The sequence below is a fragment of the Haematobia irritans genome, chromosome 5 (genome assembly GCF_050003625.1).
Source record: "Haematobia irritans isolate KBUSLIRL chromosome 5, ASM5000362v1, whole genome shotgun sequence".
Taxonomy (NCBI): domain Eukaryota; kingdom Metazoa; phylum Arthropoda; class Insecta; order Diptera; family Muscidae; genus Haematobia; species Haematobia irritans.
Window position 1 is genome coordinate 153441802 of NC_134401.1, and position 576716 is coordinate 154018517.

The 576716-nt window shown below is 29.0% G+C and overlaps 1 protein-coding gene across 1 annotated transcript; it reads right to left on the reverse strand.

Annotated features, from left to right (window-relative positions):
• Positions 1-138391: 138391 nt before the first annotated feature.
• LOC142240137 (uncharacterized) lies at positions 138392-466920 on the reverse strand. The gene is given in 14 exon segments (XM_075311847.1): positions 138392-140232; positions 157251-157413; positions 157768-157873; positions 164532-164670; positions 171110-171324; positions 181551-181660; positions 201297-201365; positions 209447-209545; positions 209547-209648; positions 226475-226618; positions 226933-227065; positions 353735-353909; positions 392032-392339; positions 463605-466920. Coding segments are annotated over 14 exon segments (6441 nt in total). The 5' UTR covers positions 466442-466920.
• Between the last annotated feature and the right edge of the window lie 109796 nt (positions 466921-576716).

The following is a 576716-nucleotide window of genomic DNA, read 5'->3' on the forward strand; positions in this document are numbered from 1 at the left end:
CCTCCTTTTGGCTCTAGGACGCATATTTAAGGAGATATGGCCAATTTAAGTTTTTCATATAAAAAATTTGATTTTTTGAGGATTTTCATCAAAATTTTGATTTTTGGGGGGTGGTCATGAATTAAGGTCCTTTTGGCTCTAGGACGCATATTTAAGGAGATATGGCCAATTGAAGTTTTTCATATAAAAAATTTGATTTTTTGAGGATTTTCATCAAAATTTTGATTTTTGGGGGGTGGTCACGAATTAACCTCCTTTTGGCGCATATTTAAGGAGATATGGCCAATTTAAGTTTAAGTTTGATTTTTTGGGGATTTTCATCAAAATTTTGATTTTTGAGGGGTGGTCACGAATTAACCTCCTTTTGGCTCTAGGACGCATATTTAAGGAGATATGGCCAATTTAAGTTTTTCATATAAAAATTTTGATTTCTTGAGGATTTTCATCAAAATTTAGATTTTTGAGGGGTGGTCATGAATTAAGGTCCTTTTGGCTCTAGGACGCATATTTAAGGAGATATGGCCAATTTAAGTTTTTCATATAAAAAATTTGATTTTTTGAGGATTTTCATCAAAATTTTTATTTTTGGGGGGTGGTCACGAATTAACCTCCTTTTGGCTCTAGGACGCATATTTAAGGAGATATGGCCAATTTAAGTTTTTCATATAAAAATTTTGATTTTTTGAGGATTTTCATCAAAATTTTGATTTTTGAGGGGTGGTCATGAATTAAGGTCCTTTTGGCTCTACGACGCATATTTAAGGAGATATGGCCAATTTAAGTTTTTCATATAAACAATTTGATTTAATTAAGGAGATATGGCCAATTTAAGTTTTTCATATAAAAATTTTAATTTTTTGAGGATTTTCATCAAAATTTTGATTTTTGAGGGGTGGTCATGAATTAAGGTCCTTTTGGCTCTAGGACGCATATTTAAGGAGATATGGCCAATTTAAGTTTTTCATATAAAAATTTTGATTTTTTGAGGATTTTCATCAAAATTTTGATTTTTGAGGGGTGGTCATGAATTAAGGTCCTTTTGGCTCTATGACGCATAGTTAAGGAGATATGGCCAATTTAAGTTTTTCATATAAAAAATTTGATTTTTTGGGGATTTTCATCAAAATTTTGATTTTCGAGGGGTGGTCACGAATTAACCTCCTTTTGGCTCTAGGACGCATATTTAAGGAGATATGGCCAATTTAAGTTTTTCATATAAAAAAATTGATTTTTTGAGGATTTTCATCAAAATTTTGATTTTTGGGGGGTGGTCACGAATTAACCTCCTTTTGGCTCTAGGACGCATATTTAAGGAGATATGGTCAATTTAAGTTTTTCATATAAAAAATTTGATTTTTTGAGGATTTTCATCAAAATTTTGATTTTTTAGGGGTGGTCATGAATTAACCTCCTTTTGGCTCTAGGACGCATATTTAAGGAGATATGGCCAATTTAAATTTTTCATATAAAAATTTTGATTTTTGAGGGGTGGTCACGAATTAACCTCCTTTTGGCTCTAGGACGCATATTTAAGGAGATATGGCCAATTTAAGTTTTTCATATAAAAAATTTGATTTTTTGAGGATTTTCATCAAAATTTTGATTTTTGGGGGGTGGTCACGAATTAACCTCCTTTTGGCGCATATTTAAGGAGATATGGCCAATTTAAGTTTAAGTTTGATTTTTTGGGGATTTTCATCAAAATTTTGATTTTTGAGGGGTGGTCACGAATTAACCTCCTTTTGGCTCTAGGACGCATATTTAAGGAGATATGGCCAATTTAAGTTTTTCATATAAAAATTTTGATTTCTTGAGGATTTTCATCAAAATTTAGATTTTTGAGGGGTGGTCATGAATTAAGGTCCTTTTGGCTCTAGGACGCATATTTAAGGAGATATGGCCAATTTAAGTTTTTCATATAAAAAATTTGATTTTTTGAGGATTTTCATCAAAATTTTTATTTTTGGGGGGTGGTCACGAATTAACCTCCTTTTGGCTCTAGGACGCATATTTAAGGAGATATGGCCAATTTAAGTTTTTCATATAAAAATTTTGATTTTTTGAGGATTTTCATCAAAATTTTGATTTTTGAGGGGTGGTCATGAATTAAGGTCCTTTTGGCTCTACGACGCATATTTAAGGAGATATGGCCAATTTAAGTTTTTCATATAAAAAATTTGATTTTTTGAGGATTTTCATCAAAATTTTTATTTTTGGGGGGTGGTCACGAATTAACCTCCTTTTGGCGCATATTTAAGGAGATATGGCCAATTTAAGTTTAAGTTTGATTTTTTGGGGATTTTCATCAAAATTTTGATTTTTGAGGGGTGGTCACGAATTAACCTCCTTTTGGCTCTAGGACGCATATTTAAGGAGATATGGCCAATTTAAGTTTTTCATATAAAAATTTTGATTTCTTGAGGATTTTCATCAAAATTTAGATTTTTGAGGGGTGGTCATGAATTAAGGTCCTTTTGGCTCTAGGACGCATATTTAAGGAGATATGGCCAATTTAAGTTTTTCATATAAAAAATTTGATTTTTTGAGGATTTTCATCAAAATTTTTATTTTTGGGGGGTGGTCACGAATTAACCTCCTTTTGGCTCTAGGACGCATATTTAAGGAGATATGGCCAATTTAAGTTTTTCATATAAAAATTTTGATTTCTTGAGGATCAAAATTTAGATTTTTGAGAGGTGGTCATGAATTAAGGTCCTTTTGGCTCTAGGACGCATAGTTAAGGAGATATGGCCAATTTAAGTTTTTCATATAAAAAATTTGATTTTTTGAGGATTTTCATCAAAATTTTGATTTTTGAGGGGTGGTCATGAATTAAGGTCCTTTTGGCTCTAGGACGCATATTTAAGGAGATATGGCCAATTTAAGTTTTTCATATAAAAAATTTGATTTTTTGAGGATTTTCATCAAAATTTTTATTTTTGGGGGGTGGTCACGAATTAACCTCCTTTTGGCGCATATTTAAGGAGATATGGCCAATTTAAGTTTAAGTTTGATTTTTTGGGGATTTTCATCAAAATTTTGATTTTTGAGGGGTGGTCACGAATTAACCTCCTTTTGGCTCTAGGACGCATATTTAAGGAGATATGGCCAATTTAAGTTTTTCATATAAAAATTTTGATTTCTTGAGGATTTTCATCAAAATTTAGATTTTTGAGAGGTGGTCATGAATTAAGGTCCTTTTGGCTCTAGGACGCATATTTAAGGAGATATGGCCAATTTAAGTTTTTCATATAAAAAATTTGATTTTTTGAGGATTTTCATCAAAATTTTTATTTTTGGGGGGTGGTCACGAATTAACCTCCTTTTGGCTCTAGGACGCATATTTAAGGAGATATGGCCAATTTAAGTTTTTCATATAAAAATTTTGATTTCTTGAGGATTTTCATCAAAATTTAGATTTTTGAGGGGTGGTCATGAATTAAGGTCCTTTTGGCTCTAGGACGCATATTTAAGGAGATATGGCCAATTTAAGTTTTTCATATAAAAAATTTGATTTTTTGAGGATTTTCATCAAAATTTTGATTTTTGGGGGGTGGTCATGAATTAAGGTCCTTTTGGCTCTAGGACGCATATTTAAGGAGATATGGCCAATTTAAGTTTTTCATATAAAAAATTTGATTTTTTGGGGATTTTCATCAAAATTTTGATTTTCGAGGGGTGGTCACGAATTAACCTCCTTTTGGCTCTAGGACGCATATTTAAGGAGATATGGCCAATTTAAGTTTTTCATATAAAAAATTTGATTTTTTGAGGATTTTCATCAAAATTTTGATTTTTGGGGGGTGGTCACGAATTAACCTCCTTTTGGCTCTTGGACGCATATTTAAGGAGATATGGTCAATTTAAGTTTTTCATATAAAAAATTTGATTTTTTGAGGATTTTCATCAAAATTTTGATTTTTTAGGGGTGGTCATGAATTAACCTCCTTTTGGCTCTAGGACGCATATTTAAGGAGATATGGCCAATTTAAATTTTTCATATAAAAATTTTGATTTTTGAGGGGTGGTCACGAATTAACCTCCTTTTGGCTCTAGGACGCATATTTAAGGAGATATGGCCAATTTAAGTTTTTCATATAAAAAATTTGATTTTTTGAGGATTTTCATCAAAATTTTGATTTTTGGGGGGTGGTCATGAATTAAGGTCCTTTTGGCTCTAGGACGCATATTTAAGGAGATATGGCCAATTGAAGTTTTTCATATAAAAAATTTGATTTTTTGAGGATTTTCATCAAAATTTTGATTTTTGGGGGGTGGTCACGAATTAACCTCCTTTTGGCGCATATTTAAGGAGATATGGCCAATTTAAGTTTAAGTTTGATTTTTTGGGGATTTTCATCAAAATTTTGATTTTTGAGGGGTGGTCACGAATTAACCTCCTTTTGGCTCTAGGACGCATATTTAAGGAGATATGGCCAATTTAAGTTTTTCATATAAAAATTTTGATTTCTTGAGGATTTTCATCGAAATTTAGATTTTTGAGGGGTGGTCATGAATTAAGGTCCTTTTGGCTCTAGGACGCATATTTAAGGAGATATGGCCAATTTAAGTTTTTCATATAAAAAATTTGATTTTTTGAGGATTTTCATCAAAATTTTTATTTTTGGGGGGTGGTCACGAATTAACCTCCTTTTGGCTCTAGGACGCATATTTAAGGAGATATGGCCAATTTAAATTTTTCATATAAAAATTTTGATTTTTTGAGGATTTTCATCAAAATTTTGATTTTTGAGGGGTGGTCATGAATTAAGGTCCTTTTGGCTCTACGACGCATATTTAAGGAGATATGGCCAATTTAAGTTTTTCATATAAACAATTTGATTTTTTGAGGATTTTCATCAAAATTTTGATTTTTGGGGGGTGGTCACGAATTAACCTCCTTTTGGCTCTAGGACGCATATTTAAGGAGATATGGCCAATTTAAGTTTTTTATATAAAAAATTTGGTTTTTTGAGGATTTTCATCAAAATTTTGATTTTTGGGGGGTGGTCACGAATTAACCTCCTTTTGGCTCTAGGACGCATATTTAAGGAGATATGGCCAATTTAAGTTTTTCATATAAAAATTTTGATTTCTTGAGGATCAAAATTTAGATTTTTGAGAGGTGGTCATGAATTAAGGTCCTTTTGGCTCTAGGACGCATAGTTAAGGAGATATGGCCAATTTAAGTTTTTCATATAAAAAATTTGATTTTTTGAGGATTTTCATCAAAATTTTGATTTTTGAGGGGTGGTCATGAATTAAGGTCCTTTTGGCTCTAGGACGCATATTTAAGGAGATATGGCCAATTTAAGTTTTTCATATAAAAATTTTAATTTTTTGAGGATTTTCATCAAAATTTTGATTTTTGAGGGGTGGTCATGAATTAATGTCCTTTTGGCTCTAGGACGCATATTTAAGGAGATATGGCCAATTTAAGTTTTTCATATAAAAAATTTGATTTTTTGAGGATTTTCATCAAAATTTTGATTTTTGGGGGGTGGTCATGAATTAAGGTCCTTTTGGCTCTAGGACGCATATTTAAGGAGATATGGCCAATTTAAGTTTTTCATATAAAAAATTTGATTTTTTGGGGATTTTCATCAAAATTTTGATTTTCGAGGGGTGGTCACGAATTAACCTCCTTTTGGCTCTAGGACGCATATTTAAGGAGATATGGCCAATTTAAGTTTTTCATGTAAAAAATTTGATTTTTTGAGGATTTTCATCAAAATTTTGATTTTTGGGGGGTGGTCACGAATTAACCTCCTTTTGGCGCATATTTAAGGAGATATGGCCAATTTAAGTTTAAGTTTGATTTTTTGGGGATTTTCATCAAAATTTTGATTTTTGAGGGGTGGTCACGAATTAACCTCCTTTTGGCTCTAGGACGCATATTTAAGGAGATATGGCCAATTTAAGTTTTTCATATAAAAATTTTGATTTTTTGAGGATTTTCATCAAAATTTAGGTTTTTGAGGGGTGGTCATGAATTAAGGTCCTTTTGGCTCTAGGACGCATAGTTAAGGAGATATGGCCAATTTAAGTTTTTCATATAAAAAATTTGATTTTTTGAGGCTTTTCATCAAAATTTTGATTTTTGAGGGGTGGTCATGAATTAAGGTCCTTTTGGCTCTAGGACGCATATTTAAGGAGATATGGCCAATTTAAGTTTTTCATATAAAAATTTTGATTTTTTGAGGATTTTCATCAAAATTTTGATTTTTGAGGGGTGGTCATGAATTAAGGTCCTTTTGGCTCTAGGACGCATATTTAAGGAGATATGGCCAATTTAAGTTTTTCATATAAAAAATTTGATTTTTTGAGGATTTTCATCAAAATTTTGATTTTTGGGGGGTGATCATGAATTAAGGTCCTTTTGGCTCTAGGACGCATATTTAAGGAGATATGGCCGATTTAAATTTTTCATATAAAAAATTTGATTTTTTATGGATTTTCATCAAAATTTTGATTTTTGAGGGTTGGTCACGAATTAAGATCCTTTTGGCTCTAGGACGCATTTAAGGAGATATGGTCAATTTAAGTTTTTCATATAAAAAATTTGATTTTTTGAGGATTTTCATCAAAATTTTGATTTTTGGGGGGGTGGTCACGAATTAACCTCCTTTTGGCTCTAGGACGCATATTTAAGGAGATATGGCTAATTTAAGTTTTTCATATAAAAAATTTGATTTTTTATGGATTTTCATCAAAATTTTGATTTTTGAGGGTTGGTCACGAATTAAGATCCTTTTGGCTCTAGGACGCATATTTAAGGAGAAATGGTCAATTTAAGTTTTTCATATAAAAAATTTGATTTTTTGAGGATTTTCATCAAAATTTTGATTTTTTAGGGGTGGTCATGAATTAACCTCCTTTTGGCTCTAGGACGCATATTTAAGGAGATATGGCCAATTAAAGTTTTTCATATAAAAATTTTGATTTTTTGAGGATTTTCATCAAAATTTTGATTTTTGGGGGGTGGTCACGAATTAACCTCCTTTTGGCTCTAGGACGCATATTTAAGGAGATATGGCCAATTTAAGTTTTTCATATAAAAAATTTGATTTTTTATGGATTTTCATCAAAATTTTGATTTTTGAGGGTTTGTCACGAATTAAGATCCTTTTGGCTCTAGGACGCATATTTAAGGAGATATGGTCAATTTAAGTTTTTCATATAAAAAATTTGATTTTTTGAGGATTTTCATCAAAATTTTGATTTTTTAGGGGTGGTCATGAATTAACCTCCTTTTGGCTCTAGGACGCATATTTAAGGAGATATGGCCAATTTAAGTTTTTCATATAAAAAATTTGATTTTTTGAGGATTTTCATCAAAATTTTGATTTTTGGGGGGTGGTCACGAATTAAGGTCCTTTTGGCTCTAGGACGCATATTTAAGGAGATATGGCCAATTTAAGTTTTTCATATAAAAAATTTGATTTTTTGAGGATTTTCATCAAAATTTTGATTTTTGGGGGGTGGTCACGAATTAACCTCCTTTTGGCGCATATTTAAAGAGATATGGCCAATTTAAGTTTAAGTTTGATTTTTTGGGGATTTTTAAAAAATTTGATTTTTTGAGGATTTTCATCAAAATTTTGATTTTTGGGGGTTGGTCACGAATTAAGATCCTTTTGGCTCTAGGACGCATATTTAAGGAGATATGGTCAATTTAAGTTTTTCATATAAAAAATTGTATTTTTTGAGGATTTTTATCAAAATTTTGATTTTTGAGGGGTGGTCATGAATTAAGGTCCTTTTGGCTCTAGGACGCATATTTAAGGAGATATGGCCAATTTAAGTTTTTCATATAAAAAATTTGATTTTTTGGGGATTTTCATCAAAATTTTGATTTTCGAGGGGTGGTCACGAATTAACCTCCTTTTGGCTCTAGGACGCATATTTAAGGAGATATGGCCAATTGAAGTTTTTCATATAAAAATTTTGATTTTTGAGGGGTGGTCACGAATTAACCTCCTTGTGGCTCTAGGACGCATATTTAAGGAGATATGGTCAATTTAAGTTTTTCATATAAAAAATTTGATTTTTTGAGGATTTTCATCAAAATTTTGATTTTTGGGGGGTGGTCACGAATTAACCTCCTTTTGGCGCATATTTAAAGAGATATGGCCAATTTAAGTTTAAGTTTGATTTTTTGGGGATTTTTAAAAAATTTGATTTTTTGAGGATTTTCATCAAAATTTTGATTTTTGGGGGGTGGTCATGAATTAAGGTCCTTTTGGCTCTAGGACGCATATTTAAGGAGATATGGCCAATTTAAGTTTTTCATATAAAAAATTTGATTTTTTGAGGATTTTCATCAAAATTTTGATTTTTGGGGGGTGGTCACGAATTAACCTCCTTTTGGCTCTAGGACGCATATTTAAGGAGATATGGCCAATTTAAGTTTTTCATATAAAAAATTTGATTTTTTGAGGATTTTCATCAAAATTTTGATTTTTGGGGGGTGGTCACGAATTAACCTCCTTTTGGCTCTAGGACGCATATTTAAGGAGATATGGCCAATTTAAGTTTTTCATATAAAAAATTTGATTTTTTGAGGATTTTCATCAAAATTTTGATTTGTGGGGGGTGGTCACGAATTAACCTCCTTTTGGCTCTAGGACGCATATTTAAGGAGATATGGCCAATTTAAGTTTTTCATATAAAAATTTTGATTTCTTGAGGATTTTCATCAAAATTTAGATTTTTGAGGGGTGGTCATGAATTAAGGTCCTTTTGGCTCTAGGACGCATATTTAAGGAGATATGGCCAATTTAAGTTTTTCATATAAAAATTTTAATTTTTTGAGGATTTTCATCAAAATTTTGATTTTTGAGGGGTGGTCATGAATTAAGGTCCTTTTGGCTCTAGGACGCATATTTAAGGAGATATGGCCAATTTAAGTTTTTCATATAAAAAATTTGATTTTTTGAGGATTTTCATCAAAATTTTGATTTTTTAGGGGTGGTCATGAATTAACCTCCTTTTGGCTCTAGGACGCATATTTAAGGAGATATGGCCAATTTAAATTTTTCATATAAAAATTTTGATTTTTGAGGGGTGGTCACGAATTAACCTCCTTTTGGCTCTAGGACGCATATTTAAGGAGATATGGCCAATTTAAGTTTTTCATATAAAAAATTTGATTTTTTGAGGATTTTCATCAAAATTTTGATTTTTGGGGGGTGGTCATGAATTAAGGTCCTTTTGGCTCTAGGACGCATATTTAAGGAGATATGGCCAATTTAAGTTTTTCATATAAAAAATTTGATTTTTTGAGGATTTTCATCAAAATTTTGATTTTTGGGGGGTGGTCACGAATTAACCTCCTTTTGGCGCATATTTAAAGAGATATGGCCAATTTAAGTTTAAGTTTGATTTTTTGGGGATTTTTAAAAAATTTGATTTTTTGAGGATTTTCATCAAAATTTTGATTTTTGGGGGGTGGTCACGAATTAAGATCCTTTTGGCTCTAGGACGCATATTTAAGGAGATATGGTCAATTTAAGTTTTTCATATAAAAAATTGTATTTTTTGAGGATTTTTATCAAAATTTTGATTTTTGAGGGGTGGTCATGAATTAAGGTCCTTTTGGCTCTAGGACGCATATTTAAGGAGATATGGCCAATTTAAGTTTTTCATATAAAAAATTTGATTTTTTGAGGATTTTCATCAAAATTTTGATTTTTGGGGGGTGGTCACGAATTAACCTCCTTTTGGCTCTAGGACGCATATTTAAGGAGATATGGCCAATTTAAGTTTTTCATATAAAAAATTTGACCAATTTAAGTTTTTCATATAAAAAATTTGATTTTTTGAGGATTTTCATCAAAATTTTGATTTTTGGGGGGTGGTCACGAATTAACCTCCTTTTGGCTCTAGGACGCATATTTAAGGAGATATGGCCAATTTAAGTTTTTCATATAAAAAATTTGATTTTTTGAGGATTTTCATCAAAATTTTGATTTTTGGGGGGTGGTCATGAATTAAGGTCCTTTTGGCTCTAGGACGCATATTTAAGGAGATATGGCCAATTTAAGTTTTTCATATAAAAAATTTGATTTTTTGAGGATTTTCATCAAAATTTTGATTTTTGGGGGGTGGTCACGAATTAACCTCCTTTTGGCTCTAGGACGCATATTTAAGGAGATATGGCCAATTTAAGTTTTTCATATAAAAAATTTGATTTTTTGGGGATTTTCATCAAAATTTTGATTTGTGGGGGGTGGTCACGAATTAACCTCCTTTTGGCTCTAGGACGCATATTTAAGGAGATATGGCCAATTTAAGTTTTTCATATAAAAATTTTGATTTCTTGAGGATTTTCATCAAAATTTAGATTTTTGAGGGGTGGTCATGAATTAAGGTCCTTTTGGCTCTAGGACGCATAGTTAACGAGATATGGCCAATTTAAGTTTTTCATATAAAAAATTTGATTTTTTGAGGATTTTCATCAAAATTTTGATTTTTGAGGGGTGGTCATGAATTAAGGTCCTTTTGGCTCTAGGACGCATATTTAAGGAGATATGGCCAATTTAAGTTTTTCATATAAAAAATTTGATTTTTTGAGGATTTTCATCAAAATTTTGATTTTTGGGGGGTGGTCACGAATTAACCTCCTTTTGGCTCTAGGACGCATATTTAAGGAGATATGGCCAATTTAAGTTTTTCATATAAAAAATTTGATTTTTTGGGGATTTTCATCAAAATTTTGATTTGTGGGGGGTGGTCACGAATTAACCTCCTTTTGGCTCTAGGACGCATATTTAAGGAGATATGGCCAATTTAAGTTTTTCATATAAAAATTTTGATTTCTTGAGGATTTTCATCAAAATTTAGATTTTTGAGGGGTGGTCATGAATTAAGGTCCTTTTGGCTCTAGGACGCATAGTTAAGGAGATATGGCCAATTTAAGTTTTTCATATAAAAAATTTGATTTTTTGAGGATTTTCATCAAAATTTTGATTTTTGAGGGGTGGTCATGAATTAAGGTCCTTTTGGCTCTAGGACGCATATTTAAGGAGATATGGCCAATTTAAGTTTTTCATATAAAAATTTTAATTTTTTGAGGATTTTCATCAAAATTTTGATTTTTGAGGGGTGGTCATGAATTAAGGTCCTTTTGGCTCTAGGACGCATATTTAAGGAGATATGGCCAATTTAAGTTTTTCATATAAAAAATTTGATTTTTTGAGGATTTTCATCAAAATTTTGATTTTTGGGGGGTGGTCACGAATTAAGATCCTTTTGGCTCTAGGACGCATATTTAAGGAGATATGGTCAATTTAAGTTTTTCATATAAAAAATTTGATTTTTTGAGGATTTTCATCAAAATTTTGATTTTTTAGGGGTGGTCATGAATTAACCTCCTTTTGGCTCTAGGACGCATATTTAAGGAGATATGGCCAATTTAAATTTTTCATATAAAAATTTTGATTTTTGAGGGGTGGTCACGAATTAACCTCCTTTTGGCTCTAGGACGCATATTTAAGGAGATATGGCCAATTTAAGTTTTTCATATAAAAAATTTGATTTTTTGAGGATTTTCATCAAAATTTTGATTCTTGGGGGGTGGTCATGAATTAAGGTCCTTTTGGCTCTAGGACGCATATTTAAGGAGATATGGCCAATTTAAGTTTTTCATATAAAAAATTTGATTTTTTGAGGATTTTCATCAAAATTTTGATTTTTGAGGGGTGGTCATGAATTAAGGTCCTTTTGGCTCTAGGACGTATATTTAAGGAGATATGGCCAATTTAAGTTTTTCATATAAAAAAATTTGATTTTTTGAGGATTTTCATCAAAATTTTGATTTTTGAGGGGTGGTCATGAATAAGGGTCCTTTTGGCTCTAGGACGCATATTTAAGGAGATATGGCCAATTTAAGTTTTTCATATAAAAAATTTGATTTTTTCTAGGACGCATATTTAAGGAGATATGGCCAATTTAAGTTTTTCATATAAAGAATTTGATTTTTTCTAGGACGCATATTTAAGGAGATATGGCCAATTTAAGTTTTTCATATAAGAAATTTGATTTTTTGAGGATTTTCATCAAAATTTTGATTTTTGAGGGGTGGTCACGAATTAACCTCCTTTTGGCTCTAGGACGCATATTTAAGGAGATATGGCCAATTTAAGTTTTTCATATAAAAAATTTGATTTTTTGAGGATTTTCATCAAAATTTTGATTTTTGGGGGGTGGTCACGAATTAACCTCCTTTTGGCTCTAGGACGCATGTTTAAGGAGATATGGCCAATTTAAGTTTTTCATATAAAAAATTTGATTTTTTTGGGATTTTCATCAAAATTTTGATTTTTGAGGGGTGGTCATGAATAAGGGTCCTTTTGGCTCTAGGACGCATATTTAAGGAGATATGGCCAATTTAAGTTTTTCATATAAAAAATTTGATTTTTTGAGGATTTTCATCAAAATTTTGATTTTTTAGGGGTGGTCACGAATTAACCTCCTTTTGGCTCTAGGACGCATATTTAAGGAGATATGGCCAATTTAAGTTTTTCATATAAAAAATTTGATTTTTTGAGGATTTTCATCAAAATTTTGATTTTTTAGGGGTGGTCACGAATTAACCTCCTTTTGGCTCTAGGACGCATATTTAAGGAGATATGGCCAATTTAAGTTTTTCATATAAAAAATTTGATTTTTTGAGGATTTTCACAAAATTTTGATTTTTGGGGGGTGGTCATGAATTAAGGTCCTTTTGGCTCTAGGACGCATATTTAAGGAGATATGGCCAATTTAAGTTTTTCATATAAAAAATTTAATTTTTTGAGGATTTTCATCAAAATTTTGATTTTTGAGGGGTGGTCATGAACTAAGGTCCTTTTGGCTCTAGGACGCATATTTAAGGAGATATGGCCAATTTAAGTTTTTCATATAAAGAATTTGATTTTTTGAGGATTTTCATCAAAATTTTGATTTTGGGGGGTGGTCACGAATTAACCTCCTTTTGGCTCTAGGACGCATATTTAAGGAGATATGGCCAATTTAAGTTTTTCATATAAAAAATTTGATTTTTTGAGGATTTTCATCAAAATTTTGATTTTTGAGGGGTGGTCATTAATTAAGGTCCTTTTGGCTCTAGGACGCATATTTAAGGAGATATGGCCAATTTAAGTTTTTCATATAAAAATTTTGATTTTTTGAGGATTTTCATCAAAATTTTGATTTTTGGGGGGTGGTCACGAATTAACCTCCTTTTGGCTCTAGGACGCATATTTAAGGAGATATGGCCAATTTAAGTTTTTCATATAAAAAATTTGATTTTTTGAGGATTTTCATCAAAATTTTGATTTTTGGGGGGTGGTCACGAATTAACCTCCTTTTGGCTCTAGGACGCATATTTAAGGAGATATGGCCAATTGAAGTTTTTCATATAAAAAATTTGATTTTTTGAGGATTTTCATCAAAATTTTGATTTTTGGGGGGTGGTCACGAATTAACCACCTTTTGGCTCTAGGACGCATATTTAAGGAGATATGGCCAATTTAAGTTTTTCATATAAAAAATTTTTTGGGGGGTGGTCACGAATTAACCTCCTTTTGGCTCTAGGACGCATATTTAAGGAGATATGGCCAATTGAAGTTTTTCATATAAAAAATTTGATTTTTTGAGGATTTTCATCAAAATTTTGATTTTTGGGGGGTGGTCACGAATTAACCACCTTTTGGCTCTAGGACGCATATTTAAGGAGATATGGCCAATTTAAGTTTTTCATATAAAAAATTTGATTTTTTGAGGATTTTCATCAAAATTTTAATTTTTGGGGGGTGGTCACGAATTAACCTCCTTTTGGCTCTAGGACGCATATTTAAGGAGATATGGCCAATTGAAGTTTTTCATATAAAAAATTTGATTTTTTGAGGATTTTCATCAAAATTTTGATTTTTGGGGGATGGTCACGAATTAACCTCCTTTTGGCTCTAGGACGCATTTTTAAGGAGATATGGCCAATTTAAGTTTTTCATATAAAAAATTCGATTTTTTGAGGATTTTCATCAAAATTTTGATTTTTGAGGGGTGGTCCTAAATTAATGTCCTTTTGGCTCATATTTAAGGAGATATGGCCAATTTAAGTTTTTCATATAAAAAATTTAATTTTTTTGGATTTTCATCAAAATTTTGATTTTTGAGGGGTGGTCATGAATTAAGGTCCTTTTTGGCTCTAGGACGCATATTTAAGGAGATATGGCCAATTTAAGTTTTTCATATAACAAATTTGATTTTTTGAGGATTTTCATCAAAATTTTGATTTTTGGGGGGGTGGTCACGAATTAACCTCCTTTTGGCTCTAGGACACATATTTAAGGAGATATGGCCAATTTAAGTTTTTCATATAAAAAATTTGATTTTTTGAGGATTTTCATCAAAATTTTGATTTTTGGGGGGTGGTCATGAATTAAGGTCCTTTTGGCTCTAGGACGCATATTTAAGGAGATATGGCCAATTGAAGTTTTTCATATAAAAAATTTGATTTTTTGAGGATTTTCATCAAAATTTTGATTTTTGGGGGGTGGTCATGAATTAAGGTCCTTTTGGCTCTAGGACGCATATTTAAGGAGATATGGCCAATTTAAGTTTTTCATATAAAAAATTAGATTTTTTGAGGATTTTCATCAAAATTTTGATTTTTGGGGGGTGGTCATGAATTAAGGTCCTTTTGGCTCTAGGACGCATATTTAAGGAGATATGGCCAATTGAAGTTTTTCATATAAAAAATTTGATTTTTTGAGGATTTTCATCAAAATTTTGATTTTTGGGGGGTGGTCACGAATTAAGGTCCTTTTGGCTCTAGGGCGCATATTTAAGGAGATATGGCCAATTTAAGTTTTTCATATAAAAAATTTGATTTTTTGGGGATTTTCATCAAAATTTTGATTTTTGGGGGGTGGTCATGAATTAAGGTCCTTTTGGCTCTAGGACGCATATTTAAGGAGATATGGCCAATTTAAGTTTTTCATATAAAAAATTAGATTTTTTGAGGATTTTCATCAAAATTTTGATTTTTGGGGGGTGGTCATGAATTAAGGTCCTTTTGGCTCTAGGACGCATATTTAAGGAGATATGGCCAATTGAAGTTTTTCATATAAAAAATTTGATTTTTTGAGGATTTTCATCAAAATTTTGATTTTTGGGGGGTGGTCACGAATTAACCTCCTTTTGGCTCTATGACGCATATTTAAGGAGATATGGCCAATTTAAGTTTTTCATATAAAAAAATTGATTTTTTGAGGATTTTCATCAAAATTTTTATTTTTGGGGGGTGGTCACGAATTAACCTCCTTTTGGCTCTAGGACGCATATTTAAGGAGATATGGCCAATTTAAGTTTTTCATATAAAATATTTGATTTTTTGAGGATTTTCATCAAAATTTTGATTTTTGAGGGGTGGTCATGAATTAAGGTCCTTTTGGCTCTACGACGCATATTTAAGGAGATATGGCCAATTTAAGTTTTTCATATAAAAAATTTGATTTTTTGAGGATTTTCATCAAAATTTTGATTTTTGGGGGGTGGTCATGAATTAACCTCCTTTTGGCTCTAGGACGCATATTTAAGGAGATATGGCCAATTTAAGTTTTTCATATAAAATATTTGATTTTTTGAGGATTTTCATCAAAATTTTGATTTTTGAGGGGTGGTCATGAATTAAGGTCCTTTTGGCTCTAGGACGCATATTTAAGGAGATATGGCCAATTGAAGTTTTTCATATAAAAAATTTGATTTTTTGAGGATTTTCATCAACATTTTGATTTTTGGGGGTGGTCACGAATTAACCTCCTTTTGGCTCTAGGACGCATATTTAAGGAGAAATGGCCAATTGAAGTTTTTCATATAAAAAATTTGATTTTTTGAGGATTTTCATCAAAATTTTGATTTTTGAGGGGTGGTCATGAATTAAGGTCCTTTTGGCTCTAGGACGCATATTTAAGGAGATATGGCCAATTTAAGTTTTTTATATAAAAAATTTGATTTTTTGAGGATTTTCATCAAAATTTTGATTTTTGGGGGGTGGTCACGAATTAACCTCCGTTTGGCTCTAGGACGCATATTTAAGGAGATATGGCCAATTGAAGTTTTTCGTATAAAAAATTTGATTTTTTGAGGATTTTCATCAAAATTTTGATTTTTGGGGGGTGGTCACGAATTAACCACCTTTTGGGTCTAGGACGCATATTTAAGGAGATATGGCCAATTTAAGTTTTTCATATAAAAAATTTGATTTTTTGAGGATTTTCATCAAAATTTTAATTTTTGGGGGGTGGTCACGAATTAACCTCCTTTTGGCTCTAGGACGCATATTTAAGGAGATATGGCCAATTGAAGTTTTTCATATAAAAAATTTGATTTTTTGAGGATTTTCATCAAAATTTTGATGAGGGGTTGTCCTAAATTAATGTCCTTTTGGCTCCTGAATTAATGTCCTTTTGGCTCATATTTAAGGAGATATGGCCAATTTAAATTTTTCATATAAGAAATTTAATTTTTTAGGATTTTCATCAAAATTTTGACTTTTGAGGGGTGGTCATGAATTAAGGTCCTTTTTGGCTCTAGGACGCATATTTAAGGAGATATGGCCAATTTAAGTTTTTCATATAAAAAATTTGATTTTTTGAGGATTTTCATCAAAATTTTGATTTTTGGGGGGTGGTCATGAATTAAGGTCCTTTTGGCTCTAGGACGCATATTTAAGGAGATATGGCCAATTTAAGTTTTTCATATAAAAAATTTGATTTTTTGAGGATTTTCATCAAAATTTTGATTTTTGGGGGGTGGTCACGAATTAACTTCCTTTTGGCTCTAGGACGTATATTTAAGGAGATATGGCCAATTTAAGTTTTTCATATAAAAATTTTGATTTTTTGAGGATCTTCATCAAAATTTTGATTTTTGAGGGGTGGTAATGAATTAAGGCCCTTTTGGCTCTAGGACGCATATTTAAGGAGATATGGCCAATTTAAGTTTTTCATATAAAAAATTTGATTTTTTGGGGATTTTCATCAAAATTTTGATTTTTGGGGGGTGGTCATGAATTAAGGTCCTTTTGGCTCTAGGACGCATATTTAAGGAGATATGGCCAATTTAAGTTTTTCATATAAAAAATTTGATTTTTTGAGGATTTTCATCAAAATTTTGATTTTTGGGGGGTGGTCATGAATTAAGGTCCTTTTGGCTCTAGGACGCATATTTAAGGAGATATGGCCAATTTAAGGTTTTTTCATATAAAAAATTTGATTTTTTGAGGATTTTCATCAAAATTTTGATTTTTGGGGGGTGGTCACGAATTAACCTCCTTTTGGCTCTAGGACGCATATTTAAGGAGATATGGCCAATTTAAGTTTTTCATATAAAAAATTTGATTTTTTGAGGATTTTCATCAAAATTTTTATTTTTGGGGGGTGGTCACGAATTAACCTCCTTTTGGCTCTAGGACGCATATTTAAGGAGATATGGCCAATTTAAGTTTTTCATATAAAAAATTTGATTTTTTGAGGATTTTCATCAAAATTTTGATTTTTGAGGGGTGGTCATGAATTAAGGTCCTTTTGGCTCTACGACGCATATTTAAGGAGATATGGCCAATTTAAGTTTTTCATATAAAAAATTTGATTTTTTGAGGATTTTCATCAAAATTTTGATTTTTGAGGGGTGGTCATGAATTAAGGTCCTTTTGGCTCTAGGACGCATATTTAAGGAGATATGGCCAATTTAAGTTTTTCATATAAAAAATTTGATTTTTTGAGGATTTTCATCAAAATTTTGATTTTTGGGGGGTGGTCACGAATTAACCTCCTTTTGGCTCTAGGACGCATATTTAAGGAGATATGGCCAATTGAAGTTTTTCATATAAAAAATTTGATTTTTTGAGGATTTTCATCAACATTTTGATTTTTGGGGGGTGGTCACGAATTAACCTCCTTTTGGCTCTAGGACGCATATTTAAGGAGAAATGGCCAATTTAAGTTTTTCATATAAAAAATTTGATTTTTTGAGGATTTTCATCAAAATTTTGATTTTTGAGGGGTGGTCATGAATTAAGGTCCTTTTGGCTCTAGGACGCATATTTAAGGAGATATGGCCAATTTAAGTTTTTCATATAAAAAATTTGATTTTTTGAGGATTTTCATCAAAATTTTGATTTTTGAGGGGTGGTCCTGAATTAATGTCCTTTTGGCTCTAGGACACATATTTAAGGAGATATGGCCAATTTAAGTTTTTCATATAAAAAATTTGATTTTTTGAGGATTTTCATCAAAATTTTGATTTTTGGGGGGTGGTCACGAATTAACCTCCTTTTGGCTCTAGGACGCATATTTAAGGAGAAATGGCCAATTTAAGTTTTTTATATAAAAAATTTGATTTTTTGAGGATTTTCATCAAAATTTTGATTTTTGGGGGGTGGTCACGAATTAACCTCCGTTTGGCTCTAGGACGCATATTTAAGGAGATATGGCCAATTGAAGTTTTTCATATAAAAAATTTGATTTTTTGAGGATTTTCATCAAAATTTTGATTTTTGGGGGGTGGTCACGAATTAACCACCTTTTGGGTCTAGGACGCATATTTAAGGAGATATGGCCAATTTAAGTTTTTCATATAAAAAATTTGATTTTTTGAGGATTTTCATCAAAATTTTAATTTTTGGGGGGTGGTCACGAATTAACCTCCTTTTGGCTCTAGGACGCATATTTAAGGAGATATGGCCAATTGAAGTTTTTCATATAAAAAATTTGATTTTTTGAGGATTTTCATCAAAATTTTGATTTTTGGGGGGTGGTCACGAATTAACCTCCTTTTGGCTCTAGGACGCATATTTAAGGAGAAATGGCCAATTTAAGTTTGTTATATAAAAAATTTGATTTTTTGAGGATTTTCATCAAAATTTTGATTTTTGGGGGGTGGTCACGAATTAACCTCCGTTTGGCTCTAGGACGCATATTTAAGGAGATATGGCCAATTGAAGTTTTTCGTATAAAAAATTTGATTTTTTGAGGATTTTCATCAAAATTTTGATTTTTGGGGGGTGGTCACGAATTAACCACCTTTTGGGTCTAGGACGCATATTTAAGGAGATATGGCCAATTTAAGTTTTTCATATAAAAAATTTGATTTTTTGAGGATTTTCATCAAAATTTTAATTTTTGGGGGGTGGTCACGAATTAACCTCCTTTTGGCTCTAGGACGCATATTTAAGGAGATATGGCCAATTGAAGTTTTTCATATAAAAAATTTGATTTTTTGAGGTTTTCATCAAAATTTTGATGAGGGGTTGTCCTAAATTAATGTCCTTTTGGCTCCTGAATTAATGTCCTTTTGGCTCATATTTAAGGAGATATGGCCAATTTAAATTTTTCATATAAAAAATTTAATTTTTTAGGATTTTCATCAAAATTTTGATTTTTGAGGGGTGGTCATGAATTAAGGTCCTTTTTGGCTCTAGGACGCATATTTAAGGAGATATGGCCAATTTAAGTTTTTCATATAAAAAAATTGATTTTTTGAGGATTTTCATCAAAATTTTGATTTTTGGGGGGTGGTCATGAATTAAGGTCCTTTTGGCTCTAGGACGCATATTTAAGGAGATATGGCCAATTTAAGTTTTTCATATAAAAAATTTGATTTTTTGAGGATTTTCATCAAAATTTTGATTTTTGGGGGGTGGTCACGAATTAACTTCCTTTTGGCTCTAGGACGCATATTTAAGGAGATATGGCCAATTTAAGTTTTTCATATAAAAATTTTGATTTTTTGAGGATCTTCATCAAAATTTTGATTTTTGAGGGGTGAATTAAGGCCCTTTTGGCTCTAGGACGCATATTTAAGGAGATATGGCCAATTTAAGTTTTTCATATAAAAAATTTGATTTTTTGGGGATTTTCATCAAAATTTTGATTTTTGGGGGGTGGTCACGAATTAACCTCCGTTTGGCTCTAGGACGCATATTTAAGGAGATATGGCCAATTAAGGTTTTTCATATAAAAAATTTGATTTTTTGAGGATTTTCATCAAAATTTTGATTTTTGGGGGGTGGTCACGAATTAACCACCTTTTGGGTCTAGGACGCATATTTAAGGAGATATGGCCAATTTAAGTTTTTCATATAAAAAATTTGATTTTTTGAGGATTTTCATCAAAATTTTAATTTTTGGGGGTTGGTCACGAATTAACCTCCTTTTGGCTCTAGGACGCATATTTAAGGAGATATGGCCAATTAAGTTTTTCATATAAAAAATTTGATTTTTTGAGAATTTTCATCAAAATTTTGATTTTTGGGGGATGGTCACGATTTAACCTCCTTTTGACTCTAGGACGCATATTTAAGGAGATATGGCCAATTTAAGTTTTTCATATAAAAAATTTGATTTTTTGCGGATTTTCATCAAAATTTTGATTTTTGGGGGGTGGTCACGAATTAACCTCCTTTTGGCCAATTTAAGTTTTTCATATAAAAAATTTGATTTTTTGAGGATTTTCATCAAAATTTTGATTTTTGAGGGGTGGTCATGAATTAAGGTCCTTTTGGCTCTAGGACGCATATTTAAGGAGATATGGCCAATTTAAGTTTTTCATATAAAAAATTTGATTTTTTGGGAATTTTCATCAAAATTTTGATTTTTGGGGGGTGGTCATGAATTAAGGTCCTTTTGGCTCTATAAAAAAATTTGATTTTTTGAGGATTTTCATCAAAATTTTGATTTTTGGGGGGTGGTCACGAATTAACCTCCTTTCGGCTCTAGGACGCATATTTAAGGAGATATGGCCAATTGAAGTTTTTCATATAAAAAATTTGATTTTTTGAGGATTTTCATCAAAATTTTGATTTTTGGGGGGTGGTCACGAATTAACCACCTTTTGGCTCTAGGACGCATATTTAAGGAGATATGGCCAATTTAAGTTTTTCATATAAAAAATTTGATTTTTTGAGGATTTTCATCAAAATTTTGATAAGGGGTGGTCCTAAATTAATGTCCTTTTGGCTCCTGAATTAATGTCCTTTTGGCTCATATTTAAGGAGATATGGCCAATTTAAGTTTTTCATATAAAAAATTTAATTTTTTAGGATTTTCATCAAAATTTTGATTTTTGAGGGGTGGTCATGAATTAAGGTCCTTTTTGGCTCTAGGACGCATATTTAAGGAGATATGGCCAATTTAAGTTTTTCATATAAAAAATTTGATTTTTTGAGGATTTTCATCAAAATTTTGATTTTTGGGGGGGTGGTCATGAATTAAGGTCCTTTTGGCTCTAGGACGCATATTTAAGGAGATATGGCCAATTTAAGTTTTTCATATAAAAAATTTGATTTTTTGAGGATTTTCATCAAAATTTTGATTTTTGGGGGGTGGTCACGAATTAACTTCCTTTTGGCTCTAGGACGCATATTTAAGGAGATATGGCCAATTTAAGTTTTTCATATAAAAATTTTGATTTTTTGAGGATCTTCATCAAAATTTTGATTTTTGAGGGGTGGTAATGAATTAAGGTCCTTTTGGCTCTAGGACGCATATTTAAGGAGATATGGCCAATTTAAGTTTTTCATATAAAAAATTTGATTTTTTGGGGATTTTCATCAAAATTTTGATTTTTGGGGGGTGGTCATGAATTAAGGTCCTTTTGGCTCTAGGACGCATATTTAAGGAGATATGGCCAATTTAAGTTTTTCATATAAAAAATTTGATTTTTTGAGGATTTTCATCAAAATTTTGATTTTTGGGGGGTGGTCACGAATTAACCTCCTTTTGGCTCTAGGACGCATATTTAAGGAGATATGGCCAATTTAAGTTTTTCATATAAAAAATTTGATTTTTTGAGGATTTTCATCAAAATTTTTATTTTTGGGGGGTGGTCGCGAATTAACCTCCTTTTGGCTCTAGGACGCATATTTAAGGAGATATGACCAATTTAAGTTTTTCATATAAAAAATTTGATTTTTTGAGGATTTTCATCAAAATTTTGATTTTTGAGGGGTGGTCATGAATTAAGGTTCTTTTGGCTCTACGACGCATATTTAAGGAGATATGGCTAATTTAAGTTTTTCATATAAAAAATTTGATTTTTTGAGGATTTTCATCAAAATTTTGATTCTTGGGGGGTGGTCATGAATTAAGGTCCTTTTGGCTCTAGGACGCATATTTAAGGAGATATGGCCAATTTAAGTTTTTCATATAAAAAATTTGATTTTTTGAGGATTTTCATCAAAATTTTGATTTTTGGGGGGTGGTCACGAATTAACCTCCTTTTGGCTCTAGGACGCATATTTAAGGAGATATGGCCAATTGAAGTTTTTCATATAAAAAATTTGATTTTTTGAGGATTTTCATCAACATTTTGATTTTTGGGGGGTGGTCACGAATTAACCTCCTTTTGGCTCTAGGACGCATATTTAAGGAGAAATGGCCAATTTAAGTTTTTCATATAAAAAATTTGATTTTTTGAGGATTTTCATCAAAATTTTGATTTTTGAGGGGTGGTCATGAATTAAGGTCCTTTTGGCTCTAGGACGCATATTTAAGGAGATATGGCCAATTTAAGTTTTTCATATAAAAAATTTGATTTTTTGAGGATTTTCATCAAAATTTTGATTTTTGAGGGGTGGTCCTGAATTAATGTCCTTTTGGCTCTAGGACACATATTTAAGGAGATATGGCCAATTTAAGTTTTTCATATAAAAAATTTGATTTTTTGAGGATTTTCATCAAAATTTTGATTTTTGAGGGGTTCTAGGACGCATATTTAAGGAGATATGGCCAATTGAAGTTTTTCATATAAAAAATTTGATTTTTTGAGGATTTTCATCAAAATTTTGATTTTTGGGGGGTGGTCACGAATTAACCTCCTTTTGGCTCTAGGACGCATATTTAAGGAGAAATAGCCAATTTAAGTTTTTTATATAAAAAATTTGATTTTTTGAGGATTTTCATCAAAATTTTGATTTTTGAGGGGTGGTCATGAATTAAGGTCCTTTTGGCTCTAGGACGCATATTTAAGGAGATATGGCCAATTTAAGTTTTTCATATAAAAAATTTGATTTTTTGAGGATTTTCATCAAAATTTTGATTTTTGGGGGGTGGTCACGAATTAACCTCCTTTTGGCTCTAGGACGCATATTTAAGGAGAAATGGCCAATTTAAGTTTTTTATATAAAAAATTTGATTTTTTGAGGATTTTCATCAAAATTTTGATTTTTGGGGGGTGGTCACGAATTAACCTCCGTTTGGCTCTAGGACGCATATTTAAGGAGATATGGCCAATTAAGGTTTTTCATATAAAAAATTTGATTTTTTGAGGATTTTCATCAAAATTTTGATTTTTGGGGGGTGGTCACGAATTAACCACCTTTTGGGTCTAGGACGCATATTTAAGGAGATATGGCCAATTTAAGTTTTTCATATAAAAAATTTGATTTTTTGAGGATTTTCATCAAAATTTTAATTTTTGGGGGTGGTCACGAATTAACCTCCTTTTGGCTCTAGGACGCATATTTAAGGAGATATGGCCAATTAAGTTTTTCATATAAAAAATTTGATTTTTTGAGAATTTTCATCAAAATTTTGATTTTTGGGGGATGGTCACGATTTAACCTCCTTTTGACTCTAGGACGCATATTTAAGGAGATATGGCCAATTTAAGTTTTTCATATAAAAAATTTGATTTTTTGCGGATTTTCATCAAAATTTTGATTTTTGGGGGGTGGTCACGAATTAACCTCCTTTTGGCCAATTTAAGTTTTTCATATAAAAAATTTGATTTTTTGAGGATTTTCATCAAAATTTTGATTTTTGAGGGGTGGTCATGAATTAAGGTCCTTTTGGCTCTAGGACGCATATTTAAGGAGATATGGCCAATTTAAGTTTTTCATATAAAAAATTTGATTTTTTGGGAATTTTCATCAAAATTTTGATTTTTGGGGGGTGGTCATGAATTAAGGTCCTTTTGGCTCTATAAAAAAATTTGATTTTTTGAGGATTTTCATCAAAATTTTGATTTTTGGGGGGTGGTCACGAATTAACCTCCTTTCGGCTCTAGGACGCATATTTAAGGAGATATGGCCAATTGAAGTTTTTCATATAAAAAATTTGATTTTTTGAGGATTTTCATCAAAATTTTGATTTTTGGGGGGTGGTCACGAATTAACCACCTTTTGGCTCTAGGACGCATATTTAAGGAGATATGGCCAATTTAAGTTTTTCATATAAAAAATTTGATTTTTTGAGGATTTTCATCAAAATTTTGATAAGGGGTGGTCCTAAATTAATGTCCTTTTGGCTCCTGAATTAATGTCCTTTTGGCTCATATTTAAGGAGATATGGCCAATTTAAGTTTTTCATATAAAAAATTTAATTTTTTAGGATTTTCATCAAAATTTTGATTTTTGAGGGGTGGTCATGAATTAAGGTCCTTTTTGGCTCTAGGACGCATATTTAAGGAGATATGGCCAATTTAAGTTTTTCATATAAAAAATTTGATTTTTTGAGGATTTTCATCAAAATTTTGATTTTTGGGGGGGTGGTCATGAATTAAGGTCCTTTTGGCTCTAGGACGCATATTTAAGGAGATATGGCCAATTTAAGTTTTTCATATAAAAAATTTGATTTTTTGAGGATTTTCATCAAAATTTTGATTTTTGGGGGGTGGTCACGAATTAACTTCCTTTTGGCTCTAGGACGCATATTTAAGGAGATATGGCCAATTTAAGTTTTTCATATAAAAATTTTGATTTTTTGAGGATCTTCATCAAAATTTTGATTTTTGAGGGGTGGTAATGAATTAAGGTCCTTTTGGCTCTAGGACGCATATTTAAGGAGATATGGCCAATTTAAGTTTTTCATATAAAAAATTTGATTTTTTGGGGATTTTCATCAAAATTTTGATTTTTGGGGGGTGGTCATGAATTAAGGTCCTTTTGGCTCTAGGACGCATATTTAAGGAGATATGGCCAATTTAAGTTTTTCATATAAAAAATTTGATTTTTTGAGGATTTTCATCAAAATTTTGATTTTTGGGGGGTGGTCACGAATTAACCTCCTTTTGGCTCTAGGACGCATATTTAAGGAGATATGGCCAATTTAAGTTTTTCATATAAAAAATTTGATTTTTTGAGGATTTTCATCAAAATTTTTATTTTTGGGGGGTGGTCGCGAATTAACCTCCTTTTGGCTCTAGGACGCATATTTAAGGAGATATGACCAATTTAAGTTTTTCATATAAAAAATTTGATTTTTTGAGGATTTTCATCAAAATTTTGATTTTTGAGGGGTGGTCATGAATTAAGGTTCTTTTGGCTCTACGACGCATATTTAAGGAGATATGGCTAATTTAAGTTTTTCATATAAAAAATTTGATTTTTTGAGGATTTTCATCAAAATTTTGATTCTTGGGGGGTGGTCATGAATTAAGGTCCTTTTGGCTCTAGGACGCATATTTAAGGAGATATGGCCAATTTAAGTTTTTCATATAAAAAATTTGATTTTTTGAGGATTTTCATCAAAATTTTGATTTTTGGGGGGTGGTCACGAATTAACCTCCTTTTGGCTCTAGGACGCATATTTAAGGAGATATGGCCAATTGAAGTTTTTCATATAAAAAATTTGATTTTTTGAGGATTTTCATCAACATTTTGATTTTTGGGGGGTGGTCACGAATTAACCTCCTTTTGGCTCTAGGACGCATATTTAAGGAGAAATGGCCAATTTAAGTTTTTCATATAAAAAATTTGATTTTTTGAGGATTTTCATCAAAATTTTGATTTTTGAGGGGTGGTCATGAATTAAGGTCCTTTTGGCTCTAGGACGCATATTTAAGGAGATATGGCCAATTTAAGTTTTTCATATAAAAAATTTGATTTTTTGAGGATTTTCATCAAAATTTTGATTTTTGAGGGGTGGTCCTGAATTAATGTCCTTTTGGCTCTAGGACACATATTTAAGGAGATATGGCCAATTTAAGTTTTTCATATAAAAAATTTGATTTTTTGAGGATTTTCATCAAAATTTTGATTTTTGAGGGGTTCTAGGACGCATATTTAAGGAGATATGGCCAATTGAAGTTTTTCATATAAAAAATTTGATTTTTTGAGGATTTTCATCAAAATTTTGATTTTTGGGGGGTGGTCACGAATTAACCTCCTTTTGGCTCTAGGACGCATATTTAAGGAGAAATAGCCAATTTAAGTTTTTTATATAAAAAATTTGATTGTTTGAGGATTTTCATCAAAATTTTGATTTTTGGGGGGTGGTCACGAATTAACCTCCGTTTGGCTCTAGGACGCATATTTAAGGAGATATGGCCAATTAAGGTTTTTCATATAAAAAATTTGATTTTTTGAGGATTTTCATCAAAATTTTGATTTTTGGGGGGTGGTCACGAATTAACCACCTTTTGGGTCTAGGACGCATATTTAAGGAGATATGGCCAATTTAAGTTTTTCATATAAAAAATTTGATTTTTTGAGGATTTTCATCAAAATTTTAATTTTTGGGGGTTGGTCACGAATTAACCTCCTTTTGGCTCTAGGACGCATATTTAAGGAGATATGGCCAATTAAGTTTTTCATATAAAAAATTTGATTTTTTGAGAATTTTCATCAAAATTTTGATTTTTGGGGGATGGTCACGATTTAACCTCCTTTTGACTCTAGGACGCATATTTAAGGAGATATGGCCAATTTAAGTTTTTCATATAAAAAATTTGATTTTTTGCGGATTTTCATCAAAATTTTGATTTTTGGGGGGTGGTCACGAATTAACCTCCTTTTGGCCAATTTAAGTTTTTCATATAAAAAATTTGATTTTTTGAGGATTTTCATCAAAATTTTGATTTTTGAGGGGTGGTCATGAATTAAGGTCCTTTTGGCTCTAGGACGCATATTTAAGGAGATATGGCCAATTTAAGTTTTTCATATAAAAAATTTGATTTTTTGGGGATTTTCATCAAAATTTTGATTTTTGGGGGGTGGTCATGAATTAAGGTCCTTTTGGCTCTATAAAAAAATTTGATTTTTTGAGGATTTTCATCAAAATTTTGATTTTTGGGGGGTGGTCACGAATTAACCTCCTTTCGGCTCTAGGACGCATATTTAAGGAGATATGGCCAATTGAAGTTTTTCATATAAAAAATTTGATTTTTTGAGGATTTTCATCAAAATTTTGATTTTTGGGGGGTGGTCACGAATTAACCACCTTTTGGCTCTAGGACGCATATTTAAGGAGATATGGCCAATTTAAGTTTTTCATATAAAAAATTTGATTTTTTGAGGATTTTCATCAAAATTTTGATAAGGGGTGGTCCTAAATTAATGTCCTTTTGGCTCCTGAATTAATGTCCTTTTGGCTCATATTTAAGGAGATATGGCCAATTTAAGTTTTTCATATAAAAAATTTAATTTTTTAGGATTTTCATCAAAATTTTGATTTTTGAGGGGTGGTCATGAATTAAGGTCCTTTTTGGCTCTAGGACGCATATTTAAGGAGATATGGCCAATTTAAGTTTTTCATATAAAAAATTTGATTTTTTGAGGATTTTCATCAAAATTTTGATTTTTGGGGGGGTGGTCATGAATTAAGGTCCTTTTGGCTCTAGGACGCATATTTAAGGAGATATGGCCAATTTAAGTTTTTCATATAAAAAATTTGATTTTTTGAGGATTTTCATCAAAATTTTGATTTTTGGGGGGTGGTCACGAATTAACTTCCTTTTGGCTCTAGGACGCATATTTAAGGAGATATGGCCAATTTAAGTTTTTCATATAAAAATTTTGATTTTTTGAGGATCTTCATCAAAATTTTGATTTTTGAGGGGTGGTAATGAATTAAGGTCCTTTTGGCTCTAGGACGCATATTTAAGGAGATATGGCCAATTTAAGTTTTTCATATAAAAAATTTGATTTTTTGGGGATTTTCATCAAAATTTTGATTTTTGGGGGGTGGTCATGAATTAAGGTCCTTTTGGCTCTAGGACGCATATTTAAGGAGATATGGCCAATTTAAGTTTTTCATATAAAAAATTTGATTTTTTGAGGATTTTCATCAAAATTTTGATTTTTGGGGGGTGGTCACGAATTAACCTCCTTTTGGCTCTAGGACGCATATTTAAGGAGATATGGCCAATTTAAGTTTTTCATATAAAAAATTTGATTTTTTGAGGATTTTCATCAAAATTTTTATTTTTGGGGGGTGGTCGCGAATTAACCTCCTTTTGGCTCTAGGACGCATATTTAAGGAGATATGACCAATTTAAGTTTTTCATATAAAAAATTTGATTTTTTGAGGATTTTCATCAAAATTTTGATTTTTGAGGGGTGGTCATGAATTAAGGTCCTTTTGGCTCTACGACGCATATTTAAGGAGATATGGCTAATTTAAGTTTTTCATATAAAAAATTTGATTTTTTGAGGATTTTCATCAAAATTTTGATTCTTGGGGGGTGGTCATGAATTAAGGTCCTTTTGGCTCTAGGACGCATATTTAAGGAGATATGGCCAATTTAAGTTTTTCATATAAAAAATTTGATTTTTTGAGGATTTTCATCAAAATTTTGATTTTTGGGGGGTGGTCACGAATTAACCTCCTTTTGGCTCTAGGACGCATATTTAAGGAGATATGGCCAATTGAAGTTTTTCATATAAAAAATTTGATTTTTTGAGGATTTTCATCAACATTTTGATTTTTGGGGGGTGGTCACGAATTAACCTCCTTTTGGCTCTAGGACGCATATTTAAGGAGAAATGGCCAATTTAAGTTTTTCATATAAAAAATTTGATTTTTTGAGGATTTTCATCAAAATTTTGATTTTTGAGGGGTGGTCATGAATTAAGGTCCTTTTGGCTCTAGGACGCATATTTAAGGAGATATGGCCAATTTAAGTTTTTCATATAAAAAATTTGATTTTTTGAGGATTTTCATCAAAATTTTGATTTTTGAGGGGTGGTCCTGAATTAATGTCCTTTTGGCTCTAGGACACATATTTAAGGAGATATGGCCAATTTAAGTTTTTCATATAAAAAATTTGATTTTTTGAGGATTTTCATCAAAATTTTGATTTTTGAGGGGTTCTAGGACGCATATTTAAGGAGATATGGCCAATTGAAGTTTTTCATATAAAAAATTTGATTTTTTGAGGATTTTCATCAAAATTTTGATTTTTGGGGGGTGGTCACGAATTAACCTCCGTTTGGCTCTAGGACGCATATTTAAGGAGATATGGCCAATTGAAGTTTTTCATATAAAAAATTTGATTTTTTGAGGATTTTCATCAAAATTTTGATTTTTGGGGGGTGGTCACGAATTAACCACCTTTTGGGTCTAGGACTCATATTTAAGGAGATATGGCCAATTTAAGTTTTTCATATAAAAAATTTGATTTTTTGAGGATTTTCATCAAAATTTTAATTTTTGGGGGGTGGTCACGAATTAACCTCCTTTTGGCTCTAGGACGCATATTTAAGGAGATATGGCCAATTGAAGTTTTTCATATAAAAAATTTGATTTTTTGAGGATTTTCATCAAAATTTTGATTTTAGGGGGATGGTCACGAATTAACCTCCTTTTGACTCTAGGACGCATATTTAAGGAGATATGGCCAATTTAAGTTTTTCATATAAAAATTTTGATTTATTGAGGATTTTCATCAAAATTTTGATGGGGGGTGGTCCTAAATTAATGTCCTTTTGGCTCATGAATTAATGTCCTTTTGGCTCATATTTAAGGAGATATGGCCAATTTAAGTTTTTCATATAAAAAATTTAATTTTTTAGGATTTTCATCAAAATTTTGATTTTTGAGGGGTGGTCATGAATTAAGGTCCTTTTTGGCTCTAGGACGCATATTTAAGGAGATATGGCCAATTTAAGTTTTTCATATATAAAATTTGATTTTTTTGAGGATTTTCATCAAAATTTTGATTTTTGGGGGGTGGTCATGAATTAAGGTCCTTTTGGCTCTAGGACGCATATTTAAGGAGATATGGCCAATTTAAGTTTTTCATATACAAATTTTGATTTTTTGAGGATCTTCATCAAAATTTTGATTTTTGAGGGGTGGTAATGAATTAAGGTCCTTTTGGCTCTAGGACGCATATTTGAGGAGATATGGCCAATTTAAGTTTTTCATATAAAAAATTTGATTTTTTGAGGATTTTCATCAAAATTTTGATTTTTGAGGGGTGGTCATGAATTAAGATCCTTTTGGCTCTAGGACGCATATTTAAGGAGATATGGCCAATTTAATTAAGGTCCTTTTGGCTCTAGGAGGCATATTTAAGGAGATATGGCCAATTTAAGTTTTTCATATAAAAAATTTGATTTTTTGGGGATTTTCATCAAAATTTTGATTTTTGGGGGGTGGTCATGAATTAAGGTCCTTTTGGCTCTATAAAAAAATTTGATTTTTTGAGGATTTTCATCAAAATTTTGATTTTTGGGGGGTGGTCATGAATTAAGGTCCTTTTGGCTCTATGACGCATATTTAAGGAGATATGGCCAATTTAAGTTTTTCATATAAAAAATTTGATTTTTTGAGGATCTTCATCAAAATTTTGATTTTTGGGGGGTGGTCACGAATTAACCTCCTTTTGGCTCTAGGACGCATATTTAAGGAGATATGGCCAATTTAAGTTTTTCATATAAAAATTTTGATTTTTTGGGGATTTTCATCAAAATTTTGATTTTTGGGGGGTGGTCATGAATTAAGGTCCTTTTGGCTCTAGGACGCATATTTAAGGAGATATGGCCAATTTAAGTTTTTCATATAAAAAATTTGATTTTTTGAGGATTTTCATCAAAATTTTGATATTTGGGGGGTGGTCATGAATTAAGGTCCTTTTGGCTCTAGGACGCATATTTACGGAGATATGGCCAATTTAAGTTTTTCATATAAAAAATTTGATTTTTTGAGGATTTTCATCAAAATTTTTATTTTTGGGGGGTGGTCACGAATTAACCTCCTTTTGGCTCTAGGACGCATATTTAAGGAGATATGGCCAATTTAAGTTTTTCATATAAAAAATTTGATTTTTTGAGGATTTTCATCAAAATTTTGATTTTTGAGGGGTGGTCACGAATTAACCTCCTTTTGGATCTAGGACGCATATTTAAGGAGATATGGCCAATTTAAGTTTTTCATATAAAAAATTTGATTTTTTGAGGATTTTCATCAAAATTTTTATTTTTGGGGGGTGGTCACGAATTAACCTCCTTTTGGCTCTAGGACGCATATTTAAGGAGATATGGCCAATTTAAGTTTTTCATATAAAAAATTTGATTTTTTGAGGATTTTCATCAAAATTTTGATTTTTGGGGGGTGGTCACGAATTAACCTCCTTTCGGCTCTAGGACGCATATTTAAGGAGATATGGCCAATTGAAGTTTTTCATATAAAAAATTTGATTTTTTGAGGATTTTCATCAAAATTTTGATTTTTGGGGGGTGGTCACGAATTAACCACCTTTTGGCTCTAGGACGCATATTTAAGGAGATATGGCCAATTTAAGTTTTTCATATAAAAAATTTGATTTTTTGAGGATTTTCATCAAAATTTTGATGAGTGGTGGTCCTAAATTAATGTCCTTTTGGCTCCTGAATTAATGTCCTTTTGGCTCATATTTAAGGAGATATGGCCAATTTAAGTTTTTCATATAAAAAATTTAATTTTTTAGGATTTTCATCAAAATTTTGATTTTTGAGGGGTGGTCATGAATTAAGGTCCTTTTTGGCTCTAGGACGCATATTTAAGGAGATATGGCCAATTTAAGTTTTTCATATAAAAAATTTGATTTTTTGAGGATTTTCATCAAATTTTGATTTTTGGGGGGTGGTCATGAATTAAGGTCCTTTTGGCTCTAGGACGCATATTTAAGGAGATATGGCCAATTTAAGTTTTTCATATAAAAAATTTGATTTTTTGAGGATTTTCATCAAAATTTTGATTTTTGGGGGGTGGTCACGAATTAACTTCCTTTTGGCTCTAGGACGCATATTTAAGGAGATATGGCCAATTTAAGTTTTTCATATTAAAAATTTGATATATTTAAGGAGAAATGGCCAATTTAAGTTTTTCATATAAAAAATTTGATTTTTTGAGGATTTTCATCAAAATTTTGATTTTTGAGGGGTGGTCATGAATTAAGGTCCTTTTGGCTCTAGGACGCATATTTAAGGAGATATGGCCAATTTAAGTTTTTCATATAAAAAATTTGATTTTTTGGGGATTTTCATCAAAATTTTGATTTTTGGGGGGTGGTCCTGAATTAATGTCCTTTTGGCTCCTGAATTAATGTCCTTTTGGCTCATATTTAAGGAGATATGGCCAATTTAAGTTTTTCATATAAAAAATTTATTTTTTTAGGATTTTCATCAAAATTTTGATTTTTGAGGGGTGGTCATGAATTAAGGTCCTTTTTGGCTCTAGGACGCATAATTAAGGAGATATGGCCAATTTAAGTTTTTCATATATAAAATTTGATTTTTTGAGGATTTTCATCAAAATTTTGATTTTTGGGGGGTGGTCATGAATTAAGGTCCTTTTGGCTCTAGGACGCATATTTAAGGAGATATGGCCAATTTAAGTTTTTCATATACAAATTTTGATTTTTTGAGGATCTTCATCAAAATTTTGATTTTTGAGGGGTGTTAATGAATTTTGGCTCTAGGACGCATATTTAAGGAGATATGGCCAATTTAAGTTTTTCATATAAAAAATTTGATTTTTTGAGGATTTTCATCAAAATTTTGATTTTTGAGGGGTGGTCATGAATTAAGGTCCTTTTGGCTCTAGGACGCATATTTAAGGAGATATGGCCAATTTAAGTTTTTCATATAAAAAATTTGATTTTTTGGGGATTTTCATCAAAATTTTGATTTTTGGGGGGTGGTCACGAATTAACCACCTTTTGGCTCTAGGACGCATATTTAAGGAGATATGGCCAATTTAAGTTTTTCATATAAAAAATTTATTTTTTTAGGATTTTCATCAAAATTTTGATTTTTGAGGGGTGGTCATGAATTAAGGTCCTTTTTGGCGCATATTTAAGGAGATATGGCCAATTTAAGTTTTTCATATAAAAAATTTGATTTTTTGAGGATTTTCATCAAAATTTTGATTTTTGGGGGGTGGTCACGAATTAACCTCCTTTTGGCTCTAGGACGCATATTTAAGGAGATATGGCCAATTTAAGTTTTTCATATAAAAAATTTGATTTTTTGAGGATTTTCATCAAAATTTTGATTTTTGAGGGGTGGTCATGAATTAAGGTCCTTTTGGCTCTAGGACGCATATTTAAGGAGATATGGCCAATTTAAGTTTTTCATATAAAAATTTTGATTTTTTGAGGATTTTCATCAAAATTTTGATTTTTGGGGGTGGTCATGAATTAAGGTCCTTTTGGCTCTACGACGCATATTTAAGGAGATATGGCCAATTTAAGTTTTTCATATAAAAAATTTGATTTTTTGAGGATTTTCATCAAAATTTTTATTTTTGGGGGGTGGTCACGAATTAACCTCCTTTTGGCTCTAGGACGCATATTTAAGGAGATATGGCCAATTTAAGTTTTTCATATAAAAAATTTGATTTTTTGAGGATTTTCATCAAAATTTTGATTTTTGGGGGGTGGTCACGAATTAACCTCCTTTTGGCTCTAGGACGCATATTTAAGGAGATATGGCCAATTTAAGTTTTTCATATAAAAAATTTGATTTTTTGAGGATTTTCATCAAAATTTTGATTTTTGGGGGGTGGTCACGAATTAACTTCCTTTTGGCTCTAGGACGCATATTTAAGGAGATATGGCCAATTTAAGTTTTTCATATTAAAAATTTGATATATTTAAGGAGAAATGGCCAATTTAAGTTTTTCATATAAAAAATTTGATTTTTTGAGGATTTTCATCAAAATTTTGATTTTTGAGGGGTGGTCATGAATTAAGGTCCTTTTGGCTCTAGGACGCATATTTAAGGAGATATGGCCAATTTAAGTTTTTCATATAAAAAATTTGATTTTTTGGGGATTTTCATCAAAATTTTGATTTTTGGGGGGTGGTCCTGAATTAATGTCCTTTTGGCTCCTGAATTAATGTCCTTTTGGCTCATATTTAAGGAGATATGGCCAATTTAAGTTTTTCATATAAAAAATTTATTTTTTTAGGATTTTCATCAAAATTTTGATTTTTGAGGGGTGGTCATGAATTAAGGTCCTTTTTGGCTCTAGGACGCATATTTAAGGAGATATGGCCAATTTAAGTTTTTCATATATAAAATTTGATTTTTTGAGGATTTTCATCAAAATTTTGATTTTTGGGGGGTGGTCATGAATTAAGGTCCTTTTGGCTCTAGGACGCATATTTAAGGAGATATGGCCAATTTAAGTTTTTCATATACAAATTTTGATTTTTTGAGGATCTTCATCAAAATTTTGATTTTTGAGGGGTGTTAATGAATTTTGGCTCTAGGACGCATATTTAAGGAGATATGGCCAATTTAAGTTTTTCATATAAAAAATTTGATTTTTTGAGGATTTTCATCAAAATTTTGATTTTTGAGGGGTGGTCATGAATTAAGGTCCTTTTGGCTCTAGGACGCATATTTAAGGAGATATGGCCAATTTAAGTTTTTCATATAAAAAATTTGATTTTTTGGGGATTTTCATCAAAATTTTGATTTTTGGGGGGTGGTCATGAATTAAGGTCCTTTTGGCTCTATAAAAAAATTTGATTTTTTGAGGATCATCAAAATTTTGATTTTTGAGGGGTGTTAATGAATTTTGGCTCTAGGACGCATATTTAAGGAGATATGGCCAATTTAAGTTTTTCATATAAAAAATTTGATTTTTTGAGGATTTTCATCAAAATTTTGATTTTTGAGGGGTGGTCATGAATTAAGGTCCTTTTGGCTCTAGGACGCATATTTAAGGAGATATGGCCAATTTAAGTTTTTCATATAAAAAATTTGATTTTTTGAGGATTTTCATCAAAATTTTGATTTTTGGGGGGTGGTCACGAATTAACCACCTTTTGGCTCTAGGACGCATATTTAAGGAGATATGGCCAATTTAAGTTTTTCATATAAAAAATTTGATTTTTTGAGGATTTTCATCAAAATTTTAATTTTTGGGGGGTGGTCACGAATTAACCTCCTTTTGGCTCTAGGACGCATATTTAAGGAGATATGGCCAATTGAAGTTTTTCATATAAAAAATTTGATTTTTTGAGGATTTTCATCAAAATTTTGATTTTTGGGGGATGGTCACGAATTAACCTCCTTTTGACTCTAGGACGCATATTTAAGGAGATATGGCCAATTTAAGTTTTTCATATAAAAAATTTGTTTTTTTGAGGATTTTCATCAAAATTTTGATGAGGGGTGGTCCTAAATTAATGTCCTTTTGGCTCATATTTAAGGAGATATGGCCAATTTAAGTTTTTCATATAAAAAATTTAATTTTTTAGGATTGTCATCAAAATTTTGATTTTTGGGGGGTGGTCATGAATTAAGGTCCTTTTGGCTCTAGGACGCATATTTAAGGAGATATGGCCAATTTAAGTTTTTCATATAAAAAATTTGATTTTTTGAGGATTTTCATCAAAATTTTGATTTTTGGGGGGTGGTCACGAATTAACCTCCTTTTGGCTCTAGGACGCATATTTAAGGAGATATGGCCAATTTAAGTTTTTCATATAAAAAATTTGATTTTTTGAGGATTTTCATCAAAATTTTGATTTTTGAGGGGTGGTCATGAATTAAGGTCCTTTTGGCTCTAGGACGCATATTTAAGGAGATATGGCCAATTTAAGTTTTTCATATAAAAATTTTGATTTTTTAAGAATCTTCATCAAAATTTTGATTTTTGAGGGGTGGTCATGAATTAAGGTCCTTTTGGCTCTAGGACGCATATTTAAGGAGATATGGCCAATTTAAGTTTTTCATATAAAAAATTTGATTTTTTGAGGATTTTCATCAAAATTTTGATTTTTGGGGGGTGGTCACGAATTAACCACCTTTTGGCTCTAGGACGCATATTTAAGGAGATATGGCCAATTTAAGTTTTTCATATAAAAAATTTGATTTTTTGAGGATTTTCATCAAAATTTTGATTTTTGGGGGGTGGTCACGAATTAACCTCCTTTTGGCTCTAGGACGCATATTTAAGGAGATATGGCCAATTGAAGTTTTTCATATAAAAAATTTGATTTTTTGGGGATTTTCATCAAAATTTTGATTTTTGGGGGGTGGTCATGAATTAAGGTCCTTTTGGCTCTAGGACGCATATTTAAGGAGATATGGCCAATTTAAGTTTTTCATATAAAAAATTTGATTTTTTGAGGATTTTCATCAAAATTTTGATTTTTGGGGGGTGGTCACGAATTAACCTCCTTTTGGCTCTAGGACGCATATTTAAGGAGATATGGCCAATTTAAGTTTTTCATATAAAAAATTTGATTTTTTGGGGATTTTCATCAAAATTTTGATTTTTGGGGGGTGGTCATGAATTAAGGTCCTTTTGGCTCTAGGACGCATATTTAAGGAGATATGGCCAATTTAAGTTTTTCATATAAAAATTTTGATTTTTTGAGAATCTTCATCAAAATTTTGATTTTTGAGGGGTGGTCATGAATTAAGGTCCTTTTGGCTCTAGGACGCATATTTAAGGAGATATGGCCAATTTAAGTTTTTCATATAAAAAATTTGATTTTTTGAGGATTTTCATCAAAATTTTGATTTTTGGGGGGTGGTCACGAATTAACCACCTTTTGGCTCTAGGACGCATATTTAAGGAGATATGGCCAATTTAAGTTTTTCATATAAAAAATTTGATTTTTTGAGGATTTTCATCAAAATTTTGATTTTTGGGGGGTGGTCATGAATTAAGGTCCTTTTGGCTCTAGGACGCATATTTAAGGAGATATGGCCAATTTAAGTTTTTCATATAAAAAATTTGATTTTTTGAGGATTTTCATCAAAATTTTGATTTTTGGGGGGTGGTCATGAATTAAGGTCCTTTTGGCTCTAGGACGCATATTTAAGGAGATATGGCCAATTTAAGTTTTTCATATAAAAAATTTGATTTTTTGAGGATTTTCATCAAAATTTTGATTTTTGGGGGGTGGTCACGAATTAACCTCCTTTTGGCTCTAGGACGCATATTTAAGGAGATATGGCCAATTTAAGTTTTTCATATAAAAAATTTGATTTTTTGGGGATTTTCATCAAAATTTTGATTTTTGGGGGGTGGTCATGAATTAAGGTCCTTTTGGCTCTAGGACGCATATTTAAGGAGATATGGCCAATTTAAGTTTTTCATATAAAAAAATTTGATTTTTTGAGGATTTTCATCAAAATTTTTATTTTTGGGGGGTGGTCACGAATTAACCTCCTTTTGGCTCTAGGACGCATATTTAAGGAGATATGGCCAATTTAAGTTTTTCATATAAAAAATTTGATTTTTTGAGGATTTTCATCAAAATTTTGATTTTTGGGGGTGGTCATGAATAAAGGTCCTTTTGGCTCTACGACGCATATTTAAGGAGATATGGCCAATTTAAGTTTTTCATATAAAAAATTTGATTTTTTGAGGATTTTCATCAAAATTTTGATTCTTGGGGGGTGGTCATGAATTAACCTCCTTTTGGCTCTAGGACGCATATTTAAGGAGATATGGCCAATTTAAGTTTTTCAAATAAAAAATTTGATTTTTTGAGGATTTTCATCAAAATTTTGATTTTTGAGGGGTGGTCATGAATTAAGGTCCTTTTGGCTCTAGGACGCATATTTAAGGAGATATGGCCAATTTAAGTTTTTCATATAAAAAATTTGATTTTTTGAGGATTTTCATCAAAATTTTGATTTTTGGGGGGGTGGTCATGAATTAAGGTCCTTTTGGCTCTAGGACGCATATTTAAGGAGATATGGCCAATTTAAGTTTTTCATATAAAAAATTTGATTTTTTGAGGATTTTCATCAAAATTTTGATTTTTGGGGGGTGGTCACGAATTAACCTCCTTTTGGCTCTAGGACGCATATTTAAGGAGATATGGCCAATTTAAGTTTTTCATATAAAAATTTTGATTTTTTGAGGATCTTCATCAAAATTTTGATTTTTGAGGGGTGGTAATGAATTAAGGTCCTTTTGGCTCTAGGACGCATATTTAAGGAGATATGGCCAATTTAAGTTTTTCATATAAAAAATTTGATTTTTTGAGGATTTTCATCAAAATTTTTATTTTTGGGGGGTGGTCACGAATTAACCTCCTTTTGGCTCTAGGACGCATATTTAAGGAGATATGGCCAATTTAAGTTTTTCATATAAAAAATTTGATTTTTTGAGGATTTTCATCAAAATTTTGATTTTTGGGGGTGGTCATGAATTAAGGTCCTTTTGGCTCTACGACGCATATTTAAGGAGATATGGCCAATTTAAGTTTTTCATATAAAAAATTTGATTTTTTGAGGATTTTCATCAAAATTTTTATTTTTGGGGGGTGGTCACGAATTAACCTCCTTTTGGCTCTAGGACGCATATTTAAGGAGATATGGCCAATTTTAGTTTTTCATATAAAAATTTTGATTTTTTGAGGATCTTCATCAAAATTTTGATTTTTGAGGGGTGGTAATGAATTAAGGTCCTTTTGGCTCTAGGACGCATATTTAAGGAGATATGGCCAATTTAAGTTTTTCATATAAAAAATTTGATTTTTTGAGGATTTTCATCAAAATTTTGATTTTTGGGGGGTGGTCACGAATTAACCTCCTTTTGGCTCTAGGACGCATATTTAAGGAGATATGGCCAATTTAAGTTTTTCATATAAAAAATTTGATTTTTTGGGGATTTTCATCAAAATTTTGATTTTTGGGGGTGGTCATGAATTAAGGTCCTTTTGGCTCTACGACGCATATTTAAGGAGATATGGCCAATTTAAGTTTTTCATATAAAAAATTTGATTTTTTGAGGATTTTCATCAAAATTTTTATTTTTGGGGGTGGTCACGAATTAACCTCCTTTTGGCTCTAGGACGCATATTTAAGGAGATATGGCCAATTTAAGTTTTTCATATAAAAAATTTGATTTTTTGAGGATTTTCATCAAAATTTTGATTTTTGGGGGGTGGTCATGAATTAAGGTCCTTTTGGCTCTAGGACGCATATTTAAGGAGATATGGCCAATTTAAGTTTTTCATATAAAAATTTTGATTTTTTGAGAATCTTCATCAAAATTTTGATTTTTGAGGGGTGGTCATGAATTAAGGTCCTTTTGGCTCTAGGACGCATATTTAAGGAGATATGGCCAATTTAAGTTTTTCATATAAAAAATTTGATTTTTGAGGATTTTCATCAAAATTTTGATTTTTGGGGGGTGGTCACGAATTAACCACCTTTTGGCTCTAGGACGCATATTTAAGGAGATATGGCCAATTTAAGTTTTTCATATAAAAAATTTGATTTTTTGAGGATTTTCATCAAAATTTTGATTTTTGGGGGGTGGTCACGAATTAACCTCCTTTTGGCTCTAGGACGCATATTTAAGGAGATATGGCCAATTTAAGTTTTTCATATAAAAAATTTGATTTTTTGGGGATTTTCATCAAAATTTTGATTTTTGGGGGGTGGTCATGAATTAAGGTCCTTTTGGCTCTAGGACGCATATTTAAGGAGATATGGCCAATTTAAGTTTTTCATATAAAAAAATTTGATTTTTTGAGGATTTTCATCAAAATTTTTACTTTTGGGGGGTGGTCACGAATTAACCTCCTTTTGGCTCTAGGACGCATATTTAAGGAGATATGGCCAATTTAAGTTTTTCATATAAAAAATTTGATTTTTTGAGGATTTTCATCAAAATTTTGATTTTTGGGGGTGGTCATGAATTAAGGTCCTTTTGGCTCTACGACGCATATTTAAGGAGATATGGCCAATTTAAGTTTTTCATATAAAAAATTTGATTTTTTGAGGATTTTCATCAAAATTTTGATTCTTGAGGGGTGGTCATGAATTAACCTCCTTTTGGCTCTAGGACGCATATTTAAGGAGATATGGCCAATTTAAGTTTTTCAAATAAAAAATTTGATTTTTTGAGGATTTTCATCAAAATTTTGATTTTTGAGGGGTGGTCATGAATTAAGGTCCTTTTGGCTCTAGGACGCATATTTAAGGAGATATGGCCAATTTAAGTTTTTCATATAAAAAATTTGATTTTTTGAGGATTTTCATCAAAATTTTGATTTTTTGGGGGGGGGGGGTGGTCATGAATTAAGGTCCTTTTGGCTCTAGGACGCATATTTAAGGAGATATGGCCAATTTAAGTTTTTCATATAAAAAAATTTGATTTTTTGAGGATTTTCATCAAAATTTTTATTTTTGGGGGGTGGTCACGAATTAACCTCCTTTTGGCTCTAGGACGCATATTTAAGGAGATATGGCCAATTTAAGTTTTTCATATAAAAAATTTGATTTTTTGAGGATTTTCATCAAAATTTTGATTTTTGGGGGTGGTCATGAATTAAGGTCCTTTTGGCTCTACGACGCATATTTAAGGAGATATGGCCAATTTAAGTTTTTCATATAAAAAATTTGATTTTTTGAGGATTTTCATCAAAATTTTGATTTTTGGGGGGGTGGTCACGAATTAACCTCCTTTTGGCTCTAGGACGCATATTTAAGGAGATATGGCCAATTTAAGTTTTTCATATAAAAAATTTGATTTTTTGAGGATTTTCATCAAAATTTTGATTTTTGGGGGGTGGTCACGAATTAACCTCCTTTCGGCTCTAGGACGCATATTTAAGGAGATATGGCCAATTGAAGTTTTTCATATAAAAAATTTGATTTTTTGAGGATTTTCATCTAAATTTTGATTTTTGGGGGGTGGTCACGAATTAACCTCCTTTTGGCTCTAGGACGCATATTTAAGGAGATATGGCCAATTTAAGTTTTTCATATAAAAATTTTGATTTTTTGAGAATCTTCATCAAAATTTTGATTTTTGAGGGGTGGTCATGAATTAAGGTCCTTTTGGCTCTAGGACGCATATTTAAGGAGATATGGCCAATTTAAGTTTTTCATATAAAAAATTTGATTTTTGAGGATTTTCATCAAAATTTTGATTTTTGGGGGGTGGTCACGAATTAACCACCTTTTGGCTCTAGGACGCATATTTAAGGAGATATGGCCAATTGAAGTTTTTCATATAAAAAATTTGATTTTTTGAGGATTTTCATCAAAATTTTGATTTTTGGGGGATGGTCACGAATTAACCTCCTTTTGACTCTAGGACGCATATTTAAGGAGATATGGCCAATTTAAGTTTTTCATATAAAAAATTTGATTTTTTGAGGATTTTCATCAAAATTTTGATGAGGGGTGGTCCTAAATTAATGTCCTTTTGGCTCCTGCATTAATGTCCTTTTGGCTCATATTTAAGGAGATATGGCCAATTTAAGTTTTTCATATAAAAAATTTAATTTTTTAGGATTTTCATCAAAATTTTGATTTTTGAGGGGTGGTCATGAATTAAGGTCCTTTTTGGCTCTAGGACGCATATTTAAGGAGATATGCCCAATTTAAGTTTTTCATATAAAAAATTTGATTTTTTGAGGATTTTCATCAAAATTTTGATTTTTGGGGGGTGGTCACGAATTAACCTCCTTTTGGCTCTAGGACGCATATTTAAGGAGATATGGCCAATTTAAGTTTTTCATATAAAAATTTTGATTTTTTGAGGATTTTCATCAAAATTTTGATTTTTGAGGGCTGGTCATGAATTAAGGTCCTTTTGGCTCTAGGACGCATATTTAAGGAGATATGGCCAATTTAAGTTTTTCATATAAAAAATTTGATTTTTTGGGGATTTTCATCAAAATTTTGATTTTTGGGGGGTGGTCATGAATTAAGGTCATTTTGGCTCCACGACGCATATTTAAGGAGATATGGCCAATTTAAGTTTTTCATATAAAAAAATTTGATTTTTTGAGGATTTTCATCAAAATTTTTATTTTTGGGGGTGGTCACGAATTAACCTCCTTTTGGCTCTAGGACGCATATTTAAGGAGATATGGCCAATTTAAGTTTTTCATATAAAAAATTTGATTTTTTGAGGATTTTCATCAAAATTTTGATTTTTGGGGGTGGTCATGAATTAAGGTCCTTTTGGCTCTACGACGCATATTTAAGGAGATATGGCCAATTTAAGTTTTTCATATAAAAAATTTGATTTTTTGAGGATTTTCATCAAAATTTTGATTTTTGGGGGGTGGTCATGAATTAAGGTCCTTTTGGCTCTAGGACGCATATTTAAGGAGATATGGCCAATTTAAGTTTTTCATATAAAAAATTTGATTTTTTGAGGATTTTCATCAAAATTTTGATTTTTGGGGGGTGGTCACGAATTGACCTCCTTTTGGCTCTAGGACGCATATTTAAGGAGATATGGCCAATTTAAGTTTTTCATATAAAAAATTTGATTTTTTGAGGATTTTCATCAAAATTTTTATTTTTGGGGGGTGGTCACGAATTAACCTCCTTTTGGCTCTAGGACGCATATTTAAAGAGATATGGCCAATTTAAGTTTTTCATATAAAAAATTTGATTTTTTGAGGATTTTCATCAAAATTTTGATTTTTGAGGGGTGGTCATGAATTAAGGTCCTTTTGGCTCTAGGACGCATATTTAAGGAGATATGGCCAATTTAAGTTTTTCATATAAAAAATTTGATTTTTTGAGGATTTTCATCAAAATTTTGATTTTTGGGGGTGGTCATGAATTAAGGTCCTTTTGGCTCTACGACGCATATTTAAGGAGATATGGCCAATTTAAGTTTTTCATATAAAAAATTTGATTTTTTGAGAATTTTCATCAAAATTTTGATTCTTGGGGGGTGGTCATGAATTAAGGTCCTTTTGGCTCTAGGACGCATATTTAAGGAGATATGGCCAATTTAAGTTTTTCATATAAAAAATGTGATTTTTTGAGGATTTTCATCAAAATTTTGATTTTTGAGGGGTGGTCACGAATTAACCTCCTTTTGGCTCTAGGACGCATATTTAAGGAGATATGGCCAATTGAAGTTTTTCATATAAAAAATTTGATTTTTTGAGGATTTTCATCAACATTTTGATTTTTGGGGGTGGTCACGAATTAACCTCCTTTTGGCTCTAGGACGCATATTTAAGGAGATATGGCCAATTGAAGTTTTTCATATAAAAAATTTGATTTTTTGAGGATTTTCATCAAAATTTTGATTTTTGGGGGTGGTCACGAATTAACCTCCTTTTGACTCTAGGACGCATATTTAAGGAGATATGGCCAATTTAAGTTTTTCATATAAAAAATTTGATTTTTTGAGGATTTTCATCAAAATTTTGATGAGGGGTGGTCCTAAATTAATGTCCTTTTGGCTCCTGAATTAATGTCCTTTTGGCTCATATTTAAGGAGATATGGCCAATTTAAGTTTTTCATATAAAAATTTTGATTTTTTGAAGATCTTCATCAAAATTTTGATTTTTGAGGGGTGGTCATGAATTAAGGTCCTTTTGGCTCTAGGACGCATATTTAAGGAGATATGGCCAATTGAAGTTTTTCATATAAAAAATTTATTTTTTTTGGATTTTCATCAAAATTTTGATTTTTGAGGGGTGGTCATGAATTAAGGTCCTTTTTGGCTCTAGGACGCATATTTAAGGAGATATGGCCAATTTAAGTTTTTCATATAAAAAATTTGATTTTTTGAGGATTTTCATCAAAATTTTGATTTTTGGGGGGTGGTCATGAATTAAGGTCCTTTTGGCTCTAGGACGCATATTTAAGGAGATATGGCCAATTTAAGTTTTTCATATAACAAATTTGATTTTTTGAGGATTTTCATCAAAATTTTGATTTTTGGGGGGGGTGGTCACGAATTAACCTCCTTTTGGCTCTAGGACGCATATTTAAGGAGATATGGCCAATTTGAGTTTTTCATATAAAAATTTAGATTTTTTGAGGATCTTCATCAAAATTTTGATTTTTGAGGGGTGGTCATGAATTAAGGTCCTTTTGGCTCTAGGACGCATATTTAAGGAGATATGGCCAATTTAAGTTTTTCATATAAAAAATTTGATTTTTTGAGGATTTTCATCAAAATTTTGATTTTTGAGGGGCGGTCATGAATTAAGGTTCTTTTGGCTCTAGGACGCATATTTAAGGAGATATGGCCAATTTAAGTATTTCATATAAAAAATTTGATTTTTTGAGGATTTTCATCAAAATTTTGATTTGGGGGTGGTTACGAATTAACCTCCGTTTGGCTCTAGGACGCATATTTAAGGAGATATGGCCAATTGAAGTTTTTCATATAAAAAATTTGATTTTTTGAGGATTTTCATCAAAATTTTGATTTTTGGGGGGTGGTCACGAATTAACCACCTTTTGGCTCTAGGACGCATATTTAAGGAGATATGGCCAATTTAAGTTTTTCATATAAAAAATTTGATTTTTTGAGGATTTTCATCAAAATTTTAATTTTTGGGGGGTGGTCACGAATTAACCTCCTTTTGGCTCTAGGACGCATATTTAAGGAGATATGGCCAATTGAAGTTTTTCATATAAAAAATTTGATTTTTTGAGGATTTTCATCAAAATTTTGATTTTTGAGGGGAGGTCATGAATTAAGGTCCTTTTGGCTCTAGGACGCATATTTAAGGAGAAATGGCCAATTTAATTTTTTCATATAAAAAATTTGATTTTTTGAGGATTTTCATCAAAATTTTGATTTTTGAGGGGTGGTCATGAATTAAGGTCCTTTTGGCTCTAGGACGCATATTTAAGGAGAAATGGCCAATTTAAGTTTTTTATATAAAAAATTTGATTTTTTGAGGATTTTCATCAAAATTTAGATTTTTGGGGGGGTGGTCACGAATTAACCTCCTTTTGGCTCTAGGACGCATATTTAAGGAGATATGGCCAATTTCAGTTTTTCATATAAAAATTTTGATTTTTTGAGAATCTTCATCAAAATTTTGATTTTTGAGGGGTGGTCATGAATTAAGGTCCTTTTGGCTCTAGGACGCATATTTAAGGAGATATGGCCAATTTAAGTTTTTCATATAAAAAATTTGATTTTTTGAGGATTTTCATCAAAATTTTGATTTTTGAGGGGTGGTCATGAATTAAGGTCCTTTTGGCTCTACGACGCATATTTAAGGAGATATGGCCAATTTAAGTTTTTCATATAAAAAATTTGATTTTTTGAGAATTTTCATCAAAATTTTGATTCTTGGGGGGTGGTCATGAATTAAGGTCCTTTTGGCTCTAGGACGCATATTTAAGGAGATATGGCCAATTTAAGTTTTTCATATAAAAAATGTGATTTTTTGAGGATTTTCATCAAAATTTTGATTTTTGAGGGGTGGTCACGAATTAACCTCCTTTTGGCTCTAGGACGCATATTTAAGGAGATATGGCCAATTGAAGTTTTTCATATAAAAAATTTGATTTTTTGAGGATTTTCATCAACATTTTGATTTTTGGGGGTGGTCACGAATTAACCTCCTTTTGGCTCTAGGACGCATATTTAAGGAGATATGGCCAATTGAAGTTTTTCATATAAAAAATTTGATTTTTTGAGGATTTTCATCAACATTTTGATTTTTGGGGGTGGTCACGAATTAACCTCCTTTTGACTCTAGGACGCATATTTAAGGAGATATGGCCAATTTAAGTTTTTCATATAAAAAATTTGATTTTTTGAGGATTTTCATCAAAATTTTGATGAGGGGTGGTCCTAAATTAATGTCCTTTTGGCTCCTGAATTAATGTCCTTTTGGCTCATATTTAAGGAGATATGGCCAATTTAAGTTTTTCATATAAAAATTTTGATTTTTTGAAGATCTTCATCAAAATTTTGATTTTTGAGGGGTGGTCATGAATTAAGGTCCTTTTGGCTCTAGGACGCATATTTAAGGAGATATGGCCAATTGAAGTTTTTCATATAAAAAATTTATTTTTTTTGGATTTTCATCAAAATTTTGATTTTTGGGGGGTGGTCATGAATTAAGGTCCTTTTGGCTCTAGGACGCATATTTAAGGAGATATGGCCAATTGAAGTTTTTCATATAAAAAATTTGATTTTTTGAGGATTTTCATCAAAATTTTGATTTTTGGGGGGTGGTCACGAATTAACCACCTTTTGGCTCTAGGACGCATATTTAAGGAGAAATGGCCAATTTAATTTTTTCATATAAAAAATTTGATTTTTTGAGGATTTTCATCAAAATTTTGATTTTTGGGGGGGTGGTCACGAATTAACCTCCTTTTGGCTCTAGGACGCATATTTAAGGAGATATGGCCAATTTAAGTTTTTCATATAAAAATTTTGATTTTTTGAGAATCTTCATCAAAATTTTGATTTTTGAGGGGTGGTCATGAATTAAGGTCCTTTTGGCTCTAGGACGCATATTTAAGGAGATTTGGCCAATTTAAGTTTTTCATATAAAAAATTTGATTTTTTGAGGATTTTCATCAAAATTGTGATTTTTGGGGGGTGGTCACGAATTAACCTCCTTTTGGCTCTAGGACGCATATTTAAGGAGATATGGCCAATTTAAGTTTTTCATATAAAAAATTTGATTTTTTGAGGATTTTCATCAAAATTTTGATTTTTGGGGGGTGGTCATGAATTAAGGTCCTTTTGGCTCTAGGACGCATATTTAAGGAGATATGGCCAATTTAAGTTTTTCATATAAAAAATTTGATTTTTTGAGGATTTTCATCAAAATTTTGATTTTTGAGGGGTGGTCATGAATTAAGGTCCTTTTGGCTCTAGGACGCATATTTAAGGAGATATGGCCACTTTAAGTTTTTCATATAAAAAATTTGATTTTTTGAGGATTTTCATCAAAATTTAGATTTTTGGGGGGTGGTCACGAATTAACCTCCTTTTGGCTCTAGGACGCATATTTAAGGAGATTTGGCCAATTTAAGTTTTTCATATAAAAAATTTGATTTTTTGAGGATTTTCATCAAAATTGTGATTTTTGGGGGGTGGTCACGAATTAACCTCCTTTTGGCTCTAGGACGCATATTTAAGGAGATATGGCCAATTTAAGTTTTTCATATAAAAAATTTGATTTTTTGAGGATTTTCATCAAAATTTTGATTTTTGGGGGGGTGGTCATAAATTAAGGTCCTTTTGGCTCTAGGACGCATATTTAAGGAGATATGGCCAATTTAAGTTTTTCATATAAAAAATTTGATTTTTTGAGGATTTTCATCAAAATTTTGATTTTTGGGGGGTGGTCACGAATTAAGGTCCTTTTGGCTCTAGGACGCATATTTAAGGAGATATGGCCAATTTAAGTTTTTCATATAAAAATTTTGATTTTTTGAAGATCTTCATCAAAATTTTGATTTTTGAGGGGTGGTCATGAATTAAGGTCCTTTTGGCTCTAGGACGCATATTTAAGGAGATATGGCCAATTTAAGTTTTTCATATAAAAAATTTATTTTTTTTGGATTTTCATCAAAATTTTGATTTTTGAGGGGTGGTCATGAATTAAGGTCCTTTTTGGCTCTAGGACGCATATTTAAGGAGATATGGCCAATTTAAGTTTTTCATATAAAAAATTTGATTTTTTGAGGATTTTCATCAAAATTTTGATTTTTGGGGGGTGGTCACGAATTAAGGTCCTTTTGGCTCTAGGACGCATATTTAAGGAGATATGGCCAATTTAAGTTTTTCATATAAAAAATTTGATTTTTTGAGGATTTTCATCAAAATTTTGATTTTTGGGGGGTGGTCACGAATTAACCTCCTTTTGGCTCTAGGACGCATATTTAAGGAGATATGGCCAATTTAAGTTTTTCATATAAAAAATTTGATTTTTTGAGGATTTTCATCAAAATTTTGATTTTTGGGGGGTGGTCACGAATTAACCTCCTTTTGGCTCTAGGACGCATATTTAAGGAGATATGGCCAATTTAAGTTTTTCATATAAAAAATTTGATTTTTTGAGGATTTTCATCAAAATTTTGATTTTTGAGGGGTGGTCATGAATTAAGGTCCTTTTGGCTCTAGGACGCATATTTAAGGAGATATGGCCAATTTAAGTTTTTCATATAAAAAATTTGATTTTTTGAGGATTTTCATAAAAATTTTGATTTTTGGGGGGTGGTCACGAATTAAGGTCCTTTTGGCTCTAGGACGCATATTTAAGGAGATATGGCCAATTTAAGTTTTTCATATAAAAAATTTGATTTTTTGAGGATTTTCATCAAAATTTTGATTTTTGGGGGGTGGTCATGAATTAAGGTCCTTTTGGCTCTAGGACGCATATTTAAGGAGATATGGCCACTTTAAGTTTTTCATATAAAAAATTTGATTTTTTGAGGATTTTCATCAAAATTTTTATTTTTGGGGGGTGGTCACGAATTAACCTCCTTTTGGCTCTAGGACGCATATTTAAGGAGATATGGCCAATTTAAGTTTTTCATATAAAAAATTTGATTTTTTGAGGATTTTCATCAAAATTTTGATTTTTGGGGGGTGGTCACGAATTAACCACCTTTTGGCTCTAGGACGCATATTTAAGGAGAAATGGCCAATTTAATTTTTTCATATAAAAAATTTGATTTTTTGAGGATTTTCATCAAAATTTTGATTTTTGGGGGGGTGGTCACGAATTAACCTCCTTTTGGCTCTAGGACGCATATTTAAGGAGATATGGCCAATTTAAGTTTTTCATATAAAAATTTTGATTTTTTGAGAATCTTCATCAAAATTTTGATTTTTGAGGGGTGGTCATGAATTAAGGTCCTTTTGGCTCTAGGACGCATATTTAAGGAGATTTGGCCAATTTAAGTTTTTCATATAAAAAATTTGATTTTTTGAGGATTTTCATCAAAATTGTGATTTTTGGGGGGTGGTCACGAATTAACCTCCTTTTGGCTCTAGGACGCATATTTAAGGAGATATGGCCAATTTAAGTTTTTCATATAAAAAATTTGATTTTTTGAGGATTTTCATCAAAATTTTGATTTTTGGGGGGTGGTCATGAATTAAGGTCCTTTTGGCTCTAGGACGCATATTTAAGGAGATATGGCCAATTTAAGTTTTTCATATAAAAAATTTGATTTTTTGAGGATTTTCATCAAAATTTTGATTTTTGAGGGGTGGTCATGAATTAAGGTCCTTTTGGCTCTAGGACGCATATTTAAGGAGATATGGCCACTTTAAGTTTTTCATATAAAAAATTTGATTTTTTGAGGATTTTCATCAAAATTTAGATTTTTGGGGGGTGGTCACGAATTAACCTCCTTTTGGCTCTAGGACGCATATTTAAGGAGATTTGGCCAATTTAAGTTTTTCATATAAAAAATTTGATTTTTTGAGGATTTTCATCAAAATTGTGATTTTTGGGGGGTGGTCACGAATTAACCTCCTTTTGGCTCTAGGACGCATATTTAAGGAGATATGGCCAATTTAAGTTTTTCATATAAAAAATTTGATTTTTTGAGGATTTTCATCAAAATTTTGATTTTTGGGGGGGTGGTCATAAATTAAGGTCCTTTTGGCTCTAGGACGCATATTTAAGGAGATATGGCCAATTTAAGTTTTTCATATAAAAAATTTGATTTTTTGAGGATTTTCATCAAAATTTTGATTTTTGGGGGGTGGTCACGAATTAAGGTCCTTTTGGCTCTAGGACGCATATTTAAGGAGATATGGCCAATTTAAGTTTTTCATATAAAAATTTGGATTTTTTGAAGATCTTCATCAAAATTTTGATTTTTGAGGGGTGGTCATGAATTAAGGTCCTTTTGGCTCTAGGACGCATATTTAAGGAGATATGGCCAATTTAAGTTTTTCATATAAAAAATTTATTTTTTTTGGATTTTCATCAAAATTTTGATTTTTGAGGGGTGGTCATGAATTAAGGTCCTTTTTGGCTCTAGGACGCATATTTAAGGAGATATGGCCAATTTAAGTTTTTCATATAAAAAATTTGATTTTTTGAGGATTTTCATCAAAATTTTGATTTTTGGGGGGTGGTCACGAATTAAGGTCCTTTTGGCTCTAGGACGCATATTTAAGGAGATATGGCCAATTTAAGTTTTTCATATAAAAAATTTGATTTTTTGAGGATTTTCATCAAAATTTTGATTTTTGGGGGGTGGTCACGAATTAACCTCCTTTTGGCTCTAGGACGCATATTTAAGGAGATATGGCCAATTTAAGTTTTTCATATAAAAAATTTGATTTTTTGAGGATTTTCATCAAAATTTTGATTTTTGGGGGGTGGTCACGAATTAACCTCCTTTTGGCTCTAGGACGCATATTTAAGGAGATATGGCCAATTTAAGTTTTTCATATAAAAAATTTGATTTTTTGAGGATTTTCATCAAAATTTTGATTTTTGAGGGGTGGTCATGAATTAAGGTCCTTTTGGCTCTAGGACGCATATTTAAGGAGATATGGCCAATTTAAGTTTTTCATATAAAAAATTTGATTTTTTGAGGATTTTCATAAAAATTTTGATTTTTGGGGGGTGGTCACGAATTAAGGTCCTTTTGGCTCTAGGACGCATATTTAAGGAGATATGGCCAATTTAAGTTTTTCATATAAAAAATTTGATTTTTTGAGGATTTTCATCAAAATTTTGATTTTTGGGGGGTGGTCATGAATTAAGGTCCTTTTGGCTCTAGGACGCATATTTAAGGAGATATGGCCACTTTAAGTTTTTCATATAAAAAATTTGATTTTTTGAGGATTTTCATCAAAATTTTTATTTTTGGGGGGTGGTCACGAATTAACCTCCTTTTGGCTCTAGGACGCATATTTAAGGAGATATGGCCAATTTAAGTTTTTCATATAAAAAATTTGATTTTTTGAGGATTTTCTCAAAATTTTGATTTTTGGGGGGTGGTCACGAATTAACCTCCTTTTGGCTCTAGGACGCATATTTAAGGAGATATGGCCAATTTAAGTTTTTCATATAAAAAATTTGATTTTTTGAGGATTTTCATCAAAATTTTTATTTTTGGGGGTGGTCACGAATTAACCTCCTTTTGGCTCTAGGACGCATATTTAAGGAGATATGGCCACTTTAAGTTTTTCATATAAAAAATTTGATTTTTTTGAGGATTTTCATCAAAATTTTTATTTTTGGGGGGTGGTCACGAATTAACCTCCTTTTGGCTCTAGGACGCATATTTAAGGAGATATGGCCAATTTAAGTTTTTCATATAAAAAATTTGATTTTTTGAGGATTTTCATCAAAATTTTTATTTTTGGGGGGTGGTCACGAATTAACCTCCTTTTGGCTCTAGGACGCATATTTAAGGAGATATGGCCAATTTAAGTTTTTCATATAAAAAATTTGATTTTTTGAGGATTTTCATCAAAATTTTGATTTTTGGGGGGTGGTCACGAATTAAGGTCCTTTTGGCTCTAGGACGCATATTTAAGGAGATATGGCCAATTTAAGTTTTTCATATAAAAAATTTGATTTTTTGAGGATTTTCATCAAAATTTTGATTTTTGGGGGGTGGTCACGAATTAAGGTCCTTTTGGCTCTAGGACGCATATTTAAGGAGATATGGCCAATTTAAGTTTTTCATATAAAAAATTTGATTTTTTGAGGATTTTCATCAAAATTTTGATTTTTGAGGGGTGGTCATGAATTAAGGTCCCTTTGGCTCTAGGACGCATATTTAAGGAGATATGGCCAATTTAAGTTTTTCATATAAAAAATTTGATTTTTTGAGGATTTTCATCAAAATTTTGATTTTTGGGGGGTGGTCATGAATGAAGGTCCTTTTGGCTCTAGGACGCATATTTAAGGAGATATGGCCAATTTAAGTTTTTCATATAAAAAATTTGATTTTTTGAGAATTTTCATCAAAATTTTGAATTTTGGGGGGTGGTCACGAATTAAGGTCCTTTTGGCTCTAGGACGCATATTTAAGGAGATATGGCCAATTTAAGTTTTTCATATAAATAATTTGATTTTTTGAGGATTTTCATCAAAATTTTGATTTTTGGGGGGTGGTCACGAATTAAGGTCCTTTTGGCTCTAGGACGCATATTTAAGGAGATATGGCCAATTTAAGTTTTTCATATAAAAAATTTGATTTTTTGAGGATTTTCTCAAAATTTTGATTTTTGGGGGGTGGTCATGAATTAAGGTCCTTTTGGCTCTAGGACGCATATTTAAGGAGATATGGCCAATTTAAGTTTTTCATATAAAAAATTTGATTTTTTGAGGATTTTAATCAAAATTTTTATTTTTGGGGGTGGTCACGAATTAACCTCCTTTTGGCTCTAGGACGCATATTTAAGGAGATATGGCCACTTTAAGTTTTTCATATAAAAAATTTGATTTTTTGAGGATTTTCATCAAAATTTTTATTTTTGGGGGGTGGTCACGAATTAACCTCCTTTTGGCTCTAGGACGCATATTTAAGGAGATATGATCAATTTAAGTTTTTCATATAAAAAATTTGATTTTTTGAGGATTTTCATCAAAATTTTTATTTTTGGGGGGTGGTCACGAATTAACCTCCTTTTGGCTCTAGGACGCATATTTAAGGAGATATGGCCAATTTAAGTTTTTCATATAAAAAATTTGATTTTTTGAGGATTTTCATCAAAATTTTTATTTTTGGGGGGTGGTCATGAATTAAGGTCCTTTTGGCTCTAGGACGCATATTTAAGGAGATATGGCCAATTTAAGTTTTTCATATAAAAAATTTGATTTTTTGAGGATTTTCTCAAAATTTTGATTTTTGGGGGGTGGTCACGAATTAACCTCCTTTTGGCTCTAGGACGCATATTTAAGGAGATATGGCCAATTTAAGTTTTTCATATAAAAAATTTGATTTTTTGAGGATTTTCATCAAAATTTTTATTTTTGGGGGTGGTCACGAATTAACCTCCTTTTGGCTCTAGGACGCATATTTAAGGAGATATGGCCAATTTAAGTTTTTCATATAAAAAATTTGATTTTTTGAGGATTTTCATCAAAATTTTTATTTTTGGGGGGTGGTCACGAATTAACCTCCTTTTGGCTCTAGGACGCATATTTAAGGAGATATGGCCAATTTAAGTTTTTCATATAAAAAATTTGATTTTTTGAGGATTTTCATCAAAATTTTTATTTTTGGGGGGTGGTCACGAATTAAGGTCCTTTTGGCTCTAGGACGCATATTTAAGGAGATATGGCCAATTTAAGTTTTTCATATAAAAAATTTGATTTTTTGAGGATTTTCATCAAAATTTTGATTTTTGGGGGGTGGTCACGAATTAAGGTCCTTTTGGCTCTAGGACGCATATTTAAGGAGATATGGCCAATTTAAGTTTTTCATATAAAAAATTTGATTTTTTGAGGATTTTCATCAAAATTTTGATTTTTGAGGGGTGGTCATGAATTAAGGTCCCTTTGGCTCTAGGACGCATATTTAAGGAGATATGGCCAATTTAAGTTTTTCATATAAAAAATTTGATTTTTTGAGGATTTTCATCAAAATTTTGATTTTTGGGGGGTGGTCATGAATGAAGGTCCTTTTGGCTCTAGTACGCATATTTAAGGAGATATGGCCAATTTAAGTTTTTCATATAAAAAATTTGATTTTTTGAGGATTTTCATCAAAATTTTGAATTTTGGGGGGTGGTCACGAATTAAGGTCCTTTTGGCTCTAGGACGCATATTTAAGGAGATATGGCCAATTTAAGTTTTTCATATAAAAAATTTGATTTTTTGAGGATTTTCATCAAAATTTTGATTTTTGGGGGGTGGTCACGAATTAACCTCCTTTTGGCTCTAGGACGCATATTTAAGGAGATATGGCCAATTTAAGTTTTTCATATAAAAAATTTGATTTTTTGAGGATTTTCATCAAAATTTTGATTTATGAGGGGTGGTCCTGAATTAATGTCCTTTTGGCTCTAGGACACATATTTAAGGAGATGTGGCCAATTTAAGTTTTTCATATAAAAAATTTGATTTTTTGGGGATTTTCATCAAAATTTTGATTTTTGAGGGGTGGTCATGAATTAAGGTCCTTTTGGCTCTAGGACGCATATTTAAGGAGATATGGCCAATTTAAGTTTTTCATATAAAAAATTTGATTTTTTGAGGATTTTCATCAAAATTTTGATTTTTGGGGGGTGGTCACGAATTAACCTCCTTTTGGCTCTAGGACGCATATTTAAGGAGATATGGCCAATTTAAGTTTTTCATATAAAAAATTTGATTTTTTGAGGATTTTCATCAAAATTTTGATTTTTGAGGGGTGGTCATGAATTAAGGTCCTTTTGGCTCTAGGACGCATATTTAAGGAGATATGGCCAATTTAAGTTTTTCATATAATTTGATTTTTTGAGGATTTTCATCAAAATTTTGATTTTTGGGGGGGTGGTCACGAATTAAGGTCCTTTTGGCTCTAGGACGCATATTTAAGGAGATATGACCATTTTAAGTTTTTCATATAAAAAATTTGATTTTTTGGGGATTTTCATCAAAATTTTGATTTTTGGGGGGTGGTCATGAATTAAGGTCCTTTTGGCTCTAGGACGCATATTTAAGGAGATATGGCCAATTGAAGTTTTTCATATAAAAAATTTGATTTTTTGGGGATTTTCATCAAAATTTTGATTTTTGAGGGGTGGTCATGAATGAAGGTCCTTTTGGCTCTAGGACGCATATTTAAGGAGATATGGCCAATTTAAGTTTTTCATATAAAAAATTTGATTTTTAGAGGATTTTCATCAAAATTTTGATTTTTGAGGGGTGGTCATGAATTAAGGTCCTTTTGGCTCTAGGACGCATATTTAAGGAGATATGGCCAATTTAAGTTTTTCATATAAAAAATTTGATTTTTTGAGGATTTTCATCAAAATTTTGATTTTTGAGGGGTGGTCATGAATTAAGGTCCTTTTGGCTCTAGGACGCATATTTAAGGAGATATGGCCAATTTAAGTTTTTCATATAAAAAATTTGATTTTTTGAGGATTTTCATCAAAATTTTGATTTTTGGGGGGTGGTCATGAATTAAGGTCCTTTTGGCTCTAGGACGCATATTTAAGGAGATATGGCCAATTTAAGTTTTTCATATAAAAACTTTGATTTTTTGAGGATTTTCATCAAAATTTTGATTTTTGGGGGGTGGTCATGAATTAAGGTCCTTTTGGCTCTAGGACGCATATTTAAGGAGATATGGCCAATAAGTTTTTCATATAAAAAATGTGATTTTTTGAGGATTTTCATCAAAATTTTGATTTTTGAGGGGTGGTCACGAATTAACCTCCTTTTGGCTCTAGGACGCATATTTAAGGAGATATGGCCAATTTAAGTTTTACATATAAAAAATTTCATTTTTTGAGGATTTTCATCAAAATTTTGATTTTTGGGCGGTGGTCATGAATTAAGGTCCTTTTGGCTCTAGGACGCATATTTAAGGAGATATGGCCACTTTAAGTTTTTCATATAAAAAATTTGATTTTTTGAGGATTTTCATCAAAATTTTGATTTTTGAGGGGTGGTCATGAATTAAGGTCCTTTTGGCTCTAGGACGCATATTTAAGGAGATATGGCCAATTTAAGTTTTTCATATAAAAAATTTGATTTTTTGAGGATTTTCATCAAAATTTTGATTTTTGAGGGGTGGTCATGAATGAAGGTCCTTTTGGCTCTAGGACGCATATTTAAGGAGATATGGCCAATTTAAGTTTTTCATATAAAAAATTTGATTTTTTGAGGATTTTCATCAAAATTTTGATTTTTGAGGGGTGGTCATGAATTTAGGTCCTTTTGGCTCTAGGACGCATATTGAAGGAGATATGGCCAATTTAAGTTTTTCATATAAAAAATTTGATTTTTTGAGGATTTTCATAAAAATTTTGATTTTTGGGGGGTGGTCACGAATTAAGGTCCTTTTGGCTCTAGGACGCATATTTAAGGAGATATGGCCAATTTAAGTTTTTCATATAAAAAAATTGATTTTTTGAGGATTTTCATCAAAATTTTGATTTTTGGGGGGTGGTCACGAATTAACCTCCTTTTGGCTCTAGGACGCATATTTAAGGAGATGTGGCCAATTTAAGTTTTTCATATAAAAATTTTGATTTTTTGAGGATTTTCATCAAAATTTTGATTTTTGAGGGGTGGTCATGAATTAAGGTCCTTTTGGCTCTAGGACGCATATTTAAGGAGATATGGCCAATTTAAGTTTTTCATATAAAAAATTTGATTTTTTGAGGATTTTCATCAAAATTTTGATTTTTGGGGGGTGGTCACGAATTAACCTCCTTTTGGCTCTAGGAAGCATATTTAAGGAGATATGGCCAATTTAAGTTTTTCATATAAAAAATTTGATTTTTTGAGGATTTTCATCAAAATTTTGATTTTTGAGGGGTGGTCCTGAATTAATGCCCTTTTGGCTCTATGACACGTATTTAAGGAGATGTGGCCAATTTAAGTTTTTCATATAAAAAATTTGATTTTTTGAGGATTTTCATCAAAATTTTGATTTTTGGGGGGTGGTCATGAATTAAGGTCCTTTTGGCTCTAGGACGCATATTTAAGGAGATATGGCCAATTTAAGTTTTCATATAAAAAATTTGATTTTTTGAAGATTTTCATCAAAATTTTGATTTTTGAGGGGTGGTCATGAATTAAGGTCCTTTTGGTCCAATTTAAGTTTTTCATATAAAAAATTTGATTTTTTGAGGATTTTCATCAAAATTTTGATTTTTGAGGGGTGGTCATGAATTAAGGTCCTTTTGACTCTGGGACGCATATTTAAGGAGATATGGCCAATTTAAGTTTTTCATATAAAAAATTTGATTTTTTGAGGATTTTCATCAAAATTTTGATTTTTGAGGGATGGTCACGAATTAACCTCCTTTTGGCTCTAGGACGCATATTTAAGGAGATGTGGCCAATTTAAGTTTTTCATATAAAAATTTTGATTTTTTGAGGATTTTCATAAACATTTTGATTTTTGAGGGGTGGTCATGAATTAAGGTCCTTTTGGCTCTAGGACGCATATTTAAGGAGATATGGCCAATTTAAGTTTTTCATATAAAAAATTTGATTTTTTGAGGATTTTCATCAAAATTTTTATTTTTGGGGGGTGGTCACGAATTAACCTCCTTTTAGCTCTAGGACGCATATTTAAGGAGATATGGCCAATTTAAGTTTTTCATATAAAAAATTTGATTTTTTGAGGATTTTCATCAAAATTTTGATTTTTGGGGGGTGGTCACGAATTAACCTCCTTTTGGCTCTAGGACGCATATTTAAGGAGATATGTCCAATTTAAGTTTTTCATATAAAAAATTTGATTTTTTGAGGATTTTCATCAAAATTTTGATTTTTGAGGGGTGGTCATGAATTAAGGTCCTTTTGGCTCTAGGACGCATATTTAAGGAGATATGTCCAATTTAAGTTTTTCATATAAAAAATTTGATTTTTTGAGGATTTTCATCAAAATTTTGATTTTTGGGGGGGGTCACGAATTAACCTCCTTTTGGCTCTAGGACGCATATTTAAGGAGATATGGCCAATTTAAGTTTTTCATATAAACAATTTGATTTTTTGAGGATTTTCATCAAAATGTTGATTTTTGGGGGGTGGTCACGAATTAACCTCCTTTTGGCGCATATTTAAGGAGATATGGCCAATTTAAGTTTTTCATATAAAAAATTTGATTTTTTGGGGATTTTCATCAAAATTTTGATTTTTGAGGGGTGGTCACGAATTAACCTCCTTTTGGCTCTAGGACGCATATTTAGGACGCATATTTCATATAAAAAATTTGATTTTTTGAGGATTTTCACAAAATTTTGATTTTTGGGGGGTGGTCACGAATTAACCTCCTTTTGGCTCTAGGACGCATATTTAAGGAGATATGGCCAATTGAAGTTTTTCATATAAAAATGTTGAGTTTTCGAGGATTTTCATCAAAATTTTGATTTTTGAGGGGTGGTCATGAATTAAGGTCCTTTCGGCTCTAGGACGCATATTTAAGGAGATATGGCCAATTTAAGTTTTTCATATAAAAAATTTGATTTTTTGAGGATTTTCATCAAAATTTTGATTTTTGAGGGGTGGTCACGAATTAACCTCCTTTTGGCTCTAGGACGCATATTTAAGGAGATATGGCCAATAAATTTGATTTTTTTGAGGATTTTCATCAAAATTTTGATTTTTGGGTGGTGGTCACGAATTAACCTCCTTTTGGCTCTAGGACGCATATTTAAGGAGATATTTATTCATCAAAATTTTGATTTTTGGGGGGTGGTCACGAATTAACCTCCTGTTGGCTCTAGGACGCATATTTAAGGAGATATGGCCACTTTAAGTTTTTCATATAAAAAATTTGATTTTTTGAGCATTTTCATCAAAATTTTGATTTTTGGGGGGTGGTCACGAATTAACCTCCTTTTGGCTCTAGGACGCATATTTAAGGAGATATGGCCAATTTAAGTTTTTCATATAAAAATTTTGATTTTTTGAGGATTTTCATCAAAATTTTGATTTTTGAGGGGTGGTCATGAATTAAGGTCCTTTTGGCTCTAGGACGCATATTTAAGGAGATATGGCCAATTTAAGTTTTTCATATAAAAATTTTGATTTTTTGAGGATTTTCATAAACATTTTGATTTTGGAGGGGTGGTCATGAATTAACGTCGTTTTGGATCTAGGACGCATATTTAAGGAGATATGTCCAATTTAAGTTTTTCATATAAAAAATTTGATTTTTTGAGGATTTTCATCAAAATTTTGATTTTTGGGGGGGGTCACGAATTAACCTCCTTTTGGCTCTAGGACGCATATTTAAGGAGATATGGCCAATTTAAGTTTTTCATATAAAAATTTTGATTTTTTGAGGATTTTCATCAAAATTTACACTGTTGGGCGGTGGTCATGAATTAAGGTCCTTTAGGCTCTAGGACGCATATTTAAGGAGATGTGGCCAATTTAAGTTTTTCATATAAAAAATTTGATTTTTTGAGGATTTTCATCAAAATTTACACTGTTGGGCGGTGGTCACGAATTAAGGTCCTTTTGGCTCTAGGACGCATATTTAAGGAGATATGGCCAATTTAAGTTTTTCATATAAAAAATGTGATTTTTTTAGGATTTTCATCAAAATTTTGATTTTTGGGGGGTGGCCATGAATAAGGGTCCTTTTGGCTCTAGGACGCATAGTTAAGGAGATATGGCCAATTTAAGTTTTTCAGTTATTTTATTTTGGCCATAACTTCTTAAATATTTGCCCGCCCCCAAAACATATAACCTAAATGACTTTTCAATAAAGTTGTAACCAGATTTTTTTCATATTTGGTGTCATAAAAGCATTTTAGCCTGTCTTTGTCTGTTGATCAATGAGTTGAAAATATTTGAAAATTTCCATGGTTGAAGACAATTGGTTCTTGATAAAATTCAATCTTCAAAAAAAAATATTCGCCAATGGTATCTAATATAAATACAAATTCTGTTCATTTTTTTGTTGTTGAGTTTCTTCATGGTATTTTGTCATTTTATGAATTTATCATTGGCAATGCAATCTGCAGGTCTTAGTTTGCAAATACTCCAGAAGCACTAAATTGTTTTCTCCCATTCAGGACATTATTCTATGACAATATTTCTGAGAACCTCTATTTGCAATGCATTTGCCATTATTTGATACTTCATGCTATTGTTTGTTTGCTTTGCATTATTTTTTTTTTTGTGGGTTGATAAATAAACTTTCAACATTTCGCCAACTGGGTTTGTTTCTTTCTCCACATTTATTTGTTGAAGTTATCATGTTCAAAATGTAAATTGAAATCATAGCCCCCCAAAGAATAAAAAAAGTGTAATTGAGAGCAGTATCATTGAATGTCACGTCAACTTCCATTTCAATAAGCGGGGTTATTTTGCAAATAACTAAGAACGAAAGACACATTGAGCATAGCCGTCGCATAAGTAAAGTATTCTGTATTGCATGGATGTGAAAGCTTCAAGAAAACTTGAATTTTTGTGAAATTTTCAACAAAAATTCCGCTAAAAATAAAATATTTTATGGAAATATGAAAATAAGAAACATATTTAAGTTTTTCAAAATAGATCGTATACATTTAAATTTTCTATAAAAATTTAAATAAATTTAAATTTTTTTGAAAATTAAAAAAATGAAAATTTAAATAGAGTTTTAATGAAAAAAAAAAAAAAATTCCATAACAATTCCAAAAAAAAAATATATTTTTTATAAATTGTATAAAATATTTATCTTTTTTTAATTAAGAAAAAAATTAAGTTTTCTAAAAAGGTTTGTATAAATTAAATTTTTCTACAAAAATTAAATTTTTTTTTTTTAAACTTCAAATACATTTGTAATGATGAATGCATTTTGAAAATTCAAATACACTGCGGACTTTTGGAATATCGGCCTCAGTTGAGAAATTAAATTTTTTTTGTTTTTGTCGAAACTGAAATTGAACGCATGACCTTTTGTATGCAAGACAAGGCCCTCATTCGACAGCTGACAAATTTATATCAATGGCAGTTCATTTTATTTTTTTGTTAGATTTAAAACCCATTTTGATCTCTTGCATTTACAAATAAAGTTATTCGTAATAGAATTCAGGCGTGATAGTGCGATTTCTTTATATTTTGCTGGAAAACCGTAAAGTTGCTATAATTAGAGCCCCACAGCATTTAAATGTAAATAAATCTTTTATTTCTCGTACAATGGCTCGTTACCGTGATACTGCCAGTGTTGCATCGCCTCCAAAAATGGGATGAAAAAAAAAGCTGTAGCAATATGAGAAACCATCCTAAAAGTATGAGTAATCATCCCAAAAAATAAGCCAGATTAGTGCTAGAAAATTTGATGATGACCTAAATTTATTAATTTTCATTTTCATTATTCATTAGATGACCTAAATATATTGCGAGAACAGATGTAACACATATTCACACATCCTATGGACGGCTCAAAGTAGGCTAACCCGATTCCCAAGACGTTCGTAATGAGTACAATTTACCTAAATTTTTCTTAAAACTTCATATTTTTGCCATCAGTTTGGGTTCATTTTCACAAGGTGTTGTAAATCAAAGGTGAAAATAATGCTTAATTTTATTTTGCGGTCGATTTTCATGGTTCAGTTACATTTTTCCAAGACATTCGTACTGACTAAAACTTATTTAACTTTTTCTTAAAATATCAATTTACTGCCATCAGGATTAATTTTCAAACGGTATTTTAAATCAAAAAAGCAAATGAGCCTTTATTTTATTTTGGTATCGATTTTCATGGTTCTGTTGAATTTGGTTTGGGCCCATTTTCATGGGGCTTTTATTCATTATGAAGCGTCGCCCCGAATTTGTGGCCCTGTGTCATTTGTGTATTGGGGTCACGGTTGCCACTCGGGTCCAAAAAAACTATCAAAATTTTAAGACAAAGCTTTGTATCAAATTTTTGTAGAATATGTATTTGCATAGAAAATTTTTATCAAAATTTTATTTCTATAGAAAACTTTGTCAACATTTTAATTCTATAGAAAATGTTGACAAAAATTTATTTCTGTAGAAAATTTTGACAACATTTTAATTCTATAGAAAATGTTCGCAAATTTTTATTTCTATCGAAAATTTTGGCTATATTTTATTTCTATGGAAAATTTTGGCTATATTTTATTTTTATGGAAAGGTTTGTCAAAATATTATTTCGGTAGAAAATATTGTCAACATTTTATTTTTATAGAAAATTTTGTCAACATTTTATTTCAAGAGAACTTTTTGTCATAATTTTATTTCTATAGAAAATTTTGAAAAAATTTTAATTTCATAGAAAAATGTGACAAAATTTTAATTTTATAGAAAATTTTTACGACATTTTAATTCCATAGAAAATGTTGTCGAAATTTCATTTCTATAGATTTTTGTAACAATTTTATTTCTATAGAAAATTTTGACAAAATTTTAATTCCATAGAACATTTTTCTATGAAAAGTTTTTCGAAATTTTATTTCGGTAGAAAATGTTGTCAAAATTTTATTTTTACAGAAAATTTTCTCAAGTTTTTATTTCAATCGAAATTTTTGTCATAATTTTAATTCCATAGAAAATTTTGACAAAATTTTTTATTTCTATAGAAAATTTTGTCAAAATTTTAATTCTATAAAAAATTTTGTCGAAATTTCATTTCTATAGAAAATTTTGTAAAAATTTTATTTTTTTTATAGAAATAAAATTTTGCGGAAATTTTCTATAGAAAAAACTTTTGACACAGTTTTCTACAGAAAATTTCCGCAAAATTTTATTTCTACAGAAAATTTCCGCAAAATTTTATTTCTATAGAAAATTTTGGCTAAATTTTATTTCTATGGAAAAGTTTTTCAAAATTTTATTTCGGTAGAAAATGTTGTCAAAGAAAATGTTTAAAATTTTATTACAACAGAAATTTTTGTGATAATTTTAATTCCATAGAAAAGTTTGACAAAATTTTTTATTTCTATAGAACATTTTGTCGAAATTTCATTTCTATAGAAAATTTTGTAAAAATTTTATTTATGTAGAAAATTGTGTCAAAAGTTTTTTGCCATAGAAAATTTTGACAATATTTTAACTCTATAGAAAATTTTGACAAACTTATATTCATATAGAACAGTTTGTCAAGATTTTGTTTCAATAGAAAATGTTGTCAAAATTTTATTTCAAAATGTTATATTTCTATAGAAAATTTTATTTCTATAGAAAATTTTGTCAAAATTTTTTTCCATTAAAAAATTTTGTCAAAATTTTATTTCTACAGAACTTTTTCTCAAAATTTTATTTCTATAGAAAAATTTCTAGATAGAACCATTTTTGTTTTGTAAATTTTGTTTAAATTTAACGAAAAATATTGTAACTAAAATTTTTTGATAATGTAGGGCAAAGTAGGGAACTTTCTTTGTCTTTGTAGGGTCAAAAAATAACTATCAGAATTTGAGGAAAAGGCTTTGTATCAAATTTTTGTAGAAAATGTATTTGCATAGTAAATTTTGTCAAAATTTTATTTCTATAGAAAACTTTGTCAAAATTTTATTTCCATAGAAAATTTTGTCAAAATTTTATTTCTATAGAAAATTTTGTCAAAATTTTATTTCTATAGAAAATTTTGTCAAAATTTTATTTCTATAGAAAAGTTTGTCAACATTTTAGTTCTAGAGAAAATATTGCCAACATTTTATTCCTTTAGGATTATATATAGGATATCAAAAAATTTTCGTTACAATATTTTTCGTTAAATTTAAGCAAAATTTACAAAACAAAAATGGTTCTATTTAGAAATTTTTGTATAGAAATAAAATTTTGAGAAAAAGTTCTGTAGAAATAAAATTTTGACAAAATTTTTTAATGGAAAAAAATTTTGACAAAATTTTTTTTTAAAAATAAAATTTTGACAAACTTTGCTATAGAAATAAAATTTTGACAAGCATTTCTATTGAAAAAAATTTTTACAAAATTTTCTATAGAAATAAAATTTTCTATAGAAATATAACTTTTTGAAATAAAATTTTGACAACATTTTCTATTGAAACAAAATCTTGACAAAGTGTTCTATATGAATATAAGTTTGTCAAAAATATCTATAGAGTTAAAATATTGTCAAAATTTTCTATGGCAAAAAACTTTTGACACAATTTTCTACATAAATAAAATTTTTACAAAATTTTCTATAGAAATGAAATTTCGACAAAATTTTCTACAGAAATTAAAAATTTTGTCAAACTTTTCTATGGAATTAAAATTATGACAAAAATCTCTGTTGAAATAAAATGTTAAGAAAATTTTAAACATTTTCTTTGACAACATTTTCTACCGAAATAAAATTTTGAAAAACTTTTCCATAGAAATAAAATTTAGCCAAAATTTTCTATAGAAATAAAATTTTGCGGAAATTTTCTGTAGAAAATTGTGTCAAAAGTTTTTTCTACAGAAAATTTCCGCAAAATTTTATTTCTATAAAAAAAAAATAAAACTTTTACAAAATTTTCTATAGAAATGAAATTTCGACAAAATTTTCTATAGAATTAAAATTTTGACAAAATTTTCTATAGAAATAAAAAATTTAGTCAAAATTTTCTATGGAATTAAAATTATGACAAAAATTTCTGTTGAAATAAAAATGTGAGACAATTTTCTATAAAATTGTCTCAAATTTATTTCTACCGAAATAAAATTTTGAAAAACTTTTCCATAGAAATAAAATTTTGACAAAACTATCTATAAAAATAAAATTTTTACAACATTTTCTATAAAAATAAAATTTTGACAACATTTTCTACCGAAATAAAATTTTTACAAAATTTTCTATAGAATTAAAATGTTGTCAAAATTTTCTATGGAATTAAAATTTTGTCAAAATTTACTATAGGAATAAATTTTTTACAAAAATCTATAGAAATGAAATTTCGAAAACATTTTCTATGGAATAAAATGTCATAAAAATTTTCTATAGAATTAAAATTTTGTCAAAATTTTCTATGAAATTAAAATTTTTTCAAAATTTTTTATAGAAATAAAATTATGACAAAAAGTTCTCTTGAAATAAAATGTTGACAAAATTTTCTATAAAAATAAAATGTTGACAACATTTTCTACCGAAATAATATTTTGACAAACCTTTCCATAAGAATAAAATATAGCCAAAATTTTCTATAGAAATAAAATATAGCCAAAATTTTCGATAGAAATAAATTATAGCCAAAATTTTCGATAGAAATAAAAATTTGTGAACATTTTCTATAGAATTAAAATGTTGTCAAAATTTTCTACAGAAATAAATTTTTGTCAACATTTTCTATAGAATTAAAATGTTGACAAAGTTTTCTATAGGAATAAAATTTTGACAAAATTTTCTATGCAAATACATATTCTACAAAAATTTGATACAAAGCTTTGTCTTAAAATTTTGATAGTTTTTTTTTTGGACCCGAGTGGCAACCGTGACCCCAATACCCAAATGACACAGGGCCACAAATTCGGGGCGACGCTTCATAATGAATAAAAGCCCCATGAAAATGGGCCCAAACCAAATTCAACTGAACCATGAAAATCGATACCAAAATAAAATAAAGGCTCATTTGCTTTTTTGATTTAAAATACCGTTTGAAAATTAATCCCGATGGCAATAAATTGAGATTTTAAGAAAAAGTTAAATAAGTTTTAGTCAGTACGAATGTCTTGGAAAAATGAGCTCCAACAAAATGTAACTGAACCATGAAAATCGACCCCAAAATAAAATTAAGCATAGAAAATTTTGACAAAATTTTTTATTTCTACAGAAAATTTTGACAAAATTTTTTATTTCTATAGAAAATTTTTTATTTATATAGAAAATTTTGACAAAATTTTTTATTTATATAGGAAATTTTGTAAAAATTATAATTCCATAGAAAATTTTGACAACATTTTAATTCTATAGAAAATTTTGATAACAGTTTAATTCTATGGAAAATTTTGACAACTTTTAATTATATAGAAAATTTTGTCGAAATTTCATTTCTATAGAAAATGTTGTAAAAATTTTATTTCTTTAGAAAATTGTGTCAAAAGTTTTTTGCTATGGAAAATTTTGACCACATTTTAATTCTATAGAAAATTTTGTTGAAATTTCATTTCTATAGAACATTTTGTAAAAATTTTATTTTTGTAGAAAATTGTGTCAAAAGTTTTTTGCTATGGAAAATTTTGACAAAATTTTATTTCTATAGAAAATGTTGTCAAAATTTTATTTCAAAATGTTTTATTTCTATAGAAAAATTTGTCAAAATTTTATTTCTATTGAAAATTTTGTCAACATATAAAATTTTTATTCATTATTTCATATCGCAATGTAAACGGACATTTAAAAAACTAAATTTGAAATCAAAAATCTTTATGTGAATAAACCATTTCTATTTGGTTGTTCCATTCCAGTCAGATGTGTGGTAGTTTTTTGGGGGCTCTTTATCAATATTTCCAATTAGTGTGCTTTTTTCTATTTTACAAACTACTCGATATGTGACCCAAAGAATTTCCTTTGAATATTCCATAGATCGGTGAACTGGTGCACTCACTTGATAGTCATGATGACGGCAAAAAGTGAATATGCCGCCTTGCATGTGGCAAAAAAGGTATCCAAATGTATGGGAAACATGCCACCGGCCAATGCTATGGTCTGACGCAACGAACGTTCCGTGAATATCATCATGTCACGTTTAAACTGTTTCGACTGGCCAATCCAGTTGCACGAGAACAAAGCATACGGCAGTTGTTCGAATACCAAAACAAAATCGCTGCCATAGTAGCAAGTGGGAAATAGTTGCATTGCAAGACCTACAATATACAGGACATAGTAGATACGCTCGAGTACATCCGTAACAAAAAATAGGAGGGCTACCATGGCCACACAGTTATTGGCTACAGACACGCAAATTTGCACAAACGTAGGCCATGATACAATCTCATGAATGATGTGGTAGAGTCTGAAATTAGAAATGGCAAATTGTAAATAAAAAAGAATTTTATTATTTTCTTGTTTACATTGAAATAGAATCAAGTTTATTTTACACAACGAAATAATTTATTTTGGATTCGAATTTTTAGGGGGAAAATATTGTATAAGTTAGCTTTTATCTATGACATATTCTCAAGAAATAATAGTGTGAAGTTTGTATTAGCATAACTTGCAAATAAACAAAATCGACTCGAGACGAATCGTTCGTCTAGATTGAAACTAAAATAACTTTAGATATATTTTCTAGAAAATTCTGAATTTTGTTCTGAACTCATTATATATGATTTACTATCGAACTCCGAAACAATTGGGATTCCACAGTCCCTGGTTTTCGAGATATCAATACATATTTTTGGCAAATCGTTCGTCTCGAGGCGAACGAAAATTCCATGAACAGGCAGCAAATAATTAATTACCAAATCCTATTTTGCAGTTTTTGATCAAATTTTTGTAGTTTTATGAAAAAAATGCGTCTTAGAAAGAATTGATTTATTTTTTTATTTTAGAAGTTTGTTTATTATTTTATAATCACTCCTAATAGCGACACTTTATATGGGTGTATATATATGTCCCTTGAATTAAAAATGTTGCAAAGTTTTAAATTTTTTACCTTGCATTTAATAGGGAAAGTTGCTACTTCTACAAAAAGGGAAAACTTGCCCGCAATGGACTTTAATAATTTGACCTAACACGAGACTTCAATTTTTAAAGATGTTGACTTAATATTGATTTTATAGAAAATTTTGAAAACATTTTATTTTTATAGAAAAATTGGTCAAAATTTCAATGCTATAGAGAATTTTCTTTTCTATAGAAAATTTTATCAAAATTTTATTTCCAAAGAAAATTTTTTCAAAATTTTATTTCTATAGAAAACTTTGTCAAAATTTTATTCTATAGAAAAATGTGTCAAAATTTTATTCTATAGGAAATTTTATCAAAATTTTATTCCAATAGAAAATTTTGTCAAAATTTTATTTCTATGGAAAATTTTGTCAACATTTTAGTTCTAGAGAAAATATGGCCAACATTTTATTCCTTTAGGATTTTTTTTTTTTTAAATTTTCATTCCTTTAGAAAATTTTATCAAAATTTTATTTTTATAGTAAATTTTGTTAAAATTTTATTTTTATAGAAAATTTTGTCAAAATTTTATTCCAATAGAAAATTTTGTCAAAATTTTATTTCTATAGAAAATTTTGTCAACATTTTAGTTCTAGAGAAAATATGGCCAACATTTTATTCCTTTAGGATTTTTTTTTAAATTTTCATTCCTTTAGAAAATTTTATCAAAATTTTATTTTTATAGAAAATTTTGCCAAAATTTTATTCCTATAGAAAATTTTGTCAAAATTTTATTTCTATAGAAAATATTGCCAAAATTTTATTCCTTTAGGATTTTTTTTTTTTAATTTTTATTCCTTTAGAAAATTTTATCAAAATTTTATTTGTATAGTAAATTTTGTTAAAATTTTATTGTTATTGAAAATTTTGTCAAAATTTTATGTTTATAGAAAATTTATTCAAATTTTGAGAAATTTATGTTTTTCAAATTTTGTTTCGCCGGGTTCGGAGTCGAGCAAAATTTCTACGTCTCCGGCTCCGACTGCAGCAAATTTTTCAGACTGCGACTCCGGCTCCGACTCCACAGCCCTGATTGTCACATCAACTTATCACTCAAATATATACCTGTATAAATTTACATGATCGTTAACACATTTCTGCAGCTCATTTTCATGCTCCATGGCTTCGATTTGTCTTAATCCCACATTATTTGGGCCAGAGGATAACTTCGTTGACCATCTCTGTGTACCAATACGGGCTACTCTCATATACAACAATTTAATATGACCCGAGAGGACACAAAAAGCCTTGGGCGAAAAACTATCATTGACAAAATTTTGTGAAATTTGTACAACAATACAAAATAGTTGAAACCCCAAGGCCACGAAATAATGCGCAGTTGATGTCTCCCAATCGAAAGGTAACCATCCGGGATAGAAAAGCTTACGGTCTTGACCAAAGATAAAAACCATCATAGCACTGGCTCCTATGGTAAAATAAACAACCACATACAGCCTTTGAATATTGAGAACGCTTAGGCGTATTGTTCTATTAAAACATAAACGATCTTCAGGATGTGTAATACGCACATCAAGATCTGCGATTATATTTTCCATTTCCCAAATTTTTTTAACTTGATAAGCCATTATAAACAATTTGATGGTAGCACCTATACTCGTCAAGGTTATGGAGATACTATCGAAAAGATTCGATTGGGTATCACTTAAAAATATGGCCAGCAAAAGATGAATGGGAAATAGACAAGTTGCCATTATATTTATTCCTATGGACCAAATTAGATATGCAATTTTAAGAAGCTTATGTTTTTTCGACTCAGTTTCGGGAAAAGGAGTTTCAAGACCTAGTAATTGCCATCCTTTATGATTTAATTTGAAAAATTCCAAAGTTGAGATATTTTCAGTGGATTTCATTTCGAAAGATTGTGAAAAGTATATTCACAACGCGGCGAGAAGTTTAAGACTAACATATTGAACGATTATGCGTATCATATCACGGTATGGACTCAAAATTTAATTTTGTAATTGACTCACCATCCCATTTAGCTACTATCAAATATAATTTTTGTTAATTACGTATGGGTCACTCCATAATGTTTGGTATTTTTTATACCCTTCACCATAGGATGGGGGTATATTAACTTTGTCATTCCGTTTGTAACACATCAAAATATTGCTCCAAGGCCCCATAAAAAATATATATATTCTGGGTCGTGGCGAAATTCTGAGTCGATCTGAGCATGTCCGTCCGTCCGTCTGTTGAAATCACGCTAACTTCCGAACGAAACAAGCTGTCGGCTTGAAACTTGGCACAAGTAGTTGTTATTGATGTAGGTCGGATGGTATTGCAAATGGGCCATATCGGTCCACTTTTACGTATAGCCCCCATATAAACGGACCCTCAGATTTGGCTTGCGGAGCTTCTAAGAGAAGCCTATTTCATCCGATCTGGCTGAAATTTGGTACATGGTGTTAGTATAAGGTCTCTAAAACCATGCAAAAATTGGTCCACATCGGTCCATAATTATATATAGCCCCCATATAAACCGATCCCCAGATTTGGCTTGCGGAGCCTCTAAGAGAAGCAAATTACATCTGATCCGGCTGAAATTTGGTACATGGTGTTAGTATATGGTCTCTAACAACTATGCAAAAATTGGTCCACATCGGTCAATAATTATATATAGCCCCCATATAAACCGATCCCCCGATTTGGCTTGCGGAGCCTCTAAGAGAAGCAAATTTCATCCGATCCGGCTGAAATTTTGTACGTGGTGTTTGTATGTATGTATGTATGTATGTATATGATTTATTTAAGTTAATTCAATTAAGGTAAATAAAAATAAAAAATAAAAATAAAAAAAAAATAAAATTAATTAAATCATAATAAGACATAACAATATATGTTGTGTGTCTGATTGGCTCGAATAGAAAGAAGACTTATAATATATTCAAAATGGATATTTGTTAAAAGGGTACAATACCAAACTTTATGTGAATAGATGGGATGGAAATTATAAATATTCTGAGATTAGAAGTGATCTATATTTCATACAACTGGTTATATATTTGTAAACGTGCAAGTGATCGGAGCTGTTCAGTAGTTCGAGAACTTCTTCAAGTGAGAGTGATCTTTTGCTAAGGAAGTGCTGCCGGTACCCTCCAAAAATGGGGCATAACCCTAGAAAATGAAATGTATTCTCTGCTTCACCAAGATTACAAATTGTACAACGGTCATTTGAATCAGTTTGAAAAGTACGTGCGTTCAAGTCTAATAGTCCACCTCTGGCCTTCATAATAGTGCTCATAAGGCGTATTGACCTGTCATTCGAAAAATAGGGACTAATACCATATTGCAATAGAGGATATATATCGTGGGATCTAGAGTTCCTGCTCACAAAACCATCGTATTCCCTTGATCTCACATAGTCTATCACATACGAATGAAGGTTTGCTAAATGAGATCTCCACTGCCCAAAATTCAAAGAGATACCAATTTGTTGACACAGAGTAGACCAGTGAGAGTACCAGTATGTGCCACACCGAACCGTTTCCTCCGCAAGCACTCGCGGTAATCTGTCCATACTAAGGCTAAATACTTTCCTGATATAATCAAAATGTAGTTGGAGTGTACTTATATAAAGGGTAGGCCACCCTGTCTCCAAGTGCAGAATGTAATTGGGAGTATTCGTGGGTAAATATAGAATCTTCTTGAGGAAGAAGCGTAGTAACTTTTCAACCTGTTCATAGCATTGAAAACTCCAAAATTGTGCGCCATAGAATAATATTGACCTCGCAGTTGAGTTGAAGACTTTCAATTTATTGTCAAGATTAATTTTAGGGTTATAGAGATATCCCAGCCAGTTTGCATTTATAGCAGTCTTCGCCGAAACAAGTTTAAGTTCAAGATGTTTAGAGTTTGAGAGGTTAAAAGTCAAATTAAAACCTAAATATTTGTATTCATTTACTTGCTGAATAATACGCTCCCCGTAATGCCAACACAAATTACTACTTATCCTTGAACCTTTCCTAAAAACCATAACCTTCGACTTATCAAGGTTAAACTCCAACCCCCAAACGCAACAATAAGAGTAAAGTGCATCGAACATGCACTGTAAATCTTCCTGTGAATCAGATAAAAGGACGATATCATCTGCATACATCAAAACTTTTACGTTAACTTAAACGTTAATGTATGGCGTCAAACACCCATGCAGGAATTGGTTCAGATCAGTCCATAATTATATATAACCCCCATATAAACCGATACCCAGATTTGACCTCCGGTGCCTTTTGGAGAAGCAAAATTCCGATCCGATCTGGTTGAAATTTGGTACGTGGTGGTAGTATATGATATTTAACAACCATGCCAAAAGTGGACCATATCAGTCCATAATCATACATAGCCCCCATATAAATCGATCCCGAGATTTGGTTTTGAAACCTCTTGGTACATTGTGCTAGTATATGGTCGTTAATAACCATGCCTAATTAGGTCCATATCGGTCTATAGTTATATATAGATAAATCGATCTCCAATCACACAAAAATTGGTCCATATGAAGTTCATAATTGTTTATAGCCCCCATATAAGCGACCCCCATATTTCAATTCGGGCTCCCTACGTACCGTCCATATCGATTCGTAATTATTTGTAGACTTACCTACACATACCTTTTTTCTCTAAAGTATACCACGTATGGACTAAATCACAATTTAGAAAACAAATTAAAATACCACAACCCAAGCAATTCGATTGTGGATGATAGTCTTTCGTAGAAGTTTCTACGCTATACGTGGTGGAGGGTACATAAAATTCGGCCTGGCCGAACTTACAGCCGTATATACTTGTTGACGAATAGCCTCATTTAGAAGGTTCATATGGGAAATGCAAAACTCCTTATTGACAATGGTGTTTCGTTCGACTGCATTGCAGTGCACAATACCTTCCCATTAGGTGAATATCGTGATTGACTCTTGGCTTCAGCACCCGTCCTGGAGTCACCCACTCCTTTCTTTTTTCACATTGACGTAGATCAGATGATAGAGGGGGACAGATGATAGATAGAGAAAATTGTGGATACTTAAGAACCCCCCATTTGGAATCCTGTCTTGCTGTTTTGACGACATGGGCAAAAGAGGTCTGGCGTTGTGGCCGTTTTTATTGGGTCCGTTTAGTCAAAAAGTCTCACTTACACAAGATCCAATTGGGCAATGAAGACCACTCATCTCCCCTGAAGATTCGATCCAAAAAAACGATGTCCTCGTGTTGCTCGGTGGTAGGCGAAATGTTGATCAGCAATTTTGAAGGCGTTTTCCTTTCTTTACTTCGTTGAGCGCTGTGAAACTCCCATTTTGGCCGTTTTTATTGGGTCCGTTTAATCAAAAAGCCTCACTTACACAAGTTCCAATTGGGCAATGCAGACCACTCATCTCCTCTGAAGATTCGATGAAAAAATCGATCGCCAATCACACAAAAATTGGTCCATATATGGCTTGTGTGATTGGGGATCGATTTATCTGAGGGCTATATATAACTATAGACCGATATGGACCTAGTTGGGCATGGTTTTTAACGGCCATATAATAGCACAATGTACCAAATTTCAACTGACTCGGATGAAATTTGCTCCTCCAAGAGGCTCCAAAACCAAATCTCGGGATCGGTTTATATGGGGGCTATATATGATTATGGACTGATATGGACCACTTTTGGCATGGCTGTTAAATATCATACACTACCACCACGTACCAAATTTCAACCAGATCGGATGAATTTTGCTTCTCCAAAAGGCACCGGAGGTAAAATCTGAGGATCGGTTTATATGGGGGCTATATATAATTGTGGACTTATATGAACCAATTCCTGCATGGTTGTTGGATATCATGTACTAACATCACGTACCAAATTTCAACCGATTCGGATGAATTTGGCTCTTCCAAGGGGCTCCGGAGGTCAAATCTGGGGACCGGTTTATATGGGGGCTACATATAATTATGGAACTATTTCGACCAATTTTTGCATGGATGAGGCCATATATTAACACCACGTACCAAATTTCAACTGAATCAGATGAATGTTGGTCTACCAAGAGGCTCCGGAGTTCAAATCTGGATCATTATGGATCGATGTGGACCATTTTTTGCATGGTCATTAGAGACCATATACTAACACCATGTACCAAATTTCAGCCGGATTGGACCAAATTTGCTTCTCTTAGAGGCTCCGCAAGCCAAATCGGGGGATCAGTTTATATGGGGGCTATATATAATTATTGACCGATGTAGACCAATTTTTGCATAGTTGTTAGAGACCATACACTTACACCATGTACCAAATTTCATCCGGATCGGATGAAATTTGCTTCTCTTAGAGGCTCCGAAAGCCAAATCGGGGGATCGGTTTATATGGGCGCTATATATAATTATGGACCGATGTTGACCGATTTTTGCATGGTTGTTAGAAATCATATGCTGACACTATGTACCAAATTTCAGCCGGATCGGATGAAATTTGCTTCTCGTAGAGTCCCCGTAAGCCAAATTTGGGGGTCAGATTATATGGGGGCTATACGTAAAAGTGAACCGATATGGCCCATTTGCGTCGGTTCTCGGACTTTGTTGAGCGGTGTTGAGTAGGCGGCACACAGAATGCTGGACTGGGAAATGGCTGTTGGTTGGAGGAACAACGGGCCTAGAGTGATCACACACACCTCTAGCTGAGGACTGGGTAAGATGGAGCACTTTGACTAGAGTGGTTACACACCTCTGGTCGTGGTTTAGGAGCAGATGAGGAAAGGTAGGATCGCGTGGTCGCACACCTCTAGCTATGGGATAGGGAAGGATGGTTAGTAAGAGGGAACACGTGGCTAGAGTGGTCGCACACCTCCAGCTTTGGAGAGGAGGAAACGTAGGAACGCGTGGCTAGAGTGGTCTCACACCCCTAGCTATGGGGTAAAGGGGAGGAGGAAATGTAGGAACGCGTGGCTAGAGTGGTCGCACACTACTAGCTATGGGATAGGGAAGGAGTAGGGGGAAGTAGGAACACGTGATTAGAGTGGTCGCATATCCTTAGCTATAGGGAAGGAAATGTAGAAGCGCATGGCTAGAGCGATCGCACACCTCTAGCTATGGGATAGGGAAGGAGTAGGGAAAAGTAGGAACACGTGACTAGAGTGATCGCACACCTCTAACTTAATTATTTATCTTCGTTTTCATCTCCAATATTCTACAATTCCAACTATTTACTAAGATAATCACTTACCTAGATGATGTTACCTCTTTGACTGCTGCTGATCGACTGCCCCCGATCTCACACACTGCCTGCCTTTTATACTTTTCCCCAGCATGTGTAATCGGTGATGGTCACCTGTTATGTTGTTGGTTTATAACGGTTGGTTACTCTAATTACTTATGCTTGGTGTTAGGGAATTAGCTTATAAAATAATATTTAAAATTCACTTTTATAACAAAAAATTATTATTATTACATTTTGATTATTCTTATGTTATATACGAGGGGCACCGACTTCAAGCGTGACAGACTTCACTGCCAACAAAGGCCTCTGCATTGCCCAAAGGGATCTTATGCTTGGTGTTAGGGAATTTGCTTATAAAATAATATTTAAAATTCACTTTTATAACAAAAAATGTAATTTATTATTATTACATTTTAATTATTCTTATGTTATGTACGAGGGGCACCGACTTCAAGCGTCACAGACTTCACTGCCAACAAAGGCCTCTGCATTGCACAAAGGGATCTTATACATGGGGCTATTTCACTAAAAAGACTTAACAGACACGACTATGATATCTTGCTCTAGTACAACGCCAGACCCCCTGCCAATGTTGAAGTCGCCAAATCAGAAGTGCAAGAGCGCAAATAGGAGGTGTTCAGCTTCTGCCTTATTCTCCGGATCTTGCACCAATCGACTATCATATTTTTTCCTCTCTGATCAGGCGTAGGTCAATGTGACACACAGGAGGTTGTTCAGCTTCTGCCATATTCTCCGGAGCACCAATCGACTATCATATTTTTTCCTCTCTGATCAGGCGTAGGTCAATGTGACACAAAGCGAGGAGTGGGTGACCCCAGGTCAGACGAAGCTCCACTGTCAACAACGACCCCTGCACTACCCAAATGTACCTTATAAATGGGGATCAAAATACTCGCACGACACGACCAAGATATCTTGCTGTACAAAATCCCCAGATCCTTTGCTCATGTAGCCAAAACAGCTGTCCAAGAGCCCAAATGGAAGGTTCTTCAGCATCCACCATATTCTCCTAATCTTGCACCTATCGTCTATCATAATTTCCCTTCATAAAGGTAGGAGTGGATGACCTTAGAGGGACGCCCAAGCTAAGAGTCAAGCGAGATCTACACCTAAGAAAAGGGCATGATCTGCGTTTGAAGGGACTGAGAAGGACTCTTTTTTGACTTCATTGTCAACAATGAACTCCGCATTGCCCAAATGGACTTTGTAAATGATGCTGTTCGCCAAAAAAGACCCAATAAACACGATCAAGATATCTTGCTCTACCACAATGCCAGACCCCCTTCCCCTGCTCAAGTTGTGAAAACAGCAATCCAAGAGCTCAAATGGGAAGTTCTTCAGCATCCACCATATTCTTCTGATAGTGAACCTTTCGCTTATCATCTTTTCCCTTCAATGGCACAAAGGTAGGAGTGGGTGACCTTAGGAGAGACGCCGAATACAAGAGTCAAACAAGATCTGCAGCCAAAAACTGTTATGATCTGAGACTGGGAAGACATGGTGAATTGAAAAGGACTCGAACGAGACTCCATTGTCAACAAAAAACTCTGTATTGCCCAGATAAAGCCTGTAAATGAGGCTATTCGACTAAAACCCCCCAAAAGATAGGCCAAGAAATATTGCTCTTACACAACGCCAGACCCCTGTTACCGAAATCACCAAAACAGTAGTCCAAGAACGCAAATGGGAGGTTCAGACCATGATCTGCGTTTGTAGGAAGTCGGAAGGCATGGTGTACGGGAAATGCTAGAACGAAGCTCCGCATTGTCCAAATGGATCTTGTACATGAGGATATTCAACTAAAAGGGCCCAATAGGCACGACCAAGGTATGTTGCCACCGTGGTGCAATGGTTAGCATGGCCGCCTTGCATACACAAGGTCGTGGGTTCGATTCCTGCTTCGAGCGAACAACAAAAAGTTTTTCAGCGGTGGATTCTCCCACCTCAGTAATGCTGGTGACAATTCTGAAGTTTCTTGCTTTCTTCCGTTGTCAAAATGCCGTCCAAGCAAGAAGAGCAGCGTATCAAAATTTTGGTCGCGCATCGCGAAAATCCGAGCTACTCGCACGCAAAGCTGGCAAAATCGCTAAAAGTTGCCAAATCAACCGTTACAAACGTAATTAAAGTGTTTGGGGAACGTTTGTCGACAGCCAGGAAGTCTGGATCGGGGGGAAATCGAAAACCGGAAGCCGCTGAGACGACAAAGAGAGTTGCCGGTAGTTTCAAGCGAAACCCTAACCTCTCTTTCCGAGATGCCGCAAATAAGCTGGGTGTATCGTCTACAACCGTGCATCGAGCCAAAAAACGAGCCGGACTATCGACTTACAAGAAGGTAGTGACTCCAAATCGCGATGATAAACAAAATACGACGGCCAAAGCGCGATCCCGGAGGCTGTACACGACGATGCTGACGAAGTTTGACTGCGTGGTAATGGACGACGAAACCTATGTCAAAGCCGACTGCAAGAAGCTTCCGGGACAGGAGTTTTATACGGCAAAAGGAAGGGGAGAGGTAGCAGATATTTTCAAGCACATAAAACTGTCAAAGTTCGCAAAGAAATATCTGGTTTGCCTTTCCTGAAGAAACACGGTTGTTCCGTACTGTTTTGGCCGGATTTGGCATCTTGCCATTACGGTAAAAAGGCCATGGAGTGGTACGCCGCCAACAACGTGCAGGTGGTTCCCAAGGACAAGAACCCTCCCAACACGCCAGAGCTCCGCCCAATTGAGAAATACTGGGCTATCGTCAAGGTGGACAAGATGGCTGTACAAAATCTGATGGCAGGTGTCAAGCGTGAGGCCCGGCAATTCGGATTTGGAAAAGCGAAAGCCTAACTGAATATTTTTCCTGAATTTTATACTAATTGAACTTGAAAAAGAAATGTAATTTGATTTTTTAAATAAACGATTTCACCGATTTACACGCGTTTTCCCTTGACCAAATTTTAACCGTATCACCCTTTAGTCTGTAAAGCGCATAAGAGCCCAAATGGTGGTTCTTCAGCATCCACCATATTCTCCGAATTTTGCAGCTATCGTCTATCATCTTTTTCCCTCTAAACACATAATTGTAGGAGTGGGTGACCTTAGGAGAGACGTCGAAGACAAGAATCAAGCGAGATGTTCACTCATAAATGGCAATGATAAGCGTTTGCAAGGACTGGCTTCACTGTTAACAATGAACTCTGCATTGCCCAAATGGATTTCCTAAATGATGCTGTTCGTCTATCATCATTTCACTTCAATGATACAAATTTGGAAGAGGGTGACATTAGAATAGAGGCAGAATCCAGGAGTCAAGTAAGATCTTCACCCAAGAAAAGGTCATGATCTGCGTTTGAAGGAACTGGTAAGGCATTGTGCACTGGAAAATTCCCGAACGAAACACCACTGTTAATAAGAATCCTTGCATAGCCCAAATGGACCTTGTCAATGAGGCTATTCGATTAATAGGACCCAATAGACACGGACATGAGATCTCTTGCTCTACTACAACGCCGGGCCTCCTGTAGCCCAAGTCGTCAAATCAGCAGTACAAAGGCTGTAATATGAGTCCAAGTCCAAATAGTGAATAATTTTATTTGATTTGTAAAAAATCATAGTTATTTATTTTATTAACGGAAAGCCATATACACAAAATATTTAATTGCATTTATATAATGAGGATATGATGATATGATTACAATAATAACTTTATTAAATGTTAACCACAAGACACACACACACACTCGATTTTGGTAATTGTTTATTACAAATTGATATAATTAAGTTTATAATAAATTCAATTTAAATGTATAGCCAATTAAAAATAATTACTATATTAAATCTATGGTCAATAAGTAATAATTGAGCTATTCACACTATCGGATATTTTATTAATGGGCTGGAATTGCTTTGGAACTGTTGATTTTTCGTCATTTTCACTTTGTTGCAAAGAAAGAAGTATTTTTATACCCACCACCATAGAATGGTGATGGTGATATAATAAGTTTATATAGTCGATTTCCGACTATATAAAGTATATATATATATTCTTGATCGAGAGAAATTCTAAGACGATATAAGTATGTCCGTCTGTCCATTTGTCTGTTGTAATCACGCTACAGCCTTCAATAATGGCGCTATCGTCCTGAAATTTGGCACAGATTCCTTTTTATACCCTGCGCCACACTGTGGAACAGGGTATTATAAGTTAGTTCATATGTTTGCAACACCCAGAAGGAGACGAGATAGACACATGGTGTCTTTGGCACAAATGCTCAGGGTGGGCTCCTGAGTCGATATAGCCATGTCCGTGAACACATTTTTGTAATCAAAGTCTAGGTCGCAGTTTTAGTCCAATCGACTTAAAATTTGGCACAAGTATGCGTTTTGGTTCAGAATAGAACCCTATTGATTTTGGAAGAAATCTGTTCAGATTTAGATATAGCTCCCATATATATCTTTCGCCCGATATGGACTAATACCGTCCCAGAAGCCAGAGTTTTACCCTAATTTGTTTAAAATTTTGTACAAAAAGAACAATTAGTACTATAGTCAAGTGTGACAAATTTTATTGAAATCGGTTCAGATTTAGATATAGCTCCCATATATATCGTTCGCCCGATTTACACTCATATGACCACAGTGGCCAATCTTTTACTCCGATTTAATTGAAATTTTGCACAGGGAGTAAAATTAGTATTGTGTCTATGCGTGCCAAATTTGGTTGAAATCGGTTCAGATTTAGATATAGCTCCCATATATATCGTTCGCCCGATTTACACTCATATGACCACAGAGGCCAATTTTTTTGCTCCGATTAAGTTGAAATTTTGCACAGAGAGTAGAATTAGCATTGTAGCTATGCGTGCCAAATTTGGTTGAAATCGGTTCAGATTTAGATATAGCTCCCATATATAGCTTTCGCCCGATTTACACTCGTATGACCACAGAGGCCAATTTTTAACTCCGATTTAGTTGAAATTTTGCTTCAGAATTAAATTTTTCCCATATTATACCCTCCACCATAGGATGGGGGTATATTAACTTTGTCATTCCGTTTGTAACACATCGAAATATTGCTCTAAGACCCCATAAAGTATATATATTCTGGGTCGTGGTGAAATTCTGAGTCGATCTGAGCATATCCGTCCGTCCGTCCGTCTGTTGAAATCACGCTAACTTCCGAACGAAACAAGCTATCGAGTAGTTGTTATTAATGTATTGCAAATGGGCCATATCGGTCCACTTTTACGTATAGCCCCCATATAAGCGGACCCCCAAATTTGGCTTGCGATTGCTCTAAGAGAAGCAAATTTCATCTGATCCTGCTGAAATTTGGTACATGGTGTTATTATATGGTCTCTAACAACCATGCAAAAATTGGTCTATATCGGTCCACTTTTACGTATAGCCCCCATATAAACGGACCCCCAAATTTGGCTTGCGATCGCTCTAAGAGAAGCAAATTTCATCCGATCCGGCTGAAATTTGGTACATGATGTTGGTATATGGTCTCTAACAACCATGCAAAAATTGGTCCATATCGGTCCATAATTACATATAGCCCCCATATAAACCGATTCCCCGATTTGGCTTGCGGAGCCACTAAGAGAAGCAAATTTCATCCGATCCGGCTGAAATTTGGTACATGGTGTCAGTATATGGTCTCTAACAACCATGCAAAAACTGGTCCACATCGGTCCATAATTATATATAGCCCCCATATAAACCGATCCCCCGATTTGGCTTACGAGGCCCCTAAGAGAAGCAAATTTCATCCGATCCGGCTGATATTTGGTACATGGTGTCAGTATATGGTCTCTAACAACCATGCAAAAACTGGTCCACATCGGTCCATAATTATATATAGCCCCCATATAAACCGATCCCCCGATTTGGCTTGCGAGGCCTCTAAGAGAAGCAAATTTCATCCGATCCGGCTGAAATTTGGTACATGGTGTTAGTATAGGGTCTCTAACAACCATGCAAAAATTGGTCGACATCGGTCCATAATTATATATAGCCCCCATATAAACCGATCCCCCGATTTGGCTTGCGAGGCCTCTAAGAGAAGAAAATTTCATCCGATTCGGCTGAAATTTGGTACATGGTGTTAGTATATGGTCTCTAGCAACCATGCAAAAATTGGTCCACATCGGTCCATAATTATATATAGCCCCCATATAAACCGATCACCAGATTTGACCTCCGCAACCTCTTGGAAGACCAAAATTCATCTGATTGAGTTGAAATTTGGTACGTGGTGTTAATATATGGCCTCAAACTCCCATGCAAAAATTGGTCGATATCGGTCCATAATTATATATAGGCCCCATATAAACCGATCCCCAGATTTGACCTCCAGAGAAGAGCAATATTCTTCCCATTCGGTTGGAATTTGGTACGTGATGTTAGTATATGGTATCCAACAACCATGCAGGAATTGGTTCCTATCAGTCCATAATTATACATAGCTCCCATATAAATCGATCCCCAGATTTGACCTCCGGTGCCTTTTGGAGAAGCAAAATTCATCCGATCTGCTTGAAATTTGGTACGTGGTGGTAGTATATGATATTTAACAACCATGCCAAAAGTGGTCCATATCAGTCCATAATCGTACATAGCCCCATATAAACCGATCCCGAGATTTGGTTTTGGAACCTCTTGGAGGAGCAAATTTCATCCGAGAGAGTTGAAATTTGGTACATTGTGCTAGTAACAACCATGCCTAACTAGGTCCATATCGGTCTATAGTTATATATGGCCCTCAGATAAATCGATTCCCAATCACACAAAAATTGGTCAATATCAAGTTCATAATTGTTTATAGCCCCCATATAAGCGATCCCCATATTTCAATTCTGGCTCTCTACGTACAAAAAGTCCGTATCGATTGTAGACTTAACTATACATAACTTTTTTTGTCTAATATATACCATGTATGGACTAAATCACAATTTAGAAAACGATGTTAAGAAGTTTTAAGAGTAATTCAAGTAATTCGATTGTCGATGATAGTCTTTCGTAGAAGTTTCTACGCAATCCATGGTGGTGGGTATATAAGATTCGGCCTGGCCGAACTTGCGGCCGTATATACTTGTTTTTTACTAACATTGTGCTCCACCCTAGTGAATTAGCCGACTTAAATTTTGAGTCTATAGATTTTGTAGAAGTCTATCAAATTCTGTCCAGATCGAGAGATATTTAAATGTATGTATTTGGGATAAACCTTTATATATACCCCCCAACATATTTGACGGATGTGATATGGTATCGAAAATTTAGATCTACAAAGCGGTGCAGGGTATAATATAGTCGGCCCCGCCCGACTTTAGACTTTCCTTACTTGTTTTTCTATAGAAAATTTTGTCAAAATTTTGTTTGTATAGAAAATTTATGAAGTACCTCTTAAGTGAAGAGGAATACCAAAACATCACGAATTCTACCAAACTACCAAACAGTAACAAATCTACCGTTTTTGGTAAAATTCTACCAACTGTGGCAACCGTGTTGCTTAGTCGATAAATTGCATAAAAGTGGCTTTAAATATTGAACGGAGCACTGGGACATTAGCCAATATATAAATTTTAAGTCTAGTTATTTTGCAGATGGCCAAAAAAATGTTGTTCACATTGCTTCAGATTTAAATATACGTACCAAAATAGTTGTAGAATTTGAGATGGTATCGAAAATGTAGATCTACATATTAGTGCAGGGTGTAATATAGTCGGTCCCCACCCCCATCCATATTCTATGGTGGTGGGTATAAACATATAGAGCTTCGTTGCATTACCATTCACCCCGCATTTTACGATTTTTATATACTTTTTATGTCGAATGTAATCGAAGTGATGTAAAATATAATAATTTAAAATGCTAGTAGTTGATGTGATATATTTTAATAAAGATTTTTCTTTTATAACTGTCACAATTTTTTTTTTTTTTGGTTTTATTCCTTTCCTCTAGTCAATATTTTATTTCATTGTTATGATGAGGGCAAAAAGTGAATATGTTGCTTTACATGTTGCAAAAAATGTATCCAAATGTATTGGAAATATTCCACCAGCAAAAGCCATAGTTTCACGCAATGAACGTTCAGTGAATATCATCATGTGTCGTTTGAAACTCTTTGATTGACCAATCCAGTTGCAGGAAAAAACAGCATAGTGAAGTTGCTCGAACAGTAGCACAAAATCACTGCCATAGTAACATGAGGGAAATAATTGCATCGAAAGACCAAAGATATACATGACGTAGTAGAGTCTTTCAAAGGGTTCCGTTACAAAAAAGAGCAAAGCAACTATGGCCACACAATTGTTCAATATGGATACCAGTAATTGTACCACCATAGCCCATGATATGATGTCCTGTATGGTATTGTAGAGTCTGAAATAAGAGAAAATTAAATTCATGTGTTTTTTGTTCCAATGGAAATTCATTAAAACATGTTTAATCTGATAGATTTTATTTTATTTTATATATATACATATTATATAATTTAAATAAAACTTCAATATAACCTTAATTTTAATGTTCGTATCAAATTTAATTTTAATGATATTTATTTATTTTTAATTATCTTTGCTTTTAGTAATTTGTAATGTGTAATTTGTAATGTCGTTATTATATAATTGATTAATTTTAATTTTTGTTTAAATTTTAGTTCTATTATTAAATTTGGTTTGTAATAATATTTTTAGTTTTAATTATTTTTGCTTGGTAATTTGTAATAGTCGTTATTATTTAAGTATTTAATTAATTAATTTTAATATTTATTTAATTATTTTATTTATTCAAAATGTTTAATTTTTAATGTAATAGTTATTGGCATAGCTCCATTAAATTTTATTTTTGTAATTTTTAATTTATATTTTCTAATTTTGATTTTTATATAAATTTTATTTATGTTATAATTTTTATACCCTTCACCACTACTGTGGTACAGGGTATAATAAGTTTGTGCATTTGTATGTTACGCCACGAAGGAAAAGTCTGAGACCCATCGTTTAGTATACCAATCGTCTTAGAATTAAATTCTGAGTCGATTTAGCGATGTCCGTCTGTCTGTCTGGCTGTCTGTCTGGCTGTCTGTCCGTCCGTCGGTCTGTCTGTCTGTTCATGTATTTTTGTGCGCAAAGTACAGGTCGCAGTTTAAGTCCGATCGTCCTCAAATTTGGCATAGGGTCGTTTTTTGGGACAAAGACAATCGCTATTGATTTTGAAAAAAATCGGTTCAGATTTAGATATAGCTGCCATATATATTTATCCCCGATCTGGTCATAATTGGCGTATATATCAACCGATGTTCTTCAAATTCAGTACATCCGAATATGTTATGAGTCTCGAAAAACTTGCCAAATATCAGCTAAATCGGTTCAGATTTAGATATAGCTCCCATATATATCTTTCGTCCGATTTAGACTCATATGACCACAGAGGCCAAAGGTTACTACCGATTTTCCTGAAATTTTGCATAAAGAGTAGAATTAACAGTCTACCATTGCTTGGTAAATTTGATTCAAATCGGTTCAGATTTAGATATAGCTCCCATATATATCTCTCGTCCGATTTAGACTCATATGACCACAGAGGCCAAAGTTTACTACCGATTTACGTGAAATTTTGCATAAAGAGTAGAATTGACATTCTACAAATGCTTGGTAAATTTGATTGAAATCGGTTCAGATTTTGATATAGCTTCCATATATATCGTTCTTCCGATTTGCACTTATATGGCCTCAAAAGCCAGAGTTTTGCCGTGATTTAGTTCAAATTTTGCACAAGGAGTACGTTTAATAGTATCGATAAGTGTACCAAATTTGGTTGACATCGGTTCAAATTTAGATATAGCTCCCATATATATCTTTCGTCCGATTTGAACTTATATGGTCTCAAAAGCCAGAGTTTTGCCGTGATTTGGTTCAAATTTTGCACAAGGAGTACGTTTAATAGTATCGGTAAGTGTGCCAAATTTGGTTGAAATCGGTTCAGATTTAGATATAGCTCCCATATATATCTTTCGCCCGATTTATACTCAAATGACTACGGGGGCCAAAGTTAAACTCCCATTTACGTGAAATTTTGCAGAGATAACAGAATTATTATTCTAACTATGCATGTCAAATTTAGTCGAAATCGGTTCAGATTATATATAGCTCCCGTTATATGTACACCAGAGTTGGGAAAATATGGTAGACTATTTCATATTTTAGACCCATTTTCAATGGGATTTTCCTCAAATTGACTGCATAGTTTCCACGGAGAATGTATTTAATATGATATTTAAGTGTGTCAAGTTTGATCTAATTTGGTTCAGAATTAGATAAAGCGTCCATATATTCATTTTTCCGGTTTATACAAATATGGCCAAAATTCCCACACTTTACACAAAATTATGTGATAATTTCCCCATATCTTATTCATATCCTAAACACTGTAATGCCAGACTTTCCACAGAACGGTTGAGTTTTAAATGAGGCTCCAAGTCGCCCGACTTGACCAAATAATATATCACAACCCACACTTGACCACATATCTTGGCAAGATTTAACCAATATCCTTGTAAAATCGTCACTGCTAAGTAGCAAAAATTGTAAATGTTACTCAAATTGTCCTATATCTCGAATACATAAGTATCGCCTGATAAATCGCAAATGCTCTTTTGTACAATTGCCTCAAAATTTCTCTCGCTTCATATTTCCCATATTTATACCCTTCACCACTACTGTGGTACAGGGTATAATAAGTTTGTGCATTTGTATGTAACGCCAAGAAGGAAAAGTCTGAGACCCATTGTTTAGTATACCGATCGTCTTAGAATTAAATTCTGAGTCGATTTAGCGATGTCCGTCTGTCTGTTGATGTATTTTTGTGTGCAAAGTACAGCTCGCAGTTTTAGTCCGATTGTCCTAAAATTTGGTATAGGGTCCTGTTTCGACTCAAAGACGATCCCTATTGATTTTGGAAAAATCGGTTCAGATTTAGATATAGCTGCCATATATATTTTTCACCGATCTGGTCATAATTGGCGTGTATATCAACCGATCTTCCTCAAATTCCGTACATCCGAATATTTTATGAGTCTCGAAAAACTTGCAAAATATCATCCAAATCGGTTCACATTTAGATATAGCTCCCATATATAGCTTTCGCCCGATTTACACTCATATGACCACAGAGGCCAATTTTTTGCTCCGATTTAGTTGAAATTTTGCACAGGGAGTAGAATTAGCATTGTTGCTATGCGTGCCAAATTAGGTTGAAATCGGTTCAGATTTAGATATAGCTCCCATATATATGTTCTTCTGATTTCGACAAAAATGGTCAAAATACCAACATTTTCCTTGTAAAATCGCCACTGCTTAGTCGAAAAGTTGAAAAAATTACTCTAATTTTCTTAAACTTCTAATACATATATATCGAGCGATAAATCATAAATAAACTTTTGAGAAGTTTCCTTAAAATTGCTTCAGATTTAAATGTTTCCCATATTTATACCCTTCACCACTACTGTGGTACAGGGTATAATAAGTTTGTGCATTTGTATGTAACGCCAAGAAGGAAAAGTCTGAGACTCATCGTTTAGTATAGCGATCGTCTTAGAATTAAATTCTGAGTCGATTTAGCGATGTCCGTCTGTCTGTCTGTCTGTCCGTCTGTCTGTCTGTTGATGTATTTTTGTGTGCAAAGTACAGCTCGCAGTTTTAGTCCGATTGTCCTAAAATTTGGTATAGGGTCCTGTTTCGACTCAAAGACGATCCCTATTGATTTTGGAAAAATCGGTTCAGATTTAGATATAGCTGCCATATATATTTTTTACCGATCTGGTCATAATTGGCGTGTATATCAACCGATCTTCCTCAAATTCCGTACATCCGAATATTTTATGAGTCTCGAAATACTTGCAGAATATTATCCAAATCGGTTCAGATTTAGATATAGCTCCCATATATAGCTTTCGCCCGATTTACACTCCCTTGTCCACAGAGGCCAATTTTTTGCTCCGATTTAGTTGAAATTTTGCACAGGGAGTAGAATTAGCATTATAGCTATGCGTGTCAAATTTGGTGGAAATCGGTTCAGATTTAGATATAGCTTCCATATATAGCTTTCGCCCGATTTACACTCATATGACCACAGAGGCCAATCTTTTACTCCGATTTAATTGAAATTTTGCACAGGGAGTAGAATAAGCATTGTAGCTATGCGTGCCAAATTTGGTTGAAATCGGTTCAGATTTAGATATAGCTCCCATATATAGCTTTCGCCCGATTTACACTCATGTGACCACAGAGGCTATTTTTTTGCTCCGATTTAGTTGAAATTTTGCACAGGGAGTGGAATTAGCATTGTTGCTATGCGTGCCAAATTAGGTTGAAATCGGTTCAGATTTAGATATAGCTCCCATATATATGTTTTTCTGATTTCGACAAAAATGGTCAAAATACCAACATTTTCCTTGTAAAATCGCCACTGCTTAGTCGAATAGTTGAAAAAATTACTCTAATTTTCTTAAACTTCTAATACATATATATCGAGCGATAAATCATAAATAAACTTTTGCGAAGTTTCCTTAAGATTGCTTCAGATTTAAATGTTTCCCATATTTTTTTACTAACATTGTGTTCCACCCTAGTGCATTAGCCGACTTAAATTTTGAGATTTTGTAGAAGTCTATCACATTCTGCCCAGATCGAGTGATATTTAAATGTATGTATTTGGCACAAACCTTTATATATAGCACCCAACACATTTGACGGATTTGATATGGTATCGAAAATTTAGATCTACAAAGTGGTGCAGGGTATAATATAGTCGGCCCCGCCCGACTTTAGACTTTCCTTACTTGTTTTTTTTTTTTTTGTATTGGTAATTATTATTTATTTTACGAATTTTAATTTTATATTAATTTAAATTTTATTTTTAATTTTTACCACTTTAATTTACTTTAATATGAGTTTAAAGAAAATAGTTTCTTATTTTTTTTTTTGGGCTAGTTTGTTTTGTTATTGTCGAATTAACTTACTCATACAAATTTATCTGATCCAAAATGCAACGATTTAATTCATTCTCTTGTTCTTGCAAAGCTACCTTACTTGTCTCCTTCCTGGGAGATCCCTCAAAACCTATGCGTGACACACGCATATACAGAAGCTTAATATGAGCCGATAGGAGACAAAGGGCTTTTGGCGAAAAGCTGTCATTGGAAAATGTCTCACACATTTGTATGAAAATACCAAAAATTTGATAGAGCATTGCAAGACAATAACGCCATAGCGATTCACTCCAATCGAATGGTAACCATCCAGTATAGAAGAGGCGTTGCACTCCACCGAATACCAAAGATCCTAACACAGCCATACCAATTCCGCAATATATAACCAAATACATTCGCTGAATGTTTAAGATGCTTAGGCGTATACGTTTTTCATAGTGTTGCATTTCTTCGGGATGTGTAACTCGTGCATCTAATGTTCGCAAAAGATTTTCCATTTTAAGAATTTGTTTCATTTTAGCGGCCATTATGAATAGTTTCAAAGATGCCCCGATACTTGTGATGGATATGGCCACACCATCGAATAGAACCGATTTCTCTTTAGCCTGAAGAATACCAAATGAAAGATGTAGCGGAAATGAGATGGTAGCTATTAAATTTGCTGTAATGGCCCAAATGAAATACGCATCGAAACGAAAGGTATTTGCAGTATACTGCTTAAGGACATTTACACCGAGAATTTTCCATACACTCCAGTTAATATCGAAAAATTCCATACTATTAATGGTTATGACTTTCGGGATCATTTGTACGATATGTTCAAGATTTCGTACAATTTAATTCTTTATTTATTGTTCCTCCTTCAATCAATGCGATTTATTGCTTCACTTTTATCGAATTCACTTTGTGAAGATTTCTTAGTTTGTTGAAGCTTTTTATAATATTTCTTTGGTAGTTATTATATGAGGCAGTCCACTTTATATTGACTTGATTTTTATACCATTCACCATTACTGTGATATAGGCAATAATAAGTTTGTGCAATTTTAAGTAACGTCCAACAAAGAGCAGTCGCTGACCCATCGTCTAATAAACCGATTGTCTTAGAATAAAATTCTGTCTGTCTGTCTGTTCATGTATTTTTATGTGCAAAGTATAGCTCGCAGTTTATGTCTGATCGTCTTCAAATTTGGCATTGGGTCTTACTTCAACTCAAAGACAATCGCTATTTATTTCTCGGTTCAGGTTGAGATATAGCTACCATATATATTTTTAACCACTCTGGTCAGAGTAAACGTCTTTATCAACCGATCTTTTTAAAATTTTGGACATCCGAATATTTTGTACCGTAAAACTGGCAAAATGTCATCTAAATTTGTTCAGGTTCCCATATATATTTTTCGTGTTGTTAATAGCGCCAAATTTGGTTGAAATCGGTTCAGATACATCCCTGGAACACTTTACTACCTGATATACAATGCATCACCAACGAATCCTTTTTTCAAAATAATATTCAAAGTTTATTTCACAATTAGTGGCAGGGTTGATAAAGTTGACACATTTAAGATCTTTTTGATACATTTCGACTGCCAAAAGCACTGTGGCACAACCGCGAGCCATTTGGTACGTTTTCATCACAATTACCCTATATATAGAGTTAGTCTTCCTTAAATGTGAACGTTTCTCAGATATCAACTCAAATGTGAACGTTTCTCAGATATCAACTAAAATCTAAAACTTATAAATGGCGGACATTTAAGAAATTAACATATTCAAAATGAGGATTTTTTTAGTTTTATTACAGGACCTCAAGGCACTTTGTGAAAGGCATATTGTCTATGTCTATATACACATGGCTTCTTTAGCAAGAAATAAAAATTTTCTATAGAAATAAAAATTTTTACCAAATTTTCTATAGAAATAAAATTTTGACAAAATTTTCTATAGAAATAAAATAAAATTTTCAAAAAATATAGGAATAAAATTTTGACAAAATTTTCTATATAAATACAATTTTGACAAAATTTTCTATATAAATAAAATTTTGACCAAATTTTCTATATAAATCAACTTTTGACAAAAATAAATTGAGAAATAAAATATTGACAAAATTTTCTATAGAAATAAAATTTTGACAAAATTTTCTATAAAAATAAAATTTTAACATTTTCTATAGGAATAAAATTTTGACAAAATTTCAATGGAAATAAAATTGTGACAAAATAAACAATAAATCTTTGACAAAATTTTCTAAAGAAATACAATTTTGTCAAAAATGTCTATAGAAATAAAATTTTATCAAAAATGTCTATAGAAATAAAATTTTGACAAAATTTTCTATAGAAATAAAATTTTGACAAAATTTCCTATAAGAATAAAATTTTCCCTATAGAAATAAAATTTTGACAAAATTTCTTATAGAATACGAATTGGACAACATTTGGCAAAATTTCGTATAGAAAAAATAAATTAAAAAATATTTCTATAGAAATAAAATTTTGACAAAATTAAATAAAGTGTTGACAAAATTTTCTATATAAATGCAATTTCGACAAAATTTTCTATAGAAATAAAATTTTGACAAAATTTTCTATAGAAATAAAAATTTCAAAAAATACAGAAATAATATCTTTACAAAATTTTCTATATAAATAAAATTGACAAAATTTTCTATATAAATAAAATTATCAAAAAATTTTCTATAGAAATAAAATTTTGCCAAAATTATTTTAGAAATAAAATTTTGACAAAATTTTTTATAGAAACAAAATGTTGACAAAACTTTCTATAAAAATAAAAGTTTGACAAAATTTTCTGTAGAAATAAAGGTTTGACAAAATTTTCTATAGAAATAAAATTTTGACAAAATTGTCTATATAAATAAAATTTTCAAAAAATTTTCTATATAAATAAAATTATCAAAAATTTTACATATAAATAAAATTGTGACAAAATTTATTTAGAAATAAAATTTTGACAAAATTTTCTATATAAATAACATTTTGACAAAATTTTCTGTATAAATCAACTTTTGACAAAAATAAATTTAGAAAAAAAAAAAATTTTTCTATGTAAATAAAATTTTCAAAAAAATTCTATAAAAGTAAAATTTTGTCAAAATTTAGTTAGAAATAAAATTTTGACAAAATTTTCTATAGAAACAAAATGTTAACAAAATTATCTATAAAAATAAAATTTTGTCAAAATTTCCTATAGAAATAAAATTTTGACAAAATTTTCTATATGAATACAACTTTGACAAAATGTTTTATACAAATAAAATTTTAACAAAATTTCCTATAGAAATAAAATTTTGACAAAATTTTATATATAAATACAATTTTGACAAAATTTTCTATAGAATAAAAATTTCGACAAAGTTTTCTATAGAAAAAAATTTTTTTTCAAAAATTATAGAAATAAAATTTTGACTAAGTTTTCTATATAAATAAAATTGACAAAATTTTCTATATAAATAAAATTGACAAAATTTTCTATACAAATAAAATTTTCAAACAATTTTCTTTAGAAATAAAATTTTGCAAAAATTATTTTAGAAATAAAATTTTGACAAAATTTTTTATAGAAACAAAATATTGACAAAATTTTCTATATAAATAAAATTTTGACAAAATTTTCTTTATGAATCAACTTTTGACAAAAATTAATTTAGAAAAAAATTTTTTTCTATATAAATAAAATTTTCAAAAAATTTCTATAAAAGTAAAATTTTGACAAAATTTATTTAGAAATAAAATTTTGACAAAATTTTCTATAGAAACAAAATGTTAACAAAATTATCTATAAAAATAAAATTTTGTCAAAATTTCCTATAGAAATAAAATTTTGACAAAATTGTCTATATAAATACAATTTTGACAAAATTTTCTATAGAAATAAAATTTCGACAAAGTTTTCTATAGAAAAAAATTTTCAAAAAATATAGAAATAAAATTTTGACAGAATTTTCTATATAAATAAAATTGACAAAATTCTATATAAATAAAATTTTCAAAAAATTTTCTATAGAAATAAAATTTTGCCAAAATTTTTTTAGAAATACAATTTTGACAAAATTTTCTATAAAAACAAAATGCTGACAAAATTTTTTATAAAAATAAAAGTTTTTAAAAAAAGTTTGTATAAAAATACAATTTTGACAACATTTTCTATATAAATAAATTTTTGACAAAATTTTCTATATAAATGAAATTTTGACAAAATTCTCTCTATAAATAAAATTTTGACAAACGTTTCTATAGAAATAAAAGTTTGACAAAATTTTTTATAGAAATAAAATTTTGACAAAATTATCTATAGAAATAAAATTTTTCTAAAATTTTTTATATAAATAAAATTGACAAAAAATTCTATATAAATAAATTTTTCAAAAAATGTCTATAAAAATTAAATTTTGACAAAATTTATTTAGAAATAAAATTTTGACAAAATTTTCTATAGAAACAAAATGTTGAAAAATTTTTCTATAAAAATAAAAGTTTGACAACATTTTCTATAAGAATAAAAGTTTGACAAAATGTTCTATATAAATACGAAAATGTTCTATATAAATAAAATTTTGACAAAATTTTGTATAGAAATAAAAATTTTGACAAAATTTTCTATAGAAGTAAAAGTTTGACAAAATTTTCTATAAAAATACAATTTTGACAAAATTTTCTATAGAAATAAAATAAAAAAACTAAAGAAATAAAATATTACAAACTGATATTTTTTTAGAAAATCAAAAAATTTTCCAAATCGGTCTTGATTTATATATACCTATACCTTTTCAAAAGTCTTTAAACTTTATGTCATGTTATTTTAGCTCATTTTGGCGTTGAAAATTATATTTTTAATAAATTTTTAGTACTCTTACGTCAACATCATCTCTGATTAGAGGATCAAATATTAAAACTCTGCTTGTAGATATAATATTGACTCACATTTATTTAAGTTCAATCATCAATAATTCAAAGTATTTAAATATTAAAATTAGTTTTCTATAGCTTTATTTTCTTTTAATTTTTTCTTTATTTTCTTCTTATTTTTTAAAATTTTATTGTTGTATGTATTTATCAGAAGTCGAAGATGTTTTAGCATTTATATTTCTGCACTGTTATTATAAGATTTTAATCTTGTTGTGAAGGTACTCAATAAAATGGAATGATTTATATATAACTTATTGAATTTATGTTAAACATTTGGTTTTCAATTTTTAATACAGATTACTCATTATTATGCTATTTTTTAAAATAGCACCAGGATGTTTTGAATGCAATAAACTTGATGTCATACAATTCGGTCAAAATTGTGAAACGTAGGAATTTTTTTCTGATTGAATCTTAAAAGATACAGTGCGCATATAAGGGTTAATATTATTGCTATGCATGTCTAATTTGCTTGAAATAGGTTGAGATTTAGATATAGCTCTCGCATATAGAGCTCTCATCTCAGAGGCCAGAGTTTCGACTTGATGTGCTGTAAATTTATCTCTGAATCTAAGCTTTTCAAAAGATTCCAAAGGGAATTACCCTTATATACAACTACAATAGATACAATTCTAATAAATGTATTAAACGTTGACAATAACGCCCTGCATGTGCAGACCCCAATTAAAATTTCAATTAATTCTAATTGGTGGGAAATGAGCTAGTGACAATCTATTGTCACTTATGAGTACATTAGAGCGACTGCTATTTAAGTAAAATAATATTTGAATGTATCTAAAGCAATGATTGTGGAAAATTCACAATGCAATATCAATTGGTCAAAGATTTCCGGAACAAGAAGAGATTTTTGACGAGCTTCACGAAATTTGTCTTGGAGTGAACTACCACCTCCATCGATAAATATTGATCCTTGTCAGAGCTTCATCGCCAAAAACTGAATTAGTTTCATCAATTAACTGATGTTAAGTACATCGTCGAATGTTGTAAAAAAAATAATCGCAAGATGGCGCTCGTATGTTTAAACGTTTTGAATACGTATAACCTAAAAAATGTCAAGTTTTATTAGGGTTACCTAACCCCAAAATATAAAAGGCAAACCTCGTATGGGAAATGTCGTTTTATGTAGTACAATATAGCCTGGTTCTAATTGAGTCTTTACATTTTGGAACCTCTGTATATGTCTTAGGGAAAATTGTTGCAAATTTTTATACCCTCCACCATAGGATGGATTAACTTGGCCATTCCGTTTGTAACACATCGAAATATTGCTCTAAGACCCCATCAAGTATATATATTCTGGGTATTGGTGAAATCCTGAGTCGATCTAGCCACGTCCGTCCGTCTGTGGAAATCATGCTAACTTCCGAACGAAACAAGCTATCGACTTGAAACTAAGCACAAGTACTTGTTATTAATGTAGGTCGAATGGTATGGCAAATGGGCCATATCGAACCACTTTTACGTATAGCCCCCATATAAACCTATCCCCAGATTTGGCTTGCGGAGAACCTTAGAGAAGCAAATTTCATCCGATACGGATGAATTTTGGTACGTGGTGTTAGTATGTGGTCTATATATATATGTATATATATAGACCACATACTATATATATATTATATGGGGGCTATATATAATTATGGGCCGATGTGGAACAATTTTTGCATAATTGTTAGAGACCATATACTTACTCTATGTAGCAAATTTCAGCTGGATCGGATGAAATTTGCTTCTCTTAGAGGCGCCGCAAACCAAATCTGGGGATCGGTTTATATGGGAGCTATATATAATTATGGACCGATTTCGACCAAAATTTTCTATAGAAATAAAATTTTTCCAACATTTTTTTAGAAATAAAATTTTGACAAAATTTTTTAGAGAAACAAAATGTTGACAAAATTTTCTATAAAAATAAAAGTTTGACAAAAATAAATTTAGAAAAAAAATTTTTCTATATAAAAAAAATTTTCAAAAAATTTCTATAAAAGTAAAATTTTGACAAAATTTTCTATAGAAACAAAATGTTAACAAAATTTTCTATTGACAAAATTTTCTATAAAAACAAAATTTTGTCAAAATTTCCTATAGGAATAAAATTTTGACAAAACTTTCTATATGAATACAACTTTGACAAAATGTTCTATACAAATAAAATTTTGACAAAACTTCCTATAGAAATAAAATTTTGAAAAAATTTTCCATATAAATACAATTTTGACAAAATTTTCTATAGAAATAAAATTTTGACAAAATTTTCTATAGAAATAAATTTTTCAAAAAATATAGAAATAAAATTTTGACAAATTTTTCTATTGAAATAAAATTTTCCAAAAATATAGAAATAAAATTTTGACAAAATTTTCTATATAAATAAAATTGCCAAATTTTCTATATAAATAAAATTATCAAAAAATTTTCTATACAGATAAAATTTTGCCAAAATTTTTTTAGAAATAAAATTTTGACAAAATTTTCTATAGAAACAAAATATTGACAAAATTTTTTACAAAAATGAAAGTTTTTAAAAAAAATTTCTATATAAATACAATTTTGACAAAATTTTACATATAATAAAAATGTTGACAAAATTTTCTATATAAATGAAATTTTGACAAAATTCTCTATATAAATAAAATTTTGACAAAATTTTCTATAGAAATAAAAGTTTGACAAACTTTTATATAGAAATAAAATTTTGATAAAATTTTCTATATAAATAAAATTGACAAAAGATTTTCCATATAAATAAAATTGACAAAAAATTCTATATTATTTATAAATTTTCAAAAAAAAAAAAAATGTCTATAAAAATTAAATTTTGATAAAATTTATGTAGAAATAAAATTTTGACAAAATTTTCTATAGAAACAAACTGTTGACAAAATTTTCTATAAAAATAAAAGTTTGACAAAATTTTCTATAAAAATAAAAGTTTGACAAATATTCTAGATAATAAAAATGTTGACAAAATTTTGTATAGAAATAAAAATTTTGACAAAATTTTCTATAGAAATAAAAAATTTTGACAAAATTTTCTATAAAAATAAAATTTTCAAAAAATTTTCTATAGAAATAAAATTTTCAAAAAAATTTCTGCAGAAACAAAATGTTGACAAAATTTTCTATTGAAATAAAAGTTTGACAAAATTTTCTATAAAAATAAAAATTGCTCCACATCGGTCCATAATATATAGTCCCCATATAAACCGATCCCCAGATTTGACCTCCAGAACCTCTTGGAAGGCCAAAATTCATCTGATTCAGTTGAAATTCGGTACGTGGTGTTAATACATGGCCTCAAACACTCATGCAAAAATTGGTCCACATCGGTCCATAATTATATATAGCCCCCATATAAACCGATCCCCCGATTTGGTTTGCGGAACCTCTAAGAGAAGCAAATTTTATCCGATCCGGCTGAAATTTGGTACATGGTGTTAGTATATGGTCTCTAGTAACCATGCAAAAATCGGTCCATAATTATATATAGCCCCGATATAAACCGATCCCCAGATTTGACTTCTGGAACCCATAGGAAGAGCAAAATTCATCTGATTCAGTTGAAATTTGTTACGTGATGTTAATATATGGCCTAAAACACCGATGCAGGAATTGGTTCATATCAGTCCATAATTATATATAGCCCCCATATAAACCGATTCCCAGATTTGACCTCCGTTGCGTTTTAGAGAAGCAAAATTCATCTGGTTGAAATTTGGTACGTATTGTTAGTGGTCCATATCAGTCCATAATCATATGTAGCCCCCATATAAACCGAACCCGAGATTTGGTTTTGGAGCCTCTTGGAGGAGCAAATTTCATCCGAGTCAGTTGAAATTTGGTACATTGTGCTAGTATATGGCCGTTAACAACCATGCCTAACTAGGTCCATATCGGTCTATAGTTATATATAGCCCTCAGATAAATCGATCTCCAATCACACAAAAATTGGTCCATATCAAGTTCATAATTGTATATTGCCCCCACATAAGCGACCCTCATATTTCTATTCTGGCTCAAAAGTCCACATCGACTCGTAAGTATTTATAGACTTACCTATACATACTTTTTTCTATCTATTATATACCACGTATGTACTAACCCACAATTTAGAAAACGATGTTAAGAGGTTTTAAGATATCTTGTCATGGGTGAGTATTACCACAACCCAAGTAATTCGATTGTGGATGACAGTCTTTCGTAGAAGTTTCTACGCAATCCATAGTGGAGGGTACATAAGATTCGGCCTGCCCGAACTTGCGGCCCTATATACCTGTTTTCCTCAAACACTTAAACATTTTCATTGATTTTATTTCGCTGAATCATTGTATCGCACTATATTTTAACTAAATTGCCTTTTCATTAACTACTATGAAAAAAAAAGCAAGCAAAATAATATTACACCTGTAAGACATCATTATTTGCGCATTATTTTAAAGATGATATGCATATTTGCAATGGGAATATTGAAATTAATACGGAAAAATTAAAATCGTAGTATATGCAATGAGAATTATGACAGATTGTCACTCAACCATACCTGAGGAGCAATGCACCCCCCTTACCCAACAGAACCGTATGCAGTGTGAGATCGTAGAACACCTGTAAAATGAATAATTGACCATGTGATTTTGGTGAAGAATTAAGAGCATTTGGTCGGGAGATATGTGTCACCAGAAATGAGGATTTTATTTTACACAGATCAAGGACGTAAAAATCCAATTTAAGAGTTGTGTCTTAAACACATCTATTTGCTTCTTAGGCTCTGAATCAATACCCAAGGTCATTTATATAGAGACAAGTTTTTTTTTTTTAAATCGGATAAGTTCTTTTAGTGGACATACTAGACAGGTTCCAGATTTTACAACAAACATATTAACAGTGACCCACCTAAAAATTGAGCGTCTGAGAGGGAAGGTAACCATGACTTGCATCTTCCCGTATAATGTGTTCTTATCGAAATATTGTAAAATATTTAGAAATAAAATTATTCTCGGAATAATAAATTATTCAACGAATAATTTGTCTTTATCTCCTTTTGTATGGTCAATTCAGACACGTAAAAAAAAATAACATTTAATATATGTTTCCAATTGCGTTCTTCAATTGCGATTTAAATGGCAATGAATTTATGCTAATGGTTTCCAAAAACAGATACAAATTACCACAAAAAAACAAACTGAAAGTTAAAATGAATGAAGACAATGAATTATAGCAGTTCACCCATAAATTATGGTCATCAGAATGGATTTATGAGTTTTTAAGATGCTAGACATAACGATTTCACTACCAAACGTGGACAGTTGAATTGAACATCTAGCCAGTTGGAAAACATGTCTGTTTAATTTCAAAATGAATGTCAGTCAGACATTGGGTAGCTATAGTATGTGAAGAACAGAATTTTGCATAAAAAATATTGTAGTTTCTATTATATGGGGGAGGCAATATTTTTATTGTATTTTATTTCTATAGAAAATGTTGTCAACATTTTATTTCTACAGAAAATTTTATCAAAATTGTATTTTTATAAAAAAAATTGTCAACATTTTATTTCTATAGAAAATTTTGTCAAAATTTTATTTCTATAGAAAATTTTGTCAAAATTTTATTTCTATAGAAAATTTTGTCAACATTTTATTTCTATAGCGAAATATTTTCAAAATTTTATTTCTATAGAAAATTTTGTCAAAATTTTATTTCTATAGAAAATTTTGTCAAAATTTTATTTCTATAGAAAATTTTGTCAAAATTTTATTTCTATAGCGAAATATTTTCAAAATTTTATTTCTTTAGAAAATTTTGCCAACATTTTATTTCTATAGAAAATTTTTTCAAAATTTTATATCTATAGAGCCACCGTGGTGCAATGGTTAGCATGCCCGCCTTGCATACACAAGGTCCTGGGTTCGATTCCTGTTTCGACCGAACACCAAAAATTGTTCAGCGGTGGATTAGCCCACCTCAGTAATGCTGGTGACATTTCTGAGGGTTTCAAAGCTTCTCTAAGTGGTTTTACTGCAATGTGGAACGCCGTTATAATAGAAAATTTTGTGAATTTTTTTTTCTTATAGAAAATTTTGAAAAAAGTTTATTTATATCGAAAATTTTGAAACAAATTTATTTATATCGAAAATTTTGTCAAAATTTTGTTTCTATAGAAAATTTTGTTAAATTTTTATTTTTATTGAAAATTTTAATTTTATGGAAACGTTTTGTCAAAGCTAAATTTCTATAGAAAAATTTGTGAAAAATTAATTTCTATAGAAAATATTGTCAAAATTTTATTTCTACAGAAAATTTTGTTAAAATTTTATTTCAATAGAAAATTTTGTGAAAATTTTATTTCTATAAAAAATTTTGTCAAAATTTCTATAGAACGTTTTTGTTTCTATAGAAAATTTTGTTAAAATTTAATTTTTTTGAAAATTTTAATTTTATGGAAACGTTTTGTCAAAGCTAAATTTCTATAGAAAAATTTGTGAAAAATTAATTTCTATAGAAAATTTTGTCAAAATTTTATTTCTACAGAAAATTTTGTCAAAATTTTATTTCTATAGAAAATTTTGTCAAAATTTCTATAGAACGTTTTGTCAACATTTTATATCTATAGCAAATTTTGTCAAAATTTCATTTCTATAGAAAATTTTGTCGAAATTTAATTTATCTAGAAAATTTTATCAAAAAATTATTTCTATAGAAAATTTTGTGACATTTTTTTTTACTATAGAAAATTTTGAAAAATTTTATTTATATAGAAAATTTTGAAAAAATTTTGTTTCTATAGAAAATTTTGTTAAAATTTTATTTCTATTGAAAATTTTATTTTTATGGAAACGTTTTGTCAAAGTTTAATTTATACTGAAAAATTTGTCAAAAATAATTTTATTTCTATAGAAAATTTTGTCAAAATTTTATTTCTATACAAAATTTTGTCAAAATTTTATTACTATAGAAAATTTTGTCTAAATTTTATTTCTATAGAAAATTCTGCCAAGATTTTATTTCTATAGTAAACTTTGACAACATTTTATTACTATAGAAAATGTTGTCAAAATTTTATTTCTATAGGAAATTTTGTAAAGATTTTATTTTTAGAAAATATTGTCAAACTTTTATTTCTATAGCAAAATATTTTCAAAATTTTATTTCTATAGAAAATTTTCTAAAAATTTTGTTTTTATAGCAAAATTTTGTCAAAATTTTGTATCTATAGAAAATTTTGTCAAAATGTTATATCTACAGAAAATTTTGTCAAAATTTTTTTCTATAGAAAATTTTCTCAAAATTTTATATCATAGCAAATATTGTTAAAATTTTATTTCTATTGAAAACTTTGTAAAAATTTTATTTTTATAGAAAATTTTGTCAAAATTTTATTTCTATAGAAAATTTTGTCAAAATTTTAATTCTATAGAAAATTTTAAATTATGTCAATTTTTTTTTTATGGAAAATTTTTGCAACAATTTTTTTCCATAGAAAATTTTGTCCAAATTTTATTTTTATAGAAGATTTTATTTTTATAAAAAATTTTTTCAAAATTTTATTTATATAGAAAATTTTGCCAACATTTTATTTCTTTAGAAAAATTTGTCAAGATTTTGTTTCTGTAGAAAATTTTGTAAAAATTTTGTATCTATAGCAAATTTTGTCAAAATTTTAGTTTTATAGCGAAATTTTGTCAGAGTTTTATTTCCTTAGAAAATTTTGTCAAAATTTTATTTGTTGTGTTTGATATTATTGGTTTCTCTTCAAGCGTTATTGTTGTTCTTGATCTCAGCTTAAAACCATGCATTGACTAAACTACAAGTGTAGCTTAACCAACAGAGGAAAAGTTTGCTTGTCAAATTTATTTGGGCAAAGCCCTATAGACTGCAAGATGGTTGGATGTACAGCTGTTTCGGAATTACCACATTCCTCATCAGCATCCACTACTTGCAGCAAAACTATAAACCAATTATCAGAATAAATTCGGGTAATTCACTCAACCCAAAGTGAACTACACTTGAACCTTCCGACAAAAGGTTTGATAGTCGGCTACTGCCTAAACAAATTTGCAAGTATATCTCTTTTCCTTTGACAAACTCAAATAATCGATTTGAATGAAGTTGGCTTGGTTTGTTACCAATATAAATTTGACAAGCATACTTTTCCTCTGTTGGTTAAGCTACACTTTTAGTTTAGTCAATGCATGGTTTGAAGCTGAGATTAAGAGCAACAATAAAAATTGTATTTCTATAGAAAATTTGGTCAAAATTGTATTTCTATAGAATATGTTGTCATTATTTTATTTCTATAGAAAATTTTGTCAAAATTTTGTTTCTATAGAAAATTTTGTTAAAATTTTATTTCTATTGAAAATTTTGCCAAAATTTAATTTTTATGGAAAAGTTTTGTCATCGTTTCATTTCTATAGAAAAATTTGTCAAAAATTGATTTCTATAAAAAATTTTGTCAAAACTTTATTTGTATAGATAATTTTGTCAAAATTTTATTTCTATAGAAAATTCTGCCAAGATTTTATTTCTATAGTAAACTTTGACAACATTTTATTACTATTGAAAATGTTGTCAAAATTTTATTTTTATAAAAAATTTTGTCAAAATTATATTTATATAGAAAATTTTGTCAAAATTTTATTTCTATGGAAAATTTTGTCAAAATTTTATTTCTATAGAAAATTCTGCCAAGATTTTATTTCTATAGAAAATTTTGTCAAAATTTTTTCTTGAAGATATTGTTTCTTTCTTTTTTGTTTTTTGTTATTGTTGGATTGTACTTCAATCATATTTGTTGTTTTGATCTCAGCTTTAAAACCACTGCGTTGATTAAGCTACAAATGTAGCTTAACCAACAGAGGAAATTAATGTTTGTCAAATTTATTTGGGCAATGCCCTATAGGCTACAAGATGGTTGAATAGACGCACGTTTCGGAATTACCACATTCCTCAGCAGCATCCTCTACTTGCAGCAAAGCTATCAACCAATTATCATAATAAATTGGGGCACTTCACTAAACGCAAAGTGAAACTTCTTTAGAAAATTTTATCGAATTTTCATTTCCATAGGAAATTTTGTAAAATTTTTATTTCTAAAGAAAATTTTGTCAAAATTTTATTTCTATTGACAATTTTGTCAAAGTTTTATTTCTTTAGAACATTTTTGTAATAACTCTTATTTCTATAGAAAATATTGTCAAATTTTTTTTTTGCTGTAGCGAGATTTTATTTTTTATTATTACAGAAAATGTTGACAAAATTTTATTTCTATTGACAATTTTTGTCAAAATTTTATTTCTATAGAAAATTTTGCCAATTTTTTTTTCTATAGAAAATTTTGTCAAAATTTTTTCTTGAAGATATTGTTTCTTTCTTTTTTGTTTTTTGTTATTGTTGGATTGTACTTCAATCATATTTGTTGTTTTGATCTCAGCTTTAATACCATTGCGTTAATTAAGCTACAAATGTAGCTTAACCAACAGAGGAAAAGAATGTTTGTCAAATTTATTTGGGCAATGCCCTATAGGCTACAATATGGTTGAATAGACGCACGTTTCGGAATTACCACATTCCTCATCAGCATCCTCTATTTGCAGCAAAACTATCAACAGAATAAATTCGGGTAGTTCACTAAACCCAAAGTGAACCTTCTATAGAAAATTTTATCGAATTTTTATTTCCATAGAAATTTTTGTAAAATTTTTATTTCTAAAGAAAATTTTGTCAAAATTTTATTTCTATTGACAATTTTGTCAAAGTTTTATTTCTCTAGAACATTTTTGTAATAACTTTTATTTCTATAGAAAATATTGTCAAAATTTTTTTTGCTATAGCGAGATTTTATTTTTTATTATTACAGAAAATGTTGACAAAATTTTATTTCTATAGATTTTATTTAATTAGAGAATGCACAAAAACATATAAAAGTGTTTCAATGTCATTGCCTTATACTGTGTCTGTTTGATTTTTTCTTTAATTTATTTCCTTTCAAATGAAGTTATTTAAATGTGTGTGTTTTATATCTCCCTTATCAGCACGTGTAATTAATGTAGTAGTCAAATAAATTTAATTGCTTTAATATTAAAAAAAAAAACGAAAGAGAAAACAAAGAGGCTACCATTTACAGCTTTGCCGAGAAGCTATGTTTAATTGCTTTTATTACAAGGCAATTAAATGAATACATAAAAATTTAAATTCTCATAACCAATTTAATTTTGTAATGATGGAAAGGAAAATAAAAATTCCCCCAGTTTTATTCATGTATATGTCACTTTAAAATGTATTCGAAAATAATATAAACTGATGACTATTGTGGATTCTATAGTTTTCAGCAGAAATGTTGTTAGCCTGATCTCTATAATATTTCAACGAAATTTTTTGTAAGACAGGAATTGTTATCAGTAATTAAAGAAAAGCTAAAGAATAACAATGAAATCACATATCAATTAATAAATTGTAAGGTGCGAAGCCAACTCGAAAACTAAAACTACTGTGGAAAAATTAAAGTCGATTTGCGTTAGTAGAATTAACTGAATAAATATCGGAACATATATATGTATAGCGGACGATATTTAAATCTAATCTATTATAGACATCTGTCAGTGTGATTGATTTTTTGAGGAAAGTTTTTTTATTATTGTAGCAAATCAAAGTATCAAATAATTTTAAGAAAAATACATGAACAGACGAACATTGTGGAGTCCAGGCACTATTTTTTGGACTTTAAAATTTTTCAAAAGAAATTGAAAAAATGTGTTTTAAATATTTTTTTTTAAATTTCCTGAAAATTATAATGTAAAAAATCTAAACCAAGTAAGGAATGTCTAAAGTCGGGCGGATCCGACTATTTTGTTGCCTTCTTCACTATGTCGATTTACATTTTAGATACCATCTCAAATGCTTCAAATTTGTTGGTTGTTTCGCTGCGCCTTCCTAATTATTTTAAATCTGAGAGACAATTTGTTACAAAACCAAATATTCGATTTTAAGTAAGATGTTGGTACTTTTTTCGAAATTAGAACTGTCAGGTAAGGGGATATATATTCTGGGTTGTGATTAAATTATGAGTTGATCTAGCCTAGTCCGTCCGTCCGCCCGTCTTTTGAAATCACTCTAACATCCGAACGAAATTAGCTAACGACTTGAAACTTGGCACAAGTAGTTGGTATTGATGTAGGTCGGATGGTATTGCAAATAGGCCATATCGGACCCCCATATAAATCGACGCTCAGATTCAGCTTGCGAAGCCTCTGGGAGGAGCAAAATGTATCCTATCCGGCTGAAATTTGGTACTTGGTGTTAGTATATGGTCTCTAATAACCATGCAACAATTTGCCCACATCGGTCCAAAATTAAATATAGCCCCCATATAAACCGATCCCCAGATTTAGTTTGCGTAGCTTCTAAGAGAAGCAAATTTCATCTGATTCGGCTAGTATGTGGTATGTAGTGTTAGTATATGGTCTCTAATAACCATGCAAAAATTGGTCCATATCGGTCCATCATTATATATAGCCCCCATACAAACCGATCCCCAGATTTGACCTCCGGAGCCCCTTGCAAAGGCAAAATTCATTTGATTCGGTTGAAACTTAGTACGTGGAGTTAGTATATGGTCTCTAATAACCATGCAGGAATTGGTCCATATCGGTCCATAATTATATATAACCCCTATATAAATCTATCCCCAGATTAGACCTCCGGTGCATTTTGGAGAAGCAAAAATCATCCGATTTGATTGAAACTTAGTACGTGGAGTTAGTATATGGTCTCTAATAACCATGCAGGAATTGGTCCATATCAGTCCATAATTATATATAGCCAAGGCCGTATTCAGTGGGGTGGATGAGGGGATCAACCCCCCCCCCCCCGAAATGAATGAATATTTTTATATAAATAAATATATATTTTTAGCTGCATAGAAAAATCTTATCGAAGATGTTGAAGGAAAGCTGAAGGTTTTATTTTGAAAACGCTTACCTACATATAAAACTTGCACAAATCCTAGAATACTAGTTGAAAATCCCGTCAAACGACGGTCGAAAAAAAAAACAAATTGTTTTTCTTCTCGCACCACAAATTTCATTTTTAGAAAATATATTTCTGCTTTTTATGTGTGTTTGTTGTTCTTTTTGTTAACATGACTCGCTTTGTTTGGCCATAACAACAACAACGAAACAGCCAAACACACATGTGTAAATGAAATGGCGCAAAACCTGCGAAAAGAACCTGCCTAATTCAGCGATGGAAGCACTTGGAGAGTACAATAAAGAGATTTTTCTATATTTTTTTAAAAATTTTGGTCACTTTGCCAGATACTCAGGGATGGAAAATACAATTTTTAAGAAAGTACAAAAAAGGTATTTTTTGAGCGGAAAGGTACTTTTTACTAAATTTCAACAAAAATTTCACTGGAAGATTATTGTCAAGAGACTGAATTTTAAAGAAAATAAAATTTTGAAAAATTTTCTATATAAATAAAATTTTGCAAAAATTTTCTATAGCCGGCTATCATACAAAAACCTTTTTTTTCGGAAGGTTCAAGTGTGGTTTATTGTTGGGTTTAATGAACTGCCTGAATTTATTCTTATAATTGGTTGATAGTTTTGCTGCAAGTATGGGATGCTGATGAGGAATGTGGTAATTCCGAAACGTGCGTCCATCCAACCATCTTGCAGTCTATAGGGCTTTGCCAAAATAAATTTGACAAACGTTCTTTTCCTCTGTTGGTTAAGCTACACTTGTAGTTTAGTCAATGTATGGTTTTAAGCTGCAATAAAAAAACAATAACAATGCTTAAAGAACAAAACCAACAATAACAAAACAAAACGAAGGGAAATAAAATTTTGCAAAAAAATTCTATAGAAAAAAAATTTGCAAAATTTTTTCTATAGAAATAAAGTTTTGTAAAAATTTCCTATAGAAATAACATTTTTACAAAATTTTCAATTGAAATAAAATTTTGACAAAATTATCTATAAAAATAAAATTTTGCAAAAATTCTATATAGAAATAAAATTTAGACAACATTTTCTACCGAAATAAAAAATTGGTAATATAGAATCGCATTCTTTTTTCGACTAATTCGACTAAAACCCGAATTAAAATCCTGGCTACGGCCTTGTATATAGCCCCCATATAAACCGATCCCCAGATTTGACTTCCGGTGCCTTATGGAGAAGCAAATTTCATCCTATCTAGTTCAAATTTGGTACGTGGTGTAAGTATATAGTCTCTAACATTCATGCAAAAATTGGTTCATATCGGTAGATAATTATATATAGCCCCCATATAAACCGATCCCCTGATTTGACCTCCGGAGCCACTTAGAGGAGCAAAATTCATCCAATCCGTTTAAATTTTGGTACATTCTGCTAGTATATGGCCGATAACAACAATGCCAAACATGGTCCATATCGGTCTCTAGTTATATACAGCCCCCCAGATAAACCGATCCCCAATCACACAAAAATGGGTCCATATCGCTTCATAACCTAACCTGACCTAGCCATGTCGCTTCATAATTGTATATAGCCCCCATATAATGGGACTCTCTAATTACCGCGCAAAAGTTTGTTCGTAATTATTTGTGGACTTCCTTTATATAACGGTCAAGAACTGAATTATATAAGTATTAAATCTACCTTTTAATACCCACCACCATAGAATGGTGACGGGGGTATAATAAGTTTGTCATTGCGTTTGTAACTCATCGACATATCGATTTCCGACTATATAAAGTATATACATTCTTGATCAGGTAGAAATTCTAAGACGATATAAGCATGTCCGTGTGTCTGTCTGTCTGTCTATCTGTCTGTTGTAATCATGCTACAGCCTTTAATAATGGCGCTATCATCCTGAAATTTGGCACGGATGCGGTTTTTGTTTGCAGGCAGGTCAAGTTCGAAGATGGGCTATATCGGTCCAAGTTTTGATATAGCCCCCATATAAACCGACCTCCTGATTTGGGGTCTTGGGCTTACAAAAAGCGTAGTTTTTATCCAATTTGCCTGAAATTTAAAATCTAGAGGTATTTTAGCACCATCAAAATGGGTGTCGAAAATCGGTCCAGAGTCTAAAAACTGTATTTTCTATCTGATTTGCCCGAAATTAGAAATCTAGTGGTATTTTGGGACCATAAAGAGGTGTGTCGAAAATGGGGTGTATTTGTCCATGTTTTGGTATAGCCGCCATATAGACCGATCTCCCGATTTTTTTTTCTTGGGCGTCTAAAAACTGTATTTTCTATCTGATTTGCCTGAAATTAGAAATCTAGAGGTATTGTGGGACCATAAAGAGGTGTGTCGAAAATGGTCCGTATCGGTCCATTTTTCGGTATAGTCCCCATATAGACCTTTGTCCCGATTTTATTTCTTGGTCTTCTAGAAACTGTATTTACTATCCGATTTGCCTGAAATTTGAAATCTGGTGGTATTTTATGACCACAGATAGGTGTGTCGAAAATGGGGTGTATTTATCCATGTTTTGGTATAGCCCCCATATAGACCGATCTCCCAAATTTACTTGAAATTTAAAATCTATAGGCATTTTGAGACCACAAATAGGTGTGTCGGAAATGAGGTTAATGGGTCCATGTTTTAGTGTAGCCCCCATATAGAATCCGTAATTTTTACTCAATTTGTCTAAAATTGGAATTCCAAAGGTATTTGAGGACCATTAAGAGGTGTGTCGAAACGACTCACGCGTGAGTCACGACAATTTCGTGTCACGTGCACACCTCTAATACAGACTAACTTACAAGTTAGAAGACGATGTTAAGGAGTTTTAAGATACCTTGCCATCGGTAAGTATGACCACAACTCAAGTAATTCGATTATGGATGACAGTCTTTCGTAGAAGTTTCTACGCAATCCATCCTGGCAGGTACATAAGATTCGGCCTGGTCGAACTTACGGCCGTATATACGTGTTTAATCTCATCTCAAACTGCTTCAGAACGTAGGAAATTCCATTTCTTTACAGTTTTGTGTTGCAGTATGCAACTCCCCCTAATTATGTTAAGTGGGACAGTGGTGCGTATACTTTATGTGTGCATTGTTGATATACCTCATACGCACCCATGTCTAAAGGAAATCGACAAAAATCTAATGTTTAGCTGGCAGCAAAGCTTTTCTACATATGTGCTAACTTCGAAATTGCAAGTTAAAATAGTTGGTCTAGGTTCTTTCATATCAAAGATATATAGGAAATACAAAGAAGGACGATTTCATCACACGAGTAAAGAAATGGGATTTCAACTAAAAGTCCACTCAGTGTATAATAGTACAAAATTAACACAAAAAATTTACTCACTCTATCCCTGCTTGCAAGGGTATGGGGGGATTGAATGGTTATGCCTTTATGTGTTGCCTCATATAGAACATTAAAAATAATCGCACAGCTCTTTTATGGGGATACACAGATTTAATATGCCAGTAATTTGGGACACACTCGTGGGACAACAACATTGGTAAACACATCGTTGTTTTTTTTTTTTTTTAACAATTCTCACATACAGAAACACATAATCTAACAAAAACAACGAAAAAAAAAATAAAAATAAAAATGAAAACGAAAATCACCAACATTAGGAGAACGAACACCAACATTTTGTAAGTGACAATAAAAAATGATTGTTTGTTACTTGTCTTTGGATTATTTTTTGTTTTTTTTCTTTGTTGGTACGGAGAGCATAGAGTATGACAAATATGACGACAGCATTATATTAACACTCAAAGACATTGAAACATGCCATGCCATCCACTATATGAAAGAATATCTTTGAAAAGATTTCTTTTCTGCCATAGGAATATGGAATATGAGCACGTACAGACATCAGTGATCATAACCAAGAATGTCGCTTGAATGGTAAATTTCTCTTCCTACCACAATAAAAAAATCTGTACCACAATCAAAAGGCATTGCGTGGTTTGCATGAAGTTTTCTTCATTGTCAGCCACAAGAATTGGTTCCCCGCAATTCAATGTCGTTCAAGAGAAATTGTCATAAGCAACAAAAATCTAAATATCAACGAAATTTGTTGAAATTTTAAATTTCCGTAACGATTTGAATTTTTTGAAAAATTGTGATTTCTTTAAAAAAAATTGATTTTTTTTAAGTCAGTTCCGAACTTTGGAGAAACGATGTGATTTTGTTTTTGAAAATTGCAATTTTTACAATTTTTATACCCTCCACCATAGGATGGGGGGTATATTAACTTTGTCATTCCTTTTGTAACACATCGAAATATTGCTCTAAGACCCCATAAAGTATATATATTCTGGGTCGTGGTGAAATTCTGAGTCGATCTGAGCATGTCCGTCCGTCCGTCCGTCTGTTGAAATCACGCTAACTTCCGAACGAAACAAGCTATCGACTTGAAACTTGGCACAAGTAATTGTTATTGATGTAGGTCGGATGGTATTGCAAATGGGCCATATCGGTCCACTTTTACGTATAGGCCCCATATAAACGGACCCCCAAATTTGGCTTGCGAGGCCTCTAAGAGAGGCAAATTTCATCCGATCCGGCTGAAATTTAGTACATGTTGTTAGTATATGGTCTCTAACAACCATGCAAAAATTGGTTCACATCGGTCAATAATTATATATAGCCCCCATATAAACCGATCCCCCGATTTGGCTTGCGAGGCCTCTAAGTGACGCAAATTTCAACCGATCCGGCTGAAATTTGGTACATGGTGTTAGTATATGGTCTCTAAAAACCGTGCAAAAATTGGTCCACATCGGTCCATAATTATATATAGCCCCCATATAAACCGATCTCTCGATTTGGCTTGCGAGGCCTCTAAAAGAAGCAAATTTCATCCGATCCGGCTGAAATTTGGTACATGGTGTTAGTATATGGTCTCTAACAACCATGCAAAAAATGGTTCACATCGGTCCATAATTATATATAGCCCCCATATAAACCGATCCCCCGATTTGGCTTGCGAGGCCTCTAAGAGAAGCAAATTTCATCCGATCCGGCTGAAATTTGTTACATGGTGTAAGTACATGGTATCTAACAACCATGCAAAAATTGGTCCACATCGGTATATAATTTTATATAGCCCCATATAAACCGATCACCAGATTTGACCTCCGGAGCCTCTTGGAAGACCAAAATTCATCTGATTCAGTTGAAATTTGATACGTGGTGTTAATATATGGCCTCAAACTCCCATGCAAAAATTGGTCGAAATCGGTCCATAATTATATATAGCCCCCATATAAACCGATCCCCAGATTTGACCTCCGGAGCCCCTTGGAAGAGCAAAATTCATCCGATTTGGTTGAAATTTGGTACGTGATGTTAGTATATGGTATCCATCAACCATGCAAGAATTGGTTCATATCAGTCCATAATCACACAAAGCCCCCATATAAACCGATCCCGAGATTTGGTTTTGGAGCCTCTTGGAGGAGCAAATTTCATCCGAGTCAGTTGAAATTTGGTACATTGTGCTAGTATATGGCCTAACTAGCTCCATATCGGTCTATAGTTATATCCATGGTGGAGGGTACATAAGATTCGGCCTGGCCGAACTTACGGCCGTTTATACTTGTTTTTTTTTTTTAATTTGAAATGAGAGTTAAAGTAAACAAGTAAGGAAAGTCTAAAGTCGGGCGGGGCCGACTATATTATACCCTGCACCACTTTGTAGATCTAAATTTTCGATACCATATCACATTCGTCAATGTGTTGGGTGCCATATAAAGGGTGGTTAAATTGTAAGGGCCGATGTTAAATGTGAACCGCACCTACACACCAAGTTTTTTCCCAATTTTATTTGACATTTCTCTATTTCAGACTTATGTATTTATATGGCTCCAGAAGCCAGAGTTTTACCCTAATTTGCTAAAAATTTTGCGCAAGAAGAACAATTAGTACTATAGTCAAGCGTGCTAAATTTTATTGAGATCGGTTAAGAGACCCAGAAGACAGAGTTTTACTCTAATTTGCTTGAAATTTTGCATCAGGGGAGCAATAAGTACTATAGTCAGGTGTGCCAAATTTGATTGAAATCGGTTCAGACTGAGATATAGCTCTCATATACACCTTTCGCCCGATATTTACTTATATATCCCAGAAGCCAGAGTTTTAGCCCAATTTGGTTGAAATTTTGCACTAGGAGTACAATTAGTAGTGTAGTCCGATTTGCGTGAAATTTTGCACAGTGTGTAGAACTAAAATACTAAGTATTCATGTCAAATTTAGATGAAATCGTTTCAGATTTCAATAAAGCTTCCATATATATACTTTTCCGATTTGGCCAAAAGTTACCAAAAATTGTGATTTCTTAAAAAAACTGATTTTTTTTTAAATTTAGTCAGTTCAGAACTCTCAAGAGACGAGATTGAAAATTGCAATTTTTACAAAACTTTTTTTTTTAATTCGAAATGAGAGTTAAAGTAAACAAGTAAGGAAAGTCTAATTATATTATACCCTGCACCACTTTGTAGATCTAAATTTTCGATACCATATCACATTCGTCAAATGTGTTGGGGGCTATATAAAGGGTGGTTAAATTGTAAGGGCCGATGTTGAATGTGAACCACACCTAAACGCCAAGTTTTTTTCCGAATTTTATTTGACATTCCCCTATTTCAGACTTATTCAATTTGAACCATGGAGAGATACACAATCCAACAACGTGTTAAATGGTTCCAAGAAATGGCAACTGTGGATGATCAATCTTCGAAGAAAATCATCTTCAGTGATGAGGCACATTTTCACCTCAGTGGATTCGTCAATAAACGGAATTGCCGCATGTGCGCGACTGAGAATCCAAGAGTGATTGTCGAAAAAACAATGCACCAATAAAAAGTGACTGTTTGGTGCGGTTTATGGGCTGGCGGCATCATTGGACCGTATTTTTTCCAAAATGAGGCCGGTCAGGCGGTTACTGTGAATGGTGTTCGCTATCGTGAGATGATAACGAACTTGTTATGGCCCTAATTGGAAGATATGGAAGTGGACGATATGTGGTTTCAGCAGGACGGTGCCACTTGCCACACAGCTAACGAAACAATGGCTCTTTTGCGCAACAAATTCAATGGCCGTGATATCTCACGTAATGGCGATGTCAACTGGCAGCCAAGATCATGTGATTTGACACCGTGGGACTTTTTTCTTTGGAGTCATTTGAAAGAAAAGGTGTACGTCGATAAGCCAGCAACAATTCAAGAGCTAAATGATGAGATAATTCGGCACATTAACGGCATAGAACCTCCATTATGCATCAGCGTCATCGAAAATTTGGACCATCGGATGAAGGTGTGCCACCTTGTTAAATATCACTTTGTCAAAATTTTTAATACTATAGAAAATTTTGTCAAATTTTTTGTTTCTATAGAAAGTTTTGTTAAAATTTTTGTTTGTATAGAAAATTTTGTTAAAATTTTATTTCTATCAGAATAGATCCCTATTGATTTTGGAAGAAATCGGTTCAGATTTAGATATAGCTCCCATATATATATTTCGCCCGATATGGTCTTATATGGCCCCAGAAGCCAGAGTTTTACCCAAATTTGCTTAAAATTTTGCACAAGAAGAACAATTAGTACTATAGTCAAGTGCGCCAAATTTTATTAAAATCGGTTCAGATTTAGATATAGCTCCCATATATATCTTTCGCCCGATATGGACTAATACGGTCCCAGAAGCCAGAGTTTTCCAGAGAAGTCCAATCGACTTCAAATTTTGCACAAGTATGTCTTTTGGCTCAGAATAGATCCCTATTGATTTTGGAAGAAATCGGTTCAGATTTAGATATAGCTCCCATATATATATTTCGCCCGATATGGTCTTATATGGCCCCAGAAGCCAGAGTTTTACCCAAATTTGCTTAAAATTTTGCACAAGAAGAACAATTAGTACTATAGTCAAGTGCGCCAAATTTTATTAAAATCGGTTCAGATTTAGATATAGCTCCCATATATATCTTTCGCCCGATATGGACTAATACGGTCCCAGAAGCCAGAGTTTTACCCCAATTTGGTTGAAATTTTGCACAAGGAGTAGAATTAGCATTGTAGCTGTGCGTGCCAAATTTGGTTGAAATCGGTTCAGATTTAGATATAGCTCCCATATATAGCTTTCGCCCGATTTACACTCATATGACCACAGAGGCCAATTTTTTGCTCCGATTTAGTTGAAATTTTGCACAGGGAGTAGAATTAGCATTATAGCTATGCGTGCAAAATTTGGTTGAAATCGTTTCAGATTTAGATATATCTCCCATATATAGCTTTCGCCCGATTTAAACTCATATGACCACAGAGGCTAACTTTTTGGTCCTATTTAGTTGAAATTTTGCACAGGGAGTAGAATTAGCATTGTAGCTATGCATGCCAAATTTGGTTGAAATCGGTTCAGATTTAGATATATCTCCCATATACAGCTTTCGCCCGATTTACACTCATATGACCACAGAGGCCAATTTTTATCTCCGATTTAGTTAAAATTTTGCACAGGGAGTAGAATTAGCATTGTTGCTATGCGTGCCAAATTTGGTTGAAATCGGTTCAGATTTAGATATAGCTCCCATATATAGCTTTCGCCCGATTTACACTCATATGACCACAGTGGTCAATCTTTTACTCCAATTTAATTGAAATTTTGTGCAGGGATTAGAATTAGCATTGTAGCTATGCTATGTGCTAAATTTGGTTGAAATCGATTCAGATTTAGATATAGCTCCCATATATATGTTTTTCTGATTTCGACTAATATGGTCAAAATACCAACATTTTCCTTGTAACATCGCCAGTGCTTAGTCGAAAAGTTATAAAAATTACTCTAATTTTCCTAAATTTCCAATACATATATAACGAGCGATAAATCATAAATAAACTTTTTCGAAGTTTCCTTAAAATTGCTTCAGATTTAAACGTTTCCCATTTTTTTTACTAACATTGTGTTCCACCCTAGTGCATTAGCCGACTTAAATTTTGAGTCTATAGATTTTGTAGAAGTCTATCAAATTCTGTCCAGATCGACTGATATTTAAATATATGTATTTGGGACAAATCTTTATATATAGCCCCCAACACATTTGACGGATGTGATATGGTATCGAAAATTTAGATCTACAAAGTGGTGCAGGGTATGATATAGTCGGCCCCACCCGACTTTAGACTTTCCTTACTTGTTTTTTTTGATCTCAGCTTAAAGCCATGCATTGACTAAACTACAAGTGTAGCTTAACCAACAGAGGAAAAGTATGCTTGTCAAATTTCAAAGGGTTTGAAATTTCAAAAGGGTTTGATAGTCGACTGCTGCCTTTTTCGGGAGGTTCAAGTGTAGTTCACTTTGGGTTGAGTGAATTACCCGAATTTATTCTGATAATTGGTTGATAGTTTTGCTGCAAGTAGAGGATGCTGATGAGGAATGTGGTAATTCCGAAACAGCTGTACATCCAACCATCTTGCAGTCTATAGGGCTGTGCCCAAATAAATTTGACAAGCATACTTTTCCTCTGATAGTTAAGCTACACTTGTAGTTTAGTCAATGCATGGCTTTAAGCTGAGATAAAAAAAAAAAAACAACAATAACGATTGAAGAGAAGCCAACAATAACAAACAAAACGAATTCTGTGAAACTTATATTTCTATAGAAAATTCTGTGAACATTTTATTTCTATAGAAAATTTTGTCAAAATTTTTATTTTCATACAAAATGTTGCCAAAATTTTTGTTTCGACAGAAAATTTTATCAAAATTTTTGTTTCTATAGAAAATTTTGTCAAAATTTTTAATTCTATAGAAAATTTTGTCAAAATTTTATTTGTATAAAAAAATTTGTCAAAATTTTTGTTTCTATAGAGAATTTTGTCAAAATTTTTGTTTCTATAGAAAATTTTGTCAAAATTTTTTTTCTATAGAAAATTTTGTCAAAATTTTTAATTCTATAGAAAATTTTGTCACAATTTTATTTCTCTCGAAAATTTTGTCAAAATTTTATTTGTATAAAAAATTTTATCAAAATTATTAATTCTATAGAAAATTTTGTCAAAATTTTATTTCTATAAAAAATTTTGTCAAAATTTTATTTCTAAAGAAAATCTTGTCAAAATTTTATGTCTATAGAAAATTTTGTCAAAATATTATTTCTATAGAAAATTTTGTCAAAATTTTATTTCGATAGAAAATTTTGTCAACATTTTATTTCTCTTGAAAATTTTGTCAAAATTTTTAATTCTATAGAAAATTTTGTCAAATTTTTTAATTACATAGAAAATTTTGTCAAAATTTTTAATTCTATAGAGAATTGTGTCAAAATTTTATTTCTATATTAAATTATACCAAATTTTTACTACAAAATCTATAGACTCAAACTTTAAGTCGGCTAATGCACTAGGGTGGAACACAATGTTAGTAAAATAAGTATATATAGCAGTAAGTTCGGCTGGGCCAAATCTTAAATACACACCACCATGAATCAAATATAATAGTTTACTTTGAAAACAGTTCGTCGTAGCGGGTTACTTGATAATATATAGCATTTTGGGGGGTTTGATGACAAATCTTCTCCCAAGCAAATCAGTTAAACAAGTACGCTTCCCGAAGAAAAAAGTTAAAGATTCTACCTATGAAGACCAGATCGGATTTTGGATTTATGAGAACCAATTTTGTTTGAGTTTTAGAGAAATCATAGACATATTGTGCATATGATGAAACAAGGTCTTGATTTGAAATTTTAAATCTGTAGATTTTTTTCCGCCATTATTTAAATGAATACGATGGAAATTTTATTTTCAATTTCAAGCAATTCTCATGATCCCCCGAAAGAAGTGTTTTCTTTTCTAAGGAACGAAATTTTAGGCAAGCAAAGTTTTCTTTTGACACAAATTTTAGAGACAATCGTTGAATCGCTTATCAAAAATTCGTATTAGTTTGCTCTAAACGAAAATACTTTATACGAAAGGGGAATTTCGTTTGCCTAGAATTTCATTCCGGAGGAAAATAATTTTTCTTTATGTGTACCCTCAAGAAGTTAAATGGGTCTATATGCATGCCTTGGAACGGTAAAGGTAAAGGACCGGTAAAAATAAATTCGCTACAGATTTTTTATATGGATGGGGGTATATTAACTTTGTCATTCCGTTTGTAACACATCGAAATATTGCTCTAAGACCCCATAAAGTATATATATTCTAGGTCGTGGTGAAATTCTGAGTCGATCTGAGCATGTCCGTCCGTCCGTCCGTCTGTTGAAATCACGCTAACTTCCGAACGAAATAAGCTATCGACTTGAAACTTGGCACAAGTAGTTGTTATCGATGTAGGTCGGACGGTATTGCAAATGGACCATATCGGTCCACTTTTACGTATAGCCCCCATATAAACGGACCCCCAAATTTGGCTTGTGATTGCTCTAAGAGAAGCAAATTTCATCCGATCCGGCTGAAATTTGGTACATGGTGTTAATATATGGTCTCTACCAACCATGCAAAAATTGGTTCATATCGGTCCATAATTATATATAGCCCCCATATAAACCGATCCCCAGATTTGAACTCCGGAGCCTCTTAGAGGAGCAAAATTCATCCGATCCTGTTGAAATTTGGTACGTGGTGTTAGTATATGGTCTCTAAGAACCATTCAAAAATTGGTCCATATCGGTCTATAGTTATATATAGCTGATCCCCAATCACATAAAAATTGGTCCATATCGGTTCATAATCATGCTTGCCACTCGAGCAAAAATAATCTAGCAAAATTTGTCGAAATTTTATTCCTACAGAAAATTTTGTCAAATTTTATTTCTATAGAAAATTTTGGCAAAATTTTATTTCTGTAGAAAATGTTGTCAAAATTATATTCTATAGAGAATGTTATCAAAATTTTAAATCTTATGAAAATTTAGTAAAAATTTTATTTCTATAGAAAATTTTGTCAAAATTTTATTTCTATAGAAAATTTTGTTAAAATCATACTTCAATAGAAAATTTTGTCCAAATTTTACTTCTATAGAAAATGTTGTCAAAATTTTATTTCTATAGAAAATTTTGTCAAACTTAATTATTTACGTATTTAATCGGCCATTTTAAGTTTAATATATACCACGTATGGACTACGTGTTATATATTACGGTATTAGGAAGTTTTAAGATACCTTGTCATCGGCAAAAGTTACCGCAACCCATGTAATTCGATTGTGGATGACAGTCTTCAGTAGAAGTTTCTACGCAATCCATGGTGGAGGGTACATAAGCTTCGGCCTGGCCGAACTTACGGCCGTATATACTTGTTCAGGGTCTAAAATTCCATTATATTTACATATTTGTGCAAATTGGATAAAAACTAGAAGTTTCTAGAAGCCCAAGGAGTTAAATCTGGAGATCGGTCTATGCAGAGGCTATACTAAAACATAGGTCGACACACTATATTCGGCTGACCTATTTGTGGTCAGCCGGATTCGAGAAGTCCTAGCAATGAATTCGGGAGTTAGGTCTATATGGGGGCTATACCAAAACATGGACCAATACTCACCACCTCTTAATGTTATTCAAATACCTCTAGAATTCCACTTTCAGACGAATTGGGTGAATACTACGAATTCTAGAAGCCCAAGAAGTAAAAACAGGAGATCAGTCTATATAGAAGCTATATCAAAACATGGGAGCCACCGTGGTGCAATGGTTAGCATGCCCGACTTGCATACACAAGGTCGTGGGTTCGATTCCTGCTTCGACCGGACACCACAAAGTTTTTCAGCGGTCCCACCCACACACCTCCGTAATGCTGGTGACATTACTGAGGGTTTCAAAGCTTCTCTAAGTGGTTTCATTGCAATGTGGAACGCCGTTCGGACCCGGCTAAATGGTGATACGGTCAAAATTTGGTCAAGGGAAAACGCATGTAAATCGGTGAAATCGCTTATTTAAAAAATCAAATTAAATTTTTTTTTTCAAGTTCAATTAGTATAAAATTCAGGAAAAAAATTCAGTTAGGCTTTCGCTTTTCCAAATCCGAATTGCCGGGCCTCACGCTTAACACCTGCCATCAGATTTTGTACAGCCACCTTGTCCACCTTCTTCGCCGCAGAAAGCCAGTTTGTCTTGAACTGCTGCTCGTCCTTAGCACTTTTTTTTTTGTCTTCTTTAGGTTCCGCTTGACAATAGCCCAGTATTTCTCAATTGGGCGGAGCTCTGGCGTGTTGGGAGGGTTCTTGTCCTTGGGAACCACCTGCACGTTGTTGGCGGCGTACCACTCCATGGCCTTTTTACCGTAATGGCAAGATGCCAAATCCGGCCAAAACAGTACGGAACAACCGTGTATCTTCAGGAAAGGCAGCAGACGTTTATTCAAACACTCTTTCACGTAAATTTCTTGGTTGACAGTCCCGGAAGCTATGAAAATGCTGCTTTTCAAGCCACAGATACAGATGGCTTGCCAAACCAGATATTTCTTTGCGAACTTTGACAGTTTTATGTGCTTGAAAATATCTGCTACCTTTCCCCTTCCTTTTGCCGTATAAAACTCTTGTCCCGGAAGCTGCTTGTAGTAGGCTTTGACGTAGGTTTCGTCGTCCATTACCACGCAGTTAAACTTCGTCAGCATCGTCGTGTACAGCCTACGGGATCGCGCTTTGGCCGTCGTATTTTGTTTATCATCGCGATTTGGAGTCACTACCCTCTTAAGTCGATAGTCCGGCTCGTTTTTTGGCTCGATGCACGGTTGTAGACGATACACCCAGCTTATTTGCGGCATCTCGGAGAGAGAATGTGGTATCACAATGGACTGAATAGTCTAAGTGAGCCTGATACATCGGCCTGCCACCAACCTATGGTGGAGGGTATAAAAACTACGGTAAATTGATTCAAGTTAACACTATGACAGACTGGTATACTGCAGTTTATCGCAATAATGAAATTTTTATGTATTCCATCTTCTTGTTTCTATTTTTTGTTTTATTTTTTTTTTGGAACGGGGCAATGTGGTTTCCCCTTTTTACCCCATTTATTGGCCATTCTCATAATTTTTTTTCATTCTACAAAATGTTATTGCTATATTGTTTTTCTGATTAAGTCAAATAAATTTTGCAATATTTGTAAAGGACCAAACACTCGTAGCAGAATAAATTTAATGAAATGTTAAGCAAAATTATAATCAACATTTTCCGATCACGCAATTAAAGTTCCATTTATGTTGGCATTTTCCCAGGAATTCAAACAATTCAAATACACCCCCCCACACACACACACACACAAACAAACAAACGCAACGACCGTCACTCAACACCCAAGCAAGAGTGTTGCATGCAATGGACTGTGAGTGTCAATGAATTGTTACACATTTGACTTTAAATGAATGTTAAACACTTCATGGTATGACAAACAAAGTGACAAATGCCATTAATAAAACATTTATCTGGAATGACTTATTAACATGACATTGATGTACATCATATATAGCGAACTCTTAAATTTACATAAGTTAGGAAATAAATGTGAATGGAACATTTATATTTTATGTTTTAATTTAGAAATGGTAAAATATTTACATTGGCTTTCAATGAAGAAACTCCTATCAGCTCCCCATGGCTTAAAATCCAAAATTGTGGCTGTAGAAAATTTTGAAAAAATTTAAGGACAGCAAAAGAGTAATCTCAAAACTTAGGAATTGATATAAGTAACAGATATTTGAGCATACACGCAGAGAAGGAATATGATCACCACAACCATGTTTCAAGAGCAAAATGTTACTTTTTCACGGAAAACATGTAGCATGTTTCCAGCAAATTATGTATAGCAAGGAAACATACAAAAAAATTCCAACGGGCACAGTTTTACCCGGGTGCCACTTGAGCCAATAATAATCTACCAACATCAGGAGAAAATTTTACCAAAATACCAAACAAAATTTTTTTTTTTTTGTAAATATTTTCTTTGTATAGAAAATTTCGCCAAAATTTTATTCCAATAGATATTTTTCCAAAATTTTATTTCTATTGAAATTTTAGTTCTATAAGACATTTTGTCAAAATTTTATTGCTATAGAAAATTTTATCTAAATTTTACTTTTATCGAAAATTTTGTCAAAATTTTATGTCTAAAGAAAATTTTGGCAAAACGATATTTCTATAAAAAAAAAATTGTTAAAACTTTATTTCTGTAGAAAACTTTGTCAAAATTTTATAGAAATAAAATTGTGTTTAAATTTTATTTCGATGGAAAATTTTATTTAAATTTTATTTCTATAGAAGATTTTGCCAAAATTGAAAATTTACTCAAAATTTATTTCTATAGAAAATTATGTCAAAATTTTATTTCTATAGACAATTTTGTCAAAATTGTTGTTGTTGTTTTTTTTGATTTCAGCTTAAAACCATACATTAACTACACTACAAGAGTAGCTTAACCAACAGAGGAAAAGAATGTTTTGTCAAGTTTATTTGGGCAAAACCCTATAGACTGCAAGATGGTTGGATGGACACACGTTTCGGAATTACCACATTCCTCATCAGCATCCTCTACTTGCAGAATTTTTTCTATAGAAAATTTTGTTTATATTTCATTTCTATAGAATATTTTGTCAACATTTTTTTTTTCTATAGAACATTTTGCCAAAATTTTATTTTTATAGAAAATTTAGTCAAAATTTTATATTTATAGAAAAATGTGTCAACGTTTTTTTTTCTATAGAAAATTTTGTTAAAATTTTATTTCTATAGAAAAATTTTTCAAAATTTTATTTCCATAGAAAATTTTGTCAAAATTTTATATCTGTAAAATATTTCGCCAAAATGTTATTTCTATAGAAAATTTTGTCAATATTTTATATCTATAGAAAGTTTTGTTAAAATTTTATATCTATAGAAAATTTTGTAAAAATTTTATTTCTATAGAAAATTTTGTCAAAATTTTATTTCTATAGAAAATTTTGTCAACATTTTTTTTCCATAGCAAATTTTGTTTATATTTAATTTCTATGTTCTATAGTCAACATTCTATTTCTATAGAACATTTCAAAATTTTATTTTTTATAGAAAATGTAGTCAAAATTTTATATATATATAGAAAAATGTGTCAAAATTTTATTTCTATAGAAAATTTTGTTTATAATTCATTTCTATAGAACATTTTGTCAACATATTATTTCTATAGAAAATTTTGGTAAAAATTTATTTCGATAGAAAATTTTGTCAAAATTTTATTTCTGTAGAAAATTTTGTCAAAATTTTATATGTGTAAAAAATTTCGCCAAAATTTTATTTCTATAGCAAATTTTGTTAAAATTTTATTTCTATAAAAAATTTTGTTAAAATTTTATTTCTATAGAAAATTTTGTGAAATGTTTGTTACTATGGAAAATTGTGTCAAATTTTTATTTCTATAGAAAATTTTGTCAAAATTTTATTTCTGTAGAAAATTTTATCAACATTTTATTTCTATAGAAAATTTCGTAAAAATTTCATTTCTATAGAAAATTTTTTGAAAAGTTTATTACTATAGAAAATTGTGTCAAATTTTTATTTCTATAGAAAATTTTGTCAAAATTTTATTTCTGTAGAAAGTTTTATCAACATTTTATTGCTATAGAAAATTTCGTAAAAATTTCATTTCTATAGAAAATTTATTAAGTACCTCTTAGTTGGAGGGGAATATGTTGCGAAATCTATCATTTTTGTAAGAATTCTACCAACTAGCGTGCAACCGTGACCCTGAGTCGATAAAACCCTGTCCGTCAGTCTGTCTCTCTGTCTGTTAGCACATTGTTGTGATAAAAGTCTTTGTCGCAGTTTAGAATTCTATTGATTTGGAAATAAATCGATCCAAATTGAGATATAGCTCCCATGTATATCTAAATTGTGCACAAGATGTACAAGATGATAGTTGCCTAAAATGTGCCAAATTTGGTTCAGATTTCTACCGATTTACACTCATATAATCACAGAAGCCAAAGCTTCATTCCAATTTATGTGGAAATTTGTTCAGTGACTAGAGCTAATATTCGGTCCAGATTAAGATATAACTCCGATATCATTCGCCCGATTTACACTCATACGACTACAGAGGCCAAAGTTTAACTACGATGTACGTGATAATTTGTATAGGTAGTGGAATTAAGCGATTGGCAACAAAGCGGTTCAAATATAACTCCCATATATATCGTTCGTCCCATTTAGATTCATATGACAATGTAGACCAAAGTTTTACTCCAAAAATTCTCAAGGAAATTTACCTAAACCTCTATTTCATATGTGTCTTTCGATTAGGTTTAAATATTAACATTATGCTCCGAAATTTTCTAGAAAATTGTAACAATTTTTTTTCAAAACAATTCATATGTATTGAGAAAAAATTTTGCCATCACGTAGTTCAGTTTTTCAATAAAAAAATTCTACTTTTTTCTGTGTAAGCATATTTTCAAACAAATTAAAATCAAATCATTAAGATCTAGGATCTAATATTGTCTTGGAATTGCCCGTATATATTGTTTGACTCTTGACTTTCATTATAACTATCTGCTAAATAATAACGAAAGCAATTCTAAATATACTTACTTTAAATGCTCAGTAATTGGTTGGTGCAAAACAAAAAACTCAATTTTTTATTTTTATAATATTTACAAGATTTCTTTTTTTTTATTAGGACAATTTAATATCTTCATTCACTTTTTTACAATAGAAGTGGTTATATAGTTTGCTATAGTGTTTCAGTGTGGGTTCTATAGTTCTATAGAATTTCTTAAACTAGTTAAGTCTTCTATGAAGTAAATATATATAGAGCTTTGTATGCATGTATGTATGTATATGTTTTGTATAGATTTGAAGATAACAATTATTTTATTTCTTGTGTCTCGGTATTTATTATCAATTTTACTTAAAAAAAAATTTTTTTTTTTATTATATTAAAAAATAAAGAAATATTTTTCATATTTGTAAATGGCATAGGTTTTGTTTTAGTTTTTTTTACAAAGAGGAAGAAGAAGAATACATTTCATATTACTAAGGAAATTGTAAAGGTTATATAACTAATTATTTAAAAGGAAATGGCATTTCCATAAATTGGAAATAATAAAAAAAACATAAAATCCATAACAATAAAAGTTTTTTTTTTGTTTTCGTTAGAGTTTTGTACAAATATTTTGTTTGTTTTTTTTTCTTGTGTTTTATTTAAACTTAGAAACAATAGAAATGTTAACAATTTTTTTGTAATTATTTTTATTTACTTTTTTTTTTCTTGTATAAATAAATTTTTTCATATTATTCTAAAATTTTTTTAATAATAATAATATATTTTACAGTATATATTTCAAGTGTTTTGTTTTTATTTCCTTTATTATGAAAAAGAAGATATGTCAATTTTAATTTAATTATTTTATTATTTCATAAACTTTTTTTGTTTGATTATACTTTTTGTTTCATTCATTTACTATATTTGTTTTATTTTTTTTTCTTGCATTTATTTATATTATTGTTATTGTTGTAGTAGTAGTGTTACAAGTAATTAGAACTTAATTAAATTTGTTTGTTTTTTTTTTGGTTTGTTTTACTCACAATTGTATAAACATATTAATTACATACGTACCATACACATATACACACGTATTACGTATGATTATGTGTACGCTTGTGTGGATGGATGGTTGGTAATGGTTTCGCGAGTGAGAGCTTAATAATTTTCTCTCCCCTCTTGGGATGAATGAGTATTCGAGTTAACTTGTTGCCTGTGGCTATGTGAGTGCATGAGAGGAAATGTAATGTAATAGGGAGAGAGTGTGAGAGAGAGGGAAATCTGCCTGACAAATGAGTTTACATTATAATGGTTGTTATATCATAATAACTCAAAATCAAATTGTATTTCTATTTAAACTAATTAAATCAAATTGCAAACTATAAAACAATTTAAAAAATATATATAACAGTAGTGAATCGTCAATATTATGTTAATAGCATATACACAGTGTTTACATTTTGTAAATAATTATTCTGGTATTTGAAGTGTATGACATTAATATAACAGGGGCATTTTAAAATGCATAACAATTAGGAACTGAAATATGCCCAGTAGAAGAAGAGGTGGTTAATGGTTTGATTGCTTGCTTTTTATACAAAGGACCATGCCTTCCATCCCTGTTTCGATCGAACACCAAATTATGTTTCATCCAAAAAACCGATAACGGAATGAGGTAAAACGTGTGAATAAAGTAAATGGAAAAGTGGTGACAATGAAATCAATAGCAGACATTACAATGCAATCATCATCCACTGTGGTATCACAATGGACTGAATAGTCTAAGTGAGCCTGATACATCGGGCTGCCACATAACCTAATCAAACCTAACCTATCATCCGCAAACTGAAAGAGTATGATAAGCCGCTCAGTATTACTTTTGTTCAACTTTAGTGGCAAATTTGACACTTTTTTTAAGGCCGTGATACTTTTGTGCCATGTTTTTCTTCTGACACTAAATGTTATACCTCTTACAATTTGATGGCACCATTTCGTCATACTGTGTCACTTTTTAATAAAATATATTTATATTGTAATATTTTTTACAAATTGTCAACACGGTTGCCACAAGTGGTACAATACTACCAAAAATGGTAGATTTTTTACTGTTTGGTAGATTGGAAAAAATCCGTTCTAGTAGTTTTTACAAAAAATTCCTATAAAAATAAAACTTTGAGATATTTTTCTTTATAAATAAAATTGTGAAAACATTTTCCAAAGAAATAAAATTTAGAGAATATTTTCAAAAGAAATAAATTTTTGAAAAAATTTTCTATGGAAATAAAATTTTGAGAAAATTTTCTATATATATTTTTTGGGGAAAAAATCTAAAAATATAAAATTTTGACAAAATTTTCCATAGAAATCAATTTTTGACAAAATTTTCTATAGAAATCAATTTTTGACAAAATTTTCTATAGAAATACATTTTTGACAAAATTTTCTATAGAAATAAATTTTTGACAGAATTTTCTATAGAAATACATTTTTGATAAAATTTTATATAGAAATAAATTTTTGATAAAATTTTCTATAGAAATAAAATTTTGGCAAAATTTTCTAAGAAATAAAATTTTACCAAAATTTTCTATCGAAATAAATTTTTGATAAAATTTTCTATAGAAATAAACTTTTGATAAAATTTTTGTATAAATAAAATGTTTACAAAATGTTATATAGAAACAAATTTTTGATAACATTTTCTATTGAAATAATTTCTATATAAATAAAATTTTAGCAAAATTTTCTATATAAATAAAATTTAGCAAAATTTTCTATATAAATAAAATTTTGGCAAAATTTTTTAAGAACTAAAATTTTAACAAAATTTTCTATAGAAATAAATTTTTGATAACATTTTCTATATAAATAAATTTTTGATAAAATTTTCTATAGAAATAAAATGTTGACAAATTTTTAATAAAATTTTCTATAAAAATAAATTTTTGACAAAATTTTTTATAGAAATAAATTTTTGATAAAATTTTCTATAGAAATAAAATGTTGATAACATTTTCTATAGAAATAAATTTTTAATGAAATTTTCTATAGAAATGAAATTGTGGCAAAAGAAATTTCTATAGAAATGAATTTGTGGCAAATTTTCTATAGAAATATATTTTTGATAAAGTTTTTTATAGAAATACATTTTTGACAAAATTTTCCATAGAAATAAAATGTTGATAAAATGTTCTATAGAAATAAAATTTTGACAAAATTTTCTTAAAAAATACATTTTGACAGTATTTTCTATAGAAATAAAATGTTGACAAAATTTTCAATAGAACTAAATTTTTGATAAAATTATCTATAAAAATAAATTTTTGACAACATTTTGTATAGAACTAAATTTTTGACAAAATTTTCTATAGAAATAAATTTTTGATAAAATTTTCTATATAAATAAAATTTTGGCAAAATTTTATATATAAATAAAATTTTTGCAAAATTTTCTAAGAAATACAATTTTAACAAAAGTTTCTATAGAAATAAAATTTTAACAAAATTTTCTAAAGAAATAAATTTTTGGCAAAACTTTTCTATAGAATTACATTTTTAATGAAATTTTCTGTAGATATATATATATATTTTTGATAAAATTTTCTATAGAACTAAAATGTTGACAAAATGTTCTCTAGAAATAAAGTTTTGACAAAATTTTCTTGAGAAATAAATTTTTGACAACATTTTCTGTAGAAATAAATTTTTTACAAAATTTTCTATAGAAATAAATTTTTGACAAAATTTTTATATAGAAATACATTTTTGACCAAATTTTCTATAGAAATAATTTTTGACAAAATTTTCTATAGAAATAAATTTTTGATAAAATTTTCTAAAAAAATAAATTTTTAACAACATTTTCTATAGCAATAAATTTTTGATAAAATTTTCTATAAAAATAAATTTTTGACAAAATTTTCTATAGAAATAAAATGTTGATAACATTTTCTATAGAAATAAATTTTTTAATGAAATTTTCTATAGAAATAAAATTGTGACAAAATGTTAACAAATTTTCTATTGAAATATATTTTTGATAAAATTTTCTATAGAAATACAATGTTAAAAAATGTTCTATAGGAATAAAAATTTGACAAAATTTTCTTAACCCTTCTGTGCGTGATGAGGTCCCGCTGGATCTTTTTAATTTTTGTTCATACAAAACTTTATCTTTTATAAGATTTGCAACTTGATGGTTTATGACTTCTTGTACTGAAGTGTTTTGAGTTGAAAACTTTAAATTTTTATGTGATTGAATCATTAAATCGGTTTTTATAGGTAGTTGAAAAAGTTTAGTGCGATTCTGTGTGATGAGGTCCAATGGGACCTACCACTTATTACATTAGTGGGTTTAGCACAGTTTAAAAGTTCCAAATGCGATTTTCGTATTTGGAACAATTAATAACACTAACATCCTTTCAAAAAATACCGTTATTTGAAGGATTTCTCATTTTTGAAGTTTCCATTGGTTTCGTTGCTTGGTAGTACATAATTTGATGTCTTCCGTGGATATATCCACTATAGTGATGCTAAAAGTGCAAAAAAAGTTATTTGAACTTCATGGAAATCTTGGCCGATCTAAACTTTTATATTTGCACACATGTCCCAGACACATCGGCTCCTGGAATTTGGCAAGATGTGCCTCAATTTGGACCAAGTTTGAAACATCCACTATGCACATAATACAGCGAACAAAACGACCGCCACTAAAAAAATCTTATTGTTTTTCCTTCAAAAATCCAGTTTGTACAGAACATTCAACTACCAAAACGATATATTATTGCTTGGTACGTACAAGGATACTTATAGCTACCACGCCTGCGACAAACATCAGGGCCTCTAGTATACTTATCAAAAATTTAAACATTATCTGTATCCTATTAAAAGTTAAATAAAACTCTATATTTACAACCAAATATTTATATATGCAATTTGTGGATCATAGAAGAGTCCACCTACAGCAAATGATCGAAAAATATCGTAAGGATAACATATCTACCATCTTTTTTTATTGTAGGTCCCACGGGACCTCATCACGCTGGTATCGCTTCCAGTGTTATCACATACACAAGGGTTAAGAAATAAATTTTTGACAAAATTTTCTATAGAAATAAATTTTGATAAATATTTCTAAAGAAATAAAATGTTGACAAAATTTTCAAAGAACTAAATAATTGATAAAATTTTCTATAAAAATAAATTTTTGACAACATTTTCCATAGAAATAAATTTTTGATAAAATTTTCTATAGAAATAAAATTTTGGCAAAATTTTCTATAGAGCTAAATTTTTGATAAAATTTTCTAAGAAATAAAATTTTGACAAAATTTTCTATAGAAATGAATTTTTGATAAAATTTTCTATAGAAATTAAATTTTGCCAAAATTTTATTTCTATGGAAATAATATTCTGGTAAAATTTTCTATAGAAATAAACGTTTTATAACATTTTCTATAGAAATAAATTTTTGATTAAATTTTCTATAGAACTAAATTTTTTATAACATTTTCTATAGAAATACAATTTTGGCAAAATTTTCTATAGAAATAATATTTTGGAAAAATGTTAACAAAATTTTCTTTAGAAATATATTTTTGATAAAATTTTCTTTAGAAATAAAATTTTGACAAAATTTTCTTAAGAAATAAATTTTTGACAAAATTTTCTATAGAAATAAATTTGTGATAAAATTTTCTATAGAAATAAATTATTGACAAAATTTTTAATAGAACTAATTTTTGACAAAATTTCTATAGAAATAAAATTTTGATAGAATTTTCTATAGAAATAAAGTGTTGACAAAATTTTCTATAGAACTAAATTTTTGATAAAATTTTCTGTAGAAATAACATTTTGACAAAATTTTCTATAGAAATAAATTGTTGCCAAAACTTTTCTATAGAAATAAATTTTTGATAAAATTTTCTATAGAAATAAAATATTGACAAAATTTTTAATAAAACTAAATTTTTGACAAAATTTCTATAGAAATAATATTTTGATAAAATTTTCTATAGAAATAAAGTGTTGACAAAATTTTCTATAGAACTAAATTTTTGATAAAATTTTCTGAAGAAATAACATTTTGACAAAATTTTCTATAGAAATAAATTGTTGCCAAAACTTTTCTATAGAAATAAATTTTTGATAAAATTTTCTATAGAAATAAAATATTGACAAAATTTTTAATAAAACTAAATTTTTGACAAAATTTCTATAGAAATAATATTTTGATAGAATTTTCTATAGAAATAAAGTGTTGACAAAATTTTCTATAGAACTAAATTTTTGATAAAATTTTCTGTAGAAATAACATTTTGACAAAATTTTCTATAGAAATAAATTGTTGCCAAAACTTTTCTATAGAAATAAATTTTTGATAAAATTTTCTATAGAAATAAAATATTGACAAAATTTTTAATAAAACTAAATTTTTGACAAAATTTCTATAGAAATAATATTTTGGTAAAATTTTCTATAGAAATAAAGTGTTGACAAAATTTTCTATAGAACTAAATTTTTGATAAAATTTTCTGTAGAAATAACATTTTGACAAAATTTTCTATAGAAATAAATTGTTGCCAAAACTTTTCTATAGAAATAAATTTTTTATAACATTTTCTATAGAAATAAAATATTGACAAAATTTTTAATAAAACTAAATTTTTGACAAAATTTCTATAGAAATAATATTTTGATAAAATTTTCTATAGAAATAAAGTGTTGACAAAATTTTCTATAGAACTAAATTTTTGATAAAATTTTCTGCAGAAATAACATTTTGACAAAATTTTCTATAGAAATAAATTGTTGCCAAAACTTTTCTATAGAAATAAATTTTTTATAACATTTTCTATAGAAATAAAATTTTGGCAAAATTTTCTATAGAAATACATTTCTTAAAACATTTTCTAAAGAAATAAATCGATTGGACTAATGCACACTCTATTGGAAAAATAATGGATTTATGTTTTATTCGACTATATATATAGAAATAAAATTTTGACAAAATTTTCTTAAGAAATAAATTTTTGACAAAATTTTCTATAGAAATAAAGTGTTGACAAAATTTTCTATAGAACTAAATTTTTGATAAAATTTTCTGTAGAAATAACATTTTGACAAAATTTTCTATAGATATAAATTTTTGGCAAACCTTTTCTATAGAAATAAATTTTTGATAACATTTTCTATAGAAATAAAATATTGACAAAATTTTTAATAGAACTAAATTTTTGACAAAATTTCTATAGAAATAATATTTTGATAAAATTTTCTATAGAAATAAAGTGTTGACAAAATTTTCTATAGAACTAAATTTTTGATAAAATTTTCTGTAGAAATAACATTTTGACAAAATTTTCTATAGAAATAAATTGTTGCCAAAACTTTTCTATAGAAATAAATTTTTTATAACATTTTCTATAGAAATAAAATTTTGGCAAAATTTTCTATAGAAATACATTTCTTAAAACATTTTCTAAAGAAATAAATCGATTGGACTAATGCACACTCTATTGGAAAAATAATGGATTTATGTTATATTCGACTATATATATAGAAATAGAATTTTGACAAAATTTTCTTAAGAAATAAATTTTTGACAAAATTTTCTATAGAAATAAAGTGTTGACAAAATTTTCTATAGAACTAAATTTTTGATAAAATTTTCTGTAGAAATAACATTTTGACAAAATTTTCTATAGATATAAATTTTTGGCAAACCTTTTCTATAGAAATAAATTTTTGATAACTTTTTCTATAGAAATAAAATATTGACAAAATTTTTAATAGAACTAAATTTTTGACAAAATTTCTATAGAAATAATATTTTGATAAAATTTTCTATAGAAATAAAGTGTTGACAAAATTTTCTATAGAACTAAATTTTTGATAAAATTTTCTGTAGAAATAACATTTTGACAAAATTTTCGATAGAAATAAATTGTTGCCAAAACTTTTCTATAGAAATAAATTTTTTATAACATTTTCTGTAGAAATAAATTTTTTATAACATTTTCTATAGAAATAAAATAGGGCTAAATTTTTGATAAAATTTTCTAAGAAATAAAATTTTGACAAAATTTTCTATAGAAATGAATTTTTGATAAAATTTTCTATAGAAATAAAATTTTGGCAAAATTTTCTATAGAAATAATATTCTGGTAAAATTTTCTATAGAAATAAACTTTTTATAACATTTTCTATAGAAATAAATTTTTGATTAAATTTTCTATAGAACTAAATTTTTTATAAAATTTTCTATAGAAATACAATTTTGGCAAAATTTTCTATAGAAATAATATTTTGGAAAAATGTTAACAAAATTTTCTTTAGAAATATATTTTTGATAAAATTTTCTATAGAAATAAAATCTTGACAAAATTTTCTTAAGAAATAAATTTTTGACAAAATTTTCTGTAGAAATAAATTTTTGATAAAATTTTCTATAGAAATAAATTATTGACAAAATTTTTAATAGAACTAATTTTTGACAAAATTTCTATAGAAATAATATTTTGATAAAATTTTCTATAGAAATAAAGTGTTGACAAAATTTTCTATAGAACTAAATTTTTAATAAAATTTTCTGTAGAAATAACATTTTGACAAAATTTTCTATAGATATAAATTTTTGGCAAACCCTTTCTATAGAAATAAATTTTTGATAAAATTTTCTATAGAAATAAAGTGTTGACAAAATTTTCTATAGAACTAAATTTTTGATAAAATTTTCTATAGAACTAAATTTTTGATAAAATTTTCTGTAGAAATAAATTTCTGACAAAATTTTCTATAGAAATACATTTTTTATAACATTTTCTATAGAAATAAAATTTTGGCAAAATTTTCTATAGAAATACATTTCTTAAAACATTTTCTAAAGAAATAAATCGATTGGACTAATGCACACTCTATTGGAAAAATAATGGATTTATGTTTTATTCGACTGTATATATGCCCTTGCAATGCATATATATTTCTAAATACCAGATTAATTACACTGTTTAGCAAGCTGCGATAATTAAGTTGAATAACGATTTTCTATTATTCATTCTTGTTTACTAATTAACAAATTAATTCTTTATTTGTTAAAAAAAAATGCCTATAAAATAAAAAAATTGTATTATCACCATTTATACGTGTGTAAATTATCGATGAATTTTTTGTCCATAAGTCCTTATGTACGTGTGTAAATTATCCATGAATTTTGCAATTAAATTAAAAATAATTGTTTTGTTTTTTCTTTTTTGCTGTTGTGTTTAAATAAACACGCATTGAACAATGAAAACTACAGTTTATATTCCATTTTTATTTGTCCTTTAATAACAAATATTTGTTATTTATTGATCTATTACATAATGTTTATTATTTTACTGGTATTCAATGGATATTCTGTTGTAAGTGAAGTCAGTCTTTCTTGTTTTGTTGGTGTTTTGCATACTGATTTCCACTTAATATCTATACAACGTTGGGGCTCATATACAATTGCATAGATAAATTATTTATTGTTCATATAAATATCATTTCCATTGATAAAGACGTGTTTCTATATATTGCTTATAAATTATATAGTTTGTAAACTTTGGTAAACTCTAAAATTTGGAAAATTTTAGTTTGATGAAATTTTGATATATGAGAGAAATTATTTAAATACTATATGTAATATGGCTTTTTATGTTGTTGATACTGTGAGTTTTTTTAATTAAAAAAAAAACTAATATAAATAACTTAGAAAATGTCTTAGTCAATGTCTTTTAAATATTGTGTCCCAAAAAAAAAAAAAAATAATAATAATACGTCAGTGGGGTCAAATCTTAATTATGGAGGAAGCAAATTCTTCTAAATAAAACACCTTAATGAAGACCTCCGTTGGATACTTTAGGTTTTTACAATGGAGATTTATACAACGGTACTAAGATGATATTAAAATTGGGTTTTATGTAGACCAGATTAGACAATAGACAAAAAAAAAAAACAAGTAAGGAAAGTCTAAAGTCTGGCGGGACCGACTATATTATACCCTGCACCACCTTGTAGACCCACATTTTCCGATCTGGGGAAAATTTGCTAGACTTCTATAAAATCTATACACTTGGTTTATAAATTAGGCAATAAACATGAATTTCACTAATTAAGAATAAAATCAAACAATATTAACATTTTATTTCTATTTATTGTGTATGCTCTTAATTATTGATATTGGACTTATATTGCGACCTTGACTTTTATCACAAAAATGTGTTCACAGACAGACGGACATGGTTATATCGACTCAGGAAATCACCCTGTGCATTATTGCCAAAGACACCATATGTCTACCTCGTCTCCTTCTGGGTGCTACAAATATATGCACTAACTTATACCCTTAATACCCTGTTCCACAGTGTGGCGCTGGGTATAAATATGGGAACCATTTAAATCTGAAGCAATTTTAAGGAAACTTAAGACTAGAAGTGCCCATATATAATAGGTACTTTTAGTTAAATGTGGTATCACAATGGACTGAATAGTCTAAGTGAGCCTGAAATTTAATCGGACTGCCACTTTAACCTAACCTAAGGAAACTTCGCAAAAGTTTTTTTTTATGATTATCGCTCGATATATATGTATTTGATAATAAGGAAAATTACAGTCCTTTTTAGAAGTTTTCAAATAAGCAGAGGCGATTTTAAAAGGGAAAATGTTGGTATTTTGATTATTTTTGTCGAAATCAGAAAACCATATATATGGGAGCTATATCCAAATCTGAACCGATTTCAATCAAATTTTGCACACTTGACTTTACTACTAATTGTACTCCTAGTTCAAAATTTCAACCAAATTCATCCAAAAATCTGGCTTCTGGGGCCATATTAGTGCATATCGGGCGAAAGATATATATGGGAGCTATATCTAAATCTGAACCGATTTCAATAGGGTTCTATTCTGACCCAAATTAGGAACATGTGCCAAATTTGAAGGCGATTGGACTTAAATTGCGACCTAGACTTTGATCACAAAAATGTGTTCACAGACAGACGGATGGACGGACAGACGGACATGGTTATATCGACTCAGGGACCCACCCTGAGCATTATTGCCAAAGACACCATGTGTCTATCTCGTCTCCTTCTGGGTGTTACAAACATATGCACTAACTTATAATACCCTTTTCCACAGTGTGGCGCAGGGTATAAATATTATTAAAATTTTGTATTTGGCATAATATCACAAAATTTTCGAATCACACCTTAAGAAGTGATGCAAATTCAGTGCAACGGCTGTGTATATGGTGGACATCTGACCTATGAGAATCCAATGTTAAATTTATAGCTTATTCGTCAACATGGACTTGTCATAGGACGGATGCTCACAATTTCTACAGTCGTTGCGCCGAATTTGCATCATTTCTTAATAGAGAATGAATCCGCCAAGTCGCGCCGCCGACCATTTTTTGCCAGTCGACGCCGAGTGGCATCGAATTACTTGGGTTCCTGTAAAACTTGCCGATGGCACGGTATCTAAAACTTCCTAACACCGAATTCTAAATTGTAAGTTAGTCCATACGTGGTATATATTAAACTAAAAATAGTCCGTATATAATTCAGTTTGACAAAATTTAAAATTTTGACAAAATTTTCTATAGAAATAAAATTTTGACAACATTTTCTATAGAAATAAAATTTTGACAAAATTTTCTATCGAAATAAAATTTGGACACAATTTTCTTTAGAAATAAAATTTTGACAAAATTTTCTATAGAAATAAAATTTTGAAAACATTTTCTATAGAAATAAAATTTTGACAAAATTTTTTATAGAAATAAAATTTTGAAAAAATTTTCTAGAGAAATAAAATTTTGGAAAAATTTTCATAAAAATACAATTTTGACAAAATTTTCTATAGAAATAAAATTTTGACAAAATTTTCTATAGAAATAAAATTTTGACAAAATTTTCTATAGAAATAACATTTTGACAACATTTTCTATAGGAACAAAATTTTGACAAAATTTTGACAAAATTTAGAAATAAAATCTTGACAAAATTTTCTGTTAGGATTAACATAATTTTGTTTTGGTCTTATGTTACATCTATTTATCTATTTCAACTCATTCATACAAATTGATCTTTTTTACTCTTTATCTCAAGTAACGGTAATTCATTATTGTAATTTTGGTTTAATTGTAATTCACTGATTACTCTATACTTTGCATAGGATGATACGTTTAGTTCTAATAAAGAATTCAACCCGAATCAACGTGTCCGTCTTTTCATTGCGCTAACATTTTCTATAGAAATAAAATTTTGACAAAATTTCCTATAGAAATAAAATTTTAACAAAATTTTCTATAGAAATAAAATATTGAAACAATTTTCGATAGAAATAAAATTTGACAAAATTCTCGATAGAAATAAAATGTTGACAAAATTTTCTATTGAAATAAAATTTGACAAAATTTTCTTTAGAAATAAAATCTTGACAAAATTTTCTATAGAAATAAATTTTTGACAAAATTTTCTATCGAAATAAAATTTTACAAAATTTTCTATAGAAATAAAATTTTGATAAAATTTTTTATAGAAATAAAGTCTTGAAAAATTTTCTATAGAAATAAAATATTGAAAAAATTTTCGATGGAAATAAAATGTAGACAAAATTTTCGATAGAAATAATATTTGACAAAATTTTCGATAGAAATAAAATATTGAACAAATTTTCTATAGACAAATTTTTTTGACAAATGTTTCAATCGAAATAAAATTTTACAAAATTTTCTATAGAAATAAAATTTTGATAAAATTTTTTATAGAAATAAAGTTTTGAAAAAATTTTCTATAGAAATAAAATATTGAAAAAATTTTCGATAGAAATAAAATGTAGACAAAATTTTCGATAGAAAAAATATTTGACAAAATTTTCGATAGAAATAAAATATTGAACAAATTTTCTATAGACAAATTTTTTTGACAAATTTTTCTATCGAAAATAAAGATTTCGCAAAATTTTCTATAGAAATAGAATTTTCACAAAATTTTCTATTGGAAAAAAATTTTGACAAAATTTTCTATAGAAATAAAATTTTGAAAAAATTTTCGATAGAAATAACATTTTCACAAGATTTTCTATTGGAAAAAAATTTTGAAAAAATTTTCTATTGAAATAAAATTTTATAAAATTTTCTATAGAAATAAAATCTTGACAAAATTTTCTATAGAAGTAAAATTTTGACAAAATTTTCTATAAAAATAAAATTTTGAAAAAATTCTCTATAGAAATAAAATTTTGATACATCGGTTTATATGGTGTTAAGTGGGGGGATATATATAATTATGGGCTATATATAATTATGGACCGATACGGACCAATTTTTTCATGAATTTTTTCATGAGACCATATACTAACACCATGTACCAAATTTCAACTGGATCGGATGAATTTTGCTTCTCTAAGAGAAAAATCTGGTGGTTGGTTTATATGGGGGCTATACGTAAAAGTGGTCCGATATGGCCTAGGTACATTTTCTATAGAAATAAAATGCGCTAACATTTTCTATAGAAATAAAATTTTGACAAAATTTCCTATAGAAATAAAATTTTAACAAAATTTTCTATAGAAATAAAATATTGAAACAATTTTCGATAGAAATAAAATTTGACAAAATTCTCGATAGAAATAAAATGTTGACAAAATTTTCTATTGAAATAAAATTTGAAAAAAATTTTCTTTAGAAATAAAATCTTGACAAAATTTCTATAGAAATAAATTTTTGACAAAATTTTCTATCGAAATAAAATTTTGACAACATTTTCTATAGAAATAAAATTTTGATAAAACTTTTTATAGAAATAAAGTTTTGAAAACGTTTTCTATAGAAATAAAATATTGAAAAAATTTTCGATAGAAATAAAATGTAGACAAAATTTTCGATAGAAATAATATTTGACAAAATTTTCGATAGAAATAAAATGTTGAACAAATTTTCTATAGAAATAAAATTTTGACAAAATTTTCAATAGAAATAAAATTTTGACAAATTTTTCTATCGAAATAAAAGTTTAACAAAATTTTCTAGTTATAGAAATAAAATTTTCACAAAATTTTCTATCGAAATAGAAATTTCACAAAATTTTCTATCGAAATAAAATTTTCACAAAATTTTCTATCGAAATAAAAATTTCACAAAATTTTCTATCGAAATAAAATTTTCACAAAATTTTCTATCGAAATAAAAATTTCACAAAATTTTCTATCGAAATAAAATTTTCACAAAATTTTCTATCGAAATAAAAATTTCACAAAATTTTCTATAGAAATAAAATTTTGACAAAATTTTCTATTGGAAAAAAATTTTGACAAAATTTTCTATAGAAATAAAATTTTGAAAAAATTTTCGATAGAAATAACATTTTCACAAATTTTTCTATTGGAAAAAATTTTTGAAAAAAATTTCTATTGAAATAAAATTTTATAAAATTTTCTATAGAAATAAAATCTTGACAAAATTTTCTATAGAAGTAAAATTTTGACAAAATTTTCTATAAAAATAAAATTTTGAAAAAATTTTCGATAGAAATAAAATTTTGATACATCGGTTTATATGGTGTTAAGTGGGGGGATATATATAATTATGGGCTATATATAATTATGGACCGATACGGACCAATTTTTTCATGATTGTTGAGACCATATAGTAACACCATGTACCAAATATCAACTGGATCGGATGAAATTTGCTTCTCTAAGAGAAAAATCTGGTGGTTAGTTTATATGGGGGCTATACGTAAAAGTGGTCCGATATGGCCTATGTACAATACCACCCGACCTATATTAATAACAACTACTTATGGCAAGTTTCAAGTCGATAGCTTGTTTCGTTCGGAAGTTAGCGTGAAGACCGACGGACGGACATGCTGAGATCAACTCAGAATTTCACCACAACCCGGAATATATATACTTTAAGGGGTCTTAGAGCAATATTTCGATGTGTTAGAAACGGAATGGCAATTTTAATATATCCCCCATTCTACACTAATAGAAAAAGTTTCGTTATATTAACGAAATGTGTCTTTAAAACTCAGCCAATGAAACAAATTCGTTAATACAACGAATTTTTCGTTAATATATCAAATTTTCTGCCAATCAACGTAACGTTTCGTACTATTAACGAATATTTTCATTGTATTAGTGAAAATGTTTCGTTATGTCAATGAACATTTTTCGTTGGCTGACTTTTAATGAAATTTTCTTTGTGTGTATGGAGGGGGGGTGGGTATAAAAAAATATTATATCCAAAAAAAAGTGAAATATCTTTTGGGAATAGTCTAAGTGAGTCCGAAATATCGGACTGCCACTATACCTAAAATAACCTAATCTTGTGAATTTTGAATATTTAAATTCAAGACCAATTTAATACCCAAAAATATAAAAAAATGTATAAAAAATACACATTTCAATAAACATTGTTTTTTTTTAATATTCTTAAATTTTTTATAATAATTTCAAATAAATATTGTAAAAAAGGTGTTTCAAACTGAAACTTCTCTGCTGAATTTTGATAAATCATTTAAATTGGGGACAAATTTATCAAGATATTTATTTTCAAAAATTAACAAAAAAAAAAATATTTTGTTTCTTGTCCTCCGTCCTACGTTCACATTAAACAACCACACAAAAAGCAATGTATTGAAAACTGTGAAATCTTGGTGAGTATATAATATATTTAATTAGATATTTTGTAAGTATTCTAAAATTGAGAAATTAAATAAAAATAAAATACAAGTCTTTCAAATCTAAACTTTTTTGGTGAATTTTTGAGCGATAAATTATCTCAAATCTAAAAAATTTAAAAAAAAAATAAAAAAAAAAAAACTTTTCTCAATTTCTTGAATTTGAGATCGCCCAAAAATCTGAAAAAAAAATAATTAAAAATCTTTGTTTTATTAAATTAATTAAATAGTTTTATATATAAAACAACTAAACCAAATTCACAAATTCTTTCAACCTAAAACTTCTTTGATGAATTTTGGGCTATCATTTATTAAGGTTGAGACCAAACTATTAGGCCTTGTAGTTGTCAAAATATTTATTAAAAAAAAATATATATTTTTTTTAGTATTTCTTGCTCTCTGTTCTATGGCCGAATTAAAAAAATAACTTAACACTGTTGAATGTTGCTGATTATTAGACGTATTTAAATAAACAATTTTTAAATATTAAAAAAAATGAATAAAAATAAAATCTAATTTTTAACAACAATTTAAACCACATACAAAATTTTTTTTTTTATATTTCCTGTCCCCCTGTCTTTCGTCCGAATTAAAAACAAAAAAACAAAAAAAAACAATGAACTGAACAGTGAAATGTTCACGATTATAATATACATTTAAATAAATAATTTTATACCTTAAAATAGATAATTTTAAATATTTTTATACCTTAAAAATTTAATTAAAAAAAATTAAAAAAAAAAAAAAAACAATGAACTGAACAGTGAAATGTTCACGATTATAATATACATTTAAATAAAAAATTTTATACCTTAAAATAAATAATTTCAAATATTTGTATACCTTAAACATTTAATAAAAAAAAAAATTTACAACAATTTAAAGCAAATGCTGTAAGAAGATATCTTTCAAACTGAAACTTCTTTGGTGAATTTTGAGCGATCATTTAAATTCAAGACCAATTTATCAGGTCTTTTTGTCTTGCCGTTGCCATTAACGGTTTGCGACGATTGCTGAGACGATGTTGCTGGTGTTGGAGGTACCATTGTGGATATCGTCGTAGAGGTTGTCGAACCACCAGTAACCGATGTGGTTGATTTTGTTTTGGTATCTAATAAGGCATTATTGGAATTTCCTTGAGTTGTCGTCGAAGCACCAACACCAACACCAGCTACACCAGTAATGCTGGTAACACTGGCCACTGGTAATTTGGAGCTTGAAGTTTGGATATTAAGCAAGGATTTTGATATGCTGGTTGGCAGTTCGTCAATTCCTAAGTGTTTGGGTACTTTAGTTTCACTTTTACTTTGTGAGACACTCGAAGAGTCATCACCATGCCGATGATGGCATTTTCTTTGAACACCATTGTCTTCATCGATATCAGCCTCGGCTGCCTGATCACTTTCCTCATCCTCATCGTCATCATCCTCATTGCTATCATCATCATCATCGTCTTCATCATCCGAACTTGAATCGGTGGTGGTATAAAAAATTATATCATCGGTGGAATATTGTTTTTGCATGGAACTTCCTTCGATTGTTGTCTCCAAGGGGGGCCGTTGTTGATGCAGCAACGGCAACCCGGGACCCGAGTGTATGATTGCTGATGATGATGCTGATGCTGTTGTGGATGACATTGTGGCACTCTTTGGAATTCTTTGGGAATTCTCTATATCGCTAAGAAGTTTACTACATTTGGAACTTAATCTACTTAGTTTTCTATGATGCTTCGATGTGGAACAGGAGATGACCTTACCACCCCCCACCCCTACTCTTCGCCCAGCCTCTAGGCTTTTAAATTTATTTTTACAATTATCACAAATTAGTTGTTGCTGTTGTCTTTGGCCTATTAAACTGCCAGATTGATTGTTTAAAGTTCCATCGCCATTCCCGTCACCACCACCACCACCACATGGCAAACTCGAACTACTATGGGTTTTTGTTTGCCTCTCTTTGTGGCGATAATGGCGTGAGCTATGTTTTCGACTACGACCATGACCCGCCGGAGGTGGTGGTGTATTTGTGGCTGCCGTCCTTTTGGTTATTCTTTTTGTGGCCACCTGATCCAAATCATCGGACTGGGAACACATGCATTCCAATTTAATATCCTTAAAGGTTAAACCACCACTCTCGGGTGGAGGTGATCCCAAGAGTTGACATTTGGTCAAGGGGACTGATGGTGCAGCATGGCCATCGTCGTCGTTGGTCTTGCATCTCTTGTAGCATGCATCACAAATGATATGTTGATGTTTGAGCTCCTCTTCGGCCACACAATTTCCGGTTAACTCGGTATTGCATGCCTTCTCATCCTGTATCCTGGTGGCCCTTGTCACCCTGGTGGCTGGTGATACAGGGGTGGCCATGGTCACCGTAGTGGTGGTTAGTGCTGGTAGAGCTGTTGCCACAGACACGGATGACACTGGTGTTACATTATTGTTTGACGGCGCCACCAATGATTTCTGTTGCATTTGAGTGTATTTTTGCATCTCTGAGTTGAGTGAGAGCAATGGCAGGGCTTCCGGTTTATTGGGTCGTACACTTAATTGATTTCCTCCACTGTTGTTGGCCAATGCCTGGGAGGCAGCTGCTGCCACCATTACCATGCTGCCAGGTGTCTTTAGGCCATCCAAGAGACTGGATATTGTCATGACTGCCACGCCTTTGGGTGGAGCCATTTCCTGGATACGTTGCAATTGTACACTGAGTTGACGTATTTCCTCCAATGCTTCCTGGTCGGATAATTTGTTTTCTGCAAGAACAAAGAGCAGACAAAAGCTAAATTTAGTAGTAAGTTTAATATGAAAGGTAAGAATTTGTTTTGTATAGCTTGCATTTACATTTTAATGATTTATTGTTTTTATTGCCAACCATGAGAGTGACAAATGTCCTGTGGCTTATGTGATTCACACAAAAGTAAAAAAAACAAACTCAATTTCCGGTTTGTAAGTTTTTGAATTAATATCAGCAAAATGTAAACTAACGGAGATTACACTTCGTTTCTTTGGAAAAATGTGGAGACCGGAGATGGTCTATCGTAAACTGCAAGGTCCTTGCCTACAAAAATTCTGATTCAATCACGAAATTAATTGATCCAATTAATTTTTATACCCTCCACCATAGGATGGCGGGTATATAAACTTTGTCATTCCGTTTGTAACACATCGAAATATTGCTCTAAGACCCCATAAAGTAAATATATTTTGGGTCGTGGTGAAATTCTGAGTCGATCTAAGCATGTCCGTCCGTACGTCTGTTGAAATCACGTTAACTTTCAATCGAAACAATCTATCGACTTCAAACTTGTCATAAGAAGTTGTTAATGATGTAGGTCAGATGGTATTGCAAATGGGCCATATGGGGCTACTTTTACGTATAGCCCCATATAAACCGACCTCCAGTTATGGCTTGGGGAGCCTCTTGAAGGAGCAAAATTCATCCTATCCGGTTGAAATTTGGTACGCAATGGTAGTATACAGTCTCTAAGAACCATGCGATAATTGGTCCAAATTGGTCCATAAGTATATATAGCTCCCATATAAACCGATCCCCAGATTTGGCTTGCGGAGCTTCTTGAAGGAGCTAATTTCATCCGATCCGGTTGAAATTTGGTATGTGGTGTCCCTATATAGTCTCTAATAACCATGCAAAAATTGGTCCATATCGCTCGATAATTATATATAGCCCCCATATAAACCGATCCCCAGATTTGACCTCCGGAGCCACTTGGAGGAGCAAATTTCATCCGATCCGGTTGAAATTTGGTACGTGGTGTTCGTATATGGCCTCAAACAACCTTGCTTAAATTGGTCCACATCGGTTCATAATTATATATAGCCCCCATATAAACCGATCCCCAGGTTTGACCTCCGGAGCTTCTTGGAGAAGCAAAATTCATCCGATCCCGTTGAAATTCGGTACGTGGTGTTCGTATATGGCCTCAAACAATCATGCTTAAATTGGTCCATATCGGTCCATAATTATGTGTAGCCCACATATAAACCGCCTATAATTATATATAGCCCCCATATAAACCGATCCCCAGATTTGACCTCCGGAGCCACTTGGAGGAGCAAATTTCATCCGATCCGTTTGAACTTTGGTACGTGTTGTTGGTATATGGTCTTTAAAAATCATGCAAAAATTGGTCCAAATCGGTCCATAAGTATATATAGCTCCCATATAAACCGATCCCCAGATTTGGCTTGCGGAGCTTCTTGGAGAAGCTAAATTCATCCGATCCTGTTGAAATTTGGTACGTGGTGTTGGTATATGGTCTCTAATAACCATGCAAAAATTGGTCCGTATCGGTCGATAATTATATATAGCCCCCATATAAACCGATCCCCAGATTTGACCTCCAGAGTCTCTTTGAGGAGCAAATTCCATCCGACGCAGTTGAAATTTGGTGCGTGTTTTCAGTATATAGTCTCTAATAACCATGCAAAAATTGGTCCACATCGGTTCATAATTATATATAGCCCCCATATAAACCGATCCCCAGATTTGACCTCCGGAGCTTCTTGGAGAAGCAAAATTCATCCGATCCCGATGAAATTCGGTACGTGGTGTTCGTATATGGCCTCAAACAACCATGCTAAAATTGGTCCATATCGGTCCATAATTATGTGTAGCCCCCATATAAACCGCCTATAATTATATATAGCCCCCATATAAACCGATCCCCAGATTTGACCTCCGGAGCCACTTGGAGGAGCAAATTTCATCCGATTCGGTTGAAATTTGGTACGTGCTGTTGGTATATGGTCTTTAACAAGCATGTAAAAATTGGTCCATAATTATATATAGCTCCCATATAAACCGATCCCTAGATTTGGCTTGCGGAGCTTCTTGAAGGAGCAAATTTCATCCGATCCGGTTGAAATTTGGTATGTGGTGTTAGTATATAGTCTCTAATAACCATGCAAAAATTGGTCCATATCGGTCCATAATTATGTGTAGCCCCCATATAAACCGCCTATAATTATATATAGCCCCCATATAAACCGATCCCCAGATTTGACCTCCGGAGCCACTTGGAGGAGCAAATTTCATCCGATCCGTTTGAATTTTGGTACGTGTTGTTGGTATATGGTTTTTAACAAGCATGCAAAAATTGGTCCATATCGGTCCATAATTATATATAGCTCCCATATAAGCCGATCCCCAGTTTTGGCTTGCGGAGCTTCTTGAAGGAGCAAATTTCATCCGATCCGGTTTAAATTTGGTATGTGGTGTTAGTATATAGTCTCTAATAACCATGCAAAAATTGGTCCATATGTAAACCGATCCGCATATTTGACCTCCATATAAACCGATCCGCATATTTGACCTCCGGAGCTTCTTGAAGGAGCTAATTTCATCCGATTCGGTTGAAATTTGGTATGTGGTGTCCCTATATATAGTCTCCAATAACCGTGAAAAAATTGGTCTATATCGGTCGATAATTATATATAGCGCCCATATAAACCGATCCCCAGATTTGACCTTCGGAGCTTCTTGGAGAAGCAAAATTCATCCGATCCCGTTGAAATTCGGTACGTGGTATTCGTATATGGTCTCTGACAACCATGCAAAAATTGGTCCATATCGGTTCATAATTATATAAAGCCCCAATATAAATCGATCTCCAAATTTGAACTCCGGAACCTCTTGGAGTAGCAAACTTCATCCGATCCGGTTGAAATTTGGTACAATGTGCTACTATATGGCCGCTAACAACCATGCCAAACTAAGTTCATATCGGTCTAGAGTTATATATAGTCCTCAGATGAACCAATCCCCAATCACACAAAAATTGATCCATATCAAGTTCATAATTGTATATAGCCCCCATATAAGCGACCCCAATATTTCAATTCTTGCTCTCTACGGACCGTGCAAAAGTTCATATCGACTCGTAATTATTTGTAGACTTACCTATACATACCTTTTTGGACTAACTTACAATTTAGAAGACGATGTTATGAAGTTTTAAGATACCGTGCCATCGGTAAGTGTTACTACAACCCAAGTAATTCGATTGTGGATGGGAGCCACCGTGGTGTAATGGTTAGCATGCCCGTAGTGCATACACAAGGTCGTGGGTTCGATTCCTGCTTCAACCGAGCACCAAAAAATTCTTCAGCGGTGGATTATTCCACCTCAGTAATGCTGGTGACATTTCTGAGTATTTCAAAGCTTCTCTAAGTGGTTTCACTGCAATGTGGAACGCCGTTCGGACTCGGCTATAACAACGAGGTCCCTTATCATTGAGCTTAACATAGAACCGTGTAGCACACAGTGATAAGAGAGAAGTTCACCACTGTGGTATCACAACGGACTGAATAGTCTAAGTGAGTCTGAAATCTCAGGCTGCCACTGTACCTAACCTTACTCAGAGGCTTCTCAATCAGCTTCAGGCCAGCCGGTCAACAGGAAATAATAGCTGTTCCGACTTATTTAATATTTAATAAGTGGACCACCCATAGAGACCGAACAGACCAGAAAACAGCCGTTATATCTAATCAAAGCTAACCATGAGCATGTGGTGTGGTAAACTATATTGAAATATTTCCTAGAATTTTTTTGAATCTGTTTTTTAGACGGTATAATTGGTACCCAATTTCTTTACTCATCGTTCATATACATTTTTCTTCTGCATCCATTTATTGTACACGCCATGATTTAAGAGGGGGAAAAATCATTTTAATAAATTATATAATTTAAGAGATATATTAGCATACTTTTCATAATGGCTAAAAGCAAAAGTCAGCATGGTGTAACAAAATGCTTAGGTATTATGTTGATGGTCCAAATCCCATTTTCAAATATTGAAGCCAAAAATTTAATTTTATTTCAACCACAAAAATATATGAATGTATATGCTCGAGAATTCTTAAATGAATGAAAAAGAAAGTGCTAGAGGTTTCAATTCATGAATATTCAAATGGAATTTTTACTTCTTCTTTTTTGCTTCTACGAAAATATTTTTAGGGGGCGGGAGCCCCTCTTACAAAGAGTGAATATTAATGCTTATAAATGTTTCCGTTTATTTTCCTTTCTTTTTTTTTATTCACCAGAAATATGCTTTGTCTAAATGTTTCAGTTTATTGTAATGATTATTGCCAGCAAGCGAATAAATGAAAGTCTATGTCTATGCGGCCGTTATTCGTCTGGCCGCCTGCTCGCATGTCCGGTATTTTGTCGGTTCTATTGTTGGTCTGTTAGGAATTCAATTGTTTCAATGTCTAGCTTTGATTTATATACTTCTGCTATTGCGTGAATATTAGTGCAGCTATTGTATATTAGGGTAGGGTCTGAAGATTAGGCACGAGAAAGCCATGGGCGTGTCACAAATTAAGAAAATACAAGTAAGAAAAGTGTGAAGTAGGGCTGGGCCGTCTATATTATATGCTGAACCACTTTGTAGTTCTAAATATTCGATACATGTATATGGGAGCTAAATCTCAACCAATTCCAATCAACTTAAAAAACACTTTACAACACTATTAATTGTACTCCCTGTACAAACTTTAAAGCAAGTCATAGAAATACTCTTGCTTTTGGGACCATATAAGTGAATATTGGGCGAAAGGTATAGATAAGAGCTATATCGAAGTCTGAACCGATTTCTGACCCAAAGTCGTTTTCTGACCCAAAGTAGATACTTATGCTAAACGTCTATTTGGCTAAAACTACGATCTAGAATTGGATTACAAAAATTCGTTTACTGACAGGCATAAGGGCGGACCGACGGACATGGGTAGATCGATCCAGGAGTCGGCCCTGAGCATTATTTCCAAAGACTCTGTGCGTCTATCTCGTCTCCTTCTGGGTGTAGGACATAGTTATCCAAACATCAAAACTTTCTACAAGATTTAGGGTTGCCACAAGCCAAAGTTCAAGAGATTTGTCAGGATTACTTGATAATTCGGTATTTTCATAACAAGCAGGCAAACGCCTATAGCTTGCAAGTGTGACATTCTATCCTGGAGGAATGGGACCCGAGAATAGAAACCAAAAGAAAATAGCTGCTGCACCCAGAAAGGAATATGATCAGCTCAAATATGTTTTAAGAGCAAAATTTTATTTTTGGATAGCGTACATGCAACATGTTTGAAAAAATTTTGTATGGAAATAAAATTTTCTATAGAAATAAAACTTTGACAAAATTTTCTATAGAAATAAAATTTTGACAAAATTTCTATTAAAATAAAATTTTGATAAGATTTTAAATAAAAATAAAATTTTCTTTAGAAATAAAATTTAGACTAAATTTTCTATAGAAATAAAATTTTGACTAAATTTTCTATAGAAATAAAATTTTGACTAAATTTTCTATAGAAATAAAATGTTGACAAAAATTGCTATCAAATTTTCCATATAAATAAAATTTTGACAACATTTTCTATACAAATAAAATTTTGACAAAATTATCTATAGAAATGAAATGTTGACAAAATTTTCCATAGAAATAAAATGTTGACAAAATTTTCTATAGAAATAAAATTTTGAAAATCTTTTCTACAGAAAAAAAATGTCGACAAAATTTTCCATAGAAATAAAATTTTGACAAAATTTTCTACAAGAATAAAACGTTTTTGATAAAAATGTCTATGTTATTCCAACATTGTGATAAAATTTCCAATAAAACTAAACTTTTCTTTAGAAATAAAATTTTGACAACATTATCTATAGAAATAAAATTTTGACAAAATTTTCTATCGAAATAAAATTTTGACAAAATTTTCTATAGAAATAAAATTTTGACAATATTTTCTATACAAATAAAATTTTCACAAAATTTTCTATACAAATAAAATTTTCACAAAATTTTCTATAGAAATAAATTGTTGACAAAATTTTCTAAAGAAATAACATTTTGACAAAATTTTTTATAGAAATAAAATTTTCACAAAATTTTATATAGAAATAAAACGTTTTTGATAAAATTTCCAATAAAAATAAAATTTTCTTTAGAAATAAAATTTTGACAAAATTTTCTATAGAAGTAAAATTTTGACAACATTTTCCATAGAAATAAAATTTTGACAACATTTTCTATACAAATAAAATTTTGACAAAATTTTCCATAGAAATAAAGTGTTGACAAAATTTTGTATAGAAATAAAACGTTTTTGATAAAAATTTCTATTGGAATAACATTTTGATAAAATTTTCAATAAAAATAAAATTTTGACAAAATTTTCTAAAGAAATAAAATTTTGACAAAATTAGCTATAGAAATAAAATTTTAACAAAATTTTCTATTGAAGTAAAATTTTGACAAAATTTTCTATAGAAATAAAATTTTGACAAAATTTCTATGAAATAAAATTTTGGCAAAATTTTCGAAACAGACAAAATTTTCCTAATAAATAAAATTTTTACTAAATTTTCTACAGTAATAAAACTTTGACAAAATGTCCCAAAGAAAAATAACTTTGATAAAATTTTCTATAGAAATATAATTTTGACAAGATTTTCCATAGAAATAAACTTTTGACAAAATTTTCTATAGAAATAAAATTTTGACAAAATTTTCTACAGAAATAAAATTTTGACAAAATTTTCTACAGAAATAAAACGTTTTTGATAAAATTTCAAATAAAAACAAAATTTTCTTTAGATATAAAATTTTGACAAAATTTTCTATAAAAATAAAATTTTGACAAAATGTCCTAAAGAAATATAACTTTGATAAAATTTTCTATAGAAATATAATTTTGACAAAATTTTCCAAAGAAATAAACTTATGACAAAATTTTCTATAGAAATAAAATTTTGACAAATTTTTCTACAGAAATAAAACGTCTATGATAAAATTTCAAATAAAAACGAAATTTTCTTTAGAAATAAAGTTTTGATAAAATTTTCTACAGAAATAAAACTTTGACAAAATTTTTTATAGAAATAAAATTTTGACAAATTTCTATGAAATAAAATTTTGACAAAATTTTCGAAACAGACAAAATTTTCCTAAGAAATACAATTTTGACAAAATTTCCTACAGAAATATAACTTTGATAAAATTTCCTATAGAAATATAATTTTGACAAAATTTTCCATAGAAATAAACTTTTGACAAAATTTTCTTTAGAAATAAAATTTTGACAAAATTTTCTATAGAAATAAAATTTTTACAAAATTTTCTATGGTAATAAAATTTTAAAAAATTTTCTGTAGGAATAAAATTTTGAAATTTTCTATACAAGTAAAATTTTGACAAAAAAATTCTATGGGAATAAAATGTTGACAAAATTTTCTATAGAAATTACATTTTAACAAAATTTTCAATAGAAATAAAATTTTCCGAAAATTTTCTATAGAAATAAAATTTTGACAAAATTTTCAGAGAAATAAAGTATTGACAAAATTTTTTATAGAAATAAAATTTTGCCAAAATTTTCTATAGAAATATATTTTTATGCCCTCCACCATAGGATGGGGATGTTGAAATCACGCTAACTTCCGAACCAAACAAGCTATCGACTTGAAGCTTGGCACAAGTAGTTGTTATTAATGTAGGTCGGATGGTATTGCAAATGGGCCATATCGGTCCACTTTTACGTATAGCCCCCATATAAACGGACCCCCAAATTTGGCTTGCAGAGCCTATAAGAGAAACATATTTCATCCGATCTGGCTAAAATTTGGTACATGGTGTTAGTATATGGTCTCTAACACTCATGTAGAAATTGGTCCATATCGGTAAATAATTATATATAGCACCCATATAAACCGATCCTCCGATTTGGCTTGTTGAGCCTCAAAGAGAAGCAAATTTCATCCGATCCGCCCGAAATTTGGCACATGGTATAAGTATATAGTCCCTAACAATCATTCAAAAATTTGTCCATATCAGTCCATAATTATATATAGCCCCCATATAAACCGATCCCCAGATTTGAACTCCGGACCATCTTCGAGGAGCAAAATTCATCCGATCCGGTTCAAATTTGCAACGTGGTGTTAGTAATGGCCGCTAATAACCATGCCAGAATTGGTCCATATCGGTCTATAGTTATATATAGCCGATCCCCAATCACACAAAAATTGGTCCATATCGGTTCATAATCATGGTTGCCACTCGAGCCAAAAATAATCTAGCAACATTTTATTTCTATAGAAAATTTTGTCAAAATTTTATTCCTATAGAAAATTTTGTCAAATTTTATTTCTATAGAAAATTTTTGCAAAATTTTATTTCTATAGAAAATGTTGTCAAAATTTTAATTCTATAGATAATGTTGTCAAAATTTTAAATCTTTTGAAAATTTTTTCAAAATTTTATTTCTATAGAAAATTTTGTCAAAATGTTATTTCTATAAAATATTTTGTTAAAATCGTATTTCTATAGAAAATTTTGTCCAAATTTTACTTCTATAGAAAATGTTGTCAAAATTTTATTTCTATAGAAAATTTTGAAAAACTTAATTATATACGTATTTAATCGGACTTTTTAAGTATATACCACATATGGACTACGTGGTATATATTACGGTATTAGGAAGTTTTAAGATACCTTGCCATCGGCAAGTGTTACCGCAACCCAAGTAATTCGATTGTGGATGGCAGTGTTTAGAACAAGTTTCTATGCAGTCCATGGTGGAGGATACATAAGCTTCGGCCTGGCAGAACTTAAGGCCGTATATTCTTCTTTTTTTTGTGTTATTGTTGGTTTCTCTTCAATCATTATTGTTGTTTTTGATTTCAGCTTAAAACCATGCATTTACTGAACTACAAGTGCAGCTTAACCAACAGAGGAAAAGTATGCTTGTCAAATTTATTTGGGCAAAGCCCTATAGACTGCAAGATGGTTGGATGTACAGCTGTTGCGTTTAAGCAGTAGCCGACTATCATACCTTTTTTCGGAAGGTTCAAGTGTAGTTCACTTTGGGTTGAGTAAATTACCCGAATTTATTCTGATAATTGGTTGATAGTTTTGCTGCAAGTAGAGGATGCTGATGAGGAATGTGGTAATTCCGAAACAGCTGTACATCCAACCATCTTGCAGTCTAGAGGGCTTTTCCCAAAAAAAATTGACAAGCATACTTTCCCTCTGTTGGTTAAGCTGCACTTGTAGTGGTTAAGCTGAAATCAAAAACAACAATAATGATTGAAGAGAAACCAACAATAACAAACAAAACGAATGTATAAAATTTTGACAAATTTTTCTACAGAAATAAAACGTTTTTGATAAAAATTTCTATTGGAATAAATTTTTTACCAAATTTTCTATAGAAATAAAATTTTGTCAAAATTTTCTATAGAAATAAAATTTGGACAAAATTTTCTGTAGGAATAAAATTTGGACAAAATTTTCTATAGAAATAAAATTTTGACAAAATTTTCTATAGAAATAAAATTTTTATAAAATTTTCTATAGAAATAAAATTTTGACAAAATTTTCTATAGAAATAATATTTTGTCAAAATTTTCTATAGAAATAAAATCCTGACAAAAATTTCTATACAAATAACATTTTTACAAAATTATAGAAATAAAATTTTGAAAAAATTTTCTATATTTATATATTTTGATAAAAAATTCTGTGGGAATAAAATGTTGACTAAATTTTCTATAAAAATAACATTTTGAAAGACCTTTCTATAGAAATTTTGACAAAATTTCTATAGAAATAAAACTTTGACAACATTTTTTATAGAAATAAAATATTGACAAAATTTTATATAGAAATAAAATTGTAAATAAATTATCTACAGAAATAAAATTTTGACAAAATTTACCATAGAGATAAAATTTTTACAAAATTTTCCATAGAAATAAAATTTTGACAAAATTTTCTAAATAAATAAAATTTTGATAAAATTTTCTATAGAAATAAAATTTTGGCAAAGTTTGCAATAGAAATAAAATTTTGACAAAATTTTCTATAGAAATAAAATTTGGACAAAATTTTCTATAGAAATAAAATTTTCTGTAGAAATGAAATTTTGATAAAATTTTCTATAGAAATAAAATTTTAACAAAATTTTCTATAGAAATAAAATTTTTACAAAATTTTCTATAGAAATAAAATTTGGACAAAATTTTCTATAGAAATAAAATTTTGATAAAATTTTCTATAGAAATAAAATTTTGACAAAATTTTCTATAGAAATAAAATTTGGACAAAATTTTCTATAGAAATAAAATTTGGACAAAATTTTCTATAGAAATAAAATTTGGACAAAATTTTCTATAGAAATAAAATTTGGACAAAATTTTCTATAGAAATTAAATTTGGACAAAATTTTCTATAGAAATAAAATTTGGACAAAATTTTCTTTAGAAATAAAATTTGGACAAAATTTTCTATAGAAATAAAATTTTGACAAAATTTTCTATAGAAATAAAATTTTGACAAAATTTTCTATAGAAATAAAATTTGGGCAAAATTTTCTATAGAAAAAAAAATTGACATAATTTTCTATAAAAATAAAATTTTTACAAAATATCTATATAAATAAAATTTTGACACAATTTTCTATAGAAATAAAATTTTGACACAATTTTCTATAGAAACAAAATTTTGACAAAATTTTCTATAGAAATAATATTTTAAAAGAAATTTTTTGATGCAATATATCACAATACATATGTGAGCTTGCAAACAATAAACTGAACTATCCCTGAAAAAAATCTATCAGCTGTTGGAGAAGAAGTTTAGAAATTATAGCAATCTGCTATATGGTATAATTTCCGTTTCACCAAATGGAGACCAATGTGATGACTTTTACATTTTTATTCTTCCTCTCCACCCTATTACTCACTATGTCTGTATGCCGTTTTGTATAAATTTGATGGCATGGCATGTGGCATTTGATGTCCGTCACTGTATATGTTTTATTACTATCGTTTAATTGAATATTCAACACAGTCAGTCAGTCGTATGCCATGGTTTTTATTGCATTAAACCATAACGAATTCGATACCCCGCAGATCATAACAAGAATGTTAACATGAAATGAGCATAGTTCAACAAAAGAATGTTGCTAAAGTGTTGATTGGTTGTATGAAACATTAAATATTTGTAAGAACAAATTATGAATTTTATTATTACATTTTTTTTGCCTAAGGTATTGCTAAAAGTTTCTAAAGAAATATTTCATTGACTTTTTATAAGAAATTTCAAAAGTTTAAGGAAGTTGAAATATTATTTCTAAAATTTAAAAACAAAAAAAAAATGAATGAAAATTTTTCGAAAAAAAATTGATAATGGTTCCTAAGTTTATATTAAAGAGTAGATGAGGCTTACCTACGGGATCAATTGTATTACATTTTTTCTAAGAGACGTTTTTTTAATGTATCTTTTGTAAATGCAGACCTTGGAAATGTAATTTCACTGAGAAAGTGTATGAAAGTATGAACACCAGTTCTTATTATCTTAGCATTATTTTCGGTATGTTTCATAATTTTCTTTATTATATTTACCCCTATTGTCCTCATAAATGCCATAAGATGCTTTGTTTTTTGTTTATGATGGTACTTTGCTGTATATCCTGATTATCTTGTGATTTAATTGCCAGAAGAAAATGTACACTGAAACAAAAAGCATGCCCGGTTCCAAAGATTTTGTCTTCACTTTAACAATTTGGGTATTGATCAGAGATGGTCTGTATCAAACATTTTAAGGTTTGCGACTGTCGCAAAGTTGTAAACGTCGTAAACGTCACATACACGTCGTAAATGTAGAAAAAGTAGCAAACGTCGCAAACTCCAAATACTTCAGACCCTTCAGATAGGCAGCGAATGATATCCAAGATGATGATATATGAGAAGAAGTTTCAGTTCTCAGGAATGTTCATAAAATTATTAACGAGTTTAAAAAGACTTGAGAATAGTTAAACTTTCACAAATTACTGCAGAAACTGGAAGGAAGGAAAACTACTTAAGTCTTATATAAGTGAATTGCTGTTTAGAGAAAATTTTATAAAATCACTTTTTGACTTATTAGAGCCAATTTCCATACTAATTAAAAATTTCAAAATTGTAGCTAGTCATTCGTTGATGCAGCTAAAGCTTGGACCACGAAGACATTTTTTGCATACCTTTTATCGGGGAGCTTAACTAAATTGAATTAAAAAAAATATTCACAATTTATTTAATTCCAAATTAGGTTTTCTACACTAAGTTTACGACTTTTGCGACATACGTATTATACCGTCGTAAACGTATGTCGCAAAAGTCACAGTTTGCGACAGGCCAACCCTGGTATTGATGCGATACTTTAAAGACGCAATTCTCTTTTAAATTTGGGTTTTGTGTACTTGTTTCTAGGAAGCAAATGTTAATTTTTCATTTTTCAGACTTTTTTCGTCAGATGCTATCAAATTCCTCTAAAAACGAGTAAACGACAACCTTATTTTCCAAATTAAGACTCGACTTCCAGTAGAAATTATGCTATGTTTCAAGTAAAAAACGTCTTTAAAATAAGGTGTTGAAAAACATATCCTATTTTTTAACGAATTTTTGCTTTGTAGGCAAGATGCAAAATGGAAACAAATTAAAAGACAATTTTATTAATTTTAAAGTTTTTTTTTATGAATTATTAAAGTCACGTTAACCTTACACCAAAAATTTTATCTTTCATGTTATGATACACATTTTTAAGTAAAATCACTTAATTGTAAGGACAATACAACTTCATTGAAAAGTTTATTGACTTTTGGACAAGGAAAAAAACTTTATATTAGATAAATGCGTCTTACATACTAAACAAAATTTGCATTCGTATTCTAAAGACATGAAATCTTTGACCTCACGACAATATATTTTTACTGTAAGTGTTTGCTATCCTCCGGATTAAGGAAGTCTATGGCAATCCTACTGGGGTGTTAATTTGATTTTGAGTTGAAATTTTTCCTATGGTGTTTCTCATTATGAATGCATTTTGTCAAAATTTTATTTCTATACAAAATTTTGTCAAAATTTTATTTCTATAGAAAATGATGTCAAAATTTTATTTTTATAGAAAATTTTGTCAAAATTTTATTTCTATACAAAATTTTGTCAAATTTTATATTTATAGAAAATTTTGTCAAAATTTTATTTCTATACAAAATTTTGTCAAAATTTTATTTCTATAGAAAATGGTGTCAAAATTTTATTTTTATAGAAAATTTTGTCAAAATTTTATTTCTATAGAAAATTTTATTTCTATACAAAATTTTGTCAAAATTTTATATTTATAGAAAATTTTTTCAAAATTTTATTTCTATACAAAATTTTGTCAAAATTTTATTTATATAGAAAATGGTGTCAAAATTTTATTTTTATAGAAAATTTTGTCAAAATTTTATTTCTATAGAAAATTTTATTTCTATGCAAAATTCTATTTCTATACAAAATTTTGTCAAAATTTTATATTTATAGAAAATTTTGTCAAAATTTTATTTCTATACAAAATTTTGTCAAAATTTTATTTCTATAGAAAATGGTGTCAAAATTTTATTTTTATAGAAAATTTTGTCAAAATTTTATTTCTATAGAAATCTTTATTTCTATGCAAAATTTTATTTCTATACAAAATTTTGTCAAAATTTTATTTCTATTGAAAATTTTGTCAAAATTTTATTTCTATTGAAAATTTTGTCAAAATTTTATTTCTATAGAAAATGGTGTTAAAATTTTATTTCTATAGAAAATTTCGTCAAAATTTTATTTCTATAGAAAATTTTGTCGAAATTTTATTTCTATAGAAAATGGTGTCAAAATTTTATTTCTATAGAAAATTTTGTCCAAATTTTTATTTGTATATAAAATTTTATCAAAATTTTATTTCTATAGAAAATTTGGTCAAAATTTTATTTCTATAGAAAATGGTGTCAAAATTTTATTTCTATAGAAAATTTTGTCAAAATTTTTATTTGTATATAAAATTTTGTCAAAATTTTATTTCTATACAAAATTTTGTCACAATTTTATTTCTATAGAAAATGGTGTCAAAATTTTATTTTTATAGAAAATTTTGTCAAAATTTTATTTCTATAGAAAATTTTATTTCTATGCAAAATTTTATTTCTATACAAAATTTTGTCGAAATTTTATTTCTATAGAAAATGGTGTCAAAATTTTATTTCTATAGAAAATTTTGTCAAAATTTTTATTTGTATATAAAATTTTGTCAAAATTTTATTTCTATAGAAAATTTTGTCGAAATTTTATTTCTATAGAAAATGGTGTCAAAATTTTATTTCTATAAAAAATTTTGTCAAAATATTATTTCTATAGAAAATTTTGTCAAAATTTTTATTTCTATATAAAATTTTGTCAAAATTTTATTTCTATAGAAAATTTTGTCGAAATTTTATTTCTATAGAAAATAGTGTCAGAATTTTATTTCTATAGAAAATTTTGTCAAAATTTCATTTCTATAGAAAATTTTGTCAATATTTATCAAATTTTCTATAGAAATAAAATTTTATCAAAATTTTATTTCTATAAAAAATTTTGTCAAAATTTTATTAATATAGAAAATTTTTTTCAAAATTTTATTTCTATAGAATATTTTGTCAACATTTTATTTCTATAGAAAATGGTGTCAAAATTTTATTTATGGTGTCAGAATTTTATTTCTATAGAAAATTTTGTCAAAATTTCATTTCTATAGAAAATTTTGTCAATATTTATCAAATTTTCTATAGAAATAAAATTTTATCAAAATTTTATTTCTATAAAAAATTTTGTCAAAATTTTATTAATATAGAAATTTTTTTCAAAATTTTATTTCTATAGAATATTTTGTCAACATTTTATTTCTATAGAAAATGGTGTCAAAATTTTATTTCTATAGAAAATTTTGTCAAAATTTTATTTTTATAGAAAATTTTGTCAAAATTTTATTTCTATGCAAAATTTTGTCAAAATTTTATTTCTATACAAAATTTTGTCGAAATTGTTAGTTACTCCATACTTGGTATATATTAGTCAAAAACCGATATGGACCTAGTTAGGCATGGTTGTTAACGTCCATATACTAGCAAAATGTACCAAATTTCAACTGACTCGGATGAAATTTGCTCCTCCAAGTGGCTCGAAAACCAAATCACGGGATCGGTTTATATGGGGGCTATATATGATTATGGACTGATATGGACCACTTTTGGCATGGTTGTTAAATATCATACCACCACGTACCAAATTTCAACCAGATCGGATGAATTTTGCTTCTCCGAAAGGCACCCGGGGTCAAATCTGGGGATCGGTTTATATGGGGGCTATATATAATTATGGACTGATAGGAACCAATTGCATTGGTGTTTGAGTGCCATATATTAACACCACGTACCAAATTTCAACTGAATCAGATCAATTATGGTCTTCCAAGAGGTTCCGGAGGTCAAATCTGATGATCGGTTTATATGGGGCTATATATAATTATGAACCGATGTGCACCAATTTTTGCATGGTTGTTAGAGACCATATACCAACACCATGTACCAAATTTCAGCCGGTTCGGATGAAATTTGCTTCTCTTAGAGGCTCCGCAAGCCAAATCGGGGGATCTGTTTATATGGGGGCTATATATAATTATGGATCGAAGTGTACCAATTTTTGCATGGTTGTTAGAGACCATATACCAATACCATGTACCAAATTTCAGCCGGATCGGATAAAATTTGCTTCTCTTATAGGCTCCGCAAGACAAATCGGGGGATCGGTTTAAATGGGGACTATATATAATTATGGACCGATGGGGACCAATTTTTGCATGTTTGTTAGATGCCATATACCAACACCATGTACAAAATTTCAGCCTGATCGGAAGAAATTTGCTTCTCTTAGAGGATCGGCAAGCCAAATTTGGGTTCGTTTATATGGGTGGCGATACGTAAAAGTGGACCGATATGGTCCATTTGCAATACCATCCGACCTACATCAATAACAACTACTTGTGCCAAGATTCAAGTCGATAGCTTGTTTCGTTCGGAAGTTAGCGTGATTTCAACAGACGGACGGACATGGTCAGATCGACTCAGAAATTCACCACGACGCAGAATATATATACTTTATGGGGTCTTAGAGCAATATTTCGATGTGTTACAAACGGAATGACAAAGTTAATATAAAGGCACGGCCGCGACAAAGGTAATGTTCCAGGGTCTCAACATCCTCAAAACACGCCCTACATGCACCAGCCTCTACTGCTCTTAGTTCTAACGACCGCACGGTCATTCTTTCCATGGCCCTTGTGACTGTCATCCAAATCTCCTTGTGTAGTTTTCCAGTCTTTTTCTTATCTGGGTTACCCCATAGCATTTTTCGTCGCCCAAGCAAGTTGCATTGAGTCTTACGTGTCCATAAAGCCAGTGCTAATCCATGGCAGTGGGTTTTTAGGATTTGGCCTTGCCTTGTGTTTTTGCTAAAATTCTTCCCATTGTGTTTTCTGGCATCTTCACTAGTAATCCAAATAAATGTCAATTGTCAAAAAAAAAAGATAAAACTATTCCCCATTCCAAAGAAAAAACCAAGTCCAACCAACGGTAGTAAAAATCACCTGGTGCAAAAATTCCAATTTAATAGCTTTTAGCAAACAATGGCAATTGACATTAAATTTACAACTGATGTGATCATTCCCAGATTACTACGAAGTTAATATTGTCACTGGGTGGGACAATTGCTATTTTTCACCTGCAACTACAGGACGTTAGTACAACAGCATAGCTGAAATGTTATTGGTACTTGACTTTATCTTTATTTCCGTGCTATTCCATTGTTATTTCGCTTCATGTCCATTTTATTTTCACTTTATGCGAATGCTTTTTTTTCCATATTCTTTCTTACCTGCCGATGTAGTGGCTGCTACCGGGACTGTAGATGTTGTCACTGAACTGGGATTAGCAAATGTCCGCACTTGGGGACGAAAATTAAATTTGGCGCCCGACGATTTGGCACCCATGCCAATACTTTCTTGATGTGATTTACCGCTACGCAGGACAATATAAACCTGCAATTTAAAGACAAATCAAGGATATTAGAAAGAAGTGTGGAAGAGAAGAGAGAAAAAAAAGAGGAATTCAAACATCAATGTTATGGCACGGGGAATGCTTAAAAAAAAACAACAATCAAATATTGGCTCTGTTTTTGGCATTTGGTTGTCCCAACTTCATTTTTAAATTGGGCAACATTTATTTGGGTTGTTTTTTGGGTCTTCTTCCCCTTGCCATCTTTTGATGATTTTTAATGGTATGAAGGTTTATAGGTGGCGGGGGTGACTATAAAATTTCAGTCAGTTGTAAGAAATGTTGGGGAGAAATGAATTCATTTTGCTTTTTTTTGTTTCTATGATGATAGTCCTTACCTTACTTCCGAATATTAAGGCCAAAAGTAGTGTTATAGTTAATTGAGTATGACAGAAAAATATGATGTATAATAAATCTGGATTGGCAGGAGATTGCAGGAAGAGCCTGTAAAAATAGAAACCAATAAGAGATAACATGAGAAGGATAGGCCATAACGACGAGAAATAAATAAAGGTCTCTGTTGTGTAATCATTTATATGATTGATAAGGGGCATCACCCACCAATGAAATCGGGTGATGGATATTCCATAGATAGCCTGAAGATAATCTAATTTGAATAAAATAACAAAAATAAACTATGGGTTAAATGCCCTTCAGGCTAACCAAAATATTCACTGAATATTGAATCTATATATCTTTGTGATATAAATGGTGTTTTTTTTAGAAAAACAAAACACATAAAATTCCAAACAAGTAAGTAAAGTCGAAATTCTATAAAAAAAAAATTAATTTTTATAGAAAATTTTGTCAAAATTTTATTTTCTTAGAAAATTTCGTCAAAATTTTATTTTGTTAGAAAATTTTGTCAAAATTTTATTTCTATAGAAAATTTTATTTCTATAGAAAATTTTGTCAAAATTTTATTCCTATAAAAAAAAATGTCAAAATTGTATTTTTATATAAAATTTTGTATAAATTGTTTTTCTATAGAAATTTTGTCAAAATTTTATTTCTATAGAAAATTTTGTCAAAATTGTATTTCTAAGGAAATGTTCTCAATATTTTATGTCTATAGAAAATGTTGTCAAAATTTTCTTTCTATGGAAAATCTTATCAAAATTCTAATTTTATCGCAAATCTTGTCCATATTTTATTTGTATAGAAAATTTTTTCAAAATTTTATTTTTATAGCAAATCTTGCCCAAATTTTATTATTATAGAAAATATTGTAAAATTTTTAATTATGTAGAAAATTTTGCCAAAATTCTATTTCTATACAAAATTTTGTCAAAACTTTATTTCTAACGAAAATTTTTAAAAATTTTATTTTTAAAGAAAATCTTATCAAAATTTTATTTCTATAGAAAATTTTGTCAAGATTTTATTTCGTTGGAAAATTTTGTCACAGTTTTCATTCTATAGAAAATTGTGTCAAAATTTTATATCTATAAAAAATTTTTGTGAAAATTTTATTTCTATAAAAAATTGTGTCAAAATGTTATTTATATACAAAATTTTTGCAAAATTTTATTTCCATTGAAAATTTTTATTTTCTGTATTATATTTCTTTACGAAACATTTTATTTCTATAGAAAACTTCATAATTTTTTTGGATTAAAAATGTTCTCAAATTTTATTTCTAAAGAAAATTTTGTCAAAATTTTATTTCTATAGAAAATTTTGTCAAAATTGTATTTCTATAGAAAATTTTGTCAAAGTGTTATTCTACAGAAATTTTTTTCAAAATTTAATTTCTATGGAAAATTGTTTCAAAATTTTACTTCTAATGAAAATTTTGTAAAAATTTTATTTCTAAAGATGTTGAATTTTTTATTCACTTTGTACAATGAACACTTTCTATAAATAATAATTTTGTAACACTCATTTAAGTAGGCTATGATATCAAATAGTTTTTTTTCTTTTGTATGTATTCATAGTTTGCTTTGCATTTTTTTAAGTCTTTCAAATAAACTCAATTGTGTCACATCTAATTTCAATAAAGAAAGAAACACTAAATTGTGTTTTTCAATAGGTTATGAGCCCAGACAGGCAGAACTGTGAAATATTGTTTTTGTGAATTTTCTTCGCGTTTTCAAATCGTTTTGTATAAAAGAAAATTAACAATGAATTCCATGTTCAATATCAAGAAATTGGATGAAACCAATTATGACACATGGAGTGTGTTAATCAAGAATGTTCTCGTGTTTCAAGATTTGTGGAGTGTTATATCGGAAGATGTGCCTGGAACACAAGATGCCGGAATTGCAGCGCAACTGAAAATCAAGGATGAGAAGGCATTAGCTACGATTGTTTTGTGTGTGTCTTCTACAGAGGCCAATTTTTTGCTCCGATTTAGTTGAAATTTTGCACAGGGAGTAGAATTAGCATTGTAGCTATGCGTGTCAAATTTGGTTGAAATCGGTTCAGATTTAGATATAGCTCCCATATATAACTTTCGCCCGATTTACACTCAAATGACCACAGAGGCAAATTTTTAACTCCGATTTAGTCGAAATTTTACACAGGGAGTAGAATTAGCATTGTAGCTATGCGTGCCAAATTTGGTTGAAATCGGTTCAGATTTAGATATAGCTCCCATATATATGTTTTTCTGATTTCGACAAAAATGGTCAAAATACCAACATTTTCCTTGTAAAATCGCCACTGCTTAGTCGAAAAGTTGTAAAAATTACTCTAATTTTCCTAAACTTCGAATGCATATACACAGTCTTACACAAGTTTACATACCCCTGAGTTTTTAACCTACTAACCAAACATCTTTCTTGTTGTTTTTTATAAACCACACTAAAAAAATATTGTTAAAAATTAATAAATACTATGTTTTCAAATTATTTTACAAAAATTAAAGCATGTATATGCATAGTTTATAATATTTTATTATTTCAATAAAATACAAATTCTTTAATCGTATGTAAACTTGTGTGAGACTGTGTATATCGAGCGATAAATCATAAATAAACTTTTGCGAAGTTTTCTTAAAATTGCTCCAGATTTAAATGTTTCCCATATTTTTTTACTAAAATTGTGTTCCACCCTAGTGCATTAGCCGACTTAAATTTTGAGTCTATAGATTTTGTAGAAGTCTATCAAATTCTGTCCAGATCGAGTGATATTTAAATGTATGTATTTGGGACAAACCTTTATATATAGCCCCAACACATTTGAAGGATGTGATATGGTATCGAAAATTTAGATCTACAAAGTGGTGCAGGGTATAATATAGTCGGCCCCGCCCGACTTTAGACTTTCCTTACTTGTTTTGTATTAAAAATGTTCTCAAATTTTATTTCTAAAGAAAATTTTGTCAAAATTTTATTTCTAAAGAAAATTTTATTTCTATAAAAAATTTTGTCCAGATTTTATTTCTATAGAAAAATTTTATTTCTGTAGAAATAAAATCAAAATTTTATTTCTGTAGAAGATTTTGTCAAAATTGGTTTGTATTGTATTTCTATAGAAAACTTTGTCACAGTGTTATTCTACAGAATTTTTTTCAAAATTTAATTTCTATAGAAATTTTTTTTTAAGTTTATTTTTATAGAAAATTAGGTCAACCATTTTTTTGTGTCAAAATTTTATTTCTATAGTAAATTTTGTCACAATTTTATTTCTTTTTAAAAAATTTTTGCATAATTTTATTTCTATACAGAGTATTTTGTCAAAATTGTATTTCTACGGAAAATTTTGTTGTAATTTTATTTATATAGAAAATTTTATAATTTTTTTTTTTTGTATTAAAAAGGTTCTCATAATTTATTTCTAAGGAAAATCTTGTCAAAATTTTACTTCTATAGAAAATTTTGTCCAGATTTTATTTTTGTAGAAAATTTTGTCAAAATTTTATTTCTGTAGAATATTTTGTCAAAATTGAAATGGAAATTTTGTCACAATGTTATTGTACAGAATTTTTTTTTTCAAAATTAATTTCTGTGGAAAATGTTGTCAAAATTTTATTTCTATAGAAAATGTTGTCAACATTTTATTTCTCTCGAAAATTTTGTGAAAATTTTATTTCTAAAGAAAATTTTGTCACAATTCTATTTCTATAGTAAATTTTCTCAACATTTTATTTCCATAAAAATTGTGTCAAAATTTTATTTCAATAGATTTTTTTTGTCAAAATTTTCTATCGAAATAAAATTTTCTATCGAAATAAAATTTTGACAAAATGGTCTATTAAAATAAAATTACGACAAAATTTTCCATAGAAATAAAATTTTGACATAATTTTCTATAGAAATCAAATTGTTCTTTAGATATACATTATTGCAAAATTTTATTTTTGTAGAATATGTTGTAAAAATTTTATTTTTTTAGAAAATTTTGTCAAAATTTTATCCCTCATATGCAATAAAGTTAGAGAAAACTTTAAGCCTACTTTTGCCATATAAATTCATTCGATTAACTGTCACGAAATTTTTTTTGCATATGGGAATATTTCTATAGCAAAATTTTGTCTAAATTTTATTCCTAGAGAAAATTGTATTCCTAGAGAAAAATTTTTCGAAATTTTATTTCTATTGAAAATTTTGTTAAAATTGTATTTCTATAGAAAATTTTGTCAAAATTTTATTTCTATAGAAAATTTTGTCAAAATTTTATTTCTATAGAAAATGTAATCAAAATTTTATTTCTACAGAAAATTTTGTCAAAATTTTATTTCTGTAGAAAATTTTGTCAAAATTTTATTTCTATAGAAAATTGTGTCAAAATTGTATTTCTATAGCAAAATTTTGTCTAAAGGGTGATACGGTCAAAATTTGGTCAAGGGAAAACTCGTGTAAATCGGTGAAATCGTTTATTTAAAAAATCAAATTAAATTTCTTTTTCAAGTTCAATTAGTATAAAATTCAGGAAAAATATTCAGTTAGGCTCTCGCTTTTCCAAATTCGAATTGCCGGGCCTTACGCTTGACACCTGCCATCAGATTTTGTACAGCCACCTTGTCCACCTTCTTCGTCGCAGAAAGCCAGTTTGCCTTGAACTGCTGCTCGTCCTTAGAAGTTTTTTTGGTTTTCTTTAGGTTCCGCTTGACAATAGCCCAGTATTTCTCAATTGGGCGGAGCTCTGGCGTGTTGGGAGGGTTCTTGTCCTTGGGAACCACCTGCACGTTGTTGGCGGCGTACCACTCCATGGCCTTTTTACCGTAATGGCAAGATGCCAAATCCGGCCAAAACAGTACGGAACAACCGTGTTTCTTCAGGAAAGGCAGCAGACGTTTATTCAAACACTATTTCACGTAAATTTCTTGGTTGACAGTCCCGGAAGCTATGAAAATGCTGCTTTTCAAGCCACAGGTACAGATGGCTTGCCAAACCAGATATTTCTTTGCGAACTTTGACAGTTTTATGTGCTTGAAAATATCTGCTACCTTTCCTCTTCCTTTTGCCGTATAAAATTCCTGTCCCGGAAGCTGCTTGTAGTCGGCTTTGACGTAGGTTTCGTCGTCCATTACCACGCAGTCAAACTTCGTCAGCATCGTCGTGTACAGCCTCCGGGATCGCGCTTTGGCCGTCGTATTTTGTTTATTTATCATCGCGATTTGGAGTCACTACCTTCTTGTAAGTCGATAGTCCGGCTCGTTTTTTGGCTCGATGCACGTTTGTAGACGATACACCCAGCTTATTTGCGGCATCTCGGAGAGAGAGGTTAGGGTTTCCCTTGAAAATACCGGCAACTCTCTTTGTCGTCTCAGCGGCTTCCGGTTTTCGATTTTCCCCCGATCCACACTTCCTGGCTGTCGACAAACACTTAAATTACATTTGTAACGGTTGATTTGGCAACTTTTAGCGATTTTGCCAGCTTTGCATGCGAATAGCTCGGATTTTCGCGATGCGTGAGCAAAATTTTGATACGATGCTTTTTTGGTTGGACGGCATTTTGACAACTGAAGAATGAATTCCAAAATCAAAATAGGAGCAACATTCTACACACACCTTCAAAATGAGGGGTGTTCAGGTTTTTTAAATGCAAAATTGAAAGAATTACGTCAAGTTTATATTGACCAAATTTTGACCATATCACCCTTTAAATTTTATTTCTATAGCAAAATTTTGTCTAAATTTTTCAAAATTTTATTTTTTTGCAAATTTTTTTAATAGATTTTTTTTTTCAAAATTATATTTCTATGAAAAAGTTTGTCAACACTTTTTTTCTATAGAAAATGTTGTCAACATTTTATTTTTATAGAACATGTTATGAGAGTTTTATTTCCATAGAAAATTTTGTCAAAAGTTTTTTTCTATAGAAAAATTTTGTAAAAATTTTATTACCATAGAAAATTTTGTCAAAATTTTATTTCTACAGAAAATTTTGTCAATATTTTATTTCCATAGAAAATTTGTCAAAAGTTTATTTCTATAGAAAATTATATCAAAATTTTATTTCTATAGAAAATTGCGTCAAAAATTTATTTCTATAGAAAATCTTGTCCATATTTTATTTGTATAGAAAGTTTTTCAAAATTTTATTTCGATAGAAGATTTTGTCAAAATTTTATTATTGTAGAAAATATTGTCAAATTTTTATTTATCTAAAAAATTTTGTCGTAATTTTATTCCTATAGAAAATTTTGTCAAAATTTTATTTCTATGGAAAATTTTGTCGCAATTTTATTTCTATAGTAAATATTCTCAACATTTTATTCCCACAGAAAATTTTGTAAAAATATTATTTCAATAGAACATTTTGCCAGAATTTTGTTTCGATAAAAAATTTTGTCAAATTTTATACTTATAGAAAATTTTTGCAAAACTGTATTTCCATAGACAATTTTGCCAAAATTTTATTTTTCTAGAATATGTTGTAAACACTTTATTTCTGTAGAAAATTTTGTCACGACTTTATTTCTATAGAAAATTTACTCAAAATTTCAGTTTTTCATATTTTGTTTTTTAATTATATTTCCATAAAAAATTTTTGTAAAATTTTATTTCCATAAAAAATTTTTGTAAAATTTTATTTCTAAAAAATTTTGTCAAAATTTTATTTCTATAGAAAATTTTGTCAAATTGTATTGCTACAGAAAATTTTGCAGATTATAAAATGTAGGTATATTAATGCCTTCTCCTAGGATACTTACATGGAAACATTTAAGAAACAGGTCAATAGGAATTCATTATAGATTGCCATTGAGATGAAACGGCTTTCATTGAATTCAGATGGAGCTTTGCGTACCATAATGCATAGGCGAACACCCCAGGCCAGGAAGACCACCTCCACTGTTAAGATAAAAAATAGAATAGAATAATTAAATAAACACTCAAAAGACAACAGTAATAAAATTATTATGAATACAATTTAGTTTGTTATTTAAGAAAATAAAAAAAACCTAATTTAATTTGCTTGATTCCATTTTATATTTACCCTTGCAGTTCTATAGTAAAGAGTTTGCTCATTTGGAAAATTATAGTGTATTCTTAACTAATTGCTAGTTAGTTTCTTTCGTATTTATTTTAGTTTTTTTCTTCTCAATTTGCTGTTAAATTCCGGAGCTAAGTGTTAACTGCTCAAGCTTATGAAACTACAAAATTTTTGTATGAAATTTCTAAGGACGCAGTCTTGAGGAAACAAGGTGAAATAATGATTTGCAGTAAAAGTCAACAAGTTTTAATTACAATGAAAAGTAAAATTGATTAAGGAAAACATTAATTATTTTTTTAGGGAAAAGGAGAACTTGTAATAGTTGCAATTTGTATGGGAGAAATTAATTGCAGGAAAATTGGGATTTTTGCTAGACAGAAAATGAAACATTATTTTTTATTTGCCTTCCCGATAATGTTTTCTCTTTCCCTACATTTGTGCAGTTTAATATAATTTGATTTTCTGTTTTAACAAATTAATTGCAACTCCTAGAAACTGATGTAATGTCATAATGCTTTAATGGGATTAAATTCAAATGTTTACATTTATTGTTCTCTAAAGTCGACTTTATCTTTGCACTTCTTAACTTTCTCCAGCCAGCATGGTTTGTATCCAAGAAAACTTTTTCAAAGTTGCCTTGACCACAGTAACAAGACATGACCTGTACCAAGTGATTCACTTAGTCACCGGAACTAAAAACAGATGGCCTTGTAATGCAGTTAGAAGTTTTTGTTTGTAGTCAGTTTGCAATCTCCCCATGCCTCCTACCTCTTGTCGTCTGATTTGTTTTAGCATTAATCAAGATGAGTCTTCCAAACCAAAAGTGCTAGAAGGATGAGAGAGATCCAAAAACAAACTCTACCTTTGAAGAATTTTAATACCACCAACCTGACTACAAGCGTATATTTTTACCATTTTGGAAAAGTCGAATGGACTAACTATGGAATGTAATGCAAGTTGGCAATGAGCTAAAAGGTATTTACAATTTGATCTTCCTAGTTGTTGAAGGAACTTCATACAATGCTATGACAACATTCGCATAACAAACAGATAATCACCAACTTCTACTAACTTTGTCCTCAATGTGAAGTGGTTATTCGCAGGAGGTTTATATGCTGCAAGCAAGAAAAATTCTTCAAAGTTCCATGACAAATTGCAATTACTTTCAGCTCCATTCATTTTTCAAACCTAATGCCATTGAAAGGGAAGCCCTAAAATGCTCAATGCATTTTACCCTTGAACGAGCTATAGGTTAGGTTTCCTTCTCTATGGCAAGCAAATGGAAATTCTGGTCTCTGGCATAACTTTGTAGATGAAATGCTGTGCATGAAAACGGTGTGACATGATACTGTTTGAAGTTTTTTTTTTTTTTTGTAGACAATTATGTTGGCAGCGAAAAAGTGAAATTCTGACTCACTAATTCAAATGTAATTTAATTACCAAGTTTTTTTTTTTTTTTGTGACATCTGTTTTTGTAATTAGCACGGGATGGCGTTAAGGTGCTCCAAAATGAATTATGTCTAAAATGGGGTTGCTTGATAGCTATACTTTAAAAAAACAATGATGTTAAAAACAAACACATGGAAAATATATTTACTGTTCGTTATCGTTACGTTAAGTTGCTAAGCTATCTCATTGAGTGGTTTTCATACGTCAATGGTAATTTTTGCAGTGAGAATCATGTAGTCCAAGGATTCTATTAGAACTTGATTTCTCAAATATCAACTTCTCAGATATCAACATTTGTCGTAATATTAGATTTCAGCCAATCGTACACATCTGTTTCATTGACAGTTGTGATATTTAATTACAGGTCGATTTAATTTATATCCATTGGTATGGAAATTTAAGTGACATCTCTTTCCCAGAGATCTCTTTTTTAGTCCATAATTCACTACTGAGTAGAGTTGGGTATCTGCGGATAGAACTAGTTCATTGGAACTAATCAGGCGTAATACTATGCTTTCGTAAAAATTTTGCGAGCAATGTAAAATTTGCTTGTACAATTTTGAGGAACGAGCTTAAACAAGTACCCAATAAAAAAATTTTCCAAAGTTCTTCCAAAGGCACAACTTTAAAAGCTCTTCCAGAAGATGCACTCTTTATTTTAACTACCCAGGAAGTTCTTTTAATTCAATATTTCAATACCTTTGTGTCTATAACTCCCCCTCTGAGACCTTCGCGTCTATGTTAAAGTCCCCCATTGGGACCTAAAGGGTGATACGGTCAAAATTTGGTCAATATAAACTTGATGTATTTCTTTCAATTTTACATTTAAAAAACCTGAACACCCCTCATTTTGAAGGTGTGTGTGTAGAATGTTACTCCTATTTTGATTTTGGAATTCACTCTTCAGTTGTCAAAATGCCGTCCAAGCGAGAAGAGCAGCGTATCAAAATTTTGCTCGCGCATCGCGAAAATCCGAGCTACTCGCACGCAAAGCTGGCAAAATCGCTAAAAGTTGTCAAATCAACCGTTACAAATGTAATTAAAGTGTTTGGGGAACGTTTGCCGACAGCCAGGAAGTCTGGATCGGGGGGAAATCGAAAACCGGAAGCCGCTGAGACGACAAAGAGAGTTGCCGGTAGTTTCAAGCGAAACCCTAACCTCTCTCTCCGAGATGCCGCAAATAAGCTGGGTGTATCGTCTACAACCGTGCATCGAGCAAAAAAACGAGCCGGACTATCGACTTACAAGAAGGTAGTGACTCCAAATCGCGATGATAAACAAAATACGACGGCCAAAGCGCGATCCCGGAGGCTGTACACGACGATGCTGACGAAGATTGACTGCGTGGTATTGGACGACGAAACCTACGTCAAAGCCGACTACAAGCAGCTTCCGGGACAGGAGTTTTATACGGCAAAAGGAAGGGAAAGGTAGCAGATATTTTCAAGCACATAAAACTGTCAAAGTTCGCAAAGAAATATCTGATTTGGCAAGCCATCTGTACCTGCGGCTTGAAAAGCAGCATTTTCATAGCTTCCGGGACTGTCAACCAAAAAATTTACGTGAAAGAATGTTTGAATAAACGTCTGCTGCCTTTCCTGAAGAAACACGGTTGTCCCGTACTGTTTTGGCCGGATTTGGCATCTTGCCATTACGGTAAAAAGGCCATGGAGTGGTACGCCGCCAACAACGTGCAGGTGGTTCCCAAGGACAAAAACCCTCCCAACACGCCAGAGCTCCGCCCAATTGAGAAATACTGGACTATTGTCAAGCGGAACCTAAAGAAGACCAAAAAAACTGCCAAGGACGAGCAGCAGTTCAAGGCAAACTGGCTTTCTGCGGCGAAGAAGGTGGACAAGGTGGCTGCACAAAATCTGATGGCAGGTGTCAAGCGTGAGGCCCGGCAATTCGGATTTGGAAAAGCGAAAGCCTAACTGAATATTTTTCCTGAATTTTATACTAATTGAACTTGAAAAAGAAATTTAATTTGATTTTTAAAATAAACGATTTCACCGATTTACATGCGTTTTCCCTTGACCAAATTTTGACCGTATCACCCTTTAGAGGCCAATATTTCTCCTATTGAGTTCTCCGGACCTACAGATCCATCACTGTAACCTACAGTCCCTCACTGAGATTTGGGGCCTTTAAGTTCTCTCCTAGGACTTCTGCGCCAGCAATTTCCGGACTGTGATCGTCGGTTCTAAAATTTCCATTTTGAAACCTTCGTACCTACAATTTAACAATTGAATTCCTTGCAAAATTCCATCAAAGAAAACTTTTTAGTCTTCCGATCACCATATCCGGGCAGTAATGCTACGATATCCGGGGCTGTAATGCTTCTACTGAGACCTTGGGTTTTTTCTGTTTGCAAATTGGTGGCATAGTATCGCTTACATTGTTGCGCTTATAACTTTGGGCCTACAGTTCCTCTACTGAGCCTTTCGGGCCTATAAGTCCCGTGTCTACAGTTTCCATTTTGAGACCTTCATACCTGCAATTTCTCTAATGAATTCCTTGAACCGCGTTGCACATTGCTGTGAAACCACTTAGAGAAGTTTTGAAAATGTCTACAGCATAATCCACCGTTTAAAATACTTTCTGGTGTTTGATTGAAACTGAGTTTGAACCCGTGATCCTGTGTATGCAAAGCGAGCATGCTTACCATTGCACCACGGTAGCTCCCTCCACCCTGATACTTTCGTCATACAATTTCCCAATTGAGCTCCTTGATGTAAAGTCCCTTCACCTGCGAGTCTACAGCTCCCCCATTGGGATCTTCAGGACTATGGTTCGTCCATTAACACCATCGGGATTTTTCTGTTCGCAAGTTGGTGGCATCGTAACGATTACAAAGTTGCTCCCAGATCTTAGTATCTACATTTCTCCTTTTGAGACCCTTGAGCTTATAGTACCTTCAATGAGACGTTAGGCATATACCATAGTTCTCCGTCGCTGCAACCCTGGGACCTACAACTTCCCATTGAGACTTTTGGGGCACATAGGTCCTCTCAAAGGAACTTTGCGTCCAGTTTGCATACTGTGATCTTCGGGTCTATAGTTTCCACACAGAAACCTTCGTACCTACAATTACCCAACGGGATCCTTGAACCTAAAATTCCCTCACTAATACCTTCGAGTCTACAGCTTCCCCATTAGGATTTTCAGGGCTATAGTTCCCCCACTGACACCATTGAGATTTTTTGGTTTAGTGCCATTATCCCGCTTACATCGTGGTTCTTAGGCTTTCATACCTATAACTCCTCCATTGAGCTCTTCGAATCGAAATTACCCTTGCGGAGACCATGAAGCCTATAGTTACCCCATCCGGGGGCCACCGTAGTGCAATGGTTAGCATGCCCGCCTTTTATACACAAGGTCGTGGGTTCGATTCCTGCTTCGAACGAACACCAAAAAATTTTTCAGCGGTGGATTATCCCACCTCAGTAATGCTGGTGACGTTTCTGAGGATTTCAAAGCTTCTCTAAGTGGTTTCACTGCAATGTGGAAAGCCGTTCGGACTCGGCTATAAAAAGGATGTTCCTTGTCATTGAGCTTGACATGGAATCGGGCAGCACTCAGTGATAAGAGAGAAGTTCACCAATGTGGTATCACAATGGACTGAATAGTCTAAGTGAGCCTGATACATCGGGTTGCCACCTAACCTACCCCATTGAGATCTTGGGATCTACTATCCCTCATTGATATATTGGCGTCTAGAGTTTCTCCACTGAGGCCGCCGGTCCTACGATCTGTAGAGACTCTAGGGCGTACATTTCACTCACTAAAAACTTCGAATCTGTAGTTCCACTAATGATATATTGGGGACTAAAATTTATCCTCTGAGAGAATTCCACACTGTGACCCGCGGCCCTATAGTTCCCCCCATGAAATTTTGCCTTTATACAGTTCCCCCACACTGATTTCTTTTGGCCTACAGAGCTTGGACGGAGCCTAAGGGACTATAGTTCTTCTACTAAAACCCTCAGGCGACAGGACTTTTGAACTTACAGTTAGCTCACTGATACTATGGAGTCCACATTTTAAACGTAGCATAATTAACAAAATAGATTGCATGAATAGTCGTTCCGTAATTCTTACCTGAAGCTAATATCAAAGGAACCCCCAGTAACCAATTTCATCAAACCCGATTAATAATCGCGAGGGTAACCTTACTAACAACAAATATATCAACAGACGGACCGACGAACGGACACCAAGGGCTGGATTGAGACTGATTCTTAGTCAATCGGTATATATTTTATGAGTTGTAAAATCAATATTTCTGGCAAGCAAGTTTTTGTTTTATCGTTTTTTTTGTTGCAACCACTATGTGGTTAAGGGTGTAACACGATATCTATAGTATCCAGTCTAATTGTTAATTTATTTGGTTTTTTAAATAAAACTATAAAATTTTATATTCACTTCCTAATAAATTTAATGGCACCAATTTTCTTTAAATGCTTCTTGGTCATCAAATAAAATTTCCAAAAAAAAAACCACACTCCCTTTGACTAGTCAATGGTATAATAAAATTAATCCCAACGAACGGTTCAATTTCCCATGCAATGAATTCATTCAAAAAGTTGCCTTTTGCGTATAACAATCTTCAAATATATGTACGAAATTTATGGCGGGTCATTCTTTAAAGCATATGATGGCCATCAAAAAAACAAAAGAAAAAAAAAACACTCACTGTAGTACCCAAACATATATATGGTACTCGTACTATTTAAAGTTTATTTTTTCCTATGGGATTACTGGAATTTTATTGTGGTAGTTTTGTTTTTTTCAATCATTTTTACTCTTTTATTATTTTTACTTTTTGTTTGTTGTTATTGTACTCACTCGATGTGAACGTATAATCCCACCAATCGGTTTTACATAAAAATGCCTTCAGATCATCAGCTGTTCGACCAACAACCACATCGGGTGGTGAGACCAGGGTGCGAACTAATAGACATGTCCCAATGGCACCACATATACAGCCCAAACGTTTCAGTAGAGCAGCATCGGTTATTTTAACAGCTTTAGCTGAGCGTACACGAAATATCACCGATATCCTGTCGTTAGTATAGTGTTGTCAATATGTCATTAGGTTTATGGATATGTGTGTGTGTGTGTGTGTGAGAGAGTGTTGTTGTTTGTAGAAAAAAGAAAGAAAGAAAACAAGGAGAGTAGAACAAGAAAATACAATTTAATTTCTTTTCACCATCATTTGGTCACAATAAATTTACTCTATGTGGTTGAAACACTCTGTGCAAAAAGATACCAACATTCAAAATACACTGTGGATTTTTTTAATAAGGATGTAAAAACATATAGCAAATCTTCTTAGAATTATGGCAATATAATGTCTTCACTTATTTTTACTTCCGATATTCGGAAACTCAAGTGGCAAGAATTTATTTTTATTGTTTTTATACCATCCACCATAGGATGGGGGGGGTATATTAACTTTGTCATTCCGTTTGTAACACATCGAAATATTGCTCTAAGACCCCATAATCACGCTAACTGTTGAAATCACGCTAACTTCCGAACGAAACAAGCTATCGACTTGAAACTTGGCACAAGTAGTTGTTATTGATGTAGGTCGGATGGTATTGCAAATCGCCCATATCGGTCCACTTTTACGTATAGCCCCCATATAAACGGACCCCCAAATTTGGCTTGCGAGGCCTCTAAGAGAAACAAATTTCATCCGATCCGGCTGAAATTTGGTAATGGTGTTAGTATATGGTCTCTAATAACCATGCAAAAATTGGTCCACATCGGTCCATAATTATATATAGCCCCCATATAAACCGATCCCCCGATTTGGCTTGCAGAGCCTCTAAGAGAAACACATTTCATCCGATCCGGCTGAAATTTGGTACATGATGTTAGTATATGGTCTCTAATGACCATGCGAAAAATGGTCCATATCGGTCCATAAATATATATAGCCCCCATATAAACCGATCACCCGATTTGGCTTGCAGAGCCTCTAAGAGAAACAAATTTCATCCGATTCGGCTGAAATTTGGTACATGATGTTAGTATATGGTCTCTAACAACCATGCAAAAATTGGTCTACATCGGTCCATAATTACATATATAGCCCCCATATAAACCGATCCCCCGATTTGGCTTGCAGAGCCTCTAAGAGAAACAAATTTCATCCGATCCGGCTGAAATTTGGTACATGATGTTAGTATATGGTCTCTAATGACCATGCAAAAATTGGTCCATATCGGTCCATAATTATATATAGCCCCCGTATAAACCGATCACCAGATTTGGCTTGCAGAGCCTCTAAGAGAAACAAATTTCATTCGATCCGGCTGAAATTTGGTACGTGATGTTAGTATATGGTCTCCAATGACCATACAGAAATTGGTCCATATCGGTCCATAATTATATATTGCCCCCATATAAACCGATCACCAGATTTGACCTCCGGAGCCTCTTGGAAGACCAAAATTCATCTGATTCTGTTGAAATTTGGTACGTGATGTTAATATATGTCCTCAAATACCCATGCAAAAATTGGTCGATATCGGTCCATAATTATATGTAGGCCCCATATAAACCGATCCCCAGATTTGACCTCCGGAGCATCTTGGAAGAGCAAAATTCTTCCCATTCGGTTGAAATTTGGTACGTGATGTTGGTATATGGTATCCAACAACCATGCAGGAATTGGTTCCTATCAGTCCATAATTATATATAGCTCCCATATAAACCGATCGCCAGATTTGACCTCCGGTGCCTTTTGGAGAAGCAAAAATCATCCGATCTGGTTGAAATTTGGTACGTGGTGGTAGTATATATGATATTAAACAACCATGCCAAAAGTGGTCCATATCAGTCCATAATCATTTACAGCCCCATATAAACCGATCCCGAGATTTGGTTTTGAAGCCACTTGGAGGAGCAAATTTCATCCGAGTGAGTTGAAATTTGTGGATGACAGTCTTTCGTAGAAGTTTCTACGCAATCCATGGTGGAGGGTACATAAGATTCGGCCTGGCCGAACTTACGGCCGTATATACTTGTTTTTAATCTTACATACTTTAATTTTTTAGTTACTATTTGAAGACATTGCCCCGCTTAAATCGTTGCACCTAGGTTAGGTTAGGTGGCAGCCCGATGTATCAGGCTCACATTGGTGAACTTCTCTCTTACCACTGAGTGTTGCCCGATTCCATGTTAAGCTCAGTGACAAGCGACCTCCTTTTTATAGCCGAGTCCGAACGGCGTTCCACATTGCAGTGAAACCACTTAGAGAAGCTTTGAAACCATCAGAAATGTCACCAGCATTACTGAGGTGGGATAATCCACCGCTGAAAAACTTTTTGGTGTTCGGTCGAAGCAGGAATCGAACCCACGACCTTGTGTATGCAAGGCGGCCATGCTAACCATTGCACCACGGTGGCTCCCCGTTGCACCTATAATTCCTCTATTGTTGTCCTTCGGGCCAAAAGTTCCTTCAATGAAAATTTCGGACCTATAGTCCTCACACCTCCCTAACAGATACCTAGTATGACACTCCCCCGTTGGTACCTTTGGGACTATATATAGTTCCTCTACTGAGACCATAAGCCCTTTTTCTGAGTTCTTCGTATCGGAATTTCTCTCGCAGAGATTTTGAAGCTTTTAGTTCCCCCATTGAGATCTTGGGATCCATTTTTGTACCTATAATTCCTCTATTGTTGTCCTTCGGGCCAAAAGTTCCTTCAATGAAATTTTCGGACCTACAGTCCTCACACCTTCCTAACAGATACCTAGTCTGACACTCCTCCGTTGGAACCTTTGGGACTATATATAGTTCCTCTACTAAGTCCAAAGGCCCTTTTCTGAGTTCTTCGTATCGGAATTTCTCTCACGGAGATTTTGAAGCTTTTAGTTCCCCCTTGGAAATCTTGGAATCTACTTTTTCGCTATATGGAGTTCCTCCATTGAGGCCATCGGGTCTACAGATTCACCAATAAGACACTCGAGTGTACAGTTCACCCACTGAGACGTTCGAGTATACAATTCTGCCATTGTCCTGAGAGACCATCAGACCTAAAATTCTTACACTTGTCTGAACACTTCTATTGTATAACGCTCATACTCATATCTGAGGTTGGCTTTTGTTAGTTTAGGTAGAAAAAATAATTCAGGTTGCTTTGTCTCATGTCGCCTAACATACATCTAAGCCCGTATTCGGTTTGTTGTGTGCTCTAATTTCTTTTTTCCTTCGTTCCCTTTTCTATTCCAAGAAGTTGTGTCTTTAACGAAGTCCCCAACTTGTTTTCAGTCTCTGTTTCCAAGATTGGCCAGGCCAACTAGTATAGGCAAGACAGTGACAAAGGTTATGTTCCAAAGTCTCATCATCCTCAAAACACGCTCTATATACCCAATTGTCTTGGACCAACGTCTTCCCAAAATCGGACCAAAATTCGTACCAGGGGATCATTTTTCCAAATTAAATTAATATAATTTAATAGTTAAAAATTTTGCAAAAATTTACTTCGATAGTCCTTGTCATTGAGCTTGACATAGAATCGGGCAGCACTCAGTGATAAGAGAGAAGTTCACCACTGTGGTATTACAATGGACTGAATAGTCTATGTGAGCTTGAAATAACGGGCTGCCACTATAACTAAACTAACCTACTTCAATACAAAATTTTGTCAAATTTTTATTCATAATTATTTCTATAGAAACTTTTCCCAAATTTTAATTTCTATAGAAAATTTTGTCAAACTTTTATTTCTAAAGAAAAATTTATCAAAATTTTATTTCTATAATTTTATTTCTTAATTTTATTTCTTCAAAATTTTATTTCCGTAGAAAATTTTGTTAAAATTTAGGTCATAAGAAATTTTTGTTAAAATTTTAATTCATTAGAAAATTTTGTTAAGATTTTTCGTTTTGTCAAAATTTTATTTCTATAGAAAAATTTATCAAAATTTTATTTCTATAGAATATATCGTCAAAATTTTATTTCTGTAGAAAATTTTGTTAAAATTTTATTTCTGTAGAAAATTTTGTTAAAATTTTATTTCTGTAGAAAATTTTGTTAAAATTTTAGTTCATTAGAAAATTTTGTTAAAATTTTAGTTCATTAGAAAATTTTGTCCTAATTTTATTTCTATAGAAGATTTTATCGAAATTTCATTTCTATAGAAAATTTTGTCAAAAATTCATTTCTAGAGAAAATTTGGTCAAAACTCCATTTCCATAGATTTTTTTTTCAAAATTTCATTTCTTTAGGAAATTTTATCAAAATTTCATTTCTATAGAAAACTTAGTCTAAATTTTATTTCTATGGAAAATTTGGCCAAAATTGGATTTTCAAAAAAAATTTTTGTCAAACTTTTATTTCTATAAAAAGTTATCGCAAAATTGTAACCTAACCTACTTCTATTGAAAATTTTGTAAAATTTTTATTTCTATTTGATTATATTGAAACTTTTATCAACATTTTAGAAATTATTTCTTTAGGAAATTTTATCAAAATTTCATTTCTATAGAAAACTTAGCATAAATTTTATTTCTATGGAAAATTTGGCCAAAATTGGATTTCTATAAAAAATTTTGTCAAACTTTTATTTCTATAAAAAGTTATCGCAAAATTTTAACCTAACCTACTTCTTCAGAAAATTTTGTTATTGAAATTTTTATCAAAATTTTATTTCAATAGAAATTTTTGTCAAATTTTTATTTCAATAGAAATTTTTGTCAAATTTTTATTTCTATAGAAATTGTCGTCGAAAGTTTATTTCTATAGAAAAATTTATCAAAATATTATTTCTATAGAACATTTTGTCAAAATTTTACTTCTATAGAAAATGTTTTCAAAATTTTATATCTATAGAAAGTGTTGTCAAAATTGTATTTCTGTAGAAAATTTTGTTAAAATTTTAGTTAATTAGAAAATTTTGTACAAAATTTTATATAGATAATTTTGTTAAAATTTTAGTTAATGAGAAAATTTTGTCAAAATACCATTTCTATAGAAAATTTAGCCAAAATTTTATTTATTTGAATAATTTGGCCAAAATTTGATTCCTATAGCAAGTTTTTGCAAAATTGTGTCTCTATAGAAAATGTTTTCAAAATTTCATTTCTTTAGGAAATTTTGACAAAATTTAGTTTATATAGAAAATTTAACTCAAATTTTATTTATATGGAAAATTTGGCCAAAATTGGATTTCAAAATTTCTATAGAAAATTTTTTTCAAAATTTAATTTCTTTAGGAAATATGGTCAAGATTTAATTTCTATAATTTCATGAGAAAATTTTGTCAAAATACCATTTCTATAGAAAATTTAGCCAAAATTTTATTTATTTGAAGAATTTGGCCAAAATTTGATTCCTATAGCAAGTTTTTGCAAAATTTTATCTCTATAGAAAATGTTTTCAACATTTCATTTCTTTAGGAAATTTTGACAAAATTTAGTTTATATAGAAAATTTAACTCAAGTTTTATTTATATGGAAAATTTGGCCAAAATTGGATTTCAAAATTTCTATAGATATTTTTTTTCAAAATTTAATTTCTTTAGGAAATATGGTCAAGATTTAATTTCTATAGAAACTGTAGCCCAAATTTTATTTATATGGAAAATTTGGGCAAAATTGGATTTCTGTAGAAAATAGTTTATTTCCATGGAAAATTTAGACAATACCTTATTTTTATAGATTTTTTTGCGATAAACTTTTATTTCTATAAAAAATTGTCGCAAATTTTCGATTGAAAATTTTGTCAAATTGTTATTTCCATTTATTTCTATAGAATATTTGCTCAAAATTTTATTTGTGTATAAAATTTATTAAAATTTTGTTTCTATAGAAAATTTTGTCAAAATTTTATTTCTATAGAAAAATGTATCAAAATTTTATTTCTATAGAAATTGTCGTCGAAATTTTATTTCTATAGTACATTTTGACAAAATTTTATTTCTGTGGAAAATTTTGTCAAAATTTCATTTCTATAGAAAATTTTGTCAAAATTCCATTTCTATAGAAAATTTTGTCAAAATTCCATTTCTATAGATTTTTTTTCAAAATATCATTTCTTTAGAAAATTTTTTCAAAATTCCATTTCTATAGAATTTTTTTTTTTTAATTTCATTTCTTTAGGAAATTTAGCCAAAATTTTATTTATATGGAAAATTTGACCAAAATGTTATTTCTATAGAAAATTTTGTCAAAATTTCATTTCAATCGAAATTCTTTCAAAATTTCATTTCTTTAGGAAATTTTTGTCAAAATTTCATTTCTATAGAAAATTTAGCCTAAATTAAATTTTTATAGAAAATAGTTTGTTTCTATAGAAAATTTTTCAAACTTTTATTTCTATAAAAATTTATCGCAAATTTTCGATAGAAAATTTTGTCAAATTGTTATATCCATTTATTTCTATAGAATATTTTGTCAAAATTTTATTTATATTTTATCAAAATTTTGTTTCTATAAAAAATTTTATCAAAAGTTTGTTTCTATAGAAAATTTTGTCACAATTTTATTTCAACAGAAAATGTCGTCAACATTTTATTTCTGTAGAAAATATTTACATAATATTTATTTCTGTAGAATTTTTTTTTTTAAATTTTAGTCCATTAGAAAATTTTGTCAAAATTTCATTTCTATCGAAAATTTTGTCAAAATTTTATTTCTATAGAAAATTTTGTCAAAATTTTATTTCTACAGAAAATTTTGTCAAAATTTTATTTCTATAGAAAATTTTGTCAAAATTTCATTTCTATAAAAAATTTTGTCAAAATTCCATTTCTATAGATTTTTTTCAAAATATCATTTCTTTAGAAAATTTAGCCAAAATTTTATTTATATTAAAAATGTGACCAAAATTTGATTTCTATAGAAAGTTTTTGCAAAATTTTATTTCTATAGAAGATTTTGTAAAATGTCATTTCTAAAGAAAAAATTTTCAAAATTCTTTAAAAAATTTTTTCAAAATTTCATTTTTATAGAAAATTTTGTCAAAATTTCATTTCTATAGAGAAATTAACCAAAATTTTATTTCTATAGAAAATTTGTCTAACTTTCACTTCTATAAAAAGTTATCGCAAAATTTTATTTCTATACAAAATTTTTACAAAATTTGCTTCCTATTCAAAATTGTAGCATTATTTTGTATCTGTACTATTTTTCTTAAGTTTATTTCGGACCAAATTTAAAAATTTAAAAATTTTTGGACCAATTTTTGTCCGATTGAACCAAAATGGCAACCCTTACCACAGCTGAAAACCTTCTTGATTTTCGGTCGAATCTATAACCCACGACTCTTTGTATTGGGGATACATAGGTTGCAACATTTTTTTTAACGATTTGAGCTTTTTTTTCGAAAAATTACAAAAAGTCAAAATTAAATTTTTGTGTTATTTACCTCCATTTTTCATAAAGTTCCATTAGAGTTCAGTTAACTAACCAACTTTTAAATCGTATTATGAACGAAGCTGTCATCTTCCATATGCCAGAAACGAACACTTTTCAGTTAAAATGAGCAGGAGAGAAGATATTTGCAATTTACTTTCTGTTAACTTCCAGTTAAAGCCCAAAATAGCCGTTAATTGACAAAAATCGACTAATCAAAATTTAAGAAAAAAATATTAAAACTGAAAAGGGTAATGTTATGTAGAGCTAAGCCGTTTCACCTGAAAATTAATAAAAATGTTGATCTTTCTAACGTTAAAAATATATGTTTTAATAATCAAATAATCAAAAATCTAAAATCGAATTTTTTTAAATTTTTATACCCACCACCATAGAATGGTGACGGGGGTATAATAAGTTTGTCATTCCGTTTGTAACGCATCGAAATATCGATTTCCGACTATATAAAGTATATATATTCTTGATCAGGGAGAAATTCTAAGACGATATAACGATGTCCGTCTGTTCGTCTGTCTGTCTGTCTGTCTGTCTGTTGTAATCACGCTACAGTCTTCAATAATGAAGCAATCGTGCTGAAATTTTGCACAAACTCGTCTTTTGTCTGCAGGCAGGTCAAGTTCGAAGATGGGCTATATCGGTCCAGGTTTTGATATAGTCCCCATATAAACCGACCTCCCGATTTGGGGTCTTGGGCTTATAGAAATAGTAGTTTTTATCCAATTTGCATGCAATTTGAAATCTAGAGGTATTTTATGCCCGTAAAGAGGTGTGCCAAAAATGGTGAGTATCGGTCCATGTTTTGGTATAGCCCCCATATAGACCGATCTCCCGATTTTACTTCTTGGGCTTATAGAAACCGCAGTTTTTATTCAATTTACCTGAAATTGGAAATCAAGAGGTATTGTAGGACCACAAATACGTGTGCCAAAAATTGTGGGTATCGGTCCATGTTTTGGTATGGTCCCCATATAAAACGACCTCCCGATTTGGGGTCTTGGGCTTATAGAAACCGTAGTTTTTATCAAATTTGTCTGAAATTGGAAACCTAGAGGTATTTTAGGGCTATAAAGAGGTGTGCCGAAAATGGTGAGTATCGGTCCATATTTTGGTATAGCCCCCATATAGACCGATTTCCCGAGTTTACTTCTTGGGCTTCTAGAATCCGAAGTTTTTATTCAATTTACCTGAAATTGGAAATCTAGAGGTATTGTAGGACCACAAATACGTGTGCCGAAAACTGTGAGTATCGGTCCATATTTTGGTATAGCTCCCTTATAGACCGATCTCCCGATTTTACTTCTTGGGCTTATAGAACCCGCAGTTTTTATTCAATTTACCTGAAATTGTAAATCTAGAGGTATTATAGGACCACAAATACGTGTGCCAAAAATTGTGTGTATCGGTCCATATTTTGGTATAGCCCCCATATAGACCGATCTCCCGATTTTACTTCTTGGGCTTATAGAAACCGCAGTATTTATTCAATTTACCTGAAATTGGGAATCTAGAGGTATTGTAGGACCACAAATACGTGTGCCAAAAATTGTGAGTATCGGTCCATGTTTTGGTATGGCCCCCATATAAAACGACCTCCCGATTTTGGTCTTGGGTTTATAGAAACCGTAGTTTTTATCCAATTTGTCTCAAATTGGAAATCTAGAGGTATTTTAGGACCATAAAGAGGTGTGCCGAAAATGGTGAGTATCGGTCCATATTTTGGTATATCCCCCATATATACCGATTTCCCGATTTTACTTCTTGGGCTTCTAGAAACCGTAGTTTTTATCTGATTTGCCTGAAATTGTAAATATTCTGGTATTTTAGGCTCACAAAAACGTGCATCGGATTAAGTTTTTATCGGTCCATTTGGTAATGCCTCCATATAGACCGACTTCACTTCTTGAGGGTGTAGAAGGCGCACTGATCATGAAAATTGCTTGAAACTCAATGTAAAATTTCCAGATTTAAGATTTCAAATCAAGACGTTATTTTATAATTTTCTTGCACACTTACAAGAGATGTTAATGATTCCTCTAAAACTCAAACAAAAATGGTTCTTATAAATCCAGAATCTGATATAGTCCTCATAGTTGAAATCTTTAAATTTATCTTCGGGAAGTGTCCTCAAGTCCTCAAGCCCTCCTGAAATTTCAAAGGAAACCCTAATATTTGGTTCATGGTGGTGGGTATTTAAGATTCGGCCCGGCCGAACTTACTGCTGTATATACTTGTTTAAAAATAGGAAAGTCGTTTTTTCTAAATTTAAAGAACAAAAAATTTTTTAAAGTATAAAAAATATAATTGTATAATATGTCCCATCCATTATCAAACTCTACATTTGAAATGCTGTTTTAGATATGTTTTTCCAGAATTACCTTTCGAACTACTCTTAATATTAGACATGAGGAAAGTCGATTTTGTCAAATGTCAAATATACATTTTTTTTTTCAAATTAAAAAGTTTACTTTTTAAAAATTTTAAAACGTTTTAAAATTCAATCTTTTTATTGTCAATACAATCTTTAAATTTTTTGTAAGACAGACATACCACTCCAGAGTATTTAAAAAAATACAAGAATTTATAATTTTCCCCTACAAAGTCCATGATTAATTTATGTAAAATGCTTCAAATTCGTTCTTATTAAAATAATCCACAGTGTATACATATATGGACCATAGAAACCAAAGCCATATCCAAAGACTTTGTTTTATTTCATTTTCTTTCGGGGTTTTCCCATCCGATTGAATATTGGTTATAGTTACGCTTATAGGCTCAATAGGAGTGATAGCACAGTTAGTCGAATGTATGTATCATAGCCCAAGGTGTCATATACAAACACACCCAGAGTATAGGATGGAATTGACAGAAAAAATATGTTACACACAAATACACTTACCGCCATGTTTTCAACATTAATGCTCCATATGTTAAAGAAAATCCAATTTCTCTTAGCCATATACGTGCCGTGCACGTATATAAATTTGGATTGGGATACATTACAATGTTCTGTTTTAAAGCAATAACGTCAGTAGTAGCAGCAGCAGCAGTAGCAAGCAAAAACAACAGCATTACCCAATACCAATGATAACAATCGGTAACGGATATAGTGTCGTTGTCGTTATGTTGATATCCGAATAGGCAGCCATACCAGCATCCACATACACATACATGAAAGAAAACAGAAGAGAATTTTTTTCAGGCGATGAATTCAAAACACAAACAATAATCTTAGAAAATTAAATAAAAACAATGCAATTTTATATTTTAGTGAGGTCTTGCCAATGGGGAGACCTCACATGGTTTCAAATTCGATTTATCTCTCGTTTATATCGTAATTATCGCTATGGGGTGTGAGCTAAAATGAGAATTTGATAGGTGTGTGTGTGTGTTATTGTGTCTACAGTAGATGATATGTAGAGTTAAAGGCAATATGTTAGGGAGAGAGAGAGAGTGTGAGTGAGTAGACCCAAGATTGTATCCAACTGTCTCAATTTACAATATACAACTGTTACCAAAAGCCAGCAAAATATAGTCGCTCTTTTTGTTTTTGTTTTTGCCTCAACTTAATCCCATAAAGACAGACAACTTTGATTCGTTTTTATTGAGAAAGTGTGTTAATAAGACAGCTGTAAGAATACCAAAGACACATTTTCCCAAGGCGATTAAATCGACTTATATAGGATTGGATATAACGGAAACATTAAAAAGATTAAATTGGATATTATTTCATGGAATTCTTCTCATTTCATCTCAAAGAGAGGAATGTGCTAGGAATTTCTAGCTAAATGATTAAGCTTTGAATTAATATACTGAGGCCCCTAAGTTAGGGTTATGGTAGAAGAAACTCGAACTAAAAATATGCATAGCAGATAAATAGAAGATGTTTTACGAGGTTGGTCTGATAAGTGGCGATGTAATTTTCAATATAAATAATAAGACTGATCTGTTTTGGGCCTATAATTCGGGCCTCCTACAAAAGACTGCTGAGTGGGGTACAAAAGGTTTGCCATTAAGTGTATAACATATTGAATAATCGATTTCTGACTACATAAAGCAGGACTGTGAAGTTGCAATCAGATTTTTTTTTATTGAAAATGTTGTCAAAATCTTATTTGTAAAGAAAATTTTGTCAAAATTTTATTCCTATAGAAATTTTTGTCAAAATTGTATTTCTATAGAAAATTTTGTCAAAATTGTATTTCTATAGAATATCTTGTCAATATTTTATTTCTATAGAAAATTGTCAAAATTTTATTTATATGGAAAATTTTGCCAAATTCTATTTCTATGGAAAATTTTGTTAAGATTTTATTTCTATATAAATTTTGCCAAAATTTAATTGCTATAAAAAATTTTGTCAAAATTTTGTTTCTATAGAAAATTTTGTCAAAATTTTATTTCTGTAAAAAATGTTGTCAAAACTTTATTTCTGTAAAAAATGTTGTCAAAATTTTATGTTTATAGAAAATTATGTCAAAATTTTATTATTACAGAAAATTTTGTCAAAATTTTATTATTTTAGAAAATTTTGTTCAAGTTGTATTCTATAGAATTTTTTTTAAATTTTATATTTATAGATAATTTTGGAAAAATTTCATTTCTGTAGAAAATTTTGCAAAAATTTCATTTCTGTAGAAAAATTTGACAAAATTTTATTTCTTAAGAAGATTTCACCTAAATTTTATTTGTATAGAAAATTTTGTCAAATTTTTATTTCGATAGAAAATTTTGTCAAAATTTTATTTCTATAGAAGATTTTATCAAAATGTTATGTATGTAAAAGATTTTGTCAAAATCTTATTTCTATAGAAAATTTTGTCAAATTTAATTTCTATAGAAAATTTTGTAAAAATTTCATTTCTATAGAAAATTTTGTTAAAATTTCATTTCTATAGAATATTTTGGAAAAATTTCATTTCTGTAGAAAATTTCGTCAAAATTTTATTTCTTAAGAAGATTTCGGCAAAATTTTATTTGTATAGAAAATTTTGTAAAAATTTTACTTCTGTAGAACATTTTGTCAAAAGTTTATTTGTATAGAAAATTTTATCACAATTCTATTTTTATAGAAAATTTTGACAAAATTTTATTCCTATAGAAAATTTTGTCAAATTTTTATTTCGATAGAAAATTTTGCTAAAATTTTATTTCTATAGAAGATTTTATCAAAATTTTATTTATATAGAAAATTTTGTCAAAATTTTATTTTATTTCTATAGAAAATTTAGTCAAAATTTTATTTTATTTCTACAGAAAATTTTGTCAAAATTCTATTTTATTTCTATAGAAAATTTTGTCAAAATTTTATTTCTATAGAAAATTTTGTCAAAATTTTATTTTTATAGAAAATTTTGTCAAAATTTTATTCCTATAGAAAATTTTTCAAGATTTTATTTCTTTAGAAAATTTGGCAAAATCTTATTCCTATATAAAATTTTGTCAAAATTTTATTTTTATAGAAAATTTTATCAAAATTTTATAGAAAATGTTGTCGAAATTTTATTTTTATAGAAAATTTTATCAAAATTTTATTCCTATAGAAATTTTTGTCAAAATTGTATTTCTATAGAAAATTTTGTCAAAATTGTATTTCTATAGAATATGTTGTCAACATATTATTTTTATAGAAAATTGTCAAAATTTTATTTCTATAGGAAAATTTTGTCAAAATTCTATTTTTATGGAAAATTTTTTCAAAATTCTATATCTATAGAAAAATTTTTTAAGATTTTATTTCTATAGAAATTTTGCCAAAATTTTATTTCTATAAAAGATTTTATCAAAATTTTATTTTATTTCTATAGAAAATTTTGTCAAAATTTTATTTCTATAGAAAATTTTGTCAAAATTTTATTTCTATAGAAAATTTTATCAAAATTCTATTTCTTTAGAAAATTTTGTCAAAATTTTATTTTACTTCTATAGAAAATTTTGTCAAAATTTTATTTTTATAGACAATTTTGTCAAAATTTTATTTTTATAGAAAATTTTGTCAAAATTTTATTTTTATATAAAATTTTGTCAAAATTTTATTTTTATAGAAAACTTTTGTCAAAATTTTATTTCTATATAAAATTTTGTCAACATTTTATATTTGTAAAAAATTGTGTCAAAATTTTATTTCTATATAGAATATTGTCAAGATTTTATCTCTATCAAACATTTTGTCAAAATTTTATTTTTATAGAAAATTTTGTCAAAATTTCATTTCTATAGAATATTTTGGAAAAATTTCATTTCTGTAGAAAATTTCGTCAAAATTTTATTTCTTAAGAAGATTTCGCCAAAATTTTATTTGTATAGAAAATTTTGTCAAAATTTTACTTCTGTAGAACATTTTGTCAAAATTTTATTTCTATAGAAAATTTTGTCACAATTCTAGTTTTATAGAAAATTTTGACAAAATTTTATTCCTATAGAAAATTTTGTCAAATTTTTATTTCGATAGAAAATTTTGCCAAAAAAAAAATTTTATTTCTATAGAAGATTTTATCAAAATTTTATTTTATTTCTATAGAAAATTTTGTCAAAATTTTATTTTTATAGAAAATTTTGTCAAAATTTTATTTTTATAGAAAATTTTGTCAAAATTTTATTTCTATATAAAATTTTGTCAACATTTTGTATTTGTAAAAAATTGTGTCAAAATTTTATTTCGATATAGAATATTGTCAAGATTTTATCTCTATCAAAAATTTTCTCAAAATTTTATTTTTATAGAAAATTTTGTCGAAATTTTATTTTTATAGAAAATTTTGTCAAAATTTTATTCCTATAGAAAATTTTTCAAGATTTTATTTCTATAGAAAATTTTGTCAAAATCTTATTCCTATATAAAATTTTGTCAAAATTTTATTTTTATAGAAAATTTTGTCAAAATTTTATTTTTATAGAAAATTTTGTCAAAATTTTATTTTTATAGAAAATTTTGTCAAAATTTTATTTTTATAGAAAATTTTGTCAAAATTTTATTTCTATATAGAATATTGTCAAGATTTTATCTCTATCAAAAATGTTGTCAAAATTTTATTTCTATAGAAAATTTTGTCAAAATTTTTTTTCTGAAATTTGTATTTTTTTGTCAAAATTTTATTTTTATACAATATCTGATTTGGCTGTAATTGGAAATTTAAATCTAAAAAACCTGAGTCGAATTTGGTTCTTATCGGTCCATGTATGATTTAAGCCCCCATATAGACCAATCTATCGATTTGACTTCCTGGGCATCTAGATACAGCAGTTTTCTATATGATTCATAAAGAGATATGTGAAATATGGTGCCGCGAGTTAATATCTTAAGGGGTAAGAAGGCGCAGAAAACTGGAAGTAAATTCCCCCATTTGACTACTCGTGCTCATGCGAGTAATTTAGATTTTAAATCACATTAAAAACGTTATTTCATCGAGATGTTTAAGATTCTTCTAAAACTCAAGCAAATAGGGTTCTTTAAATCTTTGAAACTTACGTTGAAACTTTAAATTAGGAGAGTATCTGTCATCAAACCACAACCTGAAATTCTATAAACTTTGCCAATCAACTATTATATTTGATTCATGGTGGTGTGTATTTAAAATTCGGCTCGGCCGAACTTAAGGTCGTATATATTTGTTAGTGCTAATATTGGATGCCAAAAATCCCAAACATTTCAAATAACTCTTTCATTCATTAATACTCCTCACTTGAACTTATATGCTTATCTAGAACGATTTGTGGATGATAACACATATTCTTCTTCTCTATTTCCCTTTTAGGCCTATCTCGCTTGCTTTCTCCTAATGACTACATGGCATACATATCATCCCACCTATGTATTTGATTACATTTTGAATCTGTCATACTAGACATTGACAAACCACAAGGAGTTAGAGAATCTTTTGGTTTATTGTCCAGTACTATATTCATGATGACATGCTATGGAATAAATGTTTTGCCAGTATTTCATCTTAGTAATAATTTATAAGACATGGACATGACACATTCATCAACTTGGGCCATGAAGATTCATCTCGACAACAGGCAGCCTTGTTTTCTGGTTGTGATAAATATGAAATTAAGTCTCACATGTCAGAGTTAGAAATTTACAATAGATAAGAGACTGTGTGTGTGATTAAATTTTATGATGATAAGGATACGTGACATAATTAAATAAAAAGAGATTATCCCTGTGATGGAAAATTAATTACGCGTAAAGGAAGAACAAAAGAATGGAAATTAAGGAAATAAAACAAATCTAAAAACCTTTAGGACGATTCTAAAATACTTAATTTTTCTTCTTCTTAATACAGAAATTCTTCTGACTTTGATATCTTAGGGTTGATTATTGCATGTGTTGTATGTTTCTTTCAAAATAGGACATTTCTACTAAGACCAATGCCATTAAAATGAAAAATGTCTTTCTAGGCAAAGAAAAATGAGAAAACCTCACAGTTAAAAAGCCACATCACAAATGGATTTTCAAAAAGCTCTCACATGGGGTGATAAATCAAATATTAAACTTGTGTATTCCAGAGTCTTTCAATATACAGTGTGGCTGATATATATTGCAACCAAAAGCAGTTTGCAACCATTTCTCAAACGCTTATCTGAAAGCTGGCAGATTTGTTCCGGTGACAGTTTATTTTATTGGTTATAATCCTACAAAAGCATTTTGATCTACTGCATTCTGAATTTAAGATATCCGCGAATGTTATTACTTTATAGGTAGTTGGCTGAAAAAACTACAAATGGCTATCGTTAGACCTCCAGTATTTAAATATGAATAAATATTTTGTTTTTCCGCACCATTGCTCGTTACCGTGTGTATTGTATTCACGATTGCCACTAGCCTTAAAAATGTACCCAAATTTTAAGAAATTTTCAAAACTTTACTTCCGTAGAAAATTTTGTCAAAATTTTATCTCTATAGATAATTTTCTCAAAATTTTATCTCTAAAGAAAATTTCCTCAAAATTTTATCTCTAAAGAAAATTTTCTCAAAATTGTATCTCTATAGAAAATTTTCTCAAAACTGTATCTCTATAGAAAATTTTCTCAAAATTTTATCTCTATAGAAAATTTTCTCAAAATGTTATCTCTATAGAAAATTTTATCTCTATAAAAATTTATCCGAATTTTTTTATAGCCTCCACCATAGGGTGGTGGGGTATATGAACTTTGTCATTCCGTTTGTAGCACATCGAAATATTGCTCTAAGACCCCATAAAGTATATATATTCTGGGTCTTGGTAAAATTCTGAGTCGATCTAAGCATGTCCGCCCGTCTGTCCGGCTGTTCGTCCGTCTGTGGAAATCACGCTAACTTCCGAACCAAACAACCTATCGACTTGAAACTTGGCACAAGTAGTTGTTATTGATGTAGGTCGGATGGGCCATACGTATAGCCCCCATATAAACCGATCCCCCAGATTTGATCTCCGGGGCCTCTTGAAGGAGGAAGTTTCATCCGATCCGGTTGAAATTTGGCACGTGGTGTTAGTATATAGTCTTTAACAACCATATCGGTCCATATGTACATATATATATATAGCCCCCATATAAACCGATCCCCAGATTTGACTTCCACAGCCTCTTGGAGGAGCAAATTTCATCCGATCCGGTTGCAAGTTGGTACGTAATGTTAGTACATGGACCATGCAAAAATTGAATCATATCGGTCTATAATTATATATAGCCCCCATATAAACCGATCCCCAGATTTGATCTCCGGAGCCTCTTGGAGGAGCAAATTTCATCCGATCCGGTAGAAATTTGGTACGTGGTGCAAAAGTTGAAAAAATTATTCCATATCGGTACATAATTATATATAGCCCCCATATAAATCGATCCCCAGATTTGTCCTGCTGAGCCTCTTGGAGGAGCAAAATTCATGCGATCCGGTTGAAATTTGGTACGTGGTTTAGTATATGGTATCTAACAACCATGCAAAAATTGGACTATATCGGTCCATAATTATATAGAGTCCCCAAATAGTCCGATCCCCAGATTTAATCTCTCTCTTGGAGGAGCAAATTTCATTCGATTCGGTGGAAATTTGGTACGTGGTGCAAAAGTTGAAAATATTATTCCATATCGGTCCATAGTTATATATAGCCCTCACACCAACCGATACCCAGATTTAACCTCCGGACCCTCTTGGAGGAGGAACTTTCATCCGATTCGGTTGAAATTTGGTACATTCTGTTAGTATATGGCCGCTAACAACCATGCCAAACTTGGTCCAAATCGGTCTTTAGTTATATATAGCCCCCAGATAAACCGATACCCAAACACACACAAATTGATCCATATCGGTTCATTAGTGTTCAATTCTGGCTCTCTAATTACCGTGCAAAAGTTCATATCGGATTGTAATTATTTATAGACTTCCCTATATATACCGGTCAAGAATTGAATTAAATGCGTATTTAATCTGATTTTAATGGTCTAATATATACCACGTATGGACTTAAGATACTTTGCTATCGAAGATATTACCACAACCCAAGTAATTCGATTTTTGATGACAGTCTTTATTAGAAGTTTCTACGCAATCAATGGTGGAGGGTACATAAGATTCGGCCTGGCCGAACTAACGGCCGTATTTACTTGTTTTTCTATAAAAGTTTATCAGATTTTTTTTGTATAATTTTTTTTTTACAAAATTTTATTTCTATATAAAATTTTGCCAAAATATTATCTTTATAGAAAATTTTGTCAAAAATTTATCTCTATAGAAAATTTTATCAAAAATTTATCTCTATAGAAAATTTTGTAAAAATTTTATTTCTATAAAAAATTTTGTCAAAATTTTATTTCTTTAGAAAATTTGTCTATAAAAATATTGTCAAAATTCTGTTTTTATAGAAAATTTTGTCAAAATTATGTTCTATATAAAATTTTATCAAAATTTTATTTCTATAGGAAATTTTGTCAAAATTTTATTTCTATAGAAAAATTTGTCAAAGTTTTATTTCTATAGAAAATTTTGTCAAAATTTTATCTCTATAGAAAATTTTGTCAACATTTTTTTTCTATAGAAAATTTTGTTAAAATTTTATCTCTATAGAAAATTTTTTCAAAATTTTATTTCTATAGAAAATTTTGTCCAAATCTTATTTCTATAGAAAATTTTGTCAAAATTTTATTTCTATAGAAAATTTTCTCTTAATTTTATTTCTATAGAAAATTTTGTCAAAATTTTATTTCTATAAAAAACTTTGTCAAAATTTTATTTCTTTAGAAAATTTTGTCAAAATTTTATTTCTATAGAAAATTTTGTCAACATTTTATCTCTATAGAAAATTTTGTCAAAATTTTATCTCTATAGAAAATTTTGCCAATATTTTATTGCTGTAGAAAATTCTTTTAAAATTGTATTTCTATACAATTTTTTTAAATTTTATTTGTATAATAAATTCTTCCAAAATTTTATTTTTATAGAAAATTTTGTCAAAATGTTATTTCTATATAGAAAATTTTGTTTAAATTTTATTTATATATAAAATTTTATTTCTGTAGAAAATTTTGTCAAAATTTTATTTCTATAGAAAATTTTGTCAAAATTTTATTTCTGTAGAAAATTTTGTCAAAATTTTATTTCTATAGAAAATTTTGTCAAAATTTTATTTCTATAGAAAATTTTGTCAAAATTTTATTTCTATAGAAAATCTTGCCAATATTTTATTGCTGTAGAAAATTCTTTTAAAATTGTATTTCTATACAATTTTTTTTAAATTTTACTTGTATAATAAATTCTTCCAAAATTTTATTTTTATAGAAAATTTTGTCAAAATTTTATTTCTATATAGAAAATTTTGTTTAAGTTTTATCTCTATACAAAATTTTGTCAACATTTTATTTCTGTAAAAACTTTTGTCAAAATTTTATTTCTATAGAAAATTTTGTCAAAATTTTATTTCTATAGAAAATCTTGCCAATGTTTTATTGCTATGGTAAATACTTTTAATGTTGTATTTCCATACAATGTTTTTTTAAATTTTATTTCTATAGAAAATTCTGTCAAAATTTTATTTCTATATAGAAATTTTTGTCAAAATTTTATTTCGATAGAAAATCTTGCCAATATTTTATTGCTATAGCAAATTCTTTTAAAATTGTATTTCTATACAATTTTTTTAGAAATTTATGTTTATAGAAAATTTTGTCAAAAATTTATCTCTAAAGAAAATTTTGTCAAAATTTTATTTCTATAGGAAATTTTGTCAAAATGTTATTTCTATAGAAAATTGTGTCAAAATTTTATTTCTTTAGAAAATTTGTCAAAAGTTTATTTCTATAAAAATATTGTCAAAATTATGTCTTTATAGAAAATTTTGTCAAAATTTTATTTTTATAGGAAATTTTGTCAAAACTATGTTCTATATAAAATTTTATCAAAATTTTATTTCTATAGAAAATTTTGTCAAAATTTTATTTCTATAGAAAATTTTGTCAAGGTTTTATTTCTATAGGAAATTTTGTCAAAATTTTATTTCTATAGGAAATTTTGTCAACATTTTATTTCTATAGAAAAATTTGTCAAAGTTTTATTTCTATAGAAAATTTTGTCAAAATTTTATTTCTATAGAAAATTTTGTCAAAATTTTATTTCTATACAAAATTTTGTCAAAATTTTATTTCTATAGAAAATCTTCCCAATATTTTATAGCTGTAGAAAATTCTTTTAAAAATATTTCTATACAATTTTTTTTAAATTTTATTTGTATAATAAATTCTTCCAAAATTTTATTTCTAAATAGAAAATTTTGTTTAAATTTTATTTCTATATAGCAATTTTTGTTTAAATTTTATCTCTATAGAAAATTTTGTCAAAATTTTATTTCTATAGAAACTCTTGCCAATATTTTTTTGCTATAATAAATTCTTTTAAAATTGTATTTCTATACAATTTTTTTTTTTTTTTTAATTTTATTTCTATAGAAAATTCTGCCAAAATTTTATTACTATAGAAAATTTTATTTCTATAGATTCTGTCAAGATTTTATTTCTATAGAAAATTTTGTCAAAATTTTATTTCTATAGAAAATTTTGTCAAAATTTTATTTCTATATAATTTTTATAAAAATTTTATTTCTATAGAAAACTTTGTCAATATTTTATTTCGTTTTGTCATCATTTTATGTCTACAGAATTTTTTATCAAAATTTTATTTCCATAGAAAATTTTGTCAGAATTTTATTTCTATAGAAAATTTTGTTTAAATTATTATATATTATATTAAATACCCACATCCTTGAAATAGATATAATAATTCCTATATAGAGGCTATACCAAAACATGAACCTATGTATACAATATTCGGCAGTCCCTTTTGTATTCCGAAAATATCTTTAGATAGTGCTGCCAATATTTTAGGTGGCTATTCCACCCATATTAGAATGCTGTTGTCCCCAAAAATTCCAATTGAAATTAAAATTTCTCACAAAAATTCACCATACATTTTTTGGCCAGTTTTTTGTAAAAAAGGATCTTCTATAGAAAATCAGTAATAGTTTTAAGACTGAAAATTTTATATTTTTCTATCTAACCATTCAAAATAAAAAGCAATTCTTGTAAACAAAATGAAGAAAAAATAGCACTTTCCTTTTTTGCATTACATATCAGTCACCATGTACTTTCTTCAATTTCGATAGGTGATGTGGCTCTATTCTATTCTTTGGCAAAAGATATATTTACTTTTTCTTTTGTTGCTCTTCATCTACTTCATCATTAGTTTTGTTTACTTTTTGTTTTTCTAGTTGAGTTTTTGAGTCCACGTATCATCAATGCGTTTGTCTTAGAGCTAACCAGAATTTCTTTTGCCAAAATCTTGAGGGAGATAAATGTATTTTGGGGTTGTGCCATTGTCAAAGGATGAAAGCAACATCAACATCCTTATGATGAACATGATGACGACGATGATGATGATGATAATGAAGATGATTATTTTTATTATTTGTGTTTGGCTTCCTTTTGTGGGTTTGTCTGTCATCATCAACATCGTTGGCCATAGTTCAATAGGAAACGGAAGTGGTGCATGGTCTATGAATTGGCGTTTTAATATTTTCTTCTTTTCTCTCTTAAGACACAAAAATATTTTTCCCTATGGATTTGTTGTCTCTTGCTACATATATTTTCCAAAACAATTTTTATTTATATGGGGCAAACATTTGAGAATGAATCAAATTTAATTGACTTCAAATTGATTTAAATGGCCAATTGTGATTGTGATGTTTAAGCACCAAAATGGGCAAGGCAATGGCTTTGTGTTTATTGCGATTGTTCCATATCCGTTTCCTTTCGTTTGTTCTAACGTTTGATAGTCCGTCTTCTACCATTGATTATTTATAGCAATCATTAGTCTTCGAATTTTAAGTTTATGCCAGTGGGAATTTTATGTTTTTTTTTGTTTTTATTATTATTGTTGTGTGGGGGAAAATATTAATAAACTAAAAAGCCACATAATTTTTATTAACGACATTTTTCGTTTTAATTTTTTTTTGTCTTATCAATAAATGAGGACACATTTTTTAACAATGCCAAGAAACAGAAATGGGAACATGGTATTTTTATGGTAAAGAGAAAATCGATCATTTTGTGTATTTTATTGCTTTTTTAAAAAAATATTAAGAGCATTGAGCTTAGAATTAAATCCCAAATTAATCTTAAATCAATGGAGAATGGACCACTCTAAAAGTTATTGAAAGCGCAATATAAAAATGCGGTATTTTTTAAAAACTTTAACAATTTATAAGCAATCAAATTGTGACAAACTGATAAAGCAAAGTATTGTCCGTTTCTAGCTACGAGTTGCCTTTTATAATTTGGGATTACAGAACAAAAACAAATATTAACAAGTAAGGAAAGTCTAAAGTCGGTCGGGGCCGACTATATTATACCCAGCACCACTTTGTAGATCTAAATTTTCGATACCATATATAAAGGTTTGTCCCAAATACATACAGTTAAATATCACTCGATCTGGACAGAATTTGATAGACTTTTACAAAATCTTTAGACTCAAAATTTAAGTCAGCTAATGCACTAGGGTGGAACACAATGTTAGTAAAAAATATATGGGAAACATTTAAATCTGAAGCAATTTTAAGGAAACTTCGCAAAAGTTTATTTATGATTTATCGCTCGATATATATGTATTAGAAGTTTAGGAAAATTCGAGTCATTTTTACAACTTTTCGACTAAGCAGTGGCGATTTTACAAGGAAAATTTTGGTATTTTGACAATTTTTGTCGAAATCAGAAAAACATATATATGGGAGCTATATCTAAATCTTAACCGATTTCAACCAAATTTGGCACACAGAGCCACAATGCTAATTCTACTCCCTGTGCAAAATTCTAACTAAATCGGAGTTAAAAATTGGCCTCTGTGGTCATATGAGTGTAAATCGGGCGAAAGCTATATATGGGAGCTATATCTAAATCTGAACCGATTTCAACCAAATTTGGCACGCATAGTTATAATGCTAATTCTACTCCCTGTGCAAAATTTTAACTAATTCGGAGCGACAAATTGGCCTCTGTGGTCATATGAGTGTAAATCGGGCGAAAGCTATATATGGGAGATATATCGAAATCTGAACCGATTTCAACCAAATTTGGCACACATAGCTACAATGCTGATTCTACTTCCTGTGCAAAATTTCAACTAAATCGGAGCAAAAAATTGGCCTCTGTGGTCATATGAGTGTAAATCGGGCGAAAGCTATATATGGGAGATATATCTAAATCTGAACCGATTTCAACCAAATTTGGCACACATAGCTACAATGCTAATTCTACTCCCTGTGCAAAATTCCAACTAATTCGGAGCGACAAATCGGCCTCTGTGGTCATATGAGTGTAAATCGGGCGAAAGCTATATATGGGAGATATATCTAAATCTGAACCGATTTCAACCAAATTTGGCACGCATAGCTACAATGCTAATTCTACTCCCTGTGCAAAATTCCAACTAAATCGCAGTTAAAAATTGGCCTCTGTGGTCATATGAGTGTAAATCGGACGAAATCTATATATGGGAGATATATCTAAATCTGAACCGATTTCAATCAAATTTGGCACGCATAGCTATAATGGTAATTCTACTCCCTGTGCAAAATTTCAACTAAATCGGAGCAAACAATTGGCCTCTGTGGCCATATGAGTGTAAAACGGGCGAAAGCTATATATGGGAGATATATCTAAATCTGAACCGATTTCAACTATATTTAGCACGCATAGCTATAATGCTAATTCTACTCCCTGTGCAAAATTTCAACTAAATCGGAGCAAAAAATTGGCCTCTGTGGTCATATGAGTGTAAATCGGGCGAAAGCTATATATGGGAGCTATATCTAAATCTGAACCGATTTCAACCAAATTTGGCGCGCATACCTACAATGCTAATTCTACTCCCTATGCAAAATTTCAACGAAATTGGGGTAAAAGTCTGGCTTCTGGGACCGTATTAGTCCATATCGGGCGAAAGATATATATAGGAGCAATATCTAAATCTGAACCGATTTCAATAAAATTTAGCACACTTGACTATAGTACTAATTGTTCTTCTTGTGCCAAATTTTAAATTGGGGTAAAACTCTGGCTTCTGGGGCCATATAAGTCCATATCGGGCGAAATATATATATATATATATATATATATATATATATATATATATATATATATATATATATATATATATATATATATATATACACTGTTCCACAGTGTGGCGCAGGGTATAAACGTGCATTCTGAACGAAACAAACGCATCTTCAGGTGTTGAAAAGGGTCATACATAAATTCACGATTCATTACCTGTAACAATGCCATAGACGCGATGGTATTTGTGGAGCTCTCCGCTAGGGTAGTTTTGGAGCTTTTATTTCGAACAATCGACACTAGCCTTTTTTGTTGAGCAATTGACAAATTGTATTGTATCCAATCACAATTTCCACTCGTGCCAAAAATAATCTACCAAAGTTTAAAGAAAATTTTACCAAAAATTTCAAAACATCTTATCAAAATTTTTGGCTCAAACTTTGTGGTTAGTATAAAACAGTTTCCTCTTCCAAAAAAAAAAAAAAAAATTGTTTGTTTTTTTTTTGTAGTTCGTTCCAGTATTTGTTATATTAGTTGTGTTCCTTTACGTACTACTAGTTACTACTTTTACTAGTTTTTGCTAGAAACCGTTCCTCAACCCCAAAAAATAGTAAAAGTAGTAAACAATTTTAAGAGAACAATGTCAAAATGCATGTCTCTTTTAAAATTTTTTTACTACAAGTTACTCGACAAATTTTTTCGAGTAAAGGTTGTAGATATGTCATGACAAAAATAATTATTTGTTTTCAAATTTTCGAAACTAAAGTAGTTCCAAATCGCTTTTTTTTGGAAATAATTCTGTAACTTTTTAATGGATTAAGATATCATCATAATTTTTTCTTTGTGCCAAAGCTGAAATGTTTTTCTCTATATTTAGTGGATTCACGGGCTGGTCTATAGACGTTGGAAGTTGGACACCTCGGATGTATGAAATTTAGTGTTACTTGGCAAACGCGCAATTATGCACCGATTTTCATGATTTTTGCTTTGCTGGATAAAACTTATAAACTACCATAAAAATATTGTGTATGTGTGCGAATATATCTAATATTTGCTAGGGCCTTACAATTTATTTTTTTGCAAAATTTGAACAAAGTGGGGTCTGTATTTTGAGTCTAAAAGGACTACATTCCTTATAAAATTCTACGTATTCTGGAGGAAAATTTTGTGCATCTTTGTGCTTTAGATTTAACGTGTAGACTCCACAATTTGGAATTTCAAAACAATGCCGAACCAATACCACTTGTTTCGAAAAAAGTACCAAAACATTGACCGACTCACACCAAATTCGGCACACCCTTTAATGGACCAAAAGTACCTCTACGTTTTGAATTTCATGCAAATCGGATAAAAGTTTTAATGTCTATGTCATGAAGACCCCAATTGGGGGGCGGTTCATATGGAAGCAAAATCGAAACTTAGGCCGAAGTAGTCCCTTCTTCAAAATTGACCTGCATGTAGAAGAAAAACGTGTCTGGTAAAATTTCAGCACTATAGGTTCATTATTGAAGGAAGTAGCCTGATTACAACAGATAGCCAGACAGAGAGACATCGTCTTATAATTTCTCCCTGATCAAGGCTATATATACTTTCTATAGTCAGAATTCGTTATTTGTATGTGTTACAAACGGAATGAAAAACCCCACCTTATAAGATACTGATTATATGCGCTATTACTCTACTTTATGGCCCAGGAGCCAGAGTTTTACTTTGATTAAAAATTTTGCAAAAGGAGTACTTTTTATAACAAAGTGAAAACCATAGCTTCTTTCTATCGTAATAAGGATTTCAAAGTTTCCTGCAAAAAATCTGCCATTTGTCAAAAAAATTTCGATATAAAAGTATTTAATTTACCTACATGTTTTGAAAATATTTATTCAAATCACAATGCTTCTTTTGTTTTTTATTTGACATTTTTACAATTTTTACTATATTTTCGTTCCTGTACATTTAACAAATATAGAAATCTGAGAGGATTTTCAAAATTTCTCTCTTTTACTACTTTTTACTACGAGTAAAGTAAAGGAACACACCTATTATATATTATTATACTACTATCCCCCATTTTCATAAAGCTCCGTTAGTGTTCCGTAACTAACCAACTTTTAAACCGTATTATGGACGAAGCTGTCATCTTCCATATATATTCCATATGCCAGTTAGGAACTTAACTGACGAAAATTTTCCAGTTAAAGTTAACTGGAGAGAAGATATTTGCAATTTACTTTCTGTTAACTGACAGTTAAAGCGTAACGGAGCTACATGAAAATGGCCGTATAAGCGACAAATATTTCTTGAACTTTGAATGTTTAATACGATCTTACACGAAAATTTAAAATTTTGAAGACGTGGAAAATTTTGTCAAAATTTCATTTCTATAGAAAATTTTGTTAAAATTTTAATTCTATATCAAATTTTGCTTATATAGAGAAGAAATAATTACAAACCGATATGAACTTTTGTGCGGTAATTATAGAGCCAGAATTAAAATACGGGATTCGCTTTATATGGGAGCTATATACAATTATGAACACGAGTCCACCAAAAATGGCAGATTTTTTTACTGTTTGGTAGATTGGTAGAATTCTTGATGTTTTGGAAGATTTAGCAAAATATTCCTCACCAACTATGAAACTCTTCATAATATTTTGACAAAATTTTGTAAAGAAATAAATTTTTGACAAAATTTTGTATAGAAATAAATTTTTGACAAAATTTTGTATAGAAATAAGTTTTTGACAAAATTTTGTATAGAAATAAATTTTTGACAAAATTTTGTATAGAAATAAATTTTTGACAAAATTTTGTATAGAAATAAATTTTTGTCAAAATTTTGTATAGAAATAAATTTTTGACAACATTTTGTTTAGAAATAAATTTTTGACAAAATTTTGTATAGAAATTATATTTTAACAAAATTTCCTAAAGACATAAAATTTTGACAAAATTTTCTATAGAAATATAAAATTTTGACAAAATTTTTATAGAAATAAATTTTTCACAAAATTTTGTATAGAAATTATATTTTAACAAAATTTCCTAAAGACATAAAATGTTGACAACATTTTGTATAGAAATAAAATTTTGACAAAATTTTCTATAGAAATATAAAATGTTGATAAAATTTTCTATGGCAACAAAATTTTGGTAGATTTTTTTTGGCTCGAGTGGCAATCGTGATTTTTCTGTGCTTGGGGATTGGTTTATTTGGGGCTATATTTAATATGGATCAATACGGACCAAATTTTGGCAGAGACCATATACTAACACCACGTACCAAATTTCAACCGGATCGGGTGAATTTTTCTCCTCTAAGAGTCTCCGGAGTTCAAATCTGGGGATCGGTTTATATGGTGGCTATATAAAATTATGGACCGATGTGGACTAATTTTTGCATGGTTGTTAGAGACCATATAACAACACCATGTACCAAATTTCAGCCAGATCGGATGAAATATGCCAAATCTGGGGATCAGTTTATATGGGGGCTATATATAATTATAGACGGATATGGACCAATTCTGGCATGGTTGTTAGAGATCATATACTAACACCACGTACCAAATTTCAACCGGATCGGGTGAATTTTTCTCCTGTAAGAGGCTCCGGAGTTCAAATCTGGGGATCGGTTTATATGGTGGCTATATATAGTTATGGACCGATGTGGACTAATTTTTGCATGGTTGTTAGACACCATATAACAACACTATGTACCAAATTTCAACCAGACTGGATGAAATATGCTTCTCTTAGAGGCTCCGCAAGCCAAATCTGGGGATCAGTTTATATGGGGGCTATATATAATTATGGACCGATATGGACCAATTTTTGCATGGTTATTAGAGACCATATACTAACACCACGTACCAAATTTCAACCGGATCGGATGAATTTTTCTCCTCTAAGAGGATCCGGAGTTCAAATCTGGGGATCGGTTAATATGGTGGCTATATATAATTATGGACCGATATGAACCAATTTTTGCATGGTTGCTAAAAACCATATACTAACACCACGTACTAAATTTCAGCCGAATCGGATGATATATGCTTTTCTTAGAGGAACCGCAAGCCAAATCTGGGGATCAGTTTATATGGGGGCTATATATAATTATGGACCGATATGGACCAATTTTTGTATGGTTGTTAGAGACCATATACTTACACCATGTACCAAATTTCAGCCAGATCAGATGAAATGTGCTAATCTTAGAGACTCCGCAAGCCAAATCTGGGGATCAGTTTATATATAAATATATATATATATATATATATATATATATATATATATATATATATATATATATATATATATATATATATATATATATATATATATATATATATATATATATATATATATATATATATATATATATATATATATATATATATATATATATATATATATATATATATATATATATATATATATTTATATATAAACTGATCCCAGATTTGGCTTGCGGAGTCTCTAAGATTATATATATATATATATATATATATATATATATATATATATATATATATATATATATATATATATATATATATATATATATATATATATATATATATATATATATATATATATATATATATATATATATATATATATAAATATATATATATATATATATATATATATATATATATATATATATTTATATATATATATATATATATATATATATATATATATATATATATATATATATATATATATATATATATATATATATATATATATATATTGTTATGGGCCGATATGGACCAATTCTGGCATGGTTGTTAGAGACCATATACTAACACCACGTACCACATTTCAGCAACATCGGATGAAATATGCTACTCTTTGAGAAGCTCCGCAAGCCAAATCTGGGAGTCCGTTTATATGGGGGCTATACGTAAATGTGCACCGATATGACCCATTGGCAATACCATCCGACCTACATCAGTAATAACTACTTATGCCAAGTTTGAAGTCGATAGCTTGTTTCGTTCAGAAGTTTGCGTGATTTCAACAGACGGAAGGACCGACGGATGGACATGCTTAGATCGACTCAGAATTTCACGACGACCCAGAATATATATACTTTATGGGGTCTTAGAGCAATATTTCGATGTGTTACAAACGGAATGCCAAACTAAGGATGGGCGGTATATCCTATGGTGGAGGGTATAAAAATCACCTCTCGCGCTTTGATATAAAAAAACTGAAAAACTTTTTGGTTTTTGGTCGAAACTGTGATTGAACTCATGTTCAATTAAAAGATACAGTTTTGGGCCAACTCTCTAAAGATCTACATTTACGGAGTCCAAAATATAGCAAACAGGAGTCGATTTTGAATCTACCTAAATAAGTGGTTGGGTTAGGTATAGTTCGGCAGCCCGATATTTAGGGTCACTTAGACTATTCAGTCCATTGTAATAACACAGTGGTGAACTTCTATTTTATCATTGAGTGCTTCCCGATTTTTTTTTTGCAACCTCAATGACAAGGGACCTCCGTGTTATATAGTCGAATCCAAACGGCATTCCAAATTGCGGTGAAACCACTTAGAGAAGACTTAAAACACTCAGAAATGTCACAAGAGGCGATAATCGACCGATGTTTGTCGAAACTAGGATTGAACTCTGTAGATGCAAAGAGGGCAAGCTAACCATTACACCTCGCTGTCTTCCTATATAAATACATAAAGTGGCATCTAATTTTTTCTGGTATATTTATTAAATTTTATTTATGGTTTCTAACACTGAACCTATCTCCTTCAAAGTTTTAACCAAGTCTACATTGTTCGGAGAAATTTGTGTGGTTCTTAAAATTAAAATGCAAATTGCTTCATTAATTCAAACTGTGTTTATTTTTCGTAACTCATTTTCACCATCCACAAGAGTTATCAGCGAAATGATGGTTATTATTTCGATTTGTATGTTTCTAGCCATAGTAGGTTAGTTGGAGGGTGTAAACAGTCTCAACCTCAAATATTTTCCACATATATAGTGAGTTGTGGATGTATACTTCACCAGGTGAGTGTGTATAGGAGATAATAAGAACTTACCGTACAATAGATGAAAAATGCACCCAATGCAATAACACGCAAAAGTGCAGGACTGGCGGCACGAACAACCTGAAACGCAAGGATATTTAAAATTAATTTAATATGGAAATAATTTCAGAGTGTTGGAACCCAATAGAAATGGGTTCGAAAACAAGTTCGGCATATCTTGTTTTAATGTATTGATAAAACATTCATCTTTATCAATGTATTGATAAAACATTCATCTTTATCAACTTTCATCTAAACAGAAAATCCATTCATGGAATGGAATGGAATAAAGACCATGAATAGTGTCTAAGTACTACTCAGTTGGAAGTCAACTTCTGAAGGCTTTTAAATCAGAAGTCGTATAATCGAATTTGAAATTCGGAAAAGTGGCACTCCGATTTACCTCCTTTTTTCGATATCATTTTAATACGTTCTAGCCGAGGAGGAGAACTATACAGCTGTGCGAAATATCCAAACTGAGATGTTCCAGCAATTGTCAACACCGAGATACTAATGCTTAAATTTGTGCCACTAAAACTTTCCTAGTGATTTCCAACAGAGACCATCTTGTCTTTGATTCTGCCACTGAGAACTTCTAGGCCATAGGTTAGGTTAGGTTAGGTGGCAGCCCGATGTATCGGGCTCACTTAGACTATTCAGTCCATTATGATACCACATTGGTGAACTTCTCTCTTATCACTGAGTGCTGCCCGATTCCATGTTAAGCTCAATGACAAGGGACCTCCTTTTTATAGCCGAGTCCGAACGGCGTTCCACATTGCAGTGAAACCACTTAGAAAAGCTTTGAAACCCTCAGAAATGTCACCAGCATTACTGAGGTGGGATAATCCACCGCTGAAAAACTTTTTGGTGTTCGGTCGAAGCAGGAATCGAACCCACGACCTTGTGTATGCAAGGCGGGCATGGTAACCATTGCACCACGGTGGCTCCCTAGGCCATAAACCTTCTACTAAAACATTTCTGACTACAATTCTACAAAAGAAAAAATCGAGTTATAAGATCTACAATTGCGACCTTTTCTCTTGAAGTTCACGTGCTGAGACCTTCTGGCCTAAAATTCCTTATCTATCGATAATCTTTTCTAAATTCTTACATCTGAGATCTTCGGGCTTACATTTCCGCCATTTAGACTCCCTGGTGTAAATTTTTCCACAGAGACCTTCGACTCTACAGTTCCATCACAGGAACCATCGGGCCTCCAATTCGATCACTATAAAATTCTTGCCAACCGTTGCCCTGTGAGACATGCGGGCAATTTTCCACAGCCAATAGTTATGCTTCCCAGACGTTCCTACTCTTCCTACACAGAGATCTTCAAGTCTACAGTTCTTCCCCACAGAGATCTTCAAGTCTACAGTTCTAGCATTGAGTACTTCTAGCCTGTAGTACGTGCAATACGTTCTACCCAAGGATCAGAACCGAAGAGAGTCGGACGATCGTTTGAAACTACTTGGAGAAGCTTTGCGAAAAAGCCCCACTGAACTTCTGAAATTGAGACCTACGATCTCTACCCTACAGAGACCTTCGAGCCTAGAATTTCATCCTAGAGAAATTCAAGTCCAAGGGTCCACTTTCTTTTTCCTTCTTTTAAATTTTACATTTGATATCTTCGAGATTACGTACATTTCCCCTCAGATTTTCCTACCACTAAGACCTTCGAGTCCTAAGTTCTGTAACTGAAATCTTTCTACAGTTCTCTAAATAAGCCTATGAGCCTACAGTTCTCCCACTAAAATTTTCGGGTCTACAGTTCCATCACTCAGTAATTTGAGTCTGAATATTGACTACTGTAATCTTTTTGCCTACAGTTTCCCCTCTGCTGAGATCTTCGGGCAATTTTCAATAGCCCAAAGTTCGGCCACAAGAACCATCCTACTCTTGCCCCCAATGATCTTCGAGCTTAAAGTTCTAGCACTGAGTACCTCTAGCTTATAGAACGTACAATACGTTCTACCTGAAGACGAAACCCGTTAAGGACTGTCATTTAAAAAGCTTTCACTGACAATTTCTAGCCTATAGTTCCCCACACAAAGACCTTCGGGTTTACAATTGCACTATTGAGAAATTCGTGTCTATTTAAGGGCCTGCATTTCCACCACCTTTGAGTCTTGTGTTGTATAACTGAGACTTTCCTACAGTTCTCCCTAGGAAACATTCCCTCACTGAGACCTTCTGGGAGAAACGTTCTGAAGTCTTCGCGCTTACATTTCACCTCAGAGGTATTCGGGACTACATTTCTCCTCAGAAACTTTCTGGCATACAGTTCCGCCATTTACCCATCCTGACCATATTCGTCACCACTGAGACCTTTTAGCGTAAAGTTCTGTAACTGTGACTTTCCTTCAGTTCGCAGAGACCATCCACTGACACTTTCTTACAGTTCTCCCTTGGAAACGTTCCTTCACTGAGACCTTTTGGGAGAAACGTTCTGTAGTCTTCGCGCTTACATTTCACCTCAGAGATATTCGGGACTACATTTCTTCTCAGAATCTTTCTGGCATACAGTTCCGCCACTTACACATCCTGAACTAATTCGTCACCACTGAGACTTTTAGCATAAAGTTCTGTAACTGCGACTTTCCTTCAGTTCGCAGAGACCATCGAACTTACAGCTACTCCACTGAGGCCTTCGGACCATTAATTCAACCACTTTGAAATTCCAGTCTAGTCCTTGGACAATTTTACACATGTAAAGATCGAGCTTGCAATTCCAGCATTAGAAATTCTAGTATATACCTTTCTCACTGAAAACTTCGGGCCTATCGTTTCAAAACTGAAAAATCTAGTCTAAGAATCTACAACTGTGACCTTCGGAACTAAAATTACCTCACTGGGGACTTCTTTACTAAAATTTTACATCTGAGTTCTTCAGACTTATATTTCTCGTCAGAGATGTTCAAACCAACAATTGCTTTCACAAACTTTTTCAACCACTGACACTTTCTCTCAAAAATGATCAATTCACCTAAATGTTCATCACTGAGACCTTCAAGCCTAAAATTGCAGTCTACTGTTCCAGCACAGAGAAATTCTAGTGTACAGTTCTCCAACAAAGATCTTCGAACCTACAGTTCCGTCACAGAGAAATTCGAGTCTATAGATTCACAACAGAAACCATCAGGGCCACGATTCTCTCATTGAGACCTTTTGTTCTAAAATTTTAGAGCTGAGGTCTTAGGGTTATTTTCCGCTCGGCGATGTTTGAGCCTAAATTTTCTTTTAGAGGCTTTCCGGTTTACAATTGCAACCCTACGGCTTTCGAACCTAAAGTGTGGCTATTGAAACTTCTGACCTAAATTTTAATTGCTGCAACCATTGAGTCTAAAGTTGTGTCTTTTTAAACCTTCAGGCCTGCCACTGACATATTTGGGTTTAAAGATCTATAAGTGTGTCCCTCCATCCTACAGCCCCGCACTGAGACCTTCTGTCTTAAAGCTTTATATTTGAGATCTTCTGACCTACATTTTCCCTTAGAGACCTTAGTGCCTAAAGATCTACCAGTGAGAATTTCAATCCCAAAGTTCTGCCACATATTCTCTTTGGCCGAAATTTTCACCACTAAGACCTTCGAGTCTAAATTTCTTCAAATGAGACTGTTGTCCCAGAAGCTTTGCGACATACCCCCACTGAGATGTGAAGGTAATTGCAAACACTGAGACCTTCGAATCTGCAGTTTTTACACAGAGAAATTTGAGATAACAGTAGTACTTCCTTCAAATAGACTTTAGTGACTATAGATCGCACACTTATAGTGTTATTGGAAGTTTTTACAGATTAAGTGCTGGTGTTGTAGGTATGTAGTTCCACCACTGACATTTTGGGATAGCCCACTGCAATCTCCTGACCTACAGTTTTACCGCAAAGCTCACTGGAGTCTACAAGTCCATCACTGAACCCTTCAGGCCTTTAGTTCCCCTTCTGAGACTTTAGGTTCCCACTGAAATCTTTGGATGTACAGATTCACTACAGAGACATTCGTTCCGCTCCTTATTCACTTCTAGCCCGCATATTCCTTACTGACACCATCGAGATGAACTTGACAAACTAAGATTTTCGGGACTAGGGTTTCACCGCAAAACTCGATGGAGTCTACAAGTCCATCACTGAGTTCCACCATTGATATTTTGGGATCGCCCAGCAGTTTTACCGCAAAGCTCACTGGAGTCTACAAGTCCATCACTGAACCCTTCAGGCCTTTAGATCCCCTCTGAGAATTTCGGGTCCCATTCAAATAGTTGGATGTACAGATTCATCACAGAGACATTCGTTCCTTCTTTCCGCTCCTTATTCACTTCTAGCCCGCATATTCCTTACTGACACCTTCGAGATGAAGTTGACAAACTAAGATTTTCGGGTCTAGGGTTTTACCGCAAAACTCGATTGAGTCGACAAGTCCATCACTGAGTTCTTTAGGCCCCACACCCACTGAGAACTTCGGGTCCTACTCAAATCACCACTGACACCATAGAGATGAAGATCAACAACTAAATCGTTGAAGTCTAGAGTTTTACCGTAAAACTCGATGGAATCTACAAGTCCATCACTGAGTTTTTGAGGCCTCTAGTTCCACCTCTGACAACTTCGGGTCCCACTCATATCTTTGAGTTTACAGATTCATCACAGAGACCTTCGTTCGCCCCTTATTCAGTGAGATCTTCTAGCCCATAGTTTTGCCACTGACACCTTCGAGATGAAGCTCAACAAATAAGATTTTCAAGTCTAGAGTTTTACCGCAAAACTCGATGGAGTCTACAAGTCCATCACTGAGTTTTTGAAGCCTTTAGTTCCACCACTGACAACTTCGGGTCCCACTCATATCTTTGAGTTTACAGATTCATCACAGAGACCTTCGTTCCGCTCCTTATTCAGTGAGATCTTCTGGTCCACAGTTTTGCCATTGACACCTTCGAGATGATTTTGAACAACTTACATTTTCGAGTCTACAGTTTTACCGCAAAACTCGGTGGAGTCTACAAGTCCATCACTGAGTCCTTCAGACCTTTAGTTCCAGCTCTGAGAAGAGCTGATCCTACTCAAATCTTTGGGGTTTCACATTCACCACTGAGACGTTCGTTCCTTCGATCCGCCCTTTATTCACTAAGATCGTCTAGCCCACAGTTGCGCCACTGAGACCATCGATATGAAGTTCAACAATTAAAATTTTTGGGTCTAGAGTTTTGCCGCAAAAATCTATAGATACGTTTCAAACTACTTGGAGTTTTTCAGGCCTTTAGTTCAACCTCTGATAACTTCACTCAAATCTTTTGGTTTATAGATTCACCACATACAACATCGTTCCTTCGGCCCGCCCCTTATTCACTAAGACCTTCTAGCCCACAGTTTCGCCACTGACACCATAGAGATGAAGATCAACAACTAAATCGTTGCAGTCTAGAGTTTTACCGTAAAACTCGATGGAATCTACAAGTCCATCACTGAGTTTTTGAGGCCTCTAGTTCCACCTCTGACAACTTCGGGTCCCACTCATATCTTTGAATTTACAGACTCATCACAGAGACCTTCGTTCCGCCCCTTATTCAGTGAGATCTTCTAGCCCATAGTTTTGCCACTGACACCTTCGAGATGAAGCTCAACAACTAAGATTTTCAAGTCTAGAGTTTTACCGCAAAACTCGATGGAATCTACAAGTCCATCACTGAGATTTTGAGGCCTTTAGTTCCACCTCTGACAACTTCGGGTCCCACTCATATCTTTGAATTTACAGATTCATCACAGAGACCTTCGTTCCGCCCCTTATTCAGTGAGATCTTCTGGTCCACAGTCTTGCCATTGACACCTTCGAGATGATTTTGAACAACTAACATTTCCGAGTCTACAGTTTTACCGCAAAACTCGGTGGAGTCTACAAGTCCATCACTGAGTCCTTCAGACCTTTAGTTCCAGCTCTGAGAAGTGCTGATCCTACTCAAATCTTCGGGGTTTTACATTCACCACTGAGACGTTCGTTCCTTCGATCCGCCCTTTATTCACTAAGATCGTCTAGCCCACAGTTTCGCCACTGAGACCATCGATATGAAGTTCAACAATTAAAATTTTTGGGTCTATAGTTTTGCCGCAAAAATCGATAGATACATACGTTTCAAACTACTTGGAGTTCTTCAGGCCTTTAGTTCAACCTCTGATAACTTCACTCAAATCTTTGGGTTGGTGAATCTATAATTCACCACATACAACATCGTTCCTTCGGTCCGCCCCTTATTCATTAAGATCTTCTAGCCCACAGTTTCGCCACTGACACCATAGAGATGAAGATCAACAACTAAATCGTTGAAGTCTAGAGTTTTACCGTAAAACTCGATGGAGTCTACAAGTCCATCACTGAATTTTTGAGGCCTTTAGTTCCACCTCTGACAACTTCGGGTCCCACTCATATCTTTGAATTTACAGATTCATCACAGAGACCTTCGTTCTGCCCCTCATTCAGTGAGATCTTCTAGCCCAAAATTATGCCACTGACACCTGCGAGATGAAGCTCAACAACTAAGATTTTCAAGTCTAGAGTTTTACCGCAAAACTCGATGGAGTCTACAAGTTCATCACTGAGTTTTTGAAGCCTTTAGTTCCACCTCTGACAACTTCGGGTCACACTCATATCTTTGAGTTTACAGATCATCACAAAGACCTTCGTTCAATCACTTATTCAGTGATTGAAGATCAACAACTAAGATTTTCAAGTCTAGAGTTTTACCGCAAAACTCCATGGACCATTCCATTACCGAGTCCTTCGGGCTTTTAGTTCTACCTCTAAGAACTTTGTTCAGCTCCTTATTCACTGCTATCTTCTAGCCCACGATTTCGGCACTGACACCATCGACATGAAGTTCAACAACTAAAACTTTCGAGTGTAGTTTTACCGCAAAACTCGATGGAGTCCACAAGTCCAGCATTGAGTCCTGCAGGCCTTTAATTCCATCTCACCGCATCTCAGATTCCCCGCAGAAACCTTTGTTCCTTTAATACGCCCCTTATTAAGATCTTCTAGCTCATAGTTTCCCCATTAACACCTTCCAGATGAAGTTTAACAACTACAATTTTTGGATCTACAGTTTTACCGCAAAACTCTTTGGGATCTACAAGTGCATCACAGAGTTCTTTAGACGTTTAGTTCCACGTCTGAGAACGTCAGGTTCCACTCAAATCTTTCGGTTTATAGATTCACCATATTGATCTTCGTTCCACCCCTTATTCTCTAAGATCTACAGTTTCGCCACTGACGCCTTCGAGATTAAGTTCAACAACTAAAATGTTCGAATCTAGAGTTTTACCGCAAAACTCGAGTGACATCGCAAACACTGGACTCCTTTAAGTCTTTACTTCAGGTCCCACTCAAATCTTTCGGTTTATAGATTGACCACAGAGACCTTCGAGTTCACGTTCTTTACTGAAATACCCAGCCTTTGGACATACAGTTACCTACCTAGATTTTCGGGTCTATAGTTAAACGAAGAATAACGAACAAAGTTGATAACTTCTGAGAGTAATCGCTGAGTAACTTTAAGCTGAAATGAACGGATATAAACAAATTCAAGATGATTTTATTCCCGAAGGTTTAGCAGGACGATAATTAAAAATAGGTGTGAACCTTCCTCAACATTTGACTTCTTCAAAGACACATAGCTCAAAAAGCTGCAAGTTTTTATTCAATCCATAGCCGAGTATACAAAAAATTCTATCCTGGTCTACTTACTGTTTTTCTTTTCGAAATTGACCACCTACACTATGAAATCAACAGGCAGCCTTTTTAAATTTACTATGTCTTTAAAAACAAAATTTTCCCCAGTATTCTACTGCTATTACTCGAACTGTTTGAATTCCTTTGTCCATTCGATTTAAGGCAATTGAATGTAAAGTAGCTTAAATCCATTAGCTGTAACATTTAATTTCTCTTCCAAGTAATGCCTTTTGGCAGGGGAAGGAAATTCTTCCGGCCAACTTTTACTGCTCTGCACTAAGATATTCTCTTTCATTTTCAATTGTGCGAAATTTCTGACCAACATTAACTGGCTTACATGGACTTTTCGTAGATTTAGGATCTCTCCCATAAGTGTATGTATACGATGTGTTGGTCTTTGGATAGGTGGCAAGGGGGAAAGGGGCTTGGGTGTTATGGTGTTGCTTACCTTAACTTGTTGATAACGAAATGTAAACCAGGCAGCTGGTGGCAGTAATCCAATTACAATGCAAGCCAATACCAAAATGCTTGTCCGCATAGGCCAGTTTGAGTGCCGCTATGCATGGTGAACTATCCTCGCAAGAGTCACAACCTTCAGCACAGGGTAAACATTCGTATTCATTCATGATGTTGTATGTTGAATTTTTACCCTGAAAAAAAATCAAACAGAGAAAAGAAAAATATAAACATGGGAAAATATGAGTTCCAGAGAAATAGGCTGCATGGGGTATGAGTGTTGCGGTTTTCTGGATAGGGGAAAATTACAGTGCATGGCACATATTTATTAACAATAAGCATAATAAAACAAATATTTTTTTGTAAATCAGTAATTAAAAATAAATAGAAATTTCTAATCAATATAAAATAATATGAATTTATTGATTTTTTAAATAGATAAATAGAAATTTCTAACCAATATAAAATAATATGAATTTATTGCGAAAAAAAATATAAACATGGGAAAATATGAGTTCCAGAGCAATAGGCTGCATGGGGTATGAGTGTTGCGGTGTTCTGGGAAAATTACAGTGCATGGTACATATTTATTAACAATAAGCATAATAAAACAAATATTTTTTTGTAAATCAGTAATTAAAAATAAATAGAAAATTCTAACCAATATAAAATAATATGAATTTATCGATTTTTTAAATAGATAAAAAGAAATTTCTAACCAATATAAAATAAAAAGAATTTATTGATTTTTTGTATAGATTATTAAATAATAATAATAAATGTTGTCTCTTATATAGTTTTGATTCCACCACCACGAATCAAATATAAAAGCTTCATTTGAACATTTTTCATTGGCTCAGTTTAGTTGAGTTTCCAAGGAATTTAAATATCTTGTCTAAGCGTATATGAATATCTATTGAAGCAATGCCAATATTCTATAGAAATAAAATTTTTATAAAAATATCTATAGAAATAAAAATTTAACAAAATTTTCTATATAAATAAAATCTTGACAAAATTTTCTATAGAAATAAAGTTTTGACAAAATGTTCTATAGAAATAAAATTTTGACAAAATTTTCTATAGAAATAAAATTTTGACAAAATTTTCTATAGAAATAAAGTTTTGACAAAATTTTCTACTACAGTAAAATTAAAAAAAAAATTAAATAAAAATTTGACAAAATTTTCTATTAAAATACAATTTTGATAAAATTTTCTATAGAAATAAAATTTTGATAAAATTCTCTATAGAAATAAAATTTTGATAAAATTTTTTAAAGAAATAAAATTTTGGCGAAATTTTCTATAGAAATAAAATTTTGACATAATTTTCTATAAAAATAAAGTTTTGACAAAATTTTCTATAGAAATAAAAATTTGACGAAATTTTCTATTAAAATACAATTTTGATAAAATTTTCTATAAAAATAAAATTGCGATAAAATTCTCTATAGATATAAAATTTTGATAAAAATTTCTACAGAAATAAAATTTTGATAAAATATTCTATAGAAACAAAATTTTGACAAAATTTTTTATAGAAATAAGAAATTTTGATAAAATTTTCTATAGACACAAAATTTAGACAAAATTTTCTATAGAAATAAAATGTTGACAAAATTTTCTATAGAAATAAAATTTTGATAAAATTTTCTATAGAAACAAAATTTTGACAAAATTTTCTATACAAATAAAATTTTGACAAACTTTTCTATAGAAATAAACTTTTGACAAAATTATTTATTGAAATAAAAGTTTGACAAAATTTTCTATAAAAATACAATTTTGATAAAAATTTCTATAGAAATACGATTTTGATAAAATTTTTTATTGAAATAAAATTTTGATAAAATTTTCTATAGAAATAAAATTTTGACAAAATTTTCTATTGAAATACAGTTTTGATAAAATTTTCTATAGAAATAAAATTTTGATAAAATTTTCTATAGAAATAAAATTTTGATAAAGTTTTCTATAGCAATAAAATTTTGGCAAAATTTTCTATAGAAATAAAATTTTGGCAAAAGTTTCTATAGAAATAAAATTTTGACACAATTTTCTATAGAAATAAAATTTTGTCAAAATTTTCTATAGAAATAAAATTTTGACAACAATTTTCATAAAAACCATATTTTGGCAAAATTTTCTATAGAAATAAAATTTTGACAAAATTTTCTATAAAAATAAAATTTTGACAACATTTTCTAAAGAAATAAAATTTTAACAAAATTTCCTATAGAAATAATATTTAGACAAAATTTTCTATAGAAATAAAATTTTGACAACAGTTTTCATAAAAATCGTATTTTGGCACAATTTTCTATGGAAATAAAATGTTGACAAAATTTTCAATAGAAATAAAATTTTTATAAAATTTTCTATAGAAATAAAATTTTGACAAAATTTTCTATTAAAATAAACTTTTGAAAAAATTTTCTATAGGAACAAAATTTTGCATAATTTTCTATAGAAATAAAATTTTGACAAAATTTCTAATAGAAATAAAATTTTTACAAAATTTTCTGAAGAAATACAATTTTTATTGTTGTTTTTGATCTCAGCTTAAAGCCATGCATTGACTAAACTACAAGTGTAGCTTAACCAACAGAGGAAAAGTATGCTTGTCAAATTTATTTGCTCAGAGCCCTATAGACTGCAAGATGGTTGGATGTACAGCTGTTTCCGGAATTACCACATTCCTCAGCAGCATCCTCTACTTGCAGCAAAACTATCAACCAATTATCAGAATAAATTCGGGTAATTAACTCAATCCAAAGTGAACTACACTTGAACCTCCCGAAAAAGGGTTTGGTAGTCGGCTACTGCCTAAACAAATTTGCCAGCATATCTCTTTTCCTTTGCCACACTCAAATCATCGATTTGAATGTATATGGCTGGGTTTGTTTTTGAGCGTGCTTCCTCTATCTTCATTCGTTTTCTTTGTTATTGTTGGCTTCTCTTCAATCGTTATTGTTGTTTTTGATCTCAGCTTAAAGCTTTTTTTTTGCTGCAAGTAGAGGATGCTTATGAGGAATGTGGTAATTCCGAAACAGCTGTACATCCGACCATCTTGCAGTCTATAGGGCTTTGCCCAAATAAATTTGACAAGCATACCTTTCCTCTGTTGGTTAAGCTACACTTGTATTTTAGTCAATGCATGGCTTTAAGCTGAGATCAAAAACAACAATAACGATTGAAGAGAAGCCAACAATAACAAACAAAACGAAATACAATTTTGACAAAATTTTCTATTGAAAAAAACTTGTGACAAAATTTTCTATAAAAATAAATCTTTGATCAAGTTTCTCAAGAAAAAAATTGTTGACAAAATGTTTTCTAGAGACGTAAAATTTTGGCAAAAATTTCTATAGAAATAAAATTTTGACAAAATTTTCTATAGAAATAAAATTTTAACAAAATTTTATACAGAAATAAAATTTTGACAAAATTTTCTACAGAAATAAAATTTTGACAAATTTTTCTACAGAAATAAAATTTTGACAAAATCTTCTATAGATATAAAATTTTGACAAAATTTTCTACAGAATTAAAATTTTGACAAAATATTCTACAGAATTAAAATTTTGAAAAAATATTCTATTTAAGTAAAATTAAAAAAAAAATAGAAATAAAAATTTGACAAAATTTTCTATTGAAATACAGTTTTGATAAAATTTTCTGCAGAAATACAATTTTGACAAAATTTTCTATAGAAATAAAATTGTGACAAAATTTTCTATAGAAATTAAATTTTGTCAGAATTTTCTATTACAATAAAATTTTGACAAAATTTTATATAGAAATAAAATTGTGACAAAATTTTCTATAGAAATAAAATTTTGGAAGAATTTTCTATTGAAATAAAATTTTGGCAAAATTTTATATAGAAATAAAATTTTTATAAAATGTTCTATAGAAGTAAAATTTTATATAGAAATAAAATTTTGACAACATTTTTTATAAAAATCATATTTTGGCAAAATTTTCTATAGAAATAAAATTTTGACAAAATTTTCTATAGAAATAAAATTTTGACAAAATTTTCTATAGAAATAAAATTTTGTCAACATTTTCTATAGAAATAAAATTGTGACAAAATTTTCTATAGAAATTAAATTTTGGCAGAATTTTCTATTAAAATAAAATTTTGACAAAATTTTATATAGAAATAAAATTGTGACAAAATTTTCTATAGAAATAAAATTTTGGAAGAATTTTCTATTGAAATAAAATTTTGACAAAATTTTATATAGAAATAAAATTTTGATAAAATGTTCTATAGAAGTAAAATTTTATATAGAAATAAAATTTTGACAACATTTTTTATAAAAATCATATTTTGGCAAAATTTTCTATAGAAATAAATTTTGACAAAATTTTTTATAGAAATAAAATTTTGTTAACATTTTCTATAGAAATGAAATTGTGACAAATTTTCTATAGAAATAAAATTTTGGCAGAATTTTCTATTGAAATAAAATTTTGACAAAAATTTCTATACAAATAAAATTTTGAAAAATTTTCTATAGAAATAAAATTTGGATAAAATTTCCTAAAGAAAAAAAAAAATTGATAAAATTTTCTATAGAAATAAAATTTTAACAAAATTTTCTATAGAAATAAAATTTTAACAAAATTTTATATTGAAATAAAATTTTGACAAAAATTTTCTATAAAAATAAAATTTTGACAAAATTTTCTACAGAAATAAAATTTTGACAAAATCTTCTATAGATATAAAATTTTGACAAAATTTTCTAAGAAATAAAATTTTGACAAAAATTTTCTATAGGAATAAAATTTTGACAAAATTTTCTACTGAAATAAAATTTTGACAAAATTTTCTGTTGAAATAAATTTTTGATAAAATTTTGTATAGAAATAAAATTTTGACAAAATTTTCTATACAAATAAAGTTTTGACAATATTTTCTATACAAATAAAATTTTGACAAAATTTTCTATTGAAATAAAATTTTGACAAAATTTTCTATAAAAATAAAACTCTTATAAAATTTTTAAAGAAATACATTTTTGACAAAATTTTCTAAAGAAATAAAATTTTGACAAAAATTTTCTATAAAAATCATATTTTGACAAAATTTTCACAGCGAGTAGAACTAACGTTCTAACTGTCCTTTCCAAATGTGGTTTAAATCCGTTCATATTTAGATGCTTGTAAAGTCGCCAATGCTAAGTTAAGAACTTGTAAAAAGGAATCAAATTTTCCTATACCCCAAATGCAAATCTATCGAATGATAACTCAATTTCCAATTCCCAATTTTTTTATTAATATTGTGCTCTCCCCCAGGGGATTAGCCTTTTTAGAATTTGAGTCTCAGGACTTCGTAGAATTCTAAAAACTTCGCTTCAGGTTTTAATATTTATTTATGAGACCATAAACCTTTGTATATAGCACCAAAGAAATTTGAAAAAGTTGGGATGGTATACAAAGTGGTGCACGATATGATGTATTCGGCCTTTAAAGAAATTTCATTCCAATTTTCTCTAACTTTCGCACAGAGAGTAGAATATATATTTTTCTCACATGTATCGATTTTTGTTCAAATTGGCTTAGATTTGGTAATAGCCTCTATATATTAGTACGCACAATTTTGCTGAGATCGTTTCATATAAATACAGCTTTTAGCAAATTGGAAACGTTTTGGGTTGAAACGACTGTGGTCTATAGAAACGTCGAATTTTAAATAATTAAAAAAAGTCAAATCTTCATTAATTTCAAATTAAAGTTTTAAATTGATTTCAATTGCAATTGTTTATTTTCGTTAGACATTATTGTCTTGATTATCTTATACTAGAAATAATTTCCCTTGTTTTCTCCATACCCATATGATTATCACCATATATGGAAAACCCCACATGGATACATCATCAATTTGTGACCTTTCAGCGTAAACAAAGCATTTTGTCTGACATCGTTGGTTTGGCCACTGGGGTCTCTACCATTGCAGCACACTCATAATGCAGTTAGCCCTCCAGTGAAATATAATCGCAACGCTTAAGTCAACAGATATAGCCAGATACAAAGAAGATTGGCCAAGCGAAAAAAAAAAAACAAAATTTACGATCATTTGAGTCCATTATTAAAAAGTGCACGCGTACAACAGCATCAGCAAGTGAAACACCATTAACCATGCATGGAATATGGCAAAACCCTTCCGTCCTTATGCTCTTACATGGATTACACTTGGCCAAGTGCATAACTTTTACGAAAAATGTTACTACAATAGCCGGGAAGTTAATTAAAACGTTTCGTGTTATTTTTTATTTCTGTCTTTTTTTTTTATTATTATTAAACCGAGATATGCAAAAGATGTTGTATAGTTCATTTACTATTACAGGATAACTGAATGAGCGAAACAAAAATGAACAGTTGTTGCGGTTGTAATGTAATCGAAGCTTTCACAAATGAAAATTAATGATGGAAGAGGTTTAAGGCAATATCAGAGTATACACCTGAACATGCCAACCGGAACAGGAAACAGGTGAGTGCTGTCAATGCTATTGGGTATGTATGCACTGAAAAAAAAAAAAAATATTGGCCTGACATGAAAGCTTATGCTGATTAAATTTTAGGGAAAAATCTTGTTTCGCAAAATTTTATTCTTTAAAAAAATATTGTCAAAAATTGTATTTCTATAGAATTCGTTTTCAAAATTTTATTTCTGTCGAAATTTTTGTCTATCGAAAATTTTGTCAAAATTTTATGTCTATAGAATTTTTTTTTTCAAAATTTTATCCCTATAGAAATTATTGTCAAAATTTTATTTCTAAATTTACAATTAATTATTATTCGTGCTTTATGGACAAATTAGATTAAGGAACTTGAACCATCGAAAAAAAAAACGCCAGATACAAATCTATATATGCCTAGACTGTATATGTTTCAGTTCGGGCGAATAAACTTTTCCACAGCCTTTAATATATATAGCTGGTTGGGATAGATAACTCAATTTTGGACCCTTTATGCTATTGAGTTATCTATCCCAGCCAGATCTAAACGCTGTGGAAAAGTTCATTCGCCCGAAATGAAACATGTACAGTCTAGGCGTGTATATATTTGTATTTATATGACGTTTTTTTTCAATGGTTCTATTGATCAATTTTCTTAATTTAATTTGTCTATAAAGCTGGAATAATAATTAATTGTAAATTAAGATATCATGAATTTGGACGTTAGTCACCTGTTTCAGTATGAGGCTAACATGAAAAATAATTTTAATTCTATAGAAAATTTTGTCAAAATTTAATTTCTCTAGAAAATGTTGTGAACATTTTGTTTCTATAGAAAATTCTTTCAAAATTTTATTTTTGTAGAAAATTTTCTTAAAATTTCATTTCTATAGAGAATTTTTTTAAAATTTAATTTCTATAGAAAATTAACAAAAAAATATTTATATAGAAAATTTTTATAAAATTTTATTTCTGTAGAAAATTAAAAAAAAAAAAAATATTTGTATAGAAAATTTTATAAAAATATTTTTCTATAGAAAATTTTGTTAGAATTTTATTTCTTTAGAAAATTTTGTAAAATCTTCTATAGAAAATTTTGTAAACATTTTTTTCTATAGAATACTTTCTCAAAATTTTATTTCTATAGAAAATTTTTTTAAAATTTTATTCCTAGAGAAATTTTTGTCGAAATTTTACTTCTATAGAAAATTTTGGAAAAATTTGATGTGTGTATGAAATTTTGGAAAAAATTGTATTTCTGTATGAAATTTTGGCAACATTTTTTTCTATAGAAAATTTGTTCAAAATTTATTTCCAAGGAAAATTTCGTTAAAATTTTATTTCTATGGAAAATTTCTATGAAAAAATTTTGCCAAATTTTGCTTCTATAGAAAATTCTCTCAAAATTTTATTTTTGCAGAAAATTTTCTTAAAATTTAATTTCTATAGAAAATTTTCTTAAAATTTCATTTCTATGAAAAATTTTCTTAAAATTTAATTTTTATAAAAAATTAACAAAAAAAAAAAATATTTATATAGAAAATTTTAACAAAATTTTGTTTCTGTAGAAAATTAAAAAAAAAAAATATTTGTATAGAAAATTTTATAAAACCTTTTTTTTGTAGAAAATTTTGTTAGAATTTTATTTCTATAGAAAATTTTGTAAAATCTTCTATAGAAAATTTTGTTAACATTTTTTTCTATAGAATACTTTGTTAAAACTTTATTTCTATAGACAATTTTGTCAAAATTTTATTTCTATAGAAATTTTTGTCGAAATTGTATTTCTATAGGAAATTTTAGAAAAATTTTATTTCTGTATGAAATTTTGGCAACATTTTATTTCTTTAGAAAATTTTTTCAAATAAAATTTTCTTAAAATTTCATTTCTATAGAAAATTTTCTTAAAATTTCATTTCTATAGAAAATTAACAAAAAAAGTATTTATATAGAAAATTTTAACAAAAATGTATTTCTGTAGAAATTTAAAAAAAAGTATTTGTATAGAAAATTTTGCCAAAACTTTTTCTATAGAAAATTTTGTTAGAATTTTATTTCTTTAGCAAATTTTGTAAAATCTTCGATAGAAAATTTTGTTAACATTTTTTTTCTATAAAATACTTTGTCAAAATTGTATTTCTATAGAAATTTTTTCAAAATTTTATTCCTAGAGAAATTTTTGTCAAAATTATATTTCTATAGGAAATTTTGGAAAAATTTGATTTCTGTACGAAATTTTAGAAAAAAATTTATTTTTGTATGAAATTTTGGCAACAGTTTATTTCTATAGAAAATTTTTTCAAAGTTTATTTCTATAGAAAATTTCGTTAAAATTTTATTTCTATGGAAAATTTTGTTAGAATTTTATTTCTATAGAAAATTTTATCTAAATTGTATTTCTTCAGAAAACTTTGTAAACATTTCTACAGAAAACTTTGTTAAAATTTTATTTCTATAGGATACTTTGTCAAAAATGTATTCCCACAGAAAATTTTTACAGTATTTCTATAGAAAACTTTGTTTATTTCTATAAAAAATTTTTTCAAAATTTTATTTCTATAAAAAACTTTGTCAAAATTTTATTTCTATAAAAAACTTTGTCAAAATTTTATTTTTATAGAAAATTTTGTCAAAACATCATGTTTTCCAATTTTTTCCTTAAAAAATGTAATCAAAATTGTATTTCTATAGGAAATTTGTCAAAATTGTATTTCTATAGAAAATTTTGTCAACATTTTTTCTATAGAGTTTTTTTTTCTCAAAATTTTATCTCTATAGAAATTTTTGTCAAAAAAAAAAAAAATTATAAAAAGTAAATTTTATTTATATAGAAAAGTTTTTCAAAAAAAAAATTTATAGAAATTTCTTTTTAAATTCTATTTGTATAGAAAATTTTGTCACAGTTCTATTTCTATAAAAATTTTCTCACAATTTTATTTCTATACAAACTTCTCTCCAAATTTTATTTCCATAAAAAATTTTGTCAAAATTTTACTTCTGAAGAACATTTTATCAAAATTCTATTTCTATAGAAAAGTTGGTTACATTTTTTTTATAGAAAATATTGTTACAATTTTATTTCTATGAAAATTTTTGTCAAAATTTTATCTATAGAATTTTTTTTTTCAAAATTGTATCTCTATAGAAATATTTGTCAACAATTTTTTTTATAGAAAGTAAATGTTATTTATTTAAGTTTTTAAAAATTTTATTTCTATAGAAAAGTTTTTCAAAATTTTATTTCTATACAAAATTCTCTCAAAATTTTATTTCCATAAAAAATTTTGTCAAAATTTTACTTCTGAAGAAAATTTTTTCAAAATTTTATTTTTATAGAGAAATTTGTTAAAATTTTATTTTAGAAAATTTTGTTAAAATTTTATTTCTTTCTCAAAATTTTATTTCTACAGAAATTTTTGTCGAAATTTTATTTCTATAGGAAATTTTGGAAAAATTTGATTTCTGTATGAAATTTTGGCAACATTTTATTTCTATAGAAATTTTTTTCAAAATTTATTACTATAGAAAATTTCGTTAAAATTTTATTTCTATGGAAAATTTTGTTAGAATTTTGTTTCTATAGAAAATTTTATCTAAATTGCATTTCTTCAGAAAACTTTGTAAAAATTTCTATAGAAATTTTTTAAAAAATTTTATATCTATAGAATACTTTGTCAAAATTGTATTCCCACAGAAAATTTTTACAGTATTTCTATAGAAAACTTTTTTTATTTCTATAAAAAAAATTTTTCAAAATTTTATTTTTATAAAAAACTTTGTCAAAATTTTATTTCATAAAAAAGTTTTGTCAAAATTTTATTTTTATAGAAAATTTCTATAGAAAATTTTGTCAACATTTTTTCTATAGAGTTGTTTTTCTCAAAATTTTATCTCTATAGAAATTTTTGTCAAAAAAAAAAAAAATATAAAAAGTAAATTTTATTTATATAGAAAAGTTTTTCAAAAAAATTTTTGTATAGAAATTTCTTTTTAAATTCTATTTGTATAGAAAATTTTGTCACAGTTTTATTTCTATAAAATTTTTCTCACAATTTTATTTCTATACAAACTTCTCTCCAAATTTTATTTCCATAAAAAATTTTGTCAAAATTTTACTTCTGAAGAACATTTTATCAAAATTCTATTTCTATAGAAAAGTTGGTTACATTTTTTATTATAGAAAATATTGTTACAATTTTATTTCTATGAAAATTTTGTCAAAATTTTATCTATAGAAATTTTTTTTCAAAATTTTATCTCTATAGAAATATTTGTCAACAAATTTTTTTTTATAGAAAGTAAATGTTATTTATTTAAGTTTTTAAAAATTTTATTTCTATAGAAAAGTTTTTCAAAACTTTAGTTCTATAGAAAATTTTGTCAAAATTTTATTTTTTTAGAAAATTTTTTTCAAAATTTTATTTCTATACAAAATTCTCTCAAAATTTTATTTCCATAAAAAATTTTGTCAAAATTTTACTTCTGAAGAAAATTTTTTCAAAATTTTATTTTTATAGAAAAATTTGTTAAAATTTTATTTTAGAAAATTTTGTTAAAATTTTGTTTCTATAGAAAAGTGAAAAAAGAGAATGAATATTCAATAAATGATATTGGAATCCAATTTAAAATTTTTATATAGCCAATTAATTACAATTAAAGCTAATTGACTCTTTAAAACATATAATTATTTTAGAGAAGAGGAGTCAATACCAATACCATAGTCCCGAGGGTAATGTGAAACTCTTTGAATGCAAGTGAAATTTTTTTTAGTGTGGGTTTGCATGCTCTTGAGTCTGTCCCCATGGACACATGGACAAGTCTTTACTGGTCTGCTTTGGTTTTTTGTTTTGCCCATAGGGAATACCACCTGCCTACATTCAGCTTCACATTTTTGTCATTTGCTTCATTTCATTTCTTTCGTGTATGTTTGTTGTTCCTGGTAGATAATCAAGGAAATTGCTTTAAATTATTACCAAGATTAATTAAGAACTCTTGGCAAATATTTAATATCTTCATCATGAAAATATGCGATAAGTCTTCATGGCTTTGGAGAGCTTGAGTGCTATTACCAAGAAATTATTGTGCAGATTGATAATCTTAAGTTACTATTTGCTTAAGAATTCAGGCAAAAAAAAAAAAAAAACAGAAGATTGTGTTTGGGTATAATTATTTATTGCATATGGTTTAGCAGTTACGTGGGAGGGCCTGCAAGTAGTGTGCTTAAAAGATAGTCTCTGGGAAAGTTGTGTTTTGTTTTTCCAAATTCATTGGGTGCGCAAATAATACTGAAACTACATTCAGGTTATAACCTCATATAATAACTTTAGTTTTCAGCATGTGTCAATTGCCCGGACAACACCGGTTTTGGCATTCAAGAGTCCATTAGGAGATTTAGGCCAACTATCAAAAATGGCACTAGTCAATTAATCGGAAGTCTACTTTGATTTTTTGACAAATTATAGATTAGTCTCAAGTCAAGTTTCGACTTTTCTAACACAGAATTGAATTATTCACATTTCGATAAGTAAATTTTTCCCATTTTGTTTAAAATAATAAAATTTCGTGTTTCTTAAATTTAAATTTTTCTTATATCTGTTCACTAGCAAACTACTTGTTCCTTTATCGTAAATTCTATTGTTTTTTGTAGTTTTTTCGTTTTCTTAACAAATATAGAAAAATGTGTATATATTTCAGTGTCAATGAAAGTGATAAACGAAAGTAATAGCAGCCTGGCAATAAGGCACTGGTATTAAAATGAATGAATAGCTAAATGGTCCACCATGACGTATGAGTGTTATTTGTGAGAGCGCTTAATAGCATGAACACTTATACGCCACATTGTCTGCTGGACCTCCCATTGAAGAAACAATTGGCAGTAGCACCAGGTTACCACAGTTGGTAGAATTCTACCAAAAATTGTAGATTTTTTACTTTTTGGTAGATTGGTAGAATTCTTGATGTTTTGATAGGTTTTGCAAATACTACTTCTCCAAATAAGAGGTACATTAATTTTCTATAGAAATACAATTTTGACCAACTTTTTTAAAGGCGCACAATTTTGACCCACTTTTCAATAAAAATAAAATTTTGACAAAATTTTCTATAGAAATAAAATTTGAAAAAAATTTTCTCTAGAAATAAAATTTTGACAAAAATTTTCTATAGAAATAAAATTTTGACAAAATTTTCTATAGAAATAAAATTTTGACAACAATTTTTTTAAGAAATAAAATTTTGCCAAAATTTTCTGTAGCAATAAAATTTTGACAAAATTTTCTATAGAAATAAAATTTTGACAAAATTTTCTGTAGCAATAAAATGTTGACAAATTTTTCTATAGAAATAAAATTTTGACAAAATTTTCTATAGAAATAAAATTTTGACAAAATTTTCTATAAAAATAAAATTTTGACAAAATTTTCTATGGAAATAAAATTTTGACAAAATCTTCTATAGAAATAAAATTGTGAGTTTTTGGTAAATTATGACAAAATTATGACAAAACTTTATATAGAAATAAAATTTTGACGAAATTTTCTATAGAAATAAAATTATGACAAAATTATCTATAGAAATAAAGTTTTGACAAAATTTTCTATAGATATAAAATTTTGACAACATTTTCAATAAAAATAAAATTTTGACAAAATTTTCTATAGTAATAAAATTTTGACGAATTTTTCTATAAAAATAAAATTTTCTAGGGAAATAAAAATTTGGTAAAATTTTCCATAGAAATAAAATTTTTACAAAATTTCCTATAGAAATAAATCTTGGACAAAATTTTCTATAGAAATAAAATTTTGGAAAATTTTCTGTAGAAATAAAGTTTTGAGAATATTTTCTATGGAAATAAAATTTTGATTAAATTTCTGTAGAAATAAAATTTTGACAAAATTTTCTATAGAAATATAGTTTTGACAAAATTTTCTATAGAAATAAAATTTTTAAAAAATTTTCTATAGGAATAAAATTTTTAAAAAATTTTCTTTAGTAATAAAATTTTGACAAAATTTTCTGTAGAAATAAAATTTTGATTTCATTTTCTATATAAATAAAATTTTGTTTAAATTTTCTATAGAAATAAAGATTTGAGAAAATTTTCTATAGAAATAAAATTTTGACCAATTTTTTTAAAGGCGCACAATTTTGACCAACTTTTCAATAAAAATAAAATTTTGACAAAATTTTCTATAGAAATAAAATTTGACAAAATTTTCTATAGAAATAAAATTTTGACAACAATTTTTTTAAGCAATAAAATTTTGACAAAATTTTCTGTAGCAATAAAATGTTGACAAATTTTTCTATAGAAATAAAATTTTAACAAAATTTTCTATAAAAATAAAATTTTGACAAAATTTTCTATAGAAATAAAATTTTGACAAAATTTTCTATAGAAATAAAATTTTGACAAAAATTTTCTATAGAAGTAAAATTTTGACAAAATTTTCTATAGAAATAAAATTTTGACAACAATTTTTTTAAGAAATAAAATTTTGCCAAAATTTTCTGTAGCAATAAAATGTTGACAAATTTTTCTATAGAAATAAAATTTTGACAAAATTTTCTATAGAAATAAAATTTTGACAAAATTTTCTGTAACAATAAAATGTTGACAAACTTTTCTATAGAAATAAAATTTTGACAAAATTTTCTATAGAAATAAAATTTTGACAAAATTTTCTATAAAAATAAAATTTTGACAAAATTTTCTATGGAAATAAAATTTTGACAAAATCTTCTATAGAAATAAAATTGTGAGTATTTGGTAAATTATGACAAAATTATGACAAAACTTTATATAGAAAAAAAATTTTGACGAAATTTTCTATAGAAATAAAATTATGACAAAATTATCTATAGAAATAAAGTTTTGACAAAATTTTCTATAGAAATAAAATTTTGACAACATTTTCTATAAAAATAAAATTTTGACAAAATTTTCTATAGTAATAAAATTTTGACGAATTTTTCTATAAAAATAAAATTTTCTAGGGAAATAAAAATTTGGTAAAATTTTCCATAGAAATAAAATTTTTACAAAATTTCCTATAGAAATAAATCTTGGACAAAATTTTCTATAGAAATAAAATTTTGGAAAATTTTCTGTAGAAATAAAGTTTTGAGAATATTTTCTATGGAAATAAAATTTTGATTAAATTTCTGTAGAAATAAAATTTTGACAAAATTTTCTATAGAAATATAGTTTTGACAAAATTTTCTATAGAAATAAAATTTTTAAAAAATTTTCTATAGGAATAAAATTTTAAAAAAATTTTCTTTAGTAATAAAATTTTGACAAAATTTTCTACAGAAATAAAATTATGACAAAATTTTCTATAGAAATAAAATTTTGACAAAATTTTCTATGGAAATAAAATTTTGACAAAATTTTCTATAGAAATATAGTTTTGACAAAATTTTCTATAGAAATAAAATTTTTAAAAAATTTTCTATAGGAATAAAATTTTAAAAAAAATTTCTTTAGTAATAAAATTTTGACAAAATTTTCTACAGAAATAAAATTATGACAAAATTTTCTATAGAAATAAAATTTTGACGAAATTTTCTATAGAAATAAAATTATGACAAAATTATCTACAGAAATAAAGTTTTGACAAAATTTTCTATAGAAATAAAATTATGACAAAATTTTCTATAGAAATAAAATTTTGACAAAACTTTCTATGGAAATAAAATTTTGACAAAATTTTCTATAAAAATAACATTTTGACAAAATTTTCTATAGAAATAAAATTATGACAAATTTTTCTATAGAAATAAAATTTTGACAACATTTTCTATAGAAATAAAATTTTGACAAAATTTTCTATAAAAATAAAATTTTGACAAAATTTTCTATGGATATAAAATTTTGACAAAATCTTCTATAGAAATAAAATTGTGAGTTTTTGGTAAATTATGACAAAATTATGACAAAACTTTATATAGAAATAAAATTTTGACGAAATTTTCTATAGAAATAAAATTATGACAAAATTATCTATAGAAATAAAGTTTTGACAAAATTTTCTAAAGAAATAAAATTTTGACAAAATTTTCTATAGAAATAAAATTTTGACAAAATTTTCTATAGTAATAAAATTTTGACGAATTTTTCTATAAAAATAAAATTTTCTAGGGAAATAAAAATTTGGTTAAATTTTCCATAGAAATAAAATTTTTACAAATTTTCCTATAGAAATAAATCTTGGACAAAATTTTCTAAAGAAATAAAATTTTGGCAAAATTTTCTGTAGAAATAAAGTTTTGAGAATATTTTCTATGGAAATAAAATTTTGATTAAATTTCTGTAGAAATAAAATTTTGACAAAATTTTCTATAGAAATATAGTTTTGACAAAATTTTCTATAGAAATAAAATTTTTTAAAAATTTTCTATAGGAATAAAATTTTTAAAAAAATTTCTTTAGTAATAAAATTTTGACAAAATTTTCTATAGAAATAAAATTATGACAAAAGTTTCTATAAAAATAAAATTTTGACAAAACTTTCTATCGAAATAAAATTTTGACAAAATTATTTTAAGTAATAAAATTTTGACAAAATTTTCTATAGAAATAAAATTTTGACAAAATTTTCTGTAGAAATAAAATTTTGATTACATTTTCTATAGAAATAAAATTTTGATTAAATTTTCTATAGAAATAAAGTTTTGAGAAAATTTTCTATAGAAATAAAATTTTGATTAAATTTTCTATAGAAATAAAATTTTGGCAAAATTTTCTACAGAAATAAAAATTTGACAAAATTTTCTATAGAAATAACATTTTGACAAAATTTTCTATAGTAATAAATTTTTGACAAATTTTTCTATAAAAATAAAATATTGATAAAATTTTCTATGGGAATAAAAATTTGAAAAATTTTTCCATAGAAATAAAATTTTTTCAAAATTTTCTATAGAAATAAAATTATGACAAAAGTTTCTATAAAAATAAAATTTTGGCAAAATTTTCTATAGAAATAAATAAATGACCAAATTTTATATAGAAATAAAATTCTGACAAAATTTTCTATAGAAATATAATTTTAACAAAATTTTCTATACAAATAAAATTATGACACAATTTTCTATAGAAATACAGTTTTGACAAAAATTTCTATAGAAATAAAATTTTTAGAAAATTTTCTTTAGTAATAAAATATTGACAAAATTTTCTATAGAAATAAAATTTTGACCAAAATTTTTTATATATAGATAAAATTTTGTCAAAATCTTCTCTAGAAATAAAATTTTGATTTTTTGGTAATTTTTTTTCAAATTGTGGTTGATTATTTTTGGCACGGGTGGCAACCGTAAGTGCCAGGCAGAGCCAAAAAGGAGTAGAAGGGAGAGAGACATGCAAAAAAGCCATTCAAAACAGAAGACACCAAATAAATTCTATAGACTAGGAAAAAAGGTTCAAAAGAAAAAGGAAAACACTTAAGCAATATGTAAGGTTGACAGAGAAAAAACAAAATACAATTCATAGACAAACATTATTGGTTAACTGGCAGCCTTGCTAGCTTGGCTACTTACCAACATTAACTTTTCATATTCCTCCTCCAGTAAACTGCCATTGAAATATTTGTGATGACTTGTTGTATCCGGAAAATAATAACCTTTACGGCAAACACACTTATAAGAGCCTCGGCGAAAACCTAAACCCTGAATGGCCTCACACTTTAAAGGCATTATCAAGGGTCAAGGGGGGGATAAAAAAATACAAAGGAAGAAAAAAGATATATTAACAAAGGAACAAAAAAAATGAAAGTTATGGAAATCTAAATCCTATGCATATTTTCAAATATTTGTGGTAAGATGCCAAATTCCTAGCAAATACTGGTCTTAAAAGTCGTTGCTTTGCTTTAAAATGAGCTTCCGTTTTTTTTTTGTCTAGATATTTTGTTGGCCAATATTTCCACAAGTATTTGCCTTGGCATAAGACTATTGTCTAGTTTTTGTTTTTTGCTTTTTATTTCAAGTGTTATGCATACCATTGTTGTTCGTTGTTTACATTTGTCGGTACCAGCAAAAATGTTAAGTGGTTTTGTAGAACCCAGAATATTCCTTTGCGGACATTGATCAATATCCACCCGCCGCAAATCAATATCAATGCCCGAGGTGCCTCTGTAAAGAGAAAATTTTAAAAGAATAATTTATTAATTGAATGCTTTTATAAGTGTTTAATATTAATGGAAGGAATGTGGTAAAAAATTTACCAAAATTTAAATGAAAATAAGGAAAGGTTATTTTTTCAGTATTTTATACACGAAGAGGTATGTTAGCTTATCTTAAATGGCAGCCTGTTCCCAGACACAAGTTTGGAAGTTGTTCTAAAAACACAAATATAAAAGCAATTCCAAAAATTTCCACTTAAAGATGTTTTTTCTTATTTTTAATGGATAATATTTTCGTTTGTTCCAAGTAGGTTAAAAACAGAGTAAAAATTAATAAAATAATACAAATTATTTAAATTTTGTCAAAAATATGTTGAAATATTTGTGGTCAGTCGTTTCAGACAAACGTTTAAATGCATTAAAAATTGTACAAAATTACAAAAATTATTTTTTTGGCAAGGTGAAGGTTCCGGCCCCGTCCAAATACCCAAAATCTTCCCCTACGGCCTTTGTAAATTTGAAGTAAACTAAAAAAATTATTTTTTTTTTTAGTTTTAGTGGAGGTCCCCCTCCCGGAAGAAATATCGAAAACTGATGTAGCGTATGTTCTGTAGACGTGCCAGAGTATATCAAGCAAATTACAAGCCCAATTTTGAAAAAGTAAGGCAATGGGAGGACCCTCTTGCCCTTCAAATATTACAAGTCAGTTATCTCATATTAATTTCATAACTTCTCCAACGACCTCTGTAAATTTCAAGTAAATTAGAAAAGTTTAATTGTTTCACTGTATGTACTTAAGGAGAAGCGGATCTCTCCCTGTGCCCTTATACTTTTCCCCGATCAAATATTATCAAATCAGGTACCTCATATAAATTTCATAACCTCACCCAGGTTCTCCGTGAAATTTCAGTCAGTCGGAGAATTTTAGTTTTTTTTTAGCTTGTCATAGAACCGAAGTACTCAACTCTAGGATACTTTGAATTGCTTTAGAAGTTGTGCCTAAGAAGGTCATTTGGATGAAGAAATCTAAAAAATAAAATACATTTTTTTCCAATTTAACTTTTTATTGTTATGAGTATTTATACCCTGCGCCACCTATGGAACAGGGTATTATAAGTTAGTGCATATGTTTGCAACACCCAGAGGGAGACGAGATAGACACAGGGTGTCTTTGGCAAAAATTCTCGGGGTGGGCTCCTGAGTCGATATAGCCATGTCCGTCTGTACGTGAACACATTTTTGTAATCAAAGTCTAGGTCGCAGTTTTAGTCCAATCGACTTCAAATTTGGCACAAGTATATATTTTGTCTCAGAATAGAACCCTATTGATTTTGGAAGAAATCGGTTCAGATTTAGATATAGTTCCCATATATATATTTTGCCCGATATGGTTCCAGAAGCCAGAGTTTTACCCTAATTTGCTTAAAATTTTGCACAAGAAGGACAATTAATAATATAGTCATGTGTGTCAAATTTTATTGAAATCGGTTCATATTTAGATATAGCTCCCATATATATCTTTCGCCCGATATGGACTAATACGGTCCCAGAAGCCAGAGTTTTACCCCAATTTGGTTTAAATTTTGCACTGAGAGTACAATTAGTAGTGTAGTCAATTGTGCCAGATTTTATTGAAATCAGTTCAGATTTAGATATAGCTCCCATATATAGCTTTCGCCCGATTTACACTCATATTACCACAGAGGCCAATTTTTTGCTCCGATTTAGTTGAAATTTTGCACAAGGAGTAGAATTAGCATTGTAGCTATGCGTGCCGAATTTCGTTGAAATCGATTCAGATTTAGATATAGCTCCCATATATATCTTTCGCCCGATATGGACTAATATGGTCCTAAAAACCAGAGTTCTGGCCCAATTTGGTTGCAATTTTGCACAGGGAGTAGATTTAGCATTGTAGTTATGCGTGCCAAATTTGGTTGAAATCGATTCAGATTTAGATATAGCTTACATAAATATCTTTCGCCCGATATGCACTTATATGGACCCAGAAACCAGAGTTTATCCCGATTAGCTTGAAATTTTGCACAAGGAGTACAATTGGTAGTATAGTCATGTGTGTAAAATTTTATTGAAATCGGTTCATATTTAGATATAGCTCCCATATATATCTTTCGCCCGATATGGACTAATACGGTCCCAGAAGCCAGAGTTTTACCCCAATTTGGTTGAAATTTTGCACTAGGAGTACAATTAGTGGTGTAGTCAAGTGTGCCAAATTTGGTTGAAATCGGTTCAGATTTAGATATAGCTCCCATATATATATTTTTCTGATTTCGACAAAAATGGTCAAAATACCAACATTTTCCTCGTAAAATCGCCACTGCTTAGTCGAAAAGTTGTAAAAATGACTCTAATTTTCTTAAACTTTTAATACATCTATATCGAGTGATCATAAGTAAACTTTTGCGAAGTTTCGTTAAAATTGCTTCAGATTTTAATGTTTCCCATATTTCTTACTACCATTGTGTTCCACCCTAGTGCATTAGCCGACTTAAATTTTGAGTCTGAACGTCCAGATCGAGTGATATTTAAATGTATGTATTTTTATATGGCCCCCAACACATTTGACGGATGTGAAATGGTATAGAAAATTTAGATTTACAAATTGGTGCAGGGTATAATATAGTCGGCCCCGCCCGACTTTATACTTTCATTACTTGTTATGAAAATATTTTTATACCCTCCACCATAGGATGGGGGGTATATTAACTTTATCATTCCGTTTGTAACACATCGAAATGTTGCTCTAAGACCCCACGAAGTATATAATTCTGGGTTGTGGTGTAATTCTGAGTCGATCTAAGCATGTCCGTCCGACCGTCTGTTGAAATCGACATGAAACTTGGCACAAGTAGTTGTTATTGATGTAGGTTGGATGGTATTGCAAATGGGCCATATCGGTTTACTTTTAATAATATCCCCCATATAAACGGACCCCAAGATTTGACTTGCTTATCCTCTACGAGAAGCAAATTTCATCTGATCCAGCTGAAACTTGGTACCTGGTGTTAGTATATTGTCTCTAACAACCATACAAAAATTGGTCGAAATCGGTCCTTAATTATATATAGCCCCCATATAAACCGATCCCCAGATTTGACCTCCGGAGCCTCTTGAAAGAGCAAAATTCATCTGATCCAGTTGAAATTTGGTACATGGTGTTAATACATTGCCTTAAACACCCATGCAAAAATTGGTAGAAAACGGTCAATAATTATAAATAGCCCCAGATTTGACTTACGGAGCCCCTTCGAAGAGCAAAATTCATCCGATTCGGTTGAAATTTGGTACGTGATGTTAGTATATGATCTATAACAACTATACAGGAATTGTTTTAAATAAGTCCATAATTATATATAGCCCCCATATAAACCGATCCCAAGATTTGGAGCCTCTTGGAAGAGCAAAAAACATTTGAATCAGTTGAAATTTGGTACGTGGTGTTAATATATGGCCTCAAATGCCCATGCAAAAATTGGTGGAAATCGGTCCATAATTATATATAGCCCCATATAAACCGATCCCCAGATTTGACCTCCGTAGCCCCTTGGAAGAGCAAAATTCATCCGATTCGGTTGAAATTTCGTACGTGATGTTAGTATATGGTATTCAACAACCATGCAGGAATTGGTTCTTATCAGTCCATAATTATATATAGCCCCCATATAAACCGATCCCCAGATTTGACCCCCGCGGTGCCTTTCGGAGAAGCAAAATTCATCCGATCTAGTTGAAATTTGGTACGTGGTGGTAGTCTATGATATTTAACAGCCATGCCAAAAGCGGTCCATATCAGTCCATAATCATATATAGCCCCCCATATAAACCGATCCCGAGATTTGGTTTTGGTGCCACTTGAAGGAGCAAATTTTATCCGAGTCAGTTGAAATTTTGTACATTGTGCTAGTATATGGCCGTTAACAACCATCCTTAACTAAATCGGTCTATAGTTATATATAGCTATCAGATAAATCGATTCCCAATCACACAAAAATTGGTCCATATCAAGTTCATAGTTGTATATAGCCCCCATATAAGCGACCCCCATATTTCAATTCTGGCTCTCTACGTACCATGCAAAAGTCCATATCGATTCGTAATTATTTGTAGACTTGCCTATACATATCTTTTTTGTCTAATAAAGGGTGATACGGTCAAAATTTGGTCAAGGGAAAACGCGTGTAAATCGGTGAAATCGTTTATTTAAAAAATCAAATTAAATTTCTTTTTCAAGTTCAATTAGTATAAAATTCAGGAAAAATATTCAGTTAGGCTTTCGCTTTTCCAAATCCGAATTGCCCGGCCTCACGCTTGACACCTGCCACCAGATTTTGTACAGCCACCTTGTCCACCTTCTTCGCCGCAGAAAGCCAGTTTGCCTTGAACTGCTGCTCGTCCTTAGCAGTTTTTTTGGTCTTCTTTAGGTTCTGCTTGACAATAGCCCAGTATTTCTCAATTGGGCGGAGCTCTGGCGTGTTGGGAGGGTTCTTGCCCTTGGGAAGCACCTGCACGTTGTTGGCGGCGTACCACTCCATGGCCTTTTTACCGTAATGGCAAGATGCCAAATCCTGCCAAAACATTACGGAACAACCGTGTTTCTTCAGGAAAGGCAGCAGACGTTTATTCAAACACTCTTTCACGTAAATTTCTTGGTTGACAGTCACGGAAGCTGCTTTTCAAGCCACAGGTACAGGTGGCTTGCCAAACCAGATATTTCTTTGCGAACTTTGACAGTTTTATGTGCTTGAAAATATCTACTACCTTTCCCCTTCCTTTTGCCGTATAAAACTCCTGTCCCAGAAGCTGCTTGTAGTCGGCTTTGACGTAAGTTTCGTCGTCCATTACCACGCAGTCAAACTTCGTCAGCATAGTCGTGTACAGCCTCCGGGATCGCGCTTTGGCCGTCGTATTTTGTTTATCATCGCGATTTGGAGTCACTACCTTCTTGTAAGTCGATAGTCCGGCTCGTTTTTTGGCTCGATGCACGGTTGTAGAGATACACCCAGCTTATTTGCGGCATCTCGGAGAGAGAGGTTAGGGTTTCGCGTGAAACTACCGGCAACTCTCTTTGTCGTCTCAGCGGCTTCCGGTTTTCGATTTCCCCCCGATCCAGACTTCCTGGCTATCGACAAACGTTCCCCCAAACACTTTAATTACATTTGTAACGATTGATTTGGCAACTTTTAGCGATTTTGCCAGCTTTGCGTGCGAGTAGCTCGGATTTTCGCGATGCGCGAGTAAAATTTTGATACGCTGCTCTTCTTGCTTGGACGGCATTTTGACAACTGAAAAGTGAATTCCAAAATCAAAATAGGACCAACATTCTACACACACACACCTTCAAAATGAGGGGTGTTCAGGTTTTTAAAATGCAAAATTGAAAGAAATACGTCAAGTTTATATTGACCAAATTTTGACCGTATCACCCGTTATATATCACGTATGGACTAACTTACAATTTAGAAAACGATGTTAAGAAGTTTTAAAATACCACAACCCAATTAATTCGATTGTGGATGATAGTCTTTCGTACAAGTTTCTACGCAATCCATGATAAGATTCGGTCTGACCGAATTAACGGCCGTATTTACTTTTTTTTTCTATTTTTTACTACCAGCCGTATAGCAGTATCCAATGTTGATTGTCAAAGTTTCTTATAAAAAAATTTTAAGCTTAAAAAAATTGGTTTTAAATTAAAATCCCATATAATCTTTACAAATTTAGTTAGTATGAAATAACTATCTCAATTTTTTGTTATGTTTATCAAAAAAAGAAACAACATGGGTCCAAATTTTTGCAGGATTTTATTTTTCCAAAATTGTTCTTCGAAAATGGTTTCCTTTTTTCTTTCTTTCTTTTTCTGAGTCCAGTGAAATTTTTTAACACAAAATTTCACAAACTACAATTGATGGTTAGCCATAACGATTTGCCAGGATATATATATGCAATGCTTGTGACATTTTATTGATTGGTACCCGTCCAAAAATGCACACACACGCACACTCGTACACACACACATACGTCCCAATGAATACACTGGAAATACAAATCATGCAGTGAGCTCTAGGGGATTTCACATCAAAAGACCCAACTTTGTCAATGAATGTCCATATATAATGACTGAGTTTGTTGTAGAAGAGCAAGCATGCATGTGCGTGTGTGTGTGTGAATATCCTCTTCAAAACCATTGTCATATATGGATCTTTTCTTTGTCTATGGCTAAGTCTGATATCTTTGTTGTCTGTCTGTTGAACAGACTATCAACCAAAGGGTCGTACCCGTCATTCTATTTATTTATGTTTCTCATGTCCGAATGTTTCCTTGTTATTGTTATGGTTAGGATTTTATTGCTACACACACACACACACATACACGGATATAAACACATACAAATGCAATCATATCTAACAAAAGGACCAAAAGGATAACACACAAAAATCTTTTTCTTTTTTTTTTTAATTTTGAGTCTATTTGCCTTCACAACTAGACATCAATTGAGTTGAGCCAACTCTAGAAAATACCTACAAGGATACTTACAAGGCTATGTCAGGACATTTAAATAAAATGGTGAGAGTATATCCTACCAACTAATTGCGAAATGCTAAATCGTCCCTTATCCACATTCATGGATAATGTCTATGATAATTTTATTTATGTTGATCCTTTCGTTTTGTACGTTTTATTTGCCCAGACATCCTAATACTATGTTGAGAAATAAACTTAAGAGTCCTTTCGAAAAGGTTTCCCTCATGTGAATTCCTTCATTTAGATGGCTGATGTTAAGCCCATCGAATATTTCAACAAATAACAATTTCTAATTTGATTTGGGTTTGTTGCCCACAAATTACTGTGATGGATATGATGACATCGATGTTGAAGGATACTCGGCTATTTATGATATTTTGTTCGCCTAACATAATTAAATTTCAATAATAAGATGTTTGCCTTATCAACAAATATTTATTATTAAATTCATTGGGGTGTTCATTCCAACTACCTGGCCTATTTAAGGGTCAAGGTCAAGATTTTTATTATTTGACAAATGTATGGAATTTATTTGGAAATGTTTGTAAATATTTTTCGATTTGGGGATAACACAAAATTTACATGGTAAAGAAATTCACTTGAGTCATAATATTACTCAAGAATATATTAATAATTTTTCATATATTGACAGAAAATATTGGGACTTCCACGAAAACTAGGAAAATGTTAAATTCAATGAATGACATTTTACAAGCATAGGAATTTTCAATTAAAGACAATATTACAAGAAAAATTAGGCTAAGGGTTAGAAATAAGGGAAGAATGGCACGTTTACTATAGTTGGTTTATAATTCTAACAAAATTAGTAGAGTTTTTAGTATTTGGTAGATTGGTACAATTCTTGATATTTTGGAAGAACTTCCAAAATATTCCCCTGCAACGAGAGGTACTTCACAAATGTTCTACGGAAATAAATTTTGACAAAATTTCTTATAGAAATTATGACAAAATTTTCTACAGCAATAAAATTTTGACAAAATTTCATAGAGAAATAATAATTTTGGCAAAATTTACTACAGAAATAAAACTTTGACAAAATTGTCTACAGTAATAAAATTTTGGCAAAATTTTCTATAGCTATAAGAGTTTGACAAAATTTTCTATAGAAATAAAACTTTGACAAAACTTTCTATAGAATAAAATTTTGCCAAAATGTTCTGCAGAAACAAAATTTTGACAAAATTAATTATAGAAATAAAATTTTGACGAAATATTTTATAGAAATAAAATTTTGCCAAAATTTTCCTTAGAAATATAACGTTTGACAATTTTTTCTAAAGACATAAAAATTTTCACAAAATTATTTATAGAAATAACAGTTTGATAAAGTTTCCTATAGAAATAACATTTTGGCAAACTCTTCTATAGAAATAAAATTGTGGTAAAATTTTCGTAAGAAATAAAATCTTGACAAAATTTTCTATAGAAATAAAATATTCACGACATTTTTTATAGAAATAAAATATTGAAAAATTTTTCTATAGAAAAAAAATTTTCAAAAATTTTTCTATCAAAATATTCGAAATACGAAATATTCTATAGTAATAAAATTTTGTTTTTTTATACCCTCCACCATAGGATGGGGGTATATTAACTTTGTCATTCCGTTTGTAACACATCGAAATATTGCTCTAAGACCCCATAAAGTATATATATTCTGGGTCGTGGTGAAATTCTGAGTCGATCTGAGCATGTCCGTCCGTCCGTCCGCCTTTTGAAATCACGCTAACTTCCGAACGAAACAAGCTATCGACTTGAAACTTGGCACAAGTAGTTGCTATTGATGCAGGTCGGACAGTATTGCAAATGGGCCATATCGGTCCACTTTTACGTATAGCCCCCATATAAACGGACCCCCAAATTTGGCTTGCGATTGATCTAAGTGAAGCAAATTTCATCCGATCCGGTTGAAATTTGGTACATGGTGTTAGTATATGGTCTCTAACAACCATACAAAAATTGGTCCACATCGGTCCATAATTACATATAGCTCTCATATAAACCGATCCCCCCCATTTGGCTTGAGAAGCCTCTAAGAGAAGCAAATTTCATCCGATCCGGCTGAAATTTGGTACATAGTGTTAGTATATGTTCTCTAATAACCATGCAAAACTTGGTCCATATCGGTCCATAATTACATATAGCCCTCATATAAACCGATCCCCCCATTTGGCTTGAGGAGCCTCTAAGAGAAGCAAAATTTCATCCGATCCAGCTGAAATTTGCTACATGGTGTTAGTATATGGTCTCTAACAACCATACAAAAATTGGTCCATATCGGTCCACTTTTACGTATAGCCCCCATATAAACGGACCCCCAAATTTGGCATGCGATTGCTCTAAGAGAAGCAAATTGCATCCGATCCGGCTGAAATTTGGTACATGGTGTTAGTATGTGGTCTCTAACAACCATACAAAAATTGGTCCACATCGGTCCATAATTACATATAGCTCTCATATAAACCGATCCCCCCATTTGGCTTGAGAAGCCTCTAAGAGAAGCAAATTTCATCCGATCCGGCTGAAATTTGGTACATAGTGTTAGTATATGTTCTCTAATAACCATGCAAAACTTGGTCCATATCGGTCCATAATTACATATAGCCCTCATATAAACCGATCCCCCCATTTGGCTTGAGGAGCCTCTAAGAGAAGCAAAATTTCATCCGATCCAGCTGAAATTTGCTACATGGTGTTAGTATATGGTCTCTAACAACCATACAAAAATTGGTCCATATCGGTCCACTTTTACGTATAGCCCCCATATAAACGGACCCCCAAATTTGGCATGCGATTGCTCTAAGAGAAGCAAATTGCATCCGATCCGGCTGAAATTTGGTACATGGTGTTAGTATGTGGTCTCTAACAACCGTGCAAAAATTGGTCCACATCGGTCCATAATTATATATAGCCCCCATATAAACCGATCCCCCGATTTGGCTTGCGGAGCCTCTTGGAGGAGCAAAATTCATACGATCCGGCTGAAATTTGGAACATGGTGTTAGAATGTGCTCTCTAACAAACACGCAAGAATTGGTCGATATCGGTCTATAATTATATATAGCCCCCATATAAACCGTTCCCCAGATTTGATCTCCGGAGCCTCTTGGAGGAGCAAAAACCATCCGATCTGGTTGAAATTTGCAACGTGGTGTTAGAATAAGGCCGCTAATAACCATGCCAAAATTGGTCCATATCGGTCTATATTTATATATAGCCGATCCCCAATCACACAAAAATTGGTCCATATCGGCTCATAATCATGGTTGCCACTCGAGTCAAAAATAATCTACCAACATTTTATTTTTATAGAAAACATTGTCAAAATGTTATTTCTATAGAAAATTTTGTCACAATTTTATGTCTATAGAAAATTTTGTCAAAATTTTATTTCTATTGAAAATTTTGTCAACATTTTATTTCTAGAAAATTTTTTCCAAATTTTATTTCTATAGAAAATGTTTTGTCAAAATTTTATTTCTATAGAAAATGTTTTGTCAAAATTTTATTTCTTTAGAAAATTTTCTCAAAATTTTATTTCTGTAGAAAATTTTGCCAAAATTTTATTTCTATAGAAAATTTTATCAAAATTTTATTTCTATAGAAAATTTATTTCTATAGAATTTTTTTTTCCAAATTTTACTTCTATAGAAAATGTTGTCAAAATTTTATTTTGTCAAAATGTTATTTCTATAGAAACTTTAAACTCAATTATATACGTATTTAATCGGCCTTTTCTAGTTTAATATATACCACGTATGGACTATGTGGTATATATTACGGTATTAGAAAGTTTTAAGATACCTTGCCATCGGCTTCAGTAGAAGTTTATAGCAATCCATGGTGGAGGGTACATAAGCTTCGGCCTGGCCGAATTTACGGCTGTATATACTAGTTTTTTGTTTGATTTCAGCTTAAAACTAGGCATTGACTAAACTACAGGTGTAGCTTAACCAACAGAGGAAAAGAATGTTTGTCAAATTTATTTTGGCAGAGCCCAAATATGGACGTACGTTTCGGAATTACCACATTCCTCATCAGAATCCTCTACTTGCAGCAAAACTATCAACCAATTATCAGAATAAATTCAGGCAGTTCACTAAACCCAAAAGTAAACCACACTTGAACCTTCCGAATTTCGGAATAAGCCGGCTATCATGTAAAACCTTTTTTCAGAAGGTTTCACATGATAGTCGGTTCAAGTGTGGTTCACCATGGGTTTAGTGAACTGCCAGTAAATCGGGCGAAAGATATATATGGGAGCTATATCTAAATCTAAATCGATTTAAACCAAATTTGGCACGCATAGCTACAATTCTAAATCTACGCCCTGTGCAAAATTTCAACCAAATTGGCCCAAAACACTGGCTTTTAGGACCATATTAGTCCATATCGGGCGAAAGATATATATGGGAGCTATATCTAAATCTGAACCGCTTTCAATCAAATTTTGCACACTTGACTATACTACTAAATGTACCCCTAGTGAAAAATTTCAACCAAATTCGGCCAAAAATTTGGCTTCTGGGGCCATATAAGTCCATATCGGGCGAAAGATATATATGGGAGCTATATCTAAATCTGAAACGCTTTCAATCAAATTTTGCACACTTGACTATACGAAGTGTTATGTTTGTACAAAATTTCAAGCAAATCGGTATAAAACTCTGGCTGCTAGGTCTATATTAGTGCATATCAGGGGAAAGATATATATGGGACCTATATTTTAATCTGAACCGATTTCTTCCAAAATCAATAGGGTTCTATTTTGACCCAAATTAGGAACATGTGCCAAATTTGAAGGCGATTGGACTTAAATTGCGACCTAGACATTGATGACAAAAATGTGTTCACAGATAGACGGACGGACAGACGGACATGGTTATATCGACTTAGGGACCCACCCTGAGCATTATTGCCAAAGACACCATGTGTCTATCTTGTCTCCGTCTGGGTGTTACAAACATATGCGCTAACTTATAATATCCTGTTCCACAGTGTGGCGCAGGGTATAAAAATTTAACAAAATATTCTATAGAAAAAAAATTTTGGCAAAATGTTCTACATAAATAAAATTTTGACAAAATTTTCTATAGAAATTAAATTTTGGCAAAGTTTTCTACAGAAATAAAACTTTGACAAAATTTTCTATAGAAATAAAATTTTAACAAAAATTTCTATAGAAATAAAATTTTGACAAAATTTTCTATAGGAATAAAATTTTGCGAAAATTTTCTGTATAAATAAAATTTTGACTGAATTTTCTATAGAAATAAATTTATATATTTGTCTATTGAAATAAAATTTTGGCAAAATTTTCTACATAAATAAAATTTTGGCAAAATTTTCTATAGAAATTAGTTTTTGGCAAAATTTTCTTCAGAAATAAAATTTTGACGAAATTTTCTATAGGCAAAATTTCCATAGAAATAAAATTTTGACAAAATTTTCTATATAAATAAATTGTTTTACAAAACTTTCCATAGAAATAAAAATTTTGACAAAATGTTCTACAAAAATGAAATTTTGGCAAAATTTTCTATAGAAATTAAATTTTAACAAAATTTTCTATAGAAATAAAATTTTGTCAAAAATTTCTAAGAAATAAATTTATATATTTTTCTATTGAAATAAATTTTTTTACATAAATAAGATTTTGGAAAAATTTCTATAGAAATAAAATATTGGCAACATTTTCTATAGAAATAAAACTTTGACAAAATTTTCTATAGGAATAAAATTTTGCCAAAATTTTCTGTAGAAATAAAATTTTGACTGAATTGTCTATAGTTATAAAATTTTGCAAATTTTTTTATAGAAATAAATTTTTATATTTGTCTATTGAAATAAAATTTTCTACAGAAATAAAATTTGGCAACATTTGCTATAGAAATAAAAAAAAAATCTGTACAAATAAAATTTTAACAAAATTTTCTATAGAAATAAAATGTTGGGAAAATTTTCTATAGAAATAAATGTATATATATTTTTCTATTGAAATAAAATTTTCTACAGAAATAAAATTTTGGCAAAATTTACTATAGAAATAAAACTTTGACAAATTTTCTTATAGAAATAAAACTTTGACAAAATTTGCTATAGAAATAAAACATTGACACAATTTTCTATAGAAATGAAATTTTGAAAAAATTTTTAAAAAACATAAAATTTTAACAAAATTTTCTATAGAAATAAAATTCTGAAAAAATTTTTTATAGAAATAAATCTATATATTTTTCTATTGAAATAAAATTTTCTACAGAAATAAAATTTTGGCAATATTTTCTATACAAATAAAGCTTTGACAAAACTTTCTATAGAAATAAAATTTTGGCAAAATTTTCTTTACAAATAAAATTTTGACAAAATTTTCTATAGAAATAAAGTTTTGATAAAATTTTCTATAGAAATAAAGTTTTGATAAAATTTTCTATAGAAATAAAATTTTGACAAAATTTCTACAGGAAAAACGTTGACAATTTTTTTTTAGAAAAATAACATTTTGGCAAAATTTTCTATAGAAATAAAATTTTGACAAAATTTCTACAGGAAAAACGTTGACAACTTTTTTTAGAAAAATAACATTTTTTCAAAATTTTCTATAGAAATAAAATTTTGACAAAATATTCCAGAGATATACCCCCATATTTGTATTTCGCCCCATTAACGTGAAATTTTGCCCATGGAGTAAAATTAACATTGTAGCTTTGCGTGCCAAAATTGGTTGAAATGATTTCAGATTTAGATATAGCTCGGCTAGGAAACTTGTAAAAATCATTCGAGTTTTCCTGTATATATATATACAGGAAAACTCGAATGATTTTTACATCTATCGACCTGTAGATCAAAAAGGTCCTTGTGCAAAGTTGCTAAAAGTTTCGTCCAATTCGGTTCAGTCTTGAATATATGTATTTATTTATATTTAATTAAAGCACCCAGAAAAGACGAGTAATTTGAGATGGGATCGGCTTCGCAACACTTTAATTCCTTAATTGTTTAAATTTAATTTATTCAGAAAATGTGTATATTTTTTTTTTTTGCAATTTAAAAATCTCATCTACTTAATGAGTAGTTCTATTGTAATTTAGGCTGCATGGGCCTTACTGCTTCATATTACAAAAATAAGCAAATAGCTAAAGAATTTAAATGAAATAGAAATTTTTTCGTTTTCTAAAATAAGGAATAATAAGTGTAGACTTTCTGTATCGTATTAAATATATCAAGAGCTAAAAATAAATTTCCTTTCACATATTTTGCCCAACATAAATAAAATCTTTCATTTATACCTAAATAAAACCTAATTCCATAAAGAGTTTCTTTGTCCACATAATCCACAGACTTAGATATCGGGCAACGTATGCTGACCCAAGGTTTCGGGAGAATAAAAACAAAAAGGATTTTTTTTTATAAACATGGAAAAAGGGAAAGGATTAAGGGACTATACAAGGGGATTAAATTTGTGAAATATTAAATGGATTTTATGTGGGTGAGAGCATACACACGTGTGCGTGTGTGTGTGACAAAATTATTTGTGGATATGTTTATGAAGTGACTTTCTTATTATGATCCCTAATGCAAACACACAGACGCTCACATGTCTACCCTTTTGCTATGGCCAACATATGAATAAAACCACTTATAAATTCCATTCGAGAAACAAAATATTCAATTTACAAACTTGTGAATATTCCAATGATCAAATTGAATTTGAGATTAAAATTTCCTTGGGGGTCATATGACCTAAAGAGTGACTGACAAACTATATGACTAAGGCACAACAAAAGTTACTGTAACCAACCAAAAAACGAAGAAAAAGGCTGGAGGAAAAGCATAACTAAGCCTGGTAGTTTGATTATAGCGATCTGAGGAGCCAAAACAAATCCGGGTAGTCACAAAAGTTATGATATGAAAAAGAAATGAAGAAAAATTATCATCGAAATTGAATATGTAAATTTGTCATAAGGAAGCAAATATGCAAATCTGTTTCAAGTCATTTCAGATTATGCAAAATTCTTAACCTTCCATCCAACAAAAAAAAAAGTTCAAATTATCATTTGACACTGACATAGTAAGCAAATCCCATTTGGCGATGAATTTATGCCAAGGCAGAGAAAGTTTTCTCGGCTTTGGTTGTTTTTTTTTTTGTTTTTTGGGAAAGTCTAAAATAAACTTTGCCCATTCGTTTTCTTAAAGCTAAACACAATTATTGAGCAACTATAGTTTTGGAAATGGGACACATTTAGCATATGTTATAGTTGCGTGTGTCTGTTTTTTTTTTTTTTCTTACTTAGAATGTGAAGTCTTTCTAGGCAGTAGTAAATCGTTTAAATCATTTGAGTACATAAAGACATTTTTTGAATTGAAAATTATGCTAATATGAATCTAGGGAGGGCGTATAAGTTATGATAGAATTCATTTAATGGCAATCATACGTTATGGTGTACATTCAAAAATAAAAGTTGGAACAATGGCAAAACTTTAGGATCACGGTTGCCGTAGTTGGTCGAATTCTATAGAAATAAAATGTTCACACAATTTTCTATAGAACTAATATTTTTGACACAAATTTTCTATTAAAATAAGAATTTAACCAAATTGCCTGTAGGAATAAAATTTTGATACAATTTTCTACAGAAATATAATTTTGCTAAAATTGTCTATAGAAATAAAATTTTGACACAATTTTCAAATTACAAATTAAAAAAAAAAAAAAAAAAACAAAATTATAGCAATAAGATGTTGACAAAATGTTCTATAGAAATAAAATTTGACAAAATTTTCTAAAAAAATAAAGTTTTAACAAAATTCTCTATAGAAATACAATTTTTATAAAATTTTCTATAGAAATAAAATTTTAACACAAATTTCTATAGAAATAAAAATTTCTATTTAATTTGACAAATTTTGTATAGAAACAATTTTTTTTTTTGTAAATTTTATATAGGAATAAAATAAAAAAATCTATAGAAATAGAATTAAAAAAAATCCATAGAAATAAAATTTTAACAAAATTTTCTAAACAAAAAAAATGTTGACAAAATTTACTATAGAAATACAATTTTTTACAATTTTGTATAGAAATAAATATTTTGTAAAATTTTCTACAGAAATAAGATTTTGACAAATTTTGCATAGAAATAATTTTGTTTCTAAAAATTTTGTATAGGAATAAAATTTTGGCAAGATTTTCTATAGAATTACAGTTTTGGCAAAATTTTCTATAGAAATAAAATTACAAAAAAATCTATAGAAATAAAATTTTGACAAAATTTTCTATGGAAATAAAGTTTTGACAAAATTTTCTGTAGAAATAAAATTTTAACAAAATTTTCTATAGAAATAACATTTTGGCAAAATTTTCAATAGAAATACAACTCTGAATTGTGCTAAATTTTATATACAACTAAAATTCAGACCAAACTTTCTATAGATTTAAGATTTTGACAAAATTTTCTATAGAAATAAAATTTTGATAAAATTTATTTTGATAAAGTTTTATATAGAAAAAAATCTAGACAAACTTTTCTATAGATATAAAATTTTGACTAATCTCATCTATAGAAAATTTTGACTAAACTCTCTATAGAAATACAATTTTGACAAAATATTCTATAGAATTAAAATTTTGACAAAATTGTCCATAGAAATAAAATTTTGACAAAATTTTCTATGGAAATAAAATTTTGAAAAAATTTTCTATAGAAATAACATTTTGACAAAATTTTCAATAGAAATAACATTTTGGCAAAATTTTCTATAGAAATAAAATTTTGGCAAAATTTTCTATAAACTAAATTTTTGACAAAATTTTCTTTAGAAACAAAATTTGGACAAAAAGTTTATGTAGAAATAAGATGTTGACAAAACTTTCTGTAGAAATAACATTTTGACGAAATTTTATATAGAAGTAACATTTTGGCAAATTTTCTATAGAATTAAAATTTTGACAAAATTGTCCATAGAAATAAAATTTTGACAAAATCTTCTATGGAAATAAAATTTTGAAAAAATTTTCTATAGAAATAACATTTTGACAAAATTTTCTATAGAAATAACATTTTGGCAAAATTTTCTATAGAAATAAAATTTTGGCAAAATTTTCTATAAACTAAAATTTTGACAAAATTTTCTTTAGAAACAAAATTTGGACAAAAAGTTTATGTAGAAATAAGATGTTGACAAAACTTTCTGTAGAAATAACATTTTGACGAAATTTTCTATAGAAGTAACATTTTGGCAAAATTTTCTATAGAAATAAAATTTTGACAAGATTTTCTAAAGAAATAAAATTTTGACAAAAATTTCTATAGAAATGAAGTTTTGATAAAATTTTCTATGGAAATAAAATATTGAAAAAATTTTCTATAGAAATAACATTTTGACAAAATTTTCTATAGAAATACCACTTTAGCAAAATTTTCTATAGAAATAAAATTTTGGCAAAATTTTCTATAGAATTAAAATTTTGACAAAATTTCTAAAGAAATAAAAATTTTGACTTTTGTGTTGATATTTCGAAGGCAGTTCATATTGAGAGATAACCAGATTTCTGAAGAATTCGTTGTCAATATTGCTTCCTCTCTAACTATGAAGGTGTGATAAAATTTTCTATAGAAATACAATTTTAACAACATTTTCTATAGAAACAAATTTTTGACAAAATTTTCTATTGAAATAAAACTTTTACAAAATTTTCTATATAAATAAAATGTTGACCAAATTTTCTATAGAAATAAAATCTTGACAACATTTTCTATAGAAATAAAATTTTGACCAAATTTTCTATAGAAATAAAATTTTGATAAAATTTTCTATAAAAATAAAATTTCGAAAAAATTATCTATTGAAAGAAAATTTTGATAAAATTTTCTACATAAATAAATTTTTGACAAAAATTGCTATAAAAATAATATTCTGACAAAAATTTTTATAGAAATAAAATTCTGACAAAATTTTTGATAGAAATAAAATTTTGACCAAATTTTTAATAGAAATAAAATTTTTATAGAATTAAAATTTTGACAAAATTTCCTATAGAAATAAAATTTGGCAAAAATTTTCTATAGAAAGAAAATATTGACAAAATTTTTGAAGAAATAACATTTTCTAAAAAATAAAATTTTGACAAAATTTTCTTTTGAAATAAAATGTTGACAAACTTTTCTATAGAAATAAAATTTTTACAAAATTTTCTAAAGAAATAAAATTGTTTGACTCTTGTTTTGATATTTCGAAGGCAGTTCATATTTTGAGTTAACCAGATTTCTGAAAAATTCATGCTCAATATTAGTACCTCTTTAACTACGAAAGGAGATATCCTAAATTTAGTGTCAATGTTTGCCTCTTACGGCTGGTACTAAACTAGTGTTTTGAGTTTTATACCGGGCCCTAATGGGCAATACGACCTTACAAAAATTTTCAAGTTTTGCATATAATTAAAAGACTATTAAAATTTAATTTTATATAAATTAAATACCAATTTCCCCATAAAAATAATTAATTCATAAACTATCTTGTCCTAATAAATATTAAGGGAATTTTCAATTTCTCTTTTAACCCCAAAAATTCATAACATAAAATAAAGTGTATTTTTAGCCCCGTAGACATTATAATCCCTGGTGAATATTAATCTGTCTAGGCATTAAATGGCATGGTGACACTAGGCAAATATTTGGTTTAAGGCAGATACATTAAAATGCCAACGTTACCTTGTCTTGTCGACGAACATAACATGCAAAATGTGTTCAGTTTGTCTTCCAGTGCTTTGGTTACTGTTATAGAAAGTTGTCAGATTGTTGAAATTATTTTAAAACCTTTACCATTTCTCACTCTCCCTCTCTCTATCCCATGCTCTATCTCTTTGTATCTGTGTGTTATAAAGAATCTATGCCATTCTGTCAACAACATTGAAGCTAAGTAAAAACATGCAAAACGTATGGGATTTTTAATCCCAATCTCAATGGAAAATTTGTGATTCTCCCACCATAGCGGGTGTATAACATTTCAATTTAATTAGGTAACTTTTGCATGGAGATGTTAATGTGGCAACCATTTTTGGGTGAATGCATAACAAATCATTTTAAGAGACATTTTGGCGCGGCACGTAGATATCCATTTCGTTACGCTTCTATCATGGCAATGTGATGTGTATGTGTGTGTGTATGTGGTTTGGTGAGATTTAGGGGTTGGGGGAAATGTTAGAAAAGCAAACTTGTGTCTGCTTTGGAATTTTATTGAGATGACGAATTTGACTTGGCATCATAAAGAGGGACTTTAAGTGGCATCGCTGTTCACAAATATCCAAAAAGTTAATCAATTTAATAACGGCGCAATATTTAATATTCATCTAAAAATTTTTAAATGGGGTTAAATTTTGGGTCAACGCATTTATTATGATATTAATATATGATGAAAGTATTGTTACATTATAAGAGATGACTAAATATGATCAATTTGGAAATTCTTATTGAATATTTGCTAAAGTGGTGAGTCCTAAATTAGTCAGAGTCTAATTTTATTCCGACGACATTTGCAATGAAAAAAGTAATTAGGTATTGGGATTATTACAAACTCCCTGGAAACTTGGTATGTAGGCTTATGATTGCAGTAGGTTACTGGGTTTTGCAAATACGATACGATTGTGGAGGGTTCTTAAATACGGTCCTAGATACCTATTATCGAATGATTGTAATGAGAATCAATATACATATCTATCCAACGTTCTCCTTTCATGTCAATGGCCAACATCCAATTTCAATTTGGCAAGTTAACTAGCTTTTCAAAAAATCGATTAGGCTCACTAATAAAGGTTTGTCTCTACACTGCTGAATTTGATATTGATTCCGAGCCAAAGAAACTTTAATTTACATTTTGTGTAGGATACCCAAGTTTAAGGCGAATCACTTAACTATAAAGACAAATTGACTTCATTGAAAAGATTATGAACTTTTGGACTAGAAGAAAAACATTATAACAGAGAAGTGCGTCTTTTAACAAAAAAAAAAAAACTACCACAAAAAAAAAAAAACAATATTTTGTCAAAAGTTTATTTCTATAGAAAATTTTGTCAAACTTTCAGTTCTATGGAAAATTTTGTCAAAATTTTATTTCTATAGAAAATTTTGTAAAAAATTTATTTCTATGGAAAATTTTGTCAAAATTGTATTTCTATAGAAAATATTGTCAAAACTTTATTTCTATAGAAAACTAGCGTAACTTGGCCCGCTTCGCTGCGCCTTCCACAGCGTATTTGTCGGAACATTTTGCGTTAACTTTGTCGACAATATCTATCGTTCTGAAAACAAATAAGAAAAGATTTGAGATTTGAAATCGGACAACTTGCTTTTTCGTTTATATATAGAAATATATAAAACGGTCCGGCTTAACAAATGTCGGGGAGAGGGCGTTTCCTTTCCACAATTTTTTTTTAAATTATGTTCTGTATTCAAGTAGTTGGACAATCTTCTACATTTCCTGTGAATTTTAAGTGTCGTTTGGCAAATTTTCACTGTAATTTAAAAAAGTCGGGCAAAGATGAGGTCCTCCTCTACGACCACGATATCGAAAACTAAAGTAGCCCTCCTTTGTATAGACACCCCCTTCAACCTTCCCTGCAAATTTCAAGCAAATCGGATAATTTTGTTCTAAGTTTCAAAAAGTCGGGTCCACACGTAAACATATCAGGTACCCCATATTAAATTCATAACCTCACCGCATTCTCTCTCTTAATCTCAGGTAATTTAGAGAATTTTTTTTTTTTAGTCGGACAAAGGGGAGCCCCCCTCCGCGACCAAAAATCGAAAAATAAAGTAGCGGATTTTTATCAAGATGCCTACCACAAACTTCACTGAAAATTTCAAGCAAATCGGGCAACTTTGGTCCAATTTTCAAACAGCCAGACAAAGGTGAGGCCCCCCTCCACGACGAGGTGTCAAAAAAGTACCGTATTTTCACATCAAGAGCACCAACTACAATCTCTGAAAGTTTCAAGTAAATCGGTTCAGCCGTTACCGAGCTTACCCGGAACATACAAACAAACAAATAAAAAAACATACTTTGAATTTAATATATATAGATTTTGTAACTATTTTATTTCTATAGAAAATTTTGTAACTATTTTATTTTTATAGAAAATTTTGTCAAAATTTTATTTCTATAAAAAATTTTGTCAAAATTTAATTTCTATAGAGAGTTTTGTCAACATTTTATTTCTACAGATTTTTTTTAAATTTTATTTCTATAGATTTTTTTTAATTTTATTTCTATAGAAAATTTTCTCAAAATTTTATTTCTATAGAAAATTTTCTCAAATTTTATTTCTATAGAAAATCTTGCCAAAACTGTATTTTTATAGAAAATCTTGTCAAAATTTTATTTCTATATAAAATTTTTAGAAAAAAATATGTCTATACAAACTTGTCAAAATCCTATTTCTGTACAAAATTTTACAAAAAATTTATTTCTATAGAAATTGTAAAAAATCGTATTTCTATAGAAAATTGTGTCAAAATTTTATTTTTATGGACAATTTTGTTAAAATTTTATTTCTATGGAAATTTTTTTCAAAATTTTATTTTTGAACAATTTTTTTTTTTTTTAAATTCTATTTCCACAGGATATTTTTGATTTTATTTGTATATAAAATTTTGTCAAAATTTTATTTCTATAGTAAATTTTGTCAAAATTAAATTTCTATGGAGAGTTTTGTCAAAATTTTATTTCTATAGAGCATTTTGGACACATCCTATTTCTATAGATTTTTTTAATTCTATTTCTATAAATTTTTTTTTAATTTTATTTCTATAGAAAATTTTGCCAAAATTGAATTTTTATAGAAAATCTTTCTAAAATTTTATTTCTATATAAAATTTTTAGAAAAAAATATCTATTTCTATACAAAATTTGTCAAAATCTTATTTCTGTACAAATTTTACAAAAAAATTATTTCTATAGAAACTTGTAAAAAATTGTATTTCTGTAGAAAATTTTGTCAACATTTTATTTTTGTAGAGAATTTTGTTAAAATTTTTATTTCTATGGAATTTTTTTTAATTTTATTTTTTTTTACATTTTTTTGTTAATTATATTTTCAAAGGATTTTTTTAATTTTATTTCTATAGAAAATTTTGTCAAAATTTAATATCTATGGAGAGTTTTGTCAACATTTTATTACTATAGGAAATGTCAAAATTTTAATTTCTATAGATTTTTTTTAATTCTATTTTCTATAGATTTTTTTTTTAATTTTTATTTCTATATAAAATTTAAAAAAAAAATTGTTTCTATACAAAAATTTGTCAAAATTTTATTTCTGTGGAAAATTTTTCAAAAATCTATTTCCATAGAAATTTTTATTTCTATAGAAATTTGTGTCAAAATTGTATTTCTATAGAAAAATTGTGTCACAATTGTATTTCTATAGAGAATTTTGTTAAAATTTTATTTCTATAGAAAATTTTGTCAAAATTTTATTTCTATAGAATATTTTGTCAAAATTTTATTTCTATAGAACATGTTGTCAACATCTTATTTCTATAGATTTTTTTTAATATCTATAGAAAATTTTGTCCAAATTTTACTTCTATAGAGAATTTTGATAAAATTTTGTTTCTATAGAACATTTTGTCAAAATTTTATTTCTATAGAAATTTTGTCTACATTTTATTTCTATTTTTTATATCTATAAAAAATTTTATATCTATAGAAAATGTAGTCAAATTTTATTTCTATAGTAAATTTTGTTAAATTTTTTTTTCTATAGAGAATTTTGTGAACATTTAATTTCTATAGAAAATTTTGTCAAAATTTTATTTCTATAGAAAATTTGGTCAAATTTTATTTCTATAGAAAAATTTTGTCTCCTTTTTATTTCTATAGAAAATTTTGTCAATATTTTATTGTTATAGAAAAATTTGTCAAAACTGTATACGATGGTTGTATCGCATTCATGTTCAAAAGATATTTATTTTGAACAAACGAACAGAAAAACCATCCTAAATATTATGGATTTCTCCTTATTACACTTAAAATACTAAATAACATCATTTTTTTGTGGTCTTTAATATACAAATTTCCTTTTCAATCTCATCTTAAGCTGTAACTCAATTTCTCACATTTATTTACTTTATGTTACCCAAAAGTGAATTTTCATGCAATATTTTCTCATCTTTTTTTTTCGCTGCCATGCCATTTTTAGTGTATTTATTGCACTTCATAGCATTTTCAAAGGAAGTCGTATATGGTATTACTTTCAAGAAAAATAAAACGAAATGAAGAAAGCTCACAAAAGCATGGAGAACTGAAAGAATAATGCTTATTACACGCGACCTCAAAGACGTGTTAACATCGTTGTTATTACAAGCGTCATAATATTATATGACGTTGTCCCAAACAACGTCGAAATATCCATATTCAGATGAAGTCGAGAATCTCTTTTTCACTCTACTCCACTCTCTGCTAAAGTCTCTGCCAATGGCAGTGTAGCTGTAAAGCAAATTAACACCATCACTTTCATATACAGCTGAGATGGAGAACGATTTTGTTTTTTCATATTCTGTCATAACAATAAAGTCAGGTTAAACGTTGGCAACAAAATGGTAATGGTTGTAAGGCTTTAGTACAAGGAGAGCTATATAGAATTTGCAAAAAGGGGTTTTTCGTGGAAATTAACGACGGCAGTGATACCCTAAAGTGAATATATATATTTCTTCAAAATTTTTTATTATTATAATTTTTATATTTTTTATTCTGTTTTAGTTTGTTACTTCAAAATGTATCCCCTTCATGGTTTTTAAATTCGATTATAAATCCCTGTTATAAAAATGCAATTTAAGTTAAGCAAATTGGCAAGTGAGTCTACAGATTATTTAAATAATCCTCCCTGCTATAGGGTATAGCCATTTAGTGACAGGGCGGTATATAAATCTGTTACTGAATGTTTTACACTTGTGCTCTTACATGGCTGAGTTCGTTTCATGTTCATGTTCATTTTTTTGTGTTATTTGTTTTTCTCAAGAAAAAAATACAACTTCAACATTGCATTCATAAACATAAAGTACTTCCAGAGTACAGGAAAATTTGTTGTACATGTAAATGTGAATGTAGAGAGAAGAGGACGTGGACGAGAACGAGATTGTATTGCCAAACCAAAGATACAAAATATCCGCAATAAAAACAGCAAAATCCACCCATCTGCTAAGGATATCGGCTACTGAAAAAAGAGCATTTCGTGGCGGGGGAGGGAATACACTCAGCATTGCAACAAATGTTGCAGTACCACTTGTAATTGTATACAACTAAAAACCAGCACAAAACGACATAGTTTTTACTACTCTGCTTATTCTCTTACAAATTCAACCAAATTTTTTGAATTTTTGGCCTTCAGTAATTGCTGGTTTGAAAGTAGTAGGAAAGGAAATAGGTTTAAAGAATAAACAAAATGGTGCACGAATGTATGAAGTTGATTTTAAACATTTCTTTAGAAATATGAAAGGGTATGAAATATATGGCTGAAAATAGTTTTCTATAGATATTTTTGTTTTTTTTTTTTTTTTTGAAAAAAAGGATATAAGGTCGTACCTTTGGCCGAGACGAATTTTAAATATCCATTATAATATTTCAGATATAATAGTTTCCTTAAAAAATCCCTTGTCGAAGCGATTTACTTGCTAATATATATAATTTCAGCTTGAAATTTTATTACTATAGAAAATTTTGTCAAAATTTTATTTTTATAGGAAATTTCGTCAAAATTTTATTTCTATAGGAAATTTTTGCAAAATTTTTTCCCTATAGAAAATTTTGTCAAAATTTTAGTTCTATAAAAAATTTTGTCAATATTTTATTTCTATAGAAAATTTTGTTGCAATTTCATTTCTGTAGAAATTTTGTCAAAATTTTATTTCTATAGAAAAATTTAGGCAAAATTTTATTTCTATAAAAAATTTTGACAAAATTTTTGTTGTACAGAAAATTTTGTCAACATTACATTTCTATAGAAAATTTTGTCAACATTTTATTTCTATAGAAAATTTTGTCAACATTTTATTTCTATAGAAAATTTGTCAACATTTTATTTCTATAGAATATTTTGTCAACATTTTATTTCTATAGAAAATTTTATTTCCATAGAAAATTTATCAAAATTTTATTCCTATAGAAAATTTTGTCAAAATTTTATTTCTATAGAAAATTTTGCCAAAATTTTTTTTCTATAGACAATTTTTCAAGCTTTTATTTCTATAGAAAATCATGCCAATTTTATTTTCTATAGAAAATTTTGCAAAATTGTAGTTCTATAGACAATTTATCAAACTTTTATTTCTATAGAAAATTTTGCCAATTTTAATTTCTATAAAAAATTTTGTAAAAATTTTTGTTCTACAGAAAATTTTGTCCAAATTTAATTTCTACAAAATTTTTGCCAAAACTTTATTTCTATAGAAAATGTTGTCAAAATTTTATTTCTATAGTAAATTTTGTCTCAATTTTATTTCTATAGGAAATTTTTGTCAACATTTTATTTCTACAGAAAATTTCGTCAAAATTTTGTTTCTATAGAAAATTTTGTAAATATTTTATTTCCATAGAAAATTTTGTCAAAATTTTATTTCTATAGAAAATTTTTGTCCAAATTTAATTTCTACAAAATTTTGCCAATACTTTATTTCTATAGAAAATTTTGTCAAAAATTTAGTTCTATAGAAAATTTTGTCAAAATTTTATTTCTATAGGAAATATCGTCAAAATTTTATTTCTATAGATAATTTTGTCAAAATTTGATTTCTACAAAATTTTGCCAAAATTTTATTTCCATAGAAAATTTTGTCAAAATTTTAATTCTATAGAAAATTTTTCAAGCTTTTATTTCTATAGAAAATTTTGCCAAAAGTTTAGTTCTATAGACAATTTTATCAAACTTTCATTTCTATAGAAAATGTTGCCAATTTTATTTCTATAAAAAATTTTGTCAAAATTTTATTTCTATTTTAGAAAAATTTTGCAAAATTTTATTTCTAAGAAACTTTTTTTAAAATTTTATTTCTAAAGAATTTTTTTTCAAAATTTTATTCATAGAAAATTTTGTCAACATTTTATTTCCATAAAAAACGTTGTCAAAATTTTATTTCCATAAAAAATTTTGTCAAAATTTTATTTCTATTTTCTATTTTAGAAATTTTTGCAAAATTTTATTTCTAAGAAACTTTTTTTAAAATTTTATTTCTATAGAATTTTTTTTCAAAATTTTATTTCCATAGAAAATTTTGTCAACATTTTATTTCCATAAAAAATGTTGTCAAAATTTTATTTCCATAAAAAATTTTGTCAAAATTTTATTTCTATATTAGAAAATTTTTGCAAAATTTTATTTCTAAGAAACTTATTTTAAAATTTTTATTTCTATAGAATTTTTTTCAAAATTTTATTTCCATAGAAAATTTTGTCAAAATTTTATTTCCATAAAAAATTTTGTCAAAATTTTATTTCTATATAAAATTTCGTCAAATTTTATGACCTTAGCCCAAACATTTTTTCTTTCATTTTATGATACTTTTGGACAAGGAAAAAAACTTTATATTAGTCTTCTATGCTAAGCAAAATTTTGCATTCGTATCTTAAAGATATAAAATCTTTGACCTCACGACAATATTTTTTTTCAGTGCAGGTGTCCTTGTGTACCTAGATATAGAAGAAGTAAAATCGGGAAATTGGTTTATATGGGGGGATATACCAAAACATAGACAGATACACCCCATATTCGTCACACCACAAAATGACTAAGAATCACGTTGTGTAGAAGCCCAAAAATTCTAATCAGGGGATCGGTCCTTATGGGCTATATAAAACCTTAAACGAAACCCATTATATTCCGCATACATATTTTTTACCTTAAATTGTTGTAATTTGATTTTTAAATTGTCATTTGTTTGTACGTGAATAGTTTTTATTAATATACCGCGAATAGTGAATGAAAATTCGATAAATGAGATCTATATTCCAACTTAAATTATATTGATCCTAAATTTAAAGCCAGATAGGTAGCTAAAAAATGTCTTTATTTTAAAGAAGCCGCATCTTTGGCTCGGAATCAATACCAAATCAAAATCTTTGGAACCAAGAAAACCTTTTTTTTTTGAGTGTACTCTTTCGTATACACACTTTTCCATTACTCTCATAAGTAACATACTAATAGGCTATGTGACCATTTGTATACAAATTTTCCTTATGCTAAAAACTCTCTCTGGTAACAGAATTCATGAGTCTATCAGAATACCCAATGGGGGAATGTGCCATGAATCTTTCTGCTTCGTTTGCCTTGAAGCCTATCTAAGTTATTATACCCTCACCCCATAGCGTTTAGAATATCAGATAAATTCCCTTCTATTCCAAGTTTTTTGCGCGATGGTTAATAGATACACCATTGACATATGGATTCATGAACTTGCTAGTATTCATACTCGTAGTATTGAGAATTGGAATGTGCATGAAAAATCAAAGTTTATGCAGTGCGACATGAGGATTTCAATACAAATCCAAATACATCCTACGTGATCCCTTATAGAAACTCAGAGTACACACATTCCATCCAGTGAAGAGTGCTAAAGTGAAATGATGGTTTGAAATGTTGCTGTTGTTGTTGTGGCATGAACATACAACCGCTTAACCATACCCGTGTATATACTCTCCCTCTCTAAACGACTCTAACTCGAAGTGAATGTGAAATGCAATACCATCCTACACAGTGATGTGTGTGTGCATCAAATGAGCATTTGTCCACTGCTATTCCCATCCCGAGCACAAGTCACCCTGCAAGCATTTGGGTGATTGTTTTATCGTCTTTCGCTAAAATGTCACTACTTCGGATCGCCAGGAAGTTTTCTGGTTGTAATATCACAAGCACAACAATAACAAGTATATACGGCCGTAAGTTCGGTCAGGCCGAATCTTATGTACCCTCCACCATGGATTACGTAGAAACTTCTACGAAAGACTGTCATCCACAATCGAATTACTTGGGTTGTGGTATCTTTAAACTTCTTAACATTGTTTTCTAAATTGTGTGTTAGTCCATACGTGGTAGAGAGCCAGAATTGAAATATGGGGGTCGCTTATATGGGGGCTATATACAATTATGAACTTGATATGGACCAATTTTTGTGTGATTGGAGATCGATTTATCTGAGGGCTATATATAACTAAAGACCATATGGACCTAGTTAGGCATGGTTGTTAATGGCCATATACTAGCACAATGTACCAAATTTCACTGACTCGGATGAAATTTGCTCCTCCAAGAGGTTCCAAAACCAAATCTCAGGATCGGTTTATATGGGCGCTATATATGATTATGGAGTGATATGGACCACTTCTGGCATGGCTGTTAAATATCATATACTACCACCACGTTACCAAATTTCAACCAGATCGGATGAATGTTGCTTCTCCAAAAGGTCAATCTGGGGATCGGTTTATATGGGGGCTATATATGATTATGGACTGATATGAACCAATTCCTGCGTGGTTGTTGGATACCATATACCAACATCACGTACCAAATTTCAAGCGAATCGATGAATTTTGCTCTTCCAAGGGGAAGTCAAATCTGGGGATCCGTTTATATGGGTGCTATATATAATTATGACCGGTTTCGACCACTTTTTGCATGGTGCTTGAGGTCACATATTAATACCACGTACCAAATTTCAACTGAATTAAATGAATTTTAGACTTCCACGAGGCTCCGGAGATCAAATCGGGTGATCGGTTTTATATGGGGGCTATATATAATTATGGACCGATGTGGAGAATTTTTTGCATGGTCATTAGAGACCATATACTAACACCATGTACCAAATTGCAGCCGGATCGGATGAAATTTGCATCTCTTGAGGCTCCGCAAGCCAAAATCGGGGGATCGGTTATATTGGGGATCCTGTTATTGCATGGTTGTTAGAGACCAGATACTAACACATGTACCAAATTTCTGCCGGATCGGATGATTTTGCTTCTCCAAAAGGCACAGGAGGTCAAATCTCAGGATCGGTTTATATGGAATCTTAAACCAATTATTATATATTGGACCGGTTTCGACCACTTTTTTGCATGGGTGCTTGACGTCACATATTATATCACGTACCAAATTTCAACTGAATCAAATGAATTTTAGACTTCCACGAGGCTCCGGAGATACAAATCGGGTGATCGGTTTTATATGGGGGCTATATATAATTATGGACCGATGTGGAGAATTTTTTGCATGGTCATTTATAGACCATATACTAACACCATGTACCAAATTTCAGCCGGATCGGATTAAATTGTTTTCTCTTAGAGGCTCTGCAAGCCAAATCGGGGGATCGGTTTATATGGGGGCTATATATAATTATGGACCAATGTGGACAATTTTTTGCATGGTCATTAGAGACCATATACTAACACCATGTACCAAATTTCAGCCGGATCGGATTAAATTGTTTTCTCTTAGAGGCTCTGCAAGCCAAATCGGGGGATCGGTTTATATGGGGGCTATATATAATTATTGACCGATGTGGACCATTTTTTGCATAGTCATTAGAGACCACACACTAACACCATGTACCAAATTTCAGCCGGATCGGATGAAATTTGCTTCTCTTGAGGCTCCGCAAGCCAAACCGGGGATCGGTTTATATGGGGGCTTTATATAATTATTGACCGATGTGGACCATTTTTTGCATGGTCATTAGAGACCATATACTAACACCATGTACCAAATTTCAGCCGGATCGGATGTAATTTGCTTCTCTTAGAGGCCCCGCAAGCCTATCGGGGGATCGGTTTATATGGGGGCTATATATAATTATTGACCGATGTGGACCAATTTTTGCATGATTGTTAGAGACAATATACTAACACCATGTACAAAATTTCAGCCTGATCGGATGAATTTGCTTCTTTTAGAGCAATTTGCAAGCCAAATTTGGGGGTCTGTTTATATGGGGGCTATACGTAAAAGTGGACCGATATGGACCAATTTTTGCATGGTTATTAGAGAGACCATAAACCAAATTTCAGCAGGATCAGATGAAATTTGCTTCTCTTAGAGTCCCCGCAAACCAAATTTGGGGTCGTTTATATGGGGGCTATACGTAAAAGTGGACCGATTGCATACCATCCGACCTACATCAATAACAACTACTTGTGCCAAGTTTCAAGTCGATAGCTTGTTTCGTTCGGAAGTTAGCGTGATTCCAACAGACGGACGGACGGACATGCTCAGATCGACTCAGAATTTCACCACGACCGAGAATATATATACTTTATGGGGTCTTAGAGCAATATTTCGATGTGTTACAAACGGAATGACAAAGTTAATATACCCCCATCCTATGGTGGAGGGTATAAAAATCTAAATATAGACTCCATACATCGACATAGCGAATATAGCACCTCTTTGAGAGTACATGTGTGTGTAAAAAGCCACTATAAACCAACGAGTGTGGGTAGCATAGAGGGAGTGCCTCTGACTTGAAAACGAAAGGTTCCGAGTTCAACGCTCGCTGCGGCCGATCATCATTTTTATTTTTTAAAAAATAACTATCGCTTTTTTGACTTCTTTTAGTCACTGGTTCGATTTTCCCAAGAACACTATCGCGTAGTGGGACATTTGTTCCCGAACGGGGACACTACTCGATAAGAAAATGATATCGCCTATGAAAGTTTTATCTTCCAGGGCGAAACTACTTCGATACACTTTCGATAGAAAATGTTTGCAGGGATACCCAGTCTCGCTGATGTGTGCGTGTGCATGTGTGTTGGCTTCAACGTCAAGCTTTGTGGTTGCTCTAACTTGGCTCCCAACAACATCACGTGAAGGCTATCACATACGTGAGTTTTCATTGAATGATTCAAACGAAAGTCAATCAGTTAGTAAAGAGCTACTTGGCTATTAAAGCTACTGCTGTTGATAGAGTCGAAACATTTTCTGAAGAACTCATTTCACCCCCTCTAGCAACTCGCGTAGATATCGTTGAGCGTAGATGATGATGATTTTCACGATCTTTTTTTTTTTGCATTAATCTGAAAATTCCATTTACAGTTCTAATGTAATTGTGTAGTGGAGATTCTATATCGATAACTTAGTTGTATGAGTTTTTAAGACATAAATGGTGTTCAATTAAAGTAATGGTTTTATGACCATCACCATAAAATGGTAATGGGGTATATTTTATTTGCCATTTTTGTAATCAAAATCTAGGTAGCAGGTTAGTCCAATCTACTTCAAATTTGGCACTAGTTTCTGTTGGATCAGAATAGAACTCTATTAATTTTGGAAAAAAATCGGTTCATATTTTGACATAGCTCCATATATGTATATTTCGACCGATATACCCTTATTTGACTCCAGAAGCCAGGGGTTTGACCTTGATTTCCTTTAAAATTGCCCAAGAAGTAAACTAGTAATATCGTTAAATGTGGCAAATTTGATTAAAATCGGTTCAGGTTTAGATATACTCCATATTTATGTTTTTCCAAATTGGACTAATATAGTCAAAATACCAACATTTTCCTTGCAAACTCACCACTGCAAAGTCGATTGTACAAATGAATAAAATTTTCCTATACCTCTCTCTAATGCATATCTATCGACCGTAAATCACAAATTCACTTTTCTAAAAAAATGATTTAGATTCAAAATTTTAACATATTTTTTGTTTTTTTTTTTCAAACATTGTGCAAAATAAAATGTCAAAAGCCAAATGATTTAGTAGAAGTCTAAAAAAATTTTGGGACTATAAACCTTTATATATAGAATAGGTGTCGAAAATGTGGCTACTATAGTAAATCTCGCCCGACTTTAGATTTTCCTTACTTGCTTTTTCTTCGAAAGCATTGTTTCATTTTTATACCCTCCACCATAGGATGGGGGGTATATTAACTTTGTCATTCCGTTTGTAACACATAGAAATATTACTCTAAGACCCCATAAAGTATATATATTCTCGATCGTGGTGAGTCGATCTGAGCATGTCCGTCTGTTGAAATAACGCTAACCTCCGAACGAAACAAGCTATCGACTTGAAATTTGTCACAAGTAGTTTTTGTTGATGTAGGTCGGATGGTATTGCAAATGGGTCATATCGGTCCACTTTTACGTATATAAAAAGTGGACCGATATGACCCACGTATATAAAAGTGGGTCCATATAAACGGACCCCCAAATTTGGTTTGCGAGAAGAAGAGAAGCAAATTTCATCCGCTCGGGCTGAAATTTGGTACATGGTGTCAGCATATAATCTCTAACAACCATGCAAAAATTGGTCCACATCGGTTCATAACAGGTTGGCTGATAAGTCCCCGGTCTAACAAAGAAAAACACATATTCAACATAGTTCCCTTCATGAGCGATTTCATCCGATCCGGCTGAATTTTGGTACATGATTTAAGTATATGGCCTCTAACAACTGTGCAAAAATTGGTCAATAATTATATATAACCTCCATATAAACCGGTCCCCCGATTTGGCTTGCGAAGCCTCTAAGAGAAGCAATTTTCATCCGATCCGGCTGAAATTTAATACATGATTTAGGTATATGGCCTCTAACATGCATGCAAAAATTAGTCCACATCGGTCAATAATTATATATAGCCCCCTTATAAACCGGCCCCCCGATTTGGCTTGCGGAGCCTCTAAGATAAGCAAATTTCATCCGATCCGGCTGAAATTTGGTACATGGTGTAAGTATATGGTCTCAAACAACTTTGCAAAAATTGGTCCACATCGGTCAATAATTATATATAGCCCCCATATAAACCGATCTACCTATTTGGCTTACGGAGCCTCTAAGAGAAGCAAATTTCATCCCATCCGGCTGAAATTTGATACATGGTGTTAGTATACGGTCTCTAATGACCATGCAAAAATTGGTCCACATCGGTCCTTAATTATATATAGATCACCAGATTTGACCTCGGGAGCCTCTTGGAAGACTAAAATTCATCTGATTCAGTTGAAATTTTGAGCGTGGTGTTAATATATGGCCTCAAACACTCATGCAAAAATTGGTCGAACGGGTCTATAATTATATATAGCCCCCATATAAACCAATCCCCAGATTTGACCTCCGAAGCCCCTTGGAAGAGCAAAATCTATCCGATTCGGTTGAAATTTGGTACGTGATGTTAGTATCAGGTATCCAGCAACCATGAAAAAATTGGTCCACATCGGTCCTTAATTATATATAGCCCCCATATAAACCGATCACCAGATTTGACCTCGGGAACCTCTTGGAAGACCAAAATTCATCTGATTCAGTTGAAATTTGGAACGTGATGTTAGTATATGGCCTCAAACACCCATGAAAAAATTGGTCGAAATCGGTCCATAATTATATATAGCCCCCCCCCCCCCCCCCTATATAAACCTATCCCCAGATTTGACCTACGGAGCCCCTTGGAAGAGCAGAAACCATCCGATTTGGTTGAAATTTGGTACGTGATGTTAGTATCAGGTATCCAACAACCGTGCAGGAATTGGTTCATATCAGTCCATATTATATATAGTCCCCATATAAACCGATACCCAGATTTGACCTCCGGTGCCTTTTGGAGAAGCAAAATTCATCCGATCTGGTTGAAATTTGGTACGTGGTGGTAGTATATGATATTTAACAACCATACCAAAAGTGGTCCATATCAGTCCAAATTCATATAGAGGCCCCATATAAACCGATCCCGAGATTTGCTCTTGGAGGAGCAAATTTCATCCAAGTCAGTTGAAATTTGGTACATTGTGCTAGTATATGGGCGTTAACAACCATGCCTAACTAGGTCTATATCGGTCTATAGTTATATATAGCCCTCAGATAAATCGATCCCCAATCACACAAAAATTGGTCCATATAAAGTTCATAATTGTATATAGCCCCCATATAAGCGACCCCCATACTTCAATTCTGGCTCTCTACGTACCGTGCAAAAGTCCATATCGACTCGTAATTATTTCTAGACTTACCTATACATATCTCTTTGGTCTAATATATACCACGTATGGACTAACTCACAATTTAGAAAACGATGTTAAGAAGTTTTAAGATACCACAGCCCAAATAATTCGATTGTAGATGACAGTCTTTCGTAGAAGTTTCTACGCAATCCATGGTGGAGGGTACATAAGATTCGACCTGGCCGAACTTACGGCCGTATTTATTGGTTTGATAAGTTTGCTGCAAGTAGAGGATGCTGATGAGGAATGTGGTAATTCCGAAACAGCTGTACATCCAACCGTCTGGCAGTCTGTAGGGCTTTGCCCACATAAATTTGACAAGCAAACTTTTCCTCTTGGGGTTAAAAGAGAAATTTGAAATTCCCTTAACATTTAGTAGGACAAGATAGGACAAGATAGATAATTATTTTTTTTTATGGGGAAATTTGTATTTAATTTGTATAAAATTAAATTAAAATTAAATAGTTTGTTAATTATATACAAAAATAGGAAAATTTTGTAAGGTCATATTGCCCATCAGGTCCCGGTATTAAACTCAAAACACAAGCTTAGTACCAGACTTAACAGGCAAAAATTGACGCTGAATTTAGGATATCTCCCTTCATAGTTAAAGAGGAACCAATATTGATCATGAATTCTTCAGAAATCTGGTTTTCTCAAAATATGAACGGCCTTCGAAATATCAACACAAGAGTCAAACAATTTTATTTCTTTAGAAAATTTTGTCAAAATTTTATTTCAATAGGAAATTTTGTCAAAATTTTATTTCTATAGAAAATTTTGTCAAAATTTTATTTCTATAGAAAAGTTTGACAACATTTTATTCCGAAAGAAAATTTTGTCAAAATTTTATTTTTTAGAAAATGTTATTTCTTCGTAAATTTTGTCAGTATTTTCTTTCTGTAGAAAATTTTTGCCAATTTTTATTTCTATAGAAAATTTTGTCAAAATTTTATTTCTATAAAAATTTTATCAAAATTTTATTTCTATTAAAAGTTTAGTCAAAATTTTATTTCAATAGAAAACGTTGTCAAAATTTTATTTCTATAGAAAATTATGTCAGAATTTTATTTCTATAGAAAAATTTTATCAAAATTTTATTTCTATTAAAAATTTGGTCAAAATTTTATTTCTATAGAAAATTATGTCAGAATTTTATTTCTATAGAAAAATTTTATCAAAAATGTATTTCTATTAAAAATTTGGTCACAATTTTATTTCTATAGAAAATTTTGGCAAAAATTTATTTATATAGAAAATTTTATCAACATTTTCTTTCTATAGAAAATTTTGTCAAAATATTTTTTTATAGAAAATCTTGCCAAAACTTCATTCCCATAAAAAATTTTCTTAAAATTTTATTTCTATAGAAAATGTTTCCTAAATTTTATTTCTACAGAAAATTTTCTCAAAATTTATTTCTATAGAAAATTTTGTCAAAAATTTATTTTTATAAAAATTTTGGTTTAAATTTTATTTCTATAGATAATTTTGTCAATATTGTGCTCCAATAGGATTTTTTTCTTAATTTTATTTCTCTACAATTTTGTTTTTTTTTTTTTTCAAAATTTAATTTCTATAGAAGATTTTGTCTAAATTTTTATTTCTATAGAAAATTTAAATATATATAAATGGGAGCAAAATCCTTTATATATGACACCCAACATATTTGAAGGATTTGACATGGTATCGCAAATGAAAAGATCTACGAAATGGTGAAGGGTATTATATAGTCGGTCCCGCTCTACTTTAGACCTTCCTTACTTGTTTTAATTCGAAAAGCATACATCATAAATTAAATTTTCTCCGAAAAAATATACATTGTCTTCACAATTTTCCCATTTTATTATTGTCTTCTTACGAAACGATTCTGATGGATCCCCATCTACCCATCCATCCATTTTCTTATATTGTGTCACCATATGACTTCATTTTAATATCCTATTATGCAAGTGTATGCTTCAATATCTGTATTTAAATGTGTAATTTATTAACGAGGGCATGCACAAATTTAAAGACTTCGTCGTTATCATCCGTTTACAACGATGAATACAATGAGAACAACAACAAAAAAGAGAGTGTGTCTGTGTGAAGAATAAAAGGAAAATATTCAAAAGTTCATGAAGAGTTGAACAAATTTGGACTTATAAAAATGGCAGCAACCTCATGACCACTTTCTTTCACTGAATTCAACCGCCACAGCCAACCAAGGATATGGTAGAAAAAGCACAACCATATATTTTTTCACATTTTATGACGGTTCATACTTTGCTTTCCATGGACATGGGAACGATAAAGTACCCATTTTATCACTGCATTACTTGAAGGTCTCTAACTTGAATACATCATCAGTATGAGGTATCCAGACATTTTGAGTAAAGCTTGATTCTCATTGCGTACTTTATTATGTGGATGCTGTTACATTCTTTTTGTGTGCTTTTTTCATTTTCACCGTTTATTTGGTTTCATGTCTGTGTATATTTTACCGATGAAACCCTTCGATAACTAAGCCTTGGGTATGTTTTTTCTACACCAATGAAATGCTACAATTCATGACTTGCCATCATTTTTTTCCCCTTCACCATTTTAAAGCCTGGGAGTTTAATGCCAAATAACTGGGTGAATGTGATGTTATTGTAGTGGGTAGAAAAAAGGATATTATTAGAAGAGAAATAGGCCTCTAACTTAGCAGCTATAATTTGGGTAAAACATATGCTGAATACAAAAAAAAAAAAAAATATCACCAAAATTTTTTTCAAATTTTAATTGAATTTTATGGATTTTTATAAACAAATTTGTAACAATTTTCACAGAAATAAAATTTTGAAAAAATTATCTATAGAAATGAAATTAAAACAAAATTTTCGATAGAAATAAAATTTTGACAAAATTTCTAAAGAAAAAAATTTTTGACTAATTTTCTATAGAAATAAAAATTTGACAAAAATTTCCTATAGAAATAATATTTTAGCAAAATTTTGTATAGAAATAAAATTTTGACAAAATTTTCTAAGAAATGAAATTGTGCAAAATTTTCTATAGAAATAAAATTTTGCAAAAATTGTCTATAGAAATAAAATTTTGCAAAAATTGTCTATAGAAATAAAATTTTGCAAAAAATGTCTATAGAAATAAAATTTTGCAAAAATTGTCTATAGAAATAAAATGTTGACAAAACTTTTTATAGAAATAAGATTCTAACAAAATTTTCTATAAAAACAAAATTTTGACAAAATTTCCCTATATATAAAATGTTGATAAAATTTTCTATAGAAATAAAATGTTGACAAAATTTTCCATAGAAATGAAATTTTGACACAATTTTCTATAGAAAACAAAATTTGGCAAAATATTCTATAGACAAAAAAATTGACAAAATTTTCTATAGAATTAAAAGTTTGCAAAAATTTTTTATAGAAAACAAAAATTTACAAAATTTTCTGCAGAAATAAAATTTTGACAATATTTTCTATAGAAATAAAATTTTGACAAAATTTTCAATAGAAATAATATTTGAAAAAAAAATTTCAAAAAATTTTCTATAAAAATAAAATTTTGACAAAATTTTCTATAGAAATAAAATTTGGACAAAATTTTCTATAGAAAAAAAATAATGACAAAATTTTCTATAGAAAACAAAAATTTACAGAATTTTCTGCAGAAATAAAATTTTTACAAAATTTTTACAAAATTTTTTTATAGAAATAAATTTTTTGACAAAATTTCTAAAGAACTAAAATTTTGACAAAATTTTCTATAGAAATACAATTTAGACAAAATTTTCCATCGAAGTAAAATTTTGACAAAATTTTCTATAGAAATACAATTTAGACAAAATTTTCCATCGAAGTAAAATTTTGACCAAATTTTCTATAGAAATAAAATTTTGACAAAATTTTCTATAGAAATAAAATTTTGACCAAAATTTTCTATAGAAATAAAAATTTTGACAAAATTTTCTATAGAAATAATTTTTTTACAAAATTTTCTATAGAAATAAAATTTTTACAAATTTTTCTACAGAAAACAAAAATTTACAAATTTGTAAAAAAATTTTTATAGAAATAATTTTTTTGACAAAATTTCTATACAAATATAGAAATAAAATGTTGACAAAATTTTCTATACAAATAAAATTTTGACACAATTTTCTATACAAATAAAATGTTGACAAAATTTTCTATAGAAGTAAAATTGTTTACAAAATTTTCTACAGAAATAAAATTTTTACAAAATGTTCAATATAAAAAAAAAATTGACAAAATTTTTTATAGAAATAGAATTTTAACAAAATTTTCCATAGAGATAAAATTTTTACAAAATATTCTATAGAAATAAAATTTTGACAAAGTTTTCTATAGAAATAAAATTTTGACAAAATTTTCTATAGGAAACAATAATATGTGTACTTCGTACAGACAATCAGTCTAAATGCGCATCACAGATGATATATGCATTTAAAAACAAAACGACTGAACGAAAACAATAAAAACAATGGAAACAGGCAGCATACGGCCATCGAATGGCATTGCATGGCATTCAATCTCCAGTAAATTAGTTGCCGACGGCAACATACTGGAGTGGTGTAATTGGAAGGTGAAAATGTTTTCTACTGCATTTCATTTTTTGGACATGTTGGATTGGCTTAAGCTCTTTCTTTGCAATATAAGAATGACTTACCAACATAGTCTAATAATTGAGATGAGTAGATCGTCCAATAAAGGGAACTGATGAGGATGTGGAAATCAGAAACAGCTGTCTTCCCAACCATTTTGGACAACATTTTCACGTTTCCATACACCATAAAAATAACCGGTAATGATAGGCTAATAAATAATGCCATTATATCATTACATGTACTACGGTACACTATGTGTACTTCGTACAGACAATCAGTCTAAATGCGCATCACAGATGATATATGCATTTGGAAACAATAATTTACAAAATTTTCCATAGAAATAAAATTTTGACAAAATTTTCTTAAAGTTTTTTTTTTTTTCTATAGAATCAAAATTTTGGAAAGATTTTCTATAGAAATAAAATTTTGACAAAATTTTCTATAGAAATGAAATCTTAACAAAATTTTCGATAGAAATAAAATTTTGCATAAATTGTCTATAGAAATAAAATTTTGCAAAAATTGTCTATAGAAACTTTTTATAGAAATACGATTTTAACAAAATTTTTAATAGAAATAAAATGTTGACAAAATTTTCTATAGAAATAAAGTTTTTACAAAATTTTCTATAGAAATAAAAGTTTTACAAAATTTTCTATAGAAATAAAAATTTTCTATAGAAATAAAATTTTGACGAAATATTCTATAGAAATAAAATCTTGACATAATTTTCTATAGAAATACAATTTTGACAAAATTTTCTATTGATATAAAATTTTGACAAAATTTTCTATTGAAATAAAATGTTGACAAAATTTTCTATTGAAATAAAATTTGGACAAAATTTTCTAATGAAATAAAATTTTGACAAAACTTTTTATAGAATAAAATTTTTTGAAAAAATTTTCTATAAAAATAAAATTTTGACAAAATTTTCTCTACAAATAAAATTGTGAGAAAATTATCCTTAGAAATAAAATGTTGACAACATTTCCTATAAAAATAAAATTTTCATACAATTTTCTATACAAATAAAATGTTGACAAAATTTTTTACAAAATTTTCTATAGAAATAAAATTTTGACAAAAATTTTTATAGAAAACAAAAATTTACAAAATTTTCTGCAGAAATAAAATTTTGACCAAATTTTCTATACAAACAAAATTGTGACAAAATTTTCTATAGAAGTAAAATTGTGAAAAAATTTTCTATAGAAATAAAATTTTTACAAAATTTTTTATAGAAATAAATTTGTTGACAAAATTTCTATACAAATAAAATTTTTACAAAATTTTCTATAAAAAAATGTAGGCATTTTCTATTGAAATAAAATGTTGACAAAATTTTCTATATCAAATAAAATTTTGACACAATTTTCTATACAAATAAAATTTTGACAAAATTTTCTTTAGAAATAATTTTTTTTTACAAAATTTTCTATAGAAATAAAATTTTGACAAAATTTTCTATAGAAAAAAAATTTTCTACAGAAATAAAATTTTTACAAAATGTTCTATATAAATAAAATTTTGACAAAATTTTTTATAGAAATAGAATTTTAACAAAATTTTCCATAGAGATACAATTTTTACAAAATAATCTATAGAAATTGAATTTTGACAAAGTTTTCTATAGAAATAAAATTTTGACAAAATTTTCTATAGGAAACAAAAATTTAAAAAATTTTCCATAGAAATAAAATTTTGACAATATTTTTTTATAGAAATAAAGTATTGACACAATTTTCTATAGAATTAAAATTTTGAAAAGATTTTCTATAGAAATAAAATTTTGACAAAATTTTCTGTAAAAATATAATTTTGACAAAATCTCCTATAGAAATATAACAAAACAAAATTTTATATAAATTCAATTAATACTGACCACAAAAATTTGATAAACAACCTCAAAATAAGACTTTTTTAATTTGGCCTTTACTGCGGCCCATACCATTGCCATCGTCGACGCTTGGGTTCTGGTGGCCAATCGAATATATAAAGTTTCAGTTAACCGCTACTTTCGAACAAGTCAAAAACTCCTTGGCTTATTTATCAATTTGTGTTGCATCCGGTCATCAGTTATGTTGAATTCCCACAAAATCTGGCCTTCATTTTTCGGATCATATCCGGTGTTGCTAAAATTTTTTACCTTCAATATTTGTCTGCTATTCAACACTGCCAGTACTATGGGTCCGTGGTTCTGGCAGTGTTTCAAGAACAAAGGATTTATTCACAATTGAAAGCTGAAAGGGTCTAGTAAAAGCCACTTCTGGTTATTTCTGAATGCAATAGATCTATATGCTTTTGTAAACTTATGAATCGTATGGGAAAATTAAAAAAAAATTTTTTGAAGTATATTACGAATTAATGCTTCAATGTTGTCTACCAATGCGCGGGATTCTCTGTATTCACATGAGTTTTAGCCGCAAACCCAAAAAAGTAAAGAACAAAATAATTGGCGCCAAATCATGACCATTTTAACCCTTCATTCTTATTATTTTTGGGAATCGTAGGAAAATTTCATTTTGCCTAAGTTCATAGTGAACGGTGTTTGAACTTTATGCCCACATTTAGTTGTACACGAATGTGAAATAAATTGTGAAATGATATGAAAAATATGAATTAAATATATATTTATTATTATTTATATTTATACTTATCATTAAGTTAAACCTCTGATCTCAAGCTTTAATTTAAGGTATAATAAATATATACTTATATCATATGTTCCATATCGTTCCACAATTTATTTCAAATTGGTGTACAACTTTTTTTTCTTTTGCTGACTGTATATCATTCTCTTTTCATTTATTAAGGCCTTTGCCAGGGCCCCTAAATACCACCCATGAGTATTTCTATACGATGGTGATGGGTGTATCAAATATTACAAGTCATGCAATCTAAACGTGTTAACGTGAAATGAGTGTGTGAGATTGTATGGGTGAATGGATATTTGCCTCTTACAAAATGTGTATACATGTATGTGTGTATGCGTGAGCCATTGCGAGAAGATGCTTTTTAAAATGATTGTAATTGAAGTTAAATTGTATTATTTACGTTCAATTTTCCCCTCCCACAACCACCACCACCACCATCCTCTGTAAGTGAGAGTGTGTTTGTATACTTATGTAATTATTCGTATATACATACATTTGTTTTATTTGCATATGCGAGTAGTTGTTTATGCAGATACTTATGTCAGGAATTTATTTGTATTTTTTTATATATTTTTCCCTGAGAGAGGGAACCTCCTCTCACCTCCATACATTGGGCTTTATTGTTTATGTGGTCGTTGATATGCATCTATTTAAGGCAACATCATGAATATGATATTGACATGACGACGATGATGATGACTTTATGTAAAAGTAGGGAGGGAGAAGAAAAATTTCTCATTCTTTATATCCATCATTACATATAACCAAGTTTATTTCTGTTTTTCATGATAGAGCTGTGACAATAAAGTTGTCTCAAAAATTTAAAGAAAGAAAAATAATCATAATATTTAATGATTGTCTTAAATTAACAAATTTCACTGTGATAAATATGTGAACATAGCTTAAAATTAATGCAATTGATGGGGGAAAAGGGCCATTGTTTTCTAACTCCATTTCGCCTTGTTAATTCCCACAGTTACTTCCTATTATCTCATGTTATTGGCATATATGATAGCATTATCTTAATTCTCGGAGCTATATTAAGTTTGTGACATGTAGAGAGTGAGGCCATGTGTGTGTGCGAGAGAGAGAGGGAGACACATGCTCACAAACGAAAGCCAACAGCATCGACATATTTTATTGATGTAATAAATAAAGAGAAGATATAAAAATGTATTTTTTCTTATGTTCATTGGTGGTAAAATATATTGCTTTTACAAAGAGAGATTATCTTTATTTTATTATGGCCACCTTTTTTACGGCTAATCATAGATCACGTAAAAGTTTGAGTAAAAGTTAAGCTCTAACTCAACAGGTCGCTATATTTATTGGTTTAACTAAGCTTCTTCCAAGAGAGAGTGAGAGAGAGAGGAGGGGAGACTGTGAAGTTGAAGAGAGATAACCAGGGTTGATAAAGTTGACACTGTTGTGCTTTTTTTTTTTTTTGATACATTTCGACTGCCAAAAGCACCGTGGCACGGCGAGCCATTTGATACTTTTTCATCACAATTACTCTATATAGAGTTATTCTGCCCTAAATGTGAACGTTTCTCAGATATGACCTCTCTAACTCTAAAAGTTATAAATAAAGCGGACATTGAAGAAATAAACATATTCCAAAATGAGGTTATTTTAGTTTTTATTTCAAGATCTCTACATTTTTGCCAGAAATATTTTCTATTCCACATTCGTCCACAAATGTGATCGGCGAAATGTGATTTTTTCCGCCACACTAAGGAATAGAGTATTATAAGATAGTGTATATATTTGAAACGCCCAGAACGAGATAATGCTTAGAGCTGGTCCCTTAGCCGCTTGCCCCAGTTGGTAGAATTCTACAAAAAATGGTAAATTTTTTACTGTTTTGTAGATTGGAAGAATTGTTGATTTTGGTAGGTTTTGCATAGAGGTACTTCTTAAAATTTTCAAAAAATAAAATTGTTGACATAATTTTGTATACAAATAAATTGTTGACAAAGATTTCTATAGAAATAAAATTTTGACAAAATTGTTTATAGAAATAAATTTTGGCAAAATTTTCTATAGAAATAAAATTTTGAAAAAATTTCTATGAAATTAAAATTTTGACAAAATATTCTATGGAAATAAAATTTTGACAAATTTCCTGAAAATAAAATTTTGAAAAAAAAATTATAAAAATAAAATTTTGACATTTTCTATAGAAAAATTTGAAAATATTTTCTATGAAAAAAAAACGTTTTGATAAAATTTCCTATAGAACAAAAAAAAAAAAAAAACATTTCTATAGAATAAAATTTTGTAGAAATTTTCTATAGAAATACAATTTTGACAAAATTTTCTATAGAAAAATTTTGACAACATTTTCTATCGAAATAGAATGTTGACGAAATTTTCTATAAAAATATGTTGACAAATTTTTCTATAGAAATAAAATTTTCAAAATATTTTCTATGGATTTAAAATTTTGACAAAATTTTCTATAGAAATAAAATTTTGGAAAAAATTTCTATAGAAATAAAATTGTCAAAAATTTTTCTGTAGAAATAAAATTTTCAAAAAATTTTCTAAAGAAATAAAATTTTCAAAAATATTTCTATAGAGAAAAACTTCTTAAACAATTTTCTATGGAAGTAAAATTTTCACAAAATTTACTATAGAAACAAAATTTTGAAAAAATTGTCTATTGAAATAAAATTTTGTCAAATAATTTGGCATTTTCTATAGAAATAAAATTTTGACAAAATTTTCTATAGAAATAAAATTTTGTCAAATAAAATTTTGACGTTTTTATAGAAATAGAATTTTGAAAAATTTTTGTATAGAAATATTTTGACAAAATTTTCTATAGAAATAAACTTTTGACAAAACTTTATAGAAATATTTTTACAAAATTTTCTATCGAAATAAAATGTTGACGAAATTTTCTATAGAAATATTTTGACAAATTTTTTTATAGAAATAAAATTTTCAAAAAATTTTCTATGGAATTACAATTTTGAAAAAATTGCCTATAGAAATAAAGTTTTGAAAAAAATTTCTATAGAAATAAAATTTTCAAAAATTTTTCTATAGAAATAAACTTTTCAAACAATTTGCTATGGAAGTAAAATTTTGACAAAATTTACTATAGAAACAAAATTTTGAAAAAATTGTCTATAGAAATAAAATTTTGTCAAATAAAATTTGGCATTTTCTATAGAAATAATATTTTTAATAAATTTTCTATGGAAATAAAATTTTGACAAAATTTTCTATAGAAATAAAATTTTGATATTTTTATAGAAATAAAATTTTGAAAAATTTTTGTATGGAAATATTTTGACAAAATTTTTTATAGAAATAAAATTTTGACAAAATTTTCTATAGAAATATTTTGACAAAATTTTATAGAAATATTTTGACAAAATTGTCTATCGAAAAAAAAATGTTGACGAAATTTTCTATAGAAATATTTTAACAAATTTTTCTATAGAAATAAAGTTTTCAAAAATTTTTCTACAGAAATAAACTTTTCAAAAAATTTTCTATGAAAGTAAAATTTTGACAAAAATTTTCTATAGAAACAAAATTTTGAAAAAAAAAAAATCTATAGAAATACAATTTTGACACAATTTCGTATCAAAATAAAATTTTGACAAAATTTTCCATAGAAATAAAATTTTGAATAATTTTCTCTGGCAACAAAATGTTGACAAAATTTTCTACGGAAGTCAAATTTTGATAAAATTTTCTATAGAAACAAAATTTTGAAAAAATTTTCTATAGAAATAAAATTTTGACAAAATTTTCGATGGAAGTAAAATTTTGCAAAATAAGATTTTTTAGAAAATCTTAAAAAAAAAATTCAAAATCAGTCTAGATTTAAATATACGTTTACTTTTACAATAGTATTTATATTTGATATAATTTTTGGCTGCGAAAGGTACATTTTTAATACGGGTTTAGTATTTTTTCGTTAACACCATTTATCATCCCTGGATATAACATGTAAACCATGTTTAATTTTGAAAAGAAATAAAACAAATGGTGGAAAGATTTTTTGTAAAATTAAAACAAGTATATACAGCATTAAGTTCGGGAGGGCCGAATCTTAAGTACCCACCATCATGAATCAAATATAATAGTTTCCTTTAGTCGTAACAGCTTACTTGATTATATATGGAATTTCAGGGGATTTTATGACAAATATTCTCCCAAGCAGAACAGTTCAACCAGTACGTTTCCCGAGGATACATTTAAAAATTTTACCTGAAATTTTTCATCCAGTTTCAAGCTCTTTTCATGATCAGTGCGCCTTCTATATCGGTCTATATGGCGGTTGTAGAATCTAGAACCCAAATCGGAGGGCCGGTTTTTAAGGGGGCTATATCAAAACCTGTACCGATGTACAATATATTCAGCACACCTATTTATAGTCTTAAAAAAACTCCAGATTTTCGGCAAATTGAATAAAAACTATGGTTTCTAGAAGCCCAAGAAGTAAAATCCAGAGATCGGTCTATGTGGGGGCTATATCAAAACATGGACCGATACACCCCATTTTCGGCACACCTCTTTATGGTCCTAGAATACCTCAAGGTTTCCAATTTCAGGCAGATTGAATAATGACTAGAGATTCTAGATGCCAAGAAGTAAAATCGGGAGATCGGTCTATATGGGGGCTATATCAAAACATGGACCGATACGGACCATTTTCGACACACCTCTTTATGGTCCTAAAATACCTGTAGATTTTCAATTTCAGGCAAATCGGATAAAAACTACGGTTTCTATAAGTCCAAGAAGTAAAATCGGGAGATCGGTCTATATGGGGCTATACCAAAACATGGAGCGATACTCATCATTTTTGACAAACCTCTTTGTGGTCCTAAAATACCTCTAGATTTCCAATTTCAGGCAAATTGGATAAAAACTACGGATTCTAGAAGCCCAAGAAGTAAAATCGGGAGATCAGTCTATATGGGGGCTATATCAAAACATGGACCGGTACTCACCATTTTCGGTACACGTCTTTAGGGTCCTAGCGTACCTTTAGATTTCAAATTTCAGGTAAATTGGATTACAACTAAGGATTCTAGAAGCCCAAGAAGTAACATCGGGAGATCGGTCTATGTGGGGGCCATATCAAAACATGGACCGATACACCCCATTTTCGGCACACCTCTTTATGGTCCTAGAATACCTCTAGTTTTCCAATTTCAGGCAAATCGGATAGAAAATACACTTTCTAGACGCCCAATAAGCAAAATCGGGAAATCGGTCCATATGGGGGCTATACCAAAACATGGACCGATAGGCACCATTTTCGGTACACTTTTTGATGGTCCTAAAATACCTCTAGATTTCCAATTTCAGGCAAATTGGATAAAAACTACAGTTTTTATAAGCCCAAGACCTCAAATTGGGAGGTCGGTTTATATGGGGACTATATCATAACCTGGACCGATATAGCCCATCTTCGAACTTGACCTGCCTGCAGACAAAAGACGAGTTTGTGAAAAATTTCAACACGATTGCTTCATTATTGAAGGCTGTAGCGTGTTACAACAGACAGACAGCCAGACGGACATGGTTATAACGTCTTAGAATTTCTCCCTGATCAAGAATATATATACTTTATATAGTCGGAAATTGATATTTCGATGTATTACAAACGGAATGACAAACTTATTATACCCCCATCACCATTCTATGGTGGTGGGTATAATTAAACAAAAATCTAAAACTCTAAAAATTGGATTTTTCAAAAGACCGAAAATCGACTTTGATAACAATCCATAATACATTATTTTTACATATCAAATTTATTTTGTCATTTTAGTTATTTACGAAATATGGACAAACTTTATTTAAATAAATAGTTTAATGAATAATAATCATTTCAATTTGCATAACAAAAGTGTAAAATAATTCTATTGTTTCCCTGATTACACTATAATGTGAATAATTTTTGATAACAATAAATTCTTTGGCAAAATATTTCAAGCTCAACCCTATTCAAGTACCGATGTGAATTTAAAATTAATGGCATATCATATTTTTGCACGCTCTCTTCTCTGCTTTCTCTCTGCAAAGTAAGCATGATGCTACCCTCCATGAAATATCCTAATGGAGTATTTTGTTTGGTGGTTTGTTTGCTATCAATTTTAGTTTTTACTTTCATCAACTCCCCCACTCTCTCTCTCTCCATCTCTTATTGTCTCTCATTATTCCTAGAAATAGTTTCTTATCACATATCAATGTGATTCACTTGGTGAGCGAATGAGTTAGTTAGTCAGTCAGTGAGTGAATTGAGTGAGTGAGTGAGTGAATGGATAATCATTATCCCTCCAACCAACCAACCAACGATGGCATCATCCTACAAAACCAACATTGTTATAAGAGATCAAGTGAAATGTTAAACTTTTTATTACGGATAATAAGTTTAAATGAAGAGAACCAAACACCTCTCCCTCTCTCCTTCCCTTCCACCCTCACCACATAAGCCAATGTTACAATGATAAAAAGTTTCTTATTTGGAATTCACATGAATGTAGACGAAAACTTTGTCTGCAATAAAATTTCTATATGGATTCGCATATGTTTTCCACAGTAAATGATATGGACATAAGCCCTTAAGTTTTGTTCAAATATATGTAAGTTTTATTATATACAATATATGGGTTATTGCATGAGGGTTTGAGATGATTTACTAAATTACAAAAAAAAAGAGAAAATCTATTAACTTAATGGGTTACTGAAGTAAAAGAATTAATTTTATGCTACAATTTACTTAAGTGCATGACTGCACTTTGCAATTGTGATAAAAATGGGGAAACGAAAGTAAAAGATTAATAGAGATAAATATACTGCAAACCTAGAGTTTAATTACAAAAATATTTTGTAAGACCGATGGATAGCCGCTTCAGAAAGTGTTTCTGAGCATATTTGCCAAGGCCACAATTTGTCTATCTCATCTCCTTTTGGGTGTTGCACTAGCTGATTATACTCATGATTAATAATTTAGTGCGGAGATACTTCCTTATATTGGCGAGTTAGTACTTTAACATTTCTACATTTTTTTTTTTGTTTGGGAAAAGAGAAAAGTCTAGTTGCTACAAAACTTCTGGATAACAAAATGACAAATATGTCAAAAGGTTTTTAAGTCAAGAAAACTGTGCACTTTCTTATACAAATAACTCAAAAGAAAAGAAAATAACATGAAAATCAACAGAAAAAAAATAAACTTCTCTCAACTCAAATGGTCATCTGCAATTGAATAACTCACTTCATAAAAAAAAACTCTTGATAAATTCCATTCATACCATTCCCCCGGATGTATACGTGTCGTAAACTTTGTCACAAGTCATTGTTCTGAGGATATTACACGGAAATGCTAATACCAAAGAACTCTCTTCAAGGCAGGTGTCTAAAAAAAAAATGGTCATACCCTAAGTAAGTTGACACCATTCATCCGTATAGGAAGTAAACTTTATTGTGTATTTATTTGTTTTGTTGGGTGATTCTCTAAGGATTTCTTTCTATAGCAAAAACAAGTAAATAAATTGCTATACTTTCAGTCTTCATTTTTTTATTTCTTGTGATTTCTTTGCACCGGCAATAGCCTTAGGCAATAATTTCAACGTTACACCTGAAATCCCAAATCGATTTTTTTTCCAAGAACTTCTGAAATATTTCTGATAAATAAGGACAGATGAATTATTTTCGTTTTTGCTCGCAGATAAATAATTTGATATCATAATAAATTCAAGATATTGACTTTTATTGCCCACCTTTCACTGAGGATTTTTTTTGTGTCTGCTTTATGTTTTTTTATCAGCCAAATATTAACAAATTCCACATTTCAAAGCAAGGGAAAAGGAAAGTAAAAGTAAAATGACACAAAATACATAAAAGCCTACTCCCATGCTAGGGTACTCGAATTTTATGGAATGTTGTAACAGGATCGTTGTAAATTTTGTCGTTGTAAATAGATCGGCTGAGAATTGGAATATTTGAACGAAATTGGCTCTTTTAAATTCTTAAGAAATAAATTGACTTATCAAATTTCTATTTGAAAATTTAATTTGTGAGTCTAAATCCAAATGAAGGAAAATATAGACCCAATCACACCATATATGGCACACATATTTGTGGATAAAGAGTTTTTTTTAGATTTCAATTTTCTATAGAAATAAAAATTTTCTATAGATTTATAAAAACAAAATTTTGACATTTTATTTAGAAATGAAATTTTGCAAATATTTTCTACAGAAATAAAATTTTGCAAAAATTTTCTATAGAAATTAAATTTGTCACAAATTTTCTATAGATTTATAAAAACAAAATTTTGACATTTTATTTAGAAATGAAATTTTGCAAATATTTTCCACATAAATAAAATTTTGCAAAAATTTTCTATAGAAATTAAATTTGTCACAAATTGTCTATAGATTTATAAAAACAAAATTTTGTTATTTCTAAAATTTTGCAAAAATTTTCTATAGAAATTAAATTTGTCACAAATTTTCTATAGAAATAAATTTTTTTGCAAAAATTTTCTATACAAATAAAATTTTGATAAAATTTTATATAGAAATAAAATGTGGACAAATTTTTCTATTGCAATAAAATGTTGAAAAAATTTTCTGTAGAAATACAATTGTGACAAAAGTTTCTAAAGAAATAAACCTTTGCAAAATTTTTCTATAGACATAAGATTTTGCAAAACTTGTCTGTAGAAAAAAATGTTGACCCAATTCTCCATAGAAATAAAATTTGAAAAAATTTACTATAGAATTAAAATTTTGACAAAAGTTTCTATACATATAAAATGTTGATAAAATTTTCTACAGAAATAAAATGTGGACAAATTTTTTATAGCAATAAAATGTTAACAAAATATTCTATAGAAATGAAATTTTGACAAAATTTTCTATATATATAAATATAAAGAATATGTCAAAAATTTTCTATAGAAATAAAATTTGTTGCAAATACAATTTTGACAAAAGTTTCTAAAGAAATAAACTTTTGCTAAATTTTTCTATAGACATAAAATTTTGCAAGAATTGTCTTCAGAAAAAAATGTTGACCCAATTTTCTATAGAAATAAAATTTTGACAAAAGTTTCTATACAAACAAAATGTTGACAAAATTTTCTATAGTAATAAAATATTGAGAAAATTTTCCATATATATATAAAATTTTGACAAAATTTTCTCTTTAAATATCAAATTTTGACAAAATTTTCTCTTTAAATATAAAATTTTGACAAATTTTTCTCTCTAAATATAAAATTTTGCAAAAATTTTCTATTGAAGTTACATTTTGCAAAAATTTTCTATAGAAGTAACATTTCGCAAAATTCGCAAAAGAAATAAAATGTTGACAAAATTTTTAAAGGAAATCAATCGTATACAAAGTTTTCTATAGAAATTAATTTAGAATTAAAATTTTGACAAAATTGTCTAGAGAAATAAAATTTTGACAAAATTTTCTATAGAAGTAAAATTTTGAGAAAATTTTCTATAAAAATAAAATGTAGAAATACAATTTTGACAAAAGTTTCTAAAGAAATAAACTTTTGCTAAATTTTTCTATAGACATAAAATTTTGCAAAAATTGTCTGTAGAAAAAAAATGTTGACCCAATTTTCTATAGAAATAAAATTTTGACAAAAGTTTCTATAAAAAAAAAATGTTGATAAAATTTTCTATAGAAATAAAATATGGACAAATTTTTATATAGCAATAAAATGTTGACAAAATATTCTATAGAAATAAAGTTTTGAGAAAATTTTCTATATATATAAAATTTTGACAAATTTTTCTCTCTAAATATAAAATTTTACAAACATTTTCTATTGAAGTTACATTTTGCAAAAATTTTCTATAGAAGTAACATATCGCAAAATTCGGAATAGAAATAAAATGTTGACAAAATTTTTAATGGAAATAAATTGTATACAAAGTTTTCTATAGAAATTAAATTAATTTAGAATTAAAATTTTGACAAGATTTTCTAGAGAAATAAAATTTTGACTAAATTTTCTATAGAAGTAAAGTTTTGAGAAAATTTTCTATAAAAATAAAATAATGACAAAGTTTCTATAGAAATAAAATTTTGAGAAAATTTTCTATAGAAATAAAATTTTGACAAAATTTTTTATATAAATACAATTTTGACAATATTTTCTATGGAAATAAAATTTTGGCAAAAATTTCAATAGAAATAAAATTTTAACAAAATTTTCTATAGAAGTAAAGTTTTGAAAAAATTTTCTATAGAAATACAATTTTGACAAAATTTTCTATAGAAATAAAATTTTGACCAAATTTTCTATAGACAAAAAAAATTTGAAAAAATTTTCTATAGTAACAAAATTTTGACAAAATTTTTTATAGAAGTACAAATTTGATAAAATCGTATATAAAGTAAAAATTTTGACAACATTTTCTATAGAAATAAAATTTTGACAAAACTTTCTATATAAATAAAATTAAAAAAAAAAATTCTATAGAAATATTTTTTTTTTTTTCAAAAATTGTCTTTACAAATAAAATTTTTCCAAAAAATTTCTATAGAAAACCAATATTAACCAAGTTTTCTATAGAAATAAAATTTTGCAAAAATTTTCAATAGAAATAAAACTTTTTGCAAAAATTTTCTATAGAAATAAAATTTTGAAAAAATTTGTCTATAGAAATAAAATTTTGACAAAATTTGTAGGTAGAAATAAAATTTAGACTAAATTTGTCGGTAGAAATAAAATTTTGACAAAACTTGTCTATAGAAATAAAATTTTGACAAAATTAAAATTTTGACAAAATTTTCCATAGCAAAAAAAAAATTTGCAAAAATGTTCTTAAGAAATAAAATGTTATTTTGTTTATTATTTTTTATTTCGGTAGAAATAAAATTTTGCAAAAATTATCTATAGAAATAAAACTGTGATAAAATTTGTCTATAGAAATAAAATTTTGACAAAATTTGTCTATAGAAATAAAATTTCGACAAAATTTTCTAGAAATAAAATTTTGGCAAAATTTTTTCTACAAATAAAATCTTGACAAAATTCTCTATAGAAATAACATTGTGACAAAATTTTCTATAATGAAATTTTAACAAAATGAAAATGAAAATATAGAAATAAAATTTTAGCAAAATTTTCTATAGTAACAAAATTTTGACAAAATTTTCTATAGAAGTAAAAATTTGACAAAATCTTATATAAAATAAAAATGTTGGCAACATTTTCTATAGAAATAAAATTTTGACAAAATTTTCTATTGAAATAAAATTTTGCCAAAACTTTCTATAGAAATAAAATTTTAACAAAATTTTCTATAGAAATAAAATTTTGACCAAATTTTCTATAGACAAAAAAAATTTTAAAACATTTTCTATAGTAACAAAATTTTGACAAAATTTTCTATAGAAGTAAGAATTTGACAAAATCTTCTATAAAATTAAAATTTTGAATCTATAGAAATAATTTTTTTTCAAAAATTGTCTACACAAATAAAATTTTTCCGCAAACGTTCTATAGAAAAACAATGTTAACCAAGTTTTCTATAGAAATAAAATTTTGCAAAAATTTCAATAGAAATAAAACTTTTTGCAAAAATTTATATATAAATAAAACTTTGACAAATTTTGTCTTTAGAAATAAAAATTAGACAAAATTTGTCGGCAGTAATAAAATTTTGACAAATTTTGTCTATAGAAATAAAATTTTGACAAAATTTGTCTATAGAAATAAAATCTTGACAACTTTTTCTATAAAATTAAAATTTTGACAAAATTTTCTAAGGAAGTAGGTTAGGTTAGGTTGCAAATATAAATATACAAAATTATACAAAATTATACAAAATATAATTTTGAAAAATTTTCTATAGAAATAAAATTTGACAAAATTTTCTATAGAAATAAAATTTTGGCCAAATTTTCTATATACAAAAAAAAATTAAAACATTTTCTATAGTAACAAAATTTTGACAAAATTTTCTATAAAACTAAAATTTTGACAAAATTTTCTATGAAAAAAAATTTTGCAACATTATCTATAGAAATAAAATTTGTGCAAAAATAATCTATAGAAATAAAATTTTGCAAAAATTATCTATAGAAATAAAATGTTGACAAAATTTGTCTATAGAAATAAAATTTCGACAAAATTTTCTAGAAATAAAATTTTGACAAAATTTTTTCTAGAAATAAAATTTTGCAAAAATGTTCTTAAGGAATAAAATGTAAATAAAGTTTTCTATAGAAATAAAATTTGACAAATTTTTTTATAGAAATAAAATTTTGACAAAATTTTCTATAGAAATAAAATTTGACAAAATTTTTTTTAGAAATAAAATTTTGACAAAATTTTCTATAGAAATAAAATTTTGACAAAATTTTCTGTAGAAATAAAATTTTAACAAAATTTTCTATAGAAATAAAATTTTAACAAAATTTTCTAAGGTAGTAGGTTAGGTGGCAGCCTGATGTATAATGCTCACTTAGACTATTCAGTCCATTGTGATACCACATTGGTGAACTTCTCTCTTATCACTGAGTGCTGCCCGATTCCATGTTAAGCTCAATAACAAGGGACCTCATTTTTTTAGCCGAGTCCCAACGGCGTTCCACATTGCAGTGAAAACACTTAGAGAAGCTTTGAAACCCTTAGAAATGTCACCAGCATTACTAAGGTGGGATAATCCACCGCTGAAAAACTTTTTGGTGTTCGGTCGAAGCAGGAATCGAACCCACGACCTTGTGTATGCAAGGCGGGCATGCTAACCATTGCACCACGGTGAAATTTTGCAAACATTTTCTATAGAAATATTTCTGGCAAAATTTTATTTCTATATATATATATATATATATATATATATATATATATATATATATATATATATATATATATATATATATATATATATATATATATATATATATATATATATATATATATATATATATATATATATATATATATATATATATATATATATATATATATATATATATATATATATATATATATATATATATATATATATTGTTTTATACTAGCCACAAACAAATTATACACAATTTACAAATATGTTAAGGTTTTTTTAATTTGATAGATTTTTGGTAAAATTTTCTTAAAATTTTGGTAGATAATACTTGTTAGCACAAGCGGCAACCGTGGCTGTCCGTCCGTTGAAATCGTGCTAATTTCCGTAAGCTATCCACTTTAAAGTAGTTGATATTGATGTTGGTCGGATGGTTTTGCAACTGGGCCATATTGCATATGAGCCATACTTTTAGGTATAGCCCTAATATAAACCAACCCCCAGATTTAACTTGTGGATCCTCTTGGAAAAGCAAATATCCTCCAATCTAATAGAAAAGTTAGTGCGCGTCAATATAAACCGATCCTTAGGTCTCAGTTCTTGAGCCTCATGGAAACGCAAATTTCATCAGATCCGTTTGAAGTTTGGTACGTGATGTCAGTATATGCTGTCTACTAATCATGCAAAAGTTAGTCCATACCGGTTCATAGTTATACAGTGAAACTTCTCAATAGTGAAAATTCGCGGTCGCCTTAAGTTTGTCCACATATGTGAAGTTTCCAGTTATGATACTGTTAAAATTTGGCCGTGCGAAAATTGTAACATATCGATTTTTAATTATTTATAGACTGCTCTATATAAGTCGATCAAGATCAGAATCACTTACAGTCCAGTCTGACACCACAAGTGTTGAATTTCTTGCTTATTATTGGGTGGTGCCGGATTCTATATTTAGCTCAAGGACAAGGGCCGTCCTTTTTGTATATATAGAGGAGCTTTGAAAGATAATCCACCGCTGATAAACTTTTTGGTGTTTGCTCGAAACTAGCATTGAACCCAGGGCCCTTTATATGTAAGAGAATGCTAACCATTGTACCACAGTGGCTCCCACGATACCGAGCTATGATATCTGTTCCCCATTACTAGTTTGATCTCTTACTATTAACACAAATATTAAATTGTATTTTATAAAAATGTAATTCAGTTTATTGAACGAATAGCAGAGAATTAATTAATAGTTACTACATAGCAACTACAACTATTTGGACATGAATAATTTCGAAGAATAATTTTTTTCTGCATTTTCTCATCAACCCACAAAAGAATAAATTCATAAAAATAAATTCTTCACTTAATACCCATTTAATAAAACTAAATTAAATCAATGTATATAATTAGGGATTATTTAATAAAATAATAAATTAATTTCATTATATTTGATGATATGCCAACCACTTGTCCATGATAAATTCTTTCAAATTATGAAAATCATAATCGCACTCATGGGGGATTTTACTAACATCTGCCACACGACAGTTGTAACCATATCATCAACATCATTATCATCAATGTCTTTTGTTTTTTTCCTCTTTCGTTTTCATAAAAATTTGTTCTAAGCCATCCGGCAATGTAATGAATTTTAGACAGCTTCCTTTACTGGAGAAAATATCCTGTGACATCATTAATTAAATTTAATGACTTTCAAGTGGCATCTCCTGGAATTGTTGCTTCGGCAGCTCTTAAGTAATCGCTCTTGAAAGGACGTACACAGGCAAATATAATGAATGAGACACAAATACCAACACATGTCTAAGTTTGTAACACTCAGAGACACACGCATACACACACTCACACAAAATAGCTGAGAGTATTGGGACAAACAGCAGATCCGTTTCCTACACCAATTCATTTGCTTTTGTGATACTCTTATCCATAGATGTTTCCTTTCTCTCATTCTCATTCTCTTTCTCTCTCTCTCTCTTGCTCATTGTCTCCCTTTGGTTAAAGTATATTTGCATGTTCAGTATATAATTTAAGCTAACAATGGCATACCCACTTACATGCCATGGATAATTTCCAGTGATAATATTTATTCCAAAAACGTAGAACATTCTTGTCTGTTGATGCATGACGGTAATTAGGAAATTTTTACAAGGCCACTCACTATGCAACAGACTTGGGCTATGCTACAAAATAAGAGTATGCTGTGCATTTCTAATTTAAGAGGAAAATTAATGATTGTCCATGTTAAAATGTAAGAAAATTTACAAAATTTATAATGAATTACATTCTATGCTATTTTCAATTTTTTAATTTTCAAAAAAAAAAAAATAACAAGTATATACGGCCGTAAGTTCGGCCAGGCCGAAGCTTATGTACCCTCCACCATGGATTGCGTAGAAACTTCTACTAAAGACGGTCATCCACAATTAAATTACTTGGGTTGCGGTAACACTTGCCGATGACAATGTATCTTAAAACTAACACCGTCTTCTAAATTGCAAGGTAGTCCATACGGGATATATATTAAACTAAAAAGGCCGATTAAATACGTATATAATTAATTAAAAAAAATTCTATAGAAATAAAATTTTGACAAAAGTTTCTATAGAAATAAAATTTTTACAAAATTTTCTATAGAAGTAAAATTTTGACAAAATTTTCTATAGAAATAAAATTTTGACAAAAATTTCAAAGAATTAAAATATTGACAATATAATCTATAGAACTAAAATTTTGAGAAAATATTCTATAGAAATAAAATTTGACAAAATTTTCTATAGGAATAAAATTTTGACAAAATTTTCAATAGAACAAAATTTTGTATAGAAATAAAATTTTGATAGATTATTTTTGGCTCGAGTGGCAACCATGATTATGAATCGATATGGACCAATTTTTGTGTGTTTGAGGATCGGCTATATATTACTATAGACCGATATGGACCAATTTTGGCATGGTTGTTAGGGACCATATAATAACACCACGTACCAAATTTCAACCGGATCGGATGAATTTTGATCCTCCAAGAGGCTCCAGAGTTCAAATCTGGTGATCGGTTTGTATGGGGGCTATATATAATTATGGACCGATGTGGACCAATATTTGCATGGTCATAAGAGACCATATACTAACACCGTGTACCAAATTTCAGCCGGATCGGAGGTCAAATCTGGGGATCGATTTATATGGGGGCTATATATAATTATGGACCGATATGGACCAATTCGTGCATGATTGTTAGAGACCATATAGTTACACCACGTACCAAATTTCAACTGAATCAGATGAATTTTGGTCTTCCAAGAGGCTCCAGAGTTCAAATCTGGTGATCGGTTTGTATGGGGGCTATATATAATTATGGACCGATGTGGACCAATATTTGCATGGTCATAAGAGACCATATACTAACACCGTGTACCAAATTTCAGCCGGATCGGATGAAATTTGCTTCACTTCGAGGCTCCGCAAGCCAAATCGGGGGATCGGTTTGTATGGGGGCTATATATAATTATGGACCGATGTGGACCAATTTTTGCATGGTCATTAGAGAACATATACTAACACCATGTACCAAATTTCAGCCGGATCGGATGAAATTTGCTTCTCTTAGAGGCTCCGCAAGCGAAATCGGGGCATAGCTTTATATGGGGGCTATATATAATTATGGACCGATGTGGACTAATTTTTGCATGGTTGTTAGAGACCATATGTTAACACTATATGCCAAATTTCAGCCGGATCGGATGAAATTTGCTTCCCTTAGAGGCTCCGAAAGCCAAATCGGGGGATCGGTTTATATGGGGGCTATATATAATTATGGACCGATGTGGGCCAATTTTTGCATGGTCATTAGAGAACATATACCAACACCATGTACCAAATTTCAGCCGGATCGGATGAAATTTGCTTCTCTTAGAGCAATCGCAAGCCAAATTTGGGGGTCCGTTTATATGGGGGCTATACGTAAAAGTGGACCGATATAGCCCATATGCAATACCATCCGACCTACATCAATAAAAATTACTTGTGCCAAGTTTCAAATCGATAGCTTGTTTCGTTCGGAAGTTAGCGTGATTTCAACAGACGGACGGACGGACGGACGGACATGCTCAGATCGACTCAGAATTTCACCACGACCCAGAATATATATACTTTATGGGGTCTTAGAGCAATATTTCGATGTGTTACAAACGGAATGACAAAGTTAATATACCCCCATCCTATGGTGGAGGGTATACAAAAAAATAAACTACAAGCAAATTCATTTATCCCTGTTGTAATTATAGAACATTTCAAAATTGCCCACTTTTTCCCATTCTTATACCCTGCGCCACACTATGGAATATTATAAGTTAGTGCATATGTTTGCAACACCCAGAACGAGACGAGATAGACACATGGTGTCTTTGGCAATAATGCTCCACCATGGATTGCGTAGAAACTTCTACTAAAGACGGTCACGGTCCACAATTAAATTACTTGGGTTGCGGCCGATGGCAAGACATCTTAAAACTTCTTAAGATCATCTTCTAAATTGTAAATTAGTCCATGCGGGATATATAGTAGACAAAAGAAAGTTCGATTAAATACGTATATATTCAGTTCTTGACCGGTATATATAGGGAAAAAATAATTACGAACCGATATTAACTTTTGTGCGGTAATTATAGAGCCAGAATTAAAATATGGGGGTCGCTTTATATGGGGGCTATATACAATTATGAACACGAGTTTACCAAAAATGGCAGATTTTTACTGTTTGGTAAGTTGGTAGAATTCTTAATGTTTTGGAAGATTTTACAAAATATTCCTCACCAACTATGAAACGCTTCAAAAAATTTTCTATAGAAACTACATTTGACAAAATTTTCTACAGAAATAAAATTCTGAGAAAATTTTCTTTAGAATTAAAATTCTGACAAAATTTTCTATAGAAGTAAAATTTTGAGAAAATTTGCTATAGAAATAAAATTTTGAGAAAATTTTGTATAGAAATTATATTTTAACAAAATTTCCTAAAGACATAAAATGTTGACAAAATTTTGTATAGAAATAAAATTTTCTATAGAAATAAAGGGTGATTAGTTAAGAGCTTGATAACTTTAAAAAAAAAAAAACGCATAAAATTTGCAAAATCTCATCGGTTCTTTATTTGAAACGTTATTTATTTATTCTACTTATTTCTGTAGACTTTAGACTTGACGTAGCCCCACAAAAAATAGTCTAAAGGCGTCAAATCGCATGATCTTGGTGGCCAACTTACCGGTCCATTTCTTGAGATGAATTGTTCTCCGAAGTTTTCCCTCAAAATGGCCATAGAATCGCGAGCTGTGTGGCATGTAGCGCCATCTTGTTGAAACCACATGTCAACCAAGTTCAGTTCTTCCATTTTTGGCAACAAAAAGTTTGTTTGCATCGAACGATAGCGATCGCCATTCACCGTAACGTTGCGTCCAACAGCATCTTTGAAAAAATACGGTCCAATGATTCCACCAGCGTACAAACCACACCAAACAGTGCATTTTTCGGGATGCATGGGCAGTTCTTGAACGGCTTCTGGTTGCTCTTCACTCCAAATGCGGCAATTTTGCTTATTTACGTAGCCATTCAACCAGAAATTAGCCTCATCGCTGAACAAAATTTGTCGATAAACACATTTCGAACCGAACACTGATTTTGGTAATAAAATTCAATGATTTGCAAGCGTTGCTCGTTAGTAAGTCTATTCATGATGAAATGTCAAAGCATACTGAGCATCTTTCTCTTTGACACCATGTCTGAAATCCCACGTGATCTGTCAAATACTAATGCATGAAAATCCTAACCTCAAAAGAATCACCCTTTATAAAATTTTGCAAAATTTTCTATGGCAACAAAATTTTGATAGATTATTTTTGGTTCGAGTGGTAATCGTGATTTTCTGTGATTGGGGATCGGTGTATTTGGGGGCTATATACACAGTCTCACATAAGTTTACATACCCTTGAGGTTTTTACCTTATAACTAAACATGTTTCTTGTTGTTGTTTATAATCCAGACTAAAAACATCTTCTTGAAAATGGACAAATACTTTGTTTTTCAAATTAATTTACAAAATCTAAAGCATATATATGCATATTTTATTATATTTTAATAATTAAAGAAAATACAATTTCTTAAACCGTATGTAAACTTGTGTAAGACTGTGTATAATATAGATCAATACGGACCAAATTTTGGCATGGTTTTTATCGGCCATACACTAGCGAAATGTACAAAATTTCAACCGGATCGGATGAATTTTGCTCCTTTAAGAGGCTCCGGAGGTCAAATCTGTGGATCGCTTTATATGGGGCCTACATATAACTATGGACCGATGTGGACCAAAGCCAAATCAGGAGATCGGTTTATATGGGAGCTATATCTAATTATGAACCGATGTCGACCGATTTTTGCATGATTGTTAGAGACCATATACTAGCACCATGTACCAAATTTCACCCGGATCGGATGAATTTTGCTTCTTTTTGAGGCTCCGCAAGCCAAATCTGGGGATCGATTTATATGGGGGCTATATATAATTATGAACTGATATGGACCAATTCTGGCATGGTTGTTAAAGACCATATACTAACATCAAGTACCAAATTTCAGCCGGATCGGATGAATTTTGCTTCTTTTTGAGGCTCCGCAAGCCAAATCTGGGGATCGATTTATATGGGGGCTATATATAATTATGGACTGATGTGGACCAATGTTTGCATGATTGTTAGAAACCATATACTGGCACCATGTACCAAATTTCACCCTGATCGGATGAATTTTGCTTCTTTTTTGAGGCTCCGCAAGCCAAATCTGGGGATCGGATTATATGGGGGCTATATATAATTATGGACTGATGTGGACCAATGTTTGCATGATTGTTAGAGACCATATACTGGCACCATGTACCAAATTTCACCCTGATCGGATGAATTTTGCTTCTTTTTGAGGCTCCGCAAGCCAAATCTGGGGATCGATTTATATGGGGGCTATATATAATTATGAACTGATATGGACCAATTCTGGCATGGTTGTTAAAGACCATATACTAACATCAAGTACCAAATTTCAGCCGGATCGGATGAAATTTGCTTCTCTTTGAGGTTCCGCAAGACAAATCTGGGTATCGCTTTATATGGGGCCTATATATAATTATGGACCGATGTGGACCAATGTTTGCATGATTGTTAGAGACCATATACTGGCACCATGTACCAAATTTCACCCTGATCGGATGAATTTTGCTTCTTTTTTGAGGCTCCGCAAGCCAAATCTGGGGATCGATTTATATGGGGGCTATATATAATTATGGACTGATGTGGACCAATGGCTGTTAGAGACCATATACTAACACCATGTACCAAATTTCAGCAAGATTGGATGAAGTATGCTTCTCTTAGAGGCTCCGCAAGCCAAATCTGGGGATCGGTTTATATGGGGGCTATATATAACTATGGACCGATTTTTGCATGGTTGTTACAGAATATATACCAACGCCATGTAACAAATTTTAGCCGGATAGGATGAAATTTGCTTATCTTAGAGGCTACACAAGTCAAATCTGGGGATCGGTTTATATGGGGGCTATATATAAAAAAGCTATCGACTTCAAACTTGGCACAAGTAGTTGTTATTGATGTAGGTCGGCTGGTATTACAAATGGGCCATATCGGTCCACTTTTACGTATAGCCCCCATATAAACGGACCCCCAGATTTGTCTTGCGGAGCCTATAAGAGTAACATATTTCATCCGATCTGTCTGAAATTTGGTACATGGTGTAAGTATACGGTCTCTAACAACCCCCATATAACCCGATCCCCAGATTTGACCTCCGGAGCCTCTTAGAGGAGTAAAATTAATCCGATCCGGTTGAAATTTGGTACGTGCTGTTAGTATAGGGTCTCTGACATACAGGCAAGAATTGGTCCATATTTGTCCATAATTATATATACCCCCATATAAACCGTTCCCCAGATTTGATCTACGGAGCCTGTTGGAGGAGCAAAATTCATCCGATCCGGTTGAAATTTGGAACGTGGTGTTAGTATATGATCTCTAACAACCATGGTAAAATTGGTCCATATCGGTCCATAAGTATATATAGCCCCCATATAACCCGATCCCCAGATTTGACGTCCGGAGCCTCTTAGAGGAGCAAAATTCATCCGATCCGATTGAAAATTGGTACGTGGTGTTAGTATATGGTCTCTAACAATCATGCAAGAATTGGTCCATATCGGTCCATAATTATATACAGCCCCCATAAAACCGTTCCCCAGATTTGATCTCCGGAGCCTCTTGGAGGAGCTAAATTCATCCGATCCGGTTGAAATTTGCAACGTGGTTTTAGTATAATAACCCTGCCAAAATTGGTCCATATCGGTCTAAAGTTATATATAGCCGATTCCCAATCACACAAAAATTGGTCCATAACGGTTCATAATCATGGTTGCCACTCGAGCCAAAAATAATTTACCAAAATTTTATTTTTATAGAAAATAGTGTCATAATGTTATGTCTATATAAAATTTTGTCAAAATTCTATTTCTATAGAAAATTTTGTTAACATTTTTTTTTTCTAAAGAAATTTTTTTCCAAATTTTACTTTTATAGAAAATGTTGTCAAGATTTTATTTCTATAGAAACTTTAAACTTAATTATATACGTATTTAATCAGCCTTTTTAGGTTTAATATATACCACGTATGGACTATGCTGTATATATTACGGTGTTAGGAAGTTTTAAGATACCTTGACATCGGAAAGTGTTACCGCAACCCAAGTAATTCGATTGTGGATGACAGTCTTCAGTACAAGCTTCTACGCAATCCATGGTGGAGGGTACATAAGCTTCGGCCTGGCCGAACTTGCGGCCCTATATACTTGTTGATAATTGGAAATGTCGACTTTTCGAGACTTTGACATTTCCAAAATGTGGAAAATCGATTTTTCAGTTTTTCGACTTTTTTCAAATCGAGAAAAGTCAACTTTTCGACTTATTGAAAAAATCGAATTTTGAAGTTTTATATTTTTTAATGGTGTTTTTAAGCGGTTTTCGGAATTTTTGACGTCTTTGAGCCTTGGAAAACTCAATTTGTTTTTTACAATTTGAAAAGTTCAACATTTCGCCTCTTTGATAATTTGGAATTGTCGACTTTTCGAGTTTTTGACATTTCCAAAATATGAAAAATCGACTTTTCAGTTTTTTCGACTTTCTTTAAATCAAGAAAATTCAACTTTTCGACTCGAAGGGTCGAATTTTCGAACTTTATATATTTTTAAAATGTGCGGCTTTTGGACATTTTTGATGTCTTTGGAACGTGGAGAAATCTACTTTTTTAAAATTTGAAAAGATCAACTTTTCGCCTTTTGAAATTTCGAATTTTCAACACTTTGAAATTTCCAAAATGTGGAATATAGAGTTTTCGTCCTTTCGATTTTTGTTTTAAATAAGAAAAGTCAACTTTTCGGCTTATTGAAAATTGAAATAGTCGAATTGTCGAGTTTTATATATTATTTTAATGTGCAAGTATCGCCTTTTCGATATTTTCAAATTTGGAAAAGTCCACTTTTCGAATTTTCGACATTGTGGAAATGTGAAAACATCAACTTTTCGATTTTTTTTGAAAATTTGAGAAAGTCGACTTCTGGACTACAATAGCAAAAAGTCGACCCTTGGACTATTGCAAAATTTGGAAAGTTCGAGCTTTGATGGAAAAGTTGATTTTTCACTAGTCCGATTTTATCTCTTTCGGTTTTCAAACAAATATTTTAAAAGGCATTTTAAATTTAGTTATCTGCATTTGTAAAATAAACTCTATAGAGAATTAGAAATTAAAATTTCTAAAGTACTTTTTAAAGTAACTTCTTCTTCAATTAACACTAAAGCATGACAATTGGCAGATTAGGATTCTTTTTTTTTTTTTTTTTTGGGGTATCCAATTTGTAAGCACTCATCATGGAATATTCATAGCCCACACACAAAAAAAAAACACTCAGTGCATGCAAAGTTAATATGCCATTATTTGGCCCAAAGAGTGTCATTTTATGCTATAATGTTTTATGTAAATGTTGATGGTTTTTTTTCGCGTTTTTTCTTCCATAGCCTATATTTTATTTGCTTAGTTCTGGTTCTGGTAGTAGAAAATTTTATTTCTTTGAAAATAAAAATTAAGGCGAAAATTGCTTTTCACGAGCAAGGACAATTTTATACATAAATATGCATTAAGGCATTAATATTAAATAAAACAGAAGCCCCAAGAAATCTCCTCCGCAAAAAACGAAATGTGAATCAGAAAAAATTAATATGTAAATGTAATACAAAATTCATTTTTTGCAGCTCCTCAACAATTCACATTGTCAACAAGATTTTTCCCGAGTTTTCCACTCGGTAAAGCATCACCACCATCACCACTGTGGTTTAATGCTGTGCATTTTTTCCTTCATAGTCCTAGGATTGTTACAGTTTTTTCGCTTTTCTGCTGTTACGAATTATTTCATTTAGAAAACAACAAACCGTGAAAATGTAAAACAACAGCCACAACAGAAGATTAAAAATTGATGGTTAAACCAAACAAGTTCATATGGCCAATAGTTGGGCCAGGTCGAATCTGAAATACCCAGCACCATGAAAGCCTTGCAATAATTTTCTGTTAAAACATTTGCTCGTAATGGCCTATAATATAGTGGATATATAATGCATTTCCGTCAAGGTCCAGTTTTTATCGATACTTGATCACTATAAGACGAATTTCTTGAAATTGTGTCGAATTTTAAATTTGGCCAAATGCACCGACAAGGGACTACTACTAATGAAGGGGAGAACTCACTCAATGTTTGAATTTATAGAATATTTTGTGAAAATTTTGTCAAAATTTTATTTCTATAGAAAATTTGGTCAACATTTTATTTCTATAGAATTTTTTTTCCAAATTTTATTTCTATAGAAAATTTTCCCAAAATTTTGTTTTATAGAAAATTTGGTAAAAATTTTATTTCTGAAGAAAATTTTGTCAACATTTTATTTCTATAGAAAATTTTGAAAACATTTTATTTCTAAAGCAAATTTTGTCAAAATGTTATTTCTGAAGAAAATTTTGTCAAAATTTTATTCCTATAGAAAATCTTGTCAAAATTTTATTTCTATAGAATATTTTCTCAAAATTTTGGTTTAATAGAAAATTTGGTCAAAATTTTATTTCTACAGAAAATTTTGCAAAGATTTTATTTCTATAGAAAAATTTCTCCAAATTTTATTTCTATAGAAAATTTTGTCATAAAATATTTTGTCAAAAATTTATTTCTGAAGAAAATTTTGTCAAAATTTTATTACTATAGAAAATGTTGTCAAAATTTTATTTCTATAGAAAATTTTGTCAAGATTCTATTTCCAAAGAAAATTTTCTCCAAATTTTATTTCTATAGAAAATGTAGTCAAAATTTTATTTCATTTTATTTCTATAGAATATATTCTCTAAATTTTGTTTTTATACAAAATTTGGTCAAAATTTTATTTCTGAAGAAAATTTTGTCAAAATTTTATTTCTATAGAAAATTTTGTCAACACTTTATTTCTATAAAAAATTTTGAAAATATTTTATTTCTAAAGAAAATTTTGTCATAAAAAATTTTTGTCAGAATTTTATTTCTGAAGAAAGTTTTGTCAAAATTTTATTTCTATAGAACATTTTTTTAAAATTTTGGTTTTATAGAAAATTAGGTGAAAATTTTATTTCTATAGAATATTTTGTCAAGATTTTATTTCTAAAGAAAATTTTCTCCAAATTTTGGTTTTATAGAAAATTTGGTCAAAATTTTATTTCTGAAGAAAATTTGGTCAAAATTTTATTTCTGAAGAAAATTTTGTCAAGATTTTATTTCTATAGAAAATTTTGTTAACATTTTATTTCTATAGAAAATTTTGATTACATTTTATTTCTAAATAAAATTTTGTCATAAACAAAATTTGTCAACATTTTATTTCTATAGAAAATTTTGTCAAAATTTTATTTCTATAGAACATTTTTTAAAATTTTGGTTTTATACAAAATTTGGTCAAAATTTTATTTCTATAGAAAATTTTGTCAAGATATTATTTCTATAGAAAATTTTCTCCAAATTTTATTTCTTTAGAATATTTTCTCAAAATTTTGGTTTTATAGAAAATTTGGTCAAAATTTTATTTCTGAAGAAAATTTTGTCAACATTTTATTTCTATAGAAAATTTTGAAAACATTTTATTTCTATAGAAAATTTTGAAAACATTTTATTTCTAAAGAAAATTTTGTCAAAATGTTATTTCTGAAGAAAATTTGGTCAAAATTTTATTTCTGAAGAAAATTTTGTCAAGATTTTATTTCTATAGAAAATTTTGTTAACATTTTATTTCTATAGAAAATTTTGATTACATTTTATTTCTAAATAAAATTTTGTCATAAACAAAATTTGTCAACATTTTATTTCTATAGAAAATTTTGTCAAAATTTTATTTCTATAGAACATTTTTTAAAATTTTGGTTTTATACAAAATTTGGTCAAAATTTTATTTCTATAGAAAATTTTGTCAAGATATTATTTCTATAGAAAAATTTCTCCAAATTTTATTTCTTTAGAATATTTTCTCAAAATTTTGGTTTTATAGAAAATTTGGTCAAAATTTTATTTCTGAAGAAAATTTTGTCAACATTTTATTTCTATAGAAAATCTTGTCAAAATTTTATTTCTATAGAATATTTTCTCAAAATTTTGGTTTAATAGAAAATTTGGTCAAAATTTTATTTCTACAGAAAATTTTGCAAAGATTTTATTTCTATAGAAAATTTTCTCCAAATTTTATTTCTATAGAAAATTTTGCCAAATTTTATTTCTGAAGAAAATTTTGTCATAAAATATTTTGTCAAAATTTTATTTCTGAAGAAAATTTTGTCAAAACTTTATTACTATAGAAAATGTTGTCAAAATTTTATTTCTATAGAAAATTTTGTCAAGATTCTATTTCCAAAGAAAATTTTCTCCAAATTTTATTTCTATAGAAAATGTAGTCAAAATTTTATTTCTTAGAAAATGTTGTCAACATTTTATTTCTATAGAATATATTCTCTAAATTTTGTTTTTATACAAAATTTGGTCAAAATTTTATTTCTGAAGAAAATTTTGTCAAAATTTTATTTCTATAGAAAATTTTGTCAACACTTTATTTCTATAGAAAATTTTGTCAACACTTTATTTCTATAAAAAATTTTGAAAACATTTTATTTCTAAAGAAAATTTTGTTCTAAAAAAATTTTTGTCAGAATTTTATTTCTGAAGAAAGTTTTGTCAAAATTTTTTTTGAAATTTTATAGAAAATTAGGTGAAAATTTTATTTCTATAGAAAATTTTGTCAAGATTTTATTTTTTTTTATATTTTTATATTTAAGAAAATTTTCTCCAAATTTTGGTTTTATAGAAAATTTGGTCAAAATTTTATTTCTGAAGAAAATTTGGTCAAAATTTTATTTCTGAAGAAAATTTTGTTAACATTTTATTTCTATAGAAAATTTTGATTACATTTTATTTCTAAATAAAATTTTGTCATAAACAAAATTTGTCAACATTTTATTTCTGAAGAAAATTTTGTAAAAATTTTATTTCTATAGAACATTTTTTAAAATTTTGGTTTTATACAAAATTTGGTCAACATTTTATTTCTATAGAAAATTTTGTCAAAATTTTATTTCTATAGAAAATTTTTCCAAATTTTATTTCTTTAGAAAATTTTGTCAAAATTTTGTTTCTATAGAATATTTTCTCAAAATGTTGGTTTTATAGAAAATTTGGTCAACATTTTATTTCTATAGAAAATTTTGTCAAAAATTTAACATTTTATTTCTATAGAAAATTTTGTAAAAATTTTATTTCTATAGAAAATGTTGTCAAAATTTTATTTCTATAGAATATTTTCTCAAAATTTTGGTTTTATAGAAAATTTGGTCAAAATTTTATTTCTATAGAAAATTTTGTCAACATTTGATTTCTATAGAAAATTTTGTCAATATTTTATTTCTATAGAGAATTTAGATTACATTTTATTTCTTAAGAAAATTATGTAATAAATAAATTTTGTCAACATTTTATTTCTATAAAAATTTTGTCAAAATTGTATTTTTAAAGAAAAGTTTGTCATATATTATTTCTTTTCAAAATTTTATTTCTGTCAAATATTTTCTAAAAATTTTATTTCTATAGAAAATTTTGTGGATATTTCGATGTGTTACAAAAGAAATGGCAAACTAATTAGACCCCCTTCACCCTTATAGGGTGGTGGGTATAAAACACAAACATTAAATTGTTAAAAAGGCGCATACAAAACGTTTAACCACAAATGAAGATATGGCATAAACCACATCTCAGTCGAAATCAGTTCGCAATAAACATGAAAAGACCATAAAATTTTAAAATGAAACTACTCTACAACCAAGCATACAAAGAAGTATAACACACAAGGAAAACACAACCACAAACAAATATGGTAAACAATGTTATATATGATTTTTGGTCTCTTTGGTTGGCAAAAATACACATAAATAACTTAGTGTAGTATTTTTTATAAATTGGAAGGAAATTCAACTGGAGAAAGATAAGCTAAAATAAGTTGAAGTTAAAGAGCCACAATAAATTGTGTTTAATATAAATGTTAATTTAAATTTAAATTCCAATGGTATCCAACTACTACATGATGTATGGATTATTATAAATTTTCCTATACTAAATACTGGTATTTCTAAATTTCGATAGAAATAAAATTTTTGGCAAAATTTTATATAGAAATTAAATTTTGACAAAATTTTCTAGAGAAATAATATTTTAAAAAATTTTCTATAGAAATCAAAATTTTGACAAAATTTTCTATAGAAATAAAATTTTGTAAAATTTTCTACAGAAATACAATTTTGACAAAATTATCTATAGAAATACAATTTTGACAAAATTTTCTATAGATATAAAATTTTGATAAAATTTTCCTTAAAAATAAAATTTTGACAAAATTTTCTATAAAAATAAAATTTTGACAACATAAAATTTTGAAAACAATTTTCTTTAGAAATAAAATTTTGACAAAATTTTCTATAGAATTAAAATTTTGACAAAATTTTCTATAGAAATACTATTGTGACAAAATTTTTTAAAGAAATAAAATTTTGATAACATTTTCTATAGAAATAAAAATTTGATAAAATTTTCTTTAGAAACAAAATTTTGACACAATTTTCTATAAAAATAAAATTTTGACAAATTTTTTTTTGGAAACCAAAATTTTGACAAAATTTTCTATAGAAATAAAATTTAGTAAAATTTTTTACAGAAATACAATTTTGACAAAATTTTCTACAGAAATACAATTTTGATAAAATTGTCCTTTAAAATAAAATTTTGACAAAATTGTCCATAGAAATAAAATTTTAACAAAATTTTCTATAGAAATAAAATTTAAAGAAAATGTTCTATAGAAATAAAATTTTGACAACATTTTCCACCGAAATAAAATTTTGAAAACAATTTTCTTTAGAAATAAAATTTTGACAAAATTGTCCATAGAAATAAAATTTTGACAAAATTTTCTATAGAAATACTATTGTGACAAAATTTTTTATAGAAATAAAATTTTGATAACATTTTCTATAGAAATAAAATTTTGATAAAATTTGTCATAGAAATAAAATTTTGACAAAATTGTCTATAAAAATAAAATTTTCTATAGAAATCAGAATTTTGGCAAAATTTTCTATTGAAATCAAAATTTTGACAAAATTTGTCATAGAAATAAAATTTTGACAAAATTTTCTATAGAAATATAATTTCGACAAAATTTTCTACAGAAATACAATTTTGACAACATTTTTTATATAAATAAAATTTTGGTAAAATTTTCTATAGAAATAAAATTTTGATAAAATTTTCTATAGAAATAAAATTTTGAAAAACTTTTTAATAGGAATAAAATGTTGACAACAATTTTCTATAGAAATAAAATTTTGCAAAATTTTCTGTAGAAATAAAATTTTGACAAAATTTTCTATAGAAATAAAATTTTGACAAAATTGTCTATAGAAATAAAATTTTGCAAAGTTTTCTGTAGAAATAAAATTTTGACAAAGATTTCTATAGAAATAAAATTTTGACAAAATTAGCTATAGAAATAAAATTTTCTATAGAAATCAAAATTTTGACAAAATTTTCCATAGAAATAAAATTTTGATAAAATTTTCTATAGAAATAAAATTTCGACAAAATTTCTACAGAAATACAATTTTGACAACATTTTTTATAGAAATAAAATTTTGATAAAATTTTCTATAGAAATAAAATTTTGATAAAATTTTCTTTAGAAATAAAATATTGACAAAAATTTCCATAGAAATAACATTTTGACAAAATTGTCTATAGAAATACATCGTTGACAAAATTTTCTATAGAAATAAAATTTTGAAAACATTTTCTTTAGAAATAAAATTTTGACAAAATTTTCCACAGAAACAATAAATAGAAATAAAATTTTGGCAAATTTATCTATAGAAATAAAATTCTGACAAAATTATCTGTAAAAAAAAATTGACAAAATTTTCTATAGAAATAAAATTTTGACAAGATTTTCTATAGAAATAAAATTTGACAAAATTTTCCATAGAAATAAAAGGTTATTGTGCCCATACGTCAAGTGTTGCTGGGAAGCGTCTTGAGAACCTTGTTTTTACCTCGGAGCTTATCACAAATTGTTGTAGAATGTCAGACGATTTGAAAAGACAGTCGAATTTTACCCCGCGAATCTAACTCATCTCTTCAAATTAGTCACCGTCACATCGCCAGGGGTGACTAAGACGTCATTTCCTGTATCAAAGTTCCAGAGGCCTCTCATAGTTGTCCATAACATACCTATGCCAGTGCCTAGGTTACATTGCTTTTGATGCTCTTACTATATGTTCCCCTTATGCTCGTCGACTATCTTACTAATATCTAGATTCAGTTCCCTGATTCTAAGATCATCGAGGTTAGTACAACGGCGTCCATTTCGCTCGTCTGCTAGTCGAGCTACTTCTGCTGTAAAGTTAGGCCACACCTGGGCAATTCCAGCACCACGAATTTGAAGCGTGCTGATGCTGAGTTCATTATGCCCCGGAACACTCTCTGGTACCCGCGGACGATGTCAATGATTTTTAGAATTGGCCTTCCAATTTGTGATATATCGTGATCACCGAAACGGAATCGATAAACACAAAATTAAGATTGATTGGCTATCACAGTATCAGGACCATATTTTTTTCATATTTTGAGACTATCGTTTTCAACCTTAAATTTTACAACACCTAACATATAATAGTAGATAGGTACAGTAGGAATTCATGTAAATAGTAGATGGGTACCATAGGAATATAGTCATATAGTAGTTTGGCATATTTAGTCAAACGGTAGATAATAATGTCCATACATATAAAAAAATCACGAGTATTTTTCCAATTACAATCTTAATTGAGTTTTAAACTATATTCAATTAAAAATTTAATTAATTCAGCAAAAAAATTTAATTGAAAACAAAATCAATCACAAAAATGTATAGTATCAATTAATTTTTTAACTGAATCAATTAATTTTTTAATATATTTTCAATTAATTTTTTAATTGATACTATCATTTCTGTGATTGAAAACATTTCAATTAAAAACAAGTATATACGGCCGCAAGTTCGGCCAGGCCGAATCTTATGTACCCTCCACCATGGATTGCGTAGGAACTTCTACTAAAAGCTGTCATCCACAATCGAATTACTTGGGTTGCGATAACACTTGCCGATGGCAAGGTATCGCAAAACTTTTTTACACTGTCTTCTAAATTGTAAGTTAGCCCACACGGGGTATATATTAAACAAAAAAAGGCCGATTAAATACGTATATAATATAGTTTGACAAAATTTTCTATAGAAATGAAAACTTGACAAAATTTTCTATAGAAATAAAAACTTGACAAAATTTTCTATAGAAATAAAATGTTGACAAAATTTTCTATGGAAGTCAAATGTTGACAAAATTTTGTATAGAAATAAAATGTTGACAAAATTTTCTACAGAAATAAATTTTTTACAAAATTTTCTATAAAAATAAAATTTTGACAAAACTTTCTATGGAAATAAAATTTTGACAAACATTTCTATAGAAATAAACGTTTGACAAAACGTTTCTATAGAAATAAACGTTTGACTATAGAAATGAAATTTTGACACAACTTTCTATAGTAATAAAATTTGACAAAATTTTCTATGGGAATAAAGTTTTGGTAGATTATTTTTGGCGATATGGACAAATTTTTGTGTAATAAGTCATCGGCTATATATAACTAAAGACCGATATTGACCAATTTTTACATGGCTGTTAGAGGCCATATATTGACAAAATGTACCAAATTTCAACCGCATCGGATGACTTTTGCTATATATAATTATGGACCGATATGGACCAATTTTTGCATGGTTGTTAGATACCATATACTAACACCATGTACCAAATTTCAACTGGATCGGATGAATTTCGCTCCTCCAAGAGGCGCCTGAGGTCAAATCTGGGGATCGGTTTATATGGGAGCTATATATAATTATGAACCGATATGGACCAATTTTTGCATGGTTGTTAGAGACTATATACTAACACCACGTACTAAATTTCAATTGGATCGGATGAATTTTGCTCCTCCAAGAGGCTCCGGAGTTCAAATCTGGGGATCGGTTTATATGGGAGCTATATATAATTATGAACCGATATGGACCAATTTTTGCATGGTTGTTAGAGGCCGTATACTAACATCAGGTACCAAATTTCAACAGGATCGGATGAATTTTGGCCCTCCAAGAGGCTCCGGAGGTCAAATATGGGGATCGGTTTATATGGGGGCTATATATAATTATGGACCGATATGGACCAATTTTTGCATGGGTGTTAGAGACCGTATACTAAGACCACGTACTAAATTTCAACCGGATCGGATGAATTTTGCTCCTCCAAGAGGCTCCGGAGGTCAAATCTGGGGATCGGTTTATATGGGAGCTATATATAATTATGGACCGATATGGACCAATTTTTGCATGGTTGTTAGAGACCGTATACTAACATCAGGTACCACATTTCAACCGGATCGGATGAATTTTTCACCTCCAAGAGGCTCCGGAGGTCAAATCTGGGGATCGGTTTATATGGGGGCTATATATAATTATGGACCGACATGAACCAATTTTTGCATGGGTGTTAGAGACCGTATACTAAGACCACGTACTAAATTTCAACCGGATCGGATGAATTTTGCTCCTCCAAGAGGCTCCGGAGGTCAAATCTGGGGATCGGTTTATATGGGAGCTATATATAATTATGGACCGATATGGACCAATTTTTGCATGGTTGTTAGAGGCCGTATACTAACATCAGGTACCAAATTTCAACCGGATCGGATGAATTTTGCTGCTCCGGGAGGCTCCCCAAGCCAAATTTGGGGATCGGTTTATATGGGGGCTATACGTAAAAGTGGACCGATATGGCCCATATGCAATACCAGCCGACCTACATCAATAACAACTACTTGTGCCAAGTTTCAAGTCGATAGCTTGTTTCGTTCGGAAGTTAGCGTGATTTCCACAGACGGACGGACAGCCGGACAGACGGACAGGCGGACAGACGGACAGACGGACGGACGGACGGACATGCTTAGATCGACTCAGAATTTCACCACGACCCAGAATATATATACTTTATGGGGTCTTAGAGAAATATTTCGATGTGTTACAAACGGAATGACAAAGTTAATATACCCCCATCCTATGGTGGAGGGTATAAAAATATTTTTTTTTTTGTATGTATTCTCATATCCATTGCCAGGTGAATGTGACTCATTTCAATGATTTGAATATTCGTGCAATTAATTCATTACACACAACAAAATTTCACGAAAATTTTTCCAATTAAAATTTTAATTGAGTTTTAAAAAATATTCAATTAAAAATTTAATTGATTCAACAAATGTTTTAATTGAAACAAAAATCAATCAAAAAAATAATAGTATCAATTCATTTTTTTAATTGGATCAATTAACTTTTTAATTGACCTTCAATTAATTTTTTAATTGATACTATCATTTCTGTGATTGAAGACAATTCAATTAAAAATTAATTGGATCAATTAATTTCGTGATTGAATCAGAAAAAAAATTTTTGTGTGTAGTTTTAACCCTAGCTCTGTTAACATTTTTATTTTCTACATTACTTGCCCTTATTTACATGTGTTAAATTCTTTTTCCTTTGTTATATTCACCTTCGTAAACTCTGCTTTGTTTAGTCTTCTGATATTTACCACAGAGGAAATATTTTGGTTTGTGTTTTTACATTATATATTCTCCATATATATGATTGATTACTCCAAAAAAAAGTACTGTTCTTCTCCTTGAAGATTATAGGTATTATGTTTTAAGTTGTGTTTTCACCCTTTGTTTTTACTGCATCTAAACGTAATAGTAGGTGGGTACAGTAGGAATTCATGCATATAATATATGTCTATCATGGGACTATAGCTCCATAGTAGATTCGTGAAATTCTAATGCCCATATTAACCACTACCACCTGTGAATGAGATTCAATTCTACGATTTGGATGTATTTCGAAATTTTCAACCATTTATTTTAATTTACACTTCTCTGCACTAATAAGTTGACAGAGATCTGGAATAAGTAAAGTTCCATTCTCGTGAATTTTTTTTTGTGGTTTACGGAACCCCGCTGTTTGCTAATAAATTCGTAGTAAATATCTCGGAATTCAGAATATCATATCACGTTCTTGGAATTGGAAAATGAATTTAGTGGATAACTGCAAACTGGTGTGTATGTCCATGATGTCTGCATTTCTGTTTAAAAATTTCAAAAGTTTTTTTTTTGTAAGTTTTATTAAAAAAGTTGTATTAAATAAAGCGAAAAATAATAAATGAAAAAAAAGTAATTTTCTCATTTCCATCCCCGTGAATAGATTTAAAAACAAACCGTGGATTACACAACACCAAAACATTCGTGGAAGTGTCATGCGTAGACAGAAAAAAAAAATCACGAAATTTTTTCCAATTAAAGTCATAATTGAGTTTTAAAAAATATTTAATTAAAAATTTAATCGATTTAACAAATATTTTAATAGAAACAAAATATAAACAAAATTGAATAACAAAAATTAATTAATCAAGTAATTCATTTAATTAGATAACCAATTAATTTTTTAATTGGATCAATTAATTGTTTAATTGACTTTAAATTATTTTTTTTTTAAATTTCTGTGATTTTAAAGGCATTTTAAATAAAAATTAAATGGATCGATTAATTTCCTTATTGAAGACAAACAATATTTTTTTGTGTGTAGTGAAAATGAAATTGTAGTGAGTATTCGATTTTTTTTTCTTTTTAACTTAATTTTGATTTTAATATTTTAATATTTTTTTTAGGTTTGTTTGAAATGATCTTCTTCAAAATAGACCCGAAAATGGATATTTAAATTAGGTTTTATGTCGGGTGATATTTTTGGGTACTGTATTCCCGCATTGTTTATATAAAACTTATTGTGTAGCTATAAAATTATTGCAGATTTTCCAACCTAAGGTCTTCCACTACACGTACCCATGGTGTGGTATATACATTTGGAACTTAGCACGCCTATTCTACAGCCTCTGTTTGGTCGGGTTTCTTTACGGCAATGCAAACAAATTGTTATTACTTAATTACAGTGTAATATAATTTTTAAAATGCTTGAGATATCCTACAACATTTTCATATCACAAAACTTCCACACATACGATATCCTCTGACATACTTGTATTCTAATCTAATTTTCAGGTATTTTATTGCAAATTTGTTAGCATTTTTTCGCCATTTTAATGGTGGTGCTTGGAACAGCTGAGGCTTTTTATCAGTATGGAGCTATGCATAAACCTGAATGTATCTAAAAACTTAAACACTACACACATCCCAAATGCTAATGCTCTATAAGTAATAAGATGATAAATATATTTATTCATAACATGAATGTAATGGAAGAGGTAAAATGTAAAATGGTCTAAGCGACTAAAAATTAAAACTATAGGCTAAATAACCACAGTTTGGAGACAGTGGGTTTTTGTAGATTTTGATTCCATAGCTGGTGTTACAGATTAGCAATATTTGAAGAAAATTTTGCCAAAAATCTACCAATCTAAAAAATCAACATTTTATTTCTATGAAAATGTTGTCAATTTTTTTTCCATAGAAAATTTTGTACATTTTTTTCTATAGAAAATTTTGTCAAAATTTGATTTCTATAGAAAGTTTTTTCAAAATTTTATTTCTGTAAAAAATGTTGTCACAATTTTATTTCTATAGAAAACTTTGTTAAAATTTTATTTCTATAAAAATTTTGTCAAAATTTTATTTCCGTAGAAAATGTTCTCCATTTTTTTTCTATAAAAATTTTCTCAAAATTCTATTTTCATAGAATATTTTCTCCAAATATTATTTATATAGAAAATTTTTTCAAAATTCTATTTCTATAGAAAATTTTGTCAAAATTTTATTTCTATAGAAAATTTTTTCAAAATTTGATTTCTATTGAAAATTTTGTCAAAATTCTATTTCTATAGAAAATTTTGCCAAAATTTTTTTTATAGATTTTTTTTTGGCAAAATTTTATTTCTATACAAACTTTTATCAACATTTTATTTCTATAGAAAAAAATTTTATTTCTATAGAAAATTTTGTCAAAATTTTATTTCTGTAGAAAATTTTCTTAGTTTTTTTCTATAAAATATTTTGTCAAAATTTTATTTCTATAGCAAACTTTGTCAAAATTCTATTTCTATAGAAAATTTCGTCAAAATTTTATTTCTATAGAAAATTTTGTCAAAAATTTTATTTCTATAGAAAATTTTGTCAACAATTTTTTTTCTATAGAAAATTTTGTCTAAATTTTATTTCTATAGAAAATTTTTTCACAATTTTATTTCTATAGAAAATTTTGTCAAAATATTATTTCTATAGAAAATTTTGCCAAAACTTTATTTCTATAGAAAATTTTGTCAAAATTTTATATATATAGAACATTTTTTAAAAATTTTATTTCTATAGAAAATTTTGTCAAAATTTTATTTCTGTAGAAAATTTAGCCAAAATTTTTATTCTATAGAAAATTTTGTCAAAATTTTATTTCTATAGAAAATTTTGTCAAAATTTTTATTCTATAGAAAATTTTACCAAAATTTTATTTCTATAGAAAAAAATTTTATTTCTATAAAAAATTTTGTCAAAAAAAATTTTGTTCAAAATTTTGTTTCTATAGAAAATTTTATCAAAATTTTATTTCTATAGAAAATTTTATCAAAATTTTATTTCTATAGAAAATTTAGTCAAAATTTTTATTCTATAGAAAATTTTGTCAAAATTTTATTTCTATAGAAAATTTTGTCAAAATTTTTATTCTATAGAAAATTTTACCAAAATTTTATTTCTATAGAAAAAAATTTTATTTCTATAAAAAATTTTGTCAAAAATTTTATTTCTATAGAAAATTTTGTCTAAATTTCATTTCTATAGAAAATTTTGTCAAAATTTTATTTCTATAGAAAATTTTTGTCAAAATTTTATTTCTATAGAAAATTTTCTAAAAAAGGTTATTTCTATAGAAAATTTTGTCAAAATTCTATTTCTATAGAAAATTTTGTCAATATTTTATTTCTTTAGAAAATTTTTAAAATTTTTTTTTCTATAGAAAATTTTGTAAAAATTTGTTTTCTATAAAAGATTTTGTCAAAAATTTTATTTCTATAGAAATTTTTTTCAAAATTTTATTTCTATAGAAAATATTGTCAAAATTTCATTTCTATAGAAAATTTTCTCAAAATTTTATTTCTATAGAAAATTTTGTACAAATTTCATTTCTATAGAAATTTTGTCAAAATTTCATTTCTATAGAAAATTTTCTCAAAATTTTATTTCTATAGAAAATTTTGTCAAAATTTGTTTTCTATAAAAGATTTTGTCAAAAATTTTATTTCTATAGAAAATTTTTTTTCAAAATTTTATTTCTATAGAAAATTTTGTCAAAATTTTATTTTTGTAGACAATATTCTCAATTTTGTTTTCTATAGAAAATTTTGCCAAATATTATTTCTATATAACATAATGTCAAAATTTTATTTCTGAAGAAAATTTTGTCAATGTTGACAATTTTTTCTATAGAAATAAATTTTTTTATTTCTATAGAAAATGTAGTCAAAAGTTTATTTCTATAGACAATTTTTTCAAAATTTTGAATTCTATTCAACATTTTTTTAAAATTTTATTTTTATAGAAGTTTTTTGGAAACATTTTATTTCTATGCAAAATTTTGTCAACATTTTATTTATGTAGAAGATTTCTCATTTTTTTTCTATGCAAAATTTTGCCAAATTTTATTTTTTGGAAAATATTGTCCAAATTTTATTTCTGAAGAAAATTTTGTCAAAATTGTATATATATAGAAACATTTCTCTATTTTTTTTCTTATAAAATATTTTAAACATTTTTTCTATAGAATATTTTGTCAAAATTCAATTTCTATAGAAAAATTTCTATAGAATATTATTTCTATAGAATATTTTGTCAAAATTTTATTTCTATAGAAAATTTTGTCAAAATTTTATTTTTGTAGACAATATTCTCAATTTTGTTTTCTATAGAAAATTTTGCAAAATATTATTTCTATAGAAAATAATGTCAAAATTTTATAACTGAACAAAATTTTTGTTAATATTGACAGTTTTTTCTATAGAAATAACATTTTTCATTTCTATAGAAAATGTTGTCACAATTTTATTTCTATAGAGAATTTTGTCAAAATTTTGAATTCTATACAAAATTTTTTCAAAATTTTATTTCTATAGAAATTTTTTGGAAACATTTTATTTCTATGCAAAATTTTGTCAAAATTTAATTTCCGTAGAAGATTTCTCATTTGTTTATGCAAAATTTTGCCAAAATTTTATTTCTATAGGAAATTTTGTCAAAATTTTATTTCTGAAGAAAATTTTGTCAAAATTTTATTTCTAAAGAAAAATTTCTCCATTTGTATACCCTTCACCACTACTGTGGTACAGGGTATAATAAGTTTGTGCATTCTTCGGGCAGAAGACAGTCGCTATTGATTTTGGAAAAAATCAGTTCAGATTTAGATATAGCTGCCATATATAGTTATCACCGATTTGATCATAATTCACGTATTTATGAACCGACGTTCTTCAAATTTTGCACATCGGAATGTTTTGTTAGTCCCGTAAAAACTGCCATATATCAGCTAAATCGGTTCAGATTTATATATAGCTCCCATATATATCTTTCTTCCGATTTGGACTTATATGGCCCCAAAAGCGAGAGTTTTGCCCTGATTTGCTTCAAATTTTGCACAACGAGTACGTTTAATAGTATCGTTAATTGTGCCAAATTTAGTTGAAATCGGTTCAGATTTAGATATAGCTCCCATATATATCTTTCGACCGATTTGGGCTTATATGGCCCCAAAAGCCAGAGTTTTGCCCTGATTTGCTTCAAATTTTGCACAACAAGTCCGTTTAATAGTATCGTTAAGTGTGCTTAATTTGGTTAAAATCGGTTCCTATTTAGATATAGCTCCCATCTTTCGTCCGATTTGGATTTATATGGCCTAAAAAGCCAGAGTTTTGCCCTGAGTTGCTTGAAATTTTGCACAAGGAGTACGCTTTATAGTATCGTTAATTGTGCAAAATTTAGTTGAAGTCGGTTCAGATTTAGATATAGCTCCCATATATATTTATTCATAACATGAATGTAATGGAAGAGGTAAAATGTAAAATGGTCTAAGCGACTAAAAATTAAAACTATAGGCTAAATAACCACAGTTTGGAGACAGTGGGTTTTTGTAGATTTTGATTCCATAGCTGGTGTTACAGATTAGCAATATTTGAAGAAAATTTTGCCAAAAATCTACCAATGTAAAAAATCAACATTTTATTTCTATGAAAATGTTGTCAATTTTTTTTCCATAGAAAATTTTGTACATTTTTTTCTATAGAAAATTTTGTCAAAATTTGATTTCTATAGAAAGTTTTTTCAAAATTTTATTTCTGTAAAAAACTTTGTCACAATTTTATTTCTATTGAAAACTTTGTTAAAATTTTATTTCTATAAAAATTTTGTCAAAATTTTATTTCCGTAGAAAATGTTCTCCATTTTTTTTCTATAAAAATTTTCTCAAAATTCTATTTTCATAGAATATTTTCTCCAAATATTATTTATATAGAAAATTTTTTCAAAATTCTATTTCTATAGAAAATTTTGTCAAAATTTTATTTCTATAGAAAATTTTTTCAAAATTTGATTTCTATTGAAAATTTTGTCAAAATTCTATTTCTATAGAAAATTTTGCCAAAAATTTTTTTATAGATTTTTTTTTTTGGCAAAATTTTATTTCTATACAAACTTTTATCAACATTTTATTTCTATAGAAAAAAATTTTATTTCTATAGAAAATTTTGTCAAAATTTTATTTCTGTAGAAAATTTTCTTAGTTTTTTTCTATAAAATATTTTGTCAAAATTTTATTTCTATAGCAAACTTTGTCAAAATTCTATTTCTATAGAAAATTTCGTCAAAATTTTATTTCTATAGAAAATTTTGTCAAAAATTTTATTTCTATAGAAAATTTTGTCAACAATTTTTTTTCTATAGAAAATTTTGTCTAAATTTTATTTCTATAGAAAATTTTTTCACAATTTTATTTCTATAGAAAATTTTGTCAAAATATTATTTCTATAGAAAATTTTGCCAAAACTTTATTTCTATAGAAAATTTTGTCAAAATTTTATATATATAGAACATTTTTTAAAAATTTTATTTCTATAGAAATTTTTGTCAAAATTTTATTTCTGTAGAAAATTTGTTCAAAATTTTGTTTCTATAGGAAATTTTATCAAAATTTTATTTCTATAGAAAATTTAGTCAAAATTTTATTTCTATAGAAAATTTAGTCAAAATTTTTATTCTATAGAAAATTTTGTCAAAATTTTATTTCCATAGAAAATTTTGTCAAAATTTTTATTCTATAGAAAATTTTGCCAAAATTTTATTTCTATAGAAAAAAATTTTATTTCTATAAAAAATTTTGTCAAAAATTTTATTTCTATAGAAAATTTTGTCTAAATTTCATTTCTATAGAAAATTTTGTTAAAATTTTATTTCTATAGAAAATTTTTGTCAAAATTTTATTTCTATAGAAAATTTTCTCAAAATGTTATTTCTATAGAAAATTTTGTCAAAATTCTATTTCTATAGAAAATTTTGTCAAAATTTGTTTTCTATAAAAGATTTTGTCAAAAATTTTATTTCTATAGAAATTTTTTTCAAAATTTTATTTCTATAGAAAATATTGTCAAAATTTCATTTCTATAGAAAATTTTCTCAAAATTTTATTTCTATAGAAAATTTTGTCCAAATTTCATTTCTATAGAAATTTTGTCAAAATTTCATTTCTATAGAAAATTTTCTCAAAATTTTATTTCTATAGAAAATTTTGTCAAAATTTGTTTTCTATAAAAGATTTTGTCAAAAATTTTATTTCTATAGAAAATTTTTTTTCAAAATTTTATTTCTATAGAAAATTTTGTCAAAATTTTATTTTTGTAGACAATATTCTCAATTTTGTTTTCTATAGAAAATTTTGCCAAATATTATTTCTATATAACATAATGTCAAAATTTTATTTCTGAAAAAAATTTTGTCAATGTTGACAATTTTTTCTATAGAAATAAATTTTTTTATTTCTATAGAAAATGTAGTCAAAAGTTTATTTCTATAGACAATTTTTTCAAAATTTTGAATTCTATTCAAAATTTTTTTAAAATTTTATTTCTATAGAAATTTTTTGGAAACATTTTATTTCTATGCAAAATTTTGTCAACATTTTATTTATGTAGAAGATTTCTCATTTTTTTTCTATGCAAAATTTTGCAAAATTTTATTTTTTTTTGGAAAATTTTGTCCAAATTTTATTTCTGAAGAAAATGTTGTGAAAATTGTATATATATAGAAACATTTCTCTATTTTTTTTCTTATAAAATATTTTAAACATTTTTTCTATAGAATATTTTGTCAAAATTCAATTTCTATAGAAAAATTTCTATAGAATATTATTTCTATAGAATATTTTGTCAAAATTTTATTTCTATAAAAAATTTTGCAAAATATTATTTCTATAGAAAATAATGTCAAAATTTTATAACTGAACAAAATTTTTGTTAATATTGACAGTTTTTTCTATAGAAATAACATTTTTCATTTCTATAGAAAATGTTGTCAAAAGTTTATTTCTATAGAGAATTTTGTCAAAATTTTGAATTCTATACAAAATTTTTTCAAAATTTTATTTCTATAGAAATTTTTTGGAAACATTTTATTTCTATGCAAAATTTTGTCAAAATTTAATTTCCGTAGAAGATTTCTCATTTGTTTATGCAAAATTTTGCCAAAATTTTATTTCTATAGAAAATTTTGTCAAAATTTTATTTCTGAAGAAAATTTTGTCAAAATTTTATTTCTAAAGAAAAATTTCTCCATTTGTATACCCTTCACCACTACTGTGGTACAGGGTATAATAAGTTTGTGCATTCTTCGGGCAGAAGACAGTCGCTATTGATTTTGGAAAAAATCAGTTCAGATTTAGATATAGCTGCCATATATAGTTATCACCGATTTGATCATAATTCACGTATTTATGAACCGACGTTCTTCAAATTTTGCACATCGGAATGTTTTGTTAGTCCCGTAAAAACTGCCATATATCAGCTAAATCGGTTCAGATTTATATATAGCTCCCATATATATCTTTCTTCCGATTTGGACTTATATGGCCCCAAAAGCGAGAGTTTTGCCCTGATTTGCTTCAAATTTTGCACAACGAGTACGTTTAATAGTATCGTTAATTGTGCCAAATTTAGTTGAAATCGGTTCAGATTTAGATATAGCTCCCATATATATCTTTCGACCGATTTGGGCTTATATGGCCCCAAAAGCCAGAGTTTTGCCCTGATTTGCTTCAAATTTTGCACAACAAGTCCGTTTAATAGTATCGTTAAGTGTGCTTAATTTGGTTAAAATCGGTTCCTATTTAGATATAGCTCCCATATATATCTTTCGTCCGATTTGGATTTATATGGCCTCAAAAGCCAGAGTTTTGCCCTGAGTTGCTTGAAATTTTGCACAAGGAGTACGTTTTATAGTATCGTTAATTGTGCAAAATTTAGTTGAAGTCGGTTCAGATTTAGATATAGCTCCCATATATATCATTCGCCCGATTTGGACTAATATGCCCACAGAGGCAAAAGTGCTACTCTGATTTACGTGAAATTTTGCAGATTGAGTAGAATTGAACTTTAAACTTTGCACAGGCAGTAGAATTAAAGTTTCGCATATGCGTCTTTATTTTGGTTGAAATCGGTTCAGATTTGGATGTAGCTCCCATTTATATCTTTCGCACGATTTTCCGTCATATGACCACAGAGGTCAAAGTTGTTATCCGATTTACGTAAAATTTTGCATAGGGAGTAGATTCAACATAGTAACTATGCATGTGAAATTTGATTGCAATCGGTTAAGATTTCGATATAGATTCCATATATATGTTTTTCCTTTTTAGGCAAAACTGGCCGAAATACCTACATTTTCCATATCAAATCGCCACTTCTAAGTCGACAACTTATCAAAATAACTCAAATTTTCCTATTACTCTATTACACATCTATCGACCGATAAATCATAATTACACTTTTGCGAAGTTGTCTCAAAATTGGTTCATATTTAAATGTTTACTATATTTTTTTACTAACATTGTGTTCCACCTCAGCGCATTAGCCGACTTAAATGTAAAATCTATAAGTATTGCAGAACTCTGTACAGATCTGCTCAGATATACAGAATATATGTGTATGGATTCATATAGCATCCAACACATTGGACGGATTTGATATGGTATCGAAAATGTGGACTTACAAAGTGGTGAAGGGTATAATATAGTCGGCCCGCCCGACTTTAGACTTTCCTTACTTGTTTTTTCTATAAAATATTTTAAACATTTTTTTTCTATAGAATAATTTGTCAAAATTCAATTTCTATAGAATATTTTGTCAAAATTTGTTTTTTCTATAGAAAATTGTATCAAAATTTTATTTTTATAGAAACTTGTATCAAAATTTTATTTTTATAGAAAATTGTATCAAAATTTTATTTCTATCGAAAATTTTGTCAAAATTTTATTTCGATTGAAAATTTTGTCAAAATTTTATTTCTATAAAATATTTTGTCAACATTTTATTTCTATAGAAAATTTTGTCAACGTTTTATTTCTATAAAAGAATTTCTCAAAATTTTATTTCTATAGCAAAATTTTGTCAAAATTTTATTTCTATTGACAATTTTTTTCAGTATTTTATTTTTATTGAAAATTTTGTAGAGTCAAAAAACTAAATTTTTTCGACTTACTTGAATTTTACAAAGGACGTAAGGGGGAAGTTATGAAGATAATAATAACTACCTGATTTTTTCATATTTGCTCGGGGGAGGAGGACGTTCCCTTGAACACATTTTTGGGAATTGAACTAATATTCTCCGATTTGTTTTTTTTTTCTGGGAAGCTTGTAGGTGGCAACTAGACAAAGTTTCGCTACTTTTTTTTCGATATTATCGAGGAATGAGGACCTCTCCTGTACCCGATTTTTGTGTAAGCACAGTGGAAAAACTAAATTTTTCCGATGTTTTGAAGGTTATAAATTTAATATGAGGTACCTACTTTTTTCATATTCGCATGTCTGTTGTCCGAACTTTTGAAAGTTGTTTCATATGTAAATAAAAAATAGAAAATAATTATTCACGCTTGAGATCGTAATTATTTTCTATTGAATAAAAGAAAGATCGAATAAAATCAAAATTTCTAATAAATAAAAAAATGTATTAAATAAATATATTTAATAAATTAGAAAAAATATATATTATATCTTTATAAAATTTTGTCAAAATTGTTTGTGTAAAAAATTTCATTATTTAATTCAAAAAAGTAACCTTGAAATACTTTGATTTTCACTTCTCTACTTACCACCATAAAAGACATTTGTATCCTTTTGTATTTCACTTGGCCTTTTGATTTTTTTGTTAGTTTCGCCTTAGACCAACTTAACATGGCTTAGAAAAGTTTTACGTTAGTGCTTTTAGTAAAAGTATCACCCGGCTGTTTTCCTTTCATCCCCAAGATGTCCCAATGCAAGGGAAAACTGTATGCTCTAGAATATCATGCAGAAAATTTAGATTGTCTTAATGTGTGGGTGTTTGACTCAACAACTGAGTGGCATATGTTGTTATCGTGTCTATGGGAACTTGAATGTTTCATATTTTCCTAGATTAAGCCAAGTTAATAAAACGTAAAAAATTCCGAACATTATTGTCGTTTTACTACTTCCACTTGCCTTATATGCGTTAGAAGTGCAGATAATAAACGTTATTGGTTGATTAGATTAATGGCCAAAATAATGGTGGCAATGGTGTTGGGATGTGTACGACATACGAGTGAATCCTGCCAGAGAATACGTACTTCCATGTCTGTTGGTGGATATGTTAGTATCTCTATCTTAAAATGCCATCATAACTTTGCGTATGCCATTCTATGGTTCAAAAGTTGAAGGACATTACCCAGAATTCTATTCCTTATTTGAGAACGAAACATACACAGAGTCAAAATGCTTTTGTTTTGATAAGCAGAGTTTTTATTACCCAAAATTATTTCATACTAAAAATAAGTGTCTACTTGAGAGACCGTCATAAAGGCACCAAGCCATAAGGAATATGAAACGATGAGGGTGTGGAATTGGGCAATGAAGATAGCATTGTCATTAATGCTGGACCATGTGATTTGTTTTCAATCGCCATAAAAAGAAAAAAATTAAGTAAGTATGGATAATATCGGAACGAAATCGAACCTTAATGGATTTACAAAAATATTAAAAACTGGTTGGTCAACAAACTGGATATGCTGCAAGAAAACTGATATTTTTTTCATTTTTTAATTTATTGTTCAAAAGCTAAAAATGACCAATTACTCTTAGGATAATTTTGTGATCAAAATGTCATTCTCCTCCAATTTTTTCTAAACATCACCAAGATATCCCAAGTCTTCTAAACAAAGAAAATCGTATCTATCTTTTTCTGATGCTTTCCATTTAATCAGAGTTGAATGATTGAAGCAAACAATCTAAACAAAGTTGATACATAGTACAACCTTTTGGGGATGCATACCTATACCATAGCTATAGAACAAATTTGCCCCAAAAGAGGATTCGTCATTGTTTAGCTATTTTCATTAGAAAGTTTATTATCTTGACTCCATAAACACACCTGAGTTCAGTATTTCTATTTGTTGCCATTCATCTAAACTAATGATGTTTCTCAGAGAAAGAGAGAGAGAGAGAGGAAGTTATCATGGTTGCCATACTTCACAGAATTCTACCAAAATTGGTAAAGTACTAGTTAGTAGATTGATGGAATTCTTGATGCTTTTGAAGTTTTCCAAAATATACTTCTATAATTAATGGACTTCAATTTTCTATAGCAATAAAATTTTGACAAAATTTTCTATAGAAATTAAATTTTGACAAAAATTTTTACAGAAATTAAAATTTTAACAAAATTTTCGATAGAAATAAAGTTTTGACAAAATTTTCTATAAAAATAAAATTTTGACACAATTTTCTGTAGAAATAAAATTTTGGATATAATTTTATTCAATAAGAAAATTTCTCAAAATTTTATTTCTATTGAAAATTTTGTCAAAATTTTATTTCTATAAAAGAATTTCGCAAAATTGTTTTCTATAGAAAATGTTTGACAAAATAAATAAAATTGATATAATTTTCTATAGAAATAAAATATGGACAACATTTTCTATAAGAATACAATTTCCACAAAATTTTCTATAGAAATAAAATTTGGATAAAATTTGCTATTGAAATTAAATTTTGACAAAATTTTCTATAGAAATAAAATTTGGACACAATTTTCTAAAGAAACTCAATTTTGACAAAATTTTATTTAAAATCAATTGATTGATAATAAATTTTGAAAAAATTTTCTATATAAATACAATTTTGACAACATCTTCTATAGAATTAGAATTTTGACAAATTTGCTATACAAATATTGTTTTTTGACAAAATTTTCTATAGAAATAAACTTTTGATAAAATTTTCTATAGATATAAAATTTTTGACGAAATTTTCTATAGAATTCGAATTTTGATAAAATTTTCTATAGACATAAAATTTTGACAAAATTTTCTATAGAAATAAAATTTTAACAAAATTTTCTATAGAAATAAAATTTCGACAAATTTTCTATAGAAATAAAAGTTTGACACAATTTTCGATACAAATAAAATTTTGACAAAATTTTCTATAGAAATAAAGTTTTGACAAAATTTTCTATAGAAAAGAAATTTTGACAAAATTTCCTATAGAAACAAAATTTTGACAAAATTTTCGATACAAATAAAAGTTTGACAAAATTTTCTATAGAAATAAAATTTTGACAACATTTTCTATAGAAATAAAAGTTTGACAACACTTTCTAAAGAAATACAATTTTGACACAATTTTCGATAGAAATAAAGTTTTGACAAAACTTTTTATTGAAATAAAAATTTAACAAAATTTTCTATAGAAATAAACGTTTGACAAAATTTTCTATAGAAATAAAATTTTGACAAAATTTTCTATAGAAATAAAATTTTGACAAAATTTTCTATAGAAATAAAATTTTGACAAAATTTTCTATAGAAATAAAATTTTGACAAAATTTTCTATAGAAATAAAATTTTTACAAAATTTTTTATAGAAATAAAATTTTGACACATTTTTCTATAGAAATAAATTTTTAACAAAATTTTCTATAGAAGTAAAAGTTTGACAAAATTTTCGATAGAAATAAAATTTTGACAAAATTTTCGATAGAAATAAAATTTTGACAAAATTTTCGATACAAATAAAGTTTTGACAAAATTTTCTATAGAAATAAAATTTTGGCAAAATTTTCTATAGAAATAAATTTTTAACAAAATTTTCTATAGAAATAAAATTTTGACAAAATTTTCTATAGAATTAGAATTTTAACAAAATTTTCTATAGAATTCGAATTTTGATAAAAATTTTCTTTACAAATAAAATTTTGACAAAATTTTCTATAGAAATAAAATTTTGACAAAATTTTCTATAGAAATAAATTTTTATCAAAATTTTCTATAGAAATAAAATTTCGACAAAATATTCTATAGAAATAAAATTTCGACAAAATATTCTATAGAAATAAAATTTTGACAAAATTTTCTATAGAAATAAAAGTTTGACAAAATATTCTATAGAAATAAATTTTGACAAAATTTTCTATAGAAATACATTTTTAACAAAATTTTCTATAGAACTAAAATTTCGACAAAATTTTCTATAGAAATAAAATTTTGACAAAATGTTCGATACAAATAAAGTTTTGACAAAATTTTCTATAGAAATAAAATTTTTGACAAAATTTTCTATAGAAATAAAAGTTTGACAAAATATTCTATAGAAATAAATTTTGACAAAATTTTCTATAGAAATAATTTTTTAACAAAATTTTCTATAGAAATAAAATTTCGACAAAATTTTCTATAGAAATAAAATTTTGACAAAATGTTCGATACATATAAAGTTTTGACAAAATTTTCTATAGAATTAAAATTTTTGACAAAATTTTCTACAGAAATAAAATTTTGACAAAATTTTCTATAGAAACAAAATTTTGACAAAATTTTCTATAGAAATAAAATTTTGAAAAATTTTTCGAAATAAAATTTCGACAAAATTTTCTATAGAAACAAAATTATGACAAAATTTTCGATACAAATAAAGTTTTGACAAAATTTTCTATAGAAATAAAAGTTTGACAAAATTTTCTATAGAAATAAATTTTGACAAAATTTTCTATAGAAATAAAATTTTGACAAAATTTTCTATAGAAATAACATTTTGAGAAAATTTTCTATAGAAATAAAAGTTTGACAAAATTTTCTATAGAAATAAAATTTGCACAAAATTTTCTATAGAAATAAATTTTTGACAAAATTTACTATAGAAATAAATTTTTAACAAAATTTTCTATAGAAATAAATTTTATTATTGTTGTTTTTGATTTAACCTCAATACCATGCATTGACTAAACTACAAGTGTAGCTTTACCTTAAGCTGAAATCAAAAGTAACAAAAATTATTGAACAATAAACCAAGAATAACAAAACAAAACGAATGAAGTAAGAGGAAGCACGCTCAAAATAAACCCAGTCATCCGCACTTAATCGATGTGTTGATGGTGGCAAAGGAAAAGAGATATGTTTGTACGAATTTATTTCGGCATAAGCCGGCTATCGTGGAAATTATGACAAAATTTTCTATAGAAATAAAAGTTTGAGAAAACTTTCTATAGAATTATAATTTTGTTAGGATTTTCTACAGAAATAAAATTTTGTTAGAATTTCCTATAAAAATAAAATTCTGACAAAATTTTCTATAGAAATTGAATTTTAGAAAAATTTTCTATATAAATAAAATTTTGAGAAAATTTTCTATAGAAATAAAATGTTGACATAATTTTCTATAGAAATAAAATTTTGACAAAATTTTCTATAAAAATAAAATTTTTTTAAAATCTTTTTTCTAAAGAAGTAAAATTTTGACAACATTTTCAATAGAAATAAAATTTTGCAAAAATTTTCTAAAGAAGTAAAACTTGGAGAAAATTTTCTATATAAATAATTTTTTTTACAAAGTTTTCTATAAAAATAAAATTTAGACAAAAACTTGCCAAATTTTGAAATTAAATTTTGACAAATTTTTCTATATAAATAAAATTTTGACAAGATTTTTTATAGAAATAAAATTTGACAAAATTTCCAAAAAAATAAAATTTGGAAAAAATTTTCTATAGAAATAAAATTTTGAGAAAATTTCTTATAGAAATAAGTTTGCTAAAATTGCCTATAGAAATATAATTTTGTTAGAACTTTCTATAGAAATAAAATTTTGACAAACTGTTTTATAGAGATAAAATAAAATTTTGACAAACTGTTTTATACAGATAAAATTTTGACACATTTTTTTATAGAAATTAAATTTTGACAAAACTTTCTATAGAATTATAATTTTGTTAGAATTTTCTACAGAAATAAAATTTTGTTAGAATTTTCCATAAAAATAAAATTCTGGCAAAATCTTCTATAGAAATTAAATTTTGTAAAAATTTTCTATATAAATAAAATTTTGAGAAAATTTTCTAAAATGTTGACATAATTTTCTATAGAAATAATTTTTTGACAAAATTTTCTATGGAAATAAAGTTTTTTGACAACATTTATAGAAAGAAATTTTCTGTTGAATTAAAATTTTGAAAAAAATTTTAAAAGAAATGAAATTTGGCAAAACTTTGTAGAGAATAAGAAATAAATTTTCAGCTGAAATGAAATTTTTACAAAATTTTTTGTAGACATAAAATTTCGACAAAAGTGTTTAAAAAAAATTCTATAGAAATAAAGTTTCTGTTGAAATAAAATGTGTACAAAATTTTTTATAGAAATAAAATTTTGCAAAAGTTTTTCTATAGAAATAATATTCGGCAAAATAAAAATAAAATTTTTTATAGAAATAAAATTTTTGACAAAATTTTCTATAGAAATAAAATCTTTTGACAAAATTGTCTACAGAAATAAAATGTTGACAAAAAAATTTTACAAAATGTTGTATAAAAATAACATAAAATATTGACAAAATGTTCTATAGTAATAATATTTGGACACATTTGTCAATAAAAACAATTTTTTTAAATTTTCATAGAAATAAAATTTTGACAAAATTTTCTTTAGAAATAAAATTTTCACAAAATTTTCTATGAAGGAAAATATTGACAAAATTGTCTATAGAAATTAAATTTGGAGACGTTTTTCTATAGAAAAAAAAATTGATAAATATTTTTATAAAAAATTTTGAAAGTTGGTGGATTATTTTTGGTACGAGTGGCAACCTTGGATGAGATAATTTTAGATATATAGCCTTAACTTTTCTTTTTCCATTGTCTTCTAAGGCTCATATTTTTCGTTTTCATTATGCCAATTTCTAGAACAATTCCCACCTTTCCTGCCACTCCCCTTCCTTGTGTCTATCTATCTTTGAGGGAAAGTTGTATACAGGTTTGAATGAAATTGCTATGGTGGAAATGACAAAAATTACTTATGCTGACGACTAACATCAGTTAAGAGAACTTAGCTAAGTAAGTGAATATATATATGGGTGTGTGTGTGCGTCTGTAGGTTTGAGAATTTTGCACCTCGAAGTCTTGGCAATGGTAGCAATTGTTACACCTATACACTAACACGTCTATAGAGTTCTTTGAGAAGACAGAGGGGGGTTTTTGGAGAGCTATTGTAGTGTTAGTATGATATGGAATACAAATGAATCTAATTTACAAGTAAGTCATATTTCTCTTAAACCCATCATCATCAACATCATCATTCTACCAAAGGCCTTTACCTGTTTCTTTTTTCTCTTCCTACCTTGGGCCTATGATGCTTCATTTGATACCCGGTGTATGTTAGGCAGCGATAAGTTGGTTGTTTTTTTTCTTATTTTTTTTTTTGGAATAAATTGAGCATTACTTTGAAGATTGCAGCGAAAGCACGATGGTTGATTGAGCCCCTATTTCGTCTAGAGAATAATCAAGAAATGATGTAAAAATTATACGAAACTAATTGCTATGAGATTTCATAGAGTCCAATCTATTACTAAAGAACAAGATGGTTCTCTGCCTACGTGTATGAGTGTGACTGTGTGTGTGTGTATGCTCGTGCCAATGTGTTAGCATTTTAGCTATGTAAGCATTTGCCATAAAGGTGTTAGAGAATATGCCAGTAAGGATATTTATTTAAATGGGATTAACTGAGTAAATTGTTTGAATAGTAAATAAAGCCTTTTTGGATTTGCCATGAGCCATGAGCAGCAAGAATTGCTTTATCAGCAATTTGCCAAAATAGAACAATGCAAACAATTCAAGGCAATAAGGTTAATTGACCAACTATCTCTGACAATCATGAAATAATAAATTAAAGTTTGTTAAATATATCATTTAATTTATCCATAATATATAAGGAATTTTATTATCTTTTGGTTTATCGAATCAAATTTTATTATGGTAATTGGAAAATTTATGTTTACATTGAAAAAATTAATGCTGCAAGCATAAAGATGTCATGTCTTTAAAATACAAATCACTTCTGTGACACGAGAACTTTTTAGTTGACAAGGCGGTAGTTTGTCCTTAGGGTTAAATCATTCTTCTACAAAGAACATATTATTGGACTAAGGTCAACATGGCTTCAATAATTCTGAATGAAATCATCATTAAATTCGCTGCATTTTTACCAAAACATTTTCAAAAATAAGAGACTTTATTTTAATGACTCACTGTACTTGGAAAAAAGCATAATTGATATTTGTAGACGAGATTAAATTCAGAATTTATGTTGTAGTTAGAACGTTTAGGAAGAATTTTTATATCACATGACGAAAGCAGTGAGAACAATGAATAAATAAAGATTTGTGTCCAAAAGGATGATTTTTTTAGCTATTATATTTTTGGAAACTCTGGTGTATGTTTCTGGAAAAATTAAAAAATTGGAGATCTGGAGTAGGAGTTCAGCAAATTTGGCGCGACTCTATAACCCACTTTCCGACTATATAAAGTTCTTGATCTGTGAGAAATTCTAAAATGATCTAACGATGTCCATCATTCTCTTGTTATCCCACTATAACCTGTAATAATGGAGCTCTTATTTTGAAATTTATTTGTATACAGATAATTGTTCGAAGTCGATTGAGATTTTGATATACCTCCCGATTTGATTTCTCGAGCATCTAGACACCGACGTTTTTATCCTATTTGTCAGAAATGATAATTACCCATGTATTTTAGTTCTGTATATAGGTGTGGCAAATATATTATGTATCAGTCAATAATGTGGTACAGCCACGGTTGTCACTCGTGCTAAAAATAATACATCAAATTTTAAAAAAGAAAATGTTACAAACATCTGCCAAATTTAAAAACTTTATTATGAAATTTTTTGTGTGGTTAGTATAAAAAAAATATATTTTACTTCTAAAGTAATATATTCCAAAGGAATTTTTTTTTTTCTACAGAAAAATTTGTCAAAATTTTATGTATATATTTGTTTTGAAAATTTTGTCAAAATTTGCCAAAATTTTATTTCTACAGAAAATTTTATTATATTTTACTTATATAGATAATTTTGTAAATATGCTATTTCTATAGAAATTTCCAAAAAAAATTTATATCTATAGAACATTTTGTCAACATTTTATTTCTATAGAAAATTTTCTCACAATTTTATTTCTATAGAAGATTTTGTGAAAATTTTATTTCTATAGATTTTTTTGTCAAAATTTTATTTCTATAACAATTTTTATTTCTATAGAAAATTTTGTCAAAAATTTTATTTCTATAGAAAATTTTGTCAAAATTTTATTTCTATAGAAAATTTATTTATTTCTACAGAAAATTTTGTCAAAATTTTATTTCTATAGAAAATTTTGTTAAATTTTACTTTTATAGAAAATTTTGTCAAAATTTTATTTCTATAGAAAATATTGTCAAAATTTTATTTCCATCGTGAATTTTGTCAAAATTGTATTTTTAAAGAAAAATTTTGTCAACGTTTTATTTCTATCGAAAAATTTGTCAAAATTTTATTTCTATAGAAAATGCTTGTAAAAGTTTTATTTCTATAGAAAATTGTCTGAAAATTTTACTTCTATCGAAAAATTTGTCAAAATTTTATTTCTATAGCAAATTGTCTGACAATTTCATTTCTATAGAAAATTTTGTCAAAAATTTTATTTCTTTAGAAAATTTTCTGACAATTTTATCTTTATAGAAAATTTCATCAAAATTTTATTTCTTTACAAAATTCTGTCAAAATTTTATTTCTACAGAAAATTTTGTCAAAATTTTATTTCTATAGAAAATTTTGTCAACATTTTATTTCTATAAATTTTTTGTTAAAATTTTATTCTTATAGAGCATTTTGACAATATTTTTTTTCTTATATAAAATTTTGTCAAAATTTGTTTTCTGTAGAACATTTTGTCAAAAATTTATTTTTATACAGAATTTGGTCAAACTTTTATTTTTTTTAGAAAATTTTGAATTTTGTCAAAATTTTATTTTTCTAAAAAATTCTAACTGATTTTTTCTTCTGTTGAACATTTTGTTAAAATGTTATTTCTATAGAAAATTTTGTCAAAATTTTATTTCTATAGAAAATTTTTGTAAAAGTTTTATTTCTATAGAAAATTTTCTGAAAATTTTACTTCTATCGAAAAATTTGTCAAAATTTTATTTCTATAACAAATTGTCTGACAATTTCATTTCTATAGAAAATTTTGTCAAAAATTTTATTTCTTTAGAAAATTTTCTGACAATTTTATCTTTATAGAAAATTTCATCAAAATTTTATTTCTTTAGAAAATTCTGTCAAAATTTTACTTCTACAGAAAATTTTGTCAAAATTTTATTTCTATAGAAAATTTTGTCAAAATTTTATTTCTATAAAAAAATGTTGTCAACATTTTATTTCTATAAATTTTTTGTTAAAATTTTATTCTTATAGAGCATTTTGACAATATTTTTTTCCTTTTATAAACTTTTGTCAAAATTTGTTTTCTGTAGAACATTTTGTCAGAAATTTATTTTTATACAGAATTTGGTCAAACTTTTATTTTTTTTAGAAAATTTTGAATTCTGTCAAAATTTTATTTTTCTAAAAAATTCTAACTGATTTTTTTTTCTGTTGAACATTTTGTTAAAATGTTATTTCTATAGAAAATTTTGTCAAAATTTTATTTCTACAGAAAATTTGGCAAAAATTTATTTCTGTAGAAAATTTTCTCTAAATTTTATTTCCATAGAAAATGTTGTTCAAATTTTACTTCCATAGAAAATGTATATATAAATTCTATATAAATCAAATTCAAATTTTTATTTATATAGAAATTTTTGCCAAAGTTTTATATTTATAAAAAATTTTGTCAAAATTATATTATTATAGAAAATTTTGGCACAATTTTATTTCTATATGGAAACTTATATCAAAATTTTACTTCTATAGAAAATTGTGTCAACATTTTATTTCTATAGAAAATTATGGTAAAATTTTATTTCTATAGAAACTGTTGTCAAAACTTTATTTCTATAGAAAAATTTGTCAACAATGATTAAAGAAAAACCAATAATAACAAAACAAAACGAATGAGAAAAAGAGGAAGCACGCTCAAAATAAACCCAACCAACAGCACTCAAATCGATGATTTGACGGTGGCAAAGGAAAAGAGATATGTTTGTACGAATTTATTTTGGCATAAGCCGGCTATCATATAAAACCTGTCTTCGGAAGGTTCAAGTGTGATTCACTTTTGGATTTAGTGAACTGCCTGAATTTATTCTGATAATTGGTTGAGAGTTTTGTTCTATTTAGAGGATGCTGATGAGGAATGTGGTAATTCCGAAACGTGCGTCCATCCAACCATCTTGCAGTCTATAGGGCTTTACCCAAATAAATTTGACAAACATTCTTTTCCTCTGTTGGTTAAGCTACACTTGTAGTTTTGTCAATGCATGGTTTTAGGCTGAAATAAAAAACGACAACAATGATTAAAGAAAACCCAACAATAACAAAACAAAAATTTTATTTCTATAGAAAATTTTGTCAGAATAGTATTTCTATCGAAAATTTTATCAAATTTTTATATCTATAGAAAATTTGTCAAAATTTTATTTATATAAAAAACTTTTGTCCAAATTTGTTTCTATAAAAATGTTTGTCAAAATTTTATTTCTATAGAAATTTTTGTTCAAATGTTATTCTTATCGAAAATTTTCACTAATTTTTTTTCTTATAGAACGTTTTGTCAAATTTTTTTCTATAGAAAATTTTGTGAAAAATTTTATTTCTATTGAAAATTTTCTCACAGTTTTATCCAAATTTTATTGCCATACAAAATTTATATCTAAATTCTATATAAATAAATTTCAAAATTTTATTTATATAGAAAATTTTGCCAAAGTTTTATATTTATATAAAATGTTTTCCAAATTTTATTTCTATAAACATTTTTGTCATATTTTTTTCTATAAAAATTTTATTTTTTTCACAATTTTATTTTTATAGAAAATTTTAACAAAATTTTATTTCTATAGAAAATTTTGTCAAAATTTTATTTCTGTAGAAAATTTTGTCCAAATTTTATTTCCATAGAAAATGTTGTCCCAATTTAATTTCCATAGAAAATTTATAAAAAAATTATATATAAATAAAATTCAAAATTTTATTTCTTTAGAAAGCTTTGTCAAAATTTTATTTCTATATGGAAATTTTTGTCAAGATTTTACTTCTATAGAAAATTGTGTCAAAATTTTATTTCTATATGGAAATTTTTGTAAAGATTTTACTTCTATAGAAAATTGTGTCAACATTTTATTTCTATAGAAAATTATGGTAAGATTTTATTTCTGTAGAAAAAAATTTGGTCCAAGTTTTATTTCTATAAAAATTTTTGTCAAAAATTTATTTCTATAGAAAATTTTGTTGCAAATTTTATTTCTTTAGAAAATTTGTCAAAATTTTATGTCTATAGAAAATTTTGTAAAAATTTTATTTCTATAGAAAATTTTGTCAAAACAGTATTTCTATCGAAAATTTTATCAAAATTTTATATCTATAGAAAATTTTGTCAAAATTTTATATCTATAGAAAATTTTGTCAAAATTTTATTTCTATAGAAAATTTTGTCAAAATTTTATTTCTATAGAAAATTTTGCCAAAATTTTATTTCTATAGAAACCCAGTAAAAAAAGCGTCGCCAAAAAAGTAGTCAAAATGTTATTTTTGGATCCGGAAGTGGTGCAAGATTGGCGCAGATGCGATGAATTTAACATCGGCTTGTCATAGAATAGATGTTCACCATTTCAACAGCCGTTGCACTGAATTTGAATCACTTTTTAGGGTGTGATCTGAATTCAAAAATTTGGATGTGAATTAAAAAAGTTTCCTAATTAAATTAAATTTTTTTTGAATTTTCAATGCACTCTAACTCTTGTCTAAAACGTTTGACCTCAAATATTTTCAAAAATTCGCAATTTTTCTAGAATGGATTTAGCATTTTTATCAAACAAAAAAAAAAAAATGAATAAAATGTTCCATTTTATTAATTCTTACTCTGTTTTTAATCTATTTGAAATAAAAAAGTTAAAATTACTTATTAAAAATATGAAAAAGGCAAGATAAAAAAAATTAATTAAAAGAACTTCCTGTGTAGTTAAAATAAAGAACATCTTTGGGAGGACTTTTTTGGGAGTGGTTTTAAAGTTGTGCCCTTAGAAGAACTTCCATCTTTTTTGCTGGGAAATGTTGTCAAAATTTTATTTCTATACAAAATTTTGTCAAAATTTTATGTCTACAGAAAATTTTTTCAACTTTTTTTTTTCTACAGAAAATTTTTTCAAAATTTTTTTCTACAGAAAATTTTGTCAACATTTTACTTTTATAATAATTTTTGGTTAAATTTTATTCTTATCGAGAATTTTGACAATAATTTTTTTCTCAATAAAAATTTTACGATTTTTTTTCTATAGAAAATTTTGTCCAAAATTTATTTCAATAGATAATTATGTCAAAATTTTATTTCTATATAAAATTTTGTTAAAATATGGACACATCTTCCGTTTTGACTGGTTGGTCTTCTAAACACCGCAAATTAAACAGAATTTTTTTGAAATTGGTGGTGGCAATATTTTAGGCTCGTAAAGATATATACGCGTCTAACTATGCGTATGGTTGATGCAAACCAATTTCCATTGGTAATACCCATACGCACACTAGTACAATCTCAAATGCATTTCTTTCATAGAAAAATAATGGAATTTTAAGCTACGCAGCTAAACTGTGCTAGCTTTAACACCAGGCTAAAAGGGAATTTTTTCTGACCTAATAAAAACAATTAAATAGTGTCTTTATAAAAGCCCTTACGTCCCCTTTAAGAGTATAAACGTAAGTATATAAAATGAATCATCTCAAAATGGAGTTAGGGCTTATGGAAAATATATCAAAAATTTCAAAGTTTTTTTTTTTTTTTTTCATATATGCGTACATATCAGGGATGGAAAATACAATTTTTAAGAAAGTACAAAAAGGTATTTTTTTGAGCGAAAAGGTACTTTTCGCTAAATTTCAAATAAAATTCTTTTGGAAAATTATTGTCAAGGGGTCCTTTAGAAATAAAATTTTGACAAAATTTTCTATAGAAATAAAATATTCTATGAATTTCTTTTTAAAAAATTTTCTACAAAAATTTTGACAAAATTTTCTATAGAAATAAAATATTCTATGAATTTCTTTTTAAAAAATTTTTTACAGAAATAAAATTTTGACAAAATTTTCTATGAAAATGAAATTTTAACAATTTTTTTCAAAATTTTCTATAGAGATAAAGTTTTGGCAAAATTTTCTATAGAAATAAAATGTTGACAAAATATAAAAAAAAATTTTTGACAAAATTTTTCAAAAGAAAACATTTTGACAATATTTTCTGTAGAAATAAAAATTTTGGCAAAACTTTCTGAAGAAATTAATTTTTGCAAAATAATTTTTTTTTTGATAGGTTTTGGTAAGATTTTCTTCAAATGTTGGTAGATTATTTTTCTCTCAAGTTTCGACCGTGACTGTAATGGCTTTTATAAAAATCGAGATTTTCTTCCCGCATGAACCTGTCTGCTTTGCCAAATTTGAAAAAGACTATTAGCAAATAAGTGTGTTAAGGACTGTCTCAAAATATTAAAATAGTTTGTCAAAACCATTGTATCATACATTTGATATCGGCTCTAAAATGTCTACACAAAAGGTACTAAAACATTTACGGGGTACTACGGTACTGACCAAGGTGAAAAAGTATTGAAAAAAATACTATAGTACTGCATTTTCCATCCCTGGTACATATAAAGGGTGATTCTTTTGAGGTTAGGATTTTCATGCATTAGTATTTGACAGATCACGTGGGATTTCAGACATGGTGTCAAAGAGAAAGATGCTCAGTATGCTTTGACATTTCATCATGAATAGACTTACGATCTGCCACAACGTCGAATTTTCAGTGAATGGGCCCTAGAAAAGTTGGCAGAAAATCCGCTTTTTTATCGACAAATTTTGTTCAGCGATGAGGCTCATTTCTGGTTGAATGGCTACGTAAATAAGCAAAATTGCCGCATTTGGAGTGAAGAGCAACCAGAAGCCGTTCAAGAACTGCCCATGCATCCCGAAAAATGCACTGTTTGGTGTGGTTTGTACGCTGGTGGAATCATTGGACCGTATTTTTCATCTCAAGAAATGGACCGGTAAGTTGGCCACCAAGATCATGCGATTTGACGCCTTTAGACTATTTTTTGTGGGGCTACGTCAAGTCTAAAGTCTACAGAAATAAGCCAGCAACTATTCCAGCTTTGGAAGACAACATTTCCGAAGAAATTCGGGCTATTCCGGCCGAAATGCTCGAAAAAGTTGCCCAAAATTGGACTTTCCGAATGGACCACCTAAGACGCAGCCGCGGTCAACATTTAAATGAAATTATCTTCAAAAAGTAAATGTCATGGACCAATCTAACGTTTCAAATAAAGAACCGATGAGATTTTTCAAATTTTATGCGTTTTTTTTTTTAAAGTTATCAAGCTCTTAACAAATCACCCTTTATGTGTATGCGTGTCCAGATGTGCGTATGGTTGATTCAAATTTCCACTGGTGATACTCATACGCACCCTAGGACCATGGCAAATCTATTTGTTGCATAGCAAAAAATGAAAGATCTTTTTATGTACATCTGAAAATCCTCTTCTAGAAATGGACATAATTTTCACTTTACAAGAAGTTCTTTTGAGGTAATATATAAAAATCGTTTCTTTGAAGATATAAATTAAATTTTTCTGAAAATAAGAAAAAATAATGCAATTAAAATGTCCAAAAAAGTGTCCACATCTAATTGATGGCAAAAGTGAAATTTGCGATAAAATATCTGCTGGCATTTTTCAATTTATTCGTGTATTCCAAAATTAGAGAGTTTTTGTTAAACTTATTAAGTCTTAACTGTTTTAGCCTTAACACCAGGCTAATAGGAATTTTGTTTTTAAATAATAAAAATAATTAAATAATGTCTTTATAAAAAACGCAAGGACCCCTCTAACTGTATTAACATAAGTATATAAAAGAAATCATCTCAAAATGGAGGCAGGGATTATGGAAAATATATCCAAAATTTCAGAGTATTTTCGCCATAAGTGAATTGGTAAACGCCACCAAAAGATTATGCTAAAAATTTAATCCCAAAAGTGAATTCACTTGAAATATAAAAAAAATATATATATATGGCTAAACCATTGCGTGACACTAAGCTATGACCTTAACTAAATGGCCATAAGGTTGGAATACATCCATCCTTCATAGAAATTGTCTACAAAATCATTTACATAAACGTGAGATTACAAAAGAAAAATTTATTAAGACTCTTAGTAAAAGCAGCTGTCTTTTCATTTACGCGCGCCAAAGTGTCCATTTTTAATTCCTTAAGAGTTTCATAAGAACATCAGCTCCTTTGTCCTTTAGGGGTATTTCTGTTGGTTGGGGTTATTGTTGTTGCTGCTGTTGTTATTCTGTTTGAGTTGTCAAACAAATGGCGTTGTCCAAGCCATCCATCCATCATGGTGTGAATTCAATGACACATGTCACTGAAACTTTGGACATTTGATGGATTTTTATTTGTGAATATCTATGGAGGAGAATTTTCGCCTTCGACCTTTGTGTAGGCTGAACGATGGTGATTTTTTTTTTTTTTTTTTTGATCATATCAAACAAGACTTTGGACACATTTGGTGAAGGGATTACCGATTGTTTTTATTCAATCAATCTATTGTATTGTCAAGGCAAAAAAAAAATGTTTTTTTTTTTTTTTTTTGGGAAATAAGTGATTGGATTTGTGTCAAATTAATTTAAAATTAAATGAGAATATTTTACATTAATTTAGGAGGGCTATCTTAAGTCAAGCTGAAGCTTATTTGGTATATGCTTTAGAAACCCCTTAATAATTTAAACGAAAATTAAAAATTCAATCATGATTCCAATTACCTAAATTGCTAAAGGAGTGTCGTTTAAATTATATCATTTTTCAAGTAAAAATAGTCTCAAAAGACAAGTTCTATTTTTGAAGGTTTTTTAGTTAGTAGATCTCAGATTTGTTGAATGAGACATTACCACCATCTTTCTAATTTCGACGGGAGGATGTGGACTGGGTGTGACCCTGTCCACACAAGGAACGAAGTTGGGGCTTTTAAACACAGCAACAGTTAAAGTCAAATTTGAACATTGGCCTACACCTCAGCATTTTCAAATCGGATAAAAACTAAGGTATCTAAACGCCTATAAAGTTAAATTGGGAGACCTGTACGTAAGGGGCCATACCAAAACATGGACGTATATACGGTTCTAAATAATTCTAGCTTTAAAATTTTTAACCCTTTGACGACGAATGGGTCATATATGCCCAATTTCGCATTTCCGTTAAAAAATCTAAATTTATCAACCGATTTTCCAAAAAAATATATTTTATCGACGCGGAACACATAAAGCTATGAAGTTGTAAATTAAAATTGGAGTATTGGTGCGTACTTTGAGTGTGGAAAAGTGGGAAAAAATAAACATTAAAAATCTGGATTTTTTTTTTCAATTAATATGTATATATTTTTTTTAATTTCAAGTATTGGTTGTCTGAGATGGCTGTATTTTTAGTATAATGTGTATAAACTCCCCCTCCAGATGCTCAGGACTCCGAATCGGACAAAAATTGCTGGGCCAATATGACCAAGACCAGGGATGATAAATGATGTTGACGAAAACGTACTAAAAATGTCCTTTTCGAAGCCAAACGGTGCTAAAATTACTTAACATCAAATCTATAGACTATCTCGGAAAATTTTGTTTCTATAGAAAATTTATAAAAATGTTACTTCTATAGGAAATTTCCTCAAAATTTTATTTTTTTAGAAAATTTTGTCAACATTTTATTTCTATATAAATATTTGTCCAAATTTTATTTCTATAGAACATTGTGTCAAAATTTTATTTCCATAGAAAATTTTATATTTTTTTCTATAGAAAATTATGTCAAAATTTTATTTCTATAGAAAATTATGATAACATTTTATTTCTATAGAAAATTATGATAACATTTTATTTTTATACAAGATTTTGTCAAAATTTTATTTCTATATAAATATTTGTCCACATTTTATTTCTATAGAAAATTTTGTCAACATTTTATTTCTGTAGAAAATTTTGTCAAAATTTTATTTCTATAGAAAATTTTGTCAACATCTATAGAAATTTTTCTCAAGAAGTTATTTCTACAGAAAATTTGGTCAAAATTTTATTTCTATAGAAAATTTTGTCAACATTTTATTTCTGTAGAAAATTTTGTCAAAATTTTATTTCTATAGAAAATTTTGTCATTTTTTTTCAATAGCAAATTATGTCAAAATTCTATTTCTATAGAAAATTATGTCAAAATTTTATTTTTTATAGAAAATTATGTCAAAATTTTATTTCTATAGAAAATTATGTCAAAATTTTATTTCTATAGAAAATTTTGTCATATTTTTTCTATAGAAAATTATACCAAAATTTTATTTCTATAGAAAATTATGTCAAAATTTTATTTCTATAGAAAATTTTGTCCATTTTTTTCTATAGAAGATTATGTCAAATTTTTATTTCTATAGAAATTTTTCTCAAAAATTTATTTCTATAGAAAATTATGATAACATTTTATTTTTATACAAAATTTTGTCAAAATTTTAATTCTATATAAATATTTGTCCACATTTTATTTCTATAGAAAATTTTGTCAACATTTTATTTCTGTAGAAAATTTTGTCAAAATTTTATTTCTATAGAAAATTTTGTCAACATTATATTTCTATAGAAATTTTTCTCAAGAAATTATTTCTACAGAAAATTTGGTCAAAATTTTATTTCTATAGAAAATTTTTCCAAAATTTTATTTCTATGGAAATTTTTCTCAAAATTTTATTTCTATAGATACTTATGACAAAATTTTATTTTTATACAAGAAAATTTTGTCAAAATGTTATTTCTATAGAAAATTTTGTCAAAATTTTATTTCTATAGAAAATTTTGTCAAAATTTTATTTCTATAGAAAATTTTGTCAACATTTTATTTCTATAGAAATTTTTCTCAAGAAATTATTTCTACAGAAAATTTGGTCCAAATTTTATTTCTATAGAAAATTTTGTCAAAATGTTATTTCTATAGAAAATTTTATCAAAATTATATTTCTATAAAAATTTTTGTCAAAATTTTATTTCTATAGAAAATTTTGTCAAAATTTTATTTCTATAGAAAATTTTCTCAAGAAATTATTTCTACAGAAAATTTGGTCAAAATTTTATTTCTATAGAAAATTTTGTCAAAATTTTACTTCTTCAGAAAATTGGTGCGTACTTTGAGTGTGGGAAAGCGGGAAGAATAGACATGAAAAATATGGATTTTCTTGTCACTTAATATATATGTTTTTAATTTCAAGTATTAGTTATATGAGGTGGCTGTTCGATTAACGTTACAGGAGGATTTAAGATGTCCAGATGCTCAGGACTCCGAATCGGATAAAAATTGCGGGGTCAACATGATCAAGACCAGAGATGATAAATGAGGTTGACGAAAAAGTACTAAAAATGTACTTTTCGAAGCCAAAAAGTGCTCAAATTACTTAACATCACATTTACATACTATTTTGTAAAATTTCATTTCTATAGAAAATTTTCTAAAAATTTTGATTTCTATAGGAAATTTTGTCAAAATTTTATATCTTTAGAAATATTTGTCAAAATTTTAATTTTATAGAAAGTGTTGTCAAAATTTTATTTCTATATAAATATTTGTCAAAATTTTTATGTTAGCCTGATGTCAATGCAGGCTGGTTCAATGTCCAAATCATTTAAACTAGAAATTATTACAATATTTATTCGTGTTTATTGGACAGGAAGATTAATGGAATTGACATCATTAAGTTATTGAAAAGAAAATGCCAGATACCCATCTCGCAAGCCTGACTATACATATATGTTTCAGTGTTGGCCACTACACATTTCCATAGTCTTTAGCGATATCTGGCCGGGTGAGGTGATTCAATTTGATTCTTTTATGTTAATTTCTTATGAAATTTACATACGAGAATTATTCTTCCCAAATTTAACCATTTTTTATCCCCACTGTGCATCATCTTTTCGTATAACTTTAAAATCCCTTAATCTTATTTAATCTTAATCTATTTTGTTTCTATAGAACATTTTATCAAAATTTTATTTCTATAGAAAATTATGTCAAAATTTTATGTCTATAAAAATTTTTCTCAAAAATATATTTCTATAGAAAAGTTTGGCAAAATTTTATTTCTATAGAAAATTTTCTCAAAATTTCATTTTTATACAAAAATTTGTCAAAATTTTATTTCTATAGAACATTTTATCTAAATGTTATTACTATACAAAATTTTGTGATTTTTTTATACAAAATTGTGTCAAAATTTTATTTCTATAGACATTTTGCTCAAAAATTTATTTCTATAGAAAAGTTTGGCAAAATTTTATTTCTATATTTTAAATTTTATTTCTAAAGAAAATGCTTTCAAAATTTTATTTCTGTAGAAAATTTGTTTAAAAGTTTATTTATATAGATTTTTTTTTTCAAGAAATTATTTCTAGAGAAAATTTTGTCAAAATTTTGTTTCTATAGAAAATTTTATCAAAATTTTATGTCTATAAAAAATTTTGTCAAAAGTTTGCCAACATTTTATTTCTATAGAAAATTTTATCAAAATTTTATTTATATAGAAAATTTTGTTAAAAATTTATTTCTATAGAAAATTAAATACAAAATTTTATTTTTATACAAGATTTTGTCAGAATTTTATTTCTATAGAAATTTTTGTTAAAAATTTATTTCTATAGAAAATTGGGACAATTTTTTTTTTTATACAAGGTTTTGTCAAGATTGTTTTTCTATAGAAAATTTTGTCAAAATTTTATTCCTATAGAAAATTTTATCAAAATTTTATTTCTAAAGAAAATTTTGCCAACATTTTATTTCTATAGAAATTTTTGTCAACATTTTATTTCTATAGAAAATTTTGTCAACATTTCATTTCTATAGAAAATTTTCTCAAAAAATTATCTCTAGACAAAATTTTGTGAAAATTTTATTTCTATAGAAATTTTTCTCAAAAAATTATCTCTAGACAAAATTTTGTGAAAATTTTATTTCTATAGAAATTTTTCTCAAAAAATTATCTCTGGAGAAAATTTTGTCAAAATTTTATTTCTATAGAAGATTTTGTTAAAATTTTTACTTTTTCAGAAAATTTTGTCAAAATTTTATTTCCATAGAAAATTTTGTCAAAATTTTATTTCTATGGAAAGTTATGACAAAATTTTATTTTTATACAAGATTTTGTTAAATTTTATTTCTATTTAAAGTTTTGTCAGAATTTCATTTCTATAGAAGATTTTGTTAAAATTTTTACTTCATCAGAAAATTTTGTCAAAATTTTATTTCTGTAGAAAATTTTGTCAAAAATTTATTTCTATAGAAAGTTTTGTCAAAAATTTTTTTTTTTTATAGAAAATTTTGTCAAAATTTTATTTCTATAGATAATTTTAACAAAATTTTATTTCTATAGAAAATTTTGTCAAAATTTTATTTTGACAAAAAAAATTATATTTTGTCAGAATTTTATTTCTATAGAAGATTTTGTTAAAATTTTTACTTCTTCAGAAAATTTTGTCAAAATTTTATTTCTATATAAAATTTTGTCAAAATTTTATTTCTGTAGAAAATTTTTTTAAAAGTTTATTTATATAGATTTTTTTTTCAAGAAATTATTTCTAGAGAAAATTTTGTCAAAATTTTGTTTCTATAGAAAATTTTATCAAAATTTTATGTCTATAAAAAATTTTGTCAAAAGATTGCCAACATTTTATTTCTATAGAAAATTTTATCAAAATTTTATTTATATAGAAAATTTTGTTAAAAAATTATTTCTATAGAAAATTATGACAAAATTTTATTTTTATACAAGATTTTGTCAAAATTTTATTTCTATAGAAATTTTTGTCAAAAATTTATTTCTATAGAAAATTGGGACAAATTTTTTTTTATACAAGGTTTTGTCAAAATTGTTTTTCTATAGAAAATTTTGTCAAAATTTTATTCCTATAGAAAATTTTATCAAAATTTTATTTCTAAAGAAAATTTTGCCAGCATTTTATTTCTATAGACATTTTTGTCAACATTTTATTTCTGTAGAAAATTTTGTTAATATTTTATTTCTATAGAAAATTTTGTTAATATTTTATTTCTATAGAAAATTTTGTTAATTTTTTTCTGTATTTTTTTTTTTAATTTTAAAGAAAACTTTGCCAACATTTTATTTCTATAGAAATTTTTGTTAACATTTTATTTCTATAGAAAATTTTGTTAATATTTTATTTCTATAGAAAATTTTGTTAATATTTTATTTCTATAGAAAATTTTGTTAATTTTTTTCTGATTTTTTTATTTAATTTTAAAGAAAATTTTGTGAAAATTTTATTTTTATAGAAATTTTTCTCAAAAAATTACCTCTCGAGAAAATTTTGTGAAAATTTTATTTCTATAGAAATTTTTCTCAAAAAATTATCGCTGGAGAAAATTTTGTCAAAATTTTATTTCTATAGAAGATTTTGTTAAAATTTTTACTTCTTCAGAAAATTTTGTCAAAATTTTATTTCCATAGAAAATTTTGTCAAAAATTTATTTCTATAGAAAATTATGACAAAATTTTATTTTTATACAAGATTTTGTCAAAATTTTATTTCTAAAGAAAATATTGCCAACATTTTATTTCTATAGACATTTTTGTCAACATTTTATTTCTGTAGAAAGTTTTGTTAATATTTTATTTCTATAGAAAATTTTGTTAATTTTTTTCTGTATTTTTTTTTTTAATTTTAAAGAAAATTTTGCGAAAAATTTATTTCTATAGAAATTTTTCTCAAAAAATTATCTCTAGAGAAAATTTTGTGAAAATTTTATGTCTATAGAAATTTTTCTCAAAAAATTATTTCTGGAGAAAATTTTGTTAAAATTTTATTTCTATAGAAGATTTTGTTAAAATTTTTACTTCTTCAGAAAATTTTGTCAAAATTTTATTTCCATAGAAAATTTTGTCAAAAATGTATTTCTATAGAAAATTATGACAAAATTTTATATTTATACATGATTTTGTCAAAATTTTATTTCTATTTAAAGTTTTGTCAGAATTTTATTTCTATGGAAGATTTTGTTAAAATTTGTACTTCTTCAGAAAATTTTGTCAACATTTTATTTCTGTAGAAAATTTTGTCAAAAATTTATTTCTATATAAAATTTTGTCAAAATTTAATTCTATAGAAAATTTTGTCAAAATTTTATTTGTATAGATAATTTTAACAAAATTTTATTTCTATAGAAAATTTTGTCAAAATTTTATTTTGACAAAAAAAAAAATTATATTTTGTCAAAATTTTATTTCTATAGAAAATTTTGTCAAAATTTTATTTCTATAGAAAATTTTGTCAAAATTTTATTTCTATAGAAAATTTTTCAAAATTTTATTTCCATAGAAAATTTTGTCAAAATTTTATTTCTATAGAAAATTTTCTCAAAATTTTGTTTCTATAGAAAATTTTGTTAATTTTTTTTGTTCTGTAAAAAACTTTTTTTTAATTATATTTGTAAAGAATTTTTTTTTTAATTTTATATTTGAAGAAAATTTTGTCCATTTTTTTTTGTAAATTTTGTTAAAATTTTATTTCTGTAGAAAATGTTGTCGAAATTTTATTTCGTAGACAATTTTGTCTGAATTTTATTTTGATAGAAAATTTTGCTAAATTTGGTATGTGTTACGCTAAAAATGGCCCTTGTAAATCCCTAATTATATATAGCTCTAATAACCCCCATGTTCACATGTAACTGGCGTACACAAAAAATCATTAGAGTCAAGAAAATTTGGTCAAAATATAATAACACAATAAACTATAATAGAGACAAATTGGCTTTGGTGCCCTAAAGGGTTCACTTTTGCCTTTGAGTGTGACCATATCGTCTTAAAATTTCTCCCTGATCAAGAATATACCAGGGACGAAAAAAATATTTCGATGTGTTCCAAAGAGAATGACAAACTTTTTATACCCCTATTACCTTCCTGTGGTTATAAAAATTTGTAAAAAATATCCTAATTTTTACCTTTAATACTTCAAGACAATAAGCACAATTCAAATCATGTTCGGTTTTAGATGTAATCGAGGATGTGTGTATGGGCGTTTGTAGCCCATATGAAGCCATGAAGTATCGGAAACAACTCACTTAAAAGCTCTACGGATGGCTCAATGGTACTAAGTAAGAAAAACAAAAGAGAAACAATTGCAAAGAATGTCTTAAGTAGGCTTGTTTTCATTTGCACATATGCTTCCTGTTTATGTGTATGCGTGTGTGTAAGTGTTTGCGAAAGACTTTGCAAGGTACTATAGCTGGATAATGGGGAAGCGGATACGGATACACACTCAGATGCATGTAAACAAAAGGCGCATTCACATTTCCAAATTGCCCCTGTTGCATGTACTCATGTTCTTCAATAGGGGATGGTTTTACTTACGAGCGAGAATGTTTGACAAACCAAGAGTTTGTATGGGCTCAAGGGCCTGATATCGCAAAAAGAAAGAAAAAAGAATAATAGGGGGAAAATGTCTGTGTGTGTGTGTTGTTGATGTTTTCCTTTCAAATTAAATTAAGCGGTAAAAAACAAAAAGTTAACGTAACAGGAGGTAACTTTTATTTTTCTACCCACAATTGCGGAGGCAGAACCAAAACAAAAGAAGAAAAACATAAACCGATCTCCCTCCCCCACTCGCTGTTCTTCTTAGAGTAAAGGCAACCAATTTAATTGTTTGTAATTTGCCAAAGTAAAAGCGTTGATTACATAAAAAGGCAAGAGTAAGTTGGTTAGACTTCCGTTTCCGTTTGAAGTGCATCTAACATGTAATATAACAACACAATTGTTTTTGTTGTTCTTTTTTGTCGTTTCCTTTTGCTGCTATGAGCACAAAAAACAGAGAGCTCAGACTTTAACCAGCCAGCCAGCCGAGTGAAACATATCAATTAAGCTCTTAACAAAGTTTTACGGCTATCGTCATATATGAAAAAAGGAAAACTAATGGTATTTTTGGTAATCTGGCAAAGTGAAAGCCATGAAAAACAGTTCAAAGAAAACTTTAAGAAAATTCATTTTAGTAAAGTTCTTTGGTTGATTTTAGGAATTTGTTTGTTTGTGGATAACAAAAGTCGATTTTTTAAAGTTTGCCACGATGGTATGAGAATCCATTGTGGAACAGGGTGCGTATGTCTGCAACAATCAGAAGGAGACGAGTGACCAAGTGGTCAGTGTCGGCCCCTGAGCACCGTTGCCACTCGTAACAAAAATAATCAACCAACATAAAAAAAATTAACCAAAATCAACCAAATTTGGAAAACTCTTATTTTAAAGTTTTTAATTTGAATTTTCGTCAACATTTTATTTTTATAGATTTTTTTTATAATTTTAATTCTATAGAAAATTTTGTCAAAATTTTAATTCTATAGAAAATTTTGTCAAAATTTTAATTCTATAGAAAATTTTGTCAACATTTAATTTTAATACTGCAGTAAATTTTCTCAAAATTTTAATTCAGTAGAAAATTTTTTCAAAATTTTATTTTTGTAAAATTTATTCCCAAAATTTTATTTCGTAGAGAATTTTCCAAAAATTGTATTTCTATAGAGAATTTTATAAAAATTATATTTCTATAGAGAATTTTCCAAAAATTATATTTCTATAGAAAATTTTCTCAAAATTTAAATTCTATAGAAAATTTTCCCAAAATTTTATTTCTATAGAAAGTTTTCTTAAAATTTTAATTCTTTCTTAAACTTTTTTAAAATTTTATTTCTATAGATTTTGTTTGTAATTTTTAATTATATAGAAAAATTTCTCAAAATTTTATTTCTATAGAAAATTTTCTCAAAATTTTAATTCTAAATTTAATTTAATTCAAAATTTTATTTCAAACTAAATTTATTTCTATAAAATTCAAAATTTTATTTGTATAAAAAATTTTCCCAAAATTTTATTTCTATAGAAAATTTTCTCAAAATTTTATTTCTATGAAAAATTTTCTCGAAATTTTATTTCTATAGAAAGGTTTCTTAAAATTTTATTTCTGTAGAAAATTTTCTCAAAATTTTATTTTATTATCTCAAAATTTTATTTATAGAAATAATTTTTTTTGACAAAATTTTCTATAGATATAAAATGAGAAAATTTTCTATAAAAATAAAATTGTGACAAAATTTCCTTTTGAAATAAAATTTTGACAAAATTTTTTATAGCAATATCATTTTTCTAAAAAAATTTCAATAGAAATAAAATTTTGACAAATTTTCCTATAGAACTAAAAATTTGACAAAACTTTCTATAGAAATAAAATTTTAAGAAAATTTTCTATAGCAATAAAATTGTTACAAAATTTTCTTTGGAAATAAAACTTTTACAAAAGTTTCTATGGAAATAAATTTTTGACAAAATTTTCTATGGAAATGCAATTTTGCCAAAATTTTCTCGACATGTCTCAAAATTTTATTTCTATAGAAAAATGTCTCAAAATTTTATTTCTATAAAAAATTTTCTCAAAATTTTAATTCTAAATTTAACTTAATTCAAAATTTTATTTCAAACTAAATTTATTTCTATAAAATTCAAAATTTTATTTCTATAAAAAATTTTCCCAAAATTTTATTTCTATAGAAAATTTTCTCAAAATTTTATTTCTATGAAAAATTTTCTCGAAATTTTATTTCTATAGAAAGGTTTCTTAAAATTTTATTTCTATAGAAAAATTTTTTGTATAGAAAATTTTCTCAAAATTTTATTTTATTATCTCAAAATTTTATTTATAGAAATAATTTTTTTTGACAAAATTTTCTATAGATATAAAATTGTGATAAAATTTTCTATAGAAATAAAATTGTGACAACATTTTCTTTGGAAATAAAATTTTGACAAAATTTTTTACAGAAATAACATTTTTTAAAAAATTTTCAATAGAAATAAAATTTTGACAAAATTTCCTATAGAACTAAAAATTTGACAAAACTTTCTATAGAAATAAAATTTTAAGAAAATTTTCTATAGCAATAAAATTGTTACAAAATTTTCTTTAGAAATAAAATTTTGACAAAAATTTCTATGGAAATAAATTTTTGACAAAATTTTCTATGGAAATGAAATTTTGCCAAAATTTTCTCAACATGTCTCAAAATTCTATTTCTATAGAAAAATGTCTCAAAATTTTATTTCTATAAAAAATTTTATTTATTTTATTTAGGTAGAAAATTTGCACAAAATTTTATTTCTATAAAAATTAAAAAAAAAAAAAATTATATAAAATTTTGTTTCTGCAGAAAAATTTTTCAACATTTTATTTCTATAGAAAATTTTAGTCCTACAGAAAATTTTATCAAAATTTTCTAAAAATTTTATTTCTGTAGAAAGTTTTCTTAAAATTTTATTTCTATAAAAATTTTTCGAAAATTTAATTTCTATAGAAAATTTTCCCAAAATTTTATTTTTAGTCAAAATTTTAATTCTATAGAAAATTTTGTCAAAATTTTATTTCTATAGAAAATTTTCTCAAATTTTTAATTCTGTAGAAAATTTTCTCAAAATTTTAATTCTGTAAAAAATTTTCGCAAAATTTTATTTCTATAAAAAATTTTCGCAAAATTTTATTTCTATAAAAAGTTTTCTCAAAATTTTATTTTATTGACAATTTTCTCAAAATTGTATTTCTATAGAAAAATTGATTTTCAAAATTTTATTTCGATAGAAAATTTTCCCAAAATTTTATTTCTCTAGAAAGTTTTCTTAAAATGTTATTTCTGTAGAATTGTTTCTGTCAAATTGTTATTTCTATAGAAAATTTTGTCAAAATTTTATTTCTATTGAATATTTTGTCAAAATTTTATTTCTGTAGAAAATTGTCTCATAATTTTCTTTCTACAGAAAAATATCTATATTTTATTTTCTTCTAAAACTTTTTCAAAATTTTATTTCTATACATTTTTTTTAATTTTAAAAATTTAAATTCTATAGAAAAATTTCTCAAAATTTTATTTCTATAGAAAATTTTCTCAAAATTTTAATTCTTCTCCTTTTAATTTAATTTAATTTAATTCAAAATTTTATTTCAACTTAAACTTATTTATATAAAATGCAAATTTAATTTTTATAGAAAACTTCCCAAAAATTTTTTTTTTTAGTCAAAATTTTATTTCTATAGAAAATTTTGTCAAAATTTTATTGGTATAGAAAATTTTGTGAAAATTTTATTTCTTTTTTAAAATTGTTTTCACAATGTGTAGGAGATACAATCTTTATCACAAAAAATATATGCGTTTCTTCCAAGCAGATTTCCTTACAGCGAAAAGCAAATAATTTGTTTGTCTAAAATTTCGTTTGGGAGGAACGAATTATTTGTTTGAGTGTATAAGTCAATTTCCTGACTTCTTGGATATGGTCTCCACCAACAGCCCGACACAGATTCTACGCCTCACATATAGAATTTGTGATTCACTTCGGTTAACTAAAATTTGCCTGATATTACTTTCCATCATTGAGGACATTTTTCCCTCATTATTATAAAATAAACTACTGATGATTTATCGCAAAAAAATTAGGTTTTCTTTAAATACCACAAAATTCCATCTTAATGGCAATAACTTTAACACATTTTTATATAAATTTAAATTTAAGTTTTTTCTCAATATTTCATTCCAAATACCATAAACTTCGTTGAACCAATTCATCAGAAGTTTTGTAATAAAATTTTAATATTTTCAAAGAATTCTCTTTTGCTAATTGCTAAGCAAATATGCTTGTGTAATTTCTACCTTCGATGCGATAATTAAAATTTAAACAAATGTTTATTGGAATATCTTTATAAATTTCATCATAATCTTTGCACTTAAAACCACCAGCCACACACGCACACACTTTTCAAATTCACCCTTTGACACTGTAGCCTACTTACTAAATTCCATTTTGTAAAAACAGCATGGATTTTATAAGACTCGCCTTTATATACGGAGTCTGTTTTTAGAGACTGCTTTTGAGCAAAAAAAAAAAAAAGTGCGTCGAAAATAATCTCTTTCTGATACACTGAGTAATCCCTAAACATGAAAGAAAAAATAAAATATTTGTTATACTTAAATTTAATTAAGAAAACAACCACGGCTTACTAAGAAAACAGAAGCAACCACGAAACGTGCTAGCTATCCTCAATTGCTGTATTCATGCGAAATATATTCAACATTTGCAAAAACTGAAAAAAAAAAAATAAAATGGCTTTAAGAAAGAAACAAATTTGTGCTAAGCTTAAAAGAAAATGCAGACAGATTGATTATAGAAAGGGTTGCTATTTTAAGTATTGATGAGCGTTTGTTAAGTATTAACAATGTTAGTTTTAAGGTAACTAGAGAAATAAATCTAATTTAATTAAAATAAATGTTTTTATACCCACCACCATAGAATGGTGACGGGGGTATAATAAGTTTGTCATTCCGTTTGTAACACATCGAAATATCGATTTCCGACTATATAAAGTATATATATTCTTGATCAGGGAGAATTTCTAAGACGATATAAGCATGTCCGTCTGTCTGTTGTAATCACGCTACAGCCTTCAATAATGGCGCTATCGTCCTGAAAATTTTGCACAGATTCGTCTTTTGTTTGCAGGCAGGTCAAGTTCGAAGATGGGATATATCGGTCCAAGTTTTGATATAGTCCCCATATAGACCGACCTCTTGATTTGCGGTCTTGGGCTTATAAACACTGTAGTTTTTGTCCAATTTGCGAGAAATTGGAAATCTATAGGTATTTTAGGACCATCAAAGAATGTAGCGAAAAAGGTGCCTATCGGTTCATGTTTTGGTATAGCCTCCATATGGACCGATTTCCCGATTTTGATTCTTGGGCGTCTAGAAAGTATATTTTCTATACCTCCAGATTTGGAAATCTAGAGGTATTCTAGGACCATCAAGACGTGTGTCAAAAATGGTGAGTACCGGTCCATGTTTTGATATAGCCCCCATATAGACCGATCCCCAGATTTACTTCTTAGGCTTTTAGAATCCGTAGTTTTTATCCAATTTGCCTGAAATTGGAAATCTAGAGGTATTCTAGGACCATAAAGACGTGTGTCGAAAATAGTGAGTACCGGTCCATGTTTTGATATAGCCTCCATATAGACCGATCTCCCGATTTTACTTCTTGGACTTCTAGAATCCGTAGTTTTAATCCAATTTGCCTGAAATTGGAAATGTAGAGGTATTTTAGGAAAATGTACCGAAAATGGTGAGTATTGGTCCATATTTTGATATAGCCCCCATATAGACCGATCTCCCGATTTTACTTCTTGGGCTTCTAGTATCTGTCGTTTTTACCCAATTTGCCTGGAATTTGGAATCTAGCCCCCATATAGACCGATCTCCCGATTTTACTTCTTGGGCTTCTAGAATCCGTATTTTTTACCCAATGTGCCTCAAATCACAAATCTAGAGGTATTGTAGGAAAATAAAGAGATGTGCCGAAAATGGTGAGTATCGGTACAGTTTTTGATATAGTCCCCTTATAAACCGGCCATCCGACTTGGGGTATAGATTCTAGAACTACAATTAAATGTGCTGAATACTGTGTGTATCCTTCCATGTTTTGATATAGCCCCCATTACACCGAACTCGCGATTTAACTCCTAGGGTTTCTAAGAATTGTAGTTTTTATCCGATTATCCACAAATTGAAAATATACTGGCATTTTAGACCCATAACAAAGTTTATATGATTTAGTTTTATCGGTCCATTTGGTAAGGCCTCCATATAGACCGATTTCACTTTTGATTTCACAATTTCACTTTTCACATTGAGGGTATAGAAGGCGCTCTGATCATGAAAATTGCTTGACACCGAATACAATATTTCCAGATTTTACTTCTAGTTATCATATAAATATTTGGGATAAAATTCTACAGATTTTAGATTTCAAATCAAGGCGTTATTTCATCATTACACAATTATAGTTAAATCTTTAGATTTTCTTCATAGGTAAAAACTTTACATTTATATGTGGGAAGCGTACTGGTTGAACTGATCTGCTTGGGAAAATATCTGCCATCAAACCCTACTGAAATTTTCAATGGAAGCTAGCAGGGCTGTGGAGTCGAGGCAATTTTGCTCGACTCCGACTCAGACTCCAGCATTTTTCATCAGCTCGACTCCGATTCCGGAGTCGACTCCGGGTAATATAACTAAATCCCATTTTAATACCACTAATTTGTAGTTCTATTGTGGGAGTACCGTAAGTGGATCGATATAAAGTATCGTATTTATTTATGTGTGCAAACAAAAGGTCTTAATTTCACATTAGATGCCAATTGAACTCTATATTTCAAATTTAGGGCAATGTTTAATAAATAAAATAATGATATAAATACCCATCATAATATGAGAAGATACCAACAGTATATGTATTTGTGGACCAAAATTATTGATACTATCTCAAATCCTTTAAATTTGTTGCGAGCTATATAAAGGTTTATATTCCCATATGCATGAATTTGAATTTGAATTCATTTAGACAAAATTGTATATACTTCTACAAAATCTATGTATAATTTTATCATACAATAATAAGAAGTAAGGAAAGTCTAAAGTCGGGTGTGGCCGACTATATTATACCCTGCACCACTTTGTAGATCTAAATTTTCGATACCATATCACATCCGTCAAATGTGTTGGGGACTATATAAAGGTTTGTCCCAAATACATACATTTAAATATCACTCGATCTGGACAGAATTTGATAGACTTCTACAAAATCTATAGACTCAAAATTTAAGTCGGCTAATGGGGAGACACCGTGGTACAATTGTTCCTGCTTCGATTCCTGCTTCAACCGAACACCAACAAGTTTTTCAGCGGTGGATTATCCCACTTCAGTAATGCTGGTCACATTTCTGAGGGTTTCAAAGCTTCTCTAAGTGGTTTCATTGCAATGTGGAACGCCGTTCGGACTCGGCTATAAAAAGGAGGTCCCTTGTAATTGAGCTTAACATCGAATCGGGCATCACTCAGTGATAATAGAGAAGTTCACCAATGTGGTATCACAATGGACTGAATAGTCTAAGTGAGCCTGATACTTCGGGCTGCCACCTAACCTAACCTAATGCACTAGGGTGGAACACAATGTTAGTAAAAAAAAATATGGGAAACATTTAAATCTGAAGCAATTTTAAGGAAACTTTGCAAAAGTTTTTTTATGATTTATAGCTCGATATATATGTATTAGAAGTTTAGGAAAATTAGAGTCTTTTTACAACTTTTCGACTAAGCAGTGGCGATTTTACAAGGAAAATGTTGGTATTTTTACCATTTTTGTCGAAATCAGAAAAACATATATATGGGAGCTATATCTAAATCTGAACCGATTTCAACCAAATTTGGCAAAAATAGTTATAAAGCTAATTCTACTCCCTGTGCAAAATTTCAATTAAATCGGAGTAAAATATTTGCCACTGTGGTTATATGAGTGTAAATCGGGCGAACGATATATATGGGAGCTATATCTAAATCTGAACCGAATTCAATAAAATTTTGCACACTTGACTACACTACTAATTGTACTACTAGTGCAAAATTTCAATCAAATTGGGGTAAAACTCTGGCTTCTGGGACCGTATTAGTCCATATCGGGCGAAAGATATATATGGGAGCTATATCTAAATCTGAACCGATTTAAATCAAATTTTGCACACTTAACGGCACTACTAATTGTACTCCTAGTGCAAAATTTCAAACAAATTGGGCCAAAACTCTGGCTTCTAGGACCATATTAGTCCATATCGGGCGAAAGATATATATGGGAGCTATATCTAAATCTGAATCGATTTCAACCAAATTTAGCACGCATAGCTACAATGCTAAATCTACTCCCTGTGCAAAATTTCAACCAAATTTGGCCAAAACTCTGGCTTTTAGAACCATATTAGTCCATATCGGGCGAAAGATATATATGGGAGCTATATCTAAATCTGAACCGATTTCAATCAAATTTGGTACACATGACTATACTACTAATTGTACTCATAGTGCAATATTTCAACCAAATTCGGCCAAAAATCTGGCTTCTGGGGCCATATAGGTCCATATCGGGCGAAAGATATGTATGGGAGCTATATCTAAATCTGATTTCAACCAAATTTTTCGCACTTGACTATACGACTAAATGTTATGTTTGTACAAAATTTCAAGCAAATCGGTATAAAACTCTGGCTGCTGGGTCCATATTAGTGCATATCGGGCGAAAGATATATATGGGAGCTATATCTAAATCTGAACCGATTTCTTCCAAAATCAATAGGGTACTATTCTGACCCAAATTAGGAACATATGCCAAATTTGAAGGCGATTGGACTTAAATTGCGACCTAGACTTTGATCACAAAAATGTGTTCACAGACAGACGGACGGACCGACGGACGGACAGACGGACAGACGGACATGGCTATATCGACTCAGGGACCCACCCTGAGCATTATTGCCAAAGACACCATGTGTCTATCTCGTCTCCTTCTGGGTGTTACAAACATATGCACTAACTTATAATACCCTGTTCCACAGTGTGGCGCAGGGTATAAATATGGGAAACATTTAAATCTGAAGCAATTTAAAGGAAACCTCGCAACAGTTTATTTATGATTTATCGCTCGATATATATGTATTAGAAGTTTAGGAAAATTAGAGTCATTTTTACAACTTTTCGACTAAGCAGTGGCGATTTTACAAGGAAAATGTTGGTGTTTTGACCATTTTTGTCGAAATCGGAAAAACACCGATTTCAACCAAATTTGGCACGCATAGCAACAATGCTAATTCTACTCCCTGTGCAAAATTTCAACTAAATCGGAGTAATAAATTGGCCTCTGTGGTCATATATGTGTAAATCGGCCGAATGCTATATATGGGAGCTATATCTAAATCTGAACCGATTTCAACCAAATTTGGCACACTTGACTACACTACTAATTGTACTCCTAGTGCAAAATTTCAACCAAATTGGGGTAAAACTCTGGCTTCTGGGACCGTATTAGTCCATATCGGGCGAAATATATATATATGGGAGATATATCTAAATCTGAACCGATTTCAATAAAATTTAGCACACTTGACTATAGTACTAATTGTTCTTCTTGTGCAAAATTTTAAGCAAATTAGGGTAAAACTCTGGCTTCTGGCGCCATATAAGGCCATATCGGGCGAAATATATATATGGGAGCTATATATAAATCTGAACCGATTTCTTCCAAAATCAATAGGTATCTATTTTGAGCCAAAACACATACTTGTGCCAAATTTAAAGTCGATTGGACTAAAACTGCGACCTAGACTTGGATTACAAAAATGTGTTCACGGACAGACGCTATATCGCTATATCGCTATATCGACTCAAGAGCCCACCCTGAGCATTTTTGCCAAAGACACCATGTGTCTATCGCGTCTCCTTCTGGGTATTGCAAACATATGCACTAACTTATAATACCCTGTTCCACAGTGTGGCGCAGGGTATAAAAATGCAAGGAAAGTCTAAAGTCGGGTGGACCGATTATAATATACTCTGCATAACTTTGTATTTAGATGTACATTTTTATAAAATCTCATATCCGACTTCTACAAAATCTCGGACAATATTTGGGAAATATTTATAATTGTTTAGACAATTTCGCAAAAATGCATTTATAATTCATTCATTGAAAAATTTGAAAATTTGAATCTTTTCTACAAGTTTTCGACTAAGCCATGAGTATCAGTGAGAATAAAATTTTGCAAAATTTTCTAAAGAAACAAAATTTTGACTAAATTTTCTATAGAAATAAAATTTTGGCAAAATTTTCTATAGAAATCAAATTTTGACCAAATATAGAGAAATAAAATTTTGAATAAAATTTTTATAGGAATAACATTTGGCAACATTTTTTATAGAATATAGAAAGTTTGAAAAAAATATCAATAGAAATACAATTAAAAAAAAATTGTGTGGCAAACAAAATTTTGCAAAATTTTCTATAGAAACAAAATTTTGCAAAATATTCTATAGAAACAAAATGTTGACTAAATTTTCTATAGAAATAAAATGTTGACTAAATTTTATATAGAAAAAAATATTTCTATATTAATAAAATTTTGAATAAATTTTTTATAGCAGTGAGTATCAGTGAGCATCAGTAATTTTGAGAAAATTTGCTACAGAAATAAAATTTGACAATTTTTTCCTATAGAAATAAAATTTTGAAATAATTATCAATAAAAACATAATTTTAGAAAAATTTTTGTGTAGTAAATAAAATTCTGCAAAATATTCTACAGAAACAAAATTTCGACTAAATTTTCTATAGAAATAAAATTTTGACTAAATTTTCTATAGAAATAACATTTTGACAAAATTTTCTATAGAAATAAGATTTTGACCAAATTTTCTAATAAGAAAATTTATTACTATAAAATTTTGGCATATTTTCTATAGAAATAAAATTTTGCAAAATATTCTAAAGAAACAAAATTTTGACCAAATTTTCTAATAAAAACATCTATTACTATAAAATTTTGGCAAAATTTTCTGTAGAAATAAAATTTTGACTTAAATTTGTAGAAATAAAGTTATCAATACCCAGCAAAAAAAAATTGGAAGTTATTCCACAAATATTTTATTTAAAGCCCATCCCAGAATCCCCCATCGAGTTTTTCCAACTTCCGATGCAGTCCTTTTGGACAAGTCCACAAACATTTCTTCTAAAGAGCATCGCGGGATCCCCCAATGATTTTTTTCTACTTCCGATGCAGTCCTTGTGGACAAGTATTAGAAAGAACGCAATAAGGCTATTTTATGTGCAAATTTTGGACAATTCAATTTTACAAAATAATAGAAAACTAATAAAAAAATTTAAAAAAATAGAAAATAAATAAAAAAGTAAAAAAATAATAAAATAAATTTCATCCCCGCTGGGATTTGAACCTGTGCCGTTTGACTTTTTCGCTTCCATGGAAGTTCTTTTGAGAAGGTTTTGCAAATTTCGAGAATTTTTAATTTTTTGTTGATTTTTAATGGAAAAAATATATTTGTACGAAAATATATGCCGAAAATAAAAAATAAAAATGATGCATAACAAAAAAAAATATATTTTTTTAGAAAAAAAATATATTTTTTTAGAAAAAAAAAATTGCCGCTGGTGAGATTTGAACCTGCGTTTCTTATTTTTTCGTTCATACTAATAAAGAACATCTCGAGAAGCAATTAGAATGTTATTTCTTGGTGTCGTATTACGATCATATCACAAACATTTGAATTGACCTTTCGACGCTTTATGTTCAATGGCGTTTGTGGCTGAGTGTGCTAAGGCGTTCAGTTATGGTGCCAGTAAACCCAGGTTCAATCCCTGGTCGGAGCGAAAAAGTTTTTCAAATTGTAAAAATTAGATAATAGGAAAATAATAGTGTAATAAAACATATGGATGAAAAAAAGTGAAATTGGCTGAAAAAAATTTTTTTTTTTCGCTTTTTAAATCTCTTCATTCAAATTAACTTCCAAAGCACTTCTTCTAAGGCAATGCAAAGGATCCAAAAAGTGAGTACTTCCGTCCTATGACAAGCCCATGTAAAATTCATTGGAGATGATCCAAGTTTGCACTACTTCCGGATCACAGATTGGGGATCCAAACTACTTTTTTGGAAGCTCTTTTTTTGCTGGGTAGACATAAAATTTTGATAAACTTTTTGTGTATAAAACAAAATTTTGCAAAATTTTCTATAGAAATAAAATTTTGCAAAATATTCTATAGAAACAAAATTTTTGACTCAATTTTCTATAGAAATAAAATTTTGACTAAATTTGCTATAGAAATGAAATTTTGACAAAACTTTTTATAGAAATAATATTTTGACAAAATTTTCTATAAAAAACACTAGTTTGCACTACTTCCGGATCACAGATTGGGGATCCAAACTACTTTTTTGGAAGCTCTTTTTTTGCTGGGTAGACATAAAATTTTGATAAACTTTTTGTGTAACAAACAAAATTTTGCAAAATTTTCTATAGAATGAAAATTTTGCAAAATATTCTATAGAAACAAAATGTTTGAATCAATTTTCTATAAAAATAAAATTTTGACTAAATTTGCTATAGAAATAAAATTTTGACAAAACTTTTTATAGAAATAACATTTTGACAAAATTTTCTATAAAAAACAACGTTGAAAAAATTTTCTGTCAATATTCCACATATGTATATGGCCTTAAAATAAAATAAAAAAAAATAATTTCGATTGTTCGAAATATTTCAAATAAATTGATATTGGCATTAAAATGGATCGATCCAGCCCATCTGGTAGTCTAACATTCTAGGAAACATAAAAAGATAGCCGTAATTGGAAGTTGATTTTCATTTACAATCATGCTGTACATTGATCGAATGAATAACGCAATGGAAACTAATTTGCGTAAAAACTTGCTTAGTTACAAAAATGTGAAGTGTTTTAAAAAATTTGATTTAGTCAGAGTCGAGTAAAATTTTTACGACTCCGACTCCAGCAAAATCTTCAGACTCCGACTTCAAGACTCCGACTCCGGCTCCATAGCCCTGGAAGCTAGTATATTTGATTCATGGTAGTGGGTATTCTAGATTCAGCCCGGCCGAACTTACAGCAGTATAGACTTGTTTAACAAAAAATTTGTGGGTTACAATTTTGTTAATTTTTTTTCAAACATTTTGGTTGTTCGTCTTACTGGTAACAGATTTTGTTTATATAGGAAATGTTTACGATTGTTTTCTTTAGCTTAATTCCCCCTGCCTCCACAAATACAATCTCTTTTGATAATTTGCCAAAATTCCCAAAATTTAATGAAATTAGATGCTATGGTATTTATATTCAAGGTTTTTTTTCTCATTTCATTTCTCTCTCTCTCTCCCTTTATCAATTTGAAATGTAAGCAGAAAAAAAAAACTTTTCTCATTATCCACGTGCCCCAAAAATACATCGCCACCTGTTTCATATTCGGTGTACGTAGCATTGGTATTTTTTTTCCTTTATGATTTCGATTAAATTCACTTTGTTGGTTTCGTTTACTTGTCATGTCTTCAAAGTCTGAAGATTGAAAAGCAAACAAAAATGTGAGCGAGGAGAGAAGAAACAAGAATATGCCTTGACACTGCCGACCAGGGAAAAGAGAAGAGAGAAAAAATGTTCCAATTTTTTTTTTTTTGTCATCGAGGACCACATTCCCTTCACCTAAGAGATTGGTTCCACTATGACAACTCATTTAATTAAATTGAGCACGTTCTTCCAGAGAAGAATCTTTTTAAATTGATTCGAATTGAGTCAAAATCGAATAACGAATCGAATTTCAATTGATTCCCATTCCCAACTGATGATGATGATGATGATGATGATGGTGAGGATGATGTATGCATGCCTTCCATATGCATATTCGTTTAATTTCCAGGCGTACAAGGCTTACGATATTTCCAAGCCATCAGCCTCTTCGAAAATTCTGACAATATGTTTGCAATTCTTGCAATTTACTGTGTTATGCTTAATTTACTTTATCTTCTTGTTATATCGTTTATTTATTTACTCGGTAAGCAGGGATAAAGAAAAACTCTTTTCTTCTCTTCAAGGATAAGCGCATGAAAAGTTTTCGAGTCAAGCCATTAGTAGAACAAAGCGAAAGCAATGCAAATAAACTGAAATGAAGTGTCATTGATGGATTCTTATCTTCGATTTAACTTCGAAGAAGAACACTTGCAAAAATACAACTCAAGAAAATAATGAAACAATTAAGGGAATGCTGCAGACATTGGATATGAAGGCTTTAGGAGAGCTTTCCAATAAGAAATGCTATTTTGATATTCAGAGAAGATGTTCATTTTTATTTGATGGTTAGCATGCCCGCCTTGCATACAAAAGGTCGTGGGTTCGATTCCTGCTTCGACCGATCACCAAAAAGTTTTTCAACGGTGGATTATTCCACCTCAGTAATGCTAGTGACATTTCTGAGGGTTTCAAAGCTTCTCTAAGTGGTTTCACTGCAATGTGGAACGCCGTTCGGACTCGGTTATAAAAAGGAAGTCCCTTGTCATTGAGCTTAACATGGAATCGGGCAGCACTCAGTGATAAGAGAGAAGTTCACCACTGTGGTATCACAATGGACTGAATAGTCTAAGTGAGCCTGATACATCGGGGTGCCACCTAACCTAACCTAACCTAATCGAATTTTTATTCTATAATATAGGGTGGCTAATATGTAATGCAGCAAACAAAAGCGCTATATATTTATACAATTTTATACCCCTTCACCATAGGATGGGGGTATATTAACTTTGTCATTCCGTTTGTAACACATCGAAATATTACTCTAAGACCCCATATAGTATATATATATTCTGGGTCGTGGTGAAATTCTGAGTCGATCTAAGCATGTCCTTCCGTCCGTCTTTTGAAATCGCGCTAACTTCCCAACGAAACAAGACATCGACTTGAAACTTGGCACTAGTAGTTGTTATTGATGTAGGTCGGATGGTATTGCAAATGGACAATATCGGTTCACTTTAACGTATAGCCCCAATAAAAACGGACCCCCAGATTTGGCTTGCGGAGCCTCTAAGAGAACACATCGGTCCATAATTATATATAGCCCCCATATAAACCGATCCCCAGATTTGACCTCCGGAGCCTCATGGATGAGTAAAATTAATCCGATTCGGTTGACATTTGGAAAATGGTGTTGGTATATAGTCTCTGACAACCATACAAAAATTGGTCCACATCGGTCCATAATTATATATAGCCCCCATATAAACCGATCTCCAAATTTGGCTTGCGGAGCCTCTAAGAGAACCAAATTTCATCCGATCCGGTTGAAATTTGGTAAATGATGTTGGCATGTGGTCTCTAACAACCATGCAAAAATTGGTCCACATCGGTCCATTATTATATATAGCCACCATATAAACCGATCCCCAGATTTGACCTCCGGAGTCTCATGGATGAGCAAAATACATCCGAGTCGGTTGAAATTTGGTACGTGGTATTAGTATATGGTCTCTGACAACCATGCCAGATTTGGTCCATATCGGTTCATAATTATATATATCCCCCATATAAACCGATCCAAAGATTTGACCTCTGGAGCCTATTAAAGGAGCAAAATTCATCCGATCCGTTTGAAATTTGGTACATTTCGCTAGTGTATGGCCGATAACAACCCTGCCAAAATTGGTCCGTATCTATATAGCCCCCAAATAAGCTGATCCCCAATCACAGAGAAATCACGATTGCCACTCGATCCAAAAATAATCTACCAAATTTTATTGCCATATAACATTTTGTCAAAATTTTATATTTCTATAGAAAATTTTGTCAAAATTTTATTTTAATACAAAATTTTGTCAACATTTAATGTCTTTAGAAAATGTTGTCAAAATACAAAATTTTGTCAAAATATAATTTCTATACAAAATTTTGTCAAAAATTTATTTCTATAGAAAATTTTGTCCGAATTTTATTTCCATAGCAAATTTTGCCAGAATTTTATTTCTGTAGAAAATTTTGTCAGAATTTTAATTCTAAAGAAAATTTTCTCAGAATTTTTTTTCTGTATAAAATTTTGTCAAAATGTAGTTTCTATAGAAAATTTTGTCAACATTTTATTTTTATAGAAAATTTTGTCAAAATTTATTTCCATAAAAAATTTTGTCAAAATTTTATTTTTATAGAAAATTTTGTCCAAGTTTTATTTCTATAGAAATTTTTGTCAAAATTTTATGTCTATAGAAAATTTTGTCAAAATTTTATTTCTATAGAAAATTTTGTCAAAATTTTATTTCTTTGGAAAATTTTTTCAAAATTTTATTTCCATAAAAAAATTTTGTGAAAATTTTATTTCTATAGAAAATCTCGTCAAAATTTCATTTCTATAGAAAATTTTGTCCAAATTTTATTTCTATAGAAAATTTGTCAAAATTTTATTTCTATAGAAAATTTTGTCAAAATTTCATTTCTATAGAAAATTTTTTCCAAAATTTTATTTCTATAGAAAATTTTGTAAAAATTTTTTTCTATAGAAAATTTGTCAACATTTTATTTCTATAGAAAATTTTGTCCAAGTTTTATTTCTATCGAAAATTTTGTCAAAATTTTATTTCTATAGAAAATTTTGTCAACATTTTATTTCCATAAAAAATTTTGTGAAAATTTTATTTCTATAGAAATTTTTGTCCAAGTTTTATTTCTGTAGAAAATTTTGTCAAAATTTTATTTCTATTGAAAATTTTGTCAAAGTTTTATTTCTATAGAAAATTTTGTCAAAATTTTATTTCTATAGAAAATTTTGTCAAAAATTTATTTCAATAAAAAAAATTGTCAACATTTTATTTCCATGGAAAATTTTGTTAAAATGTTATTTCTATAGAAAATTTTGACAAAATTTTATTTCTATAGACAATTTTCTCAAAATTTTATTCCCATAGAAAATCTCGTCATAATTTAATTTCTACAGAAAATTTTGTCAACATTTTATTTCTGTAGAAAATTTTGTCAAAATTTTATTTCTATTGAAAATTTTGTCAAAGTTTTATTTCTATAGAAACCTTTGTTAAAATTTTATTTCTATAAAAATTTTTGTCAACATTTTATTTCTATAGAAAATTTTGTCCAAATTTTATTTCCATAGAAAATCTCGTCAATATTTCATTTCTATAGAAAATCACGTCAAAATTTTGTTTCTATGGACAATTTTCTCAAAATTTTTTTTATATATAGAAAATTTGTCAAAATTTTATTTCTATAGAAAATTTTGTCAAAAATATATTTCCATAAAAAATGTTGTCCAAATTTTATTTCTATAAAAAATTTTTCCGAAATTTTATTTTTATAGAAAATTTTGTGAAAATTTTATTTCTATAGAAAATTTTGTCCAAATTTTATTTCTATAGAAAATTTGTCAAAATTTTATTTCTATAGAAAATTTTGTCAAAATTTTATTTCTATAGAAAATTTTGTCAAAATTTTATTTCTATAGAAAATTTTGTTAAAATTTTATTTCTTTGGAAACTTTTGTGAAAATTTTATTTCTATAGAAAATTTTGTCAAAATTTTATTTCGCTAGAAAATTTAGTCAAAATTTTATTTCGCTAGAAAATAGTGTCGAATATTCGAAATGTTGCAAAGTCCCTTAAAAATATAATCAACGTAAAAATAAACATGTTCCTTCAAAAAACAAACCTAGTATTTCCTCAACGGTAATTGCCTTATTTTGTATCACCCTTTTCCAAAACAATTGTAGCCTTTAAATATTTTAATGCCATTTAACTCTAAAACTTGCAGAAACTTAATAGAACATTAAAAGCTTAAAATGAAAGTAATTAAACTCTGATATTACACAAGAGAATTTGAATATTAGCTTTAGGGCATGTCACCATCTGTAAAAGTTTTTTTTTAGATTATATTACATACGCTTAGTAATTTTAAATAAAATTTGCTTTCTTTACTTACTTAAAATGATAAGTGCCATTCTCATAACCGAAAAAAGGCACTGTGTACGTTAACATCCATATATTGCCACCACCACAATCATAGTAAGGTTTGGACCAACGGCCATCTTCGTATTTAACCGCTAAGGTGTCATCTTCGATACGTTCATCCGTTTTATTGGAATACAAGTGGAAAGCTAAAAGTAAAGGAAAATCATTAATTAATATTGTGGGGTATTCAAAAACAGAAACATAAGTCAAATTCAAGTTAAATCACAGACAATTCGATTTTCCATATATTCAGCTAACTATTCAAAGCTGAAAGAATTAAGGCATAAATATATATGGCACATATGTCTAAATATGAAACGATTTTTTTCTAAAATCAATATCGCAGGCCCCTGAGCCAAAGTAGGGTAATGTGACAAATTTGAGGACGATTGGTCTTAAATTGAGAGCAGTACTTTGAACCCAAACACCCATGGACAAACAGACAGACGGACATCACTAAGTCGACTAAGATTTTGCTTCAGAGACACTTCAATTTCGAGCTCTACTTTGAAGGCAAAAACACATGGATTACACAGACTGAGAATTTGGTTCGAATTGAATCGAATTTAATTCATATTGTAAGGGATGATTCACGGATTGCTTCCTCTGCACAAATTGACAAACATGGTCCCCTGTTCCACAGTACTCGTGTAGAGTTTAAAAATTATGCCCACACCAAAATTGAAAAATTTAAGTTGTAAATAAAAATATTCTTGTACAATATCAGATATTTAATTTATTTATAACAGAAACAAAAATCTCCAATGAATCTTTAAAATCTTCTCATTTCCATTTATTAAAAAAGTCATTAAATATAATTTTAAAGCTATAATTAAAATTGCATTTATTGCAACTTTTAAATACAAAAAAAATGTCGCAAAATAATCTGGGTTTTTACTTCAATATTATCCATCAATACTCAAAAGATTTTGTATACATTTACATGCGGATGTAAATGCATATGTATGTTATATGTATGTAACAATTTATGTATGCATCTTTAAAAGATTAAAGACTGAACATTAAATAACATCTGCCATTTATATTGCAGCAACATCGTATTTTATTTTTTGCCTACTGTTGGCCTAGGGCCAAAGTTCTTCTTCGTTTATCGTAAATAGGAAACGGATATTGAAAATATAAATATACATATATGTATATATACACACATACACTCCCATATAAAACTCTGGCAATGACATGAAAAAAAAAACAACTCCCAAAGCATACAGCTGAGTTGATATTGTATCTCACCACCAGATGTGGTTCTATTAAGAGTTCTTAGAACTGAATTCACTGAAGAGAGTGAGATTGCTATGCCCAAGAATTCTTTGTAATAAATTATACATATTTTTTTAATGATTCTTTTAAAGCCTTTTAACAAAAATGTTTGCACACATATAGTGACATGTTATTAAATTCAATTTTCTACAATATGTATTTAATCATAAATTATTTTTATTTAATTTAATTAAGTTACATGATTTAATTTAATTTTCAAGCTGAGCTGATGCGATAGTCAATTGATGGCATTTGGCATATTTGAATGGGAGTGGGAGTTATTAATAAGGGAGTGTGATTGTTTTATCGTTAGTGCCATCTACCATTTAAATGTGAATAATTATTTATCTTATCATTGCTCGTTACTGTAATACTGGCAGTGTTGCATACAGGGTTTCCACTCGAGCTTAAAATAATGCATCAAAATTTCGAGAAAAAATTCCAAAATAACTACCAAACAAAACCATCTTATTTTGTCAAAATTTTATTTCTATAGAAAATTTTGCACAATTTTATTTCTATAAAATTTATTTATAACAAAATTTTACTACTATAGAAAATTTTGTCAAAATTATATTTCGTTTTGTTTGTTATTGTTAGCTTCTCTTCAATCGTTATTGTTGTTTTTTATCTCAGCTTAAAGCCATGCATTGACTAAACTACAAGTGTACTTTTCCTCTGTTGGTTAAGCTACACTTGTAGTTTAGTCAATGCATGGCTTTAAGCTGAGATCAAAAACAACAATAAATTTTATTTCTATAGAAAATTTTGTTAAAATTTAATTAAAATTTTATTTCTATAGAAAAACTATGAAAAATTTTATTTCTACAAAAAAATTAGTCAAAATTTTATTTTTATGGAAAAATTTGTCAAATATTTATTTCTATAAAAAATTTTGTCAAAATTTTATTTCTATAGAAAATGTTATCAAAATTTTATATCTATAGAAAATTTTATCTGAATTTTATGTCTATAGAAAAATTGTGAAAAATTTTATTTCTACAGAAAATTTAGTCAAAATTTTATTTCTGTAGAAAATTTTGTCAAATTTTATTTCTATAGGCAATTTTGTCAAAAGTTTATATCTATAGAAAATTGTATTAAAATTTTATTTCTATAGAAAATTTTGTCGAAATTTTATTTTTATAGAAATTTTTTTCCAGATATGATTCTATAGAAATATTTTCAAAAATAGAAAATTTTTTCAATATTTTTTTTCTATAGAAAATTTTTTCAAAATTATATTTCTGTAGAAACTTTTATTAAAATTGTATTTCTATAGAACATTTTGTTGAAATTTTGTTTCTACAGAAAATTTTCTCAATATTTTATTTCAATAAAAAATTTTGTCAAAATTTTAAATCTATAGAAAACTTTGTCAACATTTTATTTTGTGTAAATAATTTGGTCAAAATTTTGTTTCTGTAGAAAATTTTTGAAAAATTTTATTTTTATAAAAAACTATGTCACAGTTTTATTTCTATAGAAAATTTTGTTAAAATTTTGTTTTTATAAAAAATTGTATCAAAATTTTATTCTCATATTAAATTTTGTCAAAATGTTATTTCTATAAAAAAAATTAAAGAAAATTTCGTCAAAATTTTATTTCTGTAGAAAATTTTTTCAAAATTTTATTTCTATAGAAAATTTTGTCAAAATTTTATTGCTGTAGAGTCCTAATAACTATAGGACCGGGAGCCACCGTGGTGCAATGGTTAGCATGCCCGCCTTGCATACACAAGGTCGTGGGTTCGATTCCTGCTTCGACCGAACACCAAAAAGTTTTTCAGCGGTGGATTATCCCACCCCAGTAATGTTGGTGACATTTCTGAGGGTTTCAAAGCTTCTCTAAGTGGTTTCACTGCAATGTGGAACGCCGTTCGGACTCGGCTATAAAAAGGAGGTCCCTTGTCATTGAGCTTAACATGGAATCGGGCAGCACTCAGTGATAAGAGAGAAGTTCACCAATGTGGTATCACAATGGACTGAATAGTCTAAATGAGCCTGATACATCGGGCTGCCACCTAACCTAACCATAGGACCGTGATTGCATAGCATCAAAAAAGTGGACGAAAAAAAGCCGTTACAGCACCAGAAATTATCCGAAAAGTGAAGGTCAGATTTAATGGTGGTAGAAAACTTGCTTGGGAGCTAGAGAACGGAATATTCAAAAATTGGCTTGAACTAAAGCCATTGAACTTCCAAGGATTTGCTTCGTTTGCACGAAACTTGCCTGTTTTCGAATTTGATTTACTCCTAAAAGAATCCATTCCACAGTGAGCAGTTAGTGCCTACTTCTACCGGGAAAATGTAATAAAGTCAGTATTGAAGACCTGGGTGAACATAAGGATTTCGATCGAAGATCATGGACATTCCAACATCACTGAGAACCATCGCACTCAGTATGCTTTGATCAAAAACGACTTAAAAAGGAGGTTCCTCGGTTCATTTCTATCGAACAATGGTCACCATAATCTTTGGATGTGAATCTGTAGGAATTTTGCACCGCCTGCCGAATATTATCGGGAAAGGTTCTTAAAGACGGTATTAAAGCCCTGGACAGACAAACATTTCGGCCACATATTGCAAATATACGCATTTTCTTATAGTACCCTCTTCCACAGAGTGGTTCATGCAAAAATATAAGATGTCCATGTGTCCACTGCTAGATAGCAAAAATTTCCAAAATTCCTCAAATTGTCCTATATCTATAATACATAGGTATCACTGGGTAAATCATAAATGCACTTTTGCCAAATTGCATAAAATCTCTCCCATTATTTCCATATTTTTACTAACATGTTTTTCATCCCAGCGCGTTATCCACTTTAATTTTACTTGTAGACAATTTGTAGTAGTGAACAAGTATATAAGGCCGTAAGTTATGCACCCACCACCATGGATTGCATAGAAACTTCTACGAAAGACTGTCCTCCACAATCGAAATACTTGGGTTGTGGTATCTTAAAACTTCTTAACATCGTTTTCCAAATTATGAGTTAGTCCATACGTGGTATATATTAGACAAAGAAGTTATGTATAGTTAAGTCTACAAATAATTACGAATCGATATGGACTTTTTGCACGGTACGTAGAAAGCCAGAATTGAAATATGGGGGTCTCTTATATGAGGGCTATATACAATTATGTACTTGATGTGGACCAATTTTTGTGTGATTGGAAATCGATTTATCTGAGGGATATATATAACTATAGACCGATATGGACCTAGTTAGGCATGGTTGTTAACGGCCATATACTAGCACAATGTAACAAGTTTCAACTGACTCCAAGAGACTCCAAAACCAAATCTAGGGATCGGTTTATATGGGGGCTATAAATGATTATGGACTGATATGGACCACTTTTGGCATGGTTGTTAAATATCATATACTACCACCACGTACCAAATTTCAACCAGATCGGATGAATTTTGCTTCTCCAAAAGGCACCGAAAGTCAAATCTAGTGATCGGTTTATATGGGGGCTATACATAATTATGGATTGATATAAACCAATTCCTGCATGGTTGTTGGATACCATATACTAACATCACGAACCAAATTTCAACCGAATGGGAAGAATTTTGCCCTTCCAAGGGGCTCTGGAGGTCAAATCTGGGGATCGGTTTATATGGGGCCAATATATAATTATGGACCGATTTCGACCAATTTTTGCATGGGAGTTTGAGGCCATATATTAACACCACGTACCAAATTTCAACTGAATCAGATGAATTTTGGCCTTCCAAGAGGCTCCGGAGGTCAAAGCTGGTGATCGGTTTATATGGGAGCTATATATAATTATGGACCAATGTGGACCAAGTTTTGCATGGTTGTTAGAGACCATATACTAACACCATGTACCAAATTTCAGCCGGATCGGATGAAATTTGCTTCTCTTAGAGGCCTCGCAAGCCAAATCGGGGGATCGGTTTATATGGGGGCTATATATAATTATAAACTGGTGTGGACCAATTTTTGCATGGTTGTTAGAGACCATATGCTAACACCACGTACCAAATTTCAGCCGGATCGGATGAAATTTGCTTCTCTTAGCGGCCTCACAAGCGAAATCGGGGGATCGGTTTATATGGGGGCTATATATAATTATGGACCGATGTGGACCAATTTTTGCAGGGTTATTAAAGACCTTATACTAACACCATGTACCAAATTTCAGCCGGATCGGATGAAATTTGCTTCTCTTAGAGGCCTCGCAAGCCAAATCGGGGGATCGGTTTATATGGGGGCTATATATAATTATGGACCGATGTGGACCAATTTTTGCGTGGGTATTAGAGACCATATACTAACACCATGTACCAAATTTCAGCCGGATTGGATGAAATTTGCTTCTCTTAGAGGCCTCGCAAGCCAAATTTTGGGGTCCGTTTATATGGGGGCTATACGTAAAAGTGGACCGATATGACCCTTGTGGACCGATATGACTTGTGCCAAGTTTCAAGTCGATAGCTTGTTTCGTTCGGAAGTTAGCGTGATTTCGACAGACGGACGGACGGACATGCTCAGATCGACTCAGAATTTCACCATGACCCAGAATATATATACTTTATGGGGTCTTAGAGCAATATTTCGATGTGTTACAAACGGAATGACAAAGTTAATATACCCCCCATCCTATGGTGGAGGGTATAAAAAGGACCTCAAGTCGCTTCAGATTTAATTACAAGTATACAAGTATATTCAATCTATATACAGCTACCAATAAATATGATGAATTTAAGATACCAATAATTTTGGTCCAGACGGTGGTGAAGGTTATAATCGGCCCCGTCTGACTTTAGCCATCTCTTACTTGTTTGATTTTAATTTTATTGTTACATAAATTTTAAATATCATATTAACTAAGTTAAATTTTCTTAATTTGGTTTAATTTTATTTCTTATATTTTTACTATTGCCTTTAATTCGATTGTCTTCCAAAAAAAAAATATTTCCTTAATTATGGGTTTCACAAAGAGCCAGCCTAAACTTAACACAAAGTCATAGCACTTACACATAATCCACTATTGTGTATCCGCGTGTGTGTGGATCTACGTATAATTGTGGTAATTGTAATTGCACTAAAGTCTATAATTTTCTGTGGTCAATTCTACAACAAACAATAGCATTGTATTGTTGTATTTATTTGGTTGTTGCTGTAGCTCTTTAATTAAAATAATTGAAAGCGATATCAAATAAAATTACAGTTTGTAAGTACGATATTATTACCCATAGAGTGTGCTAACCAACTCTTTCAACTCTCTTGTTGGTTGGTTTCATTCGTAATACAGTAAACGAACATTCCACGTGGCAAAACCACACAATTTTAATTAAATGTTGACGATGAAATCAATGGTCAATGGTAGTGAACACATCATATGTGACATATGATCCCATTAGGAGGTACATATACGGGAACTAACCTCTTGAACCTAAAAACAGAAATCTATATTTATTATACGTATGCAGCCGGGAAACCACATTTATGTAAAATAGCATTTGCAAGAGCGTTTTGATGCTGCAATGCAAGGAGCTTTGTGGTAATTGTGAATTGATTATTATAAGAAATTTATTACATTGTAAATAAATTATTTTTTTTTTTTGATAATGATTTATAGAATAAATTTTATGGACATTTTTCGTTAATATGCCAAACTTGGTCTAAAAATCGCCACAAAATGAAATTATTCAAAATTATATTGAATTGAATGTCATTATGATGGAATTGATGTTGTAGCGCTTATGAGTTGATTTATTGCGAATTTTCGGCAAATAAATCTACTCAAGTGTTTAGGTATATAGGACATATTGCAATGAGAGCAGATTTGTAGATGTTCTTATTTTTTATATGTCCAATTAAAAAGAAGCAAATTTCAAATATAAAATTCAAATATAAATACTTACGGCCAGGACGAATCGTATATACCTTCCACCATGGACTGTGCAGAAAGCTCTACTAAAGACTGTCATCTAAAATACAATTACATGGGTTGTTTTAGCCCATTTGGAAGTAGATTAATTACCTACATAAAACAATTAAGTTCTTTATCGGTCCGTCTTCTGTCCCGCTAACTTCCTATCGACTTGAAACGTGGTACAAGCAGAAAATATCGATGTAATGGTATGCAATTGGGCCATATCGGATTATTTTTAAGTATAGCACCCCATCAAAAAGAATCCGAATCGACTTACGCTCATGATCGCCACAGATGTTAGAATTGTAGATTTTTTTACTGTTTGGTAGATTAGTAGAATTCTTGATAGGTTAGGTTAGGTGGCAGCCCGATGTATCAGGCTCACATAGACTATTCAGTCCATTGTGATACCACATTGGTGAGCTTCTCTCTTATCACTGAGTGCTGCCCGATTCCATGTTAAGCTCAATGACAAGGGACCTCCTTTTTATAGCCGTGTCCGAATGGCGTTCCACATTGCACTGAAACCACTTAGAGAAGTTTTGAAACCCTCAGAAATGTCACCAGCATTACTGAGGTGGAATAATCCACAGCTGAAAAACTTTTTTTGGGTGTTCGGTCGAAGCAGAAATCGAAACCATGACCTTGTGTATGCAAGGCGGGCATGCTAACCATTGTACCACGGTGGTTCCTTAGAATTCTTGATGCTTTGGTAGATTTTGCAGTATATTCCTTGCCAGCTAAGAGGAATTTCACATATTTTCTATAGAAATAAAATTTTGACTAAATTTTCAATAGAAATTAAATTTTTATATAAAATTTCTATAGAAATAAAATTTTGACAAATTTTTCGATAAAAATAAAATTTTAACAAAATTTTCTATAGAAATAAAATTTTGAGAAAATTTTCTGTGGAAATAAACTTTTAACAAAATTTTCTGTAAAAATAAAATTTTTACAAAACTTTCTATAGAAATAAAATTTTGACAATATTTTCTATAGAAATAAAATTGTGACAAAATTTTCTATAGAAATAAAATTTTGACAACATTTTCTATAGAAATAAACTTTTGACAAAATTTTCTGTAGAAATTAATTTTTGAGAACGTTTTCTATAGATGTAAAACTTTTAACAAAAAAAAAAAAATTACAAAAACAATTTTTACAAAATTTTCTATAGAAATAAAATTTTGACAAAATTTTCCGTAAAAATAAAATTTTGACAAAATTTTCTATAGAAATAAAATTTTGAGAAAATTTTCTATAGAAATAAACTTTTAACAAAATTTTCTGTAGAAATAAAATTTTGACAAAATTTTTTATAGAAATAAAATTTTGACAATATTTTCTATAGAAATAAAATTGTGACAACATTTTCAATAGAAATAAACTTTTCACAAAATTTTCTGTAGAAATTAATTTTTGAGAACGTTTTCTGTAGAAATTAATTTTTGAGAACGTTTTCTATAGATGTAAAATTTTAAACAAAAAATCGTATGGAAAAAAAATTTACAAAATTTTCTATAGATATAAAATATTGACAAAATTTTCCGTAAAAATAAAATTTTGACAAAATTTTATATAGAAGTAAAATTTTGACAAAATTTTCTATAGATGTAAAATTTTGACAAAATTTTCTATAGAAATACAATTTTGACAATATTTTCCATAGAACTAAAATTTTGACAAAAGTTTCTATAGAAATAAAATTTTGACAAAATTTTCTATAGAAATTAAATTTTATTAAAATTTTCTGCAAAAAAAAAATTCGACAAAATTTTTTGCAGAAATAAAATTTCGACAAAATTTTCTGAAGAAATAAAATTTTGAGAAAATTTTATGTAGAAATAAAATTTTGAAAAATTTTATATGGAAATAAAATTTTGAAACAATTTTTTTTTTTGGAAATTAACAAGTATATACGGCCGTAAATTCAGCCAGGCCGAATCTTATGTACCCTCCACCATGGACTGCGAGGAACCTTCTACGAAATAGTGTCATCCACAATCGAATTACTTTAGTTGTGGTATCTTAAAACTTCTTAACATCGTTTTCTAAATTGTGAGTTAGTCCATACGGGGTATATATTAGACAAAAAAGATATGTATAGATAAGTCTACAAGTAATTACGAATCGATACGGACTTTTGCCCGGCACGTAGAGAGCCAGAATTGAAATATGGGGGTCGCTTATATATGGGCTATATACAATTTTGAACTTGATATGGACCAATTTTTGTGTGATTGGGGATCGATTTATCTGAGGGCTATATATAACTATAGACCGATAGGACCTAGTTAGGCATGGTTGTTAACGGCCATATACTAGCACAATGTACCAAATTTCAACTGACTCGGATGAAATGTGCTTCTCCAAGAGGCTCCAAAACCAAATCTCGGGATCGGGTTATATGAGGGCTGTATATGGTTATGAACTGATACGGACCACTTTTGGAATGGTTGTTAAATATTATATACTACCACCACGTACCAAATTTCAACCAGATCAGATGAATTTTGCTTCTCCAAAAGACACCGGAGTTAAAATCTGGGGATCGGTTTATATGGGGGCTATATATAATTATGGACTGATATGAACCAATTCCTGCAAGGTTGTTGCATACCATATACTAACACCACGTACCAAATTTCAACTGAATCAGATGAAATTTTGGTCTTCCAAGAGGCTCCGGATTATATTATATACTACCACCACGTACCAAATTTCAACCAGATCAGATGAATTTTGCTTCTCCAAAAGACACCGGAGGTAAAATCTGGTGATCGGTTTATATGGGGGCTATATATAATTATGGACCGATGTGGATCAATTTCTGCATGGTCATTAGAGACCATATACTAATACCATGTACCAAATTTCAGCCGGATCGGATGAAATTTGATTCTCTTAGAGGCTCCGCAAGCCAAATTGGGGGATCGGTTTATATGGGGGTTATATATAATTATGGACCTATATGGACCAATTTCTGCTTGGTTGTTGGATACCATATACTAACACCACGTACCAAATTTCAACTGAATCAGATGAAATTTTGGTCTTCCATGAGGCTCCGGAGGTCAAATCTGGTGATCGGTTTATATGGGGGCTATATATAATTATGGACCGATGTGGACCAATTTTTGCATGGTTGTTAGTGACCATATACTAACACCATGTATGAAATTTCAGCCGGATCGGATGAAATTTGCTTCTCTTAGAGGATTCGAAAGCCAAATTTGGTGGTCCGTTTATATGGGGGCTATACGTAAAAGAGGACCGATATGGCCCATTTGCTATATCATCCGACCTACATCAATAACAACTACTTGTGCCAAGTTTCAAGTCGATAGCTTGTTTCGTTCGAAAGTTAGCGTGATTTCAACAGACGGACGGACGGACGGACATGCTCAGATCGACTCAGAATTTCACCACGATCCAGAATATATATACTTTATGGGGTCTTAGAACAATATTTCGATGTGTTACAAACAGAATGAAAAAGTTAATATACCCCCATTCTACGGTGGAGGGTATAAAAATATTGACAAAATTTTCTATGAAAATAAAATTTTGATAAAAATTTATATAGGAATAAAATAACAGACAACATTTTCTACAGAAATAAAATTTTGACAAAATTTTCTATAGAAATAAATTTTTAAAACAAAAATATATAAAACAAAGTTGCATAGAAACAAAATTGGTTTGACTTCAACTATCACATTAGTTGTTCGAAGTAATTTTTAATTGTGAAAACTTGTCAAAATTTTATTTCTATAGAAAATTTTGTCAAAATTTTATTTCTATAAAAAATTTTCTTTATATAGAAAATGTTTTGAAAATTTTATTTCTCTAAAATATTTTACAAAATGTGTATTTCTATAGAAAATATTGTCAAAAAAAAATTATTTCTTCAGATAACTTATTTTACCTCTACAGAAATGTTTTTCAAAAATTTATATCTATAGAAAACGTTCTCAAATTTTATTTTTATAGAAATTTTGTTAAAATTTTATTTTTACAGAAAATTTTATCAAAATTCTATTTCTACAGAAAATTTTGTCAACATTTTATTTCTACAAAAAATTTTGTCAAAATTTTTTTTTATAGAAAAATTTGTCAAAATTTTATTTCTATAGAATAAACATATCAATTGGAGGCCCAAATTTCAGCCGGATTGGATGAGATTTGTGAATCCATGAAACTCCAGATATTTACAAACAACGCCCATTTACAAACAAAGATTTCTATAGAAATAAAATGTTGACAAAATTTTCTATAGAAATAAAATTTTTACAAAATTTTCTATAGAAATAAAATGTTGACAAAATTTCTGTAAAAATAGAATTTGAGAACGTTTTCTATAGATATAAATTTTTGAAAAACATTTCTATAGAAGTAAAAAAACGAATGAAAACAGCGGAAGCACGCTCAAAATAAACCCAGCCAACTGCACTCAAATCGATGATTTGACGGTGGCAAAGGAAAAGAGATATGTTTGTACGAATTTATTTCGGCATGAGCCGGCTATCATGTAAACCCTTTTTTGGAAGGTTCAAGTGTGGTTCACTGTTGGGTTTAGTGAACTGCCTGAATTTATTCTGATAATTGGTTGATAGTTGCTGCAAGTAGAGGATGCTGATGAGGAATGTGGTAATTCCGAAACGTGCGTCCATCCAACCATCTTGCAGTCTATAGGGCTTTGCCCAAATAAATTTGACAAACATTCTTTTCCTCTGTTGGTTAAGTTACACTTGTAGTTTAGTCAATGCATGGTTTTAAGCTGAAATCAAAAACAACAACAATGATTAAAGAACAAACCCAACAATAACAAAGCAAAACGAATTTTTTTTTTCTGTATAGATATTTTCTTCTATAGAACATGTTTTAAAAATTCTAGTCCTATAGAAAATTTTGTCAAATTTTTTTTTTATAGAAAAGCTTTTAAAAAATTTATTTCTATAGAAAATTTTGTCAATCTGTTTTTCCTATAGAAAATTTTGTTAACATTTTATTTTTATAGAAAATTGTGTCAAAATTTTATTTCTATAGAAAAGTTTGTCAAAATTTTATTTCTATAGAAAATTTTGTCAAAATTTTATTTCTATAGAAAATGTTGCCAAAATTTTGTTTACTTTAGAGATTTTTGTCAACTTTTTATTTCCATAGAAAATTTTTTCAAAATTTTATTTCGATAGAAAATTTTGTGAAAATTTTATTTTTCACAAATTTATTTGTGTCAAAATTTTTTTTCGATAGAAAATTTTGCGAACATTTTATTTCTACAGAAAATTTTGTCAAAATTTTATTTTTATAGAAAAATTTGTCAAAATTTTATTTCTATAGAATAAACTTTCGCATATCAATTGGAGGACCAAATTTCAGCCGGATTGGATGAGATTTATTAATCCATGAAACTCCAAATATTTACAAACAAAGCCCATTTACAAACAAAGATTTCTATAGAAATAAAATGTTGACAAAATTTTCTATAGAAATAAAATTTTGACAAAATTTTCTATAGAAATAAAATTTTGACAAAATGTTTCTATAGAAATGAAATTTTGACAAAATTTTCTATAGAAATTAAATTTGACAAAAGTTTCTGTAGAAATAAAATATCGACAATATTTGTTTGTAAATGGAAAATCTGGAGTTTCATGGATATATAAATCTCCTCCAATGCGGCTGAAATTTGGGCCTGCAATTACCATGCGAAAGTTGATTCGTAACGACTCGTAATTATTTATGGACTGTTCTTTGTATAAACCGATCAAAAAATAAATTGGCTACAATAGATATTTAATCTGCATTTTTATACCCACCACCATAGAATGGTGACGGGGGTATAATAAGTTTGTCATTCCGTTTGTAACGCATCGAAATATCGATTTCCGACTATATAAAGTATATATATTCTTGATCAGGGAGAAATTCTAAGACGATATAACGATGTCCGTCTGTCCGTCTGTCTGTCTGTCTGTCTGTCTGTCTGTCTGTTGTAATCACGCTACAGTCTTCAATAATGAAGCAATCGTGCTGAAATTTTGCACAAACTCGTCTTTTGTCTGCAGGCAGGTCAAGTTCGAAGATGGGCTATATCGGTCCAGGTTTTGATATAGTCCCCATATAAACCGACCTCCCGATTTGGGGTCTTGGGCTTATAGAAACCGTAGTTTTTATCAAATTTGTCTGAAATTGGAAACCTAGAGGTATTTTAGGGCCATAAAGAGGTGTGCCGAAAATGGTGAGTATCGGTCCATATTTTGGTATAGCCCCCATATAGACCGATCTCCCGATTTTACTTCTTGGGCTTATAGAACCCGCAGTTTTTATTCAATTTACCTGAAATTGTAAATCTAGAGGTATTATAGGACCACAAATACGTGTGCCAAAAATTGTGGGTATCGGTCCATGTTTTGGTATGGTCCCCATATAAAACGACCTCCCGATTTGGGGTCTTGGGCTTATAGAAACCGTAGTTTTTATCAAATTTGTCTGAAATTGGAAACCTAGAGGTATTTTAGGGCCATAAAGAGGTGTGCCGAAAATGGTGAGTATCGGTCCATATTTTGGTATAGCCCCCATATAGACCGATCTCCCGATTTTATTTCTTGGGCTTATAGAACCCGCAGTTTTTATTCAATTTACCTGAAATTGTAAATCTAGAGGTATTATAGGGCCACAAATACGTGTGCCAAAAATTGTGTGTATCGGTCCATATTTTGGTATAGCCCCCATATAGACCGATCTCCCGATTTTACTTCTTGGGCTTATAGAACCCGCAGTTTTTATCAAATTTGTCTGAAATTGGAAACCTAGAGGTATTTTAGGGCCATAAATACGTGTGCCAAAAATTGTGTGTATCGGTCCATATTTTGGTATAGCCCCCATATAGACCGATCTCCCGATTTTACTTCTTGGGCTTATAGAAACCGCAGTATTTATTCAATTTACCTGAAATTGGGAATCTAGAGGTATTGTAGGACCACAAATACGTGTGCCAAAAATTGTGAGTATCGGTCCATGTTTTGGTATGGTCCCCATATAAAACGACCTCCCGATTTGGGTCTTGGGTTTATAGAAACCGTAGTTTTTATCCAATTTGTCTGAAATTGGAAATCTAGAGGTATTTTAGGACCATAAAGAGGTGTGCCGAAAATGGTGAGTATCGGTCCATATTGTGGTATATCCCCCATATAGACCAATTTCCCGATTTTACTTCTTGGGCTTCTAGAAACCGTAGTTTTTATCTGATTTGCCTGAAATTGTAAATATTCTGGTATTTTAGGCTCACAAAAACGTGCATCGGATTAAGTTTTTATCGGTCCATTTGGTAATGCCTCCATATTTACCGACTTCACTTCTTGAGGGTGTAGAAGGCGCACTGATCATCAAAATTGCTTGAAACTCAATGTAAAATTTCCAGATTTTACTTCTACAGATTTAAGATTTCAAATCAAGACGTTATTTTATAATTTTCTTGCACACTTACAAGAGATGTTAATGATTCCTCTAAAACTCAAACAAAAATGGTTCTTATAAATCCAGAATCTGATATAGTCCTCATAGTTGAAATCTTTAAATTTATCTTCGGGAAGTGTCCTCAAGTCCTCAAGCCCTCCTGAAATTTCAAAGGAAACCCTAATATTTGGTTCATGGTGGTGGGTATTTAAGATTCGGCCCGGCCGAACTTACTGCTGTATATACTTGTTTGATCTAACATAGATGCCATAATTTAGAAGACAGTGTTTAGAAGTTGCAAGATGCCTTGCCATCGACAATTGTTACCCCAAACACAGGTAATTCGATGACAGTCTTTGGTGGAAATTTCTAAAGAATCTATGGTGGGGGTATATAAGATTCAACCTAACCTAACTTTCGGTCCTATATACTTGATGTCTCAATTAAAAATTAATTGGAATAATTACTTTCATAGTTATAGTCAGAACAATTTTTTTCTATGTATATTTCAACTTTGTCTTATCTGTTTTATCAAAATTATATTTCCATAATTTTTTTTTTCAAAAATTTATTTCCATAGAAAATGTGGTCAAAATTTAATTTCTATAGAAAATTTTGTCAAAATTTTATTTCCATAGAAATTTTTGTCAAAATTTTATTTCCATAGAAAATTTTGTCAAAATTTTATGTTATAGAATAATTTGTCACAATTTTATTTTTATAGAAAATTTTGTTAAAATTATGTCAAAATTTAATTCTATAGAAAATTTTATTTCTGAAGTCAAAACTATTTTTTATGCTATTTTCTATGCTTATTCTAACTTTGTCTTATCTTTTTTTAACAAAATACAAATTTGACATCTATGTAATTTTATTTATAAAAACTGTAGCAAAAACATCATAAACTATGTCCTCTAATTACAAATTAAAAATGTCAGTAAATGAGATAGTCATTTATTTCAAGTTTTAAGTGCTCTTTTCAAGTTTTTCATTTTTTATTTTATTTTTCTTAAAGATTTTTCAACTTTATTGCTAATTGTGTTTGTTTGATGTCTGCTTGTGTTTGTTTTTTGTCTTTTTCTTCTCTTAGTAAGTTTTTCTCTTCTTTTATTTGATCAAAGCAAAAATAACTTAAAGCTCATAAACATTTAAAGTGCCAAGAAGACGAGTACGAATGGGAAAAACAAATTTTGTTGTGCTGGTGTCATCACATGCCAGATATATTTTATTTCGGGATTTTCTTTTTTTTTTTTTGTTGTTGTCTTTTAAACTAAAACAACCCCAAAGCGAAATACTTGAAGAAAACTTGTGAACTTTGAGACAGTTTATCGTAATGACAACATGTGTAACTATATCCTTGATTTAAGCTGTGGCAAACAAGTTAATTTCTCAAAACATTTGAATAAAGACAAAACTTAAACACAAGTGTTTGACGCCTTTCAAGAGTACGGAAGAGTAGATGGAATACACTGAAAAAAACTGGTTGTCTACTTGCAAAGATTCTATTGTAATTATTTTAATGTTAAATGTAAAAAAAAGAACTGGAATATTGCTCTAATGATCCACAGAAAAAACTCGATCTTATGTACAAATTATTAGTTTTTACAAGCAAAAATTATTAGAAAAGTCTGAAAATACATACAAAATTAAATATCATCGCATTTAGGGATAATGCCAATAATATTGAAAATTTCTTCCCAATTTCGTAGCACAAACTGACCTTAGAATCTGATATGTAAAGATGGGCATCTTTACATATCAGATTCTAAGGTCAAAGTCGAATCTACTTGCTCTACAAACAGAACGGTTTTATCGACTTCTGGTCAATGAAAGCAATTTTGTTTCATAGAAATGCGTCTTCTATGTTATGCAAACCTAACATTTGTGTGTAAAGGAACAAAAATCTTTATGTTAAAGCCCAAATTTTTTTCAGTGTAAATAGTGAAAGATTTATCTTCGAAATGGATATAGAAACTGAACAGTTGGGTGTAATTTTTTAGTTTGTTCGTCAACAGATAGAGAAGAATTTTATACAACATTTTTCTTTTGTTAATCTTTCAAAGCGATAGTTTGTAGTTTCGATATATTAGGCTGTAAGGAAAAAATATTTTGTGCACAATCGAATTATTTGGAGTGCGCTAACAATTGCCGATGAAAAATCATTAACATTGTCTTCTAAATTATATGATAGTCCATATAGAGTCCTGGTTCAAGCAGTAAAATATTGTGATGTCTATGTAGTATTTAACCAACATGGACCGGATCGAACGAAAAATTTCGTTTGATTCACTTGGGGGTCGTTTTGCTAAAGATGGTCCGATGTGGCCATTTGCAATACAATTTCAATAGAAAATTTGTTGGAAAATTGTATTTCTAAAAAAGTTTATTTCTACAGAAAATTGTATTTCAATAGAAAATTTTGTTAAAATTGTATTTCTGCAGAAAATTTTTTGAAAGTTTTATTTCTACAGAAAATTGTTTGAAAATTTTATTTCTACAGAAAATTTTGTCAAAATTATATTTTTATACAAAATTTTTTCAAAATTTTATTTCCATAGAAAATTTTGCCAAAATTTTATTTCTATAAAAAATTATGTCAAAATGTTTTTTCTATAGAATATTTTGTCAACATTTTATTATTATAGAAAATTTTGTCAAAATATTATTTCTATAGAATTTTTTTTCAAAATTTTATTTCTACATAAAATTGTGTAAAATTTTTTTCTATAGAACGTGTTTAAAAAAATTTCTCTATAGGAAATTTTGTCAAAAATTTATCTCCATAGAAAATTTTATCAAAATTTTATTTCTATAGAAAATTTTGTGAAAAGTTTGTTTCCAGAAAATTTTGTCAAAATTATATTTCTATCGAAAATTTTTCCAAAATTTTGTTCCCTTTAGAGATTTTAGTCAACTTTTTAATTCTATAGAAAATTTTGTAAAAATTTTATTTCGATAGAATTTATTTTTTTTTCAACATTTTATTTCTGTGTAAATATTTTTTTTTCTATAGAACATGTTTTAAAAATTCTAGTTCTATAGAAAATTTTGTAAAAAATTTCTTTTTATAGAAAAGCTTTTAAAAATTTTATTTCTACAGAAAATTTTGTCAAAAATGTATTTCCACAGAAATTTTTATCAACATTTTATTTCTATAAAAAATTGTGTAAAAATTTTATTTCTATAGAAAATTTTGTCAAAATGTTATTTCTTTAGAAAATGTTGCCAAAATTTTGTTTTCTATAGGAAATTTTCTCAAAATTTTGTTTCTTTAGAGATTTTAGTCAACTTTATTTCGATAGAAATTTTTTGTCAAAATTTTATTTCTATAGAAAATTGTGTCAAAATTTTATATCTATAGAATTTATTTTTTTTTCAACATTTTATTTCTGTGTAAATATTTTTTTCTATAGAACATGTTTCTAGTCCTATAGAAAATTTTGTCACAAAATGTATTTTTATAGAAAAGCTTTAAAAAATATAGAACATGTTTTAAAAATTCTAGTTCTATAGAAAATTTTGTAAAAAAATTCTTTTTATAGAAAAGCTTTTAAAAATTTTATTTCTACAGAAAATTTTGTCAAAAATGTATTTCCACAGAAAATTTTATCAACATTTTATTTCTATAAAAAATTGTGCCAAAATTTTATTTCTATAGAAAATTGTGTCAAAATTTTATTTCTTTAGAAAATGTTGCCAACATTTTGTTTTCTATAGGAAATTTTCTCAAAATTTTGTTTCTTTAGAGATTTTAGTCAACTTTATTTCGACAGAAAATTTTTTCAAAATTTTATTTCTATAGAAAATTGTGTCAAAATTTTATATCTTTAAAATTTATTTTTTTTTTAACATTTTATTTCTGTGTAAATATTTTTTTCTATAGAACATGTTTCTAGTCCTATAGGAAATTTTGTCACAAAATTTATTTTTATAGAAAAGCTTTAAAAAATTTTGTCGACATTTTATTGTTGTAGAAAATGTAATCAAAATTTTATTTCTATAGAATTCATTTTTTGGTTTTCAACAAATCATTTCTGTGTAAATATTTTTTTCTATAGAACATGTTTTAAAAATTCTATTTCTATAGAAAATTTTGTCAAAAATGTATTTTTTTAGAAAATTTTATACAAATTTTATTTCTATAGAAAATTTTGTCAAGAATTTATTTCCATAGAAAATTGTGTCAAAATTTTATTTCTATAGAAAATTGTGTCAAAATTTTATTTTTATAGAAAATTTTGTCAACATTTTATTTCTATAGAACATTTTGCCAAAATTTTGTTTTCTATAGGAAATTTTGTCAAAATTTTGTTTGCTTTAGAGATTTTTGTAAACTCTTTATTTCTATAGAAAAATTTTTTAAAAATTTTATTTCGATAGAAAATTGTCTCAAAATTTCATTTCTATGGAATTTGCCAAAATTGTTATTCCCATAGACAATTTTTTAAAAGTTTTGTTTATTTAGAACAATTTTATCAAAATTTAATTATATAGAAAATTGTGTCAAAATTTTATTTCTATAAAAAGTTTTGTCAAAATTTTATTTCTATAGAAAATTTTGTCAAAATTTTATTTCTATAGAAAATTTTGCCAAAATTTTGTTTTCTATTGGAATTTTTTTCAAAATTTTGTTTCGTTTAGAAATTTTAGTCAACTTTTTATTTCTATAGAAAATTTTGTCAAAATTTTATTTCTATAGAAAATTTTGTCAAAAATTTATTTCCATAGAAAATTTTATCAAAATTTTGTTTCTATAGAAAATTGTATCAAAATTTTATTTCTATAGAATTTACCAAAATTGTTATTCCTATAGAATATTTATTTAGAAAATTTCTTAAAAATTTTACTTCTATAGAAAATTGTTTAAAAATGTTATTTCTATAGAAAACTTTGTCAATAATTTATTTATATAGAAAAGATATTTCTATAGAAAATTTTGTCAAAATTTTATTTCCATAGAAAATTTTGTCACAATTTTATTTCTACAGAAAATTGTGTCAAAATTTTATTTCTATAGAAAATTTTGTTAAAAATTTATTTCCATAGAAAATTTTAATTCTATAGAAAATTGTGTCAAAATTCTATTTCTATAAAACATTTTGTCAAAATTTTATTTCTATAGAAAATTTTGCCAAAATTTTTTTTTCTAAAGAATTTTTTTTCAAAATTTTGTTTTCTTTAGAGATTTTAGTCAACTTTTTATTTCTATAGAAAATTTTGTCAAAATTTTATTTCAATAGAAAATTTTGCCAAAATTTTTTTCCCTTTAGAGATTTTAGTCAACTTTTTATTTCCATAGAAAATATTGTCAAAATTTTATTTCGATAGAAAATTTTGTCAAAATTTTATTTCTATAGAAAATTGTGTCAAAATTTCATTTTTATGGAATTTGCCAAAATTGTTATTTCTATAGACAATTTTTTAAAAATTTTATTTTTTTAGAAAATTTTTTAAAAATTTTACTTCTATAGAAAATTGTTTAAAAATGCTATTTCTATAGAAAATTTTGTCAAATTTTATTACCATAGAAAATTTCGTAAAAATTTTATTTTTGTCGAAAAGTTTGTAAAAATGTTATTTATATAATTATATGTCTAAAATTTATTTCTATAGAAAATATTTCTCAATATTTTATTTCTATGGAATACTTTCTCAAAAATTTCATTTCTATACACACAAAGAAAATTTCAGTAAAAGTCAGCCAACGGAAAATTTTCATTGATATAACGAAATATGTTCAGTAATACAATGAAAATTATCGTTTATAGTACGAAACGTTACGCTGTTTAATAGAAAATTCGTTATAATAACGAAAAATTTCGTTGTATTAACGAATTTGTTTCATTGGCTGACTTTTAATGACACATTTCGTTAATATAACGAAACTTTTTCTATTAGTGTAGAAAATTTCGTCAATATTTTATTTCTATAGAAAATTTTGCCAAAATTTTGTTTTCTATAGAAAATTTTGTCAACATTTTATTTCATAGAACATTTTGTCAACATTTTATTTTTATAGAAATTTTTTTCAAAATTTTATTTCTAGAGAAAATTTTGTTATAATTTTATTTCAATAGAAATTTTTTGTAAAAATTTTATTTCAATAGAAAATTTTTGTAAAAATTTTATTTTTATAAAAATTTTTGTAAAAATTTTATTTTTATAGAAAATTTTTGTAAAAATTTTATTTTTATAGAAAACTTTTGTAAAAGTTTTATTTTTATATGAAATTTTGTCAAAATTTCATTTCTGTAGACAATTTTATTTCTATGGGAAATTTTGTGCCAACATTTTATTTGTATAAAAATTATATTGGGTCTGAACCAATTTCATTCAATCACGAACACATTTGACTTTACTATCATTTGTATTCCTTGAGCAAAATATGAAGCAAATCATATTAAGTCTCTGGCTGTTGGGATTTATCGGGCGAAATATGTATTTGGGTTCCATTTTGGCAAAATTTGAAGTCGATTGAGCTAAAAGTGTGACCTCGACTTTGATTATAAAAATGTGTTCTCAGTTATATGGACGAACGGATGTGGTGAGATCGACTCAGGGGCTAGCCCTGAGGAATAGTGTCAAGGACATCATGTGTCGATTTCGTCTTCTTCTGGGTGTTGTAAACATATGATCTAACTAATAATACCCTATTCCACAGAGTGGTTCAGGATAGAAAAAGGGACTTATCTTAATAAGACCCGATTGCTTCTGATCGTTTTATAAAAAGGGATCTATAACTAGTTGGAAACTGATATGAACCAATTTTCCATGATATTAGGGGACCAAATTTCACCTGGATCGCATTAAATTAGAGCCTCCTATTTTATGGTACAATTCCAAATAACATCTCTTTCCTTCCCTTGTTTTCTCCTTTATTCATTCCACTTGGGAACATAGGACATTTACAAGAGAATTCCATTGTATTCTATTTCCACTAATTTTTTTTTTAATTTCTTCTCATTATTATTATTTTTTCTTATTTCCAGTGCAACAGTTCTGCGCCACGTATTTCTAGGACAGCCAGGTCGTCTTGAGGCTTGGGGGTTCCAATCCCGGGCGGATTTGGCTATGATTCCCTTAGGAAAATATAAGTATAGCTATCAACAGATATATTGATGTGTTTTGTAAATTATATATTGGGTGACCTATCCACCCTAATACACACTTATACAACTTATGCTTTTGATAATCCGCTAGAATGTGTCAATTCGCAATGTGTGATGTGTGAATATTTTTTATTTTTGTGAAATAGAACATCAAAGATTTTTCCTTCCGCAGCATCATTAAAAGAACCTCTTCATTTCCTCGCTATTCTCTCTCCCACTCTCTCTCTCGCCATAAATTTCTCACACTTTTATCATTCGCACACAAAAACAAAATGTAGAAATCCCCACAAGGACTTTATCGCTATTATAGATGTTGTCGCTCGCATAGTCAAAACGACAGAGGAATAGAAAATGTCAAAACAAATTCTATAACAAATAAGGATGTTATGCAAATATAAGGACAACACATGATTTTGCTTGATTGGCAGGACAGAGAAAGTGTGGTCCCTCATCAAAAAATACAAAAAAAAAAAAAAAAACAGAAAACTAACAGGGGTATGAATGAAATAAAACGATGGAAAATATTCGAGAATATCAAGGTCATATTTTAATGTCTATGTCAACCATATTCTTTAGTAATTTATACAGCTGACATAAATACAAAATAGATGTTTTCTTTGTAAGAAATATCTAAAAGAAAGTTTGGGTAGATCAAGGACATTATTAAAGGAACTAAATTAAGGAAAATTAAATAGCAGTTCGTTTTTGGGATATGAATAGAGAGGAAGTGGTTTTGAAATACAAAAAAAAAATCGTTTGCATTGGTCTTCTTTGCATAAATTGGTATACAAAATTCATTTATCAATTTAATTTTTGAGATATATTGACAAAGATATACACGTACAAATAACAATCCATTTAAAAATTCAAATTATAATTCTATATTTGAAAGCAAAACATGTTTTTATACCCTCCACCATAGGATGGGGGGTATATTAACTTTGTCATTCCGTTTGTAACATATAGAAGTATTGCTCTTAGATCCCCAAAAATATATATATTCTGGGTCGTGGTGAAATTCTGAGTCGATCTAAGCTATCCGTCTGTCTGTTTTTTGAAAGCACGCTAACTTCCGAACGAAACAAGCTATCGACTTGAAACTTGGCACAATTAGTTGTTATTGATCTAGGTTAAATGGTATTGCAATCGGGCCGTATCGGTCCACTTTTACGTATAGCCCCCATATAAACGTACCCCCAGATTTGGCTTGGGGATCCTTTAAGAGAAGCAAATTTCATCCGATCCGGCTGAAATTTGCTACATGGTGTTAGTATATGGTCTTTAACAACCATGCAAAAATTAGTCCATATCGGTTCATAATTCTATATATAGCACCCATATAAACCGATCCCCAGATTTGGCTTGCGGAGCCTCAAAGAGAAGCAAATTTTATCCGATGCGGCTAAAATTTGGCACATGGTGTTAGTATATGGTCCCTACCAACCTTGCAAAAATTGGTCCATATCGGTCTATAATTATATATAGCCCCCATATAAAACGTTCCTCAGATTTGGTTTGCGGAGCCTCTAAGAGAAGCAAATTTCATCCGATCCACCTGAAATTTGCTACATGGTGTAAGTATATTGTCTCTAACAAACATGCAAAAATTGGTCTACATCGGTCTTTAATTATATATAACCCCCATATAAACCTATCCCCAGATTTGATTTGCGGAGCCTCTAAGAGAAGCACATTTCATCCGATCCGGCTGAAATTTGCTACATGATGTTGGTATGTGGTCTACAACAACCATGAGAAACTTGGTCCACATCGGTCCATAATTATATATAGCCCCCACATAAACCGATCCCCAGATTTGGCTTGCGGAGCCTCAAAGAGAAGCAAATTTAGCGATGCGGCTAAAATTTGGCACATGGTGTTAGTATATGGTCCCTACCAACCTTGCAAAAATTGGTCCATATCGGTCTATAATTATATATAGCCCCCATATAAACCGATCCCCAGATTTGAACTCCGGAGCCTCTAGAAAGAGTAAAATTTATCTGATCAGGTTATAATTTGGCACATGGCACATGGTATATGGCATATGGTCTATAACAACCAAGCAAAAATTGGTCCACATCAGTCCATAACTATATATGGAGCCCCAAAATAAACCTATCCGCGGATTTGGCTTGCGGAGCCTCTAAGAGACGCAAATTTCATCCGATCCGACTGAAATTTAATACATGGTGTAAGTATATGGTTTTTAACAGACGATCCGGCTGAAATTTGGTACATGCTGTTGGTATATGTTCTCTAATGACTATGCAAAAATTGGTCCACATCAGTCCATAACTATATATGGAGCCCCAAAATAAACCGATCCGCGGATTTGGCTTGTGGAGCCTCTAAGAGAAGCAAATTTCGTCCGATTCGACTGAAATTTAATACATGGTGTAAGTATATGGTTTTTAACAGCCATGCAAAATTGGTCCACATCGGTCCATAATTATATATAGCCCCCAAATGAACCGATCCCCAGATTTGTCTTGCGGAGCCTCTAAGAAAGCAAATTTAATCGAATTCGGTTGAAATTTGGTACGTTGTGTTAGTATATTGTCTCTAAAAACCATGCAGGAATTGGTCCATATCGGTCTAAAATTATATGTAGCCCCCATATAAACCGATCCCTAGATTTTACATCCGGAGCCCCGTGGAAGAGCGAAATTAATCCGATTCAGTTGAAATTTGGTACGTGGTGTTAGTATATTGTCTCTAACAACCATGCAAAAATTGGTCCCCATCGGTCCATAATTATATATAGCCCCCATATAAAACCGATTTGGTTTGTGGAGCCTCAAAGAGAAGCATCTTTCATCTGATTCAGTTGAAATTTGGTTTTTGGTGTAAGTATATGGTCTCTAACAACCATGCAAAAATTGGTCCATTTCGGATCATAATTATCTGATTAAGTTGAAATTTGGGATATGGTGTAAGTATATAGTCTCTAATAACCATGCAATATTAGTCCATATCGGTCCATAATTATATATAGCCCGCATATAAACCGGTCCTCAGATTTGACCACCGGAGCCTCTTGGAGAAGCAAAATTCATCAGATTCGGTTTAAATTTGGTACATTGCGCTAGCATATGGCCGCTAACAGTCATGAAAAAATTGGTCAATATCCGTCTATAGTTATATATAGCCGATCGCCAATCACACAAAAATTGGTCCATATCGCCAAAATTAATCTACCAGAATTTTATTTCTATTGAAAAATTTGTCAAAATTTTACTTCTATAGAAAATTTTGTCAAAATTTTATTACTATAGAAAATTTTTTCAAAATTCTATTTCTATGGAAAAATTTAAAAAATTTTTATTTTTATAGCAAATTTTGTCAAAATTTTATTTCTATAGAAAATTTAGTCTAAACTTATTTCTATAGAAAATGTTGTCAAAATTTTAGTTCTATAATTTTTTTTTTTCAAAATTTTATTTCTACATCAAATTGTGTAAACATTTTTCCTATAGAAAATTTTGTAAAAATTTTATTACTATAGAAAATTTTTTCAAAATTTTATTACTATAGAAAATTTTGTCAATATTTTATTACTATAGAAAATTTTGTCAAAATTTCATTTCAATAGAAAATTTAGTCAAAATTTTATTTCTATAAATTTTTTTTTTTCAAAATTTTATTTCTACATAAAATTGTGTAAACATTTTTTCTATAGAAAATGTTTTAAAAATTAAATTTTATTTCTATAGAAAAATTTGTCCAACATTTTATTACTATAGAAAATTTTGTCAAAATTTTATTACTATAGAAAATTTTGTCAAAATTTTATTACTATAGAAAATTTTTTAAAAATTTTATTTCTATGGAAAAATTTAAAAAAAATTTATTTTTATAGGAAATTTTGTCAAAATTTTATTTCTATAGAAAATTTTGTCAAAATTTTATTTCTATAGAAAATTTTGTCAAAATTTTATTTCTATAGAAAATTTAGTCAAAATTTATTTCTATAGAAAATTTTGTCAAAATTTTATTTCTATAAATTTTTTTTTCAAAATTTTATTTCTGAATAAAATTGTGTAAACATTTTTTCTATAGAAAATGTTTTAACAATTTTATTTCTATAGAAAATTTTGTCCAGAATTTTATTACTATAGAAAATTTTGTCAAAATTTTATTACTATAGAAAATTTTTTAAAAATTTTAGTTCTATGGAAAAATTTAAAAAAATTTTATTTTTATAGAAAATTTTGTCAAAAATTTATTTCTATCGAAAATTTTGTCAAAATTTTATTTTATAGAAAATTTAGTCAAAATTTTATTTCTATAAATTTTTTTTTCAAAATTTTATTTCTACATAAAATTGTGTAAACATTTTTTCTATAGAAAATGTTTTAAAAATTTTATTTCTATAGAAAATTTTGTCCAAAATTTTATTACTATAGAAAATTTTGTCAAAATTTTATTACTATAGAAAATTTTTTAAAAATTTTAGTTCTATGGAAAAATTAAAAAAAAAATATTTTTATAGAAAATTTTGTCAAAATTTTATTACTATAGAAAATTTTGTAAAAATATTATTACTATAGAAAATTTTTTCAAAATTTTGTTTCTATGGAAAAATTTAAAAAAAAAATTATTTTTATAGAAAATTTTGTCCAAATTTTATTTCTATAGAAAATTTTGTCAAAATTTTATTTCTATAGAAAATTTAGTCAAAATTTTATTTCTATAAATTTTTTTTTTTCAAAATTTTATTTCTACATAAAATTGTGTAAACATTTTTTCTATAGAAAATGTTTTAAAAATTTTATTTCTATAGAAAATTTTGTCCAAAATTTTATTACTATAGTAAATTTTGTCAAAATTTTATTACTGTAGAAAATTTTGTCAACACTTTATTACTGTACAAAATGTTGTCAAGATTTTATTGCTTTAGAAACATTTGTCAAAATTTTATTTCTATTGAAAAATTTGTCAAAATTTTAATACTATAGAAAATTTTGTCAAAATTTTATTACTATAGAAAATTTTGTCAAAATTTTATTGCTATTCAAAATGTTGTCAAAATTTTATTACTTTACAAAATGTTGTCAAGATTTTATTGCTATTGAAAATTTTGTCAAAATTTTATTACTATAGAAAATTTTGTCAAAATTTTATTGCTATAGAAAATTTTTGCAAAATTGTATTTCTAAACTTTGTCAAAATTTTATTTTTACAGAAAATTTTTTCAAAATGAATTATGTACGTATTTAATCGGCCTTTTATTTGCTTAATTAATACCACGTATGGACTTACTTACAATTTAAAAGATGATGTTAAGAAGTTTTACGATATACTGAAAAAATTATTGTCGTGAGGCCAAAAATTTCATGTCCTTAAAATAAAACAAGTAAGGAAGTCTAAAGTCGGGCGGGGCCGACTATATTATACCCTGCACCACTTTGTAGATCTAAATTTTCGATAGCATATGTCATCCGTCAAATGTGTTGGGGGCTATATATAAAGGTTTGTCCCAAATACATACATTTAAATATCACTTGATCTGGAAAGAATTTGATAGACTTCTACAAAATCTCTAGACTCAAAATTTAAGTCGGCTAATGCACTAGGGTGGAACACAATGTTTTAAAAAATATGGGAAACATTTAAATCTGAAGCAATTTTAAGGAAACTTTATTTATGATTTATCGCTCGATATATATGTATTAGAAGTTTAGGAAAATTAGAGTCATTTTTACAACTTTTCGACTCAGCAGTGGCGATTTAACAAGGAAAATGTTGGTATTTTGACCATTTTTGTCGAAATCAGAAAAACATATATATGGGAACTATATTTAAATCTGAACCGATTTCAACCAAATTTGGCACGTATAGCTACAATGCTAATTCTACTCCCTGTGCAAAATTTCAACTAAATCGGAGTAAAAAATTGGCCTCTGTGGTCATATGAGTGTAAATCGGGCAAAAGCTATATATGGGAGCTATATATAAATCTGAACCGATTTCAATCAAATTTGGCACACATAGCTAAAACGCTAAATCTACTCTCTGTGCAAAATTTCAACCAAATTGGGCCAAAACTCTGGCTATTAGAACCATATTAGTCCATATCGGGCGAAAGATATATATGGTAGCTGTATCTAAATCTGAACCGATTTCAATCAAATTTTGCACACTTAACTGCACTACTAATTGTACTCCTAGTGCAAAATGTCAATCAAATTGGGCCAAAAATCTGGCTTCTGGGGCCATATAAGTCCATATCGGGCGAAAGATATATATGGGAGCTATATCTAAATCTGAACCGATTTCAATCAAATTTTGCACACTTGACTATACGACTAAGTGTTATGTTTGTACAAAATTTCAAGCAAATCGGTATAAAACTCTGGCTGCTGGGTCTATATTTGTGCATATCGAGCGAAAGATGGGAGCTATATCTAAATCTGAACCGATTTCAAAATCAATTGGGTTCTATTCTGACCCAAATTAGGAACATGTGCCAAATTTGAAGGCGATTGGACTTAAATTGCGACCTAGACTTTGATCACAAAAATGTGTTCACAGACAGACGGACGGACAGACGGACATGGTTATATCAACTCAGGGACCCACCCTGAGCATTATTGCCAAAGACACCATGTGCCTATCTCGTCTCCTTCTGGGTGTTACAAACATATGCACTAACTTATAATACCCTGTTCCACAGTGTGGCGCAGGGTATAAAAATGCAAATTTGGAAAAAATTTTTTTTTCTTCTCCAAAAGTCGATAAACTTTTCAATGAAATCGTATTGTCCTTATAATTAAGTGATTCTACTTAAAATTGGGTATCATAACATGAAAGAAAAATTTTTTGGGCTGAGGTCAACTTGACTTTAATAATTCATAAAAATTCTTTAAAATTAATGTAATTGTCTTTAAATTTGTTGTCTTTTTGCATCTTGACTACAAAGCAAAAAATCGTTCAAAAATAGGACATGATTTTCAACACTTTATTTTAAAGACGTTTTTTACTTGAAACATAGCATAATTTCTACTGGAAATCGAGTCTAAATTTAGAAAATAAAGTTATCGTTAACTTGTTTTTAAAGGACTTTGATATTGTATGAAGAAACAAGTATATACTGCACTAAGTTCGGCCGGGCCGAATCTTAAATACCCACCACCATGAACCAAATATTAGGGTTTCCTTTGAAATTTCAGGAGGGATTGAGGACTTGAGGACACTTCCCGAAGATAAATTTAAAGATTTATAAATTTAAGGATTTATAAGAACCATTTTTGTTTGAGTTTTAGAGGAATCATTGTAAGTGTGCAAGAAAATTATAAAATAACGTCTTGCTTTGAAATCTTAAATCTGTAGATTTTCACCCGAGAAGTATCTGAAATCTGAAAATTTTACATTGAGTTTCAAGCAATTTTCATGATCAGTGCGCCTTCTATACCCTCAAGAAATGAAGTCGGTCTATATGGAGGCATTACCAAAAGGACCGATAAAAACTTAATCCGATACACGTTTTTGGGAGCCTAAATTAATATTTACAATTTCAGGCAAATCGCATAAAAACTACGGATTCTAGAAACCCAAGAAGTAAAATCGGGATATCGGTCTATATGGGGGCTATACCAAAACATGGACCGATACTCACCATTTTTGGCACACCCCTTTATGGTCCTCAAATACCTATAAATTTCCAATTTCAGACAAATTGTATTTAAACTACGGATTCTATAAGCCCAAGACCCCAAATCGGGAAGTCGTTTTATATGGGGACCACACCAAAACATGGACCGATACTCACAATTTTTGGCACACGTATTTGTGGTCCTACAATACCTCTAGATTTCCAATTTCAGGTAAATTGAATAAAAACTGCGGTTTCTATAAGCCCAAGAAGTAAAATCGGGAGATCGGTCTATATGGGGGCTATACCAAAATATGGACCGATACTCACCATTTTCGGCACACCTCTTTATGGTCCTAAAATACCACTAGATTTCCAATTTCAGGCAAATAGGATAAAAACTTCGGATTCTAGAAGCCCAAGAATTAAAATCGGGAAATCGGTCTATATGGGGGCTATACCAAATATGGACCGATACTTACCATTTTCGGCACACCTCTTTATGATCCTAAAATACCACTAGATTTCCAATTTCAGACAAATTGGATAAAAACTACGGTTTCTATAAGCCCAAGACCCCAAATCGGGAGGTCCTTTTATGTGGGGACCATACCAAAACATGCACCGATACTCAAAATTTTTGGCATACGTATTTGTGGTCCTACAATACTTCTAGATTTCCAATTTCAGGTAAATTGAATAAAAACTGCGGTTTCTATAAGCCCAAGAAGTAAAATCGGGAGATCGGTCTATATGGGGGCTATACCAAAATATTGTCCGATACTCACAATTTTTGGCATACGTATTTGTGGTCCTACAATACTTCTAGATTTCCAATTTCAGGTAAATTGAATAAAAACTGCGGTTTCTATAAGCCCAAGAAGTAAAATCGGGAGATCGGTCTATATGGGGGCTATACCAAAACATGGACCGATACTCACCATTTTTGGCACACCCCTTTATGGTCATAAAATACCTCTACATTTCTAATTTCAAGCAAATTGGATAAAAACTACGATTTCTATAAGCCCAAGACCCCAAATCGGGAGGTCGGTTTATATGGGGACTATATCAAAACCTGGACCGATATAGCCCATCTTCGAACTTGACCTGCCTGCAGACAAAAGACGAGTTTGTGCAAAATTTCAGCGCGATTGCTTCATTATTGAAGACTGTAGCGTGATTACAACAGACAGACAGACAGACAGACGGACAGACGGACATCGTTATATCGTCTTAGAATTTCTCCCTGATCAAGAATATATATACTTTATATAGTCGGAAATCGATATTTCGATGCGTTACAAACGGAATGACAAACTTATTATACCCCCGTCACCATTCTATGGTGGTGGGTATAAAAATGCTGAAAAACGAAAAATTAAAATTTGCTTCCTAGAAGCAAATACACAAAACCCAAATTTAAAAGAGAATTGTGTCTTAGAAGTGTCCTTACAAGTATTCTCCGCTTCTTTAGCTCGGAATCAATTGTCACAGTAAAGATAAAACCTTTGGAACGGGGCCTGCTTTTTTTGAGTGTACCTTGCCATCGGTAAGTATTACCACAACCCAAGTAATTCGATTGTGGATGACAGTCTTTCGTAGAAGTTTCTACGCAACCTATGGTGAAGGGTACATAAGATTCGGCCTGGCCGAACTTACGGCCATATATACTTGTTCTAATTAAAAAGTCTTTTAAATCAAAAGTTTAAATCAAAACTCAAAACAAAAATGATTTTTCTAAATACCAAGAAAACTTTAGAGATCTTTTGTGCCTGCTTTTAATTTAATATCAAATTCGAAACGTCACGTACCTTTTTGCAAATTACATTCATTTCGTATTTACCTCCGCTTTTTCTAATGTCGACAGTAATGGCATTATCACCTTACACCCACTCTTTTATCTCCTATTTTGTAATGAGAGTACAAACATTTATAATGCCAGATCCCTTCGTTAGTGTTCTATGCATATGCGTCTGTGTGTGTGTGTTTGTATGTGAGTTAACAAATAGATTCTCAATGAATAGAATCCTACTCATCATGCACAATGAAATCGAAATGATTTCATTGTTTTGCATCAAATAAGCTTCTTATTTTGCTCACAATAACAATCTTTAAAATTGAGATGTACATGCGGATGTGTATGTGGGTGTGTGTGAATGTTTAGAGAGGACATCATAGATAGGAGAAAAATGCTACTCATTTTTCTATGCTAATGAAGTAAACACAATCAAAAGAAGAAAAAGATTCCCATGTATGTTAATGAGCAAATCAACACTAGTTAAGAGTTGCCAATCGAGAAAATGAACTAAAAACTGAAAAACAAACTACTGTGAAAAAAAATGTAAGGAAAACTAAAAATGAATATGAGAACGCATGAGGGTTTAAAGGAGAAGAATGAAGAACAAAAACCCAAGTGGATTGAATTTTAATGAAAATAAAGCAAAATGCTTTATTGGGAGAGCAACTTAAAAATACGTGATTTTTTAAAATGTTTTAGTATTGCAAAAATTTGTAACCTGACCGAACGATCGAAGTATTTTCCATTACTATCCCGTCCTGCTTTCCATATTTCTGACTGAGACACAAAAAAATCGTCTTTTGGAATCGACCCAATTTTTAGCTTCCTCACTAGCCAGATGATGCATCATTGAATGTAGCAGCCAAGTCTGGAAGTAGTTCTAAAGGCACAACTTTAAAAGCACTTTCATATTTTTAATGGGTTATTTTAACTTTTTTTGTTTCGAGTACAAATTATTTAAATTCCGTCCGTCTGTCTCCCTGTTGTAGTCACGCTATAGGCTTCAATAATGGCGCTATCATCCTGAAATTTGGCGCAGATTCGTCTTTTGTTTGCTGGCAGGTCAAAATTTCAAATAGAAATAAACTTTTGACAAAATTTTCTATAGAAATAAAATACTGACCAAATTTTCTATAGAAATAAAATTTTGACGAAATTTTTCTTGAAATAAAATGTTGACAAAAATTTTTATAGGAATAAAATGTTGACAAAATTTTTCATAGAAATAAAATTAAAAAAAAAAAAAAAACAAAAAAAACAATATAGAAATAACATTTTGACAAAATTTTCTATATGAATTTTTTACAAATTTTCTATAAAATAAAATTTTGACAAAATTTACCATAAAAATGAAATGTTGCCAATATATTATCTAAGAGTGAAATGTTGACTAAATTTTCTTGAGAAATAAAACTTTGACAAAATTGTCTATAGAAATAAAATTTTTGCAAAATTTTCTATAGAAATAACATTTTTGAAAAATTTTCTAAAATAAAATTTTGACAAAATTTTCTATAGAAATATAAATTTAACAATATTTTCTATAGAATTAAAAATTTTGCAAAATTTTGCATAGAAATAAAATTTGGTAGTCAAAGGCTAGGCCACAATTCTACTCTAATCGACTTGAAAATTTGCACATTTTGAGAAAATTTTCTATAGAAATAAATTTTTGAAACAATTTTCCATAAAAATAAAATTTTGAAAAATTTTTCTATGGGAAAACATTTTGACAAAAATTTCTATAGAAATCAAATTTTGACAAAATTTTCTATAGAAATAAAATTTTTGCAAAATTTTCTATAAAAATAAAATTTTAACAAAATTTTCTATAGAGATAAACATTTTACAAAATTTTCTAAAATAAACTTTTGATAAAATTTTATACAAAAATAAAATTTTGATAAAATTTGTTACAGAAATAAATTTCAAAAAAATATATAGAAATAACAAAATTTTCTATATGAAATTTTTAAAAAATTTTAGATATAAAAAAATTTTTATACAATTTCCCATAAAGTAAAATTTTGCCAATATTTTGTCTAAGAATGAAATTTGGACTAAATTTTCTTTAGAAATAAAATTTGGCAAAATATTTTATAGAAATAAAATTTTGACAAATTTTCTATAGAAATTTTTTTTTTTAATTTTTTTTTTAATTTTCTATAAAAGAAAAATTTTGACAAAATTTTTTATAGAAATAAAATTTTCTTTAGGAATAAAATTTTAACAAAATGTTCTATAGAAATAAAATTGTGACAAAATTTTCTACAGAAATATAATCTTGACAAAATTTTCTGAAGAAACAAAGTTTTGACAAAATTTGCTATCGAAATAAAATGTTGACAATATTTTCTATAGAAATAAAATTTTGAGAAATTTTCTAAAATAAAATTTGGACAAAATTTTCTACAGAAATAAAATTTTGTAGTCAAAGTCTATGCCACAATTCTACTCTAATCGACTTGAAAGTTTGGAGAACATTTTTGATAGAAATAAAATTTTGAAAAAAAATTTCTATGGGAATAAAATTTTAAAAACATTTTCTATGGGAATAAAATTTTGACAAAAATTGCTATAGAAATAAAATTTTAACAAAATTTTCTATAAAAATAAACGTTTTTACAAAATTTCAAATAGAAATAAAATTTTGACAAAATTTTCTATAGAAATTAAATTTTGACAAAATTTTCTATAGAAATAAAATTTTGACAAAATTTTCTATAAAAATAAAAATTTTACAAAATTTTCTAAAATTAAATTTTGATAAAATTTTCTATAGAAATATAAATTTGACAAAATTTTCTATGGAAACAAAGTTTTGAAACATTTTCTATAGAAAAACAAATTTTTAAAAAATTTTCTATAGAAATATAATTTTGGCAAAATTTTCTATAGAAATATAATTTTGTAGTCAAAGTCTAGGTCACACTTCTACTCTAATCGACTTGAAAACTTGCACACTTTGAGAAAATTTTCTATAGAAATAAATTTTTGAAAAAATTTGCCATAAAAATAAAATTTTGAGAAAATTTTCTATGGGAAAAAATTTTGACAAAAATTTCTATAGAAATAAAATTTTTACAAAATTTTCTATAAAAATGAATTTGTTCCAAAATTTCAAATAGAAATAAAATTTTGACAAAATTTTCTATAGAAATAACATTTGTGCAAAATTTTCTATAGAAATAAAATTTTGACAAAATTTTCTATAGAGATAAAAATTTTCTAAAATTTTCTAAAATAAACTTTTGATAAAATATTCTACAAAAATAAAATTTTGACAAATTTTGTATAGAAATAAATTTAAAAAAAAAAAAATTATATAGAAATAACAAAATTTTGTATATGAAATTTTTACAAATTTTCGATATCAAAAAAATTTTGACACAATTTCCCATAAAAATAAAATTTTGCCAATATTTTGCCTAAGAATGAAATTTTGACTAAATTTTCTTTAGAAATAAAATTTGGCAAAATTTTCTATAGAAATAAAATTTTGACAAATTTTCTATAGAAAAATTTTTTTAACAAAGTTTTCTATAAAAGTAAAATTTTGACAAAATGTTTTATAGAACTAGAATTTTTAAAACGTGTTCTATAGAAAAAAATATTTACATTGAAATAAATTGTTGGAAAAAAAGTAAATTCTATAGAAATAAAATTTTGACAAAATTTTCTATTAAAATAAAATGTTGACAAAATTTTGACAACATTTTCTACAAAAATAAAATGTTGACAAAATTTTCTACAGAAATAAATTTTGCACAAAATTTTCTATAGAAATGAAATTTTGACACAATTTTCTATAGAAATAAAATTTTCTATCGAAATAAAATTTTGAAAAAATTTCAATAGAAATGAAAAGTTGACAAACATCTCTAAAGTAGACTAAATTTTGACAAAATTTCCTATAGAAAGCAAAATTTTGGCAACATTTTCTGTACAATAAATTTTTTAAAAATTTTTTTATAGAAATAAAATTTTGACACAATTTTCTATAGAAATAAAATTATGATAAAACTTTCTATGGAAATTAATTTTTGACAAAATTTTCTGTGGAAATAAAATTTTTAAAAGCTTTTCTATAAAATTTTTTTTTTGACAAAATTTTCCATAGAATTAGAATTTTTAAAACGTGTTCTATAGAAAAAGATATCTACATAGAAATAAATTGTTGAAAAAAAAATAATAAATTCTATAGAAATAAAATTTTAAACAAAATGTTCTATACAAATTTTTCTAAAATTAAATTTTGACAAAATTTTTCATAGAAATAAAATTAAAAAAAAAATATATAGAAATAACATGTTGACAAAATTTTCTATATGATTTTTTTTACGAATTTTCTATAGAAATAAAATTTTGACAAAATTTGTCCTAAAACTGAAATGTTGCCAATATTTTATCTAAGAATGAAATTTTGACTAAATTTTCTTTAGAAATAAAACTTTGAAAAAATTGTCTATAGAAATAAAAATTTTCCAAAATTTTCTATAGAAATAAAATTTTGACAAAATTTTCTATAGGAATAAAAATTTAAAAAAAAAATCTATAGAAATATAATTTTGACAAAATTTTCTATAGAAATATAAGTTTGATAAAATTTTCTATAGAAACAAAATTTTGTAGTCAAAGTCTAGGTCACAGTTCTACTCTAATCGACTTGAAAATTTTCATATTTCGAGAAGATTTTCTATAGAAATAAAATTTTGAAAAAAATGTTCCATAAAAATAAAGTTTTTAGGAAATTTTCTATGGAAATAACATTTTGACAAAAATTTCTATAGGAATAAAATTTTGACAAAATTTTCTATAGAAATAAAATTTTGACAAAATTTTCTATAGAAATAAAATTTTGACAAAATTTTCTATAAAAATGAAAGTTTTTCCAAAATATCAAATAGAATAAAATTTTAATAAAAATAGAATAAAATTTTGACAAAATATAATTTTGACAAAATTTTCTATAGAAATAAAAATGTGGCAAAATTTTCTATGGAATTAAAATTTTGACAAATTTTCTAAAATAACATTTTGACAAAATTTTCTAAAATAAAATTTTGACAAAATTTTCTAAAAAAATTTAACACAATATTCTTTAGAAATAAAATTGTGATAAAATTTTCTATAGAAAAAAGTTTTTTTTTTTTTTAACAAAAATTTTTTATAGAAATAAAATTTTGACAAATTTTTCTATAAAAATAAAATTGCGACTTAATTTTCTTTAGAAATAAAATTTTGCCTTAATTTTCCATAGAAATAAAATTGTGACAAAATTTGTAACAGAAATAAAATTTTGACAAAATTTGCTATAGAATTAAAATCTTGACAAAATTTTCTATAGAAATAAAATTTTGACAAAATTTTCTATGGAATTAAAATTTTGACAAATTTTTAAAAATAAAATTTTGACAAATTTTTAAAAATAAAATTTTGACAAATTTTTAAAAATAAAATTTTAACAAAATATTCTATATAAATAAAATTGTGATAAAATTTTCTATAGAAAAAAGTTTTTTTTTAACAAAATTTTTTTATAGAAATAACATTTTAACAAAATTTTTTAAAAAAATTAAATTTTGCCAAAATTTTCTTTAGAAATAAAATTTTGAAAAAATTTTCTATAGAAATAAACTTTTATCAAAAAGTGGTGAAAGGTATAATACGAGTACAGTGGGCATAACCGAAACTTAGACTTTTCTTTCTTGTACTTTGCTTATTTTATTCATTTAAATTTTTATACAATTTTCTCTTTCTCTCTTTTACCTACTCTATTAAACACTCTTCCTTCCAAATTATAAACAAAAATGCCCCATCTTACGACCTTCCAATTAGATCAATTTGATTCATTTTAGGAACTACCTTGAAATTTATTGCTTTAAGCCCTAAAGCACTTTTTTTGTCAGAAGTTCATCATTTTTTGAACGTTGGCCATTACAATGTAACAACCAAAGACTTGTCGAAATCGATTTGGTGTTCCTTCAAATTTATTTACTTTTAACGATATCTCATGAATACTAATGCATAGACCAATTTCCGTAACCAGCTGTAAATAAAACAAAAAAAAAAACTGGAATGAGGAAAAGAAAACTTGCTACTGTTTGGCAGGAAATTGTGGTTTGAACAAAGGCAATACGTGTGGCCTTCTTTATTGGTATGCTAAAATACTCTCCGTTTATGGCAGCTATAAAGTATTCCTTTGCAGAAAATTACTGAAGTCTTATGTAGAGAGTGTTTTAAGGTAGGTTGGCTCTTAAAGGCGAGGGTACAAAAAGATTTTTTGGTGTTTTTCCCTACAACAAAAGCAATCAATTAAAATTGTTGCAAAATATATAAATGCTCGATTGGAGTTTTTATTCCAAAGAAAAAAATGGAATTGAAAATGCGATTATTTATGCAGTGGGACATAAACTAAATTATTTGTTACTACACAGAAAAAAAATTCACGAAAATTTTTCCAATTAAAATTTTAATTGAGTTTTAAAAAATATTCAATTAAAAATTTAATTGATTCAACAAATTTTTTAATTGAAACAAAAATTAATAGTATCAATTAATTTTTTAATTGGATCAATTAATTTTTTAATTTACCTTCAATTAATTTTTTAATTGATACTATCATTTCTATTATTGAAGACATTTCAATTAAAAAATTAATTGGATCAATTCATTTCGTGATTGAACCAGAAAAACATATTTTTGTGTGTAGTAAGGAAATTCAATGTTGGGCGGGATTGACTATAGTATACACCTCACCACTTTGTAAATCTAAATTTTTGGTTGCTAAATATTCGCAAAAAATCGGGAATAATATTTTTTTTTAGAATAGATTTAGAATTTTTTCGACATAATTTAAATAATTTTGTACTATTTTATTAAGTTTTTTTTAGTGACAAAATCAAATACAAAAGATGTATGTCAATCCTAGTTTTAATAAAAAATAATTTTATAAATTTACACATTCTTAAAGGAGCTTCCTTCAATTTCACAAAACACTTTTCCACAGTTTTTAAATGTATCCTTCTATTATTCACTTCCTTGAAATTGCCATTTTTCTTTTTTCAAATATTCAATGAATTTCGATTAATACTCACCTTTTAAATACTGCTCGTTTCTGGCTATCACTTTTTCGGCATTTTTACGTGCCTGAAAAAACCACTCGGATGTATTGCCCAAATAATGGTATTCCATTGATAAATCCTTGGCCAATATTGCACCCAGATCAGGTGGTGGCAAACGATAGGCAAATGGACAAAAGAGTCCAGCCTGCGATGGATGTTCATTCCAATCGAAACAGTGGCCGGCAGCAAAGATATCATCATCGAATTCGACCATGGACAAAACGGATGCATGCAAAAGATTTATTTCCGCCTGAGTGGCCGATGAAGTCATTTTAAAAATTCTGCAAAAGAAGATAACAGCGATGAAAATAATAAACTATAAAAAATTGGAATTGGCAAAAAAAAAAAAATAAAACACCAAACCAAAACAATTTTCAATGAATATTCGATGCAATATATGAAAATTGATCTTTGAAGTTATATGAGTGGGATGGGAATGATGAAATATGAATTGGCATGGAAAATTTTGGCTAAAATAATAAATTCTTATAATCGAAGAAGAAGAAACCAGCATACTGTGTTGATAGCATTCCTTTTTCAATGATTTTTCATTGTAAGTTGCTAATTGGGTACTATGGAATACCCGGAATTGGCATATTTGGCGAGTCTAACAATTTTACCCATTGTGCAAATTTTAAAGCAAATCGGAGTAAAATTGTGGCTTCTTGGCCATATCGGATGAAGCATATATGTAGAGGAGTTATATCTAAATCTAAAATGATTTCTTTCAAAATCAATAGGGTTCTATTCTTACCCAAAAGAAATTCAAAAAATTTTTTTTTTAATTTTATTCAAAATTTTATTTTTATAGAAAATTTTGTCAAAATTTTATTTTTATAAAAAATTAGATCAAAATTTTATTTTTATAGAAGATTTTGTTAAAATTTTATTTCTATAGAAAATTTTGTTAAAATTTTATTTCTATTAAAAATTTTGACAAAATTGTATTTCTATAGAAAAAGTTGTCGAGATTATATTTCTATAGATTTTTTTTAAATTTTTTTTTTGTCTATGGAAAATTTTGTTAAAATATTATTTCTATATTTTGTCAAAATATTACTTCTATGGAAAATTTTGTCACAATTTTATTACTATAGAAATTTTTTTCAAAAGTTTATATCTATATGAAGTTTTGTCAACATTTTATTTCCTTAATAAAATTTGTCAAAATTTTATTTCTATAGAAAATTTTGTCAACACTTTGTTTCTATAGAATTTTTTTTGTCAAAATTTTATTTCTTCAGAAAATTTTGTCAAATGTTTACTACTATGGAAAATTTGATAGCAAATTTTGTCAAAATTTTATTTCTAAAGAAAACACTTTTTTTTATTGAAAATTTTATCAAAAATGTTTTATTTCTGTAGAAAATTTTATTTCTATAGAAAATTTTGTCACAATTTTATTTTTGAGAAAATTTTGACAAAATTTTATTTCTTAAAAATATTTTTGAGTGTTGTTGACCTATTTTATATTTATTCTGATTATTAATTTTGTTCGGCTTGAGGTCATAGAAACAATCGATTATTGATTTGTTTTAATATTTATTTTCAATATTTCGGTTAGTGCCACTAACCATCTTCTGGGAATTTGTATGTGAGTTCGTGTGATGCTGTTCGTTCTGTGTACGGTGGCTTGCAGAACGAACAGCATCACACGAACTCACATACAAAATCCCAGAAGATGGTTAGTGGCACTAACCGAAATATTGGAAATAAATATTAAAACAAATCAATAATCGATTGTTTCTATGACCTCAAGCCGAACAAAATTAATAATCAAAATTTTATTTCTATAGAAAATTTTTTCAAAATTTTATTTCTATACAAAATTTTGTCAAAATTTTATTCCTATAGAAAATTCTATCAAAATTTTGTTTCTATAGAAAATCTTGTAAAAAGTTAATTCTATAGAAAATGTTGTCAAAATTTTATTTCTATAGAAAATTTTATCAAAATTTTATATCTATAGAAAATTTTGTCACAGTTTTATTTCTATAGGGTGCCACCGTGGTGCAATGGTTAGCATGCCCGCCTTGCATACACAAGGTCGTGGGTTCGATTCCTGCTTCGACCGAACACCAAAAAGTTTTTCAGCGGTGGATTATCCCACCTCAGTAATGCTGGTGACATTTCTGAGGGTTTCAAAGCTTCTCTAAGTGGTTTCACTGGAATGTGGAACACCGTTCGGACTCGGCTATAAAAAGGAGGTCCCTTGTCATTGAGCTTAACATGGAATCGGGCAGCACTCAGTGATAAGAGAGAAGTTCACCACTGTGGTATCACAATGGACTGAATAGTCTAAGTGAGCCTGATACGTCGGGCTGCCACATAACCTAACCTAACCTAACCTATAGAAAATTTCGTCAAAATTTTATTTCCATAGAAAGTCTTGCCAAAATTTTATTTCTATAGAAAATTTTGTCAAAATTTTATTTCTATAGAAAATTTTTTTAAAATTTTATTTCCTTAGAAAATTTTGTCAAAATTATATTTCTATAAAAAAATGTTCTCAAATTTTTATTCTATAGAAGGGAGCCACCGTGGTGCAATGCTTACAATGCCCGCCTTGCATACACTACATCGTTCATCCGAACACCAACGAGATTTTCAGCGGTGGATTATCTCACCTCAGTAATGCTGGTGACATTTCCGAGTGTTTCAAAGCTTCTCTAAATGGTTCCCTGCAATGTAGGACGTCGTTCGGAGTCGGCTATAAAAAGGAGCTCCGTGTCACTGAGGTTACCATGGAATCCGAAGAAGTGATGAGAGAGAAGTTCACCACTGTGGTATCACAATGGACTCAATAGTCTAAGTGATCCTGATACAACGGACTGCCACCTAACCAATCCAAAAAAAATTTGTCACAATTGTATTGCTAGAGATTTTTTTTAAATTTTTTTTTCTGTAGAAAATATTGTCAAGATTTTATTACTAAAAATTTTTGTCAAAATTTTATTTTTATAGAAAATTTTGTTAAAATTTTATTTTTTGTAAAAAAGTAGATCAACATTTTATTGTTATAGAAAATTTTGTCAAAGTTTTATTCCTATAGAAAATTTTGTCAAAATTTTATTTCTATTAAAAATGTTGACAAAATTATAATTCTATAGAAAATGTCGTCAAGATTATATTTCTATAGATTTTTTTCTATGGAAAATTTTGTCACGATTTTATTTCTATATTTTGTCAAAATTTTATTGCTATAGAAATTTTTGTCAAAATTTTATTTCTATCGAAAATTTTGTCAAAATTTTATATCTATTGGAAATTTTTTCAAACGTTTATATATATACGAAATTTTGTCAACATTTTATTTCCTTAAAAAAATATTGTCAAAATTTTATTTCTATAGAAAATTTTGTGAACATTTTATTTCTATAGAAATTTTCGCAAAAATTTTATTTCTATAGAAATTTTTGTCAACATTTTATTCCTATAGAAAATATTGTCAAAATTTTATTTCTATAGCAATTTTTGCCAAAATTTATTTCTATAGAAATTTTTGTAAAAATTTTATTTCTATAGAAATTTTTGTCCAAATATTATTTCTATAGAAATTTTTGTCAAAATTTCACTTCTCTAGAAAATTTCGTCAAAATTTAATTTCTATAGAAAGTTTTATACATTTTTATACCCTTCACCACTACTGTGGTACAGGGTATAATAAGTTTGTGCATTTGTATGTAACGCCAAGAAGGAGTAATCATAGACCAACCTTTTAGTATAGGGATCGGCTTAGAATTTATTTATTTATTTAAGTCTATGGATTACAATCCTTACAGACTAGCAATCTTAAAAATAAATTAAATCTAAAGTATTAATAAATTTATTTAGAGAAATTGAAAAATCTAAATTAAAGATATTATTCAACTTGTTAAATTCTTTTAAAGCTCTCAAAATGGGCTCGCAAGAAGCATAATTACTCCTATGAAAAGGAATATTAAAATAGTCATGACGTCTAAGATTCCGTACTGGTATATTAAAACCAATAATCTCTAGAAGAGGGGGAAAATCTATAAATCCATTAATTACCTTAAAAATGAACAAAACAGAAAATTTTAATCTACGGTTCTCAAGGGATTCCAAATGAATTAATCTGCATCTAGCTTGATATGAGGGCAAAGGCTCCGTAAAAGGTACAGATACTAAAGCAAATTTAATAAATCTTCTCTGTAATTTTTCAATCCGTTCACAATGCAATTTATATATAGGATTCCACACAATGGAAGCATATTAAATTCTGAGTCGATTAAGCGATGTCCGTCTGTCTGTCTGTCCGTCTGTCTGTCTGTCTGTCTGTTGATGTATTTTTGTGTGCAAAGTACAGCTCGCAGTTTGAGTCCGATTGTCCTAAAATTTGGTATAGCGTCCTGTTTCGGCTCAAAGACGATCCCTATTGATTTTGGAAAAAATCGGTTCAGATTTAGATATAGCTGCCATATATATTTTTCACCGATCTGGTTATAATTGGCCTGTATATCAACCGATCTTCCTCAAATTCCGTACATCCGAATATTTTATGAGTCTCGAAAAACTTGCAAAATATCAGCAAAATCGGTTCAGATTTAGATATAGCTCCCATATATAGCTTTCGCCCGATTTACACTCATATGACCACAGAGGCCAATTTTTAACTCCGATTTAGTTGAAATTTTGCACAGGGAGTAGAATTAGCATTGTAGCTATGCGTGCCAAATTTGGTTGAAATCGGTTCAGATTTAGATATAGCTCCCATATATATGTTTTTCTGATTTCGACAGAAATGGTCAAAATACCAACATTTTCCTTGTAAAATCGCCACTGCTTAGTCGAAAAGTTGTAAAAATGACTCTAATTTTCCTAAACTTCTAATACATATATATCGAGCGATAAATCATAAATAAACTTTTTCGAAGTTTCCTTAAAATTGCTTCAGATTTAAAAGTTTCCCATTTTTTTTTACTAACATTGTGTTCCATCCTAGTGCATTAGCCGACTTAAATTTTGAGTCTATAGATTTTGTAGAAGTCTATCAAATTCTTCCAGATCGAGTGATATTTAAATGTATGTATTTGGGACAAACCTTTATATATAGCCCCCAACACATTTGACGGATGTGATATGGTATCGAAAATTTAGATCTACAAAGTGGTGCAGGGTATAATATAGTCGGCCCCGCCCGACTTTAGGCTTTCCTTACTGGTTTTTCTATAAAAAATTTTGTCTGAATTTTATTTCTATAGAAAATGTTTGTCAGCATTTTATTGCTAAGAAAGTTTTGTCAAAATTTTTGTAAAAATTTTTATTTCTATAGAACAATTTGTCAAAATTTTATTTCTATAGAAAATTTTGCCAAAATTTTATTTTTATAGAAAACTTTGTCAAAATTTTATTTTTATAGAAAATTTTGTAAATTTAATTTCTATAGAAAATTGCGTCAAATTTTTTTTTCTATAAAAAATATTGTCTGAATTTTATTGCTATAGAAAATGTTTGTCAACATTTTATTGCTATAGAAAATTTTGTCAAAATTTTATTTCTATAGAAATTTTATTTCTATAGAAATTTTATTTCTATAGAAATTTTTGTCAAAATTATATTTCTTGGAAAATTTTGTCAAAATTTTATTTCGATAGAAAATTTTGTCAAAATTTTATTTCTATAGAAAATGTTTGTCAACATTTTAATGCTATAGAAAATTTTGACAAAATTTTATTTCTATAGAAACTTTTTTCAAAATTTTACTTTAGAAATTTTTGTCAAAATTTAATTTCTATTGAAAATTTTGTTAATTTTTTTTTTCTATAAAAAATATTGTCTGAATTCTATTCCTATAGAAAATGTTTGTTAACATTTGATTGCTATAGAAATTTTTGCCAAAATTTTATTTCTATAGAAAATTTTGTCAAAATTTTATTTCTATAGAAAATTTTGTCAACATTTTATTTCTATAGAAATTTTTGTCAAAATTTTATTTCTATAGAAATTTTTCTCAACATTTTATTTTTATAGAAAATATTATCAACATTTTATTACTATAGAAAATTTTGTCAAAATGTTATTTCTATAGAAATTTTTGTCAAAATTTTATTTCTATAGAAAATTTTGTCAAAATTTTACTTCTCTAGAAAATTTTGTCAAAATTTTATTATTGTAGAAAATGTTGTCAACATTTTATTTCTATAGAAATTGTTGTCAAAATTTTATTTCTATAGAAATTTTTGTCAAAATTTTATTTCTATAGAAAATTTTGTCAAAATTGTATTTCTATAGAAAATTTTTGTCAACATTTTAGTGCTATAGAAAATTTTGTAAAAATTGTATTTCTATAGAAAATTTTGTAAAAATTGTATTTCTATAGAGAATTTTGTCCAAATTTTATTTCTATAGAAGATTTTTGTCAACATTTTATTTCTATAGAAAATTTTGCCAAAATGTTATTTATATAGAAATTTTTGTCAATATTTTATTTCTATAGAAAATTTTGTCAAAATGTTATTTCTATAGAAAATTTTGTTAAAATTTTATTTCTATAGAACATTTTGTCAAAATTTTACTTCTCTAGAAAATTTTGTCAAAATTAAATTTCTTCAGAAATTTTTGTCAAAATTTTATTTTTATACAAAATTTTGTCAAAATTTTATTCTATAGAAATTTTTGTCAAAATTTTATTTCTATAGAAATTTTTGTCAAAATTTTATTTCTACAGAAAATTTTGTCAAAATTTTATTTCTATAGAAATTTTTGTTAAAATTTTATTTCTACAGAAAATTTTGTTGCTATAGAAAATGTTTGTCAGCATTTTATTCCTATAGAAAATTTTGTCAAAATTTTATTTCTATAGAAATTTCTGACAAAATTTTATTTCTATAGAAATTTCTGTCGAAATTGTATTTCTTTAGAGAATTTTGTCGAAATTTTATTTCTATATACAATTTTGTAAAAATTTTATTTCTATAGAAAATTTGTTCAAAATTTCATTTCTATAACAATTTTTTCAAAAATTTCTTTCTATAAAAAATTTTGTCAAAATTTATTTCTGTAGAAAATTTTGTCGGAATTTTATTTCTATAGACAATGTTGTCAATTTTTTTTTCTATAGAAGCAAAATCTACCAAAACGTCAAGAAATCTACCAATCTACCCAACATTGAAAAATCCACAATTTTTGGCAACCGTGGCAGCACTATCCTATGGGGGTAGATTACAAAGTCTAAATAGTCTCCGTGCATGATTATAAAAAACCCTTTTCTTATTGTTTGTTTTCTTTATTTCTAGAAAAAAAATTGATTGTTGTTGTTGTACTATCTTAACCACCTATACCGTCTGGAGTGAAAAACTCATTAATTTCCATTTGTTTTTATAGAATTTTTTCTCCTTTTATTTGTAGTCGTTTTTCTGCTTAGATTTTGTTCAATTTAATATCATCCTGAGACTGCAATAAGGACAATGTACTTAGCACATTCTCTCCTTGAGAAAGTCAATGTAACATTGTCCAATGCTTTCAATCGTGCTCAAGAGATACTTTTTTTGTAAGTCTTTGTGTCTTTCTTTTTTTGCTTTCTTGTTGCCCTTTTCTGGTTACTTTTTTGTTGTGAAGTATTTTCGTTTTTGTTTTTCCTTTCCCATTTTGTTCAAACTCTACAAAAACGCTTACTAAGTTTTTTTTCCGCTGTTCACTTGAAGCTCAAATTTGCACTTAGAATCACTTAGACTAACAATGAAGATAATGGGAAATTCGGAGGGTTTCGTGCAACATGAAAAGAAAATTAAAGATTTTTTAATCATCAACCAAGTCAGTGGTTGAGTTTCTTATCAAGCATTTGTCTTTCGGCGAATGGTTTTTGATAAAAAAAAAATCCAAACCATGAAATTACACAGGACTGGAAAGTTTAATGGTCTTTTTGTGAGGCAACTATGTAATGAGCTCAAATATTTATTGATAGTTTAGTGATGAGGTGTTTTAGAGCTAATGATGATGAGATATTTCAAGTAACCCGGCAAACAATACGATTTGTATGCTCTGAACCACTATTTGGAAGAGGGCAATATAAGATGGAACACCCAGAAGAAGTCGAAATAGACGCAAGGTGTCTTTGATAATGTTACTCACGGTCGGAGCCTGTGGCGATCTAGCCACGTCCTTCCGTCTGTCAGTGATGATATTTTTTATACACTGCGCCACACTGTGTATAATAAGTGGGTGCATATATTTGCATCCCCAGGCTGAAGACGAGATAAGCACATAGTAGCAATAGCGTGAGGATGGGTTCCTGAATCGAAATAGCCATGTCCGTCTGTCCGTGAACACGGGTTTGCTCGTCTGTCTGTGAACGTCGCAGTTTTAGTCCAATCGATCTCAAATTTGCACAAGTGTGTCTTTTGGTTTAGAATAGAACCCTATTGATTTTGGAAGAAATCGGTTCAGATTTTGATGTAGGTCCCATATATATCTTTCGCCCGATATGCACTTATATGGCCCCAAAAATCAAAGTTTTACTCCCATGTTTTTCATAGGGAGCACGGTTAACACAGTTGGTAGAATTCTACCAAAAATGTTGATTAAATTTTCTATATAAATAAAATTATGAAAAATTTTCCATAGAAATAAAATTTTGAAAAACTTTTCCATAGAAATAAAATTTTGATTAAATTTTATATTGGAAAATATTTTCAGAATATTTTCTATACAAATAAAATTTTGAGAAAATTTTATATAGAAAAAAAAATTTTGAAAATATTTTATAGAAAATATTTTATATATTATAGAGTAAATTTCCTATAGATATAAAATGTTGATTATTTATTTATTTATTTCGTCTATGGAATCAACGGATTAAATTTTGTATAGAATTTTATATATTTTATATTATATTTTATAGAGAAAATTTTATATAGAAAAGATATTGATTAAATTTTATATAGAAAAAAATTTTGAAAATATTTCTGAAAAATTTTGAAAATATTTTCTATATATATAGAATTTTGAAAAAAATTATTTATATAGAAAAAATTGTTGATAATATTTTATATAGAATTAATTTTTTTTTATCTACACAAACAAAATTTTCTATAGAAATAAAATTTTGATTAAATTTTATATTTGAAAAAAAATTCAGAATATTTTCTATATAAATAAACTTTTGAGAAAATTTTATATAAAAAAAAATAAATAAATAAAATTTTGAAAAATTTTCATTAGAAATAAAATTTTGATTAAATTTTATATTGGAAAAAATTTTCAGAGTATTTTCTATATAAATGAAATTTTGAGAAAATTTTATATAGAAAATTTTTTTTTTTTGGAAATATTTTAGAGAAAATATTTTATATATTATAGAGTAAATTTCCTATAGATATAAGATTTTTATTAAATTTTGTATAGAATTTTATATATTGTATATTATATTTTATAGAGAAAATTTTATATAGAAATAAAATTTTTGTTAAATTTTCTATAGAATAAAAAAAAATTAAGTAATAAAAGATATTGATTAAATTTTCGATAGAAATAAAAGTTTGAGCAAGTTATCTACAGAAATAAAATTTTGATTAAATTTTATATAGAAAAACATTTTTAAATATATTTTCTATATATATAAAATTTTGAAAAAAAAAAAATATTTATATAGAAAAAAATTTTTGATAATAGTTTTTATAGAATTAAAATTTTGTATAGAAATAAAATATTTAATAATTTCTTAATAAAAATGTGACAAAATTATCTACAGAAACAAAATATTCTATAGAAATACAATTTTGACTAAATTTTCTATATAAATAAAATTTTGAAAAATTTTCCATAGAAATAAAATTTTGAAAAAATGTTCCATAGAAATAAAATTTTGATTAAATCTTATATTGGAAAAAATTTTCAGAATATTTTATATGTGAATAAAATTTTGAGAAAACTTTATATAGAAAAAAATTTTTGAAAATATTTTATAGAAAATATTTTATATATTATAGAGTAAATTTTCTATAGATATAAAATTTTGATTAAATTTTGTGTAGAATTTTATATATTATATATTATATTTTATAGAGAATATTTTATATAGAAATAAAATTTTGATTAAATTTGCTAGAGAATAAAAAAAATTTAATAAAAAAAGAAATTGATTAAATTTTCGACAGAAATAAAATGTTGACAAATTTATCTATTGAATTAAAATTTTAATTAAATTTTATATAGAAAAAATTTTTGAAAATATTTTCTATATATATAAAATTTTGAAAAAAATTATTTATATAGAAAAAAATTTTTGATAATATTTTATATAGAATTAAAATTTTGTATAGAAATAAAATATTTAATAATTTCTTAATAAAAATGTGACAAAATTATCTACAGAAACACAATTTTCTCTATAAATAAAATTTTGAAAACTTTTCAATAGAAATAAAATTTTGAAAAAATTTTCCATAGAAATAAAATTTTGATTAAATTTTATATTGGAAAAATTTTTCAGAATATTTTATATATAAATACATTACATACATTTTATATAGAAAAAAAAATATTTTTTATATTATAGAGTAAATTTTCTATAGATATAAAATTTTGATTAAATTTTGTATAGAATTTTATATATTATATTTTATAGAGAAAATTTTATATAGAAATACAATTTTGGTAAATTTTCTATATAAATAACATTTTGAGAAAATTTTATATTGAAATAAAATTTTTGTTAAATTTTCTATAGAATAAGAACAAATTTCATAGAAAAAGATATTGATTAAATTTTCGATAGAAATAAAAGTTTGAGCAAATTATCTATAGAAATAAAATTTTGATTAAATTTTATATAGAAAAAATTTTTGAAAATATTTTCTATATAAAAAAAATTTTTTGAAAAAAAATTATTTATATGAAAAAAATTTTTGATAATATTTTATATAGAATTAAAATTTTGTATAGAAATAAAATATTTAATAATTTCTTGATAAAAATGTGACAAAATTATCTACAGAAAAAAATTTTCTATAGAAATAAAATTTTGATTAAATTTTCTATATAAATAAAATTTTGAAATATTTTCCGTAGAAATAAAATTTTGATTAAATTTTATAATGGAAAAAATTTTCAGAATATTTTCTATATAAATAAAATTTTGAAAAATTTTCCGTTGAAATAAAATTTTGAAAAAGTTTTCCATAGAAATAAAATTTTGATTAAATTTTATATTGGAAAAAAATTTCAGAAAATTTTCTATATAAATAAATATTTGAGAAAATTTTATATAAAAAAACAAATTTTGAAAATATTTTATATGTAAATTATAGAGTAAATTTCCTATAGATATAAAATTTTGATTAAATTGTGTATAGAATTTTATATATTATATATTATATTTTATAGAGAAAATTTTATAAAGAATTAAAATTTTGATTAAATTTTATATAGAATAAGAACTGATTTCAGAGAAAAAGATATTGATTAAATTTTCGATAGAAATAAAAGTTTGAGAAAATTATCTATAGAAATAAAATTTTTACTAAATTTTATATAGAAATATTTTCTATATATATAAAACTTTGAAAAAAATTATTTATATAGAAAAAAATTTTTATAATATTTTATATAGAATTAAAATTTAGTAATTTCTTGATAAAAATGTGACAAAATTATCTACAGATACAAAATTTTCTATAGAAATAAAATTTTGATTAAATTTTCTGTAGAAATAAAATTGTGAAAAAAATTTCCATAGAAATAAAATTTTGATTAAATTTTATATTGGAAAAAATTTTCAGAATATTTTCTATATAAATAAAATTTTGAGAAAATGTTATATAGAGAAAAAAATTTTGACAATATTTTATAGAAAATATTTTATATATTATAGAGTAAATTTTCTATATATATAAAATTTTGATTAAATTTTGTATAGAATTTTATATATTATATTTTATAGAGAAAATTTTATATAGAAATAAAATTTTTGTTAAATTTTATATAGAATAAGAACAAATTTCAGAGAAAAAGACATTGATTAAATTTTCGATAGAAATAAAAGTTTGAGAAAATTATCTATAGAAATAACATTTTGATTAAATTTTATATAGAAAAAATTTTTGCAAATATTTTCTATATAAATAAAATTTTGAGAAAAATTATTTATATAGAAAAAAAAAATTGAGAATAGAATATAGAATTAAAATTTTGTATAGAAATAAAATATTGAATAATTTCTTGATAAAAATGTGACCAAATTATCTACAGAAACAAAATTTTCTAAAAAAATAAGATTTTGATTAAATTTTCTGTAGAAATAAAATTGTGAAAAAAATTTTCCATAGAAATAAAATTTTGGAAAAATTTGCCATAGAAATAAAATTTTGATTAAATTTTATATTGGAAAAAATTTCCAGAATATTTTCTATATAAATAAAATTTTGAGAAAATTTTATATAGAAAAAAAAAAACTTTGAAAACATCTTTTAGGGAATATTTTATTTTATATAGAGAATTTTATATATTATAGAGAAAATTTTCTATATAAATAAAATATTTAATACATTTTCTATAGATATAAAATTTTGCTTAAATTTTATATAGAATTTTATATATTATAGAGAATATCTTATAGGGAAAATTTTATATAGAAATATTATTTTAATTAAATTTTCTATATAAATTTTAATGGCACATTTTTGAAAATTGGAACAAAATTATCTGATTTGCTTGAAATTTTCAGGGAAGGTTGAAGGGGGCGTCTAGACAAAGAACGGCTGCTTTATTTTTCGATATTTGGTCGAGAAGGTGGACCTACCCTTTGCCCGACCTTTTTAAAGTATAGTGAAAACAAAACTAATTAGGTGAGGTTATGAAATTTATATCAGGTTCCTGATTTTTTAATATTTGGTCGGGGAAAAATAAAAGAGCATAGGGAGACATCCGCTTCTCCTGAACTACATACAGAGAAACAAATAAACTTTACCAAGTTACTTGAAATTTACAGAAAATTTTTTATTTATTATATATTATTTCATATGATCAAATTTTTAAGTTCTCTCTTTTTGTAAAAGTAGTAACTTTCCCTTGTTGGTGCAAAGTAAAATTGTCTGCAAACTAATATTTTGTAGAAGTAGTTAAATTCCCTAAAATCATTAAAGCATATAAAATTCGACACATTTACATTTCAAGGGACATTTATACTCCCAAAAAATTATCGCTTATAGAAGGGATCATTCATTTTTTCGAAGAAAGAACATTGATTTCATTCTAGCCTGAAAAATTTCTTCGCAAACTTTAAAATAAGATTTTTTTAATTTGGTATATCGCTAAAGGTGAATAACATAATCCGCTTCTTTTTAAATTTCTTTTCAAAAATTTATAAAGATTATGACAAATATCAAGTAGTTTGACCTTGCGAAATACGGACATCTAAAAGATAATTGCGTAGGTAGTTTATTTTAATTGTAGTGTCGTAGATGAATCTCAGACATTTTGTCGATGGAGAATTTAGAAAAAAAAATTACAATATCATTTTTTGGTGAAGCTAAAATAAACTCACAGGAATACTCCCTAACACTTACACATGCCATTATTTTTAGTGCCATTTATGCTATTGGTTTTGTCACATTGTAGGTCATTTGTATTGCAATTATTTCTTTCTCGGAACCTCTACTCTAGGCCACAATGAAACATTTGAAACAGAAAGACCACCACCCTCCTCTGGTGGCCATCATCAATTATAAGCTAAGTGCCATTGTTTAGAATCAAAGATGGCAAGTACATCGTTAATGTCATCACCATAATCCCTATTGTCAGTGACAGTGAACATAGTAGCGGACTATAGTAGTGGCAACATGACAAGTGACCAGCGACCTAACTAACCCACCACCACAACGACGACCGTAATGAAACAAAAACAAATACCAAATTCATCGCTAATGGATATAAGCCAAACTGATGATTCTCTGTTACTCGTTCAAGAATGGACTCTGACCATAATTATAACAAAGTTGTTTCAGTTGCCATTGAGTAATATGTGGCTATGAGTTCCAAGAAAATTAATCAACTTAAGAAATAATTTTCGAAATGAAACGAAACGACAATGATACACTTATGGAAACTTCATTTAAAAGCGCTTAACATTCAATAGCCAGAATTTTCGGGGGAGGCATTTTCTATGTTCTCATCACGAATGGAAAATTAAATGAAGGAAAACAAATGGAGAAACAATTTGATTTGTATTGATATCCTACATACAGAAAACTTTAATTCAGCAAAGCTGAATTTAAGTTTTCCTAAAGAAAACTTTAATTCAGTAAAGCTGAATTTAAGTTGTCCTAAAGTAAACTTAATATAGGTTGGCTGAATTAAAGTTTTTCTATGGAAGTCTTAATACATGTTGGCCGAAATTAAGTTTTCCACAAAAAAAATAATTCAACAAAGCTGAATTGAAACTTTTCCAAAGAATATATAACTCAGCAAAAAATAACTAAATTCAGCCAGGCTGAATTGATGTTGTTATAAAGACAATTCTACTTAATAATAATTCAAACTCGAAATGTCTAAAAATTTCCTATAGAAAATATAATTCAGCTTGGCTGAATTAATATTATTGACCGAAATAAAGTATCCCACAAAACAAAATTAACTCAGAACGCAGCGTTAGACCTTTTCCAAAGAAAATATAACGCACCAAAGATAAATTGGAGTTTTAACAAACGAAAACTAAATTCAGCCAAGCTGAATTGATGTTGTTCTAAAAGCAATTGCACTAAGTCAGGCTGAATTTAATATGTCATACAGAAAAATAAAATTCAGAATGATTGAAATTTCTTATAGAAAACATAATTCAGCTTGGCTGAATTAAAGTATTAAAATTAAAATTTTGTATAAAAATAAAATTTTGAAAAAAATTTTCTTTAGAAATAAAATTGTGAGAAAATTTTCTATACAAATAAAATTTTGAAAAAAATATTCTATAGAAATAAAATTTTGACAAAATTCTCTATAGCAATAAAATTTTGACAGAATTTTCTATAGAAATAAAATTTTGATAGAATTTTTTATAGAAATAAAATTTTGACAAAATTTTAAACAAAATTAAATTTTGACGAAATTTTCTATAGAAGTAATATTTTGATAAAAATTTTCTTTAGAAATACAATTTTCTATAGAAATAAAATTGTGAGCAAATTTTCTATAGAAACAAAATTTTGACAAAATTTTCTACAGAAATAATAAAATTTTGATAAAATGTTCTATAGAAATATAATTTTGACAACATTTTCTACAGAAATAAATATTTGACAAAATTTTCTATAGAAATAAATTTTTGACAAAATTTTCTATAGAAATAAAATTTGGCAAAATTTTCTAAGAAATAAAATTTTAACAAAATTTTATTTGAAGTAAAATTTTGATAAAAATTTTCCATAAAAATAAAATTTTGACAAAATTCTCTACAGCAATAAAATTTTTACAGAATTTTCTATAGCAATACAAATTTGATAGAATTTTCTATAGAAATATAATTTTGATATATATATATATGTTAGCAATAAAATTTTGACAGAATTCTCTATAGAAATAAAATTTTGACTAAATTTTAAACAAAATTACATTTTGACTAAATTTTCTATAAAAATAAAATTTTAACAAAATTTTCTATAGAAATAAAATTTTGACAGAATTTTCTATAGAAATAAAATTTTGACAAAATTTTCTCTAAAAATAAAATTGTGACAAAATTTTCTATCGTAATAAAATTTTGACAAAATTTTCTATAGAAATAAAATTGTGAGAAAATTTTCTAAACAAATCAAATTTTGACCAAATATTCTATAGAAATAAAATTTGTATAAAATTTTCTATAGAAATAAAATTAAAAAAAATGGCTTTAAAAATGAAATTTTGACAAAAATTTTCTTTAGAAGTAAAATATTGACCAAATTCTCCATAGCAATACAATTTTGACAGAATTTTCTATAGAATTAAAATGTTGATAGAATTTTCTATAGAAATAAAATTTTGACAAAATTTTGATAAAATTTTGACAAATGTTTAAATCAAATTTAAACAAAATATTCTATAGAAATAAAATTTTGACAAAATTTTCTATAGAAATAAAATTTAAGAAAAGTTGCTATAAAAATAAAATTTTCAAAAAAATTTCTTTAGAAATAAAATTTTGATAAAATTCTCTATAGCAATAAAATTTTGACAAAAATTTTCTACAGAAATAAAATTTTGACAACATTTTCTATTGAAATTAAATTTTGTTCGAATCTATATATATATAAAATTCAATCTATGTTTGTTTATTTGTTTGTTTGTTTGTATGTTCCGGGTTGGCTTCGAAACGGCTGAACCGATTTACTTGAAACTTTCAGAGATCGTAGAGGGCGTTCATGTGGTGAAAATAGGGTACCTCATTTTTTGACACCTGATCGCGGAGGGGGACCTCCCCTTTGTCGGACTTTTTGAAAATTGGACCAAAGTTGACCGATTTGCTTGAAATTTTCATTGAAGATTGGGGTTGGCATTTAGACAAAGATCCGCTACTTCTTATTTCGATATTTGTGGCGGAGGGGGGGCCTCCCCTTTGTTCGCCTTTTTTTAAAGTACAGTGAAAAAACTAAAATTCTCTAAATTATCTGAGATTTACAGAGAACATGTGGTGAGGTTATGGAATTAATATGGGGTACCCGATGATTTCATATGTGGTTGGGGAGGGGGACCTCCCCCTTGCCTTACTTTTTGAAACATGGAACAAAATTATGCGATTTGCTTGAAATTTTCATTGAATGTTGGGGTTGGCATGTAGACAAAAATCCGCTACATTATTTTCCGATATTTGGTCGGGGAGGGGGACCACCCCTTTGCCCAAATTTTGTTTTTTTTTTTTTTTTTGAAAGTTCAAACAAAACTAAACTCCCCCGACTGAAATTTTACAGAAAAAATGGGTTACTAAATTTATATCAAGTTCCTGGTTTTTTAATAAAAATAAAAGGGCATAGGGAGACATCCGATTCTCTTAAGTACATACAGAGAAACAATTAAACTTTACCGAGTTACTTGAAATTTACAGAGGACTGGGGAGAGATCGTAACCTCCGTCAACCGTAATAGTTGATACCTGATTTTGTGATATTTGGACGGAAGAGAGGCCGCCCCTTTAGGCTTATAATTTGCTTGACATTTTCTGGGACGTTTACAAAAGACACGCTTTTCGACATTTGGTCGGGGAGGAGGCCCTCCTCTAAAACTGCAAAAAAAAATTTTTAAGTTTTCTTGAAATTTACAAAAGCAGTGGGGGAAGGTTATGAACGAAGAGGCAACCTTCCTTGCCCCACACTTGAAGGAAAGTTTCAAGAATTTTCAGGGAAGGTTAGGGGTGCTATTCACTACAGTGTTTGTCGATATTGTATGGGGGAAAGTGACGTCCCTTTAAAACAATAGAGCAAAATTTAAACATCGCCGATCTACTTGAAATTTACAGGGAACGTGGGAGGACGTGATTAAATTTATACATGATTTTTAAATTAGTATATGATTTTTCGATATCTGGTTGGGGAAGGGGAAAATTGAAATAAACTTTGTCGATTTACTTCGATAGAATTTGTAGGGACCATTGAGTAGTTGTGAAATTAATATAGGGTACGTGCTAGTCCGATATCAGGTCGGAGTGGAGCGAAGGTGGGGAGAGGGTTCCCTTTTGTCCGTTTTTTTTTTCTTAAATTGAAAGTAGAGGGTTGTCTGTAAATGGGAACTCGGTACATAATTTTATGATTTTTGCGCAGGCTTCTGCCAGACTTTTTTTAGTAAAGAACTTAAATTTACATGAAATTGGCAGCCAACGTAGAGGGTGCATCATTTTCCAACATTTTGGCAAATGTTAATGTGGTAAAATTTTTTACTATTTTTGCTTTTTCCGATTTATTGGATGGGAAACAGTAATTCTTTGTATGTTATTATAATATAGTGCTTAATTTTCAGATATTTTGAGGAGAAGGATACCTTTCCTTGACAAACCACACTTAAAATTCACAAGAAATATAGAAGAAGGCACACGCTCTCCCGCCGTATTTGTACCTATAAACGAAAAATCAAGTAGTCCGATTTGTTTAAAAGAATTCAAATCTTTTCGAATTTGTTTTCAGCACGAAGTATATAGTTGACTACGTTAACGCAAAATATTCCTCCAAATATGCTTCGGAAGGCGCAGCGAAGCGGGTCGGGTTACGCTAGTTTTCTATAAAAATTAAATTGTGACAAAATTTTCTATAGAAATAAAATTTTGACAGAATTTTCTATAGAAATAAAATTTTGAGAGAATTTTCTATAGAAATAAAATTGTGAGAAAATTTTCTATATAAATCAAGTTTTGACAAAATATTCTAGAGAAATAAAATTTTGACAAAATTTTCTATAGAAATAAAATTTTGACAACATTTTCTATAGAAATAAAATTTTGACAGAATTTTCTATAGAAATAAAATTGTGAGAAAATTTTCTAAACAAATAAAATTTTCACAAAATATTCTATAAAAATAAAATTTTGACAAAAAATTTCTTTTGAAATAAAATTTTGACAAAATTCTCTATAGCAGTAAAATTTTGACAGAATTTTCTATAGAAAAAAAATTGATAGAATTTTCAATAGAAATAAAATTTTGACAATATTCTCTATAGCAATAAAATTTAGACTGATTTTTCTAAAGAAATAAAATTTTGAAAGAATTTTCTATACAAATAAAATTTTGAAAACATTTTCTATAGAAATAAAATTTTGACAAAATTTCCTATCGTAATAAAATTGTGACAACATTTTCTATAGAAATAAGATTTTGACAAAATTTTCTATTGTAATATAATTTTGCCAAAATAAAAATAAAATTTTAGCAAAAATTTTCTATAGAAATATTTTTCCTCGATTGGTTAAGCTACTCTTGTAGTTTGTCCTCCGTCCGACTTTTGAAATCAGGCTGACGTCAAAACGAAACAAACTATAGGCTTGAATCTTAATACAACAAAGAAAATTCAAGAGCACAAATATCAGAAAATTTAAATCAGTTTGGATTAATTATAGTTTTCTTAAAAAATAATTTAAGTCAGCCGTTATTGTTATGAAAACTGAATTAAGCCATGCTGAATAAAAGATTCCTTTCAGAAAATTGAACTCAGCTATTCAGAATTAAAGTTATCCAGCATAACCCTTAAATCAGCTTGGCTGAATTAAGTTTTTCTGTACAAATCATAATTCAGCTTTGCTGAATTAAAGTTTGCCTATAGAAAGCTTAACACGGTCAGACCAAATTAAAGTTTTCTTTAACGAAAATCAGGAAATAAATTACACTCAGTCTTGCTGAAGTGAAGTTTTCCTAGAGAAATCTTAGCTCAGTCTAGCGAAATAGAAAACTAAGCCTGCTTGAATTTTCCTAAAAAAAACTCAGCTCAGCCTTGCTGAATTAAAGTATTTTCATAGAAAGCTTAACTCAGTCTGGGTGAATTATAGGTTTCCTATAGAAAGCTTGAGTTTTTTCAAAGAAAATTTTCAAAGAAAATTCAGCAATGGATGATTTTTTTTTCAGGAAAGCTTAATTCAGACAGGCTGAAATATGTTTTTTTTTTCAGACAACTTTAACTCTTCCTAGCTGAGTTTTTTTTTAAAGAAAATTTTAATTCAACCAGTCTAAATTATGTTTTCTTTGGCAAACTTTGATTCAGCCAGGCTGAATTCCTAAAGAAAACTTAATTCAGCAAAGCTGAATTCATGATTCCCTAAAGAAGACTTAATTCAGCAAGGCTGAATTCAAGTTTTCTTAAAGTAAACTTAATTCAGCCGGGCTGAATTCAAGTTTTTCTAAGGGAAACATAATTTAGCCTGGCTGAATTAAACTGTTTCTAAAGAAAAATTGTTTCAGACATGCTGAATTACAAATTTCTGTAAGAATATTCAATTCAGCTGAGCTGAATTGAATTTTCCTAAAGAAAAAATCATTCAGATAAGATAATTTGATTGGCACATTCGTCTTAACTATTACCAAATATCTATTGGAACTTGTCAATGTTTTGCTCTATATGTTTTTAATTACACACCACATATCACAAGGTTATTATGGCGAAGTGTATTCAAATATTTATTGGTAAATTCAACCACAAAGAAAATCCAATTTAACTTTTCCTTTACACAAATGCAAAATGTCACCTTAGAAAACAGAAAACAAACGGAAAACGAAAAACTTATGATGTTACCTAAGATTTAACTTTCCTGCCAAGATAGCATCCTTTGTTACTTTCATTGCAAAAAAAATGTATAAATGATTTTAATTAAAATATGCAAATAATTTATGAGAAAAGTTTTCAAATACCAATTTGAAAATTCGCAAAATGACATTCGTATATGAATGAGTGTCAGGAGAAATTCATTTCTTTATTTAGGAAACTTTTTACCCATGATAAATGGCATTGCATATTTTGCAAAGGTAATATAGGAATAGTGAAAATGTTGTTTTATTCATTTTCGAAAATTTTCCAAGGAATTTGTCTTTCAAAGTTTGAATAAGAAAATAATTTGGGACATATTACAAAAGAGTTTTTCTGGCAGTTATGTGTAGATTTTTTGCCATGAGATATAATGTTTGACATTTTATAAAATTGAATTGGGTCTTCGAATTTGTTTCAATATACTAAGAATTTTTAATGGGTGACAACTTTGACAACTATGTGCTATGTTAAATTTAGGAAAGGAATATCCATCCTTGCATAGATTCTAGCCTACGTTTTGCGTCACTACTATCGACACCAATCAATGTTGTGAGAAACCTGAGATAGGAAAGACATTTATACAAATAAATTTTGTAAACTAAAAACAAAATTCTGGGAAATGAAGTCGACTGATTTTTCATAACTACGGGGTGTGCTCATAAATTTTTTATAAAAAAAATTTGACAAAATTTTCTATAAAACTAAAACTTTGACAACATTTTTCATTAAAATAAAATGTTGACAAAATTTTCTATAAAAAAAAACTTTGACAAAATTTGTCATTAAAATAAAATTTTGACAACATTTTCTACGGAAATAAAATTGTTGTTGTTTTTTCATTTCAGCTTAAGACCATGCATTGACTAAACTACAAGTGTAGCTTAACCAACAGAGGAAAAGAATGTTTGTCAAATTTATTTGGGCAAAGCCCTATAGACTGCAAGATGGTTGGATGGACGCACGTTTCGGAATTACCACATTCCTCATCAGCATCCTCTACTTGCAGCGAAACTATCAACCAATTATCAGAATAAATTCAGGCAGTTCATTAAACCCAACGATGAACCACACTTGAAACTTCCGAAAAAAGGTTTTGCATGATAGCCGGCTTATGCCGAAATAAATTCGAAACAAACATATATCTTTTCCTATGCCACTGTGAAATCATCGATTTGAGTGCAGTTGGCTGGGTTTATTTTGAGCGTACTTCCTCTTTTTTCATTTGTTTTGTTTTGTTTTGTTATTGTTGGTGTTGGCTAAACTACAAGTGTAGCTTAACTAACAGAGGAAAAGAATGTTTGTCAAATTTATTTGGGTAAAGCCCTATTGACTGCAAGATGGTCGTATGGACGTCTGTTGGTTAAGCTACACTTGTAGTTTAGTCAATGCATGGTTTTAAGCTGAAATAAAAAAACAACAACAATGCTTAAAGAACAAAACCAACAATAACAAAACAAAACGAATGAAATAAAATTTTGACAAAATTTTCTATAGCAATAAAATTTTGACAAAATTTTCTATAGCAATAAAATTTTGACAAAATTTTCTATAGCAATAAAATTTTGACAAAATTTTCTATAGCAATAAAATTTTGACAAAATTTTCTATAGATATAAACTCTTGCAAAAATTTTCCATAGAAATTAAATTTTGCAAAAATTTTCTTTAGAAATAAATTATCTAAAGAAATAAATTATCTATAGAAATAAAATATTGACAAAAGTTTCTATAGAAATAAAAGTTTGCAAAAATTTTCTGTAGAAATAAAATTTTGACAAAATTATCGATAGAAATAAAATTTTGACAATATTTTCTATAGAAACAAAATTTTGCAAAAATTTTCCATAGAAATAAAATTTTGAAAAAATTTTCTGTAGAAATAAATTATCTATAGAAATAAAAGTTGGACAAAATTTTCTATAAAAATTAAATTTTGACAAAATTTTCTGTAGAAATAAAATTTTGACAAAATTTTCTAAAGAAATAAAATTTTGCAAAAATTTTCCATAGAAATAAAATTTTGCAAAAATTTTCTGCAGAAATAAATTATCTATAGAAATAAAATATTAAAAAAACTTTCTATAGAAATAAAATTTTGACAAAATTTTCTGTAGAAATAAAATTTTGACCAAATTTTCTATAGCAATAAAATTTTGACAACATTTTATTGCTATAGAAAATGTTCTATAGAAATAAAATTTTGACAAAATTTTCTGTAGAAATAAAATTTTAACAAAATTTTCTATAGAAATAAAATTTTGTCAAAATTTTCTATAGAAATAAAATTTTGACAAAATTTTCTATAGATAAAAAATCTTGCAAAAATTTTCCATAGAAATAAAATTTTGCAAAAATTTTCTTTAGAAATAAATTATCTATAGAAATAAAATATTGACAAAATTTTCTATAGAAATAAAATTTTGCAAAATTATCGATAGAAATAAAATTTTGACAATATTTTCTATAGAAACAAAATTTTGCAAAAATTTTCCATAGAAATAAAATTTTGCAAAAATTTTCCATAGAAATAAAATTTTGCAAAAATTTTCCATAGAAATAAAATTTTGCAAAAATTTTCCATAGAAATAAAATTTTACAAAAATTTTCTGCAGAAATAAATTATCTATAGAAATAAAATTTTGACAAAATTTTATGTAGAAATAAAATTTTGACAAAATTATCGATAGAAATAAAATTTTGACAAAATTTTCTAAAGAAATAAAATTTTGCAAAAATTTTCCATAGAAATAAAATATTGACAAAATTTTCTATAGAAATAAAATTTTGACAAAATTTTCTGTAGAAATAAAATTTTGACAAAATTTTCTATAGCAATAAAATGTGGCAAAATTTTCTATAAAAAATAAAATTTTGACAAAATTTTCTGTAGAAATAAAATTTTGACAAAATTTTCTATAGAAATAAAATTTTGACAAAACTTTTTATAGAAAAAAAATTTTGACAAAATTTTCTATAGATATAAAATGTTGCAAAAATTTTCCATAGAAATAAAATTTTGCAAAAATTTTCTTTAGAAATAAATTATCTATAGAAATAAAATATCGATAAAATTTTCTATAGAAATTTTCTATAGAATTTTCTATAGAACTAAAATTTTGAGAAAATTATCGATAGAAATAAAATTTTGACAATATTTTCTATAGAAATAAAATTTTGCAAAGATTTTCTGTAGAAATAAATTATCTACCGAAATAAAATTTTCCAAAAATTTTCTGTAGAAATAAAATTTTGACAAAATTTTCCATAGAAATAAAATTTTGCAAAAATGTTCTGTAGAAATAAATTATCTATAATAATAAAATTTTGAAAAAATTTTCGATAGAAATAAAACTTTTACAAAATTTTCTATAGAAATAAAATTTTTACAAAAATTTTTATAGAAATAAAATTTTTACAAAATTTTCTATAGAAATAAAATTTTTACAAAATTTTCTATAGAAATAAAATTTTTACAAAATTTTTTATAGAAATAAAATTTTTACAAAATTTTCTATAGAAATAAAATTTTCTATAAAAATAAAACATTGACAAAAATTTCTATAGCAATAAAATTTTTAAAAATTTTTTTATAGAAATAAAATTTTTACAAAATTTTCTATAGAAATAAAATTTATAAAAAAAATCTATAAAAATAAAATTTATAAAAAAATTCTATAGTAATAAAATTTTGCAAAAATTTTCTATAGAAATAAAATTTGCAAAAATTTTCTATAGAAATAAAATTTTAAATAAAAGTTTTGCTGTTTTTCGAGCTTAAAATCTATACGTAACAGAAAAACTTTTATTTGAAAATAAAGATCGAAAAAAAAAACACTAAAAATATGGAAATAAAATTTTGACAAAATTTTCTATAGAAAAAAAATTTGACAACATTTTCTATAGAAACACAATTTTTACAAAATTTTATATAGAAAAAAATGTTGACACAATGTTCTATAGAAATAAAAATTTAAAAAAATTTACTATAGAAATAAAATTTTTTAAAAAAAATCTATAGAAATAAATTTTGCAACATTTTCTATAGAAATAAATTTTTACAAAATTTTCTATAGAAATAAAATTTCTACAAAATTTTCTATAGAAATAAAGTTTTGACAAAATTTCCTATAGAAATAAAATTTGGACAAAATGTTCTATAGAAATAAGAATTGTGAAAAAATATTCTATATAAATACAAGTTAGACGAAATTTTATATATATATATATATATATATATATATATATATATATATATATATATATATATATATATATATATATATATATATATATATATATATATATATATATATATATATATATATATATATATATATATATATATATATATATATATATATATATATATATATATATATATATATATATAAAAATATATAAGGTAATTTGATCAAAATGATTCTACACCCATAGAACATATATTTATACCCTGCGTCACACTGTGAAACAGGGTAACTTATAGTGCATATGTTTGCAACACCCAGAAGGAGACGAGATAGACACATGGCGTCTTGTGGAATAATGCTCAGGATGAGCCCCTGTATCGATCTAGCTATGTCCGTCTGTCCGTCCATTTGTCTGTGAACATATTTTTGTGATAAAAGTCTAGGTCGCAGTTTTAGTTCATGTCCGTCCGTCTGTCTGTGAACACATTTTTGTGATCAAAGTCTAGGTCGCAGTTTTTGTCTAATATACTTCAAATTTGGCACAAGTGTCTGTTTTGGGTCAGAATAGAACCCTATTGAAGAAATTGGTTCGGATTTAGATATAGCTACCATATATATCTTTCGCCCGATGTGCATTTATATGGACCCAGAAGCCAAAGTTTACCATGATTTGCTTGAAATTTTGCACAAACATAACACTTGGTCGCATAGTCAAGTGTGCAAAATTTTGATAAAATCTGTTCAGTTTTGGATATAGCTCCCATATATATTTTTCGCCCGATAAGGCCTTATATGACAGAAGGAAGAGTTGCACCCTAATTTGCTTGAAATTTTGCAAAACTAGAACAATTAGTACTGTAGTCAAGTGTGCAAAATTTTATTGAAATCGGTTCTGAGATATAGCTCCCATATATATCATTCGCCCGATATAGACTTATATGGCCCCAGAAGCAAGAGTTTCAGCCCAATTTGGTTGTAATTTTGCACTAGCAGTACAATTAGTTGTGTAGTCAAGTGTGCCAAATTTGATTGAAATCGGTTCAGATTTAGATATAGCTCCCATATATATCTTTCGCCCGATTTTCCGTCATATGAGCACAATGGTCAAAGTTGTAGTCCGATTTAAGTGAAATTTTGCACAGGGAGTACAATTAAAATACTAAGTATGCATGTCAAATTTGGTTGAAATCGGTTTAGATTTCGATATTACTTCCATATATATGTTTTTCCGATTAGTGCAAAAATGGCCAAAATACCAACATTTTCTTAATAAAATCACCACTGCTAAGTCGAAAACTCATAAAAGTGACTCAAATTCTCCTTTATTTCTACTACATATCTATCGATCGATAAATCGTAAATACACTTTTGGGAAGTTGCCTCATAATTGGTTCAGATTTAAATGTTTCCCAAATTTTGTTCTGAACATTTTGTTTCACCCCAGGGCATTAGCTGACTTAAATTTAAAGTCTATAAATATTGTGGAATTTTGTCCAGATCTGGTCAGATTTAAGTATATGTATATGGGAACATAAACCTTTTTATATAGCAACCAACACATTGGACGGATTTGATGTGGTATCGAAAATGTGGATCTACAAAGTGGTGCAGGGTATAATATTGTCGGCCCCGCCCGACTTTAGACTTTCCTTACTTGTTTTTCTACTGCATCAGTAATTTCTAAATTCCCTTCTTAACAAATAAAAGCTAATAATTTTTTTCAATTTATGAAGATTTTTTTCCTCATCCAATTGTTGCTCCTAATATTTTTTCTATTAATCTACTAAAATGCTTATTATAGATAAGAAGTCTAAAGAAAATATGGTAGTAGATATTTTGCTAATATATACGCGTCGGTTAGGTCAGTGTATACCCGTGGAAATCACTTGTAATACCCTCAAGAGTCTCTCCAAAAATAGCTCATCTATTCTTGTTGTTTTTTTCGTGCCCTTAAGTATTTTCTTGGTTTATTTTCTTTTTGCCTTTATTTCACTCTATTAGATCTATGCAGTAAATATGGAAAAGCATAAACCAAAGCACACGAACCAAAGTCCCAAGGAAACGGATGTGTCTGTAACTCAGAACTCATTTTTGCCATTTTGGCCATGTTTGCTGATGTGGTCTATGGCAAACGGATGTTCTCGTAACTCAAAATCATTCTGCCAACGCTGACCAACCGTTGTTGTGGTGAGAGAGTTTTTATGTTTTTACAATATTTAATGACCGGGACCAAATGATGTTGCATTTCATCTTCGTTCGTTTTCATCTTGCCAAGAGAATTAATTCCAAAGTCCATTAAAGTGCTAGAGTGTGTTTTCTTTTTTTGGTTTGTGGGTTGGTTGGTTGTTTGGTTTCCGACAGATTTAACAACAATTTCTCTATGATGAAAAATCTGAAAAAAATGTGTTCTTATTTTTTGTTTATGGATATTAAATTTCCTGATTTTTTTTTTGTTCTTGTTGTTGCATTGTTGCGAGTTTTTCTAAAGTTTTTTGGAGGTCAAGTTAAATTTACCGTCTGTTACCCAGGCGTTGTTATGGTCGACATAAATGACACAACTTTATCACAAAATGCAATAAACAAAAAAAATCTTTTCATTAAATTTTAATATTTTTCATTAAACTAAAATTAAAACACACGTTAAATGGTTAGAATGAATTTTTTATTCCCTCAAAATTCTATTTCTATGCAAAATTTTGTCACAATTTTATTTTTATAGAAAAATTTGTCAAAATTTTATATCTATATAAAATTTTGTCAAAATTTTATTTCTATAGAAAATTTTGTCAAAATTTTATTTCTATAGAAAATTTTGTCAAAATTTTATTTCTGTGTAAAAATGTGTCAACAGTATATTTTTATAGCAAACGTTATCAATTTTTTCTTTTTATAGAAATTTTTGTCAAAATTCTATTTCTATAGAAAATGTTGTCAAATTTCTATTTCTATGGAAAATTTTGTCAACATTTTATTTCTATAGAAATTTTTTTCAAAATTTTAATTCTATAGACAATTTTGATAAAAATTTTATTTTTATAGAAAAATGTTTCGAAATTCTATTTCCATAGAAAATTTTCTCAAAATTCTACTTCCATAAAAAAAATTTTCAAAATTTTATTGCTATAGAAAATTTTGTCAAAATTTTATTTCTGTGGAAAATTTTATCACAATTTTATTTCTGTGGAAAATTTTGTCAAAATTTTATTTCTATAGAAAATTTTGTCAAAATTTTATTTCTGTGGAAAATTTTGTCAACATTTTATTTTTATGGAAAATTTTATCAATTTTTTTATTACAGAAAATGTTCTCAAAATTCTATTTCCATAAAAAAATTTTCTCAAAATTCTATTTCTATAGAAAATGTTGTCAAAATTCTATTTCTATGGAAAATTTTACTTTTATAGAAAATTTTGTCAAAATTTTATTTCTATAGAAAATTTTGTCAAAATTTTATTTCTATAGAAAATTTTGTCAAAATTTTATTTCTATAGAAAATTTTGTCAAAATTTTATTTCTATAGAAAATTTTGTCAAAATTTTATTTCTATAGAAAATTTTGTCAAAATTTTATTTCTATAGAAAATTTTGTGAAATTTTTTTCTTCTATAAAAAATTTTATCAAAATTTTATTTCCGTGGAAAATTTTGTCAAAATTTTATTTTTATAGAAATATTTATCAAAATTTTATTTTTATAGAAAATTTTATCATTTTTTTTATTACAGAAAATTTTATTTCCATTGAAAATATCATCAACATTTTATTTCTATAGAAAATTTTGTCAAAATTTTATTTCTGTTGAAAATTTTATCTATATTTAATATCTATAGAAAAATTCATCAAACTTTTATATCTATAGCAAAATTTCATCAAGTTTTTACATTTATAGAAAATTTTGTCAAAATGTTATTTCTATAGAAAATTTTGTGAAAATTTTATTTCTATAAAAAAATTTTATCAAAATTTTATTTCTGTGGAAAATTTTGTCAAAATTTTATTTTTATACAAAATTTTATCAAAATTTTACTTCCATAGAAAATATCATCAACATTTTATTTCTATAGAAAGTTTTGTCAAAATTTTATTTCTGTTGAAAATTTTATCTATATTTAATATCTATAGAAAAATGTATCAAACTTTAAATGTATAGCAAAATTTCATCAAACTTTTATTTTTGTAGAAAATTTTGTTATAATTTAATTTCTATAGAAAATGTTTTGTCAAATTTTCATTTCTATCGAAAATATTGTAAAAATATATTTAACATAGAAATATAAACAATTTTATCAAAGAAGAAACAAATTTAGTCAAAAAAAAATTTTTTTTAGAAAATTTTGCTAAAATTTTATTTGTATTTGCATTTAAAAATGTTGTCAAAATATGATTCTAGAAAAGTATTTATCAAAATTTTATTTCTATAAATTTTTATACCCTGCGCCACACTGTGGAACAGGGTATTATAAGTTAGTGCATATGTTTGTAACATCCAGAAGGAGACGAGATAGACACATGGTGTCTTTGGCAATAATGCTCAGGGTGGGTCCCTGAGTCGATATAACCATGTCCGTCTGTCTGTCCGTCCGTCCGTGAACACATTTTTGTGATCAAAGTCTAGGTCGTAATTTAAGTCCAATCGCCTTCAAATTTGGCACATGTTCCTAACTTGGGTCAGAATAGAACCCTATTGATTTTGGAAGAAATCGGTTCAGATTTAGATATAGCTCCCATATATATCTTTCGCACGATATGCACTAATATGGACCCAGCAGCCAGAGTTTTATACCAATTTGCTTGAAATTTTGTACAAACATACCACTTAGTCGTATAGTCAAGTGTGCAAAATTTGATTGAAATCGGTTCAGCTTTAGATATAGCTCCCATATATATATTTCGCCCGATATGGACTTATATGGCCCCAGAAGCCAGATTTTTGGCCGAATTTGGTTGAAATTTTGCACTAGGAGTACAATTAGTAGTATAGTCAATTGTGCAAAATTTGATTGAAATCGGTTCAGATTTAGATATAGCTCCCATATATATCTTTCGCCCGATATGGACTAATATGGTCCTAAAAGCCAGAGTTTTGGCCCAATTTGGTTGAAATTTTGCACAGGGAGTAGAATTAGCATTGTAGCTATGCGCGCCAAATTTGATTGAAATCGGTTCAGATTTTGATATAGCTCCCATATATGTCCTTCGCCCGATGTGCACTTATATGGACCCAGAAGCCAGAGTTTTATCCCGATTTGCTGGAAATTTTGCACAAGGAGTACAATTGGTAGTATAGTCATGTGTGCTGAATTTGATTGAAATCGGTTCAGATTTAGATATAGCTTCCATATATATTTTTCACCCGATATGGACTTATATGGCCCCAAAAGCCAGAGTTTTGGCCCAATTTGATTGAAATTTAGCCCTAGGAGTACAATTTGTAATATAGTCATGTGTGCTTAATTTGATTGAAATCGGTTCAGATTTAGATATAGCTCCCATATATATGTTTTTCTGATTTGGACAAAAATTGTCAAAATACCAACATTTTCCTTGTAAAATCGCCACTGCTTAGTCGAAAAGTTGTAAAAATTACTCTAATTTTCCTAAACTTCTAATACGTATATATCGAGCAATAAATCATAAACAAACTTTTGCGAAGTTTCCTTAAAAGTGCTTAATATTTCAATGTTTCCCATATTTTTCTTTTTACTAACATTGTGTTCCACCATTAGCCGACTTAAATTTTGAGTCTATAGATTTTGTAGAAGTCAAATTCTGTCTAGATCGAGTGATATTTAAATGTATGTATTGGGGACAAACCTTTATATATAGCCCCCGACACATTTAACGGATGTGATATGGTATCGAAAATTTAGATCTACAAAGTGGTGCAGGGTATAATATAGTCGGGCCCGCCCGACTTTAGACTTTCCTCACTTGTTTTATTATAGAAAATTTTATCAAAATTTTATTTCTATAGAAAATATCATCAACATTTTACTTCTATAGAAAGTGTTGTCAAAATTTTATTTCTGTAGAAAATTTTATCTATATCTTATATCTATAGCAAAATTTCATCAAGTTTTTATTTTTATCGAAAATTTTGTTATAATTTAATTATATAGAAAATGTTTTGTCAAACTTTCATTTCTTTCGAAAATATTGTCAAAATATATTTCACATAGTAATATTGTATCAAAGAAGAAATAAATTTTGTCCAAAAAATCTGTTTTTTTTTTTTGTAGAAAATTTTGCTAAAATTTTATTTGTATTTGAAAATGTTATCAAAATATTATTTCTAGAAAAGTATTTATCAAAATTTTATTTCTATAATTTTTTTTTTTTAAATTTTATTTCAATAGAAAATTTTTTCAAACTTTTTTTTTTATATAGACGATTTTTTCAAAACTTTTATTTCAAAATTTTATTTCTATAGAAAATTTTAAGGATTTTTTTTCTTTAAAAAGTTTTGTCAAAATTGTTTTTCTATAGAAAATTTTGCCTAAATTTTATTTCTATAGAAAATTGTTCAACATTTTTTTTAACAAAATGTACAAAAATAATTATATGGAAATTAATTTTATTATACCCTGTGCCACACTGTGGAACAGGGTATTATAAGTTAGTGCATATGTTTGCAACACTCAGAAGGAGACGAGATAGACATATGGTGTCTTTGGCAAAAATGCTCAGGGTGGGTTCCTGAGTCGATGCTTCTCCAAAAGGCACCGGAGGTCAAATCTGGGGATCGGTTTATATGGTGGCTATATATAATTATAAGCCGAAAAGGACCAATTCCAGCATGGCTGTTAGATACAATATACTAACACCACGCACCAAATTTCAACTGGATCGGATGAATTTTACACTTCCACAAGGCTCCGGAGGTCAAATCTGGGGATGAGTTTATATGGGGGCTATATATAATTATGGGCTGCATAGTTGTTAGAGGCCATATACTAACACCATATACCAAATTTCAGTCAGATCGGATGGAATTTGCTTCTCTTAGAGGCGTCGCAAGCCAAATCTGGAGATCGGTTTATATGGGTGCTATATATAATTATGGACTGATGTAGACCAATTTTTGCATGGTTGTTAGAGACTATGTACTAACACCATGTACCAAATTTCAGTCAGATCGGATGGAATTTGCTTCTCTTAGAGACTCCGCAATCCAAATCTGGGAATCCGTTTATATGGGGGCTATACGTAAAATGGGACCGATATGGCCCATTTGCAAAACCATCTGAGCTACATCAATACCAACTACTTGTGCCAAGTTTTAAGTCGATAGCTTGTTTCATTCGGAAGTTAGCGTGATTTCAACAGACGGACGGACGGATGGACAGACATGATTAGATCGACTCAGAATTTCACCACGACCCAGAATATAGGACCTTTTCGGAAACGCAGTGTTGCGCTGCAACTGCTGTGCATCACATTCATAATTGCAACATCCGGCAACACTGTAAGCGTCATATGTTCTAAAATGCAACAATGTAGCATATGTTGCGCAAACGTAATAAAAAACACGCAGTATAAAAATGGCTGATGCAGAGAACGAGTAAGTATTAAAATTTTCAATTTAGTTCTTTTTGTACCCTTCACCATAGGATGGGGGGTATATTAACTTTGTCATTCCGTTTGTAACACATCGAAATATTGCTCTAAAACCCCATAAAGTATATATATTCTGGGTCGTGGTGAAATTCTAAGTCGTCTGAGCATGTCCGTCCGTCCGTCCGTCTGTTGAAATCACGCTAACTTCCGAACGAAACAAGCTATCGACTTGAAACTTGGCACAAGTAGTTGTTATTGATGTAGGTCGGATGGTATTGCAAATGGGCCATATCGGTCCACTTTTACGTATAGCCCCCATATAAACGGACCCCCAAAATTTGGCTTGCGGGGCCTCTAAGAGAAGCAAATTTCATCCGATCCAGCTGAAATTTGGTACATAGTGTTAGTATATGATCTCCAATAACCATGCAAAAATTGGTGCACATCGGTCCATAATTATATATAGCCCCCATATAAACCGATCCCCCGATTTGGCTTGTGAGGCCTCTAAGAGAAGCAAATTTCATCCGATCCGGCTGAAATTTGGTACATGGCGTTAGTATATGGTATCTAACAACCATACAAAAATTGGTCCACATCGGCCCATAATTATATATAGCCCCCATATAAACCGATCCCCCGATTTGGCTTGCGAGGCTTCTAAGAGAAACAAATTTCATCCGATCCGTCTGAAATTTGGTATATGGTGTTAGTATATGGTCTCTAACAACCGTGCAAAAACTGGTCCACATCGGTCCATAATTATATATAGCCCCCATATAAACCGATCCCCCGATTTGACTTGCAGAGCCTCTAAGAGAAACAATTTTCATCCGATCCGGCTGAAATTTGGTACATGGTATTAGTATATGGTCTCTAGCAACCATGCAAAAATTGGTCCATATCGTTCCATAATTATATATAGCCTCCATATAAACCGATCCCCCGATTTGTCTTGCAAAGCCTCTAAGAGAAGCAAATTTCATCCGATCCGGCTGAAATTTGGTACATGGTGTTAGTATATGGTCTCTAATGACTATGCAAAAATTAGTCGAAATCGTTCTACAATTATGTATAGCCCCCATATAAACCGATCCCCCGATTTGACCTCCGGAGCCCCTTGGAAGAGCAAAATTCATCAGATACGGTTGAAATTTGGTACGTGATGTTAGTATATGGTATCCAACAACCATGCAGGAATTGGTTCCTATCAGTCCATAATAATATATAGCTCCCATATAAACCGATCCCCAGATTTGACCTCCGGTGCATTTTGGAGAAATAAAATTCATCCGATCTGGTTGAAATTTGGTACGTGGTGGTATTATATGATATTTAACAACCATGTGAGTTGAAATTTGTGGATGACAGTCTTTCGTAGAAGTTTCTACGCAATCCATGGTGGAGGGTACATAAGATTCGGCCTAGCCGAACTTACGGCCGTATGTACTTGTTTTAAGTATTATATTATATGTTTATAATATTTTTATTGTATTTTGATAATTTTTTAGGGTAGAGGTTGATTCCAAGACAACTAAATTAATAGTAAGAGCACGTTTGGATATGGAAGGCGACTTTGCGTCAGGCCGAAAAAAAATCTGTGTTATGGAGCAAAGTGGTCGACAAAATTAAGGAAAATAAACCTGATTTCACGCTCACGAAGGAGCAGACAAGGAAATGTATAAATATGCAAACGACCTGTACGGAAGTGATTGAAAAAAACATCATCCGGATATTGATTGACGACTTCAAAATATGCCAAAACTTTTGGAATTCTTCGTATCGTCTTGCAAACTTGTTGCAGTATTAAATTTCGCTTTTTATACTTTAGATATCTTTTTTTCTGTAAATAACATAGATTTGACCCATTTGAAGAGTCATCTAATTCACAAATAAAATGTATTATATATATTTTCCATTTGTGGTGTTTTTGCGTTCTAAATTGCAAACAAAATATGCAACAAAAAAGCAGCTGCAACAGCTGATCGGCAACAGCTGCGCAACAAAATCAATGTTGCGCAGCAGTTGCAGCGCAACACTGCATTTCCGAAAAGGTCCATATATATACTTTATGGGGTCTAAGACCAATATTTCGATGTGTTACAAACGGAACGACAAAGTTAATATACACCCCATCCTAGGGTGGAGGGTATAATGAATTAATTAAAAAGTAGCATATCATGGCTAAAAGGTGGCAAAAAAATATACCAAGGTATGGCACAAATGTGTCGTCGCTTAAAAAAGGCGGCACATTTGCCGCGAAAGTAGCACATTGTTGCACTCTTCGACGGAGTTTATCAATGAAAAGCTCACATCTCATAAGGCCTAGTTTTGTACAAATTCCTGAAAATATCCCCCTCATTTTTCACATATTTACAATTGCCATTTTCTACAACCTCTCAAAGTGTAAATGCATCGTTTACATCGAGTGCTATCTGCAAGCTACACATTTAAAAAGGCACTCTCGTGTACACCACAACAATTGTGTCTTTTGTGCCACCCCGCATGTCATTGCAAAACATTTCTAGTTTTTTGTTCGTGTGTGTTTTTGCTGTTGTTATGGTGGCAGCCAGGCATGCCATTGTTAGACCAAGAGGACTATGCTGACAGTTGCCAGTTAACAGGCGCTTCACTATATTGTGTTTGAGAGCGTGAGTGTGTGTGTGTGTTGAGTGTGTGGGCAAGTGTGAATGGCCAAAGTTCGTAGTAATTCTTTCTTTGTTTTGAGATCTCTCTTTTCGTTGAAGCGTCTGTCATTTGCCTTGGCATTGTTTTCTACATTGCAAATGAAATTTGAAGGCTTGTAAAGCAAATATTTTCTGTGATAAACATGAATGTAAGCGAATAAAACGTTCTTTGAAAACGTCCTTTGAATATACGTCAGCATTGGCGTATTGAGTTGCAGTTAGCATGAAATATTTTGTAAATGGCATTTTTGGATGCAAATTTCATGATGGTAAAGTTGGAACTCATGTTCTACTTGTGTATAGGAAAATGTAAATTGGGGCAAATTACCATTGACGGACCTATCATAGGACTGATACCAATGACATAGAAAATAAAACAAATATCACCAAAAATTTTCCATCTAAAATTTTAACTGGTTCAACAAATTATTTAAATAAAACAAAAATCAATCACAAAAATTAACTGTATTGATTATAATTTTAATTGGAATAATTAATTTTTTAATAAACTTTGGTAATTGATAGTATCATTTCTGTGACATTTCTATTACAAATTAATTGGATCAATTGTGTGCTAAACTTGACTCAGTTTTTATACCCTCCACCATAGGATGGGGGTATATTAACTTTGTCATTCCGTTCGTAACACATCGAAATATTGCTCTAAGACCCCATAAAGTATATACATTCTGGGTCGTGGTGAAATTCTGAGTCGATCTCAGCATGTCCGTCCGTCCGTCTGTTGAAATCACGCTAACTTCCGAACGAAACAAGCTATCGACTTGAAACTTGGCACAAGTAGTTGCTATTGATGTAGATCGGATGGTATTGCAAATGGGCCATATCGGTCCACTTTTATGTATAGCCCCCATATAAACGGACCCTCAAATTTGGCTTGCGATTGCTCTAAGAGAAGCAAATTTCATCCGATCCGGCTGAAATTTGGTACTTGGTGTTAGTATATGGTCTCTAACAACCATGTTAAAATTGGTCCATATCTGTTCATAATTACATATAGCCCCCATATAAACCGATCCGCCGATTTGGCTTGCGGAGCCTCTAAGGAAACCAAATTTCATCCGATCCGGCTGAAATTTGGTACATGGTGTTAGTATATGGTCTCTAACAACCATGCAAAAATTGGTCCACATCGGTCAATAATTATATATAGCCCCGATATAAACCGATCCCCCGATTTGGCTTGCTGAGCCTCTAAGAGAAGCAAATTTCATCCGATCCGGCTGAAATTTGGTACATGGTGTTGGTATATATTCTCTAATGACCACGCAAAAATTGGCTCACATCGGCCCATAATTATATATAGCCCCCATATAAACCGATCCCCAGATTTGACCTCCGGAGCCTCTTAGAGGAGCAAAAGTCATCCGATCCGATTGAAATTTGGTACGTGGTGTTAGTATATTGTCTCTAACAACCATGCCAAAATTGGTCCATATCGGTCCATAATTATTTGTAGCCCCCATATAAGCCGATCCACAGATTTCAACTCCGGAGCCTCTTAGAGGAGCAAAAGTCATCCGATCCGATTGAAATTTGGTACGTGGTGTTAGTATATAGTCTATAACAACCATGCAAGAATTGGTCCATATCGGTCCATAATTATATATAGCCGATCCCCAATCACACAAAAATTGGTCCATATCGGTTCATAATCATGGTTGCCACTCGAGCCAAAAATAATCTACCAAAATTTTATTTTTATAGAATACATTGTCAAAATGTTATTTCTATAGAAAATTTTGTACAAATTTTATTTCTATAGAAAATTTTGTCAAAATTTTATTTCTATAGAAAATTTTTTCCAAATTTTATTTTGTCAAAATTTTATTTCTATAGAAACTTTAAACTTAATTATATATGTATTTAATTGTTCTTTTTTAGACTAATATATATTACGTATGGACTATGTGGTATATATTACGGTGTTAGGAAGTTTTAAGATACCTTGCCATCGGCAAGTGTTACCGCAACCCAAATAATTCAATTGTGGATGACAGTCTTCAGTAGAAGTTTCTACGCAATCAATAGTGGAGGGTACATAAGATTCGGCCTGGCCGAACTTACGGCCGTATATACTTGTTTTTATGGATTCCCAGTTTTATGAAAGTTGGATAAAAGTAGGCGTGTCTGTATGGGGGCTATATCAAAACCTATAAACCTCTAAAATTCATCTTCGTACTTGTTCTGCCTGCAGACAAAAATCGAGCTTATGCACGATAACATTGAAGGCTGTATCGCGTTTGCAACAGACACACTGACAGACCTACGTACATAGTTATATCGTTTTAGAAATTCTTTCTGATCAAGTATGTATACTTTGTATAATAGAAAATATGTTCTAAAATTAAAATTTTCTATACGAGGGCGGTTCGGAAACTTCTTAGCCTATCAATGAAAGAGAAAAGTTAGTTTTTCAAAAATATTTTTTTTTTCAGTTTCAGGAAACTTCAATACGCTTAGTCCAACGCTTTTCTAGCAAATCCTTGATTAAAATAGTTTTCCTCAAGGTCTTCAAAATAGTGGTTTACAACTGTAATTACATATTTGCACTTTGGCTACAATTTCTGTTGTTGTTGCTGTTTTTGGACGTCCACTACGTGGTTCATCTTCAATGCTTATACGACGACCACGTTTAAATTCAGCAACCCAATTTTTTACTGTTGCATATGAAGGAGCACTTTCACCTAACACCATATCACCATATCATTATGAATTTCTTATCCCGACAAACCTTTTTTATGTAAATATTTAATGACAACACGCATTTCTAATTTTTTCATTGTAAAACAAGTAAGGATAGTCTAAAGTCGGGCGGGGCCGACTATATTATACCCTGCACCACTTTGTAAATCCACATTTTCGATACTATATCAAATCCGTCAAATGTGTTGGGTGCTATATATAAAGGTTTTTGTCCCAAATACATACATTTAAATCTTGCTCCATCTGACCAAAATTTATAAACTATAGACTTCAAATTTAAGTCGGCTAATGTCCTGGGATGGTATACTATGTTAGTAAACAAGTATATACGGCCGTAAGTTCGGCCAGGCCGAAGCTTAGGTACCCTCCACCATGGATTGCGTAGAAACTTCTACTGAAGACTGTTATCCACAATCGAATTACTTGGGTTGCGGTAACACTTGCCAATGGCAAGGTATCTTAAAACTTCCTAACACCGTAATATATACCACATAGTCCATACGTGGTATATATTAAACTAAAAAAAGGCCGATTATATACGTATATAATTAAGTTTAAAGCTTCTATAGAAATACAATTTTGACCAAATAAAATTTTGACAACATTTTCTATGGAAGTAAAATTTGGAAAAAATTTTCTATAGAAATAAAATTTGGAAAAAATTTTCTATAGAAATAAAATTTTGACAAAATTTTCTATTGAAATAAAATTTTGACAAAATTTTCTATTGAAATAAAATGTTGACAAAATTTTCTATAGAAATAAAATTTTGACAATATTTTCTATAGAAATAACATTTTGACAATGTTTTCTATAAAAATAAAATTTTGGTAGATTATTTTTGGCTCGAGTAGCAACCATGATTATGAACCGATATAGACCAATTTTTGTGTGACTGGGGATCGGCTATATATAACTGTAGACCGATATGGATCAATTATGGCATGGTTATAAGCGGCCTTATACTAACACCACGATGCAAATTTCAACCGGATCGGATGAATTGTGCTCCTCCAAGAGGCTCCGGAGATCAAATCTGGGGAACGGTTTATATGGGAGCTATATATAATTACGGACCGATATGGACCAATTCTTGTGTGTTTGTTAGAGACCACATTCTAACACCATGTACCAAATTTCAGCCGGATCGGATGAATTTTGCTCCTCTAAGAGGCTCCGCAAGTCAACTCGGGGGATCGGTTTATATGGGGGCTATATGTAATTATGGACCGATGTGGACCAATTTTTCCATGGTCATTAGAGAACATATACACACCATGTACCAAATTTCAGCCGGATCGGATGAAATTTGCTTCTCTTAGAGCAATCGCAAGCCAAAATTGGGGGTCCGTTTATATGGGGGTTATACGTAAAAGTGGACCGATATGGCCCATTTGCAATACCATCTGACCTACATCAGTAAAAACTAGTTGTGCCAAGTTTCAAGTCGATAGCTTGTTTCGTTCGAAAGTTAGCGTGATGTCAACAGACGGACCGACGGACGGACACCACGACCCAGAATATATATACTTTATGGGGTCTTAGAGCAATATTTCGATGTGTTACAAACAGAATGACAAAATTAATATACCCCCATCCTATGGTGGAGGTTATAAAAACTATGGGAAACATTTTAATCTGTACCAATTTTGACGAAACTTCGCAAAAGTGTATTTATGATTTATCGCTCGATATATATGTATTAGAAGTTTAGGAAAATTAGACTCATTTGTACAACTTTTCGACGAGTGGGGATTTTACATGGAAAATGTTGGCATTTTGGCCATATTTGTCGAAATCAGAAAAACATATATATGGGAGATATATCCAAATCTGAGCCGATTTCAATAAAATTTGTCACACTTGACACACTACTAATTGTACTCCTAGTGCAAAATTTCAACCAAATTGGGGTAAAACTCTGGCTTCTGTTACCGTATTAGTCCATTTCGGGCGAAAGATATATATGGGAGCTATATCTAAATCTGAACCCACTTCAATAAAATTTGGCACACTTGACTACAGTACTAATTGTTTTTCTTGTGCAAAATTTTAATGAAATTAGGGTAAAACTCTGGCTTCTGGGGCCATAAAAGTCCATATCTGGCGAAATATATATATGGGAGCTATATCTAAATCTGAACCGATTTCTTCCAAAATCAATAGGGTTATATTCTGTGCCAAAACATATATTTGTGCCAAATTTGAAGTCGATTGGACTAAAACTGCTTCCCAGACTTTGATTACAAAAATGTGTTCACGGATAGACGGGTAGACGGACATGGCTATATCGACTCAGGAGCCCACCCTGAGCATTTTTGCCAAAGACACCATGTGCCTATCTCGTCTCCTTCTGGGTGTTGCAAACATATGCACTAACTTATAATATCCTGTTCCACAGTGTGGCGCAGGGTATAAAAATACTGTATTGAAAATTTCGGATCAGGTTAAATTTTATAGACTATTTTCCTGAATTTGAATCAACTTGTTGTTTATTTGAATATTTTCTAAAAAATTGTTTACAAAACAAATAGCTACGATATAAATTTATTATAATTTCATCTAAAGTTATGGGCATAAAAATAGAGCAAATATCTGTCGTAACTGGGAATATAGAATCTATATTTTTATACCCTGCGCCACACTGTGGGACAGGGTATTATAAGTTAGTGCATATGTTTTTTAATTCTTTTTGATACCCCATAATTGTAAAAGGTAAGTACAAAAGCCTGCTGCCATTTTATAAATATTTGTATCTTCTGTCCATTATATCTATTTATACTTAAACATACGAATATATTAAAACAAATGTGTATAATAAAACAAAACTATTCAACTAAAAGAATGTATCTGGGGAAATATGTATAAACTTTTTTAATTTCATATATTATGACAAAAAAATTACATTCAAAACAAACTACTGTTGTTTTTTGGGTTTTATCAAATACCAAAAAACCCACATTGGCAATACCACAATCTAATTGAATTAGTATTTGTGTTAAGCATATGTACATTTTAACTTTTTTTGATTGTGTGGTTATATTACCAATTTTGTTTTTCATATATACAATATAAGTTGTTCATATTATATATTTGACAAAATTACTTTTATATGTAAATTACTAGCTTTACGTCAAAATGAGGAAAGTATTTTTATTAATGTGACCTTGAGGAAAAACAGTTTAAATTTTGTGGCACGGACTGGTATAACATATATAATGGCAAGTTTGCTTTCCACAAAAAAAAAATGTGTACAGATCAGAATTTTAAAAGAAATACAATTTTGAGAAAATTTTCCACAAAAAAAAATTTTGTTCAAATTTTCTATATTAATCCAAATAAAATTTCCACAAATCTACAAATTCTATAGAGGTACAAATTTTTATAAAATTTTGTATAGACATAAAATTTTGAGAAAATTCTCAATAGAAATAAAATTTTCTATAGAAATAAAATTTTGACAAAATATTCTATAGAAATAAAATTTTAACAAAATTTTCTATAGAAATAAAATTTTGACAAAATATTCTATAGAAATAAAATTTTAACAAAATTTTCTATAGAAATAAAATTTTGACGAAATTTTCTATAGAAATACAATTTTGTGAAAAATGTCTATAGAAGTAAAAGTTTTGACAAAATTTACTATAAACATAAAATTTTTGCACAATTTTCAATAAAAATTAAATTTTGATAAAATTTTTTCAGAAATAAAATTTTGAGAAAATTCTCAATAGAAATAAAAATTTCTATAGGAATACAATTTTGGCAAAAATTTGTGTAGAAATAAAATTTTGACAAAATGTTCTATAGAAATAAAATTTTAACAAAATTTTCTATAGAAATAAAATTTGGACAAAAATTTTCTATAGAAACAAAATTTGGACAAAAATGTTCTATAGAAATAAAATTTTGACGAAATTTTCTATAGAAATAACATTTTGTGAAAAATGTCTATAGAAGTAAACGTTTTGACAAAATTTACTATAAACATAAAATGTTGGGAAAATTTTCTATAAAAATTAATTTTGACAAAATCTTCTACAGAAATAAAATTTTGACGAAATTGTCTATAGAAATCCAAATAAAATTTGGACAAAAAAATTCGATAAAAGTACAAAATTTGACAAAATTTGGTATAGAAATATAATTTTGAGAAAATTCACAATAGATATAAAATTTTCTATAGAAATACAATTTTGGCAAATTTTTCAATAGAACTAAAATTTTAACAAAATTTTCTATAGAAACAAAATTTGGACAAAAATTGTCTATAGAAATAAAATTTTGACAAAATTTTCTATAGAAATAAATTTTTTACAAATTTTTCAATAGAAATAAAGTTTTGACAAAATTTTCTATATAATTAAAATATTAACAAAATTTTCCATAGAAACAAAATTTGGACAAAAATTGTCTATAGAAATAAAATTTTGACAAACTTTTCTTAGAACTAAATTTTTTACAAAATTTTCTGTAGAAATAAAATTTTGTGAAAAATGTTTATAGAAGTAAAAGTTTTGACAAAATTTACTATAAACATAAAATTTTGGGACAATTTTCTATAGAAATTAAATTTTGACAAAATTTTCTACAGAAACAAAATTTTGAGAAAATTCACAATAGAAATAAAATTTTCTATAGAAATACAATTTTGACAAAATTTTCTATAGAAATAAAATTTTGACAAAATTTTCTATAGAAATAAAATTTTGACAAAATTTTCAACAGAAATAAAATGTTGACAAAATTTTCTATAGAAATAAAATTTGGACAAAATTTTCTATAGAAATAATTTTTTTACAAAATTTTCTGTAGAAATAAAATTTTGTGAAAAATGTTTATAGAAGTAAACGCTTTGACAAAATTTACTAAAAACATAAAATTTTGGGACAATTTTGAATAAAAATTAAATTTTGACAAAATTTTTTTCAGAAATAAAATTTTGAGAAAACTCTCAATAGAAATAAAATTTTCTATAGGAATACAATTTTGGCAACAATTTGTTTAGAAATAAAATTTTGACAAAATTTTTCATAGAAATAAAATTTTGACAAAATTTTCTTTCGAAATAAAATATTGACAAAATTTTCTATAGAAATAACATTTGGATAAAATTTCTGCAGAAATAAATTTTGGACAAAAATTTCTATAGAAATAAAATTTTGACAAAATTTTCCATAAAAATAAAATTTGGACAAAATTTTCTATATAAAAAAATTTTGTAAAAAAATTCCATAGAAATAAAATTTTGATAAAATTTCTACAGAAATAAAATTTGGACAAAATGTTCTATAGAAATAAAATTTGGACAAAATTTTTACTGAAATAAAATTTGACAATATTTTTTCAGAAAAAAATTCGAACAAAATTTTTAATAGTTTTTTAATAATTATACTCACCACCATAGAATGGTGACGGGGGTATAATAAGTTTGTCATTCCGTTTGTAACACATAGAAATATCGATTTCCGACTATATCAAGTATATATATCTTGATCAGGCAGAAATTCTAAGACGATATAACCATGTCCGTCTGTCCGTCTGCGTGTCTGCCTGTTGTAATCACGCTACAGTCTTCAATAATGAAGCAATCATGCTGAAATTTTGCACAAGCTCGTCTTTTGACTGCAGGCAGGTCAAGTTCGAAGATGGGCTATCTCGGTCCAGGTTTTGATATAGTCCCCATATAAACCGACCTCCCGATTTGGGGTCTTGGGCTTATAGAAATCTTAGTTTTTACCCAATTTGCCTGAAATTTGAAATCTAGAAGTATTTTATGACCATAAAGAGGTTTGCCAAAAATGGTGAGTATCGGTCCACGTTTTGGTATAGCCCCCATGTTGACCGATCTCCCGATTTTAATTCGTGGACTTCTAGAATCCGCAGTTTTTTATTCAATTTACCAGCAATTGGAAATCTAGAGGTATTTTAGAACCATAAAGAGGTGTGCCAAAAATGGTGAGCATTGGTCAATGTTTTGGTATGGTCCCCATATAAACCGACCTCCCGGTTTGGGGTCTTGGGCTCATAGAAACCGTAGTTTTTATCCAATTTGCCTGAAATTGGAAATCTAGAGGTATTTTAGGACCATAAATAGGTGTGCCGAAAATGGTGAGTATCGGTCCACGTTTTGGTATATCCCCCATATAGACCAATCTCCCGATTTTACTTCTTGGACTTATAGAAACTGTAGTTTTTATCCAATTTGCCTGAATTTGGAAATCTAGAAGTATTTTATGACAATAAAGAGGTGTGCCGAAAAGGCGTGTATTGGTTCATGTTTTGGTATATCCCCAATAATGACCGATTTCCGGATTTTATTTATTGGGATTATAAAAACCGTAGTTTTTATCCAATTTGTATGAAATTCAAAATCTAGAATTATTTTTGGATCATAAAGAGATACGCCGAAAATGGTGAGTATCGGTCAGTGTTTTAGTATAGCCCCCATAAGAATGATTTCCCGATTTAACTCCTTGGGTTTCTAGAAACCGTAGTTTTTATCCGATTTGCCTGAAATTTCACTTCTTGAGGGTATAGAAGGCGCACCGATCATGAAAATTACTTGAAACTCAATGTAAAATTTCTAGATTTTATTTCTCGGGTGAAAATCTACAGATTTAAGATTTCAAATCAAGACGTTATTTTATAATTTTCTTGCACACTTACAAGAGATGGTAATGATTCCTCTAAAACTCAAACAAAAATCGTTCTTACAAATCCAGAATCTGATATAGTCCTCATAGGTAAAATCTTTAAATTTATTTCCGGGAAGTGTATTGGTTGAACTGCTCTGCTTGAATTGTCCCCAAACCCCCCTGAAATTTCAAAGGAAACGATAATATTTGATTCATGGTGGTGGTTATTTAAGATTCGGCCTGGCCGAACTTACGGCCGTATATAGTTGTTTTTAATTAATAATATTTTGACAAAAATTTTTATAGGAATAAATTTTTTCCATAAATTCAATATCTTCTAAAAAAATTTTTTCGTAGTAAATTTGATAAAAAAGAAACTTCAAAATAAGATTTTTAAAATTTTTTAGATTTTTGGTAAAATTTTTCTTAGGTTAATTTTGACACGAGCAGCAGGAAAATTTTTACAATTAAAAATTGTAATTGAATTAAAAAAATCAATTAAAACTTCAATTGGCTTAAAAACGTTTTATTAAAGCATTAGCCAATCGCAAACATTAATTGGATCAATTAATTTAATTCGATTAATTAATATTTTAATTGAAATAATTGATACAAACATTTTGTGGAAAAAATTCTTAATTACAATTTAATGGGATAAATTAGTAACTTGATTGAAATAAAGCATTTTTTGTTTTAATTTCCTTGTATGCCATTTATGGCGGAGATAGTCAGCGTTTAGCGTCCGAATTGTTGCCTAATTGAATTTGTTGGAAATACCTTAAATTCATAGAATTTGTTTAACAAGTCGGACGACACACTTTTCCAAATGCAATAGTGAATTGTAAGCTGTGAAATTTTATTTGGTCTGAAGACCAATTATTTAATTGACTCTTATTTGAGTTTCTATGAATCCTACCTAACCAGTCTATAGCTTTCTTTTTACTTTCCTTCTCTTTTGCTTTGATTTAAGCTTGACCACAAAAAAAAAAAAAAAAAAAAAACTTTATACCAGCTATCTTAGCTCTTTTTTTGTTACTCGTATTCATCATCATTATCAAGTCAGATAAGCTAACATTTCTGTGGAACTTTCCACCACTAATAATATTCCGCCATTTAGTGGTTAAAGTTTTACAATTCTTTGAAATACTACAAAGCCAGAACATTTGCTGGCACGCTGATGTGATAGTGTAGCTGGTGAATGTACTCTCTAGTGCTAGGATATCATCGTTGTTGTTTATGCCATTGGTGGTAGAATGGTGTCGCTACTCCTGTGGCTATATTTTGTGATGGTGTTTGGTGGTGCATACTAAAGACACACTCACACACACACGATGCCAAAAATAGACATTGTTGTGGTGTCTCGCATGTCATGAATCATTTCTGGCCCCACTAATAAGCAGTCGACAGCAGCCACCAGATGTTTGGGCATGAGTAACAACATAGATGGGTGTCCCATGTGGCACACACTCACGATTGCCACAACATTTTCTATAGTATAAACTTTTGTAAAAATTTTTGACGAAATTTTCCATAGAAATAAAATTTTGATAAAACTTTCTAACGAAATAAAATTTTGACAAAATTTTCCATAGAAATAAAATTTGGCAAAATTTTCAATAGAAATAAAATTTTGAGAAAATTTCTATATAAATCAAATTTTAAGAAATTTTCTATAGAAATAAAATTTTGACAAACTATGAGAAAACTTCTATAGAAATAAAATATTTAAAAAAATTTCTATAGAAATACAATTTTGATAAAATTATCTAAAGAAATAAAATTTTGCTAAAGGAATAAAATATTGACAAAATCTTCCATAGAAATAAAATTTTGCCAAAATTGTCTATAGAAATAAAATCATGACAAATTTTTTTATAGAAATAAAATTTGACTAAATTTTCGATATAAATAAAATCTTGACAAAATTTTCTATAGAAATAACATTTTGATAAAATTATCTATAGAAATAAAATGTTGACAAAATTGTCCATATACATAAAATTTTGACAGAATTTTCTAAAAACTAAAATTTTGACAAAATTTACTATAGAAATAAAACTTAAAAAAAAATGTATAGAAATAAAATTATAACAAAATTTTCTATAGAGATAAAATTTTGGCAGAATTTTCTATAGAAATACGATTTTGGCGAAATTTTCTTTGGAAATAAAATTTTGGCCAAATGTTTTATAGAAATAAAATTTTGACAAAATTTTGCATAAAAATTATCTATAGAAATAAAATTTTGAGAAAATTTCCTGAAGGAATAAAATATTGACAAAATCTTCCATAGAAATAAAATTTTGACAAAATATTCTACAGAACTAAAATTTTAACAAAATTTTCTGTAGAAATAAAATGTTGCCAACATTTTCTATAGAAATAAAATCATGACAAATATTTCTATAGAAATAAAATTTGACAAAATTTTCGATATAAATAAAATCTTGACAAAATTTTCTATAGAAATAAAATTTTCATAAAATTATCTATAGAAATAAGATGTTGACAAAATTCTCCATATACATAAAATTTTGACAGAATTTTCCTAAACAAATAAAATTTTGACAACATTTTCTATAGAAATAAACATTTGGCAAAATTATCAATGGAAATAATATTTTGTGAACATTTCTATATAAATAAAATCTTAACAAAAAAAGTTTTCCAAAGAAATAAAATTTTGAAAAAATTTTCTATAGAAGTACAATTTCGACAAAATTTTCTAAAGAAATAAAATCTTAACAAAATTTTCTATACAAATAAAATTTTGAGAAATGAGAAATGATATCTTTAGAAATGAAATTTTGACAAAATTTCCTAAAGAAATAAAATGTTGACAAAATTTTCCATAGAAATAAACTTTTGACAACATTTTCTTAGATCTAAAATTTTGACAAAAATTTCTATAGAAATAAAATCATGACAAATTTTTTTATAGAAATAAAATTGTGACAACATTTTTTTAGAAATAAATTTAAAACAATATTTTCTGCAGAAAAAGATATTGCAAAATTTTCTATAGTAATAAAATTTGACAAAAACATCTATAGTAATAAAATTTTAACAAAATTTTCTATAGAATAAAATTTTTGTCAAAATTTTGCTATAGAATAAAATTTTGACAAACTTTTCTATAGAATAAAATTTTGACAAAATTTTGCTATAGAATAAAATTTTGATAAAATTTTCTATAGAAAGAAAATGTTGACAAATATTTTGATAAGAATAAAACTTTGACAAAACTTGCTACAGAAATAAAAATTTTGACAAACTATTCTATATAAACAGAATTTTGACAAATTTTCTTAAGAAATAAAATTGTGACAAAGTGTTTATAGACATACAATGTTCAAAAAAATTCTATAGAAATAATTTTTTGACAAAATTTTCTATGGAAAAAAATTTTGACAAAATTTTCTATAAAAATAAAACTTTGAAAAAATCTTCTATAGGAATAAAACTTTAAAAATATCTTCTACAGAAATAAAATTTTCATAAAGTTTTTTATAGAAATAAAATTCTCACAAATTTTTTTTTACCAAATTTTCTATAGAAATAAAATATTTGCAAAATGTTCTTTTGAAATAACATTTTAGCAAACACTCTATAGAAATAATATTTTGTAAACATTTTCGATAGAAAGAAAATTTTGACAAAGTTTTTGATAAGAATTAAACTTTGACAAAATTATATATAGAAATAAAATTTTGACAAAATTTCCTAAAGGAATAAAATATTGACAACATCTTCCACAGAAATAAAATTTTGACAAAATATTCTACAGAACTAAAATTTTGACAAAATTTTCTTTAGAAATAAAATTTTGACAAAATTTTCGATATAAATAAAATCTTGACAAAATTCTCTATAGAACTAAAAATTTGACAAAATTTACTATAGAAATAAAACTTTGAAAAAATTTTTAACAAAATTTTCTATAGAGATAAAATTTTGGCAAAATTTTCTATAGAAATAAAATTTATGCAAAATTTTCTTTGGAAATAAAATTTTGGCCAAATCTTTTGTAGAAATAATTTTTAGAAAAATTTTCCCATAGAAATAAAAATTGACAAAATTTTCCATAGAAATATAATTTGGCAAAATTTTCAATAGAAATAATATTTTGAGAAAATTTCTATATAATAAAATCTCAACAAAATTGTGTATAGAAATAAAATTTTAATAAAATTTTCTTTAAAACTTTTGCAAAATTATCCTATAGAAATAATATGTTGGAAAAATTTTAAAATAAATAAAATTTTGGAAAATATTTAATAGAAATAAAATTTTGAAAAAATTTTCCAATGGAATAAAACTGAAACCAAAATTTTGACAAAATTTACTAAAGAAGTAAAATTTTGACAAAATTTCCTAATGAAATAAAATATTGACAAAATTTTCTGTAAAAATAAAATGTTGACAAAAATTTCTATAGAAATAAAATCATGACAAATTTTTCTATAGAAACAAAATCATGACAAATTTTTCTATAGGCATAAAATTTTGAGAGAATTTTTTTCAGAAAAAAAAAAAATTTGGACAAAATTTTCTATAGTAATAAAATTTGACAAAAATTTCTATAATAATAAAATTTTAACAAAATTTTCTATGGTAATAAAAATTTTAAAAAAATTTCCTATAGAATTAAATTTTGACAAAATGTTCTATAGAAATATAACTTTGACAACATTTTCTACAGAAATAAAAATGTTGACAAAATATTCTATAGAAACAGAATTTTGAAAAACTTTTTTAAAGAAATAAAATTTTGACAAATTGTTTACTGAAATACAATTTTGACAAAATTTTCGATAGAAATAATTTTTTGATAAAATCTTCTATAGAAAAAAATTTTGACAAAATTTTCTATAAAAATAAAACTTTGACAAAATCTTCTATAGGAATAAAATTTTAAAAATATCTTCTATATAAATAAAATGTATACAAAATTTTCTATAGAAATAAAATGTTCACAAAATTTTTTTTAGAAATAAGATTTTAACAAACTTTCTATAGAAATAAAATTTTAACAAAATTTTGTACAGAAATAAAATTTTACCATTTTTTTTTATAGAGATAGAGTCTAATTATAATAAACTTTTCTAAAGAAATAAAATTTCGAAAAAAAATCTGTAAAAATAAAATTTTGAAAAAATTTTGTAGAAATACAATTTTGAAAAACTTTTTTCTAAATAGTGGCATATTTTTTATGGCTCGAGAGACAACAGAGCGCACACTACGAGTTGGTTTAACGCTGACAAAACTATTGACCTAACATACGTTACCCAAGTTACACAATATGAAATACAAATTTATTTAAAATAAATTCAATTTAAGTAAGAGAAATTTCATAGTTTTTGATTTAGTTTTTGGCTAATTTAACAAAAAAAATTGTTAAATTTAAAGTAATAAAAAATAATTTAGATTTAAAAAAATAATCCACAAATTAATTGTGTAATTGTCTGTTTAAATTAATGATGAAAAATACCAAAAATATAAGCTAAGGATTATTTCATTAAATATTTCACGTACCACTGTATTTCTTAAACATCAATTTTGTGAAAGTCTTATTTTGTTTTCCTCCTATAAAATATTTGACTACCTTGGATGAACTCAAAGAATTTTTGAAGTTTTGTCAATGACTGCCGGTACTTCTTTCATTCTTTTGATGTTGGGCAAAACTTTTTGAAACTGCTCTCATTCACCTGGGCATTTTGCTACTTGTAATGTGAAGATTGTGAAGTTTAGTCCCATGTTTTGCTTCTCACAATTTTTTACTTTTCGCTCTAGGATAGAGGGTATTATAAGCTTATCGTTTCGTTTGTGACACATAGAAATATTTTATGTCAACCAAACCATATAAATTTTTTCATAGTCAGTGTGAAACTCTAAGGCAAATCTTGTGATATCCCTCGGTCTGCCCGACAGGCAGTTTCTTAATCAGTCCTCATCCATAACCATATGGGGGCAATATTGCTCCATCAGCTTAATGAAAATTAAAAACAAACCAGTTTTTCAAATTTCTTCATTTTTCATTTTTTTTTTTTTTGTTTTTTGCAAAAGTTGATTTTTCAACTTGGTTCAAATATGGAAAAATCACGTCCTCGTCTTTTTTTCAAAATTATAAAGAAAACTTAACTTTCTATAGAAAATACATTTTGGCAAAACTTTCTATAGAAATAAAAATTTGAAAATTTTTTCTATAAAAATAAAATTTTGACAAAATTTTCTATAAAAATAAAATTTTGACGAAATTTTCTGCAGAAATAAAATTTTGACAAAATTTGCTACTGAAATAAAATTTTGACAAAATTTTCTACAGAAATAAAATTTTGACAAAATTTTCTACAGAAATAAAATTTTGACAAAATTTTCCTTAGAATTAAAATGTTGACAAAATTTTCTTTAGAAATAAAATTTAAACAAAATTTTCTATGGAAATAAATTTTTAAAAAAAATTTCTATGGAAATAATATTTTGACAAAATTTTCTTTAGAAATAAGATTTTAACAAAATTTTCTTTAGAAACAAAATTTAAACCAAATTTTCTATAGAAATAAGAAAAAAATAAAAATTTGTCAACATATTTAAAGAAATAAAATTTTAATAAAAATTTCTATAGAAATAAAATTTTGCCAAAATTTTCTATCGAAATACAATTTTGACAAAATTTTCTATGGAAATACAATTTTGACAAAATTTTCTATGGAAATAAAATTTTGACAAAATTATATTTAGAAATAAAATTTTGACAAAAATTTCTATGGAATTAAAATTTTGACAAAATTTTCTTTAGAAATAAGATTTTAAGAAACATTTCTTTAGAAATAAAATTTTAACAAAATTTTCTATGGAAATAAAATGTTAACAACATTTTCTATGGAAATAAAATTTTGAGGATGCTGATGAGGAATGTGGTAATTCCGAAACAGCTGTACATCCAACCATCTTGCAGTCTATAGGGCTTTGCCCAAATAAATTTGACAAGCATACTTTTCCTCTGTTGGTTAAGCTACACTTGTAGTTTAGTCAATGCATGGCTTTAAGCTGAGATCAAAAAAAAAAAAAAAAAAGAAACAACAATAACGATTGAAGAGAAGCCAACAATAACAAACAAAACGAATGAAGATAGAGGAAGCACGCTCAAAAACAAACCCAGCCAAATACATACAAATCGATGATTTGAGTTTGGCAAAGGAAAAGAGATATGCTGGCAAATTTGTTTAGGCAGTAGCCGACTATCAAACCCTTTTTCGGGAGGTTCAAGTGTAGTTCACGTTGGGTTGAGTGAATTACCCGAATTTATTCTGATAATTGGTTGATAGTTTTGCTGCAAGTAGAGGATGCTGATGAGGAATGTGGTAATTCCGAAACAGCTGTACATCCAACCATCTTGCAGTCTATAGGGCTTTGCCCAAATAAATTTGACAAGCATACTTTTCCTCTGTTGGTTAAGCTACACTTGTAGTTTAGTCAATGCATGGCTTTAAGCTGAGATCAAAAAAAAAAAAAAGAAAAAAAAGAAACAACAATAACGATTGAAGAGAAGCCAACAATAACAAACAAAACGAATGAAGATAGAGGAAGCACGCTCAAAAACAAACCCAGCCAAATACATACAAATCGATGATTTGAGTTTGGCAAAGGAAAAGAGATATGCTGGCAAATTTGTTTAGGCAGTAGCCGACTATCAAACCCTTTTTCGGGAGGTTCAAGTGTAGTTCACGTTGGGTTGAGTGAATTACCCGAATTTATTCTGATAATTGGTTGATAGTTTTGCTGCAAGTAGAGGATGCTGATGAGGAATGTGGTAATTCCGAAACAGCTGTACATCCAACCATCTTGCAGTCTATAGGGCTTTGCCCAAATAAATTTGACAAGCATACTTTTCCTCTGTTGGTTAAGCTACACTTGTAGTTTAGTCAATGCATGGCTTTAAGCTGAGATCAAAAAAAAAAAAAAAAAAAGAAACAACAATAATAATTTTGACAAAATTTTGTATGGAAATAAAATTTAAACAAAATTTTCGTTAAAAATAAAATTTAACCCAAATTTTCTATAGAAATAAGAAAGAAATAAAATTTTGTCAACATATTTAAAGAAATAAAATTTTAATAAAAATTTCTATAGAAATAAAATTTTGACAAAATTTTCTATGGAAATACAATTTTGACAAAATATTCTATGGAAATATAATTTTCTATGGAATTAAAATTGTGACAAAATTTTCTTTAGAAATAAGATTTTAATAAACATTTCTTTAGAAATAAAATTTTAACAAAATTTTCTATGGAAATAAAATTTTAACAACATTTTCTATGGAAATAAAATTTTGACAAAATTTTCTTTAGAAATAAGATTTTAATAAACATTTCTTTAGAAATAAAATTTTAACAAAATTTTCTATGGAAATAAAGTTTCAACAACATTTTCTATGGAAATAAAATTTTGTATGGAAATAAAATTTTGACAAAATTTTCTAGAGGGATAAAATGTTGACAAAATTTTACTTTGGACATAAAGTTTTGACAAAATTTTCTATAAAAAATTTCTATATAAAAATTTGACAAAATTTTCAATAGAAATAAAATTTTGACAAAATTTTCTATAGAAATAAAATTATTAAAAAGTTTCCATAGAAATAAAATTTTTATAAATTTTCTAGGGAAAAAAAATTTTAAAAAATTTTCTATAGAAATAAAATTTTGGAAAAATTTTCAATAGAACTAAAATTTGAAAAAATTTTCTGTAGAATTAAAATTTGGCAAAATTTTCCTTAGATTTAAAACTTTGACAAAATTTTCTTTAGAAATAAGATTTTAACAAAATTTTCTTTAGAAATAAGATTTTAACAAAATTATCTTTAGAAATAGGATTTTAACAAAATTTTCTTTAGAAATAAAACGTTAACAAAAAATTTTTTAGAAATAAATTTTAAACCAAATTATCTATAGAAATAATATTTTGACAAAGATTTCTATAGAACTAAAATGTTAACAAAACTTCTCAAGAAATAAACAAAAAAATTCTATAGAAAAAAATTTTGACAAAATTTTCTATGGAAATAATATTTTGACACAATTTTCAATAGTAATAAAATTTTAGCCATCGTGGTGCAATGGTTAGCATGCCCGCCGTGCATACACAAGGTCGCGGGTTCGATTCCTGCTTCGACCGAAACCAAACAGTTTTTCAGCGGTGAGAAAAGATAAGTTCACCACTGTGGTATGACAATGGACTGAATAGCATAAGTGAGCCTGATACATCGGGCTGCCACCTAACCTAACCTAGCAAAATGTTAACCAAATTTTCTAGAGGAATAAAGTTTTGACAAAATTTTTTATAGAAAATTTCTATATAAAAATTTGACAAAATTTTCAATAGAAAAAAATTTTCTATTTTGACAAAATTTTCTATGGAAATACAATTTTGATAAAATTTTGACAAAATTTTCTATGGAAATAAACTTTTGACAAAATTTTCTATAGAAATAAAATTTGGACAATATTTTCTATAGAAATAAACTGTTGACAAAATGTTCTATAAAAATAAAATTTTGACAAAATTTTCTACAGAAATAAAATTTTGACAAAATTTTCTATAGAAATAAAATTTTTACAAAATTTTCTATAGAAATAAAATTATGACAAAATTTTCTATAGGAATAAAATTATGACAAAATTTTCCATAGAAATAAAATTTTAACAAAATTTTCTATAGAAATAAAATGTTGATAAAATTTTCTATGGAAATAAAATTTTGACAAAATTTTCTATAGAAATAAAATTTTGACAAAATTTTCTATAGAAATAAAATTATGACAAAATTTTCTATAGAAATAAAATTTTGACAAAATTTTCTATAGAAATAACATTTTTACAAAATTTTCTATAGAAATAAAATTATGACAAAATTTTCTATAGAAATAAAATTTTGACAAATTTTTCTATAGAAATAAAATTTTTACAAAATTTTCTATAGAAAAAGTTTTTGACAAAATTTTCTAAGAAAAAAATCTTGACAAAAAAAATATTTTCACATAATTTTCTACGGAAATAAAATTTTGACAAAAATTTCTATAAAAATAAAATTGTGCCAAATTTTTTTTTTAGAAAATTTTGACAAAATTTTCTATAGAAATAAAATTGTGACAACATTTTTTTTAGAAATAAAATTTTTAACAAAATCTTCTTTAAAAATAAAATGTTGACTAAATATTCTATAGAACTAGGTTAGGTTAGGTGGCAGCCCGAAGTATTAGGATCACTTCAGTCCATTGTGATACCACATTGGTGAACTTCTCTATTATCACTGAGTGCTGCCTGATTTCATGTTAAGCTCACTGAAAAGGGCTCTCCTTTTTATAGCCGAGTCCGAAAGGCGTTCCACATTGTAGTGAAACCACTTAGAGAAGCTTTGAAACCCTTAGAAATGTCACCAGCATTACTGAGGTGGGATAATCTACCGCTGAAAAACTTTTTGGTGTTCGGTCGAAGCAGGAATCGAACCCACGATCTTGTATATGCAAGGCGGGCATGCTAACCAGTACACCACGGTGGCTTCCTTCTATAGAACTAAAAGCTTGACAAAATTTTATAAAGAAAAAATATTTTGACATAATATTTTATAGAAATAAAATTTTGACAAAATTTTTTCTCGATATACAATTTTGAAAAATTTTCTATAGAAATAAAATTTTGACAAAATTTTCTATAGAAATAAAATTTTCACAAAATTTTCTAGAGAAATAAAAATTTTTAGTCTGTTCAGAATTTATCTAAGACTTTCTATATCGGTGTATAAGAACTGTTCATGGTGAAGGGTATATGAATTTCTTGCTGGCCGAACTCATTGCAATTTAGTGCTTGTCCTGTCTAGATTTACGCCTTGGCTTCTTTATTTATTTTTTATACCATTTTATTTTTCTTTTTTTGGGTAGACTACATTGTATCTCGTTACCATCATTATGGTATTTTTCCCTTGGCATAGTTTACTACGACATAGGCTTCACATTAAGGATCTAGCAAAAGTCTATGTAGTTGAGGATGCATAACTAAGGGTTCGTGTGTGTGTGTGATTATGGTTGAGGGTTTGACTATAAAATAGTTTACGTTTCACTTGTATCTATCGTCGCTGTTGGTGTTGCCGGTGCTTCGCATTATTGCTAAGTTTGCTACTTTACAAAACAAATTTTGTTTATTTTTTTATCTAGCTGAAATCCTCAAAAAAAAAAAAAAAAAAAAAAACTCAACAAAATACTAACAAGTTTTCACTTGTATTTTATTGTAACTTTCAAGCGGTACAGATGTCAGAGTTTTTGTAGCACAACAAAATTCCAACTTGTTTGTTTTTTTGTGGGTGTTTTGGGGGGTGGTAGGAAACAAAAATAAAAATTATGCATGGTGGTACGAGTATTGTGGGCTGGGATGAACCATGTATTCTTTTATGAATTATGATAGAGTTGAATATAAAGCCAGGTTTTTGAATTGTTTAGGTTTTGATTAAAATAATAATAAATAAAAACATTTTATAATGTCGATGTAGATGATTGATCTCAAAACTGGAAGTCTTTAGGAACCGTAGAAAAATAAAAACAAGAAATTAATAGGTACAACTAGCATAATCGCTGCGCCTCCCGAAACATATTTTCGCTAACTTAGTCACCCATATCCTGAAAACAAATTGGAAAAGGAAAGAAACTTTTTTAAAGAGTAGGGTCATGGGAAGTGTGGCACAAAATCTGAAGTACTGATTAATCACTCCATGGTTTTCACACGTGTCCCGTACATTTCGAAAAAATCGGACTATTTGTTTTTCGTTTATATAGAGAAATAGGGCAGTTATACAGATGCAAAAGTTACGGCTTAACAAACGTCGAGTCGAGCTTTCAACCAGTTTTTATAAACTCCACCATAGGATGGGGGTATATTAACTTTGTCATTCCGTTTGTAACACATCGAAATATTGCTCTAAGACCCCATAAAGTATATATATTCTGGGTCGTGGTGAAATTCTGAGTCGATCTGAGCATGTCTGTCCGTCCGTCCGTCCGTCCGCTAACCTCCGAACGAAACAAGCTATCGACTTGAAACTTGGCCCAAGTAGTTGTTATTGATGTAGGTCGGATGGTGTTGCAAATGGGCCATATCGGTCCACTTTTACGTATAGCCCCCATATAAACGGACCCCCAAATTTGGCTTGCGATTGCTCTAAGAGAAGCAAATTTCATCCGATCCGGCTGAAATTTGGTACGTTGTATTAGTATATGGTCTCTAACAACCATGCAGAAATTGGTCCACATCAGTTCATAATTATATATAGCCCCCATATAAACCGATCCCCCGATTTGGCTTGCGAGGCCCCTAAGAGAAGCAAATTTCATCCGATCCGGCTGAAATTTGGGACATGATGTCAGAATATGGTCTCTAACAACCATGCAAAAATTGGTCCACATCGGTCCATAATTATATATAGCCCCCATATAAACCGATCCCCCGATTTGGCTTGCGAGGCCTCTAAGAGAAGCAAATTTCATCCGATCTGGCTGAAATTTGGTACATGGTGTTATTATATGGTCTCTAATAACCATGCAAAAATTGGTCGACATCGGTCCATAATTATATATAGCCCCCATATAAACCGATCCCCCGATTTGGCTTGCGGAGCCTCTTAGAGGAGCAAAAGTCATCCGATCCGGCTGAAATTTGGTACATGGTGTTGGTATATGTTCTCTAATGACCATGCAAAAATTGGTCCACATCGGCCCATAATTATATATAGCCCCCATATAAACCGATCCCCAGATTTGAACTCCGGAACCTCTTAGAGGAGCAAAAGTCATCCCATCCGATTGAAATTTGGTTCATGGTGTTGGTATATGGTCTGTAACAACCATGCCAAAATTGGTCCATATCGGTCCATAATAATATATAGCCCCCATATAAACCGATCCCTAGTTTTGACCTCTGGAGCTCTTGGAGGAGCAAAATTCATCCGATCCGGCTAAAATTTGGTACATGGTGTTAGTATATGGTCTCTAACAACCATGCAAAAATTGGTCCATATCGGTCTATAGTTATATATAGGCAATGGCCAATCACACAAAAATTGGTCCATATCGCCAAAACTAATCTACCAAAATTGTATTTCTATAGAAAATTTTGTCAAAATTGTATTACTATAGAAAGTTTTGTCAACATTTTATTTCTGTAGAAAATTTTGTTAAAATTTTACTTCAGTAGAAAATTTTGTCAAAATTTTATTTCTATAGAAAATTTTATCAAAATTTTATTTCTATAGCTAGTTTTGTCAAAATTTTATTTCTATAGAAAATTTTGTCAAAATTTTATTTCTGTAAAAAATTTTGTCAAAATTGTATTTCTATAAAAAATTTTGTCAAAATTTTATTTCTATAGAAATTGTTGTCAACATTTTATTTCTATAGAAAACTTAGTCGAACTGAACTATATACGTATTTAATGGGCCTTTTTTGTTTAATATATACCCCGTATGGACTAACTTACAATTGAGAAGATGGCATAAAGAAGTTTTAAGATACCTTGCCATCGGCAAGTGTTACAGCAACCCAAGTAATTCGATTGTGGATGACAGTCTTTAGTACCAGTTTCTATGCAATCCATGGTGGAGGGTACATAAGATTCGGCCTGGCTGAACTTACGGCGGTATATACTTACGGCGTTATAAACCTCAAGAAGTCCTAGACCTTTGCAACGAATGCAATACCGCGGAAATCAGCTCATGAGTTCTGGAGTTTTAGATCAAACATGGATCGATATAGAACATTTTCGAACTTGATGCGCCTGCAAAAAGCAAAAATAAAGCCAAATTTTTAGGACTACCACCATTAAAGGCACCATTGAAGACTGATTGCAAAAGACAGACAGATGGATGAACATGGATATAACGTCTTAAAATTTCTCCCTGATTAAAAATACAAAATTACTATATACGAGTATATAGTCAGAACTCGATATTTCGATGTGTTATAAAGGGAACGCCAAAGTTATTGTGTCCCTCATCATTGTTTGATGGTGGATATCCATGCACTCATTATTTTGCTAAAACAAAATTTAATTTTTACATTTTCTTGTCATACACGACAATGCTAGAGATAAGAAAATGAGGGAAAAACTCTTGAGTACACACAGTTCCTGTCATTAGCATAGTCATTATAGTTTACCCTCCACAGAGATTTCTTTAGTAGAGCATCTTGTGTTGAAAAATTATGTAAATAATCAACGGCTCTTGTGTTTACAGATAACTTGCTAAGGGGATTTAGAAAAAGCATAACATACGACAATGTTAACAAATTTTAAACTTATTTTCTATTATTTCGCAAAACGAGTTGAAATTTAATATTTTAGACGAAACAAGTAAGGAAAGTCTAAAGTCGGGCGGGGCCGACTATGTTATACTCTGCACCACTTTGTAGATCTAAATTTTCGCTACCATATCACATCCGTCAAATGTGTTGGCGGCAATATATAAAGGTTTGTCCCAAATACATACATTTAAATATCACTCGATCTGGACAGAATTTGATAGACTTCTACAAAATCTATAGACTCAAAATTTAAGTTGGCTAATGCACTAGGGTGGAACACAATGTTAGTACAAAACAAGTATATACAGCACTAAGTTCGGCCGGGCCGAATCTTAAATACCAAATATTAGGGTTTCCTTTGAAATTTCAGGTGGGCTTGAGGACTTGAGGACACTTCCCGAAGATAAATTTAAAGATTTCACCTATGAGGACTATATCAGATTCTGGATTTATAAGAACCATTTTTGCTTGAGTTTTAGAGGAATCATTAACATCTCTTGTAAGTGTGCAAGAAAATTATAAAATAACGTCTTGATTTGAAATCTTAAATCTGTGGAAGTAAAATCTGGAAATTTTACATTGAGTTTCAAGCAATTTTCATGATCAGTGCGCCTTCTACACCCTGAAGAAGTGAAGTCGGTATATATGGAGGCATTATCAAATGGACCGATAAAAACTTAATCCGATACACGTTTTTGTGAGCCTAAAATATCAGAATATTTACAAATTCAGGCAAATCAGATAAAAACTACGGTTTCTAGAAACCCAAGGAGTTAAATCGGGAGATCGTTCTTATGGGGGCTATACTAAAATATGGACCGATACTCACCGTTTTCGGCACACCTCTTTATGACCCGAAAATACCTCTAAATTTCCAATTTCAGGCAAATAGGATAAAAACTTCGGATTCTAGAAGCCCAAGAAGTAAAATCGGGAAATCGGTCTATATGGGGGCTATACCAAAATATGGACCGATACTCACCATTTTCGCATACCTCTTATGGTCCTAAAATACCTCTAGATATCCAATTTCAGACAAACTGGATAGAAACTACGGTTTCTATAAGCCCAAGACCCAAAATCGGGAGATCGGTCTATATGGGGGCTATACCAAAACATGGACCGATACTCACCATTTTTGGCGCACCTCTTTATGGTCATAAAATACCTCTAGATTTCAAATTTCAAGCAAATTGGATAAAAACTACGATTTCTATAAGCCCAAGACCCCAAATAGGGAGGTCGGTTTATATGGGGATTATTTAAAAACCTGGACCGATATAGCCCATCTTCGAACTTGACCTGCCTGCAGACAAAAGACTAGTTTGTGCAAAATTTCAGCACGATTGCTTCATTATTGAAGACTGTAGCGTGATTACAACAGACAGACAGACAGACAGACAGACATCGTTATATCGTCTTAGAATTTCTCCCTGATCAAGAATATATATACTTTATATAGTCGGAAATCGATATTTCGATGTGTTACAAACGGAATGACAAACTTATTATACCCCCATCACCATTCTATGGTGGTGGGTATAAATATGGGAAACATTTAAATCTGATGTAATTTTAAGGAATCTTCGCAAAAGTTTATTTATGATTTATCGCTCGATATATATGTATTAGAAGTTTAGGAAAATTAGAGTAATTTTTACAACTTTTCGACTAAACAATGGCGATTTTACAAGGGAAATGTTGGTATTTTCACCATCTTTGTCGAAATCAGAAAAGCATATATATGGGAGATATAACTAAATCTCTACCGATTTCAACCAAATTTGGCACGAATAGCAACAATGCTAATTCTACTCCCTGTGCAAAATTTCAACTAAATCGGAGTTAAAAATTGGCCTCTGTGGTCATATGAGTGTAAATCGGGCGAAAGCTATATATGGGAGATATATCCAAATCTGAACCGAATTCAACCAACTTTGACACGCATTGTTACAATGCTAATTCTACTCCCTGTGCAAAATTTCAACTAAATCGGAGTTAACAATTGGCCTATGTGGTCATATGAGTGTAAATCGGTCGAAAGCTATATATGGGAGCTATATCTAAATCTGAACCGATTTCAACCAAATGTGGCACGCATAGCTACAATACTAATTCTACTCCCTGTGCAAAATGTCAATTAAATCGGAGTTAAAAATTGGCCTCTGTGGTCATATGAGTGTAAATCGGGCGAACGATATATATGGGAGCTGTATCTAAATCTAAACCGATTTCAATAAAATTTGGCACACTTGACTACACTACTAATTGTACTCCTAGTGCAAAATTTCAACCAAATTAGGGTAAAAGTCTGGCTTCTGGGACCATATTAGTCCATATCGGGCGAAAGTTATATATGGGAGCTATACCTAAATCTGAACCGATTTCAATCAAATTTGGCACACTTGACTATAGTACTAATTGTTCTTCTTGTGCAAAATTTTAAGCAAATTAGGGTAAAACTCTGGCTTGTGGGGCCATATAAGTGCATATCGGACGAAAGATATATATGGGAGCTTTATCTGAATCTGAACCGATTTCTTCTAAAATCAATAGGGTTTTATTTTAAGCCAAAACACATTCTTGTGCCAAATTTGAAGTCGATTGGACTAAAACTGCGACCTAGACTTTGATTACAAAAATGTGTTCACGGACAGACGGACATGGCTGTATCGACTCAGGAGCCCACCCTTAGAATTTTTGCCAAAGACACTATGTGTCTATCTCGTCTCCTTCCGGGTGTTGCAAACATATGTACTAACTTATAATAACCTGTTCCACAGTGTGGCGCAAGGTATAAAAATAACCTTGAAATGACACTATCATTTGGTCGAAAATAAAATTAGGAAACAAATAGTGTAACACCAAGGCAACACATTTTTTGCGAAACGAAAACGTCCTTAGTTTACTTGGGAGAGCTTAATAACCAAATTGACCTGAAATTCTAAATATTAATGAAATTATTTCGACTTGTCGAATCGAAACAATTATCCGTTCGGACTTGGCAATCAAAATGAGGTTCCCTGTTATTGAGCTGGATATGGAATCGGGCAGCACTCAGTGATACTGGAGAAGTACACCACTGTGGTATCACAATGGACTGAATAGTCTAAGTGAACCCGAAATAGCAGGCTGTCACTATGTTTAGCCGAATATCAAAGATTAACGACTTGACAGATAACTGCTACCAATTCAAGATAAATCCACTTGTTGGAAAAATCATTACTGGAAAGCGAGTAGAAAACCAGTGCAAAACTCTGTCTATATGGAATGATTTGTTAACCTATAGAATTAATTTAAATTGCAATGTTTTTTTCCCAAGGTATTGAGGTTTTTTCCTATTTAGTTGTGGTGGTGGTGTGTGTGTGTGTGTGCATATGCGTTAACTTCCGGTTGTGGTTTAATTCTCAAACAACATAAAAAAAGAAAAACACAGCCGATGTGGTCCCTCTCTCTCTCTCTCATGCCCACTTACACATTAAATCTTGTATGTGTCTCTGGCTATGTGTATTTCCACGGTTTGTGGTTAATTCCCCTGTCAAGTTTGGCATTTCAAGGATATACTGGGAGTGAATTAAATTTAGATGGGTGACTAGTACAAACTCCGTTAACCTAGGAAATGCCTCAATGTCACCCGCATCAAGGCATTTGGCTATATGACAGAAATGATGTTTTTTATGTTAATGTTCACTTCTATCACCACAATGAATTTACCATGAAAACATGAAAACGATGACAACTTTGGAAATATGAATTCATAAACCAGTTTTTCTAAGAAAAATTTCCTTACGTACTTCATTAGCATTTGACTGTCTGACTAACTCCGATTGGAAAATTCATAGAAAACGCAATTTTAATTCCTTCAAGTGGTCAAAGTTGAATGTTGAGGGAATGTGATGTGAATTCATAAATTATGAACAAATTGAAAAATTTCCATTTGAGGATTGGATATCCTTTTTGGGGGGAAAAAGACAAGTCGATTTAATGTTTGTGGTCAAAACTTGGGACAAGCATAAAATGCAAAGTCTGTATTGTTGGATGAAATTTTATGAGTTTGCTTGAAATACCATAAACGTTGGGAAAGAGCTTAAAAGTCAATGGTCAAGAAAAATTTTTTGTGAGAAGCTAGGGAGAGGGAGCTAAACTATGTCAGAATCAAATAACATCGACCAAAAAATCTCAATTAACATAGAAGCATCCAGCATAGTTTTTATACAAACGATGTAAGGATGTGAACACGCAGTGTTTATAAATATTTATACCCTGCGCCACACTGTGAACCAGGGTATTATAAGTTAGTGCATATGCTTGAAACACCCAGAAGAAGATGAGATAGACACATGGTGTATTTGGCAAAAATGATCAGGGTGGGCTCCGGAGTCGATATAGCCATGTCCGTCTGTCCGTGAACACATTTTTGTAATCAAAGTCTAGGACGCAGTTTTAGTCCAATCGACTTCAAATTTGGCACAAGTATGTGTTTTGGCTCAGAATAGAACCCTATGGAAGAAATCGGTTCAGATTTAGTTATAGCTCCCATATATATATCTTTCGCCCGATATGAACTTATATGGCCCCAGAAGCCAGAGTTTTATCATAATTTGCTTAAAATTTTGCACAAGAAGAAAAATTAGTACTATAGTCAAATGTGCCAAATTTTAAGTGAAATCGGTTCAGATTTAGATATAGCTCCCATATATATCTTTCGCCCGATATGGACTAATATGGTCCCAAGAAGCCAGAGTTTTAACCCAATTTGGTTAAAAATTTTGCACTAGGAATACAATTAGTAGTGTAGTCAAGTGTGCCAAATTTTATTGAAACCGGTTTAGATCTAGATATAGCTCCCATATATATCGTTCGCCCGATTTACACTCATATGACCACAGTGGCCAATTTTTACTCCGATTTAATTGAAATTTTGCACAGGGAGTAGAATTAGCATTGTAGCTATGCGTGCCAAATTTGGTTGAAATCGGTTCAGATTTAGATATAGCTCCCATATATAGCTTTCGCCCGATTTACACTCATATGACCACAGTGGTCAAGTTTTTGCTCCGATTTAATTGAAATTTTGCACATGGAGTAGAATTAGCATTATAGCTATGCGTGCCAAATTTGGTTGAAACCGGTTCAGATTTAGATATATCTCTCATATATATGTTTTTCTGATTTCGACAAAAATGGTCAAAATACCAACATTTTCCTTGCTCGAAAAGTTGTAAAAATGACTCTAATTTTCCTAAAATTCTAATACATATATATCGAGCGATAAATCATAAATAAACTTTTGCGAAGTTTCCTTAAAATTGCTTCAGATTTAAATGTTTCCCATATTTATACCCTGCGCCACACTGTGGAACAGGGTATTATAAGTTAGTGCATATGTTTGTAACACCCAGAAGGAGACGAGAAAGACACATGGTGTATTTGGCAAAAATGCTCAGGGTGGGTCCCTTAGTCGATATAATCATGTCCGTCTCTCCGTCCGTCCGTCCGTCAGTCTTTGAACACATTTTTGTGATCAAAGTCTAGGTCGCAATTTAAGTCCAATCGCCCTAAAATTTGGCACATGTTCCTAATTTGGGTCAGAATAGAACCCTATTGATTTTGGAAGAAATCGGTTCAGATTTAGATATAGCTCCCATATATATCTTTCGCCCGATATGCACTAATATGGATCCAGCAGCCAGAGTTTTATACCGATTTGCTTGAAATATTGTACAAACGTAACACTTAGTCGTATAGTCAAGTGTGCAAAATTTGATTGAAATCGGTTCAGATTCAGATATAGCTCCCATATATATCTTTCGCCCGATATGGACTTATATGACCCCAGAAGCCAGATTTTTGGCCGAATTTGGTTGAAATTTTGCACAGGGAGTAGATTTAGCATTGTCGCTATGCGCGCCAAATTTGGTTGAAATCGATTCAGATTGAGATATAGCTCCCATATATATCTTTCGCCCGATATGCATTTATATGGACCCAGAAGCCAGAGTTTTATCCCGATTAGCTTGAAATTTTGCACAAGGAGTACAATTGGTAGTATAGTCATGTGTGCCAAATTTGATTGAAATCGGTTCAGATTTAGATATAGCTTCCATATATATTTTTCGCCCGATATGGACTTATATGGCCTCAGAAGCCACAGTTTTGGCCCAATTTGGTTGAAATTTTGCACTAAGAGTACAATTAGTAATATAGTCACGTGTGCCAAATTTGATTGAAATCGGTTCAGATTTATATATAGCTCCCATATATATGTTTTTCTGATTTCGACAAAAATGGTCAAAATACCAACATTTTCCTTGTTAAATCGCTACTGCTTAGTCGAAAAGTTGAAAAAATGACTCTAATTTTCCTAAACTTCTAATACATATATATCGAGCGATAAATCATAAATAAACTTTTGCGAAGTTTCCTTAAAATTGCTTCAGATTTAAATGTTTCCCATATTTTTTTACTAAAATTGTGTTCCACCCTACATTTTGAGTCTATAGATTTTGTAGAAGGCTATCAAATTATGTCCAGATTGAGTGATATTTAAGTGTATGTATTTGGGACAAACCTTTATATATAGCAACCAACACAATGGACGGATTTGATGTGGTATCGAAAATGTTGATCTACAAAGTGATGCAGGGTATAATATAGTCGGCCCCGCCCGACTGTAGACTTTCTTTACTTGTTTTTTACTAACATAGTGTACCATCCCGACGTAAATTTTATGTTTATAGATTATAAATTTTGTTCAGATGGAATCAGATTTAAATATATGTATATGGGAACATAAACCTTTATATATAGCCCCCAACACATTTGACGGATGTGATATGGTATCGAAAATGTAGATCTACAAAAGTGGTGCAGGGTATAATATAGTTGGCCCCGCCCGACTTTAGACTTTCCTTACTTGTTTTTACTAACATTGCGTTCCACTTCAACCGACCTAAATATTAAGTCTATAGAGTGTGTAGATGTCGAACAAATTTTATCGAGGTCGGGTCTTCAATCCCGAAATTATTGATTCAATTAATGTTTAATTGAAATGTCTTCAATCACAGAAATGAGAGTATTAATTAAAAAATTATTTAAATATCATAAATTAGTTAAAAGCCAGGCCGAAGCTTATGTACCCTCCACCATGGATTGCGTAGAAACTTCTACTGAAGACTGTCATCCACAATCGAATTACTTAGGTTGCGGTAACACTTGCCGATGACAAGGTATCTTAAAACTTCCTAGCACCGTCTTCTAAATTGTAAGTTAATCCATACGGGGTATATATTAAACAAAAAAAGGCCGATTAAATACGTATATTGTTTATAGAAATACAATTTTGACAAAAGTTTCTATAGAAATAAAATGTCGACAACATTTTCTATAGAAGCAAAATTTGGACAAAATTTTCTATAGAAATAAAATTTTGACAAAATTTTCTACAGAAATAAAATTTTGACAAAATTTTCTATTGAAATAAAATTTTGACAAAATTTTTTATAGAAATAAAATTTTGACAAAATTTTTTATTGAAATAAAATTTTGACAAAATATTCTATAGAAATAAAAATTTGACACATTTTTCTATACAAATACAATTTTCAAAAAATTTTATATAGAAATAAAATTTAGGTAGATTATTTTTGGTTCGAGGGGCAACCATGATTATGAACCTATATGAACAAATTTTTGTGTGATTTGGGATCGGGATATCTATAGACCGATATGGACCAATTTTGGCATGGTTATTAGCGGCCATATACTAACACAACGTTCCAAATTTCAACCGGATCGGATGAATTTTGCTCCTCCAAGAGGTTCCGGAGATCAAATCTGGGTAACGGTTTATATGGGGGCTATATATAATTATGGACCGATATGGACCAATTTTTGCATCGTTGTTAGAGACAATATAATAACACCACGTACCAAATTTCAACCGGATCGGATGTATTTTGCTCCTCCAAAAGGCTCCGGAGGACAAATCTGGGGATCGGTTTATATGGAGGCAATATATAATTATGGACCGATGTGGACCAATTTTTGCACAGTTGTTAGAAACCATATACTTACACCACGTACCAAATTTCAACCGGATCGGATGAAATATGCTTCTCTTATAGGCTCCGTAAGCCAAATCTGTGGGTCGGTTTATATGGGGCTGTACGGAGGGGTTGGCTGATAAGTCCCCGGTCTAACAAAGAAAAACACATTTTTTTTGTCAAAATTCGTTTTTATTATTCAACATAGTTCCCTTCAAGAGCGGTACGACGATTATAACGACATTCCAATTTGTTGATACCATCTTGGTAGTACTCCTTCGGTTTTGCCTCAAAATATGCCTCAATTTCGCCGATCACCTCTTCATTTCAGCCATATTTTTTTTTCCTGCGATCATCCTTTTGAGGTCTGAGAACTAGAAAAAGTCGCTAGGGGCCAGATCTGGTGAATACCGTGGGTGGGGAAGCAATTCGAAGCCCAATTCATGGATTTTTGCCATCGTTCTCAATGATTTGTGGCACGGTGCGTTGTCTTAGCGGAACAACACTTTTTTCTTCTTCATATGGGGCCGTTTTGCCGCGATTTCGACTTTCAAACACTCCAGTAACGCCATAAAATAGTCACTGTTGATGGTTTTTCCCTTCTCAAGATAATCGATAAAAATTATTCGATGCGCATCCCAAAAAACAGAGGCCATTACTTTGCCAGCGGAATTTCGAGACTTTCCACGCTTCGGAGACGGTTCACCGGTCGCTGTCCACTCAGCCGACTGTCGATTGGACTCAGGAGTGTAGTGATGGAGCCATGTTTCATCCATTGTCCTATATCGACGGAAAAACTCGGGTGTATTACGAGTTAACAGCTGCAAACACCGCTCAGAATCATCAACACGTTGTTGTTTTTGGTCAAATGTGAGCTCGCGCGGCACCCATTTTGCACAGAGCTTCCGCATATCCAAATATTGATGAATGATATGACCAACACGTTCCTTTGATATCTTTAAGGCCTCTGCTATCTCGATCAACTTCATTTTACGGTCATTCAAAATCATTTTGTGGATTTTTTTGATGTTTTCCTCGGTAACTACCTCTTTCGTGCGTCCTCCGTGCTCATTTCACCATGCTTGAATTTTGCATACCAATCAATTATTGTTGATTTCCCTGGGGAGAGTCCGGAAACTCGTTATCAAGCCAAATTTTTGCTTCCACCGTATTTTTTTCCTTCAGAAAACAGTATTTTATCAAAACACGGAATTCATTTTTTTCCATTCTTTTCACAATAAGAAAAGTTGCTTCACAAAGAACGCTCTATCTCACAAACTAATTGACTTACAGACATCAAACTTTGACTCGAATTATTTGAAGGTTGGTACTATATAAAAATAATATGTATTTAATACTAGCGACGCCATCTATGTGTCAGACCGGGGACTTATCAGCCAACCTGTTAATAAATTTTTTGAATCAATTAAATTTTTGATTATGTTTTAAACCTCAATTAAGATCAGCGTTGCCAATTTAGCTTTTTTCCCGCTAGATTTGGCTTTTTTTGAAGACGTTTAGCGGGAGAAAAATGCATTTAGCTTTTAGCTTTTTTTCTGGCTTTTTTTCATGACCCTTTTAGCTATTTTTGGCTTTTTTTATTTTCGACATGTTTCTATTGAAATATGGATAAATCGGCGTTTTTATCTAAGCCTTGCTGCAAGTATAAGGGTTTCCACATATTTCAAAGCTCAGTTGAAACATTAACAATGAGCCCAGCCATTATGCGGGCATTTTTGTAGCAAATACACCTTGTTGTAAAGTTTTTTCATTATATACATAAAATTTATCGTAAACTTTAAATCTACTATTACCATACAAATTTGTTAGGTAAACTGTCAGTAAATTATTGGGAATATTATCATTTGACTCGTTTATTCCTTTTATGTTATTATAATATTCTAAAGTTATTACGATATTACTAAATTAAAATAGTAGATGTGAATAGCTTTGTGCACTGAAAAAATATTGTCGTCTCCTTAAAATACGAACGCGAATTTTTCTTTTATATAAACTGCTTTCCTTGTCCAAAAGACGATAAAGTCGTTTTGTCCTTATAATTAAGTGATTCAACTTAAAAATGGGTATGTTTTCATGAAAGAAGGAAGAATTAATGAAATAGTCTTTAAATGTGAGGAGTTTTTGCATCTTAACCACAAACCAAAATAGCGTTAAAAAATAGAAGATGTTTTTCAACACTTTATTTTAAAAACGTATATATACAATAATTTCTACTTGAAGTCTGAATTTGGAAATTTAAGTTGGCGTTAGCACGTTTTTAAAGCACTTTGATAGCTCATGAAGAAAAGGAAAATGTTTTTACTGGGAAATGTAAATTATAGGTATTTGCTACAATTTAAATAAAAGTAATGTATTTCGAATTTTTCACAATTTCAAAACCAAACTAAAAATTTTTATTTAAAAAAATGACAAATCATTTTTTTTACCAAATCCAAAGCATGCTTAGATCATTTAATATTTTAAAATAACAAGTAAATAAAATAGAGGTGTTGGGAAGGTAGCTCCCACAAAACGAAGGATTCCAGTAAAAAATTTGTGATAGTAATCAAAAAGTATCGAATACGCAAACAGAGCTAATATGCCTTAGATATTGTTACAGTCTCACAGAAGTGGAATTAAAATGAAAATAATATGCATTGTAAGTGAAATAAAGCCTTTAAGTTTGTTAAATTTCAATCAAAAATGTGACTTTTGATACAGAAAAATTTAGCTTTTTTTCTAGCTATTTTTTTAGCATTTTTTAGCTTTTTTAGCTATTTTTTTGGGCAAATCTAGCGGTTTTTGGTGAAACAATTCTGGCAACGCTGATTAAGATTTTAATTGGAAAAATTTCGTGATTTTTTTTTTTCTGTGTATATGGGAACATAAACCTTTATATAGATCACCCTACACAGACAGACGTATTTGATATGGTACCAAAAAATTTGGATCTACAAAATAATGCAGGGTATAATATATTCGGCCCAGCCCGAATTTAAACTTTCATTACTTGTTTTTTTTTTTTTTATACCCTCCACCATAGGATGGGGGTATATTAACTTTGTCATTCCGTTTGTAACACATCGAAATATTGCTCTAAGACCCCATAAAGTATATATATTCTGGGTCGTGGTGAAATTCTGAGTCGATCTAAGCATGTCCGTCCGTCCGTCCGTCTGTCCGTCTGTCCGTCTGTCCGTCTGTCCGGCTGTCTGTCTGTCCGGCTGTCCGTCCGTCTGTGGAAATCACGCTAACTTCCGAACCAAACAAGCTATCGACTTGAAACTTGGCACAAGTAGTTGTTATTGATGTAGGTCGGATGGTATTGAAAATGGGCCATATCGGACCACGTTTACGTATAGCCCCCATATAAACCGATCCCCAAATTTGGCTTGGGGAGCCTCCCGGAGCAGCAAAATTCATCCGATCCGGTTGAAATTTGGTACGTGGTCTTAGTATACGGTCTCTAACAACCATGCAAAAATTGGTCCATATCGGTCCATAATTATATATAGCCCCCATATAAACCGATCCCCAGATTTGACCTCCGGAGCCTCTTGGAGGGGCAAAATTCATCCGATCCGATTGAAATTTGGTACCTGATGTTAGTATACGGCCTCCAACAACCATGCAAAAATTGGTCCATATCGGTCCATAATTATATATAGCCCCCATATAAACCGATCCCCAGATTTGACCTCCGGAGCCTCTTGGAGGGGCAAAATTCATCCGATCCGGTTGAAATTTGGTACCTGATGTTAGTTTACGGCCTCTAATAACCATGCAAAAATTGGTCCATAATTATATATAGCCCCCATATCGGTCCATAATTATATATAGCCCCCATATAAACCGATCCCCAGATTTGACCTCCGGAGCCTCTTGGAAGAGCAAAATTCATCCGATCCAGTTGAAATTTGGTACATGGTGTTAGTATATGGTCTCTAACAACCATGCAAAAATTGGTCCATATCGGTCCATAATTATATATAGTTCCCATATAAACCGTCCCCAGATTTGACGTCCGGAACCTCTTGGAGGAGCAAAAGTCATCCGATACGGTTGAAATTTGGTACATTTTGTCAATATATGGCCTCTAACAGCCATGTAAAAATTGGTCAATATCGGTCTTTAGTTATATATAGCCGATGACTTATTACACAAAAATTGGTCCATATCGCCAAAAATAATCTACCAAAACTTTATTTCCATAGAAAATTTTGTCAAATTTTATTACTATAGAAAGTTTTGTCAAAATTTCATTTCTATAGAAAGTTTTGTCAAAAGTTTATTTCTATACAAATGTTTGTCAAAATTTTATTTCCATAGAAAATTTTGTCAAAATTTTATTTCTATAGAAAATTTTGTAATCTACCAAAACTTTATTTCCATAGAAAATTTTGTCAAATTTTATTACTATAGAAAGTTTTGTTAAAATTTCATTTCTATAGAAAGTTTTGTCAAAAGTTTATTTCTATAGAAATGTTTGTCAAAATTTTATTTCTATAGAAAATCTTGTAAAAAATTTATTTCTGTAGAAAATTTTGTCAACATTTTATTTCTATACAAAATTTTGTCAAAATTTTATTTCTATAGACATTTTTGTCAACATTTTACTTCCATAGAAAATTTTGTCAACATTTTATTTCTATAGAAAATTTTGTCAAGTTTTTATTTCTATATAAAATTTTGTCAAATTTTTATTTCTATAGAAAATTTTGTCAAAATTTTATTTCTATAGTAAATTTTGTCAAACTAGATTATATACGTATTTAATCGGCCTTTTTTTGTTTAATATATACCCCGTATGGGCTAACTTACAATTTGGAAGACAGTGTTAAAAAGTTTTACGATACCTTGCCATCGGCAAGTGTTATCGCAACCCAAGTAATTCGATTGTGGATGACAGCCTTTAGTAGAAGTTCCTACGCAATCCATGGTGGAGGGTACATAAGATTCGGCCTGGCCGAACTTACGGCCGTATATACTTGTTTTTTTTTTTTATTTTTAAAGATTTTGGTTTCAATTTTCCTAAAATTTTCTAAAGATTTTTTTTCACTAAATAAATTTAAGTATGGTTGGATTAGTTGCTGTACAATAATTCTTTCAAATTCATTTTGTTTCATTTCAGTATATTTCGATTTCCTTCACTTACCGGGTCAACATATTGGCACGATTGACAGCAACCTCAGCCTCGATACGAAAACGATCTTGGGCATAACGATCGACAACACCTTCGCCCAAATTCAATGAGGTGCCAGCCTCACATTGTGAACCCAAAGAATGTTGAGTTTCAACAATTTGTAGAAATTTCGTAACAACATCACGGCCTTTCATTAAATTACGACGATTACTACGAGAAATTTCATCCCAATCGTAAATTTCATCAGCATTGGCAGCATCGACAACACCTTCAAGAAATGGATTGGAATCATCCGTTTCAGAATCAGCGGCAATATCCAAACTCAAAGACTGAGAATCAGAATCATTTTCGGAATCGGTCTCAACATCGGTTAAAGGGAAACCATTGGCATGGGGATTATCACTACTCAGGCCATAGCCATCATCGTCATCCATGGAAAGATCCTTGGAGAGAGTGGGTGATAAATCATCGGAATCATTGAAATTGATTTCCTCCTTTTGATATAGATCTTCCGAGGGTTGCTGATCCAGATTAATGCCACCCACACTGGTACTAGCTGATATTTGAGGCTCCTTATTGGGATCTTCCAAGCGAAGATCTTGTAGGGATTCATTGTGATGGCGAGCTTTTACGGAATTAAGAAGATTTGCGTTTAGAAAATCAAAATCTGGACTATCCAAAGCCACTGAATGATTGGTATTTACATTAAAATCCACCAAAAGACTTTGATCAATTTTTGTTATGGGTATATTAAGCTCGGACTTCAAAACTTCCACTAAAGGACGTGCGGTAGTTTGTGGTGATGGTGCGGTCTCAATTGCCATGGAATTTAAAGGCATGGTTTTCCTTAGATAATTATCCAAAGATAATTCATTCTTTTTATCCTTAATATAAGTTTCGGTGAAATTATTATAAGGACGTTGCTCTTTATGGTCTAGAGAAGGACTTGCGGTGGAGGTAAGGCTAGGATTTGATACCTCATCATCATCTGCATCTGCATCATCTTCATCATCATTGCTGGTGTCTGTATTGTCATCATTTTGATAGGCCGATAAGTCAGAGAAGACATCATCTGTGTCACTGTAATCATTGTCGAAGACATCATCTGTCACATCAGCATCATTTTCATTTTCATTTTCACTCTCATCTCCATTATCTTCCTCTGCATTTGAGGGAGAATCATCCTCATCATCATTCGGTTTTTCCATGTTAGGCTCATCTTCATTGTTATCCAAGGGATTTTCATCAATGTCAAGAGGATTTTCATCAATCGAATTGGGAATGTTATTGAGGGAATTGTCTATGGGTTTGTTATTTGTCTGGGAGGGAAGAGGGGCTTCATTATTATTATTATTTTGATTATCATTATCATTGTCTTCGTCTTGCTCCTCCTCTTGGTCTTCTTCATCTTCACTTTCATCACTGGCATCAAATCCATTTATATCATCCATAATGACCTCTTCGTCATCATCATCATCATCATCATCATCGTCATCATCATCGTTATTATCTTCCTCATCAAGATCTTCATTGCCTCCCTCTCCATCCCTTTCCTCATGCTCCTCGGTAAACTGATTACTTATGCCATTACCTGTAATCGATTTAATAACATGGTCTTCATTATTCCTTTCTTTTGGCTTTTCATTGGGCCGATTATTGGGAATTTTTCCCTTACTTCCACTGGGGGTCATGCCATCAACATCAGCTTTTTCAATTTTTCCAGAATGCATTGCATCCGTATCCAAGTCATTCATATCCAAATCTATACTCTCCTTGGCTATTGGGGCATGTCGGGCTAATATGGAGAGTAAAGGTTCTTGGATGGCAGGATCTTTGGACTCATTTTCAACATGATAATGATGATGATGATTTTGGGTAATTGGTTTACTCTCATAAGGCGATGACCCCTCATTGCTGTGGTTATCTTCCATTTTAATTTTATGGATTTTTCGCAGAATTTTCAAGCTATCTGGTTTCCCGGTTGTAAAAGGTAAAACAAAAATTTCAGAAACCTGGGTCGTAGAGCCATAATTTGTCTCAGATGAAGGAGTTGTTAGGGTCCCGTAGGGTTTTGGTGTAGAGGAGGGCGATATTTTTAGCTTACTTGAAGGTTTTTTGGTACTTTCCAATCCGGGTATTTCATCTGTGGGCTTAAAGAAAATATGCCCGTTATTGAAATTTCGAATTTTTCCATATTTTGTAATATTTCGTATTTCATGGCCATCCATCTCCGTTTCTATATCTCCCATGGGCCTATCATTGGCTAGACTTAGATCTCTTAATAAACGAAATTTTTTGGGAAATTTTTCCGTTTGTCTACGTCTATGTTTACTCGACAATAAATCATTGCCTTTCCTCTCATCCAACATCATGGCATCCAGGGATATCTCCTCCATGTCATCACTGTCATTGGCTTCATAAATTCCATGCAGTGCTCTTTTAGGTGTGAATGATGGTTGATGGTCTTTGTCAGGGTTAATGATGATGTGCCTTTGTTTTGGTGAATTTTGAAAATTTCCACCACCACCACCACCACCTTGGTCGGCATTCCCTCGGCCTTTGTAACTATGTAAATTATCAAAGTTTTTCATGGTCAACGACAATGTTGAGCTTGTCATGTCCAAGAGATGACCATTTATATTGGCCATTTTATTTTCAGCTAATTTTCCGGAAGCTGATATTAAGGGCCCTGTTGCTGGTGCCTTAGTGCCACCCACCATCACCACTGAGGATGATGACGACGATGATGATGCCTTTGATGGGGGTTCGGCATAAGATTTGCTCGATTTTGTTTTCGTTTTGACTTTTGAGGCAACAACAGCCATGGAAAATTCTCCATATTCCACCATAACGATATAGAATAAAATTAACATAATTGTTGCTAATTTTCTTCCTATAATTGCTGGCATCTTTTTTGGTTATTTTTTTTTATAGAGGATGTTTAGAAAACTACCGAGAACTAGGATAGCTGTTAATAGGTCTTTTGAGGAGGGTCTGGAGTAGGGCTAAAATAGCATATGCCCCAAAACGCCTTATGATCAGTAAATTTCCAAGGATTTTTAACATTTACTGGAGGTTTTTAGAGTTTGTTTGATTTTAATTTTGTTGTTGTTGTATTTCTTTTTTCTTCGCCTTTCCACAAGACTATCTTTTAATTTTTAAACGATTTTTATGTTTTATTATAGCCTTTTTATAAGGAAATAATATTTTGAAAAAATTCGTTGCATTTTTCTTTTCGTTTATGGCATTCATTATGAATATGGTTCATTTTCCATAGAATCATAGAGCATTTTTTTTTTGGTTTCCTTGAATTGTGATTGTAGATAGATTGGAGATGAGCTGAAAAGAGAAAACAAAGAATTAGCAAAGAAAATAATAATTGGATCGAATAATAAATGGTCCAATATCCCACCAGAGGATTGTGCTTTTTACTCTAGATACTAATAAAAAACCTATTCAAAATATTTCGCTTTTTTTTCAATCCCTCAGAAAATGTTTACAAGTGATTTGCTCAATTAATACGTAAGCGCCAGGTATTGCATGAAAAATGGCCACATAATGCAAAAACCCAAGAAAACTTATTTGGAATAGAAAATTTTGTCAAAATTTTATTTCCATAGAAAATTATGTCAAAATTTTGAGTTCTATGAAAAATGTTGTCAAATTTTTTTTATTCTATCGAAAATTTTGTCAAAATTTTATTTCTATGGAAAGTTTTGTCAAAATTTTATTTCTAAGAAAATTTTGTAAATATTTTATTTCTATAGAAAATTTTGTCAAAATTTTATATCTATAGAAAATTTTGTCCAAATTTTATTTCTATAGAAAATTTTGTCAAAATTTTATTTCTATAGAAAATTTTGTCAAAATGTCACTTCTATAGAAAATTTTGTCAAAATGGCACTTCTATAGAAAATTTTGTCAAAATGTCATTTCTATAGAAAATTTTGTCAAAATGTCACTTCTATAGAAATTTTTGTCAAAATTTTAATTCTATTGAATTTTCGATAGATTTTTTTCAAAATTGTATTTCTATAGAAAATTTTGTCAAAATTGTAATTAATTTAAAAATTTTTGTCGAAATTTTATTTCTATAGAAAATTTTGTCAAAATTTTATTTCTATAGAAAATTTTGTCAAAATTTTATTTCTATAGAAAATTTTGTCGAAATTTGTTTAGGCAGTAGCCGACTATCAAACCCTTTTTCGGGAGGTTCAAGTGTAGTTCACGTTGGGTTGAGTGAATTACCCGAATTTATTCTGATAATTGGTTGATAGTTTTGCTGCAAGTAGAGGATGCTGATGAGGAATGTGGTAATTCCGAAACAGCTGTACATCCAACCATCTTGCAGTCTATAGGGCTTTGCCCAAATAAATTTGACAAGCATACTTTTCCTCTGTTGGTTAAGCTACTCTTGTAGTTTAGTCAATGCATGGCTTTAAGCTGAGATCAAAAAACAAAAAAACAACAATAACGAAATTTTATTTCTATAAATAATTTTGTCAAAATTGTATTTTTGTAGACAATTTTGTCAAAATATTATTTCTATAGAAAATTTAGTCGAAATTTTATTTCTATAGAAAATTTTGTTAAAATTTTATTTCTATAGAAAATTTTGTCAAAATTTTATTTCTATAGAAAATTGTCCCATAATTTTATTTCTATAGAAAATTGTCCCATAATTTTATTTCTATAGAAAATTTTGTCAAAATTTTATTTATATAGAAAATTTTGTCAAAATGTCATTTCTATAGAAAATTTTGTCAAGATTTTAATTCTATCAAATTTTCGATCGAATTTTTTCAAAATTGTATTTCTATAGAAAATTTTGTCAAAATTGTAATTACTTTAAAATTTTTTGTCAAAATTTTATTTCTATAAAAATTTTGTCAAAATTTTATTTCTATAGAAAATTTTGTCGAAATTTTATTTCTATAGAAAATGTTGTCGAAATTTTATTTCTATAGAAAATTCTTTCAAAATTTTATTTCTATAGAAAAATTTGTCAAAATTTTAATTCTATCAAATTTTCGATAGAAGTTTTTCAAAATTGTATTTATATAGAAAATTTTGTCAAAATTGTAGTTACTTTCAAATTCTTTGTCAAAATTTTATTTCTATAGAGAATTTTGTCGAAATTTTATTTCTATAGAAAATTTTGTCGAAATTTTATTTCTATAGAAAAGTTTGTCAAAATTTTATTTCTAAGAAAATTTTGTCAAAATTTTATTTATATAGAAAATTTGGTCAAACATTTATTTCTGTAGAAAATTTTGACAAAATTTTATTTCTATAGAAAATTTTGTCAAAATTTTATTTCTATAGAAAATTTTGTTAAAATCTTATTTCCATAGACATTTTTTTCAAAATTTTATTTCTGTAGATAATTATTTATTTATTACAAGATTTACAATCATAATAAGTTATGAAAATAAATATAAAAAAATTTGGTTTTTGACCAAAAAAATTTGGTTTTAGACAAGTTTGTCAAAATTTTATTTCCAGAGAAAATTTTCACAAGATTTTGACTCCTATAGAAAATTTTATAAATATTTTATTTCTTTACAAAAATTTCTTCCAATTTTGATCTTTATAAACTTTTTTTGTCCAAATTTTGATTTCTATACAAATTTTTGTCAAAATATCATTTCTGCAGAAAATTTTGTCAAAATATCATTTCTGCAGAAAATTTTGTCAAAATTTTATTTCCATAGAAAATTTTGGCAAAATTTCAGTTTTATAGAAAATTTTGTCAAAATGTCACTTCTATAGAAATTTTTGTCAAAATTTTAATTCTATTGAATTTTCGATAGATTTTTTTCAAAATTGTATTTCTATAGAAAATTTTGTCAAAATTGTAATTACTTTAAAAATTTTTGTCGAAATTTTATTTCTATAGAAAATTTTGTCAAAATTTTATTTCTATAGAAAATTTTGTCAAAATTTTATTTCTATAGAAAATTTTGTCGAAATTTTATTTCTATAGAAAATTTTGTTAAAATTTTATTTCTATAGAAAATTTTGTCAAAATTTTATTTCTATAGAAAATTGTCCCATAATTTTATTTCTATAGAAAATTGTCCCATAATTTTATTTCTATAGAAAATTTTGTCAAAATTTTATTTATATAGAAAATTTTGTCAAAATGTCATTTCTATAGAAAATTTTGTCGAAATTTTATTTCATTCGTTTTGTTTGTTATTGTTGGCTTCTCTTCAATCGTTATTATTGTTTCTTTTTTTTGATCTCAGCTTAAAGCCATGCATTGACTAAACTACAAGTGTAGCTTAACCAACAGAGGAAAAGTATGCTTTTCAAATTTATTTGGGCAAAGCCCTATAGACTGCAAGATGGTTGGATGTACAGCTGTTTCGGAATTACCACATTCCTCATCAGCATCCTCTACTTGCAGCAAAACTATCAACCAATTATCGGAATAAATTCGGGTAATTCACTCAACCCAACGTGAACTACACTTGAACCTCCCGAAAAAAATTTGTTTAGGCAGTAGCCGACTATCAAACCCTTTTTCGGGAGGTTCAAGTGTAGTTCACGTTGGGTTGAGTGAATTACCCGAATTTATTCTGATAATTGGTTGATAGTTTTGCTGCAAGTAGAGGATGCTGATGAGGAATGTGGTAATTCCGAAACAGCTGTACATCCAACCATCTTGCAGTCTATAGGGCTTTGCCCAAATAAATTTGAAAAGCATATTTTTCCTCGGTTGGTTAAGCTACAGTTGTAGTTTAGTCAATGCATGGCTTTAAGCTGAGATCAAAAAAAGAAACAATAATAACGAAATTTTATTTCTATAGAAAATGTTGTCGAAATTTTATTTCTATAGAAAATTCTTTCAAAATTTTATTTCTATAGAAAAATTTGTCAAAATTTTAATTCTATCAAATTTTCGATAGAAGTTTTTCAAAATTGTATTTATATAGAAAATTTTGTCAAAATTGTAGTTACTTTCAAATTCTTTGTCAAAATTTTATTTCTATAGAGAATTTTGTCGAAATTTTATTTCTATAGAAAATTTTGTCGAAATTTTATTTCTATAGAAAAGTTTGTCAAAATTTTATTTCTAAGAAAATTTTGTCAAAATTTTATTTATATAGAAAATTTGGTCAAACATTTATTTCTGTAGAAAATTTTGACAAAATTTTATTTCTATAGAAAATTTTGTCAAAATTTTATTTCTATAGAAAATTTTGTTAAAATCTTATTTCCATAGACATTTTTTTCAAAATTTTATTTCTGTAGATAATTATTTATTTATTACAAGATTTACAATCATAATAAGTTATGAAAATAAATATAAAAAAATTTGGTTTTTGACCAAAAAAATTTGGTTTTAGACAAGTTTGTCAAAATTTTATTTCCAGAGAAAATTTTCACAAGATTTTGACTCCTATAGAAAATTTTATAAATATTTTATTTCTTTACAAAAATTTCTTCCAATTTTGATCTTTATAAACTTTTTTTGTCCAAATTTTGATTTCTATACAAATTTTTGTCAAAATATCATTTCTGCAGAAAATTTTGTCAAAATTTTATTTCCATAGAAAATTTTGGCAAAATTTCAGTTTTATAGAAAATTTGGCAAAATTTTCTATCTATAGAGAATTTTGTCAAAACTTTATTTCCATAGAAAATTTTGTCAAAAATTTAATTTTTTTTGAAAATTTTGTCATAATTTTATTTCTATAGAATATCAAATTTTGTCAAAATTTCTTTAGAAAATTTTGTCGAAATTTTATTACAGTAAAAAATTTTGTCAATTTTTTTCTATAGGAAATTTTGTCAAAGTTTTATTTCAGTAGAAAGTTTTGTCAAAATTTTATTTGTATAGAAAATTTTTCAAAATTTTATTTGCAAAAAAATATTTTGTCAAAATTTTGATTTCTATAAATATTTTGTCAAAACCTTACTTCTATAAAATATTTTGTCAAACCTTTATTTCTATAGAAAATTTTGTCAAAATTTTATTTCTACAGTAAATTTTGTCATTTTTTTTTTCAATAGGAAATTTTGTCAAAATTTTATAACTATAGAAAATTTTTCAAAATTTTATTTCCAAAAAAAAAAAATTGTCAAAAATTCTATTTGTATAGAAAATTTGGACAAAATTTTATTGCTATAGAAACTTTTATTCCTGTAAAAATGTTGTCAAAATTTTGATTTCTATAGAAAATTTTGTCAAAATTTTATTTTCATAGAAAGTTTTGTCTATATTTTATTTTTACAGATATTTTGTCAAAATGATATTTCTATAAAATTTTTTGTTAAAATTCTGTTTCTATAGAAAATTTGGTCAAACTGTTATTTCCATAGAAGATTTTATTAAAATTTTATTCCTATAAAACTGTTGTCAAAATTTTATTTCTATGGAAATTTTTGTCAAAATTTTATTTCTACAGAAAATTCTGTCACAATTTTATTCTTACAGAAATTTTGTCAAAATTTTATTTCTATAGAAAATTATGTCAAAATTTTATTTTATAGAAAATTATGTCAAAATTTTATTTTATAGAAAATTTTGTCAAAATATTATTTCTATAAAAAATGTTTGCCAAAATAATACTTCTATAAAAAAATTTTCTCAAAATTTTACTTCTATAGAAAATTTTGTCAAAATCTGCTGGAATTAGGGAATCGCAGCCAGTATACGGGACAAAATGTAGAAAACGTGGAGTATGCTAGTTCTTAGAGTTCACAGAAATCCGTGCTATATGCCTGAGGTCTCTGCAGACATATACAAGGTGGCTGCTATGTATTGCACTCAACAGCAAAGCTCACATAAGTGAGCTTGGCTTATTTTTATAGAGATGTTTGTCAAATTTTATTGCATAGAAAATTTCGTCAAAATTTTATTTCTATTGTAAATTTTGTCGAAAATTTAATTTTTTTGGAAAATTTTATTTTTATAGAATATAAAATTTTGTCAAAATTTCTTTAGAAAATTTTGGCATAGGAAAAGAGATATGTTTGTACGAATTTATTTCGGCATAAGCCGGCTATCATGCAAAACCTTTTTTCGGAAGGTTCAAGTGTGGTTCATTGTTGGGTTTAATGAACTGCCTGAATTTATTCATATAATTGGTTGATAGTTTTGCTGCAAGTAGAGGATGCTGATAAGGAATGTGGTAATTCCGAAACGTGCGTCCATCCAACCACCTTGCAGTCTATAGGGCTTTGCCCAAATAAATGTGACAAACAATATTTTCCTCTGTTGGTTAAGCTACACTTGTTGTTCAGTCAATGCATGGTTTTAAGCTGCAATAAAAAAACAACAAACTTTTTTCTTTAGACAATTTTTTCAAAATTGTATTTTTATAGAAAATTTTGTAAATGTTTTTCCGTAGGTAAAATTTTATTTTTATAGCATATAGCAATTTTGTCAAAATGTAGATTTTTTTAGAAAATTTTATCAAAATTTTACTTGTATAAAAAAAATTGACAAAATTTTATATCTATAGAAAATTATGTCAAAATTTTACTTTAATGAAAAATTGTGCGAAAATTTTATTTTGGTAGAAAATTTTGTCAAGATTTTATTTGTGTAGAAAATTTTTTCAAAATATTATTTCTATAAAAAAAAATTGTCAAAATTCTGTTTCTAGAGAAAATTTTGTCAAACTTTTATTTCTATAGAAAATTTGGTCAAAATTGTATTTCTATAAAAAATGTTGTCAGAATTTTATTTCTGTAGAAAATTATGTCAAAATTTTATATTAATGAAAAATTGTGTGAAAATTTTATTTTTGTAGAAATTTTGTCAAAATTTTATTTCTATAGAAAATTTTGTCAAAATACAATAAAAAAATTTTGTTAAAAATTCTATTAGTATAGAAAATTTGGACAAACTTTTGATTTCTATAGAAAATTTTGTCAAAATTTTATTTCTATGGAAATTTTTGTCAAAATTTTATTTCTATGGAATTTGTGTCAAAATTTTATTTTCATAGAAAGTTTTTTCTATATTTTATTTTTACAGAAATTTTGTCAAAATTATATTTCTATAGAAGATTTTGTCAAAATTTTGTTTCTATAGAAAATTTGGAAAAAATTTTATTCCTGTAAAAATGTTGTCAAAATTTTGATTTCTATAGAAAATTTTGTCAAAATTTTATTTCTACGGAACTTTTAGTCAAAATTTTATTTGCATAGAAAGTTTGGTCTATATTTTATTTTTACAGAAATTTTGTCAAAATTATATTTCTATAAAAAATTTTGTCAAAATTTTATTTCTGTAGAAAGTTTTGTCAAAATGCTATTTCTCTAACAAAAATTTTCAAAAATTCTATTTTTATAGAAAATTTGGACAAAATTTTATTGCTATAGAAAATTTTATTCCTGTAAAAATTTTGATTTATATATTTGTCAAATTTCATTTTTATGGAAATTTTTGGCAAAATTTTATTTGCATAGAAAGTTTTGTCTATATTATATTTTTACAGAAATTTTATCAAAATGATATTTCTATAAAAAATTTTGTCAAAATTCTGTTTCTATAGAAAACTTGGTCAAACTGTTATTTTTATAGAAGATTTTATTAAAATTTTATTCCTATAAAAATGTTGTCAAAATTTGATTTCTATGGAAATTTTTGTCAACATTTTATTTCTACAGAATATTTTGTCAAAATTTTATTCTTAGAGAAATCTTGTCAAAATTTTATTTCTACAAAAAAGAATTGTCAAAATTTTATTTCTACAAACATTTTTTTTTTTTGAAAATTTTAGTTCTAAAAAAATATTTGAAAATTTAATTTTTAAAGAAAATTTTGCCAAAATTGTATTTCGATTATTAATTTTGTTCGGCTTGAGGTCATAGAAACAATCGATTATCGATTTGTTTTAATATTTATTTCCAATATTTCGGTTAGTGCCACTAACCATCTTCTGGGATTTTGTATCTACATAAAATACAAAAATTAAATTACATTTAATGTTCACAAAAATCACAATTGTTATTGAAAATATATTTTATCGAAAAATAACTAACTTGAGTTATTGTGCTGCTGCTTGTTTCGCAATTCACCGTACACTAAACTTCGTTTGTGTCTGTGCTTGTTTATAATATGTCGATACATTCTGGCGCATTCTTCCGTGTCTTTTTTGAAATTCATTCTTTTGTCAGGAGAGAGATCTATTATATTGAGCATCTCAAGAGTGTATCCTCGTCTATGATTATTCTCTTGAGCAAGTATCTCGACGCCTGTTGTTGTACATTGAGCTGCCAGTGCTGTTTTTTGTTCTACCGACTTGTCTGTAGTTTTATGGTCTGATTTATGCGACGAAAGTCTTGTCTTAAGTTTAGTCATTGTAGTGCCAACATATGCCATTGGACATATGTTAATAATCAGGATAACCATAAAATAGGTCAACAATACACAAAAATACGTAAAATTGTATTTTTTTAGAAAATTTTGTAAATATTTTTATTTCTATAGAAAAATTTTTTTAACAATTTATTTCTATAGAAATTTTGTTCAAAATTTTATTTTCTCTAGAAAAATTTGTTAAAATTAATTTCTATAGATTTGAACAAATGCGGTATTCTACAAGTGGACTGTATCGAGTTAGTAGTAGATCTCCGCAAAAGTTTATCAGTTAAGAAGTATGCAAATAAATAAGAAAAAAATAATGGAGGTTTCTGTTTGATGCAGGTTTATTTACAGTGTCAACAGGTTTATTTTCAAAATTTTAATTTCTATAGAAAAATTTTCAAAATTTTATTTTCTATAGAAAATTTTGTCAAAATTTTATTTCTATAAAAAAAATTGTCAACATTTTATTCTATAGAAAATTTTGTGAAAACTACAATTATGTTACATACGTCCCAATTAAACTATATACTTCCCATCCTATGAGGAAGAGATAAAAATAAACTTGGGTAGCTTTTCGCATCGATCACCGTGAAATCGCTAATGCTGACTTAAATCCAATAATGCCTCCTTTTAGTCACCTCATTCTAGTTAATGCAAACAATCAATGTAAAATACTAAGGTTTACATTGCAATAATGATGTTGGCACTAAAAATTGCAATTATAAATTTTCTTTCTTTCCATCTCTCTCACTAAAATTCGTGAATAAATATTTATTTTATGAAAATTGAAATTGCAAATTTCCAATTCATATCAATCACTAGAATTCTAAATTAAATATGGCATACAGGTCTAATCGCATAAATTCATTCAATTGTTTATTAGTTACGCTATGTCAACTAAACATGGTTATTTATTTTGCATGATATTGAATACCAGTTGCTGTCGATATACTAAGCTCTGCTCTTACCATCCACGGCTACAATTGACTAAATGAATAATTTAAATATTTATTGGTTTGTTGGTGCAAATAATTTCGTCGAGGATAACAGTGAACCACCACATCGACAACAATATCTCAACAAAATGACTTCGCTCTGCAACCATACCAAAACCAAAAAAAAAAACAAGTATGTACGGCCGTAAGTTCGGCCAGGCCGAAGCTTATGTACCCTCCATCATGGTTTGCGTAGAGACTTCTTCTAAACACTGCCATCCACAATCGAATTACTTGAGTTGCGGTAACGCTTGCCGATGGCAAGGTATCTTAAAACCTCCTAACACCGTCTTCTAAATTGTATGTAAGTCCATACGTGGTATATATTAAATCAAAAACAAGTATATACGGCCGTAAGTTCGGCCAGGCCGAATCTTATGTACCCTCCACCATGGATTGCGTAGGAACTTCTACTAAAGGCTCTCATCCACAATCGAATTACTTGGGTTGCGATAACACTTGCCGATGGCAAGGTATCGTAAAACTTTTTAACACTGTCTTCTAAATTGTAAGTTAGCCCATACGGGGTATATATTAAACAAAAAAAGGCCGATTAAATACGTATATAATATAGTTTGACAAAATTTTCTATAGAAATGAAAACTTGACAAAATTTTCTATAGAAATAAAATTGTGACAAAATTTTATATAGAAATATAAACTTGACAAAATTTTCTATAGAAATAAAATGTTGACAAAATTTTCTATGGAAGTAAAATGTTGACAAAATTTTGTATAGAAATAAAATGTTGACAAAATTTTCTACAGAAATAAATTTTTTACAAAATTTTCTATAGAAATGAAATTTTGACACAACTTTCTATAGTAATAAAATTTGACAAAATTTTCTATGGAAATAAAGTTTTGGTAGATTATTTTTGGCGATATGGACCAATTTTTGTGTAAAAAGTCATCGGCTATATATAACTAAAGACCGATATTGACCAATTTTTACATGGCTGTTAGAGGCCATATATTGACAAAATGTACCAAATTTCAACCGCATCGGATGACTTTTGCTATATATAATTATGGACCGATATGGACCAATTTTTGCATGGTTGTTAGATACCATATACTAACACCATGTATCAAATTTCAACTGGATCGGATGAATTTCGCTCCTCCAAGAGGCTCCTGAGGTCAAATCTGGGGATCGGTTTATATGGGAGCTATATATAATTATGAACCGATATGGACCAATTTCTGCATGGTTGTTAGAGACTATATACTAACACCACGTACTAAATTTCAATTGGATCGGATGAATTTTGCTCCTCCAAGAGGCTCCGGAGTTCAAATCTGGGGATCGGTTTATATGGGAGCTATATATAATTTTGAACCGATATGGACCAATTTTTGCATGGTTGTTAGAGGCCGTATACTAACATCAGGTACCAAATTTCAACAGGATCGGATGAATTTTGCCCCTCCAAGAGGCTCCGGAGGTCAAATCTGGCGATCGGTTTATATGGGGGCTATATATAATTATGGACCGATATGGACCAATTTTTGCATGGTTGTTAGAGACCGTATACTAACATCAGGTACCACATTTCAACCGGATCGGATGAATTTTTCCCCTCCAAGATGCTCCGGAGGCCAAATCTGGGGATCGGTTTATATGGGGGCTATATATAATTATGGACCGACATGGACCAATTTTTGCATGGGTGTTAGAGACCGTATACTAACATCAGGTACCACATTTCAACCGGATCGGATGAATTTTTCCCCTCCAAGATGCTCCGGAGGTCAAATCTGGGGATCGGTTTATATGGGGGCTATATATAATTATGGACCGACATGGACCAATTTTTGCATGGGTGTTAGAGACCGTATACTAAGACCACGTACTAAATTTCAACCGGATCGGATGAATTTTGCTCCTCCAAGAGGTTCCGGAGGTCAAATCTGGGGATCGGTTTATATGGGAGCTATATATAGTTATGGACCGATATGGACCAATTTTTGCATGGTTGTTAGAGGCCGTATACTAACATCAGGTACCAAATTTCAACCGGATCGGATGAATTTTGCTGCTCCGGGAGGCTCCCCAAGCCAAATTTGGGGATCGGTTTATATGGGGGCTATACGTAAACGTGGTCCGATATGGCCGATTTTCAATACCATCCGACCTACATCAATAACAACTACTTGTGCCAAGTTTCAAGTCGATAGCTTGTTTCGTTCGGAAGTTAGCGTGATTTCCACAGACGGACGGACAGCCGGACAGACGGACAGACGGACGGACGGACGGACATGCTTAGATCGACTCAGAATTTCACCACGACCCAGAATATATATACTTTATGGGGTCTTAGAGCAATATTTCGATGTGTTACAAACGGAATGACAAAGTTAATATACCCCCATCCTATGGTGGAGGGTATAAAAGTTAATATACCCCCATCCTATGGTGGAGGGTATAAAAAGATCGATCCAATACGTATATAATTCAGTTTGACAAAGTAGACATAAAATTTTGACAAAATTTTCTACAGAAATAAAAGTTTAACAAAATTTTCTATAGAAATAAAATTTTCACAAAATTTTCTATAGAAATAAAAATTTTCACAAAATTTTCTATAGAAAGAAAATTTTGACAAAAATGTCTACAGAAATAAAATTTTAACAAAATTTTCTATAGAAATAAACTTTTGACAAATTTTTCTATAAAAATAAAATCTTGGTAGATTATTTTTGGCTCGAGTGGCAACCATAATTATGAACCGAATAAAATTTGAACAAAATTTTCTATAGAAATAAAATTTTGACAATGATGAAAATTTTATTATGAACCGAATAAAATTTTAACAAAATTTTCTCTAGAAATAAAATTTTGACAAAATTTTCTATAGAAATAAAATTTTGGTAGATTATTTTTGGCTCAGTGGCAAACGTGATTATGAACCGATATGGACCAATTTTGGTATGTTTGTTAGCGACCATATACTAACACCACGTTCCTAATTTGAACCGGATCGGATGAATTGTGTTCCTCCAAGAGGCTCCGGAGGTCAAATCTGGAGAACGTTTTATATGGGGGCTATATATAATTATGGACCTATATGGACCAATTTTTGCACGGTTGCTAGAGACCATATACCAATACCATGTACCAAATTTCAGCCGGATCGGATGAAATTTGCTTCTCTTAGAGGCTCCGCAACCCAAATCTGGGGATCGGTTTATATGTGCGCTATATATAATTATGGACCGATGTGGACCAATTTTTGCACGGTTGCTAGAGACCATATACCAATACCATGTACCAAATTTCAGCCGGATCGGATGCAATTTGCTTCTCTTTGAGGCTTCGCAAGCCAAATGTGGAGATCGGTTTATATAGGGGCTATATATAATTATGGACCGATGTGGACCACTTTTTGCATGATTGTTAGAGACCATATACCAACACCATATACCAAATTTCAGCCGGATCGGATGACATATGCTTCTCTTAGAGGCTCCACAAGCCAAATCTGGGGATCGGTTTATATGGGGTCTATATATAATTAACGACCGATATGGACCAATTTTTGCATGGTTGTTAGAGACCATATACCAACACCATATACCAAATTTCAGCCGGATCGGATGACATATGCTTCTCTTAGAGGCTCCACAAGCCAAATCTGGGGATCGGTTTATATGGGGTCTATATATAATTAAGGACCGATATGGACCAATTTTTGCATGGTTGTTAGAGACCATATACCAACACCATGTACCAAATTTCAGCCGGATCGGATGAAATATGCTTCTCTTAGAGGCTCCACAAGCCAAATCTGGGGATCGGTTTATATGGGGGCTATATATAATTATGGACCGATGTGGACCAATTTTTGCATGGTTGTTAGAGACCATATACCAACACCATGTAGCAAATTTCAGCCGGATTGGATGAAATTTGCTTCTCTTTGAAGCTCCGCAAGCCAAATCTGGGGATCGGTTTATATGGGGGCTATATATAATTATGGACCGATGTGGACCAATTTTTGCATGATTGTTAGAGACCTTATACCAACACCATGTACCAAATTTCAGCCGGATCGGATGAAATATGCTTCTGTTAGAGGCTCCACAAGCCAAATCTGAGGGTCCCTTTATATGGGGGCTATACGTAAAAGTGGACCGATATGGCCCATTTTCAATACCATCCGACCTACATCGATAACAACTACGTGTTCCAAGTTTCAAGTCGATAGCTTGTTTCGTTCGGAAGTTAGCGTGATTTCAACAGACGGACGGACGGACGGACATGCTTAGATCGACTCAGAATTTCACCACGACCCAGAATATATATACTTTATGGGGTCTTAGAGCAATATTTCGATGTGTTACAAACGGAATGACAAAGTTAATATACCCCCATCCTATGATGGAGGCTATAAAAAAAAACAATAGAAAACTATTGCCATGCATAATAAAGAGGACAAACATTATTCAAAAGCCTATTAACACTTAATGGATATGCAAATTGTTATTCTAATGCTTAATCATAAGCTATGGTGGAGAAATATGTGTGGGATGGGAGCACGGGCAATTTGTTATTGTATAATGCACATTTGCATAATTCACCAAGGACGGAAGTATAGAACATCGACATTAGTTGACTTGGAACGCAGTTTAAATGTTAGTTGCACCGGATCTGCTATGGTTTTGCTCATCCATTTTTTTCGCATTTCAAAACAAACAAACACAAATGAATTCCAAATAAGCCCGCACTCACATATATCACGATAATACAGTTCTGCTTTATCGACTCTTATGCGTAATTTTTGTGAGCTGGTGGGGGTGTGTGTGCTTTTGTTTAGTTACGTGTGCATATACGACATTGTAGCGATTGCATGAATAAGAATTTCCCACACCTACACAAAGCTCAAAATTTCAAAGGATTTAAAGGATTTACAAAAAACCCTCTGACCCCAGAAGTGACTTAAAGGAATTTCGATTTTTATACCCTCCACCATAGGATGGGGGTATATTAACTTTGCCATTCCGTTTGTAACACATCGAAATATTGCTCTAAGACCCCATAAAGTATATATATTCTGGGTCGTGGTGAAATTCTGAGTCGATCTAAGCATGTCCGTCCGTCCGTCCGTCCGTCCGTCCGTCTGTCCGGCTGTCCGTCCGTCTGTGGAAATCACGCTAACTTCCAAACGAAACAAGCTATCGACTTGAATCTTGGCACAAGTAGTTGTTATTGATGTAGGTCGGATGGTATTGAAAATCGGCCATATCGGACCACGTTTACGTATAGCCCCCATATAAACCGATCCCCAAATTTGGCTTGGGGAGCCTCCTGGAGCAGCAAAATTCATCCGATCCGGTTGAAATTTGGTACCTGATGTTAGTATACGGCCTCTAACAACCATGCAAAAATTGGTCCATATCGGTCCATAATTATATATAGCTCCCATATAAACCGATCCCCAGATTTGACCTCCGGAGCCTCTTGGAGGAACAAAATTCATCCGATCCGGTTGAAATTTAGTACGTGGTCTTAGTATACGGTCTCTAACACCCATGCAAAAATTGGTCCATGTCGGTCCATAATTATATATAGCCCCCATATAAACCGATCCCCAGATTTGACCTCCGGAGCCTCTTGGAGGGGAAAAATTCATCCGATCCGGTTGAAATGTGGTACCTGATGTTAGTATACGGTCTCTAACAACCATGCAAAAATTGGTCCATATCGGTCCATAATTATATATAGCCCCCATATAAACCGATCCCCAGATTTGACCTCCGGAGCCTCTTGGAGGGGCAAAATTCATCCGATCCTGTTGAAATTTGGTACCTGATGTTAGTATACGGCCTCTAACAACCATGCAAAAATTGGTCCATATCGGTGCATAATTATATATAGCTCCCATATAAACCGATCCCCAGATTTGAACTCCGGAGCCTCTTGGAGGAGCAAAATTCATCCGATCCAATTGAAATTTAGTACGTGGTGTTAGTATATAGTCTCTAACAACCATGCAAAAATTGGTCCATATCGGTTCATAATTATATATAGCTCCCATATAAACCGATCCCCAGATTTGACCTCAGGAGCCTCTTGGAGGAGCGAAATTCATCCGATCCAGTTGAAATTTGGTACATGGTGTTAGTATATGGTATCTAACAACCATGCAAAAATTGGTCCATATCGGTCCATAATTATATATAGCAAAAGTCATCCGATGCGGTTGAAATTTGGTACATTTTGTCAATATATGGCCTTTAACAGCCATGTAAAAATTGGTCAATATCGGTCTTTAGTTATATATAGCCGATGACTTATTACACAAAAATTGGTCCATATCGCCAAAAATAATCTACCAAAACTTTATTTCCATAGAAAATTTTGTCAAATTTTATTACTATAGAAAGTTGTGTCAAAATTTCATTTCTATAGAAAGTTTTGTCAAACGTTTTATTTTTATATAAAATTTTGTAAAAAAATTATTTCTGTAGAAAATTTTGTCAACATTTTATTTCTATACAAAATTTTGTCAACATTTTACTTCCATAGAAAATTTTGTCAACATTTTATTTCTATAGAAAATTTTGTCAATTTTTTATTTCTATAGAAAATTTTGTCAAAATTTTATTTCTATAGAAAATATTGTCAAGTTTTCATTTCTATAGAAAATTTTGTCAAACTATATTATATACGTATTTAATCGGCCTTTTTTTGTTTAATATATACCCCGTATGGGCTAACTTACAATTTAGAAGACAGTGTTAAAAAGTTTTACGATACCTTGCCATCGGCAAGTGTTATCGCAACCCAAGTAATTCGATTGTGGATGACAGCCTTTAGTAGAAGTTCCTACGCAATCCATGGTGGAGGGTACATAAGATTCGGCCTGGCCGAACTTACGGCCGTATATACTTGTTCTTCTTTGTGGTTGACTTTATTCTTTCGAAAGCTCCTGAAACCATATCCATGGCTTTGGGAATTTAAACCGTGCAGTAAAAGATTTTAAATAATGAATGGAACTGTCTGAAGAGCTTGAAACCAAAGATTTATCAGTTTGGCAGACATCTAATAAGAGTATACTGTCTTAGGTTTTGTCAGGCAAATATCCACAACAATGTCTCAAATATCCACAACAATAATTTCTATTGAAAATTCCTCGTCGGTGATTTTATCACAAATCGCATGTTAAGTGCAATTGTGAATAGTTCCTCGTAAAAATGGTAAATTTTCCAAATTTAAATTTTTCAAATACACAGAAAAAAAATCCGATATTTCAGGCTCTCTTATTCAGTCCACTGTGATACCATGAACTTCCTTTATCATTGAGTGCTGCTCGATTCTATGTTTAGCTCAGTGTTGGGCGTTATTCAATAAATTTTTATTCAAATAACAAATAAAAAATAATTTTTTAGTCGTTATTTTTCATTTGGAATTTTTTGAAATCAAATTTCAACTGTTATCTGTTTATTTGTGCCACAAATAATTATTCGTCATTGGTTAGTTGTTATTTGTCATACAAATAATATTTTTTTTTTTAATCGAAAAAAATAAATTGAATTTATTGAATTTTTCTGATAAAATAATCTTTTTTTGAAGAGCGATAATTGTCTTTATAACTAGGAATGGAACCGGAAGGTACAACATCCAAAAATAGTGATTCAAATGAATCTGGTTTTTCCATTTTTGATGGAAAATTCTACAGAATTGTAGAAGACGGAGTAATGAATATCAGTGCTGTGTGCGTGTAATGTGAGCCTGATTTTGTTAAGATAAAAGGCGAGAAAAATTCAACATCAAACTTCATATCTCACCTTAAGAGGTGACATGGTAAGGATGCGTTTGAAGAGTACCAGATCTATAAACGCCTAAAACGTTCTCAAGCGAAGGAGGTAATGAGAAACAAATGTGCAAGAAAAATTTTTTTCACATACGTTTCTTATTTGAAATTTTATTTGAAACTTTCGAATAACAAATAAAAAGATAACAAATAAATTGAAGTTATTTATTTTCACAAATAAACGAACAAAAAAATTATTTGTTATTCCAAATAAAAACTAAATCGAATTTATTCGTTATCTTTTTATACCCTGCGCCACACTGTGGAACAGGGTATTATAAGTTAGTGCATATGTTTGTAACACCCAGAAGGAGACGAGATAGACACATGGTGTCTTTGGCATTAATGCTCAGGGTGGGTCCCTGAGTCGATATAACCATGTCCGTCTGTCCGTCCGTCCGTCCGTCTGTCCGTCCGTCCGTCCGTCTGTCTGTGAACACATTTTTGTGATCAAAGTCTAGGTCGCAATTTAAGTCCAATCGCCTTCAAACTTGGCACATGTTCCTACTTTGGGTCAGAATAGAACCCTATTGTTTTTGGAAGAAATCGGTTCAGATTTAGATATAGCTCCCATATATATCTTTCGCCCGATATGCACTTATATGGACCAAGAAGCCAGAGTTTTACCCTGATTTGCTTGAAATTTTGCACAAACATAACACTTGGCCGTGTAGTCAAGTGTGCAAAAGTTGATTTAAATCGGTTCAGATTTAGATATAGCTCCCATATATATCTTTCGCCCGATATGGACTTATATGGCCACAGAAGCAAGAGTTTTACCCTAATTTTCTTGAAATTTTGCACCAAGAGAACAATAAGTTTGTAGTCCGGTGTGCTAAATTTTATTGAAATCGGTTCAGATTTAGATATAGCTCCCATATATATCTTTCGCCCGATTTTCCGTCATATGACCACAGAGGTCAAAGTTGTAATCCGATTTACGTGAAATTTTGCACAGGGAGTAGAATTAAAATACTAAGTATACATGTCACATTTGGTTGAAATCGGTTCAGATTTCTATATAGCTTCCATATATATGCTTTTCCGATTTGGGCAAAAATGGCCAAAATACCCACATTTTCCTTATAAAATCGCCACTGCTAAGTTGAAAACTTGTAAAAGTGGCTCCATTTTTCCTTTATTTATAATACATATCTATCGACCGACAAATCGTAAATACACTTTTGCAAATGTGCCTCAAAATTGGTTTAGATTAAAATGTTTCCCATATTTATACCCTAAACCACATAGTGGTCAGGGTATAATAAGTTTGATCGGCCAAAAAATGTGCCTACCAGAAATATTGATTTTAGACCCCATAAAATATATACCGATCGACTCAGAATCACCTCCTGAGTCGATCTAGCGCTTGGTGTCCGTCCGTCCGTCTGTCCATGTATTTGTTGTTCACAGGATTCCGGTCGCACTTATTAACCGATTTTGATGAAATTTGGTACAGGGAGTTTTTTGGGCACAAGGACAAACACTATTGAATTTGGAAGAAATCGGATCAAATTTAGATATAGCTCCCATATATATGTATCGCCCGATTTCGACAAATGGGATCAAACGGATCGTCACCAAATTTGGCAAAAGGTAATCTTTTCCATCGCCCTTTAAGTCTGCAAAATTTCATCCAAATCGCTTCAGATTTAGATATAGCTCTCATATATATGTATCGCCCGATTTTCCCAAATTTGGCCACAAAACCTTTATTTATCAACCGATCTTACTCAAAGTTGGCTTAATATAATCTTCTATAGCACTAACTATATGTGCAAAAAATCATCGAAATCAGTTCAGATTTAGCTATAGCTCCCATATATATGTACCGCCCGATTTTTCTAAATTTGGCCATAAAACCCTTATTTATCAACCGATCTTACCCAAATTTGGCTTAATGTAGTCTTCTATAGCACTAACTATATGTGCCAAAAATCATAGAAATCGGTTCAGATTTAGATATAGCTCCCATATATGTGTATAACCCGATTTTCCCAAATTTGGCCATAGAACCCTTATTTATTAACCGATCTTACTAAAAGTTGGCTAGATCCAGTCCTCTATAGTACTAACCATATGTGCAAAATTTCATCGAAATCAGTTCAAATTTAGATATAGCTCCCATATATGTATCGCTCGATTTTGAAAAATTCGCCCTTATAACCTTTTTTTGACCATACAGGCCTCATTTCGTAACTGATCTTACTCAAATCTTGCACAAAGTAACCTTTTGTGGTATTAATCAAACCCGCAAAATATTATGCAAATTGGTTCAGATTTAGATATAGCTTCCATATAAAAACATCGCTCGATTTCAAATTTGGCATAGTACCATTATTTATTAACCAATGTTACTCAAATTTCAAATTTTGATATACTATCCGATCGTACTTATACGTACTTGTAGCTCTTACATAAGAATATTGCTCGATTTTTCAAATTTGTATTTATTACCCAAACTAATTTAACGATTTTCTCTGTTTTAATAATGGGCTCAATATTAGTGGCATACTAACTCCATAGGCGCAATATCAACACAGCCAGTGTTGCTAGAAATAGGGGAAATTCCCTATATGTAGGGGTTTTCTGATATTTAGCGTCTTGTAGGGACGTAGGGCCACAATGTATGACATTTTCACTCAACACAATTTGTAATAATTTTTACATTTTGGTGGCTCTAGAGGAGGAAATTAGAAGCCGGCAAGGCTTGATCTTTAACAATGTGTGGTAAACTTTATTCCTGTAGAGAATTTTGTCAACATTTTATTTCTATAGAACATTTTGTCAAAATTATATTTCTATAGAAATTTTTCTCAAAATATTATTTCTATAAAAAATTTTCTGTGGAATTTTTTCTCAAAATTTTATTTCAATAGAATTTATTGTCAAAATGTTATTTCTATAGAAAAATTTCTGACGAAAATTTTTTCATAGAAACTTTTTCCAAAATTTTATTTTTATAGAGATTTAACAAAAAAGATTACTAATTTGGGTAGAATTCTACCAACTGTGGCAACCGTGGTGGTAATACAAATTTATATTCTAAGTTATATACGTTGCATATTCATGTTTTAAGATGTTTTAAGTACTTAGAACCATTTTTGTTTTGTAAAATTTTTTAAATTTAACGAAAAATATGGAAGGGAAAATTGTTTGGTAATGTATGGGAAAGTAGGGAACTTTTTTTGTCCTTGTAGGGTAAACCGAACATTTTCCCTGGCAACATTGACTATGAGCTATAGTCAGATTGACACAAAGCACCCATAGACATGTACCCCTTAATTTTCTTAAATATGCAACTGCTGTTTATCTCCCAGGCCTATATGTTACCCCACAAATGCTTATGATTACTAATTCTGTAATGGTGGTTTAGGGTATGATATAGTCGGCCCCGCCCGACTTTCTACTTTACTTACTTGTTTTTTTACTAACATAGTGTACCACCACAGGGCATTAGCCGACTTAAATTTTTAGTCTATAGATTATAAATTTTGTTCAGATGGAGTCAGATTTAAATGTATGTATTTGGGTCAAAAACCTTTATATATAGCACCCAACACATTTGACAAATTTGATATGGTATCGAAAATGTGGACTTACAAAGTGGTGCAGGGTATAATATAGTCGGCCCGCCCGACTTTGGACTTTCCTTACTTGTTTTTTATTTAATTTTTTTAGATAAAAATTACAAAATTTTTATTTTTTGCAATTTTATTTAAAAATAAAAATTTGACAAAATGTTCTATTCTAATAAAGATTTAACATCATTTTCTATAAAAATGAAACTTTTGTTGTCTTTGATCTCAGCTTAAAATCATGCATTGACTAAGCTACAAGTGTAGCTTAACCAACAGAGGAAAAGAATGTTTGTCAAATTTATTTGGGCAAAACCCTATAGACTGCAAGATGGTTGGATGGACGCACGTTTCGTAATAGAAATAAAAAATGTTACATAATTTCTAATGGAAATAAAATGTTTACAAAATTTTCAATAGAAATAAAATTCTACATAATTTTCTATAGAAATAAAAGTTTGCAAACATTTTCTAAAGAAATAAAATTTTTGAAAAATTTTCTTTAGATAAAATTGTGACAAAATTTTTTATAGAAATAAAATTTGGCCAAAATTTTCTATAGCAATAAAATTTTGATAAATATTTTTATAACAATAACAAAGCATTATAGCAATAAAGCTTTAACAAAATTTCAGAATTCTTCAAGATGCTTTATCGCTAAAAAAGAATAAAGTCATTCATTCGGCATACACATTTAAAGGTCTTGTCTATGTAAAGCCACGTCCAAATGATGACCCCATTGTTATTGAAGATTCTGAAGTTTTAAATGGATTTCGTCCCACTAATAAAATCCCACTTTCTGTTGCTGGCAACTTTCAATAATTTTAATTATATAGTTTTTGGAAAATTTTCAAATTCATTTCCACTTTTTCTTCCTAATTTAATTTTTACTTTTTTAATTGTTATTCATAAGTTATTTTTTATATTTTACTATTTATTTTTTAATTCATTTTTTATTTGCTTTCCAATTTTTCTAATCTTTTTTGTTCCTTATATTTTCAAAAAAACAATCGTCTATTATATTCCTTTACGCGATACTGATGGTACTTCACTTCATACATGTGCATATTATGACTACTTATGACGATTTTTCTTCCAGAGACACGACGGCTAATTTGATTAAGATCCTGACTAGACAAGACACATTAACGCTCAAAGTTTGAATAATAAACATGACGAGTTCAGACTTATTTTTGAAAATTCCAACATGGACGTAGTTTGCGTTTCAGAGACTTGGCTGAAAGCTTCGACACCCGATTCCCTTGTTAGTATGGAGGGATATTCGCTTTATAGGGCTGACAGAACCCGCCGTGGGGGTGGAACTGCCATTTATGTCAAGAGCCAATTGCGATCGCGTTTATGCACCAGGTCGGTACCGGACGATAGTGTGGAGTATATTTTTATAGAGTTAGTTAATGTAGAGAGGAAATTGTTGATTGGTTGTGTTTACAGACCAAACAATAATATAGACATGGATGATTTCTTTAATGACATTGCACCTCTTAGCATTACTTGCACGGATGTTATAATTGCTGGCGATTTCAATTCTAATACATTTTTGGACACCCGTTTGACCTCACAAATGTCCGCAATCGGCCTCTCAGCTACAAATTCTACTATACCCACACACTTCACTGGTACTAGTAGCACTCTTCTGGATTTGTTTTTTTTTGTTAGTGATCTGTCCGACGTTCTTTTGTATGACCAAGTGTCCGCTTCATGTTTCTCGAATCATGAGTTGATATTTATGAGCTACAGGTTTGGGATTATTAAGGAGGCTGAGACGTACTCATATAGGAACTTTAATAACATAGATTTGGACCTTTTGCGATTTTCCTGCGCCACTGTTGACTGGGATCAGGTATATAATATTGTATCCGTTGAGGACCAAGTTAATTTTTTGCAGGATCATATCTGTGCCTTACAGGATGTCTTTGCTCCCATGGTAACTAAAAGAATTCTTCGTAAGGATAAACCCTGGTTTTCTCATGAGATTCATGATGCAATTGAACGCAGGAACATGGCTTTTCGGAGGTGGAAACGTTTCAGAACGTCGAACCTACGTAATGAGTATCGCTCGTGTAGGGATCTGGTTAATAGAATGATCAGGTCAGCTAAGACTAGATATTATTACCAGAGATTCTCTTCTGCCATTGATTCTAAAGGGACTTGGAGGACCATTCGGGATATTGGCATAGGTAGGGACTCCAAAGTGGATGGTGTGGCTGTAGATGCCGATGATCTTAATAGCAACTTTACCAACATTCCTTCAAACCCAATTGAGCCGGAGTTTTACAATTTTGACTTAGATCTTGCAGTTGGTCACGTCGATGGTTTTGGGTTTACTGGTATAGATCAGAATGATGTTCTTTATGCAATTTCTATGATAAGATCTAATGCAGTTGGTTTCGACGGGATTGATCCCAGGTTTATAAAAATGGTATTACCCTTCATCCTACGGCATATCACTTACATTTTTAACAATATTCTCATGACAAGCACTTTTCCTAACATATGGAAGCACTCCAGAATTATACCAATACCTAAGAACTCAAAGGAATTCCGTCCCATAGCTATTCTCTGCTATTTTTCAAAGGTTCTTGAGAAGATATTACACAGACAAATGTACACTTACATACATGAGAATAATTTATTGTTTGAGAAGCAATCAGGCTTCCGGTCGGGTTATAGTTGTGTCAGTGCTTTGGTGGAAGTCACGGAAAATATTCGATCCGGCCTGGAGAATGACAAAGTTAGCTTTCTGGTTCTTCTTGACCATTCCAAAGCTTTTGACACTGTAGAGCATAATATGTTAGGAGCAAAGCTGCTGAATTCTTTTAATTTTTCTTCCTCGTCCGTCCGTCTAATTCTATCATACCTCTCGGATCGTGTACAATCTGTGTGTTCGAAATTTTCTGTATCTAATCCACTACCCGTGGAAAGAGGGGTGCCACAGGGATCCATTCTGGGACCTCTGCTTTTTATACCCTCCATCATAGGATGGGGGTATATTAACTTTGTCATTCCGTTTGTAACACATCGAAATATTGCTCTAAGACCCCATAAAGTATATATATTCTGGGTCGTGGTGAAATTATGAGTCGATCTAAGCATGTCCGTCCGTCCGTCCGTCTGTTGAAATCACGCTAACTTCCGAACGAAACAAGCTATCGACTTGAAACTTGGCACAAGTAGTTGTTATCGATGTAGGTCGGATGGTATTGAAAATGGGCCATATCGGTCCACTTTTACGTATAGCCCCCATATAAAGGGACCCTAAGATTTGGCTTGTGGAGCCTCTAAAAGAAGCATATTTCATCCGATCCGGCTGAAATTTGGTATATGGTGTTGGTATATGGTCTCTAACAACCATATAAAAATTGGTCCACATCGGTCCATAATTATATATAGCCCCCATATAACCCGATCCCCAGATTTGGCTTGTGGAGCCTCTAACAGAAGCATATTTCATCCGATCCGGCTGAAATTTGGTATGTGGTGTTGGGATATGGTCTCTAACAACCATGCAAAAATTGGTCCACATCGGTCCATAATTATATATAGCCCCCATATAAACCGATCCCCAGATTTGGCTTGTGGCGCCTCTAACAGAAGCATATTTCATCCGATCCGGCTGAAATTTGGTATGCGGTGTTGGTATATGGTCTCTAACAACCATGCAAAAATTGGTCCACATCGGTCCATAATTATATATAGCCCCCATATAAACCGATCCCCAGATTTGGCTTGTGGAGCCTCTAACAGAAGCATATTTCATCCGATCCCGCTGAAATTTGGTATATGGTGTTGGTATATGGTCTCTAACAACCATGCAAAAATTGGTCCACACCGGTCCATAATTATATATAGCCCCCATATAAACCGATCCCAAGATTTGGCTTGTGGAGCCTCTAACAGAAGCATATTTCATCCGATCCGGCTGAAATTTGGTACATGGTATTGGTATATGGTCTCTAACAACCGTGCAAAAATTGGTCCACATCGGTTCATAATTAAATATAGCCCCCATATAAACCGATCCCCAGATTTGGCTTGCGAAGTCTCCAAGAGAAGCAAATTTCATCCAATCCGGTTGTAATTTGGAACATGGTCTATATCGGTCCATAATTATATATAGTCCCCATATAAAACGTTCTCCAGATTTGACCTCCGGAGCCTCTTGGAGGAGCAAAATTCATCCGATCCGGTTTAAAGTAGGAACGAGGTGTTAGTATATTGTCGCTAACAACCATACCAAAATTGGTCCAATCACACAAAAATTGGTCCATATCGGTTCATAATCATGGTTGCCACTAGAGCCAAAAATAATCGACCAAGATTTTATTTCTATAGAAAATTTTGTCAAAAGTTTATTTCTATAGAAAATTTTGTTAAAATTTTATTTCCGTAGAAATTTTTATCAAAATTTTCTTTCTATAGAAAATTTTGTCAAAATTTTTATTTCTATAGAAAATTTTGTGAAAATTTTATTTCCATAGAAAATTTTTTAATATTTTCTTTCTGTAGAAAATTTTGTCAAAATTTTATGTCTACTTTGTCAAACTGAACTGGAGGTTTTAAGATACCTTGCAATCGGCAAGCGTTACCGCAATTTAAGTATTTCGATTGTGGATGGCAGTGTTTAGAAGAAGTTTCTACGCAATCCATGATGGAGGGTACATAAGCTTCGGCCTGGCCGAACTTACGGCCGTATATACTTGTTTTCTTTATTTCTTTCTTTTTTCATTGTTTTATTGCCTCAAAATTGAGTAGGCATTAATTAATTAATTAATTTATTTATATTTTTTTTATATATTGTATTTTTAAATTATTTCATTTTTCTTTTTTCATAATTTCTTCCAATTATTTAATAATATTCCATTGTTAGCTTTAAGATATTAAATTTTCTTTCAACCATTACGGAGTTTATCCTCGTACTGTAATTATAAGAATTCTATGTTCTTGTTGTGCGAGATTTAATAACAATAAAAATACAAAAATCTTCCAAATCTTCCAATATTCTATAGAAATCAAATTTTGACTAAATTTTCTATAGAAAACAAATTTTGACAAAATTTTCTATAGAAATAAAATTTTGACATTTTTTTATAGAAATAAAATATTGACAAAATTTTCTATAGAAATAAAATATTGACAAAATGTTCTATACAAATAAAATTTTGCAAAAATTTTCTATAAAAATAAAATTTTGAAAAATTTTCTTTAGAAATAAAATTGTGACAAAATGTTCTATAGAAATAAAATTTGGCAAAAATTTTCTATAGCAATAAAATTTTGACAAACATTTTTATCACAATAAAGTTTTGATAAAATTTTCTATGAAATAAAATTTTGACAAAATTTTCTATAGAAATAAAAATGTTACATAATTTCCAATGGAAATAAAATTTTTACAAAACTTTTAATAGAAATGAAATTTTACAAAATTTTCTATAGAAATCAAATTTTGACAAAATTTTCTATAAAAATAAAATTTTGACAATATTTTTTATAGCAATAAAATTTCGGCAAAATTTTCTATAGAAATAAAATTTAGCCAAAATTTTCTACAACAATAAAACTTTGACAAAATTTTCTATAGAAATCAAATTTTGACAAAATTTTTTTATAGAAATAAAATTTTGACAAAATTTGCTATAAAAATAAAATGTTGACAAAATGTTCTATAGAAATATAATATTGCACAAATTTCGATAGAAATAAAATTTTGGAAAATTTGTCTTTAGAAATAAAATTTGGCCAAAAATTTTCTATAGCAATAAAATTTTGCAAAAAATTTTCTTTACAAGTAAAATTTTGACAAACATTTTTATAACAATATAGTTTTGTAAAATTTTCTATAAAATTAAAATTGTGACAAAATTTTCTATAGAAATTAAATTTGGCCAAATTTTTCTCTGAAATAAAATTTTGACAAATTATTCTCTGAAATAAAATTTTGACAAATTATTCTCTGAAATAAAATTTTGACAAAATTTTATATACAATTAAAATTTTGGCAAAATTTTCTATAGTAACAAAATTATGAAAAAATTCTCTATAGAAATAAAACTTAGATAAAATTTTCTATAGAAGTACAATTTCGGCAATATTTTCTATAGAAATAAAATATTGACCAATATTTCTATAAAATTAAAATTGTGATGAAATTTTGAAGAGAAATACACATTTTTACAGAAATAAAATTTTTATATAATTTTCTATAGAAATACAATTTTGACGAAATTTTCGATAGAAATAATTTTTTTTTTTAATTTTTTAAAGTTGGTAGATTTTTGGAGTTTTTTTTTTTGTATTTTTTAATTTTTGTTTTTTTAATTTTTGGGAAAATTTTTTTGGCTAGAGTGGCACAAGGTGTTCTAAATCCATTCTAGAAAAATTGAGAATTTTTGAAAAATTCACATCCAAAACACTGATTTCGGATCACATCTTAAAAAATGATGCAAATTCAGTGCATCGCAGTGCTGTTGAAATTGTGGATAGCCGTCCTATGACAAGCTCATGTTAAATTCATTACAACAGTCCTAATTTTGCACCACAACCCTATCTAAAAAGATGGTTTTTACTACATTCTAGGAGACGTTTTTTTGCTGGGAAATCAAGCAGACTGATTTTATATTTTCTCACATGTTTAAAGAAATTTATCCCTGGGTTTAGTTGTTCAAATTGTGTATTCATTCCGGTTAAATAATGCCTAAAATATCAACTCTATTACAGCATATGGTCTTGGAAAATATTATGGCTAATATTTGAGGTAAACAACTCCAACGACATATATGGACGAAATATCAAATTTTTTTTTCGACTACCCCATAAAAAACTTTTCCAATTTTTATCAATTTAAAAACTCAATGGGTCCCGCTCGAAATTATCGAAATGTGTTAAACATTTAGTTTTAAGAAAAACGTACCAGCCTTAAAAAATGTATAGCAGGCCTCAGACACAAATTGTTCCGAATCATTTGTCATGACAATTCAATTGCCACACACAGAAAAATTCACTCACACCCAGGGTGACGAAGTCAATATTAAAGTTTAACCAACGAAAAAAAAAAAACAAAAAACAAGAAAATAAACCTACACTAGTGTTGTGCGGCAAACAATTGAAAAGCGACAACAAAAAACAAACAGAAATTGTCGAGGAAATAAAAAAAAAACTTTTTCATTGAATTCCCAGGAACTCCCTCAAAGTTAGCAAGGCCTTTGTGGTGTTCAGGCAGCGATGACATGTTTATTGATTGGGTTTGTTTGTTCTCTACGGCTGAAATTAATGATATTGTCACCAAATAAATTAAGAAATTCGGTTTCGATGAAACCAAAAGCAACCAAGGGACAAAAAGGTTTTCATGCCATCTGGGTAAAAGTCCATACAAAATAAAAGAGAGCCAGAGAGAGGTTGAATGAGAGAGTTAAGAAAACAGTCTCTAAAATTATGGGGGTTCCATTGAATTTCCTTCAAACAAAAAAAAACAAAAGGAACAACTTTTTCCATTTCATTTTGTTTTCTTCCTTATCGCTATGTGACATTTATGATTGTTTGTTAAATTATTGGGAAAGTTAGAGATAAAATTAATGAAACCTTTTCCATATACTATTTGAGTTTATTTGATATTTGTGATGGTGGTGGCGAGGGGAGGTATGAGAGAAAGTGTTGAAAGTTTATTCAATGTTTCACCTTCAGTTCATGCGTTAGCCAGGGGTAGCGTATGAGTTATGTGTGATATTTTAACACAACATTCATACGCAGGGGTGGCAGGGTTTAGAATGTCTTCGAAGACCATAATAAGGGGAAAATTTATCAGAATTCCAACAAACAGGAAAACTAACATTATTATAGAAAATAGTAAAGGATTGAAAGGACAATAAACCTACCTACGCAAATAAAAATGAGATATTTACTTTAAGGTCTTTGACCTTCTATCTTGATGGTTGTCATGTTCGAGAGTCGACTAGGTAAGCCAAATGTCGCTGACTGTTGTTGCAGATAGTCATGCCATATTAAATTTATTTGTTATGGCACCTGGGTAACTACTTTCGTAGTATTTATTTTCTGTGCGATTTATAACAAGTGGATTGCATAGAAACTTGTACTAACGACTGTCATCCACAATCGAATTACTTGGGTTGCGGTAACACTTGTCGATGGCAAGGTATCTTAAAACTTCTTAACATCTTCTTCTCAATTGGAAGTTAGTCCATACGGGGTATATATTAAACAAAAACAGGATGATTAAATAAGTATATAATTCAATTTGACAAAATTTTCTATAGTAATAAAATTTTGACTAAATTTTTTATAGCAATAAAATTTTGATAACATTTTCTATAGAAATAAAATCTTGACAAAATTTTATTTAGAAATAAAAAAAATTTGTATATTAATAAAATTTTGACAACATTTTCTATAGTAATAAAATTTTGATAAAATTTTATATAGAAATAAAATTTAGGCAAAATTTTGTATAGTAATAAAATTTTGACAAAATTTTCTATAGTAATAAAATTTTGACAAAATTTTCTATAGATATAAAATTTTACATAATTTCTATGGAAATACATTTTTTTCTATAGAAATATGGAAAAATTTTCTTTTGAAATAAAATTGTAACAACATTTTCTATAGAAATAAATTTTGGCCAAAATTTTCTATAGCAATAAAATTTTGACAAACATTTTTATAACCATAGAGTTTTGATAAAATATTCTGTAGAAATAAAATTTTGACAAAATTTTATATACAAATAAAATTTTGAAAAAATTTTATATACAAATAAAATTTTGACAAAATTTTATATACAAATAAAATTTTGACAAAATTTTATATACAAATAAAATTTTGAAAAAATTTTATATACAAATAAAATTTTGACAAAATCTATATATGTTTGTTTATTTGTTTGTTTGTTTGTATGTTCCGAGTTGGCTCCGAAACGGCTGAACCGATTTACATGAAACTTTCAGAGATCGTAGGGGGCGTTCATGTGGTGAAAATAGTGTACCTCATTTTTTGACACCTGGTCGCGGAGGGGGACCTCCCCTTTGTTGGACTTTTTAAAAATTGGACCAAAGTTGACCGATTTGCTCGAAATTTTCATTGAAGATTGGGGTTGGCATCTAGACAAAGATCCGCTACTTTATATTTCGATATTAGTGGCGGAGGGGGGGCTCCCCTTTGTTCAACATTTTTTTAAAGTACAGTGAAAAAACTAAAATTCTCTAAATTATCTGAGATTTACAGAGAACATGCGGTGAGGAATTAATATGGGGTACCTCATGGTTTCATATGTGGACGGGGAGGGGGACCTCCCCCTTGCCCTACTTTTTTAAACTTGAAACAAACTTATGCGATTTGCTTTAAATTTTCATTGAATGTTGGGGTTGGCATCCAGACAAAAATCCGCCACATTATTTTTCGATATTTTGTCGGGGAGGGGGACCACCCCTTTGTCTGACCTTTTTTTTAAAGTACAGTGAAAACAAAACTAAACTCCCCCGACTGAAATTTTACGGAAAAAATGGGTGAGGTTATGAAATTTATATCAGGTTCCTGATTTTTTTAATAAAAATAAAAGGGCATATGGAGACATCCGCTTCTCTTAAGTACATACAGATATTTAAACTTTACCGAATTACTTGAAATTTACAGAGGGCTGGGGAGAGGTTACGATATTAATAGTTGATATCTGATTTTGTTATATTTGGACGGAAGAGAGGCCGCTCCTTTAGGCTTATAATTTGCTTGACATTTTCTGGGACGTTTACAAAAGATACATCGATATTTGGTCGGGGAGGAGGTACTTAAGTTTTCTTGAAATTTACAAAGGCAGTGAGGGAAGGTCTGAACGAAGAGGCAACCGTCCTTGCCCCACACTTGAAGGAAAATTTCACGAATTTCCAGGGAAGGGGTGCTATTCACTACGGTGTTTGTCGATATTGTATCGGGGAAAGTGACATCCCTTTAAACAATAGAGCAAAACTTAAACATCTCCGATCTACTTGAAATTTACAGGGAACGTGGGAGGAGGTGATTAAATTTATACATGATTTTTAAATTAGTATATGATTTTTCAATATCTGGTTGGGGAAGAGGAAAATTGAAATAAACTTTGTCGATTTACTTCGATAGAATAGTACGTGATAATCCGATATCAGGTCGGGGCGGAGCGAAGGTGGGGAGAGGGTTCCCTTTTGACCGTTTTTTTTTCTTAAATTGAAAGTAGAGGGTTGTATGTTTTTGGCACACGCTTCTTCAAGACTTCTTTTTAGTAAAAAACTTAAATTTACATGAAATTGGCAGCCAGCGTAAAGGGTGCCTCATTTTCCAACATTTTAGCAAATGTTAATGTGATAAAATTTTTTACTACATTTGCTTTTTCCGATTTATTGGATGGGAAACAGTAATTATTTGTATGTTATTATAATATAGTGCTTAATTTTCAGATATGTTGAGGAGAAGGATACCTTTCCTTGACAAACCACACTTAAAATTCACAAGAAATATAGAAGATTGTCCAACTACTTGAATACAGAACATTATTTTAAAAATTTGGCGGAAAGGGTACACCCTCTCCCCGACATTTTTTAAGACGAACCGTTTTACATATGCATATCCGCCGTATTTGTACCTATAAACGAAAAAGCAAGTAGTTCGATTTGTTTGAAAGAACTCAAATTTTTTCGAATTTGTTTTCAGCACGATGGATATGGTTGATTAAGTTAACGCAAAATGTTCCTACAATTACGCTCCGGAAGGCGCAGCGAAGCGGGCCGGGTTACGCTAGTTTTCTATAATAATAAAATTTTGACAACATTTTCTATAGAAATAAAATCTTGACAAAATTTTATTTAGAAATAAAATCTGGGCAAAATTTTGTATATTAATAAAATTTTGACAAAATTTTCGGGAGGTTCAAGTGTAGTTCACATTGGGTTAAGTGAATTACCCGAATTTATTCTGATAATTGGTTGATAGTTTTGCTGCAATTAGAGGATGCTGATGAGGAATGTGGTAATTCCGAAACAGCTGTACATCCAACCATCTTGCAGTCTATAGGGCTTTGCCTAAATAAATTTGACAAGCATACTTTGCCTCTGTTGGTTAAGCTACACTTGTAGTTTAGTCAATGCATGGCTTTAAGCTGCGATCAAAAACAATAACAAAATTTTCTATAGTAATAAAATTTTGACAAAATTTTATATAGAAATAAAACCTGGGCAAAATTTTGTATAATAATAAAATTTTGACAAAATTTTCTATAGTAATAAAATTTTGACAAAATTTTCTATAGTAATAAAATTTTGACAAAATTTTCTAAAGAAATCAAATTTTGACAAAATGTTCTATAGAAATAAAATTTTCGATGGAAATAAACTTTTTTCTATAGAAAAACCAGTAAGGAAAGTCTAAAGTCGGGCGGGGCCGACTATATTATACCCTGCACCACTTTGTACATCCAAATTTTCGATACCATATCACATCCGTCAAATGTGTTGGGGGCTATATATAAAGGTTTGTCCCAAATACATACATTTAAATATCACTCGATCTGGAAGAATTTGATAGACTTCTACAAAATCTATAGACTCAAAATTTAAGTCGGCTAATGCACTAGGGTGGAACACAATGTTAGTAAAAAAATATGGGAAACGTTTAAATCTGAAGAAATTTTAAGGAAACTTCGAAAAAGTTTATTTATGATTTATCGCTCGATAAATATTTATTAGAAGTTTAAGAAAATTAGAGTCATTTTTACAACTTTTCGACTAAGCAGTAGCGATTTTATAAGGAAAATTTTGGTATTTTGACCATTTTTGTCGAAATCAGAAAAACATATATATGGGAGCTATATCTAAATCTGAACCGATTTCAACCAAATTTGGCACGCATAGCTACAATGCTAATTCTACTCCCTGTGCGAAATTTCAACTAAATCGGAGTTAAAAATTGGCCTCTGTGGTCATATGAGTGTAAATCGGGCGAAAGCTTTATATGGGAGATATATCCAAATCTGAACCGATTTCAAGCAAATTTGGCACGCATAGTTACAACGCTAATTCTACTCTCTATGCAAAATTTCAACTAAATCGGAGCAAAAAATTGGCCTCTGTGGGCAAATGAGTGTAAATCGGGCGAAAGCTATATATGGGAGCTATATCGAAATCTGAACCGATTTTGCTGATATTTTGCAAGTTTTTCGAGACTCATAAAATATTCGGATGTACGGAATTTGAGGAAGATAGGTTGATATACACGCCAATTATGACCAGATCGGTGAAAAATATATATGGCAGCTATATCTAAATCTGAACCGATTTTTTTCCAAAATCAATAGGGATCGTCTTTGAGCCGAAACAGGACCCTATACCAAATTTTAGGACAATCGGACTAAAACTGCGAGCTGTACTTTGCACACAAAAATACATCAACAGACGGACAGACAGACGGACAGACAGACAGACGGACATCGCTAAATCGACTCAGAATTTAATTCTAAGCCGATCCGTATACTAAAAGGTTGGTCTATGATTACTCCTTCTTGGCGTTACATACAAATGCACAAACTTATTATACCCTGTACCACAGTAGTGGTGAAGGGTATAAATATGGAAAAATTTTCTTTTGAAATAAAATTGTAACAACATTTTCTATAGAAATAAAATGTGGCCAAAATTTTCTGTAGCAATAAAATTTTGACAAACATTTTTATAACAATAAAGTTTTGACAAAATTCTCTAAGAAATAAAATTTTGACAAAATTTTCTATAAATGTAAAATTTTGACAATACTTTCTATAGAAATAAAATTTTGGCAAAATTGTTTATAGAAAAAGAATTTTGACCAATATTTCTATAAAATTAAAATTTTGACAAAATTTGCAATAAAAAAACCAGGGCTGTGGAGTCGAGCCAATTTTGCTCGATTCCGACTCCGACCCCAGCAGTTTTCATCAGCTCGACTCCGACTCTGGAGTCGACTCCGGGTAATAAACTAAATCTCATTTTAATACAACTAATTTGTGGTTCTATTGTGGGGGTATCGTAAGTGCATCGATATAAAGTATCGTATTTATTTATGTGTGCAAGAAAAAGGAATTAATTTCACATTAGATGCCAATTGAACTCTATATTTCAAATTTAGGGCAGTGTTTAATAAATAAAATAATGATAAAGGGTGATACGGTCAAAATTTGGTCAATATAAACTTGACGTATTTCTTTCAATTTTGCATTTAAAAAACCTGAACACCCCTCATTTGGAGGGTGTGTGTAGAATGTTGCTCCTATTTTGATTTTGGAATTCACTCTTCAGTTGTCAAGCAAGACGAGCAGCGTATCAAAATTTTGCTCGCGCATCGCGAAAATCCGAGCTACTCGCACGCAAAGCTGGCAAAATCGCTAAAAGTTGCCAAATCAACCGTTACAAATGTAATTAAAGTGTTTGGGGGAACGTTTGTCGACAGCCAGGAAGTCTGGATCGGGGGGAAATCGAAAACCGGAAGCCGCTGAGACGACAAAGAGTGTTGTCGGCAGTTTCAAGCGAAACCCTAACCTCTCTCCCCGAGATGCCGCAAATAAGCTAGGTGTATCGTCTACAACCGTGCATCGAGCCAAAAAACGAGCCGGACTATCGACTTACAAGAAGGTAGTGACTCCAAATCGCGATGATAAGCAAAATACGACGGCCAAAGCGCGATCCCGGAGGCTGTACACGACGATGCTGACGAAGTTTGACTGCGTGGTAATGGACGACGAAACCTACGTCAAAGCCAACTACAAGCAGCTTCCGGGCAGGAGTTTTATACGGCAAAAGGAAGGGGAAAGGTAGCAGTATTTTCAAGCACACAAAACTGTCAAAGTTCGCAAAGAAATATCTGGTATGGCAAGCCATCTTTTCAAGCCACAGGTACAGATCCGGGACTGTCAACCAAGAAATTTACGTGAAAGAGTGTTTGAATAAACGTCTGCTGCCTTTCCTGAAGAAACACGATTGTTCCGTACTGTTTTGGCCGGATTTGGCATTTTGCCATTACGGTAAAAAGGCCATGGAGTGGTACGCCGCCAACAACGTGCAGGTGGTTCCCAAGGACAAGAACCCTCCGAACACGCCAGAGCTCCGCCCAATTGAGAAATACTGGGCTATTCTCAAGCGGAACCTAAAGAAGACCAAAAAAACTGCTAAGGACGAGCAGCAGTTCAAGGCAAACTGGCTTTCTGCGGCGAAGAAGGTGGACAAGGTGGCTGTACAAAATCTAATGGCAGGTGTCAAGCGTGAGGCCCGGCAATTAGGATTTGGAAAAGCGAAAGCCTAACTGAATATTTTTCCTGAATTTTATACTAATTGAACTTGAAAAAGAAATTTAATTTGATTTTTTAAATAAACGATTTCACCGATTTACACGCGTTTTCCCTTGACCAAATTTTGACCGTATCACCCTTTATAGAAACTTGGGTCCAAATTTTGTTTCAATAGAAACCTTTGTCAAAATTTTATTACTAGAGTCAATTTTGTTAAAATTTTGTCCAAATTTTATTTGTATAGAAAATTTTGTCCATAGAAATTTTGTCCAAATTTTATTTCCATAGAAAGTGTTATCCAAATTTTATTTCTTATTTATGAAGTACCACTTAGGTGGAGAGCAGTATTTTGTAAAATCTACAAAAACCAATCTACCAAGCAATGGTTAGCACCGTGGTGCAATGGTTAGCATGCCCGCCTTGTATACACAAGGTCGTGCGTTCGATTCCTGCTTTGACCGAACACCAAATAGTTTTTCAGCGGTGGACTATACTACCTCAGTAATGCTGGTGACATTTCTGAGAGTTTCAAAGCTTCTTTCAGTGGTTTCACTGCAACGCCGTTCGGACTCGGCTATAAAAAGGAGGTCCCTTGTCATTGAGCTTAACATGGAATCGGGCAGCACTCAGTGATAAGAGAGAGGTTGACCAATGTGGTATCACAATGGACTGAATAGTCTAAGTGAGCCTGATATGTCGGGCTGCCACTAACCTAAACCTAAACCTAATCTACCAGGCATATTTGGTAGAATTCTACCAACTGTTGCAATCGTGTTCTGGGATTAATTAAGCACATGTCGGGCTAAATCGGTTGAATGTGGCCTAAATAAATAGAATGTCATTTCTACTATTTCTGCCAAATTTCACTTAAATTGGAGTTAAATCTAAATTGGGCAAAAGATATATATGGGGATTATATCTAAATCTGAACAATTTTCAACTAAATTCTTGCGTTTGATAAAATTTGGTATAAAAAACTATAATGTCATATCTAGTGTCTCTTCAAATCGGTCAAAAGATATATACGGTAGTTGTATGTAAATCTGAATTGATCTCTTGAAAAATCGATAGGGATCGATTTCGAACTAACATACATACTTGTAACAAAACTGAAGTCGATTGATCTAAAACTGCGACCTGGATTTTGATTACAAAAATGTGTTCACAGACTGTTAGACGGACATGGCCAAATAGAAATCATTTGGCCATGACAATAATGTACAAATTTGATTTGTACATTATTGTTACAGAAAAGGCTTTGCAATGTCGACTTATTGAACCAATTCAACTCTGTATTCAATGGCCCCATTTGGAAAAATTAAAGTTTAGGAAAAGTTTCATTGTATTTATGAAATAATTGCATTGGCTCAATTTTAATGATTACTTTCTTCATATTTTCTACCAGAATATTCCACTTTCTTATCGTATAATTTTTTTAGTGAATAATAGTCTGTCATGATACTTTTTCATTGTGTCAAAATCACTTGTTCATTAATCAATTCCCTATTTATGTTACACATTCGAAACGATTTACTCTGGCATAAATTTTGGTTAAAGCAAAAAAAAAACATAAATAAATCGGCGCAGTCAAATGACATTGGCATTCATTTCTTCGTCTATAATATCGACATATATTTTATTTTTTGGGCCCACAAATTTTATTCAAAACACCTGCCTTACCGAAGATTAATGACTACCAGCTACCAGTTCTATGCGATAACACTTACTTAAATATGTATGGCAAATTTACATTTCACCTGCTCTCTATATAGGTAATGCCATTAATAAAAATCGCTAACAAAATGGCACAGCTTTCAATTGAGTTCCATGTTGATTGTGGAAAAGAGAAATTTTTCTGCTAGAGGATTTCAAGGGAAATACTTGTCGTCACAAAAAAAAAAAAAAAAAAAAAAATACAAAAATTGTATATTTTCCCCAAAATGAATACGAAATGACAAAAATTAATTCAAATGCTAGGGATTCATTTGAATTATGTTAAACAAAAAGAACAAAATTTACATTGAAAGTAACTTTGGTTTTGTAAATATTTGAAAAGGAATAAAATGTAGAGTATTATATACATATTTAGAAGAAATCTGTTATGGAGGCTGCTAAAGAGAGCGAGGGAGAGAAAGAAGAAGGTAGAGTTGGTAGATAATGAAAAAAATGCAGTAAGTTTTCCATCTAAGAGAAGAGATACCCTAAATTTTCCTTTAGATTTTCTACCGGAAGCAGTGGTACCAACTGCTTTGGGCTTAAAATCGTCAATTTTTAAAATATTTTTCGTAAAAATCGGCAAGTCGTCACATAAAATCGTCACCCATGAAATAGTCGATTTGGGAGGAAAATAAACATTTTATTCAAAACGAAAACATCACAATTAACTTTTATTACACTTTAAATATCTAATTCAATCATGTTCATATTCTTCAAACGAATCTAAATCCTTTGTAGTTGCTCATGTATAATTTTTACTAATTTTACAATTTATTTAGTATAACTTGGCTTATCGGTTGTGAATAAAGTTAATTTAACTAAAATTATTTTATTACGTTCAAAATTATTTGATTTTAAATAGTTTTTTTGACACAAGAATATCTTGTAAATTTGAAGTTTCAAAGGAATTCCGAATTTTAGTTTTATTTATATTGATTGCTTTGAAAATTATTTCTAAAATGGAGACGAATGTGGGTGACAGCAAGCTAGATACAAATTGTCATAGTATTGAGGTTAAAACATGCCTGTTTACAGTACTAAATTGCTATGAAAAATCGTCAATAAAAAATGTTTAAAATTAAACACTTGATTTGACCTTTCGTCAAAAATCGTCAACTCATAACTAGGTTGGTTAAAATCGTCGTCAAATTGTCATAGGTAAAATTTACCATCATAATCGTCAAAATGACGAAAAATTGTCAAAGTTGGCACCGCTGATCGGAAGGCTGGGACTAAGAGACAACGAGAGAGAGTAAAGTTGGTAGGTAATGTACAGTAAGGCTTCTGTCTAGTGGAAGAGTTACCCTTAATCTTCTTGTAGAATTTCTACCATAAAGCCGATACTAAATTCGTGTTTCACATCTTGGTCGGGTCAGGAGAATTGTGACTCAATGGGTCAGGGATTTCAAACTTCTGTCAATATATTGTCAATGCACGTATTTAAAATTGTGCAAAAAATAAAGTAAAATTCCTGCGGTCGTAGTTGTTGTTGCAATTTAAAAATTAGAAATTTTGTCACTATTTTTTTGTCAAAATCTTATTTCTATTGAAAATTTTGTCAAAATTTTATTTCTATAGAATTTTGTCACAATTTTAAGCCCATAGACAAGGTGGTCGGAATTGTATTTTTATAAAAAAATTTGTCAAAATTTTATTTGTATAGAAAATTTTGTCAAATTTTTAATTTCAATAGAAAATTTTTTCAAAATTTTATTTCTATAAAAAATTTTGTGAAAATTTTATTTCTATAGAAAATTTGTCAAAATTCTATAGAAAATTGTATCAAAATTTTATTCCCATCGAGAATTTTGTCAAAATTTTAAGTTTATAGAAAATGTGGTCAAAATTTAATTTTTATAGATAATTTTGTTAAAATTTTTATGCCTGTGAAATTTTTTGTATTTCTATAGAAAATTTTGTCAAAATTTTATTTCTATAGAAAATTTTGTCAAAATTTAATTTCTGTAGAAAATTTTGTCAAGTTTTTTTTTGCAGAAAATTTTGTAAAAAATTTTATTTTTATAGAAAATTCTGTCAAAGTTTATTTTTGTAGAAAATTTTGTCCAAGTTTTATTGCTACAGAAAATTTTGTCCAAATTTTATTGCTACAGAAAATTTTGCCCAAAATTTTATTTCTATAGGAAATTTTGTCAAAATTTTATTTCTATAGAGAATTTTGTCAGTTTTTTATTTCTATAAAAAATTTTATTTCCGTAGAAAATTTTGTCCAAATTTTATTTCTATAGAGAATTTTATCAAAATTTTATTTCTATAGGAAATTTTGTAAAAATTTTATTTCTACAGAAAATTTTGTCAAAATTTTATTTCTCAGAAAATTTTGTCAAAGAAAATAGAAAATTTTGTCAAAATTTTATTTTTGTAGAAAATTTTGTTCCAATTTTATTTCTACAGAAAATTTTGTCAAAATTTTATTTTTGTAGAAAATTTTATTTTTATAGATTAATTTGTCAAAATTTTATTTCTATAGAAAATTATGTCAAAATTTTATTTCTAGAGAAAATTTTGTCAAAAATTTATTTCCATACCAAATTTTGTCAAAATTTTATTTTTATAGGAAATTTTCTCAAAATTTTATTTCTATAGAAAATTTAGTCAAAATTTTATTTCTATAGAAAATTTTGTCAAAATTTTTTTTCTATAGAAAATTTTGTAAAAATTTTATTTCTTTAGAAAATTCTGTCAAAATTTTATTTCCATAAAAAATTTTGTTAAAATTTTATTTCTATAGAAAATTTTTTCAAAATTTTATTACTATAGGAAATTCTGTTAAAGTTTTGTTTCTACAGAAAATTCTGTCAACATTTTATTTCTATAGCGAATTTTGTTAATATTTTAAGTATATAGAAAAGGTGGTCAAAATCTTTTTCTATACGAAATTTTGTCAAAATTTTATTTCTATAGAAAATTTTGTCAAAATTTTATTTTTGTAGAAAATTTTATTTCCATAGGAAATTTTGTAAAAATTTTATTTCTATAGAAAATTTTGTCAAAATTTTATGTCTACAGAAAATTTTGTCAAAAATTTGTTTTGTAGAAAATTTTGTCCAAATTTTATTTCTATAGAAAATTTTGGCCAAATTTTATTTCTACAGAAAATTATGTCAAAAAAAATTTTTTTTTTTGTAGAAAATTTTGTCCAAATTTTATTTCTATAGAAAATTTTGTCAAAATTTTATTTTTGTAGAAAATTTTGTCCAAATTTTATTTCTACAGAAAATTTAATCAAAACACTTGAGTTGACCTTTCGTCAAAAATCGTCAACTCATAACTAGCTTGGTTAAAATCGTCGTCAAATTGTCATAGGTAAAATTTACCATCATAATCGTCAAAATGACGAAAAATTGTCAAAGTTGGCACCGCTGATCGGAAGGCTGGGACTAAGAGACAACGAGAGAGAGTAAAGTTGGTAGGTAATGTACAGTAAGGCTTCTGTCTAGTGGAAGAGTTACCCTTAATCTTCTTGTAGAATTTCTACCATAAAGCCGATACTAAATTCGTGTTTCACATCTTGGTCGGGTCAGGAGAATTGTGACTCAATGGGTCAGGGATTTCAAATTTCTGTCAATATATTGTCAATGCACGTATTTAAAATTTTATTTTTGTAGAAAATTTTGTCCAAATTTTATTTCCATACAAAATGTTGTCCAAATTTTATTTCCATAGGAAATTTTGTCAAAATTTTATTTCTATAGAAAATTTTGTCAAAATTTTATTTCTACAGAAAACTTTGTCAAAAATTTATTTTGTAGAAAATTTTGTCCAAATTTTATTTCTATAGAAAATTTTGGCCAAATTTTATTTCTATAGAAAATTTTGTCAAAATTTTATTTTTGTAGAAAATTTTGTCCAAATTTTATTTCTATAGAAAATTTTGTCAAAATTTTATTTTTGTAGAAAATTTTGTCCAAATTTTATTTCTATAGAAAATTTAATCAAAATGTTATTTCTATAAAAAATTTTGTCAAAATGTTATTTCTACAGAATATTTAGTCAAAATTTTATTTCTACAAAAAATTTTGTCAAAGTTTTATTTCTATAGAAAATTTTGTCAAAATTTTATTTTTGTAAAAAATTTTGTCAAAATTTTATTTTTGTAAAAAATTTTGTCCAAATTTTAGTTCTACAGAAAATTTTGTCAAAATTTTATTTCTATTGGAAATTTTGTCAAAATTTTATTTCCATACAAAATTTTGTCAAAATATTGTTTTCATAAAAAATTTTGTAAAAATTTTATTTCTGTAGGAAATTTTGTCAAAATTTTATTTCTATAGAAAATTTTGTCAAAATTTTATTTCTACAGTAAATTTTGTCAAAATTTTATTTCTACAGAAAATTTTGTCAAAAATTTATTTCCATAAAACATTTTGTCAAAATTTTATTTTTATAGGGAATTTTGTCAAAATTGTATTTCTATAGAAATTTTTTTCAAAATTTTATTTCTAAAGAAAATTTAGTCAAAATTTTATTTTGGTAGAAAATTGTGTCCAAATTTTATTTCTACAGAAAAATATGTCAAAATTTTATTTTTGTAGAAAATTTTATTTTTATAGAGAAGTTGGTCAAAATTTTATTTTTATAGGAAATTTTGTCAAAATTTTATTTTTGTAGAAAATTTTGTCAAAACTTTATTTCTATAGAAAATTTTGTCAACATTTTATTTTTGTAGAAAATTTTATCCAAATTTTATTTCTACAGAAAATTTTGTCAAAATTTTGTTTTTGTAAAATATTTTGTCCAAATTTTTTTCTACCGAATATTTTGTCAAAATTTTATTTCTATAGGAAATTTTGTCAAAATTTAATTTTTATAGAGAAGTTTGTCACAATTTTGTTTCTACAGAAATTTGTATCAACATTTTATTTCTATAAAGAATTTTGTCAAAATTTTAAGTTTGTAGAAAAATTTTATTTCAATAGAAAATTTTGTTAAAATTTTGATTCCTATAGAAAATATTTTTATTTCTATAGAAAATTTTGTAAAAATTTTATTTCTATAGAAAATTCTGTCAAAATTTTATTTTTATAAAAAATTTTGCCAATATTGTATTTCTATGGAAAAATTTTGTCAAAATTTTATTTCTATAGAATTTTTTGTCAAATTTTGGTATCTGAAATCGACTAAACAACAAGAGGCGCTTAACCCACAGAGGCTGGCGAATTTAGTTGGACAAAGCCATTTAGAGTGCAAGATGTTTGGTTGGACGGTCGTTTCGGAAAAATCAAAATAAAAAGCCCAATATAAAAGCAAATTACAGAAATTTCCAATTTCTTAGACAATGAGACAATTTCTAAACGGTGTTCAGAATCACGGATATCATTTTTGTTTTTTTTTGAAAGACAAACAATCCATAAATTTAAAGACGATTTCATTAACTATGAAGAATTTTGGAGAGTTAGGTTAGGTTAGGTGAGGTGGCAGCCCGATGTATCAGGCTCACTTAGACTATTCAATCCATTGTGATACACACTGGGGTGAACTTCTCTCTTATCACTGAGTGCTGCCCGATTCCATGTTAAGCTCAATGACAAGGGACCTCCTTTTTATGGCCGAGTACAAACGGCGTTCCACATTCCAGTGAAACCACTTAGAGAAGCTTTGAAATCCTCAGAAATATCACCAGCATTACTGAGGTAGGATAATCCACCGCTGAAAAACATTTTGGTTTTCGGTCGAGGCGGGAATCGAACCCACGACCTTCTGTCTGCAAGGTGGGCATGCTAACCGTTGTGGCTCCCTTTCTTCCTTGAGTTATTACAAAATGTTCTATAGAAATAAAATGTAGACAAAATTTTCTATTGAAATAAAATTTTTACAAAAATGTCAATAGAAATAAAAAATTTGAGAAAATTATCTATAAAAATAACATTTGGCAAAATTTTCTGTAGAAAATTTTACATCCATAGAAAATTTTGTCAAAGTTTTTTATATAAAAATAAAATTGTGCCAAATTTTTCTATAGAAATAAAATTTTGAAAAATTTTTCTATAGAAATAAAATTTTGACAAAATTCTCTATCAAAATGGAGCAGGGTATAATATGGGCCGACTATATATAATTTGTTTTCAGGCTTTCCTTAATTGTTTTATGCAATATTGACTCCATATGGACACTGAAAAACAAAAAATACTGACCATAAAAAATTTCAATATTTTGAAGAAGAAGCTTCTCAGACACAAACTGAAAATCCTCAATGGAAGGTTAGTATCTTTGAATTCAATTAAACTATTATTGAGTATAACTTTGTTTTTATACCCTCCACCATAGGATGGGGGGTATATTAACTTTGTCATTCCGTTTGTAACACATCGAAATATTGCTCTAAGACCCCATAAAGTATATATATTCTGGGTCGTGGTGAAATTCTGAGTCGATCTGAGCATGTCCATCCGTCCGTCCGTCCGTCTGTTGAAATCACGCTAACTTCCGAACGAAACAAGCTATCGACTTGAAACTTGGCACAAATAGTTGTTATTGATGTAGGTCGAATGGTATTGCAAATGGACCATATCGGTCCACTTTTACGTATAGCCCCCATATAAACGGACCCCCAAATTTGGATTGCGAGGCCTCTAAGAGAAGCAAATTTCATCCGATCCGGCTAAAATTTGGTACATGGTGTTAGTATATGGTCCCTAACAACCCTGCAAAAATTGGTCCACATCGGTACATGGTTATATATAGCCCCCATATAAACCGATCCCCCGATTTGGCTTTCGGAGCCTCTAAGAGAAGCAAATTTCATCCGATCCGGCTGAAATTTGGTACATGGTGTTAGTATATGTTCTCTAACAACCGTGCAAAAATTGGTACACATCAGTCCATAACTATATATAGCCCCCATATAAACCGATCACCAGACTTGACATCCGGAGCCTCTTGGAAGACCAAAATTCATCTGATTCAGTTGAAATTTGGTACGTGGTGTTAATATATGGCCTCAAACTCCCATGAAAAAATTGGTCGATTCGGTCCATAATTATATATAGGCCCCATATAAACCGATCCCCAGATTTGACCTCCAGAGCCCCTTGTAAGAGCAAAATTCTTCCCATTCGATTGAAATGTGGTAAGTGATGTTAGTATATGGTATCCAACAACCATGCAGGAATTGGTTCCTATCAGTCCATTATTATATATAGCTTCCATATAAACCGATCCTCCGGTGCCTTTTGGAGAAGCAAAATTCATCCGATCTGCTTGAAATTTGGTACGTGGTGGTAGTATATGATATTTAACAACCATGTCAAAAGTTGTCCATATCAGTCCATAATCATATATAGCCCCTATATAAACCGGTCCCGAGATTTGGTTTTGGAGCCTCTTGAAGGAGCAAATTTCATCCGAGTCAGTTGAAATTTGGTACATTGTGCTAGTATATGGCCGTTAACAACCATGCCTAACTAGGTCCATATCGGTCTATAGTTATATTTAGCCCTCACATAAATCGATCCCCAATCACTCAAAAATTGGTCCATATCAAGTTCATAATTGTATATATCTCCCATATAAGCGACCCCCATATTTCAATTCTGGCTCTCTACGTATTGTCTAATATATACCACGTATAGACTAACTCACAATTTAGAAAACGATGTTAAGAAGTTTTAAGATACCACAACCAAAGTAATTCGATTGTGGATAACAGTCTTTCGTAGAAGTTTCTACGCAATCCATGGTGGAGGGTACATAAGATTCGGCCTGGCCGATCTTACGGCCGTATATACTTGTTTTTTTTTTTTATTTCCTTCTCTGGCTCGTTAAGACCTAAAATAGTTCAAATTTAACTACCACTTAACAGCCATTATTTTCAAAAATTATTGACCCTACTACAATGACATTTAGATACTCTTTATTTAGTTCAATTAAATTATGCCTTGGATATTTTTGAAAAAGTTCAATACCCAGAGGACAAAAAGTCATAACTTAAATAAAATCCCTAATAGCTTTATCATATTCGTTTATGTTTAATGGTCTGTTTGTTATTTGTTTTAATGTCTGCTTTACATAAGGAAACAAAACGAAAAACATGATTTATTGTTATTATGAAATGTGGCCTTTTCTATAATGGTGTCGTGTTCTCGGGCCGGAGGAAAGTTTCGGCGGAATCGACCAAACCTACTAAAGGTCACAAATGTAATAAATATTCTTATGGGTGTTAATTGTTGGGTAAAGATCCCAATTTGTAATGGATAAGGGACATTTCATATTTAGGCTCTGATGAAAACAACAGCCATGGGACTAAGCAATGTTGACCTAATGGCTTTACAGCTTTTAGGCGAAATCACTTAGTCCATAGATCAGAAAATGAAATTTATTTTGAATGTTAACAACGATAATATACATAAGGGAATAAAGGATTTAACACAATTTTATTTGTTAAAGAGACGAAGGTTGTATACAGGCTATGCATCAATATTTTATAAAATATTTCTGATATAAATAAATTAATAAATAAATTACACTAACACAATATTGAGATAATGTTGTTCATTTGTGATCCCCTTCAGGATTGCTTTCTTTTAAAATTTAATTGTTTAAAAGCAAAAACAAGTATATACGGCCGTAAGTTCGGCCAGGCCGAATCTTATGTACCCTCCACCATGGATTACGTAGGAACTTCTACTAAAGGCTGTCATCCACAATCGAATTACTTGGGTTGCGATAACACTTGCCGATGGCAAGGTATCGTAAAACTTTTTAACACTGTCTTCTAAATTGTAAGTTAGCCCATACGGGGTATATATTAAACAAAAAAAGGCCGATTAAATACGTATATAATCTAGTTTGACAAAATTTTCTATAGAAATAAAATTTTGACAAAATTTTCTATAGAAATGAAACCTTGACAACATTTTCTCTAGAAATAAAGTTTTGACAAAATTTTCTATAGAAATAAAAATTTGTCTTCTAAATTGTAAGTTAGCCCATACGGGGTATATATTAAACAAAAAAAGGCCGATTAAATACGTATATAATCTAGTTTGACAAAATTTTCTATAGAAATAAAATTTTGACAAAATTTTCTATAGAAATGAAACCTTGACAACATTTTCTCTAGAAATAATATTTTGACAAAATTTTCTATAGAAATAAAAATTTGACAAAATTTTCTATAGAAATAAAATGTTGACAAAATTTTCTATGGAAGTAAAATGTTGACAAAATTTTGTATAGAAATAAAATGTTGACAAAATTTTGTATAGAAATAAAATGTTGACAAAATTTTCTACAGAAATAAATTTTTTACAAAATTTTCTATAGAAATAAAATTTTGACAAACATTTCTATAGAAATAAACCTTTGACAAAACTTTCTATAGAAATGAAATTTTAACAAAACTTTCTATAGTAATAAAATTTGACAAAATTTTCTATGGAAATAAAGTTTTGGTAGATTACAAAATTTTCTATAGAAATAAAATTTTGACAAAATTTTCTATGGAAATAAAATTTTGACAAACATTTGTATAGAAATAAACTTTTGACAAAACTTTCTATAGAAATGAAATTTTGACAAAACTTTCTATAGTAATAAAATTTGACAAAATTTTCTATGGAAATAAAGTTTTGGTAGATTATTTTTGGCGATATGGACCAATTTTTGTGTAATAAGTCATCGGCTATATATAACTAAAGACCGATATGGACCAATTTTTACATGGCTGTTAGAGGCCATATATTGACAATATGTACCAAATTTCAACCGTATCGGATGACTTTTGCTCCTCCAAGAGGTTCCGGAAGTCAAATCTGGGGACGGTTTATATGGGAACTATATATAATTATGGACCGATATGGACCAATTTTTGCATGGTTGTTAGAGACCATATACTAACACCATGTACCAAATTTCAACTGGATCGGATGAATTTTGCTCTTCCAAGAGGCTCCGGAGGTCAAATCAGGGGATCGGTTTATATGGGGCCTATATATAATTATTGACCGATATGGACCAATTTTTGCATGGTTATTAGAGGCCGTAGACTAACATCAGGTACCAAATTTCAACCGGATCGGATGAATTTTGCCCCTCCAAGAGGCTCCGGAGGTCAAATCTGGGGATCGGTTTATATGGGGGCTATATATAATTATGGACCGATATGGACCAATTTTTGCATGGTTGTTTAAAACCGTATACTAAGACCACGTACTAACTTTCAACCGGATCGGATGAATTTTGCTCTTCCAAAAAGCTCCGGTGGTCAAATCTGGGGATCGGTTTATATGGGAGCTATATATAATTATGGACCGATATGGACCAATTTTTGCACGGTTGTTGGAGGCCGTATACTAACATCAGGTACCAAATTTCAACCGTATCGGATGAATTTTGCCCCTCCAAAAGTCTCCGGAGGTCAAATCTGGGGATCGGTTTATATGGGGGCTATATATAATTATTTACCGATATGGACCAATTTTTGCATGGTTGTTAGAGGCCGTATACTAACATCAGGTACCAAATTTCAATCGGATCGGATGAATTTTGCCCCTCCAAGAGGCTCCGGAGGTCAAATCTTGGGATCGGTTTATATGGGGGCTATGCGTAAACGTGGTCCGATATGGCCCATTTTCAATACCATCCGACCTACATCAATAACAACTACTTGTGCCAAGTTTCAAGTCGATAGCTTGTTTCGTTCGGAAGTTAGCATGATTTCCGCAGACGGACGGACAGCCGGACAGACGGACGGACGGACGGACATGCTTAGATCGACTCAGAATTTCACCACGACCCAGAATATATATATACTTTATGGGGTCTTAGAGCAATATTTCGATGTGTTACAAACGGAATGACAAAGTTAATATACCCCCATCCTATGGTGGAGGGTATAATAATATTAATCTATATAATCAGATTAGATTTCTTCGAATTCGCATGACATACATTATGGGCTTCAACTGGCATGCGCTTCAGGTGCACAAAAATGTTGACATAAATATATAGAAATAAAATTTTGACAAAATTTTATATCGAAATAAAATTTTGACAAAATTTTTATACCCTTCACCACTACAGTGGTACAGGGTATATAAAGTTTGTGCATTTGTATGTAACGCCAAGAAAGAGTGGTCATAGACCCATCTTGTTGTATACCGATCGGCTTAGAATTAAATTCTGAATCGATTTAGGGATGTCCGTCTGTCTGTCTGTCTGTCCGTCTGTCTGTATATGTACTTTTGTGCACAAAGTACTGCTCGCAATTTAAGTCCGATCGTCCTGATATTTGGCATAGGGCCGTTTCTTGGGACAGAGACAATCGCTATTGGTTTTGGAAAAAATCGGTTCAGATTTAGATATAGCTGCCATATATATCTATTTTATCAACCGATTTTCTTGAAATACCGTACATCCAAATATTTTATGAATCTCGAAAATCTTGCAAAATATCAGCCAAATCGGTTCAGATTTAGATATAGCTCCCATATATATCTTTCGTCCGATTTAGACTCATATGACCACAGAGGCCAAAGTTTACTACCGATCTTCGTGAAATTTTGCACAGAGGGTAGAATTGACATTCTACCAAGGCTTGGTAAATTTGATTGAAATCGGTTCAAATTTAGATATAGCTCCCATATATATCTCGTCCGGTTTGAACTTATATGGCTACAAAAGCCAGAGTTTTGCCGTGATTTACTTCAAATTTTGCACAAGGGGTACGTTTAATAGTATTGTTAAGTGTGTCAAATTTTGTTAAAATCGGTTCAGATTTAGATATCGCTCACATATATATCTTTCGCCCGATTTGAACTTATATGGTCTCAAAAGCCAGAGTTTTGCCCTGACTTACTTCAAATTTTGCACAAACGGTACTTTTAACGATACTATTGTATGTGCCAAATATGGTCAAAATCGATTCAGATTCAGATATAGTTCCCATATATATCTTTCGTCCGATTTGAATTTATATGGCCTCAAAATCCAGGGGTTTGCCGTGATTTGCTTCAAATTTCGAACAAGGAGTACGTTTGGTAGTATCGGTAATTGTGCCAAATTTGCTTGAAATCGGTTCAGATTTAGATATGGCTCCCATATATATCTTCCGTCCGATTTGCACTCATATGACCAGGGGGGCCAAAGTTATGCTCCCATTTACGTGAAATTTCGCATAGATAGCATAATAATTATTCTAACTATACATGTCAAATTTAGTCAAAATCGGTTAAGATAATATATAGCTCACATATATACGTACACCAGACTTGGGGAATTATGGTAGACTGTTACACATTTTAGACCCATTTTCAATGGAAGTTTCCTCCAATTAACTGGATAGCATTAGCCGATTTAAATTTTAATTCTAGAGATTTTGTAGAAGTAAAAAAATTGTCTCCTTTATATAGTTTCCAGCAAATGTGAAGTAGTTGAGATGGTAACACAAATGTTGGCCTACATAGGGGTGAAGGGTATAATATAATCGGCCCCGCCCGACTTTAGCCTTTACTTACTTCTTTTTTTTAACAAAATTTTCAATAGAAATAAAATGTTGGCAAAATTCTCACTAGAAATAAAATTTGGCAAAATATCTGAAAGAAAACAAAACGTAAAAAATAAAGAACTAAACTTTTGACAAATTTTTCAACAGAAATAAAATTGGGACAAATTTTCTATAAAAATAAAACTTTAACAATTTTTTTAAAGAAATAAAATTTTGGCAAAATTTTCAACGGAAATAAAATTATAAGAAAATTTTCTATATAGAAATAAAGTTAAAAAAAAGCTATAGAAATTAAACTTTTTACAAAATTTTCTATAGAAATAAAATTTTGACGCATTTTTCTATAGAAATTAAATTTTGATAAAAAAAATTTTAATTTATATAGAACTAAAATTTTGACAAAATTTTCTATAGTATAGGAATAAAATGTTGGCAAAACATTCTGTAGAAATAAAATTTGCCAAAATTTGTGAAAGAAAACAAAACTTAAAAAAATTATAGAACAAAGTTTTTGACAAAATTTTCAATAGAAATAACATTGGGACAAAATTTTCTATAATAAAAAACTTAGGTCGAAAACTTTAGTTGTTAGTGCCTTCATTTTTGTTGTATTTATTTTCATAATTTATTATGATTTTAAATAAACTAATAATAATAATAAAACTTTAACAACATTTTCTATAGAAATCAAATTTTGGCAAAATTTTCTATGGAAATGAAAAAATGGAAAAAATTCGGTAGCAATAAAACTTTAACAAAAATTTTTATAGCAAACAATTTTCAAAACATTGATTTTGGCAGTAAAATTTTGACAATATTTTTATATAGCATAAAATGTTGACAACATTTTCTATAGAAATAGAATTTTGACAAAAAATTCTAGGAATAAAATTTTGTTAAAATTTTCTGCAGCAATAAAGTTTTGACAAAATTTTCTACAGAAATAAAATTGTGAAAAAATTTTCCATAGAAATAAATATTTGAAAAATTTTTTCATAGAAAGAAAATTTTTTTTTTGTTTTGTTATTGTTGGTTTCTTTCTTTAATCATTGTTGTTGTTGTTTTGACCAAACAATTGCATTGACCAAACTACAAGTGTAGCTTAACCAACAGAGGAAAATAGAAAAATTTTGAAAATTTTTCTATAGGAATAAAATTTTGAAAAATTTTCCATAGAAATAAAGTTTTGACAAGATATTTTATAGAAATAAAATTTTGACAAAATTTTTAATAGAAATAAAATTCTGACCAAATTTTGTATAGAATTAAAATTTTGACAAAATTTTCTATAGAAATAAATTTATGCAAAATTTTCTATAGAAATAAAATTTTGAAAAAATTTTCTATAGAATTAAAATTTTGAAAAAATTTTCTATAGAATTAAAATTTTGAAAAAATTTTCTATAGAATTAAAATTTTGACAAAATTTTCTATAGGAATAGAATTTTGACAAAATTTTCCCATAGAAATAAAATTTTGAAAAAATTTTTTATAGAAATCAAATGTTGACAAAATTTTCCCATAGAAATAAAATTTTGACAAAATTTTCTATAGAAATCAAATGTTGACAAAATTTTCCCATAGAAATAAAATTTTGACAAATTTTTCTATAGAAATACATTTTGACAAAATGTTTTTTAGAAATAAAATTTTGACAAAAATATTTATGTAAATAAAATTTTAACACAATTTTCTATAGAAATACAATTTTGACAAAAATTTCTATAAAATTTTCTGTATACATAAAATTTTGACCAAGTTTTCTATACAAATAAAATTTTGACAAGTTGTTCTATATATATACAAAATTTTCTGTAGCAATAAAATTTTGACAAAATTTTCTATGGAAATAAAATATAGGCAAAATTTTCTATAGAAATAAAATTCTGACCAAATTTTGTATAGAAATAAAATTTGAAAAAAAATTTCTATAGAATTACAATTTTGACAAAATTTTCTATAGGAATAGAATTTTGACAAAATTTTCTATAGAAATAAAATTTTGACAAAAATTTTTATAGAAATAAAATTCTGACAAAATTTTGTATAGAATTAAAATTTTGACAAAATTTTCTATAGAAATAAATTTATGCAAAATTTTCTATAGAAATAAAATTTTGAAAAAATTTTCCATAGAATTAAAATTTTGACAAAATTTTCTATAGGAATAGAATTTTGACAAAATTTTCTATAGAAATAAAATTTTGACAAAATTTTTTATAGAAATAAAATTTTGACAAAATTTTCTATAGAAATCAAATGTTGACAAAATTTTCGCATAGAAATAAAATTTTGACAAATTTTTCTATAGAAATAAGATTTTGATAAAATGTTCTTTAGAAATAAAATTTTGACAAAAATATTTATGGAAATAAAATTTTAACACAATTTTCTATAGAAATACAATTTTGACAAAATTTTCTATAGAAATACAATCTTGACAAAGGTTTCTTTAGAAATAAAATTTTGACAAAATTTTCTATAGAAATAAAATTCTGACCAAATTTTCTATAGAAATAATATTTTGACCAGAGTTTCTATAGAAAAAAAAATTTGGCAAAATTTTCTATAGAAATAAAATTCTGACCAACTTTTCTATGGAAATAAAACTTTGACAAAATTTGCTATACAAAATAAAATTTTGAACAAGTTTTCTATAGAAATAAAATTTTGACAAGTTGTTCCATATATATACAAAATTTTTTGTAGCAATAAAATTTTGACAAAATTTTCTATAGAAATAAAATTTTGACAAAATTTTCTATAGCAATAAAATTTTGACATAATGTTTTATAGAACTAATTTCCAATAGAAATAAAATTTTGACACAATTTTCTATAGAATTTAAATTTTGACAAAAAATTTTAAAGAAATAAAATTTTGACAAAAAATTTTATAGAAATAAAATGTTGGCAAAATTTTCTATAGAAATAAAATTCTGACCAAATTTTTTATAGAAATAAAATTTTGACAAATTTTTCTGCAGAAATAAATTTTTGCAAAATTTTCTATAAAAATAAAATTTTGAAAAAGTTTTCTATAGAATTAAAATTTTGACAAAATTTTCTATAGGAATAGAATTTTGACAAAATTTTCTATAGAAATAAAATTTTGACAAAATTTTTTATAGAAATAAAATTTTGACAAAATTTTCTATAGAAATCAAATGTTGACAAAATTTTCCCATAGAAATAAAATTTTGACAAAATTTTCTATAGCAATAAAATGTTGACACAATTTTCTATAGAAATACAATTCTGACCAAATTTTCTTTAGAAATAAAACTTTGACAAAATGTTCTATACAAAATCAAATTGTGACCAAGTTTTCTATAGAAATAAAATTTTGACAAGTTGTTTTATATATATACAACATTTTCTATAGCAATAACATTTTGACAAAATTTTCTATATAAATAAAATTTTGACAAAATTGTTTATAGAAATAAAATTTTGACATAATGTTTTGTAGAACTAATTTCCAATAGAAATAAAATTTTGACATAATTTTCTATATAATTTAAATTTTCCAAAAAATTTTAAAGAAATAAAATTTTGACAAAAAATTTTATAAAAATAAAATGTTGACAAAAAATTTTATAAAAACAAAATTTTGACAAAATTTTCTATAGCAATAAAATTTTGACAAAAAATTTTATAAAAATAAAATGTTGGCAAAATTTTCGATGGAAATAAAATTCTGACCAAATTTTTTATAGAAATAAATTTTGACCAGAGTTTTTATAGAAATAAAATCTTGACAACATTTTTTTATAGAAATAAAATTTTGACAAAATTTTCTATAGAAACTAAATTTTGCAAAATTTAAGGTTTTTTGTTTGCTGATAAAAATTTCTACAAATTTTTGTAGATTAGTTTTGGCTAGAGTGGCATCCGTGTTTGGAAGGTGCAGTCATGTGGGACGGATTCGGTTGGCAATTTATATAGTCAGAAATCGATATTTCGAAGTGTAACAATCGGCATCGCAAACAAAAACAATAAAAGGCGTAATAATTGGGGATACCTTGACTGTTTTCACAAAATACTCCAAAATATCCATTTGCAACACATATTGAGAAAATTCTTTTTAGATTATTTAACCAATATGTGTTACACATGTATCCGCACTAAATATAAACTTTGAAAGTATTGTTTTTTAGTCCTTTGTGTAACATTTTTGGCTTACAAAAAAATGTAAACACCAACAAAAAAACACTTTCTCACTTCCTTTTGTGTATTTAAATTCCTGTGTAAACAACAGCTTTCATATTTCAATGAAACTTAACAATAACAACAACAAAAAATCCAACGACAATTAAAAATATTTCAAATAGTACAAAAAAAAAACAAATAATTCGCATTCATAAAGGGAATTAAAAAGCATTGAATTTAACCCCCTCTACATGCAAAACAAATAACTTTTCCTCTTGGGGGTTTTAATTGAATTTCAAGCTTAACCCTTGAACACAAATTGTGTCATATGCTATGAATGCGTACCACCCATGACCTTTAAATGGTAATTATTGTTATTATTATTTTGCTCTTTTTTTGTTGCTTCCTTGTAATTAAAATCAAATGCAGGAAATTTTGTAGAAACGAATAAAAAATACCATAGAATTTTTCCTCATATAAAAAGACCTAACATTTCAAAGACCCCCCAAAAAAAAAGAAGAAGCACATTCCCTCAATAAATGGAAAGAGGAAATTCCAACAAATAAATTTCTTGAACGAGAGAGAGAGAGAGACAGAGTTGGGTATTACAAAGAGTTCGAGAGTGCAAGTGAAAGAGTTTGAAAACTGGTACAAATGCATTGTGGCGTATATTTGTGAGTGTGTATGTATATGTGAGAAGAGCATGATTGTTTAGAAATTTCAATGTAAATATGATGAATAGCTATGCCAGAAAACCACTTAATTATTATTTTAATTATTCAAGCTTAGTGCGGACTAAAAGCTAAATTAGAAAACACCTTATTTTAATTGTTGAAACACTTTAGTGTACATTACAATGGCCTTTATTTACATTTGAAGGATTTTGAAGCATACGAAATAAATGGGCATGGAATAAATACAATTTTTGTTTACCGCCCATTGTAATCAGGTTTGCCTATTCTGCGAATTCTTATTGCAAAAATAAATAAATTACTCAGGGCAAATACAAAAAAATAACGCAGATCACAGTTTGCGACAATATGCAGTGGGTATGGAGAAAAATTTCTATAAACTAGATTATACCATAACTTAGTCAACTTAAGTGTATACAAAAATGTTCAGCCAATTTAGTACACTATCCATTAATTATTAAAATTTTCACAGCAGTAAATAGTGGCTAAAATGGGGCCCAATATACAATAGTAAATAAAGGGGACTTCTAATGTGGTTTTATTTTGAATTACCCGGTCTTTCGCTAACTTTTACTTATGGGATACAAAAATCGAATAATCGATGTATATTTTTTTAAAGCCACATCATACCGTCCTATTGTTGGTAAAATTAATTTTGTCAACATTTCATGTCTATAGAAAATTTTGTAAAAATTTTATTTCTATAAAAAATTTTGTCAAAATTTTATTCCTATAGAAAATTTTATCAAAATTTTATTCCTATAGAAAATTTTATCAAAATTTTAATTCTATAGAAAATTTTTTCAAAATGTTTTTTTATAAAAAAATTTGCTAAACTTTTATTTCTATAGAAAATTTTGTCAAAATTTTATTTCTATAGAAAAGTTTCTTAAAGTCATATTTCTATAGAAAATTTTGTCAACATTTTGTCCACGTTTTATTTCTATAGAAAATTTTGTAAAATTTTTTTTTTCTATAGAAAATTTTGTCAAAATTCTATTCCTATAGAAAATTTTGTAAATTTTTTTTTTCTATAGAAAATTTTGTCAAAATTCTATTCCTATAGAAAATTTTGCCAATTTGTTTTTCTATAGAAAAGTTTATCAACATTTTATTTATATAGAAAATTTGTTAAAGTCTTATTTCTATCGAAAATTTTGTAAAATTTATATTTTTATAGAAAATTTTGTCAAAATTTTATTTCTATAGAAAATTTAGTCAACATTTTAATTCTATAGAAAATTTTGTCAACATTTTATTTCTATAGGAAATTTTGTCAAAATTTTATTTCTATAGAAAATTTTGTCAACATTTTATTTCTATAGAAAATTTAGTCAAAATTTTAATTCTATAGAAAATTTTGTCAAAATGTTATTTCTATGGAAAACTTTGTCAAAATTTTATTTCTATTGAAAATTTTGTCAAAATTTTATTTCTATAGAAATTTTTGTCAAAACTTGAATTCTATAGAAAATTTTTTCAAAATTGTATTTCTAAAGAAAATTTTGCCAAAATTTTATTTCTATAAACAATGTTGTCAAAATTTTATTTCTATAGAAAATTTAGTCAAAATTTTAATTCTATAGAAAATTTTGTCAAAATGTTATTTCCATAGAAAATTTTGTCAACATTTTATTTCTATGGAAAATTTTGTCAAAATTTTATTTCAAAAAAATATTGTCAAAATTTTATTTCTATGGAAAATTTTGTCAAAATTTTATTGTTATAGAAAATTTTGTCAAAACTTGAATTCTATAGAAAATTTTTTCAAAATTTTATTTCTATAGAAAATTTTGTCAAAATTTTATTTCTATAGAAAATTTTGTCAAAATTTTATTTCTATAGAAAATTTTGTCAAAATTTTATTTCTATAGTAAAGTTTGTTAAAGTCTTATTTCTATAGAAAATTTTGTCAAAATTTTATTTCTATAGAAAATTTTGTCAAAACTTTATTTTTATGGAAAATTTTGTCAACATTTTGTCAAAATTTTATTTCTATAGAAAATTTTGTCAAAATTTTATTTTTATGGAAAATTTTGTCAACATTTTTTTTTTCTACAGAAAAATTTGTCAAAATTCTATTTCTATAGAAAATTTTGTCAAAATTTTATTTCTATAGAAAATTTTGTCAAAATTTCATTTCTATAAAAACCTTTTTCAAATTTTTTTTCTGTAGAAAATTTTGTCAGATCTTGATTTCTATAGAAAATTTTGTCAATATTTTATTTCTATAGAAATTTTGTCAACATTTGATTTCTATAGAAAATGTTGTCAAAATTGTATTTCTATAGAAAATTTTATCAAAATTTTATTTCCATACAAAATTGTATTTCTATGTTGCCTAATTTTATTTCTTTAGATAATGTTGTCAAAATTTTATTTCTATAGAAAATTTTGTCAAAATTCTATTCCTATAGAAAAATTTGGCACGATTTTATTTTTATAGAAAATTTTGTCAAAATTTTATTTCTATAGAAAATTTTGTCAAAAATTTATTTCTATGTAAAATTTTTTAAACATATTATTTCTATAGAAAATTTTGTAAAAATTCTTTTTAACAATTTTATAATTTTTTTCTTATAGAAAATTTAGGCAAAATTTTAATTCTATAGAAAATTTTGTCGAAATGTTATTTCTATGGAAAATTTTTTCAAAATTTTATTTCTATAGAATACTTTGCCAAAATTTTATTTCTATAGAAAATTTAGTCAAAATTTTAATTCTATAGAAAATTTTGTCAAAATGTTGTTTCTATGGAAAATTTTGTCAAAATTTTATTTCTATGGAAAATTTTGTCAACATTTTATTTCTATAGAAAATATATTCAAAATTTTAATTCTATAGAAAATTTTGTCAAAATGTTATTTCTATGGAAAATTTTGTCATAATTTTATTTCTATGGAAAGTTTTGTCAAAATTTTATTTCTATGGAAAGTTTTGTCAACATTTTATTTCTATAGAAGATTTTGTCAACATTTTATTTCTATAGAAAATTTTGTCAACAATTTATTTCTATAGAAAATTTTGTCAACAATTTATTTCTATAGAAAATTATGTCAAAACTTTATTTCTATAGAAAATTTTGTCAAAATTTTATTTCCATACAAAATTTTATTTCTATGTTGCCAAATTTTATTTCTTTAGAAAGTTTTATTTCTATAGAAAATTTTGTCAACATTTTATTTCTATAGAAAATTTTGTCAAAATTCTATTCCTATAGAAAATTTTGGCACAATTTTATTTTTATAGAAAATTTTGTCAACATTTTATTTCTATAGAAATTTTGTCAACATTTTATTTCTATAGAAAATTTTCTCAACATTTTATTTTTGTAGAAAATTTTGTCAAAATTTTATATCTATAGAAAATTTTGTCAAAATTGTATTTCTATGGAAAATTTTCTCAATGTTTTATTTTGTCAAAATTTTATTTCTATAGAAAATTTTGTCAAAATTTTATTTCTATGGAAAATTTTGTCAACATTTTATTCCTATAGAAAATTTTGTCAGCATTTTATTTTAATAGAAACTTTTGTCAACATTTTATTTCTATAGAAAATTTTGTCAAAATTTTATTTCAATAGAAAATTTTGTCAAAATTTTATTTCAATAGAAAATTTTGTCAAATTTTTATTTCTATAAAAAATGTTGTCAAAATTTTATTTCTATAGAAAATTTAGTCAAAATTTTAATTCTATAGAAAATTTTGACAAAATTCTATTCCTATAGAAAATTTTGGCTCAATTTGAATTCTATAGAAAATTTTATCAAATTTTTATTTTTATAAAAAATTTTGTCAAGATTTTATTTCTATAGAAAATTTTATTGCTATAGTAAATTTTGACAAAATTCTATTCCTATAGAAAATTTTGGCTCAATTTGAATTCTATAGAAAATTTTATCAAATTTTTATTTCTATAGAAAATTTTGTCAAGATTTTATTTCTATAGAAAATTTTGTCAAAATTTTATTTCTATGGAAAATTTTGTCAAAATTTTATTTCTATAGAAAATTTTGGCAAAATTTGAATTCTATAGAAAATTTTGTCAAAATTGTATTTCTATAGAAAATTTTGCCATTTTTTTTTCTATAAAAAACTTTGTCAATATTTTATTTTTATAGAAAATTTTGTCAAAATTTTATTTCTATAGAAAATTTTGTCAAAATTTTATTTCTATAGAAAATTTTGTCAAAATTTTAATTCTATAGAAAATTTTGTCAAAATTTTATTTCTATAGAAAATTTGGTCAAAATTATATTTCCATGGAAAATTTTGTCAACATTTTATTTCTATAGAAAATGTTGTCAAAATTTTATTTCTATAAAATATTTTGTTAAAATTTTATTTCTATAGAAAATTTTGTCAAAATTTTATTTTTATAGAAAATTTTGTCAAAATTTTATTTCTATAGAAAATTTTGTCAAAACTTGAATTCTATAGAAAATTTTTTCAAAACTTGAATTCTATAGAAAATTTTGTTAAAATTTTATTTCTATAGAAAATTTTTTCAAAATTTTATTTCTATAGAAAATTTTGCAAAAATTTAGTTCTGTAGGAAATTTTGTCAAAATTTTATTTCTATAGAAAAATTTGTCAAAATTTTATTTCTATAGAAAATTTTGTCAAAATTTTATTTCTATAGAATATTTTGTCAAAATTTTATTTCCTTAGAAAATTTTGTCAACATTTTATATCTATAGAATTTTTGTCAAAATTTTATTTATGTAGAAATTTATAATTTGTAGAAATTAAATTTGCTGTGTTGAACCAACAAGACTTCTTAATAATTTTATATTATATTGTTTTTTGCAAGAGATGAAAACACCGAATCTTGTGAGAATTGGCATAAATGCGGCCCAATATGGCCCATTTGCATTACCATACGATCTACATTAATTGCAACTAATTTACAAAGTTTTATATAGATAGCTTGTTTTTTGATTGATTGATTATTTATGTACGGCATGTGAAACAAGAGTATGAGATTCCTATTATTTCTATCGGAAATTCGGACGGATTCGGACTTCTCTTGATCGACTCAGAATTTCACCAAGAGCCATAAAATATATAATTTATGGAGTCTGAGACCAATATTTTGATGTGTTACTATCTGAATGACAAACTTAGAATATATGAATCGAAGTTATAAAAACTTAGTTTAGTTTTTTAGGTTTATTACGATCAAGAACACAAAACATTAAGCCAACCTATCTGCAACAACATCGATTGCTGTTTGGGTCCTTGAAATGAATGAAATTGAATGAATTGAATTGAAAATTTTATTTCTATAGAAAATTTTGTCAAAATTTTAATTCTATAGAAAATTTTGTCAAAATTTTATTTCTATAGAAAATTTGGTCAAAATTATATTTCTATGGAAAATTTTGTCAACATTTTATTTCTATAGAAAATGTTGTCAAAATTTTATTTCTATAAAATATTTTGTTAAAATTTGATTTCTATAGAAAATTTTGTCAAAATTTTATTTTTATAGAAAATTTTGTCAAAATTTTATTTCTATAGAAAATTTTGTCAAAACTTGAATTCTATAGAAAATTTTTTCAAAACTTGAATTCTATAGAAAATTTTGTTAAAATTTTATTTCTATAGAAAATTTTTTCAAAATTTTATTTCTATAGAAAATTTTGCAAAAATTTAGTTCTGTAGGAAATTTTGTCAAAATTTTATTTCTATAGAAAATTTTGTCAAAATTTTATTTCTATAGAAAATTTTGTCAAAATTTTATTTCTATAGAATATTTTGTCAAAATTTTATTTCCTTAGAAAATTTTGTCAACATTTTATATCTATAGAATTTTTGTCAAAATTTTATTTATGTAGAAATTTATAATTTGTAGAAATTAAATTTGCTGTGTTGAACCAACAAGACTTCTTAATAATTTTATATTATATTGTTTTTTGCAAGAGATGAAAACACCGAATCTTGTGAGAATTGGCATAAATGCGGCCCAATATGGCCCATTTGCATTACCATACGATCTACATTAATTGCAACTAATTTACAAAGTTTTATATAGATAGCTTGTTTTTTGATTGATTGATTATTTATGTACGGCATGTGAAACAAGAGTATGAGATTCCTATTATTTCTATCGGAAATTCGGACGGATTCGGACTTCTCTTGATCGACTCAGAATTTCACCAAGAGCCATAAAATATATAATTTATGGAGTCTGAGACCAATATTTTGATGTGTTACTATCTGAATGACAAACTTAGAATATATGAATCGAAGTTATAAAAACTTAGTTTTTTTTAGGTTTATTACGATCAGGAACACAAAACATTAAGCCATCCTATCTGCAACAACATCGATTGCTGTTTGGGTCCTTGAAATGAATGAAATTGATCCGCAAAATCCATCGAGAAACTATAGTGTTTGACAAGGCCAATTTCCACGTAGATAGCTATTTTCATAGACCCATTGATTTATTTTTTAACGCCCATAAAAAAATAATTCCCATTTTTTTGCAATTTGCTTGCAATTTAAAATCTTGCCTTTATTAGGATTTTTTGGACATATTATAACTCATCTTGTCGTATCTCCCATTTTAATGTACTGTCTTTTTTAATTGGATTTTATTTACTATAAAATTTATAATCCCTTTGCAACTGAAGCAAAACCATTTTCATTATAAAACCAATTAATTCAATGCAATGGCCTATTCAAAATTATTAGTTTTATGTGTACTTTGGGCAACAACAAAAAAAAAATGCCTACCATAATGAATCAAAGGAAATTATGGAATAAAATAAAAATTGCCGTTGTATAATTTTAAGCGATTTGCTACAAATCACTCGACATAAAATCAGTATAAATCATATTTAAGTTCCATATTTATTCTCATGGTCATTTCATTCAAACAATATCCGGTTGCAAAAATTGAAACAAATTGTATTACGAAATTATATGAGGTTGCTGTATGGGTCATTAGGAAGGGGAGAAAAATAAGTGATTGTTAAAAACAAAACTAAAACAAAATTCTTTATGGGGGAGTATTTGGTCGGTTTTTTTCTTTTCCTTTTATTTCATTCGCCTCTCATTTTTTGTTCTTTTTGTAGGCCATAAAATATTCAACAATAGTTTAATGGACAACAATTCCATTTGATTTTTTTGTTGATAAAACTGTCATGATAGCTTGAATAAGCTTAATAAGAAAACTGCACAAAAAGAGCCAAAATAAAATAAATGTCCATCGACCAAGAGATCAAGATTTTTGATAAAATTCGTGATTTTATTTTTGACATTTAAATTTTGCGGAAATGAGAAAAACCAGACATTGTGGATGGTCCGGTTTTTTTTTGTTTTTTCGATCACAGTGATATCTCCAAAAAATATGATATAATTTATAGGTGGCAATTTATATGTCATTTTATTGAAATCATAACTGGTTTGGACAGAATCCATTTTCATTGAATTTTGGCGCCATATGATATTGATATTCATCTTTTTATATTTTGATATTCATCTTTTAAATGGTGCCATAAATAATGAATTTAAAAAAGGCAGAAACGAGAGATTCAGACGAGTAGACGAGTATATGATACTCCTCTCATAGAAAAAATATAAATATAAAAATAAGAATAAAAAAAATTACAAAACTTTAATAGAATTTAAATTTTATTAAATTTTTATGCTTTTTTTTAAAAGCGTCGACAAACTTTTAAGCCATATACAAATGATATTATACCGCCCAACATAGTTTATGAGGTACAGTAATTATGTCATTCCGTTAGTAAAGCATCGAAATATTGGTCTTAGAGCTAACAAGTTAGATTAGGTTAGGTATCGTGGCTGTCTATTTTGATACACCAAGTCTTATCAATGAGTGCTGCCTTGTTCTATGTTTAACTCAATAGCAAGGGACATTTTTATTTAAATGAGAACCAAAGGCGTTTTCCATTAAGGCGAAAACATTTAGTTCGGTATTCTCCGGAAACTGCGATTGAATCCAGGACCACGGTTGCCACAATTGGTAGAATTCTACTAAAAATAGTAGAATTTTTACTGTTTAGTAGAATTCTTGATGTTTTGGTAGATTTTTCAAAAAAAGTTTCTCCAATAAACAGGAAAGGAATAAAAATAAAATGTTGACTAATTTTCTATAGAAATAAAATGTTGACAAAATTTTCTATAGAAATAAAATTTTACTAAATTCTTCTATAGAAATAAATTTTGAATAAGAATACAAATTTATTGCGGCATAAGCCGGCTATCATACAAAACCTTTTTTCGGAAGGTTCAAGTGTGGTTCATTGTTGGGTTTAATGAACTGCCTGATTTTATTCTGATAATTGGTTGATAGTTTTGCTGCAAGTAGAGGATGAGGAATGTGGTAATTCCGAAACGTGCGTCCATCCAACCATCTCGCAGTCTATAGGGCTTTGCCAAAATAAATTTGACAAACTTTCTTTTCCTCTGTTGGTTAAGCTACACTTGTAGTTTAGTCAATGCATGGTTTTAAGCTGAAATCAAAAAACAACAACAATACAATTTTGACAAAATTATTATGCGTGTTGAATATCCAAATCCCAGGAAGAATGACGGATAGAAAATCCTGGGATTTTTATGAAATCCATAAGCTAAAAAGCAAAATGACAATTCACTTGTTCTTGAGTATCACTATAGAAAATTTTGCCAAAATTTTATTTCTATTCTATAAAAAATTTTGTCAAAATTTTATTTCTGCAGAAAATTTTGTCAAAATTTTATTCCAATAGAATATTTTGCCAATATTTTATTTCCACAAACAATTTTGTCAAAATTTCAATTCAATAGAAAATTTTGTCAAAATTTTATTTCTATCGAAAATTTTGCTAAAATTTTATTTCTATAAAAAATTTTATCAAAATTTTATTTCCATTAATTTTTTTTTCAAAATATTATTTTTTTTCCATTTGTTTTGTTTTGTTATTGTTGGTTTTGTTCTTTAAGCATTGTTGTTGTCTTTTATTGCAGCTTGAAACCATACATTGACTAAACTACAAGTGTAGCTTAACCAACAGAGGAAAAGAATGTTTGTCAAATTTATTTGGGCATAGCCCTATAGACTGCAAGATGGTTGGATGGACGCACGTTTCGGAATTACCACATTCCTCATCAGCATCCTCTACTTGCAGCAAAACTATCAACCAATTATCAGAATAAATTTAGGCAGTTTATTAAACCCAACAAAAACCACACTGCAGTCTATAGGGCCTTGCCCAAATAAATTTGACAAACATTCTTTTCCTCTGTTGGTTAAGCTACACTTGTAGTTTAGTCAATGTATGGTTTTAAGCTGCAATAAAAGACAACAACCAAATATTATTTCTATAAAAAATGTTGTCAAAATTTTATTTTTATAGTAAATTTTGTCAAAATTTTATTTCCATATAATTTTTTTTTTAATTTTATCTCTATAGAAAATGTTGTCTAAATTTTATTTCCATAGACAATTTTGTCAAAATTTCAATTCTATCGAAAATGTTGTCAAAATTTCAATTGTTTATTCATCACTATAGAAAATTTTATTTCTATAGAAATATTTTTCAACATTTTATTTCTATAGAAAATTTTGTCAAAAATTTATTTCTATAGAAAATGTTGTCAAAATTTTATTTCTATAGAATATTTTGTCAGAATTTTATTTCCATACAAAATTTTGTCAAAATTTTAAAATTTTATTTCTATAGAAAATTTTGTCCAAATTTGATTTTTATAAGAAATGTTGTCAACATTTTTTTCTATAGAAAATATTGTCAAAATTTTATTTCAATAGAAAATTTTGTCAAAATTTTATTTCAATACAAAATTTTATTTCTATAGAAAATTTTGTCAAAATTTTATTTCCATACAAAATTTTGTCAAACTTTTAAAATTTTATTTCTATAGAAAATGTTGTCAAAAATGTATTTCTATAGAAAATGTTGTCAAAATTTTATTTCTATAGAAAATTTTGTCAAAATTTTATTTCCATACAAAATTTTGTCAAAATTTTATTTCTATAGAAAATTTTGTTAAAATTTTATTTCTATCAAAAATTTTGTCCAAATTTTATGTCTATAGAAAATTCTGTCAAAATTGTATGTATATAGAAAATTGTGTCAAAATTGTGTCAAAAAAAATTTAACAAATTCTTCTATAGAAATAAAATTTGAATAAAAATACAATATTGACCACATTTTCTAAAATTTCGACAAAATTATTATGCGTGTAGATATTCCAAATCCCAGGAACAATGACGGATGGAAAATCCTGGGGTTTTTATAAAATCCATAGCTAAAGAACCAATATTGACACTTGTTATTCAGCATCACGAACTTTATTCATCACTATAGAAAATTTTGTCAATATTTTATTTCTATGGCAAAATTTTTTTACAATTTTTTTTATCTAGAAAAATTTTGTCAAAATTTTATTTCTATGGCAAAATTTGTTTAAAATTTTATTTCTATAGACAAATTTTGTAAAATTTTCACTTCTATCAAAAATGTTGTCAAAATTCAATTGCTATACAAAATTTTGTCTAAATTTTATTTCTATAGAAAATTTGGTTAAAATTTTATTTATATAGAAAATTTTGCCTAAATTTTGTTTCTATAGAAAATTTTGTCAAAATTTCAAGTTAAAAAAAAATTTCCAAAATTTCATTTCTATAGAAAATTTTGCCAAAATTTTATTTCTGTAAAAAATTTTTTCAAAATTTCATTTTCATATAATTTTTTTTTTTTCAAAATTTTATTTCTATAGAAAATTTTGACAAAATTGCAATTCTATAGAAAATTTTGCCAAAATTTCAATTCTATAGAAAATTTTGCCAAAATTTTGCCAAAAAAATGTTGTCGAAATTTCAATTATATAGAAATTTCTGTCTACATTTCAATTCTTTATTCATCATTATAAGAAATTTCGCCAACATTTTATTTCTATAGAACATTTTTTCAATATTTTATTTGTATCGAAAATTTTGGCAAAAATTTATTGTTATCGAAAATTTTGTCAAATTTAATTTCTATGGAAAACTTTTTTTTTTAATTTTATTTCTATACAAAAATTTTCTCAAAATTTCAATTCTATAGAAAATTCTGTCAATATTTTATTTCTGTAGAAAATTTTGTCAAAATTTTATAGAACATTTTATAAAAATTTTATTAATTTTTTTTTAATTTTATTTTCATATAATTTTTTTTTCAAAGTTTTATTTCTGTAGATAATTTTGTCAAAATTTTATTTCCACAGACAATTTTGTCAAAATTTCAATTCTATAGAAAATTTTGTCAAAATTTCAATTCTATAGAAATTGTTGTCAAAAATTTATTTCTATAGAAAATTTTGTCAAAATTTTATTTCTACAGAAAATTTTGTTAAAATTTTATTTCTATAGAAAAGCTTGTCAAAACTTTATTTCTATAGCTAATTTTGTAAAAATTTTATTTCTATAGAATGTTTTGTCAAAAATTTTATTTCTTCAGAAAATTTTGTCAAAATTTTATTTTTATAGAAAAGATTGTCAAAATATTATTTCTATAGAAAAGTTTGTCAAAATTTTATTTCTATAGAAAATTTTGTCAAAATTGTATTTCTATAGAAAAGATTGTCAAAATTTTATTTGCATATAATTTTTTTTTTAAATTTTCTTTCTCACAAAAATTTTGTCAAAATTTTATTTCCGTAGAAGATTTTGTCAAAATTTTATTTCCGTAGAAGATTTTGTCAACATTTTATTTCTATAGAAAATTTTGGCAAAAGTTTACTTCTATAGAAAATTTTGTCAAAATTTTAATTCTATTGAGATTTTTATCAAAATTTCAGATCTATTGAAAAATTTGTCAAAATTTTAATTCTATCGAATATTTTGTCAAAATTTTATTTCTATAGAAAATTAGTCAAAATTTTATTTCTATAGAAAATTTTGTCAAAATGTTATTTCTATAGAAAATTTTGTCAAAATTTTAATTCTATAGAAAATTTTGTCAAAATTGTATTTCTATAGAAAAGATTGTCAAAATTTCATTTGCATATAATTTTTTTGTTAAAATTTTCGTTCTCACAAAAATTTTGTCAAAATTTTATTTCCGTAGAAGATTTTGTCAAAATTTTATTTCCGTAGAAAATTTTGGCAAAAGTTTATTTCTATGGAAAATTTTTTCAAAATTGTATTTCTATAGATGATTTTGTCAAAACTTTATTTCTATAGAAAATTTTGTAAGAATTTTATTTTTATAGAAAATGTGGTCAACATTTTATTTCTCGAGAAAAGAAATTAATCAAAATTTTATTTTTATAGAAAATTTATTTTTATTCTATAGGAAATTTTGTATTTTTTTTTTTTTAATTTTTTCAAAATTTTATTTCTATAGAAATGATTGTCAAAATGTTATTTCTATAAAAAAAAAAGTTTTTTAAAATTTTATTTCCATATAAAAATTTTTCAAAAATTTCATATATAGAAAATTTTGTCAAAAATTTTATATCTGTAGAAAATTTTGTCAAAAATTTTATTTCTATAGAAAATTTAGTTAAAATTTTATTTCTTAAGAAACTTTTGACAGTTCCCGAAAAGCTAAAATTTTAAGTGCTACCAAGGGAATCACCACTTGCATATATATTCAATGCTATGGATAAGGGAACGAAATTTTAATTTAAATTCTAATCCACGTTTACTAAATTTGTTTCCAAGAAAATTGAAATTCTCTAAGCTATTCATACAAATATTCCTATTCGTTGATCTTTATAGTTTGCAGCTTATTTCTCTCATATGTTTTCCAGATAATAGAAATAGTTTCAAAACTAAGATAATACCAAAAAAAACAGATAATCTTTCTCCCATATAGATATCACAGATATCTTCTTTTGCTTATGTCTTCGAAAAAAACTTAAAACTTTTACACTCAGATTCTTTTCAGGCCAAAAGATGAGAATGAAACTTTCTTTTTGATATTGTCCATAAATTTTTACATTTCTATTGAAGATGTTCCTGCAAGTATGTGTGGGTGTGTGTGTGTGCGTTTGTGTGTATGTATGATAAGAACCAGAAACAGTGTTCATTTCCAGTTGACCATGTCTAAATTCCAAAAAAAAAAAGAAATATATCCATAAATAATCACTAGAAAGACAGTATGGCGTTTAATATGAAAAGTTTTTGGAAAACAAAAACAACAATGATAATCTAAAAAAAAACTTTATTCGTACGAACAAGTTTTTGAAAAGCCAATCATTATATGGACTACTCATGTTTTGTTGAGGCTCTAAATTCCAAGAATTAAACAAAGAGATAAACAATAGCGACTACAGTCTACCTTTAGTAGCCTTAGGATTTAAGACAAGATAAGCAAACTTAGAAGCCAAATAAATTCTGTGTGTGTTTTTTTTTCTGCCATGGATCAAAGTTTCATCATACTTTTCATAATTTCTTACAAAGCTATTGCTGATCATATTATTTCTTCGATGTACGACATGGTTTGTGTTGGCCTCTTTACATTTGCCGTACAATTATAAAATTTATATCGAATGATAAACTTTCTTATAATCACTTTAAGTCATTTTCTTTAGGCCATGCAAATGGGTATTTTATTTTGACAATGGCCCAGGCTTTATGGATTTATTTCCGCCCTGTATTTCATTGTAATATGGCCATCCGATTTTGTTATTTTGTTGATTAGAAACTTTGACAGAATTGCTAATTATGAAGTATTGTTGAACACATCCTATTATCTTTCCTCTCTCTCTTCAAGTACAAGGCTTTGGAACATTGTAATGCCTTCAAGGATATGGCGAGAATGGTTGCCAAACTCCATGGGATTTTCATAAGCTTGAAGGATATCAAGGATTTTCTAAGACTATAAGGAATTTTTGGAAGTCTATGTAGTTGTGACAAATACCTGAAACAGGAGAATATACAAATACAACGGCATAGGAGGGCATATGATAATTATTTGTTTATTAGACAGAATAAAGGAATAATACCTAAAGTTAGGTTAAAGGCAGAACCAAAATGAAAACAAAAACTATAAACAATATTTTTTCGATTACAACTCTGGTTGAATTTGGAAACATTTTTAATTGAAACACAATTAAGGAAAGTCTTAAGTGGAGCGCCGTCGACCATATTATACCCTGTTCCAAACTGTAGATATGCATGTACAGGGTAGATATGCACACAAATATTAGGGTTTCCTTTGAAATTCCAGGAGGGCTTGAGAACATGAGGACACTTCCCGAAGATAAATTTAAAGATTTCACATATGAGGACTACATCAGATTCTGGATTTATAAGAACCATTTTTGTTTGAGTGTTAGAGGAATCATTAACATCTCTTGTAAGTGTGCAAGAAAACTATAAAATTACGTCTTGATTTGAAATCTTAAATCTGTAGAAGTAAAATCTGGAAATTTTACATTGAGTTTCAAGCAATTTTCATGATCAGTGCGCCTTCTACACCCTCAAGAAGTGAAGTCGGTCTATATGGAGGCATTACCAAATGGACCGATAAAAACTTAATCCGATACACGTTTTTGTGGGCGTAAAATACCAGAATATTTACAATTTCAGGCAAATCAGATAAAAACTTCGGATTCTAGAAGCCCAAGAAGTAAAATCGGGAAATCGGTCTATATGGGGGCTATACCAAAATATGGAACGATACTCCCCATTTTCGGCACACCTCTTTATGGTCCTAAAATACCTATAGATTTCCAATTTCAGACAAATTGGGGACCATACCAAAACATGGACCGATACTCACAATTTTTGGCACACGTATTTGTGGTCCTACAATTCCTCTAGATTTCCAATTTCAAGTAAATTGAATAAAAACTGCGGTTTCTATAGGACCAAGAAGTAAAATCGGGAGATCGGTCTATATGGGGGTTATACCAAAACATGGACCGATACTCACCATTTTTGGCACACGTATTTGTGGTCCTACAATTCCTCTAGATTTCCAATTTCAAGTAAATTGAATAAAAACTGCGGTTTCTATAGGACCAAGAAGTAAAATCGGGAGATCGGTCTATATGGGGGCTATACCAAAACATGGACCGATACTCACCATTTTTGGCACACCTCTTTGTGGTCATAAAATACCTCTAGATTTCAAACTTCAGGGAAATTGGATAAAAACTACGATTTCTATAAGCCCAAGACCCCAAATCGGGAGGTCGGTTTATATAGGGACTATATCAAAACCTGGACCGATATAGCCCATCTTCGAACTTGACCTGCCTGCAGACAATAGACGAGTTTGTGCAAAATTTCAGCACGATTACTTTATTATTGAAAACTGTAGCGTGATTACAACAGACAGACAGACAGACGGACAGACGGACATCGTTATATCGTCTTAGAATTTCTCCCTGACCAAGACTTTATATACTCGGAAATCGATATTTCGATGTGTTACAAACGGAATGACAAACTTATTATAACCCCAACACCATTCTATGGTGGTGGGTATAAAAATCAATAGAAATAACATTTTGATAAAATTTTCTATAGAAAAAAATTTGGAGAAATTTTCTAGAGGAGTACAATTAAAAAAAAAAGTTATATTTGAAAAAAAATTTTAACAAAATTTGCTATAGAAATAAAATAGTTGACAAAATTGTTTCTATACAATTTTTGACAAAAATTCCTACAAAGAAATAAAATTTTGACAAAATTTCTCTAGAAATAAAATATTGAAAAACTTGCTATAATAATAAAATTTTAACAAATGTTTTTATAGCAATAAAATGTTGACAAAATTTTCTATGGATATAAAATTTTGACTAAATTTCTATAGAATTAAAGTTTTTGGCAAAAGTCTCTATACAAATAAATCTTTTTTTTTACAAAATTTTTTTATAGAATTAAAATTTTGACAAAATTTTCTCTAGAAATAAAGTTTTGACAAAATTTGCTATAGAAATAAAATGTTGACAAAATTTGCTATAGAAATAAAACATTTGCAAAATTATCTCTAGTAATAAAATTTTGAAAAATTTTCTCTAGAAATAAAATTTTGACAAAATTTCTGTAGAAATAAAGTATTGAAAAACTTGCTATAGAAATAAAATTTTAACAACATTTTTGATAGAAATAAAAGGTTGACAAAATTTTCTATAGATATAAAATTGTGACTATATTTCTATAGAATTAACGTTTTTGACAAAAGTCTCTATAGAAATAAAATTTTTTACAAATTTTTTTATAGAATTAAAATTTTGACAAAATTTTCTTTAGAAATAAAGATTTGACAATATTTGCTATAGAAATAAAATTTTGACAACATTTTCTATAGATATACAATTTTAACAAATTTTTTTATGGAAATAAAATTTTGACAAAATTTTCTATAAAAAGAATATTTTGACAAAAATTTCTCTAGAAATAAAGTTTTGCCAAAATTTCCTGTCGATATCAAATTATGACTAAATTTTCCGTAGAAATAAAATTTTGACAAAATTTTCTATAGAAATAAAATTTTGACAACAATTTTTATAGAAATAAAATTTTTACAAAATTTTCTATAGAAAAAAAAAACAAAAATTTTGACAAAATTTCCTCTAGAAATAAAATTTTGACAAAATTCTCTGGAAATAAAATATTGAAAAAATTTGCTATAGAGATACAATTTTTTTCAATTTCTATAAAAAAAAATTGTTAAAATTTATGACAAAATTTTCTCTATAAATAGAATTACGACAAAATTTTCTACAGACATAAAATGTTGACTAAATTTCTATAGAAATAAAATTTTTGACAATAGTCTCCATAGAAAATTTTCCAGAGTTAATCTTCCGCAAAAAAGGTTGTGATAGTCGAAATAAATCTTTGTACAATTTTGACAAAATTTTCTCTAGAAATAACATTTTGGTAATGGTACAAATCATTTAAATTTTGTTGACAAAAATGCTAAAGCCAATCTGGGAAAATTGTGAATTATTGAAAATATTTGAGGTCAAACGTTTTCGACAAGCGTTAGAATCCATTAAAAATTATAAAAAATTATAAAAATTATTTATTTGACAAAATATCACAGATTTTTTTTATTTACATCCAAAACATTGAATTCGGTTCACACCTAAAGAAGTGATGCAAATTCAATGCAACAACTGTTGAAATAGAGGACTTCCGTCCTATGACAAGCCCATGTTAAATTCATCGCTCCTGCGTCAATTTTGCACCACTTCCGGATCCAAAAAGAACATTTTCATTACTTTTTTGGCGACGCTTTTTTTGCTGAGAAATAAATAAATTTTTGCCACAAATGGCAGTGGTAATTTTTCAAAACAAAAACTTGATCTAGCCAAAATAGGTATCAGCATCATCGAACTCTGCATTAACAAAGAATGGTTTAAAATGGAAGTTACTCGCTTCATTTCTGCCGGAAAATTGTAATAAAAATCTTCGGATCGCAATCATTTGGACTTTTGCCCTTGAGGAAGTTTGGCACAGAAAAATGTCGATCATTTCAAGACGAAGCTTTGCGAGAATGGGCCAAAATATCCCAGAGCTACTTTCGTGCAGCATTTCTTTGCTATGTCAGCCGTTTGACGGCAATAATTCGTGGCAAAGATGGCTTATTAAAATAAATCTAAATTGATTTAATGTTATTTCCGAAATATTTGTTTTGAATTAAAAATTAAAATAAAGAAAAACTATTGGAGCTTTACTTTGTTGCATTGTATATGGACAATATGTATTAGTTATATTTGGGAAAGACAATATTTATTATGAAATTTTATATTAGTAAATATATAAGTTATGTTAGGTTAGTTTACATTGTTATAAATTAATAATTAAATGTACATGGGTGCGAATGAGCATTAGGAGTATGAGTGCAACAACCATACGCACCACTGCACCACTGGACTAACCACTATCCACTAGCTAAAATATAGGCAATTTTTTGAAGTTTTCTTTTGTGTAACTATCCTACGTTTAGTTTTATCAAAAAAATGTTTGTATTTGAATTATAATATTCTCAAATCTCCCCAGAAAATATTGATTTCCATTCAATGGGGTAACACTAACGAAATGTTTTGTTTTAGTTAATGTTAAGTTGGATACCATTGCCCTCAAGGTTCTACTCAAGTTCATTACATTTAATCCTATTAATTTTGCAAAACAATAAGCAAAGATACTTTCTTGTTGTCTCATGAAACCTTAGAGACATAGTTTATGATGAAAGTATGTACTGTAAAACAGTATGGTAAGAAAAGTTTTTGCTTTTTCTTATGAAAGTTAAGTTAACTTAAAAGAAATATGGAATTTTCTATTACGAGGTAGCCTTGGGTAAGAAAAACAATACAATACCAAATACACAGTGGTATTGAAAGCGAAGATCGGCTGTTTATTTCATAATAAAATTGAAGATATGGCGTTAATAATTAGACGCAAAATCCTTCAAATGACCATCACGAATTTTGTCAACATTTTATTTCTATAGAAAATTTTGTCAAAAATTTTATTTCTATTGAAAATTTTTATCAAAATTTTATTTCTATAGAAAATTTTGTCAAAATTTCATTTTATAGAAAATTTGATCAAGATTTTATTTCTATGGAAAATTGTGTCAAAATTTTATTTCTGTAGAAAATTTGATCAAGATTTTACTTCTATGGAAAATTGTGTCAAAATTTTATTTCGATAGAAAATTTTGTCAAAATTTTATTTGCATTAAAAATTTTGTCAAAATTTTATTCCCATAGAAAATTTAATCAAAATTTTATTTCTATAGAAAATTGTGCCAAAATTATATAGAAAATTTTATCAAAATTTTATTTCTATAGAAAATTTTGTCAAAATTTTATTCCTATAGAAAATTTTATCAAAATTTTATTTCTATAGAAAATTTTGTCAAAAATTTATTTCTATCGAAAATTTTGTCAAAATTTTATTGGTATTAAAAATTTTGTCAAAATTTTATTTCATTTAGAAATTTTGTCAAAATTTTATTTCTATAGAAAATTTTGTCAAAAATATATTTCTATATAAAATTTTGTCCAAATTTTATTCGTATTAAAAATTTTATCAAAATTTTATTCCTATAGAAAATTTGATCAAAATTTTATTTCTATAGAAAAATTTGTCAAAATTGTATTCCTATAGAAAATTTTATCAAAATTTTATTTCTATAGAAAATTTTGTCAAAAATTTATTTCTATAGAAAATTTTGTCAAAATTTTATTGGTATTAAAAATGTTGTCAAAATTTTATTTCATTTAGAGATTTTGTCAAAATTTTATTTCTATAGACAATTTTGTCAAAAATATATTTCTATATAAAATTTTGTCCAAATTTTATTCGTACTAAAAATTTTATCAAAATTTTATTCCTATAGAAAATTCGATCAAAATTTTATTTCTATAGAAAATTGTGTCAACATTTTATTTCTATAGAAAATTTTGTCAAAACTTTATTTGTATTAAAAATTTTGTCAAAATTTTATTCCTATAGAAAATATGACCAACATTTTATTTCTTTAAAAAATTTTGTCAAAATTTTATTTCATTTAGAAATTTTGTCAAAATTTAATTTTTATAGAAAATTTTGTATAAATTTAAATTCAATAGAAAATTTTGTAAAACTTGTATTTCTATAGAAAATTTTGTCCAAATTTTATTCCTATAGAAAATTTGATCAACATTTTATTTCTATAGCAAATTTGGTCAAAAAATTATTTCTATAGAAAATTTTGTCAAAATGTTATTTCTGTAGAAAACAAAACTTTATTGCTATTAAAAATTGTGTCAAAATTTTATTTCCATAGAAAATTTTATCAAAACTTTATTTCTATAGAAAATTTTGTCAAAACTATATTTCTACAGAAAATTTTGTCAAAATTTTATTTCTATGAAAAATTTCGTCACAATTTGATTTCTATAAAAAATTTTGTCAAAATTTAATTTTTATAGAAAATGTTGTCAAAATTTTAGTTCCATTGATAATTTTGTCAAAATTTTATTTCTACAAAAATTGTGTCAAAATTTTATTTCTATAGAAAATTTTGTCAAAATTTTATTCCTGTATAAAATTTTATAGAAATTCTATAGAAATTTTGTCAAAATTTTATTTCTGTAGAATATTTTTGCTAAATTTTATTTCTATAGAAAATTTTTCTGTGGAAAATTTTATCAAAAGTTTATTTCTATAGATAATTTTGTGAAAATTTTATTTCTATAGAAAATTTTGTCAAAATTTTTTTCTATAGAAAGTTTGGTAAACATTTTATTTATATGGGAAATCTAATCAAAATTTTATTTCGATAGAAAATTTTATCAATATTTTAGTTCCATAGATAATTTTGTCAAAATTTTATTTCTATAGAAAATTTTTGCAAAATTTTATTTCTATAGAAATTTTTTGCAAAATGTTATTTCTATGGAAAATTTCCTCAAAATTTTATTTCTATAGACACTTTTGTCAAGATTTAATTTTTGTAGAAAATTTTGTCATAATTGTATTTCAATAGAAACTTTTGTCCAAATTTTATATCTATAAAAATTTTTGTAAACTGTTATTTCTAAAGAATTTTTTTACAAAATTTTATTTTTATAAAAATATGTGCAAAATTTTATTTCTACACATAATTTTGTCGAAATTTTATCTCCATAGATAATTTTGTGAGAATTGTATTTCTATAGAAAATTTTGTCAACATTTTATTTCTATAGAACATTTTGTCAAAAATTTATTTCTGCTGAAAATTTTGTCAAAAATTTATTTCTACTGAAAATTTTAGTTCCATAGATAATTTTGTCAATAAAATTTTTTATCCATAAAAATTTTATTCTATAAAAATTTTTACAAAATTTTATTTCTATAGAAAATTTTTGCAAAATTTTGATATTTGGAAAATTTCGTCAAAATTTTATTTGTTTAGAATACTTTGTTAAAATTTTATTTCTATAGAAAATTTGGTCATAATTTTATTTGTATAGAAAATTTTGTCAAAATTTTATTTCTGTAGAAAATTTTTACAAAATTTTATTTGTATTAAAAATTTTGTCAAAATTTTATTTGTATTAAAAATTTTGTCATAATTTTATTTGTATTAAATATTTTGTCAAAATTTTATTCCTGTAGAAAATTTGATCAAAATTTTATTTCTATAGAAAATTGTGTAAACATTTTATTTCGACAGAAAATTTTGTCAAAATTTTATTTACGTAGAAAATTTTGTCAAAATTTTATTTCTATTGAAGATTTTGTCAAAATTTTAGTTCCATAAATAATTTTGTCAACAAAAATTTTTTTCTTTAAAAATTTTGTTTTATAAAAATTGTATTCTATAAAAATTTTTGCAAACTTTTATTTCTATAGAAAATGTTTGCAAAAGTTTATTTCAATAGAAAATTTCGTCAAAATTGTATTTCTATAGAAAATTTTGGCAAAATTTTATTTCTATAGAGAAGTTTGTCAAAATTTTATTTATATAGAAAATCTAATCACAATTTTGTTTCGATAGAATATTTGGTCAAAATTTTATTTCTATAGAAAATATTTGCAAAATTTTATTTCGATAGAAAATTTTGTCAAAATTTTATTTCTAAAGAAAATTTTGTCAAAATTTTATTTCTAAAGAAAATTTTGTCAAAATTTTATTTCTAAAGAAAATTTTGTCAAAATTTTATTTCTATAGAATGTTTTGTCAAAATTTTATTTCCATAGGTAACATTGTCAATAGTTTATTTCTATAGAAAATTTTTGAAAATTTTATTTCTATGGAAAATTTGGTCAGAGTTTTATTTCTATAGAAAATTTTGTAAAAATGTTATTTCTAAAGAAAATTTTGTCAAAATTTTATTTCTATAGAAAGTTTTGTCAAAATTTTATTTCCATAAGTAGGTTTGGTTAGGTAAGGTTAAAGTGGCAGCCCGATTAAGATTCAGGCTCGCTTAGACTATTCAGTACATTGTGATACCACATTAACTAAAAGTACCTATTGCATATGGACACTTCTAGTTTTAACCGTTGAACCTTCTCGATTATTTTCTTCTGTTGAACCAACCAGATTGTTCCAAAAACATTAGCAGACTGCTTAAGTTAACGTTTTCCAGGTCCGCCAGTAATCTTAAGCTATATGCCCCTAAAATTTGCTTACGCCTTACACAAGATTCAGGACACTCACACAAGAGGTGTTTTATTGATTCCTTTTCCTCCGCATCATGACAGCTCATACAATAGTCATTATACTTCGCACCAATAGTTTTTGCAAAATCGCCTATCAGGCAGCGACCCGTTATAGCAGATATCAGGAGTGATATCTGGCGTCTCGAGAACACTAGCATATCTAGTGTGCGGTTTAAGTTTAAATGGGGCCATATTTGCTTGGTGTAGTTACAACCCTTACAATTCTCCCATCGAACATTTGCCATCATGACAGCCTTCTCACGCAGTAAGAGGCATACCAACAGATTCTAGTTCCCCTGTAATATGTAAGGTAATTCCTAGCCTTGCTAGCTCATCTGCTTTCATAAGTAACATTGTCAATAGTTTATTTCTATAGACAATTTTTGAAAATTTTATTTCTATGGAAAATTTGGTCAGAGTTTTATTTCTATAGAAAATTTTGTCAAAATTTTATTTCTAACGAAAATTTTGCCAAAATTTTTTTCTATAGAAAGTTTTGTCAAAATTTTATTTATATAGAAAATCTAATCAAAATTTTGTTTCGATAGAAAATTTTGTCAAAATTTTATTTCTATAGAAAATTGTTGCAAAATTTTATTTCTATAGAAAATTTTTGCAAAAATTTATTTCGATAGAAAATTTTGTCAAAATTTTATTTCTGTAGAAAATTTGGACAAAATTTTATTTCCGTAGAATTTTTTTTTTTTTTAGAAAAATTTCGATATTTCGATTCTGTATCGGCTTTGACTTTTTGACTTGTTTTTATCTCTACTTCTCTCCGTTGCTTTTTAACCCACTGTCCATATGCCATTCAATGCGTGGCTTATTTTTAAAGTCTATCAAATTGTCGTTCATTGTTTCGCATGGGATTGCCTCGGACTCTTTACCATGTCCTTCCATCCATAAGCGATAAGATTTTGCCGAGTGGCAGAACTTTGTTTAATTGTTTTTGTTTCCGTTATAGGTTCAGTGATTTCTTTCTTTACGGTTCATATTTATTGTCAGATTATTTTACCCAACCATTTGTGATTCCCACACCACCTCATCTATGGTGGAGAATGAAGTCATTTTACAAAAACAAAAAAAACAATGTCACCTATAAGCCGATTAGTGAAAACATCTTTGAGTAGCCAGAGTCAGAGCAGTGGAGTTAAGTAGCAATGAAATGGTGCGTGTATACAATTCTCTATTTTTCTCTCTCTCTTTTTGGGATATCGAGTCTTTAAACTGGTTTGTATGCCTGGGTGTAGGTCTGTATGTGTGTGTGTGTGTGTTGGGTAGAGTATAAATATTTTCCGTTTATTTGTTTCTCTGTTTGTGCCTGCCTTCCCCGTAAGCCTTTAAGTCTTAAGTTTTATTTAAAGCTCCGTGGGGATTTCGATAGCGCTGTGTATTACAATGGATTTAAAACAACAATAAAAATCACATTAATATTTGAATGTGATAAAAGAAATTATCATCTGAGAATCTCATGATTTGCGATTAATGAAGCCTTAAAGAGGATTTGACGAGCCAATGGCAAGGACCAAAAGTTAAAAAAAAGAGATTATGTTGTCTTTTACAATTTTCTATGGAAGAATTGATTTATTTTTTCCAAAGATTGTGAAAAGATTTGGAGTTTTTATTCTGTGAAACTAAAAAAAAAAATTTTTTTGGCCAAACAAAAAATCTTAAAAAGCCCCCACCATGAATGAAATATATAAGCTTGCTTTTAAATTCCTTCATTGTTCGTGAGTTACTTGATGATACATCAAGTAAATTTGAGGATATATACTTTTCAAGATTTTAAAACTTCGTAAAAATTGCCTAAAATTTTTACGATCATAAAAGATTCCATTTTAAAGCTTTGAAATACAAGCCTACAAATAATATGAGATATATAGTTAAAAAACTCAAAATAAAACAAAATCAAAAGTCGATTATTCAAAATAGGTTTTTAGGGATAGAATTGATGGATGTTTCGATTTTCTTGGGTGTGATCATGAATTAAGCTCCTTACTGATAGTACGATTTGGTTATAATTCACTTATACTTGATGATACATCAAGTAAATTTGAGGATATATAATTTTCAAGATTTTAAAACTTCGTAAAAGTTGCCTAGAATCTTTACGATCATAAAAGATTCGATTTTAAAGCTTTGAAATACAAGCCTACAAATAATATGAGATATATAGTTAAAAAACTCAAAATATAACAAAATCAAAAGTAGATTATTCAAAATAGGTTTTTAGGGATAGAATTGATGGAAGTTTCGATTTTCTTGGGTGTGATCATGAATTAAGCTCCTTACTGATAGTACGATTTGGTTATAATTCACAAGTTTATCAACCGATTTTCGTCAAATTTCGCACTATATGCACTTATATGGCCCCGAGACGTGAATTATACTTTCATTTGGTTCAAATTTACATATAGAAGAGATGTGAATTTTACCTTGATTTGGTTCAAATTTACACATAGGTTAGGTTAGGTTGCAGCCCAATGTATCAGGCTCACTTAGACTATTCAGTCCATTGTGATACCACATTGGTGAACTTCTCTCTTATCACTGAGTGCTGACCGATTCCATGCTAAGCTCAATGACAAGGGACCTTCTTTTTATAGCCGAGCCCGAACGGCGTTCCACATTGCTGTGAAACCACTTAGAGAAACTTTGAAACCCTCATAAATGTCACCAGCATTACTAAGGTGGGATAATCCACCGCTTAAAATCTTTTTGGTGTTCGGTCGAAGCAGGAATCGAACCCACGACCTTGCGTATGCAAGACGGACATGCTAACCTGAATTGAGGAAATATGGTAGAAAATTTCATATTTTCCATTTTTTTTCACCGGGATTTTATGGTACCAAAAATTTGGCTCTAAACAATGGTGAAGGGTATAATATAATCCGGCCCTGCCCTGGTAGATTTGTGTAATCTTCAAATTTTGTTAGAATTTTTTTTGGCACGAGTGGTAACTGTTGTTACCACACATTGTTAAAGGTCAACCCTTGCCGGCTTCTAATTTCCTCCTCTAGAGCCACCAAAATGTAAAAATTATTACAAATTGTGTTGAGTGAAAATGTCCCTACTTTGTGGCCCTACGTAATAGCTACAAGTACGTATAAATACGATAGGCTAGTACATCAAAATGTGAAATTTGAGTAACATTGGTTTATAAATAAAAGTATTATGGTCAAATTTGGGAAAATCGAGCGATGCATATGTATGGAAGCTATATGTAAATCTGAACCAATTTGTATAATATTTTGCGGGTTTGATTAATGCCACAAAAGGTTACCTTGTGCACAATTTGAGTAAGATCAGTTAAGAAATAAGGCTTCTATGGTCAAACATAATGTTATTAGGGGCGAATTTTTCAAAATCGGGTGATACATATATGGGAGCTATAGCTAAATCTGAACCGATTTCGATGAAATTTTGCACATATAGTTAGTACTATAGGGGACTGAATATAGCAAACTTTTAGTAAGATCGGGTTCTATGGCCAAATTTGGGAAAATCGGGCTATACATATATATGTGAGCTATATCTAAATCTGAACCGATTTCGATGATTTTTTGCACATATAGTAAGTGCTATAGAAGACTACATTTAGCCAAATTTGGGTCAGATCGGTTGATAAATAAGGGTTTTATGGCCAAATTTAGAAAAATTGGGCGGTACATATATATGGGAGCTATATCTAAATATGAACCGATTTCGATGATTTTTTGCACATATAGTAAGTTCTATAGAAGACTACATTTAGCCAAATTTGGGTCAGATCAGTTGATAAATAAGGGTTTTGTGGCCAAATTTGGGAAAATCGGGCGATACATATATATGGGAGCTATATCTAAATCTGAACCGATTTCGATGAAATTTTGCACATATAGTTAGTACTATAGGGGACTGAATCTAGCAAACTTTTAGTAAGATCGGTTAATAAATAAGGGTTCTATGGCCAAATTTGGGAAAATCGGGCTATACATATATATGGGAGCTATATCTAAATATGAACCGATTTCGATGATTTTTTGCACATATAGTAAGTGCTATAGAAGACTACATTTAGCCAAATTTGGGTCAGATCAGTTGATAAATATGGGTTTTGTGGCCAAATTTGGGAAAATCGGGCGATACATATATATGGGAGCTATATCTAAATCTGAACCGATTTGGATGAAATTTTGCAGACTTGAAGGGCGATGGAAAAGATTACCTTGTGCCAAATTTGGTGACGATGCGTTTGCAAACACGCGCAACGTGACCCCATTTGTCGAAATCGGGCGATACGTATATATGGGAGCTATATCTAAATTTGATCCGATTTCTTCCAAATTCAATAGCGTTTGTCCGTGTGCCCAAAAAACTCCCTGTACCAAATTTCATCAAAATCGGTTAATAATTGCGACCGGAATCCTGTGAACAACAAATACATGGACAGACGGACGGACGGACGGACACCAAGCGCTAGATCGACTCAGGAGGTGATTCTGAGTCGATCGGTATATATTTTATGGGGTCTAAAATCAATATTTCTGGTAGGCACATTTTTTGGCCGATCAAACTTATTATACCCAAACCACTATGTGGATTAAAGGGTGATACGGTCAAAATTTGGTCAAGGGAAAACGCGTGTAAATCGGTGAAATCGTTTATTTAAAAAATCAAATTAAATTTCTTTTTCAAGTTCAATTAGTATAAAATTCAGGAAAAATATTCAGTTAGGCTTTCGCTTTTCCAAATCCGAATTGCCGGGCCTCACGCTTGACACCTGCCATCAGATTTTGTACAGCCACCTTGTCCACCTTCTTCGCCGCAGAAAGCCAGTTTGCCTTGAACTGCTGCTAGTCCTTAGCAGTTGTTTTGGTCTTCTTTAGGTTCCGCTTGACAATAGCCCAGTATCTCTCAATTGGGCGGAGCTCTGGCGTGTTGGGAGGGTTCTTGTCCTTGGGAACCACCTGAACGTTGTTGGCGGCGTACCACTCCATGGCCTTTTTACCGTAAAGGCATGATGCCAAATCCGGCCAAAACAGTACGGAACAAGCGTGTTTCTTCAGGAAAGGCAGCAGACGTTTATTCAAACACTCTTTCACGTAAATTTCTTGGTTGACAGTCCCGGAAGCTATGAAAATGCTGCTTTTCAAGCCACAGGTACAGATGGCTTGCCAAACCAGATATTTCTTTGCGAACTTTGACAGTTTTATGTGCTTGAAAATATCTGCTACCTTTCCCCTTCCTTTTGCCGTATAAAACTACTGTCCCGGAAGCTGCTTGTAGTCGGCTTTGGCATAGGTTTCGTCGTCCATTACCACGCAGTCAAACTTCGTCAGCATCGTCGTGTACAGCCTCCGGGATCGCGCTTTGGCCGTCGTATTTTGTTTATTACCGCGATTTGGAGTCACTACCTTCTTGTAAGTCGATAGTCCGGCTCGTTTTTTGGCTCGATGCACGGTTGTAGACGATACACCCAGCTTATTTGCGGCATCTCGGAGAGAGAGGTTAGGGTTTCGCTTGAAACTACCGGCAACTCTCTTTGTCGTCTCAGCGGCTTCCGGTTTTCGATTTCCCCCCGATCCTGACTTCCTGGCTGTCGACAAACGTTCCTCAAATACTTTAATTACATTTGTAACGGTTGATTTGGCAACTTTTAGCGATTTTGCTAAAAGTTGTCAAATCAACCGTGCGAGTAGCTCGGATTTTCGCGATGCGCGAGCAAAATTTTGATACGCTGCTCTTCTTGCTTGGACAGCATTTTGACAACTGAAGAGTGAATTCCAAAATCAAAATAGGAGCAACATTCTATACACACACCTTCAAAATGAGGGGTGTTCAGGTTTTTTAAATGCAAAATTGAAAGAAATACGTCAAGTTTATATTGACCAAATTTTGACCGTATCACACTTTAGGGCATAAAAATAATTGAAATTTACTAATGAAATCAATTAATTTTTTAACCAAGTATTTTTTTTTTGTATGCCCAATTACAACTGTGATTGATACTATCGTTTTCGTGATTGAAGACATTTCAATTAAATAATTATTTGGATCAATTAATTTTGTGATTGAATCTGAAACAAGTATATACGGCCGTAAGTTCGGCCAGACCGAAGCTTATGTACCCTCCACCGTGGATTGCGTAGAAACTTCTTCTAAACACTGCCATCCACAATCGAATTACTTAAGTTGCGGTATCGCTTGCCTATGGCAAGGTATCTTAAAACCTCCTCACACCATCTTCTAAATTGTATGTAAGTCCATACGTGGTATATATTACATCAAAAACAATGGATCAAATACGTTTGTAATTCAGTTTGACAAAATAGACATAACATTTTGACAAAATTTTCTACAGAAAAAAAAAAAATTTAACAAAATTTTCTATAGAAATAAAATTTTAACAAAATTTTCTATAGAAATAAAATTTTGACAAAATTTTCTATAGAAAAAAAAATTTTGACAAAATTTTTATAGAAAGAAAATTTTGCCAAAAATTTCTACAGAAATAAAATTTTAACAAAATTTTCTATAGAAACAAAATTTTGACAAAATTTTTATAGAAATAAAATCTTGGTAGATTATTTTTGCCTCGAGTGGCAACCATGATTATGAACCGAATAAAATTTGAACAAAATTTTCTATAGAAATAAAATTTTGACAAAATTTTCTATAGAAATAAAATTTTGACAATGATGAAAATTTGATTATGAACCGAATAAAATTTTAACAAATTTTTTTATAGAAATAAAATTTTGACAAAATTTTCTATAGAAATAAAATTTTGGTAGATTATTTTTGGCTCGAGGGGTAACCATGATTATGAACCGATATGGATCAATTTTTGTGTGATTGGAGATCGGCTATATATAACTATAGATCGATATGAACCAATTTTGGTATGGTTGTTAGCGGCCATATACTAACACCACGTTCCAAATTTGAACCGGATCGGATGAATTTTGCTCCTCCAAGATACTCCGGAGGTCAAATCTGGAGAACGTTTTATATGGGGGCTATATATAATTATGGACCGATATGGACCAATTCTGGCACGGTTGTTAAAGATCAAATACTAACACCCTGTTCCAAATTAAACCGGATTGGATGAAATTTGCTTCTCTTGGATACTTCGCAAGCCAAATCTGGGGATCGGTTTATATGGAGGCTATATATAATTATGAACCGATGTGGACCAATTTTTGAATGATTGTTAGAGACTATATACCAACATCATGTACCTAACTTCAGGCGGAGGGGATGAAATTTGCTTCTCTTTAAGGCTCCGCAACCCAAATCTGGGGATCGGTTTATATGGGGGCTATATATAATTATGAACCGATGTGGACCAATTTTTGCATGATTGTTAGAGTCTATATACCAACATCATGTACCTAACTTCAGGCGGAGGGGATGGAATTTGCTTCTCTTTGAGGCTCCGCAATCCAAATCTGAGGATCGATTTATATGGGGGCTATATATAATTATTGACCGATGTGGACCAATTTTTGCATGGTTGTTAGAGGCCATATACCAACACCATGTACAAAATTTTCAGCCAGATCGGATGAACTTTGCTTCTCTTAGAGCAATCGCAAGCCAAATTTGGGGGTCCGTTTGTACGGGGGCTATACGTAAAAGTAGACCGATATGGACCAATTTTTGCATGGTTGTTAGAGACCATATACTAACTCCATGTACCAAATTTCAGCCGTATCGGATGAAATTTGCTTCTTTTAGAGCAATCGCAAGCCAAATTTGGGGGTCCGTTTGTACGGGGGCTTTACGTAAAAGTAGACCGATATGGACCAATTTTTGCATGGTTGTTAGAGACCATATACTAACTCCATGTACCAAATTTCAGCCGTATCGGATGAAATTTGCTTCTTTTAGAGCAATCGCAAGCCAAATTTGGGGGTCCGTTTATATGGGGGCTATACGTAAAAGTTGACCGATATGGACCAATTTTTGCATGGTTATTAGAGACCATATATTAACACCGTGTACAAAATTTCAGCCGGATCGGATGAAATTTGCTTCTCTTAGAGCCATCGCAAGCCAAATTTGGGGGTCCGTTTATATGGGGGCTATTCGTAAAAGTGGACCGATAGGGCCCATTTGCAATACCATCTGGCCTACATCAATAACAACTACTTGTGCCAAGTTTCAAGTCGATAGCTTGTTTAGTTCGGGAGTTAGCGTGATTTCAACAGACGGACGGACGGACGGACATGCTCAGATCGACTCAGAATTTCACCACGACCCAGAATATATCTATTTTATGGGGTGTTAGAGCAATATTTCGATGTGTTACAAACGGAATGACAAAGTTAATATACCCCCATCCTATGGTGGAGGGTATAAAAAAATTTTGTGTTCATAGATCTTTATACCCTGCGCCACACTGTGGAACAGGGTATTATAAGTTAGTGCATATGTTTGCAACACCCAGAAGGAGACGAGATAGACACATGGTGTCTTTGGCAAAAATGCTCAGGGTGGGTCCTTGAGTCGATCTAGCCATGTCCATCTGTCCGCCCGTCCGTCTGTCCGTGAACACAGTTTTGTAATCAAAGTCTAGGTCGAAGTTTTAGTCCAAGCGACTTCAAATTTGGCACAAGTATGTGTTTTGGCTCAGAATAGATCCCTACTGATTTTGGAAGAAATCGGTTCAGATTTAGATATAGCTCCCATATATATCTTTCGCCCGATATGGACTAATATGGTCCCAGAAGCCAGAGTTTTACCCCAATTTGGTTGAAATTTTGCACTAGGAGTACAATTAGTAGTGTAGTCAAGTGTGCCAAATTTTATTGAAATCGGTTCAGATTTAGATATAGCTCCCATATATATCTTTCGCTCGATTTACACTCATATGACCACAGAGCCCAATTTTTTGCTCCAATTTAGTTTAAATTTTGCACAGGGAGTAGAATTGGCATTGTAGCTATGCGTGCCAAATTTGGTTGAAATCGGTTCAGATTAATACATATCTCCCATATATAGCTTTCGCCCGATTTACACTCATATGACCACAGAGGCCACAGGGAGTAGAATTAGCATTGTAGCTATGCGTGCCAAATTTGATTTAAATCGGTTCAGATTTAGATATAGCTCCCATATATAGCATTCGCCCGATTTACCCTCATTAGACCACAGAGGCCAATTTTTTGCTCCGATTTAGTTGCAATTTTGCACATAGAAATCTATCAAGTTCTGTTCAGATTGAGTGATATTTAAATGTATGTATTTGGGACAAACCTTTATATATAGCCCCCAACACTTTTGGCGGATGTGATCGAAACTTTAGATCTACAAAGTGGTGCAGGGTATAATATAGTCGGCCCCGCCCGACTTTAGACTTTCCTTACTTGTTTTTACATGTTTTATTGTTTAATAACTTATAAAAGAATTTTGATCTCCGATGAGTAGGCTTTCCAAATTGAGCAGCTTGTGAACAACCAAGATGATCGAGTTTAATTGTCAAATTGGTCTGCTCAAAATGTACACCTTCGATTGGCCAACAGAACACAAGCGCCATGGTGTGGGGCTGCTAAAGGCCGGTGGTTGCTCCATGATCGTTGACCATGGTGTTATCGACCATAAATAAATGCCGAATATTATAGGAAAAATATTCTAAAGACAGTAGTAAAGCATTTGGCGGACAAACAATTCGACTGCAAGTTCCCCATCCCATTTCAGAAGTTCAGCATCTCCAGATCTCAGTATGTTGGACTGTATCGCCTATGGCATTTTGGAGAATATGGTTGGCACTAAGCAATGTGCAAAGTGTTGATAATGCCGGGAATGGGCCAAAATACCCCAGATCCACTTATGCAAAGCATATGATGGCTTTGTCTGCAGTTTAATGATCATAATTTGTTTCGAACCAGTATCAGCTAATTTTAAAACTTTATGTTTTTTCTGACATGTTCTGCTTTTGAATTATAAAATTAAAAACTTGTATATACGGCCGACAGTTCGACCAGGCCGAATTTTATGTACCCTTAACCATTGGCTGCGTAAAAAGTCCGGACTGACAGCCATAATCGAATTACTTGGGTTGTGTTAACAATTACAGACGTCAAGGTATCAAAAGAGGTGTATTGCTTTACTTTGTTCCATTACATACTCGTATCATCACTGTATCACTTTGTATATCTAATTCGAGATGAAGATAACTGTGTTTGTGTTTACTCTAAGCCATAAATATAAATTATTATTTGTATAAAATATTTTGATTAATATTCATTTCTTCAAGTAAATATAAAAATTAATATAAGCAAGTATGTTGAATTTTTCGTATGCATATATCACCACATTTATAAAACTGTCACTTACTCTGACTATGACATTCGAGATAATCTCACCTGCTGGTTGGTTTCCAATGAAACCCAACATCAGTTTGCATTTTCCGTTCTCTGCAACACTTTATAATCGATGTACTTTTATTTCGCCCCCTTTTTCGTCTTAATCGAGCCATTAACAGTGAGAGTAAGCGAGCGAGAGAATGAGAGAGCGAAGTGTCTGTGTTTTAAATTACTTTTCTGTCAAAATGTTCATAAGGCAGGTGTTGCGTATCATAATTGATTTATGAGAATTCTTTCACACAACAATGGAGGAGCATGGACACAACACAGAGAGAATGATGGAACGTAGTGAAAGGTATAAATTTAAGATAACATTTTTTTTTTTTTTTTGCAATATATCATAATGATAAAATATCAATACATTTTAAATATGTGATGGTTATAAATGGCTGGTTAAGCGGTATGCAATGGAAATCCATTGGCTAAAAGATAAAATTTATATTCGAAAAAATTAAAAAAAAGAAACATAACTGAAAATGTTAAATGAAACTGTAGATATACAATGGCAACCATGACATCTGTATCAAATATTATTAAAAAAAAAAAATATATAATAATAAATCTAGGCACGCTTTCAATCTAGATTATTCATTAGGATATTCATAATAGAGTCTAAAAGGAATTGTCTTAATATCGGATGAAAAATGAAAATTATGGGAAATTTTGCTTGTTTTATTATACACCACTATAATAAGTGTGCCACACCATTTTCAATATATCGAAATTTGTCGGTTGCAAATTCATATGATACAATATTGTCAAAATTTTGATTTCTATAGGAATTTTTTTTTTAATATTTTACTTCTATAGAAAATTTTTCAAAATTTTATTTCTATAGAAAATTTTGCCACCATTTTATTTCTATAGAAAATTTTGACAATATTTCATTTCTATAGAAAATTTTGTCAATTTTTTATTCTATAAAAAGAATTCAAAATTTTCTTTCTAACGAAAATTTTGTCAAAGTTTTATTTCTATGGAAAACTGTGTCAATATTATATATATATATAGCAAATTTTGTCATTTTTTCTATAATAATTTTGTCAAAATTTTATTTCCATAGAAAATTTTGTCAAAATTTTATTTCTATAGAAAATTTTGTCAAAATGTTATTTCTATAAAAATTGTGCCAAAATTCTATTTTTAAACTTTTATTTCTATAAAAAATTTTTGTGAAAATTTTATTTCTATAGAAAATTTTGTGAAAATTTTATTACTATAGAAAATTTTGTCAAAATTTTATTTCTATAAAAAATTTTATCAAAATTTTATTTCAATAGAAAATTTTGTCAAAATTTTATTTCTATAGAAAATTTTGTCAAAATTTTATTCCTATAGAAAATTTTGTCAAAATTTTATTTCCATAGAAAATTTTGTCAAAATTTTATTTCCATAGAAAATTTTGTCAAAATTTTATTTCTATAGAAAATTTTGTGAAAAGTTTATTTCTATAGAAAATTTAGCCAAAATTTTATTTTTATAAGAAATTTTATCAAAGGTTTTTTTCTATAGAAAATTTAGTCAAAATTTTATTTCTATAGGAAATTTTGTCCAAATTTTATTTTTATATAAAATTTTATCAATATTTTATTTCTGTAAAAATTTTTTTCAACATTTTTTCTTTAAAAAAAAAATGCGAACATTTTATTTTTATAAAAAAATCAATTTTATTTCTATAAAATATTTTGTCAAAATTTTATTTCTGTGGAAAATTATGTCAAAATTTTATTTCTGAGGAATATTTTGTCAAAATTATATTTCTATAGAATTTTTGTCAAATTAATTAAATTTATTTATTATTTCTAAAGAAAAATTTTTCAAACTTTAATTTCTTTAGAACATTTTGTTAAAATTTTATTTCTATAGAAAATTTTGTCAAATTTTTTTATTAAAAAAACAATCTAAATCGTATTTCTGTAGGAAATTTTGCAAAATTTTATTTTCATAGAAAATTTTGTGATGATTTTATTTCCATAGAAAATTTTGTCATAATTTGATTTCTATAGGAAATTTTATCAATATTTTATTTCTATAGAAAATTTTCTCAAAATTTTATTTCTATAGAAAATTTTGTCATAATTTCATTTCTATAAAAATGCAAACAATTTATTTTTACAAAAAAATCAATTTTATTTCTATAGAAAATTTTGTAAAATTTTATTTCTATAAAATATTTTGTCAAAATTTTATTTCTGTGGAAAATTATGTCAAAATTTTATTTCTATACAATTTTTGTCCAAATATTACTTCTATAGAACATTTTGTTAAATTTTTATTTCTGAAGAAAATTTTGTCAAAATTTTATTTCTATAGAATTTTTGTCAAATTAATTAAATTTATTTATTATTTCTAAAGAAAATTTTGCCAAACTTTTATTTCTTTAGAAGATTTTGTTAAAATTTTATTTCTATAGAAAATTTTGTCAAATTTTTTTATAAAAAAAATCAAAATCGTATTTCTGTAGGAATTTTGCCAAAATTTTATTTTCATAGAAAATTTTGTGATGATTTTATTTCCATAGAAAATTTTGTCATAATTTGATTTCTATAGGAAATTTTATCAATATTTTATTTCTATAGAAAATGTTGTCAAAATTTTATTTCTATAAAATTTTTTGTCCAAATATTACTTCAATAGAACATTTTGTTAAAATTGTATTTCTGTGGAAAATTTTGTCAAAATTTTATTTCTATAGAAAATGTTGTTTATTTCTACAGAAAATTTTGTAAAATTTTAATTTCTATAGGAAATTTTGTAAAAATTTTATATTTATATGAAATTTTATCAATATTTGATTTTTGTAGAAAAATTGTCAACATTTTTTCTATAAAAAATGCGAAAATTTTATTTTTATAAACAAAGTACAATTTTATTTCTATCGAAAATTTTGTAAAATTTGATTTCTATAAAATACTATCGTAACCCGGCCCGCTTCGCTGCGCCTTCCGAAGCGTATTAGTAGAAACATTTTTCGTTAACTTAGTCACCCATATCCATCGTGCTGAAAACAAATTCGAAAAGATTTGAATTCTTTCAAACAAATCGGACTACTTGCCTTTTCGTTTATAGGTACAAATACGGCGGATATGCATATGTAAAACGGTTCGTCTTAAAAAATGTTGGGGAGAGGTATCCTTCTCCTCAACATATCTGAAAATTATGCACTATATTATAAAAAAATACAAAGAATTACTGTTTCCCATCCAATAAATCGGAAAAAGCAAAAGTAGTAAAAAATTTTACCACATTAACATTTGCTAAAATGTGGGAAAATGATGCACCCTCTACGTTGGCTGCCAATTTCATGTACATTTAAGTTCTTTACTAAAAAGAAGTCTGGCAGAATCCTGTGCAAAAATCATAGAATTATGTACCGAGTTCCCATTTAAGGACAACCATCTACTTTCAATTTAAGAATTGAAAGTATATTAATTTCACAACTACTCAATGGTCCCTATAAATTCTATCGAAGTAAATAGACAAAGTTTATTTCAATTTTCCCCTTCCCCAACCAGATATCGAAAAATCATATACTAATTTAAAAATCATGTATAAATTTAATCACCTCCTCCCACGTTCCCTGTAAATTTCAAGTAGATCGGAGATGTTTAAATTTTGCTCTATTGTTTTAAAGGGACGTCACTTTCCGTAGTGAATAGCATACCTAACCTTCCCTGAAAATTCTTGAAATTCAAGTGTGGGACAAGGAAGGTTGCCTCTTCGTTCATAACCTTCCCCCACTGCTTTTGCAAATTTCAAGAAAACTTAAGAATTTTGGTTTTTTTTTCAGTTTTAGAGGAGGAACCCCGACCAAATATCGAAAAGTTATGTAGCGTATCTTTTGTAAACGTCCCAGAAAATGTCAAGCAAATTATAAGCCTAAAGAGCGGATTCTCTTCCGTCCAAATATCACAAAATCAGGTATCGACTATTAATATCGTAACCTCTACCCAGTCCTCTGTAAATTTCAAGTAACTCGGTAAAGTTTAATTGTTTCTCTGTATGTACTTAAGAGAAGCGGATGTCTCCATATGCCCTTTTATTTTTATTAAAAAATCAGGAACCTGATATAAATTTCATAACCTTACCCATTTTTTCCGTAAAATTTCAGTCGGGGGAGTTTAGTTTTGGTTTCATTGTACTTAAAAAAAGTCGGGCAAAGGGGTGGTCCCCCTCCCCGACCAAATATCGAAAAATAATGTAGCGGATTTTTGTCTAGATTCCAACACAAACATTCTATGAAAATTTCAAGCAAATTGCATAATTTTGTTCCAAGTTTCAAAAAGTAGGGTAAGGGGAAGGTCCCCTACCCGTCCACATATGAAATCATCAAGTAGCCCATATTATTCCACAACCTCACCGCATGTTCTCTGTAAATCTCAGACAATTTAGAGAATTTTAGTTTTTTCCCTGTACTTTAAAAAAAGTCGAACAAAGGGGAGGTCCCCCTCCGCCACCAAATATCGAAATATAAAGTAGCGGATCTTTGTCTAGATGCCAACCCCAACCTTCAATGAAAATATTAAGCAAATCGGTCAACTTTGGTCCAATTTTCAAAAAGTCCGACAAAGGGGAGGCCCCCCTCCGCGACCAGGTGTCAAAAAACGAGGTACTCTATTTTCACCACATGAACGCCCCCTACGATCTCTGAAAGTTTCAAGTAAATCGGTTCAGCCGTTTCGGAGCCAACTCGGAACATACAAACAAACAAACAAATAAACAAACAAACAAATAAACAAACATAGATTGAATTTTATATATATAGATAGATATATATTCATGATCAGGGAGAAATTCAAAGACGATATAAGCATATCCGTCTGTCTATCTGTTGTAATCACGCTACAGTCTTCAATAATGAAGCAATCGTGCTGAAATTGTGCACAAACTCGTCTTTTGTCTGCAGGCAGGTCGAAGATGGGCTAACATATATCGGTCCAGGTTTTGATATAGTCCCCATATAAACCGACCTCCCGATTTGGGGTCTTGGGCTTTTAGAACCCGTAGTTGTTATCCAATTTGACTGAAAGTGGAATTCTGGAGATATTATAGGACCATAAAGAGATGTGCCAAAAATGGTGAGTTTCGGCTCATGTTTTGGTATAGCCCCCATAGAGACCGATCACCTGATTTTCCTTCTTGGGCTTGTAGAATCTGTAGTTTTTAACCAATTTGCCTGAAATTTGAAATCTGGAGGTATGTTGAGAACATAAAAAGGTGTCGGAAATGGTGAGTATCGGTCCATTTTTTGATATAGCCCCCATATAGACCGATATCCCGATTTTACTTCATTGGCTTGTAGAAACCGTAGTTTTTATCCAATTTGCCTGAAGTTGGAAATCTAGAGGTATTTGTGCCAAAAATGATGAGTATTGGTCCATATTCTGGTATATGGGGGCTATACCAGAACATGGACCAATACTCACCATTTTTGGCCGATATCCCGTTTTAACTCCTTGGGTTTCTAAAAATTGTAGTTTTTATCCGATTTGCCTGAAATTGTAAATATTCTAGTATATAAGACTCACAAAAGTTTTTATCAGTCCATTTGGTAAGGCCTCCATATAGACCGATTTCACTTCTTGGGGATATAGAAGGCGCATTTATCATGAAAATTGCTTGAAACTCAATGTAAAATTTCCAGATTTTACTTCTCGGGTGAAAATCTACATATTTAAGATTTCAAATGAAGATGTTATTGTATAATTTTCTTGCACACTTATAAGAGATATTAATGATTCCTCTAAAACTCAAACAATAATGGCTCTATAAATCCAGAATCTGATATAGTCTTCATAGGTAAGATCTTTAAATTTATCTTCGGGAATTGTACTGGTTGAACTGCTCTACTTGATTTGTCATCAAACCCCCCTGAAATTTTTAGTGGAAACTATAATATTTGATTCATGGTGGTGGGTATTTAAGATTCTTCCCGGCCGATCTTACTGCTGTATAGACTTGTTTCTATAAAAAAAAATGCGAAAATTTTATTTTTATAAAAAAAATCAATTTTATTTCTATAGAAAATTTTGTTTCCATAAAATATTTTGTCAAAATTTTATTTCAATGGAAAATTATGTCAAAATTTTATTTCTGTAATTTTTTTGTCCAAATATTAGTTCTATAGAACATTTTGTTAAAATTTTATTTCTGTGGAAAATTTTGTCAAATAAATTTATTTTTCAAATTAATTAAATTTATTTATTATTTCTGTAGTATATTTTATTATTTTACAAGATTACTTTACAAGATTTTATCAAAATTTTATTTCTATAGAAAATTTTGTCAAATTTTTTTATTCTATAAAAAAAACATAGAGGTATTTCTGTAGTAAATGTTGCCAAAATTTTATTTCTATAAGAAATTTTGTAATAATTTTATTTCCATAGAAAATTTTGTCATAATTGGATTTCAATAGGAAATTTTATGAATATTTTATTTCTATAAAAAATGTTGTCAAAATTTTATTGCTATAGAAAATTTTGTCAAAATTTTATTTCTATAGAAAATTTTGTCAATATTTTATTTCATTTCATTTATTTTGATCTCAGCTTAAAAACCATTGCGTTGCCAATAGAGGAAAAAAATGTTTGTCAAATTTAGTTGGGGAAAACCCTATAGCCTGCTAGATGGTTAGACGTACGCACGTTTCGGAATTACCATATTCCTCATTAGCATCATCTACTTGCAGCAAAACTAATCACCAATTATCAGAATAAATTCGGGTAGTTTACTAAACCCAAAGTATAGATAATTTGGACTTATTTAGCAAAATCTACCAAAATTACGGGAATTCTACCACTCTGCCAAACAATAGAAAGTTTACCATTTCTGATTCTATTAACTGTGGTAACCGTTCAATGGAGTCGAGCCAATTTTTTTCGACTCCAATTCCGACTTCAGAACATTATATCCACCTCGACTCCGACTTTGGACTCTACCAAAATTTCACATTTGAAGACAGTTTCATACTGACAAACCACATCATTTTAGGTTATAAATTATACAAGTAAAGGCTAATTGGCTCATAAGTTCGATAAATTAAATTGTAACATAAATCTACACTAAAAAAATATATTGTCTTTAAAACACGAATACTAATTTTGCTTACCCTTAAAGATGTATTGCTCCAAAAAATCTCCGTGCCTGAAATAAGGAAACAGTAACTTGGGATTGACTAATCAATGCCAAAGTTAAACGGCAATATAGACGGTCCTTAACATTTAATCACTTCTATATTACCATTTAACTTTGGCATTGATAACTCAATCACAAATTACTCTATTCTTTTTCCTTATTTACAAATACGTTTTTGTTTTATATTCGGTTTCTTCAAAACAAATATTATTAATTACTTATAATGAATTAACTCTGACGAGCAAAAATCAATTTCAAGGTTTCTTTGACTCACAGAGACCTTGAATTCGTACAAAATAAACAATGCCATTTCTCATGAAAAACGGTGATTATTTTTTGTCTTTGTTGCGAATGTTTTTGTTGGCTGCTAATGAGTCTCTTAAATCTTGGAAATTGCCAATAACAAAATGTTCTTATTTATTCGGCATTCTTATAGGCCCAATATTTATAAGATTCTTCGGCTTCAAATACAATACACTTTAGCTTACACTCCCCGAAATCAATAAAATAATAACCTTGAATGAAATATAAACTGAAGCGTCTGCATATGTAGAGAATATTTCAAGTGTAAAATTCCAATTTAATGTGGATGGTATAAGCCACTGGAGGAAGGCAGTTGTTAATGGGTGCTTTACAATCCCCAACGAGGGAGATGGTGTTTGAAAATTTTGTGTGTGGAAATTTTTCATTAAACCGGCTCAAAGAAAATATTATATTCCCTTAGCTCATCGCATTATAGTTTATTCTCTTAATTATTAAATAAAAAAAAAAAAACACTTACACCAATACGACTATCCACAATATTACCTGAAAATAAAAAAAATATTAAGTCATTATTGTTTTAGTTATTTTAGAAAATATTTATGATAACTATAAGAATATGTCAGAAGAAACGTCACTGATTCTTTCTAAGAAAAAGTATAATTCCATTTTTTTGTACTCTTGCAATTCGACTAATCGACTACTGATGTTGGTCAAAATCGTCTAGTTCATATTGTATAGTGACCAAAATCGATTAACCCATCTTTAATGGGAAAAATTTAAAAGTCGCATTCGATTTGAACGAAAAATGAAAAATTCATTAAAAAGACTCGATATTCGCCTTTACAAATCACCTTTCTAATATCCGCAAAAACCAAAAATTGATTATAGAAAATTTTGTCAAAATTTTAGTTTTATAGAAAATTTTGTAAAAAAAACATTTTTAAGAAAATTTTGTAAAAAAAATTATTTTTATAGAAAATTTTGTCAAAGTTTTATTTATACAGACAATTTGGTCAATATTGTATTTCTATAGAGAATTTTGTCAAAATTTTATTTCTATAGAAAATTTTCGCCAAATTTTATTTATATAGAAAAATTTTCAAAATTTGATTTCTATAAAAAAATTTGTGAAAATTTTATTTCTATAGAAACTTTTTGGAAAATTTTATTTCTATAGAAAATTTTCCAAAATTTTTATTTCTATAGAAAATTTTCGGAAAATTTTATTTCTAAAGAAAATTTTCGGAAAATTTTATTTCTATAAAAAAATTTTCAAAATTTTATTTCTGTAGAAAATTTTTTCACAATTTCATTTCTATAGAAAATTTTCCAAAAATTTTATTTCTATAGAAAATTTTGTCCAAATTGTATTTCTATAGAACATTTCCTCAAAACTTTATATCTAAAGAAAATCTTCCGAAACTTTTATTTCTTTAAAATATTTTCCAAAAATTTTATATCTATAGAAAATTGTGTCCAAATTTTGTTTCTATAGAAAATGTCCTCAAAATGTTATATCTATAGACAATTTCGTCAATATTTTCGGAAAATTTTATTTCTATAGAAAATTTTTTGAAAATTTTATTTCTATAGAAAATTTTCCAAAATTTTTATTTCTATAGAAAATTTTCGGAAAATTTTATTTCTATAAAAAAATTTTCAAAATTTTATTTCTGTAGAAAATTTTTTCAAAATTTTATTTCTGTAGAAAATTTTTTCAAAATTTTATTTCTATAGAAAATTTTCCAAAAATTTTATTGCTAGAGAAAATTTTGTCCAAATTTTATTTCTATAGAAAATTTCCTCAAAGTTTTTTATCTAACGAAAATTTTCCGAAAATTTTATTTATTTAAAATATTTTCCATAAATTTTATATCTATAGAAAATGTTGTCCAAATTTTGTTTCTATAGAAAAATTCCTCAAAATTTTATATCTATAGACAACTTTGTCAAAATTTTATTTCTATAGAAAATTTTATTTATATAGAAAATTTTTTCAAAATGTTAGTTCTTTAGAAAATTTCCGAAAATTTTATTTCTATAGAAAATTTTCGGAAAATTTTATTTTTTTTAGAAATTTTTTCAAAATTTGATTTCTATAGAAAATTTTTCAAAATTTTTATTTCAATAGAAAATTTCGGAAAATTTTATTTCTATAGAAAAATTTTTTCCAAATTTTATTTCTTTAGAAAATTTTCCGAAAATTTTATTGCTATAGAAAATTTTGTCCAAATTTTATTTCTATAGAAAATTTCCTCAAAGTTTTATATCTAAAGAAAATTTTCCGAAAATTTTATTTCTTTAAAATATTTTCCAAAAATTTTATATCTATAAAAAATTTTGTCTAAATTTTGTTTCTATAGAAAATTTTCTCCAAATTTTTTATCTATAGACAACTTTGTCAAAATTTTATTTCTATAGAGAATTTTCGGAAAATTTTATTTCTTTAGAATTTTTTTTTTCAAAATTTTATTTCTATAGAAAATTTTCCAACATTTTTATTTCAATAGAAAATTTTCGGAAAATTTTATTTCTATATGAAAATTTCGAAAAATTTTATTTCTATAGAAAATTTTCGAAAAATTTTATTTCTATAGAAAATTTTTTCAAAATGTTATTTCTTTAGGAAATGTTCCGAAAATTTTATTTCTATAGAAAATTTTCCCAAAAATTTATTTCTACAGAAAATTTTCCAAATATTTTATTTCTATAGAAAATATGCCAAAATTTTATTTTTATAGACAACTTTTTCAAAATTTTATTTCTATAGAAAATTTTCGGAAAATTTTATTTGTATAGAAAATTTTTTCAAAATTTTATTTCTTTAGAAAATTTTTTTCAAAATTTTATTTCGATAATTAATATTTTTTTTTTAATTTTATTTCTATAGAATTTTTTTTTTTAAATTTTATTTCTATAAAAAATTTGTCAAAATTTTATTTCTATAGCAAATTTTGTCAATATTTTATCCAGGAAATGTTGTCTAAATTTTATTTCTATAGAAAATTTTCGGAAAATTTTATTTCTTTAGAATTTTTTTTTTTTTAAATTTTATTTCTATAGAAAATTTTCCAACATTTTTATTTCAATAGAAAATTTTCGGAAAATTTTATTTCTATATGAAAATTTCGGAAAATTTTATTTCTATAGAAAATTTTTTCAAAATGTTATTTCTTTAGGAAATGTTCCGAAAATTTTATTTCTACAGAAAATTTTCCAAAAAATTTATTTCTACAGAAAATTTTCCAAAAATTTTATTTCTATAGAAAATATGCCAAAATTTTATTTTTATAGACAACTTTTTCAAAATTTTATTTCCATAGAAAATTTTCGGAAATTTTATTTGTATAGAAATTTGTTTCAAAATTTTATTTCTTTAGAAAATTTTTTTCAAAATTTTATTTCGATAATTAATATTTTTTTTTTTAAATTTTATTTCTATAGAATTTTTTTTTTTAATTTTATTTCTATAAAAAATTTGTCAAAATTTTATTTCTATAGAAAATTTTGTCCAAATTTTACTTCTATACAAAATTTCCTCAAAATTTTATATTTAATAATATTTTCCGAAAATTTTATATCTATAGACAACTTTGTCAAAATTTTATTTCTGTAGAAAATTTTCTCCAAATTATATTTGTATCGAAAATTTAGTCACAATTTTATTTCTATCGAAAATTTTCTCAAAATTTTATTTCTATAGAAAATATTCCGAAAATTTTATTTCTATAGAATATTTTCAGAAAATTTTGTGTCAAAATGTTATGTCTATAGACAACTTTGTCCAAATTTGTTTCTATAGAAAATTTCCTCAAAATTTTATATCTATAGAATATTTTCCGAAAATTTGATTTCTATAAAAAATTTTTTCAAAATTTTATTTCTTTAGAAAATTATTTCAAAGTTTTATTTATATAGAAAATTTTCCAAAATTTTCTTTCTATAGAAAATTTTCGGAAAATTTTATTTCCAGGGAAATTTTTTTTTAAATTTTATTTCTATAGAAAATTTTCCAAAATTTTTATTTCTACAGAAAATTTTCCGAAAATTTTATTTCTATAGAATATTTTCCGAAAATTTTATTTCTAAAGATAATTTTCCAAAAATTTTATTTCTATAAAATAAAATGTATTTGTTGGAGAGGAATGTGTTGCAAACTCTACCAAAACATCAAGAATTCTACCATTTGTGGCAACCATGGTTAGGTTAGGTTAGGTTAGGTGGCAGTCCATTGTGATACCACATTGGTGAACTTCTCCCTTATCACTGAGTGCTGCCCCATTCCATGTTGAGCTCGATGACAAGGGATCTCCTTTTTATAGCCGAGTCCAAACGGCGTTCCACATTGCAGTTAAACCACTTAGAGAAGCTTGGAAACCCTCAGAAATGTCACCAGCATTACTGAGGTAGGATAATCCACCGCTGAAAATCTTTTTGGTGTTCGGTCGAAGCAGGAATCGAACCCACGACCTTGTGTATGCAAGGCGGCCATGCTAACCATTGCACTACGGTGGCTCCCTGTGGCAACCATAGCTCTGGCATTTATTTTTGTTGGAAGCACACTAATGGCAAATACGAATCACAACAACATTCGATGAAAACAATAAACTCAACTTAACAACATCAATCGATTTTGCACTAAATATTGTGTGAGGGCCTCAGGTGATGTTCGAGTATGTTATGAATACCGTACTAACTGTGTAACGAAGGCTACAGAGTCTTCACACATTTATACAGGTATGTATGAGTACGTGTGTGCGTGAGTGTGTCTACGGATATTAGCATATATCTCAGTATTATACCAGGGATTGTTCAATGGGTATGTTTTCAATACTCATACTTTTGAAGTGTTGTTGTTAGTGGGCTTGAGAGTGTATACCCTGGGAATTGTTCTCTCTCTTTCTCACACACATTCTCTGAGATGTTCTATACATCTCAAGTTGATGCTTTTCTAGCTCAACCAACAAATGAACCATAAAAGGTAAACAAATTGAGGCATATTCCGCAATGAAACCATAATACATTGGTGACATCAACGCCCCCCACGAGGAGCTAAGGTAATAGCAATCCCCCTCGGGGATTGTTTATTTGTTGTTGTCATTTTCCCAATGAAATCACATGTGTATTTGCAGATATTTATTTGGGGGCAAGTAAACATTAATGTTCACAATGGCTTGCTGCTCACAACAGATATAAAGGTGATTTAAATTTTGTCTTCGTATCTCTTGTAAAAGGAAATTTGCGGTATTTAAAATTTAAGTGGAAGGAAATGCGATGATTGCCTTTTGTAAAATATAAATGATAAAAGATATATAATTCACCAAAAATGGTATATACGGCCGTAAGTTCGGCCAGGCCGAATGTTATGTAGCCTGAGACATACTTAAAAAAAATAAGATTTCATTAAGCTGTAGAAAATTTCGAAAAAAAAAATAAAATTTAACTACTAGCAAATAATTTTTTTCCAATAAAAATAAGTTAAATTTAGCGTTAGTTTAACAACGGAAATTTTTCTCTGTGTAGACAAATGAAAGGTCGATTAAATACGTATATATTCAATTCTTGACCGGTCTACATAAGGAAGAAATAATTACAAACCGATATGAACTTTTGTGCTGTAATTATGGAGCCAGAATTGAAATATCGGGGTCGCTTTAACTGGGGGCTGTATACAATTATGAATACGAGTCTACCAAAAATGGCAGATTACGAAGTTTTGGAAGATTTTGCAAAATATTCCTCTCCAACTATAAAATGCTTCATAAATTTTCTATAGAAATAACATTTTGACATAATTTTCTACAGAAATAAAATTCGGACAAAATTTTTGTATAGAAATAAAATGTTGAAAAATTTTCTATAGAAATTTTATTTTGACAAAATTTTCTAAAGAAATACAATTTTGAAAAAAACTTTCTATAGAAATATAAAATCTTGACAAAATTTTATATGGCAATAAAATTTTGGTACATTTTTTTCGCTCGATTTTTTCTGTGATTGGGGATCGGTTTATATGGTGTCTATATATAACTATAGATCATATCACAATGGACTGAATAGTCTAAGTGAGCCTGAATCTTAATCGGGCTGCCACTTTAACCTAACTATAGATCAATACGAACCAAGTTTGGCATGGTTGTTATCGGCCATAATATATACTAGCGTAATGTATTAAATTTCAACCAGATCGGATGAATTTTGCTTCTTCAAAAGGCTCCGGAGGTCAAATTTTGGGATCGGTTTATATGGGACCGATATGGACCAATTTTTGCATGGTTGTTAGAGACCACATACTTAAGTGACGTACCAAATTTCAACCGAATCGAATGAATTTTGCTCTTCCAAGGGGCTCCGGAGGTCAAATCTGGTGATCGGTTTATATGGGGCTATATATAATTATTGTCCGATTTCGACCAATTTTTGCATGCGTGTTTGAGGCCATATATTAACACCACATACCAAATTTCAACTGAATCAGATGAATTTTGCTCTTCCACGAGGCAAATCTGGCAATCGGTTTATATGGGGGCTGTATATAATTATGAACCGATGTAGACCAATTTTTGCATGGTTGTTAGAGACTGTATACCAACACCATGTTCCAAATTTCAGCCAGATTTGGGGGTCCGTTTATATGGGGCCTATATATAAATAAGACCGATATGGACCAATTTTTGCACGGTTTTTAGAGACCACATACTAACATGACGTACAAAATTTCAACCGGATCGGATGAATTTTGCTCCTTCAAGAGGTTCCGCAAGCCAAATCTGGGAATCGGTTTATATGGGGGCTATATATTATTATGGACCGATATACACCAATTCTGGCACATTTGTTAGAGACTATATATCAATACCATGTTCCAAATTTCAAACGGATCGGATGAAATTTGCTTCTCTTAGAGGCTCCGCAAACCAAATCTGGGGGTCCGTTTATATGGGGGCTATACATAATTATGAACCGATGTGGACCGACCACGATTCTGGGTCGTGGTGAAATTCTGAGTCGAATTAACCATGTCCATCTGTTGAAATCACACTAACTTCCGAACGGAACTAGCTACCGACTAGAAACTTGGCATTGATATTGATGTAGGTGGGATGGTATTGCAAATGGGTCATATCGGTCCACTTTTACGTATAGCCCACATATAAACTGACTCCCAAATTTGGCTTGCGATCTCTCTAAGAGAAGCACATTTCATCCGATTCGGCTGAAATTGGTACATGGTGTTGGTATATAGTCTCTAACAACCATGCAAAAATTGGTCCATATCGCTCCATAATTCCATATAGCCCCCATATAAACCGATCCCCCGATTTGGCTTGCGGAGTCTCTACGAGAAGCACATTTCATCCGATTCGGCTGAAATTTGGTACATGGTATTGGTATATGTTCTCTAATGACCATGCAAAAATTGGTCCACATCGGTCCATAATTATATATAGCCCCCATATAAACCGATCCCCCGATTTGGCTTGCGGGGGCCTCTAAGAAACGAAAATTTCATCCGATCCGGCTGAAATTTGGTACATGGTGTTGGTATATGTTCTCTAATGACCATGCAAAAATTGGTCCATATCGGTCCGTAATTATATATAGCCCCCATATAAATCGATTCCCAGATTTGTCCTCCGGAGCCTCGTGGAGGAGCAAAATTCATTCGATCCGGTTGAAAGTGGAACATGGTGTTAGAATGTCGTTTCTAACAAACACCCAAGAATTGGTCCATATCGGTCCATAATTATATATAGCCCCCATATAAACCGTTCTCCAGATTTGATCTCCGGAGCCTCTTGGAGGAGCAAAATTCATCCGATCCGGTTGAAATTTGCAACGTGGTGTTAGTATAAGGCCGCTAATATCCATGCCAAAATTGGTCCATATCGGTCTATAGTTATATATAGCCGATCCCCAATCACACAAAAATTGGTCCATATCGGTTCATATTCATGGTTGCCACTCGAGCCAAAAATAATCTACCAAAATTTTATTTTTATGGAAAACATTGTCAAAATGTTATTTCTATAGAAAATTTTGTAAAAATTTTATTTCTATAGAAAATTTTCTAAAAATTTTATTTCTATAGAAAATTTTGTAAAAATTTTATTTCTATAGAAAATTTTGTCAAAATTTTATTTCTATAGAAAATTTTGTCAAAATTTTATTTCTATAGAAAATTTTTTCCAAATTTTATTTCTATAGAAAATTTTTTCCAAATTTTACTTCTATAGAAAATGTTGTCAAAATTTTATTTTGTCAAAATTTTATTTCTATAGAAAGTTTAAACTTAATTATATACGTATTTAATCGGCATTTTTATACCCTCCACCATAGGATGGGGGTATATTAACTTTGTCATTCCGTTTGTAACACATCGAAATATTGCTCTAAGACCCCACAAAGTATATATATTCTGGGTCGTGGTGAAATTCTGAGTCGATCTAAGCATGTCCGTCCGTCCGTCCGTATGTCCGTCTGTCCGTCTGTCCGGCTGTCCGTCCGTCTGTGGAAATCACGCTAACTTCCGAACGAAACTAGCTATCGACTTGAAACTTGGCACAAGTAGTTGTTATTGATGTAGGTCGGATGGTATTAAAAATGGGCCATATCGGTCCACGTTTACGTATAGCCCCCATATAAACCGATCCCCAGATTTGACCTCCGGAGCCTCTTGGAGGGGCAAAATTCATCCGATCCGGTTGAAATTTGGTACCTGATGTTAGTATAGGGTCTCTAACAACCATGCAAAAATTGGTCCATATCGGTCCATAAATATATATAGCTCCCATATAAACCGATCCCCAGATTTGACCTCCGGAGCCTCTTGGAGGGGCAAAATTCATCCGATCCGTTTGAAATGTGGTACCTGATGTTAGTATACGGTCTCTAACAAGCATGCAAAAATTGGTCTATATCAGTCCATAATAATATATAGCTCCCACATAAACCGATCCCCAGATTTGAACTCTGGAGCCTCTTGGATGAGCAAAATTCATCCGATCCAACTGAAATTTAGTACGTGGTGTTAGTATATGGTCTCTAACAACCATGCAGAAATTGGTCCATATCGGTCCATAATTATATATAGCTCCCATATAAACCGATCCCCAGATTTGACCTCCGGAGCCTCTTGGAGGAGCAAAAGTCATCCGATGCGGTTGAAATTTGGTACATTTCAATAGTATATGGCCTCTAACAGCCATGTAAATATTGTCAAATTTTATTACTATAGAAAGTTTTGTCAAAATTTCATTTCTATAGAAAGTTTTGTAAAAAGTTTATTTCTATAGCAATGTTTGTCAACATTTTATTTCCATAGAAAATTTTGTCAAAATTTTATTTCTATAGAAAATTTTGTAAAAAATTTATTTCTGTAGAAAATTTTTTCAACATTTTATTTTTATAGACAATTTTGTCAACATTTTATTTCTATAGAACATTTTGTCAACATTTTATTTCTATAGAAAATTTTGTCAACATTTTATTTCTATAGAAAATTTTGTCAAAATTTTATTGCTATAGAAAATTTTGTCAACATTTTACTTCCATAGAAAATTTTGTCAACATTTTATTTCTATAGAAAATTTTGTCAAGTTTTTATTTCTATAGAAAATTTTGTCAAAATTTTATTTCTATAGAACATTTTGTCAAACTGAATTATATACGTATTTAATCGGCCTTTTTTTTGTTTAATATATACCCCTTATGGACTAACTTACAATTTAGAAGACAGTGTTAAAAAGTTTTACGATACCTTGCCATCGGCAAGTGTTATCGCAACCCAAGTAATTCGATTGTGGATGACAGCCTTTAGTAGAAGTTCCTACGCAATCCATGGTGGAGGGTACATAAGATTCGGCCTGGCCGAACTTACGGCCGTATATACTTGTTTAGTTTAATATATACTACGTATGGACTACGTTGTAATTTAGAAGACGGTGTTAGGAAGTTTTAAGATACCTTGTCATCGGCAAGTGTTACCGCAACCCAAGTAATTCGATTGTGGATGACAGTCTTCAGTAGAAGTTTCTACGCAATCCATGGTGGAGGGTACATAAGCTTCGGCCTGGCCGAACTTATGCCCGTATATACTTGTTTTTTTTTCTTTTAAATAGGTTAAAAACATATTCAAAATTAATAAAATGGTACAAATTATCTAAATTTAGCCGAAGAAAACATTAAATCCTTTCTAGAAAAAATTGCGAATTTGTAAAAATATTTGATGGAAACCGTTCCAGACAAGCGTTATAATGCATTAGAAATCATAAAAAAAATTTTAAAAATTATTCATTTTCCGAAATATTACAAAAATTCTTAATTCACATCCAAAACACTGAATTCACGTTAGACCTTAAGAAGTGATGCCAATTCAGTGCACCGGCTTTTGAAATGGAGGACTTCCGTCCTATGACAAGCCCATGTTGAATTCATAGCTTCTGCGTCAATTTGGCACCACTTCCGGATCCAAAACGAACATTTTCACTACTTTCTTGGCAACGCTTTTTTTGCTGGGGCAATATTTCGATGTATTACAAACGGAATGACAAAGTTAATATACCTCCCCCGATCCTAAGGTGGAGGGTATAAAAACGATTTGTAAACTAAATTTATTCTCTCTCGTACTTAAAAAAAAACACAATTTTTGTATATTCCCTCATAGAATTGCATCAAAAATAAATAATCATCCCAATAACTGGTCAGAATATTGACTTTAACTACGTCTATGTTACATGTAACTTCCTTTTCCCTTTAATTTAACACTTTATTATATTCAATTCATAAAATATTTTCAATTCAGTTATATTTTCAAAAAAAAAAAAACTACTACATACGAGTATGTATTTTCATATCTCTTTCATTGAAATTTAATTTTCGCTATGAATAGACTGACTCATAGTCACATCTGTTTTATATATGCAAGCAGACATAAATGCATACATACTTGTACAAATATACATACATTGTGGGATACAATGATGATGTGCTACATATTTGCACACAAATTGATTTATTGTCAAATTGATAAATTTACATAAAATGCAACCATGTCTCATGTATGAGTACTAACAAATTCAATATCGTTATTCATATTCGATTTGAGAATATTTGAGAAAAATTGTTACAATTGCAATGGCTGCATGAATTCTAATATGGCAGCATAATCGCATTTTGTCAATAAATATTTTATTCTTTTTTTTCAAATACTGTAAAATATGTCATGGAATATTCTAAAACAATTTTTGTATTTTGCCTTAAATAAAAATTTTATTTAGATCCTGAAATCTTAGATTTTTCTGTATGTATTTGTAATTGTGTTTATCAAATTGAATTTGAATTATTCGAAGATCAATGACATATTTTCGATTATTAAAAAATAAAAATAAATAAAGTATTGCATACTGATAAAGTGCAAAATACATCTAAGATTGATTGAGAATTTATAAAAAAAAAAAAAAAAAAAAAAAAAAAAAACAAGTAAGGAAAGTCTAAAGCACCACTTAGTGGATCTAAATTTTAGATACCATATCACATCCGTCAAATGTGTTGGGTGCTATATATAAAGGTTTGTCCCAAATACATACATTTAAATATCACTCGATTTGGACAGAATTTGATAGACTTCTACAAAATCTATAGACTCAAAATTTAAGTCGGCTAATGCACTAGGGCGGAACACAATGTTAGTAAAAAATATGGGAAACATTTAAATCTGAAGCAATTTTAAGGAAACTTCGCAAAAGTTTTTTATGATTTATCGCTCGATATATATGTATTAGAAGTTTAGGAAAATTAGAGTCATTTTTACAACTTTTCGACTAAGCAGTGGTGATTTTACAAGGAAAATGTTGGTATTTTGACCATTTTTGTCGAAATCAGCAAAACATATATATGGGATCTATATCTAAATCTGAACCGATTTCAATCAAATTTTGCACACTTGAATATACTACTAAGTGTACACCTAGTGCAAAATTTCAACCAAATTCGGCCAAAAATCTGGCTTCTGGGCCCATATAAGTCCATATCGGGCGAAAGATATATATGTGAGCTATATCTAAATCTGAACCGATTTCTTTTTCAATAGGGTTCTATTCTGACCCAAACTAGGAACATGTGCAAAATTTGAAGGCGATTGGACTTAAATTGCGACCTAGACTTTGATCACAAAAATGTGTTCACAGACAGACGGACGGACGGACATGGTTATATCGACTCAGGGACCCACCCTGAGCATTATTGCCAAAGACACCATGTGTTTATCTCGTCTCCTTCTGGGTGTTACAAACATATGCACTAACTTATAATACCCTGTTCCACAGTGTGGCGCAGGGTATAAAAATTGAGAAAATATACTATAGAAATAAAATTTTGACAAATTATTCTACAGAAAATGAATTTTGCGAAAAATTTTTATAGAAATAATATTGTGAGAACATTTTCCATAGAAATAAAGTTTTTGTTTGACATAATTTTCTGTAAAAATAAAATTTTGAGAAAATTTCCTATAGAAATCAAAATTTGACAAAATTTTCTATAGAATTTAAATGTTGACAAAATATTCTACAGAAATAAATTATCGAGAAAAATCTTTAAAGAAATAAAATTTTTTACCAAATTTTCTATAGAAATAAAATTTATCCGTTTTGTTTTGTTATTGTTGGTTTTATTCTTTAAGCATTGTTGTTGTTTTTTTATTTCAGCTTAAAACCATACATTGACTAAACTACAATAGTAGCTTAACCAAAAGAAGAAAAGAATGTTTGTCAAATTTATTTGGGCAAAGCCCTATAGACTGCAAGATGGTTGGATGGACCACACTAGAACCTTCCGAAAAAAGGTTTTGCATGATAGACGGCTTATGCCGAAATAAATTCTTACAAACATATATCTTTTCCTATGCCACTGTCAAATCATCGATTTGAGTGCAGTTGGCTGGGTTTAGTTTGAGCGTGCGTTATTTCGGCATAAGCCGGCTATCATGCAAAACCTTTTTTCGGAAGGTTCAAGTGTGTTTCATTGTTGGGTTTAATTAACTGCCTGAATTTATTCTCATAATTGGTTGATAGTTTTGCTGCAAGTATAGGATGCTGATGAGGAATGTGGTAATTCCGAAACGTGCGCGCATGGTTTTAAGGTGAAATCAAAAAACAACAACAATGAAATAAAATTTTGACAAAACTTTCTATAGAAATAAAATTTTGACAAAATTTTCTATATAAATACAATTTTCAACAAAACATTCTATAGAAATAAAATTTCGAAAAAAAAAAATTCTATAGATAATAAACCGTTGAGACATTTTTGCATAGAAATAAACTTCTGTCTAAATTTTCTATAGAAATAAAAATTTTGTCAAAATTTTCTATAGAAATAAGATTTTGTCAAGATTTTCTACAGAAATACAATTTTGTCAAAATTTTCTATAGAAATAAAACTTTGACAAAATTTTCTGTAAAAATAAAATTTTGGGAAATTTTTCTATAGAAATGAAATTTTTACATAAAATAAAATTTTGTTAAAATTTTCTATAGAAATAAAATGTAGACAAAATTTTCTATAGAAATAAAATTTAGACAAAATTTTCTATAGAAATACAATTTTGGCAAAATTCTCTATAGAAACAAATTTTGACAAAATTTTTTATAGAAATAAAATTTTGACAAAATTTTCGATAGAAGTAATATTTTGACAAAATATTCGATGCAAATAATCTTTTGACATTATTTTCGATAGAAATAAAATTTTGACATAATTTTTTATAAAAATAAAATTTTGACATAATTTTCTACAGAAATAAAATTTTGTCAAAATTTTCTATAGAAAAAAAATTTTGTCAAAATTTTCTATAGAAATAAAATTTTGTCAAAATGTTCTATAGAAATAAAATTTTGACAAAATTTTCTATAGAAATAAAATTTTGGGAAAATTTTCTATAAAAATAAAATTTTGGGAAAATTTTCTATAGAGATGAAATTTTGACTTAAAATAAAATTTTGTTAAAATTTTCTATAGAAATAAAATTTTGACAAAATTTTTTATAGAAATAAAATGTTGACAAAATTTTCTATAGAAATAAAATTTAGACAAAATTTTCTATAGAAAAAAATTTTTGGCAAAATTTTCTATAGAAACAAATTTTGACAAAATTTTTTTATAGAAATAAAATTTTGACAAAATTTTCTATAGAAACAAATTTTAACAAAATTTTTTATAAAAATAAAATTTTGACAAAATTTTCGATAGAAATAAAATTTTGACAACATTTTCGATAGAAATTAAATTTTGACATTAATTTTCTATAAATATAAAATTTTGGAAAAATTTGTTATAGAAATAACAAAAATACTTTACCACAAATTTTCTATACTCATCAAATTTTGGCAAACTTTTCTAGAGAATTTAAATGTTGACAAAATATTCTACAAAATTTTCTGTAGAAATAAAGTTTTGACAAAATTTTCTCTAGAAATATATTTTTGACCAAAATTTTGAGTAAATTTTCTATGGAAATAAAATTTTGATAGAAATTTCTATGTAAATACACTTTTCAACAAATTTCTATAGAAATATTTTTTTTCTATAGAAATAAAATTTTGAAAAAATAAACAAAATTATAGAAATAAAATTGTAGGTTAGGTGGCAGCCCGATGTATCAGGCTTACTTGGACTATTCAGTCCATTGTGATACCACATTGGTGAACTTCTCTCTTATCATTGAGTGCTGCCCGATTCTATGTTAAGCTCAATGACAAGGGACTTCCTTTTTATAGCCGAGTCCGAACGGCGTTCCACATGGCAGTGAAAGCACTTAGAAAAACTTTTGGTGTTCGGTCGAAACAGGAATCGAACCCTCGACCTTGTGTATGCAAAGCGGGTATGCTAACCATTGCACCACGGTGACTCCCAAATAAAATTGTAACAAAATTTTCTATAGAAATCAAATTTTGACAAATGTTTCTATAGAAATAAAATGTTGACAAAATTTTCTATAGAAATAAAATTTTGACAAATTAATACATAGAAATGAAATTCTGACAAATTTTTTTCTATAAAAATCAAACTTTGACAAAATTTTCTGTAAAAATAAAATTTTGGGAAAATTTTCCATAAATTTTGACAAAATTTTCTATAGAGATAAGATTTTGACAAAATTTTCTATAGAAATAAAATTTTAACAAAATTGTCTATATAGATAAAATTTTGACAATTTCGCTATTTTAAAGAAGCAACATCTTTGGCTCGGAATCAATATGTAAATCCTTAAGATAAGATCCAAATATTTGGGTTTAAGTAAATTTTCTTTATATCATTAAATTTATTAGTCCTTGGTCATACGAATCCCTTAAACAGCCTTGTTTCCTTTCCCAGTCCGAGTTTATAGAAAAACATGTTTGCCTTATTTAATTTCTTCTTTGGGTTCTTTTCTTTTTGGGTCTCAATTTAGTTGAGCTTGCTTATTTTTCTGACTTGAAAAAGAAATCTGTTTGTGTTGCATCCTAATGATTTTGCACAATAGCAATATCCTTTTTCCGAACTGCCTAATATAATATTAAGTCCAGTTAATAAAATGCAACAAATGTTTAAGGTTAAAGTCAACAACTTGAACATTTTTCCTTTTAAATGTTAAATTTTTTTGGAATTTTCGCTGAAGGAAGAACTTCCGAAACTCTTCCTTGTAACCTGATAGGAAATCCTGGGGTACTGAATATTTTAAAACAATAAACTCGTGATTCCGTTTAGTGGAAAGACCTCAACGATTTTCGTTTTATTTTTTATTTTTGGGGTTTTGGTTTGTCTTAATCAGACACGTGCTGTTATCCTTCTACAATGGAATTGGTTTTTCTGTTTGTTTCTCTTCTAGGAGAATTGGAAAGTTGGATTTATTCAAGTACAAATGGTTTCAGCATAAAGCCTTTAGTGTTGAAGATCTCCATTTCAGTTTATTGCAACTTCCGGTCTTCATATTTTGTGTTTTTTTTTTGTTCTTCTTTTGGCAAGATAAACTCTGTTTTCCTCAAAAAAACAAAGTTTGTTGTTTTAGTCGTAATCATCTACCTCATGATTATCGGTATCAACATCGTCATCATCGTTAGATAGCAACAGAGTTAACAACAGAAGCAGACAAACAAAATTTCAAAGGAAAAAATACTCACATCCGCTGTTTCTTATTGTCGCCCCAGGACA